The following is a 489,121-nucleotide window of genomic DNA, read 5'->3' as shown; positions in this document are numbered from 1 at the left end:
AGACTGTCAGCTCCTTCTCTTCAACCAAAGGAAAATACGAGCCTCCTCTGAATTCTCCACCACCCCCCATAGTCTGCTGCTGCACCATGGCCTGGAAACTCTCTCCTAGCAGTGAACTGGAACAATAATAGGGTTTGTTTTGTTTGCTTTCCTTCTCTCCCAGATCACTGTCCTGTGTTGCCTGATGTCCAGAACCCTGACATCAATGTTTCACATATTTTGTCAAGGTTTTTTTTTAATTTTTGTCAGTCAGGAGGGTGAATCTAGTTCCTGATTACTGCATGCTGGCTGGAAATAGAAGTCAGCCATCATATGATATGGCTTTCAAACAATCCACTATTATGATCGCCTTCCTCACGATTTGCTACTGTTGGCCAATTCCCCTTTTAGAATGTGATACCAAGATTTAATGCAGGGCTTAGCTGTGGTCTGACTTAAAAATTGTAAGTGGCACCATTTAATTAAAGTCTAACTTTTCCACATCCACTATTTTTAAATCATATATTCTCCATCTTTTATTATACAGGCTTTTAAATAAATATGAGTTTATTTAAAAAGTTTTTACCAATATAAATAAAAGTACAATATAAAGTTTTATATTAAATCTACTAAATTCTGATGTATTAAATATAATCAACTAATTCATCATGGCACTATCTTTCTGATTTTTATCCAGTCATCACTAATACTAATAATTATACTCTTAACTACAACATTTTAACTATTTCTCCAAACATCAAGTCACACACAATTTGGTTAAGCATGCTGTATAAGTCCTTATTCAGATCATTTATAAATAATACAAAACAGACACACACTAGACCCTGTCCTTCAGATTGAAATGCATTTTTTAGTCAGAATTATTTGATAAGTCATTCAGATAGGAATTTTTCCATTTTGTCCACAAAGGTATCTTAAAAGCTGATATCAGACTTATTACTGAAATCATATTATGTCTGCAGCCATCATGTAACTTTTCAATCTAGCACTGCTATTAAAAGAGATAATGGAGTTTGTCTGACCACCACATTAAATTCTCCCGGAGTCCCCATCTGGAAGAGATGATAATATCAGAGAAAAAATGGACTCTTTGGAACAGTTGTATTACTCAAAGGAAAATGCCTAAAATACAACATGCAGCCTATGTTGTTCCTAAGAGATCAGCTCCAAAAACCAAATTTCTCCAACATTATCATACAGTTTTTGATTTATGACATTACTCTTTTCAGGGGAATTCAAGGCTAGCATGAATCTTAAACTGTTAGCCTCATTAAACCTTAAGTCTTAAAGTTGAAATTGTACTTAGAGGTTATCACAAAATAGAAAGGATTTGAGCAGGGTGGAAATCATTTTCAAAGCATTCCCGAAGGTTGGTCACTTTCATGCATGAAATACAGGATTATTCTAAGATTCAGAACTTCTAATTACTTTTAGTGTTCTCACTTCCTTACATCACAAAAGACAGTTATTGTATATGTGGAAATATGAGTAAGCTTACAAAGTTGAAAAATAACCAGATTGTTCTCATATACAAGTATTAAAATGTCAAAAATTAAAACTTAAGTTTCTACTCATTCCGTTGCTCTTCTTTTCCGTGATCAAGTTTTATGGCCCTGTATTTCTCATGTCAAGAATCAATAGGGCAAAATGTAGCACTTTTACCATGATAAGAATTCAGAAGCCATTTTTTCCCAATACATTTTCTGGTTATTAAATAACCAAATTACTATTATAGAATATAAAATTCTGCAAAGCATAAAAAAGTGTTAAAAAATTTGTTTCATATTTTGGTATAGTTTGTTCTAGTTTTTTTTTTTCTATGAAATATTTTTCTTTATATAGTTGAGGCATTACTATAAACATTTTCTTTCTCTGAGCATTGTATGATAAGCCTTTATGTCATATTATTGAAACTCTTAGATTCTTTTTAAATGACTGTGAAATTTTCCTTTCTAGGAATATAGCATAGTTTACATACCCATTTCCCTAAGAGTAGACACATTAGCTGCTTCCAACTTTTTTTTCGTTATTACAGACAACACTGTCTATAACACAATGTAAACATCTATGGTCATAAATCTTTATCCAGATTTCTGATTATTTCCTTAAAAGTAAGGTCCAAACGGCAAAGAACCATTACTAATGATGTTATTTTTATTGGTGAATATTTTTCCCATGCTCTAACAAGACTTTTCTGAGTCAACATTTTCACACTAGTCTAAATCCATAATAAACTCATGTTTTGAGTGGTCTTATTAGGATGTTCTCCAACACCATTACGTGTTGACTTCCACAACACTTACTGATGTCTGATTTCTGGATCAATTGACCTTCCACTTAAATTTTTTTTTTTTTTTTTTTTCATGTTTAGACTTCCCCGGAACCTTAAGGCCATGGAGTATATTTTTCTTTGGAGCTAGTTTTTACTTGCTGATTTACATTCCACAACTGAAAAACATAATTCAGGTATGAGCTACCACTAATGTCTTGCTCCCAAAAAGCACATAATAATATTCAGAAAAAATTCTCAGTGCTCACGCTTATTTGGCCTCAGGAAGTCATAATGGATGGCTAAGTATAACTCAGACAGTGGGGTCAAAGTAATAGAAAAAGGGACAGATCAATTACAGATTTATCATTTATTGAAAAATGTAGAGAGGTGCTCAAACTATTTTATAGTTGATTGAAATTTCAAAATTTTGAGGGACTTTTTAGGCCCTTCATACAGCATTTCCTTCACTTGAAGAAGTAGCATATTTGGGAATAGCACTGGAGTTCTTATTCTCCCCAGGAATTTGTGGCATAATAAAAATTTACTCTAGAAGTTGCAAGGTTTATATTGTACATAGATTGCAATGATCTTTTGTATCATACTCATCATATCATTGGCAATGGAAAATACATGTACTAGAGCAGATAAACCAACCCCCAAGAAACATTACTTTTCATTCATGTCAAAAGGAACACAACAGGAAAAAAAAATTAAGTGTACTATGGAGCCAGACAACCACCCAGCATATTGGCAAGCAAAGCTTAAATTCAATGCCAACTTTTCAAGGTCCTTAAGGGGAGTGTTTAGATAAGTGGAGTACCAAGGACAATGCCTGCCGTATAGGAAAGGCACTGATGAATGTTAGCTGTTAGCTCGCATACATTTATTTAATTAGTTACTGGGACAATCTGAACAATGCTTATGAATCTTCCAACAGTTTTAAATCGAGTTTTTAATATGCCTTAAAACATTAAAAGTGTAAAGGAAGAACACCCTAAGTGCCTTGCATTTCATCATTATTCAATTAGAATTAAATGTTTTCTTCTTTTCCTAAGATTGATAATTTTACCCAGTTGGTCAATTTTTATAGACTTGTTTAATCCAAAAACCAAACTCGTTGCTGCTGAGTCAATTTCGATTCATGGTGACCCCATGTGTTACAAAGTAGAAATGCTCCATGGGGTTTTCTTGTGTGGTAATCTTTATGGACACAGTTCACCAGGCCTTTCTTCTTCAGAGGTGCTGTGTGGGTTTGAACCGCCATCCTTTGGTTTAGCAGCCAATTACAAACCTCTTGCACCATTCAGGGACCTCCACAGACCTGTTTACTTGGCCCCAAATGAAACAATAACCCAAATCTATTACCTTCTGCCTCACTCGAACCCCAAATTCTGATTTGGACTACAACAACATTACTTATCCTCCAATCATGGTCATGACAAACCCAGTCTCCCTGCTCAGACTCTAATTTTGTCATGTTCTTACCACGGTCCTGAAATTTCTAAACTCTGAACCTGATTTTATCTTCTGTATTTATCCTCTACTTTTTGTCAGTGGGTTAAGAAACAGGTCCTCCATATTCTCTGTCAATACAAAGGAATCAGTTCTTCACTGAAATATTGAAATGTGGGGTTGATAAGAATTCTAAAACAACGCATCCATGCTCTGTAGGAAAGTCTGCATAGACCTGTTAGTGATGTCTGCCGTGGGCATGGGAGAGAGGGGCCACACACACAGCATGAATTTACCATTAATGCTCTAGGAGTTCCGACCTAAGGTGGATCCCTTGAGAGAGCTAGGAGAAATATTTTCACTTAGAAATCATTTTTAACCAATTGACTGTGAGTCTCAATCCAATCTGTAAAAACATTTTACAGGTAGTCCCCGACTTAGGGCATATTTGAGTTATGACAAGCCACACATATGACCTTTTTTTTTTTGATACATCTTATCATTAGTAATATGTACTGTATATAATGTTGCAGTGTGTAATTTGCTGATGTTATCATTCTCAGTTGCCCACTTGCAGATGTTCAATGTTATGATTTATTCTTCAAAACACTGCCATACAGCAGGCTATGAAAACAACAAAAAAAGAAGACGTATTCCACTTACATCAGAACCAACTTACAATGGAGTCATTGGAATGGAACTCCATCGTAAGTTGAGGACTACCTCTACTATAGTTAGAAACTTAAAACTAATTTCAGTGTAATAAGTAATGAATATGCCTAGTAGCACACAGCATTTATGCCTATCAATTTTTTAGCTGTCTATAAAGAAGGAATTGTTTTCGGTAGACACACAACTAACCTGTACTTAAAAGAAAATCTCCACTAATTAAATACAAACTTCCAAAGCCTCCTATCCCATGACATTCTTGTTATTTGAAATTACTGTTTTAATGGTTTGCTTTAAACATCATGCAGGATGATCAGAATGTTTTCTGACACATCTCCATGGACTACCCGTCCCAAGAGAGTCCCAAGAATGAGGAAGAGTTATACATCAGGAGAATTAACATAATTGGGATTATAAGAAACTTTAAGACCAAGAACAAAAGACTTCAGAGTTCAAGATCTCCACTCTCCTCTGGAACTGACTGTTGAGATTAGGAATAAGAAAGAATGTATATATGATCTTTCCCATAATTCTGCTCAACATCTTGAACAGATGATGGTTGGGAAACCAAGTGTGACGAAAGTGACTACATCACCGTCATAAAACAATTGAACATGCTGACCCGCCTCATGTATACCAAAACCAAAACTAAACCTGTTGCCATCAAGTCGATTCCAACTCATAGTGACCTTACCGGACAGAGTAGAACTGCCTGGTTGATTCAAACTGCTGACCTTTCAGTTATAGCGGTAGCACTTAATCACTATGCCACCAGGGTTTCCACCTCATGTGTAGCATGAGAAAAATATGTTCATATCCCACCTCCATTCTCATGCGCCAGAAGATCACTGTCAATAGCAACCAGTTGAAAGCAGGGAGCTTATTAATTTATCCGTAAGTTCAGAAAAATAAAGAATCCCACCACCACAATATGCACAGGATAAACATCAGTTAAGGAGAGTGAGATGGGGGAGATGGAAAATAGTTCCTTTCCTGTTAAATCTTAAATTCTTTTTTGAAGAATCCTCTTCCTTTTGTTGATAAAATAATCAGATTAGAAATCCAAAGGAATGGATAGATACAAGAGTGTGGTAGAGGGAGCAAAAAATCAGGGGCCAAAGAATGTTAAAAAAAAAAGGGATGTTTTCATATGGCTGGGCTTACGGTAATACCATTAATAATATAGAAATAGGGATTAGGAACCTGACAATCCACCACAAAAAGGCGATGGTTAAATGACGGGAAACAACAGAAAGGATGAAATAAGAGATTAGAGATGGAACCTCGTCAAGCACAGAGAAAAAAAGAAAGATGAGGGCTTAGAAAAGTATGGGATTTAGCAATTAGAAAGTTGTCTAGTGACCTTTGGGAGAAGAGTGGAGACAGATACCGCATTGCAGTTCATTGAAGGGCAAAAAGGTTATAAGAAAGCAGGAGCTTCAAGTCAAGAGACCATTTTTTCAAGAAGTATGGCCAGACAGAATGCAGAGTAAGTTTGAGGTCCATTAAAGATTAGAATAACTTTTATAGACAGGAAAAAGACATGGTGAAAATGAGGCAAGCGTAAAGATACCAGACAGAGCAAGTCTGGAAAGAGGCAGGAAACATGAGGATAAAGGATAAAAGGCACAGATTACAGGGTCATCCTCTAAACGTACAAATGCATATTTCTCAGACAGGCATGGAGGGAGAGAGATAGAATCTGAGACAGAGAGGGAAGAAATTGAGTGAGTTTGCACCAAATTAACTACAGTGATAGTAAAGGTGGGATTACCAGATTTAACAAATAAAAACACAGGATACTTAATAAAGTATGAATCTCAGATAAACAAGGAATTTTTTTTTAGTGTAGGTATATCTCACGTAATATTTAGAACATGCTTACACCAAAAAAAAATTTTTTATTGGGTTTATCTGATATTCAAATTTTTACGTGGGACATACTTATGATAAAAAATTATTTTTGTTTACTGGAAACACAGATTTAACCCAGCATTCTGTATTAAATCTAACAAGCCTAGATTAAAGTCATATGCTGAGAACAGGAATGTTAGTAGGTATCTCAAATAGACTGATTCTTCCACAAATATGAGTTCCCAAGAACACCTTTTAATAGCAATGGAAAGAAAACTGTATTGTGCTTATGTGAAGCCCGCTCCACTATTTTTCCTTAGGCCCTCTTTGGGTGTAATGAACTGAATTCAAATGTCATGGCAGGGCTCAGGTCATGCCCTACCACGAACCTGCTGTGTGACCAGTGGCCACATCTATTAAAGAAAAGGCTGGCATAGCAGTCAGATAGGGTTTGAATCCTAGTTCCACCACGTCTTAGCTTTGTTATCTTCAGCAATTTTGGTTGATAGAAGGATCAAATGAAGTAATTCACCTAAAGCACTAAGCACAGAGTAAGCAGTTAATAAATATTAGACACTGGTGTGATGGTAAACGCTGACAGGAGTAGCAGCAACAGCAGTTTGTTTTATTCTAAAAGCATGTGTAAATTTTATATAGATAAATGGCATTGTCAGAAAAGTCTGTAATAATATTGACAACCAGTATTAGCTCGATTTCAAGCTGGTAAATCAGACTTTCATATTTAAACGATCCAACAATAGTGCTTCCTGTTTAACTTTTACATGGTTAAAGGCGCTTCCTGCACTAACTCTGTGAAGCAACAGCGTCACCTAGTGGTTGTCAAACCAACAACGAACAATCAAGAACCCCCGGATAAAGGGTGCTAGAGCTTGGTATCAGCACAAAACTTACCAAATTTACAGTAATGATAAATACTGCTGGTGAGTAATATTTTCAGTAATATATTACACCAACTCATCTCACTTGGTCTCATTAAAATGATGCACCATCTCTCCAGATGAGAATATTGTATATGTTACCTTCACTACCTTCACGTGACAGTCTAACAAACATTGTCAAAGAAACAAACTCTCATTGCCCAAAACAAACAAACAAACGAAAAAAAAAAACCCATCGCCGTCGAGTTATTTCCGACTCATAGTGACCCTATAGGACAGAGCAGAACTGCCCCATAGAGTTTCCAAGGAGTGCCAGGTGGCTTCAAACTGCAGAACTTTTGGTTAGCAGCTGTAGCTCTTAACGACTACACCGCCAGGGTTTCCTGTCATTGCCCAGGAGGTCTTAATTGTGAAATTACTCAGACGGATTTTGGACTTCTCACAGCTTCTTATAACTCAGGGCTTTGAACTGGTTCATTCTGTTTCCAACCCCTGCTGACAATTTGCACTTCCACGCCAAATATACTGAATCATAACCTACCTTTTGGAAACCCTGATGGCATAGTGGTTAAGTGCCACAGCTGCTAACCAAGAGGTCGGCAGTTTGAATTTGCCAGGCACTCCTTGTAAACTCTATGGTGCAGTTCTACTCTGTCCTATAGGGTCGCTATGAGTCGGAATCGACTCAACAGCAGTGGGTTTGTTTTGTTTTGTTTTGTTTTTAATCTACATTTTAACAAATCCTTAGGTGATTCTTACGTATAATAAATTTTGGGAACCATTGCTCCACTAGTGGTCCTCAGAATTGGTCCTTGTCAGAAATGCAAATTCTCAGCAGGGGTTCGAATCCGTTCCGAGCTCTGTTCTAACTCTGTTGTTGTTGTTGTTAGGTGCCGTCGAGTCGGTTCCGACTCATATCGACCCTATGCACAACAGAACGAAGCACAACAGAACGAAACACTGCCCGGTCTTGAGCCATCCTCACAATCGTTGTTATGCTTGAGCTCATTGTCACAGCCGCTGTGTCAAACCACCTCCTTGAGGGTCTTCCTCTTTTCCTCCAACTCCGTAATCTGCCAACCATGATGTCCTTCTCCAGGGACTGATCCCTCCTGACAACATGTCCCAAGTATGTAAGACACAGTCTAGCCATCCTTGCCTCTAAGGAGCATTCTGGCCCCACTTCTTCCAAGACAGATTTGTTCATTCTTTTGGCAGTCCATGGTATAGTCAATAATCTTCGCCAACACCACAGTTCAAAGGTGTCAACTCTTCTTCAGTCTTCCGTATTCATAGTCCAGCTTTCACATGCACATGATGTGGCTGAAACTATCATGGCTTGGGTCAGGCACACCTTAGTCTTCAGGGTGACATCTTCGCTCTTCAACACTTTGAAAAGGTCCTTTGCAGCAGAGTTGCCCAATGCAATGCATCTTTTGATTTCTTGACTGCTGCTTCCATGGCTGTTCATTGTGGATCCAAGTAAAATGAAATCCTTGACAACTTCAATCTTTTCTCCTTTTATCATGATGTTGCTCATTGGTTCAGTTGTGAGGATTTTTGTTTTCTTTATGTTGAGGTGTAATCCATACCGAAGGCTGTGGTCTTTGATCTTCATTAGTAAGTGCTTCAAGTCCTCTTCACTTTCAGCAAGCAAGGTTGTGTCATCTGCATAATGCAGGTTGTTAATGAGTCTTCCTCCAATCTTAACGCCCCGTTCTTCTTCATATAGTCCAGCTTCCCGTATTATTTGTTCAGCATAGAGATTAAATAGGTATGGTGAAAGAATACAACCCTGATGCACACCTTTCCTGACTTTAAACCAATCAGTATCCCCTTGTTCTGTCCGAACAACTACCTCTTGATCTATGTAAAGGTTCCTCATGAGCACAATTAAGTGTTCTGGAATTGCCATTCTTCGCAATGTTATCCATAGTTTGTTATGATCCACACAGTCGAATGCCTTTACATAATCAATAAAACACAGGTAAACATCCTTCTGGTATTCTCTGCTTTCAGCCAGAATCCATCTGACATCAGCAATGATATTCCTGGTTCCATGTCCTCTTCTGAAACTTGCCTGAATTTCTGGCAATTCCCTGTTGGGATACTGCTACAGCCGTTTTTGAATGATCGTCAGCAAAATTTTGCTTGCGTGTGATATTAATGATATTGTTCTATAATTTCCACATTTGGTTGAATCACCTTTCTTGGGAATAGACATAAACATGGATCTCTTCCAGTCAGTTGGCCAGGAAGCTGTCTTCCATATTTCTTGGCATAGACCAGTGAGCACCTTCGGCGCTGCATCTGTTTGTTGAAACATCTGAATTGATATTCCATCAATTCCTGCAGCCTTGTTTTTCGCCAATGCCTTCAGAGCAGCTTGGACTTCTTCCTTCAGTACCATAGGTTCCTGATCATATGCCACCTCTTGAAATGGTTGAATATTGACTAATTCTTTTTGGTATAATGACTCTGTGTATTCCTTCCATCTTCTTTTGATGCTTCCTGTGTCGTTTAATATTTTCCCCATGGAATCCTTCACTATTGCAACTCGAGGCTTGAATTTTTTCTTCAGTTCTTTCAGCTTGAGAAACAGCAAGTGTGTTCTTCCCTTTTGGTTTTCCATCTCCAGCTCTTTGCACATGTCATTATAATACTTTGTCTTCTCGAGAGGCCCTTTGAAATCTTCTGTTCAGTTCTTTTACTTTATCAATTCTTCCTTTTGCTTTAGCTGCTCAATGCTCAAGAGCAAGTTTCTCGCTCTACTATTCCATAAAACTCATGGCAGATGGGAAAGGGGCTTATGGAAAGTTGGAAATATGAAGCTCATGCCTTACTCAATTATAGGCTTCATTGCTTTTTTTTTTTTTTTTTCTATTTAGGTTAGAGGTTTCTATTTTCTTTCTCATGCAGTCAAGTGGATCATTGTCTTTTTTTGGAAAAGAAAATGCGCTTATTTTCCCAAAATCTGAATTAAGACATACATATATGCTTGCAAATTTTGTTCCTGTATTAATTGGGAACCAGTGTCTACTCCAGTCATACTGTGTTGGTTTTGTCCTGAGATCTTCTCAAAGATGTGAGATTTATAGCTTGTGAGGTTATACCTTTAAGTAAAATTTCCCAAAAGTAGTGAATACTGTAGTTTATGTTCACTTCCATAAATGTCAAAAGAAATTAGTTAAGAATTCAAAGTAGTCTTTGGGGAAGATTTTCCTCTGACCTTATTTAATCTATTTCTTGGTGGCACAGTGGTTTAGCACTCAACTGCTAACCAAAAGTTCAGAGGTTCAAACTTACCAGCCGCTCCATGGGAGAAAGATGTGACACTGCTTCCGTAAAGATTTACAGCCTTGGAAACCTTACGGGACAGTTGTACTCTGTGCTATGGGGTAGCTGTCAGTCGGAATAGACTCGACGACAACGAGTTTGTTGGGTTTTTGATACGTGACTATCATAAACATCCTAAACTAGAATCCCATGGCTTAGTGGTCAGCAGATAGTTAGTTTAAGTAAACTTGGCATTAGAAGTGGTCATGTATGTCAACCCAGACATGGCTGGGGGATTATTAATCAATGACTGTGAGATGTATTTCCTGAGTTTGTGAGAAATTTGTATTTCAAACATCAGTTAGGAATCAGGCTTTTTAAGGAACCAGTCTCTTTTTATATATATTTCAGAAATCCCCAGACAAAAGACCCTCAATTACCAAAATCTTTCTGTGGCTCTCAGGCCTTTCACAGATTTTTCTTCCCAGACTTCCCTTTACCCAAAATCCTTTATAAATAGTTCATGGCTGGCATTGTTTCACAACATTCCTAGGCTGATGGGAATTCTGATTTTCTCATTTTCTCCTGACAGGAATGAGTACAGATATGAGTGTGGATAATTTATTAGAAAGTGCACGTCAGAATATTTAAAGCCATTCCTAAATACGATTGAGAATCTGTCTCCTGTAATATCTCTTTCCAGCTCCTCTCGTTGTTCTTTCTCTTCTTGATACTTATTTTTAGGACTTAGGGACTAAACCCTCAATGACCAGAGGTAAGCAGTTTAGGCACAAGTCTACCCTGCAGAATGTTCAGGCCCACCTTTTTCCCATAAGGCTGTCCATCTCCGGCACGCCTGGGAAACCAACTCACTAATTCAGATTATATCTATCTGCAGAACACCAATGACCGTTATTAGAAGAGAAGCTAAACTTGAATAGAAGATATTCTACAGTCCCCTGAATTCACCTGTGTGAGTCAGATGAGAAGAGTTACATGCTCTTCCTTAAGCATATTGCTTACCTGAATATGCCTGAGAAAATCAAATAGGAACACAATGACTGTTTAACAACAGAACATGCCCATTTATTGAAGGGGAAGATTGTTTTCAGTCATGATCATTTCCCATCTGAAAAAAAATACTGGGTTCTTACTCAGGTTTAGCTGTTTAATTTAAGAACACCAAATACTTCAGCATTTAGTTCCTCAACGTCCCCCCAGGAGAAATGAGAAAAAGCACCAGGTATTTTCTGAAACTGAGAGGAAGCCAAAGACAGGTATCCTTCACTGCCAAGTCTTTCTGCAGCATTTTCATAAAAAGTAACAGAGAGGCCACCCAATTTTTTCTGTTGATATTTGACACAGCATATACATTCAGAAGGCATTAAAAAAAAAAAAAAAAAAAACCAAACCCAGTGCCCTCGAGTCAATTCCAACTTATAGCGACCCTATAGGACAGAGTAGAACTGCCCCATAGAGTTTCCAAGGAGCGCCTGGTGGATTGGAACTGCCGACCCTTTGGTTAGCAGCCATAGCACTTAACCACTACACCACCAGGGTTTCCTCAGAAGGCATTCCAAACCAAACCAAACCCAGTGCCCTCAAGCTGATTCTGATTCATAGCGACCCCACAGGACAGAGTATAACTGCCCCAAAGAGTTTCCAAGGAGTGCTTGGTGGATTTGAACTGCCGACCCTTTGGTTAGCAGCCATAGCACTTAACCACTACGCCACCAGGGTTTCCCAGAAGGCATTACATCATTAAATATACAGTAATTACAACTCATCAGTACTTTTGCAAGTAATTAATGCAAGAACAACTGTATATGTACATAAAACTATTATTTTAGTGGCCACACTGAAAATTAATGGGTTTAACTTGCCTTTGCAAGAATTAAAAAGGAAAGTTTATGATATGATCAACAGACTAAAGCCAATTATGTTTACAGCTAGTGAGCTCCAAGATGTATTCTTGACTACCACTCCACACCCAGAGGGATAGTAATCATGCTTTGAAGAACAAGAAACAGATACCAGAACTTTCAGAGAATTAAGGATTATGCTAGTTGAAAAGAAATGAAGCTAAATTAAAGATGAAAATGAATTCCAGATTCACAGTGAGCAAATACTTAATTCATTCTTCATCTCGTCTTAGCCTTCCACATCTGCCATCTGATCTGTTGGGAATAAGCAGATGTTTCTGAAATCCCGAATCTAGAATATCACTCTTAAGAATGTAGGAGAAGAGAAAAGCGAAAGAGCGGAGTGAAGGACTGTGACAGTGCTGAGGGCTGGAAGGCAGTAGCTGTTTATAAGTGTCTACAGAACAGCACTTACGTAGCGGCAAGGAGGATGTATCTGAAATGAAGCACGCTGCACTAAACAGGAAGTTTAGGCTTTGCCACTGACACTCTGTGTGATTTTGGGCAAGTCGCTTTACCCTTTTGAGTTTCGGAAACATATTTGTCTGAAAAGTAAGGGAGTTAGGTTAAGGCTCCTTGCACATTTTCTCAGGGAAAATTTTCAGGAAGTCTTTTCAGTGATCAACCTCTTCATAGCTTTTTCTCTGCACATTTTCTCTTCTCCTCTTCCTGGCTCAGCCTGTTTTACATTATCGTTAAGGTCGAGCTAATGAGTCTTCACCAGGATGAAATAATCATCCTTCTGCTCCAGGGTTTCTTCTTCATCAGAGTCCCAAAAGAATACCAAAAAAACAAAATTTAGGTATAATCAGGCAAGATCATAGAAGCATCTTGCAAACCCAGGGCATTCTCCACCAACTTGGAAATATTCCCACTCTACTTCAATTCTTCCAATGAACACAGAGCAGCATTCTTGGCTAGAATTGTCAGGCCTTAATTTGTCAGTAACCACCAGCTTTCAGAAATGGATGGCCTTTCTTGGAATCACAGGATTAGAAAGAACCCCAAGAGAGCACCACATTCAATCATCTAGATTCTCTAAACTTTTTTTTTTTCCTTAGAAAAAAATCAACTGAATCATCATAGAGGTATATTATACAGTGCCTGATCTTTTATCCAATGTACCTACAGCACTATGAATGTTCTGTCAGCAAGCACTAGTGCCATGAGTCAGGCCACTTCAGGATGCCTGGCAACATCTTCACTAGTTTTTTCCTTTCCTTGTCACTTACTCAAGCATTGTGCCACCCTGATTTCCTCAAGCCAAGCCACTATGAATTTCTTTGATGCTTCTGAAATTTGATAAGATGTGTTCAACATGAACCAGAAGAAATGATTATGGGAAATGTGCTCTGGGAAATCTATTGGTATTAAGTAAACCGGAATACTTTTAGCACTACGAGAAACAGTGCAGAGGAAAAGAACTTTTCAGTCTTGGCCATCTAATGCTGCCATAACAGAAATACCAAGAGTAGATGGCTTTAACAAAGAGAATTTTATTCTCTCACAGTCTAGTAGGATACAAGCCCAAATTCAGGGTGTCAACTCCAGGGGAAGGCTTTCTCTGTCAGCTCTGGAGGCATGTCCTTGTGATGCATCAGTCTTCCCTTGGTCTGGGAGCATCTCGGCACAGGAACCTCAGGTCCAAAGGACACGCTCTGCTCCTAGCGCTGCTTTCTTGGTTGTATGAGGTCCCCGTGTCTCTCTGTTCGCTTCTCTCTTTTAAATCTCAAAAGAGATTGGCTTAAGACACTATCTAATTTTGTAGACCTCATCAATATAACTGCTGCTAATCCATCTCATTGGTGTCATAGTGATAGGATATATAACACTTAGGGAAATCAGATCAGATGACAAAGCAGTAGACAATCATACAATACTAGGAGTCAGGACCTAGCCAAGTCAATAGATATTTTTGGGGGGGGGACACAATTCAATCTATGACATTTTCTAACGATAAATAATCCCTTTCATGAAAATAGAAGTTTGGAATCAGCAGTAAAATACCTGTTTCGTGACTAATTCTCTCAGTTTCTCCAAACACCCTGCTGAAAACATGATGTATGTGAATTCTGGTTCATAATACATACCCTCTACATAAACAAAACCACAGATCACATATTGTGAACAGATTTATTTGGTTAGAAATGAATAACCTCTGAAAATTTTTATATTAAAAGAATTTAATTCCACAACTATTTGTATCATGAAGGTTGCACTTTATTTATTGCCTATGTCCTTTTTAAATACATCCAGAGGAAAACGGTAACTTTAGAAAAACATATTTTTTTCTTCATGGGTAATTCTATTCCTTAAGAGACATGTCATCTTGGAAATTTTGGGTAACTTTTGTTACATTGGACTTTAACAAAATTATACAGCATAATAAATGAACATTATATACACCTCATTTTCTAAAAGATGATACAAAGCCCCAACACTATGACTCCCACTGTGACTAGGGTGACTTTATTAGATCAGATCAAGGCCATAGTAGCAACGTCAGATGCTACTCTGATCTCTGGTTCCTGACTTGCAGTGGGAAAGAATCCACATAAGGAAGGAGGACCACACAACCACACACACAAACACCCACACACATAGTCATATCATACTTGCCTCTTGTCTTGAAATTGGGAACCTAACGGCTACTACTGGCCTCCACCTTTTCTCCTTACTCTTTTAAGATTTAAAATAATCCCCCCTAAATTGCAAATTGGAAACCCTGGCGGCATAGTGGTTAAATACTATGGCTGCTAACCAAAGGTTGGCAGTTCGAATCCACCAGGCGCTCCTTGGAAACTCTACGGGGCAGTTCTACTCTGTTTTAAAGGGTGGCTGTGGGTCAGAATCTGAATCCACCAGGCACTCCTTAGAAACTCTATGGGGCAGTTCTACTCTATTCTACAGGGTCACTGAGTCAGAATTGGCTCGACAGCTACGGGTTTGATTTGGTTTTAAGCTGCAAATTGGAACGAAGTGATTCAAAGTGCCAGAGTCTTAAACCTTCAGGAAAAAAAAGAAAGAAAGACATTCCATTGCAGCTACAGCTAGACCTTATTAAGTGGTCTCCTTCAGATAGTACTTCTGACTTTTAAACAAGCTTCTCGTGTATGCCTTTTGGCCTTCTCTGCATCAATAGAAGCTTCTGAACATGTCTTCTGAATCTTTGCTGAGACTCTAATGTGTAAGGAGAAGAGTTATTTGTTACTCACCCAGGGCTAGCCTAAAAGAGGACTAGATTTGTAGGAAAACAGTAATGAAAGCATCAACTTCTCTTCCTTGAAAGTATAATCATCAGATGATAAAAGAAAATAATTCATCCCTCACCAGAATCCAATCCTTTGATTTAATTTCCTTTCCATTGGCCTGCTGGACATTTCCACCAATGTCCAGTTAACATCCTTAATTTACCACGTCTAAAATCAAACTCAGGAGTACCTGGATGGCACAAATGGTTAGTCACAAAGGTTGGCAATTCAAACCCATCCAGAGGTGTCTCAGAAGACAGGGCTAGCAATCTGCCTCTGAAAGGTCACAGCCATGAAGACCTTATGGAGCAGTTCTTCTCTGCACACATGCGGATGACAGGAGTCAGAATTGATCCCCCCTCTTTCTGAATCTCTTTATCTTGCTTTTTTGGCACCAGCATTCTTGATGACAGTGAAGACTGAAACCTCAGAGATATATATGTCTCCACCTTCTTCTTTACTCTTTGACATTCTGTCAGTTGGTTCTGTCTCTAAAATAACCCATTGCTGTCAAGTCAATTTTGACTCACAGTGACCCTATAGGACAGAGTAGAACTGCCCCATAGAGTTTCCAAGGAGCGCCTGGTGGATTCAAACTGCCAACCTTTTGCTTAGCAGCTTTAGCACTTAACCACTATGCCACCAGGATTTCCATAAAATAAAGGTCTTTTAAATCTAAATCTAAATGCCTTCTAAATCTAACTCCCATTTTCAATTCTTACTCCCATTTTCAATTCTTTTACTGCCATTTTTTTTTCTTTTTTTAGCTCAACTCTCTTTCTGTCCACTCATGGGGACTATTACTATAGATTTTGATCTAGTCTTCCCCCTCCCCTCTGCTGCTTCCTTGAACCCCCTTAATTCATCTTTCACTCTGTTGCAAATTCCTTCAATCATTCTCTATTCTTTAGTATGCAATATATTTAAAGTATACTTTTTTAATATACATTTTTTTCCTCCAGACTAAGACTGACTAGAAAGAGAAGGCCTGTTGATCTACTTCTAAAAACTAGCCAGTGAAAACCCAGAAAATCACAAAATATTGCCCAAGACTTTGACTCATTTACTTGGGACATGTCATCAGGAGAGACTGTTCCCTGGAGAAGGACATCATGTTTGGTAAAGTGAAGAGCCATCAAAGGCGAGAGAAACCCTTAATGAGATAGACTTACACCATGGACAGCAATGGACTCAAATCTACCAATGACCATGAAGATGACACAGGACTGGGCACATTTTGTTCTGTTATACATAGGGTCTCTATGAGTCTCAGCCAACTTGATGGCAACTAACAACAACAATACTTAAATTATAAGCTTCTAGAAATTCAAGGTCCTCTACAACATTACTTACAAACATTGACTGGACACTTACTAGCATAGAAGGCTAAGTGTTTTCCATATATCAATTCGTTTAATCCTCATAATAACCACTGAGGAAGGAACTATTATTATCCCATGTTACAGATAAGAAAACTAAGGCCCAGAGAGGTTAGGAAACTTGTTGATAGCCACACTGCCAGTAAGTAGAGAAGCATGCGCAATGTGTGCCAGGCAATGAGTAGGAAGAAATAGCGTTCCAATCAGAGGGAATTGCATATAAAAGGCCCAAAGGTGGAAGTAGCATGAAACTTTTGGGATACTGAAAGGGATATTGCTGGAGATTAGTGAGCTTTAAAAAAGACTGGCAAGAAGTGAGACCAGGGAAGAGGTAAGAAAAGCTATATGACAAAGGGGCTGTGAGGCATATTATGGAGTTTAGACTTTATCTTGAACTTAACTGACAGCAATTGAATGTTTCTAAACATCCTTTGGTTCAGAGCAGCTTATTCATAAGACAAAAACTTGAAAAAGCCCAACATGGGGAATAAATGAATAAAATGTATTACATCTATAATATGAAATACTATTCAGCAAAAAAAAAAGGAACAAGCTAGTGACATATGTGACGATATGGATGAATCTTGAAACCATGATGCTGAGTCAAAAAAATTACAGAAAAGAATTCATATTGCACAGTTCCTTTTATATAAAGCTCTAAAATAGGCAAAATCTATGCTGGAAAAAAATCAGAACAATGGTTCCTCTGAGGTGTGGAGCAAGAATATACTGGGAAGTAGGATACCAATAAAATGCAGGGTGCTCACTTAAATTTGAGTTTCAGATAACAACAAAAGGTTATTTTTAGTATATGTATGTCCCGTGCAATATTTGGAACATAATTGTACTAAAAATGTACTCATCATTTAGCTGAAGTCCCTAGGGGAGAGGGACAAGAGAAAACTTTCTGGAATACTGGTAATTCTCTATATCTTGATAAGAGTTTTGTAATGCATTTGTTGGGCTCATGTAAATTTGTACACGTAAATTTTACCTCAAAAGAAAAAAATGTCTTAAATAAGAATTAAATTCCAGTTAGTGATATGCACGCTGAAGTATTAAGTCAGAATGCACTAATGTCTGTAACTTCTTTTCAAATGCATCAAGAAATGAGATAGATTAATGGCTGAATAGAGGGATGAATAGATACGTAATAAAGCAAATAAAGAGTTAATTGTAGAATTTAGGTAGTGGGCATATAGGTATTTATTATAGAATTCTTCCAACTTTTCTGCATGGTTGGAAATTTTCATAAAATGTTAGGAGAAAAAATCCTGCCCTACCCTCCTGGAGTTTACATTATAATGGAAGGAGACAGACAATATAAAAAACTTAGCAATAAATAATAGAGTGAAATAGAAGGTTATAGGACTAGAGAAACATAAGGGAAGTGGGTTAGGGAATGCTGGGGGAGAGACGGAAACCCTGGTGGCTTAGTGGTTAAGTGCTACAGCTGCTAACCATAGGGTCAGCAGTTCAAATACACCAGGCATTCTTTGGAAACTCTATGGGGCAGTTCTATTCTGTCCTATGAGGTTGCTAGGAGTCGGAATCTACTCGACAGCACTGGGTTTGGTTTGATTTGGTGGGGGAGAGACTCACAATTTAAAATAGGATGGTCAGGAGGTACTCCTTGAAGGATGTAGGGGATGATGGGTGATTATCTATGATCACCCCCTACATCCAGCTTCCTCATCCTCCTTAAAGATACTTAAGGGAGTAAAAGGTGCTGATTTCCCATAACATGGCCCCTGGAATGTCCCTACCCCATGCTGTCTGCCTGTGATCCTTGGTCCAGAGTTAACACTGACCAGCTCCTTGGTCCAAGCTTAATACTGACCAGCTCCTTGGTCCTGGCTTAATACCAACCAGCCCGTTTGTCTTGAGTCTCCAGGAAGCTGAATGATCCTATTTGCTCCTCTTAAGGCCCAAACACTTGCCCTTGAATGTCAGGTCTCTCTCAACTGCCCTTGGATAGCCTGACCTCCACAAGATTATACAGTAAAACCTGCAAAAGCCAAAACCTGTTTAAGGTAGAAACCTATAACAGAAGGAAAATTTAAATATTTTCCACTTATAGAAGTCAATGGGAAAGTGGTAAGACTGCACTCTGTCAAAGGCCAAAAACTTGTGAGACCCAGAAAAACAAGGCAGTGCCATTGAGTTCTGACTCTCCCAGGTTTCACTGTATTTCCTTTGTCCTTTCTATCCCACCTCCTCCCCCACTCACTTGTCAGTTTGTCGTACAGTGTAGGCTTGTGTGTTGCTGTGATGCTGGAAGCTATGCCACCAGTATTCAAATACCAGCAGGGTTACGTATGGTGGGAAAGGTTTTAGCTGAGCTTCCAGAATAAGACGCACTAGGAAGAAGGACCCAGCACTCTACTTCTGAAAAGAATTAGCCAGTGAAAACTTTATGAATAACAGCAGAACATTGTCTGATATAGTGCTAGAAGTTGAACCCCTGAGGTTGGAAGGCACTCAAAATACTACTGGGGAAGAGCCGCCTCCTCAAAGTAGAGTCAACCTTAATGAAATGGTTGGAGTCAAGCTTTTGAGACCTTCATTTGCTGATGTGTCATGACTCAAAATGAGAAGAAACAGCCACAAACATCCATTAATAATCAGAACACGTAATATACAAAGTGTGAATCTAGGAAAATTGGAAATTGTCAAAAATGAAATGGAACACATAAACATCAATATCCTAGGCATTAGTGAGCTGAAACGGACTGGTGTTGGCCATTTTAAATCAGACAATCATATGGTCTACTGTGCTGGGAATGACTACTTGAAGAGGAATGGTGTTGCATTCACGGTCAAAAAGAACATTTCAAGATCTATCCAGAAGTACAATGCTGCCATTGATGGGATAATATCCATACACCGACAAGGAAGACCAGTTAATCTGACTATTATTCAAATTTACGCACCAACCAGTAAGGCCACAAATGAAGAAATTGAAGATTTTTACCAAATTCTGCAGTCTGAAATTGATCAAACATGGAATCAGGATGCATTGATAATTACTGGTGATTGGATTGCAAAAACTGGTAACAAAGAATAAGGACCAGCAGTTGGAAAATACGGCCTTGGTGATAAAAGCCATGCCAAAGATTGTATGATAGAATTTTGCAAGACCAATGATTTCTTCATTGCAAATACCTTTTTTCACCAACATAAACGGTGACTATACACATGGACCTCACCAGATGAAATACACAGGATTCAAATCGACTACTTCTGTTGAAATAGACAATGCAAAAGCTCAATATCATCAGTTAGAAAAAGGCTAGGGGCTGACTGTGAAACAGACCATCGATAGCTCATATACAAGTTCAAGTTAAAACTGACGAAAATTAGAACAAGTCCAAGAGAGCCAAAGTATGACCTTTAGCATATCCCACCTGAATTTAGAGACCATCTCAAGAATAGATTTGACGTATTAAACACTAGTGACTGAAGACCAGACAAGTTGTGGAAGGACATCACATCTGAAGAAAGCAAGAAGTCATTAAAACGAAAGAAAAGACAAAAATGGATGTCAAAGAAGACACTGAAACCTGCTCTTGAATGTCGAGAAGCTAAAGCAACAGGAAGAAATGATGAAGTGGAACAGAAGATTTCAAAGTGCCACTCTAGAAGACAAAGTAAAGTATTATAATGCCATGTGTGAAGAGCTGGAGGTAGAAAACCAAAAGGGAAGAAAACACTTGGCATTTCTCAAGCTGAAAGAACTAAAGAAAAAATTCAAGCCTCGAGTTGTAATAGTGAAAGATTCTACAGAAAAAATAGTAAATGACTCAGGAAGCATCAAAAGAAGTTGGAAGGAATACACAGAGTCACTATGCCAAAAAGAATTGGTCGATGTTCAACCATTTCAGGAAATAGCATATGATCAGGAACCAATGGTACTAAAGGAAGATATCCAAGCTGCACTGAAGGCATTGGCAAAAAACAAGGCTCCAGGAATGGACGGAATACCCATTGAGATGTTTCAACAAACAGACGTAGCACTGGAAGTGCTCACTTATCTATGCCAAGACATTTGGAAGACAGCTACTGGATCAACTGACTTGAAGAGATCCGCATTTATGCTTATTCCAAAGAAAGGTAATCCACCCGAATGTGGAAATTATCAAATAGTATCATTAATATCACATGGAAGCAAAATTTTGCTGCAGCAGTGTGTCGACAGGGAACCGCCAGAAATTCAAGCCAGATTCAGAAGAGGAGGTAGAACCAGGGATACCATTGCTGATGTCAGATGGATTCTGGCTGAAAGCAGGGAATACCAGAAAGGTGTTTACCTGTGTTTTATTGACTATGCAAAGGCATTTGACTGTGTGGATCATAACAAATTACGCATAACATTGCTGCAAATGAGAATTACGGAGCACTTAATTGTGCTCATGAGGAACCTGTATATAGATCAAGAGGCAGTTGTTAGAACAGAACAATGGGTACTGAGTGGCTTAAAGTCAGGACAGTTGTGCATCAGGGTTGTATCCTTTCATCATACCTATCCAATCTGGATGCTGAGCAAATAATCTGAGAAGTTGGACTATAAGAAGAAGAATGGGACATCAAGTTTGAAGGAAGACTGGTTAACTACCTTCATTGTGCAGATGCCACAGCCTTGCTTGCCAAAAGTGAAGAGGATGTGAAGCACTTACTGATGAAGAGCAAAGACCACAGCCTTCAGTATGGGATGCACCTCAACATAAAGAAAACAAAAATCCTCACAACTGGACCAATAAGCAACATAATGATAAAGGGAGAAAAGACTGAAGTTGTCAAGAATTTCATTTTCCTTGGATGCACAATCAACCCCCATGGAAGCAGCAGTTAAGAAATCAAACAATGCATTGCATTGGGCAAATCTGTTGCAAAAGACCCCTTTAAAGTACTGAAAAGCAAAGATGTCACCTTGAAAACTAAGGTGCTCCTGACCCAAGGCATGGTGTTTTCAAATTGCCTTATATACTTGTGAAAGCTGGACAATGAATAAGGAAGACCAAAGAAGGATTGAACCGTTTGAATTGTGGTATTGGCAAAGAATGTTGAATATACCATGCACTGTCAAAATAATGAACAAATCTGTCTTGGAAGTAGTACGGCCAGAATGCTCCTTAGAAGAAAGGATGGTGAGACTGCATCTCACATACTTTGGATGTGTTATCAGGGAGGATCAGTCCCTGGAAAAGTACATCACGCTTGGTAAAGTAGAGAGTCAGCAAAAAAGAGGAAAACCCTAAACAAGATGGATTGACACAGTGGCTGCAACAATGGTCTCAAGCATTATGATTGTGAGCGTGGGGCAGGGCTGGGCAGTGTTTCGTTCTGTTATATGTAGGGTTGCTATGAGTCGGAGCCAACTAGGTGGCACCCAAGAACAACAACAACAACATCCCACCTCCTAAAGCAGCCTTGCAGCTTCCGGTTTAATAGCTTAGCCTCTCACCTGCCCCTGAACCCCACATTTACATATAGTGCTGCCTTGTTAGTGATCCTCACCAACTCCAGCCCTGACCTAGAAACTGGGCTCATGTCCGAACTCCTTTCCACCCCAGGTGCTTCTCTGGCTCCTCAGGGCACCCACACTACTAAGAAGAGAACTATTTAAAATTGCCCTCATTGATCGTGGTGCAAGAAGCCCTAGTGGCACAATGGTTAAGCATTCAGCTGCTAACTGTCTAAACCCACCCAGAAGCTCCTCAGGAGAAAGGTCTAGCAATCAGCTTCCATAAAGATTATAGCCAAGGAAACACTATGGGGCAGTTCTACTCTGTCATATAGGGTCTCTGTGAATCAGAATCGACTCGACGGCACCTGACAACAACAATCCCGGTGCACCAAGACTGGTCTATGACTCTCAAGATCCCTTCTGAACTCTTCCTGCTGTTCAGAAGCCTTCATGGGAATTGGAGCCCTGTGGCCTGCAGAAAATCAGCAGGATGTTTGCAGATTAAGCTGCCCAGGGACTTTCTCTGCACTAAGGAGCAAAACAATTCTTTACCAAAAGCAAGTAACTCCCAGCCATTTTTTTCTTACAGCTGCAGCCTGGAAAATAACCTAGGCAACAAGGAATATGCAAAGAGATATTTTATTTAAAAAATACTCGTGAGAATTCCAGGTGTTATTTTGAAGCTTTTAGAAGTTTTACCAGGTGAAAATAAATTAAACTTACCTTCAATTGAAACTTTCTCACCAATCCCCATTAGGAAATACGTTAGTGTAAGGAAAACATAATTTTTTTTTAACTTGGAGATCAAAAAGAGAAAATACCCTTAATGGTTTATATCTTTGACTATAGAAAAGTAATATCAACATTTTCAAAGTTTCTTCTGACATCCATTTTGGTCTTTTCTTTCTTTCCTGTCTTTTTACATCTTTTTCCTTTCTTCATGTTTGATGTCCTTCATAGACTCTGAAACTTGCTCTTGAATGTTGAGTAGCTAAAGTTAATGGAAGAAATTATGAAGTAAAAGAGCTGAACAGAAGATTTCAAAGGGCAGCTCAAGAACAAAGTATTATAATGAAATGTGCAAAGACCTGGAGTTAGAAAACGAAAAGACAAGAATGCACTCAGCATTTCTCAAGCAGAAAGAACCGAAAAAAAAATTCAAGGCCCAAGTTGCAATATTGAAGGATTCTATGGGCAAAATATTGACCTATGCAAGAAGTATCAAAAGAAGATAGAAGGAATACAGTCATTGTACCAAAAAGAATTGATTGATGTTCAATCATTTTAGGAGGTAGCATATGATCAACAATCAATGGTATTAAAGGAAGAAGTACAAACTGCACTGAAAGCATTGGCGCAAAAAAAGGCGACAGGAATTAGTAGAATACCAACAGAGATATTTTAACAAACAAAAGCAACACTGGAAGTGCTCACTTGTCTGTGCCAAGAAATTTGGAAGACAACTAGCCAACCAACTGAAAGAGATCCATATTTGTGCCCATTCCAAAGAAAGGTATCCAACGGTATGTGGAAACTACTAAGCCATATTATTACTATCACATGCAAGTAAAATTCTGCTGAACCAAAACCAAAAAACCAAAACCACTGCCGCCGAGTCGATTCCAACTCATAGCGACCCTATAGAACAGAGTAGAACTGCCCCATAGAGTTTCCAAGGAGTGCCTGGTGGATTTGAACTGCTGCCCTCTTAGTTAGCAGCCGTAGCACTTAACCACTATGCCACCAGGGTTTCCAATTCTGCTGAAGATCATTCAAAAACCATTGCAGCACTACATCAACAGGGATCTTTCAGAAATTCAAGCTGGATTCAGAACAGGACGTGGAACCAGAGATATCACTGCTGATACTGGAAGAGATTAGAATTGTAGCACTCTGAAATGAACCTTTCACTGTTCCACAAGAAGACTATGCACACAGTGGTAAGGCATAGAGGCTGTCAGCCACTTAAGGCAGTAGAAAGTTGTATGTTTATTAAAAGAGCACCAAGTGATAGTTTCAACCTATCTTTATTATACCCTTTTGGCTTGCTCTAAAATAAGAACTTACTCATCAATTTTCCTCTGTTTTTGAGATACCACCTATCCTTCAATCTACTAAATTTGAAGTATCTTAATATTTACTGCCACATAAAATGATTAAATTAAGTTAAAGGATTGACCTGCTTCACACACACACACACACACACACACACAAATCCTTTCTTCTCACAGTTGATCATTTCTGTGGGCACTAGTATAATTATCTTTTATAAGGCAACTATAGTGTTAAATTGCAGTTTCTTAATTTTTTTTTTGATGGCCTGTACATAAAGCTCCCCTTTTCCACCAGCTTGTACCAATCTAAACTTCCAAGTCAATTAAATATCTGAAAATGTCATCAAATATACATGAAAAAATATCAGAAACTTCTAAATCTTTAACCAGCTATACTAGACTTCTTGGCTTTCTAGGAGCAAGTTAAGCAATGTCTTGCCTCAGGACTTTGCAAAGGATTCCCCTACCTGCAGTGCCCTTTCCCCACAAGTCTGTAGGGCTCACTGCCTTACTTGCTTCAGATCTTGGATCAAATATTACCCTATCAGACTCAGACTGCCCTATATAAAAATTATTCCCATCATTCTCTGTCTCCCAAATCCTATTTTACTTCTCTCAAAGTACTTATCATATTATTGTCTATTTTTTTATCATTTGTCTCCCCCACTAGAATGTAAGCTTTCTGAATACAGGGGCCTTACCCATTTTGCTCCTGTATCTCTAGAACAGAAAACAGTGCCTGGTAGATATAGATGATCAATAAATATCTGTTTAATAATGAATAAGTGGGAAAAGAACAATTTACAAAGAAGAGAATTGCTTCTATTATAGATACGTTGAAGCTGAGGAACTGGAAATACGGGTTCAAAATGGAGAAAGAAATTTGAGAATTACCCACTCAGGTGTGATAAATAAAGATAAATAAACTGGTGGGAGAAGATGAGTTCATTCAGGCAAAGAAAAAGTGCCAAGAGAGAAGACAATGGGAGTGAGTAGACAATCTCACAGGATACTTATTTTGAGAAGAAAGATACAGAAGTCAAACGAATTAGAAAGAGGCCATCAGAGAATTAAGGAAATGAACCTAGTGCAGTTTCAGGAGCAGAAGTTGGTCAATAGAACTGAAATCTGCAAGAGAGGACCAGCTAGAAAAGAAGCAGATGGGTTGTATGAAACAGGGCTTCCAAATGGTTTGTTACAGTTCCAACCCCTGCTGAAAATTTGCATTTCTAACAAGTTCCCAGGAATGTTAATGCTACTGGTTAGGGAGCAATTCTGACAACTACTAGTAGAGCAGTGGTTCTCAAAATTTATTATACGTAAGAATCGACAGGGTATCCTGTTAAAAATGTAGGTTCGTTACAGTGTATGTGGGGTGGAAATGCACTGGTTTGAAGCCCTGGTGGAAAGTCGCTAATGACCTTTGAAAGAGCAGTTGTAGTGAATGGTGAGGCAGAAACCAGCTTGCAGTACTTTGAAATACGAAGGTGATGAAGCTCGGGTGGAAGTAGAGAGACAAGAGTCTCTTGTGTTTCCTGATCTTAAAGGGACTGACTACCTGAAATATTTGTTGACTCAGTGAGTGGATAGAAAGGTGAATAGCTACATGAATAGATTAAGCCCCCCTCCCAACCAAGAGGGCACATGAATTGTTGCTGAGGATATGGGATTAAAAATGGCAAAGCAAACATTTTTTCAACAGCATAAGTGTATAAAATTATTTCACTAATTAAAATCAATGCAGTGAGCAGTTGTCCCTCAATAAATATGCATAGTTTTTCCTGTAACTCATTTTAAATAAGTTCCAATGTCTTTCATTTGTACTTTGTTTTTATTTTTGTTTAAAATACATTCCTGGTTAACAGTGCCTTTAGAAAGTTACCTTGAGGCCCCATATCTGTCTCAGTGGTGCCTGGACCTAGTATTCTCAGAATCGAGGGCCTCTCAGCTATGCTCCATTGATCTTGCTTCCCAGGTATGTCACAGGCAACACTGACGCATAAAGGAATATGTCCTAATGTGAACTCCTAAAAAGCCTAGTTAGGAAGGTAACGTGATAATAAACTATATGGAAGTTGAGAATCAACTCTGTTTTCCACCAGAAGGGCCACCAAATAGATATGTGAAGAAATATATTTCTAATAGGGCGTAAATATAAAAATATGGGTAATTGCTTGCTTTTCTGAACCCACAGCAACTTTATTCATCTTAGTCTATCCCTGTGGCTCTCACAGTAGAATGTGCATCAAAATCGCCTGCAGGCTTGCTGTACCTGCCGCTGCTCCCATTGCTGAGTCAGTAGATCTGGGATGGAGCCAGATAGTTTGCATATCCAACAAGTTCTCTAGTGATGTGGGTGCTGCTCAACACTACACTGCCAAGAACCACTGGTCTATACAACCAAAAACCAAACCCATTGCCATGAGTCGATTTCAGCTCAAAGTGACCCTACTTCTTTCCCTGGTTTTCTGATGTCCTTGAGAGAAAATGAGCCCAATTCTCATTTCAGCATTACTGTCCAGGCTTTTGTCAGATTCTCTTGTGTAAAAAAAAAAAAAAATTAAATTTTAAAAGCAGTAACAAGGTGATGTTAGGAGTAGTCAAGCCTAGGATTCCAGCCTTTTACTCATTTGCAAGCAGTTTGCAATCAACTGCTAACCTAAAGGTTGACAGTTCAAACCTACCCAGCAGCCCAGCAGACTGCTTTTCTGTAAAGATTACAGCCGAGAAAACTCTACGGAGCAGTTCTATTCTGTAACACATCAGGTTGGGGGATGACTTGACAACGGCTAATTAACGACAATTCATTTTTAAGTGGAATGAGGGGTTTATCTTAGTTATTAATATGTTAGTGCCTGTTAAAAATAAAAGCTCAACTGGAATCATACAAGTGTAACACAACTTCTGACACTGAAAAGTAATTCTCTTTCACTTACAAAACATTCATAAAATAAATGCTTTTCTCAGACAAAGCCTCTTAATATTTACAACAGGAAGGTGGCAGTCATTAAACGAGAGATTAAAAAATAACACTCATTTGCCACTTATGTATCTTTTTTCCATTTTTTATTTTATTTTTAAGCCACAGGGGAGGTGGGAAGGGACAGCACATGCAGAATCTAAACAGTTTATAAGTAGATTGTAGTGCATAAGCAGGGGTTATTATGATGAAATTAATTTTCTTCCTTTGCTCAATTCATTTACAAAGAGAACAAACAGAGCACGGTGGCATAAGTGGGGCATAACCTACACAGAGCAGACCGGGAAAATCAAGTGAGGCTCTGAATGAGCTTCTTACCTGCTCTACACCTGAGCAATTCCAAAGAGGTCAGGGCCACGGTGATTGAAACATTTGTAAGAACAAATTAACTTTTGAAGAGGTATCAGCTGTAAATTTCTGCTTATCTTCCAGTTCTAAGAAGTAAAGTTTAAAAATAAAATTAACAAGGCAGTGTTCAATGTATATTTTTGTATCAAATAAATATTAGCTCTCTCAGAGATTTCAGATTGATTTGTAAAAGACACAAATTCTATTTATGCTTGAGTTGCTCTTTTTCCACAACACAAATAAATTTAACTAGCCAAGGAAGGCATACTCATCACTGACCAAAATTCAAATGATAAACGACTATCTGCAACCAAAGGTATTTATTATTATGTAGTCTAACCATGAAGTATTTGGAATGAAGGTAAAAAAATGGCACAGAATTGACAGTCTGGTAGCTTCTTATAAAGCTAAACATAGGCTTACCATATGATCTAGTATCACGCTCCTAGGTATTTACCCAAATGGGTTGAAACTTACGTTCACCGGAACAAAAAGATGGAAACAACTTAAGTGCCCATCTACAGATGAATGGATAAACAAACTATGGTACATACACACAATGAAATACTACACAATGATGAAGAACAATGATGAATCTGAGAAACATCTCACAACATGGATGAGTCTGGAGGGCTTTATGCTGAGTGAAATAAATCATAAATAAAAAATAACAAACACTGTAAGAGACTATACAAAAACTCATGAATAGGTTTATACACAGAAACAATCTTTAATGGTTACTAAGAAAGGGAGGAGTGAAGAGGGAAAAACACTAACTAGGCAATAGGTAAGTAGTAACTTTGGCGAAGAGTAAGACAGTACTCAATATTGGGGAAGTCAGCACAACTTGACCAAGTCAAGGTCATGGAAGCTTCATAGACACATCCAAACTTCCTGAGGGACCGAATTACTGGGCTGAGGGCTGGAGACCATGGTCTCGAGGGACATCTAGCTCAATTGGCATAACATAGTTTACAGAGAAAATGTTCTGCATCCTACTTTGGTGAGTAGTGTCTGGGGTCTTAAAAGTTTGTGGGCTGCCACCTAAGATACTCCACTGGTCCCACCCTGTCTGGAGCAAGGGAGGATGAAGAAAACCAAAGACACGCGGGAAAGATTAGTCCAAAGGACTCGACCAGACTGAGTCCAGCACAACTAGATGGTGCCCAGCTACCACAACTGACTGCTCTGACAGGGATCACAATAGAGGGTCGCAGACAGAGCTGGAGAAAAATGTATAACAAAATTCTAACTCACAAAAAAGACCAGACTTACTGGTCTGACAGACTGGAGAGAACCCAGAGTATGGCCCCTCAACACCCTTTTAACTCAGTTACTGAAGTCACTCCTGAGATTCACTCTTCAGCCAAAGATTAGACAGACCTATAAAATAAAACGAGACTAAATGGGCACACCAGCTCAGGGGCAAGGACAAGAAGGCAGGAGGGGACAGGAAAGCTGGTAATGGGGAAACCAAGGTCAAGAGGGGGAGAATGTTAGCATGTCCTGAGGTTGGCAACCCATATCACAGAACAATATGTGTATTGATTGTTTAACAAGAAACTAATTTGCTCTGTAAACCTTCATCTGAAGTACAATAAAAAAAAGAATCTGTGTTTCTCTAATCAGTCATATTTTGAATAATATTTAAAATCTACCTTATATAAGATAATGTTGATTATCTAAGTAGATTATAATGGCTAAATGTTGAAATTGTGCTTTGAGAAAATGACAAATGTCAAAAGATCACATTTAATGATCTTTTCCGTTTCCATGTAGTAGACACCCCTCTCGTCCAACCAGCTCTTCCTGCCTGCTTTTGGAACATATCTCAACTAATCTAAAGGGCTAACAGAAATAAACTACAGTACATGCAGTCCACTCAGCTCCTGTTTAAGAAACCAGGACAGAGAGCAGTGCTGTGAAGTGAGAGAAAGAGGTTAAAGGAAAAAAGACAAACATAAACCAAGGAAGCAACTGGGGTCATACAGTTATATGATTTGCTTTTGCCAGTTTCTTCATAAGGAAAAAAGTTTATAATAGAAACTATTAAAGGCATTTTCTACTTCTACTGTGGTTTTAGCCATTTCCCCTGTGTCACTAAGAAATTGCACACGCAGAGTTTGGATTGGCCCTTGTTGCAAGCAGGAATGCAAAGTGTTTGTGTCCCTCTTTCCCCTTCTTGGGGGTATTATTGTTTAGTTAGCTAAAATAAATGTTTTGTTTCACTTTTTAGGAGATTATTTTGCCAAAGGCCATTATCAGTTTTGTATGGAATACCAAGATTTGCTGGTAATTATTCTCTAGCTTATTAATTTCTACTTCTGATAAAATATTTCTTGATGCTTTGAATTGTTTCTTAGAAATTTTACTGGGAAAAAATTGACCCTACAAAATTCCTTGATAACACACATTTCCATCTAAAATCATTATCCTCAGTAATGGTTACATGACAGAAGAAATTTTCCTTTAAATTGCTGTTTCCATTTGTGACATCGCAATTGCTACTGGTGTGACATACAAGTTCATTTGAAATGATGAGCATATTACAAAGGAATAATGACACTCCTCTTATGGAGGACATGTCTTCACGAACATCAATTAACCAAACTTCATGATCCTATCAAAGATAATTACTGCTTTGAATCTTGTTTACAGTTAGAAATACAAACATTGAAAGAAATATACTTTTTTTTTTCAAGTCAGAAAAACAGGATTCAGTCTATGAATGCACAGGCTTTTATTTTTTAAAAATACCATTTTAGCTAAAAGCTCTAAAAAAGTAAAATATCATGTTGTTAGTTGGTACTATCAAGTCAGTTCTGACTCATAGCAACTCTGTATGACGTAACGAAACATTGCCCAGTCCTGTACCACCCTCACAATCATTGCTATGTTTGAGCCCATTGTTGCAGCCACTCTGTCAGTCCATCCCGTTGAGGGTCTTCCTTTTTTTTTACTGACCCATTAGTTTACCAAACACAATGCCCTTCTTCAGGGACTGGTCCCTCCTGATTACAAGTCCAAAGTACGAGAAACAGTCTTGCCATCCTCACTTATATGAAGCATTCTGGCTGTATTTCTTCCAAGACAGATTTGCTCGTTCTTCTGACAGCCCATGGTATATTCAATATTCTTCACCAACACATACTTCAAAGCCATCAATTCTTCTTCAGTTTTCCTTATTCATTGTCCAGCTTTTACATACATGAGGTGATTGAGTATACCATGGCTTAGGTCCGGTGCACCTGGGTCCTCAAGTGACATCTTTGCTGTTTAACACTTTAAGGAGGTCTTTTGCAGCAGATTTGCCCATGCGATACGTCATTTGATTTCTTGACTGCTGCTTCCATGGGCATTGATCATGGATCCAAGTAAAATGAAATCCTTGACAACTTCAGCAAAAAAGAGGAAGACCTTCAATGAGATGGAATGACACAGTGGCTGCAACAATAGGCTCAAACATAGCAATGATTGTGAGGATGGCACAGGACTAGGCAGTGTTTTGTTCTGTTGTACATAGGGTCACTATAAGTTTGAACTAACTGGACGGCATCTAACAACAACAACATCATGATGTTGCTTATTGGTCCAGTTGTGAGGATTTTGTTTTCACTATGTTGAGTATCCACACTGAAGGCTGTAGTCTTTGTTCTTCATCAGTAAGTGCTCCAAGCTTTCTTCACTTTTAGAAAGCAAGGTTGTGTCTTCTGCAAATTGCAGGTTGTTAACGAGTCTTCCTCCAATCCTGATGCAGTGTGCTTTTTCATGTAGTCCAGCTTCTTGGATTATGTGCTCAGCATACAGATTGAATAAGTATGGTGAAAGGATACAACCCTGATGCACACCTTTCCTGATTTTAAACCATGCAGTAACCCCTTCTTCTACCCCAATGACTGCTTCTTGGTCTATGTACAGGTACGGGGTAAGCACAATTAAGTGTTCTTGGAATTCCCATTCTTTGCAATGTTGCCCACAATTTGTTATGATCCACTCAGTCAAATGTCTTTGCATAGTCAAAAAAACACAGGTAAACATCTTTCTGGTATTCTCTGCTTTTACCCAAGATCCATCTGACATCACCAATGATATTCCTTGTTGCCCATTCTCTTCTGAATCTGGCTTGAATATCTGGCAGTTTCCTGTCAGTGTACTGCTGCAACCATTTTTGAATTATCTTCAGCAAAATTTTACTTTGTGTGATATTAATGACATTGTTTGATAATTTCTGCATTCTGTTGGATCACCTCTTCTTGGAATGGGCAAAAATATGCCCGTATATTATAGTCAGTTGGCTGGGTAGCTGTCTTCCAAATTTCTTAGCATAGACGAGTGAGCACTTCTAGTATTTCATTCATTTGTTGAAATATTTCAATTGGTATTCCATCAATTCCTGGAGCCCTGTTTTTTTAACCAATGCCTTCAGTGCAACTTGGACTTCTTTCTTCAATACCATCAGTTCTTGATCATATGCTACCTCCTGACATGGTTGAACATCAACCAATTGTTTTTGGTACAATGACTCTGTATTCCTTTCACCTTCTTTTGGTGCTTCCTGCATCGTTCAGTATTTTGCCCACAGACTCCTTCAATATTACAATTCGAGGCTTTAATTTTTTCTTTAGTTCTTTCAACTTGAGAAACGCCGGGTGTGTTCTTCCCTCTTGGTTTTCTAACTCCGGATCTTTGCACATTTTATTATAATACTTTACTTTGTCTTCTTGGGGTCCCCTTTAAAATCTTCTGTTCAGCTCTTTCACTTCCTCATTTCTTCCACTTGCTTCAGCTACCCTATGTTCAAGAGCATGTTTTAGAGCCTCTTCTGACATCCATTTTGGTCTTTTTACTGTCTTTTTAATGACCTTTTTCTTTCTTCATGTATCATGTCCTTGATGTCATCTCACAACTCGTCTGGTCTTCAGTCATTAGTGTTCAATGCATCAAATCTAGTCTTAAGATGGGATATACTCAAGATCGTACCTTGGTTCTTATAGACTTGTTTTCAGTTTCTTCAGCTCAATTTGAACTTTCATATGAGCAATTAATGGTTTTTTCGGTCCCTGGCCTTGTCCTGGCTGATGATATTGAGCTTCCGCATTGTCTCTTTCCATAGATTTGGTTGATTTGATTCCTGTGTTTTCCATCGGGTGAGGACCACTTGTATAGTCACCATTTATGTTGTTGAAAAAAGGTATGTGCAACCAGTAAATCATTGGTCTTGTGCAAAATTCAGTCATATGATCTCTGGCATCTATTCTAACTGCTAAACCTGTGGCAATAAAAAACTAATACAGGTATCATTTTCCAAATCAGCAGGAACATGAAAAAGTATGACTACCACAGCTCCTCCCTCTTTCAATCCTGGAGAGACTTTGGTCCAATCCTTCCTTTTCTAGATGAGGACACTAAGTTCATATATAGTGAGGAAGTCGGTGACTTACCTCAGGCCTCATTATTAAAGAAAGATACAAAACTAGAATTCCAGCTGAATAAATTCTAGATCAGTTAGTTCTAGCATGCTTCCAGCCTCTTTCACTAATCTGAGGCTTTGATTACAGTTTGATAATCATTGAAGAACTGTGGGGAAGAACGAAGAATTTTTGTAAAAGTACACGTGATTTCAAATAATGTACAGAAGTACATTAGTTAGCTGTGCTGAAACTCTACATGTCTAAAATAAAGCTTGGGGTCTTGCCTTCCAAGTCATTTTCTCTCTGGATTTTCCTGTTTTTCTCCTTCACACCTCCCAGAGGTTTCCTATACTCGATCAATAAGCTCTGTTTTATTCCTTCCTTATGTTGCCTCTCTTCTTTGCACTTCCGCTGCTGCACTTTACACCTGCACTAGACAGCTAGATAACTACTTCTTATCTTTCTCTTTTTTTGCAGTTTCTCTTCTCTTCAGCCTTCAATTAACCCAGCAAACTACTGTCAAATGACTTTTTCTAAATCACTGCTTTCTTTATATCATTGACTTGCACCTGCACATTCAGTAGGGCTCCATTTCCAAACAGGATCAAGTACAAACTCCTTAGTCTATCATGTGAGGTTCATAGAGCTTGATCTCAGTTTTTTAAAATAATTTCTCCTCCTCCTATTCCCATTCACAAATCAACTTAATTCATTCACTGCCCTAGGAGCATGACTCATTCTCCTCCATACCAATCTCTTCTCCTGAAATATCCTTTCTGCTCCCTTCTCCATGTATCTGATTTCTACCTATGTCTAGGCCCCGTAAAAGGTTTCCAGCCTTAAAAACCCTTTGGTCAGTTCTACTCTGTCCTATAGAGTCACTATGAGTCGGAATAGACTAGATGACAACAACAACAGCAGGACTTAGTTAGCATTTAGCTCTTATCCCTAGTGCCTTTCACATCTTTAGATTTTAAACTCTTAGACTTGAAACCATTTCAAAGAGACTAGTTCCCCTACTTATTTGCATTGACTTAGCACCCAGTTTCCTGCTTAAAGAAGGACCTCAAATATTAATGGGACGACTAAAAATAATTTTAAAAATCCAAATTGAACGTTCAGAAGGACAACTCCTCCAAGCCGGTTAGCTATCAGCACCAGCAATGAAGGTAACTGATCTGAAGTTAACTGCTCCATTTAGGAAGGGCAGTAACACATCCTGATTTGCTCAGCACAGTGCTGGTTTCCTGCAGTTTTCCCAGCTATTAATAATGCCCCCTTTCACTCTTAAAAGCATCTTGGCTTGCATAATAGATTATATGGTCATTCTACCCTTAGGGCATTTTGGACTACGGCAAGGACAGAAACCAGAAAGAAAATCCTGCTTATGTTCCAGCTAGCCATCCAGCTAAGTGGCTTCCTCCTCTCTACAGAGTGATCCTACACCCCAACACTGTTGTTGCTGTTGTTGTTAGCGGCCATTGAGTTCGTTCTGACTCATAGCAAACTTACGTACAACAGAACGAAACACTGTCTGGTCCTGTGCCTTACTCACAATTGTTATGCTTGAGCTCACTGTGGCAGCCACTGTGTCAATTTCATCTCGTTGAGGGTCTTCCTCTTTTCCAACAACCCTCTGCTTTACCAGGTATGATGTCCTCCAGGGACCGGCCCCTCCTGATAACATGTCCAAATACCCCTTGCATAATCAATGCTCTTTGAATTTCTTGTAGGAGTTCAGAACATTTTGGTGATGCACACTTCCAGATAAATGAAGTTGAGTATAATTCAAGATTCTTTAGAAGAAGAAAAATAATAATAGATACTGGATACATCAGCAACTCTATCGAGAAGTTTAAGAACAAAGGGGAAAGTTCTCTGAAGGGAAAAGCAGATTTCATGAGTTCCCATGGGAGAAGAATTAATCAAGACACAGTATGCGTACTGGTATTCATTTATACGGTAATTGTTGTACTATATTCTAAATAAAATAACAAGGAACACTAGATACCATTTCAATTCTTCTGAACAAGAAGTACATATTACTCTCATAACTGTTTAGAATTAGAAATGCAATGTCTTCTGATGTTCTTAATGTGCATTAAATTGACTAACCACCGCATAAATGTTTTAAAACCTACATTCATTTTCCCAGTTGACTGGTCGAAATGATCAGTTTCATTAATGAATGTCAGTGGTATCTAAACAGCAAGAACTTTTACTGCAAAGTAAGTTTTTGCTCTGTACGTAATGAGTAAAATTATTAAAATGTAATCTTATGTTTCATTACTGGCAGCTTGTCATAAAAAAGGAATTAAGGTTACAAATTTTCATTTATTTTCACAGAGTAGATCAGTGTTTTCACTCATTTGTCGTGAAACCTACTCAGCCTAATCTCTTTTGAGGGTAGTTTTAATTACATTACATCATTCAATACAGGGTTGAAAGTTTATGTTCCAAACCGTTCCCTCCCTAAACTCCTCAACTTTAAAGGAATCTGGGGAAACGTTAAGTTCAACTAACGTAACTATAAGAAATGAAAACTATCAAATGCATATCTTGGGCACAGAATCACTCAAGAGTTTGGAAAGGATTTTATGAGACTATTTAGGTTGCCTCTAAGTCACTAGTTCAAATATGGCCGGCCCATGCTGGTAGTGACTAAAAAGGATTAATTTTTGTTGCTGTTTCAAAGGTTTATGTTATTAGTAGATAATGCTGAAATATCTATTATGTTGGAATTACTGATAATTCTGTAATTGCTAAGGAATAACTGAACTCAGATGGCAAAGGCTATAACATCTGGAAAAAGGCAAAGCATCTGGATAACTTATGGTAAAGGTTAATATTTGAGAGATGAATAAAATTTTTCATGGGCAATTTTCCAATCCTCATCTCACTATTTCATAAAATAACTATGACGTAATTTCACATCCACTTGAATAGAAGCAAATACAATTTGATATTTGGTTGTTTCTAGTTGTTTTATGTTGAGAATAAAGACCCATTTATTGTCAAGTGTTTTGCTCCTGCAACAGTGCCTTCAGATGGCAAACCACATTACGGATAGAACACTCTGTAAACAAAACAAGGGCAACCAGGTGTTGGCAGTATTAAGTGGGATTCTCCCTTTACAATATTTACTGTAAAAGTCAGCAATCACTAAACTTAGTTCCTGAAGAGATACTTGAGATATTGAGGTATTTTGTGAAGCAGAAGGGAGGATTCTAGGCAAACTAGTTTTTGCTTGTATAATCTCTTCTCTACAATAAAGTAGCATAAAACTCTGAATAAATATAGAAGGAACTGTTTACCGATGTGATTAATTTGATTATCATTTCCATGAATTTTGTGCATGTAATTCTGTTTTCAGAGTTCCCAGGGGGTGCAAATGATTAATGCGCTCAGCTGCTAACCAAAAGGTCGGAGGCTAGAGTTCATTCAGAAGTGCCTTGGAAGAAAGGCCTGATGATCTACTTCTGAAAAGGTCAGCCATTGAAAAGCCTGTGGAGCATAGTTCTACTGTGGCATGCCTGGAGTTACCATGAGTTGAAGTCAATTAAACGGCTCTAAAAAAAACAGTGCTGTCAAGTCGATTCTGACTCATAGCGACCCTACAGGACAGAGTAGAACTGCCCCATAGAGTTTCCAGGGAGCACCTGGCAGATTTGAACTGCCGACCCTTTGGTACGCCACCAGGGTTTCCAATTCAACGGCAACTGGTCTGAAATTCTGTTTTCTCTCTAGAATCAGGGATTTAAACAGTCTATCATAACATGTTTCAAGTGCCAACCTGGTAATATATATCCAAATATAAATTTTCTTGATCCAAATTTTAACCGTTTTAAATAGCTTCTAATTTGTTTACCATGATTTATAAATTCACACTCTACACTTATCATAATCCAATGTCATATACTTTATTCACTGTAATATACTTACTAAATGTTACTAGTTTTACTTCTTCCATTATTTTAATAAGATTAGGTTGTTCAAAGCAAAACGTTTTTCCCCTTCAAATTGTTTCTCCTCACAATTTTCCAACACTCGCATTTCTTTTGCAATGTAACTAAGCGCGAAATTCTGGATTTTCAGTTATTTCCCCTTAGTGCTTTGAAGATACTATACCATCGTTTTCTGGCATCGATTATTGCAGTGAGAATAGAGACACTGAAAACGAAGTTCCAAGATTAATATGAGGATCGTGAACTCAGGTTGTTTGAATTTCACCTCATCAGAAGTTTCTCTGAAGCTTCCTAAGCACTTGTTTACTCCATCTGTGATTCCTTAGCGTGGATAAGTAACTTCACATTATAATGCTTATTACTCATTTTCTAGTTATTTAAAAACATTCCTATCTTTTCTTTTTGGTCTATTCAACCCCTTCAGGTGATGTAATAGACAGGGATCATCACATTGTAACCAAATTCTAGCTCTATTAATTACTAAAAGTAGACAATAACATAATCAGAACATTAAAACCTTCCTGAAGTGGCATGGAGTAATTTTAAACTTCCTCCTCTACTAGCTCATTCCACTGCCTACAATCACAAACATATTTCCACATCCTTAAAACACTTCCCGAAGACCTATTTCAGCCTCCAAATAACATCCTATAGTTCTCCCACATTTTGCCTCCACATTTCAGAAGATCAAACAAGACTTCTGATTGAAGCAGCCTGCTTCCAGCCCTGCCACCCTAATGACACAAAAGTCACCATCTTTTCCTCCAATTTTGCAGCCCAGCTTCTTCTTCTCAGCCTTATATCTCTCAAATTGGCATCTTTAATCAGCTCATTCTTGAATGTATGTTGGGGTGAGAGAGAATCCAAATTTTCTCATGCCCAGAATATGATGTGGACATGGTTATAAAAAGGACCAGTAGACCAAAGGGACTTCAAGGTCAGAACAAGAAGACACTGGGTTGCCGGGCAGATAAACAGAGATCATGGGAAGTGGACATCTAACAGACACCAACACAAAGATATGAGCACATGTGAGGCCTAGGCAGGACAACTGTACACCCCAGAGGATGCATACATAGAACATAGAACATAGAACATGACAGAACCGTTGCTCCCACTTCATAATGCTGTAACACTACTTAATGGCTCCAAAAGTTGGACACTATAGGGAGAAAAGGGGGGAAAGGAGAAAAAGGAAATCTGAAACATCCAAGGTTAAATCTGAAATGACTGAGAACTTCCTAAAATACTCACATGAACCTGGAACCTTCTAGAAAACATTTTCCAGTACAATGGAAGCTAAGGTAGAAACTAATTTAGTAGAAGAAAAAGTAAGAAAGTTCTCTTTCTTGCATATTTATATTTTATGGCTGGAAAATTTCTGTTCACTCTGCCTCATTTTGCCGCTCATTCTTTGATTGCTCTTAGTCATTCTCCTTTTGCTAATTCCTACCTTTGCCCACCCCTTTAATATTGCTGTCCTCAGCCATTCAGTAGTTTGGTCTTCTCAGTTCACTGTGTAAGTCTCCTTAGGCAGTCTTCAATTCCATGGCTTCAAGTGTCACATTTGTATAAACAATTCTTAAATCCATATCACCAATTCCAGCTTCTCTTCGTCAAACAAAAATCTCATCTCATCATTCCATTGCTTCAACAACTGTCCATATCTTTGAAAATTCAATTCCAACTTCACACATGACAGTCACCCTGATCTCACACCTGCATCCCTCTCTGACCTCGTCTTCCACCCTTCCCCTTAGTGAGTTCTCTATACTTACTGTGCAATTTATTTGCATCATGTTACATTTGTATGGGCAGTTTCCTCACCTGAATTATTTTCTAACTCCAACTCATCCTTCAAAGCACATTGCCAAGCAATGCCTCTTAAGATATTTTTTAACTGTATTATATATTCTGCAAGTATCACGCACAAGCACTTGTGTATAGACCAGGAAACTGTGCCCAATTAATTGAGATGTCTTCCTCTAGTAGCCCCCTGTGCACACCTCCATCATAGTATTTATCACCAGAATGTAATCAGTCTTTGTCTTCTGAATTCTCATTGCTGTTGAGACAATTCTGACTCATGGCGACCCCCATGTTACAGAGCAGAAAGAATATATGGAAGCAGATCACCAGGCCTTTCTTCCATGGTGACACTGGGTGGGTTCAAACCACAAACTTTTTTGTTAACAGTTGAGTGCAAATCACATGTGCCACTCAGGGACCTTCTTGTTGGAAGACCTTAATTAAAAAAAAAAATTTTTTTTATCTTCACAAAGCGCCTTTATTTATTCAAATAAATAAATACCTTTTATTAAATATCTTTTTTTCAACAACATATATGCTTTTTTTTGATACGGCGACACACACATGGACATCACCAGATGGAATATACAGGAATCACATCAGCTACATCTATGGAATGAGATGATGGAAAAGTTCAATATCATCAATCAGAACAAGGTCAAGGGCCGACTGCAGAACAGACCATCAATTGCTCCTATGCAAGTTCAAGTTGAAGCTGAGGAAAATTAAAATAATTCTATGAAAGCCAAAAGATGACCTTAAGTAAATCCCACCTGAATTCAGAGACCATCTTAAGAATAGATTGGATGCACTGAACACCGATGACCGAAGACAAGCTGAGTTGTGGGATGACATCAAAGACATTATACATGAAGAAAGCGAAAGCTCGTTAAAAAGGCAGGAAAGACAGAAAAGACCAAAATGGATGCCAGAAGACACTCTGAAACTTGCTCTTAAATGTAGATTAGCTAAAGTGAATGGAAGAAATGATGAAGTAAAAGAGCTGAACAGAAGATTTCAAAGGATAGCTCAAGAAGACAAAGTATAATGAAATGTGCAAAGGTCTGGAGTTGGAAAACCAAAAGGGAAGAACGTGCTCGGGATTTCTCAAGTTGAAAGAACTGAAGAAAAAATTCAAACCTTGAGGTGCAATATTGAAGGATTCTATGGGCAAAATATTGAAAGATGCAGGAAGCATCAAAAGGAGATAGAAAGGATACATAGAGTCACTGTACCAAAAAGATTTGGTCAATGTTCAACTACTTCAGGAAGTAGCATATGATCAAGAACCAATGGTATTGAAGGAAGACGTTTAAGCTGCTTTGAAGGCACTGACAAAAAACAAGTCTCCAGGAACTGACAGAATACCAAGTGAGATGTTTCAACAAATGGATGCAGCACTGGAGGTGCTCATTCACCTATGCCAAGAAACTTGGAAAAGAGCTATCTGGCCAACCAGCTAGAAGGAATCCATATTTGTGCCCATTTCAAAGAAAGGTGATCCAAAAGAATTTGAAAATTATCGAACAATATCACTAATATTATACAGAAGTAAAATTTTGATGAAGACAATTCAAAAACGGTTGCAGCGGTACATTGACAGGGAACTGCCAGAAATTTGAGCCGGATTCAGAAGAGCACGTGGAACGAGGGATATCATTGCTGATGTCAGGTGGATCTTTCTGATAGCAGAGAATACCAGAAATATGTTTACCTGTGTTTAATTGACTATGTAAAGGCATTCGACTGCATAAATCATAACAAATTACGGGTACCAATGCCAAGAATGGAATTTCAGAACACCTATTTGTGCTTATGTACTGTGTACATAGATCAAGAGAGAGTCATTCGAACAGAACGAGGGGATACTGTGTGGTTTAAAATCATAAAAGGTATGTGTCAGGATTATATCCTTTTACCATACTTACTCAATCTGTATGCTGAGCAAATGATCTGAGAACCTGGACAATATGAAGACGAACATGGTATCAGGACTGGAGGTTGTTACAACTCATTTACAACCTGCAATGTGCAGATAACACAACTTGCTTGCTTAAAGTGAAAAGGATTTGAAGCACTTACTGGTGAAGATCAAAGACTACAGCCTTCAGTATGGATTACATCTCAACATAAAGAAAACAAAAATCCTCACAACTGAACCAATAAGCAACATCATGATAAACAGAGCAAATATTGAAGTTGTAAAGGATTTCATTTTACTTAGATCCACAATCAACAACCACGGAAAGGGCAGTCAAGAAACCTAACAACGTACTGCATTGGGAAAATCTACTGCAAAAGACCTCTTTAAAGTGTTAAAAAACAAAGATGTTACTTTTAGGACTAAGGAGCACCTGGCCCAAGCCATGGTATTTTCAATCTCTTCATATGCATACAAAAGCTGGACAATGCATAAGGAAAACAGAAGAAGGATTGATGCATTTTAATTATGTGTTGGAGAAGAACACCGCATATAGCGTGGACTACCAGAAGAGCAAACAAATCTGTCTTAGAAGAAATACAGCCAGAATGCTCGTTAGAAGCGAGGATGGTGGGACTTTGTCTCACATACTTTGGACATGTTATCAAGAGGGACCAGTCCCTGGAAAAGGACATCATGCTTGGTAAAGTATCATCAAAAAAGAGGAAAACCTTCAAGGAGGTGGATTGACACCGTGGCTGCTACAATGGGCTGTAACATAACAACCTTTGTGAGAATGGCTCAGGACTGGGCAGTGTTTTGTTCTGTTGTACATAGGGTTGCTGTGAGTCAGAATCAGCCCGACAGCACCTAACAACAACAACCTTTATTAAACATCTGCTGGGTTAAACACTTTCACTTTCTATGCATTACCTCATTTATTTCTCACCATAGCCCTATTTTACCGTTTTACAATGAGGAGGCTTAGCTTCCAAGAGGAAGTTAAGGTAATACATGTGGAAAGTTGCAGGCTGGTCATCAAGCCTAACTTGTCTGATTCCAATTACCTTATTTACTGCTTCCTCTGGGAGCATGTGAGTTCCTTGAGAGCCAGAGCTCTGTATTCCCAGCCCCTGGCAAAAGGCCTGATACATAGTAGGAAAAAGATAAATGAGGAATGCAAGATGTTAATACTTGGAGAAACAGAGTGCAAGGGGCAGAAAAGGCATGTGGGAACTCTCTATACTTTCTGCACAATTTTTCCGTAAACCTAAAAGTGCTCTAAAACATAAAACCTATTAAAAATAAATAAATAAATTATGTAAGTATAAGGCTTTTTACCATAAATGCCTTGAGCTGAAGCAAATGAAGGATAACTGGTTGGAAAGTATAGGAGATGGTCCAGCATGTCTGATTAAGAGGAAGATACTCCCATGTGTGGTTTCCTCCCCGGAGCCTCTACTTGGCAGCTTTGTGATCTTAGTCAAATTACTTGACTTCTCTGTACCTTGGTTTTCTTATGTGTGTCACTGGGTTATTGTGAAAATTAAGTGAAGTATTCCAGGTGATATGCTTAATATGATGCCAGGCACACACTTAGTATCAAGTAAGTATTGGCTATGATTAATATCACTAGGCTGCAATTTCTGCAAGGCAGAAATGAAATGAGACTATCAGCTCATCAGGTGATTTTGGGAGCGAATCTGTGAGAGTCTTTCCTGGGATCATTTTTTAAAAATGAACATGGCAACTTGTTCAAAGTGTTCAGATCCTACCCAGCAGAAAACAGGAAATTGTGGCAAGTTTTGCCACATAATCTGGCACGTGCTACACTCATTGAATGTCTCTTGAATATAACGACCCACTCCAGAAGATAATGTGAGCAATTCACAGATATGCTACACATGTGACCAAGATTGTACATACTCCCAGCTGGAGGAACAATGGACATTTCTATCCTTGTTTTCCCACTTACAATCTCTTTTTTTTTCTTGGTATTTTATATCAAACTTTTTTTGTTTTTGTTTTTAAATTTCTCCCCAACTATTATGTGAAAGTTCTCTTGGGCTACATGGCTAACTCTAGTCCCAAGGGTTTTTTTTACACCTTGACAAGAGCTGTCCTTGGCAGCAGCTCTGTCAGTTTCTCACTATGATACATTTGATGTAATATGTTAGTAATCTAAAAAAAAAACAGAGAAGCTGGTATTCAAATCCAGATCTTCTGATTCGTCAGTAATTCCACGGAAATAAAATATGTATCAGGCACTGTGCTAGGCTCTACATATACAATGGGGAACAAAATCAAATGGTTCTTGAATTTCTTGAGCTTGGGGTTCAATGGTAGAGATGGACATCAAACAAATGCAACACCAGGTAAGTAAGTAATTTCAAATTGTGCTGAGTTACATGAAGACTCCTAATCTCTCGGATAGAAATACTGGCTCAACTATTACAATGATGTTTCCATAACAAGAGCATCAAGTTATGAAAGACTGAACAACAGGAAAGCTGCTTCTTATTCACAGATGACTTTTATATGCAGCCCTTATAGTGGAGCCCGCCATACACATGTGTCCTGTTCAGGACGCTTTCTCTGATTAGATGGCTCCTTTTTTAAATTGTTTTTATAAGCACAAAGAAGAAATATCTAGTGCAACTATGATTTTTACATGACTAGATCAAGAGACAAAAATGTCCAGCTTATCCTTTAGCTTTCCAATGCCTCCAAAAATATTTTGCAAATCTTATGCCAGCCATCTACAGCTGGATTATGTTGATGGTATGAATTTCTTGGAAATAATTCACATCAGGAGTGACAGCCATATTCTTTCTTAATTATTTTAGCATCATTACTTTGTGAAGAGTGCAAGTTTATCCATGAAGAAGTGACACCAGCTAGGTCATCACATATAACAATTAAAAATGCTTGATGATCTCAAAAACTTTGGCAAAGGGTATTGTGAGAAAATAATTAGTGGCTCTATATCACAACTATAACAAACTTACATCTTTTACTCATTACTTGCTCTGAGGATCTTCATAGTCTCCTGGAGAGTAAATACTCTTGTGTAAACAGCTGATACCAGCTAATATGAACTCCAGTTGTAGTTCCCTGATTTCATTTTGCATGATTATAAATTACCTACTCTAAATGGCTCTTATTAAAACTGTGCTCTGTTTCCTAGAAGTTACAAACAGAGCATTAATGAGACCCTCTAAGCATAGGTTGTTGTTGTTGTTGTTGGGTGCTGTGGAGTCAATTCCGACTCATAGTGACCCCACGTGACAGAGCAGAACTGACCCATAGGGTTTTCTTGGCTGTACTCTTTACAGAAGCAGATCACCAGATCTTTGCCCCACAGAGCCGCTGGGTGGGTTCAAACCACCAAACTTTTGCTTAGCAGCTGAGTGCTTAACCATTGTGCCACCATATCTAAAATAGCTTACATATTTTCTGACCCATAAACACCCTTGGCAAAAACTTTCTACCTGGTATCAAGGACATATTTTTAGTTTATTTATTTATATTTTTTGTAATTAGAAACTACTCTTTTATTTTTGGCTTAGAAAGAGATATACTCTCTCATTTTCTTGGTTCATGTGAATATCAAATTTGTTTTGGAGAACATATGTCCTTAAAAGCAAAAAATAATAAAGGATAATGCCAACTGAACAAAATATTAAAAATTGGTGACTATAGATAAAGGGTATATGTATGTTCATTGTACTATTTTTTCAAGTCTTTTGTTTTTAAATTGTTCAAAATAAAAAGTTGGTGGAAAAAAAGTGGTTCATACTGGACTTGTTCATGAAATCCACATATACAGAAGAAACTTCCACAACTGTACTTGGAGAAAGATAATGTAGTTCTGAAATATAAATAGTGCTGATCTCATCCAGCTGTTGATGAAATTTATGAAATATAAGCCTATGAAACAACAACTAATATGTTATCCGCAATCACATAAGGTCATCAACTGCCCTTAGGGAAGACAAGACTGTGAGAGGCCTAGTCATGGCTCCACGGATAATGAGGAACACAGCATATTTGTGTTCAGGAGCCTTTGTTCTGCTTCAAGCAGGATAAATTCAAAGCTTTTCCGCATACAGATTCCAAGAAGCAGACTAACTGGGAGTAAGCTGGACAATGTGCCCTAAAGCAGCCATCTAAAGACTCACTCAGGTTCCCGAGTGGAGGCCACATTAAAGTGTTTGCCAGTAGTACTTCATGGTGATTTACCCTCCTGCTTTGTTTTTTACTATTATCCATATATATCTCATTATAAAAGAACTACATTCCTACCACTAAAGACAAATTATTAATTCATATATTCAAGCAATGAGTCTAACTTTTCGCTATGTGAAAGCCACCAAGCTAGGCCTTGCTTACTAAGGTGTCACATCCTACTGTACTGGGACAGCCCTAAACAGATAGTGCAGAGATTCCCAGTCTTGACTGCATATAAAAGTCAACTGGGAAAATTTATAAACTTTGGATACTCCAGGCCCTATACCCATGGATTCTGGCTTAGGAGGTCTGATGTGAGTTATCCACCAGTCACTCCTTGGAAACCCTATGGGGCAGTTCTACTCTGCCCTATAGGGTCTCTATGAGTAGGAATCAACTCGACAGCAACAGGTTTTATTTGGTTTTGGTATAGGTAAATTTGGTGAGTGGTCACTGAGATAAGTGTCTGTAGACTCTTTGACTCAGGTCCCTTATTGACACAAGACTACTCTGGTCTAATGACACCTTAAATCACTTTAACTACGGGAGTTAGAACCAGAGACTCTCTACAGATGCATATGACTTTAGAGGTTATAGATCTAGCTCCCTATCAAAATTTGTAAGACACATACTCACCCCTAGCACTAAATCCTAGATTCTCCAGCATTATCTAAGAAACTAGGTAGGAATCTACCCTAAAACAACACAGTGTATGGTTAGTCATCTTCATTTTCTTTTTTTTAATTTTTGTTGTGCTTCAAGTGAAAAGTTTACAAATCAAGTCAGTCTCTCACACAAAAATTTATATACACCTTACACTATACTCCTAATTGCTCTCCCCCAATGAGACAGCACACTCCTTCCCTCCACTCTCTCTTTTTGTGTCCATTCCACCAGCTTCTGACCCCCTCTGCCCTCTCCTCTCCCCTCCAGATAGGAGATGCCAGCACAGTCTCATGTGTCTAGTTGATCCAAGAAGCTCATTCTTCACCAGCATCATTTTCTATCCCACTGTCCAGTTCAATCTCTGTCTGTACAGTTGGCTTTGAGAATGGTTCCTGTCTCGGGCTAACAGAAGGTCTCAGGACCATGACCACCAGGGTCCTTCTAGTCTCAGTCGGACCATTAAGTCTGGTCTTTTTACAAGAATTTTGGGTCTGCATCTCACTGCTCTCCTGCTCCCTCAGGGGTTCTCTGCTGTGTTCCCTGTCAGGGCAGTCATCGGTTGTAGCCAGGCACCATCTAGTTCTTCTGGTCTCAGGCTGATGTAGTCTCTGCTCTATGTGGCCCTTTCTGTCTCTTGGGCTCATAATTACTTTGTGTCTTTGGTGTTCTTCATTCTTCTTTGCTCCCGGTAGGTTGAAACCAATTGATGCATCTTAGATGGCCACTTGCTAGCATTTAAGACCCCAGACGCCACTGTCCAAAGTGGGATGCAGAATGTTTTCTTAATAGATTTTATTATGCCAATTGACTTAGACGTCCCCTAAGGCCATGGTCCCCAAACCCCTACCCCTGCTACACTGACCTTTGAAGCATTCAGTTTATTCAGGAAACTTCTTTGCTTTTGGTTTAGTCCAGTTGTGCTGACCTCTCCTGTATTGTGTGTTGTCTTTCCTTTCACCTAAAGTAGTTCTTATCTACTATCTAATTAGTGAATATCCCTCTCCATCCCTCCCTCCCTCTCGTTACCGTCAAAGAATATATTCTTCTCTGTTTAAACTGTTTCTCGAGTTCTTATAATAGTGGTCTTATACAATAGTTGCCCTTTAGCAACTGACTAATTTCACTCAGCATAATGCCTTCCAGATTCCTCCATGTTATGAAGTGTTTCACGGATTCATCATTGTTCTTTATCAATGCGTAGTATTCCATCATGTGAATATACCATAATTTATTTATCCATTCATCTGTTGATGGACACCTTGGTTGCTTCCATCTTTTTGCTATTGTAAACAGTGTTGCAATGAACATGGGTGTGCGTGTATCTGTTCGTGTAAAGGTTCTTCTTTCTCTAGGATATATACCAAGCAGTGGGATTGCTGGATCGTATGGTAGTTCTATTTCTAGCTTTTTAATGAAGCGCCAAATTGGTTTCCAAAGTGGTTATAGCATTTTATATTCCCACCAGTTGTCTTCATTTTAAGAAAACCACATATACATGGCATTGACTAAGAAGAAAACGAAAATGCTTTACTGACCAAAAGCTTGATGCAAAAGAATCAGAACTTCAAACAGGTTCATTCCAACTCAAGCCCCTGCTGAGAAATGCCAGTTTCTCTGTTTGAGCCAGGATGAACCTGTTTGAAGTCCTGAAAAGAATTATCAGGGAAGCCATGATATTGCAGGCCAGTAGGGTTTCAATTCCCAGTGTCATGGAAACAAGGGATCTGTGTGCAGCAGGTATGGCTTTAGCAGATGGCTCAGGTGTGGACGAGGCACTGCTGACCCAAAAGAGGCTAAGTGCTCACCAAGAGAAGAAAGGAAGTTCTGGTGCCAGGAACTAATGATGGATGATCTAGAACAGGAGTAAGCAAATTGTTGCCCTATTTCATATGGCTTGAAGGCTAAGAATGATTTTCACACTTTTAAATGGTTGGAAAAAACTCAAAATAGAAATATTTCATAACGTGAACATTATAGGAAATTCAAATACCAGAGTCCACAAATACATTTTTCGGGAACACAGTTATGCTCATTCATATCGTCTAAGGCTACTATTAGGTGACAAAGGCAGAGCCTAGTAGTCGTAACAGTAACCTTATGGTCCACAAAACCAAAAACAAAAAACCAGTTGCCTTGGAGTCAGGTCGATTTCAATTCATAGCTACCCCTTATGTTACAAAGTAAAACTGTGCTCCATAGGGTGTTCAAGGCTATGACCTTTCAGAAGCAGATTACCAGGAATTTCTTCTGAGGTGCCTGTAGGTGGGTTTGAACCACCAACCTTTCAGTTAGCAGTCAAGCGCTTAACCATTTGCACCACCCAGGAACTCCTATGGTCCACAAAGCCTAAACTATTTACTATCTGCCTCTTTACAGGAAAATTTGTTGACCCCTGGCTTAGAACGGGCTTCATGGTCTATGTGAACCGCCCGGTGTGCAAAACTCCTGGGAGACATAATGTTGTGGGTGTACCTCAGTGCATGCTCAGTGTGCTAGAACAATCATTGTGAGAGCAAAAGTTTCACATCACACTACCGAACAATTCTTTCTAGTGGAACATAGCTCTTGTTTGATTGATAAGGTTGATGAAAATATTCAATTTTCTGATTTAAAACTTTCAATGTCCATGGAATTTTGCTACAATATACGTGTCCTGATAAATGTAAATGGTGTGGGTGACGATGATTATTACAGACACTCATCCAAATTTATCTATCAAAACTTAACATCATACTATCATAGAAGTCAATTCTTGGATACCAATCTAGTTAGGATTGGTTGATTTTGATAAAGACAAAGGATAGGAGGAGGTCTTATGCTCATATTCACACAAAAACCACCATTTACCTTTGATGGAGGAACAAACTCAACACATTCCAGCCATGTGGTTACAAAGGACTTTCCACATATCGCACATTCTTTTCCACGCGAGATTATATCCTTGATCTGTGGGTAGTGTTCCACGGCTTGCATTAGTAAAGGATTATTTTCTGCTAGCTGATTCATTACAAATCTTGATGCTATTTCCTAGATTAAAAAAGAAGAATATGACTCCTGGGATTGTTTTCAAAATAACTCTTTGACATTAATTGATTCACATTTCCCAAATTCATATTTTTGGCTTATTCTTCAGAGTTTCTGTCAAATTAAGATTCTGAAGTATATATTATATATAATACATTATATTATAAATGATTGACGTTATAAGTTCAGTTTTCATTAATATAAGGAAAGCAAGCTACTTACATTATATCTGTGCCTCTTACATATAGAAACCCAAGTCGTAATACATTTATACCACATATTTTATAAAATTAGTTATGTTTAGGTTCAAATTTGGTTCCTATCATTACAATAAGCAAGGGTCCTGCAAAAGTTCAGACTGGAGGACTCGAAAATTGAGTCCGTCATATTGACTAGGATCTAAATCCTCGCTACTTAGAGTGTGGTTCGTGGACCGATAGAATCTGCATCACCTGTAGCTTTTCAGAAATGCAGACTTTCACACGCACCCCAGACCTACTGAATTAGAATTTGCAATTTAATGAGGTTCCCAAGTAAACTGTACACCTTAAAATTTGATAAGTGCTGGTCTAAATTATTTGCTGCACTGAGTACCTGAATACAGCTATCTTTGTAAAAATTAATGACTTCTATGAACCAAAGTTTTTAACTCAATTCTTATTAACCCTATCCAAACAGATATGTCCAGAATCTTGACTCTGTGCAATAATACCTTTATAATCCCATATTAAAAATAAAAGGGAAAGTGAGGACATGGAACATGCCTTTCGCCATGACCATCAACAACATTATCTTAAAGTGGAAAAAAAATGCAGTATATAAAATTAAGTCTTCACTGATGAAGCAAACAAAATAAACATTAGCCTCACTTCACTGAATGCCCTCCATTTTTTATGCCAGTGGCATAGAAGTCCTGTATAAATGTTACACAAATACTGCATGAAATTTTCATAGTGTGTAGGGTTGATGTGCTGGGGACTTTTTCCTTGCCAATGTTAAAGGTTTCCCAGTGGTATTAAAGTATTCCACATCAGGCTCTGCTAGGAAACTTCGGGGATAAACATGTACATATATAATCTTTCACTCATTCACTCCAGTTAAAATCTTAAAGAATTTTAAAAATAACAACAAAATCCTGTAGATTGCTGCATCCCTGTTCCCTATTACTCTAACCCTCCCAGTTAACATAAGTCTGGGAAAATGGCCTTTATCCAGCAAACCATCCTGGGCGTGGGTTCCTTAAATGCCTGATCCTTCAACAGCACAACCTCCTACCCACTTAAGCTCATTCTCCAGGACGGTTACAAAACTGAGGTCATCCTTTCTGAAAGAATTGCCCTTTCACACTAATATTACCGCTACTTCTAAGTTGTGTGTCTACGGTCACATTTTTTCTGACTATCCATGCAGAGCATAGCTTGTGATTCTGAATCAGATACTGATTTTAGAGGTACTTTTTTAGCTACATGAATTCAATGGTTAAGTCCCCCTATTAAGTCCCCCTATAAAGCTGCAGAACACTCACATACAAAGATTCAGTCCCTGAAATAACAGATGGTGGAAGAATTTGCTCAATTACATGGGACCAATAAATAGGTCACAGTTACATACAGTTCACTTTTTCTATTTGTGATTGCTGGAATCAAACGTATTTGCTACACTCAGTGTGTCTCTTGACAACATTTACATCACCCATTATTTATATTCTTCACTTACTTGCTGCCAATGTGTTACTTTGGAAGGGTAACATATACCACTAAAATATAAAGTGAAGTTATTACTTTGAAACGTGTATATATATAAAAAGCAATAGTGTGACCATTCTTTTAGAATATCCCTCCCAATTCTTGAAGATATACAATGTAATGATGGTCTAATTCCACTGTTATATAAGTCAATAAATCATTTATGGAAAAATTAATTGTTCCTTTTGAAGAGTTCATATTAAATTATGTTGGAATATTTGTTAGGCAATGAGAAATAGGTCAAAGATTATTTCTATTTTTAATCCATCATAAAATGAAATGTTTCAGGTGTATTTTTTTATTTTTCCTTGCATATGATTATTTAATTTATATTATTTGAATTATAAAATGTCAAACCAACATAAATCCTTAGAAGGATGTATACACTTCAAAAACATTGCATAGTGAATTATTACTACGTGTGCGAAACACAGTAAAACACAGCATCAAGTTCAAAGACATCCACCCAATAGATACCTACATAGACGCCTAAGTTCACTCTTGGCTCCATGACTTATTAGCTATGTGATCTTGTTTAGACAAGTCACTTAAAACTATCTGAACTCGAATACCTTATCTGTAAAATGAAGATTTTTGCCAATACTATGACACAGAATTAAATTAGATAACATTGGTAAAACACCAGGAGCCCTGGTGGCAGAACGGTAAAGAGCTCAGCCTCTAACCAAAAGGTTGGCAGTTCGAATCCACCAGCTGCTCCTTGGAAACCCTATGGGGCAGTTCTACTCTGTCCTATAGGGTGGCTAAGAGTAAGAATCGACTTGACAGCAACTGGTGTGTGTGTGTGTGTGTGTGTGTGTGTGTGTGTGTGTGTGTGTGTGTGGTAGAACACTGAGCCTGGCATCTACTAATGCAGATTGGTAAGTGTTGTTTTTTAGTACCTATTATTTTTTTTGTAACTCAGGCAATAATATTCAATTTTATCCCATAAGTTCCTGAAGTGGAAAAAAGTTTAAAAAACATCTTTACCTAGGTATAGCCTAAATTACTACCATGCGTCTGTCAGTTTGTCACACTGTGGTGGCTTGCATATTGCTGTGATACTAGAAGTTTTAAAACCGATATATCAAATACCAGTAGGGTCACCTTGGTGGACCTGTGTAAGCAGAGCTTCCAGACTAAGACGGACTAGAATAAAGGACCTGGAAGTCTACTTCTGAAAAAATTAGCAGTGAAAACCTTATGAATAGCAGCAGAACACTGTCTGATATAGTGCCAGAAGATGAGCCCCTCAGGTTGGAAGGCACTCGAAAGATGATAGAGGCAGAGCTGCCTCCTCAAAGTAGAGTTGGCCTTAATGACATGGGTGGAGTCAAGCTTTTGAGACCTTCATTTGCTGATGTTGCATGACTCAAAATGAGAAAAAACAGCAGCAAGCATCCATTAATAATCAGAACATGGAATGTAGGAAGTATGAATCTAAGAAAATTAGAAGTCAAAAATGAAATGAAACACATGAAGATTGATATCCTAGGCATTAGTCAGCTGAAGTTGACTGTTATTGGCCATTTTGAATCAGACAATCATACGGTCTACTATGCTGGGAATGACAAATTGAAGAGGAATGACACTGCACTCATTGACAAAGAGAACATTTCAAGATCTATCCTGAAGTACAAGGCTGTCAGTGATAGGATAATATCCACACACCTACAAGGAAGACCAGTTAATACAACTATTATTCAAATTTACATACCAACCACTAATGCCAAAGATGAGAAAACTGAAGATTTTTATCAACTTCTGCAGTCTGAAATTGATCAAACATGCAATCAGGATGCACTGATAATTGCTGGTGATTAGAATGTGAAAATCAGAAACAAAGAAGGGCTGGTAATTGGAAAATATGGTCTTGGTGATAGAAATGACACCGGAGATCACATGATAGAATTTTGCAAGACAAATGACTTCTTCATTGCAAATACCTTTTTTCAACAATATAAACAGTGATTATGCACATGGACTTCACAAGATGGAAAACAGAGGAATCAAATCAACTACATCTCTGGAAAGAAACTACGAAAAAGCTCGACATTATCAGTCAGAACAAGGCCAGGGGCCAAGTGGGGAACAGACCATCAGTTCCTCAAATGCAAATTTAATTTGAAGATGAAGAAAATTAAAACGAATCCGTGAGAGCCAAAATACAACCTCGAGTATATCCTACCTGAATTTGGAGACTATCTCAAGAATAGATTTGACTCATTGACACTAATGACCAAAGACCAGACAAGTTGTGGGAAGACATCAAGGACATCACATATGAAGAAAGAAAAATGTCATTAAAAAGACAGGAAAGAAAGAAAAGACCAAAATGATGCTAGGAGAGACTAAAGCTTGTTCTTAAATGTAGAATATCTAAAGTGAACTGAACAGAAGATTTCAAAGGGCAGCTTGAGAAGACCGAGTAAGATATTATAATGACATCTGCAAAGACCTGGAGTTAGAAAACCAAAAGGGAATAACATGTTTGGCATTTCTTAAGCTGAAAGAACTAAAGAAAAAAGTCAAGCCTCGAGTTGTGGTTCTGAAGTGTTCTATGGGCAAAATATAGAATGAGGCAGGAAGCATCAAAAGCAGGTAGAAGGAATACAGAGTCACTGTACCAAAAAGAACTGGTGGATATTCAGCCATTTCAGGAGGTAGCATATGATCAAGAACCAACAGTACTGAAGGAAGAAGTCCAAGCTACACTGAAGACATTGGTGAAAAACAAGGCTCCAGGAATTGATAGAATACCAATTGAGATGTTTCAACAAACAGATGCAGCACTGGAAGTGCTCATTTGTTTATGCCAAGAAATTTGGAAGACAGCTACCTGGCCAATCGACTGGAAGAGATCTACAGTTGTGCCCATTCCAAAGAAAAGTGATGCAACCAAATGTGGAAATTATTGAATAATATCATTGATATCACACGCAAGTAAAATTTTGCTGAAGATCATTCAAAAGTGGTTGCAGCAGTGCATCAACAGGGAACTGCCAAAAATCCAAGACAGATTCAGAAGAAGACTTGGAATGAGGGATATCATTGCTGGTGTTAGATGGATCTTGGCTGAAAGCAGCGAATACCAGAAAGATATTTAACTGTGTTTTATTGACTATGCAAAGGCCTTTGACTGTGTGGATCATAACAGATTATGGATAATATTGCGATGAATGGGGATTCCAGAACACTTAATTGTGCTCATGAGGAACCTGTACATAGACCAAGAGGCAGCTGTTTGAACAGAACAAAGGGATACTGCATGGTTTCAAATCAAGAAATGTGTGCGTGATGGTTGCGTCCTTTCACCATACTTATTCAATCTCTATGCTGAACAAATAAATTTGAGAAGCTGGGCTATATGAAGAAGAACATGGCATCAGGATTGGTGGAAGACTCATTAACAACCTGCAGTATGCAGATGAGACAACCTTGCTTGCAGAAAATGAAGAGGACTTGAAGCACTTACTGTTGAAGATCAAAGACTATAGCCTTCAGTGTGGATTACACCTGAACATGAAAAAAAAAATCCTCACAACTGAACCAATAAGCCACATCATGAAAATGGAGAAAAGATTGACACTGTCAAGGATTTCATTTTCCTTGGATCCCATAGTCAATATCCATGGAAGCAGCAGTCAAGAAATCAAAAGATGTATTGCACTGGGCAAATCTGCTGCAAAAGACCCCTTTAAAGTGTTAAAAAGTAAAGGTGTCACTTTGAGAGCTAAGGTGTGCCTGACCCAAGCCATGATATTTGAATCACCTCATAGGCATGCAAAAGCTGGACAATGATAAGGAAGACTAAAGAAGAATTGAGGCCTTTGAATTATGGTGTTGACAAAGAATAATTGAATATACCATGGACTGCCAGAAGAATGAACAAGTTTGTCTTGGAAGAAATACAGCCAGAGTGTTCCTTGGAAGCAAGGGCTGCAAAACTTCGTCTCATGTACTTTAGACACGTTATCAGGAGGAATCAGTCCTTGAAGAAGGACATCATGCTTGGTAAAATAGAGGGTCAATGAAAAAAACGAAGACCTGGGTGAGATGGATTGACACAGTGGTTTAACAATGGTCTCAAACATAACAATGATTGTGATGGTAGCACAGGACTGGGCAGTGTTTCATTCTATTGTACATAGGGTTGTTATGAGTTGGAACTGACTTGACAGCATCTAACACAACAACAGCCTAAATTAAAACCCTATAATTCTTTGACACTTCAAGTAGTTTAACCAGTAATTTTGACCAAAGGTCTAGTGCAAATGACTTTTTCTTTAAGTACAAATATGAAACACATAATCAATTTAAGTTACCTCTCTAAGAAAAAATTCATGGAGATACTTTCAAAAAATACTCAACTCACCTCCCTGCCACCACATTGAGTTAACTGCTCATCCAACCTCCTCCACAAACCAGAACCTCTTCCAACTGGGAGTACCTCTGTCTCCATTCCCCCCACCTTCTAGCACCCCCTTTCTGAGGCGATATTGCAGCATGAAATCTGGCTTAACCCAAAAAAAACAAACCCAGTGCCGTCAAGTCAATTCTGACTCATAGCGACCCTATAGGACAGAGTAGAACTGTCCCATAGAGTTTCCAAGAAGCTCCTGGCGGATTCGAACTGCCGACCCTTTGGTTAGCAGCCATAGCACTTAACCACTACGCCACCAGTGTTTCCGAAATCTGGCTTAGGTTGGCTTTATTGCCCCAACTCTTACCAGCTCTGTGAACTTTGCCTTTCTCTGGGTCTCCATTTCTTTATCTATAAGAAGTTAACAACAATACTGCCTAACTGTTATGGATTGAATAGTGCTCCCCCCCCCGCCCCGACTCTAAAATTTATGTTGAAGTCCTGATCCCTGTACCTGAAAATATGACCCTGTTTGGAAATAGGGCTTTTCTTTTGTTATGCTAATTAGGTCATACCAAAGTAGAACTAAAATAATAAAAACCAAACTCGTTGCCATCAAGTCCATTCCAACTCATAGTAAACCTATAGGGCAGAGTAGAACTGCCCCACAGAATTTCCAAGGAGCTCCTAGTGGATTCTGACTGCCAGCCTTTTGGTTAGCAGCTGAACTCTTAAACACTATGCTACCAGGGTTTCAGTAGGTCCTAAATCTAATCCCTTCTGAGTGGTGTCTTATAAAAAGAGCAGAATACACACAAACAAATGGGTGGGAGAGACAGATGTCGTGTGAAGATACACCTGCAAGCAGCAAAGGAACGCCAAAGATCCTGAGGCCACAACAAGGAAGAACCCTCCATGAAAACTGATGCCCTGATTTGGACTTCTAGCCCCCAAATCTGTGAGACAATAAATTCTCATTCTTTAAAGCCACCTGCTTTGTGGTATCTTTTGTTAGGGCAGCACTAGGAAGCTAAGACATTACCTTTTTTAGGGGCATTGGAGGACTAGATTAGTTAATTCTTATTAAGTGCTTAGAACGTAACTTTGCCCATAGTAAGCTTAGAAATAAGTGCTAGCTATTTTTGTTATTCTGAAATGGTTGCTGCAAGAACAAATAAATTATAAGGGATTAAAAAAATTAAATACTGCAGTTTTTAAATAATTTACAATTCAATTTCAAATGAATTTTTTTTTTCCACACAGGAGTAGCAAATATTGCTGTTTCTGGAAATATAGATTGATTCTCTGAAAGGGTATTTAACAGTAGTTTCTTAAAAATGCCAGTTTTTGTAGGAATAATATGGGTGTGAGCCAGAAATTCACTACGAGGATGGTCATGGTAGCCTTGTTTATAAAGGCTAAATGGTCAGAAAATTGTTACTTATCTAACGTCCAACGGTAGGGAAATAGTTAACCAAATTATGGTGTAATCGTGTAATAGAATATCATATATTCATTTAAAAAGGCGTATACTGATTTTCACACATAGAAATACAATAACAATATTTTGAGTGAAAAACAAGTTCCTACGGAGCGTATATAGTTTGAACTCATCTTTAATTTGAAAATATTATGGACACATAGAAAGTTCTGGAAGAATAAATGTCAAGGAGAGAATAGTGATTCTATCTCTGGGTACTGGATTTCTGAGAATTTAGTAACTTAGCTTACTTTTATTTTCTAATTTCTCTGAATGAGTTTAGAAAGTTTTTAAAATTCAGTATGGTACTCTAACTATTTTCTTTTCTTCCTCGCTAGTTTTCTAATTTTTTATAATGAACATGTATTACTTGTTAAAAGGGGGGAAATTTATTTTAAAATACACTAAACCATTGACCAAGGTTAGTTGTTTCCTCTAGCCAGGAAACCCAAATCCTTACACAATTTCAGAAATTCTTAAGGCAATCCTTCATGTTCAGCTATAGACCCAAATGGATCTGTAAAGTCCAAATTTACGATGTACAATCATACTTGGTTGTGAAATGATCTGCAATTTTTGATTCCTGCACCATGAGAAGGCACACAAGGAGGGTCCTCCAATATTCTTTCCTGTTAATTCTTTTAATATCATCAACTTGTGAACCTGATTTCTGGATCCTATTCATTCATCCGCCAGAGAAGGGAACAAGTGAAGAGGAAATGCAGGAGGCAAGGGCCCCACTAGTAACAAATCAAATACATCCTTAGAAAATACTAAAAAATACTTGGAAGGCTAAAGAGAAAACACATTCCTGTCTTTTCCTTTCATCCAAAAAAAGTTTCTATATCTCTGAATTTAGCCACTGTGGAAATCAGATAGGATTAAATTGAATTTTGTAAGCAAGACAAAAAGGTTATGTCTGGGATCCATATTGCCAGCGGACTGGGGTTTCCTCAGTCATTTGCTGGCTTGGCTGAAGTGCTTTAAATAGAAATCTCTTGAAAACTGAAACTGTGGCTTGAATCTGAAGAGTTGTGAGGATGATCTCAGCCTTCACCTGTAAACTCCAGACCTCATCCTGTATCACAGCATGAACTGGCTGCCTCAGGAGCAGTGGGTTCCCTTCACAGTAGAATTCTTTCAGCTTCAGGTTCTGAAACTTTTAAAACAAAAGGAAAACTTTATTTCCTGACAAAATAACAAACTTTATCTCAAGGCTATGTCTTCAATAAAAATTAGAGTAAAATTACTTCCATTAGGACTTACATTCCACATCAAATATTTTAGGAGTAGGGCACACTGTAGTATTAGACACTTAACAATCTTCATGCTGGCATGAATGGCAATGGCATCCCAAACACTGGACAGCTAAGAAAACCTGTTTAGGGTCATTGAACTGGTTAGTAAAATAACAGGAGTTAATTACTCAAATGCTGGGAACATTTTGCAAATACTGTATTTGTTGGAGAACCGAGACAAGGAGGAACCTTAAATACATATTTCTAAGTGAAAGAAGCCAGTCCGAAAAAGGCTACAAACTGTATGATTCCAAATAACATGCCCACATAAATAACACTCCCACACATATGATGCACATAGGCAAATAATGTGTGAGGGGGTGTTCTATTTTGCATAAAAATGTAGTATATGACATTCCTGAAAAGGCTACAAACTGTATGATTCCAACTACATGACATTCTTGAAAAGGCGAAACCATAGATACAATAAAAAGATCAGTGATTGTCAAGGCTTCAGAGGGAGGAGTAGAGGGATAAATAGGTGAAGCACAGGGCATTTTTAGGACAGTGAAACTAGCCTAGACAATATTGTAATGGTGGATATATGCCCTTACGCATTCTTCAAAACCCATAGGACTGTAGAACACAAATGTACTATAAACTATGGGCTTTAGTAAATAATAATGTATCAATATTGGTTTAGCAGTTGTAACAAATATACCACAGAATAGGAGATGTTAATAATAGAAGAAAAGTTAATAATAGGAGAACCAGAGCACAGGAGGGAAAGGGGGTATGTGGGAGTTATCTGTACTTCCTGCACAATTTTTATGCACACCTAAAACTGCTCTAAAAAATAAAGAATTATTAAAAAACAAAACAAAATGACCATCGCTAAAAGGAGATGCATTTCATTTCAGGAGTCATGTTTCTTATGTGTCAAGTCGATACCACAATCCTGTCAGTATTCTTACATTAAACATGGTAAAACATTCCCCAGCATGCTAACTCGTTACCCATAATATATCAGAAATACATTATCTTAAACGGAAAGAAAATTCAATACCACGTGTTTTGTAGCAGGTAAATTTCAATAACCTAAAGTCTCACAATCTCTGTCTTCTGAGTATTCCCCAGGGCAACACCTTTGCACACCCTGTTTCTACATGCACTACTGGGTTTCCCGTGGCTCCAAGAGAAGAGCATTCTTTGCTAACATGATCACTCCTGCAGTATGATCAGCTACTTTCTCCTGTAATAATAAAATATTGCTAGGGTCTTTTTTGAGTCACTTTGCCATGCCTATTCAAACAACCAGTGCTATGGGCTTAGAGCAGTGGTTCTCAACTGGGACAATTATGCCTACCCACCCACGGAGACATTTGGCAATGTCTGGAGACATTTTTGGCTTTCTCAATTAGAAACGAGGTGCTACTGGCATCTAGGGGATAGAGGCCAGGATGCTACTAAACATCCTACGGTATATAGAATAGCCTCCACAACAAAGCCCAAAATGTCAATAAAGCTGAGGTTGTGAAATCCAGGTTTAACGGCACAAGAGCATAAAAAGGCACTGAGCCCTCTTATCTGGAAGAGGGGTTGGCAGCTGGAGGGAGATGAAAGTTCAGGTGAGGGTTTTTTTTTTTTTTTTTTTTTTTTCAGATGAAGGAGACTTGAACATGTAGAAGGTAGGAGCCAATATGGAGCGATTTAATACAGAGGTGGAAAAAATAAACAATTGAAAAAGTAACGATCATGTGAAGAACACAGAATGATCCTTGAATGTTAGTATCTTTGAATTATTTTCTCCTTTGTGGCAGGAGGAAAGGATATGTAGTTTCACCCTTGGGTAAGCCCTCAGGTGTGGAAGTGGATGGCTGAAGGAGTTGGACATGATCCCTCCAACTGTATCTTTGACATAAACAATAAGACCATTTGCCAAATGAGTTATGAAAAAGGCATCAGTGTGAAAGGAGGCACAAAGAAAGTGATGACGGTTTGGAGTATGCTATAGTTTTTGGGAAAGGAACTTGATCAGTGATAGCAAATATTATACAGAAGATCTGAGGGACTCACTGGAATCCACACATTTATGGTGGCCCCATCCACCATAATGCTATGCTTCCCTTTAGCGCTCAGCAGCCCAAATCCAAGACTGAGAATCTGCACGATAGGTATGTCAGAAAGTAAGGGAATAAGCATGCTGTATGTACTCAAAAGTGAATGGTTCAGAAAAGGCCACATGAACCAGCTACTACATCATCCCGCGACCAGAAGAACTAGACGGTGCCTGGCTACAACTGATGACGGCCCTGAAGGGAACACAACAGAGAATCCCGGAGGGAGCAGGAGAGCAGTGGGATGCAGACCCCAAATTCTCATAAGACTAGACTTAATGGTCTGACTGAGACTGGAAGGACCCCGGTGATCATGGCCCCCAGACCTTCTGATGCCCCAGGACAGGAACCATTCCTGAAGCCAACTCTTCAGACATGGATTGGACTGGACAATGTGTTGGACAGGAATGCTGGTGAGGAGTGAGCTTCTTGGATCTGGTGGACACTTGAGACTTTGTTTGCATCTCCTGCCTGGAAGGGAGATGAGAGGGTGGAGGGGTTTAGAAGCTGGCAAAAAGGACACGGAAAGAGAGAGCGGAGGGAGAGAGCAGGCTATCTCATTGGGGGTGGTAATTGGGAGTGTGCAGCAAAGTGTATATGGGTTTTTGTATGAGAGACTGACTTGATTTGTAAACTTTCTCTTAAAGCACAATAAAAATTATTTAAAAAAAAAAGTGAATGGTTGGACTGGCCCTTCGTGGTCTAGTCTGGGTAGAGAAATAAATGGTACAAAGCTCTGATAGACTAGGAGCAAAAGTAGAAGTACAGGATATGAAGTCTCAAGGAAGTAAAGAAAAAGATAATCATGGATATAAACAATATGAGAGCTGGAATATAGGAGAGTGCTACGTTGTTGTTGCTGTTAGTTGCCGTTGAGTTGGTGACCTTATGTATAACAACAAAAATGTTGCCCAGTCCTGTGTCATCTTCATGATCATTGGTATGTCTGAGTCCACAGATTGCTATACAACACTCTAATTCTTCAAGTTTGGAGCAGGTGAAGATGATGTCAAGATCCTGGACATGACTGTGGAGATGGTTGGCTGAAGAAAAGTCTGGGAAGCTCATTAAAATCAACAGTTCAAGGAAGTTTGAGGCTAAATTGTTTATATGGACCAACTTTACAAACCAACTTCCTGAGCTCTGGTCTCTAATATCTGGCTGCCTACTGAACACCTCCAGCTGGAAGCCCCACGAGTATCTTGAACTCTAACATTCCAAAATGGAACCCTCTATGTCCTCCCCAAATTTTGCTCTACGCTTTTCCTCATTACGCGTATCGAATCTCTCACAAATCTGTCACCATCGGGTCAAGTCTAAAACACAGCAACCCTACAGGACAGAGTAGAATTGCCCATAGGTTTCCCAACCTGTAATCTTTACAGACAGGCTGCCACATCTTTCTCTCATGAAGTGGCTGGAGGGTTCACACAGCTAACCTGTAGGTTAGCAGCCGAGTGCTTAACCCCTGTGCCACCAGAGCTCCATATGTCCTGTCAATTGTACCTTCTTAAAATTTCTGGAATCTATCCTTTCTTCCAGATTCTTGGGTGAGGGAAATTGTTACATGCTTGGCTACCAGCCAGAGATTGGTGATTCCAACCCACCCCGAGGCACCTCAGAAGACAGGCCTGGCAACTTGCTTCTGAAAGTTTACAGCCTTGATACCCCTGTGGAGCCGTTCTACTTTGCAAGATAAGAGATCAGCAAGTTGGGAAAAAATGCTTCAGACTAACCTGAAGTAATTAGGAAGGTGGCTAATTTAGCCAGAGCAGTGTAACTGTAAACAGGGGAAAAGGAGGACAAAGTTTCACCTGGATGCAAAAATACAACTGATAAGTAGGTTGCAGTAAATAACTGGGTATCCTTCAGACCACCTCAAAGCTCACAGGGTCACCCTTTACAAAGAATTGGGATTTTTAAATGAACCGAAGGCTGACTTGCAAAGAGGATAAGATTTAAGCGTGAGAGCTATGGCATCCATAAAATATGGTAAACTAACAATTCTAAAAAGGGTAGGGATGACTTGTGACCACTAGGAAATCCAAGAAAATGTATGATAAACCTCCATATTTAATCAAAATTGTGGCGTAATCAGGCTGATTACATCATTTGAACACATGAAAGCCAAAAAAAAAAACTGCGCTGAGAGCTCATTTTCACATACCCTGCCTGAGTGGTAGGGAAAAAAGGGAGAAAGTGATTGGAATCAGAATCCTGCTGAACACTTTTCCCAAAAGAGGACCTCTCGAGGGAGTTGAAGAGAGGCGGCAAAGAATGAAGCAAGGATGGAAGGAGATAACTGAACTTTAAACTCCCAGGCTGTAAACACACACACACACCACCTTCCTCGTTCTGATGGGTGAGAAGGAGCTGAAGGACCCAAAGTCCAAGCCCCTCCTGCCCTCAAACCCTGGGCCTTACAGCTGAAGGGAGAGTGGCTCTGCCACCCTCTTCAGACCTCTTGATAAACCCTGGTGGCGTAGTGGTTAAGTGCTATGGCTGCTAACCAAAAGGTTGGCAGTTTGAATCCACCAGGCGCTCCCAGGAAAGTCTATGGGGCAGTTCTACTCTGTCCTATAGGGTCTCTATGAGTCAGAATCAACTCGACAGCAATGGGTTTGGTTTTCTTTTCTTTTTTTTGTTTTTGGTATAGAAAGAATGGAAATCCTGGTGGTATAGTGGTTAAAAGTTTGAATCCACCAGGAGCTCCTAGGAAAGTCTATGGGGCAGTTCTACTCTGTCCTATAGGGTCGCTATGAGTTGGAATCAACTTGACAGCAATGTGTTTGGGTTTTTTGTTTACAGAAAGAATGGAGCCCTGGTGACGCAGTGGTTAAGAGCTTGGTTGCTAACCAAAATGTTGGCAGATCAAATCCACCAGCTGCTCCTTGGAAACCCTATGGGGCAGTTCTGCTCTGTCCTATAGGGTTGCTATGAGTTGTAATCGACTCAACAGCAATGGGTTTGTTTTTTCAGTAGAAAGAGCCCTGGTGGCACAGTGGTTAATGCCTTCAACCACTCCATGGGAGAAAGATGTGGCAGTCTGTCTCCTTAAAAATTTACAGCCTTGAAAGCCCTGTGGGACAGTTCTACTCTATCCTACAGGGTCGCTATGAATCGAAATTGGCTCAACGGCAGGGATCTTTTGGAAGAAAGAATAGGAGTCCCTGGATACTCCAAATGGTTAACGCATTCCATTGGAGGTTTGAATCCACCCAAAGAGACCTTAGAAGAAAGGCCTGGTGATCTATTTCTGAAAAATCAGCCATTGAAAACCCTATGGAGTATACTTCTATTTTGACATACATGGGGTCACCATGAACTGGAGTCAACTCAACAGCAACTAGTTTGGTTGAAAGAACAGCTGATCTGGGAGGGCTTGCCCTCCCACACCAGCTCTAGGCCTCATGTCTGATTTGAACTACCTAAGAATTAGTAGGCTGAAAATGTCTCTACTTCTACTCTACCTTGCATCTCCTACCCACTACAGGGTGATCTTTTTACAATGTAAATCAGATCATATTTATTCCTATGATCAAAACCCTTCAATGCTTTCCTATCTCAAAACAAAAGGTAAATTCCTAACCCTGGCTTATAAAATAGAGTCCTAATATTAGCTCATAAGTAATAGAGAGAAACGGGAAGATAAAAACAAAAAGGTATTTCCTTGCTTACCAAAATATTCGCCTCACTTTCATATATCAATGATACAGAGTCTGGAAGTTCAGGAACACTTGCCTTCTTGTTGAATTGTTCCATCTCCCCCAACTCCCATTACAGAGGGAGTCATCTAAATTAATTACCAAGAATAAAATATTATTCAGATGCAACTACTTAGTGACTGTCAAGGCTGTTGCTCCAAGTGAACCAGGAAGAGGAGGGGTCATGTCAATTGTACCACACAACCTTTCGGCTATTACAAAAAGAAATGAAATAAGCCTCCAATCCTGAGCTGTTTCCAGCCCATTCCGCCTTATGCATCAGAGAAACTTGGTGAACCCATGGTACAAGAATAGGAAGTGGGAAGACAAAAATCCTGTGTGTTATAAGTTATTATAACCTAGGAAAATTGGAGAGAGGCAAAGATTGAAAGAGATAGCAATATAGATTTTTAACCCTACAATTCGTCTGCTAGATATTACAGCCCCTTGCTCCTCCAAAGTCACAGATCAGTTCCATTCCTCATTGTTCCCTTACACTTGGCTTTTGAAAAACCAATTTTCCACATTCCAACTTGATTATTTATTGTTTGTTGAGTAATTTGCCCTGTGATGTTTCAAACAGTGATTATACAAATCTGTACCGGGGCCTGATACTACTGGCATTAAAAGGGCTATTTTTGCTTATTGTGCTAAAATGAATGTAACATAATAATCCTTAAGTAAATATCTTGAACCCTGATTCTTATTAAGTGTACAGGCAGCTCCCCAGTTACAAACAAGATCAGTTCCTGTGTCTTTTAGTACATTTTGTAGGTAAGTCGGTTCTTATTTAGCCTTATTTTAGGAGTGGCACAATGGTTGAGAGCTATGGCTGCTAACCAGGTCAGTGGTTCAAACTCACCAGCCGCTGCATGGGAGAAAAATATGGCAGTCTGCTTTCACAAAGATTACAGCCTTGGAAACCCTACGGGGTAATTATACTCTGCCCTACAGGGTCACTATGAGTCGTAATCGATTCAACAGCAATGGGTTTGGGTTTTTTAGTGGAGAAAAGGCTCAAAGACTTTTCAATGATTTAAAAGCTGTACTTGCAGCAAGTGAAGGTGACCGTGATGAAGAATTTATTGCGAGTAGGGGTTGGTTTGGAGCCCTGGTGGCACAGTGGTTAAGAGCTATGGCAAGCTACAGCTGTTAACCAAAAGGTCGGCAGTTCCATCCACCAGCTGTTCCTTGGAAACCCTACGGGGCAGTTCTACTCTCCTATAGGTTGGCTACGAGTTGGAATCAACTCGACGGCAACGTTTTTTTTTTTTTTTTTTTTTAGGAGTTGGTTCAATCATTTCAAAGTGAGGGCAAATTCAAGTAATATTAAAAGGCAAGTACGAGTTGTCCATAAGTCAGACTTTCATAACCCGGGGACTGTCTGTATTTAGATAAATGTGGTTTGTTCTTGTTATAATTCAATGCAAATAAAATGAAATAAATTTATTATAATCAAAGATTATACCTTATAGTACTATAAAGTATAGTATTTGCCCAAGAACATATCTAAGGATCAGATGAAATGGAAAAGAAGAAGAATTAATTATCAGCCATTTCATATACTACCTTCACAAATAATAAAGGTTATCAAAAGCTTCCTTTAAAAATCTGCTAAAATTTACCCTTTTTAGAATTAAGGCTATTCCTGGATAAATTAATGGCCATATTGTACATAAACATGTACCGTGTCAGTTTTCATACTATCCATTGAAAATTGCCATCCATGCTACTCAACTGTACATTCTGTGTGCAAGTCAGTCAGTGCTTAATTAAAAGATATTATAATTGGAAACAAAGTAATTCAGATCTGATTTTTCCCAAAAAACGAAAGAGTAGGTTTCTAACCAAGGATATAGTACCCAAGTTTTATTAAAGTGACTATATAGTTAGCTAACTATAAACATAAGTAAGCCAGTTAAATAAAGCAAATAATAATATATCAAATATATTTAAACTTATCTATTATTTAGGAGATATGATGGAGAAGGATGGTGTCTGAAACTGGTAGCCAAAGAAACCACTGAGGAAAGAGGTAGTACAAAGGTGATGGCAGCTGGCAGATTAAAAAACATATGTATATGATGAGATAAATGTTGTAAAAGAGGTATAAGTAATCACATGTAAGGGATCAGAGACGATATCGTGAAAGATGTCACTGAGCTAACTAAGAAGGAAATACGTCAATGAGTGAATAGTGGCCATCTCCAGACAGCCTCTAGACTGGATGCTCACAAGTCAGGTGATGTTGCTCCTCAGCTCAAAAGACTCCAGTGGCTTCACATTCCATTTGAAAAAGAGCCCTGACTCTCAAGATGCTTAAAAATTTCATTAGGATAATATTATTCAATGATAGTATTGGTACCAGAGCTGCCAAACCTTTCCTATTCTGCTGATTACACCCCTTCTAAGTAAAGTCACCCACTCGGGACCCCTGCCACCTACATGTTTTATGATTCTACCACTTAGACATTGATCTGATTGAACAAAAGCCTGACCTTGAACTAAAGAAAGTCAATCATAAGCTGACCACAAGCTTTGATACAGTCATCCAGAATCAGAAAGCCTGGCCTAATCAGAAACTCTTCTGGGAATTTCAGCCAAGAAAGGTGGAAAAAATTTTAACATTTAGTTCTGGAAGCTGAAATAGAACAGTTTTTATGTCAAAGGGCTAGAAAGTCCACAGTAGACCATGTGTATGTTGAAGTTACCAGGAAGCAGGAACAAGGTACAAGCAGAGGAACACATGGAATATGGCTAAGGCATAGCAATAATGTAGCAAGTGTGATGACCTACACATTCATGCAACTGAGGTTCCTAGAACCCACATTTGCTCCAGTACTCTTGAGCTGTATCCAGTCTTATACCTTATCTCTTCTTTGAATCCTTGTGAGATCCTCCTTACTCCTCCCTAGGTAACTTTAACTAAACTCCATTTGTGTTGAAACCAAAAACCAAGCAAAGCCATGCACACCAATTCCTGCATGTCATGTAATTCTCTCACCCTACCTTCAGCAGATAGGCAAGTCTCTCCAATGTCTCTGAACTGCTCCAACTAATCTTTATGGGTGCTTTTTTGCAAATCCTCCTTCCAAAAATGTAAAACGTTTACCTCTTCCTTTTCTAGATCTAGCTAAACATCTCAGTCCTTAGTCACTCACTTTTCACGAACAGTCTTCTTTTCAGGTTGAAAACCAGTTAGATAATTTAAAAACCAGTTGCCATCAAGTCAACTTCAACTTATGGCAACCCTCTGTGGGTAAGAGTAGAACTGTGCTCCTTAGGATTTTTAATGGCTGATTTTTCAGAAGTAGATCACCATGCCTTTCTTCTGAGGAACTCCTGGGTGGACTCAAACCTTTTCCCTTTTGGTTAGCAGTCGAGTCCATTAACCATTTCCACCACCCAGGGACCCCCGCGAGATAATAAGTGCTTAGTAGGTGAGTCATATACCTAAAGATGCTCTTTTATCCATGTTTCTAAACCTCACGGACCTGATCACAAGGAAAAGCAGGAATAAACAATAACCAAATTCTATAAAAGGCACTTTGCTCAGGGAATACCAAAAAAATGAAAGTTCTCAACCTCTACCTGTGATACTCTACAATGTAAGCTAGAAATTTCCATTTTAAAATTTATTCAGACGAGGCAACAATTCAGAGCAGTGAACTCTCAGAAAGATATTCAAAGATTTTGTGATGAAAGCTGTTTATGGTTTGAAAACTAATTGTGGGATCTGCAGTCTCCATTTTTCTTATCCTGACAGGAAATTAAAACTTGAGTGGCCAGCTTCATGGTGGGAACTGCAGAAAGAATGTCAGCTTGTAGCTTCTGCCTTGGTTTCCACACAAGTCCCAATGTGATTTTAAATAAAGCTTCACGATGGCACAACATTTTTATTTCCACTTAGTATGCCTTTGTTCTTCTTTATTCAGACAAGATATCAATATTTCAATGATTCTGCATGCTTTTCTTTACTTTTCCCTTAAGTCCCTCGCTTATGTTTTAACCACAACACACTTTTTAAAGCTATCCATATTCAAAAGTAGAATAGAGAAAGCACTAGATTTAAAGTCAGGGGACAGGGTCAAATCCCAGTTCTTCCACACAAGCTTTAGATACAGGTCACTTGAAGTTTCGGAGCCTATTTCTCATCTATAAACAGAAGTAATAATATCCATCTCACTGAATTGTGAAGATTAAATGAAGGTTGTTGAAAACACTTGGTAAACTTTACGCATTCTGGAAAAATAAGGTACCACACCACCATGTAGCCCATTGTTTAACTAAAGTAGGCAAGTCATATTTTGTATTTTTGTTTGAATAGAAAAGCCTTATTAGGATCAGCCATCATTTTTTCTTCCTTTTTATTTCATTATTTCGCTTCAGTTAAGCTCTACCAGACAAGGATGATGCTTTCATGTAATGAAAGTGTGTAAGCAAATTGATACAAGTACTTTCAGTTTCAAGAAGGTAAACTAGGCACATTTAACAGTCTTGCTCTCCCATGTCAAGTCCTAGAAACATTAGAAGGATATTAAAATAATAACAAATAGCCACTTAAAAATAGGAAGATAAATTCTCACAGAAACAGAGACCATGAGTAGACAGCATTAGAACAAAGAGGAAAGCATCAACCCAGGATGAATACTGAAGCCCGAAGAAGAGCTCCCACAAATAACGGACATAAAACTGAGGGAACTCAGTACCTAGAGATAGTAGGAGTCTCCAGAGAAGAACAGAATCAAGGGGCAACAGACAAGGAGATTACTTACGGCACTCTCTCAGGAAGGAGCCCTGGTGCAGCAGTAGTTCAGCGCTCGACTTGGTGGTTTGGCCCCACCAACCACTCTGCGCTGCTTCCGTAAAGATTTAGAACCTTGGGAACACTATGGGGGCAATTCTACTCTGTCCTATAAGGTTGCTATGTGTTGAAATAGACTTGATGGCAACGGGATCCTCCCAGGAGCAGGCAGACATTGTGTGCCCACCCACCTACTCTTTATCCTCACAGCCACACCCTATCTTTTATCTCTACACCTCCACCTCCCCAAATCCCACATAAATCCCACATACCTATAGTTTGGCAGGGAAAAGCTTTAAATAGAGAAAGTAGGATGGAGTCCTGGGTGGCTGGCAACATTAGGAAGAATGAGTAGCTGTCAGAATACATTATACCTGCTGGTGTATTTGAACAATTTCCGCACTCTCACTGACCAACACAAGCTGCTGTCAGCACTTTTTACTCTCCCATAAACTGCAAAGATAGCTGCCAGTCTTTGAGGAAATCTCAAGTATCTCAATGAAAAATTAACTTAAAGTTTAAAAATGAAATAATCTGATAATCATTAAGTACCAACACTGAGAGGCAACATATGGAAGAATTTATACCAGAGGAAATAGAGGTAATAGAATAAGACTCTAAAACACTTAATATAGTTAATGATTTCAGAGAGATAAGTTAAATGTCGCTTTCACAAAGCAAGAATAAGAAGTGAGATTAAAAAAACCAATTAAAATCTTAGGAATGTCAATTCATATAACCTTTCTGAAGCAAAACTTACATTTACGTAATCAGTAAACATATACGTAGTTTTTGATCCAGGAATTACATTTCTAGACATTTATTCTAATGGAATAATTAATGGTATGTACAAAAATTAACTATAATTGAGGCCTTTTTTTAATGGCAAAAGGTTTGAAATATCCCATCTGCGAAAAAAGTAGGGACTGGTTAAATATATGCATATATCAATGCTATGCAGCCATGAAATAAAGTGATGTAGTAAAGTACTTTAAGTCATTAGGAAATAGTTGTAATAAAAATATTTTTAAAGGTGTCTTATAAAACATGTATGTATTAATAATACACTAATGTGCACGAATAATACTAACACATTAACATGGGTGAATATTCCATTTTTTTAAAAAATGCTATATGTACACACTCATATACACATATGTTTAAAAAATATGTTGACAATGTTGGGTTTTTTTTTCCCTGCGTGGTCAGATCGTAGGTAATTTTGCATTTCTTCTTTTCAAACAATCCACAGCGGAGATAAAGTTTTTAAGTTTTTTTTTTTTTTTTTCTGGGAATGATTAAATTTATATCACCCTCATTCTGATTACCAACCTGCAAACTTCCAGAAGACAAATTTGGGAATAGGAGCAATAAGAGGTAATTCCTCTTGTACGGGGTTGAAAGACTGAAAATACAGCTTCCCAAAGTAGACAAAATTTTCCCAGGGCTAAAAATATTTCAAAGGTTTCAGGAAAGCTATATCAACATCTGTCTGAGTCTAAGGTTTTCTCAGGAGTCTGAAAACTCTCCCACGTATCTAGCCCATGAGGTATAAATGTAAAAAATGTTTTTCATGCTCTGTGCTGGTTCAACTCATACATTTCAGTCTGGGGAGGGGTGATATCACCCTCAAGGAGGTAAAAATTGGTTTATGCAGGATATAGAAAAAAAAAGTCTCAGATATTGTAATGGTTTGTGGCCCCCTCAAAGCTCATTCAACCCTATCTTATCATATAAACAGATATACAGTGTATCTATGGTACTAAAATTTCTTGGGGAAAGATGTTACTAGGGAGAAAATGTCTAAAGAGGCTCCTGGATTGGGTGGAAAATAATAAAAAGAAGGGTGAGAAATTCTGGTCCATCTTTAGGAACATAAAACCAGAATCCTGTCTTTTGGTTAGTTTACTCAGAGCTCCGGCATTCACAACTTTACTTAGAAACACACACACGTATACACACTTATATATGTTCCTTTGCCTCAGAAAACTCTACCAGCTAATTCTTCAATAACTTGCTTCTATAGTGAAATTTCTATATCAAAAAGTGTATTGTGTAAAGTCCTGAATTTCTTCTAAAGTGATACTTCTCATTTTCAAATATACATGTTGAGTGCTTTGGTAAAGTGGGCACCGATAGCTACTAACATTAGGCCCAAGATTTTAGACTCACAGCTTTTTTTATTTGACTCTGGAGTCACTTACATTATGAGTCCTTTACAAAGCACAGACTAGAAGCTCAAAAAATATTTGTTAACTATTCTTTATTATCAAATCCTTTAAAATATTAAGAGCAACATTTTTTTTTACCACTGTTTCTTAAATTCTGCCAAGTGTATTATATGATTTATTTAATCATCATTCTGCTTATAACTTTCTTCTTTCATACATTTGCCTGGCTTGCTGTATTAGTTGAAAAGGAACAGACAACACATAGTATCATTTATCTCATGCAATATGTGTCTAGGGATAAGCAGTCCAGGGGGTAGTACCGCCATGCAATAATCCTGCCAGACACTCAGCTTTCAGTCCATTGTGCTTTGCATGTTGGTCATGATCTCAAAATGGCCGCCAATCCTCAATCAAGTCCAGACAACAAAATGAAGGAAGGACCAAGGGGTAAGAGGTAAAGGCATTGCGAGGAGCCAGATAATGCACAATTTTATCGGGAAAACAAGTTTTCCTAGAAATCCCACCCAAAATTTTTCCACTTATTTTTCTCTAGTCAGAACTGAGACACATAATCGCTCCCACATAAAGTAGCTCAGAAAAGGAGGGCTGCAGAGAGGGGCTTAAGTTAGTGACACCACAGGGCCTGCTGCATTTGCTCTTTGGTATCATTCAAGTATCTCTGATCACGTGCTGGCCCCTAGAGATCCTTTCTTGACAGCGCTACTTCAGGGAGCAGACCCCTCCCTTATACTATGATTCCTTCATTGCACTGTTGTAAGCACTGAGGATAGAGCAGTACAAAAAACAGACAATATCTCCCTTCCGAGATTGTGCACAAGTTGACTTCAACTCATAGCGACTTTATAGTACAGAGAACTGCCCCCATAGGTTTTCCTATGCTGTAATATTTACAGAAGCAGACCGTCACATCCTTCTCCCTTGAAGTAGCTGGTGGGTTCAAACCGCCAACCTTTCAGTTAGCAGCTGAGCACTTAACCACTGCACCACCAAGGCTCCTCAAAACAGACAAAATCTCCCCTCCAGGGATTATAGTGCCCTATTTGTTTTCATCACAGCACTATCAAAAATTATATATTTTTTATTTGCTTATTACTAGTTTTCCCCACTAAAACATAAACTCCAAGAGGGTAGGAGCTTGCCTGTTTTTTTTTTTTTTTTCCAGAATGCCTAGAACAGTTCTTGTCATACAAAAGACATTCAATAAAATTATATTGAAGAAATGAATTAATAAATAAAGAAATCAAAACTTGGGGAATTTAAGGAAAACCTGATGGTGTAGTGGTTAAGTGCTATGGCTGCTAACCAAAAGGTCGGCAGTTCGAAACCACCAGGCACTCCTTGGAAACCCTATGGGGCAATTCTACTCTGTCCTATAGGGCGCTATGAGTCAGAATTGACTCCACAGCAGCAGGCTTGGTTTCTGGCTTTACCCAACACGTGAGGTTGGCGATGAGTTGGAAATGATTTGACAACTGGTTTATTTTTGGTTACCCAAGGGCATACAGCTAGTAACTGGCAGGGCTAATATTTCAAAAATCTGAAGCCGTCTAAGATATTATCCCTTATGAATATAAGAGGTAATCTATCTCAGGAGCCCTGGTGGCACAAGTGGTTAAACATTTGGCTGCTACCCAAAAGACTGGGAGTTCGAATCCACCAGTCACTCCTTGGAAACCCTGTGGGGCAGTTCTACTCTGCCCTATAGGGTCACTATGAGTTGGAATTGACTCCATGGAATTATTTATTTATTTGTTTATTTATTTATTTATTTATTGCTTAATCTATGTCAGCTCAAAAAGGATACCTCTGCTGGTGGGCTGGAGCTGACTGGTACCGGCTCAGAAAAACCGATTCTGACTATTGCTTTCCAACATCACTTTCAGAGCCATCACCTTGGTAGCTTGAAAAAAGTCATGGTGGAAAACAAAGTCATGGAAGCCAGCAAATGCTACAAATCAGAGCTTTCCACCACAGAGTGCTGTTTGTCAAACATTTACCAGGAAAGCGCTGAGTATTTCCCATCCCCACTTCCTTGCCTATATTAATGCCAAAAGCACTTACATGAGATATCCAGGCACCCTGGAAGCAGGTCTTATTTTGCTGCTTCTGTGGGACTCACTGAGTTTTCAGCCTGGTGTCCTCCTCTTCCTTTCTCTACTCTCTAAATCTTTGAACAAGTATCACAGCTTAATGGGGAAGAAAGTGTGGAGCAAAACAGTAACAAACAAACAGAAAAAACCACTGTGACTTTTTAGCAAGCAAATCAGGCAACATCATAAGGCTGTAGGTGGGGAAAGGGAACAACAGAATTTACAACCAGCTGTGTTTCTATGAAAATGGGCAGTACTGAACCTTTATTGAAAGACAGCACTTGGTTGGCAGTCCTTGTCTTACCCCATGGAGGCATAAATCCCCTTGTTCTTTTTTATATGAGGACAGGTAGTGCTGGACAGGCTCTACTGGTTATTCCCCAGGGGACATTCAGTGGACCTTGTACACTAAAATAGTGAATACCTGAATACAAATTACATGGAGTGTTCTGCAATAACTTCATAAAACCACCTCTTCCACCATAATATTAAACACAAGCTATATGCTCATTTTACTTTGTTATGTTCTTGCTTTACAGAGTATATCTTTGACACAGGAACAGAAATTATAATGCCTCTCCTGTCATAAAGTTAAAAAAAATTAAACCATACCAAAATTAATTAGATTTACAACAAATGGATCTCCTCAGATATGCACAATTTTTTTTTTTCCATTTCTTATCCCTCCAATTCATCCTCTCAGAGTCTTTTTCAGGTTACCCCAGGGGGCTCCAGACATGCCATGCAAGATAGAACCTAAAGAAAAGAAAACAGGAGGCAGGATGCAGTAACTAGACGTTCTAGTACAACTTATCTAAGGTCCTGACATCATAGGTGGCATTCCCATGCCTCTGTAATTGTGTGTAGCGGGTAAAGGAGCATGTTTGTGCTTTAATGGTGATAGGGAAAGATAGAAATTCAGACTAACACAATACACAAAACCAGTTAAAACCAGTTGTCGTCAAGTCAGTTCCAACTCATGGAGACCCCAGGTGTGTCAGAGTAGAGCTGTTCTCCATAGGGTTTTCAATGGTTGATTTTTTGGAAGAAGGTTCTCAGGCCTTTCTTCTGAGACACCTCTGGGAAGACTTGACCCTTCAGGCTTTCAGCTAGCAGCTAAGGACGTTAACTGTTTGCACTACTCAGGGACTACCACATAACATATAAAGCTCTTACTACATTTCTGATGATTTATATTTGTTAGCTCAGTCCATTCTCACAGCAGCTAGTTTGCATTATTACTCTTTTTTTTCCTTAAAGAAACTGAAGTTCTTTTGTTCTAAAACCAAAACCATAGTTACACAACTAGTTGCAAAACTGAAATTCATATACAGTCCATGAACTTCCCTGTGCCTTCGGTTATACAAGGCTGCCTCCCATGAAGATAGCACACCAGCTTTTCTTCATTCTATTAAGACTTAAAAAAGAAGTCACTACCAGAATCTTGTCTCACCAGATTTCCCTTGGGAAGCTAATTTGTACATCCACCAAGAAAAACCTGCCTTCTGCTATGTTCAACTCAAGGATCTTTTGCAATGTGCTGTGATCTGCTAGAATTAACCACACAGTTTTCAAAGAATGTTAGTCGCCATTTTTGCTATTAGATAGTAACTTTTACTTAACCTCTCTTGACATATTACTGTTTTCAGCAGGCATCCGAGACCTGATAGATGAAACCCTCACTAAGCATCCTGAGTAAATTACAGACTGAAGAGCATTCCTCCTACTATGGCCTTTGGCCATCACTTAATGGTTCTACTCCTAATCCTCAGACTCCTAATTCAGAGAATTTTCTGCCTGGAATTTCCTAAGGGAAAGTTGCCCTGGCTCTAACAGGAGAAAGGATGATTGCTGGGCCTAGTTCCTGATCACATCTGAGTAGTTGTCTTTCTGACACAGAGGTGATTTTTTTTCCCTTCAGTATGTTCTAAAACCAAAAACCAAACCCATTGCCTTTGAGTGGATTCTGACTCATAGAGACCTTATAGGGCAGAGTAGAACTGCCCCACTGGGTTTCCAAGGATCAGCTGGTGGATTTGAACTGCCAAGATTTTGGTTAGCAGTTGGGGTCTTAACCACTATGCAACCGGGGCTCCTAGGGTGTGTCAACTGGTTAGAACCTTCAGTCTTTACCGGCACTAATTACCGCATCCATCACACCACTTACATTATCCACAAGCTACAGTCTAATTTTCTACATCTGGGCACTTAGAGGTAAAAATGAAGAGAAAGCTAACATTTATAAAATAGCAGGAAGTTTGCTATGAACTATTTGATCCTCACGTCATAAAGATCCTAGGAATAATGAGAAAATTGATTCCTCTTCCTCACACCCTTATTGCTGATTACAAATCAAATGTTCTGAAATACCCTATAATTTTATATAGAAGGTTTTCAAAGTCTCCTGGGATGCTTTCTCAGTCAGGGCCTAGATTTTTTGCTCTGTTTTGGTTTGGTATGAATTTTAATATATACTCTATTTTCTTCCAAGAAAGAATTTAGATGGTTTATAATAGAAGACATATAAATGGTGACCAATAAAATTAGAGATTAAAATCATACCTAGGAAAAGATGATGATTCTAAAACTGTAAGCTCTTAATATTGTTCTTAACTTCTTGGCAGGCAAGGCAAAAATAAAATTAAAGTGTCCATATATAATTTTAATTGTGTGATAACATTCAAAATGAAACATAGCTATAAAAAAAATGTAATGCAGCTATTGTAAGAGATTTAACTTAGAGTGGACTTGGAAGGTTGAGAGAAATAAAGTTCTCTGAAGGACCAGTAAAGCACAGAAGCAATATATGATCAAGCAAATAGAGTAAAAGTTGGGAGCGGTAGGCACAAGATGGAGACAAGTTTTCACATCAACATCAAGATCAAAGGAGATTCTTGAGCCCCTCGCAATGCTTGTGAAACGTGGGCATCAGAAGAAGAACAGATCAGGCAGGCAATGAATCTGGTCAGGCCACTCAATCATACTTTCATTCATTCAACAAATATATACTGTGTGTTTACTATCTGTTAAGAACTGCTCTAAGCACTGAGAATGTAGCAATAAATACACAGTCCAGTGACCTGCTCTCATGGGAACTTCCATTCTGTTGTGGATAGAAGGAGGGAGGATGGATAAAGATAAACAATAAACAAGGAAACAAACAAATATTTTATAACAGTTGCAAGCACAATGACGAAAATAAAATAATGTAATAGAATTAAGACAGGGCTACATTTATTGGACAGTAAATTAAAATTTAATTTTTACATTTATTCAATAGTAAAGGAAGGCTTTTCTAAGAAATTTATGTCTGAGTTGAGGTAAGCAGGTTTTTCAGAATGAAGTCAAATTTTCGTAGCATCTTAATGAAATTAATAAAAAAATCACATGGAAAATGATGTGATTCGGAGAAAAGTCTTATACTGATCATAAGCAAAAAGACATAAAAACCTTCATAAAGGAATGCAAGAGCTAATAAGACACTCAGGAATAACCAGGAGAAATACCAGATGTGTTCTTCTTTTTTGGTTTTCTAGCTCCAGGTCTTTGCACATTTCATTACAATGCTTTACTTTGTCTTTTTGAGCCTGCATTTGGAACCGTTTTTGCCACTTTTGGTTATCTGAAAAAGGATTAAACGACTTCATGCTCTGTGCTGAGATCAAGAAGGAGTTTTCACCTAGGTTGTAGTTATTAGGTGCCATCCAGTGAGTTCTGATTCATAGAGATCATATGTTCAGCAGAATGAACACTGCCCTGCGCCGTTCTCACAACAATTGCTATGCTGGAGCCCATGGTTGCAGTCACTGTTTCAATCCATCTCCTTGAGGGCCTTTCTCTTTTCTGATAGTTATCTACTTTACCAAGCATGATACCCTTCTCCAGGCTGGTCCCTCCTGATAATGTGTCCAAAGTACGTGAGGCAGTCTCTCCATTCTCACTTCTAAGGCGCATGCTGGCTGTACTTCTTCCAAGAAAGATTTGTTCATTCTTCTGGTAGTCCATGGTATATTCAATATCCTTCATGAACCTCATAATTCAAAGGCATCAATTCTCCTTCAGTCTTCCTTATTCGTTGTCCAGCTTCTGTATGTGTATGAGGTTATTGAAAATACCATGCCTTGAGTCAGGCACATCTTAATCCTCAAAGTGACATTGTTGCTTTTTAATACTTTAAAGAGATCTTTTGCTGCAGATTTGCCCAATGCAAATACGTCCTTTGATTTTTTTGACTGCTGCTTCCATGGATATTGTGGATCCAAGTAAAATGAAATCCTTGATAACCTCAATCTTTTTGCCATTTATGATGTTGCTCATTGGTCCAGTTGTGAGGACTTTTGTTTTCTTTTGTGTTGAGGCATAATCCACACTGAAGGCTGTAGTCTTTGATCTTAATCAGTAAGTGCTTCAAGTCCTCTTTGCTTTCAGCAAGCAAGATTGTATCATCTGTATATCTCAGGCTGTTAATGAGTCTCTCTCTAATCCTGATGCGGTGTGCTTCTTCATACAGTCAGCTTCTTGGATTATTTGTTCAGCATACAGATTGAATAGGTATGGTGAAATGATACAGCCCTGATGCACACCTCTCCTGATTTTAAATCATGCAGTATCCCTTTGTTCTATTCAAAAGACTTCCTCTAGGTCTATGTACAAGTACCACATGAGCACAATTAAGTGTTCTGGAATTCTCATTCTTTGCAATGTTACCCGTAATTTGTTATAATCTACACAGTCAAATGCCTTTGCATAGTCAATAAAACACAGGTAAACATCTTTCTGGTAGTTCTGCTTTTAGCCAAGATCCATCTGACATCAGCAATGATATCCCTTGTTCCATGTCCTCTCTGAATCCAGCTTGAATATCTGGCAGTTTCCTGTCAATGTACTGCTGCAACCATTTTTTAATTATCTTCAGCAAAATTTTACTTAAGTGTGGTATTAATGACATTGTTCAATAATTTCTGCATTCCGTTGGATCACTTTTTTTTTTTTTTGGAATAGGTACAAATACACCCATATCTTATAGTAAGTTGCCAAATTTCTTGGCATCGATGACCGAGCGCTTCCAGTGCTGCGTCCATTTGTTGAAACATCTCAATTGATATTCTGTCAGTTCCTGAAGCCTTGTTTTTCCCTAATGCCTTCAATGCAGTTTGGCCTCCTTCCTTCAATACCATCAGTTCTTGATCATATGGTACCTGCTGAAATGGTTGAACTTTGACCAAATCTTTTTGGTACAGTGTCTCTGTGTATTCCTTCCATCTTCTTTTGATGCTTCCTGCATCATTCAATATTTTGCCCATGGAATCCTTCAATATTGCAACTCGAGGCTTGAATTTTTTTCTTCAGTTCTTTCAGCTTGAGTAATACCAAATGTGTTCTTCTCTTTTGGTTTTCTAACTCCAGGTCTTTTTACATTTCATTTTAATACTTTATTTTTTCTTTTTGAGCCACCCTTTGAAATCTTCTGCTCAGCTCTTTTACTTGATCATTTCTTCTGTTCTCTTTAGCCACTCTACATTCAAGAGCAAGTTTCAGAGTGTCTTCTGACATCCATTTTCATCTTTTTTGCTTTCCTGTCTTTAATGACCTTTTGCTTTCTTCATGTATGATGTCCTCGATGTCATTCCACAACTTGTCTGGTCTCAGTCATTAGTGTTGAGTGCGTCAAGTCTATTCTTAAGATGGTCTCTAAATTCAGGTGGAATATACTCAAGGTCTTACTTTGGTTTTCATGGACTTGTTTTAATTTTCTTCAGCTTCAATTTGAACTTGCATATGAGCAATTGATGGTTTTGTCCACAGTCGGCTCCTGGCCTTGTTCTGACTGATGATATTGAGCTTCTCCATCATTTCTTTCCACAGGTTCCTGTGTATTCCAACCGGTGAGGTCCACGTGTATAGTTACTGTGTATGTTGTTGAAAAAAACTATTTGTAATGAATAAGTCATTGGTCTTGCAAAATTCTGTCATGCAATCTCCAGTGTCATTCCTATCACCAAGGCCATATTTTCCAGCTACCTATCCTTCTTTGTTTCTAACTTTCACATTCTAATCCCCAATAATCAAAATCTTCATTGCATGTTTGATCAATTCCAGACTGCATAACTTGGTAAAAGCTTCAATTTCTTCATCTTTGGTATTAGTGGTTGGTACATAAATTAGAATAATAGTCATAGTAACTGTTCTTCCTTGTAGGCATATGGATATTATCCTATTGGTGACAGTGTTGTACTTCAGAGTAGATCCTGAAATATTCGTCTTAATGATGAACGTGACACCACTCCTCTTCAATTTGTCACTCCTGGCAAAATAGATCATAAGACCGTCCAATTAAAAATGGCCATTACCAGTCCATTCCAGGCTCTATTACCAGTCCATTCCAGCTCACTAATGCCTAGGATATCAATCTTTATACTTTCCATTTCATTTTTGAAGACTTCCAATTTTCCTAGATCCATACTTTGTACGTTCCTTGTTCCAACTGTTAATGGATATTTTCAGGTCTTTGCTCTCATTCTCAGTCATACCACATCAGCAAATGAAGGTCCCAAAAGTTTGACTCCATTCACATCATTAAGGCCAACTCTACTTTGAGGAGGCAGCTCTTCCTCAGTTGAATTTGGAGTACCTTCCAACCTGAGAGACTCATCTTCTGACACTATATCAGACAATGTTCCACTACTATTCATAAGGTTCTCACTGGCCTTTTTTTTTTTTTTTTTTTTTTGGATTGGAAAAGAAAAGGGCTAAAACATTTTCCAAAATAGTGAAAGGCATCAACTCATATATTTAAGAAAGCCCAGAAAATTCAAGGAAGTATAAATAAAATAAAATTTACATCTAAACACATCATAATTAAAATGCAGAAAGTCAAAGACAATGAGAAAAAAATCTTAAAACCTGCCAGCAAAAGAAAACACATTACCTGAAAAGGACCAACAGTGATTGTGTCAGCAGACCTCAAGATAGAAACAATGGAAGGCAGTAAGACAGTGGAATGAAATTCAGAATGTGTTGAAATATAATATTGCCATCCTAGCATTCTACACTCAGTAAAAAAATATTCTTCAAGAATAATGCTAAAACAAGTATAAAAAAAAAACAAGTATAGTTTATATCAAACAGACTCCAGGACAATGAATCACAAACAGACTCACACTAAAGAAAGTCTTTTGAGCAGGAGCAAATATGTAATCCCAAATGCAGGGTCAGAGAGAAAAGAACAAACTAACAGCAACAAAAATAGCAAACATGCAGATAAATTTAAAATAACACTATCTGTGTAAAATAATAATAAAACTGTTTAGAATACAAAAATGTCATCTAAAAATGGAGATGGGTGAATAGATTTTAAATGTCTTAACATCTGCGCATTGTCCAAGAAGAGTTAATAAGTACTAATTATTATTATACTTTCATAAAACAAGCAATATTTTTGATTTTTAATGTAACCAGCTAGAAATAGTAAAATTATATAAAACTTCCTAAGACTTACAAAACAGAATCATAAAAATATCTACTCATTTCAAAGGAAAGCAAGAAAAAAACATAGAACAAGTGAAACAAAAAATACACGGTAAGATGTTAGATTTCACCCCAATTAAACTGCAATTATATTAAATTTACATGAACTAAATGCTGCAGTTAAAAGAAAGATTATCACATTGGATTTTCAAAAATCAATAGTCCCATGATTTTTATAAGAAATATGTATAAACCATAAGTATATAGAGAGGCCAAAAGTAAGGGATGGAAATAGATATACCACATAAGCAGTAAACAAAATAAAGTTGATATAGCTAAATTAATACCAGAAAAATTAAACATTAAAGCAAAATCATTATTAGGAATAATTCAGAAAATCTGGACATAAGGCCAAGACATCAAAATTTTAACAAGCTCACTACTGATTCTTATTCACTCTAAGGATATATTTTATAAGGATGAAGGCCTGAAAAACATAGGGGAATAAACAGTTAGCAAATCTCTTAGATCAGGGTTTCTTGACCTTGACACTATTGACATTTTGATCCAGATAATACTTTGTTATGCGGGACTGTCCTGTGCATTGCAGAATGTTTAATAGATACACACTAGATGCCAGTAGTGTCACCTCCACTCCTCAGTGTGACAACTAAAAATGTGTCCAGACATTGCCAAATGTCCTGGGGCGGGGGGGGGGGGACAAAATCCTCCTTGGTTGAAAACCTCTGCCTTAGACTAATTTTTTATTATTAATCTTTACAAATAAGTTTTGACTTTTCAGGCAGAGCTAAGCGACCATCTTTGTTAGGTAAAATCCATATTCATCCATTCATCCACCCACCCGCCCACCCATCCATCCATCCATCCATCCATCCAACCATCCATCCATCCATCCATCCATCCATCCATCCATCCATCCATCCATCCATCCATCCATCCAACAAGTATTTATGGGTGCCTGCTTTGTGCCAGGTGTTTGGAATACATCAGTGAAGAAGAAACAAAAATCTCTGCCTTCAGAGAGCTTAAATGGGAAGGAAGGGGGCATGGCAGAGGACTGGTCATCTAATGAAAATTAATGCCTGAAGATGCTGCACAAGGACTACATTACTGAATTTCACTCAAAGCCTCTCTTTAAAATCTTCATTTTTTTTTTTTTAATTAGATTTACCCCCTGGAAAATACTAGTTCTGATTTTGAAATCATCTAAGCTTCTATCACAGGACAGAAAAAAACAGCAGCATTGACTCTCTGACTTCATGAGCAAATAGCCTTATCCTTCTTACTTAAATTCTAGAATCTCTGTTTTGAAGGTAAGCAAGGCACTGTCTTTATCTCCCAAACCATACTCTTTAGCTATTTGGCTAAAAGAATAAAATCTCTAAGGGTAACTAGTGATAGACAAACACTGTTCATCAATTCCCATACCATGTGGAAGAGAGTCCTTTGCAGCACTTAAATTTTTCATGCATCTAGAACCAGTCCATCTTTCATTCTGATAAGAGCACATATAAAAGCCGAAAGTCAGAACTCAGATTATTTCATTTAACTAACCAGGGAAAAGGTTATATCCCCTCAGTTAATCAGGATCTCAATTTCTGAACCAGAGTTTTAACAAAACATAATTGCATTCAAGGTAATATTTTATGAATTTTCTCTGTGCTTTTCATTTCAAAATGAAATTTTAGAATTAGAGTGGTGGAAGAATCAATAACATATAATTCAACACCCTCCTCCTTGTCCACCCCCCATAAAAGAAACAGCAGAAAACATGATCTCATTCTCATAAAAGTAGTGACAGGCTAGGCATTTAGTCAAGTTTTGGAACTCACTAATTCTATATTGCCTAAGTTTACATCACTTACATAAAACCACAGAGCCCACCAGGGGGTTTCCATTAGAAAAGCATTGGCTTGTGTCCCATTTTTTTAAAGGTCACTGAATGTTGTTTTAAATGTATGTCTTCTAATAAACTGAGCCACTGAAGGCAGCTTTGACAACCAAAGAAAAATATACTACTTTTAAGTCAAGGCCAAATTTTGGAGTGGTGTTTAATGAACTTCAAGGATAGTTTTCCTTTATAGTCAACAGAGACAGAAAATATAGATATGGAGACAAGAACAAAGGGGATCCCTACTGTTGCTATTCAAAAAAGGCAAAGAAGCAAAGGAAGGAGGTAGACAACTAGGATTTCTCATGGATATTTGAGTAAAGTGGATACTTCAAAACAAATCACTAGATTGTAGCAATATTTGAGCATGTCCTTGACCATAGCTTTATGGAAATATCCCTGCCTATCATTTTAAACTTTATGCTATTTTCTAACCATCTTACAAAAGAGTTTCAAAAGTTTTGATAGAAGTTTTGATACTTCTACAAAGCAAACATCACATTTTTACTTTCCCAAGGAGTTCCTTTACCACAATTGTATTGCACTTTCTAGATCACATAAGGATATTTTGATAATGGACATGTTGAAATTTGAAATAACTGTTCTCCAAGTGTTCAATCAATTTTACAGAAATATTTCTTAACCCAAAATTTAATAATCTCCCAAGGATTACATGTGTACATGTATACATATTTGTGTGTAATTGCTTATATATGGAAATCATTCTATTGAAGACAGGTGAGCTCATTTGGAAATGGTGTCATAAAAAAAAAAACACATCTTTCTTCAAAATAATGAAAAAACACTGGCATCATTTGTGAAATATTTAGGCTTTATGAATTTGACAAGTATAAGAACACAGTGACAACAAGCCGGGGTCTATACCCTGCTAAATGTCAAGTAGCTGAAGTCAAGGACATCATAGCAAAACATGCTTAGGCTGCAGTGGATCCAAGTCAGGCAGCCTGGCTATGAATACCCAAAATATGAATACCCATAGTCAGCCTGGCTGTGAATACAGAAGTCATTTAAAACTAAAAACATAAAGAAGGGACATCAGGATAAGTAGTGGGCAACGAATCGAGTACAGGGTCTAAGAAAACGGGAGTTCAGTAACAAGGGGTCCTATTTTCATAAACTAGGTGATCCAAGAGGTGGGGGAAAGGAGGAGACAGAAATAGATTAGGGAAAGATTCAGGGAGACAGTTTGTTCGTTTTGCTTTATTGCTTGACCGAAGCAGGCCAGGAGAATGTAAGTGAGACTACAGAGGGAAACAACTTTGAACAGCTATTAGAGCAAAGAGTATGTGGGAACAGGAAACAGTATGCCCCTAACAGAGACCATGCTACCCTTGGACACACATGGACACAGTTGAGTATTACCCTGATGGCTGACAGAATCACTCAGGGGCTCTAAAGACTTTGAAAGCCTGCAAAGACCTCCCTACATTTGGGATGGATTGAGTGGCAGGTAAATCCAACCAAACTTTAAAATAAACAGAAAATAACGTTTAATATCAATCATTCCAAAGCACTAGTTGTTGTCATTAGTTGCCGTAGAGTTGGCTCCAACTCATAGCAACTTTATGTTTAACAGCACAAAACATTGCCCTGTTCTGTGCCGTCCTCACGATCACTGGTATGTTTGAGCCGATTGTTGCAGCCGAGCGCTAGTAAAGGATTGTAAACATTATCTCATTTAATCTTTGGTTTACTGTATAATTGCTAAGCACCAACTTTTGTGTTAGATACTTTCCCAACAATATTATGAACAAAGTGTTATTAATATCCCCAAATTACAGAAGGGGAAAAAAAAAAAAAAGGCATAGAGTAATTAAGTTACGTGACCCAGGTCACACAACTGGTAAAGTATTAACTAGGCAAATTAATTTTTTTTTTTTGGAAGGGGGTCAACAGTGGATTCAAAGCTTCTCTTCACTATACAAATGATGTGTGCCTCTGAGAAAGTCACTTGTGTGTGTGGGGGGGGTTTCTCCTATGTTTCCGATACTGTAAAAAGGGAAAGTGCTTTCACTTTTCTCAAATCTGAATTATGATAAATCTCGAGAATATCTGAAGGAAAAAAAGGGGACATTGATGAGATAGAATAGGTGCTATAACTATTATCCCTCCATAAATAATCCAAGCATAAATTTTCTCATGACTCTACTATTGCATGAGGCTATTTTCCCTTCTATTTTTTTTCTTATGAAAACATTATATGCCTACAAACCTTAGGGAGATACAAATACTTAGGATTCTTAACTCTGACACAGAATCTGTTTATGGAGTCTACAGACTCAAATGAGTGAATTTGAAACTGAAAGAAAGCAGCAACTGTGGAAAATGTAGCATTGGCTATGATTTACATCTTTTTAAGCACACTTCTTTTGAGTGTCTACTCTCAGCAAAGCACTTTCCCACATGCTATCACATTTATTCCAGTTACATTCTCTTATTTGTGTCCTTGGAAATGTTTTAACAAAATTTCGGTTTCACATCCAAACTACAACTGCTCAACGTAAATGAGGAGTTTTATGAAGACAAAGCTCAGACACAATAAGAAGCAATACAGCGAAGATTTGTCCTCCACAAACTTTCTCCAAAATAAAATGCTAAAAATGTCTCCAATGTGTACATTGGCTGTTGAATACATGTTTAAGAAGTTATACCAATGGCTTATTGCATCAGGTACATACAGAACATGACCAAAGAAAATAAAGACTAACTTGGTTAAGCCACATACAAAACTCAGACTGCAACTTTATAGGTAGCCCTTGTGTATGTATACCATAATCCTAGTTTCTGTGTGAAGTATTTTTCAGAGTACACAAGAACTCTATTGTTCAAGGAATGTTCCTTGAGTATCATTTTTTGTCAAGGACACAGTTAAATTCTCAGAACCCAAACTCCCAGTAAGATAAATGAAATCTTACTTATTTGTATAGCATAACAGTGACTGCCCCTGCCTATCACTCTGGAGACAAAGAATGGATTCTTTAGTGATTTTTTCTCTCAGAAGCAGTGTGATAATATGGGAGGAAGCCTGGACTTGTAGCCAAAAGCCTTGAGTGCAAGTTCAAGCTCTAGCCCTGCTTGATACTTCAGGCCAGTGGCTCTTACAAACGTGGACCCTGGACATACAGGAACAGCATCACTTGAGGTTGTAACAGAAATGCAAATTTCTGTGCTTCCCAACCTCCGCATCTGAAATTCTCGGTGTGGGATTCAACAGCCTGGGCTTTAACAAGCCCTCCATGTGATTCTGATGCACACTCAAGTTTGAGAACAGCTGCTTTAGGCAAATAACTTCCCCAGAGTCTCAGTAGCCTCAGCTCAAAACAGGAATAATGATACCCAGTCTGTCTTCTTCAAAGGACTATTGAATATTAAACAAATTTCATAACACACAAAATTGCTTTGCAAGCTTGAAAATTACTAAATAACCACAAAGTATTACTTCAGAAAGCTAACTTTTAATAACATTTCTCAATCTGTAAAGCAGTCGTGATAGTTCAGGTTGTTAGGTGTATTTCTAATGAAGGATTCTGACCAAGAGTGTTACAGAAACATGAAGTTTTCTGTTACAGCTGCAATGTCTTATATATGGTATTTTGTTATAAATTTCACATCAAAGACAAACCTCATGATGCCCCCTGGTGATAATCATTAAAACTTTTTCTCACTTTTGTCAACTCAACTCTTTCTTCAAATGATTACACTTTGAAAAATAACTGGATGCCTGAGGGAAAGAGGAACAAGAGAAAGAAGACTGCTGCTTAAAAGTTAAAAAAAAAAAAATTTTTTTTCAAGGGAACTAAAAAATTCATAATTTACTTCTCTCCCTGTTAAAACAACTGAGTCATAACTACTTCAGAGGCTGAGTTTTCTACTGTTTCTTTTAGAATCTACCGAAAAATGTCGGTAAACTTTTCCCACCTAAAAGCCTGCTATGTTATCTTATCTAAAGCTCTTCTGTAGCAAATAACACCAACATGTTGTTTTCTCATCATCAAAGGTTATGAAAGCAACTGGTCACTTTCCCCCTTCATATTTAAAATGTGACAATAAAATTACCATCTATCAGACCCTTCCCTTCTCTTTCCAATCTAATTAATGACAGTTTCATTATATTTCTTAAATTTAAATATCTTTATTTATCTTTCTTATGATCTCTGCAGGGTCCATTTCAATTTCTACAGCTCTCTCCAAACAGGAACTCCGAAGTTTCTGCAGGGCAGTGTCTATATTTGTTTAACTGCCTTCTCAGTATTCCCTGAGGGAAGGAATTCTTCAAATCTTCATGCCCAGCACTTAGAAGAGAACTTGGCACAGAGAAGGCACTCGATAAATGTTTATTGAATTTAAATGTGATGTATGCATCACATAAAAAATTACATTTATTTTACAGGGAGGTACTAAAGCTCATTGTTCTACTCAAGTCTCACGATTTTCTGTACTACCTGAACAGCTGGCAGTGTTTCCATACATTGTCCACTGTCTACCACAGGGGATATTTCAAAAATGGTAACTCTCCCAAAAAGATTCAAATAAAAGTCATTTCATTTCAGATCATCCTTTTCCTCAGAGACTTATTTATTCAAAAACCCAAGTTCAATGGCAGCAATAAACAAAAATGTAAGAAAAAGTAAACAGATGATAAAGAAAAGGTAGAAGAACATCCAGCCATTAAAAATTACATTTGATAAAGTAATATCCGTGAAGAGTGTCCTTCTTAGTTCAAGTAGATACATGAGACTAAATGGGCAGCTCCTGTCTGGAGGCAAGATGAGAAGGCAGAAAGGGACAGGAGTTCTTGGATGGACACAGGAAACCCGGGGTGGAAAGGGGGAGTGTGCTGTCACATTATAGGTATTGCAACTAGGGTCACATAACAATGTATGTACACATTTTGGTAGGAGAAATTAATTTGAGCTGTAAACTTTCACCTAAAGCACAATAAATAATTTTTTAAAAAATTACCTGTTTGAAGAGTATTTGTTTAACGAATAATGTTCAAAATATAATGTTAAAAGAAAAGATTCATACTTCTATATACTGTACACTATCAATTTTGTCATTTTGAAAGTGTGAATATAAATATGAGATGTTTAAAGAAAAAAAAAGATGGTGTTCATCTCTGGGTAGTAAACTTAAAGGCGCCTTACATTTTGTTTTGTCTATATTGACTTAGCAAAATGTAAGACGCCTTTAAGTTTACTATCCAGAGACAAACACTATTTTTTTTTAATGGAATATCAATTGAGAGTTTTCAACAAATGGATGCAGCACTGGAAGGGCTCACTTGTCTATGCCAAGAAATTTGGAAGACAGCTACCTGGCCAACTGACTGGAAGAGATGCATATTTATGCCTATTCCCGAGAAAGTCGATTCCACCCAATGCAGAAATTATCGAACAATATCATTAACATCACACGCAAGTAAAATTTTGCAGAAGGTCATTCAAAAGTGGCTGCAGCAGTATATGGACAGGGAACTGCCAGAAATTCAAGCCAGATTCAGAAGACAACATGGAACAAGGGATATCATTGCTGAAGTCAGATGGACCCTGGCTGAAAGCAGAGAATACCTGAAAGATGTTTACCTGTGTTTTGTTGACTATGCAAAGGCATTTGACTGTATGGAGCATAACATATTATGAATAACATTTCGAAGAATGGGAAGAGTGCTCATAAGGAATCTGTACATAGATCAAGAGGCAGTCATTCAAACAGAACAAAGGAATACTAGGTGATTTAAAGTCAAGAAAGGTGTGCATCAGGATTGTATTCCTTCATATACCTATTCAATCTGTATGTTGAGCAAATAATAAGAGAAGCTAGACTATATGAAGAAGAACGGGGCATCAGGATTACAGGAAGGCTCATTAACAACATGCGTTATGCAGATGACACAATCTTGCTTGCTGAAAGTGAAGAGGACTTGAAGCACTCACTGATGAAGATCAAAGACCACAGCCTTCAGTATGGATTGCACCTCAACATAAAGAAAGAAAAATCCTCTCAACTGGATCAATAAGCAACATCATGATAAATGGAGAAAAGATTGAAGTTGTCAAGGATTTCATGTTAGTTGGATCTACAAACAACACCCAACGGAACAGCAGTCAAGAAATCAAAAGACACATTGCATTGGGCAAATCCGCTGCAAAAGGTCTCTTTAAAGTGTTGAAAAGCAAAGATGTCACCTTGAAGACTAAGGTGCACCTGACCAAAGCCATGGTGTTTTCAATCCCTCATATGCATGTGAAAGCTGGGCGATGAATAAGGAAGACAGAAGAAGAATTGATGCCCTTGAATTGTGGTGCTGGAGAAGAATATTGATTATACATACCATGGACTGCCAAAAGAACAAACAAATCTGTCTCAGAAGGAGTAAGTCAGAGTGCTCCTTAGAAGCAAGGATGGCGAGGCTATGTTTCACATAATTTGGACATGTTATCAGGAGAGATCAATCCCTGGAGAAGGATATTATTGTTTGGTAAAGCAGAGGGTCAGCAAAAAAGAGGAAGACCCACAAAGAGAAGGATTGACACAAAGGCTGCAACGATTATGAGGATGACACAGGACCGGGCAGTGTTTCGTTCTGTTTTTTTTTTTTATGAGTCGAACGGCCTCAATGGCACCTAACAACAACAAAATATTGACTTATTTCCAAGATTCTCCACAATGAATGATTTACTTCTATAATCAGAAAAATGGCATTTACAAAAGGATATATAAAGACAAGAGAGTTAAATGAATGGAAAGTTAAAAGTTATCTTAAAATAAATCTTAACTACTCATCCAAGAAGCACAGGACATTTGCAAGCTGTTAAAATGAAAAAAAAAAAAAAAGGCATGTCTTAGAAATTTGATTCCAAATAATTTTATCTGAGGCACTGAGAATGTACTAGAATTGTGTAAAGATATATCAGATCAAGAAGTCAGCCCCAGGATTTTGCTTCCTCTCTACTAATCTTTCTACTATTGATGACACTTCCTGAATACCTGGATAATAATTCCTTAAAGAAAATTTTTAAAAACCTCTTACTGGGAAGTTAAATAGAATGAAGGAAATGAAACCAATCTAGATACAGTGTGAAAAATGTTTTAATAGACATTTTTAAAAGACACAGATGGAGAAGCTTTTGAATGGAGACTTTACTTTTATTCTGCATTTCTATATTGCTTGAAATTGCAAGCAGAATGTATAATTTGTATATTTTTTATAAATTAAAAGTTTAAGTTCAAGGAAAAAAATACATAAGACAGTAAAATCCCAATTTAAGATCTGACTACATGATAATAAAAGAATCAATGCATTTCTAAAACAACTAATTCACTTTATAATCATCATGACATTTTTCTTACTAATCAAATAATTCAGAAACTCTTCTGATATAATTCAGAAACTCTTCTGATTCAATGCATATGACAAATATTTATAATAATTCCATTGTCTTACTGCACATTTCCACTTAATGTATATTATTAAACAAAAATCCTGGCAAAATTTCAGTTAAAAATATTCAAAATCTACGTGAATAATAAAAAATATACTACTGTGAAATACTGCATTTTCCAAATAGCACACAAAATTTCAGGCCATAAAATAACAACACACTCTTAAATAAAGACTACTAAAAAAAAAAAAAAAAGAGTACCCATGAGGCAATAAAATAAACTAATTCAAGATACTTTCACAGAATACAATTTAAAATATTTGATTAAGAGTATACTTCTGGATAATGGGTACATACAGTTGCATTTTACTCTTTCCTTTATTTTTATATATGATTGAAATTTTTCATAAGAAGTTTTGAAAACATGTAACCCCAGTAGACAGTGGATGATCACTATAATTATGCATTGCTGTTAGTATATCGGAGCTCTGGTGGCTCAGTGGTCAAGAGCGTGGCTGCTAACCAAAGGACCGGCAGTTCCAGTTTGGGTCCACCAGGCTCTCCCTGGAAACCCTATGGGGCAGTTCTACTCTGTCCTATAGGGTTGCTGTGAGTCAGAATCAACTGGATGACAGTGGGCTTGGTTTTTATTGACATATACTATATATAAACATATAATAATAATAGTTTCCATTCACTGAACATTGACTATACAAATTGCTTTATAATCATTATCTGATTTAACAACCTTATGAGGTTAATGGTAGTAATGTCCCCTATTTACAGATGAGGAAACAGAGACTGAAAAGTTAAGAAACTTACTCGAGATTACAAAGTTAGTAAACAAGAAAACGAGGATTTTAAATTTATGTGTCTATAACCCTGAAGTTCATGTTTTTCATTTCTATGCTATTCTTCTTCCTAGGAAGCATGGCCTAGTTGGTTGGTTTTAAAGTTCACTACCATTACTTTGAAACTTACTCTCTATTACTGATAATCTGAGCATGACCTGGGGTCAGAGTTTTATTCTCTATGCACATCACTTGCCCCATCAGTTGCCCCAACTATCAAACATGCAAAAAAATTAATTGAACCAACTGGACTAAAGCTATGATGAGTTCATAGAACATGCTATGTCAGGCTGTTTATTAGAGACTTTTGAAATAAATACTACAAAGGCAAACTACTTCAGATCCTGTCAAAGTTAACCTAAATTCATATACCTGAAGTAATGGTGTTTTATCAAAATTGTAAGTACAGGATCACTTTGTAGAAGACACAGTTTATTAATGGTGCTGCCAACGTGGATATTAAATGTAATTGAAAAGCGTTATTTAGATTTATTCATTTTAACAAGTGTTTATTGAGTTGAAATTCAAGATACTTCAGGAATGGGGGCAAAAAGAATATTCCTTGTCTTTGGAATCTTGCAGTCCAGTGACAAGACAAATGTGGAAAGAATTACTCCAGTGTTTGGCACAATGTTATCATGGAAGAGGTGGGATCTGAAGGCTGCTTTGAAGGTCAGGGAAGGAATCACCAGGCAAAAAGGGTTAAACTAAGATGTACAAGATGACTATAATCTTGTAGAGTTTACCAGGCCAGTATTAACAACACCCAATTGTTACTAAATTTTCAAAATGATATACTTTTTCTAAAACACAGACATTACACTCAGCTTTCATGTTTGAACCATCATCGATATAAAATCTTGTTCTAGTGGATCAAAATATCTGAAACCTTAATTTAGAAGTCACAGAACAGAAAAAAATAATGTATCAGCAACCATTTATTATCTTCTGGATTGCCAGGCTTTTAATTACCACTTCGCATGTACAAAACAGACTTCATTCTGGTTCAAACCCCTGCTGAGAAATTGCATTTCCACCCCCAGATATACTGAATCTACACTTTCACAAGATTCCCAGGTGATTCTTATGTATAATAAATTTTGAAAATCACTGCTTTACTAGTGGAGCCTTGATGGCACAGTGGTTAACAGCTCAGCTGCTAACGAAAAGGTCAGCAGTTCAGGTCCGTCAGCCTCTCCTTGGAAACCCTATGGGGCAGTTCTGCTCTGTCCTATGGAGTCACTATGAGTCAGAATCAACTCAAAGGCAACGGGTTTGGTTTTTTTGCTTGAGCTGTACTAGTGGTTCTCAGAATTGGTCCCTTCCCAGCAGCATTAGCATCACCTGGGAACTTGTTAGAAATGCAAATTCTCAGCAGGGGTTCAAACCACACTAACCAGGTCAAAGCCCTGGTACAAACATACTCGCTCAGATTTTAAGATCCAACATGAAAAACTGTCATGTCTTTCCCAAAAAAATCAGACTTTGCCAAGACCAGCTGCTTCTCAGTTATTTGAAATTAAGCAAAGTCAAAGAAGTATGTTTTTCAATGCTTATGGCTTAAAAACAACTAACAGAAGTGTTATCTTTGCATTCATTACAAGGAATAAAATTTTGTGCTCTGGAAAATAGTATTTGCCAGAAGTCTGAGGTGACCAAAAGCAGCGTGTAACAAAAAAAAATTAATCATAACTGCTATATTAAAGTACTGTGATAGCAAATCAGAGTTCACTTAGTTCAAACAAGAACACAAGGGGACAAATGGGGAAGAGCAGGTTTTGAAATTCCAGAACAAAGCAAATTTTTTAGCCATTTCTATAATTCAAGGTTTCAATTATTACGGGTTTTTCTGGTTTCCCATATTTCTATTCCCAATGGCATAAACAAAATTATTTTTCAATTGTAAGAGAAAATTGACTCTACTTACTTGAGGTGGAAAAATCTGAACAATATTTCCAGCTATGTCTAGGATTCTTAGACTTGTAAGATCACAAATTCCCTATGTCAGAAAACAAAAGAAACAGAGGTATTTTTTAAAATCTAATACTTAGAATCATAAATGTTCCTTTTAAGTGCAAACTTGATGGAGGCGACCAGCTTTTTTAATTACCTGATCATCCTCAATGCATCTTCCCCAAGGAGATTGCTATATCCAGGATTATCAGATTCTTTGAGTTCTACATTTCCTCTGACCACTCCCATATAATATGATGGCTCAGAGTTAGACTACTTCTGGGCTCAAATCCCACTTCTGACGTGAGCTATGTAGTTATGGGAAAATTTCTTTATCTCTTTCTACTTTAATTTCCCCATTTGTAAAATGAATTGTTAATAGAAGCCCCTACTTCATAAGGTTGTTGAATAGATTAAACGAGTTACTAACTGGAAAGTGCTTACTAGGAGCTAATACTTAGTGAGCACTCAATAGATATTAAAAATCCTTCACCTTCGAGTTGATTCCTACTCATAGCAACCCTATAGAACAGAGTGGAACTGCCCCATACTGTTTCCAAGGCTGTAATCTTTTGGGAAGCAGACTGTCACATCTTTCTTCCATGATGCGCTGGTAGGTTTGAACACCCAACATTTTGGTTAGCAGCCCAGTGCTTAACCACTGCACTATCTAAAATAGTAAGAACTTTTCAGCAACAGAAAACAGATGTAACCCTGAAAAGTTGTCTGTATTGACAATTCCACGAGCATTTATTATTCATCTATCTCATACTTAGCACTGTGCTAACAAAATCCTTTCCTTGTAAAAGAGATAAAACCTACCAAGGCTGCCTTTATCTAATTGGGGTACTGGACGTTAATAAGAGATCCAATCCTATGAAAGGGAGAGCCATGAAGCAGGATTGGGCAGAAGGTAAATTTGACATGTGATGCAGACCCAGTAGAGTGGGGAGCTCTGGAATGGGACTTGCCCATCCAGGTTGTCTTGCATTACAGAGAAATGGCCAGTCCTTTATATCCTTGCCTTGTTCAGTCACAGGATATGCAATGCTCTAGGGAAAGTGTGACCTTGGGCAAGGAAGGAGGCTATTGACAGCTGAGGCAGACCCTAAAAGAGCTAACAGTGGAGGCTGACTGCCTCCAGCATTCCCTACAACCAGGCAGTAAGTCCTTGAAGGGTACTTACACATGTATCCTCTTCTTATAACCCATGTGGTCTTTTACTGACTCTTCCTAGTATTGAGTCAGCTACAGAGACTTTCAGACTCCCAGTACATTTTCTTCTCACAGTATCCAGATATTAAGACATTTTTTTGAGAGAAAAATGAAACACTAGAGATATTCCAAGTCATTTTTCCCCCATTCGTATGGCTACTAATATCAGTTTGCTTCTTTTTTTATTCCTCAATTTACTTTATGGCATGCTGTCATGGATTGAATTATGCCCCCCCAAAAATGTGTGTATCAACTTGGTTAGGCCATGATTCCCAGTATTGTGTGGCTGTCCTCCATTTTGTGAATGTAATTTTATGCTGAGAGGATTAAGGTGGGATTGTAACACCACCGTTACTCAGGTCACCTCTCTGGGGTGTGGCCTGCACCATCTTTTGTCTCTCACGAGATAAAACGGAAGCAAGCAGAGAGTTAGGGACCTCATACCACCAAGAAAGCAGCACTGGGAACAGAGACTGTCCTTTGGACCTGGGGTCCCTGTGCCTAAGAAGCTCCTTGACCATGGGAAGATTGAGGACAAGGACCTTCCTCCAGAGCCAACGGGGACAGGAAGCCTTCCCCTGGATCTGACACCCTGAATTTGGACTTGTGACCTACTAGACTGTGAGAGAATAAATTTCTCTTTGTTAAAGCCACGCACTTGTGGTATTTCTGTTATAGCAGCATTAGATAACTAAGACACATGCTTTCCCTTCTATCTAATGAATTTAATTTGCATGAAGAAGGAAGTTAAACCAGACAGGTTCTGAGCAGGAAACAGTATACTCAAACTAGAAAATTTGAGGAGAGTTTAATAAAGGCACTATTTATAAAAGTGTGGCAGGGTAAGATTCCCTAAATCCACTAGGTTACTAGAAGCTAGGAACAGCAGGATGTTGTTTCTGCCTTGGTCTAAAAAGACAAGGGGAGGGAGGAATTGTCCATAAGAGAACCACCTGACATTAGTTGTGGCCTTTAAGAAAGACATGCAGCCATCCCTCAACATCCTGCCAGGGAGGGTATCAGGGAACACCATCTGATAATGACTCCTCTCTTGCCCTTTCACTTCCTGCTAGTGCCTTCCATTGACCATGTCAAAGAGGAAGTCAGAGGACAGAGGAACTCACTGATGTCAGTCTCCTGGGCACAGAGCAAGTTGGAGTAAGATGGAGAGTAGATACGGAGGAAAAATGGAAAATATCTAGCACATATTCCAAAGCCAAAATGCACATCTATTTTATGCTGTATAAAGAGTTGTCAGATAAAATACAAGACACTCAAATTTAGATTTCAGATAAACGATAAATACTCTTTTGTAGAAGTATGTCCCAATTAATATTTGGGATATAATTGTTATCTGAAATTCATATTTAAGTGAGTATCCTGTACTTTTATTTGCTAAACCTGGCAGGCCTAGCTATGTAGAACAATACAAGTTATAATCCTCCTTTCTCAAAAGAATTTGGGAATTGACTACATATAATCTGAGGGAAATCAAGTCCTGGGTACTCAAAGGCTTTAACTCAGGCACCCGAATCTATTCTACAACTATGCCCATCATTTTTTAATGAGTTTCTCCTCAACAAAAGAAACTTTGGGTCTATGTTTTGCTTACCTCTGGCAAACCTTCAATGTTGTTCCTGGCCAGAAGGAGCTTCTGGAGCTTCTTCAAGAACTTAATCTCTCCAGGTATGCAAATGAGCTGATTGTAGTTAAGGTGAAGTTCAGAGAGATTCTCAAGTAAACAAAGTTCTTTAGGAATGCTGGCTAGTTGGTTATAATTCATGGTCAAATACAAAAGACTACGTAATCTAAAAAACAAAATATATGAATGAAACACAAGAATAAGTCCATTGTACAGAAGACACCACTTATCAGAAGCCATGTATCAATTCATTTTTTTGAAGCTCATCTAAATCAAGTGTCACAACTACTGTGACCATACAAATTAAAATTTAATTTCTTAAGACCTGAGCCTGGTGGCGTAGTGGTTGAGAGTTTGGCTGCTAATCAAAAGGTTAGCAGTTCGAACCCACCAGCCACTCCTTGGAAACCATATGCGGCAGTTCTAGTCTGTCCTATAGGGTCGCTCTGAGTCAGCAATGGGTTTCAATGGATCTATAATCAGATAGCTTATTTTAAGAATATTTTATGTAATCAAAACCTAGTATTAAAATTAAGAAAATTTTATTTTCATTCTATAAACATATACATGTGTGAGTGCATGCATATCTCTGTCTCCATCTCTATCTATACTTATATTTACCCAGTAACAAATACATGTGAATATCACTTAGTTGCTGTGAAAGATGAAAAAATGGATCAGCCACAAATTCTACCCTTATGGATATCTTAGTCTACAAGGAGGTATTAGATACAACCACAAAATTAAGACAGAAAATGCCATAAATAGAGAGAGAAAGATTAAAGATATTGGAGTTGTGTATTGCAAAATGCTCCTTAGAAGGGACAATGGCAAGACATTGTCTCCCATACTTTGGACAGGTTATCAGGAAGGACCAGTCCCTGGAGAAGGACATCATACTTGGTAAAGTAGAGGATCAGCAAACAGAGGAAGACCCTCAATGAGATGGACTGACACAGTGGCTGCAGCAAGGGGCTCAAACACAGCAACAATTGTGAGGATGGTACAGGACGGGGCAGTATTGTGCAAAGGGTTACTATGAGTAGGAACTGTCTTGATGGCACCTAATAACAAAAACAACAATTGCAGATACAGTAGCAGAAAATACCTGAAGTATATAAAAGCTTTTTTGAAAAGCTGACATTTTAAACCTAATCCTTAATAATAATAGAACTTGTAAAATTCAGGCAACAGGAGAAGTTTTATTGGTTTGCTGAAACTGTAATAGAGTGTCAGTTCACACAGCCAGAACAGGGGCAACTAGAATCAGCTGTGTAACAGCTTGGACCTACATACTCTGCAATCCTATTTTTTCGGTGAAAGCTTTCGTTCATTTTTCTGACATATTTTGACAATTGAATGCCTTAGATTATATAATTATACAATTCCTTTGGACTCCAAGAAGAGATAAGCTAACTAAATTGTGAAATAATGACGTGTTACAGCTATAAGGCCTTTGAAGTTCATCTACTCAAAATTTTTCCTTTAGAGATGAGAAAGCTGAAGTCCAGAGCAATTAAATTACTTGCCCAAGGTCGTAAAACTAGCTACAGAAATATATGACCTAAACCTAGTTCTTCAGATCTTCCCAAGTGTGGTTTTCTCATTATAGCATCATTTATATACATAAGTCAACTGATAAGCGAGTTGAATAAGTGAAAAAGCAAACATACAAAAGAAAACTATTGGCATTTTTGTTGCTATAAATATCCCTCCTCTACAGAAATTAGGTTGATTCATATTCTTTTCTAGTTGCTCAGACTTAAAATATTACTTTCCCTGTAAAAATCTTTTGAGGAAACATAATACATTGGCTGGGGGTATAGACAAGCGAATTGGAATTGATTTTCGGTGCTGTAGAAAGCTCTGTTCATAGTTCTGAATCCTCTTTTAAAAGTCTGGACGTTCTTACTGTGTAATACATCTGTTTCTGTTCAACAGGCAATAAAGAAAGTCTCCAAAGTAAACCTGAGCAGGGCTCTCTTTCCATCTGTCAGAGGAAAAGCCCAAGAGGGCGTTTTGCCTGCAGAAGGACAAGGCCCTCAGCTGGTTCCAGAAAGGCACTGTAATGGCAGCCTGTCTGTGCAGCTATGCAGGATAAGGGAAAATGACACTCTTTACTATTGTTAATGATAATAAAATGGGGTGTTTTTTTTTTTTTAAAGAAAATGACAACTTGGTTTTAAAATCCTTTGCTTTTATACTACCTTTTCCATCAAGTTCAACGTGGTTTGCAACACTCATGAGAAATAAAATTTAATGTCTCCAAATCTGTAGCAGAGCAAGCTCCAAGAACCCCAGAGTTGAGAAACCAATAACACAATCAGCTCTAGAACTTTGTTTCAACCCTCTGACTACCAGATCACGCACGCTGTGTTTCGTTTCTCTGAAGCGCTTAAGAAATCATCTGTTTAATATTAGTGGCTGGCCTCAGCCCTTCAGACTCCTCTGTGCTATGTATAATCCCTGCACATACTAGATGGTAGGCATAATGTGTTCAGATGACCAGGGTGGGTCAGGGAGCAGGAGGAGGTGGAGACTCCTGTAGTGAGTCTCCATATCTCACTATAAACAAAATTACCTGCCGATTTCTTGAGGAAGGCTTGTCAGCAGATTGTTGTTCAGATTAAGCAGGACCAAATTTTGTAAACCATCTGTTAGAAAATAATTTTAGTCACTTCAGCCATCTGTTAAATGATAATTTTCAGTCACCTTTCTATACACCTTTGTTTTCCTTCTGGTTTCTTGCCTTGGCCATGGCTCTTTGGTTGCAGGTAATAGATATCCTCTTAAACTAGCTTAAGCAAAAATGGGAAATTTATCACAAAGTCATGGCTTATCACTACGCCATGGTACATTCAGCAAAGGGTACAGGCAGGCTCACCACGAATTGGAACTGGAAGCTAAAAGACACCCAGAACCGAGAAGTTTATCCTCTGGATAACTCTGCAGAACATGCAGTTTAATGTCTCCTCACAGCTTCTCCCACAACTTCATTTTCATTCTCTCTGTCTCACGATCTCCTTTCCTTCCTCCCTTATTCTGTTTCTGTTGAGCAGAATTTCTCCATTTTCCCATGTAATCATGGCTCCTGAGTCTGAATGTTCACAGACTGGAAACATAGCGTTCTCAAACTCAAATGCCTACGAGAATCAAGCAGATAACCCAGATAGATGCAGTGAGTCTGGTGAGAGCTGTGCTGAACTGGAGAGCACGTGCCTTGTCTCAGCCAGCTCCTGTTCATTGTGTCATGGAATGCGACTCACTGTTGGCCAATCTTTCATTTTTAAAACAAACAAAAAGAGCCAAAGATCCAGATTTTCATGTGAACTCTCCTGATTTTCAAATACTGGCACCTAATTCCAGCATTTAAAAAGGCAGACAAAAAACAGAACCAATCTATCTGTGAGCCAGATTTGGCCTATGCAACCTCTGCCTTAGTTCATGTGATTAGCTTAAACCAATGAAATTGTTTTGGACTCTATTACAATCCCCTAAAAAGAGAATCTGACAGACCTGGCTTGGGACACATGTGTAGCCCTCGTCCTATCCTCTCTGCTCAAGGGACAGGGTAACCTAATACAATGAAACTATCTAGATTCATGCTGACTAAGGTGTTCAGCACCCTGACACCAAGCTACTTTCTGCCCCTAGTTAATCAGGACCTGACATAGAACATAATTCATATCAATGATATCAGCTTTTCAGAGATCAACACCCCAAAATCAAGACATGTAGAAATTAAAGACATTAAGGGGTGCTATACACAGATTACATATATACCATATATTTCTATATTTTTTTTATACACAGATTACATATATACCATATATTTCTATATTTTAAAATATATTTGTTATGTATTTTAACATATTAATGTTTAATTCATTCATATTTAATGTAGTTCATACAATATTATCTATTTGTTCAAATGCTCTTAATTATTTCTCATATGTAAACTATTTTTTTCCTAAGCCTAAATAAACTACAATTGGGCCCTGAATCTATGGCTTTGTATATATATTGTGCATAAACATCAGTAAGTCTTTGTTACAATGATCAACTTGAGAAAGGGTATTTCTCCAAGATACACGGTCAGTGATTTTAAATTTGAAGAGATGGTACTAGAGCCTATTTGTGCTATTTGCCAAATAATACAAACCAAAAACCAAACCCATTGCCATCAAGTTGATTCTGCCTCATAGTAACCCTACAAGACAGAGTAGAACTGCCCTATAGTGTTTCCAAGAAGCAGCTGGTGGATTTGAACTTCCAACCATTTAGTTAGCAGCCAAGCTCTTTAACCACTGTACCACCAGGCCTCTATTTGCCAAATATAACCTCTAATTTAGTGCCATAAGTAATCATGCTTTTAATAATGAAGATTATGCTTGAAAATGACTATATATATATCACCCATGACTCAAAAGCTCACAGAATTGTATAATTTCCATAATATATCCCTATTTCTACTATCAAGAACCAAAGCATAAAGTGGTGAGGTGCCTTACGCAAGTCAGTTAAACTATAAAAATCACCTGGATCTCTTTGTCATAAATTCTGTCCTTAAGCCAACTCTGCCTATATTACAATAGGAAATTGTCATTTTGATTGGAGGAATTATTAGTTTAGGAGAAACACAAAGACAAGGATTTCATTTACTGGATTTAATATCTTTTCTTTAAAATTCTCCACAAATTCCTCTTGAAGCATTATTGGTGGCAACAGCCCCAATTACTTCCTTCCTTGCACAACGAAATAAAGGCATCTTTACATTCTCCCCCCCCAAAAAAATTTCAACAAACTGATTTAAACTCAGATAAAAAAAAAAATTTTTTTTTTTTTCATCTAGATTAAAGATTGTGATTTTGTACCTCAGACAGAGTAAAAATTGAAAAGAACAATGAAAGGTGTGGAGAACTTCACTCGATTTGATTTTTCAACTAGTTTTCTCTTTGGCTCAGAAAAATGGGCCTCAGATTCAAAAGCCTGAAAGTACACTGATTCTGAAAAGGGGAAAATTCACTAATACTACGCTTGCTTATTTTTATAATTCTACATATAAAGAAATACATGATATAATAGTTGGAAAAAAAAAGTGTTACTTTTAATATTTCTTAATTTCAAGAGTAGTGTATAAATATCTCCAACAAAAAAGATTAAACCATGTAAGATTCTTTTCTTACTTTAGTCCTATATTATTAAATACGGGAAATTAAATTTGAAACTACAATGCTGCATTCCTTTGACTAACTTACCACATGCTTCTGGTACAAATCTACGAATCCTATTTCTAAATAAATGCAGTTTCTTCAGGGATGTAAGGTATTTCAGCTCTTCTGGAACTTCTTCTAAAAGATTGTTTCCCAGATTTAGTGTGGTCAACTGCAAGCATATAGGGGTTTAATGGACTCACAATTATCTACTTTGAATAAGAAAAAGAAAAATGAAGCACCTTTGCTCGGATCTACGTGGTTTAAGAAAATTTTAACATAACCTTAAATAGTTATTTCACAGGCACCTAAAATTCTCTTTAATATAGTTCATGTGAGTTTCATACTCAAACACTTTGTTAATTAAAGCACAATTTAATTTTCAATTAAATGTCATTAATATTGTACTAAAAACCTTTCCAGGGTTATTTAAAAGCACAATTAATAATCTGTTAATAGCTCACTTGAGAAACCCAAGCATCTCCCAACATTTCAACCTATAAAATCAAAACCATTAGAATTCATCAAAGGGGCTAATTTCCAGAAGACAGAAATTGAGCCAAAGATCTGAGGTCCTCAAGTCATATTACTCCTAACTGAGCTATCCTGTTTAGGCCAATAAAACTGCTATATACCACAGATACAGTTGGGGGAACTTTAACTTTGATGTCACTCTATGTCTGCTGCTCACAAATGAGACTACTGAAATGGTAGAGTAGGAAAGATCTGTCCTATGTATGCCTGTCCTACTAATGATTCATCAGATATAAGAAGAACGGCACATAAGAGGAATTAGAAATTCCTTCCTGATCTTCTAACTCTAATCCGTTCTGTCAATGATGTGGTATTGTTCCCTAAATCTCAGTGTTTTTCTTTCTTTTGAAATCTAATTGTACCTTCCAAGATTAAACAAAAGCGGGGGGGGGGTCTTTTCTTTTATTCCCCAACATCATTTATCATTCAGATTTCATTACCAATTCCATATTTCAGAATTTTAACATTAAAGGTAAAAGAAAAGGAATAATGGGAGTTTTGACCAACTAATGAAATTACATAAAAGAAAAATAATTAAAGATTAAATTTAGGCAATTTAGGATTTATAGTTAAATATCTTGCTGGCTTCAATTGTATGTATTTGGTATGCAGGTATGTTAATGCTTTAAATCAATATAAAGAAGTAGACATAGATATATTTACTATTAAGTTCCTCATCCTTAGAATTTATGCTGAAGATTTCGCATCCATATGAGCTCATCTTGTGAGAATTACCATTATCCTATTTTTTTTATTAAAAAAAGGACAATGTATCTACAGTTTTGGTTGTCTTGTTGTATTATAAAGACAAAGTATCTGAGATACCTTGACAAGCTTGTTCCAAATGATGTTTTAACAGCAAAGGCTTTCAGAAGGAGTGCAAGCAGCGTTTTGTTAGCAACATTCTCCATGTTATTGTTGGTTGCCATCAAGTCAACTCCAAATCATAGAAACCTTATGTATAACAAAAAGAAACATTGCCTAGTTCTGGGCCGTCTTCGTGGTCATTAGCTTGCCTGAATTCATTGTCAATGTCAATCCATCTCATTGAGGGTTTCGCTGGTTTTTGCTGACACTCTCCATGGTTCTGGGTAATTCCTGAAGGAAGGCTTTAGTCATACAAGAAACAACTACTTGTTAATTATAAAACTTGCATTCCTCAATAATTATATATCGAATGAAGTTTTCTTGACCTTCTCAGAGAGTAACTCTGCCCGAACCTTGGAAATTGGCATGTTGCCATAGATTCAAAAATGCCATTGCTACTAACTGGTTTTTTGTGGATCCATGACCCAGAGAATTACAATTAGAATTTTTATAAGTCACATAGCCTAATATATGCAGGAGCCCTAATGGTGCAGTGGTTAAGCGTTCAGCTGTTAACCTAAAGGTTGGCAGTTTGAATCCACCAGCTGCTCCTTGGAAACCCTATGGGACGGTACGACTCTGTCCTATAGAATCGCTACAAGTTGGAGTCTACTCAGTGGCAACAGGTTTTTTTGTTTTTTTTTAAGTCTTATAAGATGCAGGTGGGCAATTATATACCTTCCTCAAGAACACACCTAGTAACGACGAGCTCTTTTATCTTTTTGGAAAGTTCTGTATTTATAGGCTTTCTGTAACTTCTACTCAATTCTTCCCACAGCAATTATAAAAAATAGTTTTATTCCCTCTCCCCTCTCTCATATAACCATCTTTCAAATTCTTGAAGGCTGCTATCATATTCCCCTTGAATTTACTCCATTTTTTTCCTTACCCACTTCCCTTAGGATATAATTTCCAGAGCCCTCAGCTCTCCTGGTCACTCTCTAATTTTTGTGAGTACCTCTCTAAAACCACGGTGCCTAGGGTGAGACAAGAAATGTGAGCTGACTAGCAGATATGCTGGTGGGACCACTGGATCTCCCTTGGGCAGATCACTACACTTCTACTAATGCAGCCTAACATAGCATTCACTCTTTCCGCAGCAGGGCACATTTTTGGTGCATAATTAATTTTGTTTGTGGCCAAAGAAAACTCCTAAGTTAACTGACAAGCAGATAACCCACATCCTGGGCTTGTGCAACTGAATTCTTTTCTTAACCTAAATGTAGGAATTTACATTTATCCCTGTAAAAATTGCATCTTGTTGGTCTTGGCTCAGACATCTCCAGTGGATGTGATGTTGCTCCTCTAAATTCTAAGTGTAAAACTGAACGATGTCACTGAAAAAAACCAGGTTTATTTTTTCACCTTGCCCATTTTGGTAATGTACTCTTCATTCTCATAATCATAAAATCATAGGGTGGCCAAATTTTGAAGTCACCTAGAACTTCTTTCTCACCCACCACCTAAATTCAATATTGCTAAGTCATATTCTCAAAATTCCTTTCAGATGTATCTTTTTTTTTTTTTTTAACCTCTATTCCAATCGCAATCACCCTAGTACTAGTCTTCATTACCGCCTGCCTATATCATTACCATGGACTCCCAAAAGAATGAACAAATCAGTCTTAGAATACAACCAGAATGCTCCTTTAAATGATGATGGCAAGACTTCAGCTCTCTTTCTTGAACATGTGATCAGGAAAGACCAACTGCTAGAAAAGGCCATTATATTTGGTAAAAGAGGGAAACCCTCAATGAGACGGAATGACACAATAGCCACAAAAATGAACTCAAACGTATCAATGATCATGAAGATGGCACAAGACTGGGCAAAGTTTTGTTCAGTTATACATAAGGTTGCCATGAACCCAAGCTGACTTGATGGCAACTAACAACAACATATCGTTAATTAGTAAAAGGATGTAAAAATGGGATGCGTTACTGCCTAAGTTTTTTTCATCCAATCCTACTAGATTACATCTAAACTCATTGCCCAAATAATCAATCCTTGAGGAATTTCCTACCCAATAAGTCCTAAATGTTTGCAAACTTCCTATCATTTTTCCTATATCTTTGTACACGCACCCCAAACATTTGTCTAACTCAATTCTTTCTAAATTTGATTTGATTTATTTGATCACATTGGCCCACTCGCACTTCTCAGTGATAACCTATCTGTGGCCTGTCTTGAAATAGATGTTTGTGTTTCCTCTTATATCTTGGATATGAGATAAGCATCTCAATGTCCATTGATGACTTTGGATTATATATAGGCAGTCTTTGCCTATGTAGGAGAGAAGTGAATAAGGAACTTGAGTAGAGAATATAATGATTAATGTATTAATGACAATATAAGTGGCTGCCATTTAAATAGAATTTAATATGTGCCAAACACTATACTAAACCATCTTGTACATTGCCTCACATAGACCTCACAATAAACCCAATTTTACAGAAAAGGTTCTGTGATCCAGGCTATGATTTATAATGAAACTCTATGGCCTATACTCCTAACTTTGCACTACACTGTCTACATAATATGTTACCTACTTCTTTTTTAAATTGACTATGGCTAACAAGGAGATACTGCATGGTTCAAAATTGGAAAAGGTGTGTGCAGGGTTGCATTCTTTTACTTATTCAATCTATATGCTGAACAAATAATCTGAGAACCTGGACTATATGAAGAACAAGGCATCAGGACTGGAGGAAGTTTCATTAACAACCTGCGATATGCAGTTGACACTAGCTTGTTTGCTGAAAGTGAAGACAACTTGAAGCACTTACTGATGAAGGTAAAAGACTTCAGTATGGGTTTACACCTCAACATAAAGAAAAAGAAAATCTTAGAACATGATAAATGGCAAAGAAATTGAAGTTGTCAAAGATTTCATTCATCTTGGATCAATAATCAGCACCCACAGAAGCCGCAATCAAGAACTCAAACAACATATTGTATTGGACAAATCTGCTGCAAAAGACCTCTTTAGAATGTTAAAAAGCAAAGACATCACTTTGAGGACTAAGGTTTGCCTGACCCAAGCCATGGTATTTTCAATCGCCTCATATGCACAGGAAAGCTGGACAATAAAAAAGAAGATCAAAGAAGAATTGCATTTGAATTATAGTGTTCATGAAGTCCATACCATGGACTGCCAGAAGAACGAAGAAATCTGACTTGGAAGAAGCAGCTGGAATGCTCCTTACAGCAAGGATGGCAAGACTTACTTTAGACATGTTATCAGGGGAGACCAGTCCCTGGAGAAGGACATCATGCTTTGTAAAGTAGAGGGTGAACAGAAGGGGTGAAGACCCTCAAGGAGATGGATTGATACAGTGGCTGCAACATAGGCTCAAACATAGCAACGATTTTAAGTACAGTGCGAACCAGGCGGCATTTTTTTCTGTTATACATGAGGTCACTGTGTGTTGGAACCAACTTGAAAGCACCTAACAACAACAACAAGAATTACCATATATATGTATGTTATATATATGCAGAATTGTCTTGCATGTAAGACATAGAATCCATGTTAACTATCCTTGTTCTGTTGTTGTGCACACTTTAGTCAGTATTGTGCACAGACTTTTTAGTCCATCTGTTATGTAATTTACTAGCTATGTGATCTCAGACAAGTCACTTAAATTCCTAAGAGTCTCTTTCCTTTCTTAAAATGAGGATACTAGCATTGACTTCTCAGGGCTATCTGAAGAATCAGAGACAATACAATAAAGTACCTGGCAAACAGCAGCTGTTATGTAATGGTAACTGTAATTTGGGCCCAGGAGAAGTTCATGGGATAAAATGTTAGACTTACAAAGTGCTAGAGATACAGTAGGTGCTTTATATATATATGTTGACAATTCTGCCTGGCTTTCAGATTTTTTTTTTTTAATTGTGCTTTAAGTGAAAGTTTACATATCAAGTCAGTCTCTCATATAAAAATTTATATATACCTTGCTATGTACTCCTGGCTGCTCTCCCTCTAATGAGACAGCACACTCTTCCTCGCCACCCTGTATTCCCCTCTGCCAGCTCCTGTCCCCCTCTGCCTTCTCGTCTCCCCTCCAGACAGGAGCTGCCCACATAGTCTCATGCGTCTACTTGAGCCAAAAAGCTCACTCCTCACCAATATCATCTTCTATCCCTGTCTGAAGAGTTGGCTTTGGGAATGGTTCCAGTCTTGGGCTAACTGAAGGTCCAGGGACCATGACCTCCGAAGTCCCTCTAGTCTCAGTCAGACCATTAAGTCTGGTCTTTTTATGAGAATTTGAGGTCTGCATCTCACTGTTCTCCGGCTCCATCAGGGATTCTCTGTTGTGTTCCCTGTCAGGGCAGTCATTGGTTGTAGACGGGCACCATCTAGTTCTTCTTGTCTCAGGCTGAGGTAGTCTCTGGTTATATGGCCCTTTCTGTCTCTTGGGCTCATATTTAACTTCTGTCTTTGGTGTTCTTCATTCTCCTTTGATCCAGGTGGTTTGAGATCAATTGATGCATCTTAGATGGCCATTTGCTAGTGTTTAAGACCCCAGATGCCACTCACCAAAGTGGGATGCAGAACATTTTCTTAACACATTTTGTTATGCCAATTTACCTAGATGTCCCCTGAAATCATGATCCCCAGACGTCTATCTCTGCTACTCTAGCCTTCAAAGTGTTCGGTTGTATTTAGGAAGCTTCTTTGCTCTTTGGTTTAGTCCAGTTGTGCTGACCTCTCCTGTATTGTGTGTTGTCTTTTCCTTCACCTAAAATAGTTCTTGTCTACTATCTAATTAGTGAATACCCCTCTCCCTAGCTCCCCACACTCGTTGGTTTTCAGATTTGAAATCTGCTTGTTTTCTTAATGATTTCTAAATCATTTTTTCAGTGATTTCTAAATTTACAGCCACATTTGAATAATATTTTCAGGAAAAATGAAAATGTTAGCCATAAAAAAAAATAGTTAGCCACTTTCTGTTAATTTATTAATTTTTCTGGGGAAAAAATTATTGTTTCCACAATGATAATGTGTTTTGGGATTCCATTTCCATTAAAAAATCATTATGCCTTGGTTCTCCAATTATGATAAAGGATTTCCACGTTTAATGCTCTCCCTTGCTTTATATCCTCCTTTTGTATTTGCATACTCATGTACTTCCTATGACCAATTATTACCTTCTTTGTATTACAAAGATTCATGTACATATTATATCTACACTATTATGTTGGAAATTTTGCAGTGATAGGGTCTCTATGTGGTTAATCTTGCATTCAAAGAACAGTGTCTGGAATATAATAGATGCTCAATAAATGTTTGTTGAATGCTACCTTCTTTAGTCATTGTGAAATACTCATTATGGCTCCACAGCAATTATTTCAAAATCAAGTATTTATTGACCTCAGTCTGTTTCAAACTGTGCAGCTTGATCCAGATCCTTCTATTCTGTTCTCTTTATTTTAGTCTTCTGCTCATCCTCACTAACCCCTGCATTCTATTCAGTGATAGTACCTATCATATGAAAACCTAGAACTTGAACCAGACACCTCTCCTAACATTTAAATTTGCTATGCTACTGTTAATTACTACCCAAAAACTCCATTCTATTTACTATAAGGCTTCCGATTACTTTTTTTTTTTTTTTTAAACTATACCCTGACTTTTGTGGACATTTTTTTTTTTTTTTAAGTGTGAAGAGAGAAAACTGCCCAAATGTTCACATTTTTCTGTCTGGATTTAAATCACGGCCTGGCGATATGGTTTTGAAGCAAACTACTAGATCATTTGCTTATAATATGTATAAATGTGCTTGAGCTAGTATTTGAAGTATTAATCTTTAAATTTCTTAAAGATAGTGAATATTCCCATTCCTTATGAGTCACCAAAGTGTTTTGTTATTGTTGTTTATACCCAAATAGTACAGAATATAGTGTCAGGTTCTATAAACTATTTAATAAAAATAATTGAATTAAATTAATGAGAGAAGAATAACATAGTGTTTACATTTCTGGATTAGCAATTCTATGGGCAAGGTGTATACGGGAGCTCAGCATTATGGCTCACTCTGCTAGTTCTTACAAATGGTGTTTGTTAGGAGTCTGTGGCATATTTAATACCACAGTTCAACACATATTCCAAATGTTGCTTCTGAGTCCCACTGTCCCAGAAGGAATTTGTTTATTTGAACAACTTAGGCCAATTTTAAAATTATCATTTAATTTTTCAGTCACTTCCTAACAAATAGTGTCAAATTTCTCACCCTCGAAACAATTACAACTTCACTGGAATTTGAGGGGACATTGCCAAGGCCCAGCATGGCGTCTAATCACTAGGCATTTTACTGAAACCCATACAGCCTCTAAACTCTGGCCACGTAGAGTCCAAAGTTAAACTCGGTGTCGTGGAATTGGCCCATCCTGCTCATTCAATCTAACAGGGAATCTGTGATTGGCATCCATAGTAAAAGCATTAATTGTGACCTCCAAAAGCCATAATGCTGACCTCTCACACGTATCTTGGCCACGCACAGGCTAAGTCAATAACAATGCATTTCCTTTTATCATCCTGTCAGAAGCTTCATAAATAAAGAATAAACAAGAAGCAAGGACAAGAGTTCCAAATTGCCAGAAAAGGGGAATTACAACACAAAATTGACATTCAGCTAGACTGCAAAACCTTACGTGTTTGGAAGAACTAAGCATTTGCATGTGTGGGTGAGTATTGTTGTTAGGTGCCGCCGAGTCTGTTTCAATTCAGTGATCCCATGTGACAGAGTAGAACTGCTGTAATTAATTGATTAGGCTGTAATCTGTACAGGAGCAGATCAACAGGTCTTTCTCTTGCAGAGCCACTGGGTGGGTTTGAACAGCCATCCTTTCAGTTAGCAACCCAGTGCTTACCCATTGCACTCCAGGGGCTCCTTTTGAATGAGGGTAAGGGCTAAAACTTTCTGAGTAACTAATATGGATAAGGCATTCTATATGAGTTAATGCTGACAGCAACCTTGAGAGCTAAGAACAATTAGGACCTTTTTGCAGATGAGCCCATTATGTAAGTTATTTCACATTATCCAGATGGCAAGTGAAAGAGGAAGGTTGGGTATATTCTAGACCAGACTGCTGAGGAAGCTGAAGTTCCAGTGGAGGTGCAGGAGTCTTAATTCAGGCTTGGGAAAAGAAGGGGGGGGGCAAAAGAGAAGTGAAGCGAGCTTGGAGAGAGGGAACATGCTAGGTGTCCCTGTGCCAAGACAGCATACGATAAATAAGAATGGATAAAGAATCTTTGTTTTGATTGAAAAAAAAAAAAAACACAGGCTTACAAAAGAGGGGGTATTTCCTACTTGATAGAGGAAAAACAGATTCCCAATAGGTGGAGACAGGAGAAAGGAAAGGCTTGACGACCAGTACAGATGACATTAGATCCTTTCTGAGCTGCTAGAGGTAGAGAGTAAGACCCAGAATGCACAAGGAGGGAGACTGGGGTAGATTCAGCTCATGCTTGTTCCTCTTGTGTGCCTCTAGGTAACTCTTATCCTTCAGATCTTGGCTCACTTGTACTTCCTCAGGAACGCTCTCTCTGACTTCTCCGACTAGAGGCTCACATACCAAAACCAAACCCACTGCCATCAAGTCAATTCCAACTCAGCATAATATAATTCTCCTTTGTAGCACCTTTTCACAATTATAATTTTACATCTATTTGCGTGTTTAACATCACCCAGTAAACCTGAGAACTGAGACACATGGTTATTTTTGTTCCTTTTTGTATGAGCAAATGATGGAGTGCCTAGTCCATTTCAGGCACATATTAACTACCTGCTGAACATATGAATGAATGAATCAATCAATCAATAAAGGGAGTTGATTGGGTTAGGGGTCATCAACAAGGACAGGAAAAGCATAAAAAGGAGAAACTAGGGATACAGTAACAGATTTACAAACTCTGCGTAGAGTGGGCCTTATTTACTGTCAATTGTTTATGGTCAAATAAAAAATCTATGTCAGAACATATATTCGTCTTGGCAACCACACACATGAGCAGCTTAAGAGGAGCATTGCTGCACTGTCATTGAACCTTGTGATGCATGTCAACAATGCCACACATAATTAGAGATGATGGATTTTTGTTTCTTTTGGGATTCCAAAACTGTGGCTGCTCTACCTATGAGGGACCTATGACTCCATAATCACAGCATTGTATTTGGTTAAGCTGGGCTTTGACAACTGCTTCCTTTACATTCCACTAAAGCCTATATTAAATGGCTTACTAGGTACCAGGTCCTAGGGACAAGATATGGTCTCTGCCCTCGAGAGTTTTAAAGTGCTTCTTTGAAAATTGTTGACGTGCCAGCACGTCATCAATCACAGGCCAAATGCAGTCACCATAAATTACAGGACATTTACCCATTTCTTTTCATGTCATCACAAATTAAATATTCCAGAGCTTCAGTAGTCAAATTAGCAAGGAGAGAGAGAAGAGAGATCTGTATTCTCTGAAGAAATCTCCCTCCCCCTATTTTGTCATTGTTGCCAGTTACACAATAATGGTAATACTAACCATAATAGCAAATACAATTTATTGAAAAATTTTTATGTGCCAGGATTGAAACTTTATATATATAAATATTAAATTAAATCTCCAAATACGAAGGCAAGGGTCACATTTTGTTCACACCTGTATCCTCATTATTACTAAAGGATATAAAGTATAGCAACATAAGAAAAAGTTCAAGCTAACTCTTGAGAAATACATTTGGAAATTTTATAGAAAGCTGTTAGAATAAGAATTATCTTTGAACTATGACATATACTCAGAAGAAAAACCCATTGCTGTCGAGTCAATTTTGACTCATAGCAACCCTATAGGACAGAGTGGAACTGCCCCATATGGTTTCCAACGAGCAGCTGGTGGATTCGAACTGCAGACTTTTGGGTTAGCAGCCGAGCTCTTAACTACTGTGCCACCAGGCTCCATGAAATACACAGTGCCAAAGTATAACGGCCACAAGCACTGCATAGCATAAGTCCTTCATCAACATTTCAACTGAATGCCCCATGTCCTGTCTCCTTTCTCTGCTTTATTTTTTATCTTTGCACTAATCATCACCTAATGTTGTTTATTTTGTTAATTTGTTTCTTACATTTCTTCTGACTAGAATGCAAACTCCATGAAGACAGGGATTTTCACCTGTCCTGTTCCCTGTCCAACCATCAGTAACATAGATGGTGCTCAATATTTATTTGTGGATTGAATGAATGAAGGCAGAAATGGAGGCCTAGAGAGGTTAAAACTTCATTTAGCTGGTAAGTGCCTGATCCATGTAGGGCATCAGGAACTCCAAATTGTCTTCTAGGGTTCTTTTCAGCTCTCTGTTTTCTGAAACCTTTGTTAGATCTTTCTATTAGCAACTATAAGAATGACTGAGCAGTATTTCTGAACTGTGTGAGGAAACTAAATCCATTCTTTGAAGGTTTCGAGTACATTTATTGGAGCTGATTCTAGAACTTTCACTATTATATGGGAGAAATAGTTTTTGTTTTTTTTTTTTTTAATTCCACAACCTTGGAGACTATATACGAGAAAAATTGCTACTTCACGAACAGCTAAACAACATCATGCCAATGGCCTGCATCCAACTCATAAAGTGCTTTAGCAACAAACCACAAGAAACCTAGTTTCAAACAGTTGAATTCCTGGTAATGTGATTTCTTCTTTAGAAATAAGAGCTGAGTTGAGCCAGCTCCCTATTAAGAATGTTGAGAGACAGCAAACAGAAGTCAAAATTTAGGATCACCCTTGAATAAGTAGAGTGAGGAGGAAAGTAAGGGAAGATACCACAAGAAGACAAAGGGGTGATAGAGTCTCAGACACTCCCCTCCCCCAGGACATACACTTGATAATCTTTGAGGAAAGAATATAGACATTTTTCAAACCTGCAAGGGCTCAAAAAACTTCTCTGCCACATACCCTGACTGGGATGATATCTGGAGACATACTCCCGCAAAATAAAGGAGTAAACTAAAAAAGGGGATAATATGAGATGCCAAAAATAGTGAATCCATTTCAGGAGAGCTGCAAAAGGATGTCCTAGGATGACAGTATCCAGGAAACATTGATAGCAATCAGCTTAGATTGGGCCAGAGGATGGGAGGCCCCTGGAGGGAAGTCTCTCAAGAAAAAAAACAAAAGACACACATTTGACAGAATAAGGTTGAATTTGAAAGAAAATTAGGCTGTAATAAAAGCAAAAAGCAATATGAAACTCAAAGGGGACAAAAAAGCTACATAAAGAAGGGCAATATGAAACTCAAAGGGGACAAAAAAGCTACATGAAGAAAATATAATTACAGTACATTAATTGACACTGTGTGAATATATTTATTTATTAACTATATCAATGTTAGAATTTTCCAACAGGCAAAGCAAATAAGGCTTAATCATGGTTATAAATGACCAGAATGTAAATGTTAAAAATCTTGTAAAAGTAAGCAGTTTGGCATCTGTGAGATGGAATAGGAGAAGAGAGTTGAAAGTGGACTACAGATGCTAATATTGTCATTTTACAAAGTGGTGGGTAAAAACAGTCTGTAGTTGATAAAGAAGAAAAAAAAGTGTGATATTGTTAAGTTTAAAAGATAGAGAAGCTAAACATAGTGATGTAATCATCGGGAGAATGAACGGGAGTCGCGTCTAAAATGAACAAATCAAGGAAACAAGACTTAGAAGTGGTTATACATGGAGATCAGCATTGGGGGTGAGAGCAAGTGTGGCAGGAGATAATTACTTTTTATCATAAGGATCTTGTAACTTCATTTTCTAAAAAACAATGTGCTCTAATACTTTGATGGAAAAAAAAAAAAAACTCTAAAAATAGAGGGAGAGAATGGGCTCATGGCTCAGCCAAATCCTAAATTATTTGGCATATTATCTTCTATGTCAAATTGTCCTTGTTAGGTTCCATCGAGTCAACTCCAACTCATGGTGACGCTGTGTGACAGAGTAGAACTAGCTCAGGATTTTCTTAGCAGTAATCTTTACAGAAGCAGGCAAGGATTTGGATATTTATGTTTGATATAAAGAGCCCTAGCAGTACAAATGGTTAAGCACATAGCTGCTAATCGAAAGGTTGGCAGTTCAAAACCACCAGCAGCTCTGTGGGAGAAAGATGTGACAGTCTGCTTCCGCAGAGATTTATAGCCTCGGAAACCCTATGGGGTCGCTATGAGTCAGAATTGGTTTGATGACAGTAGGTTTTGTTAAAGGGAGGAATTTGAGAGTATTATCCTATTTCTTGCAAAGACGGGGATACAGATTGCAAGCTCTAATAATTTCTTAACCCTGAAAGGAAAAAAGGTAGGTCAGGATAAGAAAACAGAGACTTTATTTTTTTTATAACTCAACTAAAAACTAGTGAGCTACAATGACTGAGCCACTTAGTTTCTTTTCATACTAATGACAGTTTAGAAGTGAACAAAAGAGAAAATTACTAAATTAATATCCCTTGCCTTCTCTCAACCTCAAGATTTTTAGCAGCTGGAGTTTCATATTGTTAGGCAGAAATGTTTAACACAAGCATCTGGGATTCATTCATGTCAACTGTTGCTCTTTAAGAAGGATATTCTTTATTTAAAATATTAACCTTCATTTAAAGCCTACTTCAGAAGAAATGAATGTTCCCTCCTTCCCATTCCCTGCCAATACTCTATTTCAAAGTTCAGCCTGTTCTAGGAAATTGAAAAAGAATCTCCTCCCTACACCAGAAACTTCTCTGCATTTCATAGGAAAAAGCTTCAGGACAGTCCCCAGAGTGACAGGCATATCCGGGATCCTCAAACCCACTTCCAGATGTAAGCCTCCAAGGTAGACAAGAAGGTCCAGACATCCGATCCTTTTCCAGATGATAGCCTCCAGAAAGATGAGTGTGGCAGAGACCTAATCCTCTGACTCCAGACAGGGGCCAAAGGGCACAGGAATAAGTTGAAACATCTTCTCCTTCTACCAGATGTAATTCCCTAGGGGAGAAAGCCTTCTGATACCTCTCCCACTGCACTTGACATTAAGTCTCCATAGAGCTAAGCACCTATGTATTACTTGTTCGGTCTCTTACCTCCTCTTTTCCTATTCTCCATCCTCAGTTCATAAACATACGCTGTTTCTCACCTGGGTCAAGGCGCTTATCTCTGGGCACACTTTGGGGATTAGGTTATTTTGCAAGGCTAGAATTTTAAGGCCAGACAGTTTTTCTAATGCTGAGGGCATCTTTGTAATTTTCTTTCCATTCAGGGTAACAATTTTAGTGTTTTTACCACCCTTCAATGCTCCTACTAATAATCTCTCAGCCATGGGCTTCAAAGAAAGTAGATAATAGAGAGGGTAACCATTAGGGATTAGAGTTCTTAGAACTGGTGTGTCATGGAAGCAAAAACATTCTGAGATCTATGATGTTGAAGGTAGGCAGCATGAGATGGCTTTTGGTGTAAGAAGGTAGGTGATTCCAGGTTTGGGGCAGGAGATGTACAAGATGAGCCTAGGATATCTTGTTCCAGAGGCATGAAAAATATCAAAGGCTAATGAGGTCGCATCAAAAGGATACAGAAGCCAACCTCTAGGGGCTCCCACTGGTCTAGGATGGGAAATTTTGAGGATTAGAAAAAAAAAAAAAAAACTTACTTATAATGCACTGAAACATATCAAAAGATAGTAAAATCTAAAAGTTCTTAATAGCATTTTCTTACAAAAATAAACCGATTTGATCACATTGGAGGTTGCTAAGGCACCAGTTCATTAATCTGAAAATCGATAAAGGGAAAAAACCAAGCGTTTGTTCTGCCTTTCCAGTACCAACTACAATTCAGTGTTAAAAGGGGCCCTGGTAGCACAATGGTTAAGCACTCAGTTGCTAACCAAAAGGTTGGCTGTTTGAACCTACCAGCCACTCTGTGGGAGAAAGATGTGGCAGTCGGTTTCCAAAAAGATTTACACCCTTGGAAACCCTAGGGGGCAGTTCTGCTCTCTCCTATAGGGTCGCTATGAGTTGGAATTTACTCAACAGCAACGAGTTCAGTTCTGCAACTCAGAGAAATCACATAGTCAATGAAGTTCTCACAGAAGTGAAACTGATAAATGAGGAAGGAGAAATAGATTTAGAAAAATCACGATTTTTGCAAATTCTAATGCAAATAGGAGCCCTGATGGCACAATGGTTAAGCACTCAGCTGCTAACTGAAAGGTCAGTGGTTCAAATCCACCAGGGAGAAAGATGTGGCAGTTTGTTTCCACAAAAATTCCAGCCTTGGAAACCGTATGGGGCAGTTTTACTTTGTCCTACAGGGTCACTATCAGTCAGAATCAATGTGATGATAGTGGTTTTTTTTTTTTTTTTTTTAATAAAATAATAGATCTTCACAAAGAGCATAATTGGATTGGCAAAACCATGAGGTGAAAGGCTGATGAGAAACTATCAGTAAGGGATCAGGCTAATAACCTGCTAATCAATTTTAGTATCATTAAAATTGAGACAATCCTGGGGTCTTAAACGCTAGCAAGTGGCCATCCAAGATGCATCAACTGGTCTCAACCCACCTGGACCAAAGGAAAATGAAGGACACAAGGTAATTACGAGCCCAAGAGACAGAAAGGGCCACATAAAGCAGAGACTATATCAGCCTGAGACCAGAACTAGATGGTACCCAGCTACAACTGATGACTGCCCTGACAGGTAACACAACAGAGAACCCCTGAGGGAGCAGGAGAGCAGTGGGATGCAGACTCTAAATTCTCATAAAAAGACCAGACTTAATGGTCTGACTGAGACTAGAAGGACCCCGGTGATCATGGCCTCCAGGCCTTCTGTTGGCCCAAGGCTGGAACCATTTCTAAAGCTAATTCTTCAGACAGGGATTGGACTGGACAATGGGATGGAGAGGGATGCTGGTGAGGAGTGAGCTTCTTGGATCAGGTGGACACTTTAGACTATGCTGGCATCTCCTGCCTGGAGGGGAGATGATAGGGTAGAGGGAGTTAGAAGCTGGCAGAATGGACATGAAAAGAGAGAGTGGATGGAGGAAGCAGGCTGTCTCATTAGGGGGAGAGCAATTGGGAGTATGTAGCAATGTGTATATAAATTTTTGTGTGAGAGACTAACTTGATTTGTAAACTTTCACTTAAAGCACAATAAAAATTTTTTAAAAAATGAGACAATCACATGCTATAAACCTCAAGATGTAATGCAATAAAAAGTGCATAGCACCACCTATGAAATATTCTTGCCTAAAAATGGAATCAATCTAATCATGTTTGTAGATCTAAGTACAGTTTACAGAAAATATCAGGAATAGAGAGCAAGTTAAATTAATCTCTGGGAAGAAGTCAACCAAATCTAGAATGTGGGCATTTTACAGAGCACATGACACAAAGTTTCACCAACAAATCAATGGAGGAGAGAGAGATTAAAAAAAGACTGTTATGGAATAAATGAAACAACCAAATAACCAAACACGATGGGTAGACCTTGCTTGGATTCTGATTTGAATAAAAATGTCTTGGAGGTAACTGGAAATGTGCTCAGGGAATAGATATTAGTTAGGAATTATTGATAATTCTGTTATGTGTGATAAGAGCACAGTGGCAGTGGGGTTTTTCTGTGTTTTTTTTTTTTTTAATTTTTTATTGCGGTTTGTGTGAAAGTTTACAGAGCAAATTAGTTTCCCATTCCACAATTTACATACATTTTGTTTTGTGACATCAACTGTAATCCTCTCAATGTGACAGGACTCTACCCACTCCCTGAGTTCTCTGTTTACGTTTGCCCATCTTTCCTGCTCCTTCCTGCCTTCTGAACTTAGTTTTTGAGCAATGCTGCCTTTTGGTCTGGTACAGTTGGTTGTTCTAAGGAGCGCTTTCCTCACAGGTGTTATTGTTCTCCGGGAATAGGTTCAGTTCCAGGTTTGAAGGGTGTCTGAAAGGCCACAGTCTCAGGGGCTCCACCATTCTCTATCAGACCAGTAAATCTGGTCTTTTTTATACTTTGGAATTTTGTTCTACATTTTTCTCCCCCTCTGTTCAGTACCTTCTACTGTGATCCTGATCAGGGCAGTCAGTATTGGTAGCTGGGTACCGTTTAGTTCTTCTGATCTCAAGCTACGGGAGTATAAGGTTCCTGTGGTTCATTACTCCTTTGGATTGTCTCTTTCAGACTGTGAATTCCTTCACTCTTCTTTGTTCTGGATGAAAAGAGACCAATAGTTGTATCTTAGGTGGTTGCATGCAAGCTTTTAAGACCCCAGTCACTACTCACCAAAGTAGGATGTAGAACATTGCCTTTCTGGACTACGTTACACCAATTGACGTAGATGTCCCCTGAGACTATGGTCCTAAGCCCTCAAGCCCAGTGACTCTGTCCCTTGAGGTATTTGGTTATGGCTAGGAAGTTTTCATAACTGTCCCTCCTGTGTACTCTACTATATGTTGTTATTGTTAGGTGCCATCAAGTCAGTTCTGACTCATCCCGACCCTGTATACAACAGTACAAAACACTGCCTGGTCCTGAACCATCCTCGCAATCATTGTTATGCTTAAGCACATTGTTCCAGCCACTGTGTCAATCCATCTCGTTGACGGTCTTCCTCTTTTTCACTAATCCTCTACTTTACGAAGTATGATGTCCTTTTCAGGGACTGGTTCCTCCTAATAACATGTACAAAGTATGTGAGATGAAGTCTCACCAACATTGCTTCTAAGAAGCATTTGGGCTGTACTTCTTAGAAGACATATTCATTCTTCTGGCAGCTTGTGGTATATTCCATATTCTTCACCAGCACCATAATCCAAAGGCATCAATTCTTCAGTCTTCCTTATTCATTGTCCAGCTTTCACATGCATGTGAGGTGATTGAAAACACTATGGCTTTGGTCAGGCACACCTTAGTCTTTAAAGTGACATCTTTGCTTTTTAAGACTTTAAAGAGATCTTTCACAGCAGATTTGCCCAGTGCAATGCATCACTTGATTTCTTGACTGCTGCTTCTATGGGCGTTGATTATGGATCCAATTAAAATGAGATCCTTTACAACTTCAATATTTTCTCCATTTGTTATAATGTTGCTTATTGGTCCACTTGTGAGGATCTCTGTTTTCTTTATGTTGAAAATGTAATCTACAGCGAAGGCTGTAGTCTTTGATTTTCATCAGTAAGTGCTTCAAGTCCTCTTCACTTGCAGCAAGCAAGGTTGTGTCATCTGCATATTCCAGGTTGTTAATAAGTCTACAATTTAAGCAGGGCTCGGTGGGGACAGTTTGTCTACATTCCTCTCGTCATCACGTTTGGTGATGCGGGCAAAAATCATGGAAAGGCTCACTCTTCCATGTTGGCTGGTAAATAATGGTTGTCGGCTGGGACCTTAGTTGGGGAAGTCAGTCATAACATCTACATGTAGCCTCTCAGTGTGGCTTGAGCTTCCTCTGAGCATGGTGGTGTGGTTCTAAGGGTGAGTGTTCTAAGACAGAAAGCAGAGTGGAAACCATGTTGTCTTTTATGACTTAGCTTCAGAATTCATGCAGCTTCACTTCTGCCACATTCTAGTCATTAGAAACACAAGTCACTGGGGCCAGCCCATGATCAAAAGTAGAGGAATTAGGCTTTGCCTCTTAATGGTGACAAAATTAAAAAAAAAAAAATTTAAACTGTGGATATTTCAAAACTCACCACAGTCTGCCTTCTAGCCATGAGTTATTTATATTCTCCCCACACAGAACACAGAACCTCTCCCAAAACCCTTCATTTCCAAAAAGTCTCACCTATTTACAGCACCAGGCTCAGGCTTGAGATACAAGATTCTTGCCATCTAGATTAGGTCCAAGGGTAGATGTAGCTCCTCAGTGGCAGTTAGTTCCTTGAGTCCAGATCAAGTACAGCTCATGTCGATCTGAAGACCTATGAACTAAAGACACAAATTTCCTGTCCCCAATTACCCAAAATATGATGATGGGACCCAATACAATAGATTTTCCAATTCAAAAAAGGGGAAAATGAGAGGCACAAAGTAGTCACTGGTTCATAGCAATTTCGAAATCCAGCTAAGCACATGCCACCAGTTGCTTGATAGGGTTCAGTTCAACCTCGTGGGACAGGTCCTTGGCTCCTCGGTCTAAATTATCCTTCCTTTCTATAAAATACAGCCTATGACAGCTGAGTGCTTTTCTTAGCCTGCGTCCTATCCATAGAAGTCAAATGGCCCAAAAGCCCCCCACACACCCACCATTTTTTTTTTTTTGGTAACAGTTGAGATATAATACTCATACCCCACAGTTTTTCTATATAATTCACAAACCCATTTAAACTACTTCATTGTTTTTAGTATCCTTATTTTTTTACAGACTTATGCAATCATCACAATAAATTTTAGAACACTTTTATTACCCTCAAAAGAAACCTCATACCTTTTAGCAGTTACCTATCCTCCACCCCAGCCATAGGCAGCACATAACCCATTTCCATGTCTATAGATTTGCCTATTTCAGACATTTTATACAGATGGAATCATATAGTATTTGGTTTTATGTGACTGGCTTCTTCCAATTAGTATAATGTTTTTACAGTCCATCCATGTTGTACTATGTACCAGTACTTCATTCTTTTTTACTGTAAAAAAAAAAAAAATCCATCATATGGCTATATCACATTTTATTTATCCATTCATCAGTTGAAGGACATTTAGTTTATTTTTACATTTTGGCTATTGTAATGCTGCTACAATTTTTGTGTGAACATATGTTTTTATTTCTTTTGGGCATACAGCTAAGAGTCAAATTGCTGGGTCATTTGGTAACTCTCTGTGTAACCTTTTGTTTTTCACATTCCATTTTACATTCTTAAGAACAGTGTATGGGGGTTCATCTTTTCATTTTTTTTTAGTTCCTTTCAGTCCAAGCTAATATAATCCCTTTAAAAATCTTGTGGGTTACTTTTGAATCAGTTTATAATTCACTTTATCGGACAAAGGCCACACCCACAAGTCTCTGAGATAGCCCTTCTCTAACTTGGGTTGCCACGTGAAACTGCTGTGGACAATAACCTTAATATTTTTAGAAGCCATAACATCTATTGAAAGGATCTGTGTGACAATATGTTAAACTCTCCTCAAGTTTTGGAAAGGGCTTTTTTTTTTTTTTTTATAGCCGTGCTCTTGGCTTCATCTTTAGACCACATTTTCTTGACAGTTCCCTGGATTTGCTCTCTGTTGGAAGCCCATTAATTAAGCATCATTTCTTATCTGGAGAGGTGAAGAATGAGAAATGGTTTTATTTTTCAAACCCGGAAAGTCCTGGCTCCTTTATATCGAACAGTTCTTCTTTTTGCTTGTCTTTCTCCTCTTGGATTTTACTACAGGCAGCTAGAAGAATCCAGACAGCACCTTCAACAGGCTGACTAGAAATTTCCTTAATTAGAGCATTCATTTACAAGGTATTTTTATTTTCCTCTTTAATGCTGCTGGTAGTGTTGCTAAACTTTTTGCCACTGTGTAACAGAAGCCACCTCTCTTCCAGCTTCAAATAATACTTTTCTCACCTTCGTTTAAACCTTCATCAACAGCCTCTCGGGGGGATATCAGGCTTCTGCTAATAGCCTCTTCAAGATCCTTCCAAGGACCTTAAAGTAAAAACAATCATTAATTTTATGACACAGAGTTTGTTGCATTTTTTAACACTCCATAACACAAATGAACATACCTAATTCCTACTATGACAGGGGCCCCCACGACAATTTCAAAAATTGTGAAAGCTGGAAAAATTCATGAAAAGCAGGAGTTTTTAAACACAGGTTATGGCAGAAGCCCATGCCCTTACTTGGTTTGTTTTGGCGAGTTTATTTTGTGAACAAAACATGTTCAGGAGCAAAGTTTTCTAACATGAGTAGATGCTTCATGTACTCTAGATCCGCTGCAGAAATTCCTGCTCTCCTGTAATAACAAAGGGTATTGGGTTTCTCTTGATTTCATTTTCTTTTTAAATATGGAAATGGAAGTTTTGATTAAAAGGGCTTTGGAGTCTCAAAGACTTGCCTTCTAGGGTCAGCCTTGCCACTTACTAGCTGTGTGGCTTAAGCAAGTTATTCATTGTCCAACTCTTCAAGTCTTATTTCCATTATCTAAAAAATAGGAACAAAAAACCAACTCGTCTTCCTGTGAGAATTAAATAAGCTCACGTATATATTTATACACTGATTGGCACATAGTAAGTACTCAAAAAAAGATAGCTATGTTTTGTTTTGTACAACCTCACAGCTCGCACATTCAAATGAAGTTCTCCATCTTTTAGTTAACAAATCTCAAATGTGCAAACCACCACTCTCAGAACTGATATGAGGTGCTGACATATGCCTACTGTACCTAGGACCTGTCTCCCTGCTGCCACCTGTGCTCTAGTACCTTCTTCTTTACCCATCACTACTTCAACTTCTCACTTACATATCTGAGCATGCTCTCATTAGAAGGGTTCAAACAAGGGACAAGGTGAGGTTCTGTCAGAGAGGCTGTGTAAATAACTCTCACATTGGTTATGAGGCTGGGAATGCATTAGTGATTCACGGACTTTAAAAGAGGAAATGAGTTATGAGTAATATAGAGTTATCAACTCTTAATATGCCAAGTAAGGTCACTTTTTAAAAAATTCATTCTCATAATAAAGATCAATAATGAATTTGCAAAACACCTCACATGGATGAATCTGGAGGGCATTATGTTGAGTGAAATAAGTCAATCACAAAATGACAAATATTGTATGAGGTCACTATTAAGAAAACTCTAGAAAAAGTTTATATACAGAAAAAAAAATCTTTGATGGTTACAAAGGAGGGGAAATCACTAACTAGATAGTAGACAAATGTTAACTCTGGTGAAGGAAAAAACAATATACAATATTGGGGAACTCAGCACAACTTGACCAAGGCAAAGTCATGGAAGCTTCTGGGCACATCCAAACACTTTAAGGGACTTACTGGGGCTGAGGGCTAGGGACCATAGTCTTAGAGGACATCTAGGTCAAACGCATAACATATTTCATAAAAAAAAATGTCCTACATTCTACTTTGGTAGTAGCATCTGGGGTCTTAAAAGCTTGCAAGTGGACATCTAAGATTCATCTATTAATCCCAACTCATCTGGAGCAAGGGAGAATGGAGGAAACCAAAGATACAAGGAAAGTATTGGTGCAAAGGACTAAAGGATCACATGAGCCAAAGCCTCCACCAGCCTGGGCCCAGAACTAGATGGTGCTTTGCTACCACAACTGACCACTCTGACAGAGATTGCAATAGAAGGTCCCAGACAGAGCAGGAGAAAAATGTAGAACAAAATTCAAATTCACAAAAAAAGACCAGAATTACTGGTCTGATAGAGACTAGAAGAACCCCCAAGGCTATGGCCCCCGAACACCCTAACTCAAAACTGAAGCCAGTCCTGAAGCCCACCTTTCAGCCAAATATTAGATAGGCCTATAAAACAAACAATAATACACATAAGGAATGTGCTTCTTTGTTCAGTCAAGTATACGTGATCAAATTGGCAACATCAGCCCAAAAGCAAGGACAAGAGGGCAGGAAGGGACAGGAACCCCTCTTCTAAAAGAATCTATAAATTTCCTTAAATTGAATAAATTTGTTTTATGAAAAACTCAATCTCTTATACTAAATTTTATTTTGCTAATGGCATCAGCTTACATGCCAACATTTAATTACCACTAAGTTGGATTCTACTAAACACACACACAGAACCCTCTATGAAAAATTAAACATGCAAAAACAGAATAAAGTAACCAATCAAAATAAAAAGCGGATTTGAAAAGAGAACACTGAAACAAAACCAAACCCAATAAAATATCTAAACACCTACAAATCTAACCAAGGAGGGAATAAAAGAACCAAAAAGGGAAACATAAAAGGGAATGTTTTAATGCTCAGATTTTTGGCTTGGGAACTGGGCATTCTTTTTTAATTTTATTGTGTTTTAGGTGAAAGTTTATAGAGCAAATTACTTTCTCATTCAAAAATTTATACACAAGTTGTTTTGTGACATTGGCTGCAATCTCTGCAATGTATCAGCACTCTCCACTTTTCTACCCCAGGTTCCCCCTGTCCATTCATCCAGATTTCCTGTCCCTTCCTGCCCTCTCGTCTTTGCTTTTGGGCAGAAGCTACCCATTTGGTCTCATATACTTGATTGAACTAAGAAGCACATTTCTCACATGTGTTATTGTTTGTTTTATAGGCCCATCTAATCTTTGGCTGAAAAGTGGGCTTCAGGAGTGGCTTCAGTTCTGAGTTAGCAGGGTGTGCGTGGGCCATAGTCTTGGGGGTTCTTCCAGTCTCTGTCAGACCAGTAAGTCTGGTCTTTTGTGAATTTGAATTTTGTCCTATATTTTTCTCCCGCTCTGTCCAGGACCTTCTGTTGCAATCCCTGTCAGAGCAGTTGGTGGTGGTAGCTAGGCACCATCTAGTTCTGGGCTCAGGCTGGTGGAGGCTCTGGTCATGTGGTCCATTAGTCTTTTCGACTAATATATTTTTCTTATATCTTTGGTTCTTCTTCATTCTCCTTTGCTCCAGACAGGTTGGGACCAATAGATATATCTTAGATACATACACATACATACCTGTTGCCTTCGAGTTGATTGTGACTCAGAGTAACCCTACAGGACAGAGTAGAACTGTCCCATAGGGTTTCCAAGGAGCAGCCGGCAGATTCAAACTGCCAACCTTTCGGTTAGCAGCTGAGCTCTTAACCACTGTGCCACCAGGGCTCCATAACTTAGGTGGCCTCTTGCAAGCTTTTAAGACCCCAGACGCTACTCACCAAAGTAGGGTGTAGAATATTTTCTTTAGGAACTATGTTATGCCAACTGGGAATTGGCATTCTTGCTTGAAACAAGAACTATAAGTTGGCAGACCAGGCAGGGACGGTGATGGGCAAACTGAAATAATAAATGCCCTGTCAAAAGCTGACAGCCACTACTCAGCTTCCACGGACCACTGCCCTGAGGAAATGCTGTCTCAGTGTAGCCACCTCCTCTAGTTAATTTTTTGAGGAGCTGAAAATATGGATTTTAAGTGATTTTTTTGGTTTTTAAATGCTACCAACTAATTCACTTTTTTTAAATCACTACACAGGCCAAACAAAATACATCTCTGAGCCCCATTCAGTCTACCAGTTTGAAAGCTTATGGGTAGCATGAGATAAAGAGGGTTAGGGATAACACTCCAAAGGATGATCAGAGAAACAGATGCAGCACATAAAAGAGCCCAGAAGAAGGAACCAGGAAAGAACAGTGTTAAGGAAAGAGAATTCAGGAGGGAGTGGTTTTCAGAGGAACAGAAGAGGCTAAACTCAGGCTGTTGTGGGCTGAAGAATATGAGAAATACCATTAAGCACAGTATTGGTTTAAAAAAATCCCAAAATATTAATATATATTTATAATTCGAACTCACAAAGTCAAGTGGTATCACTGGAGTCCTGGTGGTGCAGCAGTTAAGTGCTCAGGCTGCTAACCAAAAGGTCTGCAGTTTGAATTCACCAGCCAAGTGATGTCATTATTCAGCAATAATTTTTAAAAGATTTATAGATATATTACAACACACACAAAATATTTCTAAAAAGCTCTTGGGTATTCTTTGTGGAACTGAGGAAAGATACGTTTTTTTAATTCACATTAATTCACCCACAATATCAAATAAGGTTAAGGATACGTGCAAGAACCAAACGTGATGAGCTCTGTGATGATCAAAATCTCAAGAGCTAAATTCTAAACAGAATATAAATGTCAAATTTGGAGATATCAGGCAGGAAGCAAGACAGAAATACTAGAAGGATTTTTAACTTATCTCAGAAGTTTCCCTTCTCTCTAAATGGCCTACAAGCTACTTAAAATTCCTGTACGCTGAGCAGCAAGGGCAACAGTGAAACCTCCACTCATTCTATCATCCCGAAGCTCTGCGTGTGAACCACCTTGACAATCTTACTTTTCCAAAAGAGATCAATACCCTTTCCATCATGGCTCTGCCTCCAGGTCACACGTAGATGAGAAAACAGCAAAATAATAACCATTAATCTCATATTCACCATAAATTATATGGCATATGCTAAAATGAGAGATGCATTATCTAAACCTTCCCGTTTATCTTTACAGTTCTATTATAAGGTAATTATTATTATTCCTATTTTATAAGGAACAAACAGGAGCTCTGAGAGGTTAAATATAATTGCATGAACTTAAATAGCCAGTAGGAGCCCTGGTGGTGCAATGGTTAAGAGCTCAGCTGCTAACCAAAGGTTGGCAGTTCGACTCCACCAGCCGCTCCTTGGAAACCCTATGGGGCAGTTCTACTCTGTCCTACAGGGTTGCTCTGAGTCTGAATTGACTTGGGGGTAATGAGTTTAAATAGCAAATAAGTACTAGGGGTCAAGTTTTCAAGTCTAGGTCTAACCTCAAATGTCAATATTTGCAGTTCGCGTGCAGCGATCCTTAATTGTCTTCACCAAATATCCTAGCTCCCTGCCATCAGGACACCTGGTAGGACTGCACTCTGGCCACTCTCCTCTTTGGGTAATATGGGAGGCCACGTGACTAAATCTGGCCAATGAATTGAAATGAGATGTGCCTCTTCCAGGCCATAGTGTTCATTTGCTGGAGGGAGACCCTCTAGATTGCTCTCTCCTAGCAAAATTTAAGAAGGTGATAACTCCAATAATGTTGATTTCAGAGTGTAGACATGGAGCAGAGCCCCCAGTCAACTTGCAATAGAAAGGTAGCACATACAAGAAATATTCCTTTTTTGGGAGCCACCAAAATCTTCATTACCACAGGATAACCCAGTCTATTATGACTGCTACCACAAGTCAAATAAACACATCTCAGTAGGTATGGATACAACATGAAGAGAGAAGGAAAAAGAGAGTTAAGGTTCACCGACTTCCAAAGAGAGTTCACGTAAAGTCTGGCATTCGGCAGCTGCCATGGTCACTAAAGGCGGTTGATAACCCTACCTAGTGCCTAATTTTTGTTCTAAAAGGTTTCATTGGAACTTCTCAAGTTCTCAACTAATTTTCAGCTGGGGACAATTTTGTCCCCAAAGAGACATTTAGCAATGCCTCAAAACATTTTTTGTTGTCACAACTCAAGAGGGGGGTACTACTGCCATTTGTTGTTGTTAGGTGCCATTAAGTCGGTTCCAACTTGTAGTGACCATGTGCACAACAGAATGAAACACTGCCCGGTCCTGTGCCACCCTCACAATCGTTGCTATGCTTGAGCCCATTGTTGCAGCCACTGTATCAATCCATCTCGTTGAGGGTCTCCCTCTTTTTTGCTGACCATCTACTTTACCAAGCATGATGTCCTTCTCCAGGGACTGATCCCTCCTGATAACATGCCCAAAGTATGTGAGACGTAGTCTCGCCATCCTTGCTTTTAAGGAGCATCCTGGTTGTACTTCTTCCAAGATAGATTTGCTCATTCTTTTGGCAGTTCATGGTATATTTAATACTCTTCACCAACACCACAATTCAAAGGTGTCAATTCTTCAGTCTTCCTTATTCATTGTTCAGCTTTCACATGCATATGAGGCAATTAAAAACACCATGGCTTGGGTCAGGCTCACCTTAGTCCTCAGGGTGACATCTTTGCTTTTCAATACTTTAAAGAGGTCTTTTGCTGCAGATTTGCCCAATGCAATGCATCTTTTGATTTCTGGACTGCTGCTTCCATGGATGTTGACTGTGGATCCAAGTACAATGAAATTCTTGACAACCTCAATGCTATTAGTCCAGTTGTGAGGATTTTTTATTTATGTTGAGATGTAATTGGCATTTAGTAAGTAGAAATCAGGGATGCTCCTAAACATCTCACAATGCAAAGGCCAGTCCCTCTCAATAAATAATTATCCAGCTGAAAATATTAATAGTGCCACAGTTGGAAAATCCTGATCTGGTATATAACCTTTCCAATTTCAAGTAAGAAAAAAAAAAGTATGCCCAATTCAAAAATAGCAATTTATTTATTTTTTAATGAGGTCATTAATTTTGCTCATCACTCTAGCATTGAAGTTTTTGGTATAATTCCCATGCTAACAGTGGATTGGTTGAAATTATATACAATATATAGAACTTTCCTTATGTCAAGACAAGGGTGACCCAGAAAAGAAAAATCAGGAGATAGATTACCAACCATCCCTGATCAGAAAAAAAAAAAAAGATCAGAGACCTGATAAATTCAGCAGCCTTGTAGAAAGGCAGTAATTTGTTTCAGTAAGGTATAATAGCCATCCTGATCATACTGAAATAAGACAACTATAAACACCCCTCTGGTCAGTATATTAAGTTTTTAATATTTCCCTGAACTGATTTTCCTTATTTTAGATTAGGCTTACTTCTTCTCTTCAATCAACAAAAAGACCTGAAGAATTCACCCACGGAGAAGGTAAACTGCAAAACAGGCCTTTTGTGAGCAAGCACAATTCTAAGTCTCTCTGTTCCCAGTGGTCTCATAGCCTAACTGCAACTCCCTGGTCATATATCCTATCATCTCAATTGGCATTTTGAGACTGCCAACATACATTTACTAAGCACCTAAAATAAGCCAGGCAACGTGTGAGATACTGTGAGAATAGTCCACATTTAATTCCTGCTTCGCACTTAAAGACTAGGTGAAAAATAGATAATAAACAACTAAATATAACTAATTACAAATGTGTAGGTACTACAAAGAAATTCATTAACCAGAGTACTCCACACAGCCCAGGTCAGGGGGGTCAAGGGAGGTTTGCCTAGGTAGGTGCTATTTTAGCTGAAGCCAGAAGTAAGCTGGGTGAAGTAGGCTGAATGAAGCATTCCAACCAAGTACTACGTATTCCAACTACCAAGCATGGTAATTCGAAGGTTCTGATATACACGAAAACAATGGAGGGTTAATGGACAAGAATTGATGTTTCTGAAAATCTACTCTTAATTTTTTAAAAGAATCAGAAACCCCATGAGGCTTGTTTTTGTTTCCCGCCCCTTTGGCCTGCAAGATGGAGAAAGGTTATTTTAAACAAGATTTAAGATAGAAGAATCAACGTATCAGAAGACATAGGAGACAGTGAAAAAAACAACTCATTTGTTCAATGAAAGTATTAAACAGTATTACATTACCAATTAAATCTTTAAGGAATCAGTTGAACTGCCCTTTAGCTAGTTCATGACAACCCACACTACGCCAAGATGATATGTTAACAATTCTATGATATTAATTTGCACAAACTTCCTTTCTGTTTCACATTTTTGCAAACGTTTCTTTTTTAATACCTACAAGTCTTAGAATATTCTTCCAATACGTTTTCTCTAAATTAACCTTCATTATTCTAAAAGGTTCTAAAGCTTCTACCCGATATTTAAGAGCCATGGTTTAAACAGCTATTATTTTACTATCTCCCTCTATTTTATCTGGGCATAATGCAAGGCACTTATATTTATTTTAAAGCCCTTAAATGCAAGAATTTGTGATTGTATTATTCTCAATTGTGTGTCAGGACAAAACAAAGGCTAGATAAAATTCTGAAGCAAAATAAGTTTTCCGTTTCTAAGTTTTAAAATCATTAAAGAATGACAATTTGAACAAACGTGTTGATTTAATTCATTCATCTTTTATTCTTTTTTGGCAAACATCAGATAACACCAGCAAAACTATATTGCTCACTATAATTACACACTTTTTTTGCTTTGTACAAATTGTAAACATTACAGTGGATAAAATTCTTGGCTAAAGACATACTACAGAACTCTGAAATATACTTTTCTGAGTTAGGACAAAAGAAAGCTCATAAACCTTTCATTAGACCATCACCATTTAGCAAACTAAATTACTATATGCAGCTTTTAAATTAACATCTTCCATTTTCAAAGATTTCACGTTTAGGCTACAGCTAAAATGATGTTTACCTGAAGTCTTATCACAAAACAGAAGCCAGTCATACCCATTTTGTTTATAACCATAAAAAACCTGTTACCATCAAGTTGATTTCAACTCATAGAGACCCTGTAAGACAGAGTAGAACTGCCCCCTATGGTTTCTAAGGAGCACCTGGTAGATTCAAACTGCTGACCTTTTGATTAGTAGCCATAGCTCTTAACCATTACGTCACCAGAGTTTCCGTTTATAACCATATTGGCTATTTAATCTTTTTAATAATAATAAAAATTAAAAAAATCTATAATCAAGAAAACTACTTAGCTTGTTGTTAAAAGAAAAAAAAGTACCAATAAGTTATTTTAGAATACTTCAGATGTAGATGGAATTCGTAGTACCTAGGTTTCATAATATCTTGTTTATATTTTAATTTTAAAGTAACATATTACTTTAAAATAAAGCCAAGATGTTTAGTATTTTACCATTTCATTCTTTTATAAATTTGAGACCCAAAAACATTCAAATCAAGATTACAAGACAAGCAGCCTTCAGAATATATTTTGTTTGGCAGGCAGAATGCTTTTTAAACTTTGCAATCAGGATGCCTTAAGGGTAGCCTTACTTGCACTAGATTACCAGTCTCTGCTGGAGTCTCACATCTGTTACCTGCAGGGCATGTGAGACTGACGTCCCGTTTTAAATATTATAGACACAATGTTTACTTACAAAAAGGAGTTGCACTTATGGAGAAACAAAAATGAAATATTATAAATTTGATGATAAATCTACCTACTTAGTATTTCTAATCTGGGAAAAATAGATCAAACCAAAAAGGGCTCATTTTCACAAATACTTCCTTACATAGCAAATGACCAGACACGTTTGTACATATGGCTACTATCTTTACAGAAGGAATACCGTTGTGAGTTACCTGAAACTGGAGCTAGATAAATCTCGGACCCCTAACACTACTGCGTACTGATTTTACTATACAAATCTTGACTTCCAGACCGCGGCTTTCAACTTTATCCATACATGCAATATAAACATTCTCAAATATCTGAATTAAAGGGAAGGTGATATTAATAAGCCTAACAAAATAACAAAGAACAAAGATTTTCTTCAAATCCTAGAGAATGAAGCAAAAAGGATGAGAGCTTGTAAGGCAAACTGGAAAAGAAGAATATGAAGCAAACGTGACTGACCTTGGATCCTCTAACATTGCTACTCCCTCAACTTGTACAAGGTAGAGGATGGGAGACACCTCAACTGTTTCTTAGTAGAAAAGACTGCAAGGAAAGCAAACCAGCTAAGTAGTGACAGGAAAACACAGAGAGAATATAAAAATGTGTAGTCATGAAGATAATAAGAGATGATGGTACTAATTCCAGAGTTTAAGGAGCAGCAAGGAATAAATAATAAATTAGAAAGATACAGTAATCTGCTGTGTTCTTGTTTTGTTTTTTAAGTTACATAAAAATAAAAAGCTAATCTCTAGTTCTTTAGAGGTTTTTATCTGATACAGAAACCTAGTTGCCTTTGAATTTTTCTTACTTCTTTCAACTCGACAACTGATTCCCAACTGAGTATTTAGAAATTCTTAAATATTAAAACAAGCTTCTTAAGTTGCACCTTGATGGGGTTAAATAAAAAGTTTCAAGGCATTAGCTCCATTAATAACAAGGTTACTATAATAATCAAGTTCATTTATAAGCATTAGTTAAATCTGCTATCATCACCCTCCATATATTGGAAGGACAAAGAGACTGAGTCAATTCACTTCTTCAAGAAAGGTTACAATGAAATAGTTACTGAAAGCTTTTAGCAACATGAAAAATACTTAAAATTTACTCCAACACAGAACAGATTGTCCAAGGTCTTATATCAATGAAAATATCAGTGAACAGGGTGCTATCTTGGTCTATGAATGATGTTCTCCACAATGGATTTTACAGTTTTTAAAATATCACCAAAGGGATATTAGTTTATCTCTGACACATTTCTGAAAAACTTGTTAGTAGCTTTGCCATAAAGCTCATTTAAGGTAGTTGTGTTTTTCAGTAACATTTAGAACAATTCAGCACTTGGTATGAATACTCAGATGCATACACTGTATTTAAACATAATTGCACAACATTTTGCAAACTAGCTGCAATTTTCAGTAGCTGCATTCATCAACGGTGTAACAGAATTGTAATGTTCTCCTAAGCCATATGCGTGTCTCATATACCTGAAATGAAAAGAGCAGAAATGAACTGTTTTGGTGAAAAGTAATTCATTGTATATAAATGTTTAAAATGTATATAAGTATTTATAATGTATATAACACCAAGCACTCTGAATAAATCACTCCACAGGGTTATCATTCAATAGACTACATCAACATATTCTTTAAAATATCACCACCACTGGAAAAGTACCAGCAGTTGGCAATAACTGATTCTAATAATCATGTCTGTTGAATTTAAATCAGGTAAGACACACTCATTGTAGGGAAATTAGGAAAGGCTGAGATGCTAAATGCTCAATAAGCTTACATTTTTACCTAAATCCAAGCCATTAACACGTCCTTTTTTTTTTTTTTGGTTTAACTAATAAACACTAAAGCAGGTAGCAAGCCCTCCATACTGTATTTCAGAGAAGAGCTCTGATCATATAAAGTATTTTCACAATATGAAGAAAATAATCTCTAAGGATAATAAAGAATCAAGGAACATAAACACATTTCAACTTTTAAACTTATTGAAGCTTTTAGCATTATTAGTATCAAACTAGCATTATTAGTATCAAACTTCGACAACATGCACACGAGCCCTAAAATTCTGTTATCTTTAAAATGAATTTATTCTTTACTCATATTTAAGAATAAATCACTTGATGTTCAAACATCTAAACCACATATTTTGACAATGCTTAAGTTTTTTTACTTTTTTTCTAGTTCTAGAGTTACCTTTAAAATAAGCATAACTAAGTTAAAGACAGTTTTTTGATTAATCAACATATTTTTTCTATTCTTTTGTGCATTAATTATGAAAAATAAAATAAGATTTCTAGGTACTTACACTAGTATTAATGGGTTTTTTGGATACTCTTCACCAACTACAATAGGAGGAGCATCTGCTTGTATTACTTCTATTGGTGTTTCTAAAATGTGAGATAGTGCTCTTAGCTTCAGGGAAAAGAAAAAGGTATTAGTAAGGAAAAGAAAAATGTTTCTCTTATTCACTCACAAACTATTTAAGCAAGCATCGACAAGGCAACCAGTCAGCAAGAGCTGTGCTCTGTTCATCACCGAACACCGAGAGCCTGGCATGCAGTGGGCACTTATAAATATCTGAAACCCTGGTGGCAGAGTGGTTAAAAGCTATGGCTGCTAACCATTAGGTTGGCAGTTCAAACCCACCAGGTGCTCCTTGGAAACTCTATGGGGCAGTTCTACTCTGTCCTATAGGGTCGCTATGAGTTGGAATCAACCCGACGGCAATGGGTTTGGTTTTTTGGTTGAATAAACAAATAAATAAAATGTTTATTAGATCGCATGTTTCTCAAGCACAGACTGCACAACAGCTTTTAAGAAATATCAGTGCCGTTATTATTGAAGTGGGGTGATCGACAGAGTGGGTTCATTATAATAGTCTTTCTACTTATAAATATGCTTGAAATTTTCCATAATAAAAAGTTTTTATATATACCATTAATCAAGCACCACACCAAATAAATTACAATTTGGAGAGGAAGGAGAGTGTACAACAGAAGGTTTTGACTTTTCAAAAAAAAAGCTTTTTAAATAACTCTTATGTACAGTCAAGGCTGAAAACCTCTGCTCTAAAATTTTCCAAGCATTAGCAGAATAGGTATGCACATGAAATGTACGATACCTCCAAGAAGTTCTATCTGATTAACATAATTTCAAGTAATTTCACACAATATAAAATCAGAGCTTAAAGCCTAATGAATGTTTAATAATGCTGATAATAACATAGTTTACATTTATGACCAAGCACTCTAAGCACTTTATGAATTCATTCAATCTTCACAGTAACTCTATGGGATAAGTACTACTGTTTGATCATTTCAAAGATCCAGAATCTGAAGCAGAGAAGGCTTAAGAGGCTTGCCCAGAGTCAAGCACTAGGAGATAAAATGACCCACATCTGAATTGAGGAAATCTGACTCTAGAGCCCAAGTTCATAACCGAATTAATCACTATCAGTCTTTAATCATAGTGCCCTGATCTATGTATTTGCCCCATTATAAGAACATTTTGTCTAGACAATGATTCTTTTAGGAAGTCTTAAAAGAACATAAGAAATTACATCAGGCATATTGAAAGAGTTCTACACGACGTGACAGCAAGTTTAATTCCACACTCTCTCTCGTAAAAAGTTCTACACGACGTGACAGCAAGTTAATTCCACACTTTCTCTTGTAAAAAGTTCTACACGACGTGACAGCAAGTTAATTCCACACTCCCTCTCGTAAAATGTTCCTTTGGAGAAGAAACAATAGAGAAAGAAGAAAAAGTGGCACCTTTTTTTTTAGACCTGAAGAACATTTTTAAAAAGCTAGCATGGTATGTAGGCTGTTAAGCGAGCTCTGGGAATCTTAATAGCCCTTCTAAGCCTTCAGAAATTATATGAAGACCTTCTCTTTAATAAACAATTTAAATAATTGTAAAGACAGCAACTTTTATTTCAACTGAATTCACATTTGAGCAATTTGAGTAAATGTCCTTCAAAAGATGTTTTAAAAGCCTTGTCTTAAAAAAAAAATTGCTTACGTTGCTAACATTTATATTAATTTGTGATACTTACAAAAAAGTTCAAGTATCTTCACTCCTAACGTACTCAGTGATAAAGCTACTATGAAAAGTTCAAGTATCTTCACTCCTAACGTACTCAGTGATAAAGCTACTATGAAAACTTCCTGACAGTTTGAAAGACCCAGGAGAGACATACTAAAATATATGGACACAGTCCCCCCTGGTGGCTCAGAAGAGGTACAGATAGAGCACTTCTGAGAAAAAAAATTTCTAAGAAAGCATTCATGTTGCAGCTTCAAAAAACAGTTGTTGAAATGAAATACTCAGAGCCAAAAACTATTCAAGATGATCAATCATTACTATACAATACCATTAATAGTAATAATCATGATCGATTCATCCATCTGGCACCTTAGCTTACAAACTCCCATGAATGTACTCCCTGCCTACAGAGTGCACACAGATGTTTTACTGGCCCCATTCAATAATTAAGAGGTTTACTGACTTTCCCAAGGTCACAAAACTAAGAAGTTGACACAAAAGCTAGGATGTAAACCTGAGACTTGCCCTCTCCCTCTTATCCTTTGTCTTTTCATACATCATCAGGCTGTCTCATCACCACCTGGACTATCTAGGTGGTTTGTTTATTTTGTTTTAATAAAATAAATATAACAGTAAGATAAATATTTAGAGCTAAAGAGAAATTCCTAAGCCCTTACAAGTGGCTGAACATACTGTTTTCTTGCATTTGAATTTTAATTTGTCAAATACTGCTTTCAAGTCAGTCAGTCACTATAAACTAGGAATTCAAAACACAATTCTAATAGATGTGTTGTAGTACGATTTGACTTGTATTTTCAAAAAAACACTGTTCTCTATTTCTGACATAACGGAGAAGTTCCTTTTTCAGTAGTAATCTTCAGCAGCTTGAGCCACTGGAGTAGATTTTGCTGTACTTGAGTAAAATCTTCACTTTCACAGATCTAGAAAATCAAACATATTGCCAGGAGCAGCATCATAAATGGAAAGATTTACACAGCTGCAATACCAGTCTAGCCAACACAAGGATCTACCACTGCACTATTTAAAATGGAATAGTGCTTCACTTCTGGGAAGTACATACTTTATTCAACAGCCTAAGAATGTTAACTCCCTATCTCAATGCTTTGTCGGTAAATACATAGCAAATACATTAAAAAAAAAAAGTAATTGGGATCATTTAAAAAATGTCTGAAAACTACAGATTGGATTTAGAAGTAATTTAATAATCCACAGCCATTATGAATAACTACAAACTTACCTCAAGCTGACCTCCCCATGCAGCTGTGTTTACAACATCATCACAGTACTTTCCAAACTCTTCTGTAAAGCGAATAGATCAGAATATAGCACTTAATTTTCATAAATCATGTTACAATATTCCTTTTGTAACTTCTGCAATTTCTGATGAAACTGCCCAAGTTATGAACGTCCTCCTCCTCTACCAGTACCTTGCAGAATTCAATCCATTTCCCAGATTCAAGCTTAACTTATCCCAACTTTCCATTACCTTTCCAGTCAAAAGCAAAAGAATCCCCTTCTGCTTCTCCCTCAGCCTGACATCCAGGGATCTTAACTACAAAACAAACCTGCTTCCCTCTCTTTATCCCGAGTAATCATCCCCAAAATTGCCACTATACTTCACTGTCTTGCCATATGTTTCCCAAAGAATACAGTAAAAGACTAAAAAAGGTGACTCATTATAAGGTTCATTTTTAAGACCCTGTAAGACATGTGAGAAGACAATCAAGGCAAAAGTGCATATGAGTCTAAACTTCTGCCCCAGAGACAGCATCAGTGCCTTTACCTGTTATTTTGGAAGCATTTACCTCATTTGCATCAGTTAGTTCTAGGCTTGGAAAGGGCTTCCTAGACCATGCCTGAGACAAGAGGCTGAAGACCTAATCATGGAGTTGACAATGGGCATATCTTGTGTATACGTATTTTTGTATAGCAAGTTAAAATAAGCAACAAACAGCATTCTTGTTTAGGGGCTGTTGTTAGTTGCCATTGAGTTGATTCTCACTCATGGCAATACGTGTGCAGAGCAGAACTACTCCACAGGGTTTTCAAGGCTGTGACCTTCAGGAAGCAGATTGTGAGCCTGTCTTCTGAGGCACCTCTGGGTGAGTTTGAACCACTAACCTTTCAGGTGATGGTTGACTGCTTAACCATTTGTGCCACCCAGGGGCTCCGATTTAGAGAAGGAGGAGGAATTATGGGCATTTATGAGAAAAAATGCCCCATGAGAGTATGAACTGTGTTTGTCTCACTCACTGATATATCTCCAGTGATCAGAAGAGTGGCTAGAATCTTCCCTGGCACAGTCACCTTCAATAAACACTGACTGACTCAATGAAGGTAATTCTTATCTTACTCTGACTCAGCGTGCTGAGCTGCCACCTCCACTTGACTGTTCTACAATTAGCAGAGTTGGAAAGTTTCAAAGATTTAATACTTCCTCCTAGAGACATAGAAGATTAATTTATCATGTTACTTCTACATGTATAAGGTATATAGAAAAATGTTTCATGTGCCATAACAAATTCTGCCTATTTAGAAAATGACAATGAAATTTAAACAGCAAAGATGCGTTAACATGTCTTATATGACATAAATGGGAAGTTAGTTGGCTCCAGAATTAGACAGGTCCACAGTCATACCTGAGATCAACAGATAGCTTAGGCTATGGCCTAAGGTGACCTAACTCACTGACAGTGCTCATTCTTATCCATTCTGTATCGTGCTTTACCAATCTTCCACTGAGCGCAGACTCCATTAAAGGAAAAGTCAACCTTAACCTTCCTCTCCTCAGCTCATCCTGGCTGTACCTGCCATCTTCTCTCTAGTATTAACTTTACTCTATCCCGCACTCCCTCAAAACCCTTTCAGATTTTCATTTGCTCATTCATTACATTAAGCCCAGGCTATCTGCCTCTATCAAATTTATGTGTGATGCTCATATTACAATACGTTGAACCTTTTTATGAACACTTGCATTTTTTGAGAAATACATCTGTTTGATACTTTTGGAAGAGAATTCCGATATTCATAAATACAATTTGAGCAGTGACTTAAAGGTGCCCATGAATGCTTTTGAAGTCTTTTATGAAAGCTGTGGATATTCTACCCCTTTCTTCTCCACCCACCCATGATCAAACTATAACACACACACACACAATTTTCCATACAATTTCCAGAAGTTCAGACTGAAGCCAGCCAAATAAAGCTCATCCATCCATCCAAGTTGGAAATCTCTTTCTATAATATAGTACTTTAATCCCACACATTTACTGTACTGTGCCTACTTTCAGAAAAGAAATTCAGGGATAACAACAAAAGATATTTATAAAAATGTCAGTAAATGTGATATAAATGTGTTAGTTTGTATCACTATGGTATTACAGTACGTACATACTTTTTCCCAAAGCAAACTTATGTTCCATTCTGGAACAAAAGATCCACACGAATTAGTAAATCAATTCCTCTACTCAAGAGCATAAAACATTCATGGTCTGGGGATAATAAGAACTAAGAGGAGGCATGCTTTTCTTTCTACTGAGAAGCACAGTGAAAAGTGCCAGAGGTTTGCAGCTGTCAGAGTCCTGATTTTGTGTTTTAAATCTGTGTACCTTAGTTTTCTTACTGAAAAATGGAAATTAAAGCTACCTTCCCAATTCAGCTAGAGAAATACAGATATGTTTTAAACAAGAGCCTGCCTGGGACATGATCAACAGCCAATCAATAGTAGCTATTTTTTTTTTCTTAATGATTTTACATGTTGGTCTATTTTTGTGTTCTGAGAAGAGAGAAAAAAGGGTAAAAGGAGATCTATGTTATAATTAAAGGCCATTAAAACGAGTCATTTTAAGGGAAACTACTGAACATGAAATTTAACACTAAACATGTTAACCTAGTAAAAATGAAAATAATTCATAGAGATCTTATCTAATAAAAGAAGACATACTTCACTCCCTTGAACCTATTTATTTTGTTGAACAACCTGAAAAAAACTTTTTCTCTTTGCTCTTTATTCATTTAGCCAATAACTATATTAATTACTTTTATACTCTTTATTCATTTAGCCAATAACTATATCAATTCCTTTTAGGAACCGGGCACTCAAAAGTACTTATCCTACTGAGCTCATTCACGTCATTCAGCACTAGGTGTCAGAAGACTACGTTTAACTTAGTCTGGGTAGGTCAAATATAAGCATGACAATCTGTAACAAATATTCAAACACATGTGGCAAACACCACAGAAACAGCTAGGAATGAGAGCTAAGAGGTGGTAGTTACGACAGTATTTCAAGTTTGCCAAGATTTCACAGATGTTACGTTAGCACCCAACTTTGAAAGGTGACTAGGAACTGACCAGCTTTACAAGATATAGACAAAATCCAGGTACCATGAATAATATCAGCAAGGACAAAAGGTATGAATGTGCTTGGGCTGTTAGGGTGATTGTTTATTCAAATGCAGTTTTGGAAACAAGCTTGAGGATTCAGCAAGTACTCTAGAATAATTATATACTAGTTTTCATATCAAAGTCTAAAAGACTAATACATATAAACATACTATAAAACCAAAAACCAAACCCAGTGCCATCGAGTTGATTCCGACTCATAGCAACCCTTGAGGACAGAGTAGAACTGCCCTATAGAGTTTCCAAGGAGTGCCTGGCAGATTAGAAATGCCGACCCTTTGGTTAGCAGCCGTAGCGCTTAACCACTATGCCACCAGGGTTTCTGCATAAACATACTATACGTCATTTTAAATCTATGCCAGTGTTTACAATCAGTTTCATTGGTGCTAAGTAACATTTCTTTAATGGTTTTGGCTAATGGCAAAAGATTAGTAGCAGACAGCACAAAATAATATAAAAATGAAGAACTCAAAAAAACCCTACTCCACCCTAAAGAATCCTCAAGAAAACCACTGAAACTAACAGAAGAGTTCAGCAGAGCATCAGGATACAAGATAAGCATACAAAAATCAGTTGGATTTCTTTACACCAACAAAAAGAACATTGAGGAGGAAATCACCAAATCAATACCATTTACAGTAGCCCCCAAGAAGATAAATACTTGTGAATAAATCTTACCAGAGATGTAAAAGACCTATACATAGAAAACTACAAGACACTACTGCGAGAAACCAAAAGAGACTTGCATAAGTGGAAAAACATGTCTTGCTCATGGATAGGAAGACTTAACACTGTAAAAATGTCTATTTGACCAAAAACGATCTATAGATACAATGCAATTTCGATGTAAATTCCAACATTTTTTAATGAGATGAGAAACAAATCACCAATTTCATAAAGAAGGGAAAGAGGCCCCAGGTAAGTAAAGCATTACTGAAAAAGAAGAACAAAGTGGGAAGCCTCACTCTACCTGATTTTAGAACCTATTATACCGCCACAGTAGTCAAAACAGCCTGGTACTGGTACAACAACAGATACATGGACCAATGGAACAGAATTGAGAATACAGACATAAAGCCATCTACATATGAGCAATTGATATTTGACAAAGGCCCCAAAACAGTTAAATAGGGAAAAGACAGTCTTTTTAACAAATGGTGCAGGCATAACTGGATATCCATCTGCAAAAAAAATGAAACAAGACCTATACTTCACACCATGTACAAAAACTAACTCAAAATGGATCAAAGACCTAAATATAAAACCTAAAATGATAAAGATCATGGAATAAAAAATATAAACAACATTAGGAGCCCTAATACATGGCATAAACAGTGTATAAAATATTACTAACAATGCAGAATAGAAACTAGATAACTGGGAGCTCCTAAAAATCAAATACCTATGCTTATCCAAAGACTTCACCAAGAGAGTAAAAAGGTTACCTATAGACTGGGAAAAAAGTTTTTAGCTATGACATTTCTGATCAGTGTCTGATCTCTAAAATCTACATGAAACTGCAAAAACTCAACTATAAAAAGACAAATAACCCAGTTAAAAAATGGGCAAAGGATATGAACAGATACTTCACTAAAGAAGACATTCAGGTAGCTAACAGATATATGAGGAAATGCTAATGATCATTAGCCATTGGAGAAATGCAAATCAAAACTACAATGAGATTCCACTTCACCCCAACAAGGCTGGAATTAATCCAAAAAACACAAAATAATAAATGTTGGAGAGGTTGTGGAGAAACTAGAACACTTACACACTGCTGGTGGGAATGTAAAATCATACAACCACTTTGGAAATCAATTTGGCGCTTCCTTAAAAAGCTAGAAATAGAACTATCATATGATCCAGCAATCCCACTCCGTAGAGAAATAAGGGCCTTTACACTAATAGATATCTGTACACCCATATTCACTGCAGCATTGTTTACAATAGCAAAAAGATGGATGCAACCAAGGTGCCCATCAAGAGATGAATGCATAAATATATTATGGTATATTCACACAATAGAATACTACCCATCGATAAAGAACAATGATGAATCCGTGAAACATTTCATAACACGAAGGAATCTGGAAGGCATTATGCTGATTGAAATTAGTGGAAAAAGGACAAATATTGTATGAGATCACTATTATAAGAACTCGAAACATAGTTTAAACAGAGAAGAAAATATTCTTTGATAGTTACGAGAGTGGGGAGGGAGGAGGAAGAGGGGTTTTCACTACTCAGATAGCAGATAAGAACCATTTTAGGTGAAAGGAAAGACAACACACAATATAGGAGAGGTCAGCACAACTGGACTAAACCAAAAGCAAAGAAGTTTCCTGAAAAAACTGAATGGCAGGGGTTTGGGGACCATGGTTTCAGGAGATATCTAAGTCAATTGGTACAGTAAAATCTATTAAGAAAACATTCTGCCTCCCACTTTGGAGAGTGGTATCTGGGGTCTTAAATGCTAGCAAGAGGCCATCTAAGATGCATCAATTGGTCTCAACCCACCTGGAGCAAAGGAGAATGAAGAACACCAAAGATACAAGGTAATTATGAACCCAAGAGACAGAAAGGGCCACATAAAGTAGAAACTACATCAGCCTGAGACCAGAAGAACTAGATGGTGCCTGGCTACAATCAATGACTGCCCTGACAGAGAACACAACAGAGAATCCCTGAGGGAGCAGGAGAGCAGTGGGATGCAGACCCCAAACTCTTGTAAAAAGACCAGACTTAATGGTCTGACTGAGACTAGAAGGACCCCAGAGGTCATGGTCCCCAGACCTTCTGTTAGCCCGAGACAGGAACGATTTCCAAAGCCAACTCTTCAGACAGGGATTGGACTGGACTATGGGATAGAAAATGATACTGGTGAAGACTGAGCTCCTTGGATCAAGTAGACACATGAGACTATGCAGGCAGCTCCTATATGGAGAAGAGATAAGAGGGCAGTGGGGGCCAGAAGCTGGGCAAATGGACACAAAAATATGGAGTGGAGGGAAGGAGTGTGCTGTCTCATTAGAGGGAGAGCAACTAGGAGTATACAGCAAAGTGTATGTAAGTTTATATGAGAGACTGACTTGGTTTATAAACTTTCACTTAAAGCACAGTAGAAATTAAAAAAAAAAAAAAACCTACTCTGTAGCTGTCAACACTATTCCTATTTTAAATGTTATTTAGTTTCAGTTAAGTATAATTGGTTACATTATGGTTAATTTTTTATTTTACTGGTTTGCTGTTTTGTTGATATTTAATTTGTAAATTTAATTTTTTGCTTTTAAAATGAGTTCATTATTTTAAATAAGCTCATTATGCTATGATTTAAAAGATAAATAAAATAAACGCCACAAAAGTACAGTTCACAAAATGGAAAACAGGTCTGCAGTTAGCAAACACCTAGTGAAATTTTCCACCTAACGAAAAGTAAAAGAAATTACAAATGAAATAATTAAATCACTTCTGCATTTTTTAATGATAAAATTCAATACTGGTAAGTGTAATAAATCAGGCACCCTCTTGCGCTGTTAACTATTTTTTGAGAAAAGCATTTGATAACAAGTGTCAAGTATATATACATGCGTACGGTACAAATGGTTAATGCGCTCACCTGCTATCTGAAAGGTTATAGGTTCGACTCCACCCAGACACACCTCAGAAGAAAGGCCTGAGGATCTACTACCAAAAAGTCATCTACTGAAAATCCTCTGGAGCACAATTCTACTGTGACACACACGGGGTCGCCATGACTCAATGGCAAATGTATAACCAGCTTACATTTAAGTGTCAAAAACTTTTAGATAATGGTAAAAAACAGGCAATAACCTAAAACACTGAATGTTAACATATAGTTAGTAAACCATGGAATACAGTCATTTCATGGAAACTTATGCAATCATACAATACCATCAAAGAAGCAAATCATAACATGAAAAATGCTTATGATATCACGGGAAGTGAAAAATGCAGAATATAAAACTACACATATAGCATGATTACAATTAAAAAAAAAAAAAAAAAAGCTTAGATATATCCACAGAATGACGTCTGAGGTAGATTATATTACAGAAAAGTAGAGAGAAAAAAATGTTTTCCAAAACTGAATGTAATTCTTCAGGTAACAGATAAGGGCCTAATCTTAGACTAGAGCAATGACATTGAAGATATTATTCAGAAAAAAAATTAAGAAAAATGAATAAATCTTTAAAAGCCCAGACTGACTGGACTGGTTGAGACTAGAGGAACCCCCAAGACTATCTTCCTGAGATACTCTCTAAATTTTGAACCGAAACCACCACCAAAGGTCATTTGATTTAAGTCACAGATTGGCTCATGAAATAAACAATATCATCCATGAGTACTGTGATCCTATTAAAAAAAATCACCTATGTGAGATCAAATGGTCAACAGCAAAGAGACTGGGGCGGGGGGAGGGTAGTGGGGTAGGAAAACTAGACTAATGAAAATGGAACCAGAACGAAAATAGTGAGAACGTTGACACGCTATAAAAAATGTAACCAGTGTCACTGAACAATATGTATAAGGGAAGCTAATTTGCTGGGTAAATATTCACCAAAAGCACAATATTATTTTAAAAAAAGAAGAAAAATGAGTATAAATTGGTAAAATTCCCTGGGGTATTATTTGGTAAAAAGGGTCAAATCTTCTGAAGTTCATTTTGGACCAGTAATTCCACTCCTAGAAACATAACAGAAGTAATTAAAGGTATTGTCAGAGATTTTCAGAACTAATCTCTAAAGCACAATTTATAAAAATAAAAAGCAATAGCTAGAAATAACAGAAAAATAGTTAAATTATGGTACAGTTGTTAAGGTGAAAATTATATAATTATTAAAAATAGTAATGTTAATGACACTGGAAATGTATATGCAATAAAATAAAGTAAAAATGTAAAACCACAGAATATACTCCCAAATTTGTGTTAAGAAAAAAAAAATATGGTCCTCTCTAAGATTAGAAGTGGTTTATATTTTCTTGACAATTATATTATCCCCTTTTTATCAGGATATTACTTTCATAATAACAAAACCTTCCATCTTAATAATGCTTATGCCATAGAGATAGTATACTAGTGTATGTTCTGTATATCTTCTCATTTAATCCTCGTAAACATTTTTTGAGGCCAAGAATCATTAGCTTTAGCAAGAAGATATAACAGGCACAAAGAATATCAGGAAATAGTTTGTCACATAATTATTAAAGCCATAATTTGAACTCCAAAGTCTGTGCTCTTCATTATTATGTTATACTATATTACTCAAGGTGTCTTTGTGGCGCAATGTTTAAGTGCTCGGCTGCTAATGGAAAGTTGGTGGTTCAAATCCACTAGCCACTCCGTGGGAAAAAGATGTGGCAGTCTGCTTTTGTAAGGATTCTAGCCTTGGAAACCCTATGGGGCAGCTCTATTCTGTCCTCTGGGGTCACTGCGAGTCAGATTCAACTCAACAGCAATGGCTATATTATCCCTCAAGAAAGCAAAGTAGGGAGGAAATGGACTGGAGATTAACTGAATATAGGGACTAAGGTTGAGGGTAAGAAATAATGCTGCTGAAAGCTTTTACCTTAGGGGACTGGGTAGGTACCACGGGCCATGAGAGAGAATAATATAAAGAAGAAACTGGATTGTATTTCGAGTGTTTGTTTTTGAACTACCTGAAGTATATTCCTTCAACTTGAGACAAGCTAAATTTGAAATGAGTATAGTTTCATTCTACAAGAGGTTTCTAGCAGGTATAAGAACCAAGCCTAAGCAATACAGAAGATACAGGTTTGAGGGAAGAAATGAGATCAGCTACAGAGTCTATCTTAAACAGTGGTCCTCAAACTCCAGCAAGCAACAGAAGCACTTAGGAGGCTTGTAATGAAGACACAGACCCTTAGACTAACCTCTGAAATTTCCTATTTAGTAGGTCTGAGGTGGGGCCCCAAAATTTGCATTTCTATTAGTTCCAGGTGACACTTAGGCTGCTGGTCTGGGACCATTGAGAAGTGGTTCTTAAATCTGGCTGCAAACTGTAACATAAAGAAAAAAAATTGATAAAAAAATCAGAATTTTCAGGAACCCAAGAATTAGTATGTTTAAAAGCTTCCCAAGGATTCCAAAGTGCAGCCACCGAGAACCACTGGTCTAAAGTGAAAAGAGGAACGTGAACTAAAGGATGAAATTGTGATTAACTATAGAGACTCTAATCTCCATGTCTAAGGGGACAATATCTCCTTTTTTGCTATTTTATACTAAATCTTCTTCCAAAATACACTACAAAAGAAGGAATTAGTTTTCCTAATCATTCTCTGCTTATGATCTTTAGGCCCTTTATTTCCAGAGACTAGTCAAAGCTTAACCCCCTCTATGCCTAGCATTTTGTTAAATATTCACTAATCAACACATTTTTTGTAATAACGATGAATCCTATTCCTATTTTTTCTTAGATAAAATGATTAATATAGTTTACCTGTAAAATGGTTAAGTACTTAAAATTAAAGCATCTTAATAAACCAGCTGGAGTCCCTGGGTAGTGCAAATGGTTAGAAGGTCTACCCAGAGGCACTATGGAAGAAAGACCTGGAGATCTACTTCTGAGAAATCAGCCACTGAAAACCCTACAAAGCACAACACAATTCTACTTAGACACAGATGGGATCACCATGAGTCAAAGTCAACTTGAAGGCAACTGATTTAATAAAACAACATATACTAAAAAAAAAAAAAAAAAAAACCCATTGCCATCGAGTCGATTCTAACTCATAGTGACCCTACAGGACAGAGAACTCTCCCACTGATTTTCCAAGGAGCGCCTGGTGGATTCGAACTGCCTACCTTTTGGTTAGCAGACGTAGCACTTAACTACTACGCCACCGGGGCTTCCCAACATATACTAACCAAGTGCCAGTATCTATTAAAATTATAGGTAGTCCCTGACTTACAACAGGGTTTTGTTCTGACAACTCTGCTGTAAGTCATTCTGACATAAGTTAAATCCTTTTTTTTTTTTTTTTACGTTTTCATTATTACTGCTTTTTATTATCGATATCTTTATAAGTCTGGCAGTGTTTTGAACAGTAAATCATAAAACTGAACATTTGCAAGTGAACATCTGAGAGTAACATCAGCAAATTATGGACTGCAACATATTACTTTGGAGAAGATGTACCAAAAAAGGGGGGGGAGGATGGTTTTAAGTACTGCGGTTCTCCTTAACTGGAATACATCGTAACGTTATAAATCGGGGACTACCTGTATAGAAAATAATTCTGCCTAAATGCTGTGATGTTTTTTCTTCATAGGACCATATGAGTTTTTCTCACGCTTGATCCCAGGAAACACTTTATTTAAAAGCAACAAAACATAGTAAAGAAAAATAAATTACCTAGAGTATATGTATTTCCCGTATTAGGGTTTGTTAAAAATGGCAGAAAGTCTTCCACGTGGCTTTGCATATATTCAGCAGTCTGTCTTCTTAAGGCAGACACAGTCACAGGGCAATCCTGTTCCTGCAGTTGGTCTTCAATGGCTCGATACATGCAGTGGCCATCCGATGGAATCTGTTTAATTTCCAACTGTCTGGCTGCCAATATCTGAGCAAGTTTTTGACTTTCTATGTGTCTGGCTCCAGATAAGTTCTCAATTTCCGCTTCAGCTATCCTTTCTTCCCGCTCCTTTTCCAAGGCAGCTTTTTTGTCCTAAGAAAAGATTGAGAATGTAGGAAAGTGAATTCAGATAATTAGGACTGATTCTCATTTATTAAAGGAATAGAGATGTTTAAGACTCTCAAATGTTTTGGCTATTTTTCTCCATTCTCCCACAAGGACTATCATATTGATCATCTGAACGCTATACAAAGTTTTACACTGTGAATTCCTTTAAGGGCAAACCATCTTACTCTTCAGTATGTTCCCAGCACCTAGCATTGTACTGAGATGCAAGAAAGCCCTTAAAATTTTCTCCGAAGTCTATTTAAAAGCTACATGCTAAGCTTTTAAAAAAACTTTACTTACTCATTTTAAATTACCATCTTAAGACTGCATTGTCCTAAGCCTTAAAGCATATCATCACCATATTCAAACTCAGGCTAACCCAAGCTTCTTAACTCATCACTCTACCTGTGAGGCATTACTATGCTAAAACTCTTATGAGGCAAGAGACACACCTTTTACCTGCTTAAAAATAAAAGTATACACACACACTCATTTAATGAAATACATGAAAACATTCTCCCTAATAAAAAATTAAATATTAAATATAGGCTAAAGTTCCCCTTAAAGACTACTGCCAATTCCAGTGCCCTCTCCAGAGGGCATTTTCGTATCTATATCCTTCTAGATTTTTTTTTCTATACATTTTCATAAATTAGATATACTCATAGAAAATCTTTTTTTTTAACAAAAATCATATCATACATTACATTGTGCAACTTGCTTTCCTTATTCAAATGTCTTAAGAGATATTCCTACAGCAACATATGTAGGGATGGGGTGGAGAAAGGTAAAGGAGAGATCTGTGGCATAAAGGATGGATGTTGTGGTTAGGTGCCAATTGAGTCGATTCAAACTCAGAGCAACCCTATAGGACACAGTAGAACTGCCCCCTAAGGTTTTCTAGGCTATAATCTTTATGAGTAGACTGCAAGGTCTTTCTCCTGTGGAGCTGCTGGGTAGATTTGAACCGAAAGGATGGATAGGATGTGGGAAGGCTGGGAAAGAAAGAATTAAAAAAAAAAAAAAAAATCGAACTAGCAATACTCAAAAGCCAGAAAGTATGATGTATTTCATAGCTGAAATCGTTCACATAACTAGAAAACCAGAGAAAAGTGTCTAGAGATGAGATTGGGGATAAAAAAGAAAGGTATATAGTTAGTATGTATGAAGTCTAGGCATAATTTAAAAAAAAAAACTAGAAGGATACATTTAAAATATTCATAGTGCTTTTCTCTGGACGGTAGGATTATGGATAATTTTTTTTTCTTTGTGCTTTTTTGCATCTTTCTAATTCTCTACCATGAGCACATTTTACTTGTATACTTGGGCGAGGGGGGGGATTTCTTTTCTTTTGAGGGGAGTTGCTTTTTAATGTCAGAGAATGAAAATAGTTAAACTAAATTCTACAAGCCTTGCTATCAGTAGCAAATTACAGTAAAGGATTTGGTAAACCAAGAAAAAGGGTGGGAAAGGTAAAGATTTTTCATGTCCCACCTCCAACTTCTCCTTGGAGCAAGAGAAGTGAATGGGAAGGCAGGTTTCAATTAAATTTAATGCCACATACTTGTACTACATGCCTTCTTATGTGCCATGCTAAATAAACCCAAAGTGATTTCTAAGTTACACCTACTCCTCACTTATCAACTATTTTGTTATCGGACATTTTGCATTTATAACAATAGTAAAAAATCTACTACCCTACTATTTTGTGCATTAATGACATACATCTAGCAGTAACGAATGCCAAGGTGTGAGGCAAGAATAACACCGGCTATGGAGGTTAAGGTTATGTGTCAACTTGGCCGGGCCATGATTTTCAATGGTTTGGCAGTTACATAATGATGTAATTTGGCAGTTATGTAATGATGTAGTCATCCTGCATTTTGTGATCCGATGTGGCCATCCTCTATTTTCACATAATGCCGATATTCGCTTAATGACCTGGTCTTTGGAACCTAACCATATCAGTAAGTGAGAAGTGGGTTTATCTGAACCAAAACCAAAATAAAACATAAGCCTATTTAACTTTTTTTCCTGCCAATTCCATGAGTGTATTTATTTCACGGCATACCTGCAACTGGGAATCACAGAGGCACAAAATCTTAAAACACGAGATGGCACTATTACTTTGTAAAGGAAAACTAAAAACCATTTTAGAGGGGAGAGGGAAGATAAGCACCTTAGATATCATCTAATCCAAAACCCCTCATTTTCCTCTTCTGAGGAAACAGCACGCAGAAAGATTTCCAAAGGTCATACAGCTGGTTAGAAGCAGAGCAGGGACCAAGGACAACACAGAGAGCTCCTTCTATCCAGGCACCTGAATCAGAATAAAAGTTGGGGCAGATGGGAGCTAGAGTTAATGATGTCATGTACTACTTACTGGAAGAGTGGAACTTTATTCTAACTGTAAAACAGTTTAAGCCTCTAAATCCTAATCTAATCCTTTCCGTTTTCCTCAGGCTTTGCTTCAATATTATGAAGCAAATGAGTTTTGTCTTTAGGGCACTAGGTGGAAAATCCCTAAGATTCTTTTCCCAGCAAGGTATAGTTTCCCAGTGGCACTAGACCACTGTCACTTCTACAACCACAGTACTGAAGATGGAATGACACCAATAAAGTTTAATGAAAACATATGCAAGATGAAAATAGCACATAACAAATACATTGTCGGTAAAACTAGAGTCAGGGTAATATAACAAAAATAATTCTGAAGAAGAATCTTTAGAGAGCTGGGTGCTAGTCCTGGATTTGTATGCCACTTTCAGTATGCCATTGAACTGATCTGGGACTCAGCTTTCTCATTTGTAGAATAATGAAACGAACTAGATTCCATTCCAACTCTCAAATTTCATATTTTTGGAGACCAGTTCTTCTAAGTTCTACTTCGGGCTCTTTCTACCATACCAAAGAGCTTCTACTAAAGTTCTCTGAATTAAATTCAATACTCCTATGCTTTTCTAGATTAAAAATATGTGCGTATGTTATTTCACAAGAAAAACACTTCCACATTAAATTTTCACCCAGAGAGTTGTACCTTTCCCAAACATAAACACCATTATAGTTGCCTTTTTACTTCTTGGCGCTTTTGACAAAAAGAGATCCAAAAAATAGTCTAATACTCAACTGCCCACCCTGATTTCAGGTTCCATTATTTTAAGTATTATAAACTTTCAGTGTTTTTCTGTTTCAGAATTCCTTTTACATAACAAGGTAATAAGAAACTATGGACATTAATTTCCAGGTATTTTGTCTGCCCAGTGTTTAAGCAGCTAAGCAGGGAATACACTACGTCTTCTGAGGGTGTATCTGAAGAAGCTATTAACTTTGGCTATGTGGTGTTTTAAGAGAAAAATACCAAAATTTTGAGAAAAGTAGGAGAGTTTGTTTTGTTGACTAAGGGTCCAAATGGGAATGAACAAGTTTTAATGAAGACAGGAAGGAGGTGTACCTTTGAGTGTTTTCCAGAATTATATAAGCTACTATAAAACCCATTGCCGTCAAGTCAATTCCTAAGTACAGGCAATTCTAACAAATATTTTTTTAAACCACTGTCAAGCAAAGATTCTGTCTTTCACTTTTGATCTACAGAAACTAGATGACAAATTGTAAAACTGTCACAAAAAGAATGTATATCTTAAGTAGCGAGCTGAACTAGATACCTCCAAGATACCTTGAAACCTAAATTTCAAGATTCTATGAAATTCACAACCATAATGTTTACTCAAGAATGAAATTTTATACAAGTATGAGAAATGTTTAGATATTTATAATTTAATCTACCTTCAGACAAAAAAATTTTTTCAGACAAAAATGACATTGCTCTTAGGTTGAAATTTTTAAGAGGCACACTATGCAGTATTTAATAAAGTAAACTGATTTGTTGAATCATTAATTCTCCAGGCCTCATATGAGGGCTTTGGAAACAGTATATTATTTAATATTCACAACTCTATGAAGTAGGTATCATCTTCCCGCATTTTAAAAATATGATACTGAGGCTTGAAGAAGGTTTATAATCTCACCCAAAAGTCACAACAGTCAGGGGGATTAAAATCCACATCTGTCTGACTCCAAACTTCATTCTTACATTTGTTTTTGTGCACGCTGTTTCTCCTATTTGGAATGTCCTATCTAAATAACTACACTTCCTTCAAACTCCAACCCACTATTTAATATTTAGCATAAAGTATAACTTTCTGTGCTCTGAATTTTCATAGTAATTAACCATCATTTAGGTACACAATTCTCTTAGAAATTTGTATGCCTATATATCTTGTTTTCCAAACTACCTCAACACTTGACTTGTTTCACCACTTAATACCATGGTTTCTTAACCATGGCTGTGCACCAGATTCTACACACTGAAAATTCTGAATTTTTAACCTGGGATGAAAACCAAAAATAAAAAAAAAAAAACAAACCCACTGCCATCAAGTTGATTCCAACTCACGGTGACCCCACGTGTTACAAACTAGAACTGAGCTCCATAGGTTGTCCAGGTTATAGAAGCCTAGACAAATATATTTGTAAAAAATAACCTTTGAACACCTCTTCCCAGTCTGACCCTACAGTGAGAACTGCAACCTGGGTATGTTATTTTATTGCCTTAGGGCTATTTTCCTACCAAAAAATAGGGATAAGAGATCCTATTTCATAGAATTATTGCCAGGACTAAATGATGATTCACATAAGCAACCTGGCATAATATTTGGCAATAGCAGCTGCTTAATACAGATTAGTTTGGGTGCCTGTACATGAACTTAATCATTTTTTTTCCCTATTACCTTCCAATACAACCTAACATAGTATTGCACACACGTCACTAACTAAAATACTTGGTGACATGACTTTCATACCCGTCTTTTTTGTGCTTTTGATATCCGAGGCTGCTGATTCTCAAGAACCAAGTTTGAAATGTTAACGGTGACAGAATCTATCTGAAGAAAATAAAAAAAAAAATTACCAAGTTAATGAAAAATACTTTTAAATTAATATTGAAATTATTATATTATTACTGAAAATCACAAATATGTTTAATGCAAAATTTCAAATTTGAGTAACAGAAATAAGACACCATATTAGATAACATAGTTTTGTATTCTTTTCCCATTTTTCAGAGAGTTTTCAGATTTCCAAGCAGTTTCCTGACAGCTCTTCAAAGAGATACACTCATGCTTTCTTTCTTTGCCTGCTCCATTAATCTAAATACTGTGTTTCCCACAGGTTTCCTGTAAGACACAGCAGAATTTGGTATTCACGTCTTCAGTAATGCAGCTCTGATTTTGAATTCTGGCTTTGGCACTTAATAGTTTGACTTTGGGAGAAATTCTTAATCTAGTTCTAAGCCTGTTTTCTCATTTGAAAAATGGGATTATAGACACTTACCTCATGAAAAATACCTTATACTGTACCACTATGAGGATTAAATAACTCATGCAACGTGCTGAAGTGCTTAGCACACAATACATATTACCATCATACTCTTCCCTTCCCTGAATGTTGATAATGTTTAGAGGATGTATAAGATTCTGTGCTGGCCAGTTCTGTACTACTTTCCTAACCTCAAATGTAGCACCATAACCCTGTCTCCATTCTGTTTAGTCAGAACCTGATGAACACTGTTCCTTGACTTTAGGAAGTTAAACTTTTCCTATCCTTTCCCCTCTACAAAATGATAATTATAGGCTGAAAATGTATTTAATTTATAATCCCATTAGAAATTACAACTGATCCTAATATTCAAATGGTTATCATGTGTTTGCCAAGTAAGAAAACAAAAGATGCCAGATTTATAACTGTCTGGCATAAAGACTTGTAACTAATCTTTTAGTAGTCATAGTTGTAGTCTTATAAATCTATAACTATTATAAATTTATAACTGTACTAGTAATTAGCCTTTTAGGAAACCCTGGTGGTATAGTGGTTAAGTGCTATGGCTGCTAACCAAAAGGTCAGGAGTTCGAAACTACCAGGTGCTCCTTGGGAACTCTATGGGACAGTTCTACTCTGTTCTATAGGGTCGCTATGAGTCGGAATTGACTTGACGACAATGGGTTTTACAGGTTTAACTAGTCTTTTATCACTACAATTACTGATATAAAATTAAGCTTGTTTTTAGTATGATACAGATATAAAGTGGAGCCCTGGTGGCACAGTGGTTAAGAGTACAGCTGCTAACCAAGAGGTCAGCAGTTGAAATCTACCAGCCACTCCTTGGAAGCCTTACGGGGCAGTTCCATTCTGTTCTATAGCATCACTGAGTCGGAATCAGTCACTGAGTCAGAATCAACTCAAGGGCAGTGGTTACATGTAAAGCATTTTAAGGCCTCTAACACAACAGTAAGAAGTCTTCAAGGCTGTGTCCCTAATCATCAAAACATGAAAATCAGATTGTGACTTTAATCTCATTTCGGAATGGGCTGTCTTATGTTAATGAGGCAGGATTAGTGTAGGGAGTATCTTCAGCCAATCTGTTTTGAGATATTAAAGAGATTAAACAAGCTAGCAGAGGAGAGATGGGGTAAGACAGATGCGAAGACATATGGAAATCTCCAAGGAACCAGGAAGCCGAAGAGACAAGAACATTCCTCCTGAGCCAACAGAGAGAGAAAGCCTTCCCCTACAGCCAAACCAAACTCATTGCTGTCAAGTCAGTTTCAACTATGTAAAACTGTGTATCAGTATAGACTAGTTTTTTCCTTGTCAACAATGAACCAACAACCAAATAAATAAAACGTAATTATAGTAGCTGAGATTTGGCATAGCCTTAAGAACTTTCTATCCAAAGTGGAGTGAGGCTGTAGAGTCTATGGTCCTAGACATCCAAAACTCACGCAATAAACCACCACGCTATAAAGACAAAGCAGAATCCAGCTTCAATTCTGAATTCTGGCTTTGGCACTTAATAGTTTAACTTTGGGACAAACTTTTTAACCTTTCTAAGCCTATTTTCTCATTTGAAAAATGGAATTACCTACACTTAAACATCATAAAGAATATCTCATAAGTGAGGTACTCAGGATTAAATGAGATAAAACATGCGACATGTTAAAATGCCTAGCACGTAACGCATATTAGCTACAAAGATAAAATAGCTAGTAGTTCCCATGCTCCAATTTACCCAAGAAACATGAGGGAAAAATTCATTCATTATAACCATTTGTGCTTTTATAATTTAAAAAAGATTTCACATTTGCTGTCTCATTTGATACCTCCAAGAATCTGTGCCGCAATATTTGTATCATCATATTATATGTAAGGATGTTTGTACTCAGGAAGATAAGTAACTTTGCCAGGGTTACAATCCTGCTCTGTGGCAATTCTGGGAGTAGAAGTCTGCTCTTCCAAATTTCATTTGGTGATGATTCCCCCAGTCCCCTTTACTTATCTGTTCCTCTTTTGGGCAAGTAAGTAGGTAAAGAAGTGTACATTCTTTGCAAAAACACACTACCATGTACACCTAGTCAAAAATATTAATGAAACGTGATGCCTAAACATAACTGATTTCATTTCCCTACCAATTTTATGGTTTTATGCAGTAAACCATTTCACAGAAGTGCATAATAGTTTTCAAATGCTGTAGGCCAAGCCAGACAAAGATTATTTCACATACCTTATTTTCCTTAGAAGTCAGCTTCAATTGCTCCAGTTCCTCTCTCTGTTTCTGTTCCATTTCTGCTTCCAACTTGGCCACATCTTCTATCAGTTGCTTCCTCCTCTTTTTATCATTCTTGGGAACAGCATTCTTCATACCCTGAATTTTAGCTGAAAAGCCACCAAATTCAAATCAAAGACCCAGGAGTAAGAAAAAATGAGAAATAAGAATAAAGCGATGGTAGGGGGAAAAGGTATAAAAAAGGTATTTATGGAAGCAAGAAGAGTCCTTATATTAGACTCGTTAGACAGCTACAGAGAAGCGCCCAGATAAAGCTAAGACAGAGAAAAAAAAATCTCAGTGACATAACTGTGAGTTTGTTTGAATCGTCTGGTAGGTCAAGACCAAAAAACCAAACCCATTGCCTTCGAGTCGATTACTACTCACAGCGACCCTATAAGACAGAGAACTGTCCCACAGGGTTTCCAAGGAGCGGCTGGTGGAGTCAAACTGCTGACCTTTTTGGACAGCAGCCAAGCTCTTAACCAATTCGCCACCAGTGTCAAGAAGAAAACCTAACTGAAACAAGTTTCCAATCTTTGACGTATCTCTTCTGAGCCCCCCAAACCAAGGTGAGTCATCTTAAATGCACCCCTTTAGGGTCAAGCGTCGGTAACTGGGGCTGGAAACGCACGGGGGCTGGGAGAGGGAGGAAGATCTGGGTCCAAGATGGTAATTTCAGGCGGGGCCGTAGATAGGGGTGCGGGGCGGGCCTGAGGAGAGGGAGCCTCTGAATGAGTGGGGATTAAAGGGCTGCCCGGGCAGGGAAGGCAGAAGAAAAGCCACGTGCTACTCTGGGGATATCTAGGAGGATCCAGACCAGTCGCCCTTCAAGATTCCCCAGAACCGACCCGCCACGCGCTTTCCCTGGTCCCGGCAACTTCTAGGTCCCCACTTCCCCTTCACCTTGCAACTCCTTCTTCTCTTTGCGATGCCTTCTCACCAGCTGCTCCTCCTCATCAAGCTCCTCCGTCAAGACTGCCTCCATGACGACCAGATAGCCCAGTACACGCGCTGGAAGAAACCTGCACCACGAATTAGGAGGCACCTTTCACCCCACCCCCTCAACCCTCACCCTGGGTACCATTGGCCACGGCTTGACCCAGTCCCGCCTTTAAGGCGGTACCGATCTAAACCGCGCCATTGGGAAGGAGTAGAAAGGAGAGCGGGCTGCTGTGCATGCGCAATACCGTGACCCTGCCCCCGAGCTCTGGTGGGGCGGGGTGGCGGGAAAGGAGCGCGACGCCGCGTGTGGGTACGGACTCGGCAGGCTGGAGTTCGCAGCCTCGCGATTGCCTGGTGCGCTAGAGTCCCCTGAGCAATAAAGCTACACGCCAAGCTATTGGCCCTGAAGCGGGGCGCGTAGAGATGACGTAAAAGGAATCCTTTTTGAAGTCCGCTGTATTTCCTTCCGTGCTTTGGCAGAGTTCGTTTAATCTTGGTGCTGGGACACCGTTGCTACGTAGACCTATTGAAAAGGTAAGAAAGAAAAAAAAACATTTTAATAAAACTGTCTATAATTATTAATAGCAGCTCGTTATCAGTAAGTTTTACATAGAGATAAGTGTTACAGACAAAAATACAATTAATCAAACTGCAGCAAATTAAGTTCTGGTTATTACTGTTTTCAAGGTCGTAATACCACAGTTCTGAAGAAACGAACAAAGCTAAGTAATTGAGAAAATACCGTCTCATGAAATGGATATAGCACTGAAAACCGAGGTTTTAAGAAGAATGTTTCTTGCAGTATACGACCTTAAAGAGGAATGGGCAGTGATACAGAGGAAACAAAGCACACGAAAAACGTCATGAAGTTGAAAGTTATAACTGATAAGATTCTTGAAATGAAAATTATGAAGGAGACTATAAGAATGAGCAAGTTGGCTGGGGCGCAAAATTTAATTACTAAAGTGGACATGAAACAAATTCTCACAGAATACGGAGAAAAAGGGATAAGAAATTTAGATGAGGAAACAGAAGAGAGACCTGGAGGGCCGATTCAGGAGATGCAATCTGTGCACAGTAGGAATACCTGAAACAAGACAAAGCAAATGGAACTGCTGCACTAATTAAGGAAGTGATGGAAGAAAATTTTCCCGAGTTGAAAAACGAACTAAACATGCAAATGGAAAAAACTCACGGGATACCTTTAGAGTTAATGAAAAGAAAGCATGCAAAAATATTCTGGTGACGTTTTTAAATTTGAAGGATAAAGAAAAAATGTTATGTATGCAGAGAAAACACATTACCTGTAAAGGAGCAAAAATCAGGCTGACCTTAGAGTTGCCTCAGGCCACACCAAATGTTGAAGATAATGGAATAAAAGCTACAGAGTTTTAAGGGAAAATGATTTTTAGCCAGGAATTATGTGACCCTGCAAAATTATTTCTGTACAAAGGCAACAGGAAGACATTTCAGATAAGCAGCGGTGAAGAAAGTTTACCACTCAGGTACTGTCCTTGAAAAATTTGCTGGAAGATATACTGCAGCCAGGAGAGAGCATGAATTAAAATAACTCAAGAGTAGAGAGACAATTGTATGAAAGAATTAACGGTAAGCATTAAAACTAGTTAAGTGCCGTTAAGTCTGTCTGTTGTAGTGGAGTCAGTTCAGACTTAGGGTGACCCCATTATTACTGAGTAGCACTACTCCGTAGGGTTTTTTTGGCTGTAATCTTTATAGAAGCAGATCACCAGGCCTTTAAATTGTTATATGTAAGATTTAAAATAGTGCAATCAGATATGTAAGCTGGGTCTAAAATTTCAGTTTATATCATTTTAAGCTGTGAAAGGGGCATGCTAAATGTTCAGTATATAGGACAAATAAATAGGGTTTGTTTTTAGTATGTAATACTGTAGATAAAGATATACAAGTTCTTGAGCTAAACATAAGTAAAATAAATGGGCTTTGTCATTATAGACAGGACAAGTAACATAAAAATATTAATTTAACAATAAGACAGCAGTAGATACAGTTTCATTTCCCTATTTTTAATTATACAGAAAAATAAGTTTGCCTTTATGTTAAAACTGATAGTGTAAAAACTTTCCAAACCACTGGTTGGGGACGGGTAGAAAAATCTTGTTTTGTGTACATCTTGCCTATGAGAATTCAACAGTTACTGCTCCATTTGGGAGTTCCTTGTAAGTAAATTTTACAGGTAAGTGTTACAGACAAAAATAGAATCTATACATTCTAATTTTTCAAATGAAGGAAACAGCACAAGAAAAACAAAGAAGCATTAAAATTAGCATAAAATAAACTGACAGAAAACAGATGAGTCGTCACACTCATGAATTGATTAAATACCTACATTAAAAAAATTCCACTTAGGTCAAAAATCAGTCTTGAACCCCAGATACACACATTTGTATTAAACAAAGTATATAAGAATTTTAAAGTAACGGAGACCATAAACTAGAGAAATAGAAATAGGGAACAACTTTTTTATTATTATTATTGTGCTTTAAGTGAAAGTTTACTAATCAAGTTAGTCTCTCACACAAAAACTTACATGCACCTTGCTACATACTCCCAATTGCTCTCCCCTTAATGAGACAGCCCACTCCCTCCCTCCACTCTCTCTTTTCGTGTCCATTTTGCCAGCTTCTAACCACCTCTACCCTCTCATCTCCCCTCCAGGCAGGAGATGCCAACATAGTCGCAAGTGTCCACCTGATACAAGAAGCTCACTCCTCACTAACATCCCTCTACATCCCCTTGTCCAGTCCAATCCCTGTCTGAAGAGTTGGCTTTGAGAATGGTTCCTGTCCTGGGCCAACAGAAGGTCTGGGGGCGATGACCACCTGGGTCCTTCTAGTTTCAGTCAGACCGTTAAGTCTGGTCTTTTTATGAGAATTTGAGGTCTGCATCCCACTGCTCTCCTGCTCCCTCAGGGGTTCTCTGCTGTGTTGCCTGTAAGGGCAGTCATCAGTTGTTATCTGGGCACCATCTAGTTCTTCTGGTCTCAGGCTGATGTAGTCTCTGGTTCATGTGGCCCTTTCTGTCTCTTGGGCTTGTAATCGCCTTGTGTCCTTGGTGTTCTTCATTCTCCTTTGATCCAGGTGGGTTGAGACCAGTTGATGCATCTTAGATGGCCACTTGCTACCATTTAAGACCCCAGACACCACTCTCCAAAGTGGGATGCAGAGTGTTTTCTTAATAGACTTTGTTATGTCAATTGACTTAGATGTCCCCTGAAACCATGGTCCACAAACCCCCGCCCCTGCTACGCTGGCCTTCGAAGCATTCAGTTTATTCAGGAAACTTCTTTGCTTTTGGTTTAGTCCAGTTGTGCTGACCTTGCCTGTATTGTGTGTTGTCTTTCCCATCACCTAAAGTAGTTCTTATGCACTATCCAGTGAATACCCCTCTGCCATCCTCCTTCTCTACCCCCTCTCGTAACCGATAAAGAATATTTTCTTCTCTGTTTAAAATATTTCTCAAGTTCTTATAATAGTGGTCTTATACATTATTTGTCCTTTTGCAACTGACTAATTACACTCAGCATAATGCCTTCCAGATTCCTCTGTGTTATGAAATGTTTCACAGATTTAGCACTGCTCTGTCGATACACAGTATTCCATTGTGAGACTATACTGTAATTTATTTATCCATTCATCCATTGATGGGTACCTTGGTTGCTTTCATCTTTTTGCTGTTGTAAACAGTGCTGCAGTGAACATGAGTGTGCATATATCTGAGGAACAACACTTTTATTAGACAAAATTGAAGGATTTAATAAGTTATATTCATAAAAAGGTACAGGGTGTAACGTTTAAGAGACTTTATGGTAAATAACATGACATTCATATATAAAATATATGTTCCATATCTTGATTTGGGAGTTGGTTTTACTGAAGTAAAGATAAATCGTTGTATACTTAAAATCAGTGCATTTTTTGCACTTAAAATTCATTGAATAATCCTTCAACAAAAGAGAAGACATTCTGACTTCAGCACATGTGGTCTTTGATAAATCAAGTAAATGATAAGTTCAGAGATAGTAGTTGTTAGCTGGTGTCATGTCATTCCCAACTCACGGTGACGCCATACATAACAGAACAAAATGCTGCCTGGTCCTGCGCCATCCCCATGGTGGATTACAGAGCCAGAGGGTTTTCACTGGTTGGGTTTCAGAAGTAGATCACCAGGTCTTTCTTCCTAGTCTGGAAGGTCTGCTGAAACATGTTCAGCATCATAACAACACTCAAGCCTCCACTGACAGACAAGCGGTGGCTGCACATGATGTGCACTGGCCAAGAAACAAGCTGGTCTCCCCGACGGAAGGTGAGAATTCTACCTCTGAACTCTTAACGCCTTCATTGTAAGGACAAAGTGAAGTAATTTCTTATTTGTATGCCAAGGCAGAAAGCTCATTACATCAGATAAGGTACATAAGCAAAAAGACTGTGTCATAGAGGGGAAAGATGAATTTTATTTGTAACATGTTCAACATGATTTGTGAAGGAGACATCTATAGATAAGTCAGAGAGGTATTTGGAAATTCAAGTCCAGAGCCAGAAGACATGTCGAGATTGTTGTTAGCTGTCTTTAAGTCAGCCCCCAACTTATGACGACCCCATGTGTGACAGAGCAGAACTGCTCCATAGGATTTTCTTGGCGGTCATCTCTTCTTGTGTGTGTGCTTTAGATGAACATTTACAGCTCAAGTTAATTTCTCATACAAAAATTTTACACATTGTTTTGTGACATTAATTGCAATGCCTACAATGTGACAACACACTCCCCCTTTCCGCCCCAGGTTCCCCGTGTCCGTTCAGCCAGTTCCTGTCCCTTCCTGCCTTCTCATCCTGCCTCCGGACAGGAGCTGCCTATGTGGTCTCAGGTATCTGAACTAAGAAGCACACTTCTCACATGTGTAATTTTTGTTTTATAGTCCTGTCTATGTCTGAAGAGTGGGCTTTGGGAATGGTTTCAATTCTGGGTTAACAGAGTGTCTGGGTCCCATAGTTTCAGGGGTTCCTCCAGTGTCTGTCAGACTATTAAGTCTGGACTTTTTTTGTGAAGTTGAGTTCTGCTCTGTCCTTTCTCCCAGCTCCATCTGGTCTCTTCATTGTGTTCACTGTCCGGGCGGACATTGGTGTGGCTGGGCACCATCTAGTTCTGGTCTCAGGCTGGCGGAGGGTCTGGTTTATGTGGACCTTTAGTCTCTTGGGCTAATATTTTCCTTGTGTCTTTGGTGTTCTTCATTCTCCTTTGCTCCAAGTGGGTTGGGATAATTGATGCATCTTACACGGCCGCTCACAAACTTTTAAGACCCCAGGCGCCACTCACCAAGTGGGATGCAGAATGCTGACTGTAATCTTGACAGAATCAGATCGCCAGGCCTTTTCTTCCACAAAGCTGCCAACTTTGAGGGTAGCAACTGATCACAAACCACTTGTGCAACTTGAACTCCTGATGTCAAAATTGTTATTGTTAGGTGCTTTTGAGTCAGTTTTGACTCATAACGACCCCATGTGATAGAGCAGAATTGCCCCATAGGGTTTTCTAGGCTGTAATCTTTATGGGAGCAGATCACCAAGTCTTTTCTCCCACAGAGCTACTGAGTATGCTCGAACAGCCAAACTTTCGGTTGGCAGCCGTTAGCTTAACCATTACACCGTCAGGGCTTCTTTGATGTTGAGATTAGTAATTAGTAATTTAAGTTTGAGTTTTCTCATTAAAGGTAGTACTTGAGACCATGAGAAACCACCCTGAAAAGTATGATAGGAAATAGAAGAAAATAGGCAAGGAATATAAGCATTAAGAAGCACCTATACTTAATGGGCAGGCATTAAAGGTGAATAAAAGATCTAGGTTTATAGTCCCAGTTGAATTAAACATCAGAAATAACGCATTGCAATCAACTCTGTGCTATGAGTGGGTTATAAGGAGCGTGGGATACTTACCTTGGAGCAAGTTTTTTTTTTTTTTTTTAATTTATAATTAGCAAACTTAAACATTATGGCACATACATTATTTCTTTGTAGGTTCTAATCTAGTTCATTACTGCACATCTGTAGGATATGTATGCGTTTGTTCAGTGATTGTTTAGTACTTTTTCTTAGGAGCAAACAGTATAGCATCTAAGAAATGATCAATAAATTCAATTTAGTGTGAATAACTTATTGACCATTTATGCTAAGTATAGGGAACAGTTCTAGAGGGTACATTTTTTTAAAAAACAAAAAGTTATATGAAATTAATCTGGAGAATGGCTTAAGTAAGGGTTTGGCAAACTTTTCTGTACAGAAAGAGCTAGGTAGTAAATATTTTAGGGTTTGCAGGCCGTGAACAGACTCTGTCACATATTATTTTTTTAAACAGCCTTTTAAAAATGTTAAAACCAATTTTAGCTGGCAGACTGTACCAGCAATTTACTTACCCCTGGCTTAAAGTTACACTTTTCATGTATTCAGAGACAGGAGTCAACTTCATTTTGTAAAATTTAACCTCTGTTCTTTGTGTAGAAAACTTCATGTTTTATTTAAAGAACTGCATGCTAGATAAATGTTAGTTGTATAGTTTTTTTCTTATTATAAAAGATAGATAAAATACCACAAAGGAAAAAAATAATGATTTATTTTGCCATTTAGAGACAGCAGATTGGCAAAAATATTGATATGCACAATATAAATAATCAAGACATATATAAAATGTCTTACCTAAATAGTATGATGAGGTGAAGAAAATAGTAAAAAAAAAGAAAGAAACAAAAAAACCAAACCCACTGCCATCGAATCAATTCCGACACATAGTGACCCTTAGGACAGAGTAGAACTGCCCCAAAGGGATATATTAGAAATTCCAAGTTGCTCCACATGAGGTAAGGAGTTTGGGGGCTTCAAGGAATAAAGAGGAGGAGGTAGAGTGGAAGGCAAGAGTAGCCTTCAAGGGGAGGCTGAGATTTGTTGTAGACTTCGGTGACTGACACAGTGGTGGAGAAGCAAATGGTTATTTTATGAATGATATCTATTATATCATATGGGTTTTATCTATTTTATCTGTAGCCAATATTGCTGTGACGTAAATTCTGCCTCCACTATGAAATCCTCAATACAATAACACTCTGATTGATGTTTTATATGGTGGAATCTTTTTGGAGAACTCTATTGTGTGCTACCGAGTCAGTTCTGACTCAGAGACCCCATGTGACAGTGGGACTGCCCCATAAAAACCAAAAAAACCAAACCTGTTGCCATTGAGTCAATTCCAACTCATAGCAACCCTATAGACAAAGTACAACAGCCCCATAGAGTTTCTAAGCAGTGCCTGGTAGATTCGAACTGCTGACTTTTTAGTTAGCAGACGTAGCTCTTAAGCACTACACCACCAGGGTTTCCAAAGTAGGGTTTCCTAAACTGTAATCTATATAGAAGCAGATCACCAGGTCTCTTCTTCCTAGTTGCTTCTGGTGGGTTGGAACCACTGGCCTTTCATTTAGCACCTTTCAGTTAGCAGCCTGGGGTTGAATTTCATGTCTGGATTCATGTGATGAAATGTAACAGCAGCATACACTGAATCACAAAGTAGCAGCAGAGAGGCCCTTGAGAAAAAAAGGTTCTTGGGATTTGGTTGAAAATCCAGAGAGAAGGTTCTAAACATCCACAGCCTTCTAAGTAACGTTTAGGGTTTACGTATTGCAACAAATATATAAAAAATATATAGTGTTTTCAAAATTAATATAAGACATCTTTGTCCAGAAATTATGCTTTTTGTTTTAATGATGCTATGAAAGAACGAAAGAGAGCTGTATCAAGTAATATAATGGAATTGTATTGAAAGTTACCATCACCCATCATTTCTGCCCTAAAAAAAAAGGTAATATTAAACAAAAAAAAAAAAACTATAAATAGTTTCCCTTTTCAAGTAGTCATATAGGTAAACCAGCAAAATTAGATTGAAGGTTATAAAGGAATATCTGTGACCCCTAAATGAAGTGAGATACTCAGATTGGTGTGGGGATGGGTAGGGGGAGATAGGGTTAGATTATTTGGACTTTAAGTAAATTCTTTGAAGGGGCTGCGAAGCACTGTGAGTACTGTGTAATGTTACTTAGCATTACCTTGAATAAAATGCAAAGACAATAGCTTCATAGTTGGTTTCTGTTTCTTGGTATTCAGAAATTATGAATATATTGCTCAATGTTTAAAAAGCCAGAGTAGGCTTGGCCCAGAAAAGCATTACCCCTGCTTTTGATGAAGTCCTAAAGCAATTTATACTTAGCTCTCTGAGGGCAAAGAATCCCCAAAAGGCATCACGGGTATAATATTAATCAAAGGCGTAAATACCAATGAGATTAATTATTTTGAAGATGGGGAAAAAAAAAAAAAAACCTGTGGCAAAATGGATTTTCTCATAGCCAGTAGAAGCATAAACTGATACAAGGTTGTTTTTTTTTTTTTTTTTTAATGGTAGCTTAATAATTCATAGGAAACCCTGGTGGTGTAGCGGTTAAGTGCTACAGCAGCTAACCAAGAGATGGGCAGTTCAAATCCGCCAGGCGCTCCTTGGAAACTCTTTCGGGCAGTTCTCTGTCCTGTAGGGTCGCTATGAGTTGGAATCGACTCAACTGCAGTGGGTTTGGGTTTTTTTGGTTTTAATAATTCATAAGGTTTTGGGTGGCACAAATGGCTTGTGCTCATCTACTAACCTAAAGGTTGGTGGTTTGAGCCCACCCACCTGCACTGTGAAAGAAAGGCCTGATAATCTGCTTCCATAAAGATTACAGCCCAAAAACTCTATGGAGCAGTTCTACTCTATAGCTCCTGGGGTTTCCACGAGCCTGAACCAACCTGAAAGCAATGGGTATATTGTGAAATCAGAAAGTGTGAGTACTCCTACTTTTTTCTTCTTTCTGAAGATTGCTTTGGCTGTCTGGGGCCCGTTGCAATTCTTTATAAATTTGAGGATTGGCCTTTCTAGTTCTGCAAAGAAAGTTGTTGGAATTGTGATAGGGATTATGTTGACTCTAGATCATTTTAAGTAGTATTGATATATTAACAATATTAAGTCTTCCAATCATAAACATAGAATGTTTTCCTATTTATTTAGGTCTTTAATTTCTTTCAGCAGTGTTTTATGGTTTTCAGTATACAAATCTTTCACTTCTTTGGTTGAATTTATTCTGAGGTATTCTTCTAGATGCTATTGTAATTTGAATTGTTTTCCTTATTTCCTTTTCAGATTGCTACTCATTGCTGGTGTATAGAATCCTAACTGATTTTTGTGTGTTGACCGTGTACCCTGCAACTCTGCTGAATTCATTTCTTAGCTCTAGTAGCTTTCTTGTAGATTCTTTGAGATTTTCTCTGTATAGGATCATGTTAGCTGTGAACAGAGATAGTTTTACTTCTTCCTTTTGATTTGGATGCCTTTTATATCTTTTTCTTGCCTAATTGCTGTGACTAGGACTTCTAGTACGATATTGAATAACAGTGGTGAGAGCAGGCATCCCTGTTTTGTTCTTTTAAGGGGAAAGCTCTCAGTCTTTCTTGATTGAGTGTGATGTTAACTTTTTTCATAAATATCCTTTATCATTGTCTTAGGGTTCTCTAGAGAAACACAACCAGATGACAGGCTGGAGATTTCTATAGTCTCATCCTGAAATCTGTAGGTCAGGCCATAGGCTGGAGTTCCTTTTGCCTTATGTGCCAAAATCTGTAGGTCTGATTATGAAGAGTGAGGGAGTTCTGGCAAAGTGTCTGTAGTCTGGAGGCAGAATATCCCATAGGGAAAAACTTGTCTTTGCTCTTGTTATTGTTGTTAGGTGCCATCTAGGCAATTTCGACTCATACCAACTCCATGTGACAGTAGAACTGCCTCATAGGGCTTCCTATGCTGTAATCTTTGCTAGAGCAGATTGCCAGGTCTTTCTCCCACAGAGCCACTGGATGGTGTTGAATCACCAGCCTTCCGGTTAGCAGCTTAGCACGTAACTCCTTTCTTTACTTTTAAGGCCTTAACTGGTTGGATGACGCCCACCTATGTTATGGAGCATAATCTACTTAAAACCGACTAACTGACTTAATCCCATGAGTCTAACTAGTGTTTGACCAAGCAGCTGGGCACCATAGCCTAGCCAAGTTGACATAAAATTAACCATCACAGTATACCCTTTCTGAACATGGCAGCCATACATGTCTCTTTAAGCCATACTTAATCTCCAAGTAAAGAAAATAAAAGTCATACTTCTGCCTAACATGATGTAACTATCCTGCATACAACCAAAATGGCACTAAATGAAAACACCCTTTTCCAAAGAGGATGCAAAGTTAATACATGTTATGTTTTATGATAAGTAATGGCATAAGAGGGGAAAGAAAACAAAAATATTTATATATACATCCAAGAAAAACCCAAACTAGTTGCACTAGTTGCCTTCAAGTTGATCCCTGCTCGTAATGACCCAGTGTGTTACAGAGTAGAACTACACTGCAGAGTTTTCCTGGCTGTAATCTTTATGGAAGCAGATCCCCAGGCCTTTCTTCCATGGCACCACTGCATGGGTTTTAACTGCCACCTTTTAGATTAGCAGCCAAGCACAAACTGTTTGTACCACCAAGGGACACACAAACATGTTGTGTGAAAGTCTTTCAATAGGCAGGATAATGTCCCCCAAATATGTCCATATCCTAATCCCCAGAACCAGTGTTTATGCTACCTTACTTGTCAAAAAGGACTTTGCAGATACGATTAGTTTAAGTGTCTTGAGATATAGCAGTAATAAGGATCCTTATAAGTGAAAGAGGGAGGCAGGAGTGTCAGAGTCAGAGGTTTGATGATGCTGCATTCCTGGCTTTCAAGATGGAAGAAGGGACCATGAGCCAAGGAATACAGATAGCCTCTTGAAGCTTGGGAAGGCCAGAAAAGGGATTTTCCCCTAGAGAATAACTTGATTTTAGCCTAGTGAGACCCATTTCAGGTTTCTGACTTCCAGAACTATATAATAAACTTAGGCTGTTTCAAGTCTCTAAGTTTGTGGTAATTCATTACAGCCACAACAGGAAACCAATATACTTTCTTTGGGTTGTTCTACCTGTAATATTATTGGTAAATAGAAGAGCCCCGCCCATCATGCAGACCAGTGTATGTGATCAGTTTAGCTAGTCTGACTGTATAGTGTTGACTAGTGTAGCCAGGGTGATCAGTGAAACCAGTGACAAACTGACCAGGTGAGCAAGGTGAGATGTCTTAGAAAGACTGAGTGACCTGAGGCGTATCCTTAAGAATCAGATGAACAAAAGAGAATCCCTGAGAGTGAATGCTCAATAAAGCACGAGAGGGGGCCAGGTGGAAAATGGTACTCCACTCACTATTATACCGCGTATACTGGGCTTACCATGAAATGAGAAAAGGACAGGAGTTCTGTCAGCCATGGAAGATAGTTTAATCTTCCATGGGCTATGAGTGACAGAGAATATAAAGAAAAATCATGTAAAGAGACAGCATATAGTGAAAAATTATAGACAGCCATTAAAAATATTTTCACCACAGCAAAATTGAAAGACAAATAATTGCTTTACTTATTACAGGTGTCTAACTTCCAAAAATTCTCAGAGATTTAAGGGAATGGATACTTTATTTAGGCTATTGAAATGGGAAGTGTCCAAAGGGAGTGTGTCTCCTTTAACAACGGGAAAAAAAGAGGTAAAGAAACAAAAGTGGCTGAGTGCCAGATACAAGCTTAGTTGGCTTTGTTCAGGCAAGCATTGCAGTCATTCAGAAAATTGTGTGTGTGTGGATGTGTGTGTGTTTCAGCCTGTCTCAGCCTATTATGTCCTGTTCTTGGAATAGTTAAAGAAGGAATTTAGAGAAAGTGGGTTAGTCTCTTGGTATAAGGGGAGCAAGGGGGTCAGTGTAAATTTAGAGAAGAAATTTTTACATTTCTCCACACAGGAAAAGGGTCAATATACTTAGTATACGAAATTATAACTGTATATGTCTTTATTAGTAGGGAAAGCACCTCCTGCTCTAATAGATAAACCTTGAAATCTCAGTAGCTTAACACAATAAAGTATATTTCTTGCTCACAAAACACTACCAAACCAATTGGGCAACTCTTGTATAAGTAGTGATTTAGGGTCCCAAAATCTTTCCCTCTTATGTCATTTTAATGTGTAGCTCCCATAGCTTCCCTGGGTATTGTCTCCTGCCATCTATCTTAGAAGGAAAAAGAGCATGGAGGATCATCTGAAGGAAGTTTTTATGGCCAGGCATAGAAGTTTACATCACTTCCACCTACCTTCTATTAGCCACAGTTTGGTCACATGATCATACTTAACTGCAGGGGTAGCTGGGGAATTAGTTTAGTTGGGTTCCCAGGAAGAAAATAGAATGTGTTTATATTGATTATTCTCAGCCACAATATCTTTATCAAAATTTTAAATTTACAAAATATGAACTCCCCAGTGGAAAAATGGCCAAAGGATGAGAAGAAGCAATTCACAAAGGAAATAATAGTAATGACTGGTGGAAATATTAATTAGTATTTATTATCATTAATGACAACATACTACAAAAAACACTTTTTTCTACTCTCTGCTCTTCCCCATTCCACAGATAGCCGCATCTTCTCGTACACTTTAGCTATATCCCTTAGACATGGTGGTAAAGCCCAGAGTAAATGGATTTGGCTATATTGGGCACCTGGCCACCTGGGCTGCTTTTAACTCTGGTAAAGTAGAAATTGTCACCATTAATAACCTCTTCATTGACCTAAACTACATGCTCGACATGTTCTAGTATGAGTCCATTCATGCCAAGTTCAATGGCACCATCAAGGCTGAGAATAGAAAGCTTGTCATCAATGGGAAGCCCATCTCTAACTTCCAGGAATGAATGAGATCCTGCCACCATCAAATGGGGTGATGCCGATGCCGAACATGTGTAGTCCACTGGTGTCTTTACTGCCTCAGAGAAGGCTGGGGCTCACTTGAAAGGTGGTTGCCAGAAGAGTAATTATCTCTGCCCTTCTACTGATACCCCGTGCCTGTGATGGGCATGGGAGAAGTATGACAAATCCCTCAAGATTGTCAGCAGTGTGTCCTGCTGCCTAGCCTCCCTGGCCAAGGCGGTCCATGACAACTTTGGCATCGTGGAGGGACTCATGCCCACGATCCATGCCATCAGTGTCACCCAGAAGACTGGATGGCCCTTCTGGGAAACTGGTGTGACAGTCTTGGGGCTTACCGAAACATTATTTCTGCATCTACTGGCACTGCCAAGGCCCGTAGGCAAAGTGGGCAAAGTCATCCCGTAGCTGAATGGGAATCTCACTGGCATGGCCTTCCATATCCCCATCCCCAGCGTGTCAGTCTTGAATCTTATCTGCCAACTAGAGAAAGCTGCCAAATATGGTAACATCAAGAAGGTGGTGAATCAGGCGTTTTTAAAAAAAAAAAAAAAAAAAACCTAAAGAGCATCCTGGGCTATACTGAGGACCAGGTTGTCTCCTAGAATTTTAACAGTGACACCCACTCTTCTACCTTTGGTGCCGATGTTGGCATTGCCTTCAACGACCACTTTGTCAATGTCTTTTCCTGGTATGACAGTGAATTTGGCTACAGCAACAGGGTGGTAGACTTTATGGTCCACAAGGCCTCAAAGGAGTAAAAGCCCCTGGACAACCAGCCCCAGTAATAGCACGAGAGGAATAGAGAAGTCCTCAGCTGCTGAGGAGTGAGTACTTACCCAACTCGATCCCCCAACACACTAAGAAGTCTCACCCTTAACACAATTTCTATCTCAGACCCTCTGAAGAAGGGGAAGGACTTAGAGAGTCATACCTTGTCATGTACCATCAATAAAGTACATGTTGTCCCGCCAATAAAACAAAAACACTTCCTATTAAACTGTTGGATATTAATAAAGATTATCATGTTATTTTCCAAGGTACCACAAGTGAAAGTAAGAAATGGTTCCCATGATCTAGAGGGCAATTTGGTAATATAAATCCAAAGATTTTGAAATGTGCATAGTCTTTGACCCAGCTTCGAATTCAAAAAGGAATAAATAAAAGTGTGTAAAGACGAGTTTTTCTTGATTTTTGTCTTTCATATTATCAAATCCATTAGCAAATCATATTGGATCTTCACAGTATATCTAGAATCTGACCCCTTCTTTCGACATTCACTGCTGCTGAACTTACCTATATATATATGTATATATATATATATATAAAAGTCCTATTTAAGTCATTTCTGTACTCAAAAGTCTCCAAGGGATTCTCAAAGGAAAAAACAAAATCCTTTTACTGGCCTGCAAGGCTCCATACGATCTACTTCACCCCACCCCGCAGCAAACCTCTCCTCATTTTGCACACCCCATCCTCTAGCTCACTTTGCTGAGGCTACACAGGCTTCCTTTCCGTTCTGTGTATATCAAGCACATTCTTTCCTCTGGGCCTTGTTCGCCTTGTCTATGTTTCCACTCAAATTTCAGTGAAGCCTGCCCTAATTGCTCCCTCAGCTTTATTTCTTACTCTACTTTATTTCTCTACATAACATTTATCACCATCTGATACATATCCTTGTTAAACTGAGAGTTGACTGTTTCCTTTGTTACAATGAGGTCAGGGATTTTGTGTCACTTAGAACAATACCTAGCACGTAGAAATTACTCAATATATTTGATGAATGAATGAAGAGTAAAATTCTGCAAATACCCTGAATCACTCAGAAATAAATAACTAAATAAACTGGAATGATGTCCTTAAGGGCCCAGATGGTCAGACAAGATGGTATCAAAAGCCTGTTATTGTTCGGTGCTGTTGAGTCGGTTCCAACTCATAGCAACCGTATGTACTACAGAATGAAACACTGCCGGGTCCTGTGCCATGCGCACAATCATTATGGTTGAGCCCATTGTTGCAGCCACTGTGTCAATCCATCTTGTTGAAGTTCTTCGCCTTTTGCACTGACCCTGTACTTTGCCAAGCAGGATGTCCTTCTCCAGGAACTGATCCCTCCTGATAACGTGTCCAGATATGTAAGACTTAGTCTCACCATCCTTGCTTCTAAGGAGCATTCTGGTTGTACTTTTTCCGAGACAGATTTGTTCATTCTTTTGGCAGTCCATGGTATATTCAATATTCTTCACCAATACTACAATTCAAAGGCATTGATTTCTTCTTCTGTCTTCCTTATTGTCCAGTTTTCACATGCATATGATGTGATTCAAAATACGATGGCTTGGGTCAGGTGCACCTTAGTCTTCAAGGTGGCATTTTTGTTTTTCAATACTTTAAAGCGGTCTTTCACAGCAGATTTGCCCAACACGATGCAACTCTTGATTTTCTGACTGCTGCTTCCATGGGTATTGATTGTGGATCCAAGTAAAATGAAATCCTTGACAACTTCAATCTTAAGGTATCAGTATGTGCTTCAAGTCCACTTTCAGCAAGTAAGGTTGTATTATCTGTATAACGCAGGTTGTTAATGAGTCTTTCTCCAATCCTGATGCCCCCTTCTTCTTTGTACTGTCCAGCTTCTGCAATTATTGCTCAACATACACATTGAATAGGTATAGTGAAAGGATACAACCCTGACACACACCTTTCCTGCCTTTAAACTATGCAGTATCCCTTTGTTCTGTTCAAACAACTGCCTCTTGATCTATGCACAGGTTCCTCATGAGCACAATTACGTGTTCTGGAATTCCCATTCTTCACAATGTTATCCATAATTTGTTATGATCCACAAAGTCAAATACCTTTGCATAGTCACTAAAACACAGGTAAGCATCTTGTATTCTCTGCTTTCAGCCAGGATCCATCTGACATCAGCAATGATATCCCTGGTTCCACATCCTCTTTTCAGTCCGGCCTGGATTTCTAGCAGTTGCCTGTGGATATACTGCAGCAGCTGCTTTTGAATGATCTGTAGCAAAATTTTGCTCGCGTGTGATATTAATGATATTGTTTGATAATTTCTGCATTTGCTTGGATCACCTTTCTTGGGAACAGGAATAAATATGGATCTCTCCCAGTCAGTTGGCCGGTAGCTGTCTTCCAAATCTCCTGGCATAGGCGAGTGAGTACTTCCGGCGCTAAATTTGTTGAAACATCTCAATTGATATTCCGTCGATTCCTGGAGCCTTGTTTTTCATCAGTGCCTTGAGTGCAGCTTGGACTTCTTTCAGTACCATCAGTTCCTGATCGTATGCTACCTCTTGAAATGGTTGAACATTGACCAACTCTTTTTGGTATAATGACTCTGTATTCTTTCCATCTTCTTTTGATGCTTCCTGTGTTGTTTAATATTTTCCCCATGGAATCCTTCACTATTGCAACTCAAGGTTTGAATTTTTTCTTCAGTTCTTTCAACTTGAGAAATGCCAAGCACATTCTTCCCTTTTGGTTTTCTATCCCCAGCTCTTCGCACATGTCATTATAATACCTTATTTTGTCTTTCAATCAGCCCTTTGAAATCATCTGTTCAGTTCTTTTACTTCATCATTTCTTCCTTTTGCTTTAGCTACTTGATGTTCAAGAGCAAGTTTCAGAGTCTCTTCTGACATCCATTTTGCTCTTTTCTTTCTTGTCTTTTTAATGATCTCTTGCTTCCTTCATGTATGATGTCCTTGATGTCATTCCACGACTCATCTGGTCTTTGGTCTTACTGGTGACTGGAATTGAAAGCTGAAAACGAAGTATCAGTAGTTGGAGAATATGGCCTTGGTGATAGGAATGATGCTAGAGATCAAATGATAGAATTTTGCAAGACCAATGACTTCTTCATTGCAAATACCTTTTTCACCAACATAAACACGACTATACACGTGGACCTCACCAGATGGAATACACAGGAGTCAAATCGACTACATCTGTAGAAAGAGACGAGGAAAGAGCTCAATATCATCTGTCAGAACAAGGCCAGGGACCAGTTGTGGAACAGACCATCAGCCAAAAGCCTAGAGGTGCAGAAAATAGAATGTGGTTCTGTATCTCACAGGAGGAAGTACTGGGAGTACCAATTTCTAAAGAGGTTAACAGTCATATTCTTATACAAGTTTTCTCCAAAACCATAGAAAAAGGAAGTTTCTTATCCTAAAATGCAGTTTTTACATTTACCTACTGCTTCCATGGTCTCAAATAAGTTTCTCTGTAACATGTGTGTATGTGTGTGTGACTCCGGGGTTAAAAGGATTTTTACAAAGTAATCTTATTCTTTGAAGATGCATTTACCCTTCTTGTAAAAAAAAAACAAAAACCTGCATTCCATCACTTTAATGTTGCATTTTTCTGGGCTGTCTTCTCAAGATTTTGCTAAGGATTCTGAGGATAAAATTATTTATTGCATATTACTCTATTTGAGAATCATTAATTTAGAAACAATTCTAGTAGAGTCTAACTGTTAATAATACATCAAAACTAAATTTTGTTAGTAAGAAAATGCAGTTTTCATAGTAAAGTAAAATGCTTCAACAAAGAATAAGATTACATTAAAAAAAAAAAAAAACCCTTTTAAACCAAGGCTTTCAACTGATTCATTCCAGTTCCACCCCCTGCTGAGAATTTGCATTTCCAAGTCACTTGAGGATCTCTGAAAATGTAGACTGTGATTCAGTATTTCTGGGGTGGAGATGCAAATTGCCTGGGGATCTTGTTAATTTGTAGATTCTGATTCAGTATATCTGGGGCAGAAATTCTCAGCAGGGGGTTGAACCAGAATGAACCAGTTGGAAGCCCTCTTTTAAACCTAAGACACAAACACACTAATATCTCAGATAAATTTGTTTGAGAGAATGAAATGTAGTTGATAGGAGTTCTTCAAGGCAGCAGTTATAATACCTAATTCCACAACAGATCAAGCAGTTCAAAGTACTGAAAAATCATTATAAATTAAAATGCCGTGATATTACCATGTTAAGATGACTTTATCCATACCTAAGGCAAAAGTATTTTTGAGCAAAATAACTTGTTACATTGGTGACTAGCACAAGGGGTCACATTTTTAACACATCGGCAATCTTCCCATCCTCTTGCAGTTGTATTTACCTCCATCATAGCAAGGAATAGTGTCGATATTGTCTTCTCTTTGTGGTAACCCCAGCATTTAATACCAAAAACTTACATTTATTAGTTTAAAATGTTTGAATCAATGAAAGTATGAATTCTCAGGCAACAATTAAATATATATATATATATTCCTATCTATCCATCCATTTATCTATTTCAACATGTTATTAAACAAACTCAACTTGGCAAAGTATGAATATGAAATAGTTAAAAGTTTTCCCCAAATACTGCCCCTAACAGGACCACTTTAAATTCCTTCCCACTTGCCTCCTGTATGTAGCAGATACCACATCATCAAAAAATTCTCAAGATTATAACTGTCTGCTAGAGAAGTAAACAAAATCCCTTGGAGCTGAGGATTAAGCTATTTACCCTGGGCTTTTTTTTTAAAAGTAGAGCACCCATCCTTCAAGCTTCCCTTACCAAAGAACCAGCTTCCTGCCTTTCCAGGATGTGAATATAATGAAGAGGCATTCATATTTTGTCTGTAATGTGACATCTACATCCCTGTTTCCTTGGACCTGACAGTGTGCCTCAGTGTCCCCTTAATGGGCATTCCGAAAAGACCTAGCAACCCTTATGCTTAAATATAACCCTCTCTGGCATGCTGAAGCACCTAAGAATTTTTGTGATAAGCACGTAGACTACGCACTGAAGTACTACCAAATAATGTAATAACTGTAAGGAAAGTTTTAGGATGAGTAAAGGAATTTAAAAATTAAAATTGAGGTACCTAATAAGATCTGAAATGGCCAGTTTGAGAATTGGGTGTGATTCCTTGTTTGCTGGTTCTGTTTTCACCCTAGCAGCAGCCATGTTCTGTACTGTTTCTAAGACAGAAATATCTGGTAATGATGATTTAACTACACTGCAGCCCCTCCGTGTCTCAACCCCTGTAATTGCCATATTGTAACCAATCTAAGAAAAAGACATATACCCTTTTAAGCCAATCGCCTTACAGAGCTTGGCATAGGAAGTCCTCCTTACAAGTTCCCCTACAGAAATCCATGTTTAATGAGTTCCCGACTCAGAAAGCTTTGTCTTAATGAGTTCCTGCCACCAGAAGCTCTGCTATCTGTACCTATCGAGTAGTGGTGATCTAAGCTTGTAAATACCAATCAGGTAACATGTTTCATATCCATTGTTCTCCTCCTATAAAACATCTCTGCAAGTTGACATTTTGAATTACTGGATTGGACTGCATGGAGTTCACTCTATTCCCAGCTCGAGCAGTCTCTTTTCTTTCAACAAATCTCTCAATTTTACATTAGAGTACGATGGAGATTTTTGCAAAGCCGTCAATAAATGTAACAGAAAGTGCTACGGGAAGTACAAAGCAACAGATAAATCCAACAGAAATTGATGCTGAAAGCACAGATAAATGTAACAGAAATTGGTACTGCTCTAACAAAACCCAAAATATGTGGCATTGGTCTTAGGGTCAGGCAGCAGGTGGATGCTAAAACGGGTGGAGAGACTTAATGGAAACTAGAAGAGCAGGAAGGAAATTGTTATTGGAGACTAGAGAACAGAGATGGAACAATTAACTGTTGTCTGTGGTAATTCTGAATGTAGAAAATATACTTAATGAACTTGTTGATGTCACCAAAATAACTTCCATGCAGAATGTTGAGAATGGCAATGAACATTTTTAACTGTGTTTGATAAGGTCTTGCAAGAGAGGTTGCATTTTCTATTGCTGCCATAAAAAATTACCACAATTTTTGTGGCTTAAACAACCCAAATTTATTATCTTACAGATTTGTGGGTTAGAATTTCAACATGGCCTCCCCAGCCTAAAATAGAGGTGTCAACAGGACTGTGTTCCTTCCTGTAGGCTATAGAGGAAGATCCATTTCCTTGCACATTCAAGTTGCATGCAGAATCCAGTTCCTTGTTATAGCAAGACTGAGATCCCTGATTCCTTGCTACTGTTAGGTGAGGGTCATTCCCAGCATCTAGACGCCATCCACACTCCTTGGGTCATAGCCCCATTCCTCCATCTTCAAAGCCAGCAATGGCAAGTGGAGTCCCTCTTTTGCTTTGAATTCCTCCTCCTTCTCCCATGAATCTGACCGTGGCTGTCTGGCCGTATGATTAGATTGAGTTCACCTGGATAATCTAGGCTACTCTCCGCATTTCAAGATCCTTACCCTTTATCACAAGTGCAAATTTGCCATGTGAGGTAACACATTTACAGGTTCTGGGAATTAGGGTGTGGACATCTTTGGGGGACCATGTGAACTATAGAAGGAGCCTACTACACAAGCAAACTAAAGAAGGAGCTTTCAGTTTGCAACACAATTTAGAGGAATTATATGAGTCCCTGGGTGGCACAAACAGTTACGCACTTGACTACTAGCTGAAAGGTAGTGGTTCAAACCCACCCAGAGGGGCCTCAGAGGACAGGGCTGACAATCTGCTTCCAAAAGGTCACAGTCTTGAAAATCCTATGGAGCAGTTCTACTCTGCACACATGGGGTCGGGGTCCCTGTGAGTTGGAATCAACTCAGTGGCAACTAATAACAATAGAGGGCCCAGGACGATTTTTCCATCTGGCAAAAGATTCTCTAAGAAATGCCCTCAGGATAAAATTCAAATCAAGGGTGTAGCTGTAACCCCTTGTTAAGACCTCTAATTCAGTGCAATGGCTAGGAGATGCCTTAGACAAATGGGGCATCTAAGAATCCGAAGAGCCTCAAATGAGGCCCAACATAGAGAGATACATGTCTCAAAAAGGATTATGATTGTGGTTTGGGAAATGATATAAACCCAAATCAAACTCATAGGAATCCCACAAAACGTTTAAAGGATTTGTATCAACTTGGATTAAAAGAGGCAGGGACTGTTCAAAATGAAAAGAGGCTTCTGGGCTCCCAACAGTCTTTGAGCAGGAGACAGGCTGAGAAAGCAACTCAGCTGCAACCAGGAAAAGAAAGGAGAACTCAGCGGACAGAGCCAAGAGCCAAGGACAGTAATAGACGAAGAAGCTGAATAGAACCAGGAGCGGAACTATGCCTGAATAAATGGGAATTTCCTGCCTCTGGGATCAAAGGAACTGACCTGGATTTCAGAATTATATGGTCCAGTGGCTGCAACAATGGGCTCAAACATAGCAACAATTGTGAGGATGGTGCAGGACCTGACAGTGTTTCATTCTGTTGTACAGAGAGTCACTATGAGTCAGAAGTGACTTGATGGCACCTAACAACAAAAACCCTGGTGGCGTAGTGGTTAAGTGCTATGGCTGCTAACCAAAAGGCTGGCAGTTTGAATCTGCCAGGCACTCCTTGGAAACTCTATGGGGGCAGTTCTACTCTGTCCTATAGGGTCGCTATGAGTCCGAATCGACTCGACAGCAGTGGGTTTGTGGGTTTTTAACAACAAAAACATGCTTATGTACCTTCCAGTCCAAACCCCATCTTCTCCTTCCCCTCCCCCATCCTTATGGGAGAGTTTATTGCTATTATTCTGACCCAGTTTCATTGTTATATGTTGGGGTAAGAGCAATAAGGAGGGCTTACAATTTGTTTTTTTAGTTTACAGGCCTGTGAATCAACAGATAATGTACCTGTGGAACCAAACACATGGAGCCTTGTCTGCATCTGGACTTAATTTGGATGACATAATCCTGGACTTCGGTGATTAAATGAAATGTTGGGGTCTTGGGAATAGAAAAGTGTAGTTTGCTTGTAGGACAGACATGAATCATTGTAGGCAGAGGGAAGATTGATACATAGTTATATAATGGTTTTCGATGAATCACGACTTCATGTGTTCCATGCCCCTTTGCAATGTGACATTGCAGATGAAGAGACTTCCTTTGACCAATAGAATGTGGTGGAAGTGAATTTGTTTGAGAACCAGAGCCTAGACCTTAAGAGGCCTCATGGCTTCCACCTTGCCCTCATAGAAACTGCTTTGAGACTAACAGACATGAAGAAGCCTGTAATGAAAGACTATACCCGGCCATCCCAGCTGTTGCAACCAAGCCCAGCTCCCAGCCCACCTGCCAGCTGAACATACCTGCATGAGTAAACCCAAGCGAGGTTGACAGAATAACCACCCAATCAACCTACAGAATCATAAGAAATAATAAATCACGTTGTTTTAAGGCACTGGTCTTTGGTGTGATTCGTTACTCAGCGGTAGGTAACTGGAACACTAGCTTAAGCACAGTACATTTCCTACTCCCTCATAAATTATCTGTTTATATAGCACCTTTTATTCCAACATACACATCAGTTCATCTCATCAGTAGAAATGGCAAAGTGCCACAATCATAAAAATGCCTTTGACTGATGAATATTAGTTAACATTTACTGAGCAACCCTAAAATTCTGTATTCTCTTTAAACTAGAATGAAATGATACTCATCTAATACAAGTTTTTTTGCTTTCTGTGAAACAACATTGCTGCAAATAAAATCTTAGTATACCTACTACCTTTTTAAATATTGCAAGAAGAGTAATTGTCATTAGCTGTCACTCTCAAATGAATTTTTGAGAATCTATGTAATGGAAGAAGGCAACAACAACAACAAAAAACCTCTTCTACTGAACATGATGTGGGCAATATAGAAACCCTAGTTATAGAGATATACTAGAAAACAAAAACACTGGGCAGTCAGATGGCAAAACTGTCATCATCAAAAAGCTGAGAATTTCTCCTAATTTTCCTGTGAAATAATTTGTTTTAGTAAGCTTCTGGGACTGTGGAGAATTTATTTTTTCACTCATTCCTCTCTCTGGCAAATACTGAGTGCCTGTTTTACTACATGCCAGGAACTGTGCTAGATACCGGAGATATAATAGTGAATGAGATATATATGGCTTCTGACCTCACAAAATCAGTTGGGAGTGGAGGGTGGGTAATGGGAAGTAAACAAAAGAATGTGCTAAGTGATACGATAACCTGTTGCCATCATGCTGATTCTGACTCATAGTGACCATATAGGACAGAGTAGAACTGCCCCACAGTGTTTTCAATGTTGTAAACGTTTACAGAAGAGAAGCAGATTGCTACTACATCCTTCTGAGGAGCACCTGGTGGGTTCCAACTGCTGTCCTTTTAGTTAGCAGCAGTGTGCTTAACCACTGCACCACCAGGGCTCCTCCAAGGACATGATAGGACACTATAAATAAAAAAAAAAAAAAAAAAAACATAGTAACAGGATTTTAGTGACTCTTATTAAAAAGTTTTCTTTAACTTAATAGCACCCAGACTGCTATTGTAAGAAGGCTATTTGTTTTGTAAATGTCAGGCACTTTGGCAGGGAGGGCTACATCTTGACCCCTCCCCTTCCAGGTTCCTCCAAAAAACCAAACCAAACTCATTGCCATCAAGTAGATTCTGACTCTTAGTGATCCTATAGGACAGAGTAGAACTGCCCCATAGGGTTTCCAAGGAGCGGCTGGTGGTTTTGAACTGCTGACCTTGTGGTTTGCACCTGAACGCTTAATCACTGCACCAATAAATGTCCTTGGATTATGTTATATGGGGATCCTTATATTGTATCCTGATTTTACTGACCCACAAAAGCTGCCACAAAATAGAAAATACCATTCTTTTATTTCCCCTTAGGATTTCTAGCTGATGCCTAAGTGGATTTTCTGGAAGAAAGAGTACAGTGTGTCTTCAGAGAGCAAAACCAAGACCATTCTTAATGTAATGTGCAAAGTAGTTTCAAATGTCTAAAGTCTGCTTTTCCTCATGCTCCTTTAAAACTACATCTAGGACTACCAGCTTCATCTTTGGTTTCTTTTCTGACTGTGTGATCTTTTAGGCATCTTGAGGACAGGGACCATGCCCTATTCATCATCTCTGTAGACCCAGTAAATGCAATAAATGTTTGTTGAATGACTCAAAGACTCATTGCAGGAAAATTATCATTGGAGACCGTTACTATTTTCCTGTAACATTATTATCTGGGCATGTTCAAAACTTTGATTTGTTTTTGTATTTTATGCAAATCACTCCCTAGGATAATATGGCAATCAAAAAATAAAATAAAAATATACACAGAAAGCAAGAAATGTACTTATATTTGTTTACTCATTTACATGTAAAAGTTTATTTTAAAATATTAATTATCTCAAGAAACTTGTTTTTAATTGTCCTACGTTATTTTTAAACTTCATTACTGTACAGGCAGTCTCCGGATTAGGAATGGGTTCTGTTCCTAATTTGTCATTAAAAGTCAAATTGTGGTAAGTTGGAATAGTTAGTTATGGTTGATATCTAACTGTCAGTTAGTCAAATGTTTGTTTTAGTATATAGTGCATCTTTCTATGCATAAAAAAAATTAAAGAAACACTTCCAGATACTCAAATATCTTTATCTAAGGTCAGTGGTGGTAGCTGGGCACCATATAGTTCTTCTGGGCTCAGGCTGGTAGAGGCTCTGATTCATGTGGTTTTTTAGTCCTTTGGGCTAATATTTTCCTTGTGTCTTTGGCTTTCTTCATTCTCATTTGCTCCAGCTGGGATGGGACCAATAGGTGGCTGCTCACGAGCTTTTAAGGCCCCAGGCACTACTCATCAAAGTAGGATGTAGAACATTTTCTTTATGAATTATTGATCTAGAAGTCCCATGACAGTACAGTTCCCAGCCCCAGCAACTCAGTCCCTCATGGTATTTGGGTATGTCTAGAAGCTTCTATGACTTTGCCTTGGTCAAGTTGTGCTGACTTCCCATATATTGTGTGTTGTCTTTCTCTGCACCAAAATTGACACTTGTCTATTATCTAATTAGTGATTTCCCCCTCCCCAACCCTCCCCACTAATAATAATGCTTGATGTGAGGCACCCATTTGTTTTTAGGAACCATTGTATGTACCACAAAATTTTAATATACTAGGCTTTGCGGGGGGTGGGGGGGATGTTGGTTAGTTGTAGTGAGTTGTATGAAAGTCGGACATTCGTAACCTGGGGCTGCCTGTGTATGTAAGATAGCAACCTATTTCGTAAAATGAGACTTAAAGAAGCCAACGCACTATGTACGGCTTTAATTAGGTACTTATTACTAGAGTGCCAAACAGGTATTAAAAAATGCAGTAAGAGAAAGCAGGGTATGCCAACACATTCAAAAATGTATACTTCCTCTTAGACTGGAGATGTTGAAAAGCTTTTGCATGACAAAAGATGAACCTCTCAAAAAAGAATTGACAACCCTAGGAATAAACTTTTTTCATATAATTGCTGCAAAGTTTGATAGCAAAGAGTCCCTCTTCCTCCCCAGAGGGACTAAACTTGATATCTGTGTTTGCTCTAGTTTTCCTGTAATCAAGTCACAGCCCGTTTCTCTTACCCTTTTCAGGTTGCCCTTTCCCCTCCTTTTCCTTACTTAAGAAAATGCAAAATACAAAGAAAAGAAGAGTTGTATAGCCCCCTCTCCATCTACTCCGCCCCTTTTTTGGTTACTTCGCACCTTCCTTTTCCCACATTTCCCAGTCCGTCCTAATGTGTTCCTTTTTTCTCTGTGGGGCTTGGCTCCTGCTCCTCCCTTTCTTCCCCTCCTCCTCTCCCAGTCCCTTTCTTTCTTCTCTCCACCTCCCCTAGTCATGCTTCCCGGCGCGCTTCCCCTCCCCCGCCTCCTGTTCCCGCATCTTCCCATCCCCCAGCCTTCTGCCTTGTGACACATCCTGGGCCCTCTTGGAGGCGGCAGCAGCGGCAGCGGCAGCAGCGGCAGTATTAGCATTACACGCCACCTCCACCAAAGCCGCAACCCCGGCTCAGCCTCCCTCTGGCCTCTCTGCTGCTGCAGTCATGGCTGCTGATGGGGTGGACGAACGCTCGCCCCTGCTGTCAGCATCTCACTCGGGCAATGTCACTCCCACGGCCCCACCGTACTTACAAGAAAGCAGCCCCAGAGGTAAGGCCAGCCTAGACCTTTCTACTTTTGCAAGGAAAAGCCTAGAATCTAAAAGACCAGGGATGCTCAAGCTCAGAGGCGAAGGCGAGAATCTCACTTGGACTGGGGGAGAGGGAATGCCGACTGCCTTCTGAAGGAGAACCTTCCTGCCTAATAGCTTCTCCGCAGGGCTTCTCTCTGTGCGTGCGTGTGTGTGTGTGTATGTGTGTTGTGTGTGTATTGTATGGTGTGTGTGTTTCATTACTTCTTGACCAGGGGTAAAGGATGTGCCATGAATTTCACGAGCTGGGCTTTGCTCCTCTTTTTAGAGCAACCCCTAAGTGCAGCTGGGAGGTGGTGCAAATCTTTCACAATCATTCACAAATCCTTTCGGGTTCCTGAGAAACTGGGAATATTGCTCACCTTGGTATCTGTCCTTGAAAGGGCTTCAGCTTGTAGAATATGCATCCCCTAACGTTCATCCACCAGGGCTCTGTTCAGTCAGGGAAGTACTTTATTTACCACAGTGAATTTAGTTGAACAACATTCCTATTGTGTGTGAAAATCTCACCCTTCCTTATTGCTCCTATTTGTAGGGAGTATGTGTTGGCTTTAGTTGTGAATGGGGAGGAAGAATCTAACTTTTGATAGAAAGAAAAATGGGATATTTTTGATGCGTATCTGGGTGAGGTTGAAATGAACTTCTAAAAAGTAATCCAAAATAATACAGCATACGTTTCTATTTATTGTTCTTCTCAAGATAGAATTAAAAAGGATTTGATGGCATTGGGGTCTAGAGAAAGAAAAGGTAATCTATTTAACAAACTGTTCAGCCTATTCAAAGATCTATCTTTGTTCTAAGCCTTTCAGCTGATTCCTATAGTAGAAATAAAGAGGGGTCAGGGAGTTACAGAAAATGGAGGACAAGACTTTAAGAAACCACTTAGGGTAGTGAAAAACCAAAATCCAAACCCGTTGCCATTGAGTCGATTCTGACTCATAGCAACCCTATAGGACAGAACAGAATTGCCCCGCAGGGTTTTCAGGGAGTGGCTGGTGGGTTCCAACTGCGGACCTTTGGTTAGTAGCGAAACACTTAACCATTGCACCACCAGGGCCCCAGGTAGGGTTGTGAAAAGGTTGGCCACATATGGCCCTTGGAAATTTAGCTTTAAGAACATCTCTCTCCTTTTTAGCTGGTTGTGAAGAAAGTTTAAAAACCCAAGGAGACAAAAAGTTAATGCTTTTAAAAATACGAGCAGGTCATGTTTCTTGTAACAAAACTTCTTCTGAGTTCAAGCCTGGAATTGGAGCAGCTGTAGAGCAGGTTCAACTTGTCTAGCATTTAAAATTCCCATTCAACACATTATAACTTGAAAAGCAGCAACCTAAATCTTTATCCATACTTAAAAGAAGCAGGACAAAGAAAAAAAAAGTTTACCTGTGAATAATTCGGTGTGATGGATGAGTATGAAATAAAGCGCAAAATGGAACCGAGACTCAACTCACAGAAAACCCAGAAGTCATGTTGGTTGGTCAACATTAAACTTCTGTTAGAGGACTCCAAATGGAGGAATTTCCTTTAATGGAAAATTTGATATTAATAATAATAATAATAATAATACTGGGATTTTACTGTTATTTAAGTTATATTGTCTAGAATAGGTTTAAATATTCATCAGTGAATGTTTCAACTTCATCAAGTCACTCTTTTAAGACAAAATATTTCACAATTTATTAAGAGAGAGAGTTTGGATATAAGTCACTGTCCTATAGACTATCCTTTGTCTTTGACTCTTTTTGTTGCTGTTGTTGTATTTTTAGCTACCTAGTAGCTAAATTATTCCAAAAAATGATCATAGTCATTGACCTGATTGTATCATTTACCATACATTGATTGAAGCTGATAAAATTCCTCAAACTATACAATAAGGTACAAGTTCCAGTTTGGCAGTGGAGGAAAATTAGTTTCATTCTAGAAAATTTTTAGCAACCATAGAAATTTAATGATTTAGCAAAAAGGCCATTCTGCCTTAAGGTAAAATAGAATTTTTCTAACGTGTGAGATTAGATCATCAGGGAGGTGATTTTCATATGGTGTAGTACCTATGAGGCAAGACCTATAAATGAGGGTTATAAATCCTAGACAAGTATTTTGCATTTGGGCAGAATATCTTTTCATAATAAATAACAAATAAGCATCTTCATAAAGTTTATTTTTTAATACTGTTTCATATTGATTGAATCAAAATAGTCTTAGTTCATATCGAAGGTTTAACTTTAGAAGACTGGTGCTGTTCATTCATTTAGTAATTTATTGGACACCACAATGTGCCAGGCGCTGCTCTAGATGAACAAAAAAAAAAAATTAAAGATTGACCAGACCCAGGCCCTGGTGGAGCAGATGTTGTAGTGGGGATGGGGATGGGGGAGGGGGGAGGGAGAAGAAGTAAATATATAAAAAAAATATATATATGACTTAGTTATTTCAGGTAGTAAGAGAAATTCTGTCACTACAGCAGATGTTTTTAGTAGTTGGAAGCAATTAGAGCTGAATGTTGAGATTCAAAAGAACAGAAATAGAATGTACTTTTTGATAATGAACTTTGGTTTATGATACCATTTATAATTACCCAGAATTTTTTTTTTTTTTTTTTAAGGAAGAGCCGTAACTAGGGAATATTTTCTCCATTCCAACCCTTTGCTCTTTGTGTCACCATCTAAGAACAGCAATGTGAGCACCCATCCCAAAACACAACATTCCATGTCAGGTTGAAAGTTAGTGGAATGTTTTTTCTAGATAGGTTATTAATAATTTAGTGGGAATCAGTATTATTAGCAATAGTTGTTGTTAGCTGCCATCGAGTTAGCCCCCCAACTCATGTGACCCCCAGGCACAACATTGTGATCCACAGGGTTTTCATTGGCTCCAGGCCTTTCTTCTCAGTCTTAGTGTGGAAGCTCTGTTGGAACCTGTTCAATGTCACTGCCGCACTCAAGCCTCCAGTGACAGACGGGCTGTGGCTGCACCTGCAGTGCATTGACTGGGAACGAAACTTGGGTTTCGCGAAGAAGAGGATTCTGCCGTTGAACTACCGCTGCCTCCCTAGCCGTATTTAGCATCTGGTTTTAGCACAAGGGGAGTCATGCGTTGTCTGTGTGACAGTCCGCCTGGGTTTTTAAGTGGAATGCTTCTGGTAGTCGCTACTGTCAGTACTGGACTGCAGTTACAATGCTCCGTTTGGTACACCTGTCAGCTTCTGCCAAGGCATAGAAATTGAAATCGAAGACAGTTCTAGGCTCATTTCAAAGGAGATTGGAAAAAAATACCACAACACTCACATAATTTGGATGTATTTAATTAATTGATTTATACATTTGCTGGTTTTATAGGTAGAATCTAGCAAAAAAAAAATGACCTTTATGAGATTTTATCTGTGAAAAATGGTTTATACTTTGGATCCTTTAATTGTTGGTATTAAATATAGCAATGTATTTTGAGATTATATACTTCACTATATTTCATAAAGGGAAAAAAGTCATTTGTTGTAAGGTGGCAGATAATTTCATTTACTTGGTAGGAGGGTACAAACAGACACGACTCTTATTCCAGTCTGTCGGAGAAACTAGAGATATAAATCAAATAATCACACAAAAAAATGCAAAATGCAGTGGGGATGAGGACAGTGCTGGAAATGTATCCAATGACATGAGAATATGTAGTGGGAAGACTTAATGCGGTTCGGGAAGTCAGAGAAGGCTTTCCTGAAGGAACGAGGCTTGACTGAGGTCTGAAAGTTGAACAGGCATTAACATGACAAAGGCTGGGGTGGGGGCGGGGGGATTGCTAGAACATTCTGGGCAAAGAAAACTGTATTTTCTTTAGCAGGATAGAGCATGACAGGTACAAGGAACAGAAAGAAGGGCAATGTGGCTAAAGTGGAAACAGCAATAGGGAAAGTGCTGGAAAATGGGATTGAAGAGGTAGTATGGTTGATAGTCTCCAAATATCATCCCCCTCCACCAGCAATGCTTCCTGATATTCGAGTCCTTAGGTACCTCCCCCCAACTTGAATCTAGGCTGACCTTTGGCTCTCTTTTGACCTATAGAATAAAGTAGAAGAGATGCAGAATGACTTTTGAGGCTAGGTCAGAAGAGATCTTACAGCTTCTGCCCTGGTCTCTTGTAAAGTGCACTCTGGAGAACATCACTTGCCATGTAAGAATTTGCATATCTGAGACTGCCATGCTTTTGAGGAATCCCCAACTATCCATGAGGAGAGACTACATGGAAAGAGAGTTATTCAGAGATAGGAGTGAAAAAGCCATCTTGAATGCCCAGCCCAGTTGAACCTTCAGATCATTCAGGCCCTCACCAACTTCTTATTGCAACTGCATAAGAGTCTCTGTGTCAAAACCACCCAGCTGAAGCTGGTTAATCCACAGACTCGTGAGACCAAAAAAACCAAACCCAGTGCCGTCGAGTCGATCCCGACTCATAGTGACCCTATAGGACAGGGTAGAACTGCCCTATAGAGTTTCCAAGGAGCACCTGGAGGATTCGATCTGCCAACCTTTTGGTTAACAGCTGTAGCACTTAACCACTATGCCACCAGGGTTTCCAGACTCATGAGAGATAATATTAAATTGTTGTTCTAAGCTACTAAGTTTTTGATGATTTGACCCAAATGAACAGAACAATAGGTTTGACTCAGGTAGTTGTTGGTCACTGTCTTGGTTATCTAGTGCTGCTATAACAGAAATACCACGAGTGGATGGCTTTAACAAAGAGAAATTTATTTTCTTCATACTAAAGTAGGCTAAAAGCCCAAATTCAGGGTGTCACCTCCAGAGGAAGGCTTTCTCTCGCTGTTGACCTTCTCATCAGTCTTCCCCTGGATTAAGAGCTTCTCCCGTAGGGACCCCAGGTCCAAAGGATGCACCCTGCTCCTGGCACTGCATTCTTGGTGGTATGAGGTCCCCCGTCTCTCTGCTCTCTTCTCTCTTTTATATCTCAAGAGATTGCCTCAAGGCACAGTCCAATCTTGTAGATTGAGTCCTGCCTCACTAACACAACTGCCACTCATCCTCCCTCATTAACATCATAGAGCCAGGATTTACAACATAGGAAAATCACACAGTAACGTGAATCATGACCCAACCAAATTGATACACACATTTTTGGGGGGGACATAACTCAATCCAGGACAGTCACATTAAGGAATTTTGCCTTAAGCAAAGGTATGACCTTATTAGATCTGTGTTAAAATATATATATATATATATATATATATCACTCTATTTATAGATTAGATAATGATTTAGAGGGGAGACTAGAGTAGATGAGGATAGATGATTTGAGTAGCTACTGTAATAATTCAGATAAATCTGGTGAACTGTGATGGTAGCTTGGACTCAGGTGGTAGTGGAGATAGAAGGAAATGAGATGATGTTAAGGAGGTAAATTTAACAGGGCATGGACATGGGAGTGAGAAGGAGGTGATGAGGATATCTCTTTAGAATTCTAGCTTGCACAACTAAATGGTGTGATTGCCTACAATGAGATACAAAACAGCAGAAGATGAGATCATTAGCTTAGTTTTAGACATGATATATTTAAGATGCTTTTCAGATATCAGAGATGTCAGTACACAAGTTGATCTACAGTGGTGGTATTGTTAGTTACATCGAGATGATTCCGACTCATGGTGACTCCATGTGTTACAGAGTGGAACTACTCCATTGGGTTTTCAAGGCTGTGACCTTTCAGAAGCATATCGCCAGGCCTCACTTCTGAGGCATCTCTGGGTTGGTTTGAGCTGCCAGCATTTTGGTTAGTGATTCAGCCCTTAACCATTTGTGCCACCCAGGGACTCCGTCTATAGATATCAGGCTAAGAAATGAGGCCTGCGCTGAAAATATAAAATTGTGAATTTTTTGCATACAGATGGTAGCTAAATACGTGAGTGTGGATTCAGATCTTCCCAATGCCCCACCGATGTACCATGGGATGTGCCAAGAATGGAATACATGTGTGCTAAGATACTGATTCAATGGCACACAGCAACAACAACAACCAGATATTGACTGCCTTCAGCCCTTGGGGCAGCTGAAGCCCCTAAGCCGGTAGCCTCCAACACTGAGGAGTCATACAAATATTGTCATTTTCCTTGTGTACCACAATGTGAGCAAGTTTGAGTTGCTTCATATGAGATCACCTAGACAGGTAGAATAAAGTAAGAAGAGAAGGGAGCTTAGGACAAAGCTTTGAGATATTCCCACATCTAATGAAGAATTAGAGGAAGACGAACCTACAAAAAGACTGATAAGTAGTTGCCAGCAAAGTAGAAGGAAAACTAGGAAAGTAAAATATCACAGAATCAAGGGGAAGAAAATACTTAAAAAAATAGGGAGTGGTCAAACATGTAAAAAGCTATAAGACAGAGCAAATAAGATAAAGACTTAAAAATGTCTATTGAACTTAGTATCATGGAGGTCACTGGTGACATTAGTGACAGTTGTTTATATATGCTTATATTGAGGTTCTTTTTAAAGAATTGAAGAATTGTTCATTTCCATCAAATGCACTATTTTAATGTACTTTTATTTTAATTGCAAAATTACCTTGAAGCAACTCAACTGTAGTAAGATATTAATATTCCTTTGTTCTGAAACACTTTCAGGTTTTAGAAAGCATTACCATTTCGTTTTCACCTTTGTTTCACTTTTTAAAAACGTGTAAATTTGAAATTGCTTGAGGAAATATTTCCAATGACTAGAAAAATAAATTAAAACAATAACAGAATAAATCAACTACTGTTTGGTAAATAATATGTACTCTTCTTACTTAGAAATCTTTCAGTAAATAAGGTATGTATATACTTTTTATAAAAATGTATAACACAACTACCACCACCAACGGCTCTGATAGGGATCACAATAGAGGGTCCCAGACAGAGCTGGGGAAAAATGTACAGCAAAGTTCTAACTCACAAAAAAAGACCAGACTTACAGGTCTGACAGAGACTAGAGAAACCCCAAGAGTATGACCTCCAGACACCCTCTTTAGCTCAGTAATGAAGTCACTTCTGAGGTTCACCCTTCAGCCAAAGATATGACAGGCCCATAAAACAAAATGAGACTAAAGGGGCTCACCAGCCGGGGGGCAAGGACTAGAACGCAGGAGAAGAAAAAGCTGGTAATAGGGAACCCAAGGTCAGGAAGGGGAGAATGTTGACATGTCATGGAGTGGGTAACCAGTGTCAGAAAACAATGTGTACTGTTTAATGACAAGCTAGTTTGTTCTGTAAACTTTAATCTAAAGTACAATTAAATATATATATATATATAAAACACAACATTTGCTAATTCAACATTATTTTATGTGTACAATTTAGTGATGTCAATTATATTAACCATATTGTAAAAAAAAAAAAAAAAATTTTTTTTTTTTACACAACCATCGCCCATAACCATTGCTAAATTTTTCATCAAAATAAGGTATATTTTTAACGACCCTCTTATGTTCTATACCTGGAGAAATCTCAGTTTAGAGATTGTGCCTTTGTTAAAAGTAGGATAAATTAGGTTATTTAGAACTATATCCTACACTAGACTAGACTTTTACTGAATTAGAGTCCTTGAATACATTTTGGTGGTCTTTTTTATTTCTGAATATCCTTGCAGAGTTTAAGGTTGGCTGTGGATTAGCAGGAAAGGATAATACAGACCCACAGACTCATACTACACATGTCACTGTAAGATTAGATTAAATTCTAACTTTATTTCCCAAAGATCCTGGAAGTCACATTGTCACAATATGCTGAAAAGATGCAGCACATTTGAGAGTAGCTTCCTGAGGCTCCCCCCAAGCCCTAGTAGGGGTGCATACCTGCTGTGATATTGAATAAGGCAGGGGCTTGCTGAAGATGAGAAACTTGATTTTGTGCTTATTAATGCTCCGTTTAAGGGAATGTGTTCAAAGTGGTTCTTGAATCAAAATCTGCTTCTCTGAGACCACATCCTCATGAAGGGAAAAAAGAGCCCACCGAAGTGTATCTACCTCCTGTTATAATTCTTTTCCATTATTCTACAGGCCTTCCGTGATTCTCTTATTCTATTTTATAGTGCCCACTTTTCCTCCTTCTAGACCTTTAGAATCATTATTCAAGAAATAGTTCATTCATTCAGTTGTTCTTTCATATATGTAAGTGCCCATTATATTGTTGCAGATATTGGAGAGCTTAAATAAATAAAATTTATACATTCCAGTAAAAGATGCATACACTAGTAATTTCAGAGGGTGAAGAAAACAAAACAGGGTGTGATGATAGAGAGAAACTGCCTGGGGTGGGGAATGTTCAGGAAAGGCATCTCAGAGACCTGAACAATTGCTCAGAGACCTGAAAAATTAGGAAGAGTCAACGATTTGAAGATTTAGGGGAAAAACGTGCCAGGTAGCAGGAACACCAAGTGGAAAGACTGTTGTTCAGACAGCAAGGAGGACAGTGGGTTAGAGCATAGTGACTTAAGGGGCATGTGTAGAAGACGTAAAAGAACTAAACCAGGAAAGACCAAGAGAGCTTTGCAGGTCACAATAAGGAGATGAAGTTGTATCCTAAGAATGATAGGAAGCCATGAAGGGTTTGGAGCAAAGAAGAAATGTGAAATGTTTTACTTTTTAAGAAGATCATTGTAGTTGGTGTGTGGAGAATGAATTATTAGAGGAAAAAGAAAACATAAGACTAATAAGGAGGCTATTAGAACAGAATAGGCAAAAAGTGATGGCTGTCTGGACTACGGTAGAGGTGATGGAAGTAGTGGGACAAGCAGGACATATTTTGAAAATGGAACAGCAGGATTTGTTGATGTATTGGATCAGTGGAAAGAAAGGAGTAAAAAAGTCTCCAAAAATGACCTAACCAACTAGGTTTAAGGTTGCGCAGTTATCTGTGAGGAGCCCCTGCGTGGTGCAAATGGTTAAGCACTTGACTACTAATCAAAAGATTGGCGGTTCAAACTCACCCAGAGGTGCTTCGGAAGAAAGACCTGGTGATCTGTTCTGCTCCCGAAAGTTTACAGCCTTGAAAACTCTTGAGAGCACAGCCCTACTCTGTAACACACAGGGTTGCCGTGAGTTGGAATCGACTCAATGGCAACTGTTTTTTGTTGTTGTTTTTTAAAAATTATCTGAGAAGGGGAAATAGGTAGAGTAGTTGGTTGGGCGTGTATGTGGGGGCGGGGGGAAGGACAGTGGAAATCCGTGTTGAGTTTAGACATGTTGAGTTTAAAATATCTATTAGTCATTATTCAGTTGAGATGTCTATTAGGCCGCTGAATGTATAAATATGAAGTCTAAGGAGGCATTGGGGCTGGAGAGCAAATTTCATTCAACAGTTATTTATTAAATGCATAATAATACTTCATCGTGTTGAGAGATGACGATACCAACACCCATTTATTTCCAAGGAGTATACGAACTCTTTTCAGGATACCAAAATTTTAAGGCAGAGCATTCTGATAAAAACTTGGCAGATGTGCCAGATGGATGCAGATGTTAAAGAGGAGTTAGGAGGATGGATGTTTATAACTGTCTTTGAGGGTAGTAAGTAACTGTGTGGGAAATGATCCAGTTGGAAACCTAATCCTTCCACTTTGGGGAAAGGCAGACAATCCTGTGCATACAGTTTTGTGCTCAGCTGTTTTTGTTTCATTTTTATAATGACTAAGAGGCATTGAATAAACTGAGAATGATATCCCTTCAATGCCTCCTAAAGAGGAATAAATTATTTCTGCTGCTTTCTGTTCTTTAGAGAGGGCTTCTCTGCTTTTTTTCCCCCATAGGACTTTGTGTTGCTTTGACATATTTCTAGACTTTTTCTTTTGCCTAACTGCTGTTGGAAAGTGAGTTTCTTTTTTTCTGTTAGAATAAAAAAAAAAGTGAATAATAAGTGGAAAGCATGGCTTCTTTTCTTGGACTTCAGGTGCGTTTCCCAAGCACTATGCGGCTAATTCCTTTGTGGTCTCAGAGATCATCTGCCACCAGCTTGTGGTTTGGTCAGTGTAAAGAATGTTGGCCTGGAAGACTTGAGGCTTGAGGTCTTTCTCATCTCTGACAGCTACTAGCTCTTTGATCTTGGAATAGTTACTTTATATCTCTGGGCCTCAGTTTCCACATTTATAGAAGAAGTGGCTTGAACTCGACTATCTATTATGTCTCCTTTTGCTTTTATCTTCTGTAACAGTTGTTCTTTGTGAAGACACACCTATGAGAATGTATCTATCACTTTAAAATGTGCATGTTTATTTTTCTGGCTTACATCATTCTTTTACTTCCAATGTCCCTCTTTCACTTAAATTCCTATTTCTTGCAGTATCTTGGGGAAAAACTCTTATTTACCATCAGAGAATGTTACACATCAGAAGCCCAATTAGCACATAATGTTTTTTCCCCCTATAGAATAATATATTTGCTTGTACCTCATGGCTAGATATGGAATTTTGTTCTGAGCTTGCATTTCTTTTTTTTTTTGTCTCTTTACAGTTTATTCTTGCTTAAATACTAACCAGCAGCAATAAACAAAACAAAATGTTATGGATTAAATTGTGCCCCCTCCCCAAATGTGTTGGAATCCTAACCCCTATACCTGTGGATAGAATCCTTTTAGGAAATAGGGGTTTCTTTGTTATGTTAATTAGATCATATTCAAGTTGGTTAAATTCTAAAAATTTAATCACTTCTTTTTTTAAATAATACTGTATTTTTGGTGAAAGTTTACATAGCAAATTAGGTTCCCATTTAACAATCACTACAAAAATTGTTCGGTGACATTGATACATTTTTCAGTGTATCAACATTCTCATTAATTCTGTTCTGGGTATTCCCGTTTCTGGAAATCTGGTTTTCTTGTCCCCTTACCCTTCCATCTTTGCTGTAGAGTAATTGTTAACCCTTTGGTCTCATATAGATTTTTTAAAGGTGTGCAGTACTCACTGGTGATATTCTTTATCTTATGAGCCAATCTGTTATTTAGCTAAAAGGTGACCTCAAGGGATACTTTCAGTTCAAGATTTAGAGCATCTCAGGGCGATAGTCTCAGGGAGTCCTCTATTCTCAACTAGTTCAGTAGGTGTGGATTTTTTAAGAATTTGAGTTCTGTTGCACTTTTTTCTTCTGTTTTGTCTGGATCCATCTATTGTGACCCTGCTAAGAGCAATCATCAGTGGTAACTGAGCACCATCTTGTTCTTCTGGTCTTAGGATAGATGAGGCTGTTGTTCATGCAAACTGTTAGTCCTGTAGACTATCTTCTTTGAGCCTTTGGTTTCTTTCTTTCTTTTATGATCTGGATGAGTAAAGATCGACACTTGTGTCTGAGATGGGTGCTTGAAAGCTTTTAAGACCCCAGATACTATTCATCAAACTCGAATGTACAACATAAACTTTATGAACTGTATTATGCCAACTGACTGAGTTGTCCCACAAGACTGTGGTCCTAAGCCTTCAAATGCAGAAAACCAATCTCATGAGGTGTTTGGTTTTGTCTAAGAAGTATCCAAACTGTGTTTATTATACATATGGATGTACATACATGCACACACATAGAAGTATATACACATACATACAGATACATCTATATGTGCACACATGTTAAAAAGCATACATACCCATACCGATATATTCATGTGTATGTATGTATGTAACCACACATATTTTTTGGTTGTTGTTGCTGGTGTTGTACCAGTACATATGTCATATCCTTTATCAAAAATGCCCTTTTCTCTTGTGTACTTCTTAGTGATATCATTTACTTTGGTCAAGCTCTGTGCTCTTCACCCACATTTGGTGCTACTTGTCCAATTACCAAAAAATATATATACATATATATTGATGGTTAAGGTTGTGTGTCAGCTTGGCTGGGTCATGATTCTTAATGGTTTCACAGTTATGTGATGATGTTATTTGGCAGGTATCAGATGATGTAGTCATCCTCCATGATGTGACCTGATGGGATCAACCAGTCAGTTATAAGGGGAGTTTCCTCAAGGGTGTAGCCTGTGTCCAATATATTTATGGGCGTTCTGGCAGAGTTTGCTTGCTTGCTTTGAATCCTGCATTTGGCTCATCGTCATCTCATCTTCAGTTCTTGGGACTTGAGCCAGTGGGCCTACCAATATTGGGTTCGTCACCCCACGCAGCTATGTGAGTCAGGAGAAGCCTCCAGCCTGACACTGGGCCCATGGACTTGGGACTTGCTAACCTCTACAACTGCGTGATCCCTTTCCTTGAGATAAACCTCTATGTCTCTCTCTCTATATGTACATGCTTCACTGGTTTTGCTTCTCCAGAGAACAGCCCAAGACATATATATATATATATATATGTGTGTGAATATATAACAGGTGTCTACTATCAGGAGAATGATTCCCCCCACCCCATAACTGATAACTACCAATGAATGTTGGTCTCTGTTTTATACCTATTCTTGTCTTCTTATAAAAGTGAGATCACACAATATTTGTCCTTATTTCACTCAGCATAATATCCTCTAGATTCATCCATGGTATAGATTTCAAAACATCATTATTCTTTATGGCTGTGTAGTATTCCACTCTATTTTGTTTATCCATTCATCCATTGTTGGGCACTTAGGTTGTTTCCATCTTTTTGCTATTGTGAATCATGCTGCAATGAACATAGGTGTGCATATGTCTGTTTGTGTCTTTACTATTAGATCTCTAGTATATGTACCTAGAAGTGGGATCGCTGGATAATAAGGTAGTTCTATTTCCAGTTTTTTGAGGAATCACTGTATTCTTTTCCATAGTGGTTGTACCATTATACAATTCCATCAGCATTGGATAAGGGTTCAAATCTCCCCACATCCTTGAAACATTTGTTGTTTTCTGTTTTTCTGATTGGTGCCATTTTAGAGGAGTGAGATGATATCTCTTTGTAGTTTTGATTTGCATCTCTCTAATGGCTATTGATCACAAACATCTTTTCATGTTTTTGTTGGCTGGTTGAATGTCCTCTTTGGTGAACTGTCTGTTCATGTCCTTTGCCTATTTTTTTTTAATAATTTTTATTGTGCTTTAAGTGAAAGTTTACAAATCAAGTCAGTCTGTCACATATAAGCTTCTATATACCTTAGTACATACTCCCATTTACTCTCCCCCTAATGAGTCAGCCCGCTCCCTCCTTCTTTGCCTATTTTTTAATTGGGTTGTTTGTCTTTTTGTTGTTGAGTTGTTTAAGTTTTCTGTATATTTTAGGGATTAGACTCTCATAGGATATGGCATTTTTTCCAAGTCTGTAGGTTTTTTACTCTTTGATAAAGTCTTTTGATGAACATAAATATTTAATTTTTATGAGGCCCCAGTTATCTATTTTGTCTTCTGCTGCTCTCACATCTATAGTTGTGTTTGATAATCTATCATTAAGAAAAAAACTAGGTCCCATAGTTTTGCCCTTATGTTTTCTTCCAAGAACTTTGTGGTTTTAGCTTTAATGTTTAGGTCCTTGATCCATTTTTAGTTAGTTTTGTGTATAGTGTGAGGTATGGGTCCTGTTTCATTTCACTGCATGCAGATACCCAATTTTGCCAGCACCGTTTGTTGAAGAGACTGTTCCTTCCCTGTTGAATGGACTTTGACCCCTTGTTGAAATCAGTTATCTGTAGACGGAAGCATTTATTTCTGGGTTCTCAATTCTATTCCACTGGTCTATGTGTCTATCATTGAACCAGTACCAGACTGCTTTGATTACTGTAGCTGTATAGTATGTTTTGAGGCTGAGGTCTGAGCATGTATTTGTAAAGGTAATGGCAAAATCTTTCTCCCTCCCATATTTTGTGAATTTGAAATATTTAAGCTTAGTAGATTTATAATATGGATTTTAAAATACTGTACAAGAAAGTCCTTAATTGTTAATGTTAAAATATGTAAATTTTTACTGAGGGAGACTTTGGGTGAAGGTATGTTACAAGGTAAAAGTTTATGGGTTCAGAGATTAAGTGATGAGATTCACCAGCTTGAGGAGAAGCAATACATGGTATTGGTGATAAACAAACAAAAAACAAAACAAAACTGTTGCCATCGAGTCAATTCCAACTCATAGCAACCCTATAGGACAGAGTAGAACTGTCCCATTGGGTTTCCAAGGAGTGCCTGGTGGATTCAAACTGCCAGCTTTTTGGTTAGCAGCCATGGCTCTTAACCACTATGCCACCAAGGTTTCCATTGGTGATAGTAAGCAAATTTAAGGTGAGAAGACTTTCACAGACCACTGAGTTGTTATTAATGTTAGATATTAGGTTATTTCCCAAATAAACATTGATTTCTACTGACCTGCATTTCTGGGTGCCATAAACATTTAAGCACTCAACTACTAGCTGAAAAGAACCCACCCAGAGGCACCTTAGAAGACAGATCTGGAGATCTGCTTCTGAAAGCTCACAGCCTTGAAAACCTATGGAGCACTTCTGCTCTGCACACGAGTCACCGCATGTTGGCACTGACTCAATGACAAACAACAACAATATAGATTCTACCAACTAGCAAAACATTACTTTAACAGTTTATTAAAAAAACGTTTTCCAAATATACCTAATTCAGGCATGTAATTCTGATTCCATATGTAGAATGCTTTTCCAGGCTCAATGAAAGTAATATTTGGATTTGCTACCCACCCTTAATGATGACATACCAAAAAACCGTTGCCTTCGAGTCGATTCCAACTCATAGTGACCCTATAGGACAGAGTAGCACTGCTCCATACGGTTTCCAAGGAGCACCTGCTGGATTCGAACTGCCAGCCTTTTGGTTAGCAGCCATAGCTCTTCACCACTACGCCACCAGGGTTTCCAAACTATCATATATGCCTGCATGTAAGATGAGCCAAAATATAGAGGTTCCCCAGTTCCCAAGAGATTTTTTTTGCCAGTTTGAATTAGTATACTTTTGGTGATATACATTAAGGTATTAATTACCTCCTTAAAATTTTAATTTATTAATGTAGTTATAAAACCAAAAACCAAACCCAGTGCCGTCGAGTCGATTCCGACTCATAGTGACCCTATAGGACAGAGCAGAACTGCCCCATAGAGTTTCCAAGGAGCGCCTGGTAGATTTGAACTGCCAGCCCTTTGGTTATCAGGCATAGCACTTAACCATGACACCACCAGGGTTTCCAATATAGTTATACATAAGCAAAAATCAATTAAGTAAAACAAAATGTTGCTTTTCTTCCCCCTCACATTTTATGAAAATTTATTCAAACTCTTCATATGTATCATTGATATTTCTGTCTCTATTATCGGTAAAGTTAATTTCTAAGTCTCAACTAGTTTTCTGAGGCATAGCACAGTCCCTTTTTTCTTATTAAATTAGAGATAAGTCACTTTTAAAATCTGTGTATAGTATAATCAGTAATAATTTTGTCTTAAGGTAGAAGTGCCCAGTTGCATAACTTTATGACATCACTTAAATTTCATCCCATAGGTGTTATTCATAACTGATACAGTATTAAGTTTTGTTTTTTTTTTTTAAGACTTGTTGATAACACATAATTAAATTGTGTGGTCATATCTCTAGTGGAAAGTGCTACATATGTATTCAATTTCTTCTCTTTTTTGTTTTGTTTTTAATTCTGTCAGGTTGTCTTTTTATAAGCATCTAAAACATGAATTGATTGAGCTTGTTTCAGGTTAATATATCTTTTTTCCAGTTCCCATTAAGTCAACTCTAGCGCATGGTGACCACAGGTGCGTCAGAGTGCGACTGTACTCCATAGGGTTTTTAGTGACTGATTTTTTGGAAGCAGACCACCAGACCTTTCTTCTGAGGTGCCTCCAGGTGGACTTGAACCTCCAACGTCTGGGTTAGCAGCTAAGTATGCTAACCATTTGTACCACCCAGGGAGTCTTTTTTTTTTTTAACTGAGCCAGCATCTCCTAATATGAGATATGTCGTAAAGCTAATATATAAGGTAATTCTTTTGAAAAATAAGCATTGGGGAAAATCTTTCCAAGTTACTACATGTCCAACTTATTGGACTTTTTGCTTTCATTGTCTATAGAATTATAGACTATTATGCTAAAACGGGTCATAGAGATCAGCTATCTTTATAGTTGAGGCAATCTCTAGCAAAAGGGCTAAGTAACGTGGGCAAGGCTATTCAGCTATTCATGGCAGAGCTAGGAATAATTTTTAGATCTAGCCTCCCTGTTTAACAGGCAAGAAAACTGAGGTCAAATTCACCGATTGCTTACTAAGACGTTGTACCAAGGGCTTGGGGGATCTAAGATGTGTCTGACATGGAAGGTCTTTGCTTTCAAGGAATTTGCAGTAAGAGCAGCAACTTAGATGACTATGCATAGCAGCTTGTAACAGAGGTATCAGGAACACCAAAGGAAGAGGGAATGGTCAGTTTAAGAAGGAGCAATGAGAGGACTAGAGAGAATGAGTTATTTGCCCCAAACCACAAGCTGGTTACTTTCAGGGCCGGGACTAGAAAATGGCTCTCATTTCTACCTCTGAATTATTTCTGTAAATTATGGTGGCTCCTTCAGACTAAGGTAGAATAACAAACTCTGAAAATCTTTTAGAGAAAAGAGGCCAGTTAGTCTGAGTGATTCAGAAGATTAAAAAAAAAAAGATTGTTACAAAAGAAAATAAAAAGCTAAATGCTTTAGGGGATGCTCTGAAACAAAAATCTTATTAAAGTTGGTAAAGCTTTTGGAGATTACTGTAATAATTGACTGAATTTCATCTTTTATACTTAGCAGTTCTAGAGTAATAGAATTTCAGGATTACAAATGGCCCCACAAATCATCCGGTCCAACCTTACTCCTAATGGTTGAATAGTCTCAGTAGCACTCCATCTGAATGACCGCCTATTGTGTATAACTGCTTTTCGTAAATGGCACCTTACTTCTTCCTGGGACTACTCATTATGTCTTTGTATACCTCTTTTTTCTAGAGATTTATCTATGCTGTTGAGTTAAAATTCAGCTCCTTGAATCTAGGGAAGAAAACAGTACAAAGGTTAAGTGCATGGAATTCGGGCCCCAACTGCCTAAGTTTGAATCCTGGTTCTGTCTCCTATGAACTTTGTGGCTTTGGGAAAGTTATAAAATCTCCCTATGCATGTTTGCCTGTCGTAAAATGGGGATGATAATAATAATCATCAACCTAACTCATAGTATTGCTGATGGTGTTTTGGTATGTGAATTTGTGTAAATGTGTGAGTTCTCAGATATAGTATGGATATTTTAAGTTTCGAGGAGCCCTGGTGGTGCAGCAGTTAAGCACTTGGCCGCTAACTGAAAGGTCGGCCGTTTAAACCCACCAGTGGCTCTGTGGGAGAAAAGATGTGGCAGTCTGCTCCTATAAAGATTACAGCCTTGGAAACCCTGTGAGGCAGTTCTAGGTTTTGCTCTATAGGATTGCTATGAGTTGAAATCAACCTGACAGCAATGGGTTTGGCTTTTTTTTTTTTAAGTTTCAGATGCCAGTATCTATTAGTGTTACCTATTACAGTCTGATTTCTCTTCCACATGACAGCCCTTCAGGTATTTGAGGACAGCTCTCATCCTTTTTCCGAAGTTTCTTCTTTTTAGTCTAAATACCAATAGTTCTTTAAACCCATCCTCCTTTCAACCTGGTTTTGACTTTATCAGTACTGTCACTATTCTCTAAATATCACTACCATTATCACCTCCCACAATGAAGGTACAATATTCTTATTACTACAATCTAAAATGATCTCAGTATGTTAAACTTATTAATGCCTTTACTCATTTATCAAGTTCTAAGAATTTATTCCTTCAGATATATATGTACAAGAATGGATTGATGTTTGTACAAGGTTATTTATTGCTACACTGTAATAACAAAAGAATGGACACAATTGATAAGTATTGTGCTTATCTATTGTTATGTAAAAAATTATCCTGAATTCAGTAGCTTAAAACAACAACAACCATTTATTTTGCTTACAAATCTAATATTTAGGCAGGGCTTGGTGAGGATGACTTATCTCTGCTGTAAATGTCAGGGGCCTTAGCTAGGAGGACTCAGATGACTGGAGGCTGGAACCGCTGCAGTTCGCCAGGCATTTTTCTCTCACCATGTAGCCTTAGGGCCTCTCCATGTAATTTCTCCATGTAGCCTTACCAGCACTGAGGCCCCAGAGTAATTGGGCTTCTTGTATGGCAGTTCAGGGTACTAAAAGCAAATGTTCTTATAGAACAAGGTGGAAACCGTGTAGTTTTTTTATGACATAGTCTAAAAAGTCAGATACTAGTCATTCCTGCCATGAACTGTTGGCCAAAGCAGTTACAAACCATCCAGATTGAAGGTGTGGGAACATCAAATTCACCTTTTGATAGGAGCAATGTCAAAGAATCTGTGGCCATGTCATAAAGCCACTATAGTAAGCAATGACATAGACATGAAATGGAATACTAGGCAGCTGGGGAAAAAATGAGGAAACTTTCTGGAAGGATTTCCAGAATATTTTGTAAAGTGAAAAGAGCAAGATAAAAACAGTGTATAAGGCATACTCAATTTTGAAGAAAGATGGAGAAAAATGAGAATATGTGTATGTGTTATTACCTGAAAGAGCCATGGTGGCACAGTAGTTTAGCACTCATCTGCTAACCAAAAGGTCAGTGATTCAAACCCACCAATCACTCCACTAGAAAAAGATGTCTACTTCTGTAACATTTACAGTCTTGGAAACTCTGTGGGGCTGTTCTGCTCTGTCTTATAGGGTCATTATGAGTCCGAGTTGACTCAACGGCGATGGATTTGGTTTCGTTTTTTTGGTATGCATAAAAATATTGGTTCCAAGAGGTTCACCAGACCACATGTATGTACCTAATTTTTGCTTAGATTTGTAGTGAATATGTTCCAAATTCCAAAATTACTATATTGTTGACTTTTACTCAGAATCTATTAATGTCTAGGCCATTTTAAAAGCCAGGTGAAATATTTCAAATGTGGAGAAGTACAGGGTATAATTATTCACATAGTGGAGCCCCTGAGGTGCAAATGGGTAATGCACTTGGCTGCTAACCAAAAGATCGGAGGTTCGAGTCTACCCGGAGCTGCCTCAGAAGAAAGTCCTGGGGATCTACTTTTTAAAAATCAGCCGTTGAAAAACCCTGTGGAGCACAGTTCTACTCTGACACACGTGGGGTTGCCGTGAGTCAGCCAACCCGATGGCAACTGGTTTTACCATCTAACCCTGTTGGACCGTAGTGTTGTTACGTACTGGTTCCTATATTTAAGCAAATGAAACCCTACAAGCCCAGTTTGAATCCCCCACCCCCATATACTCAGATCACTTTTCCTCCCTCATATTTCTCTTATCTTAAATGTTTTCTGTCCAGTTATATTTAAGTACATATTATAACTGCGATTTAAGAATACTCGTAAGCTGTAAGTTATCAGTTAATGAGTACATCTAGTTACGTATAGAGAAGTTTCTTGCTTTCTCTTAGAAAACGCACACAGCCTGTGATACTTTGTGAAAACGAGCTGTCCAGTAAGAGTGACAGGATAGGTGTTCTTTACTTACTCAGACTACGGCAGGAGCTTCTTCATTTCTAGACTAATAAATTTTTTGTTCTGGAAGAATTTTTTTTTCTGTAAAAATAATGAGGATCTCTCTATCTATCTTGAAACACATGCTTTCTGGAAAACAATGTTGTAAACAGCAAACTAAGAATGGAGCCATGCAAATAAGTGATATGATTTCATACAAATCATGATAGAAAAATTTGCATTTTTTGAAATAGAAATATACACAGAAGTTTATAAAGTGAGAGAATATATAACTTACTGTCAATAATTGGAAATGGCATTAATGCCACAGGTAAAATGCACTGTTAGAATGAGGTAGAGGTATTATATGAGAAATATGGAAGTGAGAGCAGGAGCCATTGTTATCTAGAAATTGTTATTGCCAGGTCATGGGGTATTTCCAGCCAGCATCTCCAGTATTGGAAACCCTAGTGGTGTAGTGGTCAAGTGCTATGGCTGCTAACCAAAGGGTCGGCAGTTCGAATCCGCCAGGCGCTCCTTGGAAGCTCTATGGGGTAGTTCTACTCTGTCCTATAGGGTCGCTATGAGTCGGAATCGACTCTATGGCACTGGGTCGGGTTATCTCCAGTTATATGGCAGCTTCTTGGCAGAACTCAAATGCCTGGGGAAAGGTAGTCATTGAATAGCTCGTAGTGGAATTCAGTATTCATCATCACCTGCTGTGTAAGAATACCTGCTTGTTTGTTGCCTCAGAGCCTGCTGTGGACCCACATAAGCTCCCACAAGAAGTATGGTGCCAGAGTGTAGGTTGATAATTGGTTCTCAGCCAATATTACAATGACACTGGATAAGGTATGGTTGTTTTTCTAGAGCTTCTGTTTGGAGAAAGGCATTAATGATAAAAATATGTAGAAAGGTTATAGCACTAGAGGAAATGCAGGATTTTGCTAGATAACTTTGTGTCACCCCCCTCCCCCGCACTGCCCCCACACACACACACACTCTACCTTCAAGTCAAATCTAGTAGACCACAGAAGTAGATGCTGTCTACTGTGTGCATGTCCCTATCAGAGCGCTTACCACACTGGCAGTTTTATCGCACTTCTACATTTTACGGACGTGAGGTTTTGAACCATGGGAGCACACCTCATTCTCCATGGCATCCCTGACAGGCACTAGCACAGCGCCTGGTACAGAGTAGTTGCTCAATACCTGTGACTGACCAAATGCTAACTCCCGAGCATCCATAGAGTGCCTGGCAGAGTGCTGCTTTTCACGTAACTATAGCTAAAGGCCTCAACCCTCTCTGGCATCAGAGCTCATAAAGAGGCCTTATCTCACCTCTTCAATTAAGAAACTAAAATTGCCCTGAAGCGGCAGTCATACTTAGAAAACAGGCAAGTTAAATGAAGATGTAACAGGTATCACCACCCCTGCATCTTTCGAGACTTTGATAGTGGCACTAATCTCTGCAGTACCCCCCAGGAATGTGATGTTGCTTTTGGAAAGAGAAGTTGTAGGGACCTCTACTTGGCCCTTCTTGCCAAATGGCCCTTAATCTGTGGACCGGAGAGCCAATTTGGATATTTTGCTGGTTGCTAAGAATGTCTATTCCAATTATATATTCAGGAACTGGAAAAATAACTACAGGGCAGGTCCACAGATCAACTGTGAGTTGAACCCAGGCCAAGACTCCATCAGTCACCTGATGGTCATAAGCCTTTTCCTTGACTGGTAGACCACAGTGGAATTTTGAGTCCTCTGGAATTAGCACCATTTCAGAGCCAGTTTCTAGGCCCCGTGTATTTCCTTTTCCCCAGTGAACAATCACTCTCGTGAATGGCCTCAGGTGTCTTTGGGGAAGGCTTGGAGGAGGATTCACAGCATATACTTGTGGCAGTGCTGCTGGATCCTTCTGCAAGGACTGCTCTTCAGTCAAGGGGCTCTGAGTCTGTAAACTGCCGTTTGTTAGAACAGGTTGGAAATGCTGTGACTCTCCACTGTGGCTACTGAAGTCTAGATGCTGGTCACAAGGCTGGTAGTTTTTTATTTTATTTTTTTTATAATTTTTATTGTGCTTTAAGTGAAAGTTTATGAATCAAGTCAGTCTAACACAAATACCCATATACACCTTGCTACACACTCCCAATTACTCTCCCCCCAAAGAGACAACCACTACCTCCTTCCACTCTCTCTTTTCGTGTCCATTTCGCCAGCTTCTAACCCCTCCACCCTCTCATCTCCCCTCCAGGCAGGAGATGCCAACATAGTGTCAAGGGTCCACCTGATCCAAGAAGCTCACTCCTTACCAGCATCCCTCACCAATCCATTGTGCAGTCCAATCCCTGTCTGAAGAGTTGGCTTTGGGAATGGTTCCTGAACTGGGCCAACAGAAGGTCTGGGTGCCGTGACCACCATGGTCCTTCTAGTCACAGTCAGACATTAAGTCTCGCCTTATGAGAATTTGGGGTCTGCATCCCATTGCTCTCCTGCTCCCTCAGGGGTTCTCTGTTGTGTTCCCTGTCAGGGCAGTCACCGGTTGTAGCCAGGTACCATCTAGTTCTTCTGGTCTCAGGCTGATATAGTCTCTGGTTCATGTGGCCCTTTCTGTCTCTTGGGCTTGTAATCTCCTTGTGTCCTTGGTGTCCTTCATTCTCCTTTGATCCAGGTGGGTTGAGACCAATTGATGCATCTAAGACGGCTGCTTGCTCGCGTTTAAGACCCCAGGTGCCACTCTTCAAATTGGGATGCAGGATGTTTTCTTAATAGATTTTATTATGCCAATTGACTTAGATGTCCCCTGAAACCATGGTCCCCAGACCCCTGCCCCTGCTACGCTGGCCTTCAAAGTATTCAGTTTATTCAGGAAACTTCTTTGCTTTTGGTTTAGTCTAATTGTGCTGACCTCGCCTGTATTGTGCGCTGTCTTTCCCTTCACCTAAAGTAGTTCTTATCTACTATCTAATTAGTGAATGCCACTCTCCCACTTTCCCTCCCTCCCCGCTCTCATAACCACAAAAGAATGTTTTCTTCTCAGTTTAAACTATTTCTCAAGTTCTTATAATAGTGGTCTTATACAATATTTGTCCTTTTGCAACTGACTAACTTCACTCAGCATAATGTCTTCCAGGTTCCTCCATGTTATGAAATGTTTCACAGATTCCTCACTGTTCTTTATCGATGCGTAGTATTCCATTGTGTGAATATACCATAATTTATGTATCCATTCATCCGTTGAGGGGCACCTTGGTTGCTTCCATCTTTTTGCTGTTGTAAACAGTGCTGCAGTAAACATGGGTGTGCATATATCTGTTTGTGTAAAGGCTCTTATTTCTCTAGGATATATTCCAAGGAGTGGGATTGCTGGATCATGTGGTAGTTCTATTTCTAGCTTTTTAAGGAAGCACCAAATCGATTTCCAAAGTGGTTGTACCATTTGGGATTCCCACCAGCAGTGTGTAAGTGTTCCAATCTCTCCACAACCTCTCCAGCATTTATTATTTTGTGTTTTTTGGGTTAATGCCAGCCTTGTTGGAGTGAGATGAAATCTCATTGTAGTTTTGATCTGCATTTCTCTAATGGCTAATGATCGTGAACATTACCTCATGTATGTGTTAGCTACCTGAATGTCTTCTTTAGTGAAGTGTCTGTTCATATCTTTTGCCTGTTTTTCAATTGGGTTATTTGTCTTTTTATAGTTTATGTAGATTTTAGAGATCAAGTGCTGATCAGAAATGTCATAGCTAAAAACTTTTTCCCAATCTGTAGGTAGTCTCATTTCTTATTGGGGTTATTTGCTCCCTCTCCTCTTTTTCTTTTGTCCGTTTGGCCAGTGGTTTATCAATTTTGTTGATTTTTCAAAAAACCAGCTTTTGGTCTTGTTAATTCTTTCACTTGTTTTTCTGTTTCATTTAGTTCAGCTCTCATTTTTATTATTTGTTTTCTTTTGGTGCCTGTGGGTTTCTTTTGTTGCTCTCTTTCTATTTGTTCAAGTTGTAGGGATAATTCTTTGATTTTGGCCCTTTCTTCTCTTTGGATGTGTGCATTTATTGCTATAAATTGGCCTCTGAGCACCACTTTTGCCGTGTCCCAAAGGTTCTGATAGGAAGTGTTTTGATTCTCATTGGATTCTATGAATTTCTTCATTCCATCCTTAATGTCTTCTATAATCCAGTCTTTTTTGAGCAGGGTATTGTTCAGTTTCCAAGTGTTTGATTTCTTTTTCCTGCTTTTTCTGTTATTGATTTCCACTTTTATGGCATTATGGTCAGAGAAGATGCTTTGTAATATTTCAGTGTTTTGAATTCTGCTAAGGCTTGCTTTATGACCTAATATGTGGTCTATTCTAGAGAATGTTCCACGTGCTCTAGAAAAGAAAGTATAGTTGATTGCTGTTGGGTGGGGGGTACTGTATATGTCTACAAGGTCAAGGTGGTTGATTGTGGCATTTAGATCTTCTGTGTCTTTATTGAGCTTCTTTCTGGATTTCCTGTCCTTCACCGAAAGTGGTGTGTTGAAGTCTCCTGGTGTAATTGTGGAGCTATCTCACTTTTCAATGCTGATAAAGTTTATTTTATGTATCTTGCAGCCCTGTCATTGGGTGCATAAATATTTAATATGGTTATATCTTCTGGATGTATTGTCCTTTTAATCATTATATAGTGTCCTTCCTTATCCTTTATGATGGATTTAACTTTAAAGTCTATTTTGTCAGAAATTAATATTGCCACTCCTGCTCTTTTTTGATTGTTGTTTGCTTGATATACATTTTTTCCATCCTTTGAGTTTTAGTTTGTTTGTATCTGTAAGTCTAAGGTGTGTCTCTTGTAGGCAGCATATAAACAGAGCTTGTTTTTTAATCCATTATGCCACTCTGTCTCTTTATTGGTGCATTTAGTCCATTTACATTCAGCACGATTATGGATAAGGTATGAATTTAGTGCTATCATTTTGATGTCTTTTTTTGTGTGTTATTGACACTTTCTTTTTCCCACTTAATTTTATGTGCTGAGTAGATTTCCTTTATATTTTGTCCTTTCCTCATATTTGTTGTTGTTGATTTTGTTTCTGCTGAATCTGTATTTTTCCCTTGTATTTTATTTTGATGAGTAGGATAGTTTGTCTCCTTTGTGGTTACGTTATTATTTACCCCCTTTTTTCTAAATTTAAAACTAACGTTTATTTCTTTGTATCACAGTATCTTCCTCTCCATATGGAAGGTGTATGATTGCCTTTCTTAGTCCCTCTTTATTATTTTAATGTTGTCTTCTTTTATATAATAACACCACTGTTACCCTGTTTTGAGCTTTTTTTTTTTTTTTTACAATTTTGCTTTGTTTTTTTGGATTTCCCTGTCTGGGTTGACCTCTGGTTGCCCTGCCCAGTGTTCTAGTCTTGGGTCGATACCTGATATTATTGATTTTCTAACCAAAGAACTCCCTTTAGTATTTCTTGTAGTTTTGGTTTGGTTTTCACGAATTCCCTCAGCTTGTGTTTATCTGGAAATGTCTTAATTTCACCTTCATATTTAAAAGGCAGTTTTGTTGGATATATGATTCTTGGTAGGCAATTTTTTTCCTTCAATTTTTTAGATATGTCATCCCATTGCCTTCTCGCCTGCATGGTTTCTGCAGAGTAGTCCGAGCTTATTATTATTGGCTTTCCTTTGTAGATGACTTTTCGTTTATCCCTCACTGCTCTTATAATTCTATCTTTATCTTTGGTTTTGGGAAGTTTGATTATAATATGTCTTGGTGACTTTCTTTTACGTCTACCTTATGTGGAGTTCAGTGAGCATCTTGGATAGATATCTTCTCATCTTTCAGAATATCAGGGAAGTTTTCTGCCAACAAATCTTCAACAATTTTCTGTGTATTTTCTGTTATCCCTCCCTGTTCTGGTACTCCAATCACTCGTAGGTTATTTCTCTTGATAGAGTCCCATATGATTCTTAAGATTTCTTCATTTTTTTTAATTCTTTTATCTGATTTTTCTTCAAATATATTAGTGCCAAGTGATTTATCTTTGAGTTCAAAAATTCTAGCTTCTATTTGCTCAGTTCTGCTCCTCTGACTTTCTACGGAGTTGTCTAATTCTGTAATTTTATTGTTGATCTTCTGAATTTCTGATTGCTGTCTGTCTATGGATTTTTCCAACTTATTAAATTTTTCATTATGTTTCTGACTAATCTTTTTAATTTCTTCAATTGCTTTACCTGTGTGTTCCTTGGCTTGTTCTGCATATTGCCTCATTTCCTTCATGATGTCTTGAACGGTTCTGTATATTAAACTTTTGTATTCTTGCTCTGGTAATTCCAGGAATGCGCTTTCATCTAGAAGATCCCTGGGTTCTTTGTTTTGAGAGTCTGTTGAGGTGATCATGGTCTGTTTCTTTATGTGACTTGATAGTGACTATTGTCTCCGAGCCATCTATAAGTCATTGTATTAGTTTATGCTTCATTACTGTGTTGTAGCTGCTTGCTTTGTTTTGTTATACCCTTACGGGTTGCTTGAGTGAGCTAGTTTGATTATTTTCACCTTTGGAGCTCTGATGTCCTGTCCCCAGCTGGCTAGAGCTGATATCGGGTATATCAGTCTAGGAGCCCATTCTGTTTTCTTGTATGAACTCAGCTCAGGTTTCCAGGTAGCTGATCATCAAGTGTGTGGTACAGACTCTGTCCTACAGTCTTAGGGGGGCAGGGGTGATTGGCATACATACCGGTATCTGATTGCAGCAGGGAGTCATGCTCTAAAGAAGACAGGAGGCTGAGAACCAACCCCTGAGTGTCTCTGAGGAATACGCGTCCCTGTTCCCGAGAGCATGCAGGTGGGTGGGTTCTACAGAGAGACCATGGGCACCCAAAGTTTTTGGTTGTAAGGACTGGGAGGTACCAGTTATCTTTGGACCCCTGTCATGGGTGCGTGGGTGACCTGAGTGTAGCTACCAGTCCTTAGGTCCCTGACGTGGGTAGGTGAGGACCTTGTTTAATAGGCAAAGCAATGTCAAACGTCAAATACCCACCTCTCCACTGCACAGCTGAAATGGTTGGAGTTTGCCAACAAGGGCCTATTCTCCTGAAATAGGCCCACACAGGTCCATGGAGAAGGGAAAGGTGCTCAAGGTCCACGGACAGTTTATGCCTGGACAGGAGCTGCTACTGTCCTGAGCTCCCCCGGTTAATAATAATAAAAAAAAAAATTATCTTTTCCCCCCAGTTGCAAATTTTTTCCTTCTCCAAGGCTGGGAGGATGGCCATAGGTGCTCAAAAGGGCATATCTCAGGCCCAGGGATTCAGCCGCTGAAGCCAGCTTGGAGGTGGGGGGCGGGGGGCAAGGTAAAATACACGCAAGTACTTAGCTTTTGCTGAAAGCACCGTTCTCCTCAGGTTCCGGAGGTGTGAGTAGGCTGTGTGGCTGGCTACTTCTCCCTGAGGAAACTGCAGCCGAACGCTAGTACCAGCCCACTGCCACCACCGCTCCGGGAGTGGTCCCTGAGGGCTCCCTGCGATTCAGGTCTGGTAACTCCTCTCCACTTCTGAACAGTCTCTTCCTCCCTCTGCCCCTCAGTTCGTTGTCTAAGAGTGCCTTTGATGCTCAGAGCTCCCACCTTGTCACAAATATACTCGTTTCACTTGTTTTTTTGGGTCTTTGTTGTAAAGGGGGCTCACCGGAAGCGTTTGTCTATTCCGCCATCTTGGCTCCACCTCCTGGGAGTTTTTTATTTATATGCATCAAGTAATATTTTTGCAGGTTACACATCTGTTTCAATCCCAGGCTAATTTAAATTAGCCGTTGCCAAAGATCCTTATGGATCAAAATATTCTAATAGCCACTACTTCTCTTTACAGTAATGAATCTGCCTTGTCTTGGACATTAAGTGCTGCTGTTGGTCTCTGTTACTCTGGAATCCCATCACTCCCACTGAAATCAGGCTGCTCATCTCAATGGAGTCATCTCACACTGGGATGCTCGGCCTTCATAGAAGAGCTGTCAGTGCAGAATGCATGTGCTCCTTTAAATAATGTGTTTATTGATGCCTGAGTGAAGGGAGTGTCCTCTGAGCCCTCTCAGGGGATGTAGGGGGCTGTGGGTATACAGGTCTTCCATGATAAATCCACTCCAACATTCCTAACTCCCAAAGATTTTAGATTGCTTCCTCTATGTTATGCTAGGATGTTCTGGTATCTCAACCTCATTAAATGTAAGGCCAAGTTACATCAACCAACAAGTAATCTGTTAGAACCACTTCCATCTTTATAATCAAACATATTGCATCTGGATTTGACAAGTGCCTCCATATCATTAAATTTGATTCAATCCAATGTTATATTCCATCCTCTTTGGCTTAACACCCACAACATCCACTCCTATACATATTGTCCAGGTTTCTGACTATATATATTATCAAAAGTTTGCAATATTTTAGTGTATAAGCTGCTTCTTCCTGGGTGAGATTTTGTTCTTATCCTCCTGAGAGCCTGCTAAGGTCCACCCTGGTTATGGGTCTAGTGTTAACCAGGGGTTCTAAGGCTGAGGTTATTACAGGGCTTTGAAGAAGGCAAGTCTACTCAAACACAAACTGCTTCCCACTGTCAAGGGAGGCTCAGAGTGACTCAGGGGTTTAAGATTCTCAGCTCTGTTTGAGTACAACCAGATGACCCATTCTAAGTTTCAAAGTCCCACTCTTTTGCCCTAACTTTCACATGAGAGATTTGGTAAGACTGTGGATTTAGCTGACATTATAATTTTGCAGTCCACACAAACTTTGTGTTTGATTTCTACCAATATAAACCCTGTGACAATGAGAAATAAGTGTTACTTTGGGGCTGCCATAGAAGCTCTGATTTTCTGACCCTGTTCATGAGCTAAGAGTTTAAAGACCTGAACTTCTCATTTTCTTTCTATAAGTGCTCCAGTACATTCAGAAGTATCCATCCCATACCACAGTTCATATCGTAATTATTCCTGCCGTAATGATCAGGTAAAGGAGCCACAAATATCACAATCAACTACAGGTGATTATTTGATTCATCAGGATGCCGTTGCATGCCATCGATTACTTTTATCCCATTTCCTGTTGGTAAGGAGCTCAGCACTGCATTCAAGCCCAACACATGACCAAATTAATCCTCCAATCCCATCTTTGAGGGTCTGTTTCCTAGGACTATTCCTGATATGAGTTTCTGTTTCAATCAGGACCTGAACAGAAGACAAAATCACACAATAGAACTTAGTATAAAAAAAATTGTTATCTAGGTATAAAGTTGTTAACTAGGTTATATATATATACGTATATATATATAACTGTAATGCAGAAAGCAGGAGGGACCAGTCCCTGGAGAAGGACTTCATGCTTGGTAAAGTAGAGGGCCAGTGAAAAAGAGGAAGACCCTCAATGAGATGGATTGACACAGTGACTGCAACAGTGGGCTCAAGCATAACAATGATTGTGAGGATGGTGCAGGACCAGGCAGTGTTTCATTCTGTTGTACATAAGGTCACTATGAGTCGGAACTGACTCGACAGCACCTAACAACAACAACAATGAAGGAAGCAACTATGGCCTGTAGGGTTGAGGGAAAAAAGGGAGGGGGTTGGAGTTATTAAAACTTAGAAACTGAGAGGAAGTGTCATGCAGAGCTGAAACACGGTATCTGAGAAAGAGGTAGCAGCCAGCTGGTGCTGGTTTCTCTGAGCTTGGGGGAAGGCTCCTGTCCACCTGGGGAGAGAGAGGCACTGGCTAGCTAGTGCTCAGGTCTTCTGTGAGGGGAAACACAATAAAGCTGGCTCTGGCAAGTGTTGAAAACTGCAAACTGGATTCACTTGTTGCTATGAGAAGAAACTGTGGCCACAGTGAAGAAGCATTCCTGGGGTGATGCTCTGAGAGACAACAAGCAGGTAGGGAGCCTGCAGAAAGCAAACAGGTGACAAACAAGAAGGAGCAAGCCTCTTCTTCCTCCTTCAACCCTGCAGGCTCCCTCTATCACCTCCTCTTAACCAAACATAACCTGGAGCAAGCTGGCAAAGCAGAAATGAGATTGGCAGAGTGCCAGTTCCAGCATCACAAAGCAGTGTAGAAGAGGTTGGATTTGGAGCTGAGACTCTGTAACCTAATACCTATGACATTTACCTGACAATCTGACTTGAGCCAGAGGGATCCTTAATGAGGGTGACATAATTCTGGAAGAACCCAAGAGTTTCCTGGAATAGTTTTATTCCCTTGGCTTCAAAGAAGGGGAGGAACAGGAAGTGGTTTGCCCTTTCTCTGGGTTACATTAGACTGGAGAACTTTTACACTACAAGCAGGTGTTCCATAGCAGCCAAGGTCACTCTGTTCATAACCCACACTTCCCACAAAGATCCTAAGAGAAAACAAGCCCCTCCAGTAAAAGCAGGGGGAGAAAAAGCCAGGGCTTTCCTCACAGGCTCCTCCTTTATACTTTTCTTATTCATCCTAAATTCATAATATCCTAAAATATCTTTAATTTTAATGATGTCACTTTTCAAATTTGATTGGCATCTTTGTCCAGGGCCTGAAAGGCTGAATATAGAGTATGTTAGTGAAGTAAGTGAATTAAACTGAAAAATATTGCCATTGAAGATATTTATAAAGGCATAACTGAGATAATAAAGGTTAGCACAACACAGCAAAATAATTTCAACCTTTAAAGTCCTGGAGAATGTATCTGAAAAAAAAAAAAAAGTATGTATTAATACACTAGAATGAATTAGCAGGACAGAGGGGTTCTTTGGCATGAAATAGATAAATTAGGCCGATGTTTGTGATGGGAAAATGGAATTTGGTGACTTGTAGGCTTAACAGAATACTAATGGCTCTCTTTGAGTGTTTTAGAGAGAGGATTATGTATATCTTTGATCCATTTGCTTTTATCCTGTGTCTTTTATTACTCAGTTTTTCTATGAAGTTTTAATTATCATGAAGTGACTTTTTTTCATACTCTCTTCTATTCTTTATTTTCCCAACTCTTCCTTTTCCTCCCAATCCCCTTCAACCCAGATCCGATTCTCCAGAAATCTTCATTGTCAGATTCTTGCTTAGATGTTTGTATAGAATGTCCTCATTGGTCCTTACCTCTCTTTCCTATATTGAGTCATCATTCACTAAGGGAGGGAGCCGGTATTGTGGAGAGGTCTCTGGGACAGAAGTTAGTTCCCGTGATTACTGAAGAAATTCTGTAAATCCCAAACCAAACCCATTACTATCGAGTCTATTCCTACACATAGCAACCCTATAGGACAGAGTAGAACTGCCCCATAGGGTCTCCAAGGAGTGGCTGGTGGATTTGAACTGCGAACCTTTTGGTTGGCAGCTGAATGCTTAACCACTTCACCACCAGGGCTATAAAAAAAAAAAAAAAAAAAAAAACCCTTAAAATGTCAGAATCTTTGGGCTTTGGTTTTCTTCTCTGTAAAATGAAGAAATTAGACTGTATGATTTTTAAGACTGGTTGAATTTCAAACACATTCGGCAATTCTGAAACTTTGAGACAGTTTTTCAGAATTAAACACTACTGGCTCACGTGGAGGTAAAAAGATTTTTCATTTAGGCTAAACCCATAGAGAAAATGGCCATTATTTAATGACGAGTAATCTAAGACTCTTACACAAAAGAATTTTTGTTATTCTTACTCTTAATATCTAATGTTCCTGAGTTCCAAGATTATGTTAGATTATGGTATGCCTTTATCCAAGGCAGACATTTAAAATATGTATGATATGATAGCAGTGAGCTGCTGAATGTTTTAAAGTTAAAAGAGATAAAGTGAACAAATCTCAGTTACTACTTATTCTAGTTTTACTAACTGTGGAACAAGTGTCCAGAATTACAAGTCTCTTGCAAGAGGAGATGAAGCTATAGTGAAGGTTTCCTTGAGGTAAATGTGAGTGATTAAAAAAAAAACCAAACCCATTGCTGTCAAGTCGATTCCAACTCAAAGCAACCCTGTAGGACAGAGTAGAACTTCCCCATAGAGTTTCCAAGGAGCGCCTGGTGGATTTCAACTGCAGACCTTTTGGTCAGCAGCCATAGCACTTGACCACTACGCCACGAGGGTTTCCCAATCTGAGTGATAGGGAGAGGTCAAAAGTACAAGAAATATTTCTAACTCAGCATAGGGCCGAAGTAATGGGCAGAAAATGGAAATGAAGGACCTGAAAGCACTGTTTCTTGGAGTAATTAGGCTACAGCATCTGTCGTTCTATTGATATCTTGGATTGATTCCATTTATCTGGTGTCCCCGACTACGTCGTCTCCCTCCAGGCACGATTTGGAGAGGACGTTCTTCTAGATAGAAGAGAGCCTTTTTTTCAGTTAAGTTGTACTCGCCTGCTGGGACCTAGCATCCCTGGGAGGAGAGTAGAGATAATATACTTAGTGTTATTTTTGCAAGAGAGACAGATGTATTTGATAAATTTTAGTGATTTACAAATTCATTCATTCATTCGGTCCGTCAGTATTTATTGAGCATCTTTAATGGACCAGACACTACATCAAGTGCTAATGAATCAGTCATGAACAAACCAGACATGACCCTGGCTTTATGGAGTTTATGACCTCTCCCATCTTCGAGTTCTATCCATAGAAGTTCTTCTGCCTGCCCTACACTTCCCTAGCCCCTAAAAGAGTAGATTAAAACATGTTTTTGTCATCAGAGGCTTTTCTTTTTTGACAGACTCAAAAATTATGTGGTATAAATATTAGAGGAAAATTTCACAGGGTATTGTTGGCTCTGCTACACTTCAAATGCTTCTTAAGACCACCCATTGACATTTTCTTAGGCGATTCCTTTGCATAAAACTTTTGCTTGTTAGAGTAGGAAAGTTTCACTGTCTTTTTTATGTGTTTGCAGTGTATTGCCACCTCCCCTCACCACCAATGTATTTTCTTTATTTATGAAGTTGTCTCGCCTTTCAGTTTCTTTTCTATTATAGAGTAAGGTGGAGACCTAGGCTTATAGGAGAAATACTTCAAGTTACTTTATAACACAAAAGGCAAGAGAGGAAACTAACATTTATTAATAATGCTTTGCTAACAATTATTCAAAACTATTTATCGTAAAACCTGTGAAAGTTGGAACGAATGTAAGGCAGAAACCTGTCATAGAAGGAAAGCACAAATATTTGCCACTAAAACAAGCTATAGAAAAGTGATTAAGATAGTACCCTGTCAAAGGCAGGAAATTTGTGAGACCTGGAAAAACAAGGGAGTCTTGACTAGTTCCAGCTCTCACAGGTTTCACTGTATTATTATATATCAAGCAGTGTGCTAGCTTCTCTGCAGGTATCTTGTTTATTCCTCTTGAGATGTGTTAAATTTCTAGTGAGGTATATTAGTTTCCAGGATACTGCAATTGAGATCTGATAAGGTAATCTGAAAATTGCAAGCGCTCAAAATATATTGTTGACTCCATGTTCCTTTAACTTGTCCTTGTCTTTGATTAATGCTCTACAGTCCAGTCTGGATCAGCTTCAAATTCTTTCAAGGATTTAAAGCTATTTTTATAACTTAAGACATCTCTAACTTTTTTTCAAGCTCACTGTTTGTCAGTGTTCTGGTATACCAAACCCAAAACCAAACCCGCTGCCGTGGGGTCAATTCTGACTCATAGCGACCCTACAGGGCAGAGTAGAACCGTGCCACAGAATTTCCAAGTCTGTAAATCTTTACGGAAGCAGGCTGGCACTTCTTTCTACTGCAGAGCAGCTGGTGGGTTCCAACCGCCAACCCTTCTGTTAGCCAGTCGCTTAACCACTGCGCACCCAGGCTCCTTGTTCTGGTATAAGCCTCCCAGAAATGCGAGCGTATTGTGATTTCAATTTTGCCTTTTTCAGAGCCTTGACTGCTGCAGAAATTCATCTTATTATGAGTCATTTGAATGAATAGTACTTGTTCTATATCGTCTGAAAAAAAAAAAATCTACACGATTAACCCTGAGGATGCCAAGTGGTAGTATATGGATTCTAAACATACCATAATGTGCTGTACTCTAAGTCATTTTAAAATGTTAGAGTTCAGAATCTAATCTAGTTGACAGAAAATCTCTATTCCAAAAATAGCTCCTGTCATGATTAGCTATTGTGATTGTATAAAAAAAAAAATTTTATAGTGTCACAAAAATCCTTGAGATATCAGTTCTTTTGATTAGTGCTTAGGTCATGTGTTGGGATATAGCCTTTTCTAGATATCCTAAAACAATACTTTTATCTTGAAAAGGCCTTCTAGGCCTATAATTGAGATAGCTTCCAAAGGCAATACGCAGTCTCCTTTAGAAATCCCATTCCAGAGCATTATATCGGAATTCATTTCTCAAACTTAGGAACTAGATATATATACACACACACACACACACACACGAACTAGATATATATACACACACACACACACACTGGAAACCCTGGTGGCGTAGTGGTTAAGTGCTACGACTGCTAACCAAAAGGTCAGCACTTAAATCCGCCAGGTGCTCCTTGGAAACTCTATGGGGCAGTTCTACTCTGTCCTGTAGGGTCCCTATGAGTCAGAATCGACTGGACGGCACTGGGTATACCCATGATTCTGAAACTGGGCCTCTACCCTTTACCTACTGCATTAGTTGACAAATGAACTCAAAAACCAGTGTGTATATGTTTATCTTTGTATTATGAGAATTATTAAACATATACAAAAGTTGTAAGACTAATATGAACTTCCATGTCATTATATTCATCGGTTATTAACATTTTCCTACTCTTGTTTCATCTGTTTCCCACTTTTTTTTTCCCCTTAGAGTATTTAAAGTAAATCCCAGACATCATGTTTTTCACCCACAAGTATTTTAATGGATTTCTTAGATTTTGAATTTTAAGTAAAACATGAAACTAAAAAATGTTAAATTAATTTTTTTCTCTTCTGTAGCTGAAAGTAGCATGAGTCCCATCTTTGTAATACACAGATAAATTTTGTTTCCCCATGCTCAATCTCGTCTTTCCTTGACTGCCCCCAAAAGTCTATTTTGTTTCTGCCATAGCAGCAGTCATTATACTGATTCCAGTATTAACAGAGAATATGACAGCTACACAATCCATAGTACGTGTAAATAATTTTAAAATTTTACATTCATTATTTTTAGTTCTTGATAGAGCATTAGTGCAAGGTTATTACGTTGGGCATAAATCACCACTTTCCTAATATGGGCTTTATGAATTTCTACATTGTAGTGGAGTATTAATATTTTGAGTATTAATAATCAATTGATTAATAATAATAAATTAGTATTTGGGTTAGTAAAAGGAAACTGGGTCCTTGAGGTAGGCCTAGGCCAACATGATTTAGATTTTGTCAGAATTAAGAATTACTTCACTAACCTAAATTCCTAAAAACGAACAAACAAAAACCCCAGACCTACGGGATTGGTTGAGACTAGAGGACTCTCAAGACTATTGTCCTGAGATACTCTTCAAACCTTGAAACTAATGCCTGAGGTCACCTTGTAGCTAAGTAATAAATTGGCTCAAAAAATGATACTACCCATGAGTACTGTGCTCCTTTAAAAAATCACCTGAGACCAAAAAGTCAACAACTTCTTTAAAACAAAGAAAAGAAACTAGATTAATGGGAACGAAATAACCAGAATGAAAACAATGAGAAGCTCACATTTTGTGAAGAATATAACCAATGTCCTTAACAACTTGCTTAGAAATTGTTGAATGGGAACCTAAACTGCTATGGAAACCTTTGCCAAAAACACAATAAAACGTTTAAAAAAAAAAAAAAAGAATTATCTTACTTCACAAGCACAAGACGGTCTCAAGTTTGTTTATGCTGAAAAACTGGGATAAATTGGCTAATTTAAAAAATATAAACAAAAGAACATGAGAAAACTTTGATGGTTTCTACTTTACCTTTATTGTTTATATGTCACATAATATAACTATAATATCTCTGAGAGTCTGACTCAGTAACTAATGTCTTTTCAGCGGAACTCCCACCTCCATACACAGCCATTGCCAGTCCAGATGCCGGTGGTATTCCAGTAATAAACTGCCGTGTGTGCCAGTCTCTAATCAATTTGGATGGCAAGCTTCACCAGCATGTGGTTAAGTGCACGGTGTGCAATGAAGCTACAGTAAGTGGAGTTTTCCATTAATAAAAGCATAAATTGTTATTCAATGTCTTATCCCTTATCCAAAGTACTTCAATAATGTTACTTAAAAGTAGATGTGGGCTGGATACAAATGTAGTGGTCTTTTTTTATCCTTTCCTTCTTCTCTCTCTCTTTTTGTCTTTAAGAAAAATTTCATGGTGAATTTAAACATAATGTTGTTTGGTTCTTTATTTTCTAAAATGGGACAACTGATAATGGGCAGTTATTTATAGTTATCTTCAGTGTCTGTCCACATCATAAATAAGTTTATTCTGATTCTCACTAAAATAAAAATGTATCACATTTCAGTAAAAATGTAGACTTTGTCCTTAGTATGTGGAACATTATTTAAAGTTTTTTACACTTTTAGAATGTCATTTTGGTTTTTCTGGCGTTTGTGATTTATGCATTTATTACTGATATCTGTGGTAGGCTATTCACAAATAGCTTGCTATTTGATTCCAATTACTTTGTAATAATTTACTAAAATGTTCAAAAAAATTTAAAGGGCACATTTTCTACCGACCTTATACCATAACACCTTGGAAAGAGAAATTAAATTTTAAACCAACTGTTTACATTTCAAGTAATAAACTGGTCAGGTATGGACTGTGTAAGATGAAATACATTTCTACTTTCATGGTTACGCTTTATTTTTAAAATTTCAGTCCCTCTCAAATTCTGCAATTATACGTTAATTTAATTTTTGGTATTTGTATTTTCTTTTCTTTAGAAAATCTAAAAAACAGCTAGCAATTATTATATCTCTAAGAACCATAAGGAAGCCCTGGTGCCGTAGTGGTTAAGTGCTACAGCTCCTAACCAAAAGGTCAGCAGTTCAAATTCACCAGGCGCTCCTTGGAAGCTCTTTGGGGCAGTTCTACTCTGTCCTGTAGGATCGCTATGAGTTGGAATCGACTCAATGGCAGTGGGTTTTTTTAAGAATCATTAATGTGAATATTGGGCTTTATATATTTTTTAATTGTTTTATTGTGATAAAAGTATAAGAAAACATTTGCCAATTCAACATTTTTTGATGTACGGTTCAGTAACATTGATTACATTCATCATGTTGTGCAGCATCACCGCTCTGTTTCCAAATTATTCCACCACCACTGGTAGAAACTCACTGCCCCTTAAACAATGATGCCCCTTTTCACCCTCTCTCCCACTCCTGGTAACCACTAATAAACTTTGATCTCTATACATTTGCCTATTCTAGATATGGGCTTTATGTGTTTTACAGGAAAGTCATAAATTAAAACCTTAAGTCGTCAAACAATGTATTTCATTATGAATATTTTCTTCCTTAAAGGACATCATTTATAGAAGAACTTTATTGTATAAATAGGTGATCCCCACAAGATCAGCTGTTTTTAAGTTGAACGCTCCCTAGTAAATTCAATTAGCATTAACTCTCTCAGTGCTCTTTGCACAATTGGCAAGAGATAAAGAGTTGTTAGACATAAATAGCAATTAAAAAAATACCAATACCTTAAAGGTTTCTTTGAGTTTCATAGTGGTGCTAATTTCTTCACATATTCCTCTACCCATAGCAACTTCTGTTCTTCAATGAATAGAAAAAAAAGGAATTTTAAGGCTTTATGTTTACACTTGGAAGTAAGCCGAGACAAAAGGCCAGTTGTCGTTGAGTTGATTCCAACTCATGGCAACCCCATATGTTTCAGAGTACAACTGTGTTCCACAGGATTTTCAATGACTATGATCTTCTTTCTGCTGAGGTGCCTCTGGGTGCATCCGAACCACCAGCCCTTCGGTTTGTAGTTGAGTGCTTAACCATTTGAGCAATTCAGTGGGGACAGACTAGGGCTTTTATGCAGTAGTCTCAAAATCCCTGTGGATTTAGTCAACAGGGTCAATCTGACTACTTAGAAGTGATGAGTTCATGTAGGGCTAATGTACGTGTTCATACAGGGGTTTGGCTACAAATAAACTATTTCCAAGTTATGCTGAAATTTTCATATTACTGCTTTTGTGAAGAATAAAGAAATATAAATAACTGTGAAGATTCTACAGAAAGTGAATAGTATCTAATCATATTGCCATGTGTGGAATTGATAACGTTACAGAAGAGGAGAACAATGAAAAATTATTTGAGGAGGGCTTTATAGGGCCACTATGAGTCAGAATCGACTCCACGGCACTGGGTTTGGTTTTGGTTTGGTTTAACAGATAATGACTGGCTAATGTTTAAAATATAATCTTAAAGTTATCTATTTAAGAGGTGTTAGACAACTAGGACGGTCTCTGGGAAAGTTCTAGATAGGAAAGAACTGGTATAATGGACCAGGGTCCCTGTTTTCACTATCATTGTACCCCGTTCAGTTTTACTGTGATTCACTCTCCTCATGTCACCGAAACCAGGGTATCAGTGTGTCTACCCTCCTGAGCAGCCACCTTCAATAGGAATCTGATATCTCTGTGGAAATTAATTAAGGAAAAAAAAAAAACAAGGCCAATAAAAGTTGTCTTTATTTTAATAGGTAGAATTGGGAAGGAAAGCTAAGATTTGTGTTTTGTTTTGTTGTTGTCAGAAAAGATGGAAATGTCAGGAAGGTTTTGAGAATACAGAATTTAAGATTAAGGGAGAAGAATTTCTCAGACAAGATAATGGAAAACTTAAAAAGTTCTGGAGAAAGAGTGCTTGGCTGTGTAACTGATTATGAGACTATGTTTTGGAGGGTGATAGGCTGGGCTTCAAGTCCCAGTTCTGTCGTTTAGTAGCAATATTTCCTTGAGGACAGGACTTGTCTTAAACTGCAATTTGCTCATACAAAATGATATAATGAGAGGGTAGAGGGGGTTAGAAGCTGGCGAAATGGACGCGAAAAGAGAGAGTGGAGGGAGGGAATAGGCTGTCTCATTAGGGGGAGAGCAATTGGGAGTATGTAGCAAGGTGTATGTAAGTTTTTGTGTGAGAGACTGACTTGATCTGTAAACTTTCACTTAAAGCACAATAAAAATTTAAAAAAAAAAAAAGATATAATGATAATACCTACCTCAGAGGGTTACTGTTGGAATTACAGGCGTAGAGTGCCCAGCACAGTGCCTGGCACATGCAAGTATACTTTTTCAAGTAAGACTATTAAAACATATGCATAAGGACAATATCCTTTTTTGTTTTTTCCTATCATTTCTCTGCAGACCAGGAACAACATGGACTGGCACTGAGGACCAGTGCTTGAGATCTAGTTCAGCCATCTTGTTTCATGAGGGGACTAGGGTCTAGAAGCAAGGTGGGAATAAATTACAAAAAAAATTTTGTTAATTGCCAAACAGATATTTAGTTACTGGTGAAGTTCAGAATGACAAAACTTAACTCAAATTTTATTTTTCTTGATACTTTAGATGCTATAGCTATCCAGCTTGATGTCTGTAAATCTTAAATATTCACATTTTCAGAGATATAGCTTAATAAATTAATACTTCCAGATTAATAAAAAGTTAGATGACAATTTTTATATATTTCTACAATTATTACTTAAAATGTTTTTATCTTTTTATCTCAAAATAATTGTAGACATACAGAAAAGTTATAAAAATAATAGTACAAAGAATCCCCATATGCCCTTCACCCAGATTCTTCAAATGTTAATATTTTATCACATTTACTTTCTCTAAAAAAGTGCCTTCTGTTTTTTTCTGAGCCACTTGAGGGTAATTGCTGATGTGGTGTTCTTATACCCCTATATACTTCAGAGTGGGTTTCCTAAAAACAAGGACATTGACTTACACAATCACAGCACAGTTACCAAAAGCAGGAAGCTATTAACATTGATATAATACTGTTATCAAATCTGCTGACCTAATTCATGTTTCCCAATTGTCTCACTAATGTCCTCTATGCAAAAGAAAAAAAAAAAAATCACGTGAGACATTTGGTTGGCATGTTATTTTAGCCTCCCTTCAAATGAAACTTGGTCTGTTTTTGTCTTTTATTACCCTGGCATTTTTGAAGACTGCAGGCAAGAAATTTTGTAGAATATGCCTCAATTTGAGTTTGTCTGATGGTCCCTCATGATGAGTCTCAAGTTACACATTTTTGGCAGAGTTGGAACAGGGGTGACATTCTGTTCCTCTGAGTACAAGCTTAAATCATAGCATTGAAAGGTGTTTTTGGTGGTGGACTTGCTTTTAAGTTTTAAAAAAATGTTAGTGTTAAGAACTATGACAAGTTTTTTTTTTTTAAAAGCTAAAAAAAGAGAAAAAAAAAAAAACCTTCGCCATAGAGTCAATTTTGAATTATAGAGACACTATAGGACAGGGTAGAACTGCCCCATAGGGTTTCCAAGGAGCCGCTGATGGATTCAAATTGCAACCTTTTGGTTAGCAGCCGAGCTCTTAACCTTTGGGCCACCAGGGCTCCAAGATGCCGTAAAATTAATCATGTCTTGCATTCTAATAATAATAATATAGTTTAAGACTATTTTTATGGCACTTGCTCACCTTCCGTAAATGTTTGCATCTGGCTGGAGAGATGTCTTGTTAACTTTAAAGAGAAAACAACTTTTTGTGTGCACTCATTATTCCTCCCATATTGAAAGGCTGGTAAGAACTAGTTTTGAAATGTCCCCTTGGTAATTAAATCTCTATAGTCCCCAAAACATCACAGACTGCTTGCCAATGTTTGTGCTGTCTGAAACCACTTTTCCTTAAACTGTGCTTTAGTGGCACTATGAGAAACCTTACTTTTAAAGGAATCGTTTCATTTTTAAGCATAAAAAAGCTTTGGCAATCCATACTTGGGTTAATATGCTATGTTTGGATTTTCTTTCCTTATCTAGCCAATCAAAAACCCTCCAACAGGGAAGAAATATGTTAGATGCCCTTGTAATTGTCTCCTCATTTGTAAGGACACATCTCGGCGAATAGGATGTCCAAGACCTAACTGGTAAGAGGCAGATTCATTCATTAATCCATTCATCCATTTGTTCACTCAACAAGTATTTATTAAAGGCTCATTATGTGCCAGGCTTTATTCTACACAGAATCTTTGTCCTCAAATTAATTACAGGATCTACATAATTTTTTTTCTTTATTCAAGGAATGATATGCTTAGTTTGAACTTAATGGTCGTAGGTATTCGTAAAACATAATATTCTCAAATGAGCAGTGCGTTTTTAGTGACTCATTAAACTTATTTAAAAATAATCAGTTAGTGTTTTGTCATTATATACCTCATTGTATGCTAACTAGTCTCTACTGAATGTATCTAATAAATTCTTGAATAATTTGCAAATGCCAGGTACCATTATGGATATGCACAGATACAAGTATACCAGGTCCTTAACTATGCTTTTCTTCTGTGATTTATTTCTTTTCGACCTTTACATTTCATGGTGGACTGGAGAATAGGAAGGAAAAGAAGTTCCCATTTTGTTTTCTTTCAGACCTTGATTAAATAGGCGTCAAGGAATACCAGACAACTCAGAGAAATTTGATAACTCAGCATCCTGGTACCTTCATGGCACATACATATATGTTTATGTTGTAATATTTTAACATAAAATATTACAACTTTCTTTGCTGTTTTGGTATTTTTGTCCATGTATTTAAATTATTTGCTTATCCTCTTTCTTTTTGATTAGCATATTTTTATTTAGTCTTCTATCAAGTACAAATTATCATACTGGATGGGGAATATTAAGAATTGTTTTCTGATTTAAACATATTAAAGCTTGGAAATGGCAGTTAAATGGTTCCCAAGGGCATTGATTAGGACATCTTAATATATGGTTCCTATCCCAGGTATGGAAACCCTGGTGGTGTAGTGGTTAAGTGCCAGGGCTGCTAACCAAAGAGCTGGCAGTTCGAATCTGCCAGGCGCTCCTTGAAAACTCTGTGGGGCAGTTCTACTCTGTTCTATAGGATCGCTATGAGTCAGAATCAACTTGACGCCACTGGGTTTGGTTTTTGTTTTTTTATCCCAAGTATAAAAATACCCTCATGTTTTCGCTTTTGAAAAACTAGATATTACCACTTTGCATTATCTTGACTCCAGAGCTTGACATTTGATTTATAAAACAAGTATGATGTGTTTTCAATGATATATTCCATGTCTTAGGCCATATATTGTAGGTTTTGCCCTCAGTTTATCTGTGGGATAATGAAATTATTTCCTGTCTCTTTCCATAGTAGACGCATAATTAACCTTGGTCCAGTAATGCTTGTTTCTGAAGAACAACCAGCTCAACCTGCATTGCCAGTGCAACCAGAAGGTACAAGAGTCGTGTGCGGGCACTGTGGAAACACATTCCTGGTAAGTAGAGACATCAACCTGTAAATATAAGTCATGATCACATGGAACTGACAACTGCTTTTATTCCCATAGTGTCGTCCAAGTAAAAATTGGTCAAAAGATTAAAATACAGCCTTTTTAGGAGAAGGCAGTGAATCAGAGCTGCAGTTGGTATATACAGCATGTTTTGTGAATTAAATAGGTGCCTCCTCTGGTTCGTCCAATTGCAAAAAGGAGCCTCTTTGGGTGAACCAATGAGAAGCCATCCTTTTATCCAGGTGTAGGCCGGGGCTGCCTTGGCTTGGTGAGCAACTGAATCTTAGCCTCACTCTCACCTCCTCAGCAGAGCACAGGTTGCACAATCTCATACAATGTCACTGTTTTATGGCTTTTAGATTCAGGAAAAATTCTTATTGTAATTTATCCAGTATTTTCTGATTTTTTTTTAAACTGTACTTGGAGTAAAGATAAATTCTGACGTCGATAGTTAACTAAACCATTGCATAGAAAGTAAAAAAGCCTAAGTAATTTGATATCAGCAAGAGTTATAGTTTTTTTTTTTTTTTACTACTTCTAACTTCAACCTAAAGTTTGATTTTTAAAAAGTGAAATGTATAATAACTGACTCCATCAGGAATGCTAAGAACAGATTTTCTTTTGTTGCCCAACCTTCATAGGGGAAAAGAGATTTTCCATAAAATCTGAATATTAAAGGAAACTTCCAAGCTGTAGGAATGGGAAAGGCTGAGCTAGCAGTGGTCTAAAACCACCTTCTGTCACTAAGGGATGAACAAATTAAGAAAGAGTAGTGATTTGCCTTTTTATTTTTTTCTTCTAATTTTTTATTTTTACTACATCAATTCATATGCATAGTTTCAAATATCCAATAGAACTATAAAGCTTATAGGGAAAAATGGTGGTCATCTCCTTATCTATCTCCACCCAAATTCTCATCCCCCAAATACTTTCAACTTTAAGCTGCTCTTCTGGTATTTATGTCCATGTGTTTAAATTATTTGCTCATACTCTTTCCTTTTAATTACTGTATTTTTACGGTAATCTATGTTTGTTTGCCAACTGCACCCTCCCCAAGCAAGGTGCCAGTTTAGGAGAATACCTCAAGGTGGGAGGGCGTGGTTGGCAAACAAACATAGAACATGCACCTCATTTGCTTAAGAATAATCACTTTTAGACATTACCCACTAACTTGTAAAACGCAAGTCATGATTTAGCACTCGTACCACCCATCTTCCTTTCCCATTCCGATACTCCCAATATAATTATAATTTTTTGTTCAGTTAGTACTTAGTGTTTACATTTTTAAGGTCCCTGAGTGGCATAAATGCTGTGCACTCGGCTGGTAACCAAAAGGTTGATAGTTCAAACTCGCCCACATACCATGGAAAAAAAGGCCTGGCAATCTGCTTCTGTAAAGATTACAACCAAGAAAATCTTGTGGGACAGTTCTACTCTGTAGTAGATGGGGTCTCTCTAATGTCACAAATCAACAACAAAAACAGAATTGGCAACAAAAACTCTTAGTGTTTACATTTTTTATGATTAGTCAAATAATGTTCATAGCTAAGCCAAGTAATATACTACATTTTCTCTCCTGTATAACTTTAAATTTTCTTGAATTTTAAAATAATTGCCCCTCTTCCTTTTGGATTTATTTAATCTTCTATGCACAAATCAATAGTTCTCCCCGTATTATTTTATAGAAGCTCTGTCATTATAGTCAAACACATCGGGGAATCTTTTATTCAGGCATTCTGCTACATATCTGCCATCCTGAGATTTCCCTTCACCATCATCCTAGGAATTCCTTTTACCTCTTTCTAGTGTTGGATCCCATACCATCCTCATGGTTCTTGGTTTACTCCATTATTTTGGTGGAGCACCTTCTCGTTTACTTTCTGAGAAAAGATGAAGGGAAAATAAATTTGAACATTTTTATTTCCGAAAATGTTCTTAACCTAATCTCATATTCACTTTATAATTTGTTCAAATGTAGAATCCTACGTTGCTAGTTGTTTCCTCTCAGAAATTTGAAGACTTTGCTCCATTGCTGATGAGAAGTTCAACTGCTAATCGGACTCTGATCCTTTCTATGTGGTTTTACTTTTTCCTCTTTATTCTCCGTTGTATTTCTTTTTGTGCTTTTATTTTCTCCAGTATTCTGAAATTTCATGAGGTTATGCTTTGTTCGGGGTTTTTTATGGTCTTTGTCTGCTTAGTCAGTGGGCCCTCTTAAAGTGTATTCATAAACTTAAGTTTTGGTAAATTTTCTTATACTATTTCTTTGGTTATTTCTCTGCTCAGTTTTCTTAGTTCTGTTTTTCTAGAACTCCTTCTATTAGACCAGTTGAACATTCTTTCTATTTCTCTGTCTCTTTTTGTTTTACTTTCTAGGTAGTCAACTTTATCTTCTAAACTGCACTAAAATTTTTCATTTCAGGTGATCTAACTTGGAACTTAATTATTTAGATCACCTGAAATGAAAAATTTTAGCTTAATTATCAAGAGCTTTCCTTTATCCTCTGATTGAGTTTTCCATTTTTATAGCATCCTCTTCATGGCATCTTTCTGAAGCTATTAATTATATTTTTTCTGAAGTTATAATCTTCTCTATGCCTCATATCTGTTTTCTCCCCACTTTGTCTCTGTTTTCTCCCCTACTTCTTTTCTGTTTGTTTTTCTTTTATAATAAAGGCTTTTTTATAAGTTCATTTATATTTGAGAGTAAGTCACTGATTAGAATCTGTATGCATACAGGCAAGAGGTAGAATTTTTTTTCCATCTACTTTTTCTTTTTTTTAAGACTTTTTGTGTATTAGTACCCATAAGTTTTTTTTTAGAGCCATTTTCTCTGGAGAAGAACAGTTGGGAGGGGTGAGCCTGGGGGGCAGCGTTTTAGGAGTTGAGAAAGGTAACTGGAATGAAGCTCTCATCTACTGTTCAGACTGTAGACTATAACCTAATTCTTTTGTTTTTAGAATAGTTTTTATTCTTGCCTTCTGCTGTGCCTGGTGTTCCTAGTCTACAGGCTTTAAGTCCAGTTCCTCTTCAGAATAAATTACTTTTCTCTTGCATATGTTGGGAGGGGTGGTTTTCTGTTTGTGGGCTGTGGAGGGAATGTTTAGAATCCATACTCCTGTTTTTATCTGTACCCCAAACCCCACATTTGGAAATACCTGGGGGCTTCAATATCTGAGCCATTTTGAGATTCTTCAGCATGAGCCACCTGCTTTTCTTTGGCATATCCCTTTGCAGGCAGGTAAGTTTTAGCATTCTCCCTTTCATTAAGTCAATTACAAAGTCTCTACCAGCTTTCCATTGTCCAAAAATTAGATGCCGTCTCCTTTCTGGTCTCTTTGTCCTTATTGCATTATATATTTTTAACTTCATTTAGTGTAATATTAGTATTTGAGGGAGGAAATGGAAATACATTCATCTACTCAATTTAACACATGCAACCAGAAGTGCTAGGATTTTTCTGATGCAGTAGTAAGGCAAGGTAAATCACCTCCCTTGCATTTGTATTCATGTTGAGTAAATCTGTGATCAAATGCATAAATTAAAAAATATACTTGAAGGGGCTAGGTACCCAATTTCTTTAAAAAAAAAACTATATACTATTTAATATAAGACAATACACTCTAGTGACTGATAAATAATAAAAGAATTGACTAAATATATATTAAACATATTTATTATCCTTTTATGTAAACAAATTGTATCTTGAAAGAGATACCATTTAAAAATCTTCCAAATAGATTTCCTTTCAACCTACTACAGGGAGGATCCCCTTTTCCGCAATTGCCTTGCATTTTGAGCAGCTATGTTTTATATTCCAAATCTTTGCCATTGATAATCATTGTAGCCACATAACAAATGAGATAATTTTATTTATTCAACAATGTATGTTGAATGTGTACAAGGCACTGGTCTAGTGCTGGGCAAACAGTGATGCACAGGAAGACACGGTCCCTGCCCTCATGGAGTTTTCTAATCTAATAGGAGAGCAAAGACAATTAAAATGAGCAATTATAATGAAATGCATTTGGACTACAGTAGGGAAAGTGTGGAGTGCTCTTAGCATGTGGATAGTAGCTCCTTGCCTAGACTTCTTTTTCCTGGAGGAAGTGACATTATCCAAAGAGTAATGGAGAATCATAGTAGAGCTTTGTGCTTAATTGTGTACACATGGTTGCTTTGTATAGACTGGATTGGATTGCAGAGAAACAAACTTGGAGGGGCAAGGAGACTAGATGTTTGGCTTTTATCATTCAAAAAATGATGACTGTCTTAAACGATAGCAAGCGGCCATCCAAGATGCATCAATTGGTCTCAACCCACCTGGAGCGAAGGAGAATGAAGAACACCAAAGATGCAAAGTAATTATTAGCCCAAAAGATGGAAAGGGCCATATAAACCAGAGACTACATCAGCCTGAGACCAGAAAAACTAGATGGTGCCTGGCTACAATCAATGACTGCCCTGACAGAGAACACAACAGAGAACCCCTTAGAGAGTAGGAGAGCAGTGGGATGCAGACCCCAAATTCTTGTAAAAAGACCAGACTTAATGTTCTGATTGAGACTAGAAGGACCCCAGAGGTCATGGTCCTCAGACCTTCTGTTAGCCCAAGACAGAACCATTCCCAAAGCCAACTCTTCAGATAGGGATTGAACTGAGCAATGGGATGGAGAGGGATACTGGTGAGGAGTGAGCTTCTTAGATCAGGTGGACACTTGAGACTATGTTGGCATTTTCTTCCTGGAGGGGAGATGAGCAGGTAGAGGGGCTTAGAAGCTGGCAAAATGGACATGAAAAGAGAGAGTAGAGGGGAGGAGTGTGCTGTCTCATTAGAGGGAGAGCAACTAGGACTATGTAGCAAGGTGTATATAAGTTTTTGTATAAGAGACTGACTTGGTTTGTAAACTTTCACTTAAAACACAATTTAAAAAAGATTAAAAAAATATATAAGCAAAAAAAAAAAATGATGACTGTGGTTGGGAATAGCATAAAGAATTTGAGAGAATTGACAGTACTAGGATGGATAAGGGAGTGAGAAAAGAAGAATCAGATACCTGTTCAAAGGTTTGTATTTAGTTTTTTGGAATCTGGCAGTGAATTCTAGGGAATGATGCAAATTGAGAGGTTAGGCAGATATGTATGTGACATGGTCTTTTACTATTTTTAAAAATAATTTATGCATTTAGATACTTTTACTTCCCAGCTTAAAATTGCTAAGATAATATGCTTTTTCTTAATTAATATTTAATGCTTATAATTTAATACTTAATAATTTATTTTAAAAACTGGCTCTTTCTTACTTAATATTCATTGTAAATAATAACATCATATTAGTAAATAATAATACATTAACATAATAATTATGATTAGAACCTTAATTCTTTAGCAGGAAAGGGTGTTTTGAATTCATATATGGTATGTAAAGATAAGTACAGGATTTTAAAGTTCCTGGAAAACAATACTTTGGTTCCTTGGGTTCCATGCCTGTAGGATGGGTATTGTTTTAAGAGTTTCGGATTAATGAGAGATACTCAGTACCATGAAGAATACACTGACTGCAAAGCTCTTGATTCTGGCTTGAGAACTCAGCCTTATCCTTATTATTATGCTATCATGAATAATCTTATATCCTTTGTAGTATGTTCTTTGCCCTTCAGACTTTTTATTATTAGGGCAATTCATTTATTTATTCCTTACCTTGTTTCAGCCTTGGTTTAAAGGTCCAAAAGCAACTGAGTCACAAAGACACATTAAATTCAATAGGATTAAAAGATAAATTTGAGAAAATCAAGAAGAATGAAAAACAGGCCAGAAAAATGTGATGAAGTCATGGATAAGATAAAAATATAAGCACGCATATAGGGTTTAGTCATGCACAGTTGATAAAATTGGGGTGAATTTTAGTGCTGTGCTTTCCAGCAGTCAATGAAAACAGGAAATCTTGATATAAGATATTTATGATTTTTTTTTTAAAGGTTACTTAGGAGAATATTAGAATACTGAGACCTCAGAGAGCTATTTCCCGTGGATTAAGATTAAAAAACAAAACAAAAAAACCAAACCAACAACAACAAAAAACAGTGTAATGGACAGTGTTCTCAACATCATCTGTCTGTTTATAATAACACTTTTTAATATATTAGTATTATAATGCTTAAGTTAAATTTGCTAGTAATTCACATTACTCATTTTATTAATTTTGACAGCCTAGCTGGAACTGTGGACACAATTTAGAGTAGCTAGCTCGTTTTTCCTGAAGTGTATTCAATGGAACAGTCATTTCATAGGATAATAATAGGTACTGTGTGAGTAATGAATCCCTGGATGGTGCAAATGATTAAGCACTCGACCACTAACTGAAAGATTGCCAATTTGAACCCACTCAGAGGCAGCTCAGAAGGAAGGGCTGGCCTTCAACTTCTGAAAGGTCTCACAGCCTTGAAAACCCTATGGAGCACTTCTACTCTGCACATATGGTGTTGCCATGAGTCAGAATTAACTCGATGGCAAGTGGTTTGGTTTTTGGTTTGTGTGAGTAAAGAGTTGCATGGTCATTGGGAATTTCTAGGATAAAAAAAGTTGAACATTGGTCTAAGTAAAGCAAATTACCATCCATAAAGTGGGTGGACCTCATCCAATCAGTTGAAGGCCTTAAGAGCAAAAAAGAGGTTTCCTCCAGACCACAAATAGATGTCTTGCCAGAATTCCCTCTCACCTCCAGTGCCTGCCCTACTGATTTTGGGGCATAGGCTGCCAGAATCTTCATTGTATCACCTGACAGATGGAGTTTGAACCTATCTACTGCCATGATCACATGAGCTAATACCTCAAAATAAATCTCTGTCTACGTATAGACATCTCTCATGGATTGAATTGTGTCCCCCCCAACTATGTATTAACATCCTCGTCCCTGAACCTATGGATGTGATACAGTTTAGAAATACGGCTTTTCTTTTGTTAGGCTAATAAGGTAATACCATAATAGGGTGGGTCCTAAATCTAATCATTTCTGAGTTAAAAGAGCAAAATAGAGACACACAGGGGGAAGATGCCATACGAAGACAACACCCAGGACAGATGCATCTACAAGCCCAGGGCACCAAGGATTATGGCAGCTACTAGAAGCTTTATGTAGCATTTCCAGGTATTTTTTAGCCTCCAGACTTTTTTTGAGAGAATCATATAACCACAGTAGTGTTTTGAGGGGCATTGTTAGAAAACAATTTTATAGAAGAATGGAGACAATATATATAGCTTTCAGCTAATTATCCATGAATATAAAGATGTTTCTTAAGACAACCATGTATCAGAGAGTTTGATAGTACATTCTATGGGGGAAGGTGTTCTCTGTTATTGATGAAAGGCAGATCCAGATGCTTTTCTAATTGATAAACAGACTGCAAGATTGATCTTCTCCAACAAAAACTAACACAAGCCACAATATGTGCTGGAATCAGAGAAAATGGTTCAAACTTTGCCCTGAAGTGGGCCAATATGGTATTTTCATGTAGGGTCAGATTTTCTTCACCTGGACAGTGGCACAAATGGTTTGGAGCCATGGCCAAGAGTGATAATAGTTTTAACTTGGACATACTTCAGAATAAGTGTTACCAATTGCCTATCATATCTATTTTTAAAAAATTACAATAAAGTGCAATAGAGTTACCAGTTTTAGTAATAACTGTATAATTTCTTTAAGTATAATTTTCTTATCAACCTTCTAAGATAGGTTGCAAAATATATCTTGGGGAAAATAAGTTCATCTGTCACCTAGAATGGTGAAAAATAAGTCAATTAGATATTGGAAGATCTCACCTAAAAATTACTGGATTTTAGAGCAATTGCTCTTAATCTTTCTGATAGCAATTAGATAAGATTATTTATCTGTTGAAACTTCCAGGTTCTGGCAGTAAAATTTTAAGAGCACAGAGGCTGCATTTTAGGTAACAGAACAGTAGTAAGTTGCCTTCCTTTAAAAGCACAGATATTTGCATTTGTTTCAATAAATTATGCTGAAATTATTTCTAAAAATAGATGTTTTTCAGTTCTTAGTTTGCTGCCTTTAAGTGAGTACTTCGGGACAGCAACAAAATCAGATGTGTTAGGTTGCTGGCTGTGTAACTTACTAATTTCACAAATTCTCAGCTGTTTGTCAATTATAATTGTATTTACCATGCATAATCTATGCCAGGAGCCCTGGTGGCACAGTAGTTAAAAGCTCATCTGCTAACCAAAAAATCCTCAGTTCAAATCCACCAGCTGCTCCTTGGAAACCCCATGGGGCAGTTCTGCTCTGACCTATAGGGTCACTATCAGTTGGAATCAGCTATGAGTTGGAATCAACTCCACAGCAACAGGTTTTTTCGTTTAATCTATGTTAAGAGGAAGAATGTTATGAAATGATAATATTTGACTAAATAATATCCTTAGGTTGGTTATCTAAAATTCTAGAATTCCTATATACCATCGTCTGTCAGCTTGTTGTAGTGTGGTGGCTTGTGCATTGCTGTGATTCTGGTAGCTATGCCATTGGTATTTCAAATATCAGCAGGGTCACCCATAGTGTACAGGCTTCAGCAGAGCTTCAAGACTAAGACAGACTAGGAAGGAGTACCTGCGATCTACTTCTAAACAAACTGACCAGTGAAAACTTATGAATAGCAACAGTACACTGTCTGACATAGTGTCAGAAGATGAGCCCCTCAGGTGGGAATGCTCTCAGATACAACTGGGAAAGAGCTGCCTCCTCAAAGTAGAGTCGACCTTAATGACGTGGAGGAAGTAAGGCTTTCAGGACCTTCATTTGCTGATATGGCATGACTCAAAATGAGACAAGTTGGAAACATTCATTAATAATCAAAAAATTGAATATACGAAGTATAAATCTAGGAAAATTGGAAATCTTGAAAAATGAAATGAAACAAATAAAGATTGCTATCATAGATAAAAAATAGGCACTGTTATTGTTGTTAGGTGTCATCAAGTTGGTTGCAACTCATAGCAACTGTGTGTACCACAGAATGAAACACTTCCTGGTCCTGTGCCATCCTCACAATCGTTATGATTAAGCTTATTGTTGCAGCCACTGTCAGTTCATCTCTTAGAGTGTTTTCCTCTTTTTTGCTTACCCTCTATTTTACGAAGCATGGTGTCCTTCTCCAGGAACTGGCCCCTCCTGATAATATGTCCAAAGTACGTGAGGCAAAGTCTCACTATCCTCAATTCGTGCTGACTTGTTTGTTCTTCTGGCAGTCCATGGTTTATTCAATATTCTTCACCAACACCATAATTCAAAAGCATCAATTTTTCTTTGGTCTTCCTTATTCAGTTTCAGCCTTTGTATGCATATGAGGCCATTGAAAATATCATGGAGTTAATCTTCAAAGTGACATTGTTGCTCTTCAACCCTTTAAAAAGGTCTTTTGCACAGATTTGCCCAATGCAATATGTCTTTTGATTTCTTGACTGCTGCTTCCATTGGCATTGATTGTGGATTCAAGAAAATGAAATCCTTGACAACTTCAATCTTTTCTCCATTTATCATGATGTTGCTTATTGGTCCATTTGTGAGGATTTTTGTTTTCTTCATGTTGAGGTGTAATTGATACTGAAGGCTGTAGTCTTTGATCTTTGTCAGTAAGTGCTTTAAGTCCTCTTTGCTTTCAGCAAGCATCGGCACATCACAGATTGATAATGAGTCTTCCTCCAATCCTGATGCCCGCTCATCATGTAACCCAGTGTCTCAGATTATTTGCTAAACATACAGATTGAAAAAGTATGGTGAAAGGATATAACCCTGACGCACACCTTTCCTGTTTTTAAACCACATGATACCCCCTTGTTCTGTTTGAACAAATGCCTCTTAGTCTATGTACAAGTTCTGTACGAGCATGATTAAGTGTTCTGGAATTCCCATTCTTCAAAATGTTGTCCATAATTTGTTATGGTTAACAAATTGACTGCCATTGCATAGTCAATAAAACACAGGTAAATATCTTTCTGGTGTTCTCTGCTTTCAACCAAGACCCATCTGATATCAACAGTGATATCTCTAGTTCCACATCCTCTTCTGAATCTGGCTTGAATTTCTGGCACTTCCCTGTTGTACTGCTGCAACTGCTTTTGAATAATCTTCGGTAAATTTTACTTGCATGTGATATTAATGATATTGCGCTATAGTTTTCCCATTCTGTTGGATCACCTTTCTTTGGAATGGGCACAAATATGACTCTCTCAGTTAGTTGAAATTAGTGAGGCATTAGTGAGATGAAATGGATTGGTATTGGCCATTTAGAATTGGACAATGAGATGGTGTACTATGGTAAGAATGAGAAATTGAAAAGGAATGGTGTAGCTTTCATCTTCAAAAAGAGTATTTCAAGATCTATCCTGAAGCATAACACTGTCAGTGATAGAATAATATCCATATGCCTACAGAGAAGACCAGTTAATGAAAATATTATCGAATTTATGCACCAACCACCAACGCTGTAAATGAAGAAATAAAGCATTTTTACCAACTTCGCAGTGTGAAAATGATCAAACATGCATTCAAGATGCATGGATAATTGCTGGTGATTAGAATTCAAAAATTAGAAAAAAAGAAGAAGCAGTAGTTGGACAATATGACCTTGGTGATTGAAATGACATTGGAGATCACAGGATAGAATTTTGTAGTAACAACAACTTATCCATTGCAAATACCTTTTTTCAACAACATAAACAGTGACTGTACATGTGGACCTTGCCAGATGGAATACACAGGAATCAAATAAACTACATCTGTGGAAAGAGATGATGGAAAAGCTCAATATCATCAGTCAAGACAAGGCCAGCGGCCGACTGCGGAACAGACCATCAGTTACTCATATGCAAGTTCAAGTTGAAACTGAAGAAAATTAACACAAGTCCAAAGTATGACCTTGAGTATATCCCACCTGAATTTAGAAACGATTACAAGAATAGATTTTATGCATTGAACACTAATGGCCAAAGACCAGACAAGTTTGGAATGCCATCAAGGACATCATGCATTAAGAAAGCAAGAGGTCATCAAAAAGACAGGAAAGAAAGAAAAGACCAAAATGGATGTCAGAAGAGACTCTGAAATTTGCTCTTGAATGCAGAGTAGCTAAAGTGAATGGAAGAAACAATGAAGTAAAAGAGCTAAACAGAAGATTTCAAAGGGGGCTCAAGAAGACAAAATAAATTATTATAATGATATGTGCAAATACCTGGAGTTAGAAAACCAGAAGGAAAGGACACATCTAGTATTTCTCAAACTGAAAGAACTGAAGAAAAAATTCAAGCCTCGAGTTGCAATATTGAAGGATTCTACAGATAAAATATTGAATGATACAGGAAGCATCAAAAGAAGATGGAAGGAATAGAGTCACTGTACCAAAAAGAATTGGTCGATGTTCAAACATTTCAGGAGGTAGACATGATCAAGAACCGATGGTATTGAAGGAATAGAAGTCCAAGCTGCACTGAAGGCATTGTCACAAAACAAGGCTCCAGGAATTGATGGAATATCAATTAAGATGATTCAACAAACATGCAATGCTGGAAGTTCTCACTCATCGATGCCAAGAAATTTGGAAGACAGCTATTGGGCCAACCAACTGGAGGGGATCCATATTTGTGCCCATTCCAAAGAAAGGCGATCCAAAAGAATGTGGAAATTATCGAACCAGAGCATTAATATCACAGACAAGAAAAATTTTGTAGAAGACAATTCAAAAATAGTTGCAGCAGTACACCAACGAGGAACTGCCAGAAATTCAAGCTGAATTTAGAAAAGGATGTGGAAAAGAGTCATTATTGCTGGTGTCAGATGGATCTTGGCTGAAAGCAGGGAATACCAAAAAGATGTTTACTTGTGTTTTATTGACTATGCAATGACAGTCAGCTGTGTGCATCGTAACTGATTATGGATAACATTACAGAAGGAATTCCAGAACACTTAATTGTGCTCATGTGGAACCTGTAGACAAAGAGGCAGTCATTCAAATAGAACAAGAGGATACCTTGAGGTTTAAAATTGGGAAAGATGTGCATCAGGGTTGTATCATTTCACCGTACTTATTCAATCTATATGCTGAGCAAATAATCTAAGAAGCTGGACTATATGAAGAAGAGCATGGCTTCAGGATTAGAGGAAGACTCATTAACAACCTGTGATATGCAGATGACACAACCTTTCTCGCTTAAAGTGAAAAGGACTTGAAGCACTTACTGATGAAAATCAAAGACTACAGCCTTCAGTATGGATTACATCTCAATGTAAAGAAAACAAAAATCCTAACAACTGGATCAATAAGCAACATCACGATAACCCATTGCCCTTGAGTTGATTCCAGCTCATAGTGACCCTATAGGACAGAGTAGAACTGCCACATAGGGTTTCCAAGGAGCAGCTGGTGGATTCAAACTCCCGGCAGTTGAGCTCTTAACCACTGTGCTACCAGGGCTCCAACATGATGATAAGGGGAGAAAATATTGTAATTGTCAAGGATTTCTTTCTACTTGAATCCACAATCAATGCCCATAGAATCAGCAGTAATCAAACGATGTATTGCATTGGGCAAATCTGCTGCAAAAGACCTCTTTAAAGTGATAAACAGCAATGATGTCACCTTAAGGACTAAGATCTGCCTGACCCAAGCCTTGGAATTTACAGTGGTCTCACATGCATGCAAAAGCGGTACAATGAATAAGGAAGACCGATGAAGAATTGATGCCTTTGAACTATGATGTTGGCAATGAATATTGAATGTACCATGGACTGCCAGAAGAACAAACAAATGTGTCTTGCAAGAAGTACAGCCACAATGCTCTTTAGAAGCAAGGATGGCAAAACTTCATCTCTTATACTTTGGACATTTTATTAGGAGGGACCAGGCCCTGGAGAAGGACATCGTGGTTGGTAAAGTAGAGGGTCAGTGAAAAAAAGGAAGGCCCTCAATGAATTGGATTGAGACAGTGTCTGCAGCAGTGGGCTCAAACACAGCAACGATTGAGAGGATGGCACAGGACTGGGTATTGTTTTGTTCTATTGTGCCTATGAGTTGGAACCTACTGGGTGGTGTCAAAAGACAACAATACCAGCATGTTAGCTGTCAGGTTTGAATTTTGAGTCACTCTCAACTCAAGTCTTCCTTAATTGCCTCTTCTGCTCCTTAAATTTATTATTTATAAATAAAATTTGATGTGGCATTACAAGTTCGGAAACTATCCTAAAATTAATAACAAAAAGATAAAGTACTCAATATGATTTTTGTACTCTTTTTAATGTGTTCTATAAATTTCTGTAGAAATCTATATAACTCCTTCTAGCATATTCTAGAATTTTTACTATTAAGAGTAAAATTTGGAATAAATTACTTTTTCTTATGTATTATGAGAAAAAGGTTTAATGGTACCTGAAAAAATACAGCCTTATTTTGGCATTCTTGGATATTAAAAAATAATAATTTTGAAAAGAGAATGAACACTTATGTAAAGTTTTTTTTTTTTTTAGTTTATTTGTCTTGGGACTATGTGTTCCTACGGTGACTGAAAGAGATCATATCAGGGTTAACTAGCTTTAATAAGGTTTGAAATAAAAATGAAGAAAAAGGAGTCCAGGTAGATCTAGTTTTGTTTGCTTCTTTTTCTAAAGCTAAATGAAGGCCAAAAACAAAAATGCATTAAATACTTTGTAAAAATTATCCTCCATTGTGTGGAAAACCTGAATACGCATAGCTTATTAAAGCCCCACCAAACTTAGAATTTGAGAGTTCCAAAAAAAAAATTTTTTTTTTTTCTTTTAATATGGAGCCCCGATGACACAATGGTTAAGTGCTCAGCTGCTAACAAAGATGTTGGGAGTTCAAACCCACCGAATTGCTCCATGGAGGAAAGATCTGGTGATCTGCTTCTGTACAGATTACAGCTTAGAAAACCCTGTGGGGCAGTTCTGCTCTGTCACGTGGGGTTGCTGTGAGTCAGAATTGACTTGGTGGTACCTGTCTTAGTCATTTAGGGCTGCTATAACAGAAATACCACAAGTGGATGGCTTTAGCAAAGAAAAATTTATTCACTCATAGTTTAGGAGGCTAGAAGTTCTAATTCAGGGTGCAGGCTCTAGGAGAAGGCTTTCTCTCTGTGTCACCTCTGGGGGAAGGTCCTCGTCATCGATATTGCCCTGGTCTACGAGCTTCTCAGCACAGGTATGCCGGGTCCAAAGGTCGCACTCCTCTCCTGGTTCTTCGTTCATAGTGTGAGGTCCCAATATTCTCTGCTCACTTCTCTCTTTTATAACTCAAAAGAGATTGGCTGAAGATAAAACCTAATCCTATAGATTGAGTCCTGCCTCCTTAACATAACTTCCTCTAATCCTGCCTTATTACATCATAGAGGTTAGAATTTACAGCACGTAGGGTAATCACATTAGATCACAAAATGGTGGACAGTCACACAATACTGGAAGTCATGGCCTAGCCAAGATGACATACATTTTTAGGGGGCAGAATTCAATCCACAACAGTATCTAACAATGAAAAGGGGAATGAGTAAACAAAGATTAATTTTAATAAAGAAAAAGTTGCTTTGAAGATAAAACTGCTGAAGTAATTAAAGAATTACCCCAAAAAGTATAAAGGAAGTTAACCCTTTACAAGAAGTTATATATAAAGGTAGAGGAGACAGAAAGTGAGAAATGTATTTTTTTTAATATATGTGCTAAAGATTTACCTTGAATTTATAGTGCACATTCCCTCAAAGACATTAACCTACTACTGTTAAGTCATTTCAAGTATCTGAATAACTTTCATATGAGGTAGGTGGCACATTTTTTTAATCTACATTTATTTACAAGGATGAAAATTGAAAGAGAAATTTGTGTGATAGAAGTAGTGTGTTTTTGTCATTGTGTAAGCAATGACATAACAGGAAGAAAAATGTCCTGGCTTTAGTTCTGCCTCTATCTCATTTCTTTATTTTCTTTGCAGATTTGCAGAATGAATAGTTGTAGTTTAGTCTTTTGTCTAAATAGTCATGTATTTAAAAGGCTGACCCTCAAGATTAAAAGGAAAAACAACTTTGAAAGTACGTGAAATTTTAAAAAATATTTTGTTGTTGTTGAGAATGTACACAGCAGAACATACACCAATTCATTAGTTTTTACACGTACAATTCAGTGACATTGATTACATTATTCAAGTCGTGCAACCATTCTCACCCTCCTTCTCTGAATTGCTCCTCCTCCATTAATGTAAACTCACATCCCTCTAAGTTTCCTATCTGATCTTTCAAGTTGCTCATGAAATATGTGTTTATTCCCTGAGAGTGAACTGAGACATAAAGCTGAAAGAAATGACCCTAATTATGGCATGACATTCAGCCTTCTTTGCAAGCAAACCTGGGTTGCGTCAGAGCCTTGGAAAAGTCATGGGAACATTTCAGAGGCGAATCCTAACCTTTTTTAATTTAAGGAGGGGAAGAAGAGTTGGTGGCCAAAAGCTCTGTAACCATGAGAAAGTGATGGTTTCTGCTGTGAACCCTGATGATATTTAAACTAAAAGAAACATCTTATCAGATTGGACATTTTTCAGTTGTTTTTCTTTTCAATTCCTCTCTTTATTTATTTTACAGTGGATGGAATTGAGGTTCAACACTCTGGCAAAATGCCCACACTGCAAAAAAATGTAAGTTGTTTACCATTGCAGATACTTTTTAGAAGCACTTGAGACCAATTTAAAGAATTCAGAATTCTCATTTAAGGCAGTTCTGATTTTAAGACATTCTGTGGGATGAATGCATGCTAAATATATTTATGCTGTTCAAGACTTTAAAAAAAAGACATCTTTACATTAATTCATATATTCCATTTTTGAAATTAAAATGATTGGGCTTGATTATGATTCTCTGAAGGAAATCGGTTTCTAAGAAAATGAAATTATTAAAAGTATGTGTGTCTGTGTGTGTGTGTGAATGATACATACTTCTATGTATTATATGTATTTCCATAAAAGTGAATGAAATTAAATTGTAAATATCTTCACTGATAACAATAAATTGGATTTAAAAAATCTTGTAGAAAATAAAAAGCAGAGACTTATTAGCAAAGCAAGCTATGTGCTAGGCAGGGTAATAGTTGCTTTATATCAAACACATATATTCTAGCTGTAATCTTTACAACAACTTGGAATCCAGAGAATATTCATCTTATAGATGAGGAACTGTTAGGGAGGCTAAGAATTTTTCTCAAGTGACTTACTTGGTTAATTATTTTAGAACAATGGTGATATTTTATAATAATAAAGAAGTATTGAATTCTAGATAGTCTATGATTTGTTAAACTATCACAAGACAGTGTATTTCCTGTGAATAAGAATCTGCACGAATTACTTAGGGAACAGCTTGCATAGAAATTCACATGGAATCAGTCAGCTTAAACACCATTATACGAAGAATGGCTATAGAACTGAAATCACATGGTAAATGTGGGAGCGCTCAGGGCATTCATTACTTCTCAGGGCATCCATTACTTATTTGAGCAAGGATGCTGTTACCACATGAACATTCATGGCTGGTGTCTAGATCTCTTTTCCTTTTGAATGTTCTTCATAACAAAATTATGGATCATCTGGTGAAATAAAATTCTTAGGTACAATTTTATTTCTTTAAACACAAATCCCAAATATTCTAAAATTATTTTTACATTAGAAGAATTACTAAATCATTACTGTAAAACAAAGCCTATCATGTGTTTATCTCACAAACCACATGGGGAAAGCTGCCTAGAAGCATTTTCTTAACTCACTTTTTTTTTCATGCAGTAACTGGGGCTGTTGTAGCTGAAGATGAAGTTTCTCTTTTATTTGGGCCACTTGTGACCACCATAGGGCAGGAGATGTGGTCCTAGTATTCTGAAATAGAATTTATAATGTGTTTCCATACAAATGTTATAATGGACCTAGACTATTGGGAAAGTCAATTTTATTCTGCTATCTTGTTCCTGGAACAAAATTCTTATTTTTCCATACCTGAGCAATGCTGCTGTCATCTGCTACAGTGATTTACTTACTCACTCTCCTGTTCTAATCTTATCCTATTCTTAAGCACTACTTAATAAAGTCTTCTCTGGTCACCACTGGAAATGTTATTGTAAATAACATTGCCTGATCGCTATGAGTCAGAATCGACTCGACGGCACTGGGTTTGTTTAGTTTTGGTTGGTTCCTTTTTTAGCTCTGGTGGTACTGTGGTTTAGTGCTCAGCTGCTAACTGAAAGGTTGGTGGTTCAAACTACCAACTGCTCCATGGGAAAAAGATGTGGCAGCCTGCTTCCATAAAGATTACAGCCTTGGAAACTCTTTGGGGGCAGTTCTGCTCTGTTCCTGTAGGATAACTATGAGTCAGAAGCTACTCAAGAGCAACGAGTTTGGTTTTTTGGGTTCTTTTTTCCCCTCTGAATTTCCGTAGCTCTAACTACACTAGCATTTCCCAGGTGTCCCACACAATCCAAGAGTTCTAAAGGATGTTCATAGTTCTAAAGGACAAGGTGAATAAATCAAAGGTTAAGTAGTTAGGTAGTTGAGAAACATTGCATGACTCTCTCCTCTTGAAGATTCAATAACCACATTTTTGTACGTTACGGACTCTTGACTTTCACATCGAGGAATATGGAAGATTAGTTAACTATAACGAACATCCTTTGAAATGCATAGCTCGGCTCATATGAAAGTTGAGAAATTCATGAGGAACTGATACCCAGGAGTGTCCTGAGGATGTTTGTCAATACTAGAGACACGAGCCTTGGATTTCAATGTTTATCCATGTGCAGAACAGGAGAGAAGCCTTCACCCTGCAGAAGAGGAAAGAGTTGGAATAAAGCCCTCTCTCCCCGCAAAAAGTACTCAAAGGGCTATCTTCCATGAGGAGAGTCAGGGGAAAAATAATTCATCAGTAAAGGTTACAAAATGGAGGGGATAGAAGGTCTCTCCTGAGAGTTTATAAGAATAGTGAGTTTGAGGCTTGTATTTATTTATCGTTTGTATCGTGGAGGAAAACACAGTCTGGAAATTAAAGTGGTTGAAGGTTGGTATTATTCAAGGGAGCCTGTTGTTTGTTGTTAGGTGTCGTCCAGTTGTTTCCAACTCACAGCGAGCCTACAGAATGATACACTGCCTGGTCCTGTGTCATCCTAATGATTGCTGCATGTTTGAGCCCATTGTTGCAGCCATCGTGTCAATCTATATCATTAACAGTCTTCCTCTTTTTCACTGACCCTCTGGAAACCCTGGTGGCATAGTGGTTAAGTGCTACAGCTGCTAACCTAAAGGGTCGGCAGTTTGAATCCACCAGGTGCTCCTTGGAAACTCTATGGGGCAGTTCTACCCTGTCCTATAGGGTCGCTGTGAGTTGGAATCAACTCGACAGCACTGGGTTTGGTTTGGGTTCTGCTTTACCAAGCATGAAGTTCCTCTCCAGGGACTGGTCCCTCCTGATAACACGTCCAAAGTATGTGAGACAAAGTCTTGCTGTCCTTGCTTCTAAGGAGCATTCTGGTTGTATTTCTTGCAAGACAGATTTGTTCATTCTTCTGGCAGTCCATGGTATATTCAGTATTCTTCAACAACACTGTAATTCAAATGCATCAATTCTTCTTCGGTCTTCCTTATTCATTGTCCAGTTTGCACACGCATATGAAATGATTGAAAATACCATGGCTTGGGTCAGGCACACCTTAGTGCTCAAGGTGACATCTTTGCTTTTTAACACTTTAAAGAGATCTTTTGCAGCACATTTGCCCAATGCAATACATTATTAGATTTCTTGACTGCTGTTTCCATGAGCATTGATTGTGCATCCCAGTAAAATGAAATCCTTGACAACCGCAATCTTTTCTCTGTTTATCATGATGTTGCCTGTTGGTCTAGTTGTGAGGGTTTTTGTTTTCTTTATGTTGAATTGTACTCCATACTGAAGGCTGTAATCGTTGATCTTCATCAGTAAGTACTTCAAGTCCTCTTCACTTTCAGCAAGCAAGATTGTGTCGTCTGCATATCACTGGTTGTTAATGGGTCTTCCTCCAATCCTGATGCCCCATTCTTCTTCATACAGTTGAGTCTAAACCCAAAACCAAACCCATTGCCATTGAGTCAATTCCGACTCATAGTGACCCTATAGGGTAGACTAGAACTGTCCCATAGGTTTTCCGAGCCTGGAAGAATCAAATTACAATTCTCAGTGAATAAAGGAAATGCTAAACCATGCCTGCCAGAATTTCTTAGACTAAGATCTGCCAAAATAAATTTTCAATAAAAAGTGAACCAAACACATGTGGAAATAAGATATCATGAGCTAGAATCAGCATGGATAAAAAGCAGCAGAAATAGACTCCAAGGGCTTCAGATACTAAAATTATTAGATAAGAATATGTTGTAATCACGTAAAAATGTTTTTAAAAGTAAGAGATAAGAGACTATAAAAAATGACAACACACACACACAAAAACCAGGATACTAATGTTCACAGCAACTTTATTCATAATAGCCAAAAACTGAAAACACCCTTGCCTGTAAGGAGCATTCTGGGTGTACTTCTTCCAAGACAGATTTGTTCGTTCTTTTGGCAGTCCATGGTATACTCAGTATTCTTCACCAACACCACTCCTTCAAAGTGGATGAATGGTCAACAAATTATAATATACCTACGCCATGAAATAGCAATAAAAAGGAATGAGCTACTGATACAACCACTTAGATAAATCTTGAGGGGCTTATGCTGAGTGAAAAAAAGTTAATGTCAAAATGTTACCTACACTATGATTTCATTCATGTAATATTTTAAAAGCGACGGACATATTAGTGATTGCCAGGGGTCACGGATAGTGTGGTGAGGGCAGTGGGGAAGCAGGAGGGAGGTAAGTGGTTATAACATGATCCTGTGGTGATGGACCTGTTCTGTATGTTGACTGGTGGTAGACACATGACATAAATAAAAAATCAAAACTAATACCTTAGAAGAAAAGATAGAATGTTGTTTTTATTATATAGAGGTAGGTGAGAATTTTCTAGACAAGTCATAAAGCACAAAGCTTAAAAGACTGATAATTTTGACCGTATAAGGATTACATTACATTACGTTGATTTCAGTAGTAAAAACTTTTCATCAAAAGATGTTTTTTTAGGAAATCTATTTGGCGTTATCTTAAACAGTTAGAAATAGAACTACCATACAACCCAGAAATCCCACTCCTCGGAATACACCCTAGAGAAATAAGAGCCTTCACACGAACAGATATATGCGCACCCATGTTTATTGCAGCTCTGTTTACAATAGCAAAAAGCTGAAAGCAACCAAGGTGTCCATCAACGGATGAATGGTTAAATAAATTGTGGTATATTCACACAATGGAATACTAGGCATCGATAAAGAACAGTGACGAATCTGTGAAACATTTCATAACATGGAGGAACCTGGAAGGCATTATGCTGAGTGAAATTAGTCAGAGGCAAAAGGACAAATATTGTATAAGACCACTATTATAAGATCTTGAGAAATAGTATAAACTGAGAAGAACACATACTTTTGTGGTTACGAGGTGGGGAGGGAGGGAGGGTGGGAGAGGGTTTTTTATTGATTAATTAGTAGATAAGAACTGCTTTATGTGAAGGGAAGGACAATACTCAATACGTGGAAGGTCAGCTCAACTGGACTGGACTGGACCAAAAGCAAAGAAGTTTCCGGGATAAACTGAACACTTCAAAGGTCAGTGGAGCAAGGGCGGGGGTTTGGGGACTATGGCTTAAGGGGACTTCTAAGTCAATTGGCAAAATAATTCTATTATGAAAACATTCTGCATCCCACTTTGAAATGTGGCATCTGGGGTCTTAAATGCTAACAAGCGGCCATCTAAGATGCATCAATTGGTCTCAACCCACCTGGATCAAAGGAGAATGAAGAACACCAAGGTCACACGATAACTAAGAGCCCAAGAGACAGAAAGGCCACATGAACTAGAGACTTACATCATCCTGAGACGAGAACTACATGGTGCCCGGCTACAACCGATGACTGCCCTGGCAGGGAGCACATCAGAGAACCCCTGAGGGAGCAGGAGATCAGTGGGATGCAGATCCCAAATTCTCACAAAAAGACCATACTTAATGGTCTGACTGAGACTAGAGGAATCCCGGCGGTCATGGTCCCCAAACCTTCTGTTGGCCCAGGACAGGAACCATTCCCGAAGACAACTCAGCAGACATGAAAGGGACTGGACAGTGGGTAGGAGAGAGATGCTGATGAAGCGTGAGCTAATGATATCAGGTGGACACTTGAGACTGTGTTGGCATCTCCTGTCTGGAGGGGGGATGGGAGGATAGAGTGAGTTGGAAGCTGGCAAAATTGTCACGAAAGGAGAGACTGGAAGGGCTGACTCATTAGGGGGAGAGCAAGTGGCAGAACGGAGTAAGGTGTATATAAACTTATATGTGACAGTCTGACTTGATTTGTAAACGTTCACTTGAAGCTCAATAAAAGTTAATAAAAAAAAAGATGTTTTTTAAAATGAATTAAAAAATAGTTTCTGTTATTGTTAGGTGCCATCGAGTCGGTACCTACTCATAGTGACCCTATGCACAACAGAACGAAACACTGCCCGATCCTGCACCATCCTCACAATCATTGCTATGCTTGAGCCCATTGTTGTAGCCACCGTGTCATTCCATCTCGAGGGTCTTCTTCTTTTTCGCTGACCTTCTACTTTACCATGCTTGATGTCTCTCTCCAGGGACTGATCCTTCCTAATAACAAGTCTGAAGTATGTGAGTCTTGCCACCTTTGCCTCTAAGGAGCATTCTGGCTGTACTTCTTCCAAGACAGATTTTTTCATTCTCCTGGCAGTTCATGGTATATTCAATATTCTTCACCAACACTGTAATTCAGAGGCATCAGTTTTTCTTTTGCCCACCTTATTCATTGTCCAGCCTTCACATACATATAAGGCAATTGAAAACACCTTGGCTTGGTTCAGGCACATCTTAGTCTTCAAAGTGACATCATTGCTGTTTAACACTTTAAAGAAGTCTTTGGCAGCTGATTTGCCCAATGTGATACGTCCTTTGATTTCTTGATAGCTGCTTCCATCGGTGTTGATTATGGATCCAAGTAAAATGCCATCCTTGACAACTTTAATTTTTCTCCACTTTTCATGATATTGTTTATTCGTCCAGTTGTGAGGATTTGTGTTTTCTTTATGTTGAGTTGTACTCCATACTGAAGGCTGTAATCTTTGATCTTCAACAGTAAGTGCTTCAAGTCCTCTTTACTTTCAGCAAGCAAGGTTGTGTCATCTGCATAATGCAGGTTGTTAATGGGTCTTCCTCCAATCCTGATTCACTGTTCTTCATATACCCCAGCTATTCAGATTATTTGCTCAGCATACAGATTAAGTATGCTGAAAAGATATAAGAAGATATATGCAGTGTAGATAGCTGCCTGAAATAGTATCCAGATTATGTAAATATCTGTGAATCAGTAAGAAAAAGACAGCTCAGTACAAAGGGGCAATAAACATGAACAAGCAATAAATAGGCAAAAGTAAACCAATAGCCGCTAACATTTGAAAAGATGTTCAACCTTGCTGGAAATCAAGGAGATATACATAGTTGGCCTTCTGTATCTGCGTGTATCCTTGGATTCAACCAACCCTAGATTGAAAATATTCAGGGAAAAAGAAAAAGTTCCAGAAAGCAAAACTTGCACTACGTTGAGTCCATGTAAATGAAGTGATGTGTGGGCACCCTCTGCTGTAGCCTCTCAGATCCACAGATCCTCAGTCTCTCTTCAGCATTCCTTGTTTGAACATTGTTCACCAGGCGTCTCCTTGGTTAGGCTTGTGTTGTGTGCACCCTTTGTTTCTGTGAAACAGTGGATGCTAAAAACCAATGAAATGGTCAAACCAATCCCTCAAAGGCTAAAAGGGAGTGTAAAGTGCTATCTCTTGAAGAGAAAATAAAAATCTTAGGCCTTTTGAAAAGTGGCCTGTGGCTTGCTGAAGTGGGCCGTAAGGTTGGTAAGAAAGAAATTGAACATTTGAACAATAAAGCAGAAAGAAGCTGAAATTTGTGTTAATGCTGCCCCTACTGCATCAAAAATGGTCTCCCTGATTTGTGATAAAGTGCTTGCAAAGACTGAGAAAGCATTAAGTGTAAACATTAACAACTATTAACATAGCATTAGTGTTGCATCAGGTGTTAGTAATCTGGAGACAATTTAAAGGATACTGGAGGCTGTGGGAGGGTTATACATAAATACTGCATCGTTTTATATAAAGGACTTGAGCATTCTTGGATTTTGGTATCCACGGGGCAGAGGCGGGGTGCTCAGTGTTAGTGAGGATGGAAATTTGGTATCCATTAAAGTTGAAAATATGTGCACAATACAACCCAGCAATTCTATTCCTAGTTGTACGTTTGAGAGATTACTGTATATGTACATAAGGAAACATACAGAAGTATTCAAAGCAACATTGTTATAACATCAAAATTAGGGAGAAAAAAAGCCCTGAATGCCCATCCACAGGGAGAACAGATATGTTCCATTCGTATGTTCATGTAATGGAACATAGTTGTGAAAATGAATGAATTAGATCTCAGTATGTCAGTATCAAAGAGCCTTTTATAGATTATTGAACAAAAAAAGCAAGTCATGGAAGCATACCATTTAACACGCCTGCACATAAAGTTTTAACACATGCAAAGAATATCATATATTGCATACAGATATCACCCAAAAACCCATTGCCATTGAGTTGATTCCAATTCTAAGCAACCCTATAGGACAGAGTAGAACTGCCACATAGGGTTTCTAAGGCTAAAAATCTTTATGGAAGCCAATTGCCACATCTTTCTTCTGTTGAACAGCTGGTAGGTTCAAACCACCAACCTTCTGGTTAACACCCAACCCCTTAACCTCTGTGCTACCAGGACTCCATACAGGGACCACATATGTATTAAATGTATAAAAAAAAAAATGTATAAGAAGACATTATTATCCATGCAACGGGTGCTTTTTGGTCATTGCCTTATCGCTATGATAAGATGACACTTGGGTTGTGGGGTAGTAATAAGTTATTTCTTCTCTGGAAATACTTTGCAGAGGTGTAGTAACTGAATGATAAAAAATGGGCATGAATAGTCTAAATAGAGTTCACACGCTGAAATTAACGTACTAGAGTATATTCTCTTGGATCACAGAAAAGCAGCTCTAATATTTACCTAGAACTTTTTTGCTTTTTTCAGTAAATAATTCTAATAAGCTTAGTTGGTTTCCATGATAGATTAGGGACTGCTAGAGGAAGATACACAGGTAATAAAGGGAAACATCAGCCAGATGTGAGGTATAAGGCAGGAAAAACCACTAAATGCACACATAGGAATTAAAACCACATATATTAAGGCTAAATATAGCATAAGGGCAGTGAACTCCTGGTAGCAAGTTGGAATATGGCACACTATAGTGGTTAATGATAACCCTCAGGCCATTCAAACAGTTTGTCTGGACTCACGTATATAGGAAAGTTTATGATATATATTTACAATACTCATCCATTTTTTAAAAGATTTGGACTTAAAGGAAATAATTTTTCTATAATTAAAAAAATTAGCCTCTGTGGAGTGGCACAATTCTAAATAATGCCTGGTGGTGCATGTCTGTATTTCACTTATTCAGCAAACATTTCTTGAGCAATTACTGTGTGCTAGGCATGATGATCTTGAAATTGGGCACACAAAGGTAATAAAAACACTTCATTATGTCATTCACTAACACAGTGTTTGGCATACAGTGTGTGTTAATAAATACATGTATGATTAGCCTGAGAAGAAAGTCCTAAATTGGCTGTTTGATCTCAGCTATACTTTTCATTTTTGAAAATTATCAAAATTAGAAGTGGAGAGAGCTAAGTACTATTGGATTTGAAATTTTAATTGAGAAGTGCTAGCCATCTCTGGATGGTGTAAACAGTTAAGCACTTGACTACTAGCCAAAACGTTGGTAGTTTGAACCTACCCAGAAGCCAGGTCTGGTGATTTGCTTCCAAAAGGTCACAGCCCCAAGGTAAGGTCGTGGAAGCTTCATAGACATATTCAAATTCCCTGAGGGACTGAATTACTGGGCTGAGGGCTATGGCAACCATGGTCTCGGGGGACATGTACCTGAATTGTCATAACAGTTCATAAAGGAAATGTTCTACATCCTACTTTGATGAGTAGCATCTGGGATCTTAAAAGCTTACAAGTGGCCATCTAAGATACTCCACTGGTCTCACCCCATCTGGCTCAAGGGAAAATGAAAACCAAAGACGCAAGGGAAAGATTAGTCCCAAGGACTAATGGACCATAACTACCACAGCCTCCACCAGACTGAGTCCAGCACAACTAGATGCTGCCCGGCTACCACCACTGACTGCTCTGACAAGGATCACAATAAAGGGTCCTGGACAGAGTTGGAAAGAAATGTAGAACAAAATTCTAACTCACAAAAAAAGACCAGATTTACTGGTCTGACATACACTGGAGAAACTCCAAGAGTATGGCCCCCTGGACATCCTTTTATCTCAGTATTGAAGTCACTTCTGAGGTTCACCCTTCAGCCAATGATTTGACAGGTCCATAAAACAAAAGGCGACTAAAAGGGCACACCAGCCCAAGGGCAAGGACAAGAAGGCAGAAGGGGACAGGAAACCTGATAACAGGGAACCCAAAGCTGAGAAGGGGACAATGTTGATGAGTTGTGGTTTGGCAAACGGTGACACAAACCAATATGTGTATTGTTTGATGAGAAACTAATTTGCTCTGTAAACCTTCATCTAAAGTACAATAAAAAATAAGAAAATCCTGTGGAACACATTTGTACTCTGACACACATGGGTCACCATGAGTAGGAATCAGCTTGAAGATGACGGGTTTTGTTTTTCTTTTAATTAGATGACAGGTTTTGTTTTGGTGGCACAGTGGTTAAAAACTCGGCTGCTAACCAAAAGGTCAGCAGTTTGAATCCACAGCTGCTCTTTGGAAATCCTATGGAGTAGTTCTACTCTGTCCTATAGGGTTACTATGAGTCAGAATTGACTCCACGGCGATGGCAACATGTTTGATTTTTTTTTTGTTGGAGGGGGTACATGTAATTATTATGTATGTGTAATCAGGCTTGTTGAAGGGAGGAGAAAAAGGAGGGGTTCACAAGAAAGCTGACTTGGAACTCCTCTCTCAAATTTATTTAAACTGGATTAACTTTTTGGGTACCATAACTGTAAAAGACATCAGAATCCAGCATAATGGAACCCATGTGCTGTCTTTACCAATAAATTTTTTTTTAAGTCACAGCCTTGAAAACCCCATGGAGCAGCTCTACCCTGTATACGTGGGGTCACCAGGATTTGAAATTGACATAATAGCAAGTAGCAACGGTAGCATTATATACTTTTATGAATTTCTTAGCTGCCTCTTTACAGTATGTATTTAAAGTCTTATTAAAAGACTTTAAAAAGTTTAATCACTTTAAATTTATCATCCTAATTCTAGGAATTTATTTTAAGAAAATGATGAAAAAAAGTTCAGTGCTTTTAAGTGTTGTTTATCTGGCATTATTTAGAATAACAAAAATACTTTGTGTCCAGTAGTAGGGAATTGGTTATGTTATAATCAGATACTTGGGTTATATTCATCTACCATAATTTCAGTTTGAGAATACTTAATAACTTAGGAAAATATTCATGATATGTTGGTAAATTCAAAAAAAGAAAAAGAAACAACTGGAGAGAAATATGCCATAATGTTGAATGACTATGTTATGGTAATGGAATTATAGATAATATTCCTTTCCTCTTTATATTTTACTCTATTTTCCAAATATTCTACAGTAAACATAGGTTAATTGTTATAACCAGAAAAAAATCAAATGTTTACAAGATAGCACTGATTTTCCATTCTGGAATAGATTTTTTGGAAATAGATTTTTGTCGAGTAAAATCATTAGGGAGTTTTATGATTTTATGGTTATTTGTAGATACTGTGAATGACCAAGGCTTGCAGTTTATTTAAATCCATATTAAAATATCACAAATTCACCATTTCTTATTTTGGTTACAGTCTTAGTTATTTAGTGCTGCTGTAACAGAAATACCACAAGTGGATGGCTTTAACAAACAAAAATTCATTCTCCCACAGTTTAGGAGGCTAGAAGTCCAAATTCAGGATGCCAGCTGTAGGGGAAGGCTTTTTCTCTCTGTTGGTCTCTGGGGAAAGGTCCTCATCACCAATCTTCCCCTGGTCTAGGAACTTCTCAGTGCAGGGACCGCGGGTCCAAAGGATGCACTCTGCTCCTGGCTCATGATGATAGGAGGTCCCTCTTCTCTCTGTTCTCTTCTTTTATATCTCAAAAGAGATTGACCCAAGATGCAACCTAATCTTGTAGATTGTCTTGCCTCATTAACCTAACTGCCCCTAATCCTGCCTCATTAACATCATAGAAGTTAGGATTTACAACACATACCATAAATACATCAGATCACAAAATGGAGAACAACCAGACATTACTAGGAATCATAGCCTAGTCAAGTTGACATACATTCTGGGGGGACACAGTTCAATCCATAATAGTTACTCATTGAAAATTATTATTTTATGTGTGTTCTAATATATCAAGGTGAATAAATAAAAATATATAAACAATTCTGCTAGAACTATAGATGAGTGCTCACAAAGATGAAATGGATCATCTTCATGAAATATTTAATGTTCTCTTTTGCCATCATGAACTTGCAGCTCCTCAGTGGGTAGTGCGCTTCCACGAAGACGCTGCTGTGCATATATTACCATTGGAATGATATGTATTTTCATCGGCATTGGATTAACTGTAAGTATTGCTGAACTGTTAGAATTCTCTCAGTTTTAGCTCTGTAATAAATGGTGAGGCCTGGGACAGCCAGGGATGATCCTTGAAGGCCTGCCTCCCTTGCATGCCAGGCCCAGATACTTCTAAATGACTGTGGGCAATCTGAAGCCAAATTCATGGTCCAATTTTCAGCAGAGCTTGCTCAGCCAGGTGTAGTGGTATCAGGGACCCCTCTGAAAGTTCTGATATTGGGGAGTTTATCGTGCATTTAGCTAAAGTCTGTTTGGTGCCAGGACCAATTTTGTGTTGCCGTGGGGTTTCTTGTATCTGAGCCAATCCTTATTTAGCTATAGTCTAAAAAAACCATTCTTCCTTCAATCCAAGCTAAGCTGAGATTTAGTACCAATATAGGATGGTTTATTTTTAGAGGAGACTGAAGCTAAGCAGTTGGCAAGGGGATTACGCCAGAAGAGGAAGAAACTGATCTGTTTTTCTGCCACTTGGTTTCCATGCTTCTTTGTTCCTCAGTTAGTATACCTGGTCCCATAATTGTAACAATATTCTACTTTGTCACACGAGACTAAGGAGGTATGTTGATTAAATTCCTTTTGGAGATAACATATTTTTAGTGGATTTGTTTGTTTACTTCATAAAATTCATACTTAAGTAGCAGCACTGTCTTATTAAATTTTAGTCTGCCATTACAGTCAACAGATACGGTCTAGGGATATATTTCATAAAACTCATATGTAACCCAACAGAAGTTCTCTAAGCAGATACCTTCTTAAAATTTCTAACCTTTGTTTTATATTGCTTTGTATTTTAGGTTGGCACCCAAGATTTTTCCAGGCGATTTCATGCAACCTATGTTTCTTGGGCAATTGCTTATCTCTTAGGTTTGATCTGCCTTATCCGAGCTTGTTATTGGGGAGCCATTAGAGTCAGTTATCCAGAACACAGTTTTGCATAAGCTTGCTTATTTATGCTCCAGCGATGAAGGTGAGAGTGTCTAGCAGCTCTTGATAAGATACTCTGGACATCTTTAAATCATGTATCCCAATGGATTCCATTCTGTTTGTGTATAATAGTTTTGAGACTTAGAGAGTCCTTTATGAACAAATGTTGATTGCACTACATTATATGCAAATAGTTCATTTTGCTGCTAGGTTTTCAAGCTCTGAATAATAATAAAGCTGTGTTTTCATGTTCTTTTACATTTCTTAAAAGTATTTTTTGATTTTCCTCCCATCATTGCGTGTAACCTCACCCGTTTATCGTTTTAAAATCAGTTGCTCCATTACTTGCTAATTTGTGAGTATTCCCAAAAAGTATTTATAAATGTTTCTATAATAGCTTAACATTTAGACTTACATTTTAATTAGACAATATCAAAATTGCTTGCTTTAAAATCTAAGCAATATGCATTTTGCTTAAACTGCTTACTGTAACTTTATCCTAAGATCATAGTGACCTTATTCAGGAAGAAGCTTTGAGTGTATCTTCAAAGACTTGACACTGTTGTTAGAGAAAAACCATTTCTAGACACTGTATACTTGCTTTTTGTTGTTTGTAGAGAGATAAATATTTTGGTAGTAAGTTAAAATAAAAAAGTGAAAATATTTATTTGTCCACAGTTGGAGATGTTGGATAAATGTCTTTTTTCAAAGATCACAGAACTTTTTGTCTTTCGTTTTTGTCTGTTTTACTCACCAGTTATAAAGTTCTGGTCTGGAGTCATGGAATTTAATGTTGATCAACTGTATGTATTCCTTTATAAAACCTGGGAGAGGTATTTCATACAACATGTTTTATAATACTCGACCATTTAAACAAAGGTATACTTATATTGGGTTGTCTTCTTTTCATTAGACTATGCTACATGTTTCTTATTGGGATAATTATGTACTCCTTATGTGTGATGGGAGCTTATGACCGTTTACATTAGCTAAAATGTTGAGACTAGAGGTTTTTGACCATTCTTCTCAAATATAGCTGGTCAGATAATTACCCTCTTTATTAAAAAAGAAAAGAAAAAAAACAGATCAGAAACAAAAAGCAACCTAGTTTTCTAAGATTTCACTAGGACTTAAGGACTCAGCTCTCGCACTGCCCATCTTTGCCGTTTTGAAAAAGAAATTGCTTAATTGAGAAATAATGCTCTAAAGTCTATAATGTAATAGAATTAGATAATGAGATACTCTGAGTAAATTAATTGGCTATTCCAGGGCTAAGAATAATTAAATTATTTATGTTCCTGGTTTGTATAAAAAATATACTTATCAGAGAGTTTGTAACAAAATAAATGTAAACTTCAAAGAATGATAAATGTAAAAATGCAGTAGCTCAGGATTATATGTACCTTTGAAAATACACTAATAAAGATTATTGTTCAAAAATTACCTTGTTCTAGTCCGTTTTTTAAATATCATTTCAAAAATTACCTAAATATCTTATTCTAAAGGAATGTTCTCATCTTTAAGAATTATATAATATTCATTTATTTTTTCTAGTATTTTCGTGGTTTTATTTACTGTTTTTTATTGTGTTAAAACATAAAATTTCCATTTTAATCATTTTTAAGCATACAATTCAGTGGCATTAATTATATTCACAGTGTTTTATAACTATCACCACTTTCTATTTCTGAAACTATTCATCACCCAAAACAGAAGCTCTATACCCATTAAGCAATAACTCCCCAGTCTCTCTTTCCAGGTCCTGGTAACCGCTAATCTCCTTTCTGTCTCTATGACTTTGCCTATTCTAGATATTTAATATAAATGGAATCATACAATATTTGTTCTTTTGTGTCTGGGTTATTTCACCTGGCATAATGTTTTTAAGGTTCATCTGTGTTATAGTATACATCAGAACTTTATTCCTTTTTTATGGCTGAAAAATATTCCATTGTATATATGTATTATAATTTGTTTATCCATTCATCTGTTGACAGACACTTGGATTGTTTCTACCCTTTGGCTATTGTGAATAGTGCTGCTATGAATACTAAGAGTAGAAATAATCTGTTTGAGTTCCTGTTTTTAATTGTTGTTGTGTGCCTTCAAGTCGATTCCAACTCATAGTGACCCTGTAGGACAGAGTAGAACTGCCCCAGAGGGTTTCCTAGGCTACGGTCTTTACAGGAGCAGATCTCCAAGTCTTTTCACCCCTGCAGAGCCGCTGCTGGGTTCTATCAACCTTTCAGTTAGGACCTGAGCCCTTAACCACTGCACCACCAGGGCTCCTTTGCTTTCAATTACACATACAGAATATCTATGTGATTTTAGAAGAAAAAGCCCTAATAATTACATATGTCAGGTACTACGCTACCTTCACAGCAGTGCTGTTCAATGTTCACAGGAACCCTACTAAGCAAGTATTCTTGTTTCTGTTTTACTAGAGAAAATTAAGGTTCCACACCCATAGATTGATCAGAAAAAGTTGGATAGGATCTACCTTCAGAACAAGCACTTGTTGATGGTTCTGATGGAGATCATTTCCTGGGCCATATTCTGATATAAACACTGCACTATGAAATGATGAAAATATACACACACGTGTTCAAATCCAGTTACTCTGACATTCACATTTTCTCATATAGAAAAAGCTTTGATTGCATTTGGGTGAATAACACCTTTATTTTGTTTAGCGTTTGTTTTGTTTTAATAAAGCTATATTTGTGCTGTTGTACATCGCCTCACTGTGAGTCGGAACCAACTAAACAGCACCTAACAACAACGTATTTGTGCTTATATGTCATCATAAAACTTCACAGCCATTTCCATGTTCATGGTCTGCACACATTGCTATAAAATCTAAGTTTGCATTTATTATTAAATAATGCTTTCAGTGCCTACACACGCCCGCACACACACGTATGTATATCAATCAAAAAAAAAAAATCCTAATGTTATTAAGCTGCCTTACCTTTTAACATGGTTATCATGATTCTACCATTGTGGAAGCTCAGAGAAGTTAAATAACTAGATAAAAGTCATCCAGCTTATATGTGACTGAGTCAGCTGACATAAAATCCAATCTACCTCTAAAATTTATCTGCTTTCCAATACTACATAGGATTTTACCGTGCTCTGCTTTATAACTTTTGAGTTTTTGTGCCCCCTGCTGTTCATTCCCTGTAGCTCATCTGTGGAAAGATAATGGAAAAACCTTTGGCCTAAGTATTTGTTTCACAAAGAATAGAATAAGAATACATTTAAAAAAATATTTTTATGAATTTGATAGTGTATCCTACAACATTGATTTTAGAGCATTTTAACTTATGTTCACAAAATCTTATTACATGCATCTATTCATAATTACAAAAACCAGAGGAAGACTGAGTAGCAATATCACATATCAAATATGAAGAAATGGGCAATGAGTTTTATTTAATTAATATAATAATTTGCTTCATTTTCTTTTTAAAGTTGTATCAATATTTATTTAAATGATTAATAAATAGTACACAATGCTAAAAATTTTTGTAAGGCTTTTAATTGTTTAACTCATTTTAGATGCTCAGTTACAAATTTAAAAAAATACAGTGAAACCTGTGAGAGCTGGAACTTAACAGGATTACCTTGTTTTTTTCTGGGCCTCACAAGTTTTCCTCCTTTGACACTCTCTATTGAGTGGAAAATATTTTTGCGTTTTCCTTCTCTGACAGGTTTCTACCTTACATAGATATTACTGTGCTAGGCTCTTTATGTTTTGGTAAATGTGCCTCTGTTTGACTTGAGGTGAAATATTATGTGAAAAGCAGAAAAATAAAGATCTTATGTTCTTTTGGGGAATGCCTCACAGAATAAGTTATCAGATAAGGCCAAAAGTCTAAGAGGTGATTATGGTTTATAATTTAACAAGTGAGAGTCTTTGAAATACCCAAGAAGTAATCTTTATACTTTTGTCATTTTAACTAAAAGTGATTTAAAATAACTTCCTAAATAGGAAGTGATCACACACATTGCTCTACTCAGGTATTTTTAATATCCCAAGTGGCACATATCCATATGCGCAGGTGCTAACGGTTGTGTGTAGAGAGCTACCGAAAGTTCCCAGTGTCCAAATAAGTTTTTCTGAAATACTCTGCCACAGTGTCTGGTATTTCCACATCAATTGTCCTTTGGCTAAAGATATTAAATATTTAAATAATCTTGCATTACCTTTTTTATTAGTTATTAAGCTTTTAGCAAGAGTAAATTTACAAGATTTGTGGAGAATTCTTTGGCTTAGGTAATGCCATTTTTTTTTTTTCTGGTTCTTCCTACATGCCTACGTTATACCTACCTTTAAAAGTTCTTCTCTACCTACTGTCTGTCACCCTTCAAGTGTCCTTTTTCTCCCCCATAATCAGTGTAGACTTCAGCTCTAGTTTCCATTCTTATCAGATACCATTGATTTGTCAATGTGAAAGAATGACTATCTAACACTCTAGTCTGAACTTCAAGTCCTTTGATTCCCTTCACTGTAATGAAATTTATCTCCATTCCACTCCTACAATTCATCTCTGAAGCTGCACGCTGGTGGTTGTACAGAGAACTGCTCCATCTCTAAACAAACTCAGGTGTCCCACTTTCAGAACACGTAAGTCCTCTATCCTTAAAACATTCTTTGTCTGTACCCATATTCCTGAATATCAGCTTCAAGACTTATAGTTTCTTCATTATTCTCCCAATCTATCATCCTTTCTGTACTTACCAGTGAATCCCACGACCACACAGATTGATGCCATTCTGAATTCCTGATCTTCACCTTCAACTGGCTCCTCAACATTGCTTAATCGTCTTCAGCTCTCTCTGCAAATTCGCTTGTTGGTTGCCGTCGAATTGATTCCAACTCATAGTGACGCCACGTGTTACAGAGTAGAATTGCTCCATAGGTTTTTTTCTTTTTTGGGGGGGGGTGGGGGGAGCTGTAATCTTAATGGAAGCAGATTGTCAGGTCTTTTCTTCCATAATACCACTGGATGGTTTCAAACTGCCAACCTTTAGGTTAACAGTTGATCGCAAACTTTTGTGCTACACTTCAAAGTCCTAAAGCCCTTTATCACCCTTTCTGCAGTAGACTGCCTTTCTCTTATAGCAGATGATTTCTTATTTCACCTACTTTTTTGTCTCTTCCCTCCACCTACATTCTAGATGCCATTCCCTCATTCCTCCTCAGAGAACTCAAATATCTTTAAAAAATTTTTTTTTATTGTGATAAAATATATACTGAATCCATATTGAAGGCTGTGGTCTTTGATCTTCATTAGTAAGTGCTTCAAGTCCTCTTCACTTTCAGCAAGCAAGGTTGTGTCATCTGCATAACACAGGTTGTTAATAAGTCTTTCTCCAATCCTGATGTCCCGTTCTTCTTCATATAGTCCAGTTTCTTGGATTATTTGCTCAGCATATAGATTGAATAGGTAGGATGAAAGAATACAACCCTGATGCACACCTTTCCTGACTTTAAACCAATCAGTATCCCCTTGTTCTGTCCGAACAACTGCCTCTTGATCTATGTAAAGGTTCCTCATGAGCACAATTAAGTGTTCTGGAATTCCCATTCTTTGACATGTTATATATGCATATATATACTATGAGTAATGAGTATGTCTTTGTTAAATGAGTTATATTTTGTGTGTATAAGAACAAACCAAACCAAACCTGTTGGTGTTGATTCCAACTCATAGTGACCCTATAGGACAAAGTAGTGCTGCCCCATGGAGTTTCCAAGGAGTGGCTGGTGGATTCGAACTGCCAACCTTTTGGCTAGCAGCCAAGCTCTTAACCACTGCACCACCAGGAATGTGTGTATATACAAAATAGCTTTTTGGAAACCTCAACTTAAATAATCCATTATAATATTTATAAGTCCCAATCTTAACTCATTATTTCCTTCCTCAGATCCGCTCTGCCTCTTATATTCCCTGCCTTGTCACCAGTACCCACTCACCTGTCCACCCAAATCAGAAACCCAAGAGTCACACTAGATTCTCTTTTCCTTCACCCCTCACATCCAGTTTGTTGCTAAACTCTGTTGATTTCACCTCAGCAACATCCCTCAGATCTATCCCTTCTTCACTAGTATCTGAGTTCAGACATCATTTCTTACTGGAGTTATTGCAAACACCTTCAAAGAAGTCTCCCTGTTACTAGTTTAATTTTCCTATTTATTCCACCCCCTAAAGAAGACTCACCCTCCTCACACCTGTCAGAATGATCTTTCAGATATTCACTTTTGACCAAGTCAAAAACTTGTCTAAAATCCTTCAAAGAAGTTGCCTCATTTAAAAGACAAACTAAAAGATTCAGAATCTGATTCATGTCACCTCTCCTGTTTCATTTCCCCACTATTGTTTCCCTAACCCCAGCTACCTCATACTAGCCATTCTTTCTTTGCACCGTTCCTCTCCTTTCCTGCAGTTAACTGTAACAAACTAAACATCAGCTGCTCTAAAAACTTTTCTGACCTCCTAGGTCTAAGGAAAAGATCCCTGGGTGGAGCAAATGGTTTGTACTTAACTGCTAACCTAAAGTTTGGCGGTTCAAACCCAACCAGCTCACCTGGAAGAAAGTCTTGGCGATCTGTAAAGATTACAGTCAAGAAAACCGTATGGAGCGGTTTTGCCCTTTAACACATGATTTTACTATTAGTTGAAATAGACTCCGTAGCAAGAGTTTGTTTTTTGGTTAAGGTTTAAGGATCAAGTTAGATATTCCTTGTATTGTGCTCCCAACCTAACTCTTGGGTTCCTTCATCACAGCACTTAGCACTAGCCCATGTGCGGCACCAGACCAGGAACCCCCAGAAAACCAAAAAAACCATGGCCAGCCGACTCATAGTGACTCTGTGGAACAGAGTACAACTGCCCCATAGGGTTTCCAAGGAGAGGCTGGTGAATTTCAGTTGCAGACCTTTTGGTTAGTAGCCCGAGCTCTTAACCACTGTGCTACCAGGGCTCCTGTGAACCCCCAGAGAACTGTCCTATTACCCCCCCCCCACCCCTCACCCCCCAGCACAGTGCTTGGCATCCAGAGAAATTCAAAAGATAACTGGATGAAAATACGAATGAAAGAATACAGGTGAACACTGAAAATGAAAGATTTGGATCTGGGTGGAGAAAATTTTGGTTTTAACTTGTCTTGTCGGAATAGACTCGACGGCACTGGGTGCCTCCATCTAGGACAGCAATCCGTGTGAGATAATGTGCCTGTTGTAAACCATTTCTTAAGCATGTTACGCCCTGACAACCCCAACTGTAGCACGGACTAGACTCATCAGGAAGAAAGCGGCTAGCAACCTGAGGGCTGGAGCTGGCCTCTGTCATCAGCGCGGGCGGCCTCCCTCCCTCAAAGAGGCGGCCTCCCTCACAGAGGCGGCCTCCCTCACAGAGGCGGCCTCCCTCACAGAAGGGGAAGCGGCCTCCCTCACAGAAGGGGAAGCAGCTTCCCTCACAGAGGCGGCCTCCCTCACAGAAGGCGAAGGAGCCTCCCTCACAGAGGCGGCCTCCCTCACAGAGGCGGCCTCCCTCACAGAAGGGGAAACAGCCTCCCTCACAGTGGCTGCCTGGAGCCCGCCGCCCGGCCTGGCGTGGGGGGCTCGCCTCGCGCCTCTGCGAAGGCTGTGCATGCGGGCGCGCCCTGTCCAGGACGAGCCTGTCAGCACCTCGGAGAGGCCACTAGCGGCTTCCCCGCAGGACCTGAGGCTCCCGGAGGCGCCTGCAGCGGCTATAACGGTTCTGGCATAGCCGGGGCGCGGCCGTCCTCGGGGCCCCGGCGTCCGAGGCCCCGCCTCGCGCCCTGGGGAGCCGCCCCCGGCCCGCTCCGGCCCCCGCCCCCAGCCGTCGCCACCCGGGGCCGCCAGCAGACGCGCGGCAGAAGCCGTTCCCCGACGGGCAGCGGGGCGCTCGGCCTTCGCGTCTGTGCTGAGCGCGGCGACGCTGCTGCCCGAAATCCTCCTGGATCTTGAGGCGGTAGGTGTCAGGGCAGGGTAAGCAACTATGGGGGGCAAAAGTCGGGGCCCGAGGGGGGGAGGAGGCAGGTGGGGCTTCGTCTCAGGGAACGGACACCCGGAAAGTTGAGGCGAAGGAGAGAAGCTCTGGGGTCGATCGGGACAGATTACTTCAGGGCCTCCATAGGGTCCCCAAGGCGGGTTATAGCCTGGGATGGGAGCGAGCAAATCGGCTAGAAAGAAGGAAGGGGTTGTGGCTGTTGAGGGAACAGCGGGCGGAGGGACAGGTGGACCAGGGAGAGTGAAACTGCTGGGGAAAAAAAAAAAAGTAAATACAGGGCGCCCTCGGTGCCCCGGAGCCGGTGCTGGGTGGTGAGATGGTGTGAAGACTTCCCCATGCCCTGGCACCATCTTTGCCAAATTTATGGCAAAAGTTTTTCTTTGCTGGTGTTTTATCAAAGCTACAGGAAGGGCACTTATGTTAGGAGAATTAGAAACACCTATAACCTGGGCAGTTTTATCCCATGTAAATATTAAATGGTGTTTGTATTGAAAAACATGTCAAATAGACTCTTTTCTTTTTAGTCAGTTGTAACAAGAAGACATGAAATGAAAGATATGATGGTTTATAACTTTGTGTTATTTATTTTGGCTTTTTTCGTTTGAATAATGCAACCAGATTTGTGAAATGTAAAATGACTTTCATTCCCAGAGTCATAACTGGCTTTTCTCTTACTCCCCTGTACTTCCTTTATGTTACTTCTCATCTATCAGTTTATCAGTACCTAGTGTTTACTTACAGGCAAGTTGCATTTAGCTTCCAGAAATACTAACTTTGTAAAAGTAATATTTTGAAGTTGGAAATTGATATTAAATCTCATCTGGTTATCATATGGAAAATATAGACAAGGTAGATGAAAATGTGGTCTTATCATTTCTTCACTCAGCTATTTCTTTCATGATACAGTAAAGCCTGGAACCCATGTAAGGCAGAAACCTGTCAGAAAAGAAAAACTCTAATATTTTCTACTTGTAAAGGGTGCTAGAAAAGTTGTAAGGCTGTACCCTGTCAAAGGTGGAAATTTTTCGAGACCTGGAAAGACAAGGCAGTCTTGTTGAGTTCTGGCTCTCACAGGTTTCACTGTATTTTATATAATCATGTCTTAATTACAGCACAACCATCAGCACTTACTAAAGAAGTCTATAATTTAAATGGGAAATTCCCAGCTTCTAAAAACAGTACGTAAATACGTTTAATATGCTGTGATCTGTGATTCGTATGACAGTGTATCATGTCTACAAAATGAGGAAAGCATAGTAATCCCATAATTTAGTTAGTATGCTAGGAAAGATTATAACCTGAGGAAATGAAAATTACTGGCACATTCCGAGTTGTTCAGCAAGGCTTTCTTTCCATAAATGTGCCTTCTCATAGTTAATTTCTTTATTCATATATGCATGCAAACCTACAGCATTCCCATCTGATTAATGGAAAGAATTGGAATAGTGGGCAATTTTTTTCCAATATTCTTTAAAATTACTAAAAAGATGAATTGAGAGTTAGTACCTGAATTTTGTACTCAAATCCTCATTTCTAGCACTTATTTGCTGTGTGCACTTCAGCACATCTCTTTTTTTCTGAACCTTAGGTTTCTTTTCTGTAAAATGGGACTAATAATTTTCTTCAACATTTAATATATGGCACAAAAATTAAATGAGATCTGTAAAATATTTAGCATGAGGTGAGACCTCAAAAGGTCCCTAGGTAGTGAAAACAGTTTGCACTTGACTGCTACCCTAACTGTTGGTGGTTTGAACTCACCCACAGTACCACGGAAGAAAAGGCCTGGTCGTTTGCTTTTGTTAAGATTCCAGCCAATAAAACTCCATGGAGCAGTTCTGCTCTGTAGTATATTGGGTCACCATCAGTTGGCATTGACTTGACAGCAACTGACAACAATAACTAAGACCTCAAAAACTGGAATTTTTAAAAGTAAAAGAATAGATATCTGGGTAATAAGATTGTACCCAAATTGGTCAGTATATGTACTTATTATCTCTGTAATAAGTGAATCTTAGAAAATTCTAGGTTGATTAAAATTTCAGAGCTGGTAGGTGTGAGGTGTGGAACTCCTTTGCAGTAAACAATATTGGCATTTTGTCCTGGTTCCTGAGAGCAGGACCACACCTGAAGCCAATGAGTGGGGGGGTCTACTCAACCAAGAGGGAGCACCTGAAGGCCTGATGTAGCCTAAGCCTCAGGAGGCATTAGGTAATCTATCATGGCTGCTTGGTGAGGCCAATAAAGACTTTGGAAGACGGAGGCTTAAGGGAGCTTTAGCTCCTCTTGGGAACATGAAACATCCACGTGGAACATCCCGTAGGAACTTGGAAGCTTTGCCGGGGTTGTGAGTCTTGCAACAGATTATAGGACCTAAGAAACAGAGAAGGGGCTGGTGCCCGCTGACCTAACCCTGGGTGAATGGGGATGAAGGAGCATCGGGTCTGAACTGACCAGGGAAGGGAAGCTGAGATTTCTCTGGACTGGTTTGGCACAAATTAATGTCAGTAGAACATGGAATTTGCTAGAGAGAACAACCCCTGATCATCCAGTGGGTCCCTAGAATTCATCTTTATCCCTTTCTTTCCCCTTTCCCTGCCCCGCTTTGCCTTCCCCTTCCTTTACTTCCCCCCATCCCTTCCTCCCTTCTTTGTTTAGCAGAAAAGGAAGCTAAGATATAGTTAGTATTGCTAGGTATAGAATTGCAACTACAACTTAAATTTCTTGATTTCCAGACCAGTACTTACTCATATCATTGGCCTTTTCAAAGATGATTTGTTAAATATGTGTGAGTATGAAAAACAAATGCTTTACTCAGCAACAATGTCACAACATGTATGTTAAGAACTTGTTTACTAACCAAAAGGTCGGTAGTTCAAATCCACCAGCCACTCTTTGGAAACCCTGTGGGGCAGTTCTACTCTGTCCCATAGGGTCGCTGTGAGTCAGAATCGACTCAACAGCAACAGGTTTGGGTTTTTTTTTTTTTTTTTTAATTAATAAAATGAATATTGAATCAAAATTTTCTTTAAAAAACACTTATGCCACAAAACTATGTATTTAGGTTTTAAAATATAGCTTTGTAATAGGCCTACAACTTGCTACCCGATGTTGTAGATAGAATTCTATTTCCTTCCCAGCTGTTGTCCTTTGTAACTATTGACATGGTGAAGCCTACTCTAGGAAATGCCATTTGCTTCAAGGAAACTTTTTCATCTTTATATTCAGTGAATGAAGCAGGCATTACAATTTGTTTTTATTAGAAGTTATTTTGTATCTAACTGTAGTTAAGTCCTTATTCTTTTTTTAATCTCGACTGAGAGTTAGATTTTGATTTGTGATGTCTTGTTTCAATTATGATCTTGTGCATCAGTTATATAGGAATGATTACTTCTTGCAAATACTTTTTCCGTTAATAACACTGTTGAAGACATGATGGCAGTACACAGAATAATATGCATAATAATTCAAAATTCATTCCTCATAATATCAGTTTATGTGTGCAGGCATAGTCTACGCTTGAAAAAAATCAGTAGTAAACAGTACTGTTATGACACTATCTTTTCTAATCTCCTTCATTAATGGGAATTTATGTATCTGGAGCCCTTGCTCTATCTTTACTACTACAAATTGAAAGGGTAGGTGGCACTAAAAAAGCTTTTATTTTTTTGTTTATTTGCTTGTATCGCAAAGTTATATAATATAGTATTAACTCCCAAACTCTTGAAATTCCCTAGTTTGAATACTGTGGATTTGCTTTGCTTAGCAACTGGAAAACACTTTACAACCTACCAGCTCAGTTTCAGCTGAGCAATGGAAAACAAGGAAATGTGTGCCAAAGTATTCTATTGTATTCGGATTCACTAGTTTCAAATGGGAAGCAGGATGGAAAGCTACTGCATACTAGTATTAGAGTCCCCATTGAAATGGCTAGTATAAAGATAAAATAAAGCAATGCATACTAGATTGCTTTTTTGGTTCTTATTTTAAATATTCTCTTCCATGTAAAAAATATTCAACAAATATTTCTTTGAAATATATATATATAGTTTTTTTTTTTTTTTTTTGCTTCTTGTGTTTATATCCTTTTTTTTTTTTTTTGCTTCCTTTTATATCAAAGTTGTATTGCCAACAATTACAGACAGGATTAGTTTTGTTTAGAAGGTTGTTAATAACTATGTTGAAATACTGGCAAAGAGATAACATTACAAACGTAGGTACTTGTTAATTTGGAGTACTGCCTGGCTTTTCTCCAAATTTCAGGAAAAAGTAACTTTTTTGTCCTGAATTATAATAGCTAATTTTCAGGGATTGTTTATAATTTTAACATTTGAATTATACTGTATTTTTCACAAATAAGACATGTACATTAATAACGCACACAGACATACAATGCACATAACACACCTAGGAAAATAATGTGTAAAGAGGTTGCACAGCTGGCAAAAGAGCATGTAACACATGCGTTATTTACGTAGAAATATGGTATATGTCCAAAGACGTTTTAAAATAGACCAGAGCATTTCTTTGGACCTAAAAAGGAGTTATTAATCCTGTTTTATAGTTAGGGAAACAGTCACTTAAATTTATGATTTATTTAAGATCATACGGTTAAGATCATATTGTTTCTGAATGAGCAGGCTTAAAGTCAGGTGTGGTTTTACTTTTGACTTTTTCTTGATAGGCATCACAATTTGGAAAGATTATGTCCCATGCAGGTTTCAAAAGATTTTAGTTATGTCTTTAGTATTTAAATTTATAGAGTTTATGTAAGAATAATTACATTGTAGATACTAGGGTACAAAGATAAATAAGGTCTACTTTTTATTTTAACCTCAGCTTATAATCTAATCAAATAGGCATGTAATATATTTACTATGATACATTTTAGAAAAATGAATAGACATAGTACAGTAGATACCAGTGGAGAAGAAAAATAAAAAAGGAATAATGATTATTTTTTTTAATAGCATCTATTTTTTAGGAGCTAGAGAACTTTATGTGAGCCAGTTCATTTAACTTCACCTGTTGAGACAAGGATATTTTCAAGGAAGTATTTTTATCAAGAGCTTGGTCTTAGTGTTGAAAGATGAATAGAAATTTGGAAGGGAGCAATGAGGAGAATGAGGGAACTCCGGACAGAGCACCTAAATATATGGATATACGGTGAAACAAAATCACAATTCAACAACTTTTAGTGAACAGCCACTGTGTACTAGATAACAGTGCTAAACATTGGAGAGACACCTGAGTGATAGAGCTGTAATTTAATAGTCTGGTTAAGAATACAGACAGAAAGCAGGTAATTGGAACTAGTGCAATAAGTACCACTTTGGAGAAGGATAGAGAGGTGCTTTGTGATCACGTAAGAAGGATACTTAGCCACAAATTGGGCAATTCTGTCTGGCTGTGAGGTGGAAAGAGAAGTTGGGGCTAGTTAGATTGTAGAGTGTAGCCCAGATGCGTGGGTATACCCATCATTTTCTAGGCTTATGACCTTGGGAAAGTTAACCTAATTTCTCTAAACCTCATCTATAAAACAGACAGGATAATAATAGCTAACATTTAGTGAACAGTTACTATGTACCAGGCATTGTGCTAAGTGCTTTATATAGATTATTTAGATTTCACATCAAACCTGTGAGATATTTGCTATTGTTAACTGTACAGTTATATAACTAGATAGTGGAGCCATGAGATAAACCCAGGTAGGCTGACCTGAGACCTGAAGTCTAACTACAAATAGTACCTAATTTATAGAATTGCTATGAATATTACATAATATAAATGTATAGGTAAATGGTTTATTATGCATGACACATGGATACTGGCTCCTGTTTCTATTATTAATAATTCTGGAGATGATGGGGAACTGAAGTTTTTAAAGCAGGAGTGTGTATTGTTTTTAGCTGCAGTTGAGTTGGTTCTGACTCATGGTGGCCCCATGTACAACAGAATGAAACATCGCCCAGTCCTGTGCCATCTTTGGGATCATTGGCATGCTCAAGTCCATTTTTGCAGTCAGTGTGTATTTTGGATGCCTTCGACCTAAGGAGCTCATCTTTTAGCACTAAAGTCAAGAATATTCTGTTGTGATCTCTAGGGTTTTCATTGGTTAATTTTTGGAAGTAGATCACCAGGTCTTTCTTCCAAGTCTGTTTTAGCCTGGAAGCTGTTTCTACCTGTTCTGCCAACCTTTTGGTTAGCAGCCGTAGCTCTTAACCACTACGCCACCAGGGTTTCCTTGTTATGAATTAACAGTTCGGTGTGGTTATACTTTTGAGTCTGTTTGATAGGCATCACAATTTGGAAAATTGTGCTGGCATTTGAAATACCAGTGACATAGCTACCAGCATGGTAACAACACACAAGCCACCACAGTATGACAAACTAACAGACAATTGGTGGAGAGAATGTATAGAGGGTAACGAATAATAACAATTTCAAATTTTGATAAGGAGAGATTATTCTAAAGGACTGTTGCAATAGGGAGAATACTCTGATCTCAGAAATCTTAAAGCACCTCAAAATAGAAGAAAGTTTTTCTTCATTGTTATTGTTGTAAGCTGCCTTTAAGTTGGCCCCTGACTCATGGCGACCCCATGCACAAAAAAATGAAGTACTGCTTGTTCCTGCGCCATCCCCATGATTGGTCGCAGATAATACCGTTGTGGTTTGTAGGGTTTTTGGTGGCTGATTTTCGGAAGTAGATTGCCACATCTTCCTTTCGAGTTTGTCTTAGTCTGGAAGCTCCATTGAAACCTGTACAGCATAATGGCAACACGCAAGCCTCCACTGACATACAGGTGGTGGCTGTGCCTGAATTGCATTGGTCAGGAATTAAACTCAGGTCTCTCACGTGGAAGGTGAGAGTTCTACCACTGGACCACCACTGCCTCTTTTTAGACTTTGGAGATGGGTAAGAAGAACTAGCGGTAACTCTGTGGGGGAGGGGGACATGAGGTGGAAGAATCAGGGTGCTTCAACAGAAAGTGTTTCTCTTTGTGGTCAGCCGATTCTCATAGTATACAGAGAAAAGAAATTGTGTTCATTCATATGTTCAGAATGCTTGTTTTACACCTACTTGGAATCCAGTCCAGGTTCTGTGTTAGTTGCAGGAGACCCAAAAGTGATTAAAGATATTGGCCCTTCCTTTAAGGAGAATCTTTTCTTCACTTTTGTCTAGAATGATAGATGGTGTTCTCTAAATGCAATGATGTGACAGGTTTATTTACACTGTCCCAGGAGCATAGAGGAGGGCATTTAAATCAGACTGGGTGATCAGGGAGATGAACTAAGAACTGGTGTGGAACTGAGAGAGTGGTAGTGGGAATGAAGAAAAAAGATTTGAGAGAGATTTTGGAAGTAGAATGGACAGGATTTAGAGACTGATTATGGAATGGGAGGTTCTAATTTAGACCATTGAATTGAAGGAGCCTTTGATCAAGGCTGGTACAAGGGAGTTGATGATAGCTTTAAGGAATATTGAAGGAAAGGTGCCTGTGGGGTCAAAGTAATGAATTTAATTTTGGACATGGTGAATTTAAGGTGCCTGACTTGCGTGTTATAGTATATGGAAATCCTGGTGACGTAGTGGTTAAGAGCTACAGCTGCTGACCAAAAGGTCAGCAGTTGAATCCACCAGGTGCTCCTTGGAGACTCTGTGGGGGAGTTCCACTCTGTTCTGTAAGGTTGCTATGAGTCGGAATCAACCCAACGGCAGTGGTTTTTGGGTGGGTGATATTATATGGAGCCCTGGTGGTACAGCAGTTAAGAGCTTGGCTGCTAACCAAAAGGTTGGCAATTCAAATCAACCAGCCACTCATTGGAAATCCTGTGGGGCAGTTCTACCCTGTCCTATGGGGTTGCTATGAATCGGAATCAACTTGATGGCAACGAGTTTGGTGATATTATATAAATTAAAATATCTTTAGGCAATTAAAAAATAGAATGGGAATTTAAAAGAGAGGTGGATAGTGGGAGTACAAATTAGGGCATATTTATCATATAGATGGATAGTTGCAGCTTGAGAGTTGATGAGGTTGGCTAAGAGGGCCAAAGTCATATTTGGCAGAATCTCTACATTTAATTGGAGAACAGAGGCAGAACAATCAGCTAAGGAAGTTAGTAATCAAAGAAATAGGAAACAAACCAAAAGAATAGAATCAGGGAAGAAAATGTTTTAAAGAGGAAGTGGCCAACAGTCATAACTTATATAAAGAGGTCTAAGGTTATTGTTAGGAGTCCTGGTGCTCGGCTGCTAACTGAAAGGTTAACCATTCAAAACCACCACCTGCTCCTCGGGAGAAGGATGTTGCAGTCTGCTTCTGTAAAGATTTACAGCCTTGGAAACCCTATGGGGCAGTTTTCCTCTGTCCTATAGGGTCACTGTGAGTCAGAATCAACTCGACAGCAATAGGTTTGGTTTTACTTTGATAAGGTTATTGTATTTATTTTAAATGCTTCTTTTGTGTTTGTGTTTTCTACCTGAACTTACAAAATACGGTTATTTTGTCCAAAAAATAAAAATGTATTTTTTTTTTAAAGTATGGAACCTCAAGGTCTTTGTGATAATGGAAACCAAAAAATTAATTGGTAAACCGCTTCAACCAGCAAGACCTGTTCGTCATCTGACTTCTCCTCCTGGTGAGTAATCTAGGGTACATATCTTTAGATATTAATTTGTGGCTAATTAGTATTTTGATCTGCTTTTGAAAATCAGCCATTGTAAACCCTATGGAGCACAGTTCTACTCTGACAAACATGGGGTCACCATAAGTTGGAATTGACTTGACAGCAACTGGTTTGGTTTTGGAATTGGTGTTTGAAAGGCTAAATAATTCATAAAGTAATTGTTTGTGGTGGATATTTAAAGAAATAACGAAAACTAATGTCCTTCTCTGAAGAGTTTGAAAGTATTACCAAAAGACAAGATTTCTTAATAATCTACCAGTCCATAGTCTCCCAGACCAGCAAAGGTAGGAAGATATGGTCCTCAAGGAAAAGTAACTTTATAGTTTTCATATCTTATTTTAATAGCTAACTGGTTCTTGCTCAGAGTAGTACCTCCAGTGCAAATTGTGCCCTGTGATTATGATCACTATAGAACAACCATGCTAGAGAGAGAATTCGCCTTTTAAAAAACATACCTAAATGCAGTAATTAAAAAAAAAGTGATTGCACAAAACAACAGTTGGAGATTCTGTAGTAGTTGTGATATTACAGTTTTACTCCCATAGAGATTAAGGCTATACTTAAGTTAGAACATAGAATCTAACTTCTGGAAATTTAAACAACAATAATAGATAAATTCTAAAATTAAATGATTATTTTAGTCCATAAGACTATTCTTTTGAACACCTTCTTGGAGTAATTCATATTTAACTCCTAAATTGGAATATTAACATTTTTATTCTACTTATTGTTGTTTTGGTGATATATGTATAACCTGTTAAATTCTCTTTAGCCTATGTGTTTACTTGAATTAAGAGCTCTTTACACTTGTTAATTATACAAGGGAAGAAAAAGCCCTTTTAAAAGGTGCAAAGATGAAGCAGACAAGATAGCGGTGGTACTAATTCCTCAGCCTTCCGCTCTCCCATGCTTGGTTCTTAGTTTTGTCATGATTCGTCTGAAGTTGGGTGTGACTCAGGACAGACAAATGAAATTAATGGCTCCCCCTGGACCATAACTTAGCAACACTGATCCCATATCCTTTGGTGTACTGGAGAAGTTATATAGTGTCAAGCCTCAGATTTTATCCTAAAGGAAAGTTATAAAGCCATTGGCAGCAGCTTCATTCTGTGACTAACGCTTTTACAGTGCCCTTCCTTCCCTTCATCCGTGCAGACCCAGTTTTTCACTGATCACTTTATTCCAGGGTTATTCCATGGGCAAATGGGGTGGGCAGGTAGCCCTTCTCTCTCATTTGCTTACACCTTCCTAAGATCCAGACAGAGGGATTGGGTTTTTTGGTTTTAGGCAGAAAATTTAGTGTATAAAAACATGTAATTTTGGCCTTTTTCAAGCTCCTCCTCCAATAACCAAAAAAAACAAAAACAAAACCATTACTATCGAGTCAGTGCTGAGTCATAGCGACCCCATAGGATTTCCAAAGGCTGTAAATCTCTGTGGAAATCAATTGCCACATCTTTCTACCTCAGAGCCACTGGTGGTTTCAAACTGCCGACCTTTTGATTAGCAGTCAATTGCTTTAACCACTGCGCCAGCGGGGCTCTTCCCACATATACCCTTGCCCAATTCAAATTCCCAAAGGAATCTTCTAGTTTTTTCTTCAAGATTCAGATTGGATTACTTCCTCTTGTAGAGCTTTCCTTGAAATGCCAAAACCTATTGATCTCTCCCCTAGCATCTTTTCTGTACCTTTTACATACACATCAACATACCTCTCATATACACATATACACACCTCTTGCTTACACATCAAATTTTATCACAATAATTTATGAGCTTGTCTTTTAAAATAGATGATGAAATGCAGAACAGAATTTCAAATTTTCGTGGAATCCATGAATCCCTGGAGGCTGAATAAACTCTGGAAACTATTGCCCTGAGATAATCTTTAAATTTAAGCCAAAAACATCACCTGAAATACTCTTAAAACCAAACAGTAGTTTGTTTAGCTTCACTAGTAAAGGATACCTGCCTTGCGCATTATGGTTTTTTAAGATCTGTCTATATTCAATTAATTTGGCAACAGCAACTGGAAAGATTAGATAAGAACCTTAGGGAGCAGTGAGTTTGTGTTAACAAGGGAGGAACAACTCAGAAAAGGAGAGTGAGAATGGTTGCACAACTTGACAACTGTAATCAGAGTCACTGAATTGTACTTGTAGAAGCTGTTGAATTGGTGTATGTTCTGCTGTGTATATTAACAACAGAATAAAATAAATTATTTTTAAAAAGAGACTATGAACTCTTTTATCTCTGAACTGTCTTCATGTTTGTATACCCATCTGCTGACACAGTGGCTTACATTTAATAGGGTGGAATAAATGTCTGTTGAATAATAGAACTATCAGAAAATTTCAAGATAGTACCTAGAATATTCTGGACACTTAAGTTTTATAGGTGGTACCATATCATTTACCGAAGTCATGGATATCTAAAATCGTTTCCTCTTTTCTCTCTTTATAGGAGTAGTGTTTCCCTTCAACTTTCAAAATGAATATTCGTACAACACTCAGTGCTTACAAAGTGGAGTTGGCAGAGTAAGTCTTAGAAATTATAGTAAGACGAAGCATTTATTTACAGACTGGAAAGTAATATTTGTTAGATGGCTGTTGTGTACCAGGCACTATACTAAATGCTTTGTATGCTTTTTGTTTTTAAAGACATATTTCAAGCATATATTAAAGAGAACATAATATTTATACACCTATCACACAGCATTTTCAAATCTAAACATTTTTTCATATTTGTTTTTAAAAATTTAAAGAAAAATGTGACAGATATAGTTGAAAATACCTTGTATATTCCTATATAATCCCTTTTCCTTCCCAACTTTCTTAGGAAAAACTATCCTCAATTTATTTTTTTCTCTGAATGTATTTGAACTTTAGCTACAATAATAGAAATTGCTTTAAGTGTTTTATAATTTTATATAAATAGTATCATACCCACATGTTTCTGTAATTTTTCCCTTTCTCATTGTTTATAATTTTAAATTTTTTGACTAAATAGTCACAAAGTTTGAAATTTAAAATATACAAAATGGTATCTAGAGAAAAATTCCCCTCCAATCTCTGACCCCCCATCACCCATTTCTTTTCACCAAAAGTAATCATTGTATCTTAGCTAGATACTTGTAGAGACTATGCATGAATAATCGTAAGTATATTAATAAATTGAATACTAGACAACTGTTACAGTGAATAATGTAGTTCTGTGTGTGCTGATACAGAAAAATAATAGTGCGCGAAGACTCTGATTTTTCCACGTCCTTACCTTGTTATTGTCAGACTTTAACATTTTTTTTGTTGTCCAGTAAGTGAGAACACATATCTTTTTGTTGTTTTTAATTCCCAATTTTCCGTTACTTGTGAAGTAGAGCAGCATTTCGTGTCTTTAACTTGGCCATTTGGATTTCCTCTTCTGTGAATTGCCAGTTCACATCCTTGTGCATTTTGGGGGGACTTGTAATATTCTTCTTGACTTGTATGACTTTCAGAGTACTATAGTCTGGATTCCAGTTATTGCTCTTTTTGTTGTTAAGTTGTAAAAGTTCATTATATATTCTGGATATCAAGCCTGTAACAGAGGTGTGGCTCCCCCAGATTTTCTTCCAATCTGTAAATTGTCTCTTCACTTTGTTGATAAAGTCTTTTGATTAAAAAAATACATATATATTCTTAAATTTTGATGGGGTTCCATTATCTATTTTGTCATCTGTTGCATATGCTTTTGGTGCCATATCCAAGAATCTATTGTTAAAAGCTAGATCCTAAAGTATTATCCCTTTTGTTTTCTTCTAAGAGTTTTCTATCTTTTGATCTTTGATCCATTTTGAGTTAGTTTTTTGTATGGTGGGAGGTGTGGGTCCATGTTCCTTCTGTTTGTGGAAATCCAGTTGTTCTAGAATCATTTATTAAAGAGAATTTTCATTCCCTATTGGATAGATTTAACATCCTTGTTGAAGAACAATTGACCATAGATAATATGGTTTTATTTCTGGACTCTCAATTCTATTCCATTGGTCTATATGTCTGTATTATACCAGTACCACACTGTTTTGATTGCTGTAAGTTGATGGTATGTTTGGGAAGTGTGAGTCATCCTACTTTGTTCTTCATTTTCAAGGTTCCTTTGGCTATTTGGGGCGCCTTTCAGTTCCATATAAGTTTGAGGATTGGCTTTTCCATTTCTGAAAAGGATATTAAGGCAACAATTCCATTTGGAACATCATCTAAAAGAATAGTCTACCTAGGAATCAATGTAACCAGGAAGGTGAAAGACTTATACACTGAAAACTATAAGATACAATGAAAGAAATTAAAGATCTAAATAAATGGGTTTAAAAAAGTGACAGGATACAAGGTCAGCACATAAAAAAGTCAGGTTTTCATAATAGGTCATATTATCTATGGTCAATTGTTCTTCAACAAGGATGAGTATTGCATTGAATTTATAAATTTCTTTAGGTAGTGTTGATAACAATAGTAAGCCTTTTGATTTAGGAGCATGGAATTTCCTTCCATTTATTTAGATCTTTAATTTCTTTCAGTAGTATTTTACAGTTCTCAGTGTACGGGTCTTTTACCTTCCTGGTTACATTGATTCCTAGGTAAACTATTCTTTTAGATGATATTATAAATGGAATTGTTGCCTTAATTTCCTTTTTAGATTGCTCATTGCTAGTGTATAAAAACCTGACTTTTTTATGTGCTGACCTTGTATCCTGTCACTTTTTTAAACCCATTTATTTAGATCTTTAATTTCTTTCATTGTATCTTATAGTTTTCAGTGTATAAGTCTTTCACTTTCCTGGTTACATTGATTCCTAGGTAGACTATTCTTTTAGATGACGTTCCAAATGGAATTGTTGCCTTAATATCCTTTTCAGATTGCTCATTGCTAGTATATAAAAAACCTGACTTTTTAATGTGCTGACCTTGTATCCTGCCACTTTTCTAGAGTTAATTTATTAGCTCTCAGAGTTTTCTTGTGGACTCTTTGGGATCCTCTGTGTATAGGATGAAACCCTGGTGGCGTAGTGATTAAGAGCTATGGCTGCTAACCAAAAAGTCAGCAGTTCGAATCCACCAGGCGCTCCTTGGAAACTCTATGGGGTCGTTCTACTGTGTCCTATAGGGTCGCTATGAGTTGGAATTGACTCCACGGCAATGGGTTATGTATAAGATTATGTTATCTTCTAAAAAGGATAGTTTTATTTCTCCCTTCCCAATTTGGATACCTTTTATTTTTCTTGCCTAATTTTCTGGCTAGAACTTAAGAGTACTATATTGAATAGCTATGATGAGAGTGGACATCCTTGTACTGTTTCTGATCTTAAGGGGGAAGCTCTCAGTCTTTCTTTATTGTATATTAGCTTAGCTGTGGGTTTTTCATAAATAGCTTGATTAATTTCCCTTCATTCCTAGTTTGTTGAGTGTTTTTATCATGAAAGGGTGTTGGATTTTATCAAGAGCCTTCACTCTATTGATTGAGATGATCATGTGGTTCTTTTCCTTTGTTCTGTTCCTGTGGTATGTTATATTGATTTGCTAATGTTGAACAGCTGTTGCATTCCTGGAATAAATCCCACTTGATTATGAGGTATAATCCTTTTAATATGCTTTTGAATTTGGTTTGCTAGTATTTTGTTGAAGGTAGGCCAGAGACAGGCACCTGACTTCAGTCTCTCAGCCCCTTGACTTAGACACACATAATAATTTGCAAATAAAACCTGTCCTTCTCCCTCTAGAGCTAGAGACCAGGGTCCTCGGAATACAGGCTGTCCCAGCTTTAAGACAGTCTCTGAGCCTGGGGGTGGGCTGGAAGGGTACGGCATAGACTCATAAAAAACCAAATCTTCCATTTTCAAGTCACATTTTTCTTGATTCATTGTTTTCTTACTTGTTGTAATCCTTTGACTAGCTTCCATAGTTCTGACAAAGTTGGTTCTACCAGTTTCTTCTTGCCTTTATGGTGTTTCTGTGAGGGGATGGGAGTGTGGAACTGCTTAAGCCACCATCTTGGCCCTCCTCTGTGTTATGTAAAATTTTAAACTTGAGATAAAAAGTGTATTTTCTTTTTGTTCAACAGTGTAAGACAAATGGAATGCAAGCTTTTCCTCAAGGTCTTAATGAAAAACAGCAGCATCAGTCTCCAGTTAAAAAAGGTAAACTTTTACCACAATTCCCTAATTTCATTAGAGAATGTCTTAGCATTCATGTAAACGTTAATATTTGCTGCTTGGTTGAAAACTTTATGAATGTAAATGTATGTAAGAAATTTTATTATTTTCTTTTAGGTTGATTTCTGCCTATACTGGTCAGGCTACAGGTTTTACTACTTTTAAGGCGGAGACCAGAATAACAATGGCTTAAACAAAATAGAAGTTTTTATTGTGTGTATGTTGACCTTGTAGCTGCCACTTTCCTCAATTACATGGCAAAATTAAATTCTAATAAAAAAAATTAGAATTCAAAACTAAATTCTAATAGCTTTCTTGTGGACTCCTTGAGGTTTTCTATGTATAGGATCATGTCACCTGCAAAAAGGGATAGTTTTACTTCCTCCTTGCCAATTTGGATACCTTTTATTTATTTAATTTTTTTCTAGCCTAATTGTTCTGGCTAGGACTTCCAGAACAATGTGGAATAGCAAAAAAAAGAAAAAAAAAGTGGAATAGCAAAGGTAAGAGTTATTCCTGATCTTAATGAGAAACCTCTTAGCCTTGCTCCATTGAGTATGAGATTAGCTGTGGGTTTTTCATAAATGCCCTTTATTTTATTGAGGAATTTCCATTCTATTCCCAGCTTGTTGAATGTTTTTTATGATTAAAGAAGGTTGGATTTTGTCAAATAACCTTTTTTGCATTGATTGAGATACTTGTGTGGTTCTTTTCTTTTGTTGTAGTAATGTGTTATATAATATTGATTGATTTTCTGATGTTGAACCACCCTCACATTCCTGGGTAAATCCCACTTGATAATGGTGTATAATCCTTTTAGTATATTTTTGGATTTGGTTTGCTAGTATTTTGTTGATTATTTTTGTGCCTATATTCGTTAGGGATATTGGTCTGTAGTTTTCCTGTGTCTGGTTTTGGTATAAAGGTAATGTTGGCCTCATAGAATGAGTTGGGTAGTGTTTCCTCCTCTTCTATTTTTTTTTTAGAAAAATTTGAACAGGATTAGAGTTACTTCTTCTATAAATGATAGAATTCTCCAGTGAAGGTGTCTGGTCCAGGGCTTTTCGTTGTTGGGAGGTTTTTGATTACTGATTCAAGCTCTTCACTTGTTATGTGTCTGTTGATACCCACTATTTCTCGTCGAGTCAATGTAGAGAGTTTGTATGTTTAAAAATTTGTCCATTTCCTCGAAGTTATCTAATTTTTTGGTGTACAACTGTTTCTAGTATTGCCTTATAATTCTTTTTATTTCTGATGTGCAACATCACCAGTATCTATTTCAAGAACATTCTCATCACCTCAAAAGGAAACTCTGTACCCATAAAACAGTCACTCCCCATTCCCTCCTCCAGCCAGCCCTTGGCAACCACTAATCTGCTTTCTGTCTCTATGGATTTGCCTATTTTGGATATTTGATATAAATTGAATCATACAATATGTGGCCTTTAGTATTTTGCTTCTTTCATTTTGCATAATATTTTTGAGGTCCATCCACTTTGTAGCATGTATCAATACTTAATTCCTTTTTATGGATGACTAGTATTTCATTGTATAGGTATACCAGATTTGTTTATCCACTCATCACTTGATGGACAGTTGGGTTGTTCCCAGTTTGTCTGTAATGAATGGTTATGGTGAAACCTCGCAACCACTTGTAGGTCCTCCTCCCCACCACTGCATTGACCTTTTTGCTTTAGTTATTATATGCATGATATCTCCATACCTTGAAAACCCCACCGATGTTAGAATTTTTGCTTTAAACAATTACACATATTTTTACAAAACTTAGAGAAAAAATAGTAGTCTATTTACCCAGCTATTTACCATTTCTGTTACTCGTTCTTTATTCCTGAAGATGAAATTTTAAATTATTATTACCCTCCAGCATGAAGAAATTCTATTAGCATTTCTCAGAGAGCAAGTTTTTTGCTACAGATTTTTCTCCCTCATCTGAAAAGGTCTTTGCCTAGTGTTCATTCCTAAAAGATATTTTCACTGGATATGAAATTGAGTTGCTGGTTCCTTCCTTTTAGCACTTTAAAGACATTGTTTCATTGTCTTCTAGCCCAACATATAGTCTATCTTGGTGGTAGTTTCTGGTGTGGTTTCTGATGAGAAATCTGCAGATATTTGAATCATTGTTCCCTTTGAAGATAGAAGCCCTATCCTGGATCTTGCTCATCCAGTACCTAGCATAGTATACTGGGCATACAATAAATGTTTCTTGAATCAAATTTATTTTAATTTGATTGCATCAAATGTTTAGTAACTTAATATAAAAACAAATAGGCTCATCAAAGTTCCATTTTGGTAGGATCTGAATTGCTGAATAGATGTTACTGTTTTTATATTCTGGTATATATAATACCAGATGACTTTACTAGACTTGAATAACCAGATGAAAGAAGCCATGAAGTACCTATTTTCTTCAACAGCTGTCTTTCTTCCAGTTTTCCAAAGCTTCCCCTCCCCTACTCTTTTGCATGGGAAGTACTCATCATTTTATGAAACAATGGACAGTTAAGGTACATTCAGAAAGAAATGAGCCAAAAAGTGATGTAGGAGAGTAATATGTTTTATAACATTACAATTGATGTTCAATATCTACAGAAAGAATTAAATACAGCAGAGATTTCCTGTTGAAGCTTTCTAGTGTTTCCATCTGCAGGAAAAAACCAGACTTTCTGCCTGATCATCCCATTGTACTTCAAAAACCAGTAAGGAGTTTTCTAATTTTATATTATTGTAAATCTGAAATAATTGTTTTTAACATTTTCATTTGAGTCTATTTTAGATTTTTTAACTGTTCTCCCTGTAATATATAATTCAGAATAGTAAAAGAAGTCATCCCATAAATTCTTCAAAGTGTTTTTGCTATTTTCAGCCCTTGATATTTCTGGATCAGCTCATAAAATTCCATCAAAATAAATACAGTAAATAAATTCATAATCTTTTCGGATATTGATTGGAAAGCACATGGTTTTTAGTATCAGATGGGTTCAAATTGGATCTCCACTCTATATACTGTTAGTTCAAACTTGGACAAGTCACTTACCCTCCTTTAGTCTCAGCTTTTGCAACTGCATACAATAAGTGATAAACTCTTTCTCATAGACTTGGTTGTTAGGAGTAAATGAAATAATGTATGAAAATGCTTAATATGGTACCTGTCTTTTATTATGTACTCAGTAAATGTTAATTTCCACCTTTTAGGAGCTCTGGAGGTACAGTGGTTAGGAGCTCTGGTGGTACAGTGGTTAAGAGCTTGACAACGGGTTTGGCTTTTATTTTTGGCATGGTCTCTACTTCCATTTTGACCAGAATTTGTTTTGTATTTAGAGTCTTCATACACTATTTTATATAGGCAAAAGCAAGTCAGATGGTATAAGACTCAGCAAATATAGGTATGCTGGGAATGGCTCAAATGTGAAATATAGATTACCTCCTGTGTTTTGGGGATTCTAACTCTTTTGATGTCTGTAGCTTTTTTTTTTTTTCCCCTTATAGTTTTTTTGAAATTTGTCTTGTTCATAATGTATATGTTTCTAAATTTAAACTCCCTAATTTACAGACCTCCAGTCATCTTTTTTTTTTTAGTTCATGAAAGCAGGAATATTTGATGTTTGAATTTTCCCAGCTGTTCAAAGTCAAGACCTGTTTCTAGGGACATACAATCCTTAGTCTGTAAGAACAAATTTAAACTTTAATGCAACATAAAAATCACTTTTCCATTTGTAGACTTCACATCTTAAATAACATTTTATTTTGTAATTAAAAGTTTGACATACACATTGTTTTGAACAAACCTTGTATATTGACTTTGCTTTTGATTTATGCATTAATAACAAGTTTGAAATAGAATTTAATATATTTGAAATGAATTACATATGCCGTATTAAACACAGAAGAACTGTTTTGTTATTTTACAAATTACAGTTACTTTAATAGTTTCTCTAGTAACATGCATTTAGATGAGTAAACAGTAGGTTCACAGTATCTGGTTTGATAAACTAGTAAAAACCATATTTATTCAATCTAATTGATAAAATACTTTCTCTTCTATATTACAGGAAAACAACCAAAGTTTTAAGTAGCATTTTAAGAACAGATGAATTTGAAGATAAAGAATTATTTGTTTTATATTTTGGACACCTAAAAATGAAGTGGATTTAGTAACAGATAACTGCAATGGACTGACAATTCAATTTATTTTTAATTTTGATGGTTGGCTATTTGGTTTTTCCAAAAATGAGAAAGATATTTTAAACTATAAAGAATTTTCTAATCAGTTCAGCTTTGCAGGCAGTTACCTGCATAAATTGGCAAGTGACACTGGAAAGTAGAAATCTGGTTAGTGAAGTGGGAAGACTGTAATTTGCATGCTACTTGCAGTTTTTTGTTTTTCATCACTTGTAATAATGGAATGGAAATGCAAGCTGTAAAGATTCTCAAATATAAAGTATTTGCTACGATGTATGTATGTGGTATATAATTTTTTGTCGCTTTGAAAGTTGTCTTTGTTCTGTTTCCCACTCATTTCATACCAGGGCTTGAAATAATGTTAATCTCTCCAGAGACTTAGAATGATTTAAAATGTTCAATACATAATTATCATTGGTGGTGGGAAGGAGAATTTTTTAATAGCCATTTCTGATCAAATATGTGATTGATCTGTAGTTTTTCACAGTAACATTGTCTTAGAGTCATGATTACTAGCAGAGATTTACAGTTTGGGAGCTGTAGCAGTGAATGAAAGTGACATTGAAAAATAACTACTACTCATGTCACTATAATCAGACCATATGAAGGGTAGAAGTTGAGCAACTGCAAAAATAGAACTGATACTTTATTGCCAAAAAGGAAAAAAAATTGATATTTGCAAACAGTTCAGGTGCATTACATTTCAATTTGGTAATTGCTATGTCAAGGACATGAATGGATGAAGAATTTTTGGCTTTCAACTTTTAACTCTTAGGTTATACATTAAATTTCCTGCAGTTTGTCACTCTGCATGTTATCATTGTTAGAAAAAAAAAAAGTTTCTTCCAACACCGTGTCACCAAAAAAAAAAAAAAAAAAAGGCTGTTAAAAAGGTAAGTATAAATTCTTTGCCTATCTGATCTCTCAGATCCAAGGTCTATTGGCAAGGAGTGAAAGGCCATCATTTGATGGAATGTTTTATCTTGCACTGAATCCTGAACTCCTAAAACCAGTACCTTTCTCTCACTGGATTTTGAGCTTGTTACCCAGATTCATGCTTTAGTCCAGGTAGGTTTCCCATCTTGGTCTTTCACTACCTCATTTTTATATTACTTTCTTTCCCAGAAAAATGGATCCTTTTGTAAAAGAAAAGTCTTCATTAACTATAGGTTTATTGGTTAATTTAAAATGAGACATTTGTACATAGGGCCAAGTTTTTTTTTATTTGCTTTTTTGCATGACTCTCTTTCTACTGTAGGTCCAAATATACATATGTGCATATTAATACACACACACATTCATACATACTCTTTCATACACATATACACACAAATACATGTATAATTTGTATGAGAGCTTAGGTCAGAATTACATATAATTAAATTGGTTTGCTCTATAATTTACCTATTCTTAGGATCTTTTGATTCTAGCTTAAAAAAATATGACAGAACCTATTCCAGTTTGAAAACTAGAGAGCCCTTCCACTTAATCACCACTGTTACTGAAGGCAGAATCCTTTAAAATCATGCTCCCATGTTACTTTGGAAACTGCCTAGTACTCCAAAGACTTGATGTGCTTTTCTGAATCTGACACTGAATTGGACCAGCCAGAGCAATGTTTTGATTGGTTATGATTTTTTCGTGTTTATTGTAAGCATTTATAACCAATGTTTTTAAGAAGAGGTTGTATGTTAAATGTTTCCTAGGTTTCAAAGTAAGTTGATCCTTTCTTACTGTATATAATCGGAGTGAGACTGCAAAGACTGCTATTTGCCTTTGTACATATGTATAGCTTGTTTGAATAATCATTGTACATCTTCATTAATGTTCTTTGCTTTGAATATAAAGAGTTGCACTATATCTTGTTTCATAGTATTTGTTATCTTTTAGATTTGACATATGCATGTATCTGTCTCTGAAAAAAAAATTAGAGACAGATACATGCATATGTCAAATTTTACTGTCTCTGTCTAGTAGAAAAAATTCTACAAGAAAAAAAAATTAGATCAGATGAGAGGACTAAGATCATGCAATAGTATATGGTAAAAGTTACTACTCTTCAGATTAATTTGAGAAAATATTTTAGCATCAATTTTATAATTGAAAAATAAAATTTTAGTTCAACCTTTTTTTTCCCCTCAGAGTTTTCCAACAGTAAAAAAAAAAAAATTACTTATTATTTTTTCCCACAAGAGTTGTGGTCTCAAAGGAATTTGGACTACCAAGAATAGCATGGCGATTAATTTCTATGTGCTTTATGTTTTCATTAGGAGGGTTTATAATCAGAACAGAAGAGATTTTATTACTTAGGATATTTAATTTATGAGTTTTGATAGCAGAGTATATCTAGTTTTAGAGCTCTAGTTATTCTAGTGTTGTAACTGGAAAACATATATCTTCTGTCCAGTCTATTGTATGACTTCCCTAAAGCTTTGTATGTACTTTATATTTCTTCTTTATTCAGTTAGGCTAAAAAATGTTTTTAAAGTATTTTTAAATCCTTATTTAAGTGAAAATGCCAATTTTTTTTAAATAATTTTTTTAAATCGTACTTTATATGAAGGTTAACAGAACAAACTAGCTTCTCATTAAACAATTAGTACACATACTGTTTTGTGACATTGGTTACCAATCCCACAACATGTCAACACTCTCCCCTTCTCGACCTTGGGTTCCCTATTACAAGCTTTCCTGTCCCTTCCTGCCTTCTAGTCCATGCCCTTAGGCTGGTGTGCCTATTTAGTCTCTTTTGTTTTATGGGCCTCTCTAATCATTGGCTGAAGGATGAACTTCAGGGAGTAACTTCATTACTGAGCTAAAAGGGTATCTGGGGACCATACTCTTGGGGTTTCTCCAGTCTCTGTCAGGTCAGTAAGTCTGGTCTTTTTCTGTGAGTTAGAATTTTGTTCTACATTTTTCTCCAGCTCTGTCTGGAACCCTTTATTATGATCCCTGTCAAAGCAGTCAGTGGTGGTAGCCAGGCACCATCTAGGTGTGCTGGACTGTCTGCTGGAGGCTGTCATAGTTGTGATCCATTAGTCCTTTGGACAAATCTTTCCCATGTGTCTTTGGTTTTCTTGCATTCTCCCTTGCTCCTAAAGGGGTGAGACCAGTGGAGTATCATAGGTGGCCGCTCACAAGCTTTTAAGACACTAGACGCTACTCACGAAAGTCAAATGTAGAACATTTTCTGTATAAACTATGTTATATCAATTGAGCTACATGTTCCCCGAGACCATGGTCCCCACAGCCTTCAGCCCAATAATTCGGTCCTTCAGGGAGTTTGGATGTGTCTGGAGCTTCCGTTGACCTTGCCTTGGACAAGTTGTGTTGGCTTCCCCAGTACTGTGTACTGTCTTACCCTTCATGAAAATGTCAATTTTTCATAAGAAAAGTTAACTTTCTAGATCACATACCAAACCTATGTGCCATAAAATTTGAGCCAGATTCTCCCAAAATAAAACTTTTCTCTTGTTATGTCTAACTCATATTCTGGTAATTATGGTGCTAATAAATGATACAGTGTTACTAAATGGTATCCTAACTTAACACAAAATTGTTCACTTACTGTGAAAACCTAGTTTATAACCTGACAAATGGATAGAGATTCTTTATATTCAAGGGTTTTTTTTTTTTTTTTTTATGCCTATGCATTATCTTCTTAAGTAATATAAAGTGAATACTCATGGGATTAGGAGTATTCGGAATGGAACAGGCATTATTGCAGAATAAACTTCACTCACAGAAAATCAGCTACATAAAATCACAAAACACCTATTAACCCTTTATAATAGCTGACAGTCTACAAAATCTGTCTTATAAATTAATCCTCCAAAAATTCCCACTTTAAGTGTTTTTCCTTCATTATAAGAATTTCTTTTGCAAAATTTTATTCCTTTACCAGTACTTTTTTCCCCTACATATTAGATTTTGCCATTAAAGTGTTTTAAGTAGCAAAACAATTAGCATCAAATACTGAGGATAATAGTGAACATTGAAAATTGAGCTAAAATTCACACAAATAATAAAATTACAGGATACATTTTACAAGTCACATCTCAGAGTAAATTTATCAAACAAAAGTATACAGTAGATTAACCACCACAGAGAATTTTCTAATTCACATTTTAAGAACAATTGTTTTATACTTGGAACCATAAAGAAAATGTCTACGAACATCTAGTTGTTGTTCAGGATCCACCATGAAGCTGCAAAGAGAAAAACATATTTTTTTAAATAATGAAAATAACTGCAACCTACATGTTTATTTAAATTTTTTTCTCTGCTAATATGCCCTCCCCTCTTTTTTTGACATAGAAATTCAGAGCCAAGTAAATTCAAGGAACGTACCATTCTTAAAGAGACCATTTCCCCCCACCTTTTGTCTACATAATTGCTTATCTTTCTAGTCACCATTTCCTGACTATCTGAACCAAGATTGAGCCCTTTCTATTTGATTGTTAGTAGTACCATTTCTTTTGGCACTTGGTTGTAATCTAACTAAAATTCTGTTTTATCTGAATAGAACTTGTTTTGGCAATAAGATTATAAATGCCCTAAAAATAAAATCATATTGTAGTTTTTAATATATCTAGTACCAGTAGGTGCTGGATAACTTGATATGGAAAGGGAAGAGGCCCCAGATAAGTAAAGCACTATTGAAGAATAAAGTAGGAGGACTTGCACTACCTGACCTCAGAACCTACTATACAGGTACGGTAGTTAAAACAGCCTGGTACTGGTACAACGACAGACATATTGACCAATGGAACAGAGTTGAGAACCTAGATGTAAATCCATCCACCTCTGGTCACCTGATCTTCAGTGAAGGCCCAAAGTCCATCAAATGGGGATAAGACAGTCTTTGTAACAAATGGTACTAGCAAAAGTGGCTGGCTATCTGCAAAAAAATGAAACAGGACCCATACATCACACCATACACAAATTGAAAATGGATCAAAGACCTAAATATAAAACCAAAAACAATAAAGATCATAGAAGAAAAACAGGGTCAATGCTAGAGGCCCTAATACACAGCAGCATAAACAGGATACAAACCATAACAATATACAAACACGAGAAGATGATCTAGATAACTGGAATCTTCTAAAAATTAAAACACGCTCATCAAAAAAGGGAAACCCTGGTGGCGTAGTGGTTAAGTGCTACGGCTGCTAACTGAAAGGACGTCAGTTCAAATCCACCAGGTGCTTCATGGAAACTATGGGGCAGTTCTGCTCTGTCCTATAGAGTTGCTATGAGTTGGAATCAACTTGAAGGCAGTGGGTTTGGTTTTGGCTCATCAAAATACTTCACCAAAAGAGTAAAAAGAGAACCTACAGACTTGGAAAAAATTTTTGGCTATGGCATATCTGACAAAGGGCTAAACTCTAAAATCTAAAGGAAAATCCAGCACCTCTACAACAAAAAGACAAATAATCAAATTTAAAAAATGGGCAAAGGATATGAACAGACACTTCACCAAAGAAGACATTCAGGCGGCTAACAGGCACATGAGGGAATGCTTGAGACAACGAGCCATTAGAGAAATGGAAATCAAAACTACAATGAGATACAATCTCACCCTGACATTACTGGCAAGAATCAAAAAAAAAAAAAAACAGAAAATAACAAATGTTAGAGAGGCTGCAGGGAGATTGGAACTGTTATGCACTGCTGGTGGGAATGCAAAATGGTACAACCATTTTGGAAAATGATATGGCACTTCCTTAAAAAGCTAGAAATAGAAATACCATATGATCCAGCAATTCCACTTCTAGGAATATATTCTAGAGAAACAGGAGCTGTCAAACGAATACACATATGCACACCCGTGTTCACTGCAGCATTATTCACAATAGCAGAAAAATAGAAACAACCTAGATGCCCACTGATAGATGAATGGATAAACAAACTGATATATACACACAATGGAACACTACACAACAATAAAGAACAATGGTGAATCTGTGAAACATCTCACAACATGGATGAATCTGGAGAGCATTATGTTGAGTGAAATAAGTCAATCACAAAAAGACAAACTGTATGAGACCACTATAAGAACTCATGAACAGGTTTACACACAAAAAGAATCAATCTTTCATAGTTATGAGGGAGGGGAGAGGTGGGGAAGGAAAAACACTAAGTAGACAATAGATAAGTGATAACTATGGTGAAGGGTAAGACAGTACACAATACTGGGGGAACCAGCACAACTTGTCCAAGGCAAGGTCATGGAAGCTCCACAGCCACGTCCAAACTCCCTGAGGGACCGAATTATTGGGCTGAGTCCTGGGGACCATGGTCTCCGGGAACATCTAGCTCAGTTGGCACAACATAGTTTATAAAGAAAATGTTCTACATTATACTTTGGTGACTAGTTTCTGGGGTCTTAAAAGCTTGAGTGGCCATCTAAGATACTCCACTGGTCTCACTCCATCTAGAGCAAGAGAGAATGAAAAAACTGAGTCCAGCACAACTTGATGGTGGTGGGCTACCACCACTTACTGCTCTGACAGGGATCCCAATAAAGGGTTCCAGACAGAGCTGGACAAAAATGTAGAACAAAATCCAAACTCACAAAGAAAGACCAGACTTACTGGTCTGACAGAGACTGGAGAAACCCCCAAGAGTATGGCCCCTGGACTCCCTTTTAACTCGGTACTGAAATCACTCCTAAGGTTCACCCTTCAGCCAAAGATTAGACAGGTCCATGAAACAAAACAAGACTAAATGGGCACACCAGCTCAGGTGCAAGGATGAGAAGGCAGGAGGAGGGGACAGAAAAGCTGGTAATAGGGAACTCAAGGTTGAGAAGGGGAGACTGTTGACATGTCCAGGGGATGCAAGTAATGTCACAAAACAATATGTGTGTTAATTGTTTAATGAGAGCTAATTTGCTCTGTAAACCCTCATCTAAAATACAAAAAAAAAAAAGAGCACCATTTATAAAATGTGAGGGGGAAACGACATACCGAAGCCAAACCAAACCCAGTGCCATCAAGTCAATTCCGACTCATAGCAACCCTATAAGACAGAGTAGAACTGCCCCGTAGAGTTTCCAAGGAGCGCCTGGTGGATTCAAACTGCCGACCCTTTGGTTAGCAGCCATAGCACTTAACCACTACACCACCAGGGTTACCTTTTAAAAGGAAAAAGATAATACAAAAGCGCATAGAAGCTATAATTACCAGGAACAAGCATAGTGGATGTGAGTTCTGGAGTTTCCAAGAAATCGACGTTACTTCTTTGGAATGTCTTGCTGTAATTCATCTGAAGATGGCTGTATAAATAATTACAGGTTAAGGCTGTGATTTTTATTTACAGTCTTTCTAAGTAGAATGAAGCAGGGATCAAATTCAATCAAGATGGCAAGGTTTTGAATGGTTTGGATTAAGTGCCCAAATATAGTCTTTTTAAAAATGGTTATACAGCCTAAAAAAAGATTCAGAGGCTAATTTAACAACTGTCATCAGAAACAAGATTTTTAAAAAAGGACATTAATTCTCCACAGAAGATAAAACAATCGGAGGTAGACTTTAATTGCAGCAGGATATATAAACACAAAATAGAGTATCTTGGCTGTCACAGTGTTTTAAAAACTCGGACAGCTAAGAAAGGGACTGTAGATAACCTACATCTCTAGAAAATAAAAAGAAATAAAAATCACCCATCTTGAAGTATAGGCCTGGAAACACTGCATTAAATAACTTTAATGTTCTCTTCTGTGCCTGAAACTCTGTAGACTCAATATGCCTTAATGATACAACAAAGTGCCTTCAAAATAGTCACAAAAATCAAACTTTTTTGGTGAAATATGTATCAACTGAATTTTCAGGCATTCTTCACATCCGTCACCATATTTAACACCCACCTAAACATGGATTTATTGAAGAGCTATATTTGTGCTATTTAAAACCAACTGGAACTGTTTTCTATAATTTTAAGATAGCATAAAATGTCCTTCATCCCATTTTTCTAATTATTTATTTTGTTATTTATTAGTAATTATTTTAATTTCAGGGAAATTGATTCACTTTATCTTTGCCAAACAAGGTCCTAAATTTCCTCTTTATTTGCAGTGGTTAAAGACACTTAGCAAAGTTGTTAGGTCTTGATGATCTTAACCATTATATCTAGCTTTATTTGTAAAATAAAAACCACAGAGCTTATCCTTCGGGAATTTAGTAGGTAAAGATTTTTTTTCTGGCTCTTCCTTTTCTACATACATCCTTTGTCTCACCCCTTGCTTTAGACACCCATGGCCTCTACCTAAACCTCACCTAAAAACATCAGTGAAATGGTTACGATTTGAAGTGGGATATGACCAAAAGTATTTGTCCTTCAAGAAGGAAGTGGTTTCTAATCCATGAAAGAAATTCCTAAACATGTGTGATTCAGGATAATGAGTAAATGGGACAGGTATTAAGGGGAGGTAAAGGGAATAGAGTTTTCCCTACAAGTTAAAAAATTACATCATGTATATCATTACCTATGTGGCTTCACAAAAAATCATCTAACTCATAACTTACCTATTCCATACACTGCTATTCTCCCAGAACTCATAAATGATGTAGCGAGATTCATTTGAAAGCCTCTGAATAGAAATACTGGGGGAAAAAAAAAAGCATAATTAGCCACAGGAAATTTAAAGACAAGAAGCAAGCTAATTTTGGTAATTGTCTCTATATGTGGCATGACACAAATCTTATCCTTTGGTATAGGGAACGATTTAGGGTACCTGCGTGAGAACTGAACAGTTTGGTCCAGAATTGATTAATTCAATATATCTTTGTTTGGCATAAAAATTTTTCACTTTTCTTGTGTGGCATCACAACTATCTCAGTAGAGTATAGATATACAACTTTTGTAAAATTTCATTCATTTAAAAGCATTTATTGAGCATCTGTTGTACCAGGGTTCAGAAACATATGAGTGCATGCCATTGTCCTTGTCCTCAAGGGTAGTTCTTTGTATTGAGTCCTGTCAACTTCCATAACTCTTGGCCTTACCCTTATGTCCCTGCATGGACAGCTTTTGTCTGGGGTCCGGCTCTAAGCCATTTGGGTCACCTGGACCACACTGCTGCTATACAACTTTTACACACACACACACGCGCACGCACTATCCCCTCAACTCTGTCTCAGTCCAGATTAAGTTTGAGAGTCCATGTTCCTGCCATAATTTTTACCTTTTATTCCTTTTCTAATTGGGGAAGACAGACTTGTTACTTCTGCTTCTCCGACTAGCCTGAATGTGGCTAAAAGCCTATATGATGTGTTTTGAAGAAGTGAAGAGAGAGGTGGCTAAAAAGACTTGTGTATTTAACCCAGTAGCAATGAAGAGCCATTAAAGGTTTTTTTTTACTTTTTTTAATCTGGTGCTTTTTAATTCCTAAAGATATAGTTATTATTTTTATCTTCACTCTATTGTTGTTGGGTGCGGTGAGTGGATTCCAACTCATAGCAACCCCATGTGACAGAGGAGAAACTGTCTCATAGGGTTTTCTTGGCTGTAATCTCTATGGAAGCACATCACTGGGTCCTTCTCCCACAGAGTCCCCGGGTGTGTTCAAACTGCCAACCTTTTAGTTGGCAGCCAAGCACTGAACATTGTGCCACCAGGGCTCCTTGCCACTGCAGGGGCTAAAGCAGTGAGAACGACATGGTTAAGCTATGTTTTAAAAGATCCTTCTGATGGCAGTATGGGGTATGGTACGGAGGGCAGTCATACAAAGCTTGAAGAGAACCTAGAGACTAGTGAGGTAGTTAGGTGGGAGATGGTAAAGACTGAAACTAAGACACTACAGGGCTGGCCAAGTGGTTAAGGTGCTAGATTTAAGATCCAATGAGCTAGTACCCACGTGGGTTCGAACTCATTTTTGGTAGGTCAGCTTTCACCTCCATAACCCTTCCTGAAATCTAAGGTAGAAACAAAGCAATAAAAAGGAAGGGACAGATCCATAAACTCAAAAGAGAATGGGAGACAAAAATAAAGATGCCTTAAAAAAAATTAATTCCACAAGTCTAGTTTGTTCAGCCTAATGTTTCACAAAATATTCAGACTATAAAGACAAATTTGAGGCTAGAGAAACAAAGATTGAATAAACATAACAGAACATATTAGGAAAATATGAAAACAAAAACTCAAATCCATTGCCATCTAGTCGACTCTGACTCAGAAAATAAAGATTAATGTAGATTTTGTATTTACCTAAATGTGACCTGCAGGTGGCAGTAGCTAAACACAGAAATTTAAAAAAGTTTTCTTTTTTTTTTAATCTCTGGGTTTTTGTGTAAATAGTTCAGTGTTTTTCATAGGTTGTTATCTAGCTTGGTTCGTTAAGATATAAAGAGGCAAGTATATTATTATTCAAATTCATATTTTCTGGGGAAAGGTTTATCATAGAATCAAAGGCATTGAGAAATGAAATTGGAGATTTTCTAGGTTTACAATCCTCAAATGTTTATGAATGGGCTAAAGGGTAGTTCAACCGTGGGCAGGGAAGCCAAGGCCTAGAATAACTAAATGGGTTACACAAGATCATATAATAAATTAGTTGCAGAGCACACGTTTCCTGACTTCTAGTTCAAGTTCTTTTTGTTTTTTAAATAAAACTTTTTGTTGAAGAGTGACTAAGCTTTGTTCTCCATTTTTCTTTTTGAAAAAGAAACCTCCTTCCTCTAAAGATAATGATTCTACATTTTGTGTGCATAAGAAAAACCTAGGATGCTTATAAAAAATGCAGATTCCCTGGATCCACCCTCACAGATGCATTGTCTAGTGTCAGCCTGGAATCTGCAGTTTTACAAGCCCCTAGGTAATTCTGATGTGGCTAATCCACTTAGAGACCACATTTAGAGGAAGACTGCTTTCAATTTTCCTTAATTCTCTCATTGGTAATCATAGGACTGTGATCCATAAGTTTAAGAATTCTGGTAAATTCTAACTCTACTCCAGAATACTTATTTGTGTTCAAAAAAGTGCATGTCTCATATGATTACAGGTTTCATTTCCTGTTAAATATCTTTGTATTTATATGTCTGGTGAAGATGTTTTCCAAATCAAAAATCTGCACAGGGAACCTGACAACATAATGGGCAAATTTCAATTCAAGTCTACTTTCTTTAGGGGAAGCTTTAAAATACTTAGCCTAGCATTTCAGGCTCTTCATGAACAACTTCCTGCAAACTAATTCATTCATATTACTTATTTACACTAAAAAACCCACTTATACTGCTGTTTGAACTTTCCATTTTCCAGACTAGGCACAAGATTATATAAAATTTGCAAAATCTGAGAATAATACTGACTCTTTCCGAGGACTGAAGAGCATACAGTGTGATAAAGTAGTAGTTTGAAGTATGGCCCAGTCACTTATTAGCAAGGTGACCTTGGGCCCATTTCTTAACCTCAGTTTTCTCATCTTTGAAATGTTGACAACTATAGCACTATGATGATTAAATAAGGTGTTTCATGTAGAATGCTTAGCCTAGTTCTTGGCATACAGTATGTGTGTGTGTGTTTAATTAGTTGTTAGCTCAATAGCCAAAAAAGAAAGTGCCTATGAAAGCTAAGCCTTAGTGGTGTCAAAGCTGAGAAGGTCAGAAGTAAAAAGGATGGAGAAAAACAGACCACAAAGTAAACAGGAAAACGTGACAATGAGAAGCTCTAGTCAATAATAATAATCATAATAATAGTAGTAGTCTAAGTATTAATAATAATGGCGATGTCGATGACTGCTTACATGAATTGCTCTGTTCCAGACCCTAAGCATTTTGCATGGATTAAGTCATTTTGCCTTCACAGTCACACTGGGATCATATGGCAGACACTGTCAGCTGCCTACCCAACCATTACCCTCCTCTTGCTAACAGAACCCTGACATTGTTCAGGTTACACCAGTCAGTACTGGACTGAGACAGTCACGAATCTCACTCTTCTTTGCTAGATACTTGCTTTAGCCTCCGCAGTAGCCAGGAGTGGCCATGCGGTTTGAGTTCTGGCCAATAAGTTGCAAAGGGAAGAATGCTGAGAGGCAGGGGCTCCTATGGAAAACACCTGCATCCTTAGGACCAGACTTTGAGAGTTTGCTATTATTGCTCCCTTCTTTCTGCCTTGTAGGCCATCTGGTTGAGAGCCATATGGTAGAACTGAAAGAAGGATGATGGTGCTGAAAGAAATACTTTGAATCTTTAAAGGTAGCATTAAGCTGTAGATGTAGCCTTGAGGCTTCTACCTCCAGACTTCTTATTGAGGAAAAAAAAAAAAGTATTTAGGATCTAACCTACTATTGTTGTGCTTTCTCTAAATTGTAGTTGAAAACACTCCTATCTGATACAGGTAGGTGCAATTGTTTTCTCCATTTTACAGATAAGGAAACTGAGGTACAGAAGGATTAAATAACCGAGGTCATACAGTTAGTAGTGATGAAACGGGTTGGAATCTAGACATTTCTACTCCAAGGGCTGCCTCTTAGCCACTCTACGGTACAGGAAAAAAAAGTAGGAAACCTAAAAAGGGTGATAAGAAGCAGATGCAGTGACAACCAAATACAGATTTTGTCTCAACGGGACTTGGGTTAAAAACTAACCAGATTTCCTCTACAGACTGGGTGCTGTCTTAAAGGGCCAAACTGACCACTAGATGGCAATGACATTTAAAGACATTGCTACTTGAGACTATACAATACAGATAATGACATGTATGTGATGATGGCATGGAGACAGCAGGAAAAGACTAATTATGAAATAATTTTGGGAAAGATTTCTACTAGCATCTGTTAAAATAAAAAGGTTTAGGAATTAAATGATTAGCTTTCAATTACTGGCAAGCGAAATCATATGGCCCATATCTGAGCTGTCCCTTATATGATTTTACTAACCTAGAATGTTCATTGTCTTCCTCCTTGATGTGTTTATATGTCCTGTGACACTTAACACCTACTTGCTGACGCAAGAGTTCTCTGGCTAAGCTGTCCCTGGGTGTAGTCACTAAGAGCTTCAGCACTGACCTTCAGGAGACCTTGAATAGTTAGAAAGTGAGTCAGTGAAATGACTTCTCAGAGAAAAGGATGTAGCTCAGGGAAAGCTGGGGTTAAAGATCTTAGCAGAGGCAAGCAGCCCATAATGGACAGGACTCCCTCTTCCTCTAAGCTTCCTTCTTTCCCCACATCCCCTACTTTAAGCCAAAGAGCCTCGCTATGAGAGACAAGGCACAACAGAAGGGACAGTCCCCACGTTTCTTCATATCAAGCTCTGGCCACCAATTTATTTAATTTATATAAAAACACTGATAAATGATTAATAGTTCAGTGTGACACAGGGCACCATTAGTTCTTAAGGAGGTTTCTCTGGCCATGAGCCAGCCTCGAGGTTGCTTTTTATAATAAAAACCTATCATGTTCCCTTGGCCTTTGACATGGAGTTTAGAACACATTGAAATTCTAGAATTTTATATCTGAGAATCACGTCAGAAACCATTTCTATCTTAACAGCTGTGAAACCTTAGTTCAAGAATATGGCTTTAACTGCTCTCTATCTTCATGAATGTGTATTCTATTCTCACAACTAGATTCTAAGTTCCTTGAAGGCAGAAACTCTTTCTCTGGTGGCCACCACGGCTGAGAACACACTATGTACACCACATATATTCAGTTCTTACCCTCTGCAAACATAGGAGTTAATGAACCTTCATGATTATAATAAGTGAACAACAGTACCAAACTGTGTGTGTGTGTGTTTTATTCATGGGTCCACACAATTCATATGCCTGAGTTTTTCAGTAACTCATTTTTAAAACTCAATTGACTGACTGCTATGACAAAGCCTTTGTCAGTCCCCAACCCTCTGAGTCTCCTAGTCAAAAAACCTAGAGGACAAAGCTTCTCTAATTCAGTAGCCTGAATTGAAGAAAGTAGGACCTTGTAATTGGAATAGGAAGGATCTTGTCTATTCTACCCTGGGTTAATCACATAAAGTCCAGGAAAATCTAATTCAAGGATTATACATGGGCTTTAGAGTCACTTGGGCAAGTTATTGAATTCATCTGAGCTTCAATTTCCTCCTAAACCAGGTACCATACATGCTTTAGATGATTGCTATAAAGGTTAAGTAAGAAAATGGCTACAAAATGCCTTATCCAGTAAGTTCTCAACAATTTTCATTTTATTTTACGGTAGCATTTCCTGACTACCTATGCATGCTGAGCCAAAAAGGAATTGCGAAAAAGAAACTGCAAAAGTTGGATAATTCATAGAACCCTATGTCGCCATCAAGCAGTCAGCAATTGTATCGAATTACAGCTGATGGCATGAGTGGCCCATTTCATTATTCATCAACTGGTATGGATAGAAAATTGAGTTTGATTAATTAACTGGTGTAAGTGAAAAACTGAATTTAGACAGGCACTCTAGCACAACATCTCTTCCACATATAGCCCATCCGTGTGTAGTCATTCTCTGATGCTCATCCCATTTCATAAAGTCTGCTTTTTGATCATTTCAGTACAAGAAAGAAAATCGCTGAAAAATCAGCAACAAGAAGTGAGTGAAGAACCCTTAAGAAACAGGCCAGTCTTGGAAAGGAAAAGACGCTTAAATTACAGGCCAAGTATGCTCTCTTCCCCTCTGCCTCTCAGCAGGAGCTGAGGGGCAATCTGCCAGGGTTACTGACAGAGCAGAGTTTGCAGCAGGCAGCATCATCCTACCCACTGGCTTCTTTTACTCTCCTACTGCCTACTTCCTGCTCCCTGGAGCTGTTCTAGTCACTTCAGGCTATTTTCCCAATACACACTAAAGCGGTGTTTCTGAACCTTAAACAAAACGAAACAAAACAAAAAACTTTGTTGTCCCTTAATAAATGTAAAAGATCTAACACATCCCTGGAGGCTGTGATACACCAAAACAGACTGTATCCTCTTTATCTGCTCACTAATCAAAAAAAGATTTTACTGAACTCTACTTTCTACAGCATATACTATAGAAAGTATATATATGTTTTTTGTATATTCTAAAAATTAAATTTTATTTATTTAAATTTTTTATTAAACTTTAGATGAAGGTTTACAGAACAAACTAGTTTCTCATTAAACAGTCAGTACACACATTGTTCTATGACATTGGTTAACGACCCCAGGACATGTTAACACTCTCCCTTTTCAACCTTGGGTTCCCTATTACCAGCTTTCCTATTCCCTCCTACTTCTTGGTCCCTGCCCCTGGGCTGGCGTGCCTTTTAGTCTCATTTTGTTTTATGGGCCTAAATTTTTTATTTTTAAATGAGTATATTTTTTTAAACTACAGATACTCCACTTTGGCAAATATATGCTGCTCCTCATTCTCTCTTGAGTCACTGAATTAAAAGCACTAAAATGGGGTTCTAATTTGCATTCTTCTCAGTCTGGTATGAAGGAGAATAAAAAAATAATGGAAACACAGTAGTTCCTGTCTTTCTGTTACAAAGGCTGCACTAGGAAGATCACGAGCTGTTCCGCATCACTGGCTCTGAGCAAGTACTCTGGCACTCCAGAGAGGAGATCAGCCGCCGGACAATGAGGAAGGTATCTAAATACAATAGTAACCCCAGTTCACCTGCAATGGGCCCTCAGTGGATGTGAGGCCCTGCACTAAGTACTTCACAAGGATTATTTCAGAGGCCTCAGGCCAGTGACAGCCTTTCCCAAAGGCACAAAACTAGTAAAATCCCATGCTAAATTCTAGAACCAGACTTCTCAGCTGGGGAGGCATTCTGCTGAATAAAATGAAATTAATTACTGGAAGGAACACCAAAGCAATCAGAGACATAAAGTGTTCACACACACACACACACACACACACACATGCCCCTACTAAAACACTTTCCCAAAACAATATTTGGACAGTATTATGAAATGCAGTTTAAACAAGCACACAAGGTAGGGAGATAATTGGTTGTGGAAGTTTTCCAGAAGCAGGTGAATTTGAAGCTGGGCTTTGGACTTGGGGCAAGGTATGGGCTGCCAGAGACCTGCAGCTGAACACACGTTTCTGGAGGGGAGAACGGCCAGGTCTAAAGCACAATGATAGGAGTTAACAGATCTTGCTGGAAAGTCAATAGGCAGCGGTGCAATGCTGGGGCAGAGCGTTCAGGTGAGGGGGAACAAATGGTAACAATGATATGGATTCCTGAGGTCTGTTGGTAGGATAAATGTTCTTAGTTTGCCGTCCAGTCGACTCCAACTCACGGCAACCCCCTGTGCGCTGCGTAGAACTGTACTCTGTAGGGTTTTCCAGGCTGTGACCTTTCAGAAGCAGATAGCCAGGCCTGCCTTCCAAGGCGCTTCCGGGTGAGTTGGAGCCACTCATCTGTTGTCTAGTAGTTGAGCCCTTAACAGTTTATGCATCTAGCACTTGGTATGATACTTATTAGAGTGTGCCATAGGTTCCTAACTAAGGGAATTCTTTGATAATTGTTTCTGGAAGATTTTTCCAGGAGCTGTTTATCAGGAGGGTTGTAGTGAAGAAATTAAAGATGAGGAATGGTGTATTTTAGTAGACTGCAACAATAGAAGCCTCAGCTGGAGTGGCCGTGGAATGAGGAAAGGAAAGAGCTGTTGATTTTTCTTTTATGTTTGAATTCTGAAATCATGACTTCAGAGATCTGTGCAAGTTCATAATGGTTGAAATGGTTATTATGCCACAGGGTAGCCTGCCAAGGGAGCAATCAGAACGAGATACACTGGATGGAGTCAGGGCCTCATCTACAAGAGATGATTTTAAATCAGTCTGTGGACCTGCCTGGATGCCAAAGGGGAATTTCAGTCTGTTTCAAACGCCTCTTCTCATCCAAATTGTTCTCTCCATTTTATTTCCCTCAGTGACCCTAATGATGAAATTGACACAGAGTCCAAGTACAAAAAAGAAAACATCCAGTTAAACTCTGCAAACTGCATGACACACAGGGCTGGAGTGGTGGGTGTGATTTAACATGAGCATTCTCAAAATGTCAGTCTTTCAGACCTCACCCTCACCTGAGATGGTAGGAAATGCCTTCTCCCCCACCTGCCCCAGCTGAGCCGTGTACACAGGGCCACTTACCGCAAGCATCCATTTTGGGAGGAAGCGCTCTCCACATAGTGTTTCAGAGCAAGTTGGAATTCCTCCAAGTCCTCTTCTATCACAGACATCTGACGCTGCACGAGCATGATGTGCTGGTGAGAAAGGGGCCAGCGTTACTGCACCGGCGGCCACGGAACCTCACCCAAGCCAGAGCATCTACTGCTCGTTCCACCCCTCCGCACAAACAAATGATTCTTGTTTAAAAATATGACGGTGAAAACCATGGCTATTCCAAGCAATGAAATTGTATGATGCAGTAATATAGACAGGGTAATTTTCTGGTACCAGAAAGGCAAGGAAGGTGTCTTTTACAATGAGTTTCCCCCCTTTAAAGCAGTGATTCTGAATTAGAATTTTTCATTAGAATCACTGGGGGGCTGTAAAATTCCAAGATCTTTTATATTAGAATCTCTGGGAGTAGGGCTTAATCACCGGTGTTTTTAAAACCTCACAAAGTGATTATAATGTGCAGCCAGGGTTGCGATCAATGCCTTGAAGTAATTTACTACATTTTAAAGAGAAGTTTATAGCTCTATTCTGCTCTGTGCACACCTCCAACTGCTCGTTGGGCATTTTGTGATCTCCAAATACTTCCTTGTATATTCCATCTAATATGTAGCGTAAGACTCATTACAAACATCCAAATTTCAAAAAGTGTGTATTCGTTGATGCATTTCCAAAGTTACATTAGTCATTACAGGGTTTTCAAACACATTAATCACTTACAACTGGTCACTTTCAAAATCTTATGGTATTAGATGGAGCCTATGTTTAATGGATCACATCAGGTTGGATGCCAATTGCTTCCTGTAAAAAATCCTATTACCATTGTGGATTAATGCTATAGTTTGAAGACTCTCATAAAGAGCTTCCTGTAGGCTTCTCATGGATTTGTTATCTCAAGATTAGTCCTTTTCTCTTCAAGGATTGGGAGTGAATTACACAAGTCAAAAAAAAAAAAAAAAAGCCAGGATTGGGAGTGGATCATGAAAGTGCAGAAAAACAAAGTAAGGACCATCTAGAATGTGAGAAAAATAACTTGGACAATATTTCCCAGCTAAGTAGCAGTAGAGCTAGAATTAAATTAAAATTCTGATCTGCTGGCTCCTATTCCAATGAATTTCCCATTTCATGTGAAAAATTACTGTTTGTTAAATACCAATTATTTTGTGGGCACTACTTTTTTTTACTTTAGGCACTTTGTATGTATTTAACAAACACTCCTACTTTGTGCCAGGTAAACACTAGGTACTAGGTTCTGGGTATAGTAATGGATCAAGACAGAATTCTTGCCCTCATGGGTTTTAGTGAGGAAATAAATCAGGCATGAGAACTATGTCTAGGAAGTAACTTTGGGTATGGTTACTGACATGTAAAACTGACTATATATGTAAAAAAAAAATCTACTAAATATTATAGGGAACTGTACTGCCAAAGAAATCTTGAGCCCAGTCTTAAAATTCTTTGATTGTTTAAGCCTTAAGATAATATTTAGCACTCCAAATTTATATGAGCAGGAAACAGTGACTACTATGTAGCACCCAAGGAAGGTAATACTCCCGAACGGGCTATTTCAGACGTGGCCATAGGGGATAATGCACCAGGAAGAACCTTTCAAAAGAACAGTGGACAGCAGAGTTCCTTCTGGAATGGAGATCCACTGTCTAATCAACGAACTTTCTCCTTTGAAAAATACCTTCTCAGCATGAATTCATCACTGCAGTGGACCCGTGAATGCTGTGTGTTTCCCATTAGTCCCTTTTCTGAATAGCAGTCTTTATGGCAGTTATCCTGGCCCAGTTTTATCACTGTATACTTGCAGTATGTGTGTGTGTATAGTGAGATGAGGCAGATAACTGAACTTTTGTTCATATGTTTGTCACATCTCAAGGGACTACAGCCTGACCTTACAAAAAGGACTGAGCATCACCTGGATTTTGAGCAACAAGCAGTAATTGAAGGAATCTTTGGGTGGTTTCCCTGGTAGAAGAGTCTAAGTGTATTTTATATATGGAAGAAGGGGTACCAATGAATACTTGATGACCAGAAAGTGGACTGTGGCAGAGACTCCAATGTGTTCACCAAAATCATTCTCTCTTCTTTTAGGTACACAGCTAACTGTGTATTGATAAGTTCTTACCAGTAGAATATGAGCAGAAGTGCTCTGTAACACTTTTAAGTCAAGACTAAAAAAGGAGGTTAGCTTCCACATTCTCTTTCACTTCCTATTCTGTTGGTAGGATGAAGACCTCCATTAGGATTGGCAGAGCTACAAGATGACAGGATCCTGTGTCCCTGAATCACTACGTGAACTGTTTACTAGGCAAGGGACATAATTCATTGTGTTAGAATTACTATACATTTTGGGTATAGCCTACATACCCTAATGAGCTCAACAATTTTAACTGAGAGTTCTTTTATTTCCCTTCAGGCCAGAGATCAAGAGTCAGTAGATACAAGCCCATAACTGTTATTCTAAGGTTCTGTGACAGAACAATCAACCTCCTTTGTGGCTCTCCTAGAGTCCTGGTTCTAATATCAATAACTAAGTAGAATTAAATTTAATTTCTGCTGAAATAACTGTAGACATGTTCTTTTCACAATCTGCAGAGACTACTTGGTCAGGTATATATAACTAACAATGACTCATACGATTCTCATGGTTTTTCATGATGAGATATATAAATATATTAACCTATTCCACCATTGATAATTACTGCCAATTAGAATGTGAAAGGTGGAAACAAAGGAGAAAGATTGGTAGTTGGAAAACATGGCCTTAGTGATAAAAATGACTCCAGAATCACACGATAGAATTTTGCAAGACCAACAACTTATCCGTTGTAAATACTTTTTTTCAACAACATAAACAGTGACTATACATATGGACCTCATTAGATGGAATACACAGGAATCAAACTGACTATATTTGTGGAAAGAGACATGGAGAAGCCCAATATCATAAGTCAAAACAAGGCCAGGGGCCCACTTTGGAACAGACCATTAATTTTCAAATGCAAGTTCAAGTTGAAGCTGAAGAAAATTAAAACAAGTCCACATGAGCCAAAGTACAACACTGAGTATATCCTGCCTGAATTTACAAACCATCTCAAGAACAGATTTGATGCACTGAATACTAATGACCAAAGATCAGAGAAGTTGTGGGATGACATCAAAGACATCATACATGAAGAAAGCAAAAGGTCATTAAAAAGACAGGAAAGCAAGAAAAGACCAAAATGGATGTCAGAAGAGACTCTGAAACTTTCTCTTGAACATAGAGTAGCTAAAGCAAATGGAAGAAATGATGAAGTAAAAGAATTGAACAGATTTCAAAGGGTGGCTTGAGAAGACAAAGTAAAGTCTTACAATGAAATGTGCAAAGGCCTGGAGTTAGAAAATCAAAAGGGAAGAACATGCTCAGCACTTCACAAGCTGAAAGAACTGATGAAAAAATCCAAGTCTCAAGTTGCAATACTGAAGGATTCTACGGGCAAAATATTGAACGACCCAGGAAGCATCAAAAGAAGATGGAAGAAATATGCACTGTCACCGTATCAAAAAGGATTGGTCGACATTCAGCCATTTCAGGAGGTAGCATATGATCAAGAACTGATGGTAATGAAGCAAGAAGTCCAAGCTGCACTGAAGGCACTGGTGAAAAACAAGGCCCCTGGAATTGATGGAATACCAATTGAGATTTCAACCAATGGAGGTTAAGACCAGAAGCACTCATCATCTATGCCAAAAAAATTGGAAGAGAGATACCTGGCCAATGGACAGAAGAGATCCATATTTGTGCCCATTCCAAAGAAAGGTGATCCAATAGAATGTGGAAATTATCAAACAATATCATTAATATCACACGCAAGTTAAGTTTTGCTGAAGGTATTTCAAAAACAGTTGCAGCAGTAAGTTCACAGGGAACTGCCAGAAATTCAAGCTAGATTCAGAAGAGGAGATAGAACAAGGAATATCATTGCTGATGTCAGATGGATCTTAGCTGAAAGCAGAGAATACCAGAAAGATGTTTACCTGTGTTTTATTGACTATGCAAAGGCATTTGACTGTGTGGATCATAACAAATTATAGGTAACACTGCAAAAAATGGGAATTCCAGAACACTTCATTTTGCTCATGCGGAAACTGTACATAGACCAAGAGGCAGTTGTTTGAATAGAACAAGGGGATACTGAGTGGTTTAAAATCATGAAAGGTGTGCATCAGGGTTGTATCCTTTCACCATACTTATTCAATCTGTATGCTGAGCAAATAATCCAAGAAACTGGACTATATGAAGAAGAACGGGGTATCAGGATTGGTGGAAGACTCATTAATAGCCTGTGTTATGCAGATGACACAACCTTGCTTACTGAAAGTGAAGAGGATTTGAAGTACTTACTGATGAAGATCAAGGACTACAGCCTTCAGTGTGGATTATACATCAACATAAAGAAAACACAAATCCTCACAACTGGACCAATAAGCAACATCATGATAAATGGAGAAAGTATTGAAATTGTCAAGAATTTCAGTTCACTTGGATCCACAATCAATGTCCACAGAAGCAGCAGTCAAGAAATCAAATGAAGTATTGCATTGGACAAATCTGTTGCATAATACCTCCTTAAAGTGTTAAAAAGCAAAGATGTCACTTTGAGGACTAAGGTGCACCTGAACCAAGCCACGGTATTTTCAATCACCTCTTATGCATAAAAAAGCTGGACAATGAATAAGGAAGATCAAAGATGAATTGATGCATTTGAATTTTTGTGTTAGCAAAGAATATTGAATTTGCCATGGACTGCTAGAGGAATGACCAAATCTGTCTTGGAAGAAGTACAAGCAGAATCCTCCTTAGGCAAGCATGGCGAGACTTCATCTCACAAACTCTGGACATATTATCAAGAGGGACCAGTCCCTGCAGAAGGACCTTATGCTTGGTAGAGGGTCAGCAAAAAAGAAGATGACCCTCAATGAGATGGATTGACACAGTGGCTGCAACAATGGGCTCAAACATAGCAACGATTGTAAGATGGCACAGGACCGGACAATGTTTTGTTCTGTTGTACATAGGGTCACTGTGACTCAGAACCAACTCGACGGCACCTAACAACAACAGCATTCCACCATGGTGTCCCTTAAACTCTTTGCCGTTGAGTCGATTCTGACACCAACCCTATAGGACAGAGGAGAACCGCCCCATTGGGTTTCTAAGGAGTTGCTGGTGGATTCAAACAGCTGTTCTTTTGATTAGCAGATAAGCTCTTAACCACTGTGCCACGAGGGCTCCATGGAGTTTCTAGGGGGTACATACTTGGCTGCTAACTGAAAAGTTGGTGGTTTCAGTCCATCCAGAAATGCCTTGGAAGAAAGGCCTGGAAATCTACTTCCAGAAAAAATCAGCCATTAAAAACCCTATGGAGCACAATTCTACTCTGACACTCATGGAGTTGCCATGAGTTGGAATTGACCCCATGAATTCTGGTTTTGTTTTATTTTGCCACCATAATTCTTTAGTCTGAAGGTCATTCTTATGTGATTCAATACTATAGACTTCAACAATGACCATAAGGGATCAGTAAACTTTTTCTGTAAAGAGTACGATAGTAAATATTTTAGGCTTTGTGAGCTATAAGGTTCCTGTCAGTCCTCAACTTTGCTGTCACAATGTGAAAGCAGCCATAGACAATACATAACAAACGGGTGTGGCCATATTCCAAAATATCTTTATATACAAAAACAAGCAGCAGGCTGTAGTTTTCCTTTCCTGGTGCTAGAGGATGAAAGACCACAGAGTGCAGAGCTGAATCAGCAGATTCATCCCAGTTGAGGCCCCAGACATATGAGTAAGTCCAGCCAAGATCTGCTGCTATTCATAAGGTTTTCACTGGCTGATTTTTTTAGAAGTAGACTGCCAGATCCTTCTTCCTAGTCTGTCTTTGTCTGGAAGCTCAACTGAAACTTGTCCACTGTGGGTGACCCTGCTGGTATTTGAATACCGATGGCATAGTATCCAGCATCACAGCAACACGCAAGCCCCCACAGTATGACAAACTGACAGATGCATGGGTGCATCAGGATTGGAGGAAGACTCATTAACAACCTGCAATATGCAGATGACACGACCTTGCTTGCTGAAAGTGAAGAGGACTTGAAGCACTTGCTGACAAAGATCAAAGACTACAGCCTTCAGTATGGATTTCACCTCAACATAAAGAAAACAAATATCCTCACAATTGGACCAATAAGCAAAATCATGATAAACAGAGAAAATATTGAAATTGTCAAGGATTTCATTTTACTTGGATTCAAAATCAACACCCATGGAAGCAGCAGTCAAGAAATTAAATAATGTAAACCATAGTGTTTTCAATCATCTCATATGCATACGAAAGGTGGACAGTGAATAAGGAAGACTGAAAAGGAATTGATGCCTTTGAATTGTGGTGTTGGCAAAGAGCATTGAATATACTGTGAACTGCCAAAAGAATGAACGAATCTGTTTTGCAAGAAGTATAGCCCGAGTGCTCCTTAATGGTGAGACTTCGTCACACATACTTTGGACATGTTATCAGGAGAGACCAGTCCCTGGAGAAGGACATCATGCTTGGTGAAGTAGAGGGTCAGCGAAAAAGAGGAAGACCCTCAACTAGATGGAGTGACACAGTGGCTGCAACAATGGGTTCAAACATAACAATGATCATGAGGATGGCACAGGATCGGGCAGTGTTTCATTCTGTTGTGCATATGGTAGCTATGAGTCAGAACAGACTAGATGGCACCTTACAAGAACAGCCAGGATCAGCAAGGCTGACGTGAAGCTGAATAGAGATGCCTAAGAGAGGCCAGCTGAGACCAGAAGAACCTCCTAGTTGATCCCAGCCTGAAGTGGCTACCTGTAGAATTGTGGTTATTGTTTTAAACCAGAAATTTTGGGGAGGTTTGTTACACAGCAATAGCTAACTGATTCATCCACTTATATACCGAGATGTGAATTGATTTGGAAAAATTAAACTCTTGGCTTCCAGATTTTACTTTGCAATCCAAACAAAACATGTCTTTCCCCTCTTTTCCTCAGGCATTACACAAAGAAATCAGTTTATGAGGCCCAGATAATCTGCCTAAATTTGATGACTCTTCTGACAAGTGGAGCTTTTAGAATCATGGGTAATTGAAGATAGACCTTTTGAGATGCAGAGAAAATCCTTCAATTTTCTGTGCTGCCCAAGTGAAGGCAAGTCATGAGTTTGGGATTTTGGAGAAGAGGTGAAGGAGTCCTCACATCTTAATGAAATTTCTATATGTCTCTTGTGTCAGGTATACAGCCTGAAATCTGGATAGCCAGCCCAGAGTATTCTTTCATGGTAGAAGGTCATAGTGCTCTGTTTTTGTTTCTCTGGTTGAAATGTTGTTATAATGGAATTATAGTGTAATATTCAGAATTTCTTAGGCGGAAAGTGCTGTGTAACTGTGAAGAGCTAATCCAGGTTTACAGAATAATATTGGCCGGCAACATTACCTGGGGTTACATTTGTCATAGAATATTTCTTATACACGGTTCACTTTTTTTAACCTCAGAGACATGTTTTAAATGCAACATATTTTTTTCATGTTATCTGGTTCTATTTACTACATTTATAACCGTGTTCCAAGTATATCTTCAGAGACATCATAAGCATTTCTGGTGTGCTCTAATTAAATCTCTGAAAAGTTACTGCAAAGCAATATTATGTTTTAATAGTCCCTGACATAGTAGTTGGCAACAGCCCCCAAAACTCTTAAGAGCGTATGGAAGAACTGACTTACTTCATAAAATGTTATTCATAGGTTTGGCGGCGGGTGGTGGGGAGAGGAGAGGCAGAAAGCAGTATTAGATTTACAGATTGTAATTGTATGATAAGCAATTCTACTCTATGCAAAATAACGTGGTGAAAAAAAGTTCCGTTTTTGAAAAGCTGAAGAATGTGCTCAAACCTTTTAAAATTACCTTGACTTTTAAAAAACCCCTTCTGACTGCAGAACATATCTGGAAAATGATCATCTTTTTCCAGCAGTCTTGTGATAAGAAGCGCCACACAAGGCATACAATGGCTCCAGGCAAAAAGGATTTGAGTGGATCGATATACCTGGCCGGATCCAATGTGTGGTCTGGCTGCGGCAATTCCTTTCAAAAATCAGATTGACCTTTCATATTTCATATCCACTTTGTGGTATTTGACAGCTGGAAGACAACAAATTATCCCCCAAATACTGATGTGTTCATGAGTGTTGGACTTTAGCTCTGGCTTATCTCTGGTGTACGTTTATCTTCCATTTTATTTTAGCAAGATCAAACCGGGGATTCCTCAGCCTGCTATGTCTTTATAGTTGCTTGTTATAAATCATTTGGAACATTTTAATATTTCATCGTAGCTCCTTATTTATAACTGTTCTTTCAGTATAGAGTTAGAACAATTCAATATATTAAAATATAGATAAATATTATTTTTTAAAACTCCTACTTATTTTTTCTGGTTTCAGCTTAAATATTTTGTCCTTCTGCAAGCCTTCCCTGGACCCCTAAATTAGGCTCAATCTCTTTAAAAAAAAAAAAAATTTTTTTTTCTCTTTACCATGCAAATTTGTACTTCCCTTATTATAATCCTCATCACATTTTATTGTAAACTTTGTTTTGTTGCCCGTGTTTTCTTCTAGTCTGTCTTCTAGCCTGTCATGTTCACCGCTTTATCTCCAGCTCCTCTCTCAGGCCCTAGCCCATAGTAGGTGATCAGGAGTTACTTGTAAAGCAAACAAATGAAAGACGTTTCTGTTTTTAGCTATTGGCTCTACTTAAACTCCCTTTAGTAAAATTTATTTATATTCTGTTTATTCCTGAAAAGGATTTGAGATGGCTTTGCAAATCTCTACAGTGCTGCACAATTGTTAGATGTTCTTTTATCTATCTCCATCATCCATCCTGTCCTTTCCTTCCTTCTTTCTCCTTCAATTTGTTGTTTTTAGGTGTTACTGAGTTGTTCTGAACTCAAAGTGATCCTATATACAGCAGGACAAAACACAACCTGGTCCTACACCATCCTCTCAATCGTTGTTTGAGCCCATTTTTGCAGCCACTGTGTCAATCCATCTCTTTGAAGGTCTTCCTCTTTTTCAATGATCCTCTAATTTACCAAGCATCTCCTTCAATATCAAGGGGTATAAATGAAAAATAATTGACTTCACTCTTACCATATATGTGGCCCTGAACAAGTTACTTAATCTTTCTCATCTTAAGTCTTTTGATACATAAAATTAGAATAAAACCAAACCTGTGGCCATCGAGTCAATTCCAACTCTTGGCAATCCTATAGGATAGAGTAGAACTGCCCCATAGGGTTTCCACGGAGTGGCTGGTGGATTCAAACTGCTGACTTTTTGGTTAGCAGCCGAGCTCTTAACCACTATTTATATGATAGAGCTGGGGGAACTAAATGGAATAATGTATGTAAAGATCTTGTGTCATAAGTACTCAATAAATACTACTTCTCTTACTCCAGTCTGGGAAAAAAAAAGATTAAATAAAAAAAAGAAAGAAAAAGAAATCACATCCTAGACTCATCATTTCATCATTATGCAATGGCTCATGGCCCAGAAAAATCTAGGTATGGCAGCCTCCAGAATTCGGGACTTTTTTATTCACCTGTAAAATGGAGCTAATGATGGTACCACCTCTGGGGCTATTGTAAGGATCAAATGAGTTATACGTATGTGTGCTTAGCACAACGCTTGGCATATACCAAGGGCTCAGTAAAGGTTAACTTTTGAAAAACAGAAATAATCAAAATATATTCTTTGCTTCTTGCTATGGAATTTATTTTTCAAATCTATTATGCAGTCACTAATGGAAATAGGAAAAGAAAAATGCCTCTAGAGTCAATGGATTCTGAAACTGGTTTTGGTTACCAGGATAAATCACTGAACACATAGTATTCCTCTAAAGACAGGAATGTGGTCTGTGTTAATTCATCAGGAATCCAGCATTTTAAAGTAGTAGATTTTGGTGGGAAGGTGAGAGGAGAGGGGTGTCAAGTGCTAGCTTGTATGAGTGCTATGAAATGACAGTGGAATATTGTTTTGGTTATTCTGAATGTAGGATGTTTTCTAGGAATGCATGTACTACCACTAATGAAAAAATACTACTTTTAATGACAAATATTTTATTGGTATATCTGAAGAAATAAAATAGTTCAAATTTATTACCATATGTCTATTTCCAAAGAGCATAATTATTTTACTTTTACTCATGGTTAAAAATACTTAAGGAATATCCTTTCCTGATTCGTGTTTTAAAATAATATTGACCACTAAAGCACCTTGCCCACTCCTAGTTAGTACTTCTACGTGCTCCGGAATTAGTAATTTTTTGTGTGTTGATAGATCTTTGAAAATTGACACTGGTTACTCTCCCCTGTCTGGGACCAGAGAATGGAGCTGTTTGCCACCTTTCATAAACAATCCTTAGATAGTTTTTCTCCCTCATGGCTGGAGGAAGATAATAGTCTTACGTTAGGAAATTACGTAAGGGCAGACAATTGGATCCCAATATTAGAGAAGCTATGATCACTTTTCTGGGCTGTAGTACAATTTTCCCATTAACATAAACCTAGGAGATGATATAGAAACCCTGGTGGTGTAGTGATTAAGAGCTACAGCTACTAACCAAAAGGTCTGCAGTTCAAATCCACCAGGCATTCCTTGGAAACCACATGGGGCAGTTCTACTCTGTCCTATAGGGTTGCCAGGAATCCGAATCCACTCAACGGCAAGGGGTTTGGTTTTGGCACAGGAGATGATACAGATGCAAGATCACAGTATGCTCCACAACCCCCTCCTCCACCTTCCTACCAAAATCTACCACTTTAAAATTCTGGAATTCTGATGAATTAACACAGACCACATCCTTGTCTTTGGAGGAATAAAAGCACTGAACATGTAGTGAAAATATGGCTTATATCGTATTTATAGAATTCTAATTTTAACGGCCCTTACTAAGCTTTATCCAAGAATCTCCCACAGCTTCCTCTCTAAGACTCCTTTATGCTTCGAGTTTGGACAGGTGGGCAGGGCCTGACACACAGGGCAGGTCTCACCTCCTATCATATAGTCAGTGCCTGTGAAGTATGTGCTCGATACAGAAATAAAAGTTATTTCCTATTTTTGTTTCATGCCAATGTGAGTGATCCTCCACAATCTATGAAATACACAGTTAAGGTATTAAAATATTAAGAAAAAAATGAGTTTCCATAGATTTTTAAATCTAAATTTTTAAGATTTTTAAGTCCAAATTCACCTAAATGTAATTGCAAACATCCAATTTACAGAAGACACTATAAATAAAGTAAAATAATAAAGTGTGTACTGTTTTTCAATTAGTTAATTTTTTCACTAGGTTCAACTTGCTGCATCTTGAGGTACCTATTAGGATCACTCTGTCCATCTTGTTTTCAATCTCTGTACATCAGCACTGCTCTGGATGAACTTTTTTTCCATAGGGATGTAAATATTCCCTTTTCTCTAGACATCAATTTATTCTTTGAAAAATGATTTCTGAGTATCTACATGGTGCCTGGCTCTGGGCTGAATGCTTTCAGCTCAGGTGCAACCTTCAGCCCAGTGGAGTCTACAAGGTGTGTTTATGATACACTTGGAATGCTGCTCTTCTCTGCCAGTCATATTTGTTCAACTATTCTAAAACTCACTGATTTACACATGTATAAACTTTTCATTTTTTTCCCATTACATGCTAGGTGCCTTCACAAAAACCCTGTGAAATGGGTACTCAGTTTCCACAAATCACAATTTAGAAAATCCTACTTACCCATGCAAAAATGAATCATGCCATGTATTACTCACTGTTTCATTTTTCTCATTGAGATTGTAATTCATGTGAAAAAATGAAATCATGTTTTTAAAGTATATTTCTAAAAATTTGACCTAGAAAAAGTACTTACAGATTTAGTATTCCCTTCAATAACTTCTTCTTCCAGTGGTTCAAGTTTGAGATCCTTTGTTTAGAAGAAGAAATGTGGGGAAAACCAGAAATTAGCTAATTAAAAGAAACACTGCATATTTGAATGGTAGCTCTTTTATGGCACACTTTGAACCAAAGGAATGTCATTATTTAAAAGGAGATGAAAGAATTCTGATTTTTCTCATGGTGCTCTCCCACTAGAGACTCTTGGTACCCATTTATCAGTTGTAAGGAGCCATTTCAGATGTGTTCTATTTGTTATTGCTTTACATTTACTTCACTGATACCATTAAAACAGAGCAAAGTCAAGTGAAGAAAGGCTCATACCAAAGCACAGAGGGGAAGGAAAGGGAGGTAAAAATAAAAGTTAGAACAACTAGGCTTAACAGGTTGATTTTCTTTGCTGTGGGTATTGCCACAAGTCTACATTTCTTGGGAGATTATGACAGACATTAGTGACACTGCCATAATGTATAGCCAAAAGAACATGAATTAGAAAGTAACTGAAAACTCCACTACTGATATTCAGAAAATATGAAGGGCTCTTAAACAGCCCCTAGAACTTTCTGTGATGACCGACAGATAATTCTAATGTCCCCAGTGAAATCAATTACGTAATCTCCAAGGACTCCATTCTGTGAATATAAATCCTAGCATTTCTGCTAGGTGAGGAATATTTACAATAATTCCTTCAAATAGATAATAAATTGAGAGTCAGAGAAAGTCAGACTATCTGAAACAACTTCAAGCTGCTAATAACAGATCTATATAGATCTATTGTGCTGTCCTCTTGTGGTGGAACTTCTCTGGGCTTCAAAGTCAGTGTTCCCTTGCTTTAAGTTCTCTGTCCCCAGGTCTTTACTTTGCTGGCTCTTTCTTGTCTTTCACACATCAACTCAAATATCACCTCCTTAAAGAATCTTGTTAAAGAGACCTTCCCAGACCAACCACCTATCTATCCATACCCCTATATCATATTACTCTACTTTTTCTTCATAGCACTTTTCACTACCTGAAATTATCTTGTTTCATGGATTTTTTTTTTTTTTGGTCTGTCTCTCCAAAAGCCAACTGCTGTATTCCCACTGCCAGAATAGTACCTGGCACAGAAATACACAATAAATGTTAACTGAGTAAATGAACAGCTGGGTGAATGCCCCATCTAAATAACAGCTTTTCTGTAGAGGCAAAATGATATAATGCTTACAGATGTAAATTGAAAATCAAAAGGTACTCCACAAATAAAAACTGTTAACAGTAGTAACCCCCTTGACTATTCCTTCCCTGACACCAACTCAGGTACGCTCTCAGTCCTACCTTCTCTGATCTAAGGTGAGAAAATATAAAACAAATTGTAGGAGTGTGATGTCCTTAATTACATTCCTTGGAGTGAGGATGTTCTATGAGCTGATGACACACTGAGAGCTTGGTGAAGAATGAAGAGGTTTTTCATGTTGTTGTTGTTTTGTTTTAAAAATTAAGGTTTTTTCTGCAGAGGTCAAGGAAAACATGAGATGTAACCTCAATACACACCTAGAAAAAAAAGAATGCCTGAAGAAACTTGCAGAAATTGCACATGTAATCTCCCCCCACCCCACATGACTAATATTGGGCTTTGATTTACAGTGCAGCCAGGATTTAGCATACATACTTAATGGAGAGCAAGGATAACATATGTTTCACCCCAGGTGCACTTCCTTTTAATGGGAAGATCAAATCCAGTGCTAACAACTGCAGGAGACAAGGTAGTAAGCGGTGAGATGACACGCACTTAGCCACTGTTTAGTAATTGGGTAGTTTTTCTCTAAAAACCCAATTCAGCACAATATAGAATAAGTTGTAGAAGAAAACTGAACTTGCACTGTTCTTCCATTCATTTAGACAGTTCATGCTGAGCCACACACAGCTGGAGCTCATGCTGAAAACCATCACATTGTGCTTTCAGCAAACCCCTTAGACACTGTCCTCAAAATTAAACCCTTTCATAGGAAGGGAGAAAAAAGTCTAGGAAATAAAGAGACATGATGATGCTTTATTTGATGTGAAGTTGGAAAAAATGTTTCACCTAAGTTTGAGCCATTCCTTTAAAAATAACTATATAAATTTAAGACACCAAATAAAGACAGGTCTGCCAAGAGCTCCAAAACCATTTTTAAAAGAGGTTCAATCTAAACTTAATGACTAAATCCTTATGTTTTAACAAAGTTTGATTTTCATATAGATTTTCATTTTGAGGCCTTCCAACACTGAAAAACTAATTTCCATAGCCACAATTTTGCCTATGCAAAATCTTTCTAGTCTCAGATTACGTATTAATAAAATAAGGAAGGAGGAAAGCTGATTTTCAGCAAGCTTTTTGTTAAGTATTTGCCCCTGCATGTGGTCAGCGTAAATTTAATAAATGAAGTCTCGATGGCAGAGGAACCAAAACTCTTCAAGGTTGCTTCCTTTGGACTTGGTTCTTCTTTCTACAGAATCTCCTTTTCAGAGACCTTACCCATTCTCCGGACCTGAGGTTTTATCTTTCTGAAGATGGCTCTTAAGACCTTAATTGGTTGGCCAGGCATCTCTTCTGCTAAAATCTGACTGGATATTGCTGCCTAAGGGTCCTATTGTACCTTGAAACTCAGACATCTACAACAGCAGTTCATTTTCTCACCTCACCTCACAAATCGTCACTCTCTTTCCTGTATGTATACTATATATAATTCAACTCCTATTTGAGTTTCCCTTGTCCTTCACCCACTATACCAATTCAGTGGGCCTGTTGACTTTTGCTTCAAGTCTTTTCAAATCAGCCATTTTCTTTTCACTCATTAGTCCAGGCCCATCGGTTGCAATACCTGATCCCAGTAGGTTCAGGTATAAATATGATCTTTTAATGCCTTTTTCTGAACTGGCTTTGGTGACTCTGAGCCTATTCTTATTTGGATCCATTTTGCATTCCTGCTGCCCTGTTTAATAAAAAAAAAATAGATCTCTTTAATTATGTCACTTACCTGTTGAAAAATAATAAATGCCTCTTGTTGTCTCTGAAGACAAGTCCAAATCCCTTTGTCCCTTGACCTGGCCCCCATCTGTCTGTATAATCTTATTTTTTGGTACTTCCCTAAATAAGAGCTTCTCACCAGGCTGGCCTACTTAACCTTTACTCCTGCGAAAGTCCTCTCCAGCTGCTCTTTGCATACTCAAATTTTACTTTTCCATGGCATATATTCGTTCATTACCTGACCAGCATTTATTTCAATGTTAATGACATTACATTTTCCTTTCCGGGAAGTGTCTCTTCTCCTTTTGATACAGTCCTCTGGAATTATTAACCAAGGTGTTTTCTCCTCCCCTAGCTGTGACCCTAGCTAGTCTAACCAGGCTCTCCCTCCTGGGAAGTAGAATTTTCAGCAGAATGCCAATACACTGGAAATGGTTGGAACTCATTTACTCCAGGCGAGGCAACCTGAGAGATGGCCAAGTATTTCTTGCTACCTAGATCTCTGGAGTTATCTATCTTCTTCCCATTCCTTAATCCAGTTCTCCAGACTGTCTGATGATACTGTAAACACTCCCATATTCTTCCAGAGAGAGACTCTTTTTTGATTAAATTATAGAGATAATTTTGGCTGCTTGCACATTGAAAATTTCTAATTAAGTCATCATTTTTAAGGCTCAGCTTATGCTTTTCCTGCCACATGAGGTCCTTACTGAGCACCCTTGCTCACATGAGGTCCTTACTGACCACCCCTGCTCACATGAGGTCCTTACTGAGCACCTCTGCTCACAGTGATCACTCCCTCAAGTGAACATCTATAGATTCTAGCACCTGTTCCACTCCTTTGGCATGTCTCAGTCAGTCAGCAAGGATTTATAGAGCATAAAGAACGAACCCGGTTCCATGAGACCACATTTTCAAAAATATGTTAATAAATTAAAAAAAAAAAAAAGAAATATACTTTATCTTTAAAGGTAGACTGTAAGTTCTACAAAGTCAGTGACACCGTCTCAAACATAAATGTGCCTTCCTTGGCATGTAGAAAAAACATATTTTTTGTTGATTGGCAAAGGCTGCCCCTAACATCAAAGCTGTACAGGGGGAATATCACTATAATAACAGGAGTATTTGCTACTGATTGATTTACTCAATAAAAATACACAGAAAATGACTAGAAACATAAAATAGAGTTTTGAAGAACTTTTCTTCACATCCCAACATGCTCATTCACCGAGGAGCTTTAATGGCAAAAATCATGTTAATATGCTAATTTCTAAAAGTTGGGAATGCAATCTCATATTTTAGAATATCACACAGCCACTTCCCAGAATCAGTTTGGAGTATTTCCAAGACTTCAACCAGGTTATCCCTAAGAGCTGTCATTAGCATCATTCAAGCACACTGCCACCTAGGCCACTGACAACCTAAGGGTCAGGCAGCACAGTAGATGTGTTTAACTTTCAATCCCACATCTTATTTTAAACATAACTGAGAGGGGAGGGGAGAACTAACATGAGCTTCTTTCTATATGCACTTTAACAAACAAAATCACATAACTGCCAAGCAGCCATCTGCAGGATAGCTGGGATCCTGGCTGTTACTGTATCCATGCAACATTCATGGATATTGGGGCAATGAGGAATATAGGGCCAGAAACTGTTGAAACATCAGAGAGAAAAGAAAAGGAAGCACCCACCTTCTTCTCCAGCCTATCAATTAATTTCTGGAGTCTATTTATCTGGGTCATCCACTGGTTGTCTTCTTCTAATAAACCTTGTAGGACAGAAAATTATGAGGGTGATATGTTAACTCTAGACAGAGCAGACATGTTAGATATCTCAGAGCTCTCCCCTTACCCTGAAGGAAGAGTACAGTGTCATTGTCTAGTTCACACATTTTTTAAAACATATTCACATGAATACTTTCTAAGTACTGATTTCCATAGACCCATCCCAGCAGGTTCATTTTCACAAGCCTGTGTTTTATGCTGTTGCCTGTACTGGCCTTTGCTATTCAAAACAACAGATTCTGCTGAGCTATTTTTACCACCCCTTGAGGGTGGTACATGTGTATAAAGGAGCCCTGGTGACGGAATGGTTAATCACTAGGCTGCTAACTGAAAGTTTGGAACCCACCCAGCTGCTCCAAGGGAGAAAAAACCCAGAGATCTGCTTCTGTAAAGATTACAGCCTAGGGAACCCTATGAGGCAGTTCTACTCTGTCCTATAGGGCCATTATGAGTCAGAATTGATCAATGGCACACAATAACAACAACATACATTTATATATAAAACAAATATAAATTAAATGAGAATATAAATACAAGTGTAAACATAAATATATATAGACACACAGCGGTGCCTACCACCATATTAAACGCTATATAAATCCTCCTGCTATTATTGTCGGTGTTATTATCAGGCAAAAGTGCAAACAGAAGAGTTGTGGGCTGAGCCCCTGAACAAACATCCTGGCATCCTTGTGAATCCTCACTGCAGCTTACCCAAAATGCTTTCAACAGGCATTCGCTGAAATAATATGACTTAATATTTCTTGTTATGGCGATGTGATTGAATTCAAGACTACAAAGCCTTGCTTTACCTTTCAGTGCAATGAAGGCAAAACTTAAATCACAGTGAGTAGTGCTTTACATCAGAATTCACTTCTCCACCTGCCTTTTGGGGGCAAGCACCTCTCAAAACTCACCAAATGAATTATGATGCAAACAGCCACAAAGAAGTGACTGCAAAAAAGGAGAAACGGGCTGCTTTAGGAAAATATATTATAAATGTACAGGTAGTCCCTGATGTACAACATATTTGAGTTACGACAAACCACACTTAGGACCGTAGTTTTTTTTTTTTACATTTATTATTAGTAATATAGGAAACCCTGATGGTATAGTGGTTAAGAGTTTGGCTGCTAACCAAAAGGTCAGCAGTTTGAATCTACTAGGTGCTCCTTGGAAACCCTATGGGGCAATTCTACTCTTTCCTATAGGGTCACTATGAGTTGAGATTGACTCGATGGCAGTGGGTTTGGGTTTATCAGTAATATGTATTACATACAATGCTGTGGCATGTAACTAGTGATATTTATATGTAATGTTTCCAACCACAGAAAACAAAGATCAGATGTATAAAGATACTGATAATAAAAGGCAGTAATAATGAAAATTAAAAAAAACAATTTATGACTAGTCCTTGGAACAGAAGCCCATCCTAAGTCTGGGCTACCTGTATAAACAAATTTATGCACATTTTTTAATTCACAAATTAGTTAACATATTTTGATTCTGGTTGTTCCTTAAAGGATTTAAGGTGGCTATCAAAGGTTTTTTATCAAAGGATCAAAGGATCACATCAAAGACACATCAAAGCAGCCCTGGCGGTACAGTGGTTAAGAGCTACAACTGTTAACCAAAAAAGGTCAGCAGTTGGAATCCACCAGGCACTCCTTGGAAACCCTCTGGGGCAGTTCTACTCTGTCCTACAGGGTTGCTATGAGTCATACTCAACTTGATGGCAGTGGGTTTTTTGTTTGTTTTGGTCACATCAAAGGCCCTTGGAAGGATATTTGGGATTGAATATTGTTTCTAACTGATTAGAGTAGAAAGAACACTCTAGATTTTGCTTCAGGAGCCTAGCATTGTCATTTTCTAGTCACATGTGGTAGACTGTATTATTGTTCCCAATTCTTCACTTTCTTCCTGTTATAGAATCATATGTAGACGCTTCTTCCCCTGCGACTTTGCAGTACCCCCTACTACAGAGGGTGGAGTACATTTCCTCTCCCCATTGTTACTGGGTTTGACCATGTGACTCATCTGGCCATTAGAAAGTTAGCAGAGGAGATGCATGCAGTGGATTTAAACGTGCTTGTGTGATTTGGGTTGTGCTTCTGACACCCACTACCCCGCTAGGAGGAGTAAACGCTTCTGTGGTCAGTGATCCCACAAGCAGGATATGCAGGAGTAGATCTGAACCCAACCAACAGCCTGAACCAAGTTTAGCTGAGATCACTCAATCGCAATCAACCATAGACCCACGAGAGAGCTAGAGAGAATGTTTGCAGTTTTAAGCCTCTAAGATCTGAGGTTATGTGTTTCACAATAAAAGTGGACAAATAGTGTGGACAAATCACTGTTCTGGTCTTCAGTGGGACATGAAAAAAAAAAAAAAACTTGTTGCTGTTAAGTCAATTCTGACTCATAGTGACCCTACAGGACAGAGCAGAACTGCCCCATAGGGTTTTTAAAGAACAGCCGGTGGATTGGAACTGCTGATCTTTTGGTTAGTAGCTCTTAAGCACTATGCCACCATTTTATCAGCTGTTGTGATAAAATAAGACAGTGTTCAAGAAAGTACTTTGAAATCTTGCAAGTACAGTCTATGTAAATACAGGCTATAGTTAGTATTTTGATATTCTTAAATGTTGCATATTTAAAGATTCATTTGTGCTAAAATGACATGCTCAAGTGATATAGCTATATATATGCATGCACATATATATGTATACTTTATAAAGAGACTGATATTTAGCAATATGAGTTTGCATATTTCAAATTTATTTTAAAATAATTATTATAAGTGATAATTGTTAAAAATTTAATAACCTAAGAATTATTAGTAAAGGTTAAGTTCAACATATCTTATGTTACATTAACCAGAAAACCAAACCTGTGGTTACGGAGTTGATTCCAACACATAGCGACCCCTATAGGACAGAACAGAACTGCCCCAAAGGCTCTCCAAGCTGTAATCTTTACGGAAGCAGATTGCCACATCTTTCTCTCTGGTGGCTGGTGGGTTTGAACCACCAACCTCTAGGTTAGCAGTCCAGTGCTTACCCACTGCGCCGAAAGGGCTCCTCTATGTTTCATGACATACTTTAAAAACCTCAGCTATGACTTTAATCCAATCGTGAAAGGAAACAGGGATTCTTTTCCTAAATAGAACTAGGGATCTAGAGCATAATAAGGTAAAGCTTTTGCTTTCCTAAGAACGGGATTTCCACACGGCCTATCTTTCACGTATTTGCTAATAGAGACACTTTCTTCCTCTTCACCCTGCACAACTGCAAGGGTTCTGGCAGAACTGACGGACAGGATTATCACCCCAGCACTTAAGACCTTGTGTTCTTTACAGCTTCAGTTTCATTCTGTTACTACTGCTGCTTTAGGTGCTATGCTTTTTTTTGTTTTTAAATAAATCAGAGTGAAAATACAAATTACCTGGACCACTGATATTAAACTGAGGGCTGTTGGGGGAGAAGCTGTTGTGTCTCTGGACTCGGCGGCTCGATCGTTTTCCAGGCCATTGAATAGACAGGACTTCCGGCTTGGTTGGCCCTTGCCTTGAACAAAAGAGATAGCATTTAACCTCAATGTCAGGGCTTCAGTCTATTGCCTTAAGGAACAGCTCTTCAAGCTTCAGTCACAAATATTTTCTAGTGCAGTGGAAAGAAAACAATGGGAGTTACAGCTGCTTGCAAATATGCCCCAAAGCCCTTAGTGAATTGGGAACTCTGTGAATATGAGGAAGAGAATCGTGGGCTTTCTTTTTTCTTAAAATTAACAAGTCAGACTAAAAACTGTACCTTAGCCTGTATTATAAGGAAAACATCCTCCTTTTGTTGGAAACTACCAATGGAAAAAACATTTATGTGTATGCCGCTGTTTTGTTTAGTTTCAGAACACCTGTGAAGTTTTCTTTTTAATTCAATTTGAAAAATCAAAGCTATACATTCATATATTTTTTTTAAATTCTAAAAATAATATTTACGGAAAGTTTATTTCAACAAACAGGGAATCCCTCCCCTCTACCCCCATACCATGCCATGCCTCCCTCCCATCACCCACATAGGGAATACTTTTTTTTTTTTAATAATATTTTACTGTGTTTTTGGTGAAAGTTCACACAGTATATTAGATTCCCATTTAACAATTTCTACACAAATTGTTCAGTGACATTGGTTACATTTTTTTAAATATTTTTTACTGAGCCTTAAGTGAACGTTTACAAATCTAGTCAGTCTGTCACATATAAGCTTATATACACCTTACTCCATACTCCCACTTACTCTCCCCCTAATGAGTCAGCCCGCTCCCTCCTTCCAGTCTCTCCTTTCGTGACAATTTTGCCAGTTTCTAACCCTCTCTACCCTCCTATCTCCCCTCCAGACAGGAGATGCCAACACAGTCTCAAGTGTCCATCTGATACAAGTAGCTCACTCTTCATCAGCATCTCTCTCCTACCCATTGTCCAGTCCCTTCCATGTCTGATGAGTTGTCTTTGGGAATGGTTCCTGTCCTGGGCCAACAGAAGGTTTGGGGACCATGACCGCCGGGATTCCTCTAGTCTCAGTCAGACCATTAAGTCTGGTCTTTTTATGAGAACTTGGGGTCTGCATCCCACTGATCTCCTGCCGTTGGTTACATTTTTCACAATGTGTCAATGCTCTCATTATTTTTGTTCTGGCTGTTGCATTTCCAATAATCTAGTTTCCCTGCCTCCTTACCCTTCCATCTTTGCTTTACAGTAATTGATTGTTTGGTCTCATCAAGATGGTTTTTTAAATGGAGCAGAATACTCATGGGTGATATTCTTTATTTTATGAGCCAATCTGTTATCTAGCTAAAAAGTGGCCGCAGGGTATAGTTTTGGTTCAAGGTTTAAAGGGTATCTCAGTGCATACTCCAGTCTCAACCGGTCCAGTAAGTCTGGACTTTCTAAGAATTTGAGTAGAGAAAACACTTTTTAACAGGTATTTATTTTGGTATTTACGTTCATATTTGTTATAACATGCTGAAATTGCTATTTCTTTACTTTTCAGTTCTATGCCTTGTCTATTAACTTCCCAATATGGAAAGCTCAGGCCAATGATAAAAGTGTGTGCTATAAAGAAGGCCCAGGAAGGCTGTTCAAAATGACCTGATTCAGCTGGAGCCAAGTCTTTTGTCTCTATTTATTTATTTTTTCTTGGTTGGAAAGCGAACCTGATAGCTGGGATTCCAATAACCATCTTGGACTATGAAGCTACCTTGAGAATAGACACGTGCACTTAAGATGTGAAGAAGACAAAAGGTCCATGATAAATTTGTAGAGCAGTCATACTTGCTTTAGACTGGCCACCACCACATGCACTTAAGATGTGAAGAAGACAAAAGGTCCATGATAAATTTGTAGAGCAGTCATACTTGCTTTAGACTGGCCACCACCACATGCACTTAAGATGTGAAGAAGACAAAAGGTCCATGATAAATTTGTAGAGCAGTCATACTTGCTTTAGACTGGCCACCACCAGACTTCTTTAGTAGGAGATAATAAACCCTTATGTGTTTAATCCATTGTTACTTGTTTTTTCTTATACGCAGCTGAATCTAGTATTAATTTACTTATCAAAAAACTTCCTTTATTATCAGCATTCCCGCCTGTGTTGGATCTCTTCTTTTTAACTGGATTCCATTTTTCTCTTAGCTTACTCCTTTGTCTTGGTGGAAAACCAAATCAGTTGCCATTGAGTTGACTTTGACTCATGGGGTCGCCATGTATAGCAGAGGAGAACTGTGTTCCATAGGGTTTTCAGTGGCTGTGATCTTTTGGAAATATGTCACCAGGACTTTCTCACAAGGTGCCTCTGGGTGATATTGAACCTCCAACCTTTTGATTAGCAGCTGAGTGCTTAGCCATTTGTGCCACCCAGGGACTAATTGCTTCATAAGAAATGGTGCACCATGAGAAGTTTAAAATTCGTGAGATATCGAAGCCGTATCAACACATCTTTATTTTATCCTCCTATCTCAACTGATGGTTTTGTAAAGAATTCTAGGTTGCAAATCATTTTCTTTCAGAATTTTGAAGGAATTCCACCATTGACTTCTAGCTTTCAGTGTTGCTATCGAAAAAATCCAGTGTTTTTTCTTGATCCTTTGTATCTTCTTGCTGGAAGATTTTAGTTACTTCTCTTCGTCACCAGTATTTTTTAATTTTATGCTGGCATGCCTTGGTGTTGGGCTTTCATTATTCATTGCAATGGGCTCTTGGTCTGTTCTATAAATCTGGAAATCCATGTCCTTCAATTTTCTTGAATTATTGCTTTTATAATTATCCCCTTTTTTCTCTTTTCAGAGCTGTTTTTTCAATTATTGAATCCCTGGAACTGATCCTCTAGTTTTCTTATTTTTTCTTCCCTATTTTTCATCTTCATCTGTTTGTGACAATTTCATCATGCTTTTATCTCCAAATTCTTATCAGAAGTTTTTATTTCTGCAGTCATGCTTGTAATCTCTAAGAGCTTTTTGTGTGCTTTGAATTTTTAAATAGCACCCTGTGCTTTATTCATAAATGCAATACCTTTTCTTAGCTTTCTGAAGTTACTGATGATTTTCTTTTGGAAACTTTCTTCTACTCCCTGGGTCATTTATTTCTTTTGTTCTGTGTGATTTGTTCTCTGCCTCTCACGTTAGAGGCTTTTCTCAAATACCTGGTGGTCTTTGTTTGCCCCTTGTATTTCAGAGGGAGGAAGTACAAAGCTGAATCAAACCTCTGTGTGTATGGTGGGGATTGTCAACTCACAGCCTCCATTGTAGAGTGGAATAGCTGGGCCTGATCACTGGGGGACCTCAACTATTGGTATCTTTAAGTCTTTTCTCTTGGCCTTATAATATCCCTCAGAGAAGCATCGCCCAACACTATGGTATAAGGCTGGCTGCCAGTGCTCTGGGAGCAGAGTGCTGCAAAACCAAAACCCATTGCCATTGAGTTGATTCCGACTCCTAGAAACCCCATAGGACAGATTAGGGCTGGCCCATAGGGTTTCCAAGGCTGTGATCTTTACGAAGGCAGACTACCATATCTTTCTCCCATGAAACGGCTGGTGGGTTCAAACTGCTGACCTTCCAGTTAGCAGCTGAGTGCTTAACTGCTCTATCACCAGGGCTCCTTAGACTGTTGCAAAGGGTGTATCAAATCTCACTGTCACATATAGTGACCTTCATTTAACTTCTCCTTTTTCAGTATGGCACCCTCACCCCAGTTATGCCAGGTATACCCCAGCCATAGTACCTCTGTTCATTTTCTCCAGAGAGTATACTGTAGACCTCCTCAAGTATAGAGGAGGGGCAGTCACAATGCTGCATTGGGCGGGCCAGGGGCTCTGGGGACTTAACACTTTCTAAACATCTTTCAATTACCTTCATTCCCACTATCAGTTACACATTGTACAGGCAATTTCCTGACCCTTTTTGAGATCTGTATGATACCAAATAGATTGTGCCTTGGCTTCCTACATTGCCTGCTTCAGTTTTAGTTTTCTTAGATCGTCTAAATCAAATCTTTCTTAGATCTTCTAAATGCCAGTAGATCCACATTCTTTCCAGGTTCCAAGTTTTTGTTCCTGTTGAGTCTTCCTCCATCCTTCTTATCTTTGTGAGTTTGTGCTTTCTTTTACTTAGGCACTTGTATTGTCAGTTTTGAAGGGTTTAGGGAGACAGCAGAAGAAATCACAGGTTTAATCTCCAATCTTTAATTAGACCTCCCCAGGAATTTTCTTATAGTATCAAAAAGTTAACTTTACATACTGAACATTTTGATCAAAGATTCTACAGAAGAATCCTGATCAAAAAGGGGAAAATGCAGAACAGAATTTCCAATTCTCACTGATTCCAGACTTTCTGAAGCAATGGAGGCTGGATGAACCCCTGAAACTACTGCCTAAGATAATCTTTAAACCTTAAACCAAAAATATCCCCTCGAGTCTTCTTAAACCCAAATAATAGTGTAGCTTGACTAGTAAAAAATGTCTACCTTGAGCATTATGCTTTTTTAAGAACTATCTATGTGGGATCAAAGTGACAACAGCAACTCGAAAGATTAGATAGGAACCTTAGCGGGCAGTGAGTCTATTAAAGGGGGAAAACTCAGAAAAGGAGGGTGAGAATGGTTGCACAACTCGAAGAATGTAATCAATGTAACTGAATTGTACATGTAAAACAGCTGCCTTGGTGATTTTTGCTGTGTATATTTTCACCGATATCAACAAAATACACGTTTTAAAAAAAATTAACTTTCAAGAAGCTTTGGTGGTCACAGGTCTAGGTCATTAAAGCTATCCTTCTCTATGTTTAAGCTAAGGAATTATAAACTGTCTGAACTTTTATAATCACTTGTAGGCAAAATTAAAGCTTTTCCTTACTGCTATAATGAACAATTATGAAAACAAGAAAGTAAGTTTTAAGCCCAGGAGGAATCAGTCATATCCCTGGATATAGAAGAACATTGCAAAATAACAGCAAATTTGAAGACTCCATTATAAAAATGAAATCCATGTATAATTAAACTACATTCCCTGAAATCTGGTTTGTGAGGAAAAGAGGTTTATGTAAGAGGACATGGGTCCTAGAGAAGGAGTCTTTAGTATAAAGAAATGATTATTCTTGTCATTGGCTATTAGGTACTTTCATTAGACATGGAATTAAAGTGGCTTCCATTCAGCCAGTTTGCCGGGGCAGATACAGAGTGTTGTAGGATGCCATCTGAAAATCTCACCTGTGTGGCACTCCAGTTGTATGCATCCCTTCTCTCTGAAATGGCCATTTTCACATGAATAAACACAGACATTTTGCCCAACATGGCGTGTCTAATTCATTACTGCAGGATGAATGACACTGTGCAATTCTACCCTGGGGTTGATAAATGGAATAGATGACTTCTGAAAATTTGTTACATTCTGAGGAACTTCTGTATCCCCAGGTTTCACAAATATTAAACTCCAAAGTAATGTTGATGCCAAAGGAGAAGTAAATTATTACAAGCCTGGGAATTTTAATGATATCTGTGGGTTGTAACTCTTGACTATGTACGGCATCATGTACTCTTTCTTTATAAAAATCTGATGAGATTTTTGGATACACTGATTTGACCTTTCCTTGCTGAGCTTACTCTCCCCTTCCCTAAATCTGTACTGCATACCTTTGTTTGGCTAATTTTCCTTAAACTTTCTTTGCTTTATGTTGCTCCCCTATTTGCAACCACCAATGAAAAACTTTTATAGGTTTAAGTCTAAAGCCATCTGTGCAGGTTTTAAGACCTTTCACAATTCCAGATGTCAGTTAGGCTGTTCTCCTCACTATCGCAAGTCCTCACCCCCAGCTCCCTGATAGGGATTCCTGGAATTCCCTTTCATTCATTCAATCTTATATTTTTAATATGTAGTTGTGCCATGTAGAAGGGAATAAAGCAAAGTTCCTGTCATCAAGAATTCAAAGTCTAATGAGGTTATAAAAAAGGGCTGAAATTGTAAATAGATATTAAGTAGAGGGTAGTATAGGAGTTGGAGTTCCTATGGAGTTCAAATAGTTAATGTGCTCAGCTGACAACCAAAAGGATGGAAGTCCCGAGAGGTGCCTTGGAAGAAAGTCCTCGGGATCTACTTCTGAAAAATCAGCCATTGACAACTTTATGGAGCACAGTTTTACTCTGACACACATGAGGTTGCCACAAGTTGGAGCTGACTTGATGGCAACTGGTTTACTATAGGAATATGTGGTGATGGAGTCAGAGGTATCTAATCCTGTTTTGGGAGCAGGGAAAGCTTCCCAGAGAAAGTAATGTCCAAACGGTGACCAAATTAACTAAAGGGAGTTAGCCAGATAAGAAGGCATGAGTATGTAGGGTGAGTCAGGATATATATCTGAAAGGATATTCTCTCCTTCCAGAGAATATCCTTCTGCTATCCGAATCCGCTCTAAAGGTTCAGTTCTTGTCCTCCATGAGGCTTCCTCACTGATCTCTTGTTTGATGTCATGGGAAAGAGACTGTAGTTATGGTTAGAAGATTTGCTTTTACAGAATGTCTTTTACTGAGTGGCTGAGTGACCCAGGGCAAGTACTGAAATTTAACTTTTCCGTTTCATCTATAGAATGGGGATACAACCTCTGTGGTTTACTTCAGTGGGATGTTTTTAAGCAAATGATATCTTTAACAATTTGTACTGACTTATAGTAATCACTGTATATGAACATACATATACACATATCAGAATTGCACTGCTCAATGAATGTTTATAAACAACACACACCAAGGCAGCCAGCACCCAGGTCAAGAAAAAGAACACCATGAGGGGTCACTCTAGGCACTCCCCTCGTGCTCCCTTCTAGTCATTATTCACTGAGGATCATCTTTATCCTGCTTAGAACAGCATAGATTAGTTTTGCCTATTTTTGTGCTTTATAATAAATGGATACAAACAATACATTTTATTACGTGTCTGGCTTCTTTTACTCAATATGTTTTTGGGGTATGACATTCATTCATCTAGTTGTGTGCAACTGTAGAAGGCTTATTGTCACTGCTGAATAGTACTCCAGTGCTTGAATATGTCATGACATATTTATCCATTTTCTCATTGACAGGAATTCGGGTAGTTTTTAGTTTTTGAATAATGCTGCTATGAGCCACAAGCCAAGGAACGCCTAGGACCACCAGAAGCTAGAACAGGCAAGGAGGGATCCTTCACTAAAGCCTGCAGAGAGAACATGCCTCCCCCTGCCTCCACCCAACACCCTGAATTAGGATGCCCAGCTTCCAGAACTGTGAGAAAATAAATTTCTGTTGTTTTAAGTCACGAGGTTTGAGGTAATTTGTTACGGCAGCTCTAGGAATCTGTAATACACTCTAAGTTCTTCTTTCTTTCTCCAGTTGAGCAAAGGAATGGCTGACTCAGGGCCTGATTCAAGGGTAAGCCTGGTGAAAGCAAGTTCAGCCATTTTTTTTTCTCCCTGACTTTTCTCCACTGGTGAGGGGCCTGGAGCTCTCCTGACTTGGGTTCTGGAGTCCACCTGATGGTAAGACAAGCCTTGGGAGAGAAGACGCAGCCTCTTTAGGTTTGGGCCTATGTCACGTGTGTCAGTCTGCTTGCTAGAGACTCCACACTGGACATTAAGGGTATAAACCCATAGTGCTACCTTATGTTCTATGTCCTTGTCTGTGTATTTTCTTCAGAAAGCTTTCAGGGAGTTGTATCAGTGATTTGGGGCAATATTGGGGCCTCCCTGGGTGCTACACAATAGCATTCCCCAAACTGACCTGAGACATGTAATATTTCCCATTTTTCCAAACTATTTTTGAGCCAGAAGCCTGGGAATAGAAGATTCAGCAATCCTCTGGTGCCTCCCACTTTCCTTACACTCTGTATTATCATGCTCCTTCCCAAAAAACACAGCTGTGGCAGTTGTTGGCAGCAATCACAAGAGTTCAGGGCCAGCTGGTGACCTAACCAAAGAACAGTTTTTCATTAAAAATTCACTATGTGGTGGTGAATGAGGAACACAAGTTTGCAGGAGGCCACTAGAGAAAGAAACAAAACCACGCGTGAAGAAGCTGAACAGAGCCCTCCCACAGCCTCTTAGGTGGCAAATGACGGATTCTAAAAAGGGAGAATCCACTTTAGTTCCAGAAAACCTAATGAAAAGAAACAACAGGCCTTATTTTCTCATTAAGAACATGAAATCAATTTCATTGTGTTTCAAGACATTCTACTTTTCTCTGCTCAAAGTTGAGGAGCTGGGCTGTTGCTTTTCTAAAGATAATTGTTACGCTTTGCCGTTTGATATGGAATCACACAATGCAGGGGAAATAGGAAGTCTATAATGTGAAGAATGATGCGTAAATCTATTGAAGAATGCACCCCTGTGTGCATTGGCTGCACGAGCTCATTAGCCCTGAAATTACTGGCTTTTTTGTTAGAGTTTGATGGCGCTCACTCATTTTGACATTGTAAACACACGGCTGAGATGTCCTTATACTAATTTTCTTGAGATGGCATTAGACTAATGTATCCATATGTTTGTTTAGAAAAATTGGCCTACAGAGTAGTCTATTATTAGCCTGTTCAGAAAACTTACTGTGTGGTTCTCCTTAATTTTATATGGAAGAGATAATAAGTCATATCTCTAGGTTAATAGATATATATGAATCAGCCAACAAAACCTGGTAGCACAAGCAAGAGTTTTGCCAAGCCCTTCTCTAGTTTGCAAAGTATAAACAATGATAACTCAAGAAAGTGTCAACTGTTGGTTGGAATTATTTTGATGTTTCCTTTACACATTTCTAATTTAGGTTTCCCTCTGGCAATAGTACCTTTAGTTATATATAAAAAAATAGCTATTATAATATTATTACTTGTCTTCTCAAGGGTACTAATTGAATTTTGAAATCTTTCCCCATCATTCATTTTTCTTTATTATCTTAAATAATTAGGCTTACTTAATTCTCAAGTCTCCCCAATATATTCAGATTCACTTAGCCTGCAAGGCTCTTTCCCATCATTTACACATTTTCAAAGTATACCCGTTTGCAAGATGAGCTCAAATGTTATAGGGAAACTCCATAAAAGCAACTTTCATCTCTCTATCCATATGTAATCTTTTACTCTTCTGAAAAAATCTCTTGGAAATTTATTTCCCTTTTTCTATGGTATTTATCACTTTTCGCCTTGCTTTATAGTTTTAGTGTTCATGTCTTATTTGTGTAATGGGTTTTAGCCTCTTTAAGAATAGAGATTATGTAAAATATATTTATACCATCCCCTGTGTCTTTTAAAGTCTTTTCTACCTACTGAATTCTCAATTAAAATGTGTTGAATGAACGATGGACAATAACAGAAAAAGCGGAATGGTCTTTCCAGAGGCAAATATAATTTCAAGTACCAGTGTAGGTCAGTACCACTCTTTTGAAATCTATTAATTCTCATTTTTAGTTTTCACTAGTTTAAGTACCAAGTGTATCAACTGGCTGTTCATACACACAGAGTCACTAAAGAGACATCATATGAAAATATGTAACTTGCCTTTCTTGACGGGTTTGCTCCTCAGTAGTTTCCATAGCACATTCAAGGGAATTTTGTAGAGACTGCAGCTGATTTAAGGTCTCCTTCAATAAAAATCGAGTTACAAATTGTTCCAAATTAGAGGCATCTTGGTAGTCCTAAGGGTGAAAAAATAAAGCAATTAGAAATAGGGCTTGGAAAAATACTAAGGGATCATTTTCCCCATGTGCCTGTCATTCTCAGGTTGATCCTAGAGAGGGAGAGACAAGAAGAACAAAGAGATGAGTTCTCTACCATGTTGAAACCCCGGAGCTGGCAGCACTGCTGTATCCACCAACCTGAAGAAGCTGAATGAAAGTTCTGCAGAAAAGACTGGAATATCCTACCTCAAGATTTAAAAAAAAAAAAGACAAAACCCAGCAGAATTATTGAATAGACATATGTATGAAAGGAAAAAAAATTATCTGAGACAAAAAAATTGGAAAGTGACTAACTCAGGGTTTGTTGTGTTTCATTTGAATGGATGACCATGCCACCATGTAGTTTCTCCCTTACCACCTAAATGCAGTCACGTTTCAGCAATTGGCTTAGTTCCCTCTTGATGTATTTATTATGCCTGATGTCTGTATTATTCTGAAGCCAAAGGAAATTATGTGTAGTTGTCTCGAATTACAGAAAAGGTTAGGCCTGGAATATATAAACAGTTTACTAACTCTGTGTATGCCCCTCCCACAGTTACTTTACCTGAAACTCATTTGCGTTTAACCTCTAGCACACCTCAGCCACAAAAGCACATTCATTCAGACAGACCCATGTACACAGAGGGCAATGCACACATCACAGATGTACTTGTGAAGCTTAATCTAGGTAGGCTAGTGGGCTATGGATGGTACTACTTACTGCCCTTGTCCTCTAACATCTCAGGAAGAACTAAGAAAGAAAATCAGATTACCACGAAATGAAACGGTGCCAACCTACTGTTTCAGGTCATGGGACTAGCCAGCTATATCCAATTTTCTAGAGTCTTAGGCAAGAGTCGTGGATACAAGTTCATCCAAGGAAAGGATTTATTTGGCTCTGTCCCAAAAGTTTTTTTTTATGGTTGTACAAAACTGAGAGGAATGATGGTGACGAGATAATGCCATAGTCAAGGTGCACTAGGGAATCTTAGAATGTGGCAGTAAACCCAAACTAGATTTAGTTATTTTTTTTATATAATTTTTATTGTGCTTTAAGTGAAAGCTTACAAATCAAGTAAGTCTCTCACACAAAAACCCATATACACCTTGCTACACACTCCCAATTACTCTCCGCCTAATAAGACAGTCTGCTTTCTCCCTCCACTCTCTCTTTTCGTGTCCATTTCAAGACTTAGTTATTTAACTGTTTACTTTGGTCTCAGCTTTCTCACTTACAAATCAGGCAGAGAAACTCTAGCATACATTGCAACTCAAAAATACTCTCTGCCTCTATTAAGTCTAAATTAGGAAATACTAGACTTGTGGTTGGAACACTGCCGTCCAGCTTACCAGGTCAGGGTGGGCTTTGCAACAAAGGGAAACACAGCATTGTTCTCAACAGACTGCCCTCATTTCATTTTTTGTATCATTTGCTTATCTTCTTCCCTTCCCTTATTCTGGATGCCCAGGTTGGGGACTGCAGACCCAGGTGGCATAGATCCAATCTTCCTTCCCTTCTCTCAGATATGCAGCAGATGTTCCTTTGGAAGGCAGTAGCAAAGAGGCAGATGGAAAATTAAATAGATAACAAGCTGGAAAATGTCAAAGCCTGGCCCTTTTTCTTCTCAACAAAAGTGTTAGTTCTGAAGGTACAAAAAGGGATCTTTGCATTCCTAGCTCCCCAGAAGACAGATATGCTGGTTTCAGGCACATGTTCTTCTGAACAAAATCCAGTATTTGAGCGGTTAGCAGAAAGAACTTCTACTGATCTGTTAAAGGAATGAAAAAAAAAAAATGTACAGATGATACCTGATATCCAGATGCTGCCTTTCTTTTTTTTTTTTTCAAACACAGTTTAATCCTTCATGTCTGTTAGACAGGATATGGACAAATGAAAGCTAATAGTATATTTATATTTCTCAGATCCCAGTAACGTTCAGGTCATCGATAATTGTCAGTTAAGTGAATAATTAAGTGGAAGTTGTTAACAAAATAGAATTAAAATTTCCATTTTTGCCTTTGGAAAGCAGGAACATAAACATTTCAATTGTGTACTTCCTATGTGTGGAGCTAGAACAGGGCTAGCATTCATTTAACAGTATAATCCTAGCGTTAGAAGCATAGTGCTTTGAAATTCAGGTTTCTTAGGGGTTTGCCTGTGCCTCTTAATTGTCAGATCATTTCTCACTAAGAAGCCCTTGTCCAGCTGTATGATGGGAGAGTGAAAATCTTAGCTATTAACCCACTATGAATCATCTGAGTTAATTAGGAAAATCAGAGCATCAGTCTGCCCTGTTTGTATTTGTCCTATTTGAAAATTAATCACGTCAGTGGCATCCAGTCTCAGCGTCTCCTTGCTTATGAGGCCAGATACAATCACATTTAGCAGGGGGTACTGTTCCGTCTGCCTTTTGAGCTAAGCCCCTGCAGCTCTTCTCATTCTTGTGTGAAACGTCTGCGCCAGCTTTCTATAACAGAAAAAGAAATCACTCTTACCAAGATAAGGTTGCCTTTTTCTCTTTTTCCACTTTCCCAAAAACGTTAGCTTTTTCATACTAACTGGCTTATACTACATCATCTATGTCCAATTTCTTTTAAAAATCCCTAGGCTTTTAAGTGATGCCGTTTTTGAAATCAAATTTAAGCCTTAAAAAAAAAAAAAAAAAAAAAAAAGCACTGGTTCTTAATTAAGAGCCTTAAATATGGAATGAGATTAATTAGATTAATTGCAGGATGGTCTTTGGAAATCTTAGATGGCAAAACAAGAAATGAAAACATTTTCAAACTGTAGATTCCCAAGGATTAGGAAATTATAGATTTGCAAGTTAGTAAAAGAGGGGGTACCAGGATCAAATTTTGGGAAAAAAATACTGCTAAACAACCAAAACATTGACACAATTTCTAAGCCTTATCTTAACTAGATGTTCTATAACTTAAAATCAGAAAATATTTTAGAGACAAGTTGTATTGTTTAAGATCTTCCCTTGGCAAACCCCGTTTGTTTGCCAAGGGCTCATCCTGGAGCTGTCAAGTGCTTATTTTCTTCAGGCTTCTTTCTTCTTGTTCTATTTCCCTGTCTCACACCGGGTGACCCTAACAAGAACACATGTCCCCTCGCGGTCTGCCGAAAGAACAATCCCATTATTCTGGGGAGTAGTCCTCTTCATCCAAGTGGAATTTTAGGAAAATGTACATGAACACAGGGACATTTACAGAGTCAGACTAAACCTGGAGATTCATAGCTAACAGAGGAAGACAAAGGTCACATTCATATTTATATAACAAGATAGAGTGCTGGTTAAGAATCTGGGTCTGAAGATAACTCACACTTAAATTCTAATCCATTCTGGTGTCCCTCAACACTTGAGGAAACTTGGGAAAGTATTCAGCCTTTCTAAGTCTCTATTTCCTTATCTGTGGATAAAATCTAAATCTCACAAGCTTGTTGTGAGGATTAAATAAAATATAGCACGTAAAGCACATCATGCAGTGTGTAGCTCATAGTTTTTGACAAATGTTCATTATTGTTATTAATCTTTTGTAAGAAGGATATTACAAAGTGCAATGGATAGATTATTGGCTCAAAATTCAAAGTACCTGTGTTTGAACTCTGAGGTAATAGTTCATCTCAGAATTATTGCTTGGATAAATGTGTGGCTGGTATTTGGCATATAGTGGGATTAAAGAGGAAGTGACAAATATTGGAGTTAGGCAAAGAATATCTAATATACTGACAGTAGGAATTCCTGAGGATGAAAACCATAGCAAAGGAATAAAATACTGAAATGTATCATTCAAAAATGCTTTTCTGAAATAAAAACATTTGAAATTATATTTTAAAAGTACATCACATATCTGAGAATATCAACTCAGAACAAACAATATCAAGGTATATTTTGGTAAAATTATTGGACTTTAAAAGACAAAGCAAAAATCCTTTATGCACCTAGATATAAAGAGCAATGACTTGGAAAGGCAAGAAAATTATACTATCATGAGACTTGCCAACAGCAACATTTTCATCCCAGAAGAAAATAAAGCAACATATTTAAGATGTGCAAAGTAAGAAAATGGATCCAAGGATTTTATATCAGTAAAAATTGACTTTTAAGCATAAAGTGCACAAAGAACTGTTATCAACATGCAAAAAACTCAGGTAATATTGTTTCCATAAGCTCTTCCTAAGGAATCTATGAGCGGATGAGCTTCTGACAACCAAAATGACTACAGAGACTTTGACATAAAGATTGATGATCTTGATCAGATACTGGCACACGTTACTTTAGAGGCCAAGAGAATAAATATTTTAGACTTTGTGAGGTGCAGTCACATATCCTGCCATTGTAGCATGAAAGCAGCCATAAAAAAAAAAAATAGGAAATCCTTAAACAAATATGCCTGGCTGTGTTCACAGGCCATATCAAACAGGTGGTTGGCAGCGTTTGGCCCTTGCCTGGAGCTGCTCACCCCTGATCTAGGCGTCGACCATCAATAGCTGCCAGCATCATAAAAAGAGAGACAACCAGACATTATGTGCTTCCTGTGAGAGAATGCACCATTAGTATAGTCTTTCAAACAAGCCTCTGGCCTCAGTTTACAATTTGCAGTAAAAACAGAGTTTAGAAGAATATGCTGAACTGCACCGTAAGTAGGAAAATAGGCAAAGTCTAGACAGTGGGTAACTCTGGATTCTGCAACAGATAAATCGTAAAAATAAGTAAATAAGAAGATTGCAAAAGAATCTGTAAAGTAAGAGATATAACAACATATAAAAATGGGTAGAACTAAACTATAGTCTGTAGAGTTACACATGTGGATGATAAAACCATACAGAAATGCAAGGAGGTGACTAGTAGAGGGGTCAGTTCAGTGGTTATTTTCCAGGGAAGGATGGGATTATGATTGAGACGGGGCACACAGAGGGACTTCTAGAGGGACTGGCAAGTTTGGTTTCTTATTTGGGTGGTGGTTTCAAGAGTATTTGCCTTATAATATTTTATTTGAGTGGTGTCTTAGTTATATAGTGCTGCTATAACAGAAATACCTCAAGTGGATGGCTTTAACAAAGAGAAATTTATTCTCTCATAGTCTAGGAGGCTAGAAATCTGAATTCTGGGTGCCAGCTCCAGGGGAAGGCTTTCTTCTCTCTGTTGCCTCTGGGAGAATGTCCTTGTCATCAGTCTTGCCTGGTGGAGTGGCTTCTCAGTGCAGGGACCCCAGGTCTAAAGGACACACTACTTTCCTGGCTCTTGTTTCTTGGTGGTAAGAGGTCCCCATGTCTCCCTGCTCGCTTCTCTCTTTGCTATTCCAAAAGAGATTGACTTAAAACACAACCTAATCTTGTATATTGAGTCCTGCCTCATTAACACAACTGCCACTAATCCTATCTCATTAACATTATAGAGGTAGGATATATAATACATAGGAAAATCACATTAGATGACAAAATGTGGACAATCACACAATACTGGGAATCATGGACTAGCCAAATTCACACATTTTGGGGGGACAAATTCAATCCATAACAGGCAGCTTTCTTAATCTGTGTTTTATTTTACAATGAAAAGATTAAGATACATGTAGCAACCAGCCTGGGGGATATATACTCTCCTCATATGTTAAGAAGTTGTGCTAGTAGAGAGATATGAGCTATAAAATACGGGAGTCTTTGGCAGGGAGTAGGAAAAGAAAATCTGTAAACGCTTCCAAATTAGTAATTTTTATCACCTCCCATATGCTATCTCCTCAGCTGCTAGCCTGCATTTCTTTTGAGTGTAACACAGAACCAACTGTTACACTTTTCAGTCTGAAGAGCACAGAACTATATTTATCCAAATTGGGCTCAATTTATGTTTGTTGATGTTGATAAAAAAATCACAAAATTTCTTCCCCATAAATACACTGCCTTCCACCTTATCAAATATCACACACTTTTCTTTGAATATCATTTTAAGCTCATGGAATAGATAAAAAAAACAAGAGTTGAAGTAAATGCTATCCCAAGGGTAGCAGTCACTTGTAATTTGACTCCTCCTAAATAGTGTCAAATAGTGTCAGAGTTAAATAGTGTCAGAGCGACAGTTCTATTTTAACCACAGCTCTATAATATGTTAATATGCCTTAAGTTACTGAATTTGTCAGGGACAAACACAGTCTCAAAATGTCATATAAGATCTCTCTCCTTTCAAAGATAGATTATCCTTGTCTTTGGTATAAAAAAACGCTGGTACAATAGGAGTAATTGGGTATTAAAATATCATAAGCATTTCCAAACAATATAGTGCATGAAAAATAGTAGATAGCTTAATAAATATATGTTCCCTGACACATTTTTTTATTTAATTTGCCTTTGTGACCCATTTATGAATAGAATGCCAATATATTCCTGTAATTTTTTATTCAGGAAAAAATAACTCTAAGAGTAGATAACTTCTTCAGAATAATAAATAGGCAAAGAATTGTTTTCCTATAAAACTGTTGAAAAGCCTCAAAACACTCTATAAAATATAACATGTTATTTATTGTAAGATGTACCTTTATTTTGGTATTTTGCATACTTTTAAAAATAAAAATACTGCCAATTAAATTACTATATACCATCAATTACACTCCACACATCTGTCAGTTTGTTGTACTATGGTGGTTTGCTTGCTGCTGTGATGCTGGAAGCTGTGTCATCAGTATTTCAAACACAAGCAGGGTCACCCATGGTGGACAGGTTTCAGTGGGACTTCCAGACTAAGACAGACTAGGAAGAAGGAACTAGTGGTTGGTATACTTCTGAAAAAAAATGGCCAGTGAAAACTTTTTGAATGGCAGTGGAACACTGCCTGATATAGTACCAGAAAATGGCTCCCTTAGGTTCAAAGATACTAAAAATATAACTGGGGAAGAGCTGCCTCCTCAAAGTAGAGTCAAACTTAATGACATGAAAGAAGTAGAGCTTTTGGTACCTTCATTTGCTGATGTGGCACTACTCAAAATGAGAAGCAACAGCTGCAAACATCCATTAATAATTGGAACATGGAATGTATGAAATAGGAATCCAGAAAAATTGGAAGTCATCAAAATTGAAACGGGATGCATAAAGGTTGATATCCTAGGCATTAGTGAGCTGCAATGGACTGGTATTGGCCGTTCTGAATCAGATAATCATATGGCCTACTATGCCAGGAATGACAAATTAAAGAGGAATGGGGTCACAGTCATCATCAAAAAGAACATTTCAACATCTATCCTGAAGTGCAACACTTTCAATGATATGAGTATATCCATACACCTACAAGGAAGACCAATTAATATGACTATTATTCAAATTTACCCACCAACCATGAATGCCAAAGAAGAGGAAATCGAAGATTTTTATCAATTTCTGCAGTTTGAAATTAATCAAACATGCAATCAGGATACATTGAACACTAATGACCAAAGACCAGATGAGTTGTGGGATGACATCAAGGACATCACACATGAATAAAGCCAAAGGTCATTAAAAAGACAGGAAAAAAAAGGAAAGACCAAAATGGATGTCAGAAAAGACTCTGAAACTTGCTCTTGAATGCAGAATAAATGGAAGAAATGATAGAGTAAAATAGCTGAGCAGAATATATCAATGGGCGGTTCGAGAAGACAAAGTAAAGTATTATAACGAAATGTGCAAAGACCTGGAGTTAGAAAAACAAAAGAATAGAACACGTTCAGATTTCTCAAGCTGAAGGAACTGATGAAAAAATTCAAGCCTCGAGTTGCAATTTTGAAAGATTCTATGGGCAAAGTATTGGATGACCCAGGAAGCATCAAAAGCAGATGGAAGGAATACACAGAGTCACTGTATCCAAAAGAATTGGTCGATGTTCAACTATTTCAGGAGGTAGCATATGATCAAGAACTGATGGTGCTGAAGGAAGGGGTCCAAGCTGCACTGAAGGCATTGGCAAAAAACAAGGCTGTAGGAATTGATGGAATACCAATTGGGATGTTTCAGCAAACAGATGCAGCCCAGGAGGTGCTCACTTGTCTATGCCGAGAAATTTGAAAGACAGCTACCTTGCCAATCAGCTGCAAGAGATCTGTAATTGTGACAATTCCAAAGAAAGGTAACCCAAGATAATGAGGACATTATCCAACAATATCATTAATATCACATAAAAGTAAAATTTTGCTAAAGATAATTCAAAAGCGGTTGTAGCAGTACATCGACAGGAAACTGCCAGAAATTAAAGCCAGATTCAGAACAGGAAGTGGAACAAGGAATATCATCACTGATGTCAGATGGATCCTGGCTGAAGACAGAGAATACCAGAAAGATGTTCACCTGTGTTTTATTGACTGTGCAAAGACATTCGACTGTGTGAATCATAACAAATTATGGATAAACATTGCAAAGAACGGGAATTCCGGAATACTTAATGGTGCTCATTGGGAACCTGTACATAAACCAAGAAGCAGTGGTTCCAACAGTGCAATGGGACACTGGTTGGTTTCAAATCAGGAAAGGTGTTTGTCAGAGCTGTATCCTTACACCATAATTATTCAATCTGTATGCTGAGAAACTGGATTACATGAAGAAGAACGTGGCTTCAGGATTGGTGGAAGACTAATTACAACCTGTGATATGCAGATGATACAACCATGCTTGCTGAAAGTGAAGAAAACTTGAAGCACTTACTGACGAAGATCAAAGACTGCAGCCCTCATTATGGATTATACCTCAACACAAAGAAAACAGAAATTCCCACACCTGGATAGATAAAGCAACATCATGATAAATGGAGAAAATACTGAAGTTCTCAAGGATTTAGTTTTATTCAGATCCACAATAAACACCCATGGAAGCAGCAATCAGGAAAGCAAACGATGTATTGCACTGGGCAAATGTGCTGCAAAAGGCCTCTTTGAAGTGTTCAAAAGCAAAGATGTCACTTTAAGGACTAAGGTGTGCCTGACCCAAGCCATGGTATTTTTAATTCCCTCATAAGCATGAGAAAGTTGGACAACAAATAAGGAAAAACAAATAAGAATTGATGCATTTGAATTATGGTGTTGATGAAGAGTACTGAATATACCACGGACTGCCAGGAAGAACAAACAAGTCTGTCTTGAAAGAACTACAGCCAGAATGCTCCTGGGAAGTAAGAATAGTGAAACTTCACCTCACGTACTTTGTACATGTCATGAGGAGAGACCAGTCCCTGGAAAAGGACATCATGCTTGGTAAAGGGAGGGGGCGGGGGTCAGCGAAAAAAAGGAAGGCCCTCTATGAGATGGATTGACACAGAGGCTTCAGCGATGGGCTCAAACATAGCAAGCACTGTGAGGATGGCACAGGACTGGGCAGTGTTTTGTTCTATTGTACACAGGGTCGCTCTGAGTTGGAACTGACTGGACAACACCTAACAACAACAACAACATCAATGACAAGATGCATACCAATTTCATAAATGTTAAAAGGGGAAAAAATACACATTATAGAATTGATGAAATATGGTAGATTGCCACATTTCAATATGGTCATATCAGATAGCAAAGGGTCTGTATAATCTCTTTGTGTCTTTAATTTCATAGAGTTCTGACTCCCACATTTGAAAGTCTGGAATTTTATACCGAGAGATGGAACTCACCATTTCCCCAAATGACCAAGAAAATGACTGGTCAGCATAAGAAGAGACTGGCTCTAGACTGAAATTACAGAATGGGCTTGCCTTTCTTAAAATTGGGTCTGTGTCAGGTGTTCTTGCTTGCTTTAGGAATATATAGATAAGCCTAGGCTTAGAAGCTACTTGAAGTCTTCAAGAGAATTCTTAAGAAGCAGTCAAGGGTTTATGAAGGAAAGGATCCTATTGTGTTGCCTAGCTACAATAATGCAGGCTGCTGACACCACACACACACACACACACAACACACACACCTGGGTGGATTTCAAGAAGTAAAGGCCACCCATGTCCCAGATGATTAAAAATACATATGGAAAATATGTGAGAGAAAAATGGATTATTAAAGTCTATGTGTGTAACTAATATCAGTGAAATGTACACTTAAAAAGGTAAAACGTCAAATTTTGTATACTATATATTTCATATAAAATTTTTATTACAATTAAAAATAGATAATAAAAAAACTGTCTATATCTTTCTTAAAAAAGTCATCTGGATGATTATACATACTATTTAACATTCTGAATATCTTACTAGCAAATAGATAAATTGGAAGGTAATATTCACATTAAGATTCCCGGAAGTTTCACTTTTGGCAATAGGGTTAGTTAAAAATCCTAAAAAATGATACTTCTACAAAATGCCCTAGAAATGATACATAAAATTTGACAAATATTATTTTATTATGCACAGTAGGGCTTCTATGAAAGTGTTGTTGCTCTTGTTAGTTACTGTTGAGTTGGCTCTGACTCATGGCAACCTTATGTTTAACAGTACTAAACATTGCCCGGTCCAGTGCCATCTTCTTGATCATTGATTAAAGGTAGGTTGGATCTTCTCACTCAATCCTCTATGTTTCTTAACCTCTTTTATATTTTCTAGAACTTTGTCTCTCTGAGCTGCATTCTGTATAATACCTTCAGAGGTGAGATATCTTCCAGTTTACTTATTCTCTCTTTGGCTGCATGTAATACTGTTAATCTGGTCTCCTGAGGTTTTAACATGAATTACTCATTTTTTTTTCATTTACAAAAAAAAAAAAAATTTTTTTTCTGATTCTTTCTCAGATTTGCTAGGTCTTTTTTATATTTTCTTGCCCCTTTCTCATGTTTTTAATTCTGTCATGTGGTTACTGAAACCTATTAACATACTTATTCTCTAGCTGATAATTCCAATATAAAGTCTTTGAATGTTTGATTGTACATTCTGTTGTTTCTCTTGATTCTAACTCATCGCACCTTGTTTCCATGTGTGTTTTGAGACTTTTTGCTATTTTTTAAATATTACCTGATATTCCTTGCAAGATTAGTCTGTGAGAATTATTTCAGATCTAGATTTAAAAATGTGGTTTTGCTTTTGTCAGGTGCCTGGTGTCATTGCTGTGCAGAATAATTTTGAGGCTTTCCCAACCACCCAGGAAGTTCAAATTTGACTTGCAAATTAATGAGAGCCAACTTGTATTTACAAATTGTCAGGGCCGACTCTTTTTCCCTTTTCATTTATTTGATTCTCAGGATCACTAGGGATAATTTTCCTTGCTGTTCTCTGAAATAAAAAGAACTTTGGTGCAAAGTTGATGTAGGAGATCTCTTAAAGACTCCTTACATTAAGGAGTAATGGTTAGGCTTTTGCTCTTGTCTCTGGTGTCCTAAAAGACTTAAAAACTACAGTTCAAGGTCACTGGATTGAAGCCAGCTTCCATGCAATCCTTATTCCTTTGGGTTTCCTCATTCACTTACAGTTTGGCCTCTGAGGAGTCTCTAATTTCTTGCCAGGTAACTTAAGCACTTATGGATTTTTAAAATGTATTTTATCCATAATTTTTAGTTGGTTTCAACAAGAGGATTGTCAAGGAATCTATTCCCTCAAGTGGCTGAAAACAGAGATTGCTGTGTTTGTCATGGATCACTTTATTTGAGACTCAAAACCTTGGCATAAAAGATTAAGTAACTTGCCTAAGGTCATAAAGCCAATAGACAAGTTTTGACATTTTTGTTCATGAGTCAGGAATAAAGGAGCCACAGAAAAAATTAATAAATAAAAACCAACCTTGTTTTTAGAAACTACTTTAACAACTTTGCTGATTTTTATCATGAAAGAGCTACAGACTAAAGGAGCTGAAAAGATATGTTATAGTTTTCTGCATATACACCTAAATTAAAATTTTAAAATAAAAAGTAACTTTTACTCTAAAACTAATGATTTGGTCATTATACAATAGAAAATACAGAGGAGCAAACATAAAATATAAAAAGTACAATACTAGGTTGTGGTGGTGGGTGTATAAATTTACTGATATCATTTAATTGTACACTTACAATGAGTGAGTTTTATGGTATGTAGATTTTCTTCAATACAGCCATTAACACCTATTTGTTGCTAAAAAAAAAAAAATTGTTGCTAGATGCCATCAAATTGGTTCCAATTCATAGCAACCCTAAGTAAAACAGAACGAAACACTGCCAGGACCTGCACCATCCTCACAATTGTTGCTATGCATGAGTCCATCCTTGTAGCCACTGGGTCAATTCATCTCATTGAGGGTCCTCCTCTCTTTTGCTGACCCTCTATTTACCAAGCATGATGTCCTTCTCCAGGGACCGGTCCCTCCTGATAACATGTACAGAGTACATGAAATGAAGTCTGACCATCCTCACTTCTGGGGGGCACTTTGACTTCTTACAAGACAGATTTACTCTTTCTTCAGGCAGTAAATTCAATATTCTTCATCAACACCACAATCCAAAGGCATTGATTCTTCTTTGGTCTTCCTTATTTATTATCCAGCTTTCACATGCATATGAGGCAACTGAAAATACCATGGCTGGGTTCAGACTCACCTTAGTCTTCAAGGTGACATCTTTCTTTTTGAACACTTTAAAGAGGTCTTTTGGAGCAGATTTGCCCGTTTGATTTCTTGACAACTATTTCCATGGGTGTTGATTGTGAATTCAAATAAAATGAAATCCTTGACAACTTGAATATTTTCTCCATTTATCAGGATGTTGATTATTTTCCACTTGTGAGGATTTCAGTTTTCTTTATGTTGAAGTGTATGTAATCCATAACGAAGGCTGTAGTCTTTGAACTTTATCAGTAAGTGTTTCAACTTTGCTTTCAGCAAGCAAGGTTGTGTCATCTGCGTATTCCAGGTTGTAATGAGTCTTCTTCCAATCCTGATGCCACGTTCTTCTTCATATAGTCTAGCTTCTCAGATTATTTGCTCAGCATACAGATTGAATAGGTACGGTGAAAGGATACACCCCTGACGCACACCTTTCCTGACTTTAAACCATGCATTATTCCCTTATCCTGTTCGAACGACTGCCTCTTCATCCATGTACGGATCCCTTATAAGCACAACTAAGTGTTCTGGAATTCCCATTCTCCCCAATGTTATCCATAATTGGTTGTGATCCACACAGTCAAATGCCTTTGCATAGTCAATAAAACACAGGTAAACATCTTTTTGGTAGCCTCTGTTTTCAGCCAGGATCCATCTGACATCAGGAATGATATCCCTGGTTCCACATCCTCTCCTAAATCCAGCTTGAATTTCTGGCAGTTCCCTGTCAATATACTGCTGCAGCTGCTTTTGAATAATCTTCTGCAAAATTTTGCTTTCACGTGATATCAATGATGTTGTTCGATAATTTTCACATTCGGTTTTATCACCTTTCTTGGGAACAGGCATAAATAATGCCAGGTAGCTGACTTCCAAATTTCTTGGTATAGACGAGTGAGCACTGCATCTGTTTGTTGATACGTCTCAATTGGTATTCCATCAATTCCTGGAGCCTTGTTTTTTGCCAATGCCTTCAGTGCAGCTTGGATTTCTTCCTTCAGTACCTTCAGTTCTTGATCCTATGCTACCTCCTGAAATGGTTGAACATCGACCAATTCTATTTGGTACAGTGACTCTGTATATTCCTTCCATCCTCTTTTGATGCTTCATGTGTAGTTCAATATCTTGCCCATAGAATCTTTCAATATTGCAACTCAAGACTTAATTTTTCTTCAGTTCTTTTGGCTTGAGTGTTCTTCCATTTTGGTTTTCTAACTCTAAATCTTTGCATATTTCATTATAATACTTTACTTTATCTTCTCGAGTCGCCCTTTGAAAACTTCTGTTCAGCTCTTTTACTTCACTATTTCTTCCACTGACTTTAGCTGCTCTATGTTTAAGCTTGTTTGTTTTCCCAAAACAACTACATACATTTTAAATCAGCTATTTGCATTTAAAAACCCACGCATCTTTCCATATGGTTGAACATTATATTCTATTGCATTCATAATTTATTTATCCAATCCCATATTGCTAGACATTTATAGTTTCTAATTTTTCTGCATTAAACAATTATATGATAAACAATCCTTGCACACATACTAAATTATTGCTTTAAGTAAATTTCTAGAAGTGGAAGTAATAGGTGGAATGATATGTACACTTGAAAAGTGTTAGATGCATTCCACTAAATTTGCCCTCCAATAGATAGTGCTAATTTAAAGACCCATTATCATGTTTGAGAGTCTTCATTTTCCTCTGTTTTTAAGAACAATGGGCATTACTATTTTAAAATAATTGTTTTTTATGGAAAAAAGTATATTTTACTGCCAATTTCATTTTATATTTATTTGACTATTTATAAACTTACACATTTTTAGGATATAAACTGTAATATGTGTGCATGATATATATCTATATCGATATTTATATGTATATCTGTACACATATATATATCACACATGGACAGAAAGAGATCCCCTTTGATTTTGTAAGCATAACATAGTTAAATTTACTCCTTTTCAACATATGTAAATCCACGGTAATGTTTTGTAGGAGAACAGCCTGGGGAGCTTCAAGAAATAGGGATTGTGGTATTCTGGGAAGAGGATAAGCTGTGGAATCAATCAGAGCCTCTATTTTCTTATTCTTAAGAGAAAGAATAAAATGTATAGATTAATATCTCTATTATTTACTGAATGTCCTTTTGTAAATTTAACTGTGCAAGTCTCATTAAAGAGGGAAACAAAGTAACACAGCCTATCTTTGCAGTTGTATAGATTAAAATGTTGTCATTCAACAAACATATTAACACACACACACATATAAAAAAAAAATAAGGGAGTGCAAATGAAGTTTTAGCCAAACACTGAATACAGAAAAGGTTTACTAACTAGTGAACATTATCATTCCTACATTAAACTTGCAAAAAAAAAAAAAAGTGGGTGTGGGAGAGAAATTTGTTTAGTTTATGACAAGAACAAAGTATATATAAACTGGAAAAAAAATGCGGTGTGAGAAAATCAATAAATTTCACAGGCAATTAGCAAATCAACGAAGACCACGCATTACAGGACTGGAAGAACTATTGAATCCAAGCTTCTCATTTCCAAAATGAGGTCTGGATAGTTTAAGAATACTTGCTCAAGACCACACAGCTCTCTTAGACTAGACCAGAAAACAGGAGTTCTCCGCCTGCTGCTTCCTAGCAGAAGTGTCTAAAATACAAAAAGCAACTTCATCTTTCCTGTGTCTGTGTTAAGCGTTCCCGGAGAGGAGCAGTAGGCTCCAGTCACAAAGCCTCTGAGGCTACAAGGGGCAGAGACCCTCCATTGATTATAAAACCATACCCTTGAGGGCACTGCTGCAAGCTAGCCTTGCAAGGAAAGCTTTTCAGTGCCCAAACGCCAGCAAGTCAAAAAGGGGGAAAGAAAAGTCTCCTAAATTGTAGGTGAATTTCTACGTAGGCTCAGAGGATCAAAAATGTGGCATCATTTCTAAAAACCAGTGTTTCTTGAGCAAAGAGACTTTAAATCGTATCAGCCTCAGAAGGTTTTTCTTGGCAGAGTTTACTGCATTCAGGTAAAGATTTACACAAAGTCTATTCCGGACTGAATATTTCCAGGCTGCCAGTTATTTCATTTATTGTTTTATATCTCTCGTTCATATTTGAGATGGATTTGCTGTCTTCTGTATTAAGTGACGCCCTTTCCAACACTGAGGTTGAAAGGTAGAATTCAGATTCTAGCAGAAGCAAATATGTTACGGCTTCAATATCCATCAATCTATTTTTTACCACTGAAATCAAAACATTCAAATATTTAGAATGATTAAAGTCCATTTATGTTACTGCAAAAAAAAATCAAGAAACTGACGGAGCAAAATTAATTTAGTTATGATATAAACCACAAAAAGCGAATTTCAAGTAGCTAAAGTAGAAAAAAAAAAAAAAAGTTTTTTTTTTCTACTTTGAGCTCCAGGCTTGGGGTACTACAGAAAACAAAAAAAAACTCTTAAGACAGTGATGAAACCCTGTTAGGGAGCTTGATGATTTCTTACAAATGGATTCCTTTTAATCAGAGACTTAGATTTGCTCCTTTGCCATGGCAACATAGAATCCTGTTCCTGGAAGGTTATAGTGATAATCTTCTTTATGCTCAGAGAAGGGCTTGAGAAGGTCTTGTGTTAATAGTTTAGTGATTAGACTGAAAGGAACTAATTAGCTATTTCTACTCAATTCTGCATATTATTTTTTGACCCTCCTGAAGGGTAAGATTCTATGCTGGGTGACAGGCTTGGCCATTAACTTATAGGTGACTTGAAGCAAGTCATTAACCTCCTTATGCTTGTTTCCTCAAATGCATGAAATAAGAACATTGGACTCAGCATCCATTCCAGACTAGACTAAAATACATGTTCACTGGGTCATCTAGCATCACTGTGGGTTGGAATCCATTTGATAGCAATGGATTTGGTTTTTTGGGGGGTCACCTAGAGGTGGGGGCAAAGAAAAGAATACTTTTTCCCTGTTCTTTCCATAGGTGAAGCAATTCTGTCATGTCCACTCTAACCCTCTCTTCTTGCTATATGACTTCAAAAAAGATCTGTGTGGGAAGGTATAGTGCACACAGAATTATGGAGATTGGGTACATACATCCTGACAAATCACAGGATCCTTCCACCTTCCCATTGCAGCATACAAGGACTGAGGTCAGCTGCTTCACAGTTCGGCACCTATTTACTCCTTAATGAAAAGACAAAAATGATTCTAATAATGGAAACACTAAATAGATTCGCAGAGAACTGGCAGGAGGAAGCTTTGGTTCTTCTGATCAGGGAGGGTGCCTTTCCAGCACTGCGGTAAACACTAATGTAATCTTCAAAGCTCCCCGTTGGGTACTAAGTGTTTCTTTAGCACGCTGATTATTCTCACTTAGTGTATCTGACTCTAGGGCAGAATGGAGGATTCCCTTCTCATGCACTCTCCATTGTGGGTTTCAGGATGTTTTCAGAACATTCTAGGCACCCTAAATTTTTAATCTCATTATAAAACTGATATCTGAAATGACTAAACCCACTGCTGTAGAGTTAATTCTGACTCATAGTGACCCTACAGGACAGAGTAGAACTGCCCCATAGGGTTTCCAAGACTGTGATCTTTATGGAAGTAGACTGCTACATCTTTTTCCTGTACAGTGGCTGGTGGGTTCGAATTATCGACCTTTTGGTTAGCAGTCCAGTGCTTAACCACTATACCACCAGGGCTTCTGAAATGACTTAAAAAAAAAAAAATGACTAATACATATTAAATGCTCAGTAAACAGTAGTTATTCCTGGGTGGCACAAATGGTTTGCTTTTAACATAAAGGCTGGTGATTCAAATCTACCCAGTGGTGCTGTAGAAAGGCCTGGCAATTTTCCTTCACAGAGATTACAACCAAGAAAAACCTATAAACAGTTCCATTCTGTAGCACATGGGTTTGCCATGAGCCAGAATTGACTTGATGGCAACAGGTTTGGGCTTTTTTTTTACTTATTCCTATTTAAAACAATTTTTTTTTTTTTTAATGCAAGAAAGGAGCCCTGGTAGTGCAGTGCTTAAAAGCTGAGGCTGCTAACCAAAAGGTAAAAAGGTAGGCAATTCAAATCCACCAGATGCTCCTTGGAAGCCCTATGGGGCAGTTTTACTCTGTCCTATAGGGTCGCTATGAGTCGGAATCGCTTGACGGCAACGGGTGTGTATGAAAAGGTCAGGTGGGCATAAGAAACTGAAAGTCACAGAAAATGCAAAGAACCAAGCAAGAGAAGTCAGAAAGTCCAAGCATGGTCCAAGCAGTTAAGTTGGGCTCAGTCATTTTGGTTCAAATAAGACGAACTCCTTGGCAGCTGCTTCTTCCGTTGAGGTTTTAGGCCTTCTGAGGACTTTCAGCCCGAGGTGGCCCCTAAAGAGTTAATTGGTCCTTTTTGGGGGGCTATGTGGTTTTAAAGGGTCCCATATGGTTTTTATAATGTCTGATCTCAGTGAAATGGGGGAATATTAATAGTGATCCATAACTTGTCATATTCCACGCCAGAAAACAAGGCTACATCTTTAAATTTGGACTTAGGAAACTGAGTGGAGGTGGGCTGGGAGAGGCGAGGTGAAAAAAGACAGGGCTCTTGGGGTGAGGCGACTTCCTTCAAATCTGTACGTATTTTCACAGAGATCAGCACCCAGGCCTGGCAGTTACCTTTCCATCTGCTCAAAATGCAAGCCCATAGTAAGCAATTATGGGTTTTTCTTAACTGTACTTTGATTAAAGAGACTTTCCCAATATATAGAAGACACACAATTTGGAAGCCACACTCTTTACCTCCTAAGATAGATGTAAACTGTAACCAGAAAACCTCCCCCAGAAAAATCACATAGGATAGAGAGCTTGTAGTCAGAAATAATTCATCTCATTCTGTAGAATAATAAGTATAAAAAAGAATTATTCTTTAAACCAACTGGTTATTCTCAAAGTCCACAAATAAACCATTTTTCAGCAGTGGCTGACAGGAGGCAGCGACTGATTCCTGTTAGGAAATTAAGTCTACACATCAAAGGGCTCCTAAAGCATTACATGCCAGTACACTGGCCACAAACATATTTAAGCCAATCTCCTAAGAGTTTTGAAAGGTCAATAAATCTGTCCACATTTTCCCCCAGTGACTAAGGGTCAATTTTCATTTGTAGATGCAGTTCTGCTGCTCTTTGAAATCCAATGAACTTTTCAAAGAATTGGTAGTTTCGCTCTTACTTTAACTTGAGAGTATTGCATTTCAGCCTTAATCAGTCATATAATCTGATGTTCTGAAAGAGTAATTAAAAGATCTATTATGAAGCTACATACAAGGAGATAGCCATCTTAACACAATGTTTTAAGAGGACTCTTGGGGCTAGACATGTTTTGAAATCCAGAAGTTTTCAGAATCTAGAGGGGTAATCCCCAACAGATACTATATATTATGTAATACTCCCAGCAAGGCCTGGGGAAGCACCCTGTCATGAACATACTGACATTTCTGTAGCAAAACTGTGAATATTAAATTAGGTTTGCTACCAATGGATTCTGGTGCTAAGCTTACCTCTTCCAACCCCCATCCCTCCTCTCCCCACAAAAACAAACAAAAAACCCTTTCAGTTTTCAGAATTTCAGAGTTTATAATTACACATAAGGAGTGGTAGGTAGACCTACAGTTAATTTACATCCCATCTCCCCTTTTACTCCCTAAACAATCCTCACAAGAACTGTGGAAACAGAAAAGAAAGACTTGCCAGGAATTCAGGTTGAATTTGAAATAGGGGAGTTCTACTGCTGCTTTCTACCTGCTGTTCCTTAAGACTTGTCTTAGTCATCTAGTGCTGCTACAACAGAAATACCAGAAGTGGATGCCTTTAACAAACAAATTGATTTTCTCTCAGTTTAAGAGGCTAGAAGTCCAAATTCAGAGCACTGGCTCCAGGGGAAGGTTTCCTCTATCTGGAGGAAGGTCCTTGTCTCTTCAGCTTCAGCTTCCTGGTTCCTCAGGGATCTCCATGTATCTTGGCATCTATCTTACCTCATCTCTCCTTCTTTCGCTTGCTTGTTTTATCTCCTTTAAATCTCAAAAGAGATTAACTCTACACACTCCCTACACTAATCCTTCCTCATTAACATAACAAAGACAACCCATTTCCAAATAGGATTATAACCACAGGCATGGAGGTTAGGATTTATAGCACATATTTGGGGGGGAAATAATTCAATCCATAACAAGACTCATTTACAAAATGCGTCTTAAACCAAACCTGTTGCCAATGAATCGATTCTGATTCTGACTCACAGCGACCCTATAGCACAGAGTTGAACTGCCCCATATGGTTTCCAAGAAGTACGTGGTGGGTTTGAACTGCCAACCTTTTGGTTAGCAGCCATAGCTCTTAACCACTATACCACCGGGGGTTCCAAATGCCTCTTATGCTGTATAAAAGACAGATGTTCTATCTAATGCTTTGTCTAAAATGAATAACTTGGAGGAGTTGTCCCTTTACTGGTTATTAACTCCTTGAGCCTTAAATGTGCCTCTGATTTGCATGAGAAAATATAAAATGGAGTGGAGAGTAAGTAAGAATTAAAGGAAGAAAAATGGCCCTTTCCAGCTACTGCTCTTTCCCCACCATCACAAGGCATGTTCCAGGTCATTCCCACACAGTGGACCTCTCCTTGCAAGGAGGGTGAAAACCAGTTGCCTTCTAGTTGACTCCGATTCATGGCGACCTCATGTGTGGGCAGAACTGTGCTCCACGGAGTTTTCAATGGCTGCTTTTTTGGAAGAAGGTAATCTCCAGGCCTTTCTTCCAAGGTGCCTCAAATCTCCAAACTTCTGGTCAGCAGCCGAGTACATTAACCATTTGCACCACCCAGGGACTCAGCAAGGTGGATGAAAAATATGACTATTTCACGTGTGTGCTGGGGAACGAGGCTCACATAATTGCCTTTTCTGTTTCTCTGTATCAAATTGATAAGTTTCTATCATCTTAAAGCAAAACCTGCAACAAAATGAGGAAGACCTTAGAGTAGCCACTAATAAAAACATTTTTATTATCTTTTCATTGGGAGACAGGGGCCAGCTTGTTGTTCCCTATTGCATTCCTCTTGGTGCCTAGCATCTGGCAATATCTTGAACGTGGGAGGTGCTCCACATGTTTCGTAAATTGGATTGAAAATGCCCCACACACCTTGTATTTGCTCTTTTATTGCTTTTCAAAAGAAGCCTGTGCTTCCTCTGTCTTGAGGCTACCTCTTCTGTTTTCTCTCTGGGATTCTGAGGCGTTGGATTCCGCTCCTGGGTAGTCAGATCCCACATACCTCCTCTGTGCTTCCAAGGAGGCCGTAGGAGTCTATGTGCTGTCACTGCAGACGATCTGTTTTGATCATATTAATGAGGAGATGGCTGACTAGGAGCTGCGCTTTCTTTTTCCTTGTTGCTCCATATTTTTATGAATTAATTACATTTGTACCTCTACATCACCTTACGTGTCTCTACCCGTAGGTGGAAGCTTGGTCAATTATTCAGAGCACTGGGGGACTGGGTATACCCGCATTTCTACCCATCCATCAGACATGCTGAAGTTCTCCCAAGAACAAGCCCATTTTGCTTCAACTGCTGATTGATTTTCATAGGTCAGCTGAAATGTGGATCCTTACAAGGAGAGAATGTTCAGGAAGCACTCACATTTATTATATATATATATATTTTAACAACCAGGATGGTATGTTTCTGACTTAAAGTTAAAATTTTTCTCTGCAGCATCAAAATTCCAAACTCTTATTTAGATTATTAGTTAGCTGCAGTGTTGAATTTTCTTTCTACTTGGTAAGAAAAATGTTTTGGTGGTTGTTCTAAGAAATAATGCATCATATTTGCATAAAGCACCAAGCCACATGTATGAGGATTTTTGTGAACAAGGGATGAAACTTGGGGATGACCCTGGTCATTAGATAACTGGTCTCTCTTAATTCCCTACATAGGTCAGGGACAGTGCTAGACTCCTGTATAATCTCATTTCACCCTCCCAACATCCTTGAAAAGGAAGTACAGTTATTCACATCTGACAAATGAAAAAATGGAGGCTCAGAGGTTAATTTGGGCATACGCCAGTAGGCGGTAGAACTGGGATTCAGGGTTTAGCTAGTTCTGAAATTTTTCTTTCCAGAGACATTTCTGCACATATCCCAACTTTCACAGCTGGGAGGCAGGAGATGGTTTCTGTATTTTTGTTAGGAGTGGCCTATGTAGAACTCAAAGGCAGAACTGATAAGGAAATAGAAGTAGGTTTCTTTTCTAGAAGCACACATTTCCTTACATAATAAGAGACAACCAGACTGCTTATCGTCATCATTATTAAAATACTTATATGGGGGAAAAAAAATGTTCAGAACTGTTAAGAGCATACAACGAAATATGTTGTCAGCCCAATGTATGCGATATTTATGCTTATATCTTTCTTTCTCCTTCTTGCTCTTTTAATTGTTAGCATGAAAATGAGGCTTCAGTTTCTAAGAAATTCTAAAATTTATTCACCTGCACCTACCATGTTCTGCCACATTATAATCTTGGCTACAGTTGTCGAAATGTCAGAAAAGAAGATCATGAACTGAAGATGTGTCATTGAGAAACCGTTTTAAAGGCAAGTTCAACATAATGAACTAAGGGAAAAACCCAGCTGTGAGAAAACTTAATGCTGAACTAGATTTTTTGTAAATAGCATGTTTTACAAAACACAAAATTGCATGAACACAATGATTAGAACTTCTAATCCCTTCCTTCTTTCCAGACATTCCCAGCTGAACACGAAATACATCTGGCCCCTTGCAGGGGGCCCTGACTGCCTCCAGCATCTTTGGAACCCTGCTGAGCTAGAGATAGGCAGCTCTCTCCCCAGGAATTTGGGAATTCAGAAAGAGAATTTTACTGCTCTGGGTAAGCAATCATTTCAAATTTTAGTAACAGTTTTGGGTGGAAATTCTGTGACTCTGCTTCCTTCTCACCTTCTGCCTAGTTTCCTTGGAAGGGACACCTGCCTTGGCTCCCAAGACTGTCCAGAATTGGAATGCAGTCACTGAGCCCTTCTTCACTTCAGGCTGATCCATGATCAGCAGAGATTGGCAGTATATCCTCAGCTCTCCAGGGAGCCAATATATGCTAAAAAAAAAAATAAATACTGAGAGGTTTAACTCGCTAGCCCTAGCAGTGGTTCTTGTGGCGCAATGTTATACAAGATACCAAAGACAGGTGAAACGACAGAGAAGTAAACAGTGGTAAGAGCTATCATGAGAATATGCACAAGGTGCTTTGAGAGCATCCAACCCTCCTTGGGGGTCAAGGATGGATTCCCACAGGAAGGTACAGTTTAGCTGAGTCTTGTAGCATCACCAGGAATATTACTGAACTAGCAAGATAAAGAGCAAGTGGATAACTGGAGAATTAAGGAAGGACCTGTGGCAGAGAGAGGCATGAAATCCATACAGAAGGACTGCTATATGGCAAGGTTCAGATGAAAATTTTTTTTTTTTTTCTTCCGGTGGGACTAAAAGAAATGGGCAGTGGTACAAGACAGCAGGAAGGGACCAGATTTTTCTGGGCCTTGTATGCCCTGGTCAAAGAGTTTGCACTCTTTTCTAAAGGCAATGGGGAGCCATTGACACGTTTTAGGCAGATGAAGGAAAGTCTTATTTTTGGACAGATTCCTCAGCTGCAGATCGGAGAATGGTCTGTAGGCAACACTAGAAGCAGAATAATGAGTTAGGTGTCTGTGGCTGGAATTCCAGTAAGAGTCACAGCGAGTCTGCCTAACATGGCCCAGGTGGGGAACTGAGAGAAAAGAGAATGGATATGAGCAATATTAAAGAGCTGAAATCTTTAGGATTGGGTGACAGATTAGACGGTGAGGTATAAAGGGAAGAGTAGAAAGGTTTGTGGTTCGAACTCACCCAGCACCTCTGCAGGAGAAAGACCTGGCAATCTGCCCCCATAAAAGTTACAGAAAAGAAAACCCTATTGGGCAGTTCTACTCTGTCACATGGGGTGGCTATGAGTTGGAATCGACTCGACAACACCCAACAACAGCAACAGCAACAGAAGATGACAAAGATCTAAAAGGGAAATGAACATGAAAATGGCCTTTTATTTGGGTGATGGCCATATGGATTTTTTTTTTTCATTTAAAATATTTCTTTATTGTTGTAATATTTTAAAAATAGTGTACATATTACAAATAAAATCTGATAAATGTAACATTTAGTGATCTAATTTTTTTTAAAGATAGAAATAATGATGCCGTCAAATGTTTACTATAATTATTGCTTTCAAGGTAAATCAAAACACGTTTCTCGCCCACAACAGATAAAACACCTGTGAGCTAACTCTCTCATTTACCCAACTTCATTTAATATAGAACTAAATGATGATGTGAGGAAGAAAGCGTGACAAGCTATCTATTTTGATGCTTCTGAGAAAACCAAGAAAAAGCCTTCATAAATATTTTCTGAATATTTTTCATAACTGCTTTTTTGTAGGTTGGTACAAGTCAAAATTTCTTGACCTCACCTACTACATTTGGATAAAGTAAAAATATACTCAGATAGGAACACATTCAGTACTGGCAACCTTGGCTTTGTGTTTGGTAATTCAATTGTGACTATTAACAACCAAAAAAGGATCAGATCAAGAATGACATTTTTTAAAATGAGAAAAAAAAAAACAAACAAACCATAATTCCATTATATTGTTTCTATGTGGTAATAAGAAATACTTATTGAAAATCATGTAAAACTTTCTAGAATTCATAAAAAATTACCTAGAATAGCATGCCCATAAATATGCACAAAATCTTTTCTTTCAAAGAATACAGATCCATGGTATTACCAGAGTAAACACTATCCTCATTTTGTAGGTGACAGTCTTTTTTTTTTTAGTCAGGGAAGCAAATAAACCCAACACGAGAGAAGTAAGAGCTTACTTAACTTACCCTCACGTGACTCTCTCTATTCCCTCTGTTCAAGAATTTTCAATGTTCATCCACTGCTTAAAGACTAAAATCCAAATTTCTCAGCTAATTTACTCTTCAGCCTGAACACCCACTACTGTCCAAAATAACTCCGTTCTCGAAACACACTGTATTCTTGGAATTTCCACAAAAATGACTGTGTTTCTCATATTTTTGCTTGTTACTTCTTTTCCTTAAAGTGATTTTTATTCCCACTGCATCCCTGTAATCTTTACCTATGGACTTCCTCTTCATCCTTGGAAGTTCAGCTTAAACATCATCTACTCCACGATAACTTTTCAGATTAGTTAGACAAGGTGATGCTTTCCTATTTTATACTCCTATCACACACCAGGAAACCCTGGTGGCGTAGTGGTTAAGCTAACCAAAAGGTCAGCAGTTCGAATCCACCAGGCACTGGTCAGAAACTCTATGGGACAGTTCTAGCCTGTCCTACAGGGTTGCTGTGAGTCAAAATCATACATTATGATTCACACATTATTTGAGTCATTCATATTACATATACTTAAAACCTTGTATTGCAGATGGTCCTGCATTATCCATCCTACTCCTTGGTGAGCCTCTCGAGGGTACTGTGTTACACTTAGACTCTTCTCCAGTTCCAAACATAGAATTTCTGCTGAATCAAGGAGTGAACTGAGACATTCTTAGATGACATGAGTTTTCAGCCATTAAAATACTGGAACCCTCTTTGAAAGCCGAATACTTGGAAGAACTTCTTTAAAAGGTGGTTTTAGAATAGTCTTCTTTAATATTAATTTAGCTCAAATACAGAAAAATTTATTTTTGTTATACATGTTTTGGCTCTATTGACATGTCATCATACATACATTCATATATGTGGCTTCAGGCATAGTTTTAAAGATAAAACATATAGTTCATTTTCACTATCTTTCAGCATTAGTAATATTCAACTAATGCAGGAACAGATATGCATCTTAGATTTTTAAAATTCAATTAATTTCCTTTAATAGAAACAGATATTACAGGAGGAAAAGCAAAACAAAACAAAATAAAGATTCCCTTCCACCATTCCATATCAACACACACACAGATGGCAGTTAGAAGTTGACTAGTATGGTAGTTTTAAAGAAATGTCCACAGATCATTTGATGCTTTTCCCCTCAAGAAATAGTGCTTGATTTCCCTCCTCTTGAGTGTGGGCTAGACTTACTGACTTGCTCTTAATAAACAGAATATGCCAGAAGCAGTGGGATATTACTTCCAAGATTTTATATATGTTTAAATGATACAGTTGCTAACCAAAAAGTCAGCAGTTCAAATCCACTAGCTGCTCCTTGTAAACCCTATAGAGCAGTTCTACTGTGTCCTATAGGGTCCCAATGGATCAGAATAGACTCGACAGCAATGGGTTCATATGTATGTCCCCCCACCCCCCCAGAATTACTCCAGAATCGAACCATGTCTCAAATGCAAACCCACTTCCACATTTTGGGTATCTGTAAAAAAAAAAAATTTTTTTTTTTTTTTTTTCGTTATAGCAGCTCCCCAAACTCTGGTACCAAATTCTGTCTTAGTTTCTTAATGCTGCTGTAACAGAAATACCACAAGTGGGTGGCTTTAGCAAACAGAAATTTATTTTTTCCCAGTTTAGGAGGTTAGACATCCAAATTCAGGGCACAAGCTCTAGGAGAATTCTCTCTCTTTTTGCTCTGGGGGAAAATCCTTGTCTCTTTCAGCTTCTCTTTCTCAGTTCCTTGGTAATCGCCACATGGCATCAGTCTTTCCCACTTTGTGCTTCCTTGCTTCTGTGCCTAATCTCCTTTTTTATTTATAATTTTTTTTTAATTTTGGTGGAAGTATGCATAGCCAAAGATACACCATTTCAACAATCTCCACATGTCCAATTCAGTGGCATCAATTACATTCTTCAAGTTGTGCTACCATCCTTGTTATCCTTTTCCAAATTATTCTACCACCATTACCTTAAACTCACTGCCCGCTAATCTTCCCACCAAAATTATATTTAAAAAAATTACATTCATATTAGTCTCTCTGTCTCTGTCTGACTGTCTCTCTTTCTTTTTATATCTCTGGAGAAAGCCAGCTGCCACATTACGTGAGCAGCCTTATGGAGCAGCTTTCCCACATGTTGAGAGGCTAAGCTCCTCCTGCCAATTGCCACATGAGTGAGCCTGGAAGTGGATCCTCTATCCCATTCAGATGACTGCAGCCCCAACTCACAACTTGACTGCAACCTCAAAATAAACCCTGAGGCCGGGACACCCAGCTAAGCCACTCCTGGATCCCTGACCCTCAGAAACTGCAGGAGATAATAAATGTTTGTTGTTTGAAGCTGTTACATTTGGGGGGAAATTGGTTGTGCAGCAATAGATAACGAATACAACTAACAAGTCCTAAAATATTTTTTCTATTCTGTCTACCTAGCCATCATTTTTATTATCCTTTCAAGAAATTAACTAGAAACTGTGGTAGCTTCAAGCCAAGAAGGGCCAGGAATCAATTCACGAAGATCAGTTTGAGATTGCTGCCCACTCCCTCTTGTTGTGATGATGATGACAGAGAGATCAACTTGTTAGATAGCTGAGTGTTGTGATTAAGAGCATGGGCTTTGGCAACAGATGGCATGGTTTCGAATCCTGGCTCTTCCACATCTTAGATCTTAGCTGTGTGACCTTCAATGAGTTACCTAATGCTTTTGTTTCAGTTTCTTTATAGACTAATAGGAATATTAACAGAATTTATCTAATACACTATTAAGGTTAAGTAAAATACCAAAAGAAAAGTGTCTAGCATAGTGTTTGGTAAATGGTTGTTGTTAGGTGCCATTGAGTAGGTTCCTACTCATAGTGACCCTATGCACAACAGAAGGAAACATTGCCTGGTCCTGCGCCATCCTCACAATGGTTGCTATGTTTGAGCCCATTGTTGCGGTCACTACGTCAATCCATCTCATTGAGGGTCTTCCTCTTTTTCGATGACCCTCTACCAAGCATGATGTCCTTCTTCAGGGACTGGTCCCTCCTGATAACACGTACAAAGTACATGATATGATGTCTTACCATCCTTGCTTCTAAGGAGCATTCTGGCCGTATTTCTTCCTAGACAGATTTGTTCGTTCTTTTGGCAGTCCATGGTATATTCAATATTTTTTGCCAACACAATTCGAAGGCATCAATTCTTCTTTGGTGTTTCTTACTCATTGTCCAGCTTTCACATGCATATGAGGTGATTGAAAATGCCATGGTTTGGGTCAGGCGTACCTTAGTCCTTAATATTTATATTATTTACATTTATATTATTTGTATTATTTATATTAGCCCTTTTTAATATTTTAAAGAGGTTTTTTTTTTTTTTTTTTTTTTTTTTTTTGCAGCAGATTTGCCCAATGCAATATATCAGTTTTTGACTTCTATCAAGTCCATGTGACAGAGTAGAGTAGGGTTTTCTGGGCTGTAATATTTAAAGGAGCAGATTTCCAGGTCTTTCTCACGCAGAGCTGCAGGGTAGATTGGAGCCACAAACCTTCAACCTTTTGGTTAGCAACTGCGCACTTAACTATTGTACCACCAGGGTGCCAATAAATGTGAGAGCTATATTATTACAATATTATTACGGTTAAAAAAAAAAAGGTAAGTGTTCGCCTGGGTAGAAATTCAGGCTCACAGAGTAACTGTATACAGCTAGTATTCTGACACCTAAAAAACAACTAATGAAAACATCTCCTTCTCATACCATCAGAAGGCAGCCAACTGTAGGGCAATTACCAAAAACCAAACTGATTGCCAGCGAGTCGATTCTGACTCATAGTGATCTCATAGGACAGAGCAGAACTGCCCCTTAGGGTTTCCAAGGAGTAGCTGATGGGTCCAAACTGCTGACCTTTTAGTTGGCAACCAAGCTCTTAACCACGGCGCCACCAGGGCCCCATAGGGCAGTTAGTAGTCTTAAAAAGTAAAGATGATCCAAAACAGAAACCCAAGCTGAAGTTCATTAAAACTCAAAGAAACTCGAAGAGTCTCTGTCACTTTTGAACAATGCCAGAGGTCCCAGATCAACAATAACCCTGTTACAGCTTCGGCCACATGCTACTGCATACACATCGGATCACTGAATAAGTCATTCCAAAGGGAACAAGCATCACTCAGCATTAAGTGGCCATGTGCTCTTTTGTTCTGTAGCCATGCAGGAAGCACCTAGAATAGATTTTCGCATATATTCATTTTCTTTTTTTTCATTCTATACTATTAAAAGAAGAACTCTGGCAAAACTAATGAATCCTCAAATAATACTTAGTATTTCTTGTTTCCTATGGCAATAAGAAATAAGTCACATTAAATTTGATTCTTATGACAGAAATAATCATATGTTGCACTGTGTATCCCCCCCATAAATGTTCATATTCACATCTTTCTCCCTTATCTAGCTTTTAACATTTCAAAGATCAGTTCTTCAGAAATAGGGCTACAAAAGGAAAATAAACTTCATCAAGGCAACTTTAGTTCAGAATGATAGTCTTAGGCAAAAGAAACCAGCTTTTTGTTTAACAAAAGTAATGTACTTTGTATCCATCACTTCATTAGGCAGAAAATTAGCTCCCAATTTCTACCAAGAACAGAAGTGTTCCAACCACTGAATAAAGGAAGAGAAATTGTAAAAAATTCCTACAAAGGACAGAAACAGTTATCCAAAATCAAAGGTACATGGCAGCAAATAAAAATAATTTCTCATCTTATCTTATTTCTGGTTGTGGTAGAGGGAATGTAAGGTTTGGAGAATTGGTATGATTGTCTGAAAACAGAAACTGAACATGGGAAAAAAATATTAATATGGTCCCCTGTGGCTTCGGGGAATACCAGGGATTCACCTGAGCCTGGTAGTATCATGGCTCTAGAAATCTGTTGAGTGTTTAAGTCTTCTCTACTCAAGGCTATTTGCAAGACTTACAAGGTCCCTGCTCGGGGTTTAAACACTAACTCAAGAAACAGTAAACAGGTGATGTGTGGTAATCCACAGTCAGCACGCCCTGACCCCGTCCATCCATCAACCACAGCCTCTCCTATACCAGGAGAGCCTCTGGCAGAATGAGGCCTCAGATATACTTGCTTAAAAGGTCAAAGAAGGGTCATGACCTGCTGGCTCTTGTATCATCTTCTTTTCCTAATAAAGTCCTAACCATTCTCTGAGGCTTGCTTTTGGGTTTCCCCTTCTTTAATTTTACCAGGCAAAAAAAAATTTTTTTTTTTTTTTTTTATTCAGTTAATATGGGTCTCTCCATTTTTTGAATACCAGGTTTAGCTATGGTCTATATCAATGTATTGGCAATTACTTAAATACATTAGTTTATTCACTATTCGATTGTTTTTGTGTCTTTTTTCTTCTGATAAAAACACGTAAAGTTTGTGATTTGGCACGCTTCTGGTTGTAGTATTTTGTGAATTAACTGTTTAAAAGCTATATTTGGTATTGTGGCAAAATAATCTTATTCCTCTAAGATATCAGATTATAAAATGTAAAGTCACAATTTGTTTTTGCCTTGTGGCAATGAAGTAGCATTTAAACCTTATGTAACAACAAAAGGCATAAAATACTGTTTCAAAGCTCAGGTCAGAAAAATGGTAGATAGTGGGCCAGGTAGCTAAAGATTATGTTTAGATGGATTTTTCTGGAAGAGAGATGAGATGGGTCAGTTCTTACAGTAAGTGGAAATGGATCTAAATGTCCAAGCCTGTATTACCAGCAAAGAAAGATAAATGGCATGTCATAGATAAGAGCAGCTACTCAAGGTGGTAGCTAACCTAGTTACCAAACCTATATACAAAAATCAATCATTTTTGAGTATACCACTGATATTAAGTTAGGGATACGAAGAGGGAGGCCATTTTTAAAAGCAATAAAAATATGAAATATCTAGAAATTGATTAAACAAGAAATGTTTAGAATATATGAAGTACCTAAAAGCAGTTTAATGGGACTTAAAGAAAACTTGACTAAAAAGAGAAAAAGTGGAGAAATACGTATGCACCTCAAGAGAAGGCATAGTATTACTAAGATGACAATTTCTCCAAAGCTGCTTCACAAATTTAATACAAATCTAATAAAAATCCCAATGGAATTTTTCTTTAGAAGTGGAAAAAAATTAAAAATTCATCTAAAACTGTCAAAGTAGGAAAAAAAAAAGAAACCTTTTTGGAAAAGAAGAGCAATCAGGATAGATGTGTACTTTCACGTTTCCAATTATATCTAAGTATTCAATAATTAAAACAATTTGTTAATGATACTAGAAAAGACAGCTCTATCAGTGGAACAGGGTAGTAGGTTCTGAAGTATAGGCAAGCATGTTATAAGTAGAATGAATGATATCACTGATGAAGTCAGATGGATCTTGGTTGAGAGCAGAGAATACCAGAAAGATGTTTGCTTGTGTTTTATTGACTACGCAAAGGCATTCAACTGTGTGGATCATAAGAAATTATGGATAACCTTGCAAAGAATTGGAATTCCAGAACACTTCATTGTGCTCATGAGGAACCCATACATAGATCAAGAGGCAGTCATTCAAACAGAACAAGGGGATACTGCATGGTTTGAAATAAGGAAAGGTGTGTGTCAGGGTTGTATCTTTTCACTATATTTATTCAGTCTTTACGCTGAGCAAATAATCAAAGAAGCTGGACTATATGAAGAAGAACTCCGCATCAGCACTGGAGGAAGGCTCATTAACAACCTGTCATACGCAGAGGACACAATCTTGCTTGCTGAAAGCAAAGACAACTTGAAGCACTTAATGATGAAGATCAAAGATTACAGCATTCAGTATGGATTACACTTCAACATAAAGAAAACAAAAGTCTTCACAACTGGACCAATAAGCAACATCAAGGATTTTACTTGAATTCACAATCAACACCCATGGAAGCAGTAGTCAGGAAAGCAAACAAGGTATTGCATTGGGCAAATCTGCTGCAAATGACCTCTTTTAAGTGCTAAAAAGCAAAGACGTCACCTTGAGGACTACGGTGAGCCTGACCCCAAGCCATGGTATTTTCAATCACCTCATATGTGAGAAAAAGCTGGACAATGAATAAGGGAGGCTGAAGAAGAACTGGTGCATTTAAATTATAGTGTTGGTGGAAAATATTGAATATACCATGGACTGCCAGAAAAGCAAATAGGTTTGTCTTGGAAGAAGTACAGTCAGAGTGCTCTTTGGAAGCGAAGATGGCAAGAGGTCGTCTCATGTACCTTGGACATGTTATCAGGAGGGACCAGTCTATGAAAAAGGACATCATGCTTGGTAAAGTAGAGGGTCAGTGAAAAAGAGAAAGGCCCTCAATGAGATGCACTGACACAGTGGCTACAACAATGGGCTCAGACATAACAAAGATTGTGAGGATGGCACAGGACCAGGCAGTGTTTTGTTCTGTTGTGCACAGGGTAGCTATGAGTCGGAACTGACTTGATGGCCCCCAACAAAAACCACATTATAAGTATTTAGCAAATCGTAAATGTGGCCTCTTAAGTGAACAGATAAAGAATGCATTACTCAAGAAATAGTGCTGGAAGAGTTAGCTATTTGGAAAAAATTAAGTTGGATTCTTTTCAACCCCTTATCATTTCACCCACAGGTAAGAAGGCCACCAATATTTTTGCTTATTGCTCCGAAGAATATTAGCTTTTCTTTTCGATATGTTTCACTCTTCTAGTAAGTAAAAAGGAGTCTCTGGGGGGTGCAAATGATTAATGCCTTCCGCTGCTAACCAAAAAGTCTGGTTCAAGTACATCAGAGGGGCTTCTGACGGAAGTCCTGGTAATTTATTTAAAAAAGGGGTGGGGGCATTAAAAATCCTATTGCAGTTCTACCCTCACACATATAGGGTCACCATGAGCTGGAATCTACTCAATGGCAACTGGTTTGGTTTTGTCTTCGTAAGTAAGAGCCCCTTTTGTTTGGTATGGCATATAACTCTCCTTGTTTTCTAATTAAAGGCCCTCCCCCTTTTTTTTTTCTATCTCTCTAAGGATAACAAACTATGTATTTAAAAATGTTTGAACTTCCTTGCCTAGAACTTTGCATACTCTTCATTAACTATAATTTTACCATTTAATTATTATCTGCTTCTGCTTATAATTTCTTTCTCATGGTGTTCACATGCTACACTGAGCTCTGGATATCTATTTGTTCATTTGCCTTATTTCTTCTTGTCTAAAACAAAACTGAAAAAACCCTATTACAGAAATTGGAAGTATTCATACCCTTTCTGGTCTACAGCTGAACTCTGAAGAGTTTAATTGGTTTAAAGACCAAATGTATCAAACACTAGAAATTTTTTATGTTGTGATACAACCTAGGATTGCATATTGGTAATACGTTTGATATGGAGCCACGTAAACCTTAAATTAAAAAATTCAAATGAGAATAATTTGGTTTAAATCTCACTGTGTAGACTTTCATTGAAACCACAATAAAATATTATTTTTTAAAAAAAGGAGGTTGAAAACTTTTAAGGCACTATATAAATGTGGCTGGCATTTATTGTTATTCCTCATCCTTTTTTTCTTCACAGCCACTCAAGCTCTAAGCTTGTAGGAAAGGAGAGTCACTGGGTTTTGCCTGGTAACTTGGCTCAGGGACTACCAGGAGTTTGGCAGGGCTGCAGCAACGGCTAGAACAAAGCTAATGACACAGTTGCCAGGTGGGTGCCTGTCCAAATCCTGAGTCTGCCCAGATTTCACGACGAGCTTCTGTGTTTTATCTTTGTAGCCTCCAGCTTATGGATGAATTTTGACTGAATTAATCGCCCATCTGTGAGTGCACTATGCTAATCTTTTACAGAAACATGTAAAAAAAATGGCATAGTGGCACTTATGAAAATACCTCTGGGGTAGGGGAGGGAAGGTGTGGTTGGCAAACAAATGTAGAAGGCACGAATTATTTGAGTAAAAATACACTATTCTAAGAACACTGTTCTTCACTTTAGCTTATCATAATCTCCTGTTAATCCTTACCAAGAAACACAGAATCTCATTTATGTTTACATAATGAATCACACTATGGATTTTAACTTCAGCATCAAAATTCTACTTTTGCTTTGCGATAACAGCCACATCACATAAATAGGATATAAGTTACCTTATCAACTACTTGTAGAGGGAAGACAAAATAATGAACAAACATAATGCTTTGTGAGGAAATTCCAAAGTCAGCTAGAAAGTTCTGGTTTTAGGTACCTTCAGGGCATTCAACTGACCATTTGGAATTTGATGGTTTGTTCTAGAAAAATAAGCAAAATAAAACAATCCGTGTAGCCCTTGGGGATCTGTCAAAGGTCTAGGGCTAAGGGGAAAGCAGAAGACAGGGAAATAGCGTTGACAGACTATATCTGTCCCAAGGCACCTCCCAGAGCTTCAGGTAAGTGGTTAAAATCCATTTTAGCCATTCTCTGACACAGCAAACAGATGTATATGCCACTCAAGATAGACCACAAACGGCTTGCATTTCATTTTTCAAAAAAGTCTAAAATAGTCAGCTCTTCCTACTGAGACAGAACTTTTCAGCAGGGTAAAAATATATATTGAGATTTTCAAAAGATTCCTCACTGAGAAGGTTTCACCGTACCAGACAGTATGGAGAAGATGTCAGTTCAACAGTGGCAGGAAAAACGCTGAAACCCCTGCCTTTCATTCATCTTTCAGCTGCCGCATAAAGGAGCTTCTAATTTTATTTTTGACAGTTTCTTCATTTCTTTTTTTAAAATCAAGGACATGTATTTATCCTCGATTAATGAAGCAGTAAGATGATAAAAAAAATTTTTTTTTTTTTTTAAAAAAAGATGATATGGACCAAATATTTTTAATGGTCACTGCCAAGGAAAACATTTTGTACCCAAGAGACCAAAGTAAAAGACTGACCTCGATTTAAACCCCACAAAGCTTCATTGTATTAATGCAAAGAAAAGAACACGATTTTAGTGCATGACTGTGAGAAAATAAGGAGATCATGTAGTTGTTTTCCCTCACTATTAAAGAAAATCTGAATGCTTCTTAAATGGACTTGGAGCAATTTTCCTTTCAGGAGCAAAAGTATTTAGCTTTTAGAGGGGTATGAATACCCATTGAATCAACAAATATTTATTGGGTGTATTTTATTTGTAAAAGCCCTATACTAGGCTCTGCATATACAGTGGTGAACAAAACAGACCTGAGCCTCCTCCCTCCTCATAGACAATAAATAAGCAAACGAACAAAATTCATAGCTATTCATTCTGATTGCCAGCAAGAAACAAAAGAGAAGCTGTAATAGAGATGACCTACTTTAGAGAGAGTGGTCAGACATCTTTCTGAGGCTATATAGCATTTAGGATGAGACCTAATGAATGAGAAGGGAAGCCAGCCACATCAAGTGGGTGCTTTAAAAACTACCATTTCTGAAGGAAAGTCTCCAAGGGACAAAGTTATTATGCAGTTTCCAAATAGACCCGAGAAAGTCAATACAAAATGTTTTCAGATTCTAGTTGCTTGGGACAAGCATCCAATAGCTACAGTTCTAAAACTTGGAGTACAATTTTACCATTGAAAAGTTGCCATGGCTGTCTCTGTCAAAAGGGGGTTGCCCAGAGAACTTTGGTAACAGCGGTTGAAGAACAATAAATTGTGTCAGAACAATTATTCCCAAAAGATTTTATTTCTATTAATTGTCTTCCCCCCATACCATACCATACCATACTAAAAAAAAAAAAAAGACTCACTGAAATCCAACTAGCTAAACTAATGATCTTATTTTGATTTTAGAATAAGTCCAAAAACTTATTTAATAGACACATTTATTAAATAAACATAGCCAAACTTTGTTTATTTACAAGGTTAAGTACCCACAGAATTTGAACAATAGAATTTTTGTAAGGGGATTTTTAACAATGATGATCCATTAAGAAGTCAGTTTATTACAACTAATGAAATCTTTGCTGTGGCGAGCATGTAGTGAACACGCGTGACCCATTGAGAGAAACCCAATCCATATACAGGGTAGCTCTGATTATAATGGAAAGAATAAAATGAATCTGTCAGATACTCTTTCATATTGTTAAAAATTACACACATGCATGTAAGTGAAATATATGTACTTTTATAATGTATATGTGTGTGTGTATATACACATAAACCAAAAAAAACTTGTTGCGGTTGAGTTGATTCCAACTCATAGTGACCGTATAGGACAGAGTAGAACTGCCCCATAGGGCTTCCAAGGAGCAGCTGGTGGATTCAAACTGCCAACATTTGGTTAACAGCTGAGCTCTTAATGACTATGCCACCAGGGCTCCATAAATACACATATATATATGTACATACATATGGACCTGTTTTTAAATATACACGTGTATATATATGTATACTTGAACACATACATATATTTGAACACAGGTCATTGATTACTGAGCTACTAAGCAGGAGATATTTCACATACATAGACTGAAACAGAAAACTGAAAGAGATGTATAGCAAGAACAAGCAGATGATACTGACAGATTTTTTCTGAAGTATGATTGTGCTATTCAGCCCATAATTTCCTGCAGATGTTTTAACAAATCTTGATAATAACTGATCGTGTTCTATCGCATCTGTAGAACAATGGGAATTTCTTGGTAAATAGAAATATTATTTTGATTATTGAATTTGTTTCATTTTTAAAGAAATGAATGACTATAGAAATTCTGATTTTTGGTGTAAGAATTAATAGGCAAAATACGGTTATTGTGCTTATGTTATTAAATACTTAAATTCATGTAACATTATTTTCAGATAATCCAAGATGTTTTTGATCAAAGCCAAGATATAACATCCATTTAACTGGCATGGTATGTCAATATTAAATAAAAATTTTCCTGTTATGTATATCCTTTACAGAGTGAGTCCCTGGGTGTTGCAAATGTTTAAGAGATCAGCTGCTAACCGCATGGCTGGAGGTTAGAGTGCACCCAAAGGCACCCTGGAAAAAAGGGCTGGTGACCTACTTCCAAAAAATCAGCCATTGAAAACCCTATGGAGCACAGTTCTACTGTGACACACATGAGGTCGCCATGAGTTGGAATGGACTTCAAGGCAACTGTTTGTTTTAATATGCTTCATAATTTGTTTTTTTAAATTATCAAAGCCACAAAGGTACACAGCTTAAAGAGCCCTTATGAAGACAGCAGCCTTTTGCCCACTCACTTCCTATATTCTGTTCTCTAGAGGCGATTCTTTCAATTCTTTAGAGCACCTCTTTTGGTAATTACCTCCGTATCTGTTTTTAAAATCATGTCAATAGTGCCGCTTCCTGGATTTGCACTGTAGATATAATCTGTTGATTTTCCACTATGGATGATGGCGATACAACTTTCTTTAAATTTCTTTAGAACATTTAAACACATCAGGAATCTCATCAATTACACCTTTTGGAGAATCTCTGAGTCCTCTGACCTGCTCCAATCTGGGCTGGTTGTTCTCTCCATTTGGTGCACGGATGTCAGCCTGGACTGTTGCCTCACAATCATTCACGGGACTCCCTTTGCCTCTCTCCTAAATTTGATTCCCTTTGTTCTGGGTCCCAAGTCTTCCTTAGCTTATTACCTTGTTCAGGTAGTTTCCTTAGAAACCGCATGCACGTGTGTCAGAAAATGTCTTTACCCTCACATTGAATTGATGCTTTGACCTTGAATAGAATGAATTTTAGAGTGAAAATCACTTTACTTCAGAATTTTGAAGGCATTTCTTCATTTTCTTCTTTGCTTCATGCAGATAATTCCAGTCTGGACCTTGCCTCTGAGATCTAGACCTGTGTATCCTGTATGTCCAATGGCTTATCCAACTCTCCTTAGATGTCCCAAAAGAAGCTTAGATTCAATACATCTAAAGAGAACCTGTGATGCTACTCCCTCAAACCAGGTCCTCTTCTAATGTTTTCTATCTTGGTAGGGTCACTATGCAAGTACACATCTTCCTGATTCTATCCTCCCATATCCTCTACCCCAATCTCAAGCTAATTCTAGTATTGTCTTTTTTAAAAAAACTGCATGAGTCTTCATACCTCTGCTTAAAACAGTCCCTGATTTATTTGCTTTTAGGATATAGGACTAAACCTTTAGCTTTGCTGACAATGTCATGAAAAGGTATGGCCCCTCCCCACCATGCCAGTTTCATCTCACATCATGGCACCCTCTGTCTCTCTGCACTTCAGCCTCATTGTTAGTTTTCATTTCCTTGAATGCCCCATGGCCCTCCTGGCACAGGGCCTTTGCACATGATCTTCCCTGTGTCTATTTCTCCCCTGTTCTGTATAACCACTTCCTTTTCTCTCTAAGTGCTCGGGTGCTATCTCCTCCAGTATGAAACAGGTGCTGCATCATGTTTTTCTCTCTGTCATGATATACTGTAATTACTTATTTATACACTTGTCTCCTCACCAGACCATGAGCTGCTTAGAGCAAGGGAAATTTATCTTTGTATCCTCCAGACAAAACACAGTATCTGACACAGAGTAAGTGCTTTGTAATTATATCGCAAATAAATAAAACAGCTCATTTAATAGCAAGAAAAAACAAATTATCAGTAATGAAAGACATCAATGCTTTTATGATAAATCAGGAAACAGGTGTAATCTTCAAGAAAAATATTTTTCAAAGAAAAGATGTTATAGAAAATAAACTTCAACATTTCCTTACTTTCTTTGTTTTGCCCATTGCCTTCAGGATGGAAAGATTTAGGTCTTCAAGGGCTGCTAGTACATTCTCATATTCACCCAAGTGCTGAGAAAAATATTCTGAAAAGTGAAAATATTGAAATAAATACATGTCTTGAATTTAAGTAATCATCAAACAAAAAAATCAACTGATGATTTACTCCATGAAGACTAAAACAAATTTAAAAAGTCAGCTATAAATGAAAACTGGAAGGTTTAAAATAAGACTAACTGAGGAGCCAATGCACTCATTTTATTCAATGAAAACAAACCAGGAGGTTACCATTATATTCTTTCCTACAACTAGGAAAAAAATGAATCCAGATGTATTGACAAGACAGTTTCAATAAGAAAAAAAAAAACCAGTTCTCAATAGCATGTTATTATAGATCTCACCGGGATAGCAATTTTAGAAAAAAAAAAAATCAGCTGCATTTTATTTTTTCTCCTGGGAGACATTTCAGGCAGGTAAGCTCTTTTCAAGTCGAAGAATCAGTGATACTGTAAAAAGCAAGAGGGAAGTCTCCTGTGGCACCTTCTATGCAACTGTCCCTGTCATGATCTAATTTTTTTCAACAATTTTAGTGGAGAAAAAAATACGTTCATCCCATTTTTCAGTAGGTAGGAATAAGTAATATACTAGATGTCCCAAACAAAATGGAAAGGATGGAAACACACACTGATTCCAAATTAGTTAAGTTGAAATATAATACAGATAAATGCAAAAGCTTGAATTTACTTACAAAAATCAATTATATGTTCCTAAAATACGAAAAATCTGGCATAACAGAAATCCATACATTGAAAAGATCTATAGCTTTCAGTTACTAGAAAATCAATAGCCCTCACCATTACTGAGACCTCGTGAAGAGACAAACTGTCCTTTGTTAAGGTTTCTCTCTAATGTGCCATAAGTACTTGTGGAATTAAATTAAAATGGTAAATATAATCACATATAACCCAATGCTGTTGAGTCGATTTTGACTCCTAGTGACCCTGTAGGACAGAGTACAACAGCCTCATAGGGTTTCCAAGGTTGTAAATCTTTATGGAAGTCGACTGCCACATCTTTCTTCTGTGAAGTAGCTGATGGACTTGAAGGGCTGACCTTTTGGTTAGCTGTCACCAGGGCTCCTTTTAATCACATATAAGCCCTTTAAAATCACTGGGATAAATTTCAGCATGTTTGACTGAAACTGCCTTGATTAATTTATATAATTCTCCATATGGAACTATTTATTCACATTGATATTAATGACAAATGTAAAGTGCCATTGTCTGATTTATTAGGTAATGAACAGACTTCTTTAGAGAAGAAAGAAAACACAGGTGAGCAATAAATCAGTTCTAGACTAAGGCTATCAAAATACAGTCTGCTTCCACATAGATTAAATACAAACAACATGTTTGTGAAAAAAAGCAAAATGTATTCCTGGTTATGCATTCCTTAACAATACTGTGTGGTGTGAATCACATCATATAAAGGTTTTTATAGGAAGGGATTAGTTGAAAGATAAATAAGAAATGCTTCAAATAACATTGATGAATGCTTCAAAATAACATTTTAGCTCTTGGTTACCATGTTGACTTTCTGATAGTGCTGACAAAGATGTCTGACCTGGTCTATGCAATTACTTGTAGTAAACAGTCTCAGTTAAAAAAAAAAAAAAAAAAAAAAAAAACTTCATGAACCAGGAAGCAGTTGACAGGACTGTAAAATGTTCTTAAGTTAGGAAAATAATAAATATGAGAATACAGTTCATACTAAGTTGAAACAAGCAGAAAGTATAAAAAAATGCACAAATCTGAAGTCATGCATAATTAAGCATTTTTATTTTAATACATACAAAAGCCTTAAGGAAGACTGTGATGGGGGTTTTAAATGCAAGCAGACAGAAAAAAAAATGGTGCTAAAAAGCAGGGTTATGAAAAAACAAAACAAGAAGTAAAGCCACCTTTTTTTTTTCCAAGTCTCAACACACTTCAAGAGTTATTTATTTAAATAAAAACTACTGGGAAAGTAGTATTCAGGAGCTTAGGCTGAGCCAAAGACAAACGGGGAGGCATGGAGACTGTGGGTTCAAATGGACAATTAAAGCCACCTTTTAATAAAGTATTTATATATTGCTCAATCAGTGAGGGTCCCTGGAGAGAATTTAAGCAAACTTTCTACCCGGAAGTGGACGTAAGCATACACATGTAGGCACATGCTGAATGAAGCATATGAGAAAGACAGTAATACAGGCTTTGGAGCTGACACCTATCTAGCCTTCATTCATTCACTCATCCATTTGTCCATTCCAACTGTCCAAGTAGTTAGGAAAAAACAACCACTCCCCTAGTATTATACTAGACGGTAAAGGAAATTACTCTGAGAAAAGAGAGAATTATAAGTCCTTGATAGGAAGTTAAGTTGAGATTATAAGGGTAAGGCTTATTTTAAAGCGGTGCAGTTCACTGTCACTCAAATTGTTATAAAACTTAATCAACAAGGGACATATGTCTGGAAGCCAGGCAATGGAAGTTAGATGAAAGAGCCAGAGACATATAAGGCATATAAAAGAAGATAATTCCCCTCTACTTTGTCATGGTCAGTATCCATTTACTCATTCCACTACTTAACGCATGTTTATTCAGTGGCGCACTGGTTAAGAGTTCAGCTGCTAATCAAAAGGTCAGTGGTTCAAATCCACCAGCTGCTACTTGGAAACCCTATGGGACAGGTCTACTCTGTCCTGTAGAGTCACTATGAGTCGGAATCAACTTGATGGCAGTGGGTTTATGTGCCAGGTAGGAGTCTCTGGGTGGTGCAAAAGGTGAACATGCTTGGCTGTTAACCAAAAGCTTCGTGTTCCAGTCAAGCCAGAGGTGCTTCAAAGAAAGGCCTGGCAATCTACTTCAGAAAAATCAGCCACTGAAAACCCTATGATGCACAGGTCAACTCCGACAAACATGGAATTGACTCGGTGGCTCCACAGGAGAAAAGACCTAGAAATCTACTCCCATAAAGATTATTGTTGTTGTTAGGTGCCATCGAGTTGGTTCTGACTCATAACGATCCTATGCACAACAGAACGAAACACTGCCCGGTCCTGAGCCATCCTTACAATCGTTGTTATGCTTGAGCTCATTGTTGCAACCACTGTGTCAGTCCACCTCGTTGAGGGTCTTCCTCTTTTCTGCTCACACGGTACTTTGCCAAGCATGATGTCCTTCTCCAGAGACTGATCCCTCCTGACAACATGTCCAAAGAATGTAAGATGCAGTCTCCCCATCTTTGCTTCTAAGGAGCGTTCTGGTTGTACTTCTAAGACAGATTTGTTCATTCTTTTGGCAGTCCATGGTATATTCAATATTCTTTGCCAACACCGCGAGTCAAAGGCGTCAATTCTTCTTCGGTCTTCCTTATTCATCGTCCAGCTTTCACATGCATGTGATGCGATTGAAAATACCATGGCTTGGGTCAGGCACACCTTAATCTTCAAGCTGACATCTTTGCTTTTCAACACTTTAAAGAGGTCCATAAAGATTACAGCCTAGGAAACTCTTTGGGGCAGTTCTACTCTGTCATATGGGGTCACTATGAGTTGGAATCAACCCAACAGCACCTACCAGCAACACATCATGAAGAAGATATAGATATTCCAGCAAGCAACTGCAATACACAAGATCATTGTTATGACAGACAAGGTGCAACTAAAATTCCAGGCAAGGAATGCCCGAGTAGGCCTAGGGCAAGTCAGGGAGAACTTCATAGAGGGGTCCCCAACGAGGGCTGACTTACCTGATGAATAGCCTTAACCAAAGGGAGGATAACCCCTGTGAATAAAGTCATGGAGAAGGCAATATCTTGTCATGGCTGGAGAATATGTGTAACTCAGCTCTGCTAGGGCATAAAGGACAGGAATTAAAGATAATTGAGGACAGGAGGCAGCAAGGAAGCAGGATGCTGATTTCAGTGGTAAGAGATGCTGGGTGCATTGGAAGCATTCCTTTCTAGGATCTCTCAATTTTATACTTGTGTCCAGGTCAGTGTTTTTTTCTCCATCTGCATCAGAATCCTCTCAGGTCCCACCACTCAACATGTGGTCTGTGGACCAGCAGTATCACCATCACCTAGGAACTTGCTAGAACATAGCAGCTCGGGCCCACCAGACTTACTGAATCAAAATCTGCATTTTAATAAGATCCCAGGTGATTTGTATGCACATTAAAGATTGAGAAGTATTTCTCTAGGGAACTTGTTAAAAATGCACGTTATTAAAAAAGTTCCAGACCTGTTAAATGAGATTCCCAGGAGGGAATGAGGCCCAGGAGTCATCATTTCTTACAGGCTCCCTAGGAGATTCTGATACGGATTAAATGTTGAGAGCCACTATGGGCAATGGAAAGTCAGAGATGATTTTGAAACGGAGACTGACATCCTCAAATTTGTCTATTACAAAGATGATCTTGGATGCAGGGTGGAAAGTTTGGGGAATATTGCAATGAGGAAAAACAAAGACAGCATCAATTGCTGGGGGTGATTTAATTGCAGATACAAGGGCAACATGCTAAGCCCATCGGTATAAAAGATGGAGGTCATACCAAAGCTTTGAGATTAAAGGCGATATTTATAGGGACCTAGCATTTAAGCAGTATTATCTGCAAGCCTCAAGATGTGGCAAGAAGGGAAGGAAGGCCAGTGATGCCCTTGGTAGTGACTGAGCTGGGACTACTGCTTCATTCCTGTTACTGTGACTCATGTTTCTCATTTGAACCTCAATGCCAGTGTGAGCTGGGCAAGTGTGTTTTGTCCTTAAATTGTCTTAGAGAGAGAGAGAGAGAGAGAAGGATTCAGATCAAATATTGCTTCCTCGAGACCCTTATTTTTTCAAAGAGAGTAACTTCCTGGAGAAAAGATCTACTTTTATTGAAATCTGCCTGTGGGTTGCTTGGGCATATGTAAAACAGAGTTGTGCAGTTGGCATGGAAATGGGAGAGAATCAATCCTCATCAATTTAAGTGAAGAAGCTTTGACTGAATTATATACATGAAAAATATTGAATTGGCAAATGTTTGTGTTATCTATAATTTTACAATAAAACATGCGAAAAAAGCTGAAGGAAATAAACTGTTAACATTTGTTAAAAAAAGAGAAACTTTGAGAAGTAAAAAGAGGTTGGACATTGGGTCTAACAAAAGAATAGGAAACGACTTAAAAACAGATGAATTAAAAAAGTTTTCTAACAGAAAGAAACAATCTACTCATGGATCCCACCCACTAACCAAATGTGATAGAGATACTGGCAATATCTCTAACAAAGTGCTAAGCAGAGGTCAGTTTCTTCCTTTCCTACTGCACCTAATTGATACTGTAGCATCAATAAACTACCGAGTTTTTTCTATTCTGCATCTCAGTCCTCCAAGTTGTTTTAAGGTCTGGTCTAAGAATTCCAAGTCAGAACCAGAGGACCTATAGCTGCCACAAAGACTGCACTTGGTCACTGGCCTCACAAAGCAACCTCTTGAATTTAGGTGAGTCCCACAGTATGTACCTTGCTATAATCCCCTTGGGAGTATTCTAAATAGGAGAGATAATAACTGAGATGGAAGAGAGTTAGAATACCCACACTCTGAATAGGGGCACCAGTTGGGAATCTAAGGACATAGGTTTTTAAAAATTTTTTAATTGTGCTTTAAGTAAAAATTTACAAACCAAGTCAGTCTCTTATACAAAAACTTATACACTCCTTGCTATATACTCCTAGTTGCTCTCCCTCTAACGAGACAACACACTCCATCCCTCCACTATCTATTTTCTTGTCCATTTGGCCAGCTTCTGACCCCCTCTGCCCTCTTATCTCTTCTCCAGACAGAAGCTGCCCACATAGTCTCATGTGTCTACTTGATCCAAGAAGCTCACTCTTCACCAGTATCATTTTCTATCCCATAGTCCAGTCCAATCCCTGTCTGAAGAGTTGGCTTTGGGCATGGTTACTATCTTGGGCTAACAGAGGGTCTGGGGACCATGATCTCTGGGGTCCTTCTAGTCTCAGTCAGACTATTAAGTCTGGTCTTTTTACAAGAATTCAGGGTCTGCATCCCACTGCTCTCCTGCTCCCTCAGGGGTTCTCTATTGTGTTCCCTGTCAGGGCAGTCATCAGTTATAGCCAGGAAACACCTAGTTCTTCCAGTCTCAGGCTAATGTAGTCTCTGGTTTATGTGGCTGGCCCTTTCTGTCTCTTGGGCTCATAATTACCTTGTGTCTTCAGTGTTCTTCATTCTCCTTCGGTCCAGGTGGGTTGAGGCCAATTGATGCATCTTAGATGGCACCTTGGTTGCTTCCATCTTCTTGCTATTGTAAACAATGCTGCAATGAACATGGGTGTGCATAAGTCTGTTCGTGTAAAGGCTCTTATTTCTCTAGGATATATTCCAAGAAGTGGGATTGCTGGATCGTATGGTTGTTAGATTTCCAAAGTGTTTGTACCATTTTACATTCCCACCAGCACTGTATAAGAGTTCCAGTCTCTCCACAACCTCTCCAACATTTATTATTTTGTGTTTTTTGGATTAATGCCAGCCTTGTTGGAGTGAGATGGAATCTCATTGTAGTTTTGATTTCCATTTCTCTAACGGCTAATGATCGTGAGCATTTCTTCATGTATCTGTTAGCTACCTGAATGTCTTCTGTAGTGAAGTGCCTGTTCATATCCTTTGCCCATTTTTTAATTGGGTTATTTGTCTTTTTGTTGTTGAGTTTTTGCAGTATCATGTAGGTTTTAGAGATCAAACGCTGATCGGAAATGTCATAGCTAAAAACTTTTTCCAGTCTGTAGGTAATCTTTTTACCCTTTTTGTGAAGTCTTTAGATGAGCATAGGTGTTTGATTTTAGGAGCTCCCAGTTATCTAGTTTCTCTTCTGCATCATTAGTAATGTTTTGTATACTGTTTATGCCATGTATTAAGGTTCCTAGCATTGTCCCTATTTTTTCTTCCATGATCTTTATCGTTTTAAATTTTATATTTAGGTCTTTGATCCATTTTGAGTTCATTTTTCTGCATGGTGTGAGGTATGGGTCTTGTTTCATTTTTTTGCAAATGGATATCCAGTTATGCCAGCACCGTTTGTTAAAGAGACTGTCTTTCCCCCTTTTAACTGTTTTGGGGCCTTTGTCAAGTATCAGCTGCTCCTATGTGCATGGATTTATGTCTGGATTCTCAATTCTGTCCCATTGGTCTATGTATCTGTTGTTATACCAGTACCAGGCTGTTTTAACTACTGTGGCGGTACAATAGGTTCTAAAATCAGGTAGAGTGTGGCCTCCCACTTTGTTCTTCTTTTTCAGTAATGCTTTACTTATCCGGGGCCTCTTTCTCTTCTATATGAAGTTGGTGATTTGTTTCTCCATATCATTAAAAAATGTCATTGGAATTTGGATTGGAATTGCATTCTATCTACAGATGGCTTTTGGTAGAACAGACATTTTTACAATGTTAAGTCTTCCACAAGCAAGGTATGTTTTTCCACTCATGTAGGTGTCTTTTGGTTTCTTGCAGTAGTGCCTTGTAGTTTTCTTCGTATAAGTCTTTTACATCTCTGGTAAGATTTATTCCTAAGTATTTTGTCTTCTTGGGGGCTACTGTATATGGTACTGATCTGGTGATTTCCTCTTCAATGTTCTTTCTGTTGATGTAGAGGAATCCAACTGATTTTTCTATGTTTATCTTGTATCCTGATACTCTGCTGAACTCTTCTATTAGATTAGAACACGGGTTATTAGAGGAGGTGCAGATCAATGTAACTCCAGTTGTCCTACAATGCAATCACCAAGGGACACGTGCCAGGTAGCCACAGTTTCAATGGCCTGGAAGAGGACGGTATCATCCTCTGATTTTCTAGGATCCAGACTTGTCCCTCAGCACTGCCCATGCTCTGGCAATGCAAGCTGGTGCTGCCCTGCAGGCTGACCAGTGGTGCCTAGAAAAAAACAAACCAAACCCATTGCCATTGAGTCGATTCCAACCCATAGTGACCCTATAGGACAGAGTAGAACTGCCCCATAGAGTTTCCAAGGAGCGCCTGGTGGATGTGAATTGCTGACCTTTTGGTTAGCAGCTGTAGCTCTTAGCCACCATGCAACCAGGGCTTCCAAAAGAAACCTTGCAAGGACCTAATAATCCTTTTTTTCTTGGAGTTTTTTGTCCCTAAATATTTATCAATCCTACTTATAGACTTTATCTTTTACAATAGTTCAATATTGGCAGACAACATTTAAGTAGATTAGAATTTAGACTATTAAATATATTTAACCTTGCTCACAAAGCTTTCTTATAGATATGCTTTCAGATCAAGCACTTAGATACATGAGCTTTCACTGCAATTATTCTTCACCCATCTAAAAATATCTCAAAATACTTAGGTACTAGGTTCAAGATTTACAAGAGGTTTCTGTTAGTTAGGTTATGAAACCACTTATAAACTTGGGTAGGGTCAAGAAAGTAATAATAACACTCCAATGGGTTTTAGATCAGAGCTAAAGATGACTCAAATATAAAACCAAAGCCTCAGTGCTAGAGTTCAAACATGTTTAATTAATTAAAATTGAATTATGTATAGACTGCTAGCAAAAAGATATGGCCTAATGCTGCTAAGTAGGAAGGCCTTCACAATTCTATGTAAAGAGTGAATAGTTTTGGCACTCCTATATATTTTTTTTTTATATATATATATATATATTTTTTATATGCTGCTGGTAGATGTGTACACTGGAAGAACTTCTGACCCAGTAATTACTCTTTTAAGACTCTACCATACAGAAATATTTGTATAAGAGTGCAAAGACAATACCTACAAGATTATTTACTTCCATCCTATTTGCCCTAGTGGAAAGTCAGAAGCAACCTAAGTCCATTAAAAGGGACTTGGTTGAATAAATTAAAGTACAATGGAACATCACACAGACTAAGAAAATGAGGCATAATAGTATGCAGTTAGATGAAATATGTCCTGAATATATATAGTATGATTTATTGTTGGAAAAAACAATATAAGCTCAAATATATCAATATATGCACAAAATGTCTGGAAGGATATGTTCTAAGCAGTGTCAGTGGAGGCGAGTATCGGGGGAGAGAGAGGTGAATGAGAGACAGGCATTGACAGTTTACTTGATACGTCAACATACTTCTGTATTGCCACATTTTTAAAAATAATAGGTAAGTGCTACTTTCATCCATCACTTGTCTGTCATACTGTGGTGGCTTGCATGTCGTGATGCTGGAAGCAATGACACCGGTATTTCAAATATGAGGAGGGTCAGCCATGGTAGACAGGTTTTGGCAGAGATTCCAGACTGAGACAAACTACAAAGAAGGACCAGGTGATCTACTTCTTAAAAAATTGGCCAGTGAAAATCTCATGAATAGCAGAGGAACATTCTCTGGTATAGTGCTGGGAGATAAGCACCTCAACATGGATGGCACTGAAAATACCACTTGGGAAAACTGCCTCCTCAAAGTAGAGTCAACCTGAATGATGTGAATGGAGTCAAGCTTTCCAGACCTTCATATTCTGATGTGGCACAACTCAAAACGAGAAAAAATGGCTGCAACAATCCATTAATAACCAAAACATGGAATGTACAAAGTATGAATCTAAGAAAACTGGAAGTGGTCAAAATGAAATGGAATGGGTAAAGATCGATATCCTCAAAGACCACATCCTTCAGTATGGATTACACCTCAGCATAAAGAAAACAAAAATCCTCACAACTGGGCCAATAAGCAATATCATGATAAATGGAGAAAACATTAAAGTTGTCAAGGATTTCATTTTACCTGGATCCACAATCAATACCTACGGAAGCAGCAGTCAAAAAATCAAATGACACATTGCATTGGGCAAATCTGCTGTAAAAGACCTCTTGAAAGTGTTGAAAGGCAAAGATATCACCTTGCAGGCTAAGGTGCGCCTGACCCAAGCCATGGTGTTTCCAATCACCCCATATGCATGCGAAAGCTGGGTGATGAATAAGGAAGACTGAAGAAGAATTGGTGCCTTTCAATTGTGGTGTTAGAGAAGAATATTTGAATATACCATGGACTGCCAAAAGAATGAACAAATCTGTCTTGGAAGAAGTACAACCAGAATGCTCCTTAGAACCAAGGATGGCAAGACTACATCTCACACACTTTGGACATGTTATCAGGAGGGATCAGTCCCTGAAGGACATCATGCTTAATAGAAATTCAGTGAAAAAGAGGAAGGCCCTCAATGAGATGGATTGACACAGTGGCTGCAACAATGGGCTTAAGCATAACAATGATTGTGAGGATGATGCAGTACTGGCAGTATTTCATTCTGTTGTACATAGGGTTGCTGTGAGTCAGAACCAACTTGATGGCACCTAACTACAACAGGAAAACCCTGGTGGCATGGTGGTTAAAAGTTATGGCTGCTAACCAAAACGTTGGCAGTTGGAATCCACCAGGCGCTCCTTGGAGACTCTACGGGGTAGTTTTACTCTGTCATATAAGGTTGCTACAAGTTGGAATCAACTTGATGGCAATGGGCTTGGTGTTTTTTTTTTTTTTGGAACAACAACAGTGAGCAGAAATAGACTGTTATTGGCCATTTTGAATCAGACAATCACTTGTCTGTGGCAAGAAACTAGGAAGATAGCTACCGGGACAATCCACTAGAAGAGATACATCTTTGTGCCCATTCCAAAGAAAGGTGATCCAACAGAATGCAGAAATTATTGAACATTATCATTAATATCACACGCAAGTAAAATTTTGCTGAAAATCATTCAAAAAGTGTTGCAGCAATATATCAACTGGGAACTGTCAGAAATTCAAGTTGGATTCAGAAGAGCACAAGAGATATCACTGCTGACGTAAGATGGATCTTGGTTGAAAGTAGAGACTAGCAGAAAGATGTTTACCTACCTGTGTTACACTGGCTATCCAAAGGCATTCGACGGTGTGGATCATAACAAATTATGGATAACATTGCAAAGAATGGGAATTCCAAAACATTTAATTGTGCTCATGCAGAACTTGTATACAGATCAAGAGGCAGTTGTTCCAGCAGAACAGGGGATTAGTTAAAAATCAGGAAAGGTGTGTATTCTTTCACCATACTTATTCAATCTGTATGCTCAGCAAATAATCAGAGAAGTTAGACTATATGAAGAAAAATGCGGCATGAGGATTGGACGAAGACTCATTAACAACTTGCAATATGCAGATGACACAATCTTGCTTGCTGAAAGCAAAGAGGACTCGAAACACTGACAAAGATCAAAGACTACAGCTTTCAGTATGGATTACACCTCAACATAAAGAAAACAAAAATTCTCACAAGTGGACCAATAAGCAACACCACGATAAGCAGAGAAGAGGTTGAAGTTGTCAAGGATTTCATTTTACTTGGATCCACAATCAACGCCCATGGAAGCAACAGTCATGATGTCAAAGAACGTATTGCATTGGGCAAGTCTGCTTTGAAAGGCCTCTTTAAAGTGTTAAAGAGCAAAGATGTGCCTAAGGTGTGCCTCACCCCAAGCCATGGTACAGGCATATGTCTAACATATTGCGGGTTTAGTTCCAGACCACTTCAATAAAGTGAATATTGTATTAAAAGGAGTCACACAAATTTTTTTGGTTTCATAGTGCATATAAAAGCTATGTTTACACTATACTATAGTCTATTAAGTGTGCAATAGCGTTTGTCTAAAAAAAATACTTTGTTGTTAAAATATGCTAACCATCATCTCAGCCTTCAGTGAATCATAACCTTTTTGTTGGCAGAAGGTCTTGCGTCTATGTTGATGGCTGCTGACTGATTAGGGTGGTGGTTGCTGAAGGCTGGGGCAGCTGTGGCAATTTCTTAAAATAAGGCAACGATGAAGTTTGCCGCACCGATTGCTTCTGGCTTCCATGAAAGATTTCTCTGTAGCATGCAATGCTGTTTGATAGCATTTTACCCACAGTATAACTTCTTTCAGAATTGAAGTCAGTTCTCTCAAGCCCTGCCCATGCTTTATCAACTAAGCTTACATAATATTCTAAATCATTTGTTGTTGTTTAAACAATGTTCACAGCATCTTCACCAGGCATAGACACTGTCTCAAGAAACCACTTGTCTTTGCTCATCCATAAGAAGCAACTCCTCATCTGTTAAAATTTTATCATGAGATTGTAGCAATTCAGTCACATTTTCAGGCTCCATTTCTAATTCCAGTTCTCTTGCTATTCCTACCACATCTACAGCTACTTCCTCCACTGAAGTCTTAAGTCCCTCAAAGTCAGCCATAAGGGTTGGAATCAACTTCTTCCAAACTGTTAATGTTGATATTTTGACCTCCTCCCATGAATCACAAATGTTCTTAATGGCATCTAGAATGCTGAATCCTTTCCAGAAGGTCTTCAATTTACTCCGTCCAGACCCATCAGTGGAATCACCACCTATGGCAGTTATAGCCTTATGAAATATATTTCTTAAATAATAAGACTTGAAAGTTGAAATTACTCCTTGATCCATGGGCTGCAGAATGGATGCTGTGTTAGCAGGCGTGAAAACAGCATTAATCTCCTTGCACAGCTCTATCAGAGCTCTTGAGTGACCAGGTGCATTGTCCATGAGCAGTAATATCTTGAAAGGAATCTTTTTCTGAGCAGTAGGTCTCAACGCTGAGCTTAAAATATTCAGTAAACCATGTTGTAAACAGATGTGCTGTCATCCAGGCTTTGTTGTTTCATACACAGAGAACAGGCAGAGTAGATTTAGCGTAATTCTTAAGGGCCCTAGGATTTTTGGAATGGGAAATGAGCATTGGCTTCACAAGCTGCATTAGCCCTTAACAAGAGAGTCAGCCTGTCCTTTGAAGCTTTGAAGCCAGGCATTGACTTCTCTCTAGCTGTGAAAGCCCTAGATGGCATCTTCTTCGCAGATAAGGCTGTTTTGTCTACACTGAAAATCTGTCGTTCAGTGTGGCCACCTTCGTCAGTTATCTCAGCTAGACCTTCTGGAGAACTTGCTGTAGCTTCTACATCAGCACCTGCTACTTCACCTTGCACTTTTATGTTATGGAGATGGCTTCTTAAACCTCATGAACCAACCTCTCTTAGCTTCCTCAACTCTCTCAGCTTTCATAGAATTGAAGAGAGTTAGGGCCTTGCTCTGGATTAGGTTTTGGCTTAAAGGAATGTTGTGGCTGGTATGATCTTCTATCCAGACCACAAAAACTTTCTCCGTATCAGCAATAAAGGCTGTTTCACTTTCTTATTATTCATGTGTTCACTGGAGTAGCGCTTTTAATTTCCTTCCATAACTTTTCTTTTGCATTCACAACTTGGCTTAATGTTTAGTGCAAGAGGCCTAGCTTTCAGTCTATCCTGGCTTTTGACATGCCTTCATCACTAAGTTTAATTATTTCTAGCATTTGCTTTAAAGAGGCATCGACTCTTCCTTTCACTTGAACACTTAGAGGCCATTGTAGGGTAATTAATTGGCTTAATTTCAATATTGTCATGTCTCAGGGAATAGAGAGGCCCGAGGAGAGGGAGAGAGATCGGGAATGGTCAGTCAGTGGAGCAGTCAGAACATACACATTTATCAATTAAGTTCACTGTCTTATGTGGACGTGGTTCGTGGTGCCTCAAAACAAATAGTAACATTAAAGATCACTAATCACAGATCACCATAACAGATAAAATAATAATAAAATTTTTGAAATATTGCAAGAATTACCTAAATGACATGAAGTGAGCACACACTGTTGGAAAAATGGCACTGACAGACTTGCTTGATGCAGGGCTGCAACAAATCTTTAATTTGCAAAAAAAAAAAAGCAATATCTGTGAAGCACAATAAAGCAAAGTGCAATAAAATTAGGTATGCCTATATTTTCAATTGCTTCATATGCATGCAAAAGCTGGACAATGAATAAGGGAGACCAAAGAAGAATTGATGCCTTTGAATTATTGTGTTGATGAAGGAATATATGACTGCCAGAAGAACGAACTCATCTGTCTTGTAAGAAGCACAGCCAGAGTAGTCAGCAGACATGAGGACTGCAAGATTTCTTATGTACTTTAGACATGTTATCAGGGAGGACCAGCCCCTGGAGAAGGACATCATGCTTGGTAAAGTAGAGGGTCAATGTGATGGATTGACACAGTGGCTGCAAAGATGGGCTCAAGTATAGCAATGATTGTGAGGATGGTGCGGGACCAGGCAGTGTTTCGTTCTGTTGTACATAGGAATGCTATGGAGTCAGAACTGACTCAATGATGCCTAACGACAATGACAACAACTACTACTTTCATAATTAAAATTATAATCTTTAAAAAAAAATACTTAAAGATTTGAATTCTAGGTCCATAATTCTGTAAACTAATGAGTTAAGTCAGAGCAACAGAAGGAAACTTTCAGATGCTTCAAAATTTTAATTAGTTTTTACCAGAGAGTACATGAAAATCCAAAATCTGCCTTCTACACCAACCAAGCTCTGCCCCTCCCAAGAGAGAATGTGTATTGGGTGTGAACTGACATAATTCACTTGCTAGCCCTGAAGCATGTGGCTTTGATTAGAATCCAAATTAAATATTACTTTATATTCACAAAATAATGAGAAATAAAACTACACTCTGAAAATTAAAACGCATAATCTCGAATAGAGACTGGAAGGATTATAGAACATGATTGGGAGTACAATCACTGGATTAAAGAATATAGAGCAAGTCTGTGGGATTACAACCCCAAATACTAGTCCCTAACTAAAACTATTGGGGGAAAAGTCATAGTCAACATGTTTTCTATAAGTTCCTACTCTTAGCGTAGGTTCCTAATCTATTTCGCTTATTATATGAGAAAAACAGTCTCAAAAAAATTTTTTTTTGTAGAGGATACCATGGAGATACACTATCACACTTTAAAATTTAAAGTATTTTTAAGGGCAGGCTACAGGATAATATAATATTCCTTAATACCAAAAACAAACAAACAAAAAAACCTGTTACCATTGAGTCAATTCTGACTCATGGCCAGCCCTTCTGTCACAGAGTAGAACTGCTCCACAGGGTTTTCTTGGGTGTAATCTTTACGGAAGCAGTTTGTTGGGCCTTACTTCAGCTCAGCTGCTGGATAGGTTCAAACCGTCAACCTTTAGGTTACCAGCCGATCACAAACCGCTTGTGCCATCCAGGGACCTCAACATTCCTTAATAACAGTAGCAGATAAAGCAAATAAAGTAGAGCTTCTGAATATTTTGTTCTTAAAAGCCCTTATAACAGATTGCTTTCTCGTGAGCCATGCCTACCCAGGCAAAGTTCAGTGGAGAACAAAAAGAATTATCTGAGTGATTTGAGGAAAATATTACTCTGAACTAAGACATTTATACCTTTGAGGCAAATGGAATTATCCCTCTTGGAATTATCAAAATAATCTTCTCAGGTCTCCACTCTAGCTCTCCACTTCATGGCAGGGACTGTTGACACATGGCATTATAGTAGCGGACCATGACCTGAGCTTTATTCATCATCAAGCCTGGAGGTCATGGTCCACATGGGCCCTTTTGGCCCCTTAGTACGATTGAATACCTATGCCTACATGATGCTGTGGCCTGACTGTATGTGAAAGCACGTAAGGATTTTCCCCGTGATTCTCTGTTGGTGTTTTATAAATAACAAAAGCATGATTTGCTTTGGTATCAAAACACCTTGCTTCTGCATTTAAAAAAATCTTGTTTTTCAGTAGGATTCTTCTTCCTGAGCCTGGGATGGACACTATGTAGGAACAGAAGTATATTTATAACCACCGGAGAATTTGAAGGCTCATGGTTGATGATTATCATATTAGTTTTGTTCAGAGTTATTGCCTTGAAACCCTTTATTTAGATATTTGCCCTGTATGACATCTCTTGGTGTTGTTCTGCCATTCTAATTAAATGGAAGACAACTATTCTTGCATATCATAAAATAGCCTTTTTGATAGCTTTGGTAAACTAGAAATCTGTAAGAATTATAAGATATTCAGTGAGTGCTTGTGGCTTTAATTAGAAGTTTTCAGAGAAACTCGCCTTTGTTGTTGTTGTTAGGTTCTGTCAAGTTGGTTCAAACTCATAGCGACCCTACGCACAACAGAACGAAACACTGCCTGGTCCTGGGCCATCCTTACAGTCGTTGTTATGCTTGACCCCACTGTTGCAGCCACTGTGTCAGTTCATCTTGCTGAGGGTCTTCCTCTTTTCCGCGGACCCCGTACTTTACCAAGCATGATGTCCTTCTCCAGGGACTGATTCCTCCTGACAACATATCCAAAGTATATAAGACACAGTTTCGCCATCCTTGCTTCTAAGGAGCATTCTGGTTGTTCTGCTTCCAAGACAGATTTGTTCATTCTTTTGGCAGTCCATGGTATATTCAATCTTCTTCCCCAACACCACAATTCGAAGGTCTCAATTTTTCTTCAGTCTTCCTTATTCATCATCCAGCTTTCACATGCATGTGACGCGATTGAAAATACCATGGCTAGGGTCAGGTGCACCTTAGTCTTCAAGGTGACATCTTTGCTTTTCAACTCTTTAACAAGGTCCTGTACAGCAGATCTGCCCAAGGCAATGTGTCTTTTGATTTCTTGACTGCTGCTTCCATGGGGGTTGATTGTGGATCCAAGTAAAATGAAGTCCTTGACAACTTCAATCTTTTCTCCGTTTATCATGATGTTGCTCATTGGTCCAGTTGTGAGGATTTTTGTTTTATGTTGAGGTGTAATCCCTATCGAAGGGTGTGGTCTTTGATCTTCATCAGTAAGTGTTTCAAGTCCTCTTCATTTTCAGCAAGCAAGGTGGTATAATCTGCATAACGCAGGTTGTTAATAAGTCTTACTCCAATCCTGATGCCCCATTCTTCTTCATATAGTCCAGCTTCTCGGATTATTTGCTCAGCATACCGATTGCCATCAGAATTATTTGAAAAAGCCTAGACAACAAAACTTACTACACCCTAAAACTTTACTTTAAAACATAAAACTTAAAACCTACAGAGCCACCATGTATCTGTCAGTTTGCTGTACTGTGGTGGCTTGAGTGTTGCTGTGAGGCTGGAAGCTATGTGACCAGTATTTCAAATACCAGTAGGGTCATTCATAGTGAACAGTTTTAAGCAGAGCTTCTAACTAGGAAGAGAGGCCTGGTAATCTACTTCTGAAAATTAACCAATGAAAACCTTATGGATCACAAGAAAACATTGCTTGCTTTGGATATGTCATCAGGAGGGATCAATTGCTGGAGGAAGACATCATGTTTGATGAACTAGAGGGCCAGCAAAAGGGAGGGAGACCCTCAGTGAGATGCATTGGCACAATAATCACAACAATGGATTCAAACAGGTTGGTGATCATGAGGATGATGCAGGACTGGGTAAAGTTTTGTTCTGCTGTACGTAAGGTTGCCAGCAGTTGCAGTCGACTTGATGACAGCTATGTATTATCTCTACACATCTAGTATTTAGAGAAATATGGCTGTTTCAAATTTAATAGTCTCATACTGCTCCATATTTTTTATATCAAAAAGTACATTTCAGAAATATTTAGCTTTTCACTTTCCTAGTCTTTGATTTTTGTTTCCAACCACAAAGACAAAGAAAATAAATAAAGGGATTATCAAACCAGGCATTTATCTTATCGCATTAAAGATAGAGATTTATCTTTTCTCATCATATCATGCATTTTGCAAGTGACATTTAAAATTCTGAAATGGCGTAGGCAGGTATGGAACAGAGCTATTTTTACAATTCAAGGAGACAGCTTTGCCCAACAGTAACAAAAGGCGCTGTACGATATATTGTGAAGAGAATAATAAAGTTGTATTAAACACTGATTTAAAAATATATCTAAACTCATGGAGAATTTGCTCATGTGAAACTAATTTACAATTTCAATAACAATTCTCCTCCCAGGAACAAATTAATGAGGCACAATTCTTTCTGGAGTGAGGCAGTGGAACAGATGAGATATTTGAGCAAAAATTCATGGGTAAAAGATCAATTTCTTGAGACCTCAATTTATCTTTTACTGAATTCCAGAATTCCTTATCTATGAAATTCATCCCAAAATATGCAGAAATATATCAGACAATATTTTTCATTCTAAAATAAATAATGGGTTTAGTTGGTCTTAAAGAAACTTACCACATAGTTCTTCTGTGTCAAGATTGCTGAAAAGATGAAGAAAACAGTATTACTACTATGTCAGTATTTTTAATTCAAATTTTTTTTATAGTTAAATACCATTATTCTCCAATCCATATCATTATACCAATAGACACCATTCTGCAATTTCCATGATGTATAAATAGTCATAAGTTATTAACAATGCTTATGTCAGGTTCTGTCTTTGAGCAAATAATTCTTGGGATTTATGCTTCCGCTGTATATCTTCTTGGCAACATAGCACGATGGTGAAGAATATAGGGGCCAGTGCCAGAAATCTGAATTCAAATCCTGATTCTACCACTTGCCATTTATGCTACCGTGTCCCTTCTCTGTCTCAGGTCCTCAGCATCAAAATGAGGATAATAATAATTTCTACTTCATCAGGATGGCATGAGATTGAACTGAGTTAATATATATAAAGCACTTAAAAGATTAACTGGCACAAAGTAAGCTCTTAATAAAGGTTAGCTATCTTGATTCCTGGCTTAGAACTCCTAGAGCTTCTAAAGTTACCTAAATTAAACTCTGTGGAAAATTTGAATCACTGCTTTTTTCAAATGATTTTGAAAACGTAATAAAGAGCTACACAGCTCAATATTTACATGTAAACAATAGATACACCCATTAATCTTATTAAGAAAGCTGAAAAAAAAAGTAGATAAAATGTTAGCAAATACATTACTATTAGAAGAATAATGTCTTTGACCAAAGAATGTATGGTAGAGGAATATAAGAATAGTTCAATATCAGGAAATAAATCAACATAACTTATTATATCATAACTGAAGGAGAAAAATCATCATATTTACAAGTGCCAAAAAGGACTTTAATAAAATTCAGCAGTCATTCCTAATTTTAAAAATTTAAAAGTTAAATAAAAATAGAGGTAAACTTCCTAAAAATGATAAAGGGGCTAAACAATGAAAGGCTTTATGTGATAATGTAAGAAGTTTCCACTTTCTCTTTCAGTCAATTTGGAATTACAGATAAACTTTAAGTAGGTGACTGACATGGTCAGATTTCCCTTTAAAAAGGGCACTGACAGATGGGGTGAGAATGAACAGAAGGGGAGTGAAAAAGGAAGCAAAGAAACCAACTTTACTGAACAATATCATTAGTATGACACACAAGTAACATCTTGCTGAAGATCATTCAAAAGTGGTTGCAGCCAGGGTTTCCCAGCCTTTTTCTAAGGCAATATTAACCCTTGGTGGATTTCCTGAGACCTGCCACCCACTGACACCACCCTCACCAGGTCTTGTTGCTGGTTCCTACAGCTGCCAAGAGTTGAGGGAAAACTGGGGAGGAGAAGGGTAAAAAGAGCCACAAAGACAAAAGCTGAAAAATAGATGACAAGTGAATGAATACCATGTTGAGAAAAGTATAAACTGATCTGCCTACTTGGTGGTTTTAACAACTGCATTTAAATTATTTTCAATACTAAACAAGTTTGTGGGCTCGGGACTTTTTATTTTATTTTTACAAAGCTAAGAAAGGGTGAAATATTGTCTTTAAAATGTACGTGCCTTGAGTCCATGTGGCTATTTATTATTCAAGATAACGTCACACAGAACAAATGAAAAAGAGCTGATTGTGAAAAATTATCTGCGAGAATCCCACTGGGAAGAAAAGCCTGTGTGAAGAAAAATTGTAAAGAGTTTATAGTTCATGAGGGATCAGCTAAAATAATGTTCAGTGCAAAATGTATCAGGAGGTATTAAAAGTTTATGACCATGTGTGATACACAAAATAAATGAAAAAACTCAGCGTAAAAAAAAAAAAAAAGTGGTTGCAGCAGTACATCGACAGGGAACTGCCAGAAATTCAAGCTGGATTCAGAAGAGGACGTGAAATGGGGGATATCATCGTTGATGTCAGATGGATCTTGGCTGAAAGCAGAGAATACCAGAAAAATGATGACCTGTGTTTTATTGACTAAGTAAAGGTATTTGACTGTGCGTATCACAACAAATTATGGATAACAGTCTGAAGAATGGGAATTCCAGAATGCTTAATTGTCCTAATACAGAACCTGTACATAGACCAAAAAGCAGTCATTCGAACAGAACAAGGGGATACTGCGCAGTTTAAAGTCAGGAAAGGTGTGTGTCAGGGTGGCATCTTTTTACCATACTTACTCAATCTGTATGCTGAGCAAATAATCCAAGAAGCTGGACTATATGAAGAAGAATGTGGCATCAGGGTTGGTGGGCGATTCATTAACAACCTGTGATATACAGATGACAAAACCTTGCTTGCTGAAAGCAAAAAGGACTTGAAGTGCTTCCTGATGAAGATCAAGAATGACAGCTTCAGTATGGATTACACCTCAGCATAAAGAAAACAATAAATCCTCACAACTGGACCAATAAGTAATATCATGATAAATGGAGAAAATATTGAAGTTGTAAAAGAATTTTATTTTAATTGGATCCATAATCAACACCCATGGAAGCAGCAGTCATGAAATCATATGATGTATTGCACTGGGCAAATCTGCTGCAAAAGACCTCTTTAAAGAGTGAAAGATCAAAGACGTCACCTTGATGACTAAGGTGAGCCTGGCCCAAGCCATGATATTTTCAATTGCCTCATATGCATGTGAAAGCTGGACAATGAATAAGGAAGATGGAAGAAGAATCGATGCCTTTGAATTAAAGTGTTGGCAGAGAATATCGAATACACCTTGAACTGCCAGAAGAATGAACAAGCCTGTCTTGGAAGCAATACAGCCAGAGTGCTCCTTGGAAGCGAGGACAGTGAGACTTTGTCTCATATACTTTGAACGTGTTATCAGGAGGAAGCAGTCCCTGGAGAAGGACATCAATCTTGGTAAAGTAGAGGGTCAGGGAAAAAGAACACCCTCAATGAGATGGATCGACATGGTGGCCACAATGATGGGCTCAAGCCTAACAACGATTGTGAGGATGGTGCAGAACCGGGCGGTGTTTCCTTCTGTTGTGCATAGGGTCGCTATGTGGAACTGACTACGGCACCTAACAAAAACAGCACGATTATGACTACAGTGGTACATGGACATAAGTTATAAACAAATAAATCTAAATATCTATATTGGAATTGCAGCCTAAAAAGCATTTCCCAATTAGGGAGCTTGAACAAGAATAATTTGGAGCAATGATAGGCAGGGACAGGGAAAGGGAGAAAAAAGAAGAGATCTGAAAGGTTTTGAGGTAAAACCAGTAAGATTTTGAAATTTATTGGATTCGGGATAGTTACAAATTTTTAATAATACCATTTCAAACATTTAGGTCATTAAAACCCACGGTTCAGAGCCTTAGTGTTTTCATATAACTTCAGGTTTACAAAGGACTTTAAAGGTCATTTTGATTTTTATTTGTTTTCTTCGGAACTGTTCACAGGTTCATAAAGAGATTTATTTTTAATTTCCAAAAGAATGAACAGCCCTGATCCACCCTTGAAAAATAAATTCCCTGGAATATATTATAAAACATAGCAGTTCAGAATAATTAGGATGACATTAGCTCTCCATATTCTTTAATAAAAGACTTTGTAAAACACTTCTTTGTGTGTGGCCTTATAGATGCCTTTATTCAACTGCTTTTTGTTCTATGTTGTTTATAGTGGCAAATTGATTTTTACAGGTTTACATGGGTGTTGTTTACAGGCTCACATGGGTGAATCCTGGTAGAACTGATTTCTTACTGAGATATATCTCTATCTTGTAGAGACACTGGATTTTAAAGGAATATTAAGCCATAGACAAGCCTTAAGTATGTCTGGCAGCATGAAATATTTTCCTGTTTCCTTTCATGTTCTAGCAAGAAACCCTATCATCTTTTAGCTATGCTATCAAATTAAAAAAAAAAAAAAAAGGCAAAATGGAGAGAATGAAGGCTAGTTACAAAGTAAACATACTTGCATTGAAATAGTCCTGGCGGTTGTTGCTACAAGAATGCATTCTCAGTTAGGTATCAAAGAGCGGTGAAGAACAGAGGTGTTTATTGCAGCTTCATTAACAGTGAAACAAAAAAAAGGAAACAACCTAGTGGTTCATTAGATGAATCACTAAGTATATTCCGTATCATTATGCAATCATTAAAAATGTATTTAAGGATTTTCAATAGCTTGGACAAATACTTACATTAAAAGTTACGTAAAAATATCAAACCGCGTATGAAACTATATGATCAAAAAATGCATATGTGAAAGGCTTGGAGGAAAATGAGCAACAATGTCAACAGTAGGTCCGATTGTTTTGGGTTCTTAGGACCCTGAGTAGGTTTGCATTTTCCTTTTTAATAATTTTTCAAACTTTTGTTTCCTTTAATCATTAGTAGATTTCATCTATAATGGAAAAAATAAACTTGACAATTAAAAACAGAAGATAGGAAAAGTAAGAGGTGTTAAGCATCAAAGATAAGGCTCAGTTATTCTGTCCATATTATTTAACCGTCAGTCTACTTCAACTCAAAGCAAACCCATGTAACAGAGTAGAACTGCCTCCTAGGGTTTTCTAGGCAGTAATCTTTATGAAAGTGGATCCCCAGGTCTTTCTCTGAGGAGCAGCTGGGTGGGTTCAAACCTCCAACCTTTCGATTAGCAGCCAAGCGTTTAACCATTTTGCCACCAGGGCTCCTTCCTATGAACCTAATTTTATAGAAACTGTCTTAGATCTATGAATTTGGACTTGCCACTCAATTTAGCAAAATGTACCATTTTGACATTCCTAAACTATAAAAGTGACACAACCTAGACAATTTAACACCATTCACTTACAATTCCTCGGGGCAGTTTTGACTTTACCCGTCTTTGTTGAGCACTCTGAATTCTGACGGCCAAACTGCTACCCTGCCCGTACTGGGTTGAATAGTGTCCACTCAAAATTCATGTCTACCTGGAACCTGTGAACGTGACCTTATTTGGAAATAAGGTCTTTGCAGATGTAATTAAGTTAAGATGGGGTCATCTTGGAGTAAGATGGGCCCTAAATCCAATATAACTGATGTCCTTACACCTGTTGCCATAGAGTCGATTCCAACTCATAGCAACCCTATAGGGCAGAGTAGAACCGCCCCATAGAGTTTCCAAGGAATGCCTGGTAGATTTGAACTGCCATTCTTTTAGTTATCAGCCACAGAACTTAACCACTACGCCATCAGGATGTCCTTATAGACAGAGACACACAGGGAGAATGCCATGTGGCACCAAAGGTAGAGATTGGAGTGATTCTTCTACAACCCAAGGGATGCCAAGGATTGCCAGCAACCACCAGAAGCTAAGAGGACAGATGGAACAGATTCTCCCCTAGAGCCTTCAAAGAGAGCATGATCCTGTCATCATCTTGATTTTGGACACAAATTGTTTGACGTGCCTCAGAAGACAGGCCTGGCAATTTGCTTCCAAAAGGTCACAGCCTTGAAAACCCTATGGAGCAGATTTACACTGCATGCATGGCATCACCATGAGTCAGCATCAAATTCACAGCAACTAACAACAACAGCAAGCCTCCAGAACTGGGAGACAATACATTTCCATTGCTTTAAATCACCCAATTTGTGGGAATTAGTTAGGGCACCCCTAGGCAACTAACACACTGCCTGAGGAAAGGTGTGTTTACTGCTCAGGAAAAAAAGAATATTTTGGATGTGCAGAGTGTGATTTCTGCCTGGAATTCAGAATCTTTCTAATATTCCTTTTTATATGTCAGCTCTCAGTGTGAGAGTACTACCTCAAAACAATTTCATATGCAGGTTAATATTCTTCGTTATCTCTCTGAAGCATTTTTCTACAGACTTAGCTTCCTTGATTGTTTTAACATATTATTATAAATAAGAATAAAGGATTGTGAATCTCTTACTGAAAGCCACCATTCCAAACTCCTCTTTTGCTTCTCCTGATTATGTTCAAAGTTATTTTTAGCTCCCTCTTCCTGGAAACTAAAATTTCCACACACTGTGGATCTTAGGAGGAATCTTTAAATTTCGGATTCTAGCTCACGCTGTGCCAAGCTTCTTTTCAATCACCCACCAGTCTAGACATCACCAGTGCAAATGGCGTATTTATTTTTCCACTTGGCAAAACGGTTTGCTAAACACGGTTAAAATCCTTGATAGACTGAAGGAGTTAATTTTGGCTTATAATGCTATTTACTTCTATAAAGTATTTGAGGCAAGGAGAATCTGATTCCATGAGTAACACGCTTAGTAACTCCGTGATGGAAGTGGTGTAGTGAAGCGCACATTGGTTTATTGGCAGATAGCAGACTGGCTTAGTAACAAATATGCTCAGCCATCATTGTGTTTTTCATTTTACAGAGTAATGTTATGATCTTCCAATTCACTAAGGATTATCTGAGCAAAATATCTTTCCATTATCATCAGAGCAAATCTGTTGAGCTAGCTCTAACATGCCAAACAAAATCGCATTAACAAAATTGAACAGACATGATATTGGGAGGACAGAAGAATGACAAAGTACCTGACCTTGCAAATATTTTTGGGTAATATTTAACCCCATGAACTATATTTGTACTTGGTCATACAAGAGTCTGGTTAACTGCAGGGGGACAGAGCAGATTGTGGGAAAGACTGTGACCTAGAAATGGATGTGTGTCTTGGGATGGAACAGATGCTACAGAAGACAAACTAAGCTGAGGTGAGCTCGGAGTTCAACCTAGAGGAAAGAGTGACAGAATAGATCATGACCAAAGCAATTGCAGGGACAGATGCTATTCAGATATTCTAGCAGTCAGCAGCCAGTTTTTTAGGCACCAGAGTCATGAGCCTGTAGCAGAGCACTAGGGCTTAGCATGAACTCAGGTCTCTGATCCTAGAGGAATGGGGATACTACATGGGTTATCAAACAGAGGCTTGAACCAATGAGCCGAGAAAACCAGAACCAGGTTGGAAGTAGAGATTGGTTCTTATAATCCAGACAAATATTCAGTTTTCAGAAGCAATGCACTACATAAGGCCAAGCTATCAACATAAGTGGCATGATGTTGAGTCCCAGAATATTCAGTTAACACTGGTAACCAGTTGCCTGTTATCGAGTTGATTATGACTCATGACGACCCCGTATGTATCAGAATTGAGCTGTGCTCCATAGGATGCCTCTGGGTGGCCATGAACCTCCAACCTTTCGGTCAGTAGCTGAGCGTGTTGTTTATACCACCTAGGGGCTGGTAAGAGCCCTTTAAATTTCTTATGTCAAAGACCATAATTATTCCTAGAACTCAGAGTGCGTCAGAGCTTGTAATCACAAGATTGATAGCCCAAATGTATGTAGATGTGGATTACAGAGACTGGTATCAGGCAGCATTTTGGTACCCAGCTGGTTGGAAGTGTAGACTCTAGAGTGTATAGTGATCAGCATAGCCTCTACAGTTGGGGTCTCCTCTAAGCTTCAGTCTATAGCAGGGCCCACCAGCAAGTGTCTGAACCTCTCTAATATTGTTGTTGTGTGCCATTGAGTCAATTCTGACTCAGAACAACCATATAAGACAGAGTAGAACTGCCTCATAACCATCAAAGACTGTTTCTTTTTGTGTATAAACCTTTTCATGAGTTTTTACAGTAGTGGTCTCATACGATACTTGTCCTTTTGTGACTGACTTATTTCACTCAGCATAATGCCCTCCGGATTCATCATGTTATGAGATGCTTCACAGATTCATCGTTCTTCTTTATCGTTGCGTATGTAATACTCCATTGTGTGTATGTAGCACAGTTTGTTTACCCGTTCATATGTTGAAGGGCACCTTGGTCATTTCCATCTTTTTGATCAATGCTGCAATGAGTCGGAATCTACCCGATGGCACTGGGTTTGGTTTGGTTTTGGCAATGAACATGGGTCTGCTATGTCTATTCATGTGATGGCTCTTATTTCTCTAGGATATATTCCTAGGAGTAGGATTGCTGGATCATATGGTATTTCTATTTCTAGCTTTCTAAGGAAGTGCCATATCATTTTCCAAAATGGCTGTATCATTTTGCCTTCCCACCAGCAGTGCATAAGAGAGGAATCTGTCATTTAAAGAAGTTCCCAGGGTGATGTTCACAGTCAACCGCTCTCAATACTCCCTCAACAGACTCTCTCTCAAAGCAACTAAATAAATATTTCTTAGAAATGAAACGTAACCTGCAAGAAATATCAGCGGCATCGTAAAGTGGCAGCTTAAATTTATTGTAATTATATACTCAATGTTAATAGTACTAATCTCAATAATTACATACACAATAATATCCTCTGTTAAGTATTTGACTCTTTAGAGATCTGAATTACATACTGTAGAAAAAAAAATCCTGCTTATACAAAAGGTCAGTCTCCCATGAAAAAAGAAATCTGACATTGCTCTCTCTTAAGCAAAGTGTGATGCTTAACAGAGAAGGCTGGTTTTAGTAAAAATTCTCCTGAGTCACATTTCAGGCCTCTTTGAATCTCTTCTCTCAGAGCTCATTATCCTCATAGCTTTAATTATCAAATGCTGCTACTGTCATTCCTTTTATCTCTAGCCCTGTCTTCTTACCAAAACTTCAGTCTGATTTCTGCAACTACTTTTTGGCCTTTTCTGCTTGAATATTCTGCTACTATTTACATCAAATGTTAGTGTACATAAGAAATTGTCTGGAGAGCTTATTACAGATTCCTGACCCCTGCCCCATGAGATTCCCCAGCATGATGTGAGCCCCAGGAATGTACACCTCTCTAAGTTTCCAGGTGATGCTGACGCTGCTGGTTCAGGGACTCCACATTTTAAATAGCAGTGACTGAGACCTCACTATGTTCTGAGCTCAGCCTCTTCTTCCTTGGTCCATCATCACGGACCACAAGCACCATCCAGCAGCCTGCACTGCCCCTGCCTTACTCCCACCGACTTGTTCATGGCATGTAAGAGAGGATCATCCCTGATTACTTCAGGTGTTTGTGAGTAGACTGACTCCAGAGCCGACCCTTAGAAGAGTTTCACGTGATCAAATCACAATTTTCTCTAATGCTTTGATTTTGAATACGTTTCTCGCCACAGACAATGCTAAAATTGCATCTCGAATGTTATATCAGGTATGAAAGTTGTGCCTGGGGCCAGTAGAATGGATTTCTCTTTTACTGAGATTGTTTTGTAGCTGTATTTCATATTCAGAAAAAAAAATAACAAAACTGCTCTGACTTCACAGTTGTATCAATAAGGTAATGCTGGAGAGGGGGCAGGAAGAAACAATCAATTACCAGACGCTGTTTTAATTATACTGTGTTTTATAACTGCCTAAGCATAACATAACTGTCAAACAGTTGCTGTGGTTTGGCACTGAATTGTTAACATTAACTGAGTTCTAATTGGCTGACTGACGTCCCACTGTTTCTAGAACTGAGGAGCTGTCCTGTGGCTGATGTCCTCAGAGGACGATGTAATACATAAGGACTCTCCACCTCTCCAATTTCTCCTTCTGTTTTGTCTCATTGCTGCTCAACCACTCTCCTCTCCATCAGAGTTTCCAATAGCTACTGGGATCTCTTCTTTCAGATTGTTTTCTTACCTTTCTACCTCCAGCTACTTTTCTCATACCTTTGGGTTTTCCACATGAAAAGGCTAATCTTTAAAATGCAGTGAACATCTTTTGTTTGTTCTGCTCATCTCTTCTTTCATTCTTCCATAACATTGACCCTCCCCCACCCCCTTTTTGGGGGAACTTGCCTTCAGCTATGTGTTTCTGGTGTGGCTTCCAATCATAGTACCCATTTCCACCCTACCACACCCCAATCCATCCTGGTCACAAGGATGTTCATCAGAGTATTCTCCTCTCCCTTTGGTGATGATGATGTTAAATGGTCCAAGACTGGGCACATCACAAATGCGGGGCCATTCAGAGTGCTTCCTCAGAGTTTTATGTTCGGTCTCTAGGAGAGCTCCCTCTCACCTCTGAAATGGCTAAGGTAAGATAATATAAGCCTTGAGTTATTTCAAGCTAATATGTCTCTCCTCCCATATCACATGGTAGAATCCCATGTGTGGTAGAACAGAAAAGGACAATCCTGAGAGAGAAATGTGGTGGGAAAAGGAGTATGGCAGCAGGAACAAATAAGAATGATGATCCCAGATCTCTAGAACTCCCATGACAAGCTTCATGTCTGGAATGTCCAGTTATGCAAGTCAATGAAGGCTCTTTTTTTGACAAGATAGTTCGAACTGGGATTCCGTCCCATGTGGCTAACCACCAATGAGAACACTCCTAGCAAGGGGCAAATTAATCTTCCCTTCATATGAGGTAACTTTGGGGTCTTTTGCTTTGCTCAAAGGTGTCATTTGCTGAGTAGCCTAAGTCCCTCCCTCTCTTCCTTTCTCTCTCCTACCAGACTGTTTTTTTCTAATCTAGCTCATTGTCCAGCTGAAGATTATAAGGAGTCTCAGAAATGTTCTCTAGAGCTGTGTTTCTCCAAGTCTCTGCAATGAAGGATTAGATTTTCAAATTTCCCATCTCCACCAAACTGAGATTTTTGTAGAACTAGATTGCTAGATCATGTGACAATGTCAAATTGCTTTAAAAGTTTATACATACTCTCAAGTTTTCTACTTATCTCAATGTAGACAAAAAACTATCTGTGAACCTGCACTGGCCCATGGCCTTCACTTTAAGTAGCACCAATTGGATAGTGTTATAGTTCCAATTGTTTTAATACCTCTGTTTTAATTTTCAGGAGTTATTTTAAGAAATGAGATTTGTATCAGAAGCAACAGCAAAACATGAAATGAAAACCAGGGTTCTACTTCTAGCTCTGCCATGAGTAAGTTGGGTCTTCGTTGTCTAATCTCTTTAAATAATTGGATTTTAGAAAAGTTCAATCCTAAGTCACGAAAAGAATCTATCATTCTAAGTCTTAAAGATTAGAAAATAATATCCAGAAACTATTAAATGGTAATGGATAGAACATATTAAAACTCTTCCATTTATTATCTGTTATTTAATGAAATTTCTATATAGAATAGTTCTGTTTTGGCAGCATATAAAATGACTTCACTAATAAAGTAGGTCCACAAGATGGGTAAGTTTGGGGAAAATATTAAGAGTTAAGTTTCAGAAAAACTCACACACATTTTTGTGTGTTATTTATCAGGAAATTGTTCTGATTTAAGAAAGTTTGACATGTCTAGGAATGTGCAAATCTTTTCGAAAAATTAAAAGAACTTAGAGAAATAAAAAGATTACTATGGAGAGCAGGAAAAAGATAATGGGTTTTGGAGTGTTTTTATATGTTTCTTTTCATGTGATGAAAAGCTGTTAAGCAAAATTCTGAATCTGGCATTACTCATAAAATACTCAATCTTTTTACTAATATTTCTAAAATTCAATTTTGTGGGCTTCTTTCAAACATAATTATACCTTTGAGGATTCAATCTTTGTCATCAGGCAGACAGTACAGGAAAGGCAAATAGGAACATTCCAGAAAAGTGTTCAATACAATTATGAAAGATAGCTTTAGATTGAGAAATAAATTCTTTCTTAAAAAAAAAAATCAGTATAGTGTTTTCAACAAAATCCATTCAAGTGCTTTTCAAGCACTTGAGATGAACATTAAGGGAACATCAATTCTTCCAAGGTTTACATATATTGACATTACTGGAAAAGGCAGAGGCTGCAAAAAAAATCAAACATTAGACTAAATTGAAGAAAGAAGCAAAATATTCATTTTAAGTGAAGGAGGAGGGAGGTTATTGTGTGGTGCCAAGATAAATGCTATTTATTCTTGAAATTCTAGCTTCTGGAGTATTTTTGTCCAAATCAACTAGCTTGGCAGTGCCTTGTATTGCTAATTACCTGACAAATGTGCACATGTGCTATCTTCCTTCTGGCTTAGCAAATTCTCGAGCACAGGAGTAATAATTTGCATAATCTATTTGTGTCATTCTCAGTGCTCTAAATATCTCTTAAATAAAGCCACTTCAGGAGTTAGTGGTTTACCAAGAGTAGCAGTGCGTCATTGTGCCATGATTCTCAGCGTTTGTTGCCCATTAGAATCAGCTGGAGAGCTTAAAAATACTGATGCCAGGGCCTCACCTCAGAGTTCTCATTTAGTTGGTCTGGGATGCATCCTGAGCTTTGTAATTTTTTTTTAAAAAGCTCCCCAGGTGATTCTATTATGCAGGTAAGGTTGAGAAACCAGTGGTGGGGTATCTAAAGGAGTCTAACTTAGTAGGTTGGACTCTCAACTCTGCCACTTTTTACTTATGTAAATTTCTTAATTGCTCTGAGGTTCAGTTTCCTCGACTGTAAATTAAGGATAATGATAAATTTAATCTTATACGTTGTTGTGAGGATTAAAGGAGCTAAATCATGAAACGACTGACATGCTGGGCAAAGAGTAAGCAAGCACTCAATAAATATTGGCTGCAACTGTTACTTTAAGTAACAAATGCACCCATGCACAGGCAATACGATATACCATCCTGACCCTAAATGTCTAAATGCCTTGTCCTCATAAACCAACACATGTGAGTATCATTTCATTATCAATGACCTTCTCCCATTAGTCTCAGGGAGTTGTCGCCATGCTTTTGTGCCCAGCTGCTCATATGATCTCGTTCCTAGGTGTAGCCAATGGCAATAATACAAAGTGAAGGAAGTGTAAATATGCACAGTAATACAGTGTCTATGGGTTGACATCCTTGACTCCATGTTACTACCAAATGTACTTGACCATGAATACATGTAAACCCTGGTGGTGTAGTTAAGTGCTACGGCTGGTAACCAAAAGGTCAGCAGTTTGAATCCACCAGGCACTCTTTGGAAACTCTGTGGGGCAGTTCTATTTCACAGAGCACAAACACTCTTCTGAGATTTTTATTTAAAGGTTTTGCTGTGGGAGTTTGGCTTCAGGGGAGATGATTTTCCTGGGAACATTTTTGTGCAATAATAATCCATGTAATAACAATATTTTTTTCAGCTTCAAATATGAGGCTATGTCAAAAAGTATTGCTAAAAATCATAGCAATCTTTATTAAACAAAAATATCAAAATGTGAACCTATTGTTTCTTGACATGTCCACCCTCTATACACTTCTGAAGGCGGTGTTTCCACCTCTCTAACTCTTCTGCCAAAGAATTCTCACTCTTTGAGTTACACCAGGTCAAAATGGCAGTTTTGACATCCTCAACTGACTCCAATAGTGTTCCTTTTAAACGTCTTTGAGCTTTGGGAACAAAAAGAAGTCTGAAGGGTCAAGACCAAGGCTGTAGAGTGGATGGGGTAAGGTTTCCCAATGAAACTCCCAAAGGACAGCCCTTGCTACCCTCGAAGAATGAGCAGGTGCATTGTCGTGATGGAAAAAACTTCCTTGGTGCAACTTTCCTGACCTCTTTCTCACCAATGCAGTTTTCAATTTTCTTAAAAATATCTTCATAATAAGCCCCTGTGATTGTCCTGTGTCCTTTGAGAAAAATCTATCAACATTAACCCTTTGGAATCCCCCGAAACAGTCACCATTGCCTTCTGAGTGGTCTTCCCTCTCTTGGCTCATCTTTGAGGTCTTCCTGATCTTCCTTAAGATACTTGATCCATCTAAAAACTGTTATTTTTTGTGGGGCAGCATTCCCATAAGCTTGTTGCAAAGCTCCAATGACATGGAAAGATGTGCACTTGAGTTTTGCTAAAAAATTTGATATTAGCCCTGACCTCAAAAAATTTTTATCCCCCCATAGCACAAAAAGTATCCTTTTTTTTTTTGAAACCACCCTAACGAGACAAAGACAAGTGTTATTAATGAGAGAACTTGTCCACAGCCAGCCACTGATCACAGAGACATGTTTAAACACGTTTTGTTTGGAATAAACCCATGGATATATGAACTGGAACCCTAGTAGCAATGCTTTCTGACTTACTCTCGTAGTTCTATCTTTATTTTAGATTGTCTCCTTTACAAATTTGAAAAGGGGAAGTCATGTTATATTAAACATATGCTTAGTATCAGAAAAAATCGAGAGCTCTCTTTCCATTGGGAGACTAGTAATAGTTTCCTAATAACTTTCTATAAAGATGAAATAGAAAGAAAAAAAAATAAATCTGGATTTTAATCCTGTACCCTCCCCCAGGAGTGAATTAACCAGTAAGCAAGGTATGCACGGGCTTACAGTAAGCAAAGTACGGCATGAGCCTAATCGTGTTTACTTAACTAATCTGCAGTGCACAACTTTACATGGGTAAACCAAAGATATGGTGAAAAACAGGTGAAGTTATACACCATAGATTAGTAAGTAAGCACTAGTAAACCCATGCATGCCTTGCTTATTGTGTAATCCATCCCCGCGTCCTCAAAAAAGCCTAAAAACAAATACTCTTAAGAAGTATCAGTGAGCAGATATAGCCAAAACAAAATGGCTTAGGCAAATTAATCATTCTCAATCTTAGGTTCTTCTATTTAAAATGGAGACATTTAAGTTTATGATAAAAAAAAAAAAAATAGTTGTAGAGTTGCATTCCGACTTAGAGTGACCCTGCTCATGAGGAACCTGTACACGGATCAAGAGGCAGTCATTTGAATAGAACAGGGAATAGTGTGTGGTTTAAAGTCAGGAAAGGTGTGTATCAGGGTTGTAGCCTTTCACCGTACCTATTCAATCTGTATGTTGAACAAATAATCCAACAATCTGTACTATATGAAGAAGAATGGGGCATCAGGATTGAAAGAAGACTCATTAACAACCTGCGTTATGCAGATGACACAATCTTGTTTGTTGAAAGTGAAGAGGACTTGAAGCACTTACTGATGAAGATCAAAGGCCACAGCCTTCAGTATGGATTACACCTCAACAGAAAGAAAACAAAAATCCTCACAACTGGACCAATGAGCAACATCATGATAAACTGGGAAATGACTGAAGCTGCCAAGGATTTCACTTTACTTGGATCCACAATCAATACTCATGGAAGCAGGAGTCAAGAAATCAAAAGATGCATTGCATTGGGCAAATCTGCTGCAAAAGACCTCTTTAAAGTGTTGAAAAGCAAAGATGTCACCTTGAAGACTAAGATGAGCCTTACCCAAGCCATGGTGTTTTCAATCACCTCACATGCATATGAAAGCTGGACAGTGAATAAGGAAGCCCGAAGAAGAAGTAATGCCTTTGAATTGTGGTGCTGGAGAGGAATATTGAATATACCATGGCAGCTCAAAAGCACTATACTATAGCGGAAAGAACAAATTAGTCTTGGAAGAAGTACAAACAGAATGCTCCTTAGAAGCAAGGATGGCAAGACTATGTCTTACATACTTTGGACATGTTATCAATAGGGATCAATCCCAGGAGAAGGATATCATGCTTGGCAAAGCACAGGGTCAGCGGAAAAGAGGAAGATCCTCCATAAGATAGACCGACACAGTGGTGCGACAATGGCTCAAGCATAACAACGATTGTTAGGATGGTACAGGACTGGGCAGTGCTTCATTCTGTTGTAAACAGGGTCACTATGAGTTGGAACCTACTGGACAGCACCTAACAACAACAAGTTTATGACGGGTGGAAAAACATGTAAAGCACTCAAAATAAGTAAGCATTATATACTTTCTAACATTCCACTCAAGTCCCTGCATGGTGCAAATGGTTTGTACTCTACTATTAACCCAAAGGTTGATGGTTCAAATCCATCCAGCAATGCTGCAGAAGAAAGGCCGGGCAATCTACTTTCGTAAGATTGCAGCCATTGTAATCTCTATGGAGCACAGTTTACTCTGAAACACATGGGGCTGCATGAATTAGAATCAATTCACAGCAACCAGCCAATGTTCCACTTATTTTTTTTTTTATTAACTTTTATTGAGTTTCAAGTGAACGTTTACAAATCCAGTCAGTCTGTCTTCCACTTATTTTTTGGTACAACACCAGTATGTAGACAGCATTTTTTTTAAGTTATTTATTTTTTATTGTACTTTAGATAAAGGTTTAAAGAACAAAATAGTTTCTCATTAAACGGTTAGTATACATATTGTTTTATGACAACCCCACAACACGTCAACACACTCCCTTCTCAGCTTTGGGCTCCCTATTACCAGCTTTCCTGTCCCCTCCTGCCTTCCAGTCCTTGCCCCAGGGCTGGTGTGCCCCTTTAGTATTGTTTTGTTTTATGGGCCTGTCCAATCTTTGGCTGAAGGGTGAACCTCAGGAGTGACTTCATTACTGAGCTGAAAGGGTGTCCAGGACCATACTATCAGAGTTTCTCCAGTTTCTGTCAGGCCAGCGAGTCTGGTCTTTCTTTTTGAGTTAGAATTTTGTTCTATATTTTTCTCCAGCTCTGTCTGGGACCCTCTTTTGTGATCTGTGTCAGAGCAGTCAGTGGTGGTAGCCAGGCATCATCTAGTTGTACTGGACTCACTCTGATGGAGGCCATGGTAGATGTGGTCCATTAGTCCTTTGGACTAATCTCCATTATGTCTTTAGTTTTCTTCATTCTTCCTTGCTCCCAAAGAGGGGAGACCAGTGGAGTATCCTAGACAGCCGCTCACAGGCTTTTAAGACCCCAGACACTACTCACCAAAGTAGAACGTGGAACATTTTCTTTATAAACTCTGTTATGCCAATTGAGGTAGATTTTCCCTGGAACCATGGTCTCCACAGCCCTCAGCCCAGCAATCTGGTCTCTCAGGGAGTTTGGATGTACCAGTGGAGCTTCCATGGGTAGACGGCATGTTATGATGGAAAAATACAAACTCTGAAGTCACAGAGTTCTCGTTTTTATTCCCTGATCCATTCTTTACTCATTATATGAACTTGGGTGAGTTAATGACATTTTCTAGGCCTTGGTAACCAAAACCCAAGGCAAACCTGTTGTCGTACAGTCAATTCCAACTCATGGTAAGCCTATCTGTTACAGAGTAGAACCGCTCCATAGGGTTTTCTTGGCTGTAATCTGTACGGAAGTAGATTGCCAGGCCTTTCTTCCACAGAGCTCCTGGGTGGATTCCAATCACCAGCCTTTAGGTTAGCAGCCCGTATAAAATGTTTAGAGCAGTGCTTTGTACAAATGAGGAATTCAGCAGACTTTAGCTTGCACTCTTCTTGATGAAGATTCTTTTAAGGTGAAATTAGGTATTTCTCAAAGGGAGTGAGTTTTAAGACATCAGGGAAAGATTGTTATTGATGCATTTCTCCTAAAACAATACCCGGCCCCAACAAAACTAAACAACAAAAAAGCATTAACTCATTTTAGTATAGGTGACACTGGACCCTACATACTAAGAAAGTAAAGAAATAAGCATAATTAAAAAACAAATGGTAATGTAATAATTTCAATAGGGAAAAGGAGACCTGAGCCCCACTAATAGGGTATAGAACAAAGTACCAAACCCCTAAATCTCTTATCTCCTAATCCAGCACTCTTTTCTCTGAGCTGTCCAATCGAGCATGGTTTGGGATTTTTACAGTGTTTATGTCTTATGTGTTGCATATTTATCAGCTCTCTGTATTTATGACAAACATGCATTACATGATTCATCTCCCCCATCCCTCCTGGGTTGGCTCTCCGTTCCACCTGCTAGTTTGCCAGGCCTTTCTGACATTATGCCAGACCTCTCCAAGCATAAATCTTCTTTCCATTCTTCATTAATTTTCTTGATTCTTTACATAATATGCTCTTTGGAGAAATGTACTGCTTTGTGAACAAAGCCATTTTAAGTTGTTGAAATGACTATCAAGGGGAATTACCATAAGAGAGGATAACTTTTTTTTCCTTACAGAGTAAGTTCATCAATCATATTAAATTATTTATGCGTTCGAGAAAATGGACCTCAAAATCAAACAAGTAATTTTCTTTTCCTACTCCTGCTTTATTTACTTATCGTTTGCCTCTCTAATTTCTCTTTTTCCACATCTCCATTTTGATCTTCCTCTCTCTGTTCCTTGCTGATAGCTTGTAGAGGAAATTTCAATGATTTGAAGTTAATCGGCAACTACTTTGCTTGACAAGGTTATTAAATTATTCTTTCCTCTTTTAATTTTTGGCATATTAAATTAATGCTAGATCAGTGTCCCATCTCACTGTGCTTTAGAGAATTTAAGCACAAAAGCAAAAGCAGATAATTTTATTAAAGTGCAAAACTGGAAATTACAATGAAATGCAATGCTCAACTAGAGATGTTTTGCTGATAGTTGTATCAAAAATTAAGAATACTGGAAATTATTTTAAATAGAAAACTTATTTTTTAAAATGTTTTGCCATAAAAAATATTAAATCTGAAAAATACCAATCCAAAATCTTCTATTATTTTAGACCAAAGGTCGATTCTAGTCTGAAAAGTCTGGCCTGTAGTAGGTATTCAATAAATAACTGTAGAATAAATTAATAAGTAAAAAAAAGAACAAAAACAGAAAAATACTTGATTGACGCATTCCCATTACTGAATATACTCGAAACTAAAATTTCCTGTCTAAGGCTTGCTGTAAAAGACAGGAAGACCAGTCATAGCTTATGCCTTATAAAAAGAAAGCTCTAAAACACTTATTGAGGCATTTTGAGGCTTCTAGAACTATAGCAGGTTTCTGCTAAATAGAGATCAAACAAAGTTCACAGATTAAATCTATTATGACACGATTATTGCACTTTCCATTTTGATGACAATAAAATATCTGTTATTTTCTATTTCTTTTTCAAGTATAAAGAGCAATTTTAAGCACACTTAGAGTGAAATAACGGCTCCTGCAATTTCAATATTAAATCAAAAACTATTTTTATTATAATAACAAGCCTAGAAAAACATTAGAAGTCATTGGCCAAAAATGTGGACAGCCATAATCAAGGGATATCTTTGCAAGTCAGCAAAATTGGTGGAGTAGCTCCAATTCTGAAAGGTTATCTAACTCTCATTAAAATTAAATATCATCTCAGTTATGTTCAGTGCCAGATCCAAGCAGGCATGAAGGTAATTTGGCATCATTTTGTGGTAATTAACGATATGCCACTTTTTGTTCATTTAGCCCAGCTTGATCTGTGCTTCACAGAATTTAGGGTATACCACGTGGCACTTTGTGCTAGAAAACCTGTGGTCTCCCAGCAACTCAAAGGAAGATGTAAGCATCACTTCACTGGCTTTCAAAAATCACTCAGAGAAAATCTATTTAAAAAATTAAGAATATAGATGCCCCTCAAAAAAGAAAACCACCCTGCTGTTTGGAGCAATACCTGTTGCTCACTTTGGAAAATTTTGTCTAAAACTTTTATCGGACTAGTGCCTTTTGAATTTGTATAAAGTAAAAAAAAAGCAGATCTCAAGAAAAGTTTTTAAAAATCAAGTCAAATAAAAGCAGTTATAGACTTCAAATGTTTTCCTAGTGACAAATACTATTTAAAAGTCTCATAGATTTACATAAATATGTAGTACTGTACCTTGTGGTTTAAAAAAAATAAATCCTTTCCATTAGTGGAATTTATCAATTACCTCTTTGAACAAAACACTTTATTCAATGCCTGGTTTCAAGAAGCTTCATTTATTTTGGAAGACCAAAGATAAATACTTGCAAAAACTCAGATGTACTTATGGAGCAGCTCATTGAAAACTTCTAATTTATAACAGAATAAATATATAAATACTATAATTATGCATGGTGAGTTTTTTAAAAAAATATGACCCACAGTCTTCTCACCTCTTTTGCATTCACATCACCCATCATTAGATCCTTCTCATGGTTAATCTACTAATGCTTTGGAGAAGTAATATAAGGTAAAGCACAGCCAAGAGAGGGGTCACATCCAAAGTCTAGACCAAGGTATAAGGAAAAAAATTTAGAAGAATACCAGTCACTAATAGCCCAGTCTCTCTCAACTAGAGATTCCCTAGAGAAAAAAAGGAAACCAGAAAAAAGTAAAGTGAAGAGAACTTAGATTCAGGTGCCTCCCTGAGAAGGTGTCATCTACTCTGTCTTCCCCTCAAGACAAACTCTGCATGATGGAAATGGTGGTTGAGGTGGCGGTGGTGTTGGTATTACCCTAGGGAAGTTCTGAGATCTGACAACAAAGAGTATCTGTGATCTATCTGCAGATGACAAGGCTCTGTGCTCCCCTTGATTGGTGTAGTGGGGAACAGCAAACACATCTGCATGATATGTCTGGGTAGAAGGACCTGAGATAACATCACAGGATCACTTACACTAGACACTAATTTGGGAGCACTACAGTGCCTCGGATCTGAGAGTACCAGAGAAACGTCACAGGGAGCTAGCTGGCAGACATGAATACGGTTGGAGACTGCGAACAAAGGAGGATACCCAGAGATCTGCCTGGACCAATGACCAAAGACCATGTGGAAATGAAGACCCCACTGCAGAAGCATCAGGAAGAGCTGAACACAGAGAAAGAAATACCTGACTTCTATGATTTTGCACTAGGTAAGACTCCAGACTTATACAGAACCCTGGAGATTACAGAAGAATGACCCTGGATTGATGGAGATCAAGTTTCCACCACCCAGCAAAATGAAGGCTCAAAAGAGAAATTAAGTTATAGATAAACGAAGTTACATTTCCCACTCACCCACCTGCGTTTCATGGTCTACTATACCTGTAAATAGGGAGGCAGTGAGGAATAGAGGAAAGAGAGCAGAATGGGTTCAGAGGACTTTGTTCTACGCCTAGCCTAGACAGTCGCTATAACTCTGGGAAGTCACTTAGTCTCTTTGCCCTCGGTTTCTTCAGATGTAAAATCAACGGGTTAGAGGCAATATTTTTCCTTTTCGTGGATATACATTGTCAGTGCTCTAAAAATACAAAGGGGCACATCTAACTCAGCAGGAAGTTCTGCTGTCCAAACTTTATGCTAGCATTCCCAGTGCTCCATTAATATCTGTTTACGTGAAATGAAACAAATCCCAGAGTTCAACGTTGAAATTATCCTTGGGGTCTTGTCACTTATGTCTCGCTTTTCTGGTTGGTAGGCTTGTAATAGCTCTCTCTACAATAAAAAATGTGGCCAATGAAGTCATCAGGTTCATTTCTTTGACATGTGTTATCCAAACATTGAAGACCTGCTCAACACAATGCAAAGCATAGTAGCTTTATAATTAAAGAAAAAGAACAGAGGGAAAAAGGATAAGAATATTCTTCTATCCTTCCTTTGCAAGGTAAAATGTTTATCCATAACTCTCTTGGATTTGAAAGGGAAAAAAGACCAGTGATTACCCATTCAACCAAAGGGATAATGCTGGAAGAGCCACAGAACAGGTGAAGAAACTTTATCACGTTTCCAGCTATCTTCATCTGCCCTATTCTGAAGCAACTTTTCTAGTACTTCCAATCACATACCATTTACACTGCCCCTAAAGGTCTTAGCAACTTGAGCAAAAATTCAAAGCACACACCAAAAAAGTTGTGTGTAATGTGCTGAGATCCACCGAGAAAGACAACAAAGGAAAAATCCTCTAGCCATCTAAACAGTGGTAGTGTCTTGTCACTCTGTGGCCTTCGAGAGAATGTCCTATGTTGGAAAAGCCTCTGAGTATGGTTAAAAATCCCTGGTGGTGCATTGTGCAGGGCTAGATGGTCCAGGACTCATTTGAAAAACAAAGAGCTCTACCAAACAAGCTATTCCAACTCATATAAGGCAAACAGCAAACAGCCACCAAGCCCATCCACACAGCCAGGGCCTTGAGGGCCGAGAAGGATTTTCCTTTGCACACAGCTTCTACAATGTCAGATGCATCTTGACAACCCTCCCTCTTACCCAGCACTTATCTTTGTCTGTGTATGTGTGGTTAAAAAAAAAGAAATATATATATATATATATATATATATAAAACAAAAAAATTGCCATTTTAAAGAATACAGTGGAGTGCCATTAATTACATCCACCATATTATGCAATCATCACTATATATTTCGAACAGTTTTCATCATCCCAAACAGAAACGCAGACCCCTTATGCAATAACTCCCCCTCCTCCTCCCTCCAGCCCAATAACCACTAGTTTACTTTTATCTACATGCATTTGTCTCTTCTAGCTATTTCATATAAGCCAGCACTTAACTTCAAGGGGTGAGAAACAATGGAAAAATTCAGGAAAAAAAGTAACATCACATTTATTTGTTAGACATACAGATTTTTATAACTTTCAGACCAAGAACATGAGTTGACCTGTGAGGTAGGGAAAACTTTTAGGGTGTTCATTGTGGCCTACCTTGTGAAATTTTCTAGTTTCTGCCTTTTAGAGGGAGTCCCTGGGTGGTATAAATGGTTAACATGCTTGACTGCTAGCCAAAAGGTTGGAGTTTCAAGTCTACCCAGAGGCACCTTGGAAGAAAAGCCTGGTGATCTACCTCCAAAAAATCTGCCATTGAAAATCCTATGGAGCACAGTTCTACTCTGACACACACGGGGTCACAATGAGCTGGAATCGATTTAATGGCAACTGGTCACCTTTAAGAGAACTAAATGGACTACTACTAAATCTCCTAAATTACTTCCCAGGCCTGAGCTTCCGCCCCATAACCTTTTCTCTAATAATTTCTGCCAGGATTCAGCTTGCTTTCCTTTAATCCTCTGAGCACCTATAGTCCATTATCCACCAATAGGGTTTTTTTTTCACTCAAGGTTTACTGCAGGCTGAAGCCCAGTATTTCAGTTGCCCTCTTTCCTTACTGTCCTTGATGTTGCTAAACCAAATACTGGGAAGATAGAGAGGGAGGGAACACTCAATATCCATTGTAGTTCTTAGGTGACACCCAGAAGCTTAAATGGCATCCACTATTCTCCTATTATTATTGAAGTGAAGGTCCTTTCGGCCCCTAATAACCTCTATATTGTGCTGATCTCTTTTTCCAAAAAAAGTTCATGTTTCAAGTCACTACTGCATCCTAAAGACATGATTAGGAAAAAGCGATTCATGCCTACTGGAGTTCACAATTCTAAGGCTCTTCAGGTAAGGAGACATTAACCTCATGGGTGCTCTGCCCAAGAAAGGTCATCCTCCACACTATATTCCAATCAACACTTGGTCCCTAAATTGATAGGTTCATCACTACCATTTTGTTCTTCCTTGGTAACGTCTCTTGAAATATTAGATTTCTATTGATTGAAGATGCTGGCGCCCCTACCACAAATCCCAGCAAAAGCCCCCAAATAAGAGCTAGGACATCGTGCAGAGATCTTAATGAATTGGATGGCTTCAGAATCTCAGCTATCTTTCCCCTGTTCTGAACCCAGGAGCAGCAGGGAGCCATGGGTTTGTGCTCCAAAAGGTTCTGCACTCACGTGCACTGCTAATCTGAGTCAAACAAGTATCACATATTTATACAGCGCCTTACTTGCCTGGCAGACTAAACTGTTTCTTCATATTTGTTTCATAAGTTTTCACAAATTTCCTGCCAGAAAATATTATTAGCTCCACTTAATATTCAAAGATAGTAAAGCACTGAAAAATTTCCTTGGTCAGGGCCTTCAGAAACAGAATGAAGACTGCTGCCTTGCCAGACTCCAAGGCAGTGAGCAAAGATGGAGCTAATGGGAGACTGAGAGAGTAATGGTTGTAAGCCAGACTGTCCAGCATGACTTATTCTCTGTGTCACGTTGGGAAAGTAACTCAACGTCTCTGTATCTTGATTTTCTCATGTGCAAAATGAGGCCAATTAAAGTTGTATAGTGAAGATTGTATGAGTTAATGAATGAAAAGTGCTTAAATCAGAATCTGGCACATGGTTAATAATCCATTAATGTTAGCTATTTTTATTACTCTGCAACATCAGAGTAATTATCTTCCAAAAGCTTTCTGTATCACAAAGACTTAAGCCAACTCAGAACAACTAGAGGTACAAATGCTTCAAAATGATGCTCCAGACCAATATTTAGTCAAGCACAGCTACGAAAGCCTCTTAACTGGTCCTCCCGTCTCTAGGCTTGTCACTTGCCATCAACTTTCCTCATTTTGGGGAGATTCATTTTTCTAAAACAAAAAACTAATCCAGTCTCTTCTGTGTTTAAAACCTTTTAATGACTCCCCTCTGATCTGAGGATAGAAATCCAAACCCTGTAGTGGCTCACAGGGCCTGTCATAGTGAGGTCTCTGCCTCTCTACCCTCTCTATCACCTTCCTGAACTCGATACTCAGGACATGTTGAATATCTTTCAGTTTCTCAAACCTGCCACCCTTTTTCACACCTAAAGGCTTCCACGTTATTCTCTCTGACTGCAAACTTCTCTCACATCTAACCCTACCCACACCCACACCTTTCCTCGATAATACCTGATGACTCAGCTTAAAAGTCACTTCTCTGCCCATGCAAACACTCTGTATTCCTCTACCATAATTAATCAAGTTATTATTATTTGTCTACTTTCTCTACTAAACTATCAAGCCCTTGTTCACCACTGTATTCCCAGTACTTAACACAACATCTGGTCCAGAGTAAATGCTAAGTCATTGTTGAATGGATGAAAAAGTTTGTATGGGCAAGCCAGAATCTTAGAAATGGGCTGACTTCAGAATTCTGTTCTAATAGCCTCATTTTCTCCCTGATGTTCCGGATTCTCTCCCCTGGAATTCCCAGGAGCTCTAAATGGGCTTTTGCGGTGACCCCCTACAACATTTAAATTTTTTTTTTTTCTATAACAAGGTTGATAGAAAATTATTCAAAAAAGGCTGGTGACTTGCTTGATTTAGACGTTACAAGGGAATATGAGTTTCCAGTCGTTGTTCTTTGCTGTTTGGGCCCAGAACATTAAAAATCTGATATAATGTATCAATCATCCTTCCTCTCGTTCCACCAAAATAAAAATATGCAATTCATCTAACATTTTATATTAAATTTCCAGGAATTTTTGTCCCCTAGGTTAAGAAAATCTGTACCAAAGACTTCAGATAATACATCAAGGAGAGAAATTTCTTGTTGTAGTCTGTGACTGTGCAAGGGGCATTTTTGTTATGGGCTTTGAAATTTAAATTGCTTTTTTTCATCCTAAAGAATAGTATCAATCAAATACAATGAAGATAATAATTTTTCAGACATGCAACAAAATAAAAAAGCACACTCTGATGCTTCTATTGAAATGTCTATATAAATATACTCTGTTTTATAGAAAGAATCCCTTTGAATTTTCATGAACCAACCAAGACATAAACACATGTAGTTCCATGGACAGTAAAGAGATTTTGAAATGTAAAACATTAAGAGCAAAAATCTGGGATTAGGCATTCAAAACACAAGATAATACAAAACACAAAATATGATGAAAAGAGACAATTAGAATGAATAGCAAAACAAAAATTCAAAAGACTGGGGATCTCTTAGAGTTGATTCTAATTTCAGTGATACATAGAAGACATCCTGGTGGCACAGTTGTTAAAGTGCTTGGCTGCTAACCGAAAGGTCAGTGGTTTGAATTCACCAGCTGTTCCACTGGAGAAAGATGTTGTAGTCTGCTTCCATAAAGATTTACAGCCTTGGAAGTCCTATGGGGCAGTTCTACTCTGTCCTATAGGGTCGCTATGAGTCAGAATTGGCTCAAAAGCAATGGGTTTGGGTTTTTGTTTTTGTTTTGGTGTTTAGACATAGTAAATTTTCAACATTAAGCTTGGAGAAGGATCAGAGCAAGAGTAAGAGCGAGTGAGAGGTCAGATGGGCAGGAACTCAGAGACACTAGACACAATTCTATTAACACCACTAATATTATTAAAATAAGAGTTAAGTAGTAATTCTCCTTATTTGATTCTTGACAAACCCACAGGACAGGCCTGATCAATTTTTCTCAAGTAATGCGATTTCATTTCCCTTGCCTATATTCTTTTCTTAAATGGGTGACCTTTGACCAAAGTAAGGTGGGCAACCTCCCTGAGATTATTAGCATATTACCCAGGAGTCTCTGGCTTTTTGAAACTATTTTTAAAGTTAGTATCCCAGTAATAACTCTCAGACAGCCTAACTTTTGTTAAAATAGGCTGTTCAAACTTAATGATTCTTTGTAAGAAAGTAGTAGCATAAGCATATGAAATTACGTTTAATCACCAAGCATTAGCTCCTGTAAAGATTCTGGGTTAAAGACAGGCACAGAGATGGAAAAATTAAGTGTCTTGCTCCTCAAATCATAATAAGTAGGAGCCATTGACCCCACTTTCCCCCCAAAATTAGCCGTCCATGAGATGTCTGGAAAACAATTTTCCATCCATTAATAAGTCAGCTGCCCAAAATATGAAGTAATACTTGCTCATTTATGCATAATACATGGTCCATGAAGTAGATGATTAATAAATACTTGCTGAATAAATAAATAAATAAGTAGAAATAAATGACTAATTTCTTGGGAGGTGCAAACTCATCTGGAATAACTGTTGTCAAGTTTGACAATCTGAATTTTCACTTGGAGACTATTCACAATTTAAAAACAAAAAAACAAAAACCCTCTTTGTGCCAGTCTCAAGTCTATATTCATTAATTTCATCCTGACAGCAGTAAGGATGGGAAGATGGAAAGAGAATTAATTATGCAAATATCAAAACCCAATGGCCCTCCACAGGTAGATTTCTAATTATTCTGAATCATTGCTTTTAATCTAAAGTTGATTAAAAATAGATTGTCAGAAAAACTTAAAAATAAAATTAAGCCATTAAAGCCCAATAATGATTAGCAACTGAGTCAAGAACAATAAATTGCAGCTGATAGTCATGCTTTGCTTTCTTCCCTATTATATTCTGAGTTAACTACTAAAAGCTGTTGCTATTTGGATTATATTTTCCCCACTGAGAAGCCCTTTGAACACCAGAAAAGAGAATATAATACTCTATGTGGTCGGAACTTCATTTTAAGCATTGGAAACTTTTTTTTTAAATTTATTTAAGTGCGATCCATTAACCAATATGTGAGGAGAAAGAAAAATTTTTAACTTGAATATGTTTTGTGTTTGTTAAAATATGGAAATAATCCACATTTACATATTAAAATTATATTTGAAGAATTCTAGTTCATGGAAGTAGATTACTGTTTTAGAAAAGTACCCTCTGAAACTGCTTGAGTTTAATTGACATTCCAAGGCAAATTTTAATTTACTCTGTCCCTGTGCAAAAAGAGTCAACTCTCCTTTATTTGACAGGACCAGTCAATGGCTGGCATCACCCTTTCTAAAGTCAATCGGCCAGGGTCTAGACTCCCAAAGTCACCAATGATGTACCTTTGCGTTCAGGGGACCATTAACCAGTAAGCAAGGTACACAGGGGCTTAATTGTGTTTACTAACTAATCTGTAGTACACTATTTACCTGTTTTTCACCACCTTGCTTATTGGGTAATCCATCCCTGTTTGCATTGCCTTTCTTACATCTAATCAATACATCCTTTCTATAGCAATCCATCAACTAACCATGTACTTTTGAATGTATTACAGCAATTGCTGGAAGTAGTGGAGAACAATGATCCTTGACTCAAAGGAATTTACAATTTATATTTGGAGACAATATTAACATGCTAATGAAACAATTAGCAAAAAATAACAAAAGATACCACATAATGAAATGGTACCTTACAAAACCATAAACTATAATCATAGAAATCTGGAGAAAGAAGACAATCCAAGAAAGAAGAAAAGGTTAGTGAGCACATCTTAATAATAATAGGTATTATTATTATGTGGCTGAGACTTTTATTACTGCTAAACTTTGCAAAATGGGTTTTTACATTGGCTTCATTTTACAGCCTATCAAATTAAAGTTCAATGAAGAGACGTTGACATCTGACATCCTCATAACTAGCTAGCAGAAAGATTTTATTGCTGAGTTTTTTTCTACACTTCAACACTGCCTTTCATGGGGTGGGTGGACCCTGACTTTACTAGGCAGAAGAGAGGGGCAAAGCTATTCAGGTAAAAACCATAGCATGAGGAGAGATATGGAAGCAGGAATTTATCTCTTCTTTCCTCAAATATTTATGGAGTTTGCAATATGTGCTACAGAATATGCTGGGTCCTTTGAATCAAGGGAAAACACAACAGCCATAGCCACTGCCTGCATGAAGTTCAGAGAAGGGGTTGTTGTTAGTTGCCTTCAAGTCAATCTCGACTCATGGGGATCCATGTGTGCAGAGTACAACTACTTCATAGAATTTTCAAGGCTGTGACCTTTTGGAAGCAGATCAGTAGACCTACCTTTCCAGGTACCTCTGGGTGGGTTTGAATGGCCAACGTTTCTGCTAGTAGTTGAGCAGTTAACCGATTGTGCCATCCAGGTACTCCTTCAGACCAGGTGAGCAGAACATTAATAATAATAATAATAAATAATAAACACATGACAAATATAAAATTTTAGCTGACATAAGTGCTGTAGAGAAGGGGTGCATGTTAGAGCGAGCACACATAATGGGAAATTCAACCTAATAAGGAGGTCAAGGAAGGCTTTCATGATTATGTAAGCATGGAATTATTATATAAGCATGGAAAAAATACAGCAGATCACACATTAGGTGGTTAAGATTTGTTATGGGAGGTGGGATGGGGTGAACAGTGGAAGCAAAGAAAATAAACAAACAGAAAAGTTCTCTGATTAAAACAGAATATATATATTACAAGTATGGTAATCAAATGCTACTGGTGGTTATGTCAAGGTGGTAGGGTTTCAGGTATTTTTACGTTCATTCTTATTATTTTCTATATTGTTTAAATTCTTATCACAAGCATGTATGATTTATATAATTTTTATTGTGGGAGAAGTATTTGCTTCAGGAAATTGTTCTTGAAACAGATTCCTTTAAAAGAAGTAATGACTTTCGGGTCATTGACCTTCGGAATTCTGAAATCTTGAGGGGTCATAAAGAACAATTGTATCTATTCCACCAATTCAACCATTCTTAAGAACAATGGCATTGTAAAAGAAGGAAAGCTCGTACATGGGTAGTGGTGGTGAAGATGAAGAGAACTAGATGGATTTATAGGATATAAAGTAGAAAAAAAAAAGAAGGACAAATTGGTTGGTGCTTTGGGTATGGAGGGAAACCCTGGTGGCGTAGTGGTTAAGTGCTATGGCTGTTAACCAAAAGATCAGCAGTTTGAATCCATCAGTCAGTTCTACTCTGTCCTATAGAGTCACTACGAGTCGGAATCGACTTGACGCAATAGTTTGGTTTTTTTTTTTTTTAGGTTTTGGGTATGGAGAATGAGAGAGAGAAAACTATCAAGGAGCGAGCACCAAGTATTTAAAAAATGTTAGGGTTATAGTTTTACTGAATAGATTTTATCCATTTGGTGGATAACGATGAGGTAAAATAGAATAGTGCAGTTACATGAATAAATAATTCATATACATTCTTAGACAATTTTTATTTTGAGCAGTAATTGATTTTACTTAACTACTGGCAACTGTATCATGCTGATGGGAAAAGAGAGCACCAGTAAAATTAAAAGAGAATCCAAGCTCTTTATTGGGAGGAAAGTAATTTGCCAGATAAGATTTAAAAAATTAAAAGATCTATAAAAGGTTTGAAAGCACAGGCCTTGCGTACAAATGATTAAAGGAAACAGTCAAGTTGCGTGGGCACTCTGAAGAACAATGGAGAAAATAAGGCAAGTGCAAAGCGATGGAATGGAGACAGGTAAGGTAAAGTCCAAAAGTAGGAGATGAATTCCAGATATCAGGGTAGGATGGAGAGAGGGAAATTGAGCAAAGAATGGAAATAACGCCCACAGAATAAAAGAATAACATTTCTAGAGTGTAGCAACTCCCACACTAAAAAGCCAACATAATGGATATAAAAAAGGAAGAGGTAAAGGCAGCAATTAAAGCAATTACCTCAACGATACTCTATATCCAAATATATTCCACTGCTAGAGAGAATCAACCATCAAGAATAAAATACCTGAACGTGATCTGAAAAACTGACTTGAAATATGCAATATGCAAAACAGACAGCTAAAAATCTGAAAATTTACTGAGGTGGCATGACAGAATGGAAAATCTGAGTTTTCGTTTTTTAGGCTAAGACAATCCCAGCCCCTGACACATACTATCTGTGTAACCTTGGGCAAGTTACTGAACCTTCTGTATCTCAGATTCCTTAAGCATAGGATATGAATAATAATAATACTCTCTTACTTAGCTTTTGTGAAGATGAATAAGATGCTACTAGTAGGTACCTGGTACACAGTCATTCAATAGATGAATTTCCCTTTTCCTTTAGAAATTAAATGTTTCCTTTAGGAACTAAATATTTCATCTAGAAATTAAACACTTTCTGCCTTCACACAAAATATGACTTGAATACAGTCTTTGTCAAAGAAAATTGCAACCAAATTTTTCAGAAATTGTAACTAAGGATAAGCCCTTTCCATGACTCTTGGAAAAAATCTCCTTGAAATTCCCTCCCTTATAAATCCCTAAAATTTCTGCCAGGGCTCCTTTGCCCCAGCTGTTTTGCTGAACCCCAACACTGCCACATCTAGGCTGCCTATTCCATTGTAGCCTGATATTCTCTGGACTTGGACTTTCACATTGCTGTCTTGACATATAGCTATACCATCTCTCTCTTCTCTAATCTCTCGCCTGTGCACCTCTCTCAGTCATGCCATGCTTGCTTAGCCTAAAACCCGGGTTTTTTTGCCCTATTTTGCAGACACTTAAGTTGTTGCTGCTTTTTAAGCCTTCACTTCTAGTTGAAAATGATACAGGATATTTTAATAATAGGGAGTGAGATCACTTTTGCCCACTCCTGGAATTGCAATGAACTTTCTAGGTCACAATGCAGTTCAGGGTGAGCTATATGCTCTTCAGATCGAACCCTGGTTTTTCCGTGGGTATTGATCTTGCCTTCTTGACCTTATCAGTTGCTGTCCAGTTGACTCCAACTCATGGTGAACCCATGTGTGTCAGAGTAGAACTGTGCTCCATAAGGTTTTCAATCGTTGATTTTTCAGAAGTAGATCACCAGGCCTCTCTTCCAAGGCACCTCTAAGTAGACTCATACCTCCAATCTTTCACCTAGCAGTGTAGGGCGTTAACTGTTCGTACCACCCTGGGACACCCTTCTTTATCAACTGCCTGTAAAATGTGTCTGCTTAAGCAGTGTGATGATAACCCCAGGGAAAGTGGCTTCATCAACCACCTCATCCAGCTTTAGAATTTCACTGTCATGCACAAAATGGATGAGCAAGTTTTTCAGTTCCAGAAGTGGCAAAATTCTTCCACCTGGAACGGACCTGTTGATATCATTACTCTCCAATTATTATGGAAGTTTAGCTCATCAGTACTGCACAAGAACTGTATTCAAATGTTAGGAAGACTTGTCATACAGATAAAAAAATATTCTGATTCTCCATGGACCTAAGGAGCGGAACTAAGAAAAGTCAGTGGAAGATTAGAGGGAGAAATTTCAGCTCAGGACCATGCTCTTTTAGTGGGTGGTGATAGTCCTGTCACTTTGGGTGTGCTTCAGTGATTTAACAAGTCAGAATCAACTCGACGGCAATTTTGTGTGTGTGTGTGTGTATGGAAGTTCCAGGGCTCGATGCCCAAAAATTCCCTGAGCCTGTAATAGGAAACACTTGCTCTAAAGACATGAGCCATTCATCCTTAGTCAAAGGTCCCTGTCTGAGGGCCCTAAGAATCTTTTCTGTATGTTCACTCTCTGTCCCAGGAATCAAGCTTCCATCTAGTGTACAATTTGGTCTACCCTGACAGTCTGAGACTCCAAAGTGCAGTATACTAGCAGAGCTGTCTGTGGTCTCCAGAGGAGCCTGCTGTGGTTCAAAAGTCCTTGGGTGGCACAAATGATTAAGTGCTTGTCTACTAACTAAAAGATGGGCCCTTTGAACCCACCCAGGGGAGCTTGGAAAAAATGCCTGGCAATTTGCTTCTGAAAGGTGGCAGCCTTGGAAACCCTGTGGAATGCAGTTCTACTCTACACACATAGGTCACTATGAGTCAAAATCAACTCAACGGCAAAGGATTTGGTTTGTGTGTTGTGGTCAGCACTGCAAGGATTTATGCTAACTTTTCATGTTTTCCTCTTACTACGAAACACAGGCAAGCTGGCTTTCTGATGAATGAAGAGTACTTTCAATAACATGGAACTTTCCTCTTGACCTAGTGATCTTTCTTCTACCTATTCCTGTTCTTTAATTGGTGTGGTGGTCCCAATTTGTGAGCTAACAAAGCTGCAGATTAGCTTTCGCTTATATATTTTTTCCAAGTTTAATCTTTAAGGGATTTAAGTATCCTGTTTTGAACATTAACATTTACAAAATTTGAGGGAAAAATGTGCTTAAAAAAGTTTTACTGCAGCAGGAAGAGACGCATTAAGGTGAGCTAAAATTACTGAGAGATTAACAGCACAAAAGGAAAACAAAGATTAGGTATATTTGACCCAGAAAGAAGACAGTTAAAACGAGGCTTGACAGAGATCTATGAAATCAGCAAAGTCTTAGTAAGGCGGACATGACATTCTTCAGAATGATTATGAGTTTGTTTGCACTTCCCTTAAAGCTTCAGAGTGTGAAATTTTTCAACAATATTTTGCTCAGTTGTAAAAAAAAAAAAAAAAAAAAAATTCACTTTGGCCTTCTTCTCTTCGCCATATCCATACCCCAAGTACCCACCACAGAAACAAACCTATTAATTGTTCCACACTCAATCAGTTACTCTATCAAAGAAGAACTCATGAAAACTTTCCAAATATAATGAGAAAAGATTTAAAAAAAAAAAAAGGGTGATGGAAAGTTAAGCTTCCTATGCCTTTAAATGTCCACTACTCTTACTCAGGGTTCTTTTCACTTTCAAAGTCTTTGCACCCAATGAAATCTTCCAGCTGTAAAGAATTATCACATGGTATCCAACAAGCAAAATGATTCATGAAATTAACATTAGAATGAGATTATACCTAGCTTTGACTTTAACCTTGTGCCTGTGCAGTGACGGGCGCTCATACCTCCTTAGATCTCTTCATTAACGTGGAGGGAAATGTGGTTAATGGTTTAGGTTAGAAATACAACAAAAATATTTTCTATGATTCAGACCTGAAATACTTCCAACCTTAGTAGTATTCATGACAGAAACCTGTGCATAGTTTCAAAAGTGTAAATTCTTATGAAATTGGATATTTTTGGGATTTGTTTATTTGTAAGCGTTCATCTGCACCCATTAGAAGCCATTTGACTGTAAAGATCGAAGTGACTCCAGGGCACAGTAAGAACTGCAGTGAAGTCCTCAAGATAATTTCTCAGTGGGAAAGAAATGAACATATTGATTTTTTTAAAAAATGAAAGAGTAAATAAATGAATGAATGAAAAATAAAAGAAATAAATGAAGGAAAAAAGCAGGAATATTAGTTTTGGAAATTAAGACTTCTACCTAAATGTGCATGGAGGGGTCGATATAGATAGACAGATGGGGATAGACAGATAGACGGATAGAGAGAGAGAGAGAGCGATCAAAGAAACAAACAAAATTCACTGCTGTCAAGTTGATGCTAACTCATAGTGACCCTACAGGACTGAGAAGAACTGCTCCACAGGGTTTCCAAGGCTGTAATCTTTGCAGAAGCGGACTACCACATCTTTTCTCCTGCAGAGTGACTGGTGCCTTCAAACTGCTGACCTTTCAGTTAGCAGCTGAGCGCTTAACCACTGGGCTCCTTAGATATAGACAGATAGGTAGGAAGCTGGATAGGTAGAAAGATAGGTACATAGATATACAGACAGATAGATTGATATTTTATTTGTTGAAACTTTTTTTTTTTAAATCATTGCACAGCTCTACATTTATAGTTTGTTCATTTAAAAGCTGCCTATAAAACATGACTTCTGAAAGTCTGTAGGTTTCTCTGAATTTTTTAGGTCATTTCACAAAGAACAATTTAGTTAATTTTTACATTTAAAACCATCTTAATTATGTTTCACTAAAGGCACAAGCTCTAATTAAATTTCCAAACGATATTTGTTTCTTATGATAAAAATAGAGCATGATATTTTAAGAATATTCTTCAAGAGACAAAAGGGGAAAATCTAACCAGCAAGATCTGTTTTCAGTATTTTCCTTTTTTCTCTAAATATTTTTGAAGTGAATATGTATGTCGCTTTTCAAACAGTAAAATATAATGTTTGTAGCAAAAAGACTTGGATTTCAAGAAATAGTAGGGATAAACTGAGTTAATACTATCTTAGAACACTCTGTCCCAAGAAACAGAATCTCAAATCAGCTCCAGAAAATTCACTGTAACAATCAAATACTTATTTAATGGAATAGTCCCTGGGTGGTGCAGAAGATTAGCATACTTGGCTGCTAACCAAAAAGTTTGGTTAGTCCAGCCAGAGGTGCCTTGGAAGAAAGGCAGTCTACTTTAGAAAAATCAACCACTGAAAACCCTGTGGCGCACGTTCTCCTCTGACACATATGGGGTCGCCATGAGTGGGAATTGACTCAATGACAACTGGTTTTTGATTTAATGGAATCCAAGATGAGGTTGAATGGCCAGGTTTCCAAGCAGCCATGGGGGCCTCCACAACAGATGTCTGTGGACTCTGACTGTCATGGTCGGCGATTAACTGAAGACAGTGAGTCTGACTGGCTTAGTCCAGGCTATGGATTGGCTCCTGCAATCAAGCTTCTACCTATGACTGCACTAAAGGGGTTGGGGATGTTGGGCCATGGCAGCATTTGGGAGAAGAGTAGATGTTCTTAGAAGGTGTGTGGAAGGGGAAAAATTAATAGGCATATATAGTGACAATTGCTAAAATAATTAAAATTTGGATCATATAAAAGTCATCACTTGCTTGAGATATAGCTCGAAAATTTCTGTTCCAATGATTGGATTAACCTTTTTTAATTCATTGACCATTGACATCCTTTTAATTTTTTTCGGACAGGAATTTTATGAATATCGTTAAGAAGTTTCTATCTTTAGCCCCAAATTAAGTCAAACAGCATTATGATCAGAAAACACGTACTGTTGCTGACACACAGGAGTCACAATGACCTACAAAGCTGTCATTCCTCCCTAAAGTTCTTTAATAATACTCACCAACCTACAGGGTAAAGATGAGGCACTTCTGAAATCTCAGAATGCAAATTCCTTCTTGTTTGTCCCATTTTTCTTCTCCAGTTTCATCTTCCCTACTCCCCACCTTACAGTTGACACTTTGGTCACACAAAAATATTTGTCACTCTCATTTACTCATGGTACACCGTACCTTCAGGCTTTTTCTCATACTGTTCCCTCTGACTGTAATATTCTATCCCTTTCTACTCTCCCATAAAGACTTAGCTCCTGGCCACACAATCATGAGAACATTCCCTGAACCCAGCAAACTGAGTGAAGATTCCCTCCCTTGTGATTCCAGAGTATTTCATACATGTCTCAACCATAACATGTATGATACTGTATTGAAATTATCAACGACTAGGTCTATTTCTCCCCTAAACTACAAGCAGGTTCTATGTTGTATCACCAATAAGTACTATGGGCTTGATAGTATGCTGTATTTGTTGAAAAGAATCAAACTGATCCAGTGACCCGCCAATACTCTTTCTAACAACAAAAAACTTAAGCCATTTCAAAGGGAATTTGAAACTCCAATGGAAGTCAAGAAACTTACAAAACCAATTGTTTTCAAAATATTCAGCTGCTTGAGTAAAGTAAATTTAATCTTTTAATTTTTCGTATTAGTTTGCCTTAACAAAATATCTGTACATTGGCGTAGCCCAAGAGCATTTACCTGGCGCGACTCACTGCCTGAAACATTGCAACACTTTGCCTAAAGCAAGATAGCAATTGTTCCAAGCAGCAGACTGACAGATGGGTCTTAGAACATGGTTACAATGATGCTTTCACATCATATTTTCTGTAATCACAACTGTCACAAATAATGGATTTGGCTCAATTACCCAAATCAAGCAGCACATTTCTGTTGTTCTATATGCTAAATATCTCATTATTTTGTATTTTCAAGCACACGAGAATATAAATAGTCATCGTAAAAGCCATACTAATGCAAAAGATAGATCTATGTAGGTTAAATAAAATAGATGGATGCTGCATACCCTGATTATTCAGAGTAAAATTCTGTGTCCTTCTGCATTACCTGTATCTCTCAGGTACAGTGATTTGGAGTTCAGCGCATCTGAATTGTCCAGATAACTGCTGTAATTCCCCATCTCATTCTGCTAATATAAGAATATATACTTTGTTCTGTTCTATATAGGGTCGCTCTGAGTCAGAACTGACTCAACGGCACCTAATAACAATATAAGAATGGCCTAAGAACAATTTTTAAATGAAGCAAATTCATATGATGCCTAAGCAACAAGTCAACAATCTACTTTCTTATTAATGATAGAATTTGAATTATTTACAATCTACAATTTTTATACATTCTGCAGAAAGGCACAGTCCAAAACTACTTGAGGAAAAACAGATCATTGTTTTCCAATTCAAAGTTCAGTTTTTCAGAGCATTTCACTTATTAGAGAAGGTGTCAGAATTAAATATAGCTGAGCATTATAAGGTGTACACTCTGTATCTTTCCTCCTTTTCTCCTTCAGCATACGCACTCTTGTGTGCTCACTCTCTACCTCATTTACAGAACCCAGTGATAAAGAAACTCCTACTTGGTGTTATGCGTATCGATGGTATGGAAGAGCTCATGTAATTCTTCTCCACTCAACACTCCATCTGCAAAATACGCTTTGAATTCCTCAAAGGACAATTTTCCATCATCTGAAATGGTAAGAAGAAACAGAAGAGAAGCAAATCATTTCAACTTTTTACATTGGTCTTTCCATTGTAAAACCTTGCCCAAATGCTTGTGCCTGTGTATCTGTGCATGCACACACAGATACTCGGAAAGCAAGAACAAGGTGCAAAAAGGAAATAATCCATTACATCTCTGTAGTATGCAGAATGCAGACATATGCGCCCTGATGAAATATAAATCTATGTGGTTTTAGGCACTTAGGTGTTCACTTATTTACTAGACAAAACATTTAACAAGCACTGGTCAACTCAAAAAGATATTCACTCAACCAAAAAAGAACCCAACACAGAGTCAATTATATTTTTCCTTCATGGTGCCAGACATACACAGGACCTAGCAAATTAAAGGACAAAGACTAGATGTTCAAAATATATATATCGACTGAAAGAATGCTCACGTGTGGATATCAGAAGTGTTATTACAGTCCAACAAACTGCATTCATTTCTTTACTCTTTAAACAAATAAGCACTTTTTAAACCAAACACAGTCTACTTATTATGGGATGGCAAACTGAAACACAATCAGGGAGTCTTAATAAAAAGGATAAGGTGTACAGACACAGGCATAAGTATGCTGCACAGCGCAGCACAGTAAATGCAGTAAGATGCACAGCTTGAAATGTATGGGGGTTGTAGCAAGATTCCTTTCATTTGGGGTATGAGAGGTTTTAGTAGCATTTGAGCCAGTCTTTGAATAATAGGTGTAATCTGGATAAGTATAAATAGAAGAAACATATTAACAACAGGCAAAAGTAAGAGTTTGGTTCAAGACACAAATCAGCAAATCTAGAGAATGAGTGGACAGGAGGCAGAAGAAAGCACCCTCGCTGTGCCAGGAGCCGGTTTGTCAGTGATCTCAGTGAGCTTCCCAATGACTGGGAGTGCTGGATACAACTGTCTCCTTTACAATGGGGAAACTGAGGTCTAAAGGAGGAAGGAACAGTCCCAGGATCACAAAGCTCCTATAGTCTGTTTCTACCCAACAACACTCTACTGAACATAGCTGAGTTTGCCTTTGAGTAGAAGAAAGTGTTGTTCAACAGGACTGACTCTTCAAGCCTCATTTACAGCATTTAAAAAAAATCAGATAGCCCACAGACCACCTAGAATTCTGTAAAAATACAGATTCCTGGGCCCTACCAGAGAATCGAGAAGCCCTGGTGGTGCAACAGTTAAGCGCTCAGTTGCTAACCAAAAGGTTGGCAGTTTGAACCCACCTAGTGGCTCCATGGGAGAAAGATCTGGTGACCTGCTCCTGTAAAGATTACAGACTAGAAAATCCTATGGGGGCAGCTCTACTCTGTCACCTGGGGACACTGAGTCGAAATTGACTTGATGTCACACAACCACCAGCGAATCAGAATCTCATAATAGAGGGTTAGGAAGGGTAGGCAGGCAAAAAGTCTGGATTTTTCACAACCGGTGCACTTCCTCCTTACACTAAGGTTTGAGAAGTATTACTACAGAGGACAGGATAGGCCTAATCACTGAATTACTTAATTTTTTCAGATAAGGCACTAAAATCTGTAACATTTTAAAAAATCTTTACTGCAAAATACAAATATAACAATCCCTAAGACCTGTTGCCAAAGAGTCAATTCCGACTCATAGCGACCCTATGGGACAGGGTAGAACTGCCCCATAGGGTTTCCAAGAAGCTGGTGGATTTGAACTGCCAAACTTTTGGTTTGCCGCCGAACTCTTAACTACTGAGCCACCATAATTGATTCTTAAGAGTTTTAAAATTTTGTTTCATTCTGCTTTTTAACTTAATAGGTACATTAAATCAATCTTCCAATTAACCTTGTCAACAGTTAACTGGGCAGACAGACATAGCCTTCGCGGTGGTAGCGAATCCAGACCTTGATGAAGCATAGAATGAATTCCTGATCCCCGGCCCAGCCCAGCCTTTCCAACACCATGATGACCTATCACAAAACAAAAGTTTAGTCCACCAAGCTCACCAATTGTCCAATTGTGCATTTCTGTTTTTGCACGGGTTATTTTAGTGTCATGTTTCAAATGATTATTTTTAAATTTAGCCTCATGTAACCTCATGATTCCACGTCCCATTAGTGGGAAATGTATATCCCAGGTTATACTTAGTATAGTATTTCTACTGTGCATCTCCTCTACTCTGATGAACAATATATTGCCACGTTAGGGAACTGGACACAAATCAGGTCTAGGTCTAGGTCAAAGAGAGAGAGAGAGACTTTTTCATCTATTTTTTTTTCAAAGACAGAAAAAGAGAAACCATTCCACCATTTCCATCTCTACCTCTGTGGTCTGCAATGAATGTAATAAATACATATTCACGATGACATGTTTTCTTTGGTGAACATTTAATGGTTCTTAGGTGAGCTGAAGCAGGGTATTAGAGAAGGCTGCTTGCCTGTGCACCCTGTGGATGGGGTGGGCCTCTGTAATACTTCTTTATAATTATTGTAAGTAAGTGATCTTAAATAAACAATGTACCTACTATTAAATAGAAGCATTGACTAACAAGCACCCTCCTGATTCTCTGGGGCTGAAGGCTTTTTTTTTTTTTTAAGCTCTCAATAAAAAAAAAAAAGAAAAGAAGGCATTGAATTACAGTCCTGCCGGCTGGGAGAATGTAAAGCGTGTTTTGAAAGCCTACTTTTACCACATGCAGGACTCCTGAAAGTTTTCACTCCAGGCTGCCATGCTTTTAAATGAGCAGTTGCAAGGAGTTACTAGAATATTTCAAGAGAGAAAAAATATCCCTCTAGGGTGGTTCTGCATTAATGAGTCAATTGTAAATTTTTTATTAAAAATATTTTAACTTCAATTTTCCCGCGGATCTTTTCTTTTGAAATGGAACAACAGAGCGAAGCCTTGATTTACACTGGCTTGGCTCCCAGAATTGTTGAATCTTGTGAAGTCTGATATCCTATGGTAATAAATTTTAACTTTCACCACCAAAGGGCACAGGTTTTTCAGCTTTTTGTGTTTGAATTGATGCTTTGCCTGAGTTTGTCCTGAGCATAGTTGGCCCCTCTCTCCTCTATTTTAAAATTTCCTGGCCTTCTACTCCAAATGCTACTAATTTTTTGAGATGAAGGCAAAAGAATGCAGTTGCTTAGAGAACAGTCCTAGAATAAAGAAAAATTTGACTTTTGAAAATGGATTTTTCATTTGCTAGTACGGCACTTTCATCAATTCTTTCATCAAATATTTATCAAGATCCTAATATGTACCATGGAAGCCCTGGTGGCATACTGATTAAGAGCTATGGCTGCTAACCAAAAGTTCAGCAGTTCAAATCCACCAGATGCTCCTTGGAAACTCGTGGGGCAGTTCTACTCTGTCCTGTAGGGTCACTATGAGTCGGAATCAATTCGATGGCAATGGGTTTTGGGTGCTATGTGCCAAACACTGTGCTTTGTGCTAAGAATACAGGTAGGCAAGCCCTATGGATCTTACAATTATGATAGAGGATATAGGAAATGAAAGCAGCAGTGGTGGCGCAGTGGTTAAAGTGATCAACTGCTAACCAGAAGGTCTGTGGTTAGAAACCACCAAAGGCTCCACAGGAGAAAGATGTGGCAGTTGCTTCCATAGAGATTTACAGCTTTGGAAAACTTTGGGGGTCACTATGAGTCGGAATCGACTGGACAGCAGTGGATTTGATTGGGTATAGGAAATGAACAGCCATGTGCAATGTGATAAGGGTAATTCTAGGAGACAGTGGTGATAGGAGCACACAGAAACAAAAACTAAGCCAAATTTAAGGGTGAAGGGAAGGATTCCCAGAAGAAGTGATACTGTAGCTGAGACACAAATGAAAAATAGAGGCTAACGAACAAATATCTGCAAAGGGGCGTATTCCAGGTAGAGGGATTGCCAACTACAAAGCCAAGAGGCAAGAGTGAGTATGAATTGGGGAGCTGAAATAAAAAATCAGTAATGCCCAGTCAAAAGCATGTTTTGAAAAGCATGTTTTGAGAGGAAAGGAAGAGAGGCCAGAGGATTAGATACTCAGAGGCAACATCATGAAAAAAAGCTTGAAAGTCACAGTAAAGAGTTTTGATTTTATCTTAAGAGAACTCAGGAGTCATTGGTAATTTTCTTAAGGCAGTGACAGAATCAGATGTAAATTTTAGAAAGCTTACTGTGGCTGCAAGAAGTAGAATTGAGTAGTGAGGTATCTGCTAGACGAGAGGGCCTGTTAAGAAGACAGGGCAGTAATCCACTGCACTGGGGGAATTTTGGTGGTGGCAGTGAGAACAAAGAGAAGTAGATAGATTTACAATCTGAGAAACAGACTGAACAGGAATTGGTGATCAGTTGGAAGTGGTGAGTGAGAACCCAAACTCATTGCCATTGAGTCGATTCCAACTCATAGCAAGAGCAGAATTGCCCCATAGAGTTTCCAAGGAACAGATGGTGGATTCAAACTGCCAACCTTTTGGTTAGCAATGGTAGCTCTTGAAGGAGTGATTATTCCAGGACAACACCTGCTTTCCAGGACTGAGCAACCAGATGCATTGTATCACCATTCACTGCAAGAGAGAACATGGGAAAAAAGCATGGTGTGAAGAGTGCTCCTTTTGACATGTTGAAATTAGAGGAGGCTGTGGAATAAGTGAAGGCAGCTAGTAATCAGGAGTACCACATGAGTCCAGAAAGCTCAAGAGAGAAGGGTGGGCTTGAGATGTATGCATGGGACCTATCAGCACACAGTGATTGAGGTTCTGGAAGTGGATGAGTTCTCCCAGAGGATGTCTACAATGAGAAAGAAAAGGGCTCAGGACAGACTATGGAAATGGCAACCAAATTCTTTAAATTTCAGATACTGAGTGTTGGGCTATTTCACAGATTAAGTGAGAGGATATATGGAAAGAAGTTAGCCCAGTACCTAGCACATAGTAAGAATTCAACAAATGGTAGACAGGATTTTCAGATAGGTTTTTTTTTCACTAGTTCAGTTGTGCTAGATGAAGATCATTTACGTTTTTTCTTACCACTTTCAACTCTTCCTTGAAAAATACTTTCTGAGTACAGACAAAAAGCGGCTATTTGATATATTTGCTTAATGATAAAAATTTAAATTAATTTTCTTGGGTAATCAGGATTTGTACGTCCTAAAACTGGTGCTGCTTTTTTTTTCCCCCCATAAGGATCTTTAAACACTCATTTACAGCTAGAGCTCTAAATTTGGTGTTGCCCTTCTCAGTCCTCCATGGCAATTTTAATCTAGTTTTTGTGAGCATTTTAAATGATAAGCCTTTCAAAACACTGCCTTTTTTTTTTCCATGTATTACTTTAACATTTTTGAACACTTTAAATATTGTAGCTTTTCGAGATCAAAACATCAAAATGTTATCATCTTAAATAATAACAACAGCCCCCTGGTATAAAACAAACACCTGGAAAGCATCAGTGAGTTTAATAAATAAAGGACAGCATATACTTTGCATATGTATGCACATTTTTGAGGCTGAAATTAAAAATGCAACTTTGTTTCTGAAATGAAGGTCTCACATATAAAATCAGAAAAACAATAAATAATATATTGTTAAATTTAATAGATTAAACATTTTATCTTAAACATAAATTTACCTTGTACAGCTCATGTGCTATCACTATGCATTAACTTTCTTATCTCTAAATGAAATCCCCTCCTTTTCCAACCTTCTAATGTTATATACTTCTTTTTTTCCAAACAATTTACTAACAGTATATAAATAAGAATATACTAGAAGCTCTTCTGGAGCCCTGTTGGCACAGTGGTTAAGCGTTCGGCTGCTAACCAAAAGGTCAGTAGTTCGAATCCACCAGCCGCTCCTTGGAAACCCTATGGGGCAGTTCTAATCTGTCCTATAGGGTCACTATGAGCCATAATCAACTCCACGGAAAAGTTTTTTTTTTTTTAAGAAGTTCTTCCAGTTTCAACTCTCGCATGTAAAGAGCTTGCAAGTTGTCACTCGCATCCTTAAAAAAAAAAAAAAAAAAAATTTTTTTTTTTCCAAGAAAAAGCTAAACAAACTGAAAACCAGTGACTTTTCTTGGACCCACCAGAGAGAAATGACAAAGAACAGAAAAGTCTCCCAAGCAGATGAATTCTAAATAATTCGTGCAGATACTCAGTCTTCAAGAAGGTGAAGCATAACTCTCCCTTCCTGAAGTGAGGGCTGTGCCTAGTGATTGCCTTCCAAAGAGTACAGTATAGAAATGGGGAAAAAGAGTAACTTTACAGTGGAGAAACCAGACAAACACAACCTCATCCAGATGAATAAGAACAACATCAACAGAGATAAGTCATGTTGATAGTATGAATCCTTAGTAATATGTGATGGCACTCTACCCGTGTGGGCTTCCTCCCCCAAGCCCATAACCCCAATCTAATCATGAGAAAGAAAAACATCAGACAAATCCCAACTGAGTGACAGTCTACAAATATGTGGCCAGTATTCCTCAAAACTGTCAAGATCATCAAAAACAAGGAAAGTGTGAGAAACTGTCACTGTCAAGAGTAGCCTAAGGAGACATGACTACTAAATATAATGTGGTATGGTGGATGGATCCTGAAACAGAGAAGGGACACTAGGTAAAAACGAAGGAAATCTGAATAAAATATGAACTTTGGTTAGTAATAATGTATCGATATTGGTTCATTAATTTTAACAGATATACTAATGTATTTATGGTCATAATAGGGGAAACCGGTTGCCAGGTGTTATGGATTGAATTGTGTCCCCCCCCCAAAATAAAAATTTTAGCAAGAATCTCAAGATTTTCTCTGATCGGCCAGCTACTGTATTTTTATGAAAATAACATGTACCCTCTGCAAGACACCCTCATAAGTACTACCATTCCAATCCTCTTCCACATGTCAAGATAATAAAATTAGCTTAGCACATTTATGAAAATACCTCGCGGGGGGAGGGTGTGGCCTGCAAACAAAGGCAGAAGGCATGTGTTATTTGCGTAAAAACACAATACAGCCACATGATTATCCTTGAAATAATAACAGAGATTGAATGAACTGACTTCCAGACTTAGAATATAGAGTACATACCCACCCCTGGAGTGGGGTGGGGTGCATGAAACCAAAAAACCAAACCCACTGCTGTCAAGTTGGTTCTGACGCATAGCAACCCTGCAAGACAGAGTAGAATTGCCCCCAAATGGTTTCCAGGGCTGTAACCTGTATAAAAAAAAAAAAAATTTTTTTTTTTTTAACCTGTAAATGGAAGCAGACTGCCACATTTTTCTCCCGTAGAATTGATGATGGATTCAAACTGTCAACATCTTGCATTGCACCACCAGGGCTCACGGGGTGCATGAAGTCCCACCTAAAATACTTGGACTCAGAGGGCTGGTGATTTTTTTCAAGAGTAAATCAAACTCTCTTTATTCTGACTTGCTGCACTGGTAGGATGCATGCTCGGAGTTGGTTTGCCATCCCTGGTAAGAAAGCCCACCTCCATGGCTCCATAGCAAGTTAGTATATTTATGAAATACTAACCATGAATCCTGCATTGTATCAATCACTGAGTGTATAAAGGTATACCCACCACTAGGCATACAATATAATATACAAGATTCTATGAGAATATAGAGGAAAGAATGGTGGACAGTCAGGCAAGGGCACTAGTATTTATTTAGTGTCTACCATGTTAAATGCATGGTATTTTACTTGTGGTATTTCATTTGACACAGTGGCTGTAACAATGGGCTCAAATATGGCAATGGTTGTGAGGATGGTGCAGGACCAGGCAGTGTTTCGTTCTGTTGTATGTAGGATTGCTATGAGTAGGAACTGACTCGATGGCACCTTACAACAACAACCATAACACAGAAGACCTATAAGTCAAGCTTGAGGGTTTAAGTAACACTCAAATTTTTATAGCTTGTACATGACAGAACTAATTTACAATTCAGCCTCTGACTCCTAAGCCTGCTGTATGTCACACCGAGTTCAGAAGTCTTCAGAATCAGAAGGATGACGGTCATACCCAGCAGGCTAGAAGGACTGGAGCTCAGTGTCCTTAAGGGATTATGAGTGGAGAGGAGGCTGGAAAGATAAAGCCATGCTAAGGAGTCTGGATTTTATCCCATGGGCAATAAGTAGCAAATGCAGGGTTTTGAACAGAAAAGTGTTAAGATCAGATTTACATTTAAGAAAAATTACTCCAATAAACCACCTAGTGTATATTTTTATCACAGTATTTGTTATGGTGTATAATAATTTTCTAATTAATGTGTATATACCCCACTGTAATGTGAACATTAATTTAACTAAACTCCATTGTATTATCTACTCTGTGTGTGTGTGTGTGTGTGTGTGTGTGTGTGTGTGTAAGGAATACCAACTTTAATTTAGCCCTGTGTATTTTTTGTATCTTCAATGCCTAACACAGGGTCTGGCAAATAGGAACAATTCATAGTAGCACTTGAATGAATGAAGTAAATAAGGATGGAGGAAGAAAGAGAAGGTTGAGACTAGAGCTTAAGATCTTCCATCTCAAAGCCTTACACTGTCATTTCTATGCATAATTCTCATTAGTCTTAATGAAATACTTAAAAAGGAGCTGTTTAATGACCAATTGAATCATTTTTGTGAAAAAAATAAAAATATTGCTACTTTTAGAGGACTACACTGATCCACTGGTTATTATGACATCATGAAGACACAGCCAATGTAAGCCAGTGTCACAATATTTCTACAATCAAGGAGAGACAAATATAAAACATATCACACACATTTCTTTCTTTTTTTTTGCATTTCTTTGATTCTTTTTAATTAGAAATCATGAATACGATGAATTCAGGTTCCTTAATTTTCAGTGTGGTACAAAGAAACCAAAGTTTGTCTTTGGCATAAAGAGCCAACTCTAAGGACACATAAGAAATTATATTAGGACTCAGCTGTAGGTAGCTTAAGCAGGAAAAGCTGAATGACCAGGGAAAGGTCAGGACAAGCACCAGGACAACTCTGGGGTCTTACTTAGCAAGGTAACCATGAGCAGAACCTTTGGGCACAGACACATGAACAATTCAACACCAATCAACTTCCTCCCACTGGGAGAGAGAGTATGGCTGTTCCACTGTATATCGCTTGGACATCTCTTAGCCAATAGGAGGGTGGGAAGGCCATTGTAATTGATAGTTTCACCAAATAAGAATAAGAATTACAACAAAATTTGGAAACATTTATAAAGAACTTCCCCTGGACCAGGCATTGCTCTAAGAAGTTCATGCATATTATCTCATTTAATCTTTCAACAAGTTTGAGAGAAATGCACTGTTTTCATTTTTTTTCACAGATAAGGAACTTAAGTAGTTTGCCCAGGTCACAATTAGTAACTGCAGCAGGGATTGAAACTCAGGTAATTTGATGGTGGCTTCCTGGGTTGTGCAAATGGATAAGCACTTGGCTGCTAACCAAAAGGCTGGTAGTTCAAACCCACCCAGAGGTGCGTTGGAAGGAAGCCTGCAGCTCTGTTTCCAAAAGGCCGCAGCCATGAAAACCCTACGGACAACAGTTCTAGTCTGCAACACATGGGGTTGCCATGAGTCAGACCTGGCTCCACCGCAACTGTTTTTTGTTTTTTTGTTCTTAATCTAATGGCAAAGTCATAAGCATAAAGCTACATGCTTCTCAGATGTAGATGAAGTAGAAAAGATGATTAAATTGCATGAACGGAAAGGGAAAGGAATTGTGGACTGCCGTCCTCTAGCTCTCCATTACAGGAAGCACTTACAGTAGAAGTCATATTGTAGGGAAGGTTGTTAGGTGCTACAGATTCAACTTTCAACTCACAGCAATCCCATGTGACAGAGTAAAACTGCCTCATAGGGTTTTCTAGGGTGTAATCTTTACAGGAGCAGATCACCAGGTATTTCTCCCACAGAGTCACGGGATGGGTTTAAACACCAACCAGTAGGTTAGCAGCTGAGTGTTTAACCATTGTACCACCAGGGCTCCGATTAGGTGTACTGTCTACACGCTCTAGGATCTAGTATTGGAACAGGGCCTGGCTTCTGAAACTTTGGCAGCCCATGAACATCCTCCTGGGCTCAGTAATTTGGATCTGAATTTTCCATTTGTTTCTGTGATAGCTGATAAGCCCAGCTATGTAAAGATAAGAATTTTCATAGTTTCTGCTTTTGGCAGAAAAGCAACACATTTATGAGTGTGAAACTCCTTTGCAGCTTAGAAAAAAAATCATACTATGGAAATAAAAAATCTGTTTTCCCTTATTTTGTTTAAAAAAAATCATTACAGTCAAAACTTGTACTGTTGGATTTCTCCTATATTTTGTACTGCTTGATGAACCACTTCTTTCAATAGGGTCACTGTTAGGGCATGAGATTTTTTTAATGACTCATTCTTACTAGACTTTGCTTTGACTTTCAAGCTAGGAGAAGTGTAGCTGAAGAGTTTGCATATGTCTGAGAGTAAACATGAATATCGGGCTCTCAGCACTCTGCTGCAAATTTGGTCTATAAAAAGCTATCTGATTTTGAGTTTCACTAATTTTACTCAACAGTTGGAGAAAACAGTGAAGAATGGTAAAAACAAGATCAGCCTTACACCAATAATCTTTATTTCCAGGACCCCATCCTTAAACTTTCCATCTCATTTGGGATTACGTGTCCTGATGAAGAGATGTGTGGGGCTAGACAGCCCACTGGTGGTGGAGATGCCTGACTCAGAAGTTGACATCAAAGTTGGCTCAGGATGCCTTGTTGTCAGGTTGAAGGAGACCCAGAATCACAGAGCTCTGAGTGGCACTCTGAAAGTTTGCTAGTCCATGCCTCTGCCTACAGAAAAAATACTCCCACTTAGACCTAGTAATCTGCTTCCAAAAAAGACTATAGTCAAGACAACCCTATGGGCAGTTCTATGTTGTCATATGTGGTCATATGAGTCGGAACTGACTCAACAGAAAAACCAACAACAACAACAATGAATCCTTGGTTCACCCCTCCATCTAGGGTCATATTATTGGATGTTAGTTTTTTTTAGTTAGTTGAATAAACCAAACTTTGGGCGACCAAATTGAAAGCTGTTAACAATTCTCATACAATCTATTAATACTGGCTATATAATGATCTAACAAAGTCTTCAAAATATTCCCAACACACAAGTACTACATTAACTGTTCTTACATTGGATTTTTTCTTTTTTTATTGCTAAAGTTATTTTCTTGAAGTGGATTAGTCTTTCACAGAAAGACCATTCATAATTATTTCAGATCACAAGGAAGCATTGAGGGTATTAAATCAATTAAACTAGTGTGTATTGGAGAAATGAGGGATTATAGTCAAGATCTTTGCAAATTCAGGGTGATAACTACACATATGTGTGCAGACTGAAATACAACCATATATAAAAAAGTGAGAAGATCACCAAATTTGAAGTTGGAGAGACCTGAGTTCAAGAATCTTGGTTCTGCTGTTTACATGCTATGCAGCCTGGAGAAAGTAACTTAACCTCCATGACTGGCACAAACAGTTAAGCAATTGACTACTAGCCAAAAAGTTAGTGGTTCAAGCTCACCCAGAGGCACCTCAGAAGACAGGCCTGGTGATCTGCTTCCAAAAGGTCACAGCCTTAAAAACTCTATGGAACAATTCTATTCTGCACACATGGAATTACCATGAGTCAGAACTGACATGACAGCAACTAACAACAAATTTCCTTACTTCCCTTAAAAAAAAAATAGGGATAATAATAAAAATAGCTAAAAATATTGAGTAATTACTATGTGCGAGATCAGGACTACGTGTTTTACAGGCATATTCTTGTTTAATTCTCAAGCCAAACTTCTGAGAGAAGTAATATTATTATCCCCCTTTTTTAGACGAGCCAACTAAAACATAAGGAAGTTGAGAAAGTTGCTCACAGTCATAAAGCCAGAAAGAGGCAGAACCAGGACACTGGGGTTCATCTGACCTAAAAGTCTATATTCCTACCACTTGCTATATTATTGACTATTCTGTGGACTTTTCATAATGATTGAAGATAATGTATACAAAACACCTAAAATAGTGCCCATCCCAAAATATACCTCCAATAAATTGTAGCTAATACTGTCAATTAATAAATAGCACATAAGCGACAACAGTATTTAGTCTTATTATTATTTTTTTTAATGACATATTTAGTTGTGTTTCTTCAGTTTTCAAGGTCAAGCTGTTGGTTAAGCACTCCTTACAAAGTGATTCACAAATATTTATTGAGCAAAAAAAAAAAAGATTTTTCTTTCTTTTTTTTATGATGTAACTGGCATTTTCCTCACCACTATGGACTGGTGGTGTGTAAAACAGTCACCATCTCTGCCCTTGTAGATTTAAAACGTACAGGCTGCTGGACTGGACAAAATGTCATAGAGAAAAACTATAAGCAGCTCTTAAAGATAAAAAAAAAAAAAAATTTTTTCTTTTTTAAAAGGTAGCTGTCATTAAATTGGGATAACAAGTGCCACCCATACAAACTATCTATTTGCTGATCAAGAATGGCATGGATCCACAAACATAACTATGCCACTGAATTGTACCTGTAAGAAAATGTTGAGAGGGCAAATATTTTGTTTTACATATAAATAATGCCTGGAGGGCATAATGCTAAATGAAATAAGTCAAACATATAAAGACAAACATTGTACAATCCCTCTTTTATAAGAAGACAAGAATAGATAAATAATTAGAGACTAATGTTCATTGGTGGTTACCGGGGGGAGGGGAAAGTACACTTTAGACCATACAGACTTGTTATTTTGGGTGATGAGAAAAGTGGTATCAAATGGGAATGTAGTTAGCACAGCACAACCCAAGTAAAATTGAGTGTTTGAGCACATATGGATGGGTATAGGCAAACTGGTATGTGGATAAATACAGGTGTGTACATAGGTGAGAAAGACAGAAGTATCTAAACCAAAAACGCCAAACCCATTGCTGTTGAGTCAATTCCAACCTATAGTAACCCTACAGTGACTCTCTCTCAGTGTGTGTAAATACAAACACGTGGGTGCAGGCACATATATTCACTGAAGACACAAAGATACTCTTCAGACACAACCAAACACCTTCCAAGATTGGTTTTCTGGGTTTGAAGGCTTAAGACTATAGCTTCATGGGACAACTTAATCAACTGATATAACATAATCCAGAAAAATCACAATTGCATACTAGTGAAGTGAGTAGCACCTGGGTCTTAAAAGCTGGGGAGCAGCCATCTAAGACAAAACTGTGGGTCTCTGCTCAACAGGAGCAAAACAGTAAGTAGGTAAACAAAAGTTTGCAGTAGAATCAAATCTACAGGAGCTACAAGGTCAACCACCTGGGACCACGGGAACTAGATGGTACCCGGCTCTCACCACTAATCATCCAGACAAACTGGACCAGTGGAGGACAGACGACTCCCTGAGACTACCACCCCGAGACACTCTTTAAACCTAGAACTGAGCCTACCCTCTGGGATCACCTTTTAGTACGATAGCAGAGTAGCATACAAAATAAAGGATATTACCCGTAAGATCGGTGCCCTACTAGATAAAGGGGCAGGGAAACTAAAGCACTGGAAAGGAAAAAAACAAAACACAATTAAAGAGCATACTGACACATTGTGATAAATGTAACTAATGTCACTGAGCAATTTGTATGAAAATTGTTAAATGAGAACCTGGCTTGCTGTGTAAACTTACACCAAAAACTCAATAAAATATTATTTAAGAAAAAAAACATGTATATATTAACTACATTTAAAAAACGGCAGAGAATCTTAGCAAGTACAAACCAACAAGAGTAATTTGATGATATTATTCATTACTATGAGCCTTTTTCTTTTGCCTTTTTCTAAGGTTAAAAAGAATCTTTTTTTCAAGTTTTACAAATACTCACATATTTCCATTTCATTCAACCTGCATATAAGTAAGCTTTCTTGAGGTTTGCATTTCTAAATTTAATCCTCATCTTTTTAGACCAAAGTCCTTGTGTCTTTCCAAAGCAATCCTATTTTGAAGCCTATCTTTATATCTAGGATCCTAGCCTATGATTTAAAAACAACGACCAGAAAAAAAAAAAAAAAAACTCTCTAAGACACTATTATTATAGCTAATCACTAATCAAGTTTTGTTTTTGTTTTTTCCACTTCTTCAGCAGCTTCTCTTCTATGTCAAATACATTCCAAAAGCTAAATCTGTACTCTGGCTAGATAACTATCATAGTGCTTACCACTTCTCATTCCCTTCATTATTCCATCACCAATTATGCCGTCCGCAAGGGACTCTATTATACGAGGTTCTGTTACCAAGGGATCAAATATATCTAACAGCTGTTTATTTGCAAATACAGAATGTGACGAACACATGGTAGAGAAAAATGGTTACTTTTGTGCCAGTATCTTCTCATTTACATTAGATTATCCACCATCCTTTTTCCCTTTTTCAATTCTACATGCATGATAAATAGCCTTATTTTTTACTTTTTTTCACTAAACTCCACTGAAATAGAAATGACTGGAATGTCACCAAGTATTTCAGATAACCAAGACACCACAGCACGGATAACAACTCAAGCATTCAATAGCAGAAGTGATAATGGTAACCATAACCATAAATACAGAATAATCATGTATTAAGTTCTTACTGTGTGCCAGGTACTGCACCGGGGAATTTACACACAATACCTCATTTATTATCTATAATAGCACTATGACAGAGGTAGATGTCATCTTCTCTACTTTATAGATGTCAAAGCTGATGGTGCAGAGCTTAAGTCAGCCAAAGCCACAAAGCTACTAGATGGCATAGTCGTGATTGAAACCCAAGCCTGCCTGATCCACCCTCCCCTGACTTTTACTGAGAACAGGGGGAAAGAGGAAGGAGGGATGAAAGGCAGAGGAAGAGTGAACAGTCAGAAGGGAGATGGATAATGGAGTGCTGCATCCTCAGTCATTTTTAATTGATTAAACAAATATCCAGTGAGCATCTAGTACTCGCCAGCCATAGTGTCTAGTCATAAGACAAGTTCTTTTCCCAGAGAGGCACAGTGGGCATAGAGAAGGAGAATTCTCCAGAAAATAGCTGCAGTCCTCCACCATAAGGGCTCCAGCATAAGAGCAGAGTGGTGTCAGGGCTCTACCAGGGCAACTGGAGAAGGCTTCCCAGATAAAGGCCCTTAGAGCAGGAGCCTAACAATACCTGAGAGTTCTATAGCCAGGTAAGGGTCGAAAGGTTAGAGCAGGCAGAGGTGAAAGTGGAGGCCACATCACAGAGGCCTGGAAGACCGAGGGGTGCTCGGGGAATCCTGAGTGCTTCCATGGGCTGTAGAGGGGGATGCGTGGTGAGGATTGTGGGGGATAAGAGCACGAGAACAGGTAGCTGTGACAGCACATTAGAATCTGGCATGAGGAAATGGAGCAAAGAGGGAAGAGGTATCACATGTTAGGAAATATGGGACTGAGCTGGACCACACGGGGCTGCCAGCACAAATGACCACTCTCTGTGCAGCACAGCATATGAGGTTATCATCAGCCATTAAGTCTTGTGAATTGGTTTATTAAGTGCCTTTTAAATAAAGGAGCTCTGTGGTGCAGTGGTTAAAATACTCAGCTGTTAGCCTAAAGGTCAGCAGTTCAAACATACCAGGTGCTCCACAGGAGAAAGATGTGGGGAGTCTGCTTCCATAAAGATTTAAAGACTTGGAAACACAATAGGTCAGTTTTACTCTGTCCTATTTTTTTTTATAGGGTCACTATGAATTAAGACTGGCTCGACGGCAACGGGTTATGCATTATAAGGAGTCCCTGTGTGGTGTAAATGTTAACACGCTCAGTTGTTAACACAAAGGTTGGGATCTTGAAAGAAAGGTCTGGTGATCTACTTCCAAAAAATCTGCCATTGAAAATCCTATGGAGGGCAGTTCTACTCTCACAATTTGGAGTTAACATGAGTCAGAGTGAATTTGATGGCAACTTTTTTTTTTTTAATGGAGTATAACAATGGCCCATCAAGGAAGTAACTTTTGATGGAAAGAAGAGTGATAGATACAAAGATAATAGTACTTCCCTAAATTGAAGAGTGATAGATACACAGATAATAGTATTTCCCTAAATCGGAGCCTTGTAGTCCAGGAAATGAACAGATGGCCTGAGAGATCCAGGACCTTGGGAAGAGAGGGAGATAAAGCATTTCTGAGCTGAAGATGGTGGCTGAAATGAGATGCAGGTGGCATGGAGCCTGATGGGCTATTCAGTTGTGCATTAGGCGTCACTGGGGCTGGACATCTGGTACCAGGCCATAGGGCGGGAACGAGAAGATGGGAAGATGGCATCACCGCTTGTCCTGAAAATTGAGAGCTTCAAGTGAAAAGAGAAGCCTCTTTGAATTGATAATATATAAAGCACCACAACATAATTAGAGAAAACACTTTGATGGACAGCACAGTTAAATATTAGCAAGACTTGGGACACTATTTTATTGCTCCTTAGGGTATTATTTTTTATATTGTATGGTAACTAAGTGGGTAACTAGACTACAAGGTCTGTCTTTAAACTGTCAGATCTAGGTAATCTCTCCCCACAGAGAAGAATCGGGATTTCAAGAAAGGGAAAGGACCCTCTGTATCCTAGATTTGTCAAGAAACTCTTGTCAAGAATATACCTCTATTATAGCACTTATACTATAGCAGCAGCATAAACTTAATAAGCTCTAATTTGATATTCTATGAAACAAAATTTCTAATGGAATAAAGGCAGTCAAAAGATATTGCTTATGACCACTTATAATTAGACTTCATGCAGGTGTCATTTAAACTCTAGTTCCTTTGACATAGCACTTTCTCCCTTCTGACTCACCATCGCCCAATTCTCTGAATTATCACTCTCAGTAAACACACTCTGAAAAGTGTATGGGGTGGAGATAAATCTGGCAATGCAACTTCTAGGCAATCTTCTTACAGTGAAGCAGCCCTGTGGCAACTATTAAGGTCAGTGTGGACAGCCTAGACTTTGATGTCACACAGACAGAGTCCTAGCTCTGTATCTTAACAACTCTAAGACATAATGCCCGCATAACACCTGGAACACAGTAGACACTCAATAAATACAAGTCTTTATTACTTTAAAGCTAATTTAAAACATAAAAGGAAAGAGCCAGAGCCCAAATATGAAAGTGCCCCTCACTCAAGGACATAAATTCCATCTTCCAGTCAAATGTAAATCTTTCTCATGAATATATGGAACTGTTTACTTGCCTAAAACTGTTACTAGTCCAAGACATTGACACTTTTTTTTGTCAGTTTCTAGTGCTTTTCTTCCACAGTATTCTTTATAAAGTGGCCTAAAAGGTAAGAGATTAATAAGTAGAAAACTATAGATTTTTGGTCTTACCATTTTTATCTGCTCTCCTCAGTATCTGGAATGGAAAAAAAGAAAAAAAATTGTATCACCTTTTTTTTAAAGTATTGCAGTGAACATTATACTCGTATACAATTCAAGCATTATTGAATAAAACTAATTCAATTTTAAATGAAGGCTTCCCAATTGAGATCTTATTTGTAATAGCCAAAAACCAAAAACAACCCAAATGTTCATCAACAGATAAAAGAATAAACAAACTATGGTGTATCAATACAATGGAGTACTACTGAGCAATAAGAAGGAATAAACTATTGATACATGCAAGAATGTGGATGGGTCTCAAAATAATTGTGCTGAGTAAAAAGCCTAGACAAAAAGAAGTACCTACTGTATGAAAAAAAAAAAATTTTTTTTTACTGTATGATTCCATTTTTATAAAATTCTAGAAGATGTAAACCAATCTATAGTGACAGAAAGTAGATTAAGGGTAGCCCAGGAATGGGTAGGGCAAGAACGGATGGATTATAAGAGAGTGTTTTAGTTATCTACTGCTGCTGTAACAGAAATAGCACAAGCAGATGGCCTTAACAAACAGAAATCTATTCTCTCACAGTCTAGGAGCCTAAAAGTCTGGATTCAGGCACCAGCTCCAGGGGAAGGCTTTCTCTCTGTGTCAGCTCTCAGGGAAAGACCTTGTCATCAATCTTTCCCTCATCTAGGAGTTTCTTGGCACAGGGACCCTGGGTCCAAAGGAAGAACTCTGCTCTTGGCTCTTCTTTCTTGGTGGCATCAGGTCCCCATCCTCTCTGCTCACTTCTGTCTCATGTCTCAAAAGAGATTGATTCAAGATATAACTTAATTCTGTAGATTGAATCCTGCCTCATTAACATAACTGCCTCTAATCCTGCCTCATTAACATCATAGAGGTTAGGATTTACAACACATAGAATAGTCACATCAGATCACAAAATGGTGGACAACCACACAATACTGGGAATCATAGCCTAGCCAAGTTGACACACATTTTGCGGACACACAATTCAATCCATGACATTGGGCATGAGGGAACTTTTGGAGGTGACATATATCTTTATTATCTTAATTGTAGTAATGGTTTCATCATGTGTTTATATAAAACTCTTCAAATTTATACTTCAAGTATGTGCAGTTTAGGGTAAGTCAATTATACATCAATAAAGCTAGGAGAAAAAAATTAAGAAGAAATTAAGTGTTAATAAACAGAAATTCACATCTAAGGTATATCTTTCTTTACTTCTATGAGTTAATTATATTATCTTGGACCTATTCTGATATATCTTTAGTGAATATAAACTCTAGACACCCAGTATATACTACTCTTTGATAATGACTTTCAATTTTCTTCTGGAAAACCAATCTTTGCTCCAACTACGGTCTTTTGCATGGCTGGGCAAAGGACTTAAGCCTGGAAAACAGAGGGTCACATCCCTCCTGCCACAATGACTATTCAGGCATGATCACACTGGGGCCGGGGAATGACAGGCCAGTTTTGCTTGAGATTCTGGGAGACACACTTTCCTTTCTGTTGGCTTTGAACCTGGAATGTTCATAGACAAGGAGCTGCTTAGTCATTTTGTTAACATACATAAGCTGGAAATAAGCAACACTCAGAAAAGCAGAGTCCAGAGGCTGACAGAGACTGAACCCTAGTAACGCTCTCTCAGCCCCTGATCAAGTCATCCTGACCAGGTGATCTCAGATTTTTTAAATCTTAAAAGTTTTTTGTTTTTTTTTTCTGTTACCTGAAATCAAATTAGCCCTAACTGATACTGTATAGTTATAGAAGAAAATCCATATAACACACAGCTATGTTATATATAAGGATCCCTGGTAGAGCAATGATTAAGCACTTGGTTGATAGTTCAAACCTGCAGGCTGCTCTGTGAAAGAAAAGACCTGGTGATGGGCTCCTATAAAGATTACAGCCTAGGGAACCCTATGGGGCAGTTCTACTGTGTCATACAGAGTCACTATGAATCAAAATCCACTTGACGGCACACAACAACAATAACCTGTTATACTGCCCCCCAAAAGTTCCTCTACCATATTGCAAAGACAAATTTTAGAAGGGGTACTTGAGAATTTTTTTTTTTCTGGGAAACTTGAAGTTATGGTTAAATAGATCATCACTTCTGGGTAGCCAGCATGAAGCACGAACAATTATTCTTATTCCCAAAGTTGTCTGTTTTACTGCCTTCTACTGTAAGAAGTGGAAACCCTCGTGGCGTAGTGGTTAAGTGCTACCGCTGCTAACCAAAGGGTCAACAGTTTGAATCTGCCAGGTGCTCCTTGGAAACTCTATGGGGCAGTTCTACTCTGTCCTATAGGGCCACTATGAGTTGGAATCAACTCGATGGTACTGGGTTTGGTTTTTTTTTACTATAAGAAACGTTATCCTCCTTTCCTTCTGCTGACTTCATGGAGATGAGGTATAGATAAATCTAGTCATTACTACAGTGGGCTTTATTATCAAATATTAACATTATTAAGTAAATAACCTCACTCATGGAACTTTTCTAGCAACAGATATGCATCGCCCTGTTTTTAAGAAGTGTGTGCTTTTTCCTAAGTGTACGAAAATTCTTTTTTATGTAATTATTGCCGGAAGACTGCTTCCATAATAGGAGCTTTTATAGTTATAGCTGAATGAGACACAAACTCTTTACTTCACAGAGGCGATTTCCAACAGTGATTTTGAGGACCCATCTCACCATCACAATTTACTTTTCTCTCCCTCCCCTGGCACCTGGGAACCCCAGCTGAGGTTTAGAGAAATGCAAAAAGCAGCCTATGTCTTACCTCTGATACACTCTAAGGTTCTACTTCATGCTCTATCGTGTCTCACCGGTTCCAAGTGACTAGACTGTCTCCTGGAGAGGAATAACTACACACCAAAGATCTGGACCCTAAGACCCCTGTCATTTCATCTCAGAAAGAGCAATTGTAAATAGGATTCAGCCTCTTGAGGATGAAATTAAGACAGTAGATTGTGGTATTAAGACAGTTCTTTGTGATTAAATATGAACAGAATTGTCTCTGCTGCAAATTTTGCCCCTGAGCCCACAGACCAATAAAAATGTACCACAGATAAGAACTGAATTTATTATGGTAGTTAACCTCACCGATTGATAAAACTAGATGAAGGATAAATAAGTTTGAATATTAAGGTCAGACTGAAGTCTAAATGCAGGTGTTATTATGCTTTTGCTATAATTTAAGGATTATCAAATTGAATCCTTTATCTTAAAAATACATTATTTGATGACCTTACCTAAAATTCCTCAATCCTCACTTTAAATTATTGAAGGGAGGTGTTAAAAGGCACCTTATCTTGGAGGCATAACAAATTAACACAGTAACAGTCATTCACTGAACTACTATTTCTTAAGTGGTTCCTACCCTATACCCAAACCCACTGCTGTAGAGTGGATCGCGACTGGTAGCAACCCTATAGAACAGAACAGAACTGCCCCACAGGGTTTCCAAGGCTGTAATCTTTACAGAAGCAGACTGCCACATCTGTCTCCTGCAGAGTGGCTGGTGGGTTTGAACCGCTGACTTTTTGATTAGCAGATGATCACTTTAACCACTGCACCACCAGCGGTCCTTTCCTACCCTATCCAGGTTAAAATTAGATAAAATGAGCTAGTCAGTCACTTAATGGACTCCTGAGCAATGTGGATTTAGAGAAGGGCTCTGGACCCACCCAGAACATGGAGGACCACCTAAAAGAGAAGACCTAGTTGGTGAATCATGCTGAGTGGGCCTGGACATCCAGAAGGTAGTGTTGCTACCAGGCCACTAGTCACCATGAGACAGAATGGAGGGAAGTGCGCACTGAAAGGTGGATGGAGAAAAGGGAATGAGCACATTCCCAATTTTGCTTAGGGTAAGCCCTGTGTATGAAAACAATATTTAGTGTATACGAACAGTGAAATTCCATTCCATTGCCATTGAGTCAATTCTAACTCATAGCGACCCTACAGGACAGAGTAGACTGCCCCATGAGTTTCCAAGGCTGTAACCTTTACAGAAGTAGACTGCCACATCTTTCTTCTACGGAGCTGCTGGTGGACTTGAACTACCGAACTTTCAGTTAGCACCTGAGCTCTTTCTGCTAGTTTCTAAAATTAGTTGAATGACATATACCTTGCCAATGAGAGTAGACGATGGAGTTAACTGCCATTCTCTCAAATGGACTTTGTTGTTATTAGCTGTCGAGTTGGCCCCTACTCATAGTGACCTCATGCACAATGGAACGAAGCACTGTCCAGTCTTGTGCTAGCCCCATGATCTGCTGAGGATCAAATCACTGTGATCCATAGAGTTTTCCTTGGCTGAATTTCTTCCTAGTCCATTTTGGTCTAGAAGCTCTGCTGAAACCTGTACAGCGCCATAGCAACACACAAGCCCTCACTGATGGACAGGTGGTAGGGCACAGGAGGAGGTGCATTGGCTAGGAATCGAACCCCAGTTTCCTGCATGGAAGGTGAGAATTCTACCCCTGAGCCCCCCTGAAATAATCAACTGTGTCAACTGTGCTTGTGTCACTAGGCAAACAGGAAGTGTGTGGTTGTAACAGAATTCAGTCACAGAACTATCATACCTGGAAAGTGGTTATAGGCCTCTATCCATCTCACGTCTCGAACAGAGTTTGGGACTTAAGTATATTTGTGAGGAAAATGAATACTCATTCCCATGAAGTCCCTGACTATCCAGACACTGTGCCTTGTGTTCAGGGTGTAGCTGGGTGTGTATGCTTAGGTGGTAGAAGGACAAACAGTAAAGGTACCTCTCTTCTTCCCAACCTTCAGTGCCTACTTCTACCTCACCAATGAAGTAGAAAAAAGCCATGCCCTTCCCTCAGTTAAAAATCAGAGAACTGCTGGGGAGGAGAGTAGCATCCAGTGGGTGGGGTTGCAATCAACTCCATTTGGGATTGATCTCCCTTTCGGGAATGAATGAAAGTTTATTCTTCTGTCATTGTACAGTAGCGTTGATTAATGTAGTGGTTCAAAAGAGGGTCCACAAGACACTTGGGCTAGATTGTAAATTAAAGAGTTCATTTTCTGGTCTGGAATGCAGCAACCTGGGAAAGGACAGTGCTCTAGTGTAAGAAGGGACATGATTGTTATCCTCCTGGCCCTTCAGTGGAGTTGCACACTGGACCCAGTTCAACTCTTCTCCTTTGGATGGTAGATGCCCTCTGTGGGAATGCATGGCACCAGCCTTAGTGTGCTGGCTTAGGGTGGTACCAGTGCTAGGTTTTCAAAGCCCTGACAGGTGTTCAAGAATACGTATGATAAACTAATAGTTAATTTACATAATTTTTTAGAAAGAAAATCATATAAACCATATTCATAAAGAAATCACCGTTGTAGTTTGTGGATTTAGCTACTGTTCTTTATGCATTCAACATGGAACACTGATGTAGCAATAATATTCCAAATTTATACAGCATATTTCATTTTTTTCTGTTTCCTATCCCATGGACTCTTATTTAATACAACCACCTTGATAAGTATCATACTCATTATTATTTCTGATTTGGTGATCAGAAAATGAAGCAAAAAACCAACAGGTGAAGGAAATCTCTTTCTGATTTTCTTGTTAAACATCTGTCTCTTGTTTCTAATCAGTTAAATATGTCAAGTTATTTTGCAATATTCTGAAAAGCAGTTTAAATAACTTCTTAGAAGATTGATTACTCCAATGGCACTAGAATGTAAAGATTTGAAATCAAAGTTTTGCTTAAATTTGGAAATTATTCTGGGTGATGCAGAAGCCTACAATCAATTTCATTTGTTCCTCTTTGAAATACAAAAAGTCTACCATCTATTTATTACGATCTACATCAAAATGTAACCCTTCCTAATAGTGCTAGCAGAATATCTTAAAACTAATCAAATGAATGGATGAATTTATATTTCATATTTTATTTTGCTAAAAGCAATACGATCAGAAATGAATAATTCAAAACTCCCTAAGTAACAAATCCTTTTTTATGTGACATATTTCACCAGAGTGTCAGATTTTTCACAAACTATCTCATAAAAAAGTATAAACAAAATCTTTTCTTTTTGAGATAAAATCCAAAGGCAGTTATTTCTTGTAGACTCTACCATTTTACTAGAAAACAAGCATGTCAACACCTCTCATATGAAATCAGTTTTATATTTTTATTTCTAAATGTCTAGAAATAAGAGATAGAAGAAGGCAGGTGTACCCTACTCACAGACCACAAGTTCCTTTAGGGCAAGGATCTGATACTATTTACTTATAGAACTTGGAAATAATCATGTATGTTTAATGATAAAGAAGATTAAATTTTCTCTCTCTCATTTTAAAGGCAGTAGATTGAGCGCTCCATCCAAGGTTGGTTTGTATGTCTGGGAGGATGACTTTCCATTTATATAGCTTCAATCCAATTCATCTCCATCAAAAAAAAAAAAGGGACAGGGTGACTTATCAGGCAGTTGATATTCTTGGGGGACAGAACGAAGACTGGGTCAGAATGAATGGAGGCCCCTCCTGTCCTCTATAAATCAACTTAATCGTAATTTAGCCATCAGCTTCATAACTAACATGATTTTCAGGGGCCCTGAGTTTCTCCTGTCCCTGAAGATTTTCTTCACAATTGTGCTGGGGTACCCTCTCCCCTTCTCCCAGCTCAGTTCCTCAAGAGCTTTATGGCCCTGAATGGCGGGACCTGAAAGAATATCATCGGCCAGTTAAACCATTAGCATCAATAACATCATATGGTTGACCCCAACCAGCAGAGCTGAGTGCTCTTGAAGAATAGCTACTTAAACAGTCTTGCTGGGTAAATGGAAAACCCTGGTGGCGTAGTGGTTAAGAGCTACATCTGCTAACCAAAAGGCTGGCAGTTCAAATCCACCAGGTGCTCCTTGGAAACTCTATGGGGCAGTGCTACTCTGTCCTATGGGGTTACTACGAGTCAGAATCAACTAGACCGCAATGAGTGGGCTTACTGAGTAAATAAATAGGAATCAGATACATGCTTTGGTGGGAAGAAGATGGCCAGTAGGGAATGCCTGGATCCCAGATTGGAACAGCATGAAATGGGGGCGGGGGGCGGGGGAAGGCTGCTAGGAGACATGAGTGAACTTATCTATATCATTTGCTGCAGATTACCTTAAATTATTGATAGGAATTTCTCTCCCAATTAAATAAAGTCCAGCTAATTCATTCAAAATAAACTCGAGCCAGCTTCTAGCCTCTCCCCCAATATCTTCATTATCTGCCTCTCATCATTATGATCCTGATAATTGGCTTTCCTCATATTTTCATCCCTCGCACAAAGAAATGTATTTAGCCTCTGACCTATCTCCCACTCGTTTTGATTTTAATAAGAAACGATAACTCAGAGAAGAGTAAAGGAAATAGCACTCAGCCCACCTCCATGCCCTCTGTCCATTTTCTATCATGCCTAAACAAGAGACTGGAATTGTCCCCAGTGAGCCAGAGGCAACCTGGGGGACAGCGTGAGTGTGACAAGTGAGGGGCTTAGAGAGTCAGAATCCCAGGAGGCAACTGAGGCATAGGAAAACCACGAAACCCAAGGGCAGAGAAAAGAGCTGGGCAACAGGGTGAAAAATATAGAATACAAAAACAGCAGACAGGGAGAGCAAAGCAAAACTGAGAAATAAATAAATAAAACTACTGTAAAAATAAAAACCACAGCGTGAGGGCAGAAAAATAGCTGAGAAGGGGAAAGAAAGACCATTCCATCAGAGAAATGGAGGAAGGGAGTCAATACCAAATGCGAGGGATAGAACCAAAGGGAAGACGTCTAGTCCAAAAGCTAGGATTGATGAAGATAATAATAGTAATTACAACTTGGAGAGATACAGGAAAGGTGAAAGGCATGAAGAAAAAAGGAAAAATACGAGGTGGCATTGAAAAAAAGAATCAATCATGAAAGAGATCTTGGCCACGTCTGCAAAAAGAAAAATAAATGTGTTCAAAGTAATTGTTTTCCAAGGGGCTGGCGGAGGATAGGGTCATCGCAATCTCTGCTGCTTCCCTGTCCCCTTAGAGCATTAGCGAGGCTGGGGTTTGCAAATCCGGCACATTAAAGGTCAGTTGAGACAACGCCTTTCCTCCCTTAGTTCCCTTAAAACGTCCAATTCATTCAAATGGAGACTGTTGTATTTACAATCCAGTCTCCATCGAAACCCAGGCTGTTGGTTAATTTAACTTTTGAGATTTCGTTAAGGGTTCTTTAGTCCCAAGTTGGAGATCTGGGACAGACAGCCTTTTTACAAGTTGAGTGGCAGTCTTTCTCCAGCATCTACCTCTGTGGGTTTTTTACTTGAGGGGTGGTGCGAGGGGATAGGAGGTAGTTTTCACCCATGCTCTGGGAGCAAAACCCCGGCTGATGAGCACCTGGACAGAAGTCCCCTCAACTCACACACACACACACACACACACTCACACATACACACAGAGGGAAGAAGACAGGTGAAGGTGTCGGGGGCCCACCAACCGAACTCATTCCATCGCTACTTACGTCGAGGAAGATCGACATCCCCTTAGACAACTGCAGGGCAGAGCTAAGCTCTTCCGAGGAGTTGTTGGAGGACGGAGACGTCTCCTGGGAATCTTCCATCCCCCCGAGTCCCGCCGACCGGCAGTAGGAGCCGGGCTGGAAGCAGGCGCGCGCTCGGGCTGGGGCTCGGGCTGGGGCTCGGGTTGGGGCTCGGGCTCGGGCGCGGCCGCAGCTCTGCCGGCGGCTCCGAGCTCCGCGCGCCGCCCAGGCTCGGGATCCGAGTGGGTGTGCGCTCTGGCGCACCTCCCTCCGGCGCGGGCTCGGGCTCCCCACACTCCCTCCCTCCGCCCCCGCCCCATCCGCTCTAACTCTCGCCTCCCCCCTCCCTTTGCTGACGCCGCGGGATCGGTCTCCTCCCTGCACTTGGCAACACGCTGCTCCCCACTCGGGGGACGGGCTCTGCCCCCGGGCACGGCCATTGGCCACCACCGGAGATGACCCTGAGGGACCCTGCCCAGCCCGCGACGGCTCCACGTGCCGGGAAGGGAGGAGGTAACCCCGACAGAGGAGATGGAAACAAACGGGAGGGCGTTTGTCCTGAGCATCCCTAGCGCGAAGTAAGCACGACCCTAGCTCCTCCCGTGGTGGAAGCCGTCAAGGAATCGGGAAGGATTCGAAAGGGCCTTTGCATTTCACCCAAGCAGGCCCTTCTGCCCGTCCTCCTTGAAGACTGTTTATGGATACCGCCCAGCAATGAGAGACCAGTGTAGGGCTTAAGCCATTCTGGTTTTGAAGTCTGCTAGGCCTAGGTTGGAAAAACTGGTGGCGTCGTGGTTAAGAGCTAGGGCTGCTAACCAAAAAGGTCAGCAGTTCGAATCCAGCTAGGCGCTCCTCGGAAACCCTATGGGGCAGTTCTGTTCTGTTCGACAGGGTCACTATGAATCGGAATCAATTTGACCGCAATGGGTTTGGTTGGTTTTTCAGACCTAGGTTTGAATCCAGCCTTTCTTATTTTGTTATTGTGCGATCTAGCAAGTTCATAAATCTTAAAGATTGAGGCTTAAAGCCTCAATTTTCTTCATCAGTAAAATGGTCACAATGATGGTACTTACCTCAAAGGGTTCCAAGGCTTGAATGTGACAATGCCACTGACAAAGGTCAGACACAGAGTAAGCATCAAAAACGTTCATTTTAGGGAATGAGTTGCTGGGTGATGTTCAAGCAGGAAGTTTTCCGAAAGTCAGAGTTAAGCTGAAGATGCAATTCCTGCCTGTGTTTAAGACTAAACTAAGGTAATTAATTATTCAGTAGGATAATTCGCTGGGTACTTGAGGGCTTAAGTGAGAGTTGTGAAAAATGATAATTTGACTACACTTCTTATAGGAGAGATATGCACTATTTATTGGGCATCTAAAATGTGTAAGGCACTTGCTGGTTGCTGTGTGGGTTACAGAGTCAAACAATCAGGGATCAAGATGAGGCAGAGAGAACAGCACTTTGTCCAAAGAAGACTGCCTGTGACAACTGATGGCGTGGTTCCAGATGTCCACTGTGTGGTCTCCCAAGAAAAGAGGACATGTTCTTTCTATAAGAGACGTCCTTGAACAACCAGAATACAGGACAAACTGTGAGCACCTCAAGGCAGGTAAAAGATATTATGGATTACTTAGGAGGGACAGGATAAAATTAAAGAGGTGATATTTAAGTGGTTCTTAAAATGGGTCAATAGTCCACCTTGTTTTTGTTAGCTGCCCTGGAGTGCTCCCCCACACACACTCATGGCGGCCCCATGCATGACAGAACTAGTTGCTGCCTGGGCCTGTGCCGTCCCCATAGGTGGTTGTGGATCAGACCGTTGTGATCCAGAGGATTTCATTGGCTGATTTTCAGAAGTAGGCGGCCAGGTCTTTCTAGATAGTCCACAGTTGAAAAAAGGAAAAAAAAACATTCCAGGCAGAAGGAAGAGGTGAGCAAAGGCACAGCAGCAGGGAATCGCAAGGAATCTGTACTTGGTCTTCTGGGAATCTCTGTAAGGATACAGAGTCCTGGTCCCCACCCCAGGCTTTGTGAAGTGGAATATCGCAGCGTGAAGCCAAGAATCAGAGCTCCCCAAGTGATTCACATGCAGTCACTCTGTAGCAGGGCCAGGAATAGAGTCGGGCAAAGTGAGGCTAAGGCACAGAAACCTAAGAGACACTTGCTGTCGGGATCTACCCTGCACTTGCAGGACCTTCCATAAATTTTGCACCCTCATTGACCTCACTCAAGTCCCAGCCCTGCTCCACAGATCCGTGTTTGAAAGAAATGAACCCAGTTGTTAACCCTGACAGTACATTAGAATCACCTGAGGTGGGTGGCAGTTTTTCAAGGTGGCCACTAATTCATTGACCTCTCTAAAAAGTGGGTCTCCTTCCCTTGAATCTGCGGGCTTGTGACTGCTTCAGCCAGTAAACCCAGCAGAGGTGATACTATGTGCCTTCTGAATCTAGGTGCATAAAAGGCCTTGCAGTTGGTGAAGTATTTGCTACTGGAGCCCTGCACCTCCATATAGGAAATTTGACTACTTTGAGCGGCCTTGCTTCTGGAAAGCCCAAGCTATATGGAGAGGCATGTGTAGGCACCCTGGCTGACAGTCCCAGCTAAATCCATCCTTTGCGTCACTCCAGCCTCAGCAACAGACATGTAACTAAAGAAGCCTCCAGATGATTCCAGCCCCCAGCTGTGCGAGATGTCTCTAGCCATTTGAGTTATCCCAATGGGGTCTCCAGACATCATAGAGCAGAAACATGCTATCAGCGCTGTGAGTTGGGGAGCATAATAAAATGGTTGCTGTTTTACACAAATACATTTTGTAGCAATTGATAACCAAAATAAAGAGCTTAAAAAAAAACAGAAACTGATGCCTGGGCACCATCCCCAGAGATTCATATTCAGTTGGCATAGGGAGAGCCGTGGGCATCAGTGTGTTGTTTACAACTTGTTTTCTTTTTAAAAGCTTCCCATGTGATTCTATATGTGCAGCCGGAATTAAGAACCACGAACTCCTCTGTGCTGTACATACAGAGAAAAAGCAGAATAAAATATAAGAAGATAGGTCTTCATAGGTTGAAGACCCTTGAATTCCAGGGGCAGAACCCTGGACTCAATTATGTAGGGAGTTAAAGAGACATTAGACTTAATCAGGGGGTGTTATTGATTGGAGGTGGAGCTGTGTTTTCGAAAGATTATTCTGGCAGCTTTGTGTCCTATTACCATATTAACTGTAAACGGTGTTATTTGAAATGCGAGAATAGCTCCTTCCCTTTAACAGTAGTTCATTCAAAAAACAAACAGAAACAAAATAATAGACTGGCCAACTCATTAAATGGATAGTGACAATTCAAACCACTAAAGAAAAAAAAAAACACATGAAAAGGAGGGGGAGGAATGCTAACCATACACATCAAAGTTACCAAGTTTGCAAAAAATAAAATATTATTTGTACCTGCCATTGAATGGAGGATTGAATAGGTTTTTCTACAAGTGCATGGTTTAAGTCCGGCCCCCCTAACCCACGTTCTGTGGTTCCCTGATTCCTTAAATTCAGCCTTGCAAGAAGCAATATTTTTATGCCAATCCCATGGTAACAGGAGCAGGTGATGAAGAAGACTTTCTGTGATTATAAATGAAGAACAGGAAAATAATCAGTAGTCAGCATTCAAAATCAAGGAGTTGTTTGTAACACTTCAGTAAAAATGTTCCTTTTAACTTTACCAATGACAAATGATATTTTCTGTACTTGTGGCTTGATATAGTCCGTGGCAAGAAGAAATATAAATTATTAAACAACCAACTGGTCATGATTTTATTTTTTATTTTTTGACTTCTGTTTGAAAACCATGATGTTATAGTTGACTTCCCTTTTTAATGGAAATGTAATATTAGTGGATGGCTCGGCAGAAATGGGGAGCAATTAGGTTCCCATTCACCGCCAAAGTCAATAGATTCTACAAAGTGGTAACCAGACACATTTTTAGTTTTCTTTTTATGTAGACAGCGTGCATTTTTTGAAAACCGTTTTCACACATTATTTTCCTGAAACACAGATGCCACTCTGCTCTACCTAATATCAGTCACAAACGTGAGACAGCAGACTTGAGGGAAGAAATACATCTTCTCACCAACTTCTTTGTTGCAAAAGCCTAAAAAAGAAAGAAAGAAATGTAATTCTAAATTCCAGCTATCAGGCTTCTTATAATAAGACTTTAACATGATGGTATTTCTAGCATTTCAGCAGATGACAGCTTTGTAGGAATGTATTGCGTTTCAACCCGTCTCTGCCTCATGGAGGAACTATTATCTAAACCATTTCAGACAACCAGGAATCCATCTTATTTATATTTTCAAAATTCTAGGGAAGGCTATTCTTTAGATCAGTGACTTAGAATGCTTTTAGTCAGTGTAGTAGACATTGTCAATGCTGCTCAGGGTTCAAACTCTCTTCCTTGGGAGAAAAATAATCTTTCTCCCCGCCCCCTGGTGGCTGGAACAGAAACTGTAGTCCAGACCAGATTAAAAAAAAAAAATACAAACCTGTTGCCATCAAGTAAATTTCAACTCATAGTGACCCTATACGACAGAGTAGAACTGCCTCCACAGGGTCTCCAAGGCTGTAATCTCTAAGGAAGCAGGCTGCCACGCCTTTCTCCCTCGAAGCCGCAGGTGGGTTTGAACCAGAGATTCAAACAGGTTCATTCCGGTTCAAACCTCTGCTGAGAATTTGCATTTCTACCCCAGATATACTGAATCACAATACATATTTTAACAAGATTCCCAGGTGATTCTTATGTATAATAAATTTTGAGAACCACTGCTGTAGTAGTGGTTCTCAGAATTGGTCCCTACCCAGCAGTTTTAGCATCGCCTGAGAATTTGTTAGAAATGCAAATTCTCAGCAGGGGTTGAACCAGAATGAACTGTTTAGGAAAAAGATGAGGCAGTCTGCTCCCAGAAAGATTTACAGCCTTGGAAATCCTATGGGGCAATTCTACTCTGTTCTGTAGGATCTCTATGAGTCAAAATCAACTGGATGGCTAGGGGTCCAGACAATAGGATGCTCCATTTGGGACTTCTGGATCAAGGAGGGAAACGCTTAAAGTTTATTAATGGCAGTGGGCAAAGGCATTATCGTGCCCAGTGACTAAAAAGCCAGTGAAGCCACTGGTACTTTCCCACTGGAAGCAGCTTAACCCATCTGATAAGTGATCCTTAGCTGTGATTTCTGTCGCTCCATCTTCCAAGTTTCATCTTCAGCCTTCCTATGGACTTCCTGAGTGACCCAGGATCCTTCCAGTAACTTCTCTATTTTATGTTAGTCAGAGTTGGTTTTTGTTACTCAAACCGAGAACTCTGACTGAAAATTTCAGCTTAAATTTCCCTTATTAATATGTTGCTGTTCAGCCGCTTCTGGCTCATGGCAACCCATGAGTTTTCAATGGCTGCAGTTGTAACAGAAGTGGATTACCAGGCCTTTCTTATGCAGTACTGCGGGGTGGACTAGAACTGCCAATTTTTCAGCCAGTGGTCAAAATTTCTCTTATTAAAGAGAGCCATTTGTTAAAGGATAAAAAAAAACTGGTTAAAAAAGTTAATTCTGTTCAAATATTTGTTGAGTGTTCAAGCAACAGAAAGGCAGAGCTGGAGGATAACGAAAAGACTGGTCCTTGGCCTGGTGGAACACACACCACTTAAGGAAACACTATTTTCATAGACAATTTTAATACAGGGAGACATCGTAATGCCTGAGATTTGCAGTGAGTGCTGAGGGAGGACAGAGGACTTCTCCCCATTAGTGTCTTCTCTGCATGACCATTTATGTAACAGCAGATGGCAAAATTAGGCCTAGGAATAGTAAGTGCCATGGGCTACATTTTTTTTTTTTAACTAATAATGGCTATATTCCTATGAGGTATTTTTCCCTGAAGATAAAATTTTTATGTCATGTCACTGTGTGAGTAAAATAAAACTCCTGTCTGCTGGCTTGGTTCAAATTAAAGCTCTTCCATCTTGAAAAAGCAAGCAAACCTCAAGTACCCTATAGCCTCTCTTAACCCTGTGCTTTGCTAAGGTACTGTACCCCATCTTTGTCTTTCTCATGGGCAAGCTTTCTGATCTGTAAAAACAAAGATAAGGTATGGTGTGCAGAGGGCTTAGCAAATGCTAGGCACAGAGAGAATGCTCAACAAAGGCTAGTAGGTGTTATCCCCACCAGTACCATGGCCTTGCAGCCATGGTGCAGGGTCTGGCAGGTGAGGGTTCTGTAAGCAGGTGTGGCCACTACTACTGTGAGCCCAAAAAAAGTTGCTGTGTAAACTAAACCAAACCCAAACCCATTGCCGTCAAGCCAATTCCAACTCATAGTGACCCACAGAGCAGAGTAGAACTGCCCCATAGTGTTTCCAAGGAGCTGCTGGTGGATTTGAACTGCTGACCTTTTGGTTAGCAGCCGGACGGACCTCTTAACCACTGCGAGGTGCTGTACAGCCCTGCGTTATTATTGTTCCCTCCTTCTTAAGCCTCTTATCCTGGTTTCTAATAAGTTGCTTTCTGCACATGCTCTTCCTTAATCTTCTTCATGGGATTTTCTAATTCTTCTGGCCTTTTAAATGTTAATATTTCCTAAATGGTGACCCTAGCTTCCCATGACATTACCCAATTCCAGTTTCCACTGTGGTCTACAGGCTGATGGGAGTCCGTGGGCGGTGCAGATGGTTAATATGCTAGACTGCTACCAAATGGTTGGTCTGAACCCACCCAGCCACACTTCAGAAGAGAGGCCGGATGACCTACCTCCAGAAAAATCAGCCATCAAACACCCTGTGGAGTACAGTTCTACTCTGACACACATGGGGTTGCTTTGAATCACAATCAACTCAATGGCAACTTTTTTTTCCATAGGCTGACGACTGTGTAACCAGCCCACCTCACCCCACCTATAGATTTAAGTTTCGGCCTGGTTGGTGCCCATGTCCTCATGGATATTTCCTAGGCATCTCAAATTGAACGTGTCTAAAATTGAATTCATCATCATTTTCCCTAAGGTATCCTGTATTCCATATCTTGGTGAATAATGTCACCATCCATGAGTCATCTGAACAGAAACCCAGGAATAATTTTAGATTCTTTCCCTGCCTGTTCCCCACCCTGTCTCTATCCTATCCTGAGTTCCATCCAGTCAATTTCAAAGAGCTATTTTTGAATCCATCGTCTCCTCTCCATTCTCATTGCTGTACAGGAGACCAGATCATTGTCGCCTCTCACCTGGATCTATGCCACAGTCTCTGGCCTGATTTCCTTGCCTGTATTCTGGCCCTCTCTAATCCATGCTTTGCACTTTCCATGCCTAGGAAATGCCCATGAGCAGATGTGTGCCAGCCAGGCTGAAACATAAACCTTCCAATATGTACATCTAAGCATAGCACATACCTACTTAAAACCCCTCAAAGGTTCGTCAGAGCCTTCAAAATAAAATCACCTTTACCATTGTGTCATTGGGATTTATTCTGGATTGAGGGACACAAAAAGAAGCGGACACTTAAAGTTTATTAATGACAGTGGCAAAAGCAGTACAGTGTCCAGTGGCTACAAAGCCAGCGGAGTCTCTCCCCCACCACCCTTCCAGCCTCAAACGTTCCACCCTATTACTCTCCACCCATACAGTATCACTGGAGTGGAATGGAGTGGTCAAGCAGACAGATTCTGATATTCCAAAGACCTGGGCTCAAATCCCAGCCTAGCTTCTTATTATTTTGGTGACTTTGGGCATGTTATTTAACCTCTATTTTTCTCAGCTCTTAAAAACAAATAAGAATGCCACCTACTGCACAGGGTTTAGATGAGGGTTCAGTTAAATAATGCATGCAAAACACATAACACAGACCCTGAACAAAAATAATGGCACACAAATCGTGAGCTATTTATCATTACTTGCAGATTCCTGGATATCCATTGGGCTCCCAGGCTCCTGGGCTCTTGCCCTTGGCAGTCTTTGCCTAGAATTCACGTTCTTCCTTAATCAGCCTGCCCAGCACTTATTTGGGTTCTAAGAATCAACTCGGATGTCTTTTCCTATCCCATAAAGCCTTCCCTGCACCTCCCTACCACCAATCCCCAGTACTGGGTGTTTGCCCGTCCTCCTTGTTTCCACAGCACTGTATGCATATACCTTTCATGTCCCTAATCATATAAAAAACAAAAAAAAAATGAAACTTTTTAGCATCTTCTCTGCCTGCCTAAACTCTGAGATGCTAGCACATAGGAAATATATTTTTTCATTTATATTTTGTGCCTGGTAAATTGCTAGACACATAGTCCAACCAAAAAAGCAAACCCATTGCCACAGTCGACCTCGACTCATGGTGACCTTATAGGACGAGTAGAACTACCCCATAGGGTTTCCAAGGAGCGGCTGGTGGATTTGAACCGCTGACCTTTTGGCTAGCAGCCTGAGCTCTTCACCATTGCACCACCAGACACGTGGTAGGCATTCAATAAGTGTGGAATGAGTAAACATGAGACGGAAAGACTAAATAACTGTTATCCTGAATATAAGAATCAGAGTAAGAGAATATTATATTAGCTGCTTCTTTGTCATAATGTCCAATCACATGAATTGATAATCAAAAGATACAAAGTAGAGGTTCCTCACGATCTGAAGTGACATTTGTAAGCATAGGCTGCTAGAGATGGGCAGAGCTGGGTTACCAGATAGCTGCCTCGGTGTCTGCTTATGGAAGTTTGGCAGGGGTACCCTCCAAAAGAGAAAAAAACTTTGATGAACTTAGATATCATTTTTAGAAAATATACCAACCGAGCCACTTGCCTTCGAGTCGATCCTGACTCACGGCAACTTCACACGCGTTAGAGTTGGACTGTGCTCCATAGGGTTTCAGTGGCGGATTTTGGGGAAGTAGATAGCTGGGCCTTTCTTCTCAGACACCTCTGGGTGGACCTGAACCTCCAGCGCTTCGGTTAGCAGCCAGGTGTTTAACCGTTTACACTACCCAGGAACTCCTCAGAAACTGCAGGAAATAGGTATCATCATTTCAATATGCATCTACATTTTTAAAAATTCAGGATTTCAGGGAGATGAGAGAGGAGCTCTGGCAATTGTGTATGGAATCCCCAAGAGTCTTAACCAGGCCCTGGAAACAGGCTTTATTCCTTTCTGGCTTGGCCTCTTCATGGGAATGTGGAAATTTAGGGATCAACAATAAATTCCTGTGGATGTGTCACTAAATGCAGGGAACCTGGGGAAGGAAAGCAGTAAAGAAGGGACTTGGAAAACAAACCCAGATTTGCCACTTACCAGCAATGGAGACGTGAGCAAGTCACCTCACCTGTGTAAGCCTTCGTTTTTAAGGATGAGATAATAGAATCCACTTTTTAAGGTTTTCCTGGGACTGATGAGAATGGATGTAAATATGCCTGTGAGCACTTTCTAGACAGGCTCTGTTTTGTTCATTACTGTGCCTCTGCCATTAAGTGCTGCTCTAGAAGGGAAACGAGTTCCCAGTGAACACTGACGGAGTAAATTAATAACCAGCACGCACAGTAACCTGTGCAACATTCTAAACTACTAACGTCCAAGAGGTATAGGGAGAAGAGGAGCAGATACACAGCAATACGAATGTTGTGAGTGTGCTTAACTCTTCACCTTAGCAAGCACTTCCGTAGCAATTACGTAGAGGGCAAAATATACCCATTTTCACCCTGCTTAGCATTTCCCCGCTTAGTTACTTCAGTCATGCATTTGCCATTTCACTTTACAAGTGCAAATTAGCTTCTAATTACAAAATATATAACAGACTGACCATTTAGCACTTTCCCCAAAACCAAAAAAAAAAAACAAACGAAACCCATTGCCTTCAAGTCTATTCCGACTCATAGCCAGAGCCCCCAAAAGCTGAAATATGTTACCTAGTTTGTAGGTGAACTAAGGTTATTTGAAACAATTGTTCAAAAATGATGTATTTTTTATTAGACTTATAAGCTATTTTTCACTGCAGAAAAGTTGGAAACCAAATTCTAACCATACAACTGTCCTTCCAGTAGACATTTTAGAACCCTCAACATAAACCTCTTTTAACATTTTTTTATGAAGAAAACTTTTTGGGCCATAATATACCCTTGAGGTAAGGAGATTCAATCCTGTGTAAGTACAATATAAAACACACCATTTTATCTACATCTTAGAGGAAGTTTTCAAGAGTCTAATTTACAAAAGCAGTTTACAGACTGAATTACACTTGGGAAAATTCTCACAGCTTAACAACAGTAATGACTTCCTCCTTCCAGTTTCCTCCCCAGCTTCAAATTTGTCTGTTAGAAAAAAATGGAAGGGAGAGGTTTTGATTTAAAGACATATCATCTAACAACCAATTTTAAAAAGCCAGGAAATGAAAATTGATAATAAATAGTGTGAGGTTCTGCCTTACTAGCTTTAACTGACTGCTAATTTCTAAGAAGTTGGCCTTTTTGGTTTATTCTTTTAAATCAATTAGCCATCTTTCAATGCTTTAGATGTAAAAGAATTCCCTAACTTCACGGGGTTCGCTTTCATTTTTGCTAACAAACGTCATCGTGATAATGTGAAATATTGAGAGACAGAAAGAGAGAAAAGTCAGAGAAGAGAGACTGTATAGTAGAGCTATTGCACTTTTGAACTGTGTGACTCAGGTAAATCCTTTAACCTATTTGTGACTCAGTTTCTCCATCTGAAAATGAGAATGATACCCTACTTTGGTGAGTAGCATCTAGGCTCTTAAAAGCTTGCAAGCGACCATCTAAGATGTAGCTGTTGGTCTCTTACTGCCCAGAGCAAAGGAAATTTAAGAAAACCAAAGATTCAAGGGAGAAATTAGTCCAAAGGACTAATGGACCACAATAGCCACAGCCTACATGACCCTGAGACCAGGAGAACTAGATGGTGTCCATATACTACTATCGATTGCTCCAACTGGAATCACAACAGAGGGTCCCGGACAGTGAGGGAGAAAAATTGCAGAACAAAAACTCAAATTCACAAAAAAGACAAGGCTTACTGGTCTGACAGAGACTGGAGGAACCCTTGAGACTAAGGCCCTAAAACACCTTCTGATCTGAAACTGAAACCATTCCCAGAGACCACCTCCTAGTCAAACAACAGACAAGCCCATAAGATAAGCAGTAATGCTCGAGAGGAATGTACTCCTTAGAACAATTAACCTAAAGATCAAAAGAGCAATATCTGCCCCAAAGCAAAGCTGAGAAGGCAGGAAGGGGTAGAAATCAGGACTAAAGGAAATGAGGAAACCCAGGCGGAAATGGGGAGAGTGCTGACACCTTGTGGGGAATCAAACCAAGGTCATGAAATACTTTTTGTACAAATTATTGATTGAGAAACTAAGTTTACAGAGCAAGCTTTCACCTAAAGTGATATTTTAAAAAATGGGGGGTGGGGGGATGGGCTGATAATAGTACTTAACTCATAGATTGTTGTGAGGATTAAATGAGATATTCCATGTTTGACTCAAAGTGCCCAATAAAAGTTATTAATTTATATAACAAGCAGCTACGTAAATCACTTCGTTGTTCCCTGTGAATATGAGCCAGAGAACAGAACATGCTTTGATGGAACATTTTAATCTTTTGTTTTTAAAACAGGAAGAATCACCCTGACTCCTCTCACTCATCACAGCTCTACCAGGTCTAGGAATTCTGACACATAAATAGCTCTGGAACTCATAGCCATCCACTTGTCTGCATTTCTGCCCCACCTTGCCCCTGGAGCACTGCTAAAGCTTCTTCCTGGGCCTCTCTCCCTCTCACCTTCCCTTCCCTATTAATGCTGCACTCCACACTCAGAGCAATTATCCTGAAAATACAGGCTGATTCTGTGGGGGTTTTGTTTCTGTTTTTCTCTGCTCAAATATTGGCAGTTGACTTAAAACCTGATTGCCAGTTTTTTCACTGAACTCAAAAATGTTCAGTGGCCACCACTGGTCTTGAGATTTGTTCCAAATGTTTCAAGACCCTGCAAAATCCAGCCTTGTCTCTCCATAAGCCCAGCTTCCAGGCATACACACGCATGCACACGTCCACACTCACTATGGACTACGGACTTTCTGAATTTATTCTGGTTTATCACCTCTGTGATTTTGCACCCCAGCTCGTATTCATTCTTCAGGTCCCAGTTTAAAGCTCACTTCCATGGCTCTCACTTTTGCAATCAAAACACTTAAACTGTGCAATTGCCTGTTGACGTGTCTGTCCACTGCAAATTCAAAAAGGACAGAGTCTACTCTACCTTGCTTTTTTTCCGCTCTGTGTGAAGCACCTAACACCATGCCTAGTGTGCGGTAGCGGCTTAATAAACCCGTAGCTGTTGAGTAGATTCCATCTCATAGCAACCCTATAGAACAGAGTAGAACTTCCTCATATGGTTTCCAAGGCTGTAAATCTTTACGGAAGCAGATTGCCACATCTTTCTCCTGTGGAGCACCTAGTGGTTTCGAACTGCTGACCTTTCGGTTCGCAGCTGAGTGCTTAACCACTGCGCCACCAGGGCCCCCAGTGGCTTAATAAAAAACCAGAAAACTAAAACAGTTGCTGTGGAGTCAATTCCGATTTATAGCGACCCCATAGGACAAAGTACAACTGCCTCGTAGGGTTTCTAAGGAGCAGCTGATGGATTCAAACTGCCGAGATTTTGGTTAGCAGCTGAGCTCTTAACCACTGTACCACCAGGGCTCCAGTGGCTTAATAAGTATTGTTAAATAAAAATCTGTTATATAGTAAATTTGCATGTTCATACTGTTCTCTTGAAATTTAAATTTCAGTATCTCATATAAAAAGGGATGATTTAAAATGAAAGAGTTATATATTAGTTTAACAGGGACAAAGCATGAGAACAATCTTGTAGACAAAATGTTACGATGTATCGTTTAACACTTTTGCCTAGGCTGAACTGTAGTGAGCTCTTGAACTTCTTTTTCAGAAACAGGATGAGTTCAGTCTTAATTTTAGCAAAAGACAAAAAAGACTAAAGGTGAGAAAGAACAATCCGTTTCACAGCTCATCATTTTCTGCCTCAAAAAAAAAAAAAAAATTAGCATTTGGTTGATAGAGAAGCAAACTAACTCAACCCGTATGGAAGGCAGTGTGGCATCTTGTATTATAGTTAAAACGTTTATGCCCTTTGGCCCAGTAGTTTTAGTTCTAGGCCCTACTCTCTAAGGGGATAAACTGACAGCATCACAAAGTCGAGGTTTTAGCCTTGGTTGCTTAGAAAATAGAGCCTGGGGCAAAGTTCATGTGGTAAAGCTTTACTGGGAGGTACGATCCTAGGACAGGAAAGTAATGGAAAAGGGAGGCCAGGCAGGGAAGAAAAAAAAAAAGCACTTATCGTGGTGGCCACAGTTTCACGAATAAATGTAACAGGTCACTGGGTCAAGCCAGACTTCTCTGGTCCTGTTGGGTGAAAAAGACTACACCTAGCCACTCTCCAAGGTTGGGAGGAGGGAAGAATTGATCCATCATCTCCTTCCCTTGCCTGTTCTTCTCTAGTCAGTTTTTCACCCACAGTATTAACTACTCCTACACTTCCAGATTGTGTTACTTCCAGATTGTGTTACTTGGTTTATCCAGGCAGCCTGAAGAAGCCAGACCCTTAATTATCCCCACCCCTTTTACAGCCACTCCCTCCAGCACTCTGCTCCTCTTAAGTTGGGAACTGATGGATGAGAGGAGTCAGAACCTGCATGGGTGCCCCTGAATCTGACCTTGCTCTCAACTGCCAAGGCTTTCCCCCTGTGACTCTCAGCTTTGGGGAGACTGAGACAGCCCCCAAGCTTTAGGAAATGGGGCAAGTGCAGAAGTGACTCCATGGAGCAAATAGCTGAGGGCCTGGCAAGCAGGCTGGATGAGGTAAATTTGGGGGTAAATATAAATTCAATCCAATACAGATGTAGGTACATTATATTCATAATAACATGGTTTGTAGCCCCCAAATTTTTAGACAACCCAAATTGGCATGAATAGTGGATTGTCGTGGATTGAACTGTGTCCCTCCAAAATATCTGTCAACTTGGCTAGGTCATGATTCCCAGTGTTCTATGATTGTCTACCATTTTGTCATCTGATGTGATTTTCCTGTGTGTTGTAAATCCTATCACTATGATGTTAATGAGATGGATTAGCAACAGTTATATTGATGAGATCTACAAGATTAGATAGTGTCTTGAGTCATTATCTTTTGAGATATAAAAGAGAGAAGTGAGCAGAGAGACATGGGGCCCTCATACCACCAAGAAAGCAGTGCCGGGAGCAGTGCATGTCCTTTGGACCTGAGGTTCCTGCATGCAGAAGCTCTTAGGCCAAGGGAGGATTGATGACAGGGACCTTCCCCTGGAGCTGACACCCTGAATTTGGACTTGTAGCCTCCCAGACTGTGAGAGAATGAATTTCTCTTTGTTGAAGTCATCCATTTGTGGTATTTCTGTTATAACAGCACTAGATGATTAAGATGGGGATTCATTTAATAAATTTTTATATATTCAAGTTGCATCAACTTCCAGTTAAAAAGAATGTTTCAAGCATGATATAATGCATGAAATTATGTAAAGTGTGTGTGTGTGTGTGTGTGTGTGTGTGTGTAAGCCTACAGAGATACTGGGAAGAAAGGTAGCCAGAATATTAGTAACCATTTTATCTGGATGATAATATTGCAAATGATTTTTTTTAGTTTTTTATTAACATTTTCCTGTATTTAAAAAGAATTACAATGGTTTTGCACTATTTTTATCATTAAAATATTGTAAAGTTTTCTATACTTTTAAAACATTTTACATTAAAAGAAGTGTTTAAATAATGGTACCATGGCATTTATTATAAATGCGAACAGAAAAATTTTCATTCTGGTTCTACCATGCTCTGGTAAAATCCACTATGACTCCAGGTTCAAAAGGTTTGGTATGTATGTCCCTAAAACATCACCTATGGCATTGTTATTGTACATGGGTTTATTTAATGAAGATTTAACTTAGAAGCAACAAGGCCCGAGGATAGATATATCGGAAGTTCACCATTCAAAGACTTCTATCAACTTGCCTTCCACACGCTACCTTTATAGTCATTTATTTTGCCTGTGTTCCAGTCAAACTGGATGACCACAGTCCTTCCATTAGCCTTTCCCATTTTCACACCCTTGCTCACTCCATCTTTTTTCAGTATATCCTATGGTCTTCCACCCCATTCCATCCCATATGCCATCTGGGACACTTGAAATCATCCTTCAAGTTCCAGCTCATGTGCCAGTGCTTCTGTAAAACCCATTTTGCAACATTCTGTAATTTTTAAAATCCAAGTTCCTTCTTCAATATCTCAGTAGCTTTCATAATATTCAATGTTTTCAATAATCCCAGAGAAAAAACTTTAATTTGCTTACCAAAAGCATTTATAACTAGATTTACAATTCCAAATGTACAAATTTTTCATTTCACATGGCAGGAACCAATCATGCTTGAAAACAATGCTCAGCTGCAAAATGAAACAGTCAAGCAATAAAAATATATCTGAAAGCTTTGAAGTTGAAGAAATCAAATGACAGGGGTTTTGAAGATTTTTACAACCTGGGACTATTTCTGGTTTTATCAAGCTACTAGTTTTAAAGCACAGAGAGAGCATAGTACGCTTCATTGTTCTCCTCCCAAGAGCAGGGCCACGTCTTGCCAATGCAAACTGAGTCAAAGTGAGAGGCAGATGAGAAGGGATGGGATTTAGAATTAGACCTGCCCTTTTACTTACTGGGAGTAAAGACTGGGAGGAAACCCAGGCCAACAGGCAGAACCTAGTATCTAGGAAGTATGACAAGCAGCTCATGACAGAGAGGACCAATATCAAGTATGGTCAGAGTAGGAGAGCATTGGTATCCAATATGCAGATTGAGCAAAGCAGTGGGGAATCTGGGAAGAGGCAGTAGTGAAGAAAACAACAATAATTTATGTTTCCAAAGAGGTTACTGTGCCAGATGCCATTCTAACATCTCTAGTTAACTCATTTAATAGCCATACTCTATGATATCCCATTTTATGTACATGGAAAATGAGCCTCACAAGGAAAGAAAGCTCAAGGTCATACAGCTTGCAGTAGGCTTAATACCAAATAGATGACTCTGGAACCACCGTGGCTGTGCCACCTCTACTGGATTTCATGTGGGCTGCTGTTTTGTCCAAGCTTCTAAGAGCATCCCAGAAGCATATTATGACTAGCTCCAGGGACCCTAGCCAGGGACCTTTGCCTGACTGATGAGAGGATTCCCTCATATTGACAAATTCTCCCCAATTCAGCTTTACGTTTCACACCCCCCAACTCAGTCCTGTGTCTATCAGTTAAAAGAGAGCCCAGGTCCTCTTGAATGAAGAACTCTGCAAAATCATAGCAAGTGTACACAGTAGTAATTCTCCCAGTCCTTCCCAATGGGACCTACAGATATTTACTGGGGAATGGTATACTGGGGAAAAGGGAAACCCAGATTTTTTTTTTTAATACAGTCCAGTGACATTAGTTATGTTCATCATGTTGTCCAACCCTCACCATTAACTGTTCTTGAATTTTTCCATCACCCTTAGAAGCTCAGAGTCCCCTAAGCTTTGTTTTCTTTGGATTTTAACTACAAACCCTTTGTTGCCCAAAATATTCTAGGGCAAAATTATGGCTGTAGTCATTAATCATGCAAAAACTTCTAAAGCTACGTAATACCAAAAAAAAAAAAAAAAGCTTACCTCTATCAAAGTTCCTTTAGATTTTAACTGCATCTCTTGTTGGACAGCCGTAGCGTCTCAGGGTTTGAATATACAAATTTATTTGGATGTGGATGTATTTTTGGTTTGAATAATGAGCTCTTGCTTTTTGTAAGCCATGTATTTCCAAATCAGACAAATATTAAATATTTTCTTCTTTTATCTGGTCAAGAGTCATGCAAATAATATAGCCTGTGCCTTTACTTAGATTTTAGTAACAGTGTTATGTGCAGAAGGGAAGTGTGATTGGAGTACCTTCTCTTACCAGGTCTGAGGTTCTGTGTTGGGTGCTTTCCTACAACTTCTAGAAAGGATACATCTCTCTTTATCTGGGGAGACTTTCAGGTGTTCATCTGTGATTTAGTTGCTATTGATTTTAAACTATGATGAATTAGGGGAGTGTCAGGTTCTTAATGTTTTCTATTGATTCTTAAGTCTATGTTTTTAACCCAGTGTATGTAATTTGTAATGTAGGAATAATGAAATAACATAATGGTTGCCCTTTGAAATATTTAGAGCATACTCAAGTTTTTGTGGCTAAGTTCTGTTGCTCATGGCTTTGAAGGAAACCTAGATCTTTTGAAAGTTGTTGGATACAGAGTCTGAACTGACACTGATATATGGAGGCTCAAAGTGTCAAAATGACCTCCCATTACAGCAATGGTGCATGGTAGTAAGATAATTAGTAAAGAATTGTCTAGGGTAGATCTCACAGTTGCTCCACTGGGTGCGTAGGCCCACACAGTGGTCATTTCCCTGGTTCCTAAATGTAAAATATGAAGGATCATATTTAGCAGCCGGTTGAATCTTGGTATCAGTTCCTTGACCTGTGGAAGAAGAGCTACTGGAATCGGAAGTGGAATTCCTGGAAGCTTACTTTTTTTGAGCCAAAATAATAAGTCCAAAATAATACCACATTGTGGATGGAATGGTAGGAATTAGTGGCAACCTCAAAGACTTAAAGGATGCGGGAATGGTGGACTGGACTCCATCATTAAAAAAAAAATTTCGCTATTCTGCCCCCTGAAAGAATGGAATATATTATGGTAGATAACAACGGAGATGGAAATTTAGCCAAATGATAGTCCCCCTCCCCCCATTGCAATTCCTGCACCAGGTATGTTGTCTTTACTGAAAGAGATCAATACAGCCTCTAGTATGTGGTATGTGGCTGTGGATCTGAGGAATGTATCCCTCTCCAGCCATTAAGAAGGAAGAGAAGAAACTGCTCACATTCACATGGGATGGACATGAATATGTATTCATGGTTTTGCTCCCGTGCTAGTGAATTCTGCTGATATCTGTTGCAATATTGCTCAAAGCAGCATGGGTCGTCTGGATAGTCCCCAGAACAAACCCTTGGTCTATTTTATTGCTGACATCATTTTAATTGAATTATAATGAGCAGGAAACAGCAAGTAGTCTAGATGCCCAGGTAAAACACATGTGCTCAGAGAGGGAGAGAATATTCCCCCTCTGTCATTTTGAGTACCTTGGGTAACTTTTAGAGGTTAAGTATTCTGGGGTTTTGCTATTATCTCCTTTAAGGTAAAGAACCAGTTATTGCACCTTGCCCCTCCTACTACTAAGAGAAAACAACAACACTACAATACTAGGGAGACCTCTTTGGGTTTTTTAAGCAGCATATATTGCTTTTGGGAATACTGCTTCAATCTATTCATCAGGTTATGTGGAAAACTATCAGTTTTAAGTCGGATTCAGAGCAAGAAAGGATTCCACAGTAGGTCGAGGCTGTAGTACAAGAAACTCTTCCCTTTGGGCCATACGACCCAGTGTATTCCATGACACTATAGTTATATATAGCATAGTATATACTACAGATATACTATAGCTATCTATGTGGAGCTTCTAGCAAGCCCTAATGAGAGAATCACAGTAGAGACACTTAGTGTTCTGGTGGCAGGCCAAGCTATCTCTAGCAGAGAACTATATAAATAATTGAAAAGCATCTCCTAGCATGCTACATGGACCCTATTGAAGACTGAGCTTCTAACTGTTAGGTGACCTGGATTCAGAACTGACCATTGTGAGCTGAATTCTGTCAGACTTACGTCAAAAGATCAGCAGGGCTTAGCACCCATTTATCATAAAGTGTAATTGGAATAGCTGGGACTGCTCTCAAGCATTTCCAGAAAGCAAGAGTAATCTACAAGAACAGGTAGTTCAGCCCCCAATATTACCCAGCAGTGTTACACCAGCACCTCTGTCTCAGCTCATACTGTGGTCTCTGGGGTTTCCTATGATCAGCTGATGGAAGAATGAAAAAACCCAGGCTTGGTTCACAGATGGATTAGCTCTGCTGTATGTTCTGCAAGTTGAAAGTGGACTTACTCTGTACTACGCCTTCACTCAAGGTAGCCCTGAAAGAAGTGGTGAAGTGAGATCCTTCCAAAGGGCAGAGTTTTGGACAGGCAACCTTGGCATCCATTTGTGTGGAAAGAAAAATGGCCCGATTTAAGAATATACACAGACTCGTGGGCAGTAGTGACTGGCTTGGCTGATTGATCATGGGCCTGAAAGGAGTAAGATTAGAAGACGGGAGACAAGGAGGTCAAGGAAAGAGAAATGGGGGTGTACCTAAGGGAGAGGACACAAAATATGAGTATCTTTGTATTATACATTAAAGTCCTGTGCCTAAGAAGCACTAAACAGCCTAGTGGAGAGGATGACTTGCCTATTGGCTTCAGTCCTTGTTCATCCTGGTGCTTGCACAATGGGCTCATCTACAGAGTAGCCATGGTTACAAAAATGGAGGCTATATACAGGCCAAGAGGCATAGAATCTCTTTCACCAAGGTTAACTGGGGTATAATGGGTTCCCTTATGTGGCCTTCCTGGCCCTGGCTTTGCAATCTACTTAAGAAGATTGATAGATTTGCAATCCACCTAAGAGAATTTGGAGGGCTGTGATCCTGCTAGGAAAGTGCCACCTTGAAACTGGCAAGTTTTTCTATATGAACAGCCAATCCCACAGAAGATTTTGGGGAACTCGACAAGAGCTAGGAGAGAAGCACATCTTTTGAGACACAGGGCCCTGTGCTAAAGACCTTCCAGACCTAGTAAAGAGCTAGGTGTGGGTAAAAGGCTGTAGCACTGAGCCAACAACACTGAAGACCACCACAGTCTAGAGCGGACCCAGCGGCACCCAACAGCAGAGCAGAGCAGAGCAGAGCAGAGCAGAGCAGGGAGGTGGTAAGTCCCGCAGAGGCTTGGGAAATTCTACGCAGGGATCTGCCTGCAGAGTAGTTCTGCTTTGAGAATTGTGTTGTAATGCTGACCTAGAGCTGGGGCTGGCCAGGACTGTCCCAAGGCTACTGGCTTGAGAGCTGAATCAGTCAGCGAGGGGCAAGGCTAGCCAAGAAGAGTTGCAGAGAGACAGACAGAGAGAGAGAGAAAAAAGAGAGGGAGCAGCCACCAGCACCTACCAATACCTAAAATGGTGACATAAACCCACCACCTGAACTGCATTTCACCTGTTGACACCTGAACCAGGGCATATCCACTCAGTGACATAAGAATGGCACCAGTTCCTGAGAAGGGTAAACCAGTCTTTCTATAAGTGATAATGGATTTCACTTTGCCAACACTGTGCAAGTGTCTGATGTGTACAGCTGGATCAGACTAGATGGATGTAACACCCATGGAATGGTTGGTGCCACTGGGTGGAATTACCATCCTAGTAGTCTGATGGCTACTTGAGATCCTGAGACAGCCTTTAAGGCAACCTGTGTGTGCAACTCACTGATGTAGTTGCTACTACTGCTAAATATCTGACCTTCCAGTAGGAAAAAACAATGCTGAACCCCTGATATGGTATCCTTCCTCGAGGAGATCAGTCACGTACTTGGTGGCAAATTTATTACGTGATCCCTTCTACCGCAATAAGAACAGCAATTAATTTTGAGGTAGTGGTAGAAATCACCTTTCCTTCTCAAATTGTCTCAACCAGTACCATCACCTAAGGGTACACAGAGTACCAGATTTCTTTTCATGGGACCCTATATTCCATGGGATTACTGAGTGCTAACATTGATTCAGGTGCTATACTCAGTGGGCGTCTGCTCTGCATCATTTAGTTCCATGGACTACATCCTACTATTTGATAGATGAGAAAGCTGTGTCACAGACAATTTTACTGAGTTTCCCAAAGTCTCCTAACTCGTATAGAGTAGAGAAGAACGCGAGCTCTACTGCATTTAATGCATTTTAAATGATGATAGGTTGTTCTTGAAGTCTTGAATGAGCCCAGAATGAGCAATAGTTAGTGCCAATTTCCTGGCTCTGCAACCAGAATCAGCCGCCTCTGTGGTGTAATACACGCAACCCAGATTTTGAACTGCAAAATAATCTTCAATAGTGTAAGAAAGAAATAGTGTATCAACTGCAATAAATATTCCTTACAGCAATAAGAAAGCAAATTCCATTCAACTTCAGAGGTATGAATTCATGGCATGCACACAGTATGATATTCATGATTAGTTCTCATAAAGCAATTTTCATCCTTGAAGCATTTTATGAGATTAACTACTTAATCTTCACCGTATCCTTTAGAGAGAGATAACTGTACCCCGACTGCAAAGAGCCTCTGTCGTGGGGCTCCAAATGCTTTATGAATATTATATATAGTGATAAGCAGACTCCAGGCACTTCAGATACACACAAGCTGACTTTGAGAATATTAGGATTCATTCATTCAGAAAGCCAATGTTTATTTAGTGTCATTACTAGAAATCTATAACCATACTGTTGATGTCCTCAGGCGGTATGATGTTGTCTGCCTGGCTGAATGCAGTGGAGGTTATGAAGGTGGGATAATATCTTTGGATAAGACAACATTGCCACTTGAACTTTTTGGCCCAAATACAGAATTGATCTCACGAGAGCAGCTCACCCCAAGTGCAGAGGCTTCTTCTTTCATCAGCTCATGTTTTCTAACCCTCAGAGGTAATTTCTGGCTTGGCTAGAGAACAGTAACAGCTTTCAACTTGTAGTGTAACCCCCAGTCTTTGCATTTCTCTTCTCATCATAGCTAGTGACACTTCCCGCTGCCACACTTCCCCAATCACCCTTAGCCTTATCACAGTTCGTAGCACTAATATCCACTACAGTCTGAAAAGAATTAGGCATCCCTAGACTAAAAATCTGAGGTTTAGTATCTGATCACCTCTAATGTTAGTCCAGCACTGAAGTAGTAATACTCTTTGAAAACGAGGTTTGTGCCTAGTGTCTTAGGGCCGGCTCCCTATTAGCAGAGACTGAAAGGGATGCCTGTGCAAATGATTTATAGATTTCTTGAACATAAAACCTGCATCTCCAAAAGTGGAATCTGGTAGTCCAGGCCTAGAACCTGACTCTTTATGCAAGAAACTGGTCTTTCTAGATATGGAAGTTTGACCTGTAGGCATGGAGGTCCCCACATACGGAACTTTGTTCTTCAGTAATGGAATGCGTACGTCAAGGAATGGAACAAGGACTTCAAGTATGGGATTTAGTCCTTCAGACATGGAAGGTGTTGCCTACACAGGGAGTATGGCTCCCTGTGTAGGAACCTGACCTTCAGGGTGTGCAGAATGGCCATTCAAACTTTAAAACTATCCCTCTAAGCCAGGTTTTCTCAACTGTGGCAATGCTGACATTTTGGGCTGGATAATTCTTTGTCGTAGGGTGCTGTCCTGTGCACTGTAGTATATTTAGCAGTAGCCCTAGTCTCTAGCCACCAGATGCTAGAAGCAGCCCCCAATCATGAAAGTAAAAAACGTCTCCAGATATTTCCAGATGTTCTCCGGGGGAGGGGGTGGTAATTGTCCCTGGTTGAGAACCACTACTCTAAGCATAGAATCTAAGCCATCAACCACAGAGCTGAGGCCTCCAGCCAGGGAACCTGGCTTTTCCAGCATGACCTAGTTTTGTAGGCATAGAACTTGGCTCAGCAAACATGGATCCTGGCAATGTAGGTCTGAAATCTGGTACTTCAGGTGTAACCCTTGCTCTGAAGGCAGATTATTAGCCCCTAAGATATGGAACCTCACCCTCCAGGATTTGAACCTGGCTTTCCAAACCTGGAAACTGGCTGTGCAAATATGTATTCAGGCCTACAAATTTGGAGTGAGGCACTTTAGGCAACTTGCTCCCAGCCCCCATAAATGAAATGTGACCCTCCAATGTGAAATCAGATACTTCAGGCATGGAAATTGGACCACCACTTACGGAACTTTATATTCTAAGCACTCTCCCAATCGTTACTGTGTTTGAGCCCATTGTTGCAGCCACTGTAGACCAGGCAAAATTTTGTTCTCTTGTACATAGGGTCACTATGAATCGGAATCCACTGGAAGGCATTTAACAACAACACATTCTGAGTGTGGAATTTGGTATGCCATATATAGAACCTGGGACACCACTTATCATAGAGCTTGGATTTTGGATGTGGAAGCTGGCACTCAAGGAATCAAAATCCATCTCCAAGCATAAAACTCATACGAGTAGTCCCTGATTTATGACGTACCTGAGTTACAACAAACCACACTTAGGATCGTCCTTGTTTTTCTTTTTTTGGCACATCTTATCATCAGTAATATGTTGCAGCACATAGTTTGCTGATGTTATCATTCTCAGACATTCACTCACAGATATTCAATTTTATGATTTATTGTTAGAACGCTGCCAGATTTATGAAGATGCTGGTAATAAAAAGGCAATAATAATGAAAACTAAAAAAGAGAAAAGGTATTTGACTTACGTCAGAACAGCCTTAAGTCAGAGTCGTCAGAACAGAACCCTGTTGTAAGTCAGGGACTACCTGTACTTTAGACATAGAAACTAGTACTCCATGCCTGGAACCTGGCACTACAGCCATCAAGCTTGGATTTCCAGACAGGTAATTCAGCCTTCTAGTCATGAAGCATGACTGGGGGACCAGGTTCCATCTCTTAAAGATCCGACTTCTATGACATAAATATCCAGTCCCGTATCTAGGGTACCAGGTTCCACACATATAATCATGTTGTGAATCATGGCTGTCAAGGAATGGAACCTCACACTTAAGGCATAGAACCTACCAGCTTAATATGGAATTTGCCCCTACAAGCAAGGGATTTTGCACTCCAGGTGTGGAATATGAGCCTCCAGAAATCTAATCCAGCTATCCAAGACATTATACCTTCACTCTCAGGAATAGAACCAGGCACTCCATGTGTGGGAACTCAATTTCCATGCATGGATACTGGCTGTTCAAGCATAGAAGCTGGCACTCCGTGTTCGATATCTCAATATCCAACCATGAAACATGGCATTATATGTGTGGAACCTGGTACTCTAGATATGGGACTGGATATTTATGTCATAGAAGTTGGATCTTTAAGAGGTGGAACCTGGTCCCCCCAGGCATGGAAACTGGCACTCCGTGTTTGAAATTTCAATCTCCAAGGATGGAACATAACCCACAAGTGTGGAGCCTAGCACTTCAGACAGGGACTACAGCCCTGTAAGCCAGCAGCCTGGCACCTTACCTGTTGATTTTGAGTGCATCAGCCCCCACAGCCACATGAGTCAGGAGAAACCTCCAGCCTGACGCCTGACCCATGGATTTGGGACTTGCCAGCCTCTACAACTGCATGAGCTATTTCCTCGAAATGGATTTCTCTCTCTCTCTACACATGTGCTTAACTCTAGAGAATCCAGCCTAGATTTTGAAACTGGGCATCTAGATTATGGCCCTCTAGGACTGGAATTAGGGCTTTCAGGCATGCCACAAATTACTACTGTGTCAAATCTCTTCCTCTCAGCTTGAAAACTGGTGTATTTGGGTAGAACCTGAACTTCAAGGCATGTTATCTGACTAAAGAGTTGTGAAATCTGGCCATCTTGGCATATAATCTGGCCTTCCAAGTATCAGATCTGGATTTCTATGCATGATACAAGGTTTTACATGTTACATTACTTGTAGACATAGAATCTAACTCCCCTGGCAAACCAACATGGCCATCTCTGGTTAAAACTTGGCTTTCCAGTTTTAGATATGTAGGTCTACAGGAATTGACCTTGACCCTCTATTTATCATACAGTGCTTCTAAGCATGGAAGTACCACATGTAGAATTGCAGTTTCCAACCATGGAACCCTGAAGACCTGGAACATGGGAATCCGTATGCTGAATCTATATGTCTAATCCAAAACTGGCCCTATATGGTTGGAAATTGAAGATTCATGGGTGGAATCTCCATCTCCAGCCGTGTAACATGACCTTACAAGTGTGGAACCTAGAAAACATACATGAGAATTGGTGATTCAGTCATAGAATTTGGCTCTCCAAGATATGGAGCCTGGTCCTACTCGCATGCAAGCTGACATTCCATGCATAGAGGTCTAAATCCTTAAGCATGGAATCTGGCCCTACAAGGATGGAACTTCTCATCTCATATTTTAAATCTCAATCTCCAAGCATGGAACATGGCCTAACAAGTTTAGATCTTGGCATTCCCAACATGAGACCTGGTAGTCTAGTCTCTGATGTTACGTTGGCTCTCCAAGACATGGAACTTGGTCTACCAGGCAAGAAAACTTGCAAGTTATGTGTGGAATCTCAATCTTTATGCATGGAAGCTGGTTCTAATGCATGGAACCTGACATTCCATGCATGGAATCGCAATCTCCAAACATTAAACCTGGCCCTGTATGCATTGAACATTATATTCTACAGATTGAATATCAATTTCCACTCATGTGAACTGGCCCAACAAATGTGTAACCTAGAATTTCATATATGAAAATGAACTTTTAGAAATAAATTCATTTAGGCCTTCTAAATTTGAATACTGCCTTTCTAGGTATACAATGGAACCCTGGTGGCATGGTGGTTAAGAGCTTGGCTGCTAACCAAAAGGTCAGCAGTTCAAATCCACCAGCCGCTACTTAGAAACCCTATGGGGAATTTCTACTGTGTCCTATAGGGCCGCTATGAGTCAGAACTGACTAGACGACACCTAACAACAACAATGACAAGTATATAATCTTCTCCACATGAGACTCAGTGATACAAACAAGGAACTTGGGCTTCCAGGCATGGAAATGTATCTTTTATCTAAAATAACAGACACTGTATGTATAGAATGTGGCCTTTTACACATTTAATGTAACAATCCAAGGTGGATTCTGACTTTCTAGGCATAGAAAATGCTTCCAAATATAAATCCCACCTTTTCACACACAGAACCTGTTCCTCTAGGCTGGAACATGGACTCCTATGAGTTGATCCTGTCTTCTAGACATGGAAGTAGGCTTTTCAGGAATGCCATATGTTACTTCTTGTGTGAAATCTCTCTGGGAATGGAACCTGGTGCTTTGGAGATGGAACCTAGACCACCAAGTATGGATCCCAATTAAATAGCCCTGGAATTGGCCTTCCAAGTTTTAAAACTGAAATTCTAAACATGAAAGGAGGTCCTGGAGCCATGAAACCTGACACAGGGGATTGGATTCTGACTCTCTATATTTGGAAGTCGGACACCTACGGGTAAAACTTTGCTTTCGCAGTGTGGAAAAGTAAATCTTCAGGACTGAACTTGAATTTCCATTCATAGAACTGTGCCTATAGGCATATAAATTGTCCCTCCACGTGTGTAACTTCAATGCCAAAGTATGAATACCTGTAAGCATAGAACCTGGAACTCCATGAATGGAATCTCAGTTTCCAAGTTTTGAACCTGGCACTATAAGAATATACCCTGGTGCTCCTTGTGTGGAATCTCAATCTACAAGCATGGCTGTTAAGTGTGGGACCTGGTACTACAGACATGGGACCTGGTGTTTCAGCCATAGAAGCTGGGTTTCCAAAACATGGAATCTGGCCTCCCAGGCATGGAACCCGGCATTCTGTATATGACATCTCAGTTTCCCGTCATGGAACCTTGCCATATAAGCATAGATCCTGGAACTCAGTGTATGGAATCTCTATATCCAAGCATGTAAGGTAGACTTACAAGCATGGAAAGTAGAAATTCTTGTATGAAATCAGGACACTCAAGTTTTGATTTAGGTCATCTATATGTAAATTCTGTCTTTCCAGAAATAAAATCTCTTTCTCCTCATTAGAACTGGCCTGCAGGATTGAAATTGTACTACCCTGTGAGCAATTTAGCCCTCTAAACATGGAAATGGGCCCTATAGGTGTTGCTCTTCATATCTAGAATCTGGTCTGTCAGCTACGGAACCTGATTTTCCAGAAGTGAAAAGTCCCCGACATCTGAATCTTGCATCTCCAGATATAGATTCTGGCTCTTTATGTGTGGAACCTGGACTACCATGTTTAAATTGTGGCCCTTTGGCATAGAATTAAGACTTCTAGGCATGCCATGAGTTATTAACTATGTGAAATCTCTCTTTGCGAGTTTAGAATCTGGTCTCCTGCTGTTGGATCTTGAAACTTAAGGCTTATTATGTGGGCAACAGGTATGGAACCTGGCTGTCTAGGAATCAGCCATTCTATGTGTGGGATCTCAGTCTAAAACTATGGGAGCATACAAGTACGGGGCATGACATTCCACATGTGTAATCTCAATCTTCGAGCATGGAATTTAGCACCCCATGTTCATAATTTCATTCTCCAAGCGTGTAAACTTTCCCTACAGGCAGGGAGCATGGGACTTCATTGTGTAAACTCTTTCTCCCAGCATAGAACCTAGTCTTGCATAAATGGAATCTGGCACTATATGTGTGGAAACAATCTCCAGGTGTGAAATATGGCTTTACAAGCTGACCCTCCAGGGACAGAACCTGGTGTTTCAGTCATTGAAGCTGACTTTTCCATTCATGGAATGAGTTATCCCAAGCATGGAATATAGCACTTCATTTGTGGAAGCACAGATTTCAAGCAAGGAATATGGCCTAATAAGTGTGGCAATCAAGACAAGAAACTGACTTTTCAATCATAGAAGCTGGGTCTCCAAGACATCGAACCTGGTCTTCCAGGCATGGAACCTAGCATTTCATCTGTGTAATTTCAATCTCCAGGTATGGATCATGGTCTAACAAGTGTGGGATCTGGCAGTTCAGATACAGTATCTGGCATTTCAGTCATAAAGTTTGATGCTCGAAGACATGGAACATGGCTCTCCAAGCATATTGTCATTGTGTGCCATCAAGTTGATTCTGACTCATAGCGACCCTATATGACAGAGTAAAACTTCCACATAGGATTTTCTAGGCCATAATCTTTATGGGTGCAGATGACCAGGTCTTTTCTAGTGTAGAGCCACTGGTGGGTTCAAGCTGGGGACCTTTCAGTTAGCGGTTGAGTGCTTAACAAATGTGCATCCAGGCCTCCTTTCTACAAGCATGGTCCCAAGCAATTCATGTCTGAAATCTCAATCTCCAAACCTGGAACAAGACCCATAAGCATGGAAACTAGACTTTCATGTGTGGGATCTTAATCTCTAAGCTTAGAACCAGGCACGCCGTGTATGGGATCTCAATCTCTAAACATGGAACCTGGCTGGCCCTCCTGACATCAAACTTGGAACTCCATATATGAACTCTGGACTTTTAAGCACTGATTTAGATCTTCTAGGTATAAATTCTGCCTTTGTAAGTGTAAAATATTTGACACATTTGAATTGTGGTGTTGGCAAAGAATATTGAATATACCATGGACTGCCAGAAGAACAAACAAATCTGTCCTAGAGGAAGTTTAGCCAGAATGCTCCTTAGAAGCGAGGATGGCAAGACTTTGTCTTGCTCACTTTGGATACATCAGCAGGAGATACCAATCACTGGAGAAAGACTTTATGCTTGATAAAGTAGAGGATTGGCGGAAAAGAGGGAGACCCTCAATGAGATGAATTGACACAACAATGGACTCAAACATAGCAATGATTGTGAGGATGGTGCAGGACTTGGCAATGTTTCATTTTATCATACATAAGGTTGCTGTGAATCGGAGCTGACTCAACGACACCTAACAACAAGGCATAAAATGTGGTCCTCCACCTTACACTTGGCCACATAGGCATGGAAATTGGACCTCAAGCCATAAAACCCAACCCTCTAAGCATAAACAGTGGTCTGCCAGCTGTTGAATATGGCCCTTCATATGCATCCTGGCCATCCAAGTATGAAATCTGGAAAGTCTCTCCAGATGTCAACTTTCCCTCTCCAGGTATAGAGTCTGTCCATCTAGGCTTGGAACCTGGCTTCTTTGTGTAGTTCCTGTCACTCTAGACATTGAATTAGGCCTTTCAGTCATGCCATGGGTTACTAGCTGTGTGAAGACTCTCTCTCAAAGCTTGGAACCTAGACTTCTTGTGTTGAACCTAAACTTCAAGGCATGTCATCTGTTGCAACAAATCTGAATCCTAGCCATATAGGCCTGATATCTGGCTTTCCAAGTATTTAATGTAGACTGCCTAGCGTGAAACAAAACCTTGCAAGTTACATCTCTTTAGCTGTAGAATCTGGCTCTTCATATCTGGAACTTGACCATCTATAAGTAAAACCTGGCTTTCCTCCAGGCAATAACTTGGCCCTTCACTTATAGAACTATGCCTCCAGGCATGGAAACTGGCAATTCATGTGTGGATTCTCAACCTCCAGGCATGGAACTTAGCCCTACAAATGTGGAACCTGGCATTCCAAACATGGAACCTGGAATTTTAGTCATTAAAATGGACTCTCCAAGAGCTGGACCATGCTCTTCCAGGCACAGAAACTTGCACTCCATGCATGGAATCTGTTTTTTCAGTCACAGAATTCCCCATTAAATATTGGATACTGCCCCTTCAGGCACAGAATATTGTCTTCCAAGTTTGAAGTCTGTCCTTAAAGGCAAGAGAAGAGGGCTCTGATATATTAAAAAGTCCCTTCCATGAGTAATAGCTTCCAGGCATGGAACCTCACCTTTCAGGTGTGATGATTGGCTAAATCTATATTAGATTATGTATTGCAAGGAAAATACCTAAGTACGTATTGGATTCTTACTGACAAGAGAAGGGATTCTGACAGGGGAGTATAAAATAAAATATAAGGTGAGATGTGGTTGTAAGAGGAGAAAAGACAAGGTATCAATAGATCAATAAATATATAGATGCATACATATATGCATACATATAGATATATACAATATAAATCGGTAAAATTTTGTATTTTTTAGAAAATGTTTTCTGTTACTAAGTGCCTGATGAGAATTAAATAGGTTAATTCTTATAATGCTTTTAGAAGAATGCCTGGTCCAGAGTAAACACTTGAAAAATGTTATTGCCAATACTGTTGTTGTTAGTTGCCATTTAATCACCTCCTTTTTTTTTTTTTAGCTCATGCGACCCCATGCACGACAGGATCAAACTGATGTCATCCGTAGAGTTTTCTTTCACTGGCTTATTTTTGGCGGTAGATCTTCAGGCCTTTCTTCCTAAACTCCCTTAGTCTGGCAGCTCCTCTGAAACCTTTTCGGCATCATAGCAACACACAAGCCTCCATTGACAGACAAGTCGTGGCCACACTTGAGATGTACTGGCTGGGAACCGAACCCAGGCGTCCCACATGGAAGGCAAGAATCCTGCCGCTGAACCATCGCTGCTACTACTCCTTTCATTCATTTATTTCTTCCTTCAGAAAATGTTTAATTTAACATACATGGAATTCCAGCAAATTTTTGTTGTTTTTTATTAAACAGTAAAAATCCTTAATTCATTTGTACAAATGAAGTTTTTAATGAGCTTTAATGAGAACATATTTATCCATATATATATGTATGTATTCTTATATATATATATCTTATATATAGGTATGACTCACAAGAAATTTTATGATAAACTCTTCTTAGAAATTGACATCAGGATAACATGCATGGCTGATGTAGGTGTAGGGAAAGGGGGCTTTTCTACACTTCCAAGGAGTAAAATTTAGTACAGCCTTTTGAGAGGGCCATTTGACAATGGGTAGAAAAGCCTTTAAAAATTCCAACCTTTTGTCCAGTAGTTCTGCTTCGAGTATAAAGTCTAGGTATTTTTGCTGAGGAAATAGACAGGTGAGCAAATATGTATGCATATGAAGGATGTTTATGACAGAATTAGGCATTTTAGCAAAATACTGGAAAAAACTTACTGATCTAACAGTAAAGAAGTGGTGCAATGCGTTATGGTACATACAAGGAAAGAGTATGCAGCCATTGAAACGATTCTTCAGAGCAATATCAGCCTAAACAATGCTCCTTACACGTTGGTGAGTGGAGGTGGCAGTTGGTATAGCAGTTTGCATAGGAGAACCCGTGGGAGGAAGGATGGGTGCGAGGCACCCAGATGTTGGTGAAGTTGTCTCTGGATGATGAGATTTAAGTGGCTTTCATTTTAATTTTGATTCTTTGTTTGTTACATATTTTTTTGCAATCATTGTGTAAGTTAAAACTGGAGGAGAAATTAGCACAGGGAAAAGCATACTTCCTTATACCAGAAAAAAAGAAAGTGATATGTAGAAACTGGTTTATAATGCCATCTTTTAAGGCAGTCCACGGCCTGGTAAGTGCAGTTTCCCATTGCTATAGCTATTATGCCATCTTCTGGCCTAAATGGAGTTCAACTATTTGGGAGTATCTTAACGCTATTTCAGAAACTATTCACTCAGTTTGTGATTTAAGCACGTATTTGTTTGTATATCGGTATAAAACTGTGTCAGCAACTTAAAAATGTACAATAAACGAAAGCAAGTTTTAGTGAAGCAGGAAGGGAACATTAGAAAACCCTGTCAAAACGTGACTTAAAAGAGAGATCAAAATAAATACATTTGTATGTAAACCTAAAATACAATATTAATGTAGTTCTAAATACTGATTTAGATACTTCAAGAAAGCATAGAATTTGGAGTAAAAGAAAATGAAACAAAAACCCCTACCCCACCTGGGTTTGAATACCATCCCTACCACTGACTTATTACATAATCTTTAGAAACTAACTTAACTCCTCGCTTACTCAATTTCATTCCTGCTAAATGAAGATAAAGCTACCTTTCTTAGCTGCCTCTAAACTTTCCCCTTCTTTATTTTTTAACTCAATTCCTATAGATCAGTATTATTGCTGGCTGTGCACTCAAGAAAGAGGTGTATCATATTATATAATGAGATTTTTGCTTCAGAAAAAGATAAACCATTATCTTTCCAGGATGGAAAAAGTAGCTGTTCAGCATTGCAGAATATCCTAGATTTTATATTCTAGAAAAAAAATAATAATATGCTACTTCTGTGCATGGGCTGGAAACCCTGGTGGCGTAGTGGTTAAGTGCTACAGCTGCTAACCAAACGGTCAGTAGTTCAAATCCGCCAGGCCCTCCTTGGAAACTCTATGAGACAGTTCTACTCTGTCCCATAGGGTCGCTATGAGTCGGAATCGACTCGATGGCACTGGGTTTGGGGTGCATGGGCTGGGGAACAAGTGATGAGAGTTAGTAAAATAACAGCTCTTCTCCAGCACATATGAATAATCACAGACTGAGGGCTAAAGTTTATTGAAAGAGGGATGTGGATACCTCAGAAGACATAATATGTGTGCTTAGATTCACTAATTGGAATAAAAGATCCTTCTCTTTTCCTGGAGACGTCTTTCAAAGCCACACCCTGCAAGTACAAAAGCTGACAGCACCCAGCTCTGTGTCTGCTCCAAACGAGAGAATCCTAGTTTATCTGTTCAGTAGCATTTACTTCCTGCTGCTAACTAGGCCTCTGCTTTCACCTGTGGACTGTGGTATGCTTTGTTTACCCCTTGTTCTAGAATCCCCCATTGCCTCAAATGAAAACACTCCACTCTAGCCTCTCCTTACAACCCAACCTGGTCCTGTCTTTATTTAAAATTCTGATATTTTGTTTGCCGTGGATTTTTTTTTTTTTGCATTTATTTGTATTTTCTAAATTTTATATTAAATATCATTTATCTTGATTACTGAGTTTTTTTGGCATCTCTTTAAAGTTTTTCTCTCTTGTCTCACTCTAGACCTGGCCCTGCTCAACCCTCTTCTCAGTCACTAGATATTGACCTGACAATTAGCTAGACTAACCCTAACCTCCAACATCTCTCAAGAGCCCTAGGGAGAAAAACAAAAAGTGCAGGGAAAACAAGTGAGAAAAAAAATCTGAGAAGAATAGGGAAGAAGATAATGAACCGAAGAGACACACACAAAGCTGAAATCAAATGGAACTGGAGAGTGAGTGACATCTGTAAGCACTAACGGTGAAGACAGATGGCCATGAGCAGGGCAGAGAAAATGAAACACCAGTTAGAGAAGCACAGCATTTCATAGAGAAAAGAAATGCAACTTTGATGGTTCCGTTCCTGACAGACTATTAGCTGCTGTTAGAAAAAGCACCAATCTGTGGTGTTGGAATGCTAAGGGTGACCTACAGGTCTAACAGGCTTAGCAGCCTCTGTGGGCATCAGTGTACCTCTGGTGGTGCCACACAAATAAACAAGGCCACCCAGCACTATAGTCACCATGGTGACATCTATACCTTTAAATTACAATGAGGTAGAAAGAAAATCGTCACTCACTGAGAGCCTGTCATGGAGATTTATTCATTCATTCATTAATTTGATTAATTCATTCCACACATATTTATCCAGCACCTACTGCTGGGAAATGGAGAACAATATTAAACAATTTCAAAATAATTAAACAAGGAAAGCAAATTACTGATAAATGTGGCACAGAGACTTTAAATACGGTGATACATTAGAGATGACAGGGTGGCTCATTTAGGTTAGGTGGTCAGAGAATTACTCTGCAGGGAGATAACTTTTCAGGTGACAACTAGATGATAAGCACAGCTATGGGGAAGAGCTTTCTGGAAAGAGGGAGCAGTGGGTGCAAAACCCTAAGGAACAGAGGTGCTTGGTGTGGTGGAGCAAATGAAGGAAGGTCAGTGGGGCCGGAAGGCTGTGCATAAGAGAAACAGTGGCATGAGCTGGGGTCCAGACCAAGTAGGGACAGAGATCTTGAAGTCTAAGGAAAAAGACCCTGGAGATTATTCTCAGGGTGAAGTAAAGAAAGCCTTTGGAGGGTTTCGAGCTGGGTAGTACATAATCTGATTTACATTTTAAAAATATCTCTCAGCCCACTAAATGGAGAATGGATGGGGTGGGGAGAACACTTAACGAGGAATAAGACTGGAAGGTGGGAGACCAGGCATTGCAGTCAACTTTGGTGAGAGATGATGGTCATTCTTCCTTTTTCTTCCCTTTCTCCTTTTTCTCTGTGTTTTATCAGGGTTTCAAGTTTATCTTCCACATGATTAATTGACTTTTTATTAATTAAAAATTTTTTAATAGAAAGGCAAGCTTTTCTATTGCCTGCAATGCAGATTTTAATTTTTTTTCAACATGAGTTTTTTTTTTTCCCCAGCCAGTTCTACCTGCATTTCTGTCTTTGTTCAAGCTGTTTTCATCTCGTTGTCCCAGGTTCCTATTTTATAGACGCTATGTTCTCTTGAAATAATTTGAAGCCATCCTGAAAATATCTCCTAAGTTTTCTTTCTTTTGGAAAGTAACCTGTATTAGTCTTAAACTTATCAAATGAAGCATCTTTTCCTATATCTCATAGTGTATGTGGTTACGTTCTTTTTTTTTTTTTTTTTAACTGATCTTTAGATTGATATATATATACATTCAGCCTGGTTGCCAACAAGCAAAGGGGATGGAGTGTCTTTAGTCTTCCTAGCTGCCCAGTTGGGTGCTGGCAGGTCTGCCCTCTTCCATCGGAGGTTAATTGTTGAGAAAACCAGCATGGCCCTACCTCAGACTGCAGTGCCGAGCTCAGTCCATTCTGTTTCATTACCATGTTGTTGTCTTTGCATGGTTGGGTACATGACAGATTACATTCCCAGTATACCGTCCAGTATTTTCCTATCTCTGCTCTTGCTAATAACTTTTATTTTGGTAACTACATATCCTAGATTGCTATGTGCGCTCATCATTCTTCCTAATCTCACTCCCATGACGTGTGTACTGGGAGTCGTGAACTCAACTGAATACTGAAAGAAAGACACTGAAGGAAAGTGTGGTAAGAATAGGGCAAGAGTCTGGCTCTAGTTTTGGATTTTTCTGAAGACTATTCCCATGCTATTGAGTGGTGACTGCCTATTCTTTTCCTAAGTATAGCACCTAGGTAATAGGGTTAGGAGTAGGTATTTGGAGTCTCAAGTTGGACAGTTGTTTATATGCACTGCTCAGGTTTGTTTAATGTCTATAAATTACATCACCCAAATAAATTTTAGAGACACCAAATCTTCGTGGTATTAGTTCCTCACAGTTAATAATCTCTATTTGCAGAGAAAAATAGAAACCTTTTTCATAACTTAATGAATGCTCTTTTAAAATTCCCTCTACTTAAAGGGTAGTATTATTATACCAGACCCCTGATGACTTTTTTGACTTTTATTTTCTATGTTGCTAACTAGAAAGCCTCTTCCTCCTGACTGAGAAGCTCAAAGATGTTGTACAAAACAATGTTCCTAGTTTCTGGTGGTTGTTAACCTTTTCCTAATTCTTTTAAGTCTTTCATTTCAATTCTGACTAAACAAAACTTTCATGGATCTCAAAGGTGAGTGAGCAAAGGACCTTCTGTATCTACTACTCAGTCTTATTTTATATAGGCAAGCCCAGAAGCTGGGAAGAAATGGGAGCCAGGGGCACAAGAACTTTCCAGGTACCAGTGCCAAGTTGGCAGAACAATTCAGCAAGCTATACAGTGAACCTGAGTACCGTTGCAGCTTGATAAAAGAGCCCAAGGCAAGAATCAAAGGCAGTGCTAGCAAGTGGAGTCAGTGGTTCACTTGAAAGGTTCATAGAGAGAAGGCAAGAAAGAAAAAATTAGACTAAAGAGTTTTATCTTCACCTAGTTTTTTGTCACTTACAGCAAGGCTGAGGTCTTTTATTTTTAGTTTTTATTCCTTTCATTTCAGTTTACCAGTACCCAGCATTTCAGTTTGGTTGCTATAAAAAAGACATCAAAAGATAGAGACAGAGTAATATTTATCCAAATGGGGTGACAGTTTTTAAAATTACTGAAATGGCAGTGATGCTATCTATAACAATTTTCTGAACCTTTTAGGTTTGTAGCATATTTTTCTTCATGAAAACTGCAATATTATCATAATATGAATTTTTAAAAAAATAATCAACTGTTGTGGAGAATGACATTAATATTTTAGCACTTCATAGCATCAGTGAGAAAGAACAGTCACGCTTTGCTAAACACAGATGCTCAGTACAATTAAACATGTTTATGAAAAAAAGAAGTTGCTGTTGAGTCAATTCCAACTCATGATGACCTCATGTGTTTCGGAGTTGAACTGCGCCCCATAGGGTTTTCAATGGCTAAGAACTTTCAGAAGTAGATCCCCAGGACTTTCTTCCAGGGCACCTCCAGGTGGATTCAAACCACCAACATTTTGGTTAGTAGCTGAGAGCTTAACCATTTACGCCACTCAGGTTTTAAATAAGAGTTGCAAAAGAGATATGTGGGCATATATCAAACCACAAAAACCAAACCTGTTGCTATCAAGTCGATTTCTACACATCAAGACCCTATACAGAGTAGAACTGTCCCATAGGGTTTGCAAGGAGTGGCTGGTGGATTGGGAACTGCTGACCTTTTGTTTAATAGCTGCTCTCTTAACCACTGGGCCACTAGGGCCCCATGTGGGCATATAGGAGCCATTAAAGTATGCTGAGTCATTGAAGATGGTTAAGACCAATATCTTATCCAGTAAGCTGTTGATTTAGACTAGTGTTACTTTATGTCCCAGATGAAAGGGAGCATAGCACAGAGGTTAAGTAACAATGTGGGTTCTGAGGAAAGATTTCCCAGGTTTTAATCCTTGTTGTTATTGTTTGTTGTTGTTGCCTTGGCTCCAACTCATGGTGATCCCACTTACAACAGAATGAAATGTCTGGTTCTACACCTTTATGCTCAAATCCACTGCTGAGGCCTTTGTGTATTTTGAATGCCTTCCCCTCAAACTACACAAAGAACTACCCCATAGGGTTTCCAAGGTGTGGCTGGTGGCGTTTGGTTGGCAGCCAAAGGCTTAACCACTGTTCCACCAAGGCTCTGGTATATTATATTTGTAAGCACTTACTAAATATTGTCCATTATTATTATAGCTGGGCCCAAAAGAGTTTTTTTTTTTTTAATCTTCATGATGTACTCTACAACAAAGATGTGCCCAACTTCCCACCTTCTGAACTGCAGAACAGAGAAGATTAAACTGTTTTTTTTTTAAAAGCTTATCTGATGCTTTTCAATCACCCTGATGAAAACAGGCAGCCCCCTTGGACAACTGCTGTTGCTGGTGAAATTCCAGCGGCTGAGCTTCCATGACAAAGATCCCTTCTTTAGGAGTGACATTAATTTTACCTTTTTCACAAAGGCTGCCAATGCATACCCCAGGAAATTTTGGCCATATTGATTTTGCAATAGTACAAACAGTTAAAAGCTGTAGTGTAATAGCTGGTGGCAAGCAGCCTTCTTTGAATCATCTGCGGGAAGGTGAACCAGCAATGAGTAGAAGAAGGCTGAAGAATTAGCTTAATCCTGGCCTGCAAAGGAGACTCATTCAGGGACCAAGACATGGGTATTTCTTGAAAATCTAATACTAACATGGTAGCTGGAAATGCTAATTTTATTTCCTACCACTAACAAATTGCTTCAGAAGTCAATGGATTTAGTTTTCATTCCTTTTTCTTAAAAGGACTCGTAGTAAATATTTTAGGCTTTGTGGGCTGTATGGTCTCTCATAACTCTTCAATTATGCCATTGTAGTTGACAGCATTCATAGACAATTCATTAAAAAATGGGCATGATTGTGTTCCAATAAAACGTTATTTACAGAAATAGGCAGTGGCCTAGATCTGGCCATAGTTTACTGACTTCTGATATAGTCATTCCTTTTTTTGTATTTTTTTTTAAGTGTAGGACTTATTTAAGATAAAGGTATTACCTTTCAGTTTTATTAAAGCCTACATAATAATCATAGATTTTTAAATACATTTTCAACATATTATGACTTCTTGCAATTGCTTTGATTCTTTAAAATAAAAAGAAAGTTAAAACGACTTATTTTTCTTTGACATCAAGGTAGAACAAAGTGTTCTTCGGTTTAAAGTTATCGTTAGATAAGGGTGCCTTTGTATGGATTCATAATTAAGACAGACAGTGAAGAAATTACTTATAATTACCATGAAACACAATGTAACTTTCATGCATGTACAGCCTTCTTTTTAAAAATGTGACAGTTTCATCTACCACATCCTAACGCAGCTTCCCTTTCGAAATTTGGACAAGAATAAATGTAAAGGAATTGCCAGCAACTTGTGGCTTTAATTTACTTTCTACTTGCATAAAGAACCATTTTTGAAAGACTGTAAGTTCACAAAACAAAGCTGCTGTGCCATAGGAAAAAATAAGAAAAGAAATCTAATTCTAAAAAGAAACCATCACTTCACCCGGAAAGAAGATATTTTTTGAAACTTAAGTCCCTCTACAAGATTGAACATCACAGCTGTGACCTTCTAATTTAAGGACTCTTGGCAAGTGTGTTGCTCCAGCTATGAGATGTCCTGCCAATATTTGGAGAAAAGAGAGTAAGGCACAGGGTAAATAAAAAATAAAAATAGCATAAATTTTTTAATTATTTACCCTATCTTTATCTATCTGATTAGTCCCTCATCACTCCCTGACTTATTTTACACCCTTCGCCTCTACAAGATGATGTTCCTTGCCATTCTCTACTCACTTCATTGACTCACACATTTGTGTGTGTTGTTTTCTCCTGTTGGGAATGCCCTCCATACACTCAGTATCTTTCATTTTCTTCAATTCCCAGGGTACTCACATCCTTCTAAACTCTTTTCTATCATCTCATAATTCCACTTTGTTAACAACTTGTACATTACTGTTGTATGCCGTTGAGTCATTTATGACTTATTGAGACCACATATGGCTGAGCAGAACTGCCCAATAGGTTTCCTAGGCTGTAATCTTACAGCAGCTGATTGCCAGGTCTTTTTTCCCCCGCAGAGCAGCTGGTGGGTCTGAACCTCCAATTTTTCGGTTATTAGCTGGGCACTTAACCATTTCACCACCAGGGTATAACCTAAGCTAATTGTTACCAATATGAATGCTTTTTAACAGTGAAAAGCTTATTAGGAACTACATGATAACAGCTGTGATTCTAGTATACCTTGATTGAGAAAATAACGGTGCCCATTGATAAGTAAATTGTTAAGACCCCATGAAATACCTCTGTGGCCATTCAGTGGTCCTGGCTCCAGAGGCCGGAAAATGGTTTGAACATTCATGTTACACATTTGTTTTCTAGTGTTTTCCTGTAAGGTATAATTTCTAAATTAGATTTTTTAAAAAATACAATTATACCTTGAACTACTTTGTTATTTATATTCCCCAAAATGATATAGATCTTTATTAATGATTTGCTGAACAGTAAAAAAAAATGACTTAATTCATTTAAATTTCTTGTACTGCTTGTTATTTTTAAGAGGCAAATACAGAAGATAGATGATAGACTAGTTGATGTTATTATCAACTAATAATATTACATGGACCCAAACACTTTATAGAAGTTAAAATAATAGGCAGTTCTACAGATGAAGTCCTTGACAGGGCACCAGAACAATAATTTCTAGCCAGTCCATCTCAAATTTTAAAGTGCATATGAAACATATGAAGATTTTGTTAAAATGCCAATTCTGATTCAGTTAGTTGATATGGAAAGGGACAGGACTGAAAATCTCCCCAGTGATGACGATGTTGCTGGTTTATGTGCCATACATGGTACCAGGGCTCTAGACCATTCAGATTTAGTAACTTCTTTTCCACAATATCTGAATAGAGTTTTTTACTGAGGTGTCAGAAAAAAAAAAAAAAAATCAAATGTCAGACTGGGTAGCAATATAGGTTTGGTTAACAATGTTTTAGATAATCATCAGGATATCTAAGTGATGTCCCCCAAGAGCTGAGTGACTTTAATTGGCTTCCCAGCCCTTCTCAGTGTTCTATTTTGCATTGTTCTCTTCTCTCCAGAGCTTTTCTCATCTCTTTTGAGCTTTATGTGGTTCAGAAACTCAGAAATTATGGGTGCATCATTCAGTGACTGATTATTGTAGGACAAAGACTTCTACCCTTGCCTGGGAATTACTCATCCCTACAGCTGCTGCTGTAGTTACTATCTTGCTTTATATTTCTTCCTCTTTCTCATTGTGTTCAGAGAAGTCAACAAACTAACCTTACGAGGTTGACCCTTGGTGGCATCTGGGAGCTTAGATTTTGGAAGGATTCACACTGTTAACTGATAAAGAGTGGCTCACTGTCTGTAAACTATTTGCACAAACAGTATGATTTATACTGGATACCTCCTGGGCTTATAAACTTATGCTTTCCTTCTGGGAGTGTGGAATTTGGGTATGTGGTAGGTAAGAGGAACCTGTATGATCAGCCACCAATAAAAACCCTTGACACTGCGTCTCTAATGAGCTTCCCTGGTTGACAATATTTCATACATGTTGTCATAACTCATTGCTGAGTGAATTAAATGTGTCTTGTGTGACTCCACTGGGAGAGAACTTTGGAAGTTTGCACCTTTGCTCCATGTAGTTATTCCCTACGCTGGTCTTACTCTGTATTCTTTGCTATAATAAATCATAGCCATCAGTACAACTGTATGTTGAGTCTTGTGTGGAGTTCTAGCAAATCATCAGATCTGTGGGTAGCTTTAGGGATGTCCCAACTCACGTTGAATTGGAAGGCTCTGAATAACAACATAAATCTTCTTACATTTTGGCAGTAACATCACTTTTTGTCTAAATAAGAAACAACTTTTTTAGGGTTGGATTTCTCTTTGTGAAATGGCAGGGATAATATATTTGCTCTACGATCCTTGGTAGAAAAGACTAGCTTACAAGATGCCATTTGGAAAATCATCATACCTCACACCCAAGTATACCTTCTCACATTGATCATCCTCATTTCTGCTTTAAAATGTTCCAGTGAAATCAAATGGACTACAAAAACAAAAAAAGAAAAACCCGCCAAAATATTTTTAAAAAGACAATGAAGAGAGTAACAAAAATAGCCTAGAGTAAGAAAAGAAATAAAGAAGTAAAAAGTTCCAAAAAATGTTGCTATACAAAATGGGCAAGAAAATTGAATGTATGCAGAGCTTCTAAAGATGAAAAAATTACAACAGACCTAGTATTTAAAAGAAATCCAAGAAAACTTTCTGGATATAAAAAATACCTGAGTCTATATACAGAAAGAGATCTTACCAGGTACATGGACAAATTGAGTCAGAATGGTCACCTTTGAGACATATACTAGTAGAACTATTAGACTTAAATGATAAGAAATAAAATCCTCTGAGCCACCAGGCAACAGAAACCAACTTACAATAGAAATAAATCTTATCGATATCATGTAGTAATACAAAGCAAGACAACAATGGAGCAACTTAAAAAACAAAAACAAAAAAAAAACTCAAGGGGAAAAGGTATGAGCCAATTATTCTATATTCAGCCAAGTTGTTTTTCAAGTATAATGACTGTAAAAAAATATTTTTAACTTTTAAGAATTCATGCCTTCTTTCTGAGTAAGGTGCTAGAGCAGGGGTCTACAAATTTTTTCTATAAAGTGTCAGATAGTGAACATTTTAGTCCTTGTGGACCATATGAATCTGTCACAACTATTCAACTTGGCCATTGTAGTGCAAAAACAACCATAGGCAATATGTAAATGAATGAGTGTGACTATGTTCCAATAAAACTTTATTTATAAAAGCAGGTAGCTAGCCAAATTTGCCTCATAGGCCATAGCGTGCCAACCCCAGTACTAGATGATAAGCTTCATCTAATGAAGAGGCAACTGGGGAACTTCAGTAAAAGACCCAAGGGAACTGGTGGCTGCTGGTTAGCAATATAATTACAGATCCAAGACAAAAGCAAAGATGGTAGAAGAGTGGAAGAAATAGTATATAAGTGTTATATGTTCTTCCAAAGTAGAAATAAATAAATAAAAATTGGGAAGAGGAAGAAAGAAAGGAAAATGTAAATTAAGCACATTTATTGCTGCTTAAAGAAAAAAAATTTTTTTAAAGATGTGGAGAGTCAGAGGATAAAATTTAAAGCCACGTCTAAGACAGTAGAAACCTATGTAAAGAAAGATAGACTGAGAACATCATATAAGGTGTTAGTATAAAGACAACAATTAGAAAAAAAAAACGCAAACCTTCTAAATATCAAGAGATATTAACAAGGAGAAGACCACATAGAAAAACACCAGTAAATACAACAATATTGCAGTAAACACATTAATATTACATATTTGGGGCCATAGATATCAGTGTTACAAATTAAATAGATTAACCCACTTTTAAAAATAAAGTATACATATTACAGTACTGATACTCTCTAGATTTGAGTTTTCTCGTTTACAACATGAAAAAGTGAAGTTAGATTAATGAATTCCAAATTTAGCAGAACTTCTAAATCATCTGTGAGCTTTATAAAAAGAGATTCCATGTCCCACATTGGCTCTTTAGAAAAAAGTTCTGGGTGTGGGGCACTAGAATCTGTATTTAAAAAAATAACTTCCTGTATGATAATAACCATCAACCAGATCTGGCAACCACTGAATTTAGTGATTCCTAAAAACACATCAGGCTCCAACGCTCCATGATTATATGACTTCGGATAGAAGGTATGTCTGACATGATGCGTCTGGGAATCACAATTTTAAAGTATGAGTTGAAATAACATATTATTTGAAAACTTCAGCACTAATCATTTTTCTCATTTTATTATCTCATATTGAGTTGTTTGATTTTCACCGCCAATCATAGTTAATAAAGATTCATGGAAAATTTCCATTTCCAGCATTCGCGATAAGAAGCATAACTGACAAAAGAATTTTCATATAGCTACCATGAATTTTTTTACCACGAAGTGAAAATGTTTAAAGTAGATACAAAATAGGGGGCTCTAGAATGGATCCGCTTGAGTTCAAATCCTAGCTCTACTATTTAGGCTAGTTAATTAACTTCAAGGACTCAGTTCTCTCACCTATAAACCTCAGGTTTGTTATAGGGATAATAACAAAAGCAAATACTTATTTGGTACTTAATATGCGTCAAGCACTGTTCTAAGTGTTTTACGTGTATTAAACCATTCTACCCATGAGAAGCAATAAAGTGCCTAACACATAGTAAGTGGTCTGTGATTCAGCAATTAGCATTACAATCGTGTAAACATGAATATGTATATTAAAAAATTCATAGCCAAATATACTCCACTCTGTGTATCAGATAATTGTCTCAAGAGATACATTTAGATGCTTCCAAAAATTTCTGGATTTATGATTATACCACAATATGTCTCACAAAAATGCAATAAAACATAACTGAAACCTAGTGACACTTCAGAGCTCTGGCTATTCTATAAATATAAGACCATGGTGTCTTGTATAGATATTAATGTGATTTCTTGCTGAACTAGATACAGAAATAATATTGTGAACCACTTTTTATTCTCTTTCTATGATTCATTTACATCAAAGATGAAAGATATAACTAAATTTGACATCTGTCTCTTAATTTAGCCACAATTTGTATTATGTGGCTATGAATCATAAATTGCACAGCTCTATATATTCTTTCTTCTTTTGTATTAGCCACACCAGCAGAAGGCTTCCTTTCCAGGACTATTTTGCATAAAGGAACATTTCTACCACCTCCCTCTAGTTAATGGCAAACAAAGAGCCACAAAGCCTGTCTGGAAAGTGAACATCAGCCCTACTCACTACCCAGGGGAGCTACTTGTGCACACTAGAAGTGTAAGTTATTCAAAATTCATAGCTCTGCAAAACTGTAAATTTCTATACCTTTTGAAACTTGAGTGATGATAAAGTTTAAATCACTGATGTCAATTCCTCAGAAGTTAGGGCCTAATGGACATTCTGTTACATTTTTAGATCAGAAAAAATATCTGCAAGCCAACCTACAGAGCAAAATAATTCTCTGTAGTCTCCTTTTGATTCTTCCTTTCTTAGCTCATGCCTCAGAGTTATGTTCCAGCATCTTTTCTCCTGTCACCCTAAAAGCCTCTTACACAATTTCAATGACCAACCTTTAATCCTTATTTTCTACCATCCATGGAACATCTTTTCTTAGATAACTTGCAAACACCCCAAACTCAATGTGTCCAAGGCTGAATCCGTCATCTTACTCCATAAATCTGCTACTGACACAGTGAGTCCCTGGAGGAAGTGGTGATTCAGTGGTAGGATTCTCACCCAGGTAGGAGACCTAGGTTCAATTCTTGACCCACACACCTCAAGTCAGCCACCACCTGTATGTCAGCGAAGGCTTGATGCTGAAGACAGAGTAGGATGCTGAAGACAGGCCAGAAAGAAAGCCCTGGTGACCTACTTCCAAAAATCAGCCAGTGAAAACCCTGTGAATTACAACAGTCCAACCCACAACCTGTCATGGAGATGGCACAGGACCAGGCAGCTCTTCAGTCTGTTGTGCATAGAGTCACGGTCAGTCGGGGCTGACTCGAAGGGAACTAACAACAAAAACAAGAGTTTTATTGCTTGTAAAAAGAAAAAAACAAGAACCCTGATAAAATTAATTAGAGGTAGGGTGTCATAAAACCTCAAGAGATAAAAGAGTTTTATGCCTGCATGTCTGCAATGCTGGCTCTAAAAAAAAAAAAAAAAAAAAACCCATTGCCATGGAGTCAATTCCGACTCCTAGCAACCCTATAGGACAGAGTAGAACTGCTCCACAGAGTTTCCAAGGAGCGCCTGGTGGCTTTGAACTGCCGACCTCTTGGGTAACAGCCGTAGCTCTTAACCACTAGGCCACCAGAGTTTCCACAACGCTAGCTACAGTGGGTTAACTTCCTAAATAGGAGGCTTTCTGTGAGCAGAGAAAGAAACAAACCTCTGTTGGAGATAGCACATCTGAGTCCATAGAAAAATTTATGATGAATTTTAAACATGCTTGGATTCAGGCAATAATTCTACGTGTAAGAATTTAAACTAAAGAAACCGTTTTACAAAGATTGGTATTAACAACAGTAGTTGTATAGTAAGAAAAGCAACTGAAATAATTTAAATGCTCAAAAATTTGGACGTGTCACGCATAGTACAGCATATTCAAGTTACTGCAGCCAAAACTTTATATTCTAGAAGTATATT

The 489,121-nt window shown here is 38.3% G+C and overlaps 5 protein-coding genes and 1 pseudogene across 11 annotated transcripts; 3 read left to right on the top strand and 3 right to left on the bottom strand.

Moving 5' to 3' along the window:
• Positions 1-27,690: 27,690 nt before the first annotated feature.
• LRRC69 (leucine rich repeat containing 69) lies at positions 27,691-114,155 on the bottom strand. Of its 2 annotated transcripts, XM_003408386.3 has the most exons (8): positions 113,780-114,155; positions 100,287-100,413; positions 97,610-97,682; positions 94,999-95,194; positions 92,146-92,217; positions 57,495-57,596; positions 48,673-48,852; positions 27,691-27,909 (listed from the first exon to the last, which is right to left on the bottom strand). In XM_003408386.3, the coding sequence occupies exons 1-8, from the start codon at positions 113,960-113,962 to the stop codon at positions 27,799-27,801; spliced, it is 1,044 nt and encodes a 347-aa protein (XP_003408434.2). In that variant the 5' UTR covers positions 113,963-114,155; the 3' UTR covers positions 27,691-27,798. The 2 variants fall into 2 exon arrangements, with proteins under 2 accessions (XP_003408434.2, XP_064123761.1); XM_064267691.1 differs by lacking the exons at positions 92,146-92,217; positions 94,999-95,194; positions 97,610-97,682; positions 100,287-100,413.
• Positions 114,156-124,860: 10,705 nt separating this feature from the next.
• Positions 124,861-154,249, bottom strand: OTUD6B (OTU deubiquitinase 6B). Of its 3 annotated transcripts, none has more exons than XM_023545860.2 (7): positions 153,114-153,128; positions 150,358-150,438; positions 147,678-147,818; positions 145,171-145,483; positions 134,610-134,671; positions 131,610-131,716; positions 124,861-130,777 (listed from the first exon to the last, which is right to left on the bottom strand). In XM_023545860.2, the coding sequence occupies exons 3-7, from the start codon at positions 147,687-147,689 to the stop codon at positions 130,693-130,695; spliced, it is 579 nt and encodes a 192-aa protein (XP_023401628.1). In that variant the 5' UTR covers positions 147,690-147,818; positions 150,358-150,438; positions 153,114-153,128; the 3' UTR covers positions 124,861-130,692. The 3 variants fall into 3 exon arrangements, with proteins under 3 accessions (XP_023401628.1, XP_010586692.1, XP_003408433.2); XM_003408385.4 differs by lacking the exon at positions 147,678-147,818 and adding an exon at positions 154,062-154,233 and having other exon boundaries at positions 126,856-130,777; positions 153,114-153,265; XM_010588390.3 differs by lacking the exons at positions 147,678-147,818; positions 150,358-150,438 and adding an exon at positions 154,062-154,249 and having other exon boundaries at positions 124,866-130,777; positions 153,114-153,265.
• A 1,243-nt stretch (positions 154,250-155,492) lies between these two features.
• On the top strand, positions 155,493-253,107 carry PIP4P2 (phosphatidylinositol-4,5-bisphosphate 4-phosphatase 2). Of its 3 annotated transcripts, XM_064267892.1 has the most exons (9): positions 155,493-155,708; positions 158,920-159,003; positions 175,719-180,051; positions 215,552-215,700; positions 220,524-220,630; positions 221,875-221,998; positions 237,653-237,705; positions 249,835-249,925; positions 250,731-253,107. In XM_064267892.1, the coding sequence occupies exons 3-9, from the start codon at positions 179,946-179,948 to the stop codon at positions 250,872-250,874; spliced, it is 774 nt and encodes a 257-aa protein (XP_064123962.1). In that variant the 5' UTR covers positions 155,493-155,708; positions 158,920-159,003; positions 175,719-179,945; the 3' UTR covers positions 250,875-253,107. The 3 variants fall into 3 exon arrangements, with proteins under 3 accessions (XP_064123962.1, XP_064123963.1, XP_003408432.1); XM_064267893.1 differs by lacking the exon at positions 158,920-159,003 and having other exon boundaries at positions 155,493-155,605; XM_003408384.4 differs by lacking the exon at positions 158,920-159,003.
• Positions 158,997-175,712, top strand: LOC135227624 (glyceraldehyde-3-phosphate dehydrogenase-like; annotated as a pseudogene).
• Positions 253,108-258,773: 5,666 nt separating the features above from the next.
• C14H8orf88 (chromosome 14 C8orf88 homolog) lies at positions 258,774-278,821 on the top strand. 2 transcript variants are annotated; one of them, XM_064267891.1, is made up of 6 exons: positions 258,774-258,863; positions 267,450-267,548; positions 270,060-270,133; positions 273,687-273,762; positions 276,388-276,494; positions 277,848-278,821. In XM_064267891.1, exons 2-6 carry the CDS (start codon positions 267,476-267,478, stop codon positions 277,869-277,871), a joined length of 354 nt encoding a protein of 117 aa, XP_064123961.1. In that variant the 5' UTR covers positions 258,774-258,863; positions 267,450-267,475; the 3' UTR covers positions 277,872-278,821. The 2 variants fall into 2 exon arrangements, with proteins under 2 accessions (XP_064123961.1, XP_023401627.2); XM_023545859.2 differs by lacking the exon at positions 258,774-258,863 and having other exon boundaries at positions 267,360-267,548.
• A 2,812-nt stretch (positions 278,822-281,633) lies between these two features.
• On the bottom strand, positions 281,634-444,163 carry NECAB1 (N-terminal EF-hand calcium binding protein 1). Its single transcript, XM_003408247.4, has 13 exons — positions 444,065-444,163; positions 435,523-435,547; positions 418,009-418,117; positions 381,467-381,492; positions 363,270-363,367; positions 324,919-325,055; positions 315,305-315,426; positions 311,768-311,844; positions 307,066-307,119; positions 295,055-295,167; positions 286,512-286,589; positions 285,171-285,262; positions 281,634-282,185 (listed from the first exon to the last, which is right to left on the bottom strand). Exons 1-13 carry the CDS (start codon positions 444,161-444,163, stop codon positions 282,157-282,159), a joined length of 1,059 nt encoding a protein of 352 aa, XP_003408295.1. The 3' UTR covers positions 281,634-282,156.
• Positions 444,164-489,121: the final 44,958 nt, after the last annotated feature.

This window comes from Loxodonta africana, chromosome 14, assembly GCF_030014295.1.
Source record: "Loxodonta africana isolate mLoxAfr1 chromosome 14, mLoxAfr1.hap2, whole genome shotgun sequence".
Lineage (NCBI taxonomy): Eukaryota > Metazoa > Chordata > Mammalia > Proboscidea > Elephantidae > Loxodonta > Loxodonta africana.
This window is presented reverse-complemented; position numbering and strand designations above follow the sequence as displayed.

What these genes read in the sequence shown, in the direction of transcription:
- LRRC69 (XM_003408386.3), bottom strand. Translation starts at nt 113,962, where the DNA reads ATGGCTGAGAGATTATTAGTAGGAGCATTGAAGGGTGGTAAAAACACT. An exon ending in ATTTGTACCAGAAGCATGTG is followed by an intron (nt 97,683 to 100,286) that starts GTAAGTTAGTCA and finishes ATTTTCTAACAG; the next exon opens with ATGGTTTACAAAATTTGGTC. An exon ending in CTTCCTCAAGAAATCGGCAG is followed by an intron (nt 95,195 to 97,609) that starts GTAATTTTGTTT and finishes TTTGTTTTTTAG; the next exon opens with ATTACGTAGTCTTTTGTATT.
- OTUD6B (XM_003408385.4), bottom strand. Translation starts at nt 154,143, where the DNA reads ATGGAGGCAGTCTTGACGGAGGAGCTTGATGAGGAGGAGCAGCTGGTG. An exon ending in AGAGAAGAAGGAGTTGCAAG is followed by an intron (nt 153,266 to 154,061) that starts GTGAAGGGGAAG and finishes GTGGCTTTTCAG; the next exon opens with CTAAAATTCAGGGTATGAAG. An exon ending in GGGAAATACATATACTCTAG is followed by an intron (nt 134,672 to 145,170) that starts GTAATTTATTTT and finishes TTCGCTTTACAG; the next exon opens with AAGAGTTTGGAAAGTACTGT.
- PIP4P2 (XM_064267893.1), top strand. Translation starts at nt 179,946, where the DNA reads ATGGCTGCTGATGGGGTGGACGAACGCTCGCCCCTGCTGTCAGCATCT. An exon ending in CGGTGTGCAATGAAGCTACA is followed by an intron (nt 215,701 to 220,523) that starts GTAAGTGGAGTT and finishes TTCCTTATCTAG; the next exon opens with CCAATCAAAAACCCTCCAAC. An exon ending in ACTGTGGAAACACATTCCTG is followed by an intron (nt 221,999 to 237,652) that starts GTAAGTAGAGAC and finishes TTTATTTTACAG; the next exon opens with TGGATGGAATTGAGGTTCAA.
- C14H8orf88 (XM_023545859.2), top strand. Translation starts at nt 267,362, where the DNA reads ATGCTTCTTTTGTGTTTGTGTTTTCTACCTGAACTTACAAAATACGGT. An exon ending in TCATCTGACTTCTCCTCCTG is followed by an intron (nt 267,549 to 270,059) that starts GTGAGTAATCTA and finishes CTCTCTTTATAG; the next exon opens with GAGTAGTGTTTCCCTTCAAC. An exon ending in CCATTGTACTTCAAAAACCA is followed by an intron (nt 276,495 to 277,847) that starts GTAAGGAGTTTT and finishes TCTATATTACAG; the next exon opens with GAAAACAACCAAAGTTTTAA.
- NECAB1 (XM_003408247.4), bottom strand. Translation starts at nt 444,163, where the DNA reads ATGGAAGATTCCCAGGAGACGTCTCCGTCCTCCAACAACTCCTCGGAA. An exon ending in GAGGAGAGCAGATAAAAATG is followed by an intron (nt 418,118 to 435,522) that starts GTAAGACCAAAA and finishes TTACCATTTCAG; the next exon opens with ATGATGGAAAATTGTCCTTT. An exon ending in TGACACAGAAGAACTATGTG is followed by an intron (nt 363,368 to 381,466) that starts GTAAGTTTCTTT and finishes TTCACTTTTCAG; the next exon opens with AATATTTTTCTCAGCACTTG.